Here is a 504178-nt window from a genome sequence, read left to right as displayed (position 1 = left end):
CTGTCGGCGAATCGATCGCGAGACCTCCTCCGGTTGTCTCTGTGACGGTCGTTGTCTCGTCGGCCTCCGCGATACAAATCGTCGTCTCTTCGGTCTATGGAGCGATCTCTCCGGCGGTGAGAGTCGCGATCGCGCTCGCGATCTCGGTATCGTCGCTGTTGGTACCTGTCAGACTCGTCCCCTTCTCGTTCTCTACGGTGTCTTCTCACATCGCCAGGGCTCCTGGACCGCGAGCGACGACGGTAGTCTCTGCCTCCATCATCACGGCGGTCCCTCCTGTCATCGTCTTTGCGGCGTCTCGCGTATTGGCTTCCTGCAGGCGATGGTGAGCGCGAGTCCCTGGTCCGAGCCATGTTGTAGGTCTCGAGCTACTTTTTCGACAGGGTCTTCACTCGTGTGTTTCTTTCTTGGCCACTGTTTGTTCTGAGAGTTCGGAACCTGATGGGCAAGTATCGCTGTACGGGGCCGCTCTCCCAATGAATTAGGTCTGTTGGTATGCGAACGACGGATCTGGGTTGAGGGGCGGAAAAGTTGCGACGTGACGATTATCAGATTAAAGTTGATGCGCCTGGAAACGAGGCCAACTGCACCGAGCTTTACCCGCGACACCGCACGGACCATCCAACAGCCACGTTTGCGATGTGGCTGGTTACGGGTGTAGCACGGAAGGTACCTCATTCTCAAAACTCTTTGACGATGGTTTGTGAATGAGTTCTTCTCTCACTATTTTCAAATCCTTTGCAGTTTTCAGTCCTGCTATAGATATGACAAATAATGAACTTTGATAAACATGAAAAGCGATGCGACTACGGAGGCTGCGTAAACAAGGAAAGGTATAATACGGACACCTTATCATAGGGCGCGTGCATTCCCCAGATTTTGTCGCCTGTCGCGTGGGGTGTTCAAGCGCGAGCTTCTCACCTGTCCCCATTTATCTTGTTCCTCCGTCTCACTTCTCAACTTACATCAATCTACCTTAAGAAGACATCTACTTTAGACCTTCTTTGACATCAAGATCTCAGAGTCGATAAAATGGGTGGTCTGGTGGCGTACGCCAGCAGTGACGAAGATGACGAGGTCGAAGATGTAAAGGTGCGCTCACATAGATGCTCCCCTTCCTACTCAGAAAGCCAGTCACTTACACATTGTCTAGACTGAGATTGCCGAGAAACCCCTATCTTCCAAAGATAACACAGGCTCAAGTAATACCTCATCAATCACTCCGGATCTTCTCACAACCTCGTATTAACGACCCTCCCAGATAATGTCAAGCCACCATCAACATCAACTACTGCTGCTGCTGCTCCTACCGCAGCCGCACCTCAACCACCAACAGAGCCTCAACCATCAACTGAAGCCATAACAATAGGCCCAGTTCAACAACACTCCGTCCCTTTAGGCCCATCCCTTCCCCCAATGGACACCCAATTCCCAGATCTCCCCTCAGGAGGAGACCAATCCCAACCCCCAGCCTCGCCATACACTGCCTCCCGCGCCCTCCTCCGCGACCTCACCCTGCCCCCCGTCCCCAACTTCGACATACCCCTCGCCGCCGGGCTCTCCGCCCCCGGCCCTCAGCGCCAAGTTCACCCAGTTTCTCGACCTCAAGAAGAAGGGCGTCCACTTCAACGCGAAACTCGCCCAGTCCGCCGCCCTCCGCAACCCGAGCCTGACGGACAAGCTCATGTCCTTCGTCGACCTCGACGGCCGCGCGGGCTACGCCACCACGTTACCGCCCGCGCTCGGCTGGGACCCGACGTCGGAGGATCTCCTGCCGGAGTGGGCGAGCAGGACGGCGCTGCGGCAGAGCCAGGATAAAGTACGCGGCGCGGGGGCGAGGAAGGGAGGCGGGCCCGTCGAGTTCGTGCCGGCTGCCGCAGCGGGTGCCGAGTCTGCTGCTTCGCCTGCGGCTGGGATCGAGCAAGGGGTCCTCGTCTCGCGTGGAGGGAAGAGGAAGGCGGGTGCGCTGTGAAGAGCAGTGGCTGGGCCTGGTGGGTAATTCCATTTGGCAGGGCATCCGGGCTGTTTGGTCACTGACGTCTGTCAGCTGCTTCAGCTTCAGCTTCAGCTGTTCATTTGCCATGGCTTTCTTGCTTGGCAGGCGTTTGGGGGGGGATTCAGCAACTCGGCAAGCTGACTTCTGGGGTGCTCATCATTCACCAACATCAAACCCTTCTTCCTCACGCTTTCGTGCAGGGGTCACTATACGGGAGGTTGTCAGACATCCCCCAGATTGGGTCCAGCATTTCCTTCATTTCCATTTCCCGCTCAGGGTTGACCTGCTCGGGGAGTTTCCAGGACACCGATGCAGCTATCAGACGTCTTGTGTCATTGATTGGGGGCTAATCCTCCACATCTCGGCCATCGCCAAGCGAACTATCTTCTGTGTTATTTCATCCATGATCCTCTAATTGCAACCCATCCTCGAGTCATCCGAAATCTCCTTCTCGATTGGCAGCCGCAGACCTCGGTGTCTCTCTTATCTCACCGTCGATCTCCTCGGCATCAGTTTGCTCGATCAATAGCAATGAGGGGAATCAAGATGTGCTGGCATGCCTAGCCGCAAATAAACACACATACACATACAATGTACACTAGTGCCGTGGAAAATAATATCATTATTATTCGAGGGGGGTTACATGGTCCGCATTGCCGCGCAGTGGAGTCTAGAATGGAGACAGAGTTTCGCAACGACGTCTCAGGTGCTGGGGGGTCGTTGTGTAGCCCTGTTCCTTCTCCTCTGGTCTTGTGTAAGCCGAGGCGCGCGTCAACGTTGGTCGCGGGGATCTTCAGCACGTGGGATTGACGACGGTTGTCGGATCTCTGATGCCGCGCCCCCGCGCCCAGCAGCAAGTTTGATGCGGGGGGTTAGACTACAGAGGTAGAAACGAGGTCCAGAGGAATACTACATAGCTCAAAGCCCAGCAAAACTTCCATCACGATTGATACCCTTGATTTGAGATGATGACTGCCCCGGCGGAAACGTTGTGCGCTCGTGCGTTCCAAAGGGTGTGCTGAGAAAACCGCCATTTGTCGTCAGATGGTCGAGTTCTGGGACACGGACCGAGAGAGAAGGAAAAAGGGGGGGATGGGATTGTTCTTTTCTTGGGACGACAGGTTGTGTGTGGTAGATGCGTCACTTTGTTCTCTTCCGTCAGAGTTGAGGCTAGAAGTCCTAGTGACGAGATGGAATGATGTCGAATGTTAAAAAAAAAAACAGAGTGCGAGTTTGCGACGCTGTCAGTTGAAGGTTATCGTGACTTCGTATGTGATCTGTTTTTGAGTGGCGCTCAGCTCAGCCCGGGCAATAGAGTCAGGTAATAAGGTATCATATTCCAACTATTCTACGGCTCTACGCCGTCATACGTATCTAGGGTCGCTAGATCATCACCGCCGCAAACGTATCCGGTCCATCGCTCTCAACGCTCCCCCCGAGTCGCAAGAGCTTTCCAAACAGCATAATAAAATTCATTAATACTCTCATATTCGTGCAAAACTGTTAAACTTGCCACACATACTCGATACCGTGCGCAAATAGTGTGCCCCCTTTTCGTTCAGTCCGTGGCAAAACTAGATTTGGCAAAGTCGCTTGAGATTCTAGCTAGTGCAGGCGAATGTGATATTCAGAGACCTCTTCAACGATTCACCAATGTTGATATCCGTCACAACCTCGCCAGAGGAGAGAGCATCGGAAAAGTAGGACAGTCTCTGGCCATTGCTGGTGACGTTTTTGCCTCGGAGACTGAAGGGAATGATGCCATTTTCGCAGGCGGGCTTTTTCTGCATGGCGGCAAGGACGGGAGCCTGAGAAATGTTGGCACGCATCGTGACGTTGTTGATGCCTGGGTGGAGTAGGAGGTTGTCGAGGTAGACGGTGCCAATGTCCTGGCCGTCCAAAAGGTTGGCAAAGGATGCGTTGCCCTGAGAACCCTGATGTTACTATTGATTCTTTTCAGAAAAGTTGCATACACGTACAATTTCTAGCGTCAGAACTGAAGGGTTGGGGATCGAGACGTGACCCTTGAAGTTGTCGCCCTGAGCGTCCGGTGTGAGAGAGATGGTGTTATCCGTCACATTAAGGCCCTTGAAGCCGTTCAGACCTAGGTTTCGTTAGCCAGATGCATAATTGACGCAACTTGGAGATTAGTGCAGTGGCCGTGGAACTTACCCTTCAAGGTCATTGTGTTCTGAAAAGTGACCCCGTAACGCCTGGCAATACCATTGACCTTGATATGAGTTTCACCAAAGACCGTAACTCTAACAGACTCGTTGTTCTGGAGCCAGGTGTTGAAGGTGGTGAAGGCGGGCATGTCGGCGATGTCAATGGGCTGGCTGATGTTGACGGTCTGCAGCTTAACTGACTTCGTCTCGGGAAACGTGAGGTTCACGAAGGCAACTTTTCCAGGGAGATCCGTCAGGTACATTTTGCCGTCGAAACCCTCGATCGTAGCCTTGACTGAGCCGTCTGACCTCAGCGTCGAGTTGATAGCCATGTTGTATGAAGTAGGTGTTGTCTGGGAGACGATAATTCCGTCAACTGTGAGCTCGGCATCATCGAGCTTCTTTTGTGCAATCTTTGGTACGGCGACGAAGATGCTAAGTTTCGTGTTAGAACACCGGGGATTCGACCACACTGGGGAAGTTGTTGAAACTTACATGAGAAGAACAACGAGAAGGATTCCTGCGACACTACCAATCAAGTAGAGCCACCAGAACTTTGCACAATGTCTCATACATGTCTTCCTCTTGCCACCGCCATATGCAGCACCACCACCTACAGCATTCTCAGAGTGGGAGATGTCGTGTTTACTCATGTTGTCTGAACTTCTTCGTTATGCGTGTTATGTCGTGTGATATAGCTTCAAAAATTATCCTTCACTTCCGTGAGTTCCCGATGTGTGTGGGAGTGTGTGTAAGCACGTATGTGAGTGAATGATAGGAGGAAACTGTCCGCTGAATGTCGATGTCGATGACAGCCCAACAGTTTTTGTCTAGGATGTCAGAGAACCAAGTAATCGAGTGGGACCGAGGGTGTTTAAGTACAAAGATCGAGAGAGATGCTTTCTGGGGTAAAAGCTGGGGATGCCAGGGAATAGTAGGCACCCTATGCATCACACGGCAGCGATAGCTCGAGATCTCCATGTCCACATCAGGTATGTAACCCTTCCCCTTCCTTACTGACCCATCGACTAACCCAGCTCGACTCGGTAGGGTAGGCAGGGTAGTGTAGGTTGGGATGTGCTGCGGACCTGCGGTACCTGGGCGTGGAGCAAGCATCGTGTGTAGTGTAAGTGCAAGCAAGGTCGCAGCATGTGGTCCGTTAAGCGTGGGTGTGTATGGGCCGAAAGTGCCTATCGAACGGATACATGGCTAGAGTGCGTAACAAGAAAGAACGGATCGGCCAGTCAGATGGCAGGCTATCCACAGACCAACACAGAAGAATATGCCAGGTCAAATCTTTGACGTCCGAATCTGCGATGGAGGGAGGTCGAATTACAAGGGCAGGCCGGCGCAGCGTTGCCAGATTGGGTGGCATGCCGAGCAACAAGGTCGACACCATCTTCCTACCTAAGCGGGTGCCCCGCATTGTGTGTCGAGGAAGAGGTAGGGGGACCCCTTGCCCGCTAACACCAGAGTTGCAATCCTGTTGGGGTACCGGAGTGCGGTCCCTCGGCATCTCGTGAACAAGATTGAGCATATGAAAATGATGTTCGTTTGGTTGTGTGTGACTGGGTGTTCAGACAGGTTCCCCTTCTGCGTTACCACGGCGCAATATACCGACCTGCGTGGCTTGCCCGCCCATGCTGCAGGGGTATTGATGAGATTTACCCTGTGCAAGTGAAGGGGCAATGAATACGAAGTTAGCCGTAGACGCGGTCCAGCCGTTGCGAGGAAAGCTGGATCATGTTAGGAGGCAAGTGATGATGGACTGGCTGAGATTTGGCAGCCTCGAATAGAATGGTGAATAGCCAAGAACGCAACGGCCCTCTACGCCGTGGTGCTCTCGGTGAGACAAGTGTCAAGGTGGAGGCGAGTAAACCAGTGGACGTTGTCAACTCCAAGGATTCAAGAGTGCGGACGCCGCCCACTAGGAGGCCCTCCGGCGGGCTTCTAGCGTTCGAGAGGGTATCCCCGGCTGCCCAATCAAAGTATCATGACCTTGAGGCTGATGGCGTTCGTTCTCTCGTTATGCGCCACTGGTGAACCTATTGGGCGTATCCGTAATAATATACAAAGTGTCAATGGAGGTTCTCAAACTGCATACTGGTGCTTTGTCGGTTTGACTTTGATGAGAATCTCACCGAGTCTTGGCTTCAACATGCGCGAAAACGAAAGAATTGGTAGCGCGGCGAAGTCGACAATCACATGGTCACAAAGCATCAGAATTTTCATAGAGGAGCTGAACAAACAGAGAGAGAGAGAGGGAAAAATAAAAGAAACCGGAGGCAGTGCGGCGCGGAAAGGAGCTGCAGCTGTAACCGGCCAAAATGGGCAGATTATGGGCCAGGATTGGTCGAGCCAGACGTACCAGGATGAATTGGCTCGGAGATTTGACGCAGAAGGCCAATGATTGACATTTGGAGATACGGAAGGACCTTTGCCTCGCCCTCTTTCCCTTCAGCCCTCGTGAGCTACCTTGTCGTGCAGCCGTACTTGCCTTAGGTACCTGATGTTCCCACTACCTTACCTTAGGAAAGGCAAGAGGTCGACGTCCCGCTCTTGCCTTGCCCGCGCGCCTCCATTCGCCCTGCCAATGTCCCACTCATTCCTCCCCCAGCATCCCCCAGAGTCTGGGCATTTTTCGGGTAGGAGCGGGGACGGGGACTTACACTAGCAGAATCTTAGCTAACTGGGGGAGCCACTCAGGAAGCGCGCGTTACTGAGGGGGAACCTGGAGAGCCCCCGCCTTCCTTACGGAGGTCACAAATTGGTGGAGTCGGGCACTTCAGAAGTTCAGAGCTTAGGTTGAGAGCCACTGTGGGGCGTCCTTCCTAAACGACTTTTTACCCACCGGAATCATACACCACCACCTTGGAAGTCACTACCAACAGGTACGGATACCTCGCGGACCCGAAGGAAGCTCAGCATTGGATGTCCACGTTGCTCCCGTGTTCAATCTTTCTGCTGCCATTACAAATGGCCTTATGAAGAGCTGCCATTGAACACAGCCCTTACCTTGTCTCAATTCTTTTCGACACCTCAGTTAAACAATCAACCCTTCATATCGACCTAAGGTACCTACCTGTCTGTACGGATAGGCAGTACCGTTTTTGAGTTCTTTTGCCTTTCCCCAATGTAACATTCGGCCGATTGAGTCAGCCAAGCCCATTTTGGGCAAGAAGCTTGTGCCAGCCTGGCAGTACCCCATACATCATCAGGACACAAGGGTCATGACGAACAGAGACGATGACATCCCACGCAGCCGTATCTTTATACTCTACTGTAGGCGTCGAAATGAATGGAAAGAAAAGACAACTGCCTTTCTGCCCATCACCTCATTGACACCCCGCGGGGACCCCAATGGCTCGTCATGGAGGAAACTTTGCCCATCATAATTGTGGCTGGATGCCCCGATCCGACCAAGTCTATTTTTCACAAACACACAGACTTGTCACCGGCAGCTAACGAAGAAAGGTGGGAGACAACAATCCCTGTCGTACCGTGACCGGCCTTAGCGGGGAAATGGAAGCTTCAAAGTTTATGGTTTATAGTGTAAAGAAAAGTCCTCACGCGACGAGTCACATTATCACGCACACCACGCTACCTCCCCAACCACCCTACACCGGGCCGCCGTCTTTTCTTCACCACGGTCCCTGGCCTATCAGACACGATGTCGACGTAATTCGTCTCGAGTCGCTCCGCTCCGCCTGACGTTTTCTGACCGAGAAAGCTGCGGCACATTCCTGCCTACCCACCACCACGGTACATTCTCAACTGGGATTCTGCCTCTCGGGACTCGGGACGACGAATGAGAGAAACTTCGTCGGATCGGGCAATCCAAAAATGAAAGGAGGCTCCATTACAATTTTCCAAGGGTTTTGTTTCAGGACATCTCAGACCAGCCATTGACAGGATGACAATGATGACACTGGCTGACATCCGAAGCCTAAAATACGTAAGAAATCCAGAACCCTCAGCTTGCTTCTATACTATATTGATGATGTATGACTCTACAAATCCTACTCAGACTGAGCGCGACTGCGGAACCGCAATGCTATGGTGTACCTGATGTCGTACATACATCCAGCGATAGCTACCTTGACCGCTCTTGTCCCTTCAGCATCTCATCCCAACGCCCTGAAAGATCCAGGCATATCCTGCTACAAGCATGAGGCACATCCCACCCTCGTAGTAAGGACTTCATGCAAACGCTCGGCTTCGTGACCAAATGATGCCATTTACCCCACGTTGGCCCAATAAATTTTTCCCGTTTTACAACACAAACATCAGATCAGCTCGCTTCAGCTGTTTCCCTGTCGTAGGGAACTTCCACACTAGAGCTTCGACTTCACCCACAGGCTAACTCTATTCTCGATGCCAGACTCGCCGTCGTAGATATCTCTCTCCACTGCGCTGGTGTTGATCTGCGGCACTCGTTAGCATCCGACGTCTCACCACAGTCTTGGATCCTGGCTGTTGTGGTGTTGCCGCTTACAAATTTGGGTCCTAGGTCGCTGATGCTCTTTGCTCCGAGCAGCCTCATGCATGTCTCCATCTCGGCTTTGAGGACTGGGCGAAAGGTTAGCGACTCGATCACAATGACACGGCTCCCACTTCAAGACTTACTTTCGTATGTCCGCTCGACACCCGCTTGACCTCCGGCACCGAGACCAAACAGAGCAGCGCGACCAATGCCCACGGCCTTCGCACCCAGGCAGAGAGCCTTGATAACATCGGTACCGCGCTTGATGCCGCCGTCGACCCAGACCTCAATCTTGTCAAAGACCTCAGGGCAGTACTTGCGGATTTCCAGAAGCGTGTGAACGGCGGGAGGTGCCGTATCGAGAGCACGGCCGCCGTGGTTGGAGAGAATGATGGCCTTCACCTGCGGCGCGTACTGGGCCGCCAGGTAAGCATCCTCGTGTGTCTGCAGTCCCTTCAGCACGATAGGTAGATCGGTGTGCTGGGCCAGCCACGGCAACGTCGTCTTCCACTCTAGGTCTGCTGCCGTTCCGAAGAACAGCTGCTGTCCGACGCCTCCACCGCCAGGCCGCTTCGCCTCTTCGGTCTTGGAGTTTGACTCGGACTCGACTTCAAAAGATCCCTCAAATTGCTGCTTCTCGTCGAGCTCACGCTTCCCAGGCCACGGTGCATCTAACGTCAGGGTGATGTACTTGTAGCGGTCCTTCATAGCGTTGATGCGTTTCAACATGGCCTCGCTTTTGGCTCTGTCATTTTGCACATAGAGCTGCCATCCAAAGACTTGACCTTCAGGTGAACCCTCAATGATCTGCTCCGGGGTCATGGACGCGTTATTCGAAACGCATTGCATCGCATTGAACTTTGCCGCTGCTCTCGCAATTCCTCGTTCACCGTCAGGGTGGGCAAGTCTTGCCATGGCAGCGGGCGCCACAAACAACGGAAGTCCTACGTGGTTGCCGAGCAGAGTTGTGGAGGTGTCAACTTTCGTACAGTCGACGAAGACGCGAGGCCGCAGCAGGATCTGCCTGTACACCTGACCGTTGTTGCTCTTGGTCCAAAGATCATCAGAGGCTGAGAAGTAGTATGCCCACGCCTTCTTGGGGATGATCTTTGTGGCAGCCTCCTCAATCTCGTCGAGGTTGAGCAGTGTCTCGAGCCTGGGCGGGCCCTCGTTTGGTTTCTCAGATTCCGCTTTCGCGGCTTGAGGTTGTAGCAGCGCCAGTGACTCGGGGTCTACAGTGCCCAGACAGTTTTCGGGCTTGAGGTTCTCCTCGAGGATTCCCGGCGGGTGTATAGGGTCGTACTCTTCTGTCGCATCTTTGCCGGAAAGCTTTACAATGATCTTCGAGCCGCCGGGGTGTGAAGGGAGGAATTCGGTCACATCGTACACTTTGCCATAGAGCACCACCCAACAACTGTCGGATGTGTTGTGCTTAGCCACTGTGAGAATTGTATCAGCATCGACTCGAAAGCATCGCAGCATGGGAAGCACAGCAGACAGACTGACCTTCTTCAGCAGTGAATATCTTGGACATATTGATAGCAATTCGGAGCTCTACTAGTAGTACAGCAAGGAAACATGGAGAAGAATCTCAACAACTGACAGAGCGGGAACATCATCGTAATAAGTCGCCAACCATTCGGCGGGAATTACCCCGTACGTCTGGTGTCGGGGACCAGGCCCGTGGGGGGTTGACCTGGGGTTGGGGGCAGCAGAGGAGCCACCCAGTCGTCGAATCACAGGGCACTTTTTGGTCAAGCGTTCTGTGGAGAGGCGTTGGAGTTGCTGGAGCAGTGGACCGGGAGAGTATTACCTACTGGACTTTGCAAGTGGGGCTCACCCCAGTGGAAAGAACACCGCGAGCGCGCAAAAGAAACCCCGAACATGCCCCGACTTCGGACTTAGATGTCGGGGCGGCTCTCGGCGCTAGACGCTTCGCTTCGCTTTGGCGCGGCAATGATTTTACGGGGACGTCATCCAAATCCGCCTCCCAGAGTGCAGGATCTAAATTTCGTCAAGCAACACTTCAGCGACGACTTCCACGATCGCATAGAACCAGCCACCTTGACCCACGACCTCGAGTCGTATACAACAGAATTGAAGTTCAAATAAGACAAATAAGACAAGTGCATAGGCAACATGCGCACGTCAATTCAGACCGGCGTACGAGACGTATCTCGCCTATGCGCGAGATGCCGGCGACAAGCGACAATGGCCCGGCCATCCAGCGCAGTAGCCATGGCCACCGCCAGCAGTCCTTTAGTCACAACACATGCACGATGGGCTTCTGGAGTTTCATCCATGATCTCCAGCCAAAAGCGCTGGATGTCCGGGACCGTTCCGCTATCACGGCCGGCGACGGCGACACCAGACAGTGAACCAGCCGCCGCCGCGAGCACGCCCGACAGCACGATCCCCAAGACGCACTACGACTTCTTCCCCATCACCCTCCCCGACGGCCCGCCGCCCAAGGGCCACTTCCCCATCGATCAGCGCGTCCTCCGCCGCGAGTTCCTCCGGCTGCAGGCCAAGGCCCACCCGGACATGCACCCGGCGGAGCTCAAGACGCGCGCGGAGGCGACGTCGGCGCGCATCAACGAGGCGTACAAGACGCTGTCGAACCCGCTCCTGCGCGCGCAGTACCTCCTCTCGCTCCGCGGCGTCGACGTGGCCAATGATGAGACGCTGAAGGTCGAAGACCCGGAACTGCTGATGGTGGTGCTCGAGGCGCGCGAGGAGATTGAGGAGGCTACGGCCGAGAGCGAGCTCGAGGGCCAGAGGGCGGCCAACGAGGGGCGGATACGCGCGAGCGAGGAGGTGCTCGAGACGGCGTTCCGGCACGACGATATCGAGACGGCCAAGAGGGAGGCGGTGAATCTCCGGTACTGGGTTAATATCCAGGAGAGCCTGAATAATTGGGAGGCCGGGAAGCCGATTGTTCTGCAGCACTAGCTGGAGAAGCAATGATTCTTCTCTCAAACAAATTCAACATAGTGGTAGACTCTTCTATATAGAATGAGGATGGAAGAAGATTTGACGAAGGGGAGAGATAAAAAAGCGTGCATCTGAGATGAGAAGAGCTCGCTCGTCATCATCAGCCGATGATGGTCCGATATTGTACAATACCCGGCTGTTCATAAATTTTAGTGATTGCACAACTCTGCTCAAACCCCCACACATCCCTGCTCGCGAGATTGACTGGACAAAATCGACGGAAAAGGTACCAAGTCACGTTTGGCAAAAATTCCCGACTGCCCAGAAACCCCGGCCGACAAAAAATGTTCCGCTTCCAAAGTCAAGGTATCTAAAAAAAAACGTCAACTTCGTGAAACGCAAATCTCCTAGTTTCCGATGGTTCACCGAATACAGAGACTGCAATTGAGCTGCTTATTGTGGTAATTCCCATTGGGAGAGGTTGCGATGTCGCATATTACAGAGGTGTCCGGATAGAACACCGCTGTATTGAACAATGGCAGCAGACAAGACTGGTCACTGCGTTGAAATACAGGCAAATGGATATACGTGCTTTGCGTTCAATGCTCGACTTCCTGGTCGTGATGCGTCGAATGTGCGGACGATTCAAGTTCCCTGCATCACAAATGGTAAATGTGGAATACCCGACTGCCCTCTAACTTGTGTTGCCCAACATCAGACAGTCTCTAAGTGATGCCCTGTCTAGATGAATGGGCTGTGAACCATTGCAAGTAGGAATATTTTGCAAGGCACAGACAAGTAAAGAACCGGGTGAAGACCTCATCTACAGGAGATGAGGCAGATTGCATAAGTCTCCAAATCATACCCCATAGCCAGTTCTGAGTGTCATGATAGCCTCATTCTTTGCTGTTTCAGGCCAGGTGGCTTCACTATTTAAGTCTCATCTTGCCTATTCTCATCATTGCACAACACGAATGGCACGGAAAACTCTTGGTGTCTTTTGAAGCAAATGAAATCGAGTCCTCCGAAACCTTGGCCCGTCGGCCCCTGCACGGGGCGCCCCTCCAACGGCCCCTCAGAGCTCTTACCCCACCATGCCTGCCTAACTCTATCAATGACAACCATCCGAGAGCTCACCTCAGCTCCCACAGCTCCACGGCTTCACGATCAACCACCAACATTGAGAAGCACAATCTCAGACACGCACCCTCCTCCCACCGTATCAACCCCGAGTTAACATCCCACACCAACTGATCACTCATTGCTTGACATACACACCACAGCACACACCGAAACCATGGCGCCCTCGCAAAAGGTCGCCGAGCGGCTCGCCCAAGCCGATTCGGCCCCCGGCGACAAGGCCCCGGCCTACGAGTCCATCATCGCCGACATCAAGACCCTCTCGTCCCCTCCGACAGCCGCGTCCGACCTCAACGCCGTCCTCGACGCAATCTTTGCCGCCTCGCTCGGCATCGTCTCCACCCGCTCCCTCCTGGCCTCCTTCGTCGCCGCCCTCCGCGCTCTCCAAAACGACGACCTCTGGATCGCCGTCGGCAACCACACCCTCGCCCAGCTCGCCACCCAGCCCTCCTCCTTCCTCGACCAGGCCGCCGCCGTCCGCGAGCTCGTCGCCGAGGCCCACGAGAGCGCAGAGGACTTCCTCGACGCCGCCAACGTCCTCGCCGAGATCCCCCTTGACGGCTCCCAGCGCAAAGTCACAAACGACGACAAAGCCCGCGTCTGGGTCCGCATCGCCCGCAACTACCTCGAGGTCGACGACACCACCGCCGCCGAGACGTACGTCAATAAGCTCAAGAACATCATGCACACCGTCCAGGACCGCGACCTCGACCTCCACTTCAAGCTCTCCATGGCACGCATCCTCGACTCCCAGCGCGACTTCCTCGGCGCCAGCGGCCGCTACCACGAGATCAGCGTCAGCCCCGCCATCGCAGAGGAGGAGCGCCTGCACACCCTCGGCATGGCCGTAAAGTGCGCAATCCTCGCCCCCGCCGGTCCCATGCGGAGCCGCGCCCTGGGCCGGCTGTACAAGGACGAGCGGTCCGCGGGTCTCGACGAGCACGGCATGCTGGAGAAGATGTTCTTTGACCGCCTGCTCGCCCCGGAGGAGGTGGACAAGTTCGCGCAGGGCCTGCAGCCGCACCAGCTCGCCACCACGGCCGACGGGTCCACCGTGCTGGCGAAAGCCGTCGTCGAGCACAACCTGCTCGGCGCGTCGAGGCTGTACCGCAACATTGGCTTCGAGGCGCTCGGCTCCCTGCTCGGCCTGGACGCCGAAAAGGCCGAGGAGACGACGGCGCGCATGATTGAGCAGGGCCGGCTGCTCGGCCGGATCGACCAGCTCGACGAGGTGATTTGGTTCGAGGGCGGCGAGGCGTCTGGGAAGAAGGGCAGCGGACGCGCCGAGGTCGTTGTCGGCAAGGAGATGCGGAGGTGGGATGCGAATGTGCAGAGCGTGGCCGAGGAGGTTGAGAACGTGACCAATGCTCTGCAAAAACAGTTTCCCGTGAGTCTGTCCCCTCCGTTTTGGGATACTCTTTGATGAACTATCTACTAACAGCTACTTAGGAATTCGTGGAAGCCAACCTGGTCATTTGAGATGAATTACTATGACGGAACTGAACTTTACACACACTCATACACACTACCGGCGTTGTAAAAAAGCGGGCTAAACACTGGCGTTTTAGGGATTCATGCGATCAACAGAGAGCGCACTGCATGTCACAAATGAAGAGAAGCACGTCAGCATGGAGCAGCCACGTACCCTAGCTCGACTCACATAGTAGACAGGAGCTAGACTGAATAAGAGGGGGCGACGATGTAGAAACAATATTCGCCTTAAAGAAAAAAAGGTATCTAGTTCAAGTCTCTCATCCGCACGACCACGTAACCCTCGCTGAGCGAGTGTGGATCGCCGTCCTCTTCGTCAAAGGAGATTTGCTCCTCGGCGTTGCGCCGCGCCCTACGAGCTCTCTTAGATTGAGGATTCCGCTCGAGCTCTACAACGTCGCGGATGGCCTCAGCAATGTGCGTGCCCATCCAGTCGTAGCCTGCTGGTGTCAGGTGCAGGCCGTCGTCCCAGTACCTTTTGCACTCCCGATCGGTGAGGGCGTGGTATGGGATCCTCGGGTTAAGGTCGAAGGCGTGGCTGGGTGTTTGGTGATTAGTACGTTTGCTGTCTGATTTTCTTCTGAACAGGAAGAGAGATGATGGAGAACATTTAATGAAAGAGTAAGTGCGAAAGGCAAGACGTACTAGTTTGGTGATTGATGGGTGAGGATAGCGTTGTTAAGCTGTCGCCGGCGGGCATCCAGCTTCTCACTCTTGGTTGCACATTCGGGAACTGTCAAGGCAAGAACTTTGCTACCCTTGGCAATGGCGGAGTCGTATACTCCCCGGAGAGAGTCAAATATCCTATCTGGCGGCACGTTGAATGCAAGGTCGCTGGTGCATCTCGTTAGCATGAGGCGGCTTACAGGGCAATCTACCTTCATGTTGAACGTACTTTGTGCCTCCCAGTAAGATCACCCAGTCATATTGTGCTTGGCTCACTATAATATGATATCAGCAAACATTTCATCTCGAACAATTCGGGCAGATGAGATGAAATGAGAGGAGGGACGAGGCAGTCATGACAGAACATTGCGGTGATGCAGTAAACATTGAATGAGAAAAGAAAAGGCAAAAGTACGAACTCTCGCTCTCAAAACGCTGCGCAAAGGCTCCCTGCGAAACGACATCCCCGGGCATGCCGTTGTCCGTCGCCACGATCTGCGTGTCGGACAGGTATACGGCGAGCAGCTTTGTGAGGGCGATGGAGTAGGGGTGGTAGACAGCGCCGTATGACGAGTATCCGGCCGTCAGTGAGTCGCCGAAGCAAAAGATGCGGAGGGTCTTGTCTTTTGACATTTTGAAATTTCCGGCTTCCTTTTCTTCCTCGCACGTCTTGGTGGCCCTCGCCTACTGGTGTTTATCGTATTGCCGTGTTGCCGTGTCGGTTTGGTCAGTTTCTGCCTAGATACCTGCGCAAGTTCGCCCCCGTCATTCAGGGTGGACTCAAACTGTCGTCGGCCTTTTCCTAATTTCTTTCTCGGCCTCACGGTGCTGATTTCTCGGCCTCAGTTCACTTGAGATCCGGATACACGTATGTTGACCAGAACGAAGCCAGCTAGATATCAGGAAAGTGAGGCAAGATGTTGAGCGTAACACCACAAGCCCCCGGGAAGCGGTCACCGAGCGACAGGGGGTGAGCGTTCAGTTGCTGTAGTCGCAGAGCAAAGATCAAGCGCGGCCCAAGAAGATCCTTGATACGTCCAGGAAATGAGCAACCGCACAGATATTGTCCCGCTCGATATTGAAATGAACGGCTGGTTCGTGGGTGTTATCCAAATGATGTATAATCAACAAGTTGTCGTCTAAGGCTGGCTGACGGAAGCAAGAATGGAAGTTGGACAGAGGTCAGGTGGGGTGGACGGGGCGGCGGACGGGCGGGCGGGCAGCTTACCGATTGTAGGAGGAGACTCACCGATAGGCAGGCAGTCACACCTTACTTAACGGGGGGCGGGGTTGGTGGCTGCTGCAACTGGGCAGGTTCCTTTGACGTTTTAATCGGCGCTTGGGTCCTCAACTCCAGCGTGCTGACTTTCGTATGGAAGGCAGCGAAACCCAAGGAACCTATGTAACTCAGCTTTGAGCAGTCAGCAGCCATGACAGGACCTCATCCGCCTCACGTAAGGCAAGGCAAATCGAGACAAGAGTGCTCGGGCAACAGCGACACGGTGGTTTTTTCTTTTGGGGCAGTGCAAAAACGCTTCGCCTGCTGCGTTGAGGTGTTTCGTACCTTGGTGAAAGTCTTGAGACTGCCGTCTCGACACATGCCTTTGCGTCCCTTTGAACTGAGCGGGTTTGGCTCTGAAAGGGTACGCACACTGGCCAAAACCCACGGTCCTTCTCGCATGTCTCAGAAATCACTTCTTCTGGGAAACTTGACAGCTCAATAAGACAACCTAATTCACTGTGGATTCCGATACTTCGTGGATGTTGAATTGTCTGTGGCATTATACTACAAACTTGACTCTTTCCATTTCTATGTATATCCTCCTCTTCTTCCACGCGCCCATCGTGACCATTTAGTTATGAATACCATTATAAACATTATATACGTTACATGTGCATCTTTTTCCTGCTGTTTCGTTTGGTATTTTGGAGGCATCTAGACCCAAAGTCGCCCCCCAAGCCCTCGCGACAATTTGGATATCATGAAATTGGCCGTTTCATCAAGACGTTCAAGGAAATAAATAACGGGCTGGATCATGAGGCATCATGAGAGTCTCGCTTTCCCGCATGAGGGGAAAGGCCGCCCGCGTCTCGGGGCTTCGTCATCGGGCTCATCGCGAGGCTAATTCGCACTTCACGCGAGCTCTGGTTGTTGCCAGCGGCCTCTCTCAGTGTGCCACCACCTCTCCCGATCCTTCTTGTCTGCGACGGTCGAAGACACGTTCCACCGCCCCTGGCAGCCTTCCCGCCCGACGGCGATCTCCTCGCCGTTGTCCGCCGTCAGATCCGCCAGCTCAACCAGCCCGCCGCGCTCATCCTTGGCGCCCGGGTCGGGACGCAGGTTATACGTGATGCGGCTCTCTACCGTGCCGATGAAAGCCGCGAGTCCATACTTCTCTAGCACCGTGCCGTCCTCATCGATGACGTTCAAGAAGAACCGCGGGAGCGCTGCGCGCGCGGCTTCGAGGCGGGCCTGCGCCGCTAGCCGTGCTACGTGGAGATTGGTGCATTCGCGAGGGGTATCGCTCATGACGGGGGACGCCGGGGCTGTGGGCGAGCGGGACGGCTTGGTCGGCGAGACGGGGCTGTGGGTCGTGTTGGGGATGGGGAACGAGGAGCTCCGGGCGGGTCCGTTGGGGCCGCGGAAGCGGTCGCTGGCGCTGTCTGTCCTCTCCTGCGGCCGGCAGAGGGCTTGGAAGATGCCTTCGGGATCGTTGGGGCTGCGGAGACTGCGTAGGGAGGGGGGAAGCCGTCGGCGGCGATACTGCGGGCGAGGATGGAGTCAGCGGCATTGGCGTGGGTGGTGTTGCTCGTGATATCCCAATGAAGTTTACGAATAGACGATGAGGCGAGGTATGGCATGAGCCATATGAACGTATCCTCCGGGAGTGTGGGTGCCAAGGTTTGGACGAGAGTAAAATACTCGAGGTGGGTAAAGTTGGAAAAGATGCGGGCCAAGGCGGGCAGGGAATCGAGGTTCGTGTGGCGCAGAGTCAGTTTCTGGATCGCCTGGCTCGTTGGGAGGGTGGCCAAGGCAGAAATGCCGCTGCTGGTGACACCCGGTACGTGAGTGAGTGATAGTGTACGCAAGGGAGGCAGTGAGAGCAGAGTGCTGTCATTAAAGGCGGTCACCGGCATCCATGATAGGTAAAGGTGCTGCAGAGACGTTAGGTGCGTTAGTGTTGAGCTGATGAGGTTATCCGGAGTAAGAGTTGCGCCGGGGAGGCAGTGAATCGACAAAGTCGTGAGATGGGCCCAGTCGACGTGGAAATCGAGGAATGCCGCACTCTGGTGTGGTTGCAGGTCACCGGGTGTGACGGAAGCATCGTAGGTTGCCTGGGTTATCGCGGCGACGTTACTACCCGAGCTCGATTTGAATCGGTGTTGTCGCTGGAAGGGTGAAGGTTCAACGATCCAATCCATGTGCTTGAGGCGCTTGCGCGACGAGAGCGCGTGCATGAGCTTGCTGTACGAATGGTTATAATGGGGGTGGAGGCCGACGAGGCGCTCAAAATTAGGACATGCCATGATCAGCGCGGCGACCTGATTATGATAGTCCTCCAGCAAGACCCCGGTAGGAGGGCTCGGGACCTTGAGAGTGTGGACGAGTCCGGCGAGATACGAGTTCGCTCTCAGTGTCCGTCTGAGGAGCATCATGCGCGAGCCGAACGTGACTTTGTGTCGCTTCTTTTGAGATGCCGAATCGGCACCTACAAGTTGAATATCCTCATACCTGAGATTCACAGTTAGCAAAGAGGCGAGAAGGTAAGGAAGGGCAGGAGTCTCACAATGCCACTCGTGCGAATTTGCACCATTTTCTCGCCGTGAGAGTAACCGAACAGACATCCCTCATCCAACATGTCGCGCAGCTTTCCGTGGGCTTTTCGAGATGCAGCTTCTTGAGCTCGCCCAGGATCAGCTCCAAAACCTCTCCGGGCAGCTTCGCAAAAATCTCCCCAGGCTTCGCCTTTTTTCTAAAGACAGACGTCTGACTGGGCCTCGAGTACATGTACTCGGGTCTCCACATGTTGGGACTCGAATCGATGCTTGTCCTGTGGCTGCTGTACGACGAGCTTCTGGATCGTGTCTCAAAGCTTTCCCTCGGGCTGTTGATGCTCGTAACGGTGATGGTGGATGCCTGGGAGAGTTTCCTTGGCCTGTTGAGAGCCGTGGTAGGCAGTGATTCGCAAATGAGCTTCGAATCTAAAGGAGCCGTCTGCAAGGCGTATGGCACCCGGGCGATGCGCGGACTTGAGCGCGCGGGCTCTGTTGTAGCCATCGTGGCCATCGTAGACTGTTGCTGTTCACCCTTGTGGTGGTACAATTCTGGAGCGCCGAAGTACGCCGGAGCAGGTCCGTGGCTGGCGGTCATGAGCGGAGAAGACGGAACGGAAACGGAGGCGGCGATATCTGGACGCGGAGCGAAACGACCAGGGACTCTCAGACGGTTACCATCATGGAGGATGTAATTGGAAGCAGCAGGTGCAGCGGAAGCTCGCCTCTTGTGTTGAGGAGGTCTCGGGTTGCTATGGAGAAGAGACAAGTCGTGTTAGTACGAAGGTACTTCAGGGATCATCCAGCAAACGGAATTCGGCAGCGGGCAAAATTCCAAGCCAAGAATGGAACAGAAAGTCGGCAAACAAGCAAATCCCAGAAGTAAAAGGGCTAGAAAAGCGCCAACGTGACGTGACGGGGGGGTTCTGTCAAGTTTAATACAAAAGAACCGGAGGGAAGAAAAGGAAAAAAAGAGAGAAGAAAAATAAACCCCGGAGCCATAAAAGGACACGCAAAGAATGGCACCGGCACACACCAAGGAGGCAGGCTACCGCTGGGCAATCTGCAAGTGCACCCTGGATTCGACAGAGGCTTGCGCGGGCAGAGAGGTGCGTGGGCTGTGCCCGGACCGGCGCTCGCTCTGATGATCCTATCCAGATGGAGTCTGATGAGTGGTCGCCCATCCCATTGTCTGGGGGGTGAGGGAGCGATTTGGGGGTCGTCCTTCCTCGAAAACCCCCCTGGCCCTTGGCCCTTGTTGACCCGCCTCGAATGGGAAACACTCATCAGCCGTATCTCGAGCTACCGAGGACTTAGGACTAGGAGCTTCCAAGGCTACGATGTTGGGCGGCGACTACGGATACGCAGTGCAGATACGCAGTGACGAACTAGCCGAGTCGCGCAACCCAGCAACGTGGGCACGATGACAAGAACTCCCTACTTTAGCACTTGCGCTAGGGCTTACACTACGTGCGGCGCGAAGAGGGACAGAAAAGAGGCAGAGAAGCAAAACTTGTCTTGTGGCGTGCCGCTTGGCGGGTAGCAGCGCAATTCTGCCTTGCTTTGCAACTGGCAGAGACGCGCGCCACTGTTCCTGGTGGAAATTAGGACAAGCTCCTGGCGGTCTCTAGGCACTCCGTTCTGCCGGGCCCCATTGCGATGGTTCCCGCAGATGGCAAGCCGCAAGCCGTCCATCCTGAAGAGTTACACTGAAGCCTCCAAAACTGCGTTTGAGAATCCGCGAAACAGGGGGAGGGGAGGTAAATCGTGATAACGACGCAAGGATGAAAGCACCGTCATTCGATCATGGGATCCGCAACGTTCAACTGAAGCTGGAGACGAGATGCAGGGGTCATGGCAGGGGAAAACGTGGAAGAGGAAAGTCATGGGTACAGAGTAATCCGAGCTCCCATTTCGTGCGTCGATGCATTTCCCATCTTAGAAGTGACAAGTAACTCTGTCTCCGCCCCGCCCAGCCTGGGCAGGAGGATCTCGTGGGGATGTAATCTTGAGGACAACCCAACCGGAAGAACTTGACGGCATCGCAGAAAGTGGCTTGTTCAGTCGGGCTGGAGTCGCCTGCAGTAGGCCGTAGCCCGAGTGCCTATCCGTATCTGCCGGTCTTGCCAGAAGCGTGCCCGCGGTGTCAAGAGCTATAGACACTAATAGAGCAAAGATCTCGGCTTCCACGTCTAGAGTACACTTCCTAAAGCAGCCTCCGTTGGGTCCGGATCCACTTGGAAAGAAAGGCTCGGGATCGATAATAAATGAGGCGTGGGGCTCTGCCCCCGTTCGGCATTTTCGTCAGTCGAACGACGCGACTCCCACTCGCGAGCCGTGGGTCGAGGCGTCATCGCTGTTCTTAATGTGGGCAGAAACAAAACAGTTCCGAAGAGAAAGAAACAGCCAAAGAATATGGCAAGAATAATGTAGAAACGGGAAAATGGGATGAACCAAAATGAGCGACTACAGCCCAGCGCCAGCGCCGTCTCATGTCGAGCCGTGGAGGAACGAAATCTCAGACGCAGCAGGTGATGGATCGCGTGAATAAAGAAAAACAAAATTGCAGCAGTGAATACGAGGCCAAGCGGAACGATGCAAAGTAAAGTGCTTAAACAGAAAAAAAGGCGCGCGACAACAAGCAGTAGAACAGACAGGCGGGCGAATCAACGACGCAGTATGGGAACCAGTACGTGGGACCAGTGGTGTAGAACGATGGGGAAAATGCAGTCGTCGATAGTGTTGAAAACTGAAAGATGGGGCCAACCACTAGAAAAGAGAGACTTACGGAGCTTCTGATTTGCTGCTATTTTTGACATCGAGGAAAACGTGTGCGTAGACGCCATGTCGAATTTCGTTGGCACGTTTGTCGTCCAGCGCCGACAGCGACTGCCTTGCACCCGCTGGCCCAAGGCCACTGCCAGATACAGCCCGGGCCGCCCGGTAGTCTTTTTGTTCGATAGCGTAGCTGTGGTGCCCGTAGTTGAGTCCGTAATCAGGATCGAACCGTCGGTTGCCTTTGTAGGAAGTCGTGATCGCTTGGCCCGCAGGCGGTATCTCGTAGTACTGACGTCCGCTGATCATTGTGCCGTCCATCATCCAAGGTTCGTGACCGTCGCTTGCCGATATATCTTGTCGGATGATCTTCTTCTCGTTCTTCTCTGTCTTCTCGTTCAACTGTTTCGGACCGTCCACGTGCCGTCCAAACCTCGGTGAGATCCGTCGTGTAGCTACCTCTGATGCTGATGCTGCTGCTCTGACCGACTCTTTGCGCTCTCTTTCTCTTAGCCGCAGTCTTACCGCCAAAGTTGGGTTGAACGACGAGGCGACACCTTTTATTTCAACGGACAAAAGGGGGTTGCAACCTGGGCCTTCATGAGGTCGTTGTGCCGTAATTTTAATATACCGGACGTGGGGATAGCTTGGCCAGTTGCCGTTGTTGCGAGGGTGGGTTTTCAATTCAGCAGCCGACCCGCTTCAGCCAGCCCAAGAGCATCATCAAGAGTAGGATACTGTTGCGAACTTGCGATGATAGATGAGCCGAAAAAGGGGAGGCGAGGGGAGTAGAGACTGAACAATAAGAGCCGACAACTATAACCCGCCAATACCAACAAAACGAGGGTGGAAAGGGGAAAGATGAGAAGACGAGGGAAGCAAGAGGGCGAGGGCCTTCCAGATTGCAGCCTTCACGCATATGGGTGCATTATATTTGAACTCAAGAACCCCATCCCACGCTCCAAATATCCCATCAAATCGCGGTCTGCGGCCTGGGATCTGGACCTCGTGGTCCCAAGACAAAAAGTCAGAGCCCTGCTCGGCGCTCACGCACTCCCGGCCCTTCCACTCCCAAAAGCCCTTACTAGAGCTGCGCAAAGCAACGCAATATGGCGGCAACATTCTGCACTGCAGCGGCTGGGAGGTGCCTTAGTCGCATGAATGATTGGAATGTGGGTAATCTAACCCCTCTATCCCCCTCGTCTAGCTTGTCTCGCGCCTCGAGCTCCAGGCAATCGACGATGGGTCGCAGCGACTTACAGGTGCCAGGCACTCCACTCGATACAATGGAAGCACCCACATTTCTGGCGTGGAATACTTGTACCCGCTGCCTGAGAAAAACAAGGTTAACAGCCCGACAGGGTTGGCGATGTTCTGGAGCTCTCACTCGAGCTCCAGGTCATTCCCTGAGTGGCGGAGCGGGAGACCGGCCACGACGACTCCCGAAGGCGACAAATGAGCGGCCCGGAGGAAGCCAAGGCATATGGCATCTTGCCCTGGCTCTGTTTCGCGGGGTTGCGACGAACCGTGCCGACATCCAGTAATATCCGTATCGTCATGTGCGATGCTGATGCTGCACAGCCAGTCCATTCAGAAATGTGCACATCTCACTGCCCAAAAAACACTGGCTGACAGCTCGTCGACTCAGAGGGAGGAAGACAGGGACAGGCCACCGAGGCAGGGTGAACGAGCCTGGCGTCCGACTCGGGCAAATAGATCCTGTATGCGTAGCTCATGATCCTCCCTCTGAGCCATCTCGTCTCATCATTCTGACCTCGTTTCATCCGGACCATCACATCAGTTCGGTCAGTGGCGTGTCGGCGGGAGGCTGGGCTGGGGCCAACTAGCAATCCCGTTTCGCCCTGCAGCGTACCTAGACCAGATGGAAAGTCGAAGAGGGAGGGGTGTTTGATGCAGCTAGCCATGACGGGACTCTTCTGACCACGCAAGGTTTCTTTGGCACAGACGGGGCTGGAACCTGCAAGCTGCAGCCGTTCAGACAGACATCGGCCATTGTATGCCTTGGCCGCAGTACTGATCCAGGAACAGGAACAGAAAACCAGGAAGTTGAAGTGGGACAAAACTCACTTATCCCGGAAATCCCATCTCCAAGGCCGACACACCGAAAATGCAATACCTGGTCAAAAGGGCTCCATTTTCCCAGTATCCAGCTCTGCCAGGCTCCAGCTTCTGCTTACACTGGAACCCCAGGCGCCATAGCGCGTGCTGAGGTCGCATCAAAGTCGCCTCGTCAATCTGGGCTGGGCGTCTTACGCGCATCCCGTTGCCGCTTCCGCATCTGCATTCCCGTGCCGTGTGGTCTGCGACGACTGGCTTGCTTCATAGCTGGGTAGTTATCGATCGTCACATCCCGCTTCGATAGCCCGTGTGGTTCGTGGATACAGTGACGATAGTGCCTGAGTGTTCCTGTTGTGCATGGATATCCATATAACGTTCTATTGCATTCCTTGAGCCTCGTGGGCATCTTGCTGTATTCGCAAAGGCCGTGGAGCGATGCAAAAGAACGAGAGAATGGATAGTCCCGAGAGATCGGGGCAAGGTAACTCGTTCGGGGTAAGCTCGTTGCCGTGGTGAGAATCGGATTCAACGGGCATCCCTACTGCTTTCCGTCTTAGCTCTAGGTGGGCTTTTAGCGGCTAACCTCAGACGAACCACCCAACCTCTGGAATTTGGGGAGGAAACATGGGGCGAAGGAGTTGAAAGGACCATTCATCGTTGGTTCGTTATCGACAATGGCCCATTGTAGGGAGGTGGAATTCGTGAAACGAGTCAAGTCGCCTGCGTCAAGCTGTTCAGATGTCTCCACGATTGCGCGGCGGTTTGTCGAGAATGATGCAAGTTCGAGGCTCTCTTGGTAGATGTGCATCGTTGGTTCAACTGAAGCGAACAGGATGGGCAGAGAAACGCCTCCCTCTGTTTCTTTCTCAGACCAAGCCTTGCTTGCCGTTCTTGCCTTCCGTTGCCATGCTCGGGTAAAAGGTTGACAGTTTCACGGAACTTGGAAGGCGTCATGCCATGCCATGCCATGCCATGCCATGGTTTGTTCCTTCTTTCGTTCCCTTCTTTTCTTCTTTCTGTGCTCGACGGGCAGGCACGGAGTGGAGAGACAGGATCGTTTCGAACATGGGGTTTCCGTCTGGGCCCCTTCCTTCCCCAGTGTCTTTGTCATCCAAAAGTGCAGGTATCATTCCCAGCCTCTTCTTTCCTTCCATGTTTGCACCCCGTGGTCCGCACTTGACAAACTGGGGCTTCGATCTCCATCAAAACCTTCTTGCCGAGACCTCCGCATTGCATCATCGTTTCGTGCCCGTTGTCATCCGTCCTAACGGTTCCTTTGTTGTGCTTACGTACCCACAAGATCCACGCCACGGAGATACCAGCTTCGTTTTCCAAGAAACAGGAGGGACATGACATGTGAATAACCAACATACGGCATCCCACAGCCGCCTGGGCGAAGGGGAGAAAAAATCCCCAAGCGATGCAATCTCTTGCGCCGGTCCTGTTTATTGTTTATCATACGTTGGTCGTTGAACCTCACATTACACACGTCCCTTCGCCCGCGACTTAGCCATGCCTCGAGAGTCTGTTCACTGGTCTGTTCCCATCCTCCGTGCACCACGCGAAAAACGTCCGACCTCCGTCCCAAAAACCCACGAGGTTATCTCGCTTGGCCCCGTCCGACTTTCCCAGTTCCTCGGTCGACCCGGCCGCGCTACCTCGTCTTGCCGGGGACCGGGTTCCGCTGTCATCTTCAGGATGGTAGCACAAACATAAAACAGCCGGCGCGACTTTTGGACGAAGCGTGAGACTCGAGGGACAGCAATGGCTAATGCATTCTCCCGTTGGCCCCCGTCCCGGGTCGGCCTCGGACTTCGGCGCCGGTCTGCACTATCACTATGAATAGGTCCTTTCGGAGGGGCCGCCGCCTCTCGGACTGAAGAAGTTCGCTTGGCATTAACACCGTGAACAACATGATCTTGCGCTGAGAAACAAAATCAGCGCGTCGTGATGTTGTCGCAAAGACCTCATGTCTCTATAGCAACAGCGGTCACTATACTGTTTTGTTTTCAGATCTTCGTGAGCCGATGTGCAATGACCATTGATACTATTCTCATTCCAGTTATTGTACTAGTCGATATGCAAAGACAAAAGAGAAAAGGGCAAGAAAGAACCAAGTATATGTATGACATAAATTCTCATAGTGGTCGCGACGATACTTGCAAAATGAGACCTCATCTGAATGTATGTGTGGAAGATTGTTTTGTCACCCACTTGAACGATTACTTCCATGCCGTGTTCTTATTTTTTCATTTTTGTTAGGCGATGTGAAATGACTTTGGTTATCACCAACAAAAAGCAATTTGCGCACCGTAAGAGAATCATCAAGTAATGATAGGAGAAAACGATTCTTATTGCTGCTGCATCCAGGTGCGGCTTGGTTGGTATCTCAAAGGCGGTATACGAACATAATCCAACAAACCTCACCCGTTGTAGAAAGCAGCCACCAAAAACTACCGCACGAGATCCAGACCCCGCGTGCATGCACTATTCGCCATGTTGTGTCCACCGTGGATCTATAAATTTCTTATGAAAATCGCACCTTTCGCGGGGACCGCTCATCTCTCATATCCTCGTCCTCTGCAAAGAAGCGCAAGCGGCGCGCAGGCCTGGCGGGTTCTTCTCCCAAATCTCCATTGCCTTCAGGCTCTGGACTGCGCGGGCGCTTAAGACCGCCCAGATTTTTGCCATTCACTAGCTCATCCTTAACCACAGTCGACTTCATCTCTGTGCCATTCGCCAGAGTATCCTCTTCCGATGACCGAACGCCAGCAAACTTGCTGCCAAAGATTGGCTGAGGGTGCTTCAGCGGAATGGCTTGCGCCAAGTAATCTTTCTGGTCCTCGGGGAGGGGAATAATGCCGGCGTTCAAGATCCAGTTGTAGATGGGCTGGTCGTCTATGATGGACTTGCACTTCCAGTGCTCAAACTGCGACATGGTCTTCTTGCGCTCCATGATGACTTCTTCGATGCTGTCCCGGAGGACGAGCGTCTCGACCGTCACGGGTTTCTGCTGGCTGATGCGCCGGGCTCTGCCAATAGCCTGGGCTTGGATCTGGGGGTTCAGAACGGGGTTGATGAAGTAGATTCGCGAGGCGGCCCTCATGTCGAGACCAATAGCGGCCTGTGACAAATCCATGAGAATGACCCTTGATGTTTCTTAGTATCCACAAAAAAATGAGAGTCCGCTGGAAACTAACCTTATCTTGGGGTCGTTGTTGAAAGTGTCCACGTACTCCATCTTCCGGGCATACGTGAGCTTGCTGGCGTAGATCAGGTGACGCACGTGAATCTGGATGGCAATGTTAATTCGCAACCACGATGTCGTCTAAATACTCAAACTCACTACTTCAAGAAGACCCGCTAGATACCATGCCACATTCTCGTTCTCGTAGAAGATGATCATCTTCTCCTTGTCTTGGTGCTCGACCACAGCGTCGATAAGGTATGAGAGCTTTGCTGACACAGTGGAAACAAGCATCGCCTTCTTCAGGTCGTCTGGAAGTTGCTCCAGCTCGGGCACGGGCTCGGCTGGCTTTGAGGCAGTCGACTTGAGGTGTCGAGGAACCCGTTCACCTCCCAATTTCGTATTGCCAGCGAGAACCCCTGGAGACTTTGACGGCCGGTGGTCAATCGCGACACCCTGTGCCCCAGACATGATCTGGTCGGCTTGCTCTTTGCGACCCTCAAACTCCAACTGACCGTTGAGCAGACTGTTCAGCTTCGCGGGCTTACCCATGGCAGAGGCGATCAGCTTCTGCGCGGTAAGCACCATACCAGCATCGGTACAAGTAGGATTGGCGTCTCTGTCATCGAGGGACCAGGCAGAGCCCACGCCATTGGGGAGAAAGTCGCGGATGAAGATGGGAACCTCGTTATACTTGTTGCTAAAGTCTTTGAGTTGGTTGTCGATGGCAACGTGGGCCACTTCGACGGCTTGTTTCAGAAGTGCTTCGTCTTTCTCGCTGATGAGAACCTTTTTCTCTTGGAGGAAAGTCTCTGCAGTCTCGAGTGCCTTCAGTATATCGTCCTTAGCGAAGAAGACACCGCCAAAGAAACTGGATTGCTTCAGGTTGTGAACCAACTGAAGCAGAGCTTTGCGTTGGCGTGCGTGGAAGAAGTAATCCATGTCGACTCTTTGAGACTGGACCGCGTTGAAGGTAATCATCATGGAGAAAATGTTGAGCGACAACTTGTCTTGATATGAACCTTCCAATACAACCACGTTCTCGTTGACTGATGGAAGCAGGGTGTTAAGCTCCGACAGTCGATGCCTGACGATGAGAGAACTCAATGTAGCGCGCAGCACCCCCATGCGGCCGGTTGACCGGGAGCTATGCTTCGGCTGCATCACGTACACGGCCCAATCCGCCGTCGTATCTCCTGTTTCGTGGACGCTATTAGACCAAGGTCGAGCATTGAGATACAGCGATGCTATCGCTCCAATCTTCTCCAGGTCTCCCTTTTCCGCCTCAGCGAGTGCTGCCGCCTTGTCGGCATTACTTTTGTCGTCGGGGTGGATATCGTTGAAGTGTTGGTCGTCTACACCGAATAATCCAGTGGCCGGCGTTCCGGTCACGATCCAGCGAGCAGAGACGTGGAGTGCGTCTATGGCGAGGAGGACATTGCTCTTGTTGTTTATCTTCGCGTAGCCTATCTTGTGACCTTCGTCGACTATGCAGCGCTTGAAGTGGACTTCTGCCAGCGGGCACCCCATCATCATAGTTTCTCTCCATACCCTATCAAGACGTGACTGTGTAATGAGGACGAGGTCATAGGCCGCAAGGACCTGAGAGTTGGGGATTTCCTCCTTCTGGCCAGTCAACTTGAGGACCTTGAGACCAGCCGGGTTTCCTGGGTGGACGATGTGCTTTTCGATTTCCTGAATCCACTGTTGAACAAGGTTGTTAGGGACGATCACGATGGATGCATGAGTGTGCCGGACTTTCTTTGCCGGGTTGCCAACGGGATTTTCATGCCGCCGAAGGCGCTTAGGAGCCTCTTCGGGGACATGGTAGCGGCTGGGGTTGCGGCGGATTGCTGCTATGCACTTGTCGTACTCCAGCTCTTGGTTCGCATCATAGACGTTGAAGAAGATCTTCCAAGGAGCTCCCTTGATGTTGGCATTCGAGGCTGCCATATCAGCGAGTGACTCAATCTTCTTCCTCACGCGCACGTCGCTCCCTTGGTAAATATCGGGAGTGCGGGTAGACAAATGTCGAGTAGCCAAGATGACGGCCAGACAGACCAGGGTCTTTCCAGAGCCCATCTGCTCGGCCAATATGCCCCCTCTGACACCATCGTAGAATCTCGGTTCCTTGATGAGGGCTCCGGAGCTAGTATCGTAGTAGTAGACCGCACCATTTTGGTCGGTTGCTTGAGCAATTCTTGGATCCAGGAACTGGCCAGGTTCGCTTTCACGCTGAATCATGACCGCAGCGGAGCGACGCTGATAGTCATAAAGCTTCGAAGTATCATTCAGACCAGGGAGGTTGCCTTCGAGTACGTTGTAAATGGCGTCTTGTTCAAATGGGTTGGTGATAGCATCAGGCGCCGGGTCGGGGGAAGGGATTGTGTTGAACATCTGGAGCAACGAGGTCGAATCATGAGAATCGTCTTCATTTCTGAAGAGATGGTCGATTGTAGTCGGAGTCGAGGTGGGCTGGCCGGACCAGGCCTCTTGAGAAAAGTCGAGTTGGGCAATGAGCGCTCTGCGTGATCTTCTTAGCTTGGTGCGGTCTCGGTCGATGGCCTTATTGTCGACATCGTCAGGCAAGACATAAATCCTTGCAGTTCCACGTTCACCATCCTCCGCGCGAATGAGTAGATGAACTCGGATCCATCTTTCAACCACGAGGTTCTTATAATTCTTGAAAGCCGCAGACAAGAGGAAGGTATCCTCTACATGGTCAAATGGCTTGGGGGCTCTGACGCCTTTGGCAGGTTTCGTCGGCGCAATGGTGCCCCATCTTCCGAATCTCTTCTCCAACAGTTTCCACTCTTCAACTGTAAGCTCGGTATTTTCCCGCGTGATGTTAAGGCTTCCCAATGGAATGAAACTCGATGGTGACGCCATCAGGCGAGGTGACGGGCCACCGTAGTGCGTACTGATCGAGAAGCAAAATAATGCTTACCATTCGACAAAGGCCGCGTAAGTCTTGCTCCTGAATGAGTATAGATGGGAATTTGGATTTTGCAAGTGACAGGTTGATGAGATTGGATGGTTGCTGATGTTTCAGTGTAAGAGGAAGGTGAGTGAAGGTGAGTGAGGCGAGGTAAGTTTGGAGACGCATTGGAGCCTGGGTACAGTGCAGACAACCACCGGACACAGTCTCTATACGCTTCTACTCTGCGAAACATACAGTGCGAATTCTCTAGCAGATGTCAAAGAAGGTATAGCTTTGTAATTCACCCAACTCAATAATTGTTTCTCTTTTTCACTTCTCTCTCAACATCATCTGAATTATTTAGTCAACGAATTAAATCAGAAATTTGGCTCCCCAGCGCGCAAACTCCCATCGCCAATGTTTCGTGTCCCATATCCTCCAACCCCAATCATGACCAAGACGAGGATAACGCCGAACGACTCTCAAGTTGCTCTCTAACACCAACTATGCCTGTCATGGCAAGCAGTCACAACTCTAGTTCTTCTTACCCTTGGGCGCGGAGGTGGCGCTGAACGAGACGCTCTGGCTGGTCTTGCCCTTGGAGGCCGTGTCGGTCTTGACGTTGTTGTCGAGCTTCTTCTGCTCGGCGTCGATCTTGGCCTGATTGCTGGCGCCCTGTGCTTGCTGCACCTGGAGAGCGAGAACCTCGAGCTGGAGCTTGAGAACCTTGTTCTTGATCTTGCCGACCTTCAGGGCATCGGCATCGGCTCCGGACGCCTTGGCAATGGCGTCGTTGAAACCGCCGGCGTCGGTCTCAGCACCCTCGGCGGCGACGCGGGCAGCTTGGAGGATGGCCAAGTCATCCTTGCTGACTCCAGCAAGGTCAGCCTTGATCTGGGCAACCTGATGAAGCTGTTAGTATCGTCGTCTTGCGAGTGAAATTGCGTGATGGCAACTTACGGGGAACTTCTGGGCAACCTCAGCAAGAGCGTTGCCAGCGGTGCCATCAGAGACTTGGAACTGAGAGTAGTTCTGAACGGACAGAAGCTTGGCCTGGCGTCTTTCGGCTCCCTCAATGGGGGCAGAGAGACCGGTGGCGGCCAGGGTGAAGAGAACGGCGATCTTGGAGAAGTACATGTTGTTCGAAGGTTGTCGAAAGGCGTGGGTAGTTTTGGTACTATGAATATTTACAGTTATAAAGATATTGTCCGGCAAAGAGTGAATGAAACAGCGCTGCTGTGATGAATGAGAGGAAGGTTGATTATTGAGTTTGATGTATTGTTGGTAATGAGAGGAGCACGAGAGGCAGACAGGAGATGGTCGGGGCAGCGGGAGGATCTTATACCAAAACTCCCTATAGTACCACAGTCTATTCATGTTCGTCTCCTCCATCCTAACCGCACACAAGGTTGTGCCCGTGGGCCCCGCGGCCTCCCTCTGACCTCTTCGTGGCTCGACGGGCGACTCTTTTTTCGTCTGTCTGACAGGGCACCTCATCTCACATCCGTTACAAAACAACCCCATAGATGCCCTGCTCCTGAGTCGTCCGAACCAGCATCACAAGCCCGCGATGGCTCATGGGCGTCTCATCCGAGCCTGGCTGCAACATAAGGGTTGGGCGGTTGCATCAACAAGACCAGCCAAAGCCAGGTTCGACCCCTGATGGACTCCATTGAGGAGACAAGCTTCTTTGCCAAGTGGCGGATCGACGAGCAACGTCGATTGTTCTATCGGCGAGCCACGATCCAATCATACGCCGCCGCTACATCCCTGTAACTTGTAACCTGCGCAGTTACTACCAATTCGAACCGCCGGCTACCGAACAGGCTCCTCAATCCTCGTGTGTGTTGGAATTTTTGGCCTTGTGGCTGTTGCGAGTTTGAAGTCTGTCGAAGATCGTGGTGGATCTGCCTCATACCCATGGCAGCTAAACCCGATCGGGCCATCGCTACCTGCCCGTCTGGACAATGTGGGGCGGCTGCCACCGGTTGGCTCATGGGAACGGGTGGGATGGAACGACCAGTTGGTGCAGACTGCAAGGTACGGCCACTTTTCCGTCACTCTCTTGAGTTTCTATTCCCACTTCTTTAACATCTTAAAACTTCCCCCGTCAACATTCTGCCCAGAAACGATCCCGGAGTCATTCCCGTCTTGGCCATTTGGCGCCCATGAGCCTCATTGCTTCGCCATTAGTCCCAACTCCTGGCCCATATTACTTTCTTCGGATGATCAGATCCGCGAAAGAGGCAACACATGGGATGCCGTCACTCGCTGCCTACCTTAGGTGCTTAGGTAGGAGCCACATGACGGGAAGTCTCCAATCCCCAGTCTCCGGTCTTCAGTTGAAGTTGCGTCCGACTCAAGCCTCGAGATCTCTTGTGCCACCTGACACTTTCGAACCCTCCCCTGACCTCGGCTGTAGTAGCCCTCAGAAAGGTCGAAGAGGTCGCAGTCGCCCATATGGACGGAATCCTGTAAGCGTGTTTCGAGTCTTGGCCCTACTTAGTACTGGGCTCTGCCTCTTTCATGCAACCCCCGCCCCAGGAGATCGGACGTTGACCCTCCCGATAGAATCTAATAATTTCGGCACCACCTGCCGAAAGCCTTGTTCCCTGGCAGACGCCAACAGGAATGGCCGTCTCTTGTTGGCCGTTAACCGTTTACAAAGTTTGACGACATCTCATCTCGGAACGTCAAGTGAATCTTGTTCCGGATGGCAGGCGGCACTAGATGCGGGCGACTGAGTCGAGAGCCCCCCATCCCCCTTTCAACGGCCGTCAGATCTCTAACGACCGCGTTTGGATCCACAACTTCGAAAAGTCTTTCTTTTTTTCCCTTACTTCACTTGTCATTAAATCGTTCCTAGACTTGACTCAGCCTCGACGTTCTGATGCTTGAGCCTGGTGTTCAACTACATCATGGGTAGAGCACTTCTTGGCGAAACAAGCGCTGTTTTTCCGTTCGATGCAGAACTCAATTAACAATTAGGGCAGCTGTCATGTTCCAGAAAAACGGAGAAAGCGTTTAACAGTTCAAGTAGTCCGATTCGGGAGTATCTACTGATGATACCCACGTGAAAAGAAAGAAAAAAACCGAAAGCTAGGTATACGTGTTCCAAGGAGCCATCTCCTCCCTATAACGCCATGTCTTCCCTTCATGCCTCGAAAAAGAAAAGAAAAAGGTCTCAAAAGGGTCATCTATCCAGCAGATGATGAAGAAGTGAAAACAGTGAGTCGTAAATGTCGTCAAAAAGGGACCATGACAGAAACCAGCCTCCAAACGCCTGTGTACTTGCGTCCACCACCTGAGTCTAGAACCGTATAACGTTTACTCCAAACGAGTCAAATGAGTCCTACCACTCCCATCCTGTATCTCGTGTGTCGTTTCTCTTGAAAACGTAGCTTAGTTTAGTAACCAGATGCTCCAGGAATGGCCGAGACGCCAGGGATCGGGGCCGAAGGCCGCGCCGTCGGAACGCCAGCAGCAGCAGGCGCACTGGGAGCAACTGAAGCGGCAGCCGCCGCCGCGCCGCCGTCAGACTGGTAGACCTTGACCGAGTTGATGAGCCAAAACGCCTCGGTGAAAGCCTGCGGGTTGGCCGCGACGTAGTCGGAGCACTGGGGCGCGAGCGCCGTGCACTCGGCGTTCTGCTCCCACACTTTGCCGGCCCAGTCGCCGCACAGGGCCGTATTGAAGACGAGGTTCTGCTGCTTAAAGTGCGAGGGGATATCGCACCCGGAGCCGCCGTTGAACTTGGCCAAGGGCTGGCCCCAGGACGAGGGGACCGGGTTGCCCGAGCTCACGTCGCCGGGGATGGCGCTGCGCGGGAAGAACCAGACCGAAATGGCCTGGGAGTTGAAGTCGACGGCGTAGACGCCGCCGCCAATCGCGTTGAAGCCGTCGCCGTAGTTTTGGTTGCTCGAGGTCGACTGGCCGCAGCCCGTCGAGGCGCTGCCGGCGTTGCAGTCCTTTTCCTTGAGGGTTGTGGAGGAGATTGTGCCATCGTTGGTGATGCTGCAACCGGGTCCCGTGTGGAGGGTCACAGCGTTGGACTCTTGGGTGTTGACTCCCTCGATGATGTCAATCTCACCCGAGTTGGGCCTGTGAGTTGTGTCAGCAAGTCACTTTCATCTCGTCACCACGGCTCATGGAGTACTCATGGAGCACTCATAAGAGAGCAAACTTACCAGTTGGGACCAAACATCCAAAAGGCGGGCCAGACGCCGCAACTGCTAGTGGGCATGTGCTGGATATCAGCGACGAACAAGCCCGTGTCAAAGGCCTTGTTCGACGTGACCCTCACCGACTGGCGTCCCTGGCCCTTGGTCTTGGAGTCGACGCCGAGGTAGATGCCGCCCCGGGCGTAGCCCGCGAGGCCGCTGTTGTTGGCCGTCACGGCGCTCGTGTAGATCTGCGAGCCCTTGGTGGGGTCCGGCTGATCGAAGAAGCTGAACTCGTTGAAGAAGTTTGAGCTGTCGTAGTTGTCGTGGAGGACGTACTTCTGCTGCTGTGCCTGGGCCGGCCCGGTGTGGCAGCAGAGGAGGAGGGCGGCGGCGCCCACCAATACCCTCTTGATGCTCTGAGAAGGCATGGCTGAGAAGATTCTCTCGAGATCGAGATCCTTCTTGTCTGATGAGAAGGGAAGACGGAGGGGTTTGAGACCTTTTGAGAAATGTTCCTCTTCGAGATTCAGTTTGACTTGTATCCTTTCGGTTTGGCTCTGCCGGGCTGGATGAGGTAGTCGAGTGTTGGGATGAGGGTCGATGAGAGCCACGAAAGGAGAATAAGATGTCTGAAGAATATGAATCAAAAAAGGGATCAGGGAGAGTCAAGGGTCATCAATAAAGATGAATGAAGTGAAGTAGGAAGAAAATGAATGTCGTCGTATGTTCTGGAGTGAGCCGGTCACTGTAGGTGGTTGGTAGGAGAGAAGTTTCTCGTGTGTGTGTGGTGTGTTGCGTCGTCCAAGTCTGGGCAAGACCTCAAGAAAGGGAGAAAAGAGGGGTGGTCAAGGCCCCTGAGGAATCTGAACCGTTTTTTTCTTTCTTTCCAATAGTCCGAAGGAGTGGAAACCCAAGGGCAGAGGGACACACACGATGCGGCTGGGAGCTCTTGGTAGTGGGGTGTTGAGGAGATAGGATCTCGGCGGCCTCAGCTTCAAAGGGTGGACAAGAGAAAAAAAACTCCCAAGAGACTTGTGTCGACTCGGCGATGGTGAGATGGACAATGACGCACAGCGTGGTTGGTTTGCTTGCTCTGGACCCTGATTTTACTCAAAAGATCTGACTGACGCGGTGGAGTGAGACTGGTGGACTTGTGTCGTTGCGCTTGGCAAGAAAGGTGACCAAATGAGGCAAGGTGAATGGGACCAAAAAAATATCAGAGGGTTGTAAGAAGGAGTGAAACCTCTGGTGATGACGATAACTTCAGCCGGAAAAGGATTGAAACGGCTGTTGCCTGCCTCCTGGGTGGCTGACAAGAGAGAATGAGAGAAGAGAATGAGTGCCTCGAGGGGGCTGTAAGAAGAGAAGAGAAGACGAAAAAAACGTCTGAAGGAGGCTGAACAGAGGCCTTGAGTGTTTAAGCACGACACATCACGGACTCATGAGCCTCAACCACATTGGGGAATGCAGCCAGCTAAATACGACTCGAGGTTTCCTGTGTCGTAGACTGGTGGTGTGGGGAGGGTGACAAGGTGAGCAAGCACCCCGGCCACCGGACAACATTTGGGGATCATGGAAGGTGACCTATCTGATCTCTCCATCTCTCGTCTGTTCTACCGAGTTCTAGGTACCCGAGGCCAGGCCACGTACACGCCGCACAAAGGGCATGGGTGGTTTTGGGAACCATGGTGAGACTTTTTTTTTTCTGGTCTCCCATCTCTTTCTCAGTCTATATGCCATCTCGGCCCAACTCGCGGGGGTCCTTGCCCCACGTCTCCATGTATGTGGTTGCGTTGCGCCGAGTGTGTGCTCGAGGGTTCACTTTCCAACGAACGACAGGTCCTTGTTTCAATATGTTTACCCGCCAAGGCCTGACAGAATTACCAGGGGAACCCCCGGGGAAGATCCAGAGCGAAGACGGGATGATAGGGGAGGGTCCAACCCGTTTCGCTCTTTCGCCGTGCCGAAGAAGCTATATGTGTGGTGAGTATTGTACATGCAGCATGCGAGTCGCCTGCTCTGCCGAGGCGAGATCCAAGTCGAGGGTGCCAGTCAGCGCAAGCAGGGTGGGTTTGTGCGTGCTTTTTGAAAGAAGAAACTGGGGACCCGGGGGGCATCATGTAGATTCAACGTGCAGAGGCAAAAGAGGGAGATCGTCAATGGGTACTTTGCCTTCACGTTAGTACCCAATAGCACGAGGATAGGGGGGCTTGCATGGTTCCAAGATGGGACGGGAGAGTCAACAGGAAACACCTTAGGGGGGAGAAGAAGTTACCCAGGGGAGAAAGGGCAGCCAACGAACGGTCGAGAGCAAGGGTGGACGAAAGACAGACAAGACCGCAAATGGAAAGACGTTTGAAGGTCTTGTTGGATGTCAAAGATTCTAGACGTGGAGTCGGGCGTTAGGTTGTGGTGGGTGGGCGGTTGTGAAGGTGTGGTGTTGGTCGTCTCTGAAACTCGGGCCCCCCATGCCAGGGGCGGGCGGACGGACGTCCAATCGTCTCGCTCCCGCGCCGGCGGGGCCCGTCAGTCTGGAGCACGCGGCACCCACTCGCCTTAGCGGCGGCGGCTCTCTTTCCCAGTCTTCTCTTCCTCAGTGGCTCTGAAGACTCTGGTACCGTGGTACATCACCGTGCTCCACCTGCTTCTGTGGGTGCTCTAGCTCTCATCCATGTATCTTTTTTCTTCCAGATTGGGGTAAAGATAAGGTACCAGATGAACGCTGCTGCAAAAGAGGCGACGGCAGTCAAGGCCCAAGGGTAGCTTGTTACGCTGAGTCGCTGACAGACTGACAGAGTAAGAGTCGCCCGCAGCCTGTCTGTCACTCCCTCAGACTAACGCAACCTTTTCCCCCTTGACAGGAAAAGGAGAGGGCGCTAGAGACTTGACCTCGTCGGCCCCTGCATCAGCTCTGTCGCTCGTGGGTTGGTGGGGTTCGACGTTCCCTCGAGGGGCTTGGGAGGTTGAAACATTTGCAGAAAACATTGGCACAGGTATCCAGAAGACAGCACTCGCGAGAGGGAAATGGGTAGAGGGGGCACGAAGGTGACAGACAGGCCGGCAGACAAGGCCGTGGACAGGCTGAATTGAAACATTTGCCCAACCGCACTCACACATCATGATACATCACACACACACACACACTCTCTCTCTCTCACCTCATTCACCTTGGTCACTCACTCACTCACTCGGCCGCGCACTCACGTAACATTGCGCACAAGCATATTTTCCCCAGAGCTATTCAAACCAAACAAATCTCTTCCGTCACACGGACTTAATTCTATCTATGAGACTCAGCCTCGGACTCGACTCGACTTTTATGAGTTTCGCGCAAACCGTAGTCATACAGATCCCACTCCTCCATCACATCAGCCTCACTCAGGAATGTTCGAGCCTCTAGCCGCCTCGGACAACGGGTCACGCGCGGCGGCGCCGAGATCCATAGTATGAGACATTTAGACCGACTGAATCTTTCTTGTCCTTTTGTTTTTATTTTTATAAATAAAAAAAATCTTTTAATAGTCTTCAGGCTTTTTTTTGCTTCTTCTTTGAGGTCTCAACAATCATAGTAGAAAACCCTCGGCACCCTTGCGCACGAGATGTCGGGGTTCAAATTAGCCGCTGACGAGAATACTTGCATCGCATCGTCACAGCATATTGGGAAAAGCGCAAAGAGAGAAGAGTTGCTTCTCAAACACACTTACACACATATAGTACGTACACATATACGCACGCATGTGGTGCTGCACTACGAATACTACTCAACTTTTTTTTTTTGTTGCCGATACCCGTTTTCTCCTCATGAACCCCTCAAAGTCCTTCAACCGCTTTTCTTCCCTACTTTTCGGGGAGAACCATCTACGTGCGATCTTACTGTAGTTGGGACGAAACACGCGCTTCGTTGAAGATCGACCCCTTCCCCGTTCTCCATTCTACCCCTTGTGCCGTGCGCCCGCGGCAAAGCGGCCATGCACAAAGATGGCACGGTGAGCGGGCAAGTGGGAAACAGATCTTTTGCCATGGCAAAAGAAGGTGGATATCCATCCCCAATGACATCCCCCATTTGCTCAACGCGCAACACTGCCTCCCAAATGAACGTCGCATTCCCTCTCACAATCATAGGACTTGCAACCGCAAAGTGGGATAACCGTGAAGAGATGCGGACGAAGTTTCCATGCAAACGATGTATTGAACGTCGGAATACTGAACGAGGAACTTATTGCAGAGGCACCAAAGCTCCTGAGTCAAGGGTATCAGGACCCCTTCGGAGGCCCTCCACATACCCAGGGGTTCTAGAAGCAGGGGACCCGACGATCACCCCGAAGACACAAGCTGTCGCCATCCGAACAGCCGGCGCGGGCAGATCAATATATTCGGAACCGCAGTCCACTCTTCGTCCCTCGAAGCGATGGCGGGTAACTCAATGAGTTGGCAAAGGAGTCAGTCACGAAAACGTATTGACACGTGTTAGTCCTCAGAGTCATACCTTTGTTCTTCTTTTCTTTTTTTCTTTCCTCCGTTCGTTGCTTCCTATTCCCGGTTTTTCGAGTGGGCTTTCTCAAGCACGTACCGAAGCAATTCTTCCGCAGAAAACCCCAAGCCAACCAAAAAACAATACCCAGACCGCCGCCACTTAAGGTAAGGTACCTGATAAGAGGCGAAAGGGAACCTTCCATCCTTTGTAGACCGATCATGTCCCGGCGGCAAAGTGTCGCTCCCGGAGTGGAACCGGGACACCGCACCACCGCCGCGCCACCCGTTGGCCGCCCCCCGACACCCCTCGACAAAGTCTCAGTGCCGAGGGAAACGTCGCTGGCGAGCCGTTTTGCAGCTGCCGCAATACTTGTTAATTCTTGAATCCAAATGAACATGTATCTATTCCCACATGTCAAAGCCTCACTCTCATTTACATACAAGCAAGCTGAGGAAATGGCGCACGCGCCCCGCTTCATAAGTAGCTGTGATATCGAGTCGTCGTGTTCTACAGTAGGGTGTTTGCCATCTTGCCTACACAGTATCCAGAATCCGGTGGCGACGATCCATGGTCGCAATGGCCCAGCAAAAGCGTGCTCCCCCTCTCACAGGCTGACTTCCTCCGTGAACGCTCATCGTCCCCTCACTCGATTTTGCGTCACGCTTCCTTCTCACACATGGGATTTGGCGAAAAAAAAAATGGTCGAATAAAGTGCTCAATGTCGACCAGTACTTTGAGAGAGGCGGAATATCTGCTCCCTCCCAACTAACCCCGGCCGTTAATCCCCCATCCTTGTGCAAGGAACAGCCTGCCATCGCCACCCAGCCCATCCCAGGCACATCTCCTCAGGGGCGCGCCGTTGATAAGCTTGTTTGTTCTCAATGCTTCGATAAGGCTACATTTGTCTGCGGCACCAATGTCAGACCATATCGGTATTCAATCTCCAAGCTCAAAGAAGCATTCATCACAACAGTCGATCGTCATGCGAGAAAGTCACCCTCGGCTATATAAAAGGTAGATAAGACACGTAAAAGTGGCAAGGTAGACAAGGCATAGATTCATCACGCCATCCGAATGCAAGCTACCTGACATGGAGCTACCTAAGGAGCCGGCGGAAGCTCCCTTCAAGCGGCTCTGCTCCTCGGATGCTTCCTCGCATATTCCGCAAGTACCATGGCGTACAACGTCTAATGTAACACGAACAAAAGATTTAGGGGCCGGGAAAAAAGAACAGCATCCCAAAATTTTATACACCTCAACATGAGGAAATCTTCTCCGAATACTCCTAACCGTCTTCAACAATGAACGCCCTTCGTTTTCGAAATGTTACCCCTTGGTCTGCGAAACCGCTGCTGTGGACGGGTTCTGCTTCTTGTTTTTTTCATGCCGCTCATGAGGGGTGTAGACGTCAGGTTCCCCAAGCTCCCGGGCTTCGCATGCGTATGTGTAGTATGCAAGATAGGTTGTTCCCATTGATAAACAGGACGTTGGAAGTGAAACACGGTTGACCAGCCGTTATTAGATGGCCCATCGGTGATGCGCAAAGACGTATCAGGGCCGTGTCTTGGTGAATCGTCAGTCGTCTCAGAGCTTGACCTTTTGGCCGGTGATCTTTTCCCAGATGACGGCAATAAGATCCTCCTTGAAGCGTTCCCACGGATTGCGGTTCAGATAATAGCTGAGCTCGCGATAGTTGTACATCTCACCCCAGCAATCGCGACCCCATTCGCAGCCGGCCATGTTGACGAGGAAGTCTCGGTCCTTCTGGTCGTAGTGAATACGAGTGTCGTTTCCGTTCTCGGAGCAAGCGCCCGGCGGGAAAGCGTTGATCATGCGCTGAGGGAGGAAGGCCGTGTGTTTGCGGATCCATGGCTGCGTTTTGTAGAGCTGCTCCAGAGCGTCCTGCTCCTTGTGTTCCCACTCCATATGCTTTTGCTCGTAGGCGACGGGATCCCACCAGACATCCAGCATGCGATCAGCCCAATTGCCTCTCTTTACAAAGAAGGAACCAAGATTGAAGCCAGAGCAGTCCTGGGAGAGTATCAAGTTGACAGATTCAGACTTTCCATCGCCAATCGGGCTTCGGGACTCCTCGTCCAGGTAAGGATCGGTGAAAGGATGGCTGATGTTCAGAGGGTTGTACTCGTTGATGTCGCGGTAGACGTGCTTGCTTATGTCGTTGAAGATATGGTTCTGCAAGGGATAGGATAGTTCCATGACGTAGGTATTCAAGTCGAGCCACCAAACCCTTTATCCATTATTAGTTCAGTCACGCCGAGGATTGAGCGCTGCGACATACCATTCAGCCTTTGGATACTTGCGGAAAGCGGAGCGCACAAAGTCGACCTTCTCCCAGCTCTCACGCCATTCGTGTGCGTATCGCTTCTTGGTGCTCATGTCTACGATCTCAAGATCATACCCCCATCGGTTGGCGTACTTCTTCTTGTTCCGTACACTGTCTCGCTCAATGGCCCATTCACGGGCCCCCTTCCACTCCATGACACCTCCTCCGATATTGGCAGCCAAGATAATGACATACTTCTGACCTCCACCAAAGTGTCTTCGCCAGTGGTAGACGAGAGCTGCGAGATGGTTAGCGAGGAAGCCAGACTCATGTCAAGAGGAACGTACGAGTGTTGTAGAAAATGGTCATCGCGAGGGTGAAGAGGAGCAGAATCAGCAGGCGCAGCTTCATCTTCCTGCCCATGCGCGCGAAGATGTTCCGTATCCTTCCCACGAGGGGAACCTTCTGTGCCGCCCATGATCCTCGCCCCAGTTTGTCCTTCTCCTTCTCGACGTATGGGCTCTGGTTGTTGAACCGTGGTAGGCTGCTTGATATCCGGCGCATGTGTCGTGTGAAGAAGCCTTGGTTCTGGGTAGAAAAGGACGGGTATCCGTTCATACCAACGGTCCTCATCTTGCTCTCCCAAGGGGTAGAAGCGCCGTTGGATGCTGAGAAGCCTCTACTCGGACTCGATCGACCGCTGGTGTTGATGGTCAGGCCAGGACTGGCCCAACCGCCTCCAGGTATAGGCGAGGGGCTGCGCGAGAGCGACATTGCGGTGTTTGGGGTGCCTGTAGCGATGAAAGAACACGAGCTGTCAGCAAGCGGGTCCCGTCGTTCGGTTGTCCAACACGTATTCACATCGGTGGCATGTCGGTATACGAGGGGTTGGGAGACGTAGACATGTACGAATAGGTGTGCCACGGGACCGGACTAGGAGCTGAGGAACAGGACGGGAGGATGATGCAGGACAAGACGTACCTGGAATTGGCGCAAGACCAGGCTGCTGGCCGTGGGCTCCCAGGAATTGGGAAGAGCCACGGTCGCCTGGGCCGTCAACGTTGACTGCAAGACCGCCAGATGCAGAAGAGCGGCGTCGATGATGTGAACGTGCTGGCCTGCGATCGCTGAAGGACGAAGAGGCGGCGAATTGCTGTGATTGATCCAGGATGAAAGATTATCGAGGGTTGTGACCAGATGGCACTTTACGGGCCGTCTGGTTACAACGCGATAGCCAAGAAGAAGTATTCGCTAAAGGTGTTGGGGAAGGGGGTCGATGTATCCGAAAAAAGGGGGCCCCCTCTCTGTCTTCGGAATAGGCAGAATGGCTTCTGGTGGTTCGTGGAATTCGGGGTGAGGCTGTACAGGTAACCCAGCCAGGGGAAGGTGTTTTGCTGCGTGGGCAGGGCAGGTCGATACAGGGCCTGGTCGGTAAGGTAGAAGCTCGGAGGTTATGGACGGCAGACAGAGCCTAGGTGCAAGGAATTGGTGGCTCGCTTGGGTGGTGCTTCTCCCGTAGTAGTGTCGATGCGACGGGACAGGTGTAGACAGACAGGAGAAAAGTGTTAGGGACGAGGGCGAAGTGGAGGAGAGTCGTCTTCCGGCTGGGTCACTTTTTTTTTTCTTTTTCGCGAGGGCGTTTGTTCGCGGCGCTGGTGGCTACAGTAGGAGAGATAGGCCGGGAATTGACCGCCTACTGCCACTGGCGTGGGGGGGAAAGGGAGGGGGAGAGCACGCGGAGACAGGAGTACCACAGTACGTGAGTACTTAGGTAAGAGGGCAGGGATGATTGCTGACGGATGACAACTGGATCAAATGAAGCAAAAGCTACGGAGGCCGACAATGGAGTTCCGAATCTCACAGACAATATGAGTAAGATAGTGGCAGGAGGGAATGTTTGATTCGTAAGATGAAGAAAGGGCCGTTTCCCTTTTGTGCGACTATTTGTTGATTCGCTCCTTTGATCGTCTCGTATCTGCAAAGGGAATGGGCTGGGCTCAAGCTGGGCAATAATACCTTAAGGGAGGCCATCCATCTTGGATAGCCACCGTCCAGTCCATCCCACCGTCAGTCTCTCATCTAAAAAAGGGCACTTAATTTTCATTGCTAACCCCTTCTCGCCCGTAGTCCAGTGTAGGTGCAGAAATCTGGTGCGTCTAATCTTTTTTCAGATGGAACGTCTTTGCTGGGTGCCAGGATGCCAAGGTTTCAGGGCTTCTAGCGGTCCGCTGACATTAAATCATGGGCCCTGCATTGACTCGGGTAGCTTACACACGGCGGCAACGTTTATGCTGCAGCAGTGAGACAGGTCAAGTGTACTTTGAGACTGGTTGTTTAAAGTAATAGGCTCAGAGCCTCCTCAAACTCTCTCCTCTCAATAATCCCCGGATAGCAGCAATTGACATATTAATCGTCTGAATATCGTGGTAAGAACGATATCATAATCGGGGATGTTATCTGCCAAAAAAAGAAAATCGTATGGATAAACCATCCTGAATTGAGTTCACCTGATACATGTACAGATTGAGCCAAGGGAGGAAAATAACACAATCTAGGGCAGTCACGAACCTGGTGCCATCATCAGGGATACCAAATAGCTTGCTGAGGTAAGGAGGGAATGAAAAAACGCTTTCTAGCCAAGACATGAACTTTAACACATTTCAATGCGGCCCTTAGGTACCTTACACAGATAGATCTCGCATGTGCGGAACTGAGATGCTAGTGAATGTCGAGCGACGCTGCTCAGCATGGCCTGAGGTAGTATCCCTACCTGGCATTTAGCCCTTGAGACGCGTCTTGCTATTGGCACGAATTGCAAAATGTTACATCTGGTGGTTTCCGTCTCGGAACCAGACTTTCGAGCGACAAGCTGCGGTACTCCGTATAGCAATTCTAGACAACATGATTCTTGACATGTTTGATCCTCCCGATTGGAGATTACGTTTAAGATCGAGTGGAGCTGCCCCTCGTCTTCTGCCTCAAGTCTAGACCAGTTTTTAAATTAACAACGGTGTTTCGGTGACACCAGCTTTGCAGCAAAGATGCCAACTCCACAACCAGCGCCTGATCCAGATAGTCTTGACGAAACAACCGCTTCAAGATTCCATCATATACTGGCGTTGCACGCCGTTGACGAAAAGTGTATCAATTTGACATACTCTTAAGACTTTACTGCTCTTCTCTCGCCATGCTCTTGGGAACGGCAAGGTTTGCGATTCAAAGCCCGAGCCCTTCCTCGTTCAGTGCGAGGCAGCTAGCCGCACAGCCACTCATCCACTCAATGCTCATCGTCCACCTGCTCAGGACCTGAGACCGGATTTGTATGGCCCTGTTATTCCATCCCACAGCCATGACAAAAACCAAATCCCAAAGCTATGGTAAATGAGGGGTGACGGATGGCGTGCAGACACGTAACTTGTAAGATAGGATGACGGGCGGGAAGGGGAACCTGTACCTCTGCCCAACTATGGCATACGTCGTGGCGTCTGAAAGACGTTCCAGCCGGCGAGGCGTGATACCCGAGTTCTTGACTCGATCGCTTCCGATGCCGATGCTTTGCTCCATTCCGACGCGTCGCTGGCTCGTGGAGGACTGGACAATACCTCGAGTGCTTTGGCAGCCGTGGCATCTTGTGCTATGACGTCCGGTATGAGCATTCCACTTTGACAAGACTGGAATGTAGCGCGTATGGTGCGAGGCTCACATTGGATACACAACTAAAAAATGGGCTATCTGAAACGTTTCGGCATGGCCAGCCAGCCAGCCACTGACTTGTTCTCAACTTTGAGTTATCAACTAGAAAGTGAGCAATTCAGCTTTGCAGTTGACTAAATCCGGCCCGGGCAGCGGCATACAATTGTTTCGGGTCTCCACTCCTTCGGCGAGGTTAGGTGCGGAAGACCATCCACTTAAAGGCAGGCGTACGGGCTCGGTGAACGGTGAATCTATTGGGCGGGAAGTCTATTAATAAGACCGGAGTGGCGTAGGTGGGCGTCCTCAGCCACACCTTACTCCAGCCATAGGGAGAAGTTCATCGCAAGCCACCCATACGTGCCACAACTTCCCCAAACTCACTCATTCACTCAAGCCACACGCAGTCATTTGGCTCATCGTGGTTCACTGAATGATGTGATTCGGCCACGCGAGATGAGCCAACACTCTGTTCATGGATGTCCTGCATGCCGCTACATCCCGCAGAGCCGTTCTGCCCCCCATGTAACCGCGGCCAAATGAATGGCCAGCGTTGCGGTTGCCTGTGCAGGCCCGAGAGCTGGCCAGCGGCACCACGGCCAATCAGAAGCTCGAGATGTCGAACTGGGCGCCTACCTCATACTGCGAACTTCATCGTCCAGCCAAACATCGCGAGGCCTGGCCGTGACCCATGAACTCAAAGCCGCCGCGTGGTGATTCGGCTCTAGTCATATAATGAAGCTACCTGCTCCTGCCGCGCCATTGTCCTCCTGCTTGTTTCGTGTTTTCAGACGTAGTTAAACGACTCTCGGTGGGTGGCTATCTGGTTTCCCTTTTGTTGTTCATTGTGCGCCTTATTCACGACTCACAGCCGAGTATTCCATGTGGGAGAGTTCGTTGTCAATCATTGTAGCACTTTCTTTGGACCTGCCGCTCTTTCCCTCTTTGCTTCCTTCCCCAAAATATCCATCAGCATCTCTTTCAAAGCTACGCCTTTGTTCCAGCTTGACGCCCACCTCGACCAGAAGAGCCTTTCGGTGGTTCGTTCATTCTTTTTCTCATTCAGGATTTTCTTGAGAGGCTCGAAACCTTTTCATCGTCATCGAATCAGTCTATTACTTCGAACTCGACTTACACGCATTGTCCCTTCAAAGTTGTGTTCTGAAGTCTTGGAACTTCCTACATCAACATGTCCTCCAACGGGGCCACCGTGCCTCAACGGCAGCCATACGATCATCGGTATCATAACGAGAGGGAAGACTGGGAGGAGTGGGAGGATGAAGATGTGGTTACCCCAATCATGGACGATGACCAAGAGCTCATCATGGACAAGACGGCCGCTCCCAGTCCCTTGAGGCCAAACAAACCGGCTTCGACGAGATATTCACAGCCACGGTACTCGGTTCAAAAGCTGAGGCGTCTTAAGTCCCGCCAGCGGCAAAAGGCGCAGAACGCCAAAGCAGGGATCAAGGTGGTTACAGACATGGCAACGTTGCGACAGCAGCAACAGGCTCAACCGAGCCGGATTCCTGACCTCCAGCAGCCCAAGTTTGTCGATGCAGCAGCACTGAGGGCCCTTGAGGGGTCGCCTAACTCTGCGTCCGTTGGCAATTGGAATTGGCTGAAGATGAAGAAGTCGGACCCAAACGCAAAGTCTCCTCAAAGCGCTGGCCGCAGCCCCCTGGAGCAGGATCTATCCCCAAACGACCGCCCGATTGTCATTGGCATCGCGTTGCCGTCAGAGATGGCCGACAGAGAAATTAGTCCCCAAACAGCCATCATTGAGACGCCGCATGACCTGCCGCCGAGATATACCAACAAGCCTATCACGATGTGCAAACCAGATACCGTCACTCCATTGACTCCTTCACAGCAGAGATCTGTGTGGAGTCCAGACACGCCAGACACCACCTCTCCTTTCCAGTCACCACACCGCACTTCCAGCATTTATTCTCAAGCAACTGGCCTTGGTGTTGGTGTTGGTGTTGGTGTTGCCCACGACGCTCCTCCTGTTCCTGCAGTGCCCTCTACCTACAAACAACAGGAAAGAGTAGTTAGCGTTGTTCTCAAGAACAGAGATGACGAGGACGATGATGGAGGTAGCCCATGCACCTTATTTGAGGAGGATGGGAAGGCCTCGAACCGACAAAAGCCGACAAAGGCCAAGGAGGCATCAAAGAGCCCAGACAGCGCGGCAACACAGACTCGTGGTTGGTGGGATCATATCACGACCCCCTTTCTGGAGAGGAAGAGTCCTATCGTCCCACCTCAGAAGAGTGAATCACAGCCAGTCAAATCATCAGCGCATGACGACTGGTGGAGTGAAAAGGGCGCCAGGGTCTCGGTCTCGGAAACAAAAGCCTTGGAGCCTACGGTATTCAAGCCACAAGAAGTTCAACAAGTTATTGTTCAGCGACCAGGCCTTCCAGCATCTCCAAGACCATCACCACGCAATATAGAGGCGCCGATAGTCAGAGTTCCCACTCCGAGAAGGACCCCATCACCACTCATGGACAGACGGGATCCTTCACCCGCGTCGTCTTCTCGGTCAGCTACTCCACGACTGCAGCCCCGGTCAGAGAAAACACAGCTTGCCGAACCCAGCCCAGCTCCCTCAGAGCAGCCGCCTCCATACTCTCCTCCCCCTCAGCAGAAGGCCGTGAGATACCGAGCTGTCTTCCCTGCGGGTCACCCTTTGCAGGCACTTTACCCCCCATCTCCGGGACCGATCTCGCCTGCCATTAACGGAACAATGAGTTCCCAAGGCGGCATCAACATGACCGACATACCCTTGACACCAGCGCCGAGAGGCAACAGTCCTGCTCCTGGACAGCAAGGTCGCCTTCCAGAACGATTCGCTGGCACATTTGTGCCGCCGGAACACTTCCTTGCAGCAGAAGGGAACGGTCATCGCGTTGAACGACAGCGTCGTCGCCACGAAAAGGAAGAAATTGCAGCTCGCAAAGCTGGAGGCTTCTGGAAAGGCCGTGGGTGCATCCCGGCGAACGGATGCTATGGTCGTAGCGGTCGTGAAGGCCGAAAGAGGAGACGCGTTTGCCTTGGCATATGCGGAGCCAGCCTTTTCCTCAGCATTCTCATCATCGTTCTCTGCGTTACCCTCATCCCGCGAAACCACGCCTCTGCGCCAGTTGACAGCATCTTTCTCAACCTCACAAACTTTCCTCCGATGCCAACTGGAGTTCTCTCAGTTGTTGGCCCAGATAACACCGCCGCTGTCACTGGCTGCAGTAGCCCTTCGACTGTTTGGAGCTGTGCACTTCCCAAAGAAGAACAGGAATCTGTGGCCCCCAACCGTCCCAACCAGCCGACTTTCACCATGCAGATCCAGTGGGATAACAACACGCGCAATCTCTGGAATGTGCCCAATGGTGAACCCCCTCGGCCCGGATCTACCTCTGGGAAGCGCCAATTGAACCTCGGCGGCATCATAGCTAGGGCTGCGGTACTCATCAAAAGACAGAACCCAGTCTTCACGCCCAACCCAGCCCCTCCTTCCTTTCAGGAAATGTACTTCCTCGGAAACACAACAGACGGCATTGTCTCTAGTGAGAAAGCTGGCGAACCGACTCCTTTCTATCTCAGCATCCTCAAGTCTACCAGTGAAACAGTCGGCCCCAGCGCCCTAGGCAAGCGTCAGAGTTCGGGGAACTCTACTGATGACTTTGGCATCAGCCTACCAGCCCCCGAACTCGAGGCGGACGGCACTGGAGCCCCCGCACAGCTCTTTCCCCACGCCGTTCAGCAGCCCGTCCGACTGTATGATCGCGGCCTCCCGACTGAGCACTACGGTTTCTACACCTACTTCAAGCGCACCATCTACCTCAAGTCCGTCACTACCCTCAACGGGACTGAAGGCGAGAGCAATGTGCCGCTCGACAAGGACGGCGGATCCCGCAGGAGCGAAGCCAAGTTCCTCGTGACGTGGTCTCAGACGCGTTTCCTCGTCCAGATCTGGACCCGCTCGGCGAACACCACGCAGCTCCTCACTACCCCCGGCACCATGCCTTACCCCGTCACGATTAAGACGGACACCCACGGCGGGGAGTCGGGCGAAAAGTTCGTATGGCACTGGCCCGTGAATGATCGTCAGGGCATCGATACGAGCACACCGAAGCTTCTCCCCAATGATATCGGCTTTGGGGGAACGACTGTGAACCCTCGAAAGGACAAGAATGCTTCCTTTGGCGGTTTCGACGGTGGTACCGGCGGCTGCCGCTGCGAGTGGGTTAATTTCATTGCCAGGAGGGATAGCGGTAACTAAAGATGAGGAAGACTTCACAAACTTCTATGATAGCTGAACGTCGGCAAGGATGTAAGGGCCGACTTGTATATGAATTCGAACAGGACCTTGGAGTTGGAAATAGGGATGACATCAGCATTTTTAGCATTATTACAATTGCATGGTTGGTAAACGGGAGGAAAAGGACTTCAAAAATGCATGGCAGTTAGAATCTGCCCAGTATAATAATCAATGAACTCTTCAGAATGTTTTATCGCAAAAATACCTAAGCTCATGTGCAAGTGGAGTTCCATCTCTAAGAGAAAATGGAATTTGCGTGCGCGATACGTACCGAGTTTTCCACGGCAAGGGGCGGTGTTGACTAATTCCAGCTACTGTACCGGGGGAAGAAGAAGGAGATAAGTTCATTGAAGTTCTCTTGAACATTTCGTAGTAATTGAATAATACGTAAAGGCCCAGCTCTCTCATTAGAACAAATAAGATGGTCCAGGGGACTGGGGAATACACTAGGCGTTGCAGCATAGGTAGTGTGGGAAGCGTGTAAGTCGGTGAGCCTTCGGTGAAGGCAACTGATAAGATTACGCATGATAAGATAAGAGCTTCCCGAACTTCTCGTCGTCGCATCGCAACCTTTCTCTCGCGAGGCACCTCTCAACGCTTTTACTCACACAAAGACTTCCTCAATGCCCCGCCCTGCCCTCACGATCCTCCAAAGATGGCGCGCACCGTCTCTCCCCCTCCACCGAACCATCAACGGTAATGCAGTCGTAGCCCAGGCAGCGCATGTGCGGCCGTCACCCTTTCGAGAACGGAACCAGCTCCATCGCCAGCGCCAGCACCAGTGCCGCACCCTCCTGACCCTCGCAATCGAAACCTCGTGCGATGACACCTGCGTCGCCCTCCTCTCCAAAGACCCTGGCACCCACGGCCGGGCGACCCTCCACTTTCACCGCAAAATCACATCCGACAGCACGGCCTACGGCGGCGTCTACCCGCCCGTCGCCCTACGCTCCCACGACGCTTCGCTCGCGCCACTCATCGCCGAAGCCCTCACGTCTCTGCCCGCCGCCGCCGGAGAAGTCCAAAACAACGATGATGGCGACTCAATACAAAAAGTAGGGAAAGGGGGAGGTCGCACTCACGCAGAAGAAGTAGGATCATCACGCCACAACACGCTCACAGTGGCTGGCACTCTGCGTCAGAAACCCGACTTCGTGACGGTGACCCGCGGTCCCGGCATGTCCGCGAACCTCGCCTCCGGGCTCTCGACGGCAAAAGGCCTCGCGACAGCCTGGCAGGTGCCCCTCCTGGCCGTGAACCACATGCAAGCCCACGCCCTCACCCCTCGCCTCGTCTCCGCGCTCGCCCGCCAGGATCCGACTACCTCTACAGCGTCCTCATCCACCACCACCTCCTCCTCCTCTCCGACAGCCGACGTCACCGCTGCTATAAAACCAGAATACCCTTTCCTCACCCTCCTAGTCTCCGGTGGCCACACCCAGCTCGTCCACTCCCACTCCCTCGCGTCCCACCGCATCCTCGCCTCCTCCTCCAACATCGCCGTTGGCGACGCCCTCGACAAGGCCGCGAGGCACATCCTCCCGCCGGACATGTTAGCCTCCCACGGGGACGTCATGTACGGCGCCCTCCTCGAACGCTTCGCCTTTCCCGACTCCCTTCCCCCCTTCTCTACACCATCGCCAGATCCCAAACGCCAGCACGATTACGACTACGACTACGAATACACCCCTCCCCTCCGCCGCGTCGACGAAATCGCACCGTACGCCGCTCCCGCGCCCTACTCCTGGACCCTTCACCCTCCCCTCTCCGCCTCCCGCGCGCTATCCTACGAGTTCAATGGCCTAGGCAGCGAGGTCCGCAAAATCGCCACCTCAAAAGGCGACTCCATGTCCCTCGACGAACGGCGGATCCTCGCCCGTGCCACCATGCGCCTCCTATTCGAGCACCTGGCCACTCGCATCTTCCTCGCTCATGCCGCCGAACCGGAGCTGAAAGATGCCTTGAAAACACTCGTCGTAAGCGGCGGCGTCGCGAGCAATCGTTTCCTCATGCACGTGCTGCGGAAGATGCTCGACGTCCGCGGATTCGAGCATGTGGAGATCACGGCGCCCCCGCCGGCGTTGTGTACCGACAACGCGGTCATGATTGCATGGACTGGCATGGAGATGTACGAAGCTGGCTGGGAGAGTTTGCTTTCCGTACATCCCGAGCGCAAGTGGTCGATTGACCCGTCCAGCGAAGAGGGTGGGATCCTGGGTGTCCCTGGATGGAGAAGAAGAGAGCATTGAAAGCTTATGATACCCCTTATTTTTTTAGCATCACCTGTAACAACAATGTAGAAGACGCGTGAGAATGAACTTGTATCATAATCTAGTGTACAAGTTACACGACACCTGCACTCTCCCTTGAGAGTACGGATGTCGAAAGAGACAACCTAACAAGCCATGCTCGATTCCGCGATTGCGCTCGATTTGCCTGTCATAACCGTTTTATTCATTCGTGTGCGAGGAAGTAATATCTTCTTGTCTCCTTGCATGTCATAGTGATAGGTGGGATATATCGCTCTGCCCCGGCAAAAGCGGCACTGGAGCGGGATTCGGTCTCGGGCTTTCGCCCGGAGACCGGCTGAAAGCGGGATTCTGGAAGGATTTCCACGACACGTATGACTTTAGCGGCACCAAATCACTGTCCTTCTCCACCGACATCTAGTCCAAGTCGGCAGTGACGTTGGTGAACTCGCCCTTCTCCAGCTTCGTCTTCCAGAAGATGGGATTCGTGTCGTTGAAGCCGTGCTTGACCCAGCCCTCCTCCTTGACGTGGTAGAGGTTGATGAAACCACCAGAGTAGGCGTCACGGTGCGTAGCGGCAAGGATACTTCGGCTACCGAGGTCGAGAGCTTCCTGGTCGGTCAAGTCGTAGCGGTACTCGGCGTCCAGGACACCGTAGGCGAAAGTCTGACCACTACCGACACAGAAGAGGTTGCCAGGCAGGCGAGTGCCGTCCGAATCGACGTAGTACAGCGCGGGGCCCTCCTCCTTCGTGACGCCGGCACACATGGTGCCCATGCTCAGGCCCATGCCCTTGTACGAGTAGACGAGGTTGGCGAGAATCTTGGACGCCGCGGCGACGGAAATACGGCGCTTGTGGCGGAGTTCGTGTAGGCGGCACTGCATGCCCAACCATGCAAGCCAGTACTGACAGTCAGCGGCACCGCCGGCCATGGTGCCCAGGAGCACTGAGTTGATCTCAATGACCTTCTTGACTGTTTGCGAGGCAATCCAGTTTCCGGCAGTTGCACGGGAGTCGGTGGCGACGATAATACCGCCTTGGAAACGGAAGGCGAGGGTCGTTGTGCCGTGGGCAATCTTGATGGGGCAGTCGGGGTTGGCTCGGTCGTCTGTTGCTGCGCGGAGCCAGGAGGAGGGCTGGATTGAGGGGTTCCTCATGTCAGTCTGATGGTGCATCTCAGGTTCAAACGGGAGACTATTCAAGGAATTGAACTCACATGTGCGACCGGGGGCATAGCAAACTTCAATGATAGCGGCGGCGCTCCGCCCAGGAGCTCAAGGTCCTCCTGCTCATCGTCTCTGAAGGTGTTGTGTTGCTCGAACGCCGGGCGGCTGTACTTGGCCACAAGGCTGTCCATCTCGGCGGTCAGCGGGCGGGGGAGATTGTGGAAATTATTCGATCGATGAGGGGTGATGAGGATAGAGAATTATTTCTGCGCGGGCTCTCGTTGATGTTCGTGGAAGTGATGGGCGTGGTGATGATTGGAATGGGGGATGGGGTTCTTTGACGTTGACTTGGGGAATAGCTCAGGCAGCTCCATGCTCGCGTCACGGCCAGCTTCAGCAGGGAAAGTGCGTACCAAGCTGATTGATGCCTTGTTGCCTGATTCGGAATGGACAACTGCTGCAGGTACGAAGACATCTCAGCACCAAGGTCCGTGTGCACCTCAAGCTTACATAAGGTCCTTCCAACCTCGAAGGGCGATAGCTTCCAGCGCAAGCCATAGCCCATAACGTACCTAGTATAAGTAATTTCGATGCTTCCTGTCCACCAAACCCGTGGGCACTTTCCAAAATACGATAAATTTCCTGAATTTTTTCTCTTTCCAAAAGTGTCAGACCGAGTAGCTCCCCATCTACCTGACCTGAATACCTAGGTATCTATCCTCGATTTTCCCATCCGATGTAGGTAGTTATCCACTTGCTGGTCAGAACTCGCAGGGGTCTAAAGTGATCACGTGGCTCTGTTGATAAGATAACGCGACTCAAACAGGGTCGAAAATCCACCTCAGCTGAACCAAGGAAAGCGATTCCACCATCATCCAACACTACCACTTGCGACGGCGAGCGCCATTTCACCCATGATCAGTCTCTCGCATTAACCCTTACCAATCGCCGACTTGAAAGTATCACAATAACTTCGCGGCGATGGCTAGTATTGATCGCTATCGGCCTTCGAGAGAGGCCTACCAGCCTCCCACGCTCCCCCCGGGTCCTCCACGACCAGACCGGCAATCCAGATCTCCCGGGCGTCGTCTTGATGTGCCGCCTGCAGTTCCATCTCCCCCGACACATTCATCGCGGACCTCGCCCCCGCGCCCCCATTCTCAGCGAGACACGCGTTCGCCACAGCGGTCAAGGGCGCAAACACCAGGACCTCCGCCCAATCAGTGGTACTTCACTCCCGACGAGACCTTGAGCACACCGAGTATTCTAGATGGCATTTCACCGGCAGAGGAGCGCCTACGACGCGCAAAGGGTGTCAACTTCATATATCAGGCCGGAGTTCTTCTCGACCTGCCCCAAATCACCCTTTGGGTTGCAGGTGTCTTCTTCCACCGGTTCTACATGCGATACAGTATGGTTGAAGAGAAGAACGGCATCCACCACTACGTGAGATATATCTCTGCTCAATCCCCTGTCTAAATGCGTTCGTGGTCATGTCTTATAAGCGTCAGGCACGATCCGCACTTCCCAGATCCAAACGAGGGACCCAAAAGGCTCAAGCTGAACCAATGCTGACGGAATCGGTCGAACAGAACATTGCAGCCACTGCGCTCTTTCTCGCGAATAAGACAGAAGAAAACTGTCGGAAGACGAAGGAAATTATCATCACAGTGGCAAAGGTCGCCCAAAAGAACCCGAAGCTAATGATAGATGAGATGAGCAAGGAGTACTGGCGGTGGAGAGACAGCATTCTCATGTACGAGGAGTTGATGCTGGAATACCTCACATTTGACCTCATGGTGGAAAACCCGTACCAGCGTCTTTTCGAGCTTCTTGGGCAACTCGATATTGTTCATAACAAGCATCTGAGGCAATCAGCCTGGGCGTTCTGCAGCGACGCCTGCCTTACCTCCATCCCTCTACTGCTCGAAGCACGCGACGTTGCCATCAGTGCCATCTTCTTTGCCAGTATACACACACAGCAGAAGATCGAAGACGTCAACGGCGAACCGTGGTGGAGGGCACTGAAGGGAAACGAAGACAAGTGTGCCAAGGCCATCGACATTGTCCGACAGTTTTACACTGAGAACCCGCTCCGTAAACAGAATCCGTCACTGCCATCACCTGCGTTTGACCTGGCCAATACTAGACAGCCGAGGGATCCGATGAGCCAGGACGCTCTCTCGTCTACAGCAGGCACGCCGTTTGAGCTGGATAGAGGAACGCAGAGCCCAAGAGCTAGGGCTAATGGCCGCGACGACGTCACTAATACTGAGTCTGGCTCGCAGGCCACGCTTAAGGAGCCAGAAAAAGCGAATGGCAATAGTCTGGCGTCCCCAGGAAAGAGGAAAGAAGTTGACTCGGATTCTGAGGGCAGAGAACAGAAGAGGGCACGACTGTCCGATGAAGATGAAGGAGAGGTTTTGGACTAGGAGCTCTAGCCTGTAACATTGTAATAATTCCACGGACCACGGGCGTTGGAGGTCCATCGCATTTCACGGCGGGTATTCGGACAAAGGGTCGACAGGCGCAAGACGACGCTTATGTACCATAGTGGTCACTTACTTAAGGCGGCTTCAAGCGCAAGCATCTTGGTTTGCGCAAGAGTCACAGCACACTCTACAGAGACACGGCGTTCCAAGGGTGGCAGTTTGGCAGAGGTCATGGCGCAAGCGATGCTTTGCAAAGGTAGGGAATACCTTTGGCAGTGATTACAATTCATAGCGAATTCATCCTAAAGTCAAAAACATTGCTGCAGATTGAGAGGGTGTTAGTTTATGGTATAGGAATTGTTGAGCTACGTCTCGGCTCTCGATGAAGTCCTTCCGTCCTGCCTGTCTTGCGATTGATCGCATCATCCAAGAAGTCTATCACGTCCACCATGTTGTCGAGAGCGAGCAATGCTGCCCTCTCCTGCCGATTCAGCAAAGCACGCTTATCCGGTCCCATACCTGGTCCGCACATCTCGTGAAGGTGATGCTGAACGAGCTTCACTGGCATCGGGGCGCGAACGACGTGGCGCATGAAGCATTCGACAGCCTCCCACGGACAAGACTCGAACCCAGCGTAAAGAGCAGGGTTTGCGAGGATACCCCGCGCAGACATAAGACCTGCTAACTTGGTGCCACTGGGGGTGAAGTCCGTATAGCCATTGTGGCTGTTGATCAGTGTCGGTTCCAAAGGTTCTTCTGGTGCTTTGGATACCGTCGAGAGGGGTAGCGTTGCCATGGAGAAGACATCGCCAGATAGAAGGATTGGGAGCGTGTCGCCGTATTTCTCAAGGAGAATGCCAAGAGATTCGGTGTTAATAGGGGTGGTGGATGCCGTGTGACGTGTGCGGGGGTGGATCGTCAGGAAGTCGATATTACGGTTCAGGGGGTTGCCAATGACGGTGTCGATGAAGTCCATCGTCTTCCTAGTCAGTGAAGCATGAGAGTCAGCAGAGGACGGTGCCCGAGGGGATGTGAGCGAGAAGCTCAGGGACAAGGTGCACTCACCTCAAGTCCTTATGCACACGGATCTTGACGCTGACGCTCCTCCCCTTTGGACTGTCGATATCCCGCTCCTTGCCAACATGCCAGCCGTCACTAGCTAAACGTTGACGAGTCTCAATGACCATATCTCTCACAATTTCGCGCTGCTCCATAAGAGCGGCACCAAGGGTCTCTGCGCAAGCCCATGACTGTGGGCACCCACAGTTGAGATCGACACCGTTGACAAAAGGGGCGGCAAGAGATGATGAGCGGGCGAGCTCGAGAGGGCTGTTTGCGCCAAATTGAACTATCGTGGGAGGCTGAACTCCACGAGTGGATATTGTGAGGTCTTTGGAGAAGAGTCAGACCGTGGTAATATACCGGAGTGAGGCGCAAGGGAGTCAACGAACCACTGTCACGGGCAAAGTTATTGCGGTTGAACTCCTTGGACAAGATCATGGGTGTCCAGCAGAGATCGGTAGCATATTCGTGAACGGTTTGACGGAAAGCGAGCTGTGTGATGGTGAGTCAATGGCCTTTCTTGTCTGAAATATGAGAGTTTAATCACCTTGCTGTATCTCACCATAGGGGCCGAGACGTTCAGAAATCTATCTTGACTCTTGGCAGCATGGAATATTTTCAGGGGACTGCATAGAGTCACACGTTGTCAGTCACCTTGACTCATAGTGAATGAAAAGTGAAACTCAAAACCCACTGTGTTCTATCTGAAAGAGTTCCATTATAGAGGTCGGCCGCCATGGCGACTATAAGGACACCCACGAGAGTGAGTGATAAAATGCCCAAGTTGAGATGAGAGCGTGGATGAGTCGAATTGGGATGCACTCACAACGTCGAAGGCGCCTGCAGTGAAGAATTACAGCGGTTCTTAGTGGAGCAGGGGGGGCCCTGTGGCGTCAAACCCAGATGGGCGATCCTCACCTGGGCTGTCATAGTGGGGGTGGGGCTCTCTTGCGACGATAACGGCGGGGTGATTTTTCACCGCCTGCCCAATGAGGCAGAAACCTGTAAACTTCCTGCGTCAAAACTTTGCTCTACCCCAGCCAAGTGCTTGCACTTATGAGTCGTTTCTTCCCTCGGGAAACACTCTCTCCACACTTCTGTTGACCTGGGCTCTTGTTTCTTGCTATCTTGCTTCTCTTCACCTCCGCACTCGCGCTATATCAACCTCAAAGTCGATTCTCACAATGGTCAAGAAGCCCGTCATCGGCCTCCTTGGAGGTGGCCAGTTGGGCCGAATGTTGTGCGAGGCCGCGGGGCCCCTCGGCATCGATATTGCGATTCTGGACGAGGCCAATTGTCCTGCGAAGCAAGCTAACCAAAACAGCCGGCACGTCACCGGTTCCTTCAAGGACCCGGCCAAGATCAGAGAACTGGCTGCCATGTGTGACGTCCTTACTGTTGAGATCGAGCACGTTAACACTGAGGTTCTCGAGGAGATTGCGACCCGCGGTGTTATCACTGCTCCAGGCACCGTCAAGAAAGTACCCTGTCACCCCCATTGGCAGACTCTACGTCTGATCCAGGACAAGTACTTGCAAAAAGAGCACTTCGCCAAGGGTGGTCTTCCCATTGCCCCTCAGATGGCCATTGAATCCGGCCCCTGCTATGCCTGAGAGCCTCACGGCCGCTTACAGGGCATTCCAATTCCCATTCATGCTGAAGGCGAGAAAGGGTTCGTATGACGGCCGTGGTAACTTCAAGGTTAGAGGCCCGGAGGACTACGAGGAGGCTATTCGGACGATGGGCAAGCTCTCACTCTACGCTGAGAAGTGGGTGCCTTTCGAGATGGAGCTCGCCGTCATGGTCGTGCGGACTGAGGATGAGGACGGCGAGTTGAGAAAGGTTCACACTTACCCGGCCGTCGAAACTATCCACGAGGAGAGTATCTGCACCAGCAGTGTACTACCCACCCCGCCAAGTCAGTGCGGATGTGTGTGAGAAGGCACGCCAGGTGGCTGGGGATGTTATTAAGACGGTGAAGGGCAGAGGTGTCTTCGCTGTTGAGATGTTCTTGCTCAAGGATGGTCAGTTAGCCGAGACTACAAGACTTGAGGATCAACTAACTTGATGATAGGCACAATCACCGTCAACGAGGTTGCTCCTCGTCCTCACAACTCGGGCCACTGGACTATTGAGGGTGTGCCGTACATGTCGCAGTACAAGGCGCAGCTCCACTCCATCTTGGACATGCTCCCGCGATCTATCAAGTTGCAGCCTCGCGTCTCCGGCGCTCTGATGCTCAACATTCTCGGCGGTGCTCGTGAAGACTCCCACGAAGAGTTGGTCGACCTGACCACATCCTTATACGATGATAACATGGATGTTTTCCTCCACCTCTATGGCAAATCGTCCAAGCCAGGTCGCAAGATTGGACACATCACTGTGACGACTCACTCTGCCAACTCCAGCTTGGAGAGGCTAGCAGCGCCTCTGATCAACGAGGTGAACTACATGCGCGAAGCCCGACTTGATGCTGCCTCAGACCAACTCCGTCTGCAAGAGTCTCCTGCCAAGAAGACTAGCTCCCGCAACGCCGATAAGCCCTTGGTTGTTGTCACCATGGGTTCTGACTCAGACCTCAAGGTCTTGAGGGGTGCCTTCGAGATTCTGGAGCATTTCGACGTCCCCTATGACCTTGACATCACTTCTGCTCACCGTACACCCCACCGTATGGTTGAGCTTGGAAAGACCGCCGCGCAGCGTGGCATCAAGGTCTTGATCGCAGCTGGTAAGTCTACATATGTCCATTGGCCCTTCGGAGACATTGCTAACATAACCAAAGCCGGCGGCGCTGCCCATCTCCCAGGCATGCTGGCATCTGAGACAACGGTACCGGTTATCGGCGTGCCGGTCAAGGCCACCCATCTTGACGGTCACGACAGCTTGTTGAGCATCGTTCAGATGCCCCGCGGCTGCCCCGTAGCAACAGTTGGTATCAACAACTCGACCAATGCTGCCCTCCTTGCAGTCAAGATTCTCGGATCATCTAGCCTCGAGTACCAGCAAAAGATGGCACAGTACATGAGCAACATGTCCCGGGAAGTTGAGCACAAGGCTGCCGAGCTGCAAGAGGTAGGCTGGAAGAAGTACCTCGATAACCAATGAGGGAAAGTGAAGAGATTTTATTAGCATATGTGGAACTTCATTCCACGTTTGGGCAGCATTGATTGATACCAGCAAAGGCGTACATAGGAAAGTTAGAAAATAACAAATAAGGGGCGGTCACTACAAAAACCTAGATGCTTGATTTCCGGGATGACGCTTCACTGCCGTACTGCCACCTTGGCTGTTGTGAGAAGGGGTTGTATTGTCGAACAATTTCCGAGGAGATGCATGAGGACTTGCGGTTGAGACATGGCCCAACGTTGGGGGGAAGACGTGTGTTACCGCTTGAAACAGGGCTAGGGGCAACTGTGAACCTACATCTTGAAGCTTGAGAAGGATACCTGCCAATTCTTCTTGCGTGCAAGTGACTTCTTACTTTGTAGACACTACTATAGTATCTTTAAGGTCTGATGATGATGATTGGCATGACTGGCGGAGCACGAGTTAGATATCGAGAGGAACGATCAGAAATAGTAGAATGTCTTTCTTCCCACTCGGAGGGTTATGGTTTGAGTCTCAAAATCAATGATTCCATCGATGATCACCGAGTCACCCAAAAACAGACCGTTGGGACCAAACCCACCTCGTGCTACGAACCTTCGCCTTAATTCCCTCTTTTCACTCAACTTTGAGCCACTTACATGTATTTGCCAACAATAGACCTTACTAAAGACGGCCTCGTTTGGTGACTCGCAGTCGATTATCATGCCCCAGCACGCCTGGTACATGCTATACGAGAAGGAGCTGTCTCATTCAAGCGTGGCGATCGCTGACTGTCTGACTTCTATCACGGAAGGAACCTATAAGCACATCAGAGCACTGAATATGTGGCAAGGATCAAAGTGCAAAATCGAAGCAACTATGACAGACGACAGGAGCCTGCCATGGCTTATGTCTCAGTGCGACGTGTGTGGTCCCTCCCCGCGTTCCTACCAACATGTCCTTGACTTGGGGAACGTAGGGGAAGGCAAATGGTCAAGTCGGACAGGGAGGAAGGATCGATAGACTCTCTGGGCACCACTCAAAATCGAAGTAAGAAGGAATCGGCGGCATGCTCGATGCTATTCATAGCTTTTGCACGTTGTCAGGCTTGGTGCCTGCTTTTGGATCCCGGGATGAACATCCCTCGCCAAATACGAGATGGCATCCCTTCAAACATCTGTCTAAGTTTATCACCAGACTGATGTCATGTTTTTTTTACTACCAAGCGGTGAGCGAAATCTTTCACAGCATGTCACAGCAAGCTGCCAGAACACACCTGCGGTGACATTCCTCCCAACGGTGAAAGGGGGCTGTGGCCTCTCAAACCATGTTTGTTGGTTCCACACCCTTGGAAGCATCACACACACTTGACAGCTTGGGTATTACGTGGGTATTCAAGGTGAACTGGTTGCGCATTCTAGTGAATGACTTCGGAAAATGTCCTGGCCGAGCTAATGCCTGCTCTAATACTACCCGTATAGGACCCTGCTCGCTCGCCACAAGGCGCATCTCTCAACAGACGGACCGACGCACCGCCCTGATCTTTTTGATCCGAAGGACCGGATGCGACTTGAGAAGTGATTTAGAGATCATCGGTCCAAATCTATCCGCGGAGACCGTTCGCTGACAAGGTGGTCCAGATCGACGCCCTCCTGAGACAAGCGCCTTGGCAGGAATATGAGAATCCGGGGCCTCGAGGGGTACTGCCTTGACGTCGGCTCGCTCCGGTGACTTCTTTTGATTATGAGGCACTAGAGAGCTATTGAGAGTTTCTGCAGGTTGATCTAGACGACATCGAGAACATCGCCGCTATTTCTATGTGTAAATCTACTCATGAGGGTCCAGGCTTTTGTGTTGTGAGAGAAGACCTCATTCTTCTCCTAGAACATGATCGATAAGAATGTGTATCACAGCCCACAGAAAACCGTTTTCTATCCTATTCCGTCACACGCAAATCTCTCTCAAGCTGAAGGGTATCACGAACAAAGTTTGTGTGTCTGCATGACCCTCTAGGCCCCCGCAGCAATCCTGTCCATTCATCCCTTTGATCTTCGGGAGCGAAAACCTGCTAACCTTCTTGCGGCACTGTGAATGGAATTTGACCTGTTCGAAAACAGCCCGAAGAGTAAGACATCGACTTCACCGTCGATCCTAGATCATCGAAGAGCCGTCCACTACGGACTTCACCTTCTGGCTTGATCCTGCGGCGCGCACTACTTCGCCAACTCTGAACCGGATGCGCTCATCATCCCATTCATCCCAGCCCTGGGATGATCTGCACTCGGCTCTAGCATATCTCTTCCTCTCTTGGCATTCAAACCAGAAAGGCCGAGGTGACCATCAATTCGAGGCTATCGTGGAATGAACTACCAAGCCGGGGCTGCGTCTGCTGAGGCTGGGCAGGGCGAACCAAGCTCGCCTGCGGCCGAGAGAGTCACAAACCTACATGTGCTAGTGCCCGTCTTCCCGTCTTGGTAGCTACCCTTATGACGGAGATCGGAGAGCTCGCCTACCCGTACAACCTCGAGATAAACCTGGGAACATATATAGTAACCTTGATGTCTAGCTTTGTCGGAGGCTTTGCTACTGTGCAACTGACATCACCCGCTTGACAACTGCCCCTCTGTATCTCAAGCTTCACCACACAGCAAATACAGAGATTTCGATCATCTTCATCCATCACCAAAGGCCACCACGCAAACAAATAGTCAAAATGCTCTCAAACAACATCCTCACAATACTAGCCATCGTCGGCCTCTCAGCCGCCCAGATCCAAGTCCCGCCCTCCAACGCCGCCGACTGCCCGCGAACCATGTGTCTCGACGGCATCAACCCAGAATGCGGAATTCGATGGGGCGGCTGTTACGACATGTGCCAGCCGCAAATGAAGCCCACCATGCCACCTTGCAAATCCACGCTGAGCAAGTCGACAATCTCGAGAACGTCCAAGCCCTCCTTCACAAGGCCCACCCGGCCCAGCCTGCCGCCCACGCGTAACCCAACAATCACTCGGGCACCGCCCGCTTTAACTCCTTTGCCCACGACGTTGATCAGCAACTGCAGCACGCGTACCGTGTGTGTTGATTACATCAACGAGTGCGGACAGTGGTATGGCGGGTAAGTTTTGCTGCTTCGCTTCTACTGCCTCACAGATTAGTATAGCGTATCGTGTTTGCTAACTTATCGTTAAAATATAGATGTCACGCCGATTGCAAGCCCTGGCCGTCGTACTCCAAGCCTCTGTGCACACCCACGTCCAGCTTGACTGTTGACCCATCGACACTACCTACCGATTACTGAAGACGCTCGCCGACGCTGTAAAGTTCATGAATGGGATGGAAGAACTAGAAAGCAATCGAGACGACGTTTCATGATCTTGTATAATGAATATATAATGAATACATGGTTCCTTTCACAGTACATAGTGGCTACCGGGTCTCAATAAGGATACTTCAGTTTCTTATACGATGATGCTGTCGTTGTAGTCATGACTTCTACCATATTCCAGAGCTTATACTATAGTTTCTCTGTGCCTCGCAATTAGTTGATAACTCAGTACTGTCCGTCGAAGCGCCAAGGAGAACGAGAATAGCCAATCCGAGTGAGTCTTTGAACAAAATGAATTTCTCCTCCTACTTTACACGTTTTTAACTCCAGAGCCAAAGCCCAAAAGCCTGCGGTGTATGCACCAGCCCTAATAGCCTGATTCCAAAGGGTCCAGGTAGCGATATCCCCCACGCGGCTCACCCACGATCATTAACTAAATTGTTGTCGTGGTATTACGATTGCCTTTGATATTGCCTTCCGCCACTCTCTGACCCTCCTCTCGTCTTCGTCTTCCCTTCTCCTCACGTAACCGAATTTCCTACCAACACCCGACACCGGTTCTAATCATAACAGGTTTAGTACACACGCTTGAAGGGAGGAACAGCCTTGCACTCGTTCTCGTCCAGAGTGTTGGCAATGACGCCACGGTAGCCGAGGTCGACCTTGCCGTGGGGGTTCTTTTGGAAGGAGAGGGTGTGCTTCATCCAGTTGACGTCGTCACGGTCGGGGAAGTCCTCGCGGGCGTGGGCACCACGAGACTCCTTGCGAGCGGCGGCGGAAGTGGCGGTTTGGGAACTATTTCTCGTTAGTTAACGTCTCCGTGGAGAAAGATTGTTCAGTGGAACTTACGCGCAGGTCAACAGGTTGCGGAGCTCAAGGGTCTCAACCAAGTCAGAGTTCCAGATCATGCTCTTGTCCTTGATGGAAACATCGGGGAACTGAGCGTCAATCTCGGTCATCTTGCGGACACCCTCATCCAGAGACTCCTGTGTTCTGAAAACGCTGACCTCAGTCTGCATAGCCTTCTGCATAGACAGACGAACGTCGGAGGTGGTTCTGCTACCCTCGCGCGTGCGAACGTCATCCAGAGTCTCAATGGCCTCAGCACCAGCATCAGCAGCCAGAGGCTTGTGCTTGGTACCAGGAGTGAACTTATCACGGATGGTGTGGGAAACGGCACGGCCGAAGACGACCAAGTCGAGGAGAGAGTTGGCACCCAGACGGTTGGCACCGTGGACGGAGACACAGGCGGCCTCACCGCAGGCGAACAGACCAGGAACGACCTTGTCGTTGCCAGACTCGTCAACAGTGATGACCTCACCGGTGTACTTGGTAGGAATACCACCCATGTTGTAGTGGACAGTGGGCAGAACGGGAATAGGCTGGGTGCGAACGTCGACACCAGCGAAAATGCCGGCAGTCTCGGAGATACCGGGCAGACGCTCGTGAAGAACCTCGGCGGGCAGATGGCTGAGCTGCAAGAAAATGTGATCCTTCTCCTCGCCAACACCACGTCCCTCGCGAATCTCCATGGTCATGGAACGGGAGACGACGTCACGGGACGCAAGATCCTTGGCGGTGGGGGCGTAACGCTCCATGAAGCGCTCACCCTCGGAGTTCAGAAGGTAACCACCCTCACCACGAGCTCCCTCCGTAATCAAGCAGCCAGCGCCGTAGATGCCAGTGGGGTGGAACTGAACGAACTCCAGATCCTGGTTAGGCAGACCAGCACGAGCAACCATGGCCATACCGTCACCGGTGCAGGTGTGGGCAGATGTGCAAGAGAAGTAGGCACGTCCGTATCCGCCAGTGGCCAAGACAGTGTGGTTAGCGAGGAAACGGTGCAGAGTGCCGTCCTCCTGGTTGTAGGCGACAACACCACGGCACTCGCCATCCTGCATAATCAGGTCGAGAGCGAAGAATTCGATAAAGTAGTTGGTGTTGTGACGGAGAGACTGTCCGTAAAGGGTGTGGAGAAGAGCATGGCCGGTACGATCCTCAGCGGCGCAGCATCTGTAAGCCTGTCCACCCTTACCAAACTTCTGGGACTGACCACCGAAAGCGCGCTGGTAACTGTGAAGCGAGAGATGTCAGCATCTGTCTGGAACAAAGGTGTTTCTGGTGGGCCTTCTTTTTTCAACTCACATCTTGCCATCCTCGGTTCTTGAGAAGGGACATCCGTAATTCTCAAGCTCGACGATGGAGGCGGGCGCCTCACGGGTCATGTAATGAATAGCATCCTGGTCACCGAGCCAATCTGAACCCTTGACTGTATCGTACATGTGCCATCTCCAGTCGTCCTCGTGCATGTTTCCGAGGGCGGCGTTGATGCCACCCTGAGCGGCGACGGTGTGACTTCTGGTAGGGAAAAGCTTTGAGATACAGGCAGTGTTGAAGCCAGCCTCTGCGAGACCAAAGGCGGCACGGAGACCAGCACCACCGGCGCCGACAACGATGGCATCGTACTCATGGTCGACGACGGGGTACTTGCTGGAAAGGTAAGGCGAAGCCTCCTTTGCGCGAAGGTGCTGGTTCGCGTAAATCCGCGCGGCGGATCTAGTCGTGGAGAATGCGCGCGCCTGCGAGAACTGAGATTGCCAGGTATTAGTTCTACTGTTCAAGCCGAGGCCGTATCTGAATTCAGGGCCGGATCAAAGGAGCGACGTACAGCAGGCTTGGCAGCAAATCTCCTCAACGCCATTGATGAGGCCATGATTGATGTGTACACTATCTTGCAGTGTCAGTATGCGTCTCGGTCGTGATTGTGTGTATATATGCTGTCTCGAGTCGCGGGAGGCGAAGGGGGCGAGGTGGTGATGGCCGAATATGTTGGGTTGAAACCCACTCGTGTGTAACCGGGTAGATGGATAGATCGGTACTGACCGTTATCGAAAGACGGAAGAGAGAGAGGAGAGGTCAAGCCTGAAATTGCAGAGTTAGCAAATTGGTGCCAGAGGTACCTGGAACTTGGGATACTCACCGTCGAATTGAATTGGTCTCCAAAACGAGGTGCTGGCTCTAGGTGATGGATAGACCTCCAACCAGTGTATGGAGAAAAGTACGGAATAAACCACGGCAAACCTCGCACACGTCTTCTGCAATAAGTCAGCTCGGCACCTCGGGTAATCACACTGTCGGTGATTGGTTGGAATAGCTATGGCTAGTGGATTTACGCCACAATCACAGTCAAGCCACAGTTGGTTTCCGGGGCAGAGTTCACATGCAAAGTCCCGTCAAATTCCGAGATCGATTCCGGGGTATCATCAGTGCGACCGGATGAAAGCTTAGCCTTCGTTGATCAGCCGCCCGAAACTCGAGGTTCTATTCTTAACAGACAGTTAACGACCAAAGGTCAATGTCTATTGCAGCGGTCAATTGTTATCTCTATATTTCTGGCATTTCTCTTCCACTGACAGCTTGATAACTTGTCAGTTTGCAAGTTAAATTGTTTACACTACGGGTGCTCTTTGCCCGTTCCTGGGCGGCATTGCCGAGGTGCGGGTGGAACTGGGTCTCTTTGTCGATGGGGAGGAGAAAGTCCATGACTTCACGACGAGAATCGCCCATCGTCAGCAGTTCTACTTTGCCACACTTTCAAACAGTGCAGAGCCTCGGTAGACAACCACAGTTTCAACTAAAAGGAGAACGTGACTCTATACCGACAATTGAAACGCCAGCCAATTAGACTTTTTATGTCTTCAACACAGTAATGCGACTTGGTCAGGCGCAAAGATCTGCGCTGTTACTACGGGACCAATTGACCCACAATAGCACTTGTGCTACGGAAGATAAGTGTTGAAAATAGTAATTTAGGGTTACTCTAGGTATCTGGTATGGTGAAGCCACCCCGTTGCAAACAATTCGTCCGTGGCGACTCACTGGTATCGCGCCCTCTGCGCCCCCTTCGATCGGCTCGTTCATAAACGTGCCGTAACAATCTCGGGCCTAGGCTCTGTCTCCCATCTCGCCGCTCAGGCACTTTCAGACACAGGGCCAAACTCCTATGAGTTACTGCGGGCTAACGAAAACAAAAGAAAGCCTGAATTCAAAGTCCCCTTTTAGTGTGTCCAAGGAGTTCAAACTCCAGCCATGCTCATAAAGTACACACTACCTAGTATACAGCCAATATCGCGCCGCCCAAGATTATGACTCCAAACGTAGACCCCACAGCTTCTCTAGCTTCTTAAAAAGCCATCTGCTTCTTGATCTCGGCAATAGCCTTGCCGGGGTTCAGGCCCTTGGGGCAGGCACGTGTGCAGTTGAGAATCGTGTGGCAACGGTACAAGCTCATGGAGTTGTCGAGGGCAGCCTTGCGCTCGGCCTTCTTCTGATCGCGAGAGTCGGCAAGCCAGCGGTAGGACTGGAGGAGGATGGCGGGTCCCAGGTACTCCTCAGAGTTCCACCAGTAGGACGGGCACGAGGTTGAGCAGCAGGCGCAAAGAATGCACTCGTACAGACCGCTCAACTTCTTTCGGTCGGCGACGCTCTGGCGATATTCCTTGCCCTATGGTGGAAATTAGCTGGGATCGCGCGAGATGCTGCAGTCTGAATCACGTACATCAGGAGCAGGAGTGTCTCTCTGGAGGTAGGGCTTGATTGAGCGGTATTGCTTGTAGAACTGGGTCAAGTCGGGCACTAAGTCCTTGACGACGTAGGTGTGAGGCAAAGGGTAGACCTTAACGTCTGAAGCGTTCTCTGAAGGAATGCGGCCTTTCGTACTTGTTAGCATTGAATCGCCATGAGTTCTTTCACCAGCTTGCGAAGCCAGGTGGCTATAAGGGTGCTTCAGGAGTCCACGTACAAAGGCAAGCAAGCGTGTTCTGGCCGTTAATGTTCATGGCGCAGCTACCGCAAATGCCCTCTCTGCAGCTTCTGCGGAAGGTAAGGGTAGGGTCCAGCTCGTTCTTGATCCGAATCAATGCATCCAGCATCATGGGTCCGGTCTTGTTCAGGTCCAGCGTGTACTCTTGCATCTTGGGCTTCTCAGTCGGCGTGTCGGGGTTCCAGCGGTAGATGGTGAACTTCTTCATTTTGGGCTCCTTTGTCGCAGGCACTTGATCGCTGGGGGTAGCCAGGCCACGGCGAGGAATAGTGACGGCAGGGCGAAAAGCAGCCTTAGTGGCCGAGCCCAAGACGCGGGTAGAAGAGCGGAGAGATGCCATTATGGCGGTTGGTTTTCGTGTTCGGCTGGACAGAAAATGAAGATAGATGAATTGATTGTTGACACACCGAACGGAAGATGAGCGATTCCAACGAATTGGCGGGGCGCGATGTGGGAAAGCTGCGATTCACCGTAGTATTATCCTTGGTGGCGGTTCAGAGTGTAGTGGAAGACATCATGGAAGTTTGCTTCAATCCCTCGGTTATTGTGTCGAAGCGGCCGGAGCAAAAGAGTGGGGCCTTCGACCAATCATTGCTGAGTGATTTTAAACCACATTTGCGCTGCCGCTTTTGACCTCCATCCCGAGCTCTTACGTTGTGCTTCCGGATAAATGCTCAGCAAGCCAACTTGATGATCAAAAACTCTCCATTCAACAGCATCCTCATTGTTATGTGAGTACGACATCGATGTTCGAATCCCCAGACTATCCGTAACTTATGTCGCTGCGCATGTTGACAATCATATCTATACATCCGGACTCCCGGCTGGTGATGACTTAAAGCAGCGCGCAGCTTCTTTCCCCCAGTTTTCGTGTGGAATAAACCGGCATCTAGGACCGGGAGCAGCTGACAGCTGACTCAGCGGAAATACCCCGGATAGATAGCATCCCTGGGGAATCTGGGGTTGGGACCTTTTTCTTATGACATCAAGTGGACGTTGCATTCCCTTTCAGACGCGACTACCTATCACAAGTCGTCTGTCCATTTGACGTTGCGAAAGTGCCTGTGTCGAAGAAGCGTCTCGAGCTTCGAAGTATCTTGGGTCCGCAGTTTAGCTATGTGATTCCAGTCACATTTCTAAAGAGCAATTGATACGGTTAATATGCGGACTGCGGAAGCACCGCATCTCCAAGAAACACTCTACATCGCAGCACATTGGAAGCAATGGCCGCAACGGTGACAGTATTGCGCCAGCCTCTGGTCCTCCTCCCTGCCACAAGGCCATTATCACAAGGTATGCTTCTTGCTTTGCATCGAATCCTACAATTCTCGTACTGAATGTTCATTAGCATCCATCAGCTTCTCGAAGTATTTCGCCCGACAACGGTCGACCCCTCCGACGAACATCTCATCGCGATACTTCTCAACAGCCAGAAGCATGAAGTCCGACTCGGCTGCAAAGCTTTCCTACCACGTTGCTGCGTCTTTTACCGCGAAAGACCATCCCTACGACCCATCAACGCACGTCTTTCACTTCAATCCCTATAACCGCATCCAGCAGAACCGTAGCAAACGCTCCAGGCCAGACAGCGGACACGATGCCTTTTTCGTCAGTCGAGTCGGCGACTCTGGCGCAGTAGCCCTCGGTGTGGCTGATGGCGTCGGCGGCTGGGTAGATTCTGGTGTTGATCCGGCGGATTTCTCCCACGGTTTTTGCGATTACATGGCTTCGACAGCCTACGGACATGGTTCAATCAAAGACGACCCTACCACAAAGGGAACGGGCGACAAGGAGCCGCTAAGAGCGCAAGATCTGATGCAAAAGGGATACCAGGCGATCAACGAAGACAGCACCGTCATCGCTGGTGGCAGCACAGCTTGCGTTGCTGTAGCATCCTCGGACGGCAACCTCGACATTGCCAACCTAGGCGACTCTGGCTTCATCCAGCTCCGATTGAACGCCGTACACACCTACTCCGAACCCCAAACGCATGCCTTCAACACTCCTTATCAGCTCTCCATCGTGCCTCCCAGCGTAGCCGCTCGGATGGCAGCTTTTGGTGGCCAGAACCTATGCGACTTTCCCAAAGACGCCGACGTCACTCGCCATGACCTCCGCCACGGCGATATCATCGTCTTCGCAACCGACGGTGTATGGGACAACCTCTTTAACCAAGACATCCTCCGTATTGTTAGCAATGTCATGACAACGACAGGCGCATGGCTCATGACGAAGAATGGCGTCCGCGTCGTCGACAATCTCAAGCCCTTTACAAAACCCGCCGAAGACGCCTCAGAGCGACCGTCTTCAAAGTTCCTTACCTTGCAAAGCGTGCTCGCGGCGGAAATCACGTCCGCCGCCAAGTCCGCGAGTCTAAACCGCAACGTCGACGGCCCCTTCGCCAAGGGAGTGCAGAAGTATTACCCGCAGGAGAACTGGCACGGCGGCAAGATTGACGACATTTGTGTTCTCGTCCTCATTGCGTCAGACGACTCCAAGGCCACGTCCAAGAGTCGCCTTTAGGGCCGTCTTGTATCATTATCAACACTATTTGCCGCATCTGAAGCTCATTACTGCATTTCCCAGTTGCGCAGAAACTACCCCCGATAGAAGCCCAAAAAAGGAGCGCCACCGCTGCATTTGTCCGTTGTATCGTTAATTCTGGACCGTCCCCAATTTCTCATTCGGTGACATAGCAATGTTGTATAAGGGATTCTGAGCAATATCTTACTCTCTTATACACACGCGATGAAGAGTCATCAAGTCAGCAATCAGTCAGTTATAGCAGTTTCAGAAAATACCACCCAAAATCGAATTCTGACCGGTTCGTCGTACTCTACCTGAAAACCCAATCTCTACTCGCCTCAATTCGTTGCATGCTTCTGCTTGGATTTTACTTCTCCACCGATTAAACTACACGTTTTGGCTCATGCGATCGGCAGGAACGGTCGAACAAGAGGTCCAATCGCCTTCCCTTTCCCCCCCCCTTGTTTCTTCTTCTCCTTTGTCCTTGCCATGAAGCGGGGCGAGGCACTGGGAACTTGCCGATCGCAGCCGTGACTCTGCTTGGGCGGGTTTCTTGTTGCTTCTTCCTTTTTTAATGGACGGAGCCCCCCCTTTTTTTCTCCTCCTTTTGAACTCCACGTCAGCTCTGGAGTCTGCACCCGTTCTCCTTTTTTCTCCACGTGGGGTTGGTCTGCTGTATGAACCACTGATCTGGGTCGAGAAAGATACAGTATGAAACAGCTTTATTCTCTGGGGAAACCCAATGGGCTGCGCCTATAAAAAAAAACCTACCTTACATTGTGGATGAAGGGCAGGAAGACGTTGAAGTTTTGTGTGGATGAACCAATATCGATGTTTTATTGTTTGTCCTTGAAAGTATGGTAATAATGCGCCGTACGAATGCATAATGTTGCATGCTTCTCATGCCAGAGGCAGAGCACGTCCGCTTCCGAGTGGGATAGGCGCAGGTCGAGTGACACCGCTTTGAGGTGCAGACGGAAATGTCACCTCACCGAGGACAAACAGTCATGAGATGCATGCAGCCTGAAATGGTAATGTTAAGACGCGGGGTCAAGATGACCCATGTCACACAGTAAAGACAATCATAGGCAGCAGAACTCAAGATGTTGAAAGGCAACAATGGATTGGGTGCTAATCGATTGTTTACAGGCCCAAAGATTTCCGATAGGCCCTACTAACACACAATGTTTACTTAATCATCCCCTGTCCTTCGAGAGCGTTTTGCAACTCGACCCGCTTGCTTCATCTGAAATGCAACTCCTGGTCCTGTCCGTTCTTGGATCGCATTACTATATTATAAACCTTTGTTCGCATCATATACCAGTCATTGGGCTGAGACAGCCTGGACATCCTCACAAGCCACCAGCTTACTGGAAGTAGAGCATGGCAGCGACGGTGAGGCCGATCAAGGCAATGGGAGAGCCCATGCGGACAGCGTCACTGCCGGGGACAGTGGTAGGAGAGCTGGTGGAGGAGCTGGTAGCGCTGGTGCCTATTCAATGGTTTAGTCAAGGTTCTTCTGCTTCAAGTAGATGAGTACGTACGGGTGCTAGCGCGGGTGCTGGTAGAGACAGTGGAGGCAGCGGTGGAGTTAGCAGCGGAAGAGGCCGAGCTGCTCTCGGCGGAGGCGGAAGAGGCAGAGGCGGAGGAGGTGATGGTGGAAGCAGCGACGGTGGTGGTGATGGTAGCGGAAGCGGAGGCGGAGGCAGAGGCAGAAGCCGAGGAGACGGAGGCGGAAGCAGTGACGGAGGTGGTCAAGGTGAACTGCTCAGAGTAGTTGGGAGTGCCAGTAGAGTCTGAGATCTCGATGGCGTACTGGTCGCTGGGGAGGGTGGAGGAAGGAGTCCAGGAGAAGGAGGTACCACTCTGGCCAGCTGGAATAGAAGTCAGTATCAGAAGACATCTCACCAGGACTCGAGATGTACTCACTGGCGATGGTGGAGACGGTCTTGAGGTCGGTGCTGGGGCCGTTCTTCAGAGTGAGAGTAACGGGGCCAGAGGCATCAGACCAGGTGATCTCGAAGGCCTGACCAGCCTGGACGTTGAAGTTGGTGTTGGTAAGCTGAACAGCCTGGGCCAGGGCAGCGAAGCCGGCGACGAGGACAGAGGTGAAGCTCTTCATTGTGACGGATTGGGTTGTTTTTCGAAAATTAAGTGATGAACGAGTGTAGGAGTATTAGGTATCGAACTACTGTAATTTAGCAAAAAAGGTCAACAACGAATGTCGGGAATAGGCTCGTGAGGAAACGGAAGGGAGAGAAACCGGCAACGATGGGAGAGGGGGACAGCTGGGTAGAAAAAGGCTTCCTCGTCTCGCGCAGGCGCGAAATTAGGCGAAGTCGAATCAGGGGTAGAGCATGGAAGGGGGCGTGTGCGGGTTTGGCGGAGAGGCAGGCAGGCATGCGACTTACATCAACACCTAGACGGGGCTTTTCCTATAATTACTCGCACGCGTTACTGTTGCTGGGGGTGTGCGGATGGATGGTTGGCTTTTTGGAGAAAGTAGCACCAGAAGATCAGCAATTTGAATTCTGGGAGTGGTGTGGTTGTGATTCTTGATTTTCTTGTGCGTAGAGTGTTGGAGCCTTGAAGGGACTTATTTGTAGTATGGACCGGGCAAGTTTGTTTGGATTGAGATGGTGATGGAATGGATGAAGTGTCAGGTGGGAAAAGATGGGCGCACTTGAGCTTAAGAAGAGGCAGGAAGTGTTGAGGTTGAAACAGACAGGTGCGCGATCGAGCCTTCCTCTTTGCTTTCTTCCAAAGTAGGTACTCATGGCGACATCATAACAAGCACCCAACGCAGCAACAGCCGGGGACGAACAGCAACCGCACACACCTTGAGGCTTCTCGAGGGCGCCGCGGACGGCATCACGGCTCCCACTGGGTGCGCGGACTTACAAGTACATACCTACCTTACCTTACCTTACCTTAGAGTACCTTAGGTAGGTACCTCACCTTGGTCCTCACACTGAGGTGGTGAGGTAAGCGTCTTAAGGGTGGCATGGCACCTTAGCACCTGAGGAAGTCGCAGGCTATTCGTCGCAAATGAGAAAAGGAAGCAACGACGACGACGAGCGGGGCGCGGGTACCTTCCCACCTCTTCCAGCAGCCCTGGCAACAGGAGTGGCACTAATTCCCAAATTGGACTAACGTGGAAAATTCTTGGAGGGTACCCCTGTCGCAGAGAGGAACCTGGCGAGCCCCAGGAGAAGCGCTAACGAAGACCAAGCTTCAGGTTCTTGTATTTTGGTTGTTTTTGGTACTGGCAGACGTCCAGCCTGACTTCTTTCTGCTTCTCCCAGTGGCCTCCTCTTCTGCCGTAGAATGCCACGACTGCGTGCAGCAGCTTCAGCTTACTAGTGTTGGCGTTCCAGGTTAGCTGCGAATTTTACCTCTGCTCACTCACCAGACTTCCGCACGCCGTCGTCTGGTACCTTATATTCAACCTAAGGCAGGTAAGGTAGGTAGCAACTCTAAGACGACCGTATGGTATCTTACACTACTTAGGCAGATTTCCTCCAAGCTTTATTCCAAGGCGATGTACGGAGTATGATTTCTCAACCACGTTCAACCACTGGACAGCCCCCCGATGCAGCCGTCAAATCCCCTGGTACTCCTAGCTTGTGTCCCCGGAGTCGCCCAAGGCTCCTTATTGGGCCCTTTTGGCCGGGGCGATGGGAGGATCACGACCAGCTCGGGCAACAGCAGGGAACTTGGAAGAGGTCTGGGCCTCTGGGCCTCTGTCCTGGGTACCAGGACAGTTACTGGCGTCAATTTGAACAATGCGCCCAGCAATGGCACAATCTTCCACATGCCATGCCATCTCGCTTCCCTGCTTTCCAGCCCACAGCAGGTGACACCACGTTGGAACCCGCTGGAACGGCCCAAGACGCGAAGAGACCCCAAAAACCTCTCGGCCGGTCACTGACTCTCTCACCATCGGATGGATACATACAGATCACACTACCTCTCACAGTACATCCCGACAAGCGGTGGGTACATTCGTTCTAGTCCGGTAATGGGGAAAGGTTCCTGTCGATCTGGGTCTCTGGAGGCGCAGCAAGGGAGAGTGGTTGGTACCTAGAGACTTCTCCATCTCGCACATTTCCAACGGCCGCCCTCCTCCGAAGCCTCTTCTTCGCAATGGACTGATTCGCAGTGGACAGCGGCAAGGGCTCTTTTCGCCCCCCATGGGAATGTGCGAATGCTTCTGCCGCTACCGCTGACGCCCGGCTCAGCCTGGAATTGCGTGCGCAACCAACAGCGTCCATCCCTCCACCCTCCCTTCCAGCTCGTGTTCCATTTCTCCATGGCAAAACTTTACTTTCCGCGGACCAGTCACGAGCCGCCTGCGATCCCATCATCGATCCGAGTTGGCAATGACAGCTCAAGGCTCCCCCACCACACTATTGGAGGTGACGACGCCTACGGATGCTGGATGCTCGTGAAGGTGGCTTTTACGAGTGGTATACCCGTCGAGTAAATCTGTGCAGAATGCTCTGTGCTTGTGCATTTAGAAGACTCGAAAATAGCATCGGCACTTGAACGCCTAGCCTTGATGTGTTGGGACACTTACGTCGTCAATCGTCCGAGATCTGTGCTTCATCTGCAGGGTGACATGCTTGTACGTTCCGTTCCTCTCAGTGTTGTGTTTGGATGGGAGCACCGACATAACTGACGCGTGAGACAGCAGATGAGCTGCTGCTGACATACTCAAGCGTGTCAAGTTCCTTTTCCTTTGGTTCACCAAGACACTACTCTGAAATTCAAGCAACACTGGTGTTCGTACCGTTTCGCAAGGACAGTCAGACGCACATCAATCAGGAATGGCACAATCCCCTAATACTGACCAGGACAGCCTAGAAGAAGGGGTGGCAGGCTACGGATCGCCTGATGAGGATCTACCGAGGGCCTCTGGGGAAAAGATTTCACTCGCGCCTTCACCCGCTTGCTCCGTGCCGCAAGTTGCCATCCCGCCCCATCGGCTCAAACTGCAAAGTCTCGCGAAGGAGCCGAGCATGCACATATTGCATATATTACCGTCCCATTTGTCGACGCGCCTCGCTGAGTCGCTGCATCCCAACATATCATCGCGCCAAAGCGGCAATCTCGCTCTCTTTCGGCTAACCGGGGAGCCTCCTCAGAACGATGAATAAGATGCAACGACGTCAGGCTCGCCGCTCGCTTGTGCCAATGGCGTTTTCCAGTTCCCAGTTCCCACCGAGTCCAATTTCCAATGCACACCCCGTTGGGCCCCGTTGTGGAGACCAACATTGGCCAAATCTCCCCAGCACACGCTACTTCACGGCTTGCACGGTACCTGCATTCTGCGCAGTGGTCCTTGCTTCTGGCCTCCAATCGACGGACTCGGACACTAACAGCTCTCGCCTGACGGAACTGACCCAGGACTTTCACTGGATCCCTGTCCATGCGTACTGTGTATGCGCCCTTTAGAGAGGCTCCACGGCCGACAACGGGAAGCCTGCAGCATCGACGGGGCATCGCCTGGCTCTGACTATGTCGTCCGAACCCGTCAGCAAGTTTGCCAGTATCCAAGTCGTTTATTTACCACGAAATGCAGCTCCGACAGAGCCATCAGCCCAAACCGTCGGATACGGCAGCTCGCTGGAACCGGCAGCCTCTTTACCTCAACAGGGAATACATGCTAGGGTCGCACCGTCGCTCTCTCCGTGATAGGCTTGGCTCTCTCCATGCTTTGCATATTATCCACCCAAGCCACTTACTCCGTACTTGGATCTCGCAGTAGGTATCTCAGTCCTCAACCAGCCATGCGATGACACTTCATGGCCATGCTATGCTTAGGTCTTGGCTAAAATGGACCAAGCCTGCTGGCTCAGGGGGCGTTTCACTCTGACACCCGACTGGAATGGAAAAGCACCAGAGCCACGGAGTTTTCCTCGGCTCGACTCAGATGACGTAAGTATAACTCTCTGAAGGTGATGACGGGAATGCCGGCTTAGCAGCCATCAGTTCAGTTCAATCCAAGCATGCCGTTTCAGCTTATAGCTCAGTGAAGACATTAAAGTCAGATTGAGGCTATGAATGTTCAACAACGCCACAGCCGCGTGCGTCAATCAATAGAACAAATACGTCTCGTTCGCGGGAAACGCTCACCAAGTCGTCAGTCTCGTAGCTTGACCGAAGAAACAGTCTCCCACGAGAAGTTACAGGCACTTGGATGTTGAGAACCATTCCGCTGGCTGCATTGTCATGGTATCTTGAGTTCCAAAAGACTTGTAAACTCACATCAATGTGACAGAGTGTTATCTTACATTGGCGCAAAGCCCCCCGTGCTTAGGAAAAGACATCACTCGGCAAACTCACGGCCATTGCCCAACATGTATGCACATGTGCTGTTGCGCCGGTCTACGAATGGCATGATTGGCCGTGGTGGTGGCGAACTCACGAGAGAGGCCTCCTCTCCATATGGTATGTAGCTTTGACTGGCATGATGTCTATTCAGGAGGCGAGCCCAGAGTGCATCGAACGACACCTCGCCGAACACCCTCGGCCTCCTCCCTGACTTGAGTCACCGTTGCTCCTCTTCCCCTAGCCTTGTCCACGAAATCATCGAGTGAACCTCCAACGCCAAAGTAAAGCCGTTTCGCTCCAACCAGCGCCTGCGACTGGCAGTTGCTACGTTGGCTCTGTTCTCTGTTGAGAATGGCAAGGACCATCTCGTTAAAAGCGTCCAGTGCGAAGGGCGAGTAGATGGTTTCCGCTCCAATAAGAAGGGTATCGAAACTGCTGGACCCGTCCAGCTTGAACTGAGTCTCATATAGGAGATCAATAAGCTCCACTGACCAACCACCAGAAATGAAATTGAGAGAGATTTGGGAAGACGTCAGGAACTCCTTGAATTGCTGCAAGACCTCGGGTGTGAGTTCGAGCTCGTCTCCCATCGCGAAGGCCTCCTCCAGGGCGGGGTTCTGGTCTCTGCGTTCCAGAGCCCAGGCGAGGATAAAGTTTGGCAACGTGACCAACTGCAAGACTGTCGGGTTGTAGTCGGCCAGGGTCAGCAAAAGTGGCGATCTCGGCGCTGGGTTCCTCATGGTCCATTGCAAAAGAGCCAGCGAAGGGAGCGCTGTGCCGCATCCAAGCTGCGCATAGGTGCGTTAGCTTTCGGTTCGCCACTTGAGCCAGCAGTACATAAAGAATAAAAAATAAGATAATAAAAAAAGACGCGCGTCAGGTGTTCAGATGCTCGTACCTCGATCACTCGGAGAGGCCGTTGCTTGAGCAGGTCCAAGTATTGGCCACTGGCGAGAACCTTGACGAGGTCCACGCTGCTCTCCCAGCTCTTAAAACCGCCCTCGTAGACACCCGTCTTGACATCGTGGCTGCCGAGTCCTTCGGCATCAGCACCATCCCCGGCGGCCTCGTCCTCGGCCATGAGCTGCACTCGCACGTCCCAGAGCTCACGACGGGGGATCTTGATGAGGCTACCGTCGTCCAGGGTGACGTCCAGGGTGCCGAAAGCGACCTTTGAGGGCAGCTTGGAGAGCATGTCCTGCAGGTCGTGGGCGGTGGGCGGCAGCTGGGGTTTGCCAGGGACCGGAAAGGCGCTGGCTGCTGCAGCGGACTGCGGGGTCTCGGGCTCCGGGGCGGGCGCGGAGGCCTCGGTGGCCGGGACGGGGACGGAGTCGTCCTCTATGTCATCGCCGCCGAATCCGAAGGAGAATGATGCCATGTTTTTTCTTTGAGGGTGGGAAGTGCCGCGTGGGTTTGCAGGGTTTTTGTACGTACCTTTCTACAGAAGATGAGTGAGTTGAGTAAGTACACAAGAAAGAGACTATGAAATTGTGGGGGCGGGTTCACTCACACACGCACACAAAACGAAACGCAGTCTCTTATTGGAACCTCACCGAGGCAAGCTACCTTGTCGGGCGTGTTTGTCGAATCCGAAAACCAACGACAACGGATATCTCTGGCCACTTAAATGACTTGGTGGCTTACAGATGTGAGAGATCTTTTGGTGCAATGGGTCGATTAAGCTTGAATCAAGCTTGCGTTGCGTCTGTGGCATAAGGTGGTGTAGTTATGAAGTCAACTGTTCCAATTGGGCTCACAACCAGTCCAAGGTTGGCTTCAAACCGTTGCCACCAGCGAAATTTCGGCCATAACATAACGTCTTCCTGTTGCTCGCGTATCCAAGGCACCTATAGAGTTGCCAGTTGGCCGAGTTCCTCATCAAGCCAATCGTCATCGGTGGCCAAGACTGGGTATGCTTGCTTTTTGTTTGCCAGAAGCTCTTCCCTATCGGCGCTTTATCATTCGAAAACTCTTCTAATTCTGCACCAACGCCGCCCGCCGCATGTTTGGGCACTTCCTTGGTCGCAAAGAGACCAATAACCAACAACTTCTCAGAGAGGCTTCATGCAGTGCGGCGACCAGGGAGGAGCCATCACAACTGAGCGATTGTCTCATATCTATGTACCTGTACAGAGCCACGGAGCCTCCCCTTCGGCCTTCGGATCTCGTGCTTACATCCTGAACCCCCAGCCCCAACACCCATGCCCTGCTGGCTGCTGGCTGCTGGCTGCTGCGAAGGCGAGGACGAAAGCGAAAATTTGGTAGATAAAAAAAGCCGCAAGCTGAAGAGCCAGCGGCCGTTCATGGCACCATGAGCCCAAGACGAACCTGCAAGCCGTGGCCGCAGTGGTTCATGGGCTCAGCTGCAGATGCCTGCCAGACAGACACGCATCTCCGCATCTTAGAGACCCGGAGGATCTGGTGCATCTCGAGCTTTGTGCTCCTTCAAACGAGATCTCGTGTCTCAGTGGTCAGCAAACGCGCGAAGGATGCCGCCCCCCTCCCGTCATCCCACCATCTCTACCATGCGGCGCCGAACATGCCCACGGCCGATTGACGATGGACCCGGCACTCGCGATTCCTTCTCTCGGCGATCCACTCCACAGGGCATCACATATCCCCGTTCTTCGGTCCTTTGTGAGCTGGGATGTCGTCAAGGGATAATGAACCTGACAGAACGGTCGGCAGCCAAAGCATCCTCCATCTCAACCTCAAGACCGCATTGTCTTTCGCCTCCAGGAGACGGCCGGGGTCAGACCCCTGCAATGACAGCTTCTCCATCTGTAGATACGCCCCGGTTTGCGCTCCATATCGCCCCCCGTCCGCGGCACTCACCACGATCCCGCTCCGGCACCAAGCCTCCATCCTCCAGTGCGGCAAGAGTCGTGATTCGCCACTCACCGTACTTGGATCCATGCCATGAGCACCCCTCAGCCCGGTTCTCCCCTTCTCCCGCTGTGGTTGGATGGTTTACGACCTGGTCCAGCCCGGGACCCTTTTCTTGCTAATCGGACCTTGCTTGATCGCAACGAGCTAGCAGACGTACAGACAAACCATTTTGTTCAATTCTTCTGCCCATGGGCCAGCCTTGTTCCAAAGTCGTTTGGATACGTGCAGCCACACCATGTGCCGTTGCACCAGCCAAGATTGATAAACTGCCCGTCGTAAATCGACCAACAATGATGCCTGGTGCAGACCCCTCCACGCTCCTACAACATGAACCCCCAATTGAGAGGATCCATACCCATTGGCACCTCTGTATCCGTAGAGTCCACCGTTTTGTTTCATGTGAGCTGTCTCTTTTCATCGTCAAAGTCTACGTAGGTAGGTATGCCTCTTGACAAGAAAGCTGTGTTGCGTCAGCTCGTAGCTCCCGCACTAAGGTGGTGCGGTTTTTGGTGTTAGTCGCGGAGGCATGGTAGACTTCACCTCGGACTCTGCTGCCTGTCACTAACAGGGACAACGTCTTTTGGTTCCCGCGCCAGCGGATTTACTCGTTGCTTCTTCCTCTCTGACCCTTTCCGGGTTGTCTCATCCCATTCTTCCATGGTAAAGGCTCCTTTGCAATTATTGGCTAGTCTCCGTGACAGGCCGCCGCGCTACACCTGCCAAAAGTCCGCAGTCACCCGCCCGCATCCTCTCTTTCAACCGTATCTCCACCAAGCGAGAAGGAGAAAGGCGCTTGTTCAGAAAGAGATTCCTTGCAGCCACTCGCTGGCGCCTTCCTCGGGACTCAACACCCCTTAGCAACTTCAACTCAGATATAAACCGGTCTCTTCTTCCTCCCTATTCCATGCCCAGGTAGCTCTGCAGACACACAAACCAGTAACTTTCACAATGACACGGCAACTCCCTCAACTATCTCGTCATGTCGACGCCCAGGGTAGCGGATCCAGTCATCCTACCCGCACCAGTACCGCCTACACTGTGAAGGAAGCGCCGTTCGGGACTCCGCAGCCCATTCGCATCGTCGGGATCGGCGCCGGTGCAAGCGGAATCAACCTGATACGCACCCTGAGAAATACCCTCGGTGCCTCAACGTACGAGCTTGTGGTCTACGAGAAGAACGAGAATGTCGGGGGTACTTGGTTCGAGAACCGGTACCCCGGGTGCAAGTGCGACGTGCCTAGCCACAACTATCAGTTCAGCTGGAGACCGAATCCGGCCTGGTCGAGCTTCTTTGCCCCCGCGGCAGAGATTGAGAACTACCTTTGCCAAATATGTGACGACGAGAAGCTGCGGCCTTTCATCAAGACTTCGCATCAGATCATCGGGGCGGCTTGGTCGGAGTCCAAGGCCGTGTGGGAGTTACAGATCAAGAACTTGGGGACTGGCGCCGTCTTTGAAGATTATGCCAACTATTTTATTGACGCAACTGGTATCCTGAAGTATGTATATTGCCTTTCGAATTGCGTACCATGTTAACGTCTTACTTGCCTAGTAAATGGAGATTCCCGGACGTGGAAGACATCTCACTTTTCGAGGGTACCCTTATTCACAGCGCAAATTGGCCCAGGGACTTTGACTATACAAACAAGAAGGTAGCAGTTATTGGAAATGGTGCGTCCGGTGTCCAGATCGTTCCAGCAATGAGACCACGTGAGTATATTCCACCTCTATCATGGCGATGCAGCCAGCTTACAACAAGCAGACGTGAAGAAGCTACACCACATCATTCGGACGCCCACCATGATTATCCCTCCTCGCGTTGCCACAATGAAGATGGGGCCTTCAGCAGCTCTCCTTGACCAAATTGAGATGGATGAGAACGAGCGATTCTCAGCGGCGACGATTGAAAAGTTCAAAACCGATCCGGCCTTCTACAACAAGTTTACAAAAACTCTCGAGATGGACTCCAATATTAAGTTCGCCATTTCTCTCATTTCAGGAAGCCCTCAACAGGCATGGGCGCTGGGAAAGACCAAGGAATTCATGACGGCGATGCTCAAGGGAAATGAGAAGCTCTGCAAGCAGCTGATACCCGACTTTCCCCTTGGATGCAAGCGACTCACTCCAGCCCCTGGATATCTCGAATCGTTCCACGACACCCGGGTCTCCCTTCACACCGACGCCATCAAGAGGTTCGTGCCGCAAGGCATAGAACTGGTCACTGGGGAGATCCTCGAAGTTGACATTGTCGTCTGCGCCACTGGCTTCGACTCATCATTCCTCCCATCGTTCCCGTTAATCGGTCGACACGGCAACTTGCAGGACATCTGGTGCGAGCAAACACCCAAAGCATACATGTCCCTTGCCGTTGCAGGTCTGCCAAACTTTTTCAGTAAGTCGGGCTTCCCTTACGCTCACCGCTTCGAAGCTGACCATCCTGCTTGCTGTAGAGTTCCTCGGGCCTAATGCACCTGTTGTGCAGGGTGATGTTTTTACGCTTAGCGAGCACATTGCCACTTACATCGCCAATACTATCCTCAAATGCCAGACAGAAGGCGTCCGGACTATCGCCCCGTCTGAAGCGGCCGTGGAGGACTATTTTGAGCACATCTCAGCCATTATGCCTCGCACAGTCTTTGCGGGCGGATGCAGATCTTGGTATAAGCAAGGCGAGGTCAACGGCCCTGTGACAGGTCTGTATCCTGGGAGCCGTATGCACTTCATCCGCTTGCTGGAGCGATTCAGGGGCGAGGACTGGGAGTACACGTATGAGAATGCGAAGCAGAACCGATTCGCATACTTGGGCAACGGGTTCACCGCGCTGGAGATGGCGATGCTCAAGGCTGGAGCGCCGCCTTCCTGAATAAATGGTTCGGTCCACAGGGGGTCAACATCGCCTTGTACATAGACAGGGATAGACGGCTGGATCTTGTTCTCAGCGGCATCACTTTCTGTGTGGTTTGCAGGCGTTGATTTCTGGAAAGGGTCTAGTTCTAGGCATGACTGATGATGAAGTCGATTTGCGAGCTTGACGATTCAAGCGAGTCTAATACCAGAATGGCGTGTGACACACATACACAGACAGAAACCACGCGTGAACTTTTTGTCACCATTATTGCTTTTCCCTACTGTCCCCGACTTGTTGCCTAAGCCTCGAGTCGTCGAGTGAGGCCCCTGTTTTTTCCTCCTTGAGTCGGAGGAGCCGCGGCCTGCGGGAGTCGTCCAATGTCTCGGATGCTGAGCCACTGTGTGGTTGTGTCCAGGCGACTTGGCGCGGCACATCCGAGTGTTGGTTACGTTGATAGTTGCCCCCGGTAACCAAACAACTGACCAGTTTTCCCCTCGTCCAGCTGTCTGCTGCCTGGTTGTGCGGAGTTTCCGCGTGAGAGACGAGGGCTCGACCGGCTATTTGGGAATGGCGCTGTCTTGGGTCGTTGGGTTGGAAGTCTTGGTTGCGTTGGCGTTGTCTCAGTGTCAATGATGGCTTGCACTGGCGGAACTGGGTAATATGATTGCTTGCTAATTTCGGGGCATGTAACTTGAAGGTTGAGATGAAGAGGAGTGGCGGTTGAGGATGAGAAGCAGTTCGTACTTGTCAGCACATATAATGGAATATGGTCTCCGTCTTAGAGAGCGAGTGCCATCGAGAGGGCGGTAATACTAGTCCATAAGCCTTCAGTAGCTTGCCTTGCAACTAGGTTTATTTGGCTGGAGATAATGGAATGCTGCATGTGGAAGTATGGCAAGTAATACAAGGCTGTTGATGAATAAGTTACGCTCTGACACGGCATGATACTAGAACTAAGTAACTACGATGGGCCCCAGTGAACATGATGGTTTAATGTAGACTATTGACAACTCAGTCATCTCGAAGCCACGCGGCTGAGATGCTGGGCAGTAAATTCTTCGGCTTTGGAGTAAGAGTATCATCAAGAGGGCGATAGTCTATTCTGCAACGGAGGCATCTAGCCCATCATGTCAGTGTATTCTGGAGGAATTTGATGAAGATTGGATTTCAGACCCTCAAGATGTAAACATTCGGCTATACGCCCGGTTTCTTTGAGGCGCGCTCACGTTGCCCACTCCTAATGGGCAATTCTAGGATGATTTCCTCACCTGTCGAGTCCCTAGACATGGTTTAGTACAGACCTGCGAGTTGTCTAGTGTGAGTTGACATCGAGGAATAGTCTCGGCTGGTATTATCGGTTTCGCCAGACATGGTGGCATTAGTGACGTTGTGGACTCTCGTGTCCCTCTTTGATAGAAATTGGGCACCATGAGATCTTGGCTAGTTGACTAAAGCCTCCGATAACATCTCCCAATGACGGATGTCATCATTGAAACAAAATCGGCGAAACGGTGAGCTGAATAGCAATAAGCTTAGCCTTCTACACACTGCGAACTTCCCAGCTCATGCACAGTACTTTTATCAGGCTTTTTTCGACTACTTGAAAAGTAAAGTTTCAGCCGGATTGATGGTTCTGCATGAGAAATGGTTGGTTGGCACATAGTTTGTTGGTTCAAGTCGATCATCGTAGCGCCACCCCGTTCAGTGGCCCGACCCGCTCCATAAGGCCGGCGCTTAGGATCATGCACCGACCAACTCCGAGTCTCATCTTCCTCTTGTCTTATGACTCCTACAGATATCTGACCATATACCTTTCGCCCCGTTTCTCGATTTTGAGGCGCTTCTCACGAATGCTTTCTCAGTGAGATTGTCGAGCAGCATCAACAGTTGCTTCCCAAATCTTGATACCAGTCCATCTTGTTCTGCCTTCGGTCACGTATGTTGGCAGCATGCTGCGCCCCTCTGTTTCAACCAGGGTCTGCAGGAGGGCAGACTGACGATTGCTGCGCGAATGTAACAGTCGGTATCAAGCCTGCCAACCGAGGCACATATCTAACCATTCCGTCGGTTTGCCACAGGTTCTCAGATTTCCTGTGTCTGGCTACATCCATACCTAGACAAGTTAACTCCAGTTGGGGTCAGCCGATGAAATATGCGTGTCGGAAAGTCGGTGTTGGCAGCCAGGACGAGAGATCGTAGGCCTATTGGTGTGTGTGTGTGTGGCCATGTCTTCTCCATATCCTGGCGAGTGTTGGGCGCTTAGCATGCATAATGCATCGGGGCGGATTCCAAAGAAGGACCCTCCCATGGGCTTGATCTTCGGGCAACTATTTGCACTGCCCAGATGTTGGTTGGGCGGACTCATTGAAGAAGTGCCACTTTCCCTCGCCTTGGTTCCCTGTCGAGTGCGCAAGTTTTGCATTTGCCTGGCTCGAGAGCTGGGTATCGCTATCCTTATTAACCTATCCACTGTTTCTTATGTTGACTTAATTGTTTCACTTTTAATCATACACTGCTTGGGTTTTTGTTCTAGATCGCCGCAAAATGAGCCAAGATGAGCCACTCTATCTTTTGTCGTTGGGTATGTTGCTCCTTGATCATTTAAGAGGCCTCGTCTAACACAAGGCAGACGGCGGAGGCATCAGAGGGATATCAGAACTCGTCATACTACACGAGATCATGAAGCGGCTACAGAAGGTGGCAGGACTCAGAGAATTACCCAAGCCTCAGGACTATTTCCATTTGATGGGTGGCACAAGTACTGGGGGGTTAGTTGGTCTTTCCAATACACCGTCTTGCAAAGTTCCGCTAACAGCAGATCATTGGAAAGACTCATTGCCATCATGCTAGGTCGCATGGGTATGTCGACTGAAGAAGCCATCAACGCATACGAAAGCTTTGCAAAGGACGTTTTTCGAAAGAAGAACCGCAGGTGGTGGTGGAACAGAACTTATAAAGAGGAAACACTCGTCAAGATCATACAAGACAATGTAACCAAGAAGAAGCTCGCAAATACCACGATGCTCGACGGCACGAGGGAAAAGGGGCTCACTTTTGTCTGCTCAGCCACGTATGACGCCTACGCAGCCTACCTTTTCCGAACGTACAAAGGGAGCAGCAACTGCGCTCACAATGTGGAAATTTGGGAGGCGGCAAGGGCAACATCAGCGGCACCGACATTCTTCCACCCAATCTCCATCGAAGTCGAGGCGGAGAGGGACCAGTACGTCGACGGTGCCGTGACCTACAACAACCCGGCTCGCCTTGTGTTGAGTGAGGCCGAGTCCTACTTCGGCCCGAGGAGGACGTTGGGCTTTCTTCTCAGCTTGGGCACCGGACTTAAAGTCTCCGATAAAAAAGTCAATGTGGTTCCTCAAGGACAGCTTGTAGATCGTCCAGTCATGGCCAGAAAAGGCAGCGGCGCCCTCTTCTCAAGAGGCACGATAAAGATTCTCAAGCATGCCAAAGCATCGCTGACTGATTCCGAGCCCGAGCACCAAGCCCTAGAGCACCGATTCCAGAAAACACCCTACGCATATTGGCGGTTGAATCTGGACCGGGGTGCTGCAGATATCAAGCTGAATGAATATAACAAAATGGGGTTGTTGCGGGCGGCAACGGAGAGGTACCTACAAGATTTTGAAGTCTCTACCAATATCGACAAGATCGTCAGCATGTTGTACAAGAAGGAGGGTGTCAACCTATCTCTTGATGCCGCATGTAAGTATTCTCACTAAGCTACTCTGCTAAGTGACTCACTCGCATTAGGTCATGCAGTATCCGACGCAGCCTCGAAGCAAGCCGTTCAGCAAGAGGTTCAGATCAACAGTATTGCAAGCCCGCAATTCACTGGCAGATTAGACATACTTAACAAGATGGAACGACACTTTCACAAACGCCCCTCCGGATCTTCACCCAGAAGACACCTCAGAATTTGGGGCATGGGAGGAGTCGGTAAGACGCAGATTGTCCTCAGATTTAGAGACTTGTACGGGTCGAGGTAGGTGGCATGACGTTCATCTCAACCCACAGTTTCCTTACTAAGTCCGCGTATTTCAGATTTGATCGGGTGTTTTGGATCAACGCCGCGACGGAAGATTCTATCTTTGAGAGCTTCAGATTGTTAACAGCTGAGATTTTCAACGAGGAAGCTAGCAAGCCTAGCATCAAGCGAGTCCAGAATTGGTTGGCGCAAAATCAAGCTGAAGAGTGGCTTCTTGTCTTCGACAACAACGACACAATCGACGTGAGCAACTTTCTCCCTCCGGGAAACACTGGAAATATCCTTTTCACCAGCAGACGGAAAGACATGTCACCCACTTTAGACGCCAACCAGACATTCCCAGTCGACGTTATGGACGCAGAGGATGCAGTCACCCTATTCCTTCGCGCCTCGAAAAGACAAAAGGCAAAGTCCGGAGATGATGAAGACAGACACGGAAGAGAAATCGTTCGTGAGCTTGGATACCTCCCGTTGGCCATCGATCAAGCTGGTTCCTACATTTACAACCAGGATTGTTCATTCGAAAAGTATCTCGTTGATTTCCGGAAACGCCGAAAAGATATTCTAGGGGACCCTTTGTACCCGGGAGTCTTTAAGCACAATCCCGCTGTTTACGGTACATTTGAGCTCTCGTATGTTGCATTGGAAGAGCGGTCACGGGGAAACGATTCCCCAGGCCGGGCTGCCTTGAATGCCCTTCGCATTCTCAACATCTTCTGCTTCTACCACAACGAGAATATAACAACATATATTCTCAGTAGAGCAGCCGTCAACTCAAGGCTGGACACCACTTTTATAAGGGGCGAAGAGGGCAGCATTGCGCCACTTCCATTGATAGACCTTACGGAAGAAGGTGACTGGGATTCGACGAACTTCAACAACGGGGTTGCTACATTGAGAAGCTACTCTTTGATCAAGAAGTCTCTCATGAATGAGGAATGGTACTCTATGCATGTTTTGGTGCATTCTTGGGCTAGAGACCGAATGAAGCCGGAAGTACTGATCTTCCAACGCAGAGCAGCCCGCGAGGTTCTCTTCTTTTCCGTCGCGAGAAGCAAACGCCTCATTGAAGAGCTCTTTGCCAGCCAAGTGCTGCCACATTTGCAGACATGTCTCGACCACGGTGGCTCGGAGCATATTGAATGGATGAGACGCACAGAGCAGGAAGGTAAGTTCGCGCAAACGCTTGCGCACCTAGGCCTTTGGGACAAGGCCACTGCAGTCTGTGAACAGATCGTTGCCGAAAGGCAAGAAAAACTAGACCTCAAGGATATGGGACATATAGCAGGCTTGTGGGATTTAGCTAGAATGTATCGTCACTCTGGCAGGCTACGAGAATCTTCGGATGTTTATTTTTCGATCTCATCACTCACCAAGGATTGCCCTGAGGAATCCGAAGCCAATAAGCGGTATTTCAGTATCGTATTCGACTGGATGGAGGTGCTTCTTATCCAAGCAAGATACTTGCAAGTCAGAACATTCCTAGAAATCATGATGGAGTTGGTGGAGCCATGGGGCTGGGCATCAAGATGGTACCGCTCAGGCTTCGCAACGCTAGCAACTCTCCTTCGAATGGAGGGCGACTCGGAGACGGCTCTCGCCATGGAGATCGAACTTTATAATCATTTTATCGCCAAAATCGAACCGGGTCACCGCAAGATGATGGCCTCAATGAACAACCTTGCAGCGCTGCAATCGGACTTGGGGATGCATGATGTGGCGTACCAACTCTGGCGTCATTTCCTGAGCAATCAAGAACGCGCGAGAGGCAAGGAGAACCCCATGACCCTGCAGGCGAAGCGAAACGTCGCCATAGGTTGTGCGAATCTGAACCGGCTTGAGGAGGCAGAGGAAATCTTACGCGAGGTCCTGGAGGTGAGCGAGAGGGTTCTTTGGAGGACGCATCTTGATACGCTGGCAACGATGGACCAGCTGGCGGGTGTATTGGCTCGGCGCAATAAGGTGGAGGAGGCCATTCGGCTTTGGGAGGAGTGTCTCGAGAGTTGGGCGGGCAATCTTGACGACCAGCATCCTCTCATAATGAGGACGACGCGTGTGATGAAGAGAATAAGAGATGATGATGCGGGCCTCGTGCAAGAGGATTTCCAGCCTGGCGGAATCATGCGTACGGAGGGATGTAAATTTGTATTTCATGAGGACGAGCGGTCATCCACCACACCTACACTCAAAGCGATCGCTGCTAAGAGTTTACTTTCGATGAGAGAGGGGAACGCGAAATCAGGGCCATAGAATTTGGCCACTACGTTCTGAGGCGATGTGCTACTTGGGTGGCAACTTGGCACGCTTCGGTAGACTGCAGGGGCGTCTTTGTGAGTATCTGCAAAGCACCTTCGTTAAATTGAAATGGCTCCCCCTCCATATCAAAACCAGATAATCTCAGTGCCTACTTTATGGCATGCTGCGCCTCTCTTTCACCAAAGTAGCGAAAGATAATGATAACGCATATCGTTCCAGGGGTAGCAATCGCTGTTGAGCTTTATCATCTTGAGATTTATCTCGATATCTTGGTGTTATGGAGTAACAGCCCCTCCATCAATGGCCACAGAAAACTTGGTCCGTGCCCACATACATAAAGACCTGCAGGAATCCTTGCATATGCAATAATCAGTTGGTTCGAAGTACCGTGTGTATAGGTCACTCTGAGCACTGTATGGATCACCTCAATGGTATCGCAGTGGAAAATGGTGATTAGCATGACGAAATACTTCAACACGATTCGCCAGCATCTCAAATAACCAGCAACGAGTTGACCATAATCCATTGGCCTGAAAGCTCAAGAGCTGACTCGAGATCCAGTAGTATCAATTGGGTCAGCTTCGCAATTCCCTTCTCACTCAAGTGTCGCAGCCTCCCACCCGACGAAATCCATCACCGCCAAAACAGCACCTATGCGATCTGCCTCGATTCTGAGGATGGCCTCGGCCTCCATCTCAAAGGGCAACGGCCTGAGGCCCGCGCCGATGGCCCTCTTGCCCCCTATCCCGCTATACCGTCGTCTTCTGCGCGCACACCGCAAACACCTTCCTTCCGAGATGCGGGTGCTAGGTGACGAATACATCAAGGCTGAGTTTCGCGCTCATCGCACGGTAGATAACCCGGCGCACCTGGTACGTTCCTTGTCTGTTGTTTGAATCCCCATCTTTCAACTTGTGGGCACTTGGCCACATACGTTTGCTTGGTCATTGATAACCTCAAGTACATGTCTGCAACCAAGCTCAACGTCTTGACTGAATCTGAGTCTGGGTCGTCGTCGATATCGTTCTATCTCGACGATCAGTCTGTTTGCAAACATGAACAATATCGTGAAGAATGAAAAGCTGATTAATGTTTTCTTCATAATATACTAGATCGGTTTCTTGACTGAATGGCAATTATATGCGCAAAAGATTGAGGGCAACTCATGGGTTGGCGAGAAAATTGACCCCGTCAAGGTGGCCAAGATGAGTGGTGAGTTTCTCTTAATCATTTCTTCCGTGCCTTATGATGGCCTATGACTTATTCCCCCCCCCTAGACGAGCAAATCGGTCAGCTGTATGAGCTGATGCAGGCGATCAAAGAACGGCGTGAGTCAGGAGAAGGCGAGGATCAGTCATGATATCGCTACCTTGATGAAGGAAAACGCCCTCAAAGTCAATGATGCGAGAGTGCTTTTGTATTAACAACTATGTAAATTTACTCGACGTAGAGAGAAAATGCTTGATCGGCGTTCAGTCTCTGCAACGTATAGCAGACTGCTCCTTGTGTGGTAATTATGGACAAGAGCCAAGAAGTCAGAATTTGCGCATCGCCATCGTCATCATCATCTTTCAGTGCCCCTCAAACGCCTCGACAATCCAGTCAGCTTGGATGATGCTTACTTTCTTGGCGTAATTCTTCTGCGTGAAGACATGCTCAAGGAACATGATGGCCTCTTTCTTCTGTCCGTGTAGCACACTAGACGGGTGAATGGCAACAACGTGCTTGCCTTGTGACGTGACGTAGCTTGCATCTGGTGCCAGTATGGCTGTCTTGGACACGAAGCCGCGGAGGAAGCACTTGAGCAGAGCTTCGGCCTGTTCCGGAGCCAGAGGAGTAAAGGGCTGGGGGTCTGGCGGCGGAGCCTCTGTAAGAAGGCCTTCTTTGAGACAGAGGCTGCGTAGTTGTTTGCGGATGTTGAGCGCTGTCTTCATGTTGCGAATGTTGACCTTCCTCTGCTTGCACCACTGTATACGATCGGCGTTCTCGGCGGCGTATTGTTGCATTGTAGTAAGATATGTTAGGATGTCGCCTTCCCGGCGATAGAGCTCCTTGCGGAGTTCTTCAATTTCTTCGCGTTGTTCTTCCGACTGCAGCTGGTGGAAGATGTCGTCGCCAGACGTGATGCAGGAGATAATGTCTATCGTCTCTAGGACGCAGTCGAACTCTGGCTTGGCGGAGGCAAGCAGGACCGCACCAAACGCCGCAGAGATGGGAAATCCGGCCATCTTGCGGCCAGCCTCAGTGATCGTGCCGTCGTCTGCCAAAGCACCTAGTCCATGAAGGCTGACTAGTGCTCGTTCGATGGCTTCAACATTCGGCGTGTCCATAAGGGGAAACCCAAGAATGTCATCAATACCTCGCGCTTTCATCGTCAAGACAGCTCCCAGAACATCGATCCTCAGGATCTCTGGCAAGTCTGTTTCCTCGAGTGTGCTGAATGTACCTTCAGTGTATAGCCTGAAGCACTTGCCAGGGCCTTCACGACCAGCACGGCCTGTTCGCTGGATAGCGGAAGACCTGGAGATAGGTTTTGCTAGTAATGATTCCATACCGAGGCGAGCGCGGAATTGCTTAACCTTGGCCTTGCCGCCGTCCACCACGTAACGTACACCGGGTACGGTGACGGATGTCTCAGCAATATTGGTAGCCAGCACAATTTTACGCGTGAAACCTCCCTTGACAGGCTGGAAAGCTGCGTGTTGTCCTTCCATTGAAAGCTGGCCGTACAAGGGTAGAACTTTGATTTTGGGAACGTTGGAGGCCAGCGTTGCGGCGTACTCCTCGAGAAGTGACTGCGCGGATTCGATTTCCTCCTGTCCGGTCAGGAAAGCAAGAATGTCGCCAGGTAGCGGCTCTTCCATATGGATTTTGAAAATTGTCTTCAAGAGAGATTCCTGAATATCCGGCACTGGCTGGGGTGTGTGTATGGTCTTGACCGGGTACTGTCGGCCCTGGATCTTCAGTACTCCAACAGAGTTGATATTGTTGTCGACCAAGTCGTCACCGCCGCTTTCTTCCTCGGGACCGTTCGCAGAGAAGAAACTTTGAATGCGCTCAACATCTGCCGTGGCACTCATGACAACAACCTTCAGTGGTATGCCGCCGCGGCCCTTCCGGCGACTAAGCAGGATTTGCTTAAGGAATCCGGACACCAGATCCACGTCGACACTTCTCTCGTGGATTTCGTCAACGACAACGGCGCTGTATTGTTTCAAATCTGGATCTCTCAGAAGCTCCTGAAGAAGCATACCTTCCGTGAGGAACTTGATCTTCGTGCCCTTGGGGACCTGGTGATCGAAACGAACTGAGTATCCAACTAGTCCGTCACGGCTCTCACCGAGAGGCGTCCCAGCCTCGCGAGAAACTCGATGCGCTAAAGTCGTGGCGGCGACTCTACGTGGTTGAGTGACTGCGATCATGCCACCGACACTGACTTCTCTTGCTTCTGCGATACTGACAGTTTGTCTTCTACACCACGACTCCCTGACCAGAAACTGAGGTATTTGAGTACTTTTTCCGGAACCAGTTTCACCAACGAGAAGGAGTACATCATTTTGGCGTACGTGAGCTTGTATCTCCTCTCGGTGTGCCCAGATGGGTAACTTTTGCCTGATCTTCAATAGGGCAGGATCTTCCCTCCATTTTGGGCCTCTTTTGTCAAATCTTGGCCTGTCTCGATCCTGGGATGTTTTCGACGAATGCTTGATGAAGGTCGGGGCTGTGTGATGCGAATCCTTTGAATCTCTGACTAATGCGCCTGACGTGGCATCATTTTCTGTATTCTGAATAGACCGCAGCTCTTCCGTTGGACGTTGCTGAACTTCTGCTTCTTTTTTCTTTGCTGGGGGATTGAGATATCCCTCGAGAGAAATGACTTTGTTGCCAACCTTGATAGTATTCCTACTGTCAAGCTTCCTCTTTTTGGAGGCGCGTCCAGCGTCCAGTACAGATGACATGTTGAGTGCTGCTGACAGAATTTGCGATGTTCAGTCGGCGGTTACGTGAGAAATGGACGGGAGGTAAGAAGAAGAAATTTACGGGGAGACCGCTGGGTTTGGGTTCGCACCCGGTGATATCCCGATTGGAAGCCTGCCCTGTATTTGCACAGGGCGCTTTAGGTAGGTACCTGCCTGCCTCAACACGATGGCCGCAATATCGTTCTGACTCTCCGATGGCATATTTCGCAAACAAGGTAATTTGAATGGGATAATTGGCAAAAACCTATCAGGTATATAAGCTACGGTACCCTGTAGTCACTTCTCAATTGACGAAAGCAAAAGTTCCGCCAGGTCGCTAGATTGTCACTGACTTTGCCCGCAACCATCACATTGGTCAGATGCCCAACCCCGAAAATCCTGTGTCCCAATTGCAAGTTGCGTCACTTTGGTCCCTCTCAAGCTTTCCCCCCTCACTCGTACTGATACAAGTCGGTCGTCTGCCCACGCTTCCTCATATAGCAAGGCTAGCCTGACGACACTCCCGCGTCGACACACGATCTTCACCCCAGCAATGGCGGACCGCTACAAGCTTATCTACACCGTGCCAGGTTCGGCCTGCTTTACATGACCAAGCTCGAGCGAAAGCATGCTGACTTCCTTCTCTCTCATTTCACCAGCCTCCCATTTGGTCGCTACTAAAGACGCCGTCTTCGAAACGGGTGCCGGTGTCTATGACCAGGGCAAGTACATCCAAGTGGCCTTCGAGCTTACCGGCCAAGGCCAATTCAGGCCCGTAGAGGCAGCAGGGGCAGACCCTCACACAGGCGCAGTGGACCAACTTGAGCGAGTTCTGGAGTACCGAGTCGAGATCCTGTGCTCTGACATGAATATTGCGAAAGCCGCTGTGGCAGCCCTCAAAAGGTAACAAGTCTAAACTTCAAGGTTCTTCTTGTTTTCGATTGACAATATGCTCTCTGTAGCGCACACCCTTACGAAACCCCGGCTTATGAAGTTTACAAGTTGGAGAACATTTAATTATCGACCCTGCTTTTCTTTCATGTTCTTTGTGGGCATTTCCAAGAAGAGGATAGTTGGTGGAATTGGCTCCCGACCGTTCACCTGATGCGGTTCAGACGCTCTCTGTTCATCCTGACTCCGTCGTCCACAGCGTCGCTCTGGGAAGTGTAACTTAGTATCGACACCAAAGAAGAATAAAATGTGGTGGTGGACTCACCTTTTTGGCGATATTGTCGATGAGAACATTCTGTTCGTCGATCTCTTTTCCTAGAGCGCGGGCTGCCAAGCCAAAACGCGCAGCCGAGCCGGAAATAGCGTTGATATTGTCATCAATCGTCCTTTCTGCCTCATCTTCCTCAGCATTTTCTTCATCGTCACTACCAGGTAGTTTGTATCGGTTATTCCCTGCTGGCTTGCGTTGCTCCGCCCCCTTTTGAGGACGACCAGACAGCGACATCTCCCTAAAGGTATCTTCCATTCGCTGATTGGACTTAAAAGCCTCGTGTCTGGTTGTCTCGCGAACTTCGCGCTCTTGGCGGTGTCGGTCGAGAATCGCCGCATCTCGTTCTGCCGCACGCTTCTTAGATGTGAATGGGTTGGCGATGTGAACTGCAAACATGCTTCCGTTGGCGGTTTTCAGCTCCTTGGCACCCTCCTCCGCCTTCTTGTTGTGGTTTGCCGCTATATCCATGTTCCTTTCCGTGTTGTGCAGACGCTCGCCTTGAGCAGCAAGCCGGGCGAGTGTCGCATTGGCTACGTCTTCAATATTGCTCGCATTTTGACGCATTCTTTGGGTGGTCTGAACAGAGTCATTTCTGACTTCCTTGATCTGGGCCTTAGTCGCGCGGTATTCCTCCGCCTCTTGCTCTTCGGCTGTGAGCTCACGGGGGGCTCCATATCCGCCGTATCCCCCATCAGCGCCAGACGTAGTGGATTGGCCGTAGCCTCCAACCTGCGGCTTATTCTGCTGATATCTGTCTTGAGCCCCGCTGAAAAGCTCATCGCGCACAGCATCGGTGCTGTCACTGTTGGTTCGGCCCAAGCCTCCGTAACCTCCGGGCCCGCGAGCTCCGCCATTAGCACCTGATCGCTGATTCGCGCCGTAGGCGTTCTGGTTGTCGTCGTAGCGGTTCGCCCCGTATCCTCCTGCGGCGCCGTACTTTTCGTTCCCGTAGCCACCGGCAGGCTGTGGCGGGGCACCGTAGCCAGCACCGGCCCGAGGGCCGCCAGGAAGGCCGCCAGGGGCACCGCCATCAATGGGCGCACCGACTCGTGCTCGTTGATAGGGCGTCATGCCGGCGTACTTATTTGCGTCCTGGGCGTAGGGATCGCCGCCAGCCGGAGCTTGTGCGTAGGGATTGTCGTTGCCCGGAGCAGGAGACTTGCTCTTTCGGCCGAAGAGGGCGGAGCGGTTGGCATCGTCGCCTTCGTCGCCGCCTTTCTTGCCGAAGCCGAACTTCTTCATGGTGAGGAGCGATCAAATGGAAATTCAAGAATTCGTTGAGGTATAGTAGACGTGGTCGTACAATTGAATTTGTTCTAGAAGGAAGCAAAACACAACGTGCCGCTGAAGGTTTGTCTAAGGTAACAGAACGTAAGGTAAAGGAAACGTATAAAAATAAGGGGAAGTCAGGTCGTGGAGGGACAGCACGGTAGATGGCTAGATGCAGGAGGTACGGGCAAGGGACGGGCAGCACCAGCGGGCCTAGCGGGGACCCAGCGGGGTTGGACAAGGGGTGTCCAGTAGCAGCTTAATGTGGCAAAATCGGGCCCGTCTTGGGTGTGTTTCGAAGGCGAACGGAAGTGCCCCCCTCAGGCTTCAGGGTCTAAGCCATAAAACATTCGTCAGGCTTCTAATGGTTTGGACCTGACTTGGGGAATTGGGCTTGGGCCAGCGACGACCCGAAGCGCAACGAACCAAATATGCAAACTGCCTGGATCAGGCCTGGGTTCAGTGTTGCGGGCTGCGGCAATGGAGAAAACATCATCCTGCTCAAGTCATCATGGCCGTTCGAGATGACAGGGAATAAGTTAGCCACCCAGGTACTGACATTTGAGTTGGGGTACGGATCTCCGACATGCTCCGTTGACAATCATATTATGGCGCAAGGAGCGGGCTATACAATGGTGGTCATCATCAGCCTATAGCAGCTCTCCGTGCTCGACTCAGCCTCGAGTCTAGCGCTGGAATCATCGCTTTTCCTTGGTCGCTCTTCAGCTTACTGCGTAATCCGGATGTGTTGTCTAGTGCCGCAACCAGACTCTGTATCGGACGGCATTGGGCTGAATACCTAAGCCGGGCGCATTTGTATACACCTTGCCTAGATGATGGGTATCCGTGCTCTGTGGTCTTCCCACCATTTCCCACACGCATCTTATCTAAGCACATCGCAAACCGTGCAGTAGCATTATTGCTTGTGCTCCGTGAACGTGGCATTGTGCGCTGATTACCTACTCTTTCCCAGGTAGCAAGGAGGTGAAATTAGGTCTGATCTGCGAAGCAAATGAGTCCAGCCTCGTCCGGGAGAATGGTTCTGCGGAGTACTTCAACAGTGTTTGTGCCTGGAGGCCAAGCGAATGCAGCCTTGAAAGACCCTAGGTGCATGGGAATGCGGCAAGGCACATTGGCTTTCACCGTGTTCCGAAAGACTAAGAGATTCGTACCTTAAGTTGGTGCAAATATTTACTTGCAGGTATTGGTTACTTTCATTTTGTACCGGATCCCCGGGTATTACAAAACCAGGTTACGGAAAGGGGGATAAAGACAACCCGACTGCTATTATTAGGTAGGTAGGGAGACTTTTTGGGCCACCGACACTACCTTATGTAAGTACAATACTCCGGACACCAAAAATACGTACAAACCTGGCCAGAGTCCAAAGATCAAACGCACAGCGAATGACCAAGTTATCTTAGGAACAGTATCTACGGATAGAGGATTGCCTCCTCAGTAATCTAACTTCAACGTCAACCTTGTTGCTAAACTCTCTTCAATAGCAAGACTGGCTATGTCATAGCTAGCCAAGCCCAAGATCGACAATGTAGGAGCTGGACAGATCTACTCAACAAGCGCAGGTGAAAGAGTTGGTAAGTACGTTGGCATGAGTGAGTCTACTTCAGGTACTCGCAGCGTAGATAAGTTCCGAGGCCCTTGGTCGGAGTTGTCGCTACGGATACTTTGACGCAATTCAACGCTGTGGAGTGTGGACTCATGGAGTCATTCACCGCCGACTGGTAGGCGGCCCTGCTTTCCATGGTCGCTGGATAGGCTGGTGGTCGAATACCCGCACTTTCCCCGCCCGGACACTTCAAAGTCGAGCCACTCAGAGAGGTGCTAAGGTAGTTTCCCATCTTGCCATCTTACCTAACAAGGTATCTTAGTCACTTTGAACTTGACTTCCGGCCAACTGCGTCACACCTCGGCTGAGACCTCTCACCGTCCTCCGAGTCATTGCTCCGGCCAGACTGCAGCGTCAAAACTTATCCATAGCCACTCTCTGTCCAAAGACTCCAGTCTTTGTATGCGCTTCCAAACTCCCAGACCACAAATATCAGAACCAGCTGCGTATAGATAACGATCGCCATGGCCTTCAACTAGGAATCCAATTGAGATTCCTCTCCGTCACTCCAAAGTCAGCAACAGCGCCTTGAGCACGTCGCAGATATCACCACTCAGCTCAGTTATCAAAATGATACCGCGTATAGCGTTTCGTTCCTCTGCCCTTTTTACTGCAATAGCTCTTCAAAATCGGCGTTGACATCCATCGCGAGTTTGTTTCTACTCGATATCACGCGCTTTAGAAACTGCCACACCTTCGCCACCACACTCACTATCCTATCGCCACCCTTGTACTTGAACCATGGCTTCCGGTTCAATATTCACTTTCGATACGGATCCTCAACGGGTCTCATCCCCATGGCTAGCCCCTGAAGACTCTGGGAGGAGGTCCGACTCTGATAATGGACAAGTCCAGCCGGGGCACCTCTCAGACTATGGCGTCACCAAGCTGGAAGCAGAGCCGCAAGAAGGACCCACTGAATACAAGCTTCACCTCTTATTGCGACCAAGACGGACGTACACCGCTATGAGCACCATATCTTCCTCCCAGAACTCCAGAATTCCCGCCAGCCGCTCAAAGATTGCAACTGCTGCCCTATCGGCCTCCAGTCAGAGTCGACAGGTTCGCCTACAACAACTGACTACGCAATTACTTTGGAGGCTCCAGCAATCATGTGCCTACCATGCTCTGAATCCCAAGGACCTCATCATACCAAAATTACCCGATGATACGGACGACTTGAGCCAAGCGATGACTCCACAGAAACCTCTCCCCGGCTTGGAAGAATCTCGTGGAGCATTGTATGAGATTGGTGTTGCTGATGACGGGACTCTGGTAGGGCTTACCAAAGACGAAATGGACGAGAGCATCACGACACTCAAGGTCATGGCAGCCACGCTGGGCTGCCGCGTGGAAATCCTACGCCATGTCATTGTTGGCGAGTGCGAATGGCTAGAGACGTCCGAGTTGGTGGATAGCGTGGCTACTCAACCTGCCCAAATTGCTCGACAGGCAAGACTCTGGGTTGTAGAAGCTCTCGTAACTCCCGACTACTCAATGAAGAACGGGCACCCAGATGGCTCGGCAGAGGGGCGTCGCGAAGCTAAAGAATCGCCAAGGGCTACCGAGTCTGTTGTGCAACCAAGCAGAGGGCGCTCTACCACGGATCAGCTAAGGATAACGCTCACTGGACCAACGACGTCCGGGAAATCTACTTTGCTGGGTACCTTGTCCACGGGGACTGTCGACAACGGCCGAGGGAAAAGCCGGATCAGTCTCTTCAAACATCGGCACGAGGTTGCATCTGGACTCACTAGCTCAGTAGCACAGGAGCTTATCGGCTACAAGGACCGCGCCATATTCAATTATTCGCAAGATCATGTTGAGTCGTGGATTGATATACACGACAGTGCTGAGAACGGCCGCCTGGTTTTTGTTTCCGATTCCGCCGGCCATCCCCGTTACCGCCGGACCATCCTCCGCGGTTTGTTCGGCTGGGCTCCACAGTGGACTATTCTCTGTCTGGCGGCAGACGATGCGGATGCGAGTTCGACAAAAGACGGAGCGAGTTCCACCGCCAACGACGTCCTTGGAGTCGCAGGGGCTGGCGTTGATCTTGCCAAAGCCCATCTCGAGTTATGCCTAAAATTGAAGACTCCTCTGGCTATCGTCATCACAAAAATGGACCTTGCAACCAAAGCCAGTCTGCATCGAATTCTTGGACAGCTCTTGACACACATCAAAGCAGCGGGCAGAGTCCCCAAGATCCTCCAACCAGCTCAAGGCAGCGTTCAGGAATGGACAGCTGTTCCTTCCGCAGATCTCGACAAGGTGAAGGCTGTCACAACAGAGATGGACCGGGATGGAGACCTTCTCAAATTTGTTCCAATAATACTTACCAGTGCTGTCAGCGGTGCTGGTATTGGGATGACACATGCCCTCTTGGAGGGCCTTCCCCTACCACCAGTCCCTACTGCCAACGACTACGTCGGGATGGCATTGAACCCCGAACAGCCGTCGTGCTTATTCCACATTGACGACACTTTCAGCCTTCCTGCGTCCTACGCTTCTCTTGCTGAGAATCCCAACCAGAATGACATGGGAACGGTTGTATCCGGATACCTACGTTTTGGCCAGCTTTCGGTCGGAGACAGCATCATTGTTGGACCATTCCCTTCCGGCGAGGACGATTTCAAAGGCATGACGCCGGAGGACCGGGCCTCTCCTGGCAATTATGGGCTGTCAATATCCCACCCATCGTCGGCAGAACTTGCTAAAATCGCAATTCGCAATACAGTGGCAGCCTCCACAATCCAAGGAGAATGGCACAAAGCCACAATTGTCAGCATACGTAATTTGCGGCTCCCCGTGAACACACTTGAAGCTGGTCAAGTCGGCACCATTGGAATCGTCCTGGAAATACCCCAAGAGAAATCGGCAGAAGCGGCTTTCGAGACACCGTTGGCAGCTCCTCGAATCCGGAAAGGCATGGTCCTGGCCATTCCATCCAAACATATGGCGGACACCGGCATGTCCCTTCAAGCCGCTAGTGGACTTACGGTGTCATTCAGAGACCCCAACACTGCATCGCTGGCGTACGGGTCTCTTGTTAATGTTTACGTCGGTAGCGTTCGGGCGGCGGCCCGAGTCAAGGGTGTTTCCAGGCTTGCCTCAAGGGACGACCTGAATAACGCCAAGCCTGAGGAGACTGAAGATATCTTCGATATGAACGAACATGACGAACCAGCCCCTACCTATAATCTTGAGTTCTCGGGGGGCGTTCAGGTTACATTGGAGCTGCTAACCAGTCGAGAATGGGTCGAGATGGGCTCTCAAATCCTTGTGCTCGAGGGAGGTCGCAATGATAGATCCGGCCTAGAGGGCTTCGTGGGAACTGTCGTCGAGATTGTGGACTGATTTTTGATTTTTGATTTTGTTTTTTTGCGTTTTGCGTGGGAATTATGCTTTGATTAGACTTTGTAGCGGCGTTGTTGAGCATGTTGCCACATCCTTCACTTATATCGTTATGCCAGCGTTATCATGTTCTTTTTCAGATTACGGTTCTGCCATGATATATACCTGCGACTAGACCCATATGCTGGTTCCCCAACGCCTGACGCCACAAATGCCACCTTGGCTATCCGTGTCTCATTATGCCCTCACCAAACCATAGAACAACGTCCAGGTGAGAATGAAACCAGAAAGACCTCCGAGCAGCCCACTTGTCCAGAAGTCGAATGGTCCCTTGAAGTAGCGGCTCGTGCTGAGGAATGGAAGGCCTGCTGATGTCGATTCGGGAGCGATGCGCAGAACGTAGAACAAAGCGGCGGTGATGAGGGAGAAGACGAGGTAGAACAGGAAGCCGCTGTACGATTCGAGACCGAGGATGCCAGCCGCGACACCGAAGAGGGATGCCGAAAGACTCTGCAAGTTTGATAGAGTCTGCAGAAGGCGCGATATGGTTAGCGACAAAGATTACGTCGGCCATTAAAGTCAGTTTCAGGGACCTATCCCACCTTGGTGTTGTGCATCACGGATTCCTGCACAATGGGGGAAATTTGGTAGTCGCGTTCCGACGGCATCGTTGCGGTATTGCTGGTATGGGGTGCACGAGTGTTCAAGTCGCCGGAGAGCTCGTGTATTACTAGGGCGACACTGGGAGATCTCAAGTCTCGCGGTCGTATCTTTTCCGTTGCCGATGCACTTCGTGTATGGAGGGTCTCTCAGCCTTGTAGGTGGTGGTGTCTGTTCTGTTCGTAGAGCTCTTCCGTCACAAAGCGGGCCGCAGATTAGGTAATGCTAGCTTTCATACGAATACCTTAAGATATGGTCGATTGGGGTTTTGGCAGGTCACTGGCTCACTATGATTCCTTACCTAATCCCGCTAAGGAAAGTTGGAGATCGGTTTACGGCAGGATAATTTTCCAGACTGACTGACTGACTGACTACCTGCCCATCCAATCTTGCGTTAGTGTCCCCAGATCGGTGGGTGGAGAGTCATGTCGGTCTCGGCTCCGCCCCGTGTCGTCCCATCCAATGTACCAAAATTAAAAATATGCAAATAATAATCCCCAGGTACGCAATACGTGATGCACAAGCCACATTCTCGGTGCTCAAAACCTCACCGCGACACCGTTAGAACGCTCCGTTAGCTGGGGCAGATCATATGCAACCACCCCACCGAGGTTCCGACTTTGTACCCCTAGCACCTTAATCGGTTACAGGGGTCCAGTTTCCTTCCCCATTCGCGAGCGGGCTGGTCACTCTCGGGTCGGCGCTTTGAGCGAACTCTCCCTTCCCCCCTGGTGCGCCCTCCGCATTCACAATACATATCCGTACATACAATCCGTATATATCCCCCGAAGCACCGTCTGCCTACTAGAAAGTAGCGTTTGCTCATGTTTTGCGTTTCCCTTGAGTCTTGTAATCATTAGTCGACCACAACACCTCACCACCCCTTATACCGTTCACGATCCCGCGACGCAGCAGCCAGCGTGACGACTTGGGGCGACAGATGGCCGTGCTGCTTGCAGGTGCCTCCTCGATACTTGCCAGGTCGCTAGATGGAGCCTGTTGTGTTTGACCAGTCGCCGCTCGCAGAGTACCTTCGTGGTGAGTGCAACTTTCTCATAGGCGACCTCCTTTCATGCCATTGAGCCCGCCTACTGACAATCTGCGCGCATGCTGCAGACGAAGGCGAAGAGGAGCAGGCAGGATGGGCTCACGACGATCCAACCTACGATGTGTCGCCTCCTTCGAGCCCTGAATTCGCGCCGACAGGTCGGCCGATGGTGAGGGTCGAGATTCCGCAATAATCCCCTCAGAGTCGACATACCTACCAAAGCGGCCTCCGACAAGTCTTACAGACTCAGCTATTCGGTGCGCATTCCCAAATCCCCTATCTGTTGGCACATGGGGAAATTACTGATGTGTGTCCTTTCCAGACCGCGGTAGCGTCCAGGATTGACCGAGCCGACAACTCCAAATTCCTCGAGCAATTTCGCTATACTATTATCGCATCCCAGCTATTGAGTGGGCACTCCATATTATCTCAGAACCATGCATCATCCCGGTCCGCCAATATGGCCATTGACGGAAACCCGGCCGACAAGTTGCTGGATTCAACGAGCGCGGTCGTCGTCGTTCTGGGGGCATTGGCTCTCGTTGTCTCGATCAACTGGCTCGCAGGAACGGGGCCATTGAACAGACGGCGCACTTTCGTCATTCTGTTAATTTTTGTGATCGCTGCAGGGATCGCCCATGTGTTCATGCGTAGACAATGGCTGAGGTACAGACGACTCCCAAGCACTGTCAGAGGTCACTGCGTTTGTTTCAAACTCTCAGGAATTCGACAGCGCGACTGGCGCAGCGATTGCTCTGGTGCAGGAGGTGGAACTTGTTTCCAGAGGTTACCGTCTGTAAGTTTAATTTCTCCTCTGGCCCAGTAGCTGGCGAGAAAGTCCGTGATGCGCTGACACAAACTTTAGGAGTGCGCCTCTTCCGCCCATCAGTCGCATAGAGGATCGCTCACAGACTCGCAAGTGCGTGCGCCTCCGCAGGGCTCTGAGGGCGTGCTTCGCGGATGTCATTCCCGCATACGATCAGACCGTGGCGGTAGTGAAAGGGTTCTCGGAACAACTCGACCTCGAGAAGTACTACGATATTTACGATATTAGCGATTTCGACATGTCCGATGCCCAGCAGGGCTTCAAGGAGAACGAATTTGAGGATACCGAGTCTTTGAGGACGCTCAAGATCCTCGCCGCACGGTTCCACACCATCCGAAAGATGTTTCTGTGTGCATTGTTGGCCCTAGACGCGAGCGGTGAGAGTGATGACCTCTTGAAATGGACTACCACAGTGGAAGCGGTGCGCACTCTCAATACGGTCACCCAGAGGGCATTCGACAATCTGAGAAGACTTCTGAGCGATGAGGAGTGTAAGTGGTCTTTTCACCTTACTATGGGGCGTGGTGACTGACGTTCTCAAGCATTCCCACCACCACCAACTCCAAAGATGCCATTAACACCTGGTCGGGAGAGATGGAGATCGCAATTACGGAAACTCAACTCTTTATCCAGCGGTATTCGTGGCTTACAGGCCAAATTGACGCTGTTGAGGGAGGAGTCTGACCGAAGCCTCAATGAGTCTGACGACATTTCTGAGCTCGGATCCAACCTCATGTCGCAATATGAGTCCATAGGGGCTGACCTGAAGATACTGATGCAGGCCTGGGAGGAAGGCAAAGCGGCACTCGCTCTGGGTATCGACCGGAACGAAAAGCGACTTTCTTCCATGAGCACACTACTGTCTCCGACCAGCTCTCTCAGTGGGCTCACGACAGTCGATGAAGGAGGCGGAGCAGCCGAAGCCTTGAAAGCTTTGAACGGAGAATCCCCTTCAAGTCTAGACTTTAGCAGCACAGGAGAGCCCGACACGGAAGAGATTTTTGAGGCGGTCGCTAAACCGTTCCGGCCCCGCAGCTTATTGACGAGAGATGAGCGCATCGTCAAGATGAGAGAAGACCGGGAGAAACGAGAGATCGCCAAAGAAAAGGCGGATGCCAACAAAGGCATGCTCAAGGAACTTGAGATGGTCATCAACCTCCGACCCCGCCCACGAACCGGGACGAATCCATCACGCATTGTTTCGATGTGATGAGGATATGACATTTGATGACGGACGCGGCGTTCTGGTGCAGACGATTTAGCTAATCACAGTCATTTGAATCTTTGTTTTCCTTTTCTGTTACTGGTTTCTGATACATAATCTCTGCAAACACATTCACACACGGGATGCATATAGAAGGGGATTTCAGGGAACCCGGATGGGAGGTATCAATCGCTTCCAGTTAACCCATCTGTATTGTATAATGACACTCATGCCCAGCATGATATCTGGTGCAGACTCAGAGATCGGGCCAGATAACATGTTCAGACTACTTTTAGTATTACGAGCAAAAAAGTTAGTATCTACTGGAGAACAAAAAGCGAGAGAAACCAGTAACCCAGTTGTTTGTTCTGTACTTTGTTTTGTTTACATCTTCACCAGCCACACAGGGTAGCAACAGCTCCAGTATTTTACGCCGTTTTTATTGCTATACCCAGCGGTTGCCATCCGGACTTTGGACAAAGAAGCCCGGTCGTCAGGGAGAAGAAAGGGGGGAGCCACGATTCAGGGGTTTGGAGCATCAGCGTACACCCCTGGCAAAGTGGAGAGAGCTCGGTGAGCCCGGACCAGCTGCTATCTTAGGAGGGCAAAATGCGCCTGCCAGGCTGCTCGCTTGTCCTTCCATTCGGATACGTAGGTGAACGGTGCACGAGCCATTCGTCAGCGATCAAAGACGGAGCGTACGCTGGCTGGCGTGCCTGTGAGTGAGTGTTCCCGCCTCCCCGCGCGTTGTTGGCGTTGAGCCCTATTAAACGCTTGACGCGTCGTTCCCTTGCCAGCCCACTACGACGCGCGACCGTGTTTGCCCATTAAAGTGCTTTCCGCGACAAGACCTTCCACCCTTCATCAACCCCTCAACCACAGACTTGACGATCTCAACTTTTGCAACAGCTCACCATCATCTCTGTGCCTTCCCTTCCGCTTCTCTAATACCCGAAGATACCCCTCTGCTCTTTTTCTTTTCACAAACATACAATCAGCCAGTACGTTGTACCGTCCACACCATTTTTCTTTCTTCAACAATTCTCCCAGTTTCTGATCCAAATGCATGACGCTGACATTTCGCAGAGATGTTGGAAGCCAGACTCGACCAGGCCGATATCCTGAAGAAGGTAATTCTTTCCTAATTTGGTTTGGTAGCCATGGCTGCTGGTTCTGTGACTAACCTGCCCAGGTCGTCGATGCCATCAAGGATCTCGTTCAGGACTGCAACTTCGACTGCAATGACTCCGGTATCATGCTCCAGGCCATGGACAACTCCCACGTTGCCTTGGTGTCCATGGCTCTCAAGGCCGAGGCTTTCTCTCCTTTCCGCTGCGACCGCAACATCGCGCTCGGCGTCAACCTCGGCTCCTTGACCAAGGTCCTTCGCGCCGCCCAAGGCGACGACATCTTGACGCTCAAGGCTGAGGATGCCCCCGACAGCCTGAACATCCTCTTCGAGAGCTCAGCCAACGACCGTATCAGCGAGTACGACCTCAAGTTGATGGACATTGACCAGGAGCACCTGGGCATTCCCGAGACGGACTACGCCTCCACAATCACCATGCCGAGCAGCGAATTCAGACGCATCTGCGCGGACTTGATCGCCATGAGCGAGTCGGGTAGGCAGCACTGTCCCCTCTATCCGATCTTTAGAAAATATAAAAACTAACTTCCTACCGTGTACAGTCACGATCGACGCGAGCAAAGACGGTGTCAAATTCGCTGCCAGCGGTGACATTGGCAATGGATCCGTCACCCTGCGAAGCCACACCAACGTGGACAAGCCCGAAAACAACGTGGACATTGAGCTCTCTGAGCCCGTCTCCCTGACCTTCTCTCTCAAGTACCTCGTCAACTTCTGCAAAGCCGCCGCAATTTCCAAGCAAGTCAAGATCTGTCTCTCCAACGAGGTACCGCTGCTTGTCGAGTACGCTCTGGCGGGCTCGAGCTACCTGCGCTTCTACCTGGCGCCGAAGGTAAGTCTGGTCTCTTTCTTGACGATCAATACCATCAAGACAAAAACCTAACGTGCATCCTAGATTGGTGACGAGGAGTAAATTGGCGATTGACGACGGAATGAAGTTGATATTGCTGGCGTTGCACGGGATCATGGACGGGGCAAAGGGCCTGTCCTTTTTCACTCTGGATTGAGTTTTGCATGTTCTAGAGGAGATACGCAATACGTTGGTGAAGGAAGAGCAAAAAGCACTTTTTGGGACCACGAAAGATAATGAAATAACTGTTTCCGCCTACCTCACACATGAAGCAATGGGTCCATGAATTCTGGTACCTCGTGTGCTCGCCATTCATCGAGTCCTTTACCAGATTCTCTCAATTGAAAGAGTGCGCCAGCTGATAGCAGCTGCAATGAGGCGAGCTGCCTTCCCGTCAGAGCTTTCCAATCTCGGGCTAGTGCGGGGTTCTTCGATGCGCCCTTTGGCTTTTTGGCGGGGTCGATTTTTTCCCTGGAAATGTCACGTCGGGTTGGGCGGACATCGGCCGTCGCAACGTCAGAGTCAGAGCAAGAGCCACAGCCAGAGCGGGAATTGCGAAGCTAACGAAGTGGAAGAACCTGGAACCGCATTACACCCGTTTAGATCCTTTCTAATCTCACTTAGTCACTCCCATCTGTCTGCTTCACACAAGACCAAGAGATATCTCCGGAATAGATAGACATCCGGGTAATTGCGCCGATACAGTACCTATTACTTTGCCCATACTTTTCTGATTTGCAACGCATCAGGTCGTTTATATCTGCACTTCTTCAACGCAACACTCCTTCTCATTGTCCAGCATCTGTAATTGTTCCGCGCATCGGCATCTTTCCCGATAAAACATCCCGCCGATAACCGACTTTTGAGATCTGAGAAACTACGTACACACGCTTTCAGTAAAACATAGAGGATTTCACAACCACGTATTGTGAGCAAACATAGAATCTTGTCCTTAAGACGTCACAAGTCTCGCAACAGGATCATGACGGTGGAACTCCCGATCCCCGATACACGCGTCCTGGCCGTCGCCAGTCATGTAAGGCTTTTCCTTTGAGCTCTCGCAACTTTGACCGAGACGTGTAACTGACTGTCTGGTACAGGTTGTGTCCGGGTGAGTTCGTGCCGCGCCTCTTTCACAGGCGCCCCATGTGCGCCAGGCGTGCCGACAGGCAGAGTGGTGTATCGCGGGTCTGACAGCCTCCCGCAGAAATGTAGGAAACAAAATTGCCGTCTTCACACTGCAGTCCCTCGGTTGCGACGTCGCGGCTCTCAACACCGTCCAATTCAGTATGGCCTCCTCCTGCCACTCTGCCCCCCCTCTCCATGACTCACTTTCCCTTTCCCCTCAAGATTATAGGTATAGCTTTGCTAACACACTCTCTCTCAAAAAATAATAGGCAATCACACAGGGTACAGACAATGGAAGGGGACAAGAGTGTCCGCCCAGGAGATCCGGGACCTCTTTGAAGGGCTCAAGCAGTCGTACCTGGACGACTTTGACATGATGCTCTCGGGCTACATCCCCGGCGCCGAGGCCGTCGTGGCCGTGGGCGATATCGCAAAGGAGCTCAAGCGGAAGCAGGCCGCTGCGGGAACGCCGGGCGGCTTCTTCTGGGTCCTGGACCCCGTCATGGGCGACAACGGGAAGCTGTACGTCGCCGAGGAGGTAGTGCCCGCGTATCAGAGCCTCGTCGAGCACGCCGATTTGATTCTCCCCAACCAGTTTGAGGCCGAGTATGTTTTTTTCTATCCTCCCTTTGTCTCCTTCTCCCCCCTTCTTGTGTAAATGGTCAGATATCCGCGGCACCTCGGCGTCTACTCCTGCTTCCCGATAACAGAAACCTCATATGAAGGAGGAAATGTCCATCCCCCTCTTTCACACGCACAACAGAGACCAAAGACAAGAAGACTGACCCAGGAAAAACTAAGGCTCCTCTCGGGCGTCAAAATCACCGACATGCAGACGCTCCAAACCGCCATTCGCGCCCTGCACACAAAGTACCGCATCCCCCACGTCGTAATCACCTCCGTCTCCCTCACCTCACCCGACCACCCGCCCTCCCACCTCTCCGTCGTCGGCTCCAGCATGTCGCCCTCCACCGGCGAGCCGCGCCTCTTCAAGATTGTCTTCCCCGCCATCGACGCCTACTTCTCCGGCACGGGCGACATGTTTGCCGCCCTCATGACGGTGCGCATGCGCGAGGCCGTCATCGCCGCCAGCGCCAGCGCCAGCGCTCACAGAGAGGGTCAGCAGCAGCAGCTCAAGGACCGCGAATCCTGGCTCAGCGGCGACGAGGTTGACGCGCTGGATCTGCCTCTCGCCAAGGCGGCGGAGATGGTGCTGGCGAGCATGCACGAGGTCCTCACGCAGACGGCGCGCGGGATGCAGGAGGCCGTCGCGGCCGCCGGCGGGGATGCCTTGGCGGAGACGGAGGAAGGGAGGACGAAGCTTCACCTGCTCAAGAGCAAGAGCGCCGAGCTGAAGCTCGTGAGGAACCTTGCGAGCTTGCGGGAGCCGACTGTGGAGTTGAGGGCGCGGAGGTTGTAGGACCCCCACCCCTTGGTGGATAGGGGGCTAGGGGTTTAGGAATTTAGGGGTTGTGGGAGGGGTTTCGAGTTTCTTTGGGACGGGTAGGAGAGAAAGAAAGACATATAGAGGTGTGTTTCGTTTTGGAGAGGCGCTTGTGTGTGGTGTTCTTTTGCTGTTTTCATAGATTTGCAAAGTAAGCGCGCTTGGGGAGATACATGTCACCTGCATGGAGAGACGGCGTGTGGACTAGGACTAGAAAAAGGCACATCATGGTGGCCGTAGCATTTATCATTATTCATCCATTTCCAGTTCTATAAGAAATCCACAACTTTTGTATCGTTCCCATGGTGATGTGATGGCGTCGATTGCTTCATCCTCGTGAGCCCAATCTCTTCTAAGCCATAACGCGAGGCCCCCAATAAATCCACCAAACGCTACCGTATCTACTGCGCAAGAGAGACGCCGGTGCTGCCGAACCCGCCAGCGCCGCGGACGCTCTCCTCGAGCTCGGCGACCTCGACAACCTCGGGAGTAAAGATGCGCTCGATAATGAGCTGGGCGATGCGGTCGCCCTCGGCGACCTCGAAGTCGGTGTCGGCGTGGTTGAAGAGGAGGACCTTGACCTGGCCGCGGTAGTCGGCGTCGATGACGCCGGCGCCGGTGTCGATGAAGTTCTTGGAGGCGAGGCCAGAGCGGGGAGCAACGCGGCCGTCTATAGTATACGAGAAAGTGTGGTCAGTACATCGCCATGACTACAATTGCTAAGGAAGGGGAAGCTCTTGGGGAGCTAGCTGTGAACAGTAGAGGTCTCAAACATACAGGTGCCAGCGGGAACAGAGATGGCAATATCGGTGTCGACCATGGCCTTGCCGCGGGCCGGGATGGTGGTGACCTTTGCGGCGTAGAGGTCGTAGCCGGCGGCGAACAAGCTGCCGCGGGTCGGCAGGCGAGCCTTGTCGGAGAGCTTCTTGATCTGGAGAGGCGGGCAGGGCTCCATGGCGGCGGGGACGGGGGCGTCGTTGGAGGAGGTCTTGACTCGCTTGGCGGGAGGATCAGACTGCTGCTGTTGTGCGGCGACGGGTTCAGAAGAGGTCATTCTGAGTTAAGAGAAATGTTAGGGGATGTAAAGACTATAGAGTAGAGTTTACCTTTTTGCCGTTGGAATCTTGGGCTAGAGCAAAGTGGGGAGTCAAATGCTGAGCGAGAGTCTACTCCTCTGAATCGACAAGCTGGGTGCCTGCTCTGCTGGAGCTTTCCACCGCTGGGTTATCAGTGGGCACTCTGGCGGTGTCGCGCAAGACGCGTCAGGACGCGGCAGAGCAATTGACCAATCAAAACCGGAGGTGGCAATTGCCCATTCACGTATCAAGTACTCCGTACTTTGAAGAGGTCGTCGTCCGACATAAGGTAGCATGCAAGGGCATAAGCTACCTCATGGCATGGCAGAGTTCATACATCTTGCGATGATCTTTCTCTCAGAGGAGAATCAGATAGCCTCAGAGTGGCCCTGCGAACCCCTCTTGAAAGAGGGCGCAAATCTCAAAAGTCTGTCGATTATCCGTTCTTAATTTTTGCATTGACGAGGGCCGAAGGAGATGCTTCAGACGCATGCTTCGCACGCCAAGGTGCCAACCTGGACACCAACTTTTCCCCCCCGTTTTACCCAGATCCGGAGGCAAGTGTAGAGTCAATCGCATACACTGTGATGCACTATCGAAAACGAGTGCGCACTGTGAACATCGGAGCCTCAGTTGCGCACTGCAATGGCCCCGGTGAGCCTATGAGAACTACGTGCCCTGAGTCAAGAGATTCGACGCTTAACAACAGGAGCTTTTCTCTGACATTGCAAGGCCCAGGGTAGACATGCTATCACGAAAAATTCATTTTGATTGCCTGGTTGGCCATCTCCACACGGGGGATCTGCGCCGACTGCGTCGCAGTTACACTCGCACGGATGTGCGGCAGATCAAGCCCTGCTAGTCGTCCAGCTCTCTTCCAAAATCAATGAGTTTGAGCCTCGTCGCGTCCCTAGGATGGAATTGCGCGACCTTGGACCTGACGAGGAATCGCGCCGCTGCTGTTTCCTTTGTGAGCTTGACGTATGCCGCAGTGCTGTCGCCAGCTGCTTCAGCATGTTGATTCAGAAGCTGTTCGGTAAGGTCGCGCATCTCACGACCAGCAGCCGCTGCTTCGTCCGCATTGCCTTTTTCCCGGCTGGCATCCTCTTGAGGTAACCCCCAAACTTCCTCGAGGCGTCGTTGTCGTTTATCCTCGTCCACGTTGGATTTGATTTTGACAGGTCGGCCCTGGGCGTTGAAACCAGCACCGAGTTGATCCGAATCAATTTCCATCATGTCGCCCACGACAGGTCCGCCGAGATCTTCCGCAGCTAGTTGACCTCCCAGGTGACCGTCAATGAAGTTTCTCAGAGCTTTAAGTAGCTTAGTTGTCTCCTTGTCGTAACGCTTCTTCTTTTGCCTCAGTTCATCCAGTCTTTTCTTGGCTGCCTGTTCGGGCGTCAATTCCATCCTAGATTCGGCCTCGTCTTTGAGAGACAGAACTCGCTTTTCCAAACTCTGCTGGAGGATTTTCTGGTCAGATAAATTCGCCTGCTCAACTTCGAGCCTGCGTTTGGTCTGATCAAAAATGGCTCCTTGGCTAGTCAGATAGACTTGGGACTCAACAACGGTCTGATGAGTCGTTCGCAAGGCTAGTAGCGCGGGTAGAACGGATTCCGAGAAAGGTACGAAGGGAGGCGTGCTGGCAACTTGCTCGAACGCGCCTTTCATAACTTCATAAGATGCTCTCCCTGGTCCAGAAACATTCTGGCTTAAGTTGGCATTTCGTTGAAGCTGTTCCCGTATTAACTTGTAGAACTCAAGAAGCATAAACGAGGATGCATACTGCGGCAAGCTCTTCCCGGTGTTGCTCAATCTTTTCTTGGAGTTCTTGCAAGCTCTGATCCAGGCTCAAGGTGTGCCTATCGCTGAGAGGGCGGGGTGATTCGTCCATCTTGTGCTGGAAGTGGTCGCTCAAGGTGAGAGGCTGCTGTGTGTTGTTGTAGGTACTTGATCCAGGCCAAACAATCTGATATTTTGGCGACACGGTGCAAATATTAGATTCAATGGCGCACGCGACCTCGAGAGGGTTTCCCGGAGGAAACGAAACACTTCAAGCAACGGCAGCACGCGCAGGTCTTCGATCCGTTCTAGAGCTCACGGCCCGTCGGAGCAATGGGCACGTCCAATGGTGTCGAGCGTCTGATTCGATCCTTGTCAGGAAAAATAAGGCGTGTTCGGGCGCTAGATCGTCTCTGCTTGTTTCATACGAGGTGTCACTGTGTGTCGGACGCTATCAAGATTTCCGGGGGCGCAGACAGTCCGCGACTTGCACAGATGATGGCTCTGTCTTGGCTGTCAAGCAGTCTGGCGCGCTGTCAGTCGCAATTCCTGACTCGGTAGAGTGGGTTAAAGAAGAAATTGTTCTAGTCGTCGGTAGGGCTCTGGCTGCTCGTAATGATGAGACTGGAAGCGATTGAGAAACTTGTTGAAAAGCAACCGATGCCTATATCTCTCTCTCACATGGACGAGACGTGACGTGACGTTGTGCCGGTTCGGTTTGTGTACTCTGTAATACCCCGTACGGAGTATGGTGTGCAGCAGGTGTGTTGGTGAACTTGGTGCCGATGGGAGCATCCCCTTGCATAGAAAACAACGCAGAGCACCGCGTTGGAGGCCGGGGCGGTTGCAAGGCGCAAGGCGCAGCTTTCCATTTCCCTCCCGCACCTTTTTCCTTTGGTCAATTAGTCTGCGGGAGATGTGCGGAGGAAATGCACACGAAATGGCAAACACTGTGCGGCTCGCTGCATGGATCTGCCCAATGAAACATCCAATCCCCAGCATAGGTAGGTAGGTGGGAAGGCACACAGGTATCCGTACTTACCTACTTGCAGGTACGGCTTGAGGTAAGAGTACCAGGAGGACCAGCTGGCTACCTTGCGCACGCTGTGGAAGGTACGTTAGGCACCTCCGGAGCGGGGGCCACCTTCTCCCCCATGTTGCTTAATCTGCCGGAAAGGTATCATCTTTCACTGTGTGGATACCTGTTTTTCTCTGGCTCAGAGTGGAGACTTCTCAGGCAAGGCCGCAAATGAGGCAAAGGCACTGGCTGCGTCAATGTGGAGACCGTGCATCGATTTCAAGCACTGTACTGGCCCTTGCCCCCAGGCGGGCACTGATGGGCTCCTGGCATTGGCGCCGCGCTGGCACTTGCGCTGCTTGTTCTGAGGAGAAAGCGTGAGAATATCTTGCCTTCCCATCCCGTTTCTCAAACCTCTTCGAGACATCCGGAGCCCCCTTCCAACCCATCTGTTTGCCCTGCACGGTTTTCTCTCCCCATCTCTTTTAATCACCGACTCGCCTCTTCGTCTCTGTCCCCGTTTGTCGAAAGCCCTTGGTGGGTTGTGTTTTTCCAACGGCGCAGCGCATCGGTACCCAGTTTCGCTTCCCTCTCACGTGTCGCCTCCAAAAGCTATCCAGGTCCAACTACTCTGGCTAAACGGTCGGCGCGTTGCCATCATCGTTTCGTTGCTTAGCAGCTCGACAAGCTTCAAGGAGACAAGGGACATTCCGCAAGGAAACATCAAAGCTCTGCTTGCAGACTTGACACCACGTCGCGATACATCGCAGCTTGGACTGTTCGTTTGACGGAAGAAAGGTTTGAGCTTCTGCATCCGAATCGCCTCCCAGATACAACCATTGTCTATCATCAGCTCCTTCCCTCCCACCTTCTTTACCTCTTTTCCATCATCCACCTTCTTCCTGCCCGTCCGCTGCCTCATCGCCCAGCCTCGCCTTCCCTCCGCTTGACCTGAGTATCTTTGCGATTCTCACGATTTCGGAAGTCACCTCGAACCTGATAGGATAGGAGTCATCCTGAACCCACATCCCGATCTTTCAACTTCACGATCTCTGCCTGCCCTACGACCTTTATCCTGCACGATCAAAGCCACTTCACCGAAGAGACATTCTCTGAACCCGATCCCGACTACGCCACTACACCAGCCCGTTTTCCTTTGAAAACCGTTGTGGTGTAGATAGTCGAATACAAATAAGCTCTTCTTGAACATACACGGAATTGCGAAAACTTGTGTGAGACATTAACAACTAGCCCATCATGTCCGCGTCGCCTACCCAACCTGCCAACTCGGCCAAGCGTCCCCTCGAGGAGACCTCGTCTCCTTCGCGTAGCAACGACCAGCCCGACGCGAAGCGACCAGCCTTGGACAAGATACTGAAGAGTGATGAGGAGGTTGAGATGGCGCAGCCGCTCGATGCAACTACCATCCCATCCGCGGATGCGAACGGTGCCGACAAGACCAACGGCGCTGATACAAAGTCTGAGGCTGGTGACGAAGGCGCTGAAGGTTCCGAGACGAAGCCTATCCAGAGCTCCGTTGCCGGCTCCGTTCCCGCGACGTCCACGCCCTCGGCAAGTCACGATGAGAGAGATTGGATTCACATTCGCGCGGTCATCTCCAGCCCGGAAGCTGCCACTGTCATTGGAAAGGGTGGAGAAAATGTGTCAAACATTCGCAAGATGTCGGGTGCCAAGTGCACCGTCAGCGATTACCAGAAGGGTGCCGTTGAGCGCATCTTGACCGTCAGCGGTGTTGTCGATGCTGCTGCAAAGGTTTGTAATTGAATCACTCTTGCCCAGAGGGGTCCCAGCTAACCCAGTCGAATAGGCCTTCGGTCTCATCATTCGGACTCTCAACAATGAGCCTCTGGCCGAGCCATCCAGCGCCCAGTCAAAGACGTATCCTCTGCGCCTGCTCATCCCTCACATCTTGATCGGTTCCATCATCGGAAAGGGCGGAGCTCGTATCCGCGAGATCCAGGAGGCTTCCGGTGCAAGGCTTAACGCGTCCGACTCCTGCCTGCCTCTGTCGACCGAGCGTTCGCTGGTGGTAATGGGTGTTGCTGACGCGGTTCACATCGCTACGTACTACGTCGGCAGCACCCTGCTAGAGCAGCTGAACGACCGGTTCGGCGGCCCTGCTGCCTCCGCGTATGCGACAAGGAGTGGTGGCCCTGCTGGCGTTGTCCCTGGCGGCATGCAAGTCGTCCCGTACAGCCCACAGCCAACCACTGGCAACTACGGTAACCGTGATAACTACAACCGCAGACACGACGCTCGCGCCCAACATCACGGCTTGCCAGCTGCTCCGTACGGCGCGCAGCCGTACCCTCACCAGGCAGCCCAGCCCAACCCGGCCATGCCTATTCACTATGGTGCGGCGCAGGCTGGCGGCTATGGGGCCGCTGCTCCTATGCAACCCCACGCCGGTGCTGCCATGCCTCAACCTCACGGCGCTCACCCGGCTCAGCCCGTTCACGGAGGAGCCATGCCAGGCGCGCCTTTGACCCAGCAGATCTATATCCCCAACGATATGGTTGGCGCCATCATCGGAAAGGGCGGGCAAAAGATCAACGAAATACGCCAGATCAGCGGTAGTGTGATTAAGATCAACGAGCCGCAAGACAACAGCAACGAACGGCTGGTCACAATCACGGGCACAGAGGAGTGCAACAGGATGGCGCTTTACATGCTCTACTCTCGTCTTGGTAAGCAGATTGAGGACGAGGTCAGCCGGGTCGAGCAAGAGTGCTAACAAGTGCAACAGAATCGGAAAAACACCGGATCTAACGTTGACGACGTTCATGACTTTACTGACTATCAAATTTTAGTTCGGCAAACCAAAATTTCGGGCGGAATGGCACAGTTTCTTTTCTTTTGCGAAACATCATCGCCGTGTTTGGGGGATATCGGATTGGTCTCTAGCGACATCTACGCCGCGAGACCCCGGCTACATCTGGAAAGGGGGACTGGTCTCGATCAGCTTCGGCAGATCAAAGGTGCTTTTAGAGGAGGTACTACTTTTAATAGTGCACTACTCTCTTTTACTTCATCTATTCTCCAGCACATCTTGACTCCCTGCCCACTCTCATCACTATCACCGTCGCGCGCCCCATCGGTCGCCGCCCTGTCCGGCCCTGCTTGTCGTCCTATCACCCTCACTCACACAGCCCTGACGGTTATGACAGCCTTGACCCCTAGAATCTCGTGACCCGTTCCCCAACATCGCCCTGATCAAATCTATCACATACATTCGTGCACTCAGTCCTACTACATTCTCTGTACCTGCCGTATGACACGCGCACATATCTCGTCTTGTTGAGGCGCAGATCGACTCTTTTCCTTGCCCGCGCCTTGGCGGAGGAGACGAGGTCACCATGGACACTGATAGTTTGGCCTCGCGAGAATGAGATTGCTAATTGATTTCCACTAGGTATCGGACGAAGGCGACAGAGACAAAGTTTGTGAGCCGGAAGTTGAGTCCCATCCACAACTCGGAATCCATGGGCTGGACGTAGGAGACGGTAAGCGTTGATGATCGACTTGCACGTGCTGATGACGTGCAGCAATCCTGCCTCGGATCTGAAGAAACCGCACAAGTTTGCACACGGGGTATTGTATTGACGGATGGTGGTTGGGGCACGAAAGTATATCACACATCTCGTCTCATCATAATCCCATTAGAAAGGTACAGTACGTAATTGTAGTCATCCCATCCTCGTAGCTTTCTTCTTCCAAGGAATACAATTTTACTTGGCACTAGCATTAAGTACCTTGTATTCGGTCCTCAGATTTGCTTCAGATTCACGTGATACTGTTCATCGTCAGTCGAGGAATACACGCAAGTAAAGAGATGTCAATGGCTTCGACAACAACGTACCATGGAAATGTCTTTGCGGCCTGACCTCAGCAAGTGAATGTTATCAGAGATGGCTGTAAACACACCCAGTCAGCTTTCTCGCTAGAGCATGTGCGGGAAACCCCCTCCCAGCGGGGTGTTAACGTGACCAAACTTACGTCCAGCCTTGGCTTTGGCGTCAAGGTGAGCCTGCTTACTATCCCATCCCAACAAGAGCGTCACAGCAGGGCCCTTCTCCCCGTCCCCGCCTCCAGAGGCGGCGTCCACGGCAAGCGGTGTCGAGATTTCGCCGTACGCGTGCCCGTGATACCCGGCGACGCTCGCCCGCCCCTCCGCCAACCCTTTTGCAAACTCGGCCGTCTTGCCCGCGAAGTCGGGCTCGACGCCGTACGCGACAAAGACCTCTGTGCACGGCGCGCGCAGGACCACGGACGGCGAGTCCTGGTTCGCGGAGAGAAGGGGAACCTTGTAGAAGACGGGCGAGGAGGAGGCGGCGGCGGAGACGACGGCTTTGAGGGAGGCGAACCAGGGCATGTAGGCCTCGGACGAGGCAAAGGCGGAGAAGGCGTCCGGGGAGGCCCACTCGATGACCAGGACTGTTTTGGACGGGTCCTCGAGCTGGGTGCCCGTGTAGAGGGCGTTTACACCGGGGACGGATTTCAGAGTCGAGGTTACGTCGGACCAGGCTGCGGGCGGTTGGGAGGGGGGCGATGTGCTGTGGTTTTTGAAGGTGAAGGTTATGAATTCTGTGATTGGGGTGGAGTAGGCCATTGTTTGTGATCCGGTTGACTTTGGAAAATGCAGGATGATTGGGATGAGTGGTGGAGATGGAAGGTACGTGAGGTATGTGAGGTGGGTAGCAGGTCCTGGAAGACACTTCGGATGTATAAGTGCTTCCCGGGGGTTCGGGTGGGACTTTATATATTGGACAGTTTTGATGCTATTCACGACTCTGGGGTTTCCTGCGATCAACAAGTGATCGACTTCTTCACGTAGTACGAGCACCTTCTACAAGGTTCTACATTCGAGGCGGGACGTTGCACTTCCATTCGGCCGCATCGGGATGTATAGGTCACGTGGTGTGGTTTACTCCGCACCACAGGGCGAAGCTTCTGGTGACACAAGTCTCTAGGTTTGCGAATGTCGCAAGCCACATTGCGGCATGTCTTCTGCCGGTTCCTCAAGCCCGGTAGGTGTCCATGTTCTCTCCCAAGGGCGCAATAGGAGTTGAGAAAGACACGCCCATAGGCTTTTATCGGGTCGCTGAAGAAATAGAGGCGGAAGTCGAAATGACGACCGGGGAGGCCATGCATCGGGCTCCGCACCGGTAGAGGCCGGGCGGTCCCACTCCCGCCCGCTCCAGTCCCACGGAACGTCCGCCCAGAGACGGCGGTGATGAAGTTCAGGCGCGTGACCAACCTAGATGATCCTAAGCGGCACTTGCCCCCAAGCGCATTCTTCGTGCAGATGATGACATCAAAACCTAAGAATGAGAAAAAAACACTCCAAATCTGATCATGGCTTGACGCTAGTAATAGCGCACCTTTCTATGAGAAGGGCATTCCAACGGTCGAGACCCGGCTCAGAACTTGTCTGGCCTTGAAACCACGAAAGGGTGAGGCACAGGAATGCGGCGATTCCGACGATTGCTTCTCCCCCATCGGCAGTGGGCTGGCTGGCTGGCTTGCGCTTTCCTCACGTGGAGGCGGGAGAAAGTACCGTGCTTGCCCAGGCGCGCCCAGGTTTGCTGGATGCCCTCTTTCGGGCATCGCAAGTTGGCTTAGGGCTGAGGTGAAATCAATAAAAGGCTTTTTGGTGTGGCTTTTGGTGTCGCAGCCAGTTTCTTAACCTGCAGGAAGCTGACAAGGTTGACTCGTGTTGACCACGATGCAACACACTTCCTCACCGTCACTCGGGAGTCACTAAATGACAAGCAACGTTGTGCGAGAGCCTCAGCATCGTGGCACCACTACACGCAAGCGAAGCTTGCTCGCCAGCACTTCCTGCATTGTCGCGGGAAAACAACGACAGGCAGTCCTCGACCACACTACCTGGAATGCGAAAAGGCGGCCTCGTGACACCAGATCTCGCAGTGAGCGCCATCGCTGTGCCACTTGACTGCATGTAGCCGAAAAACCAGTGGTCCGTCCTCGGCCGTACTCGGGCTGCTAGGCACGCTGACTGCATCGTAGAGTTGCAGAGAAAAAGCAACTCGTCAACGGCTGTCGAGCGTGCAACAAGGACCACAATTTGGCATGCGTTTTCCAGGTCTGGGTGTCTTTGAAAATGGCCTCAGTTAGATATGTACGAGCCCACCTTTGCAGAGACTATTTCTGTCGCTCTCGAATTTGCTGTCATTGGCCCATGACGTCGCTTGAATGTAGTGGCAGGTCAAGGGGCTTCTCGGCTTCAGATGTCCTGCCAGTCAATGCCTCCATAACTTGGCAACCACGGTTTGCGACTCATTGCGGATGAGTATCGCTTGCTGGGTCGGTGACTGACTGACTATGGGTAATAGAGTTTGGTGTTGAAACTCTGACAAGGGACGCAAGCGATGGGGACCTTGCTGACGGCCGACCCGACGCGTCGGACGAGTCGTTCCTTGGGTCCAAAATTGGGTTGTGGCAGTGGTGAATGCAGAACATCGGATTATGCAGAGACGGGGCGGAAGACTGCAAGTTGAAAGTCATTGCGAGGGCTGAGTTGCGTAATTGAGCCATCATACGAGGTGTCGTCGAAGAGATGGTGTTTTCGCGAAGCTACGAGATAACCGAGTTCAACTCGCACGAAGCTGAGGCTCAGTCCTCTAATCCGTTCTGCTTTCAGGATGCCCCAGGCCCACGATGTACTCACATTTCGCATACAAGGGTGTGAGTCGTCATCGACGTGGAAATGGGTATCTCCAGACTTCAAGTGGTGCGAGCAGGGGTTGAAAAGCAAATGCCAGCGGGGAGACTGTCTTGTGTTCCGTGATTGCGATATCTCACATGCGGAGTATGCGTAGAATCTTCGACAAGTAATTGTTCTGGTTGGATCCGCTTCATCTGTGATATGAATTAACTCGCAAGGCCAGTTTAAGGTGGCGACGGGTTTCCAGCTGCAAGATGGGTCAGTCGGACACATTATTGATTCGATTTTTTTCGCCGGATTGTGAGTATGCTCTCGCTTGGCAGCTAGTGTCGCTCCTTCGTGTGGTTCTGGAAGGGCCGAGGACACAAAAGATCCTTTTGTGCATGATGTATCGTCACTTCGGGCCCTTGGAGGGGATCTCCAACGTCTCTGCCCCTGGCTGACTACTAGAGCATGTAGCACAGACTAGAGGATGCGGCATGGCAAATTTAAGTGGCCGCTTTGACGCCAGGCCGACGGTAGTCCGCCGTCTAGCACTGCGGTGAAAAGGAGACGGATGAGAGACGGACTGGTGCCAGGTGGATAGCATAGGTGTAGGCGAAAGCTGAAGGATGGAGAGTTGGCGGCAGCGGCTGGTGCCAAGTTAGGCGGTCCTATGAACCGTTTCTTCGTTCCTTGCAGTGACCGTGTCTGCGCCTGGTCGGTACGTACCGGCGAAGAGATGTGACGGAGCAATCAGCAGTGTCTATTTCCAGATCCCCGTTAAGGTAACTAATTAGCTTAAACGCTCTCTTGTCAGTAAATGGAACATGCTGTAGCATAACGTCGCATCATCTGAGCCATGTGTGGGCTCATCGGAGCGAGACACCACCAACAATGACAGCTGGAAATTGGATAATAATGAGTTTTCATGGCAGCATGGCAGGTTTGTTGACTGCATCCGTACGGATAGATGGCTGGGGAAATTCCTTCCAGGGGCGAGACCGCCAGAGCATAGAGAGAGAGAGGTATGGGTGAAGCTACCTACCTTGTAGGGTCGATTTAGCGGTTGGAACTGCTGGCCGCAACCCCGTCTTGGTTCTTGACTTCTTCCAGTTGTCTCCAGGCTTTGGTTAGAAGTCAAGTCAACAATGCTCCGGCTCCGCATCCAAGCATTTCTTCCTCGATGTACCTTGGCTAGCACGCCATGCCCGAAACTTGGCTCTTGTTGGCGGCCTAGGCTAGGCTGGCCTTGTGCGTGAAGTGGCACTCGAGGCCTGATGTTTGTTTCCAAGTTTCCAGAGCTTACACAGTACACTAGGTTCCGCCCTATCCCGGCTGTTGGGGAACGTAGCCATTCCGTTTCGAGGCCTCGCGTGAGATGGATGAGTATCTGCAACATGGAGGGGTATCTCGCATTGGATGCGAGCAAGAGTTGCAAGACGAAGCCAATTCGAAGTTGTCGAAAGCTTTGGTTGCCTCGACGGTGGTACTGTTGCCTTGAGGCGAACCACTAAACTAAAAAGGTGTCCGCCTGCAAATGGGAGCAGCTTCGGAGGCAAGTGGGTTGCGGGAGATCTCGACGTCTCGTCACCCCCTGGAATGGGACGAGTGGGTTACCTGGGAGCCTGAGAGGTGCAGCGCGGGTCGCTTCATTGGGTGAAATCGCGGTCCACTGAGCAGGAAGCGGAGAGCGCGTTGGCTCAGCCCTGTTCGGTTGTGATCTGGTCCTTGCACTGAGTGGAAAAGTTACTTTGCAGGCACTCTTCTGGCAGAAGACGCCAATAGTGTAATGCCGTCAGGCTGCAGCTCCACGAATTGTTTGTGGGAACCCATGGAAATCTACGTACGCGCTTCCATTTGCACCGCAATCAGATGGATGGAGCATTACCTTTGGTTGACTTGCTCAGGTTGGAGATGGAAAGAACTGAGGTTGGCTGGTTGGGTGGTGCTTCCTCGGGGAGCAGGTACGTACCTGTCTTACATGAGAATGGAGGAAGTCGCAGTCGGGAAGGAGGTGCCTGCCTCTAGGCCCTAGGTACCTGCGCCAGGGAAATTCAATGGTCCACACCCCCTGGCTTAAATGGTTCCACCCAATCAGAACGGGGTAATCTCGTCTTTAATTTCCACACCCATGTCTGCGCTGTCGGCGGCGCAGTTGACAATTGCGACGATGGCATGCACAACTTCACCAGACGGCGGGAGCATTGCGCCCAACTTTGCTGCGCTTCCCCCTTCTGTGCCTCACTTCATCACAACCTGTGCCTGTGCCTCTCCAGGTTTTCGCTCCCTCCCAATGGGATGCCCATGAGGCCATCGTGTACCTTGCCTAATTAGGTCAGGATGTCCCCGAGTCACCCCTCTCTTTTTACCCGTAGAACCTGGTATTTTCGCTGAATGTCAATGTCAATGGACCCCCCAAACCATGGAATAGAGGAGGAAGGAAGCCATGGGCCATTGCCTTGCACCCCCTTGCCGCGCGCCCGGAGCACTCACGGTTCACCTCACCACCCTCACCCTCGGGGTGCAGTACTAGCAGGGGTCATGCTCACCTCACCTCCTCTTCTTTTCCTATCCCTCCTGTCGTCGTCTGCTCTTTCCTTCTCTTTCCTCTTTCCCTCCTTACCCTCAACCCAAGTCCCAGTCACTTTACCCCGTGCCGTTGTGCGTCTCATCATCTGGCTTCAGCCTGACACTCTTTTAAATATAGTCATTCATTAACCCGTCGCAAAGACACCTCACTCTCCCTTTTTCCAAAACCAACCTTCTCACTTTCTACCTTCCAGTCGCTCGTTCCTGGACTTTTTTCGTCTGTTTTATCTTAGACCTAAATTCTAATCAACATCTCTCCAACACCACACTCAAACGACCTCGTCGACTCAATTCATCAAAATGCAGTTCAAGATCTCCGCCGCTGCCTTCCTGGCCTTCGCTGCCTCCGCCCTGGCCCAGAACGCCAACTTCGACCCCGTCACGAAGCCCACCCCCAATGAGCAGATCAACGCCGGCACCTCCTACACCATCGAGTGGACTGCCCCTGATGCCTTCAAGGACGTCACCGTCTCCATCAGCCTGATCGGTGGTGCTACCCAGAACACCCAGGTTCCTCTTCAGGACATTGCCTGTAAGTATACAAATCACTTGGCTGCATGGGACGTGGTAGAGATGTCTACCATCCTCCCAGAAGCCAATTCGCGATGAGACGAGCAAGAAGAACTAACACGCTCTCAGCCGGCATCCCCAACTCTGCTGGAAAGTACACCTGGACCATTCCCAGCACTCTCGGCAAGGACGCCTTCTACGGCCTGGTCGTCAAGTCTGAGTCCAACCCCACTGTCGACTTCCAGTACTCCAACCCCTTCCACATCATTGCTGGCGAGGGCGCTGCCTCCGGCACCACCACCGTCGTCTCCTCCTCGCCCACTGCCACCGTCACCCTGTCCGCTGCCAGCGTTTCGGTCACTCCTACCGCCTCCGCTTCTGCCTCGGCTTCCGCCTCTGTCACCAAGTCTGAGAGCGTCATCGTCAACTCTACCACCGCTCTTTCCACCACCGCTGTCCCGACCCCCGCTACCCTGAGCGCTCCTGCCTCCACTATCACCAGCGTCACCCGCCCTGCTACTAACAGCACTGGCACTGCTACTCGCTCTGCCATCGCCACCGTCACTGGTGTTGCTGCTGGTGCCCAGGCGACTGCTGGCGTCTTCGCTGTCCTCGGTGGTCTCGCCGTTGCAGCCCTTCTCTAAGCAACGTCCGTTGCAGCATTTAGTCGGATTCACTATATCTGTTAAAACTGCATTGGGCTTGGTTTTGGGTTTCAACGTGCATATTTGGTCATGAATGGATAAAAAGACGGGTGACACGGCTTCAAGGCTAATAGACTCGGAAATTCCGTGTCATTACTGCCTTGAGGAAATGGGCTCCCCCGCACATGGCGTTTTCCTGTGTTTTCGATACCAGTGTCCCCGTGGACGTGGGTGATCACGAGGGACGGGTTGATACCTTTCTAGTTGATAATGTGAGAGAGAACGATTCAGTCTGTTTCTAAAGAAAAAGAAAACAATTTTTTACAATGATTTGGGTCTTCTTGCCTATGGTTCAACTGAATTCTGTGACATGTCGATCACATTGGTGTAAAGGTGAGATGCCGATCAGATAACCTTGCAGCTGTCATGGGACGGCCGCAGCTTGTCTGACGTGAACAGGTGGGATTTTCAGGCACGACTGCCCTACCACGCCTAGGTCCCAGCACACTGTTTCGGCTGACTTCTTGGGTTGACCAATGTGTGCATGGGTCTGCAACCACAACAGCGATCCTGTAGCTTGGTACCGACAAGTCTACCCCGTGAAGCTAGGTGACGTTTTCGCTATTGTGTTATTGTTTCTCGAAATTACAACTGCCCATTCAATTTCAGCAATGGCCTCTTTGTTTGTTCTTTAACGCTCATTGTTCAGGCAATTTACAAAGAGCCGCCGATCAAAAACCCACAAAGCGAGCCCCCGGCCGTCAACGGCTGCGATTTCCCGGACCCGGTCGGACTCGGGTTCAGGAAGGTGGCGGTCGGGGTCTGGCTCCAACGACCAACAACAAACGGGCGCCAGATCATTCAAGGCCCCCTCTATTCCTTCCCCACGGCAATCTTCAAGAATCTTCGATAGCAACACGAGAGCAGCGGCAGCTCGCGCCAAGACTATGTTTTTGTGTTTTTTTCCCCCTCTACACAGGGAGTACTCCGTACGGAGTAGCGGGAGACCTTTTCAAGAATCAGAATAAGAAACCTGACACGAACTGGCTCATGACTCGGCCGGTTTAGATTGCAACTCCAGTTTTTCTGGAGACGGTTGGAAACTCTGTAAGGAGTCCGGCGGCCCGGGATCAGACTTGTTGAAACCTTTACAGGAGTACTCCGTTTGCTGAGTGCGAGGTATCCGTATGCAGTAGTGCTTGCTTTTTTTTTTCCTCTTTCCCCCCCCCCCCCTGCGTGTGTTCGTTACCGCGCGAACTCACCGTTCTATGATTCTTTAATTTATCCTGGCGGACCTTGTTTCGGATTCTGTTACCACCCCCTCGGATACCGATACGGCGGCATCTCTGGCATTTTGGGAGCGGCCACTCCGGCGGTTCCGGATTTACATGTAGCTGTCTGTACAGATTGAGTTGCACCCATCGCCTGGCATCGTCAATGGTAAAGAGCAATCGCAAGACAAGAAGGGCTCGGATTCTTCACGGGAATCCAATACAATTACGGAAAAAGCGGCGCTGATGTGGGAATCTACCCTCAATATAAAGGAAATCAAAAGAGTGCGACTGCGTCTGCGTTTGCGTGTGCAATGTATTATACTTTCGGCTTCCTCATCTCGGGAGGAACATTGTGGGAGTATGCGTGGCCTTCCGGCGCGGCAGTACCGACTACCGCAACCCCCCCCATGGTGACATCGTTGCCCGGGTTAAAAGGTTCACTCACGCACTCCAGCAATACCGTCTCACTTTGCTCAATGGCGGGGAAATCATTTATTTTTCCCAGTTTCTTGAAAGGGTCGACCTTGTTTGAAGGCTGTGAGTACGGCATTGTGGTTGGAGAGTGAACTAGTACTGGTCAATGCCCGTCCAGCCAGTCTGGTCAGCTGAGATTCCTGTCCAGCTGGAAGTCAGGTGAAGGAAAACGTTCCCCCTGGATCATGTTCCGGGGCGCCGGGTTTGTGGGCAGTAGGTAGGCGCGCGTCTGCCTTTTGAGCCTGTGAGAAACGCCCTCGGCGTCCGTTTCAATCATGTCTACCACGGTCCTGAATCCGGCCTGCTTGTGTGACACGTTTTGTTGACGGTGCTTGTCCAGGGGCCTAGGGAACGACCTCAAACTTGACTGGAACTCAGCCATGGGTGCGGCAGAAGCAGTACTATTGCGAACTGCTGCAACGTGAAGGGCTTACTTCGATCTGCTAAAGCCCACGAATCATGTTGGGGTCGTGCCGATGGTATTAGTTCCGTGGACGGTTGCACTCCTTGAAACATAGCATACGGGCATAGTATCAGTTTGTTCGTTCCACTGCCGTGCTTGCGATTGGAGACGCGGCTGCTTGTACGAGGAAGGGTGTGCTTTTGATAGGTGCGTATCTTGTATGTCAATCCGTCTTGGGAATATCTTTCTCGATCCATTGAGAAATCGATGCTACGCATGTAAGCCAGAACGCCAAGCTTATGCATGTTGCTTGCAGTGCTCTTCTAGCTCTGTATTCGGCTGCTCTCAAAGTGTTTTCAAAGGTCAACCTAGCATATCTGACCAGGTTGCTACACGTCACTCCAGAGTATGCAAAGCAGAGCCTCCCAGCTTTATGGCGGCTTTGTTCCTCGCCGTCGGCCTTCTGAGGATATGCATGAACCCATCATCGACGGATACAAATTTCTAGCGGAGACGAACGTCGGACACTCGTCTCTAGCAGTCAATTGAGAGCGGCCCTGTTCAGCGTTTGCGTTTAGAAGGGAGACGTATGAGAGTGCATAGACTCGCTTTCGCCTGTGCCCGAGTACAAGTATTGAACGACCAAGTCCTTGATGTCGTGTACGCAATGAGCGTCAACTACGGAGTCTGGTATCCCCGCCATCCTCCTCTGTTTCCAAAAATTGCCAGGACAAAATGTCTCAACACAGACAGTAGTAGAGCAAGCACTGAGATTGAGTTAGTATAGGGTGTCGACTTTCCCGGTTCAGCTGACTACGCCATCGAACTTCTTCTGGCCAACCTGTTGTGACGAGATGAACTAGTGACGTCGGCAGACGATCGGACCTCTTGGTCATGATTCCACATCCTCAGTGTCCGGAGAATATGCTGCGTCTACTCTGAAACTAACAGGAGTCTGGTTAATATGTCTTTCACAATGCCACTCTCAGTTCTGAGAAGCGGATGGTTTCATCGGCTGCAGTATGCGTGAAAGCCCTTAACGACCAAAGTACAGTAACGAAGGAAACGGAAAGCCATCGATTGCTTCTGGCTACGAAATATTGACATATTCTATTGACAGATTCCAATATGATACTGCACTATAGTGTCCAGACGTATTGCAAGAGGGCAAAACAGAGTTCCTCGCCTGCCGTAAGCCCAGCCTTCGGTACGAGCGGGTCGGAATGCTTCCATGAATCCTCACATTCTACGCATATAATCAGCCCGCCGCCAGACAAAACCCCATCATCTTTCCAACGGACCGAGATGAGCTGCCAGCGGGTGATATTTAAAATTTGAGGGCATTGATATATAGGCAGCAAGTCACAACCACGCGCAAGTCGAGTAACTTGAACATAAGTTGACGTGCCCGCTTTGGTACGCCATATCAACTCAGGCACCATTCCACAAAACCACAGACGCTATCAAAGTCATCATGAGGCCAAGACATTGAGGATTTTACACGAACACAAGAAGCCACCAATAAACATAGCTGACGATCCATGTGCAGGAGAGAGATGCCAGTGACGCTCCGAGTGTCATCGACATGGACCCACCGAATAAGCTCTCACTTCAACCAACACATCCCAGCCCGTGATGGGGATCTGTCCAAAGCCCTAAACGCACACATACAACGGTGGTGAATCGAGCCTGGCCGCCTTGCGGAAAGCAAGACTGACTACACATGTCAATCCAAGAGGTTCCCGAGTAATGTCAAAAGTTAGAGGCGAGAGAGAAGCGAAAGAAAAAAACAAAAAAAGAAGTGTTTGCGTCAGTCGCTGACGGGAATTGAGCCCGACGTGGCTGGTTATAGTTAGTGATGGTGTACTTGATGCATTAATGTGATGGATGAAGCTTACGGGTCGAACCCACAACCTTGAGATTAAGAGTCTCACGCTCTACCGATTGAGCTAGCCGGGCGGATGGAATCCTGCCTGATGGTTGGTGACGGGTCGAGGGCCGTGGACGGTTATGGATGGAGGGCGGCCGGGAAGGGGGCTCCATAGCCTTGAGCGGGCCCCTCGTAGCAGTCTGAAGGATATATACATGGAATGGTATAGTCCCAGGAACAAGTGCTTCAGAGCACATAGCTTCAAGTTCTTAAGCAATTCCCGTGTCAAGGATGGTTAACTTCTTGGAGCTTGCGTATAGCAAGGCGAGACGGAGATTGGCCCACAAGAGACAAACAAGAAAGATACGCTGAGTTGTCTAGGTCGTACGCATGCAGTATCTTACACAGAGTCATGAGGCAGTGCAAGCAACGGTGTTAGTATGGCTGTGAAACTATCCCTGATCAAGATGTCAGGTGTCTAGATGAGTTGAACGGGTTCGTATGCTTCTTACATGTCTAAGATTCGTCCAGTCCTGTGGAGCCATGGTCGTCTCTTGTCTCAAGTCTGTCACATCAGGACTTGCGGGTGATATTGATGTGAGGTGAAAAAAGTGCGGCCGGTGAGCATCGTTCAAGGCTAATCAGATGGTAACCACCATCAGACACAATTTCGAGCACAGGAATATTTCGTCTTCCGAGATCAGCTGATTCAATAAGCCGAGAGACAACGCCCGATGTCTCTAAGCACCGGTCATAAGAACCCTCCCTGAGGATGAACAGCTCAAACCTGTGTATCGTTTGCCTCGTGTGGTGTGCCTTTCTCTCGATGGGATGGCCCGAAATGGGATTCGCCTCGTTGCCACGGCGCAGGGGCCTTCGAGGGTGGCATCGGAACAGCCGTAGTGTTGACGTGGGCATTCATCCCTCTGCAAAGGTTGAGATCGTCAATTAGCGTAGGTTTGCCAAAGTGGTGTTAGTGGAGGTGGCCTACTATCACGTCCAGAGAGCACGTGGAATTCGCTATCCTGTCTCATGAATCACCGCATATACAACATCTGGAAAGCAGGTTCGAGGTCCAGGAACTGGAAGAACTTCCTACAGATCTAGGCGCATCAGTTGAACTCAATATTGGTGGTGCTAATGGGCGAAGGGTGTGGTCTCGTGTCTGGTGGCCTTGTGACCTCAGAGATGACTTTGAAGGGTGACCATTGCGTGTTGCTGAAGGGTTCATCTGCAAAACAACAATAAGTATCGAGTGATGATCAACCGGGCGAGGGCCGAGGCAAAAACCTCGCGCAGGCTGTTGTAATATCATTGGATGTCTTTAGCCGTCGTTGTCTCGGACGCAAGAAGTGAAGCGGCGCAATTTGGACAGCATCAGAAACACTGAATAGATCGCATCGTACGTCTTATTCGCTGAGAGGCAACCTCACTGCCCAAGTTTCGGAAGATGGAGGGGGGGGGGGGGGGGGGGGGAGGTAGACACTGTCGTACAAGTCAGAACGGAGACTCCGGTTCAAAGACATCGGATGAAGCCTATGTCCGTTGAACTGGGAAGTCTGTGAGTGGTTGCTTTGCCATGAAGAATCTTTCCCATTATTCTGCTAACTTGGTCAGATGTGCATGTCAGCGAGAAAACCAGGTCACACAATTACGAGAAATCCTAGCCGTACCATGTGGCATGTTCTTGAGCTAATCGGTACTTGGCCTAGGGCACCCTTTTCTCAGCAATTGCCCGAAATTGCAAGTATATCATGAGTGTGGCGAATTCATGGTCGGGCTCGAAACGCTCCGCTGGACACATGTTGTTACCTCTCGACGACAAGGCCACTCGGATGGCGAAAGCGGCCATGTATTTTGTCCCTCGGGTGGAGGCTTAGATGTCACAACGACGTGATTTCAGAGTTTGCTCTCAATACATCATTTCAAGTAAGTCCGCCCTTGGTAGAGACAAACAATACCTAGGTAACTCACCTAGCTGCGACGTAAGGCCACGAACAGGTTAATTGGATTTGTCAATCAAGATTGAGCGCAATGGTTTCTCCATGAGTAAAGATATCGATATGAACGTCAACCGGAGATGCAAAATTCGATCCACTTCCTCAGACGAGGGATGCAGTCTTGTGCCCACTGCCGGCCAGTTCATGGAGCTCCGGACCACCAAGGTTTGCTTCTTAGACCCCACGTCCTCTGGCGTAATGTTCTTTGGCGTGACAAGCCGAAAACTTCACTTGCGTCGTCACGATGGCGCCAGATAAGGAGTTCTGGGCCCGGCCAAGTCAAGAAACCAGTAAAGCTGCCAGCTTTCAATACTGTGATCGGAGCTTGTCGTGCTTGGCTGAATGGAAGGGTGTCCTCCAAAGACCAGGACCCAAAGAAGGCAGGCTTGAAGCAGTATTTAGGCGAAAACACCCAAATACAGGTCCTTGCCGCCGCTCAGGATGGAAAGAGGAGGGCGAACTTAGGTGCTCAGTGCGGACCTCTTGGCCAGGAAACAGCGGTTATTGTGAGATGTTGAAGCATTGTCGCCTCGCCGTCTCTGCCCCGGACAGCAAAAGGTCGTCGTTACTCTGATAAGAGAGCACCCGACGGAATGCTTTTGCTCAGCACTACATATGTGTCTCGTTTCCTGCGCCTTGAATGTGCTACATATGCTGAGCGCCTGCTTCCAGGTTGTACCCGTAATGCATCCAAGTACAAGCAAACGCCTGCATGGTCAAAAAATCCTCGAACATGTTTTGTCCATTACTCTCATCTCAAGTCAAGCAAGAGCACTGGATATGTCCTTGCAGCCGCAGCTTGGCGCATGGGTCTCTGAGTGCTCCGAGGGTTGGCGACTGGATGTTGGTTGTGCCGTTATCTTGGATTGGACAACTCCGCGGAGGTTGACTTACACGTATGGAAATGGCATAGAGGGGTCCGCATTGCCGCGTTGAGTGGAGGCTGAAAGAGCCGTTCAAAACGCCCGCAACCCACGGCCGCTGTGCCGGATCCATACACGACAGGTGCGGTAGCGCCATTTTGTGCGATGCTCTTAATGTTGACACTTCAGCCACAAGCCCAAAGGTGAAAGATATGGATTTCGAAGTCGGAATCGGGCAGTACGGGTACAGTCCAGACCTTCGCCGCGCCGAGTGTGGATGGCAGGGAATGGAAGCCGGCAAACCGGGGGTATGCACGTCGCGACGGGAGACGGGAAAGACTGAAGACCTGAACCAGACAAATGGGACGGTGTGGGGGTTTAAATGGCTGACATAATCCACCATAACCCTTTGTTAGCGGATCTTCTGCGGCTACCTTATGTAGGGCCCTCCATTTCTTGCCCAGCCTTCGTTGTCTCTTTATCTTATCTCAACTCGACCTCCCCCCCCGAATGCAGCGTAGCGACCTAAATCTCCCTAGTCATCCTCAATTTTCAACAGCCCTTTGGCGGCTGGCTCCATCATGCTTCATCCGTCACACCTGGGGAGCATCACGGCCAACGAAACGTGGAGAAGGAGAGTATCAGGGAGAACCGGCGGAGGGTACCACAACCTCGCCCCAGTTACGGGTCCCCGGACTACACCACCCCGTTTATTTCTGGCCAGTCTTTAATCAACAGCAAGCGGCACGCGGTCCATGATCAGGATCAACGTTGTGTCAATTCCTCTGCGACGTCAAATAGTGACAAAGTATGACACTATTGTTCCACGACGTTGGCCTCGCTTTGTGATGACCGTCAGCTAGCGCAGACGGCACTATCATCGAGGAAAACACGGCCGTCGGGTGCCAATTGGACGGGCCTAGTCCATATCAAAGACCGGTCCCAGGTCCCTACCTAGTCTAGTTTTTTCTAGGGAGCCAAGCCAGTGCTTGAAGTTAAATCGTCGCCGGCCAGGACTCCATCAACGTTCACCTTTACAAAACGTTGCTCACCTGGTATTCTGTACCCTCAAGTCGCCAACAACGCAGGAGAGCGTTATTACAGACCTCACAGTCAGTTGGTTCCAAATCATCGCTACAAGCTTGACGCACATGCCATCCATGGTCGAATGAGCCCCGCGGAGATCGACGCCAACGATTAAGCATTCGCCAGTCAGACACCAGAGTCAATTCCTTATCTCTTGGATGCCAGGGGTGGGGCCTGGACTCGACCGTCACAACTGCGTCTTGAGCGCCTTCTGTGAGCCTACGAAAGATAAGCAATAAGCTCAGAAGCCTCCGTTTCGTCGTATTGTTCCCCCTTCCTTTTGCCCCCCCTTATCCAATCATTCACCTTCTAAAGCACTTTACTGAGTATCTTAGAAAGGCAAGGACCCTCGAGATAAGGCATATGAACCTAGCGTCAGAGGCCACCCGCCTTGGCTCATCACATCACTGCGCTTCACTGCCTTTTGCACTGAAAGTCGCGACAACGCGGCTCTAGGCCTCTTGCTATACTCAAGCCGCTTCTCAGTTGACGGAGAACATATTTTCAGCTGGTTCACAGGGCCCAGGGAAGAAGTACGCCGCCGTTGGCGTTCGTCTCAGCATTCCTGTTGGCTCTGGAGAAGATTCGCCAGTATCTCATCAAGATCGTGGCTGTCTCTCACTCACTCCGTATTGAGCCCTCAAACAATAATTCGCAGCTTCAGAGTTGTCACTTATTCGAGCTTCTCCTTGGCTTCCGGTGACTATGACCTAGGAACCACGTTGGATCGAGGATTAGAGACACAACGTGCAGCACCGGCACTCTCATTCGAGACATCACCTTAGTGCCCCGGCCTGCCTACGCTACAGGAAAGATTGTGTCATCTCCGTCTTTCTCCCGTCTACAGATTCTTATCTGAGAGATCGGCCAGCCAGCACGCTGCCCAGTATCAAGTCTACCACGCAGTTGGTGTGGCCCGGTCCCTTTACGCCTCTTGGCCGCCTTCCATCCCGTCAGCACGTCTCCGTCACCCTCGCGTTTGTGCCCCCCTTCATCCTTGTATCCCCGCGGCAGGGCAGGGGATTTCTTGCGGAAGAATCAATCCGGTTTAGCGTCTTGCTGTCCCGGAGATGCATCAACCGCTTTCGATATTCAAGAAGCATATGTCTATCCATTGCAAGCATTCATATAAGAGCGTTCCTTGAACCTTTCCAGTAGCCACCATCATCCGGACGCTCGACAGCATCAACATCTCGCTGCTTCTGACAAACTTCGAACTTCGGAATCCTTGTCTACACGGGTCATCATTGGCGACTAACACGAAACCACGACGATTGCCGACGCCTCAAACCACACGACACCGAAAACCACGAGGAAAAAGTGCAATCATCATCAACATGCAGCTTTCCGTTCTCTGGAGGGCACCCGAGGTGAACCCTATCAACCGCAAAGCGCGCAGTATCCCCGTATTCAACATCTTCAATGTCTACGCACGAGCGTTCCACTTTTCGTGGCTTGGCTTTATGATTGCTGTGCGTATAAGTCTTGATGGTCTCTCCTGTGCATGTAAACTGACATGGCGATAGTTTTGGGCCTGGTACACGTTCCCGCCTCTTTTGACGGTCACGATCAAGAAGGATCTCAACCTGACCACAGCACAAGTCGCAAACTCCAACATTGTCTCTCTGATCGCAACACTCTTCATGCGGCTCATTGCTGGACCCGCCTGTGATCGCTTCGGTTCACGCATCGTCTTTGGCTCGCTGCTTCTTATCGGCACCATCCCCATTGGCCTTGCACCACTGGTCAAGGACGCCACAGGCTTATACATCTCCCGCTTCTTCATCGGTGTTCTCGGTGCCACTTTCGTTCCCTGCCAGGTGTGGTGTACTGGATTCTTCGATAAGAATGTTGTTGGAACCGCCAATGCCCTGGCGGGCGGCTGGGGTAACGCTGGTGGTGGAATCACCTACTTCGTCATGCCCGCAGTTTACGACTCTTTTGTTCATGCACGTGGCTACTCCCCTGGCCAAGCTTGGCGGTTGACCTTCATCGTGCCCGTCATCTGCCTGTTCTGCTGTGGTATGGGTCTCCTCCTCCTGTGCGAGGATACGCCGACGGGCAAGTGGGCAGATCGCCACCTCCATGCCCAAGAGAATCTCCACTCTCACGGCGTTGATGCCGCTGTGCGATCCGACGTCGTCGATGTTCCTGGCGGCATCACTGACCGCAACAACACTGGGTCCACGGCATCCGATGAGGAGAAGAACAGCACTCACGGCAAGAGTGGTGTTGTTTCGGACCATGAGGCCACCCTCTCTCGCACTGAGATGATTGAGACGGCACAAGCCGATACTGTTGTCAACCCGTCCTTTAAGGAGGCCATGCAGGTCGTCTTCTCTCCTCAGACAATCTTCCACGTAGCCACCTACGGCTGCTCCTTTGGCGGCGAGCTGGCAATCAACGCCATCCTCTCTTCCTACTACCTGAAGAACTTCCCTACCCTGGGCCAGACTGGTGCCAGCAACTGGGCTGCCATGTTCGGCTTCCTCAACGTGGTCACCCGACCCGCTGGTGGTGTCGTGTCTGATCTGCTATACCGCTACGGTGGACAGAACCTCTGGCTTAAGAAGGGCTGGATCACGACTTGCGGCGTTCTCACCGGCGCTCTCCTCATTCTCATCGGTCAACTCAACCCCCACAACGAATCAACCATGTTTGGTCTCGTCTTCCTGATGGCTGTCTTCCACGAAGCAGGTAACGGCGCCAACTTTGGTCTCATCCCCCACGTCCATAGCTATGCCAACGGTATCGTGTCTGGTGTCACCGGTGCCGGTGGAAACTTTGGCGGTGTTATTTTCGCCATCATCTTCCGCTTCATGGACCAGGGCACGAACTATGCCAAGGGCTTTTGGGTCATTGGCTGCATTCACATTGCTGTCAACCTGTTGGTTTCTTGGATTCACCCACTTCCCAAGGCTCAGCGCCACTAAGCGCAAGGACGCTCACGAAAATAATGACTTTTGGTTACGATTGATTTCTTGTCTCATAGCACGCTGGTTTTGAATAGGGTTCGAGCCCGGTAGACTGGCTTTCGGGGGTCTGTCTGGAGTATGGCACGGGCAAAAATGATATCCACTGTTGGCATTCTTAGTAAATAATTCCATTTTGCGCATTTTGAGCTCCATCTACAATTACTCTTAGACCTTTCCCGTCGTAACTTTGTACAGAGGCTGATTAGATGTGGGTCGAGTGCACTGAACAGAACGTTAATGGAGTGTCAAAAATTGTAACTCAACCAGGGATCAGTGACTGAGAACCCAAGTGAACGCCAAAAACACGCAACATGCAGTAGAACGAAGAGGCATACCTACCTCACGAACAGACTTGTCTGTATGCCCCCCATCGTACCTGCGGCATTGTGGATCTTAATGGGACAGACAGCGTCCCGGAGTAAGCACCTCCCCACTCTCCTGTTCTTCCTCTCCGCCTCCACATCATCAGGTCCCGTCCTTCCACTTATTCTTCCCACCGAGAGCCTGAAAGATAAGAAGGACACTGCTTCGTCCGGGGAAGCCCTCGCGCTACCGAGGTATGTCATGCATAGGAATCGAGTGCATAGCTAGCCTATCGTCTTGCGCAAGCGCCACATGGATTACGTGTAAAGTGTTGTCCTCACACTTTTACCAGGAGCATTGCAGAAGAAATATCTTGGTGTCATGAACGGAGGTCTTTATGCAGTACTGGTGCCCAAGTTATATCATTGTAGCTACCTGAGATAAGGACCTTGACAGGATGGAGTTAGATGAAGAACTTTTCAGTCCCAGACCACATACGGGGTTTTGATTCCAGAAAGATATTCAAGTGCATAAAGTTAGCCACTGTCAAATGAGTATTCGTCTTTCCAACCATCTGCGTTGCAAAGTTGTGTGAGCGCTTATCAATGAACGCTATACTGAGCTTAATCATGGAGTGAATTTGAAGGCAAGGTAAGGTAATCATAACTAACATGCTTATCGTCATGCGAACACAGCATCGAAGTGGAAAGCGAGTGTGATTGGCTGGATGAGAAGTGTCGTCGACAAATGGGCCCAAACTCACAGCTGAGCGCCTAATCACGTGAAGACGAGATGCAGCTCGAGAGATGACTAAGCCAAGACGCGACAACACGCTAGCTAAAGTGGGTGGGGGAGCAAACGCGGTTGGCACCTTCAACGTGACGGACTGGGTGTAAACACCAATGACGAATCTTGCAACGACCACCAAAGATCCTCAACTGTGCCCAGAAACGTCTCCCAATGACGCTCGGAACACCCCAGGTACATAACCTGCAGTCGGATAAATGACTCGAAACAACCTTGGGGACCACCTCTCCTGGCTGCTAAGTAACGTCGCGCTATCTAAACCCACCGATCTCGTCTTTCCACCAGCCCGCGACCCCTCCGGTGCCGAGTCTTCACAGTCCCAGAGCCGTTTCGGTAGCTCAAGCTCCCAACAAGAGCTTCCGACTCGACCCAATACCCAGTCAATACCTGGCCGGACGCATGCTGGACCTGCACTTCATGTCCTGGACGCGGTGGAACAGCCACGGGACTCTAGGGTGGCAACAACGGGAAACTCCGTGTCCATGGCGAGATTGACATCATCTACGAGGCCTAGAAAGCCCTCGTTGGCAGTGAAACAGCAGCAGCCGCCGCAGCAGCTGTTGACGCCGTCTTCGACAACTAGCGGTGGCAGATTCCAGCAAGCCTACACAGCTAAACTTCGGCAGGAAGGTGAGTACAGACCGTCCATCTGGAAGTACACTGCCTGACCTCCTGTAGATGCAGAGAACGAGCGGAACCGGGCTGCCCCATCATCTTCGCAGGAAGAAAGACGCAAGCCGGCGCCGGCACCCACGCCGGACTTTCTCGATGACGACGATGACGAAATTCTCGACCTGACTGGCAACGATACCGTTTTGTCATCAGACTCAGTGGGGTTTGACGATGGAGTCACTATATGGAACGAGGCGCATGCGTCAAGACCGGAGCTACTGGACAAGCGAGGTCAGAAGCGGAAGAGCACCGAGATGAGCAAAGCGGGTGACTTGAAGTCGGATTCGGACGAGTTTCCAGACATCTACAAGACGTTGGGAACACCTGCACCAAAAGGCAGTCGCTCGGTTAAGGAACCGAGGACGATTCCCTCCAGTATTCGTCGAGCAACTACCGACAAAGGGGTCATTGAAGAGCGGACCATCACACAAACAATCAGTCGGACCCAGCGTACCTACAGAATGTCCGAAGAGCCTAGTGGGAACGGCACTCCGCGACGATTACCTATGGCTTCGGGAGGTCAGCAGGTGCTTGGTCGGACACCAAGCAAGGCTTTACGGATATCGTCAAGTCCGGAGTCGACCACCAGAGTCGGGTCACTGGATCTCCAAGCAAAGAAGCAACGCAGTAAACCTCGGGTAATACAAGATACGGATGACGAGTTCGATGACGGGGATCTTGATGAAGAACTTCTTGCTACACCAAGCCGCCATACAGGCTCGACTATGCCGTTTACGAATCCTAGGTCAAGACCTGCATCGATTCCTCTTGACGACACCATGCTGTCTGATGGACTTGTTGCTCCTGAAACACCCTCCAAGCCTGCCTCATCGGTGCTGCGACCGGAAACCCACAAGGCGCCAGCCGAGACGAACTATGCACCCTCGCCATCTCGGAATCAACCCACGACATCCACGTCCCAGCAAAGCGCCTCGTCCCAGACGCAAAAGTCTGCAGTGCTCAAGTTCATTTTAAACAATAGAGACTCCCTCAAGGTCAGGGAGAAGATGATTCAAGACCAGCGCGACCAAAACCTGAAGGACTATGCCAGGGTCTTACGAGAAGGCACTAAAGAAGATCGTGCCCAACTTAAGAACGCAAAGGAATTGCTGCTGAAACAACAGGCCGGGCTAGAGGAAGTTTCCGAGCTGCTTAATGCACATGCAGCACTTGAAGATGAGAGGGAGTCTCTCGCAATGCAGATTGCCGCTGCATACAGCGAGGGTCGCGATACTGAAGAGGAAGAGAACCGCTTAGATGAAATCGCCGACAAAGTCAAAGATTTGGAGCAGTCCATCGATGAACTTCTCCCTGGTGTTGGCATAGTGGACGAAACCTTCATCGAAGAATACCGCAGATCCAAGTCCGTGGTCATGAGCACGCAGCCTGGCCACAAAATGTCTTCTAGGGTATCCAGGGACATGCCAGGGCCCACAGAGATGGATAGTCAAGTCATTCACCAGACACAGTTTCCCGGGTCGTCAAGGCTTACTGACCCAAGGGATCATTCGCCGCCGCCGTTTCCCCGGAGTCGACCGCCAGTTCCCAGGAGTGTGAAATCCGTTGCACCAAGTGCAAAGTCCCGTCGACGCGATGAGTTCGAAGATGAATTCTTCGATGACATTGAAGACGATTACGGTGCATTCAACCCTCCTCCGCCACCTGCGTCAAGGCCAACACCAAATCGGAAGAGCCCTCCCAAGAAAGCGGGCCTTCGTGCCCAGGACATGTCCAGCGACTACGGCGATGATGCAGACGCGGACATGCTTGCACTGGCTCATGACTTCGAGCTCCGGCAGTCATCATCTGCCGAAACAACGAGAGGCCGCAGCGCACTGGCTTCGACGTCGGGCAATGCTGTTCAGCCTTCGAAGTCAGTCGAACCTCTGAAGAAGAGAGAGCCTTCTAAAGCGAAGTTGTCAATGCCACCGGAGCTGATGAAACATCCCTGGTCAGCAGACGTGAGGAAGGCTTTGAAAGACAGATTCAGGATGAGAGGGTTTCGTTCTAATCAGCTTGAGGCCATCAATGCTACACTCGGAGGCGAAGACGCTTTTGTGTTGATGCCAACCGGAGGCGGCAAATCCCTTTGCTACCAACTTCCAGCCATTGTTACTAGCGGAAAGACGAGGGGAATTACGATTGTCGTTTCCCCTCTGCTTAGTCTTATGCAAGACCAGGTGGATCACATGTCAGCTGTCAATATCCAAGCTGTTTCGCTCAATGGCGAGACGAGTTCTCAGAAGCGAAGTCAGATTTTCTCTTCCTTCAAAGAGAGGAGTCCGGAGCTCTACATTCAGTTGCTCTACGTCACGCCGGAGATGCTGAATAACAGTGACAACTTCATGAGGGCCCTAACCAGTCTTTACTCCAACAAGCGGCTTGCACGTATCGTAATTGACGAGGCACATTGTGTCAGTCAATGGGGTCACGACTTTCGACCAGACTACAAGGCACTAGGAAAACTTCGCAACCATTTTCCTACTGTCCCCATCATTGCACTTACGGCGACAGCGACTCAGAACGTCATCGTTGACATTAAGCATAATCTAGGCATGGACAGCTGCCAGGTTTTTAGTCAGAGCTTCAATCGCCCGAATCTCACGTATGAGGTTCGACGGAAAGAGAAGGAGCTGATCCAGAAGATCGCTGATTTGATTATGTCCAAGTACGACGGACAATGTGGAATTATCTACACTTTGTCAAGGAAAACTGCAGAGCAAGTCGCCGAGAAGCTGCGTTCTCAGTATGGCGTCAAAGCAAGTCACTACCACGCGCAGATGACTCCTGAAGACAGAATCAAAGTACAGAGAGAATGGCAAGCGGATAGGATCCATGTTGTTGTAGCGACAATCGCATTCGGCATGGGCATTGATAAGCCTGACGTCCGTTTCGTTATTCACCATTCGATTCCCAAGAGTTTGGAAGGCTACTACCAAGAGACAGGGCGCGCTGGCAGAGACGGCAATCCTTCGGACTGCATTCTATATTTTGGTTATCAGGATGTAGCCACATTGAAGAAGATGATTTCGCAGGGCGAAGGAAGCGAGGCACAGAAAGAACGGCAAAGAATGATGCTCAATCGAGTCACTGCATTCTGCGACAACCGGGAAGACTGTCGCCGCGTTGAGATTCTTCGCTACTTTGGCGAACAGTTCAACTCTGAAGAGTGCGATAAGACCTGCGACAACTGTCGAGCAGGCGCTGTCTTTGAGCAGCAAGACTTCTCTGAACTTGCCGTTGGAGCTATACAGACCATCCAACTTCACGAACGCCTGACTATAAATCAGTGCAGTGAAATCCTGATGGGGAAGAAGTACCAAAAGACTATTGATCCGCATCCTGACGATCCTCATGGTATCGCAAAGGGGATGAAGAAGCATGAACTCGAACGCATCATCGATAGACTTACAGCTGAGGAGGCCCTAGAGGAGGATAATGTGGTGAACAAGAGGGCCGGTATTGCGATCCAGTATCTCATCGTAAGTTGCTCTGCTGCTTAAATTTGCCTCTGTTCAGTAAACCTAACACGTTCATAGCCTGGTCGCAACGCCCACTTGTTTCTCAATGGCCGCCGCAAACTATTGTTATCAGTCCAGGTTTCTGATAGGAATAGGGAACCATTGGCACCAAAACCCAAAAAGCGGACCCAAAAGAACAAGAAGAACGAAGAGCAGGATCTGGATGAAGAACCGCCGAGAAGACGCCTGCCACCTTCGACCAACGTCTCTTCGCCAGCGCAAGCTCGAAGAACGCAAGACAAGAGGTCAAAGGGCAAGTCCCTTGCGACCGTTATCGATTCTGACGAGGAAGACGAAGTGCTACGGCAAGAGATGGAAGAGCAAAGTCTTTCGCTACACGCAAATGGCTACATCAAGGACGGCTTTGTTATGTCCGACAACGAATCCGACGACGGATTCGAGCCACTACCCCCACCTCGTAAACGTGGAAATGCCTCCAAGCCGGTTGGGCCCCGTATCGAGGAGGACATACGACTGGGGGCACTTGACGAATTGCATCAAGACGTAGTCCACAATTTCGTCCAGGAGGCCAAGCAGCTCGAAGAGTCTCTGCGAAATTCGCAAGGGCTCCGAAAACCTCTCTTTTCCGAGAAGAGTTTTCAAGAAATGGCTATCCGGTGGACAGAGACTCTCCCTCATATGCGACAAATTTCGGGGATCGAGCCAGAAAAGGTGGATAAGTTTGGCAGCAAATTTGTGCCCCTAATCAAGCGTTTTCACAGCAATTACAAGGCAATGCTCAGCTTTGCGGACGAAGACGAAGACATGGAAGCTGAAGAGCAGAGTATCGTCGATTTGATCAGCTCCGACGAGGACGAAGATATGGATGGCGAGGAAGAGGAGGAGGAGGAATCCTCGAAGTACTTTAGTAGTGGACCGCCTCCCCTCGCGCCTTCTGTTCAGGAGTGGAACCAGCGGATGAAGGAACTAGACACGGCGCCTCTGAGCCGAGCCTCGTCGTCAACTTCGACGAGGGGGCGTGGTGGTGCTCGAGGCGGTCGGAGATCAGGGGGTCGCAAGGGCTCCAGCTCATGGGCAAGCAAGAAGCAAGGAGGCGGCGTCACCAAGAAGAAGGCTTCTGGCGGGGCAAATAGAAGAAGCAGCGGCGGGACATCATCAGCTTCGAGAAACAGCGCCGTGACCAGCTACTTCTCCAAGGGAAAGAGAGGTGGCGGCGGTGGCGGCAGCGGTATCGGGCTGATGCCACACTGAGGAGCCGATGAGAAGGGCTAGCACATGATATATGTGTTGGTATGGAACTAGACATACCTAAAGGGATACGACGGACGAGAAGAACATCAAACATGGCTGGGGTCCAGGAACACAAAACACATGCTCCACTGCATTTGATAAGTAAACATTCATGAGGCAAGGGGAAAACGGTCGTGACAAGTTGGGGGAGAAGAAGTTTTATACCTTTCATGTCTCCGGGCGGCGGCGGAGCAAGCGATTCCGCATGATGATGGTGTTACGGGCGGGCGTCGACCGGTCTACAAGCATTTTCTCAGGCGCAGCACAGGCATATTTTGGCATTTTAATGTTGACCATGAATGATTAAGGCATATATTTCTCTGTCGTACTCAAGATGCTCCCCACTGTCCACAGCCATCTGGAAAGATTGGGCCTGGTGTTGATGTCGTCTTCCTGCATGAACATGATACAGACAAGCGCTAGGTTTTACTCGGTTTCAATTCAGCCATGGGGTACGAGAGCGACTTGGACTCGAAAATACGAATTATCAATTTGCGTCTTTTCGCGCAGCTAGCTATCTAAACTCTTCCTCTACGCAACGTCTCCTGCCCTCCGGCCCATACTATCATTCCCGTGAGATATCAGTGTCATGAGGGGTATAAAGTCCGTTCGCGAGGTCCGATCCATGCGTTGCAATACAAGTGGTGTCTTTTGATTTGTTTGTTTTTGAGGGTATAGCCTCGCGTTCATAGGAGCGCGATTTGGGATTCCCGTGCAGTGTATCGTGACGGTGATGGCTTACGATTATATTGGACCTTCCCAAATTCGTCCGAAACCAGACTCCATGTTCCCCCTCCTGGTATAATACTTAAAAGACCGTCAGGCAGGTATCTTCCTGCCCAAGATTGAAAACTCAAACGCCCCTCGACGGATCCTAATCCGACGCCTCGCCATAAAGCAAATAAAGTAGGATCAATCAGTGGCACTGCCGTGAAAGAGGGTATTCGAATATGTACAAAATTCAATATCGTGCTGTGATGACAATCCGGCCGAGACAAAGCAAGTCGAAAAAGACTCAAGCCTTGTCCACAGTTTCTGCCATTCGTGCTTCGTCAAGTCCGCCAGCGGGGTTTGCCTGTCACCTCAGCTACCGCCTCGGTTTGCTGCGTAATTGTTGCCAACGGAGAACTAAAAACCCTCCTTTGCCTGGATAAAAGAGACTCCTAACCCCTCCATCGAGGCTTCTGGCTAGAGGTGCTTTTAGACAACTCTGGAAGAGTCTTGCGTGTAGTATTTCGCGAGACAGATCGGGTTGGAGGGGTTTCCATGCCACCTGTCGTACTGCTTGCTTTGAGTTGTGGCAATTGGCTAGTTCGACGCGTCGATGCCAACGAGCTTGCAGGACGACTTGGTACAGCTCTGTCGGCAAATGAGTGAAGCTTGGGTGGTTGCAGAGAGGCGCGTCGGCTGGACTGAGACTCGAGACCGGACGTAGAGACAGATGAAGACAAACGCGGCTTAGAGAGTGTCTGCTGAGAGTACGGGCCAGGTGAGGCTAGACGCTCTCGGAAAGACAACTTCGATGGGGCTCTCTTCGTAGGTGTGTCCTCGGGCATGGGTGACGCGGATGACTCTCGGGTCAGGGGGCTCCGAAGGGTTGGCAATCTCGTACCACCGGGCGATGAAGATCGCGGGGTCAAAGAGGATGATGGACGGGCGGCCGGCGATGTCTTCTTGGCGTAGGGGCTGGGACAGGTGAGGGTCAAGGGCTTGAAGTTGTGACCGATACCAACATCCGTAGTGTTGGTCGAACCATTCCACCTGGGCCGATTAGGTTGCGTGGAAGCAGGTCTGGGGATATTGCCTGCAGATGGAGTGCCAAGCCTTGAAGTCATGTTTGACAGTCGAGGTACCAAGGGCTTGCGAGGCAGTTGGGAGGAAGGTGTTGGTAGTGACGACTGTCGTCTTCCTGATGGCTGCGGCAAGTGACTGTTGGTGCTCACAGAGCGGTTCTTGGCCATCTTGTTCCTGGGAGTGACTGGCTCTAACCCGAGACTTGACATGATTACCGAGGAAGGAGGGGAGCTGCCGGGAGTATCACGGCCACTACCAATCGTGGACCGATCATTCGACAGCATGCTGGAGATAGAATCCCTCAACTGCTGGCCTCTAGTATCCACCTGAACTTCGTCCACAACCACGTCCATCTCTCTCATCTCGTCCTTGATCGATTCCCATTTTGACTGCATCTCGGCATGCAAACGGAGAATTTCGCCATTGACAGTTAAGCGGTCCTTAACACCCTTGTCGATGATGGCCAAAACTCGCTCGATAGCTGGGCCATAATGCGTCTTCTTGGCGTCGTAACTCTCGATCTTTTTGATCATTGTCGGTGGGTTGCTCAGATGCATGCCGGTGTCGACGGCTTCCCTTAGCTTGATCATCGATCTCTCAACTGACTCGATCATCTTTTGGGCCTGTCTTCCCGCTCCGCGAAAGACAATGACCCATCGGTCCTCACCCAGCTCCTTGCGCAGTGATTCGGCATCCTTTTCCAGCTTTTTGTAACTGCCATCGAGACCTGTGCGTCGCATATCCAATTCCTCACAAGCAGTTGGAAAGGATTTCTCGGCTCGGGCAGCGAACACCGCGAGCCGCATAGGAAGGAAGTCTAGCGATGCGCGCAAGGGTTGCATCCGCGCGAAAAGGGCCAGAAGACTAGAATCATCTTGTGACAGAGTGGGTGTAGGCGTTCCTGGAGACGTTGATCCAGGACTGAGCGGAAGACCAGGTAGGCTGAAGCGGTTTTGCGCTTGCATCCTGGCAACGGGAGGAGGAGTATCCTCCACAATGTTCTCGAGGTCTCCGATATCGACGCCGTCGCCGCCTGCGGCAGCCATCAAAGACTTGTGGCGTCTTTCTTCCATCTCGAAGACCAGACGGCTCAGTTCGTCCATTTCGCTTTGGATATCTCCCAGAACACTGTTCCACAATTCCTCCCACTCCATTGCGATTTCGACTTGCCCTTTTACAGTATTGAGTGCTGCTTTGATGTTGGCCCACTCTTCGATGATGGACTCCATTTGGGAGACGGCGCGATGAAGATCTTCGGGCGGAACGTCGGCAATGTCTTCGCGACCTTGCAATTCTTCGATAGCACCGACGTATACTTTAATCAATTTCTCGAAGCGATGTATGGCGTTTTCGACTTCTTCGTATCCTTCGCGACCTCCTGCCGCAGCCCACTCAACGTCATCGTCGCTATCCAGACCACCAATAACCTCTGACGCCTTGTAGATCCAACTTCTAATTTGCTCCGCGGCGTTGATCAAAGCTTTCGATGCGACCTGTGCTGTCGGGATGGCAGACACCTTGCTGGACAAGGACTCCGCATCAGGAAGCTGAAGTGATGTTAGTTGAGCTAGTTGATTGGCGAAAGATGCGCGGGATAGCGTGTAAATGGAACCGGGTCGCTGATGACCGGGAGTAAAGTATGACGCAAGATCAGGTGTGAACTCGACCGCTGGCACCGGCGGTGTATCTTTCGGAGGTGGAGGTGGTGGTTGATCGGAGGCAGGAAGGGCACCATTGCGTTCGAGATGCTCTCGTCTAGTCTCAAGTTGTACCTTGGTACCGTTCCCATTGGTGTGGTCAGGCAGACGGTATTTGTGTGTCTCCATGTCCAAGGGCGCCGTTGTTATGATCTCGGGTAGGACGAGAGACGCGCCCGGGGCAACGTCTGGCGAGGATGACAAAAACCAAGTGTTGGGGTCTTCTCTTGAAGCAGTAGAAGATGCAGTCTGTGGTCTCGGGTCGTCGGACGATGTAAAGCCCTTCCAAGGGCGGCCGCGTCGATTAATTTTCGATTCGACGGAACTCGCCTTATGGTTCTCGTCTATCAAGCGAATCTGGTCTTCAGGCAGGCGCCCAACTTGGTCTTGTTGAAGTAGTTGGTCTGTTGACTTCTTGTGCGAGGTAAAGCCGAGCGCTTTCAATCGGGCGGCTAGGTTGGGTGAGGGTTTGCGAGTTTGTTTTGTCTTATTCGTTGTAGGGGAACCTGCTGGTGTGGTATTTGTGGATTTTGAAGTTGTTGTGGTATCACTTGTCGGGCGTGAGGACGATTTGTTTTCGGTGGTGTCAATGGTGTTGTTGTTTACAACCTGGGGCTGCGGGTTTAGCTGGAAAAGTTGCGGGCTGGAGACGTCAGAGAAGCCAAGGGTCAAGTGGTCTGCTGTAGTAGTGGCTTCCTGGGCCTGCACCTGGTCCTCCGTGTGCAGCAAGCGCTGTGGTTGGTGGCTGGAACACGAGTCTCCAGAGGGGACAACGGCACAAGAAATTGTATTTGTGTTGTTGCAGCTGGCCTCTGCCTCTGCAACCGATCCTTCCGCGGCTGACATTTGTTCTTAGTGTTTCGTGGGCAAACCTTCAATTGAGGTGACAGCCCTTTCGCGTTTTTCTGTCCTTGAATCCAACGCAGGCCCCGCGTACCTCTGTAGAGACAATCGCCTCTTGCAGTTAATTCTGCTGCAGTACGGTACGTGGCCAGTCGGAGACGGATGACAACGAGAGCACGACTGAGCTGGCTCGTGGATAGGCTGGGTCCGGTGGTCCTGAGCTCGAGTGATAACTGGGTCGAGCAGACTGATCCTCGCCGGGTTCAGTTGGGTCACCTGCGGGTTGTCGAATGAGGAGGATCGATGAGCGGCGCTGGAATGCTAGGATTGCTGGATGCCTGGGCGAACTCGTCAAGCGCACTGTTGTCAGTGCCTTAGTCGGTGGGGTACGTCGCAGCATTCGGCGAGCAGGGAGTCTGGGGGAGCCGGCGAACGGGAATGCAATCGTTACTGGAGGCAAAAGGCATACGCCGCAGTATTAGGTATGGGAGTGCAGACGCCGGTCGGTACTGGTGTGGTTCTTTGTTGGGCGCCCACGCGATTGGGCTGGGATGCAGAGGCAATTCGTCAAACAAAGCGCCGAAGATTTGGATGGATTGCCTAGCGCAGCATCGGAAAGGTAAGGGTGAGAAAGGTACGTAGGGGAGATAAACGGGTTTCGCAAGACCTCGGAAGTTTGGAAACCAGCAGGATGTCAATTCAGTCTCTGGCTTAATTGGCGTTCGTTCATTGCTCGGATCGGTCGCATGCGATTATGCTGGGTTGGTCCTTGCTCTGGCGCAAGTAGGAGTAGGACTAATGTAGGCGAGGAGTCGCAAAGAGCGATCAAGGAGTGACGAAGTGATGAATTCAAAGGCGTCGTGTCTTGTAGGAAAGCGTTCGGGTCGACTGGGTGAATGAGGCAGGAAAGGACAAAGGGAATGGAAGAAGAAGAAGAAGGCGAGAAAGGATTGGGCAGCAGGAATGCTGGAAACAGTGTGTGAGGGAGCGACAACGAAAGTCAAAAAAGTTCTCCGGAGTATTACCTCTGGAGGAGTGTTCGTATTAGTCAAGATGAGGTGGAATAAGGTATGGAAAGAAAGCACTGGCCAGAAATAAGGAAAGAAGGGAAAAAGGAAGGAAGGGAGGAGAAACAATTGCTTTCCGGAGAATGAACTCGAATCGGGGGGTTTTGGGGGGATAATTTGGGAATTTGGGAAGGAAGGTGACGAGAACCTGGGCGATTTGCACAAGATGCGGCAGGCTCGTTTTCTTATCCCTTCACCAACGGCGTCCCGTAAATTGTGATACTTTATTGACTTGCACGAAGCTGCGCAAGCTACATCAAGCTACATCAAGCTACATCAAGCTAGTCTCTACCTTATTCTGGAGCTGAGTCTTTTCCTCATCTCTCTAACCTTACCTCGACTCCGTGACCCATCGTCAAGGTTACACGGAGAATTCAATAGAGCATGGAGCCACAGACCGACTGTAACAGGACGAGACTTGACTCAAGCATCAGCTACAATGCCCATCTGCAGCCTGCCTATACCAGTACGACACATCACAGCAAGCAGTCTTACAGACATGGCATTCAGCCATTGAATACATATATCTTTGTGCGTCGCCATCGTCAACTTTCGACGACTAACACCGTCTGTCCTTCAACCACAGTTACATCGACCCAAGCTTACTTATCTGCCCAGTTGTTGTCGACGCTCGCTCCTTGGCCCCCGGACGATGAAACATCCTTCGACTCCCTGCACACGTCCTTGTTGATTTCCTTCGAAAAGTTTAGCCATTTTCAACAATTCTCGTCTTCGACACAAAAGACGCCCGCATCTATTGAAGCATTCGTCGAGACATGCTTTCCCTTTGTGCTGCAGCAAGGTGGTGGAATTAGCCTTTACTGCAAGCTAACTTCGGACATACCTGTTCATTTTGGTCGGTTTATGCTCACTGCTCAGACAACAAACGAACGGCTCGAGGAATGGGCCATCAGGTACTCCTCTCTAAGTTGCCGCCGACAAACGCACAAGCCCTTCCTCCTTATCCAGCCTGTTTGCTTTTCGAATAAAGTGCCATCAGAGTAACATTTGCTCAGCCGTCAACGTATCAATCAGCGGCCATTCCCCATGCCGCTCACGAACCAGGAGTTCATTGCTGTTAGGGTCTAACACTAGTGCCCTTGCAATTCCCGAGTGGGCCACCACGTTGCTCGAGAAAGTTCTTATTAGAGAGCCTTGACCATATTTCCGCAAGTTACGACGTTGCAGCGGTATCACCACTTGTGGCAGCTGATGTCCTCTTCTCTCGGCTGACCCTGGCCACAGTGGCAGACTTCGTTCCCGGTTCTGGACTGGTCACCCGCTGGCTGGCCGGGAGTCCTGGCTCTTCGGAAGCCCGTGGAAGATTGGATGAGCCGGGGTGACCCTGCGTCGTGGGCCAGCGGATCGGTAGCCGTGGGCCGTAGGGCCTCGATGCTTCGCGCACAGTTCCAGAGACCCGGGCATGTCCTTTTTGCTTTCTCGGCTTGGGCAAGGGCTGTTACATCAACCACGGTTGACTGGTCGATATTTTATATGCACACGCTGCGTTTCAAGAACCAGCAGCACGAACCGTTCGGCGCCTGATGTTTCTCACATGTGCCAGTTCAACAGGCATAGCCGTTGATACGCTGATACTACGTCAGGTAACAGAGCCTGACAAAGACTCACACATTTCGGGACAAGTGTTGTCGGATTGAGCCGTGGCACCAACGGCTAGTGCTGCATAGCATGCTGCATATTAAGACGTCGGGCTTATGCAAGGCACTGGCATTCCTATCAACGGCAATAGGTTGGATGAATGTCTCTCGTCCAATTTTAGAGAACCTTGGATGCACGTCATACCTAGTTCTGCCTGCACAGATTTTTGTTCTCGTGAAGTATGTATGCATCTGTACACAGTACAGTTCGCGGAACGAGGTTGAGGGCAATGCCATTGTTTGCATTGGGAGAGGAGAATGGTAGTGAGTGGAGAGAGTGTCCCCCCCAAGCTGACATAGATTTGTCTGGCGCGATGGCTTGCATATTACTTGCATTACCGGAATCCCCAGGGGCCCAGAATGGAAAATGACAGAAATACAGAAATAGAGATTCTTGCTCTCAGCATAATATACCATATTTGAAGGCAAAAAGCAGAACAAAAAAGGGTAAGGGCAAGGCACAAGAACGCACTTTTTCATCTAAGACTCTTCAAGGCATCATATATCTTGCACGTCCCGAGGCCACAGCGAGCTTGCAGAAGTTCTTCTCGGAACCTATCAATCCACCTGCTCGGACAGTCAAGACGTTGAGACATTGACAAAAGGTCGGCCAGCAAACGGATATCGCTTCTGCGGAACAGAGTCAAGCATGGGGCAATGATCTAGAGTCTGGCGGGAATGGCCGGGCCGCGACACGGATAGGGCAAGAGGCAGAAGTGTATGGCCCTTGGCGCCATGTGGCTGTGGTTGCGCAATAATTAACGACCATGTTTGATCCGGTTTCTCTTGCATTCTGGGGGGTAAACCCTTAGCATGTTCGCCGACCAACCAGTGAGGCAGTTGACAGTGATGCGGGAGGGAGCCCGTGTTTGGGATTGACGAACAAAGAGGGGGGATTTGTTGGTCTGGTTCATGTCGATATCGGGAAACACGGAGGCTTTTGGCGGAATGAGCTTACCCACTCATGCTTTGTTGGCCGGACAAGCTGCTGCCAGCTGGACATTGTTTAAGATTTGTGCCCCTGAAAATGTCATCACCACGGGAATCCGGCTTGCAATAAGGTAGAGGGACGGGACAATGAGCTCAACGACAGCTTGAGATGCAGGAGGGCTGATGTTCCTCATGCCTAAGGTGATAGCTTTGCCATATAGTTAGGAGAAAAGTGTTGAGCTGCTCGTTCTGCGCATCTTTCCGCAGCCTGGCCATTTACGCGTTGCTGAGTCGATGTTTATGAGTGCCCCTTGAGAATATCTGGCTGAGATTCAGCGGTCATTTGCTTCGCTCTTAGCGCATCCTGATGAGTTTGTGGCGGAATAAGTAGTCGGCGATCCCCTCTGCCCTAGTGTACGGATACCTTAGTGAGGAACACTGAAAGTTGGAGAAGCTGCCGATAATACCAATCGTTCTTTCGGGTACCTACGCTAGCTACCCACCTTCAGGTCCAGTTGTGGAAACCAACTTGTTCCGTTCTTCTTTGTAATACCTCATCCGTTCGTACCTGTCCGAGGTGCTGGTTTCTTTTTTGAACTGAAGAAGAGCCAACCAGCCGTTTGGCAATATCTCTTCGAATTCCGGAAAGAAAAGAAAAAAGAGACCACACAATCGAAGAGAACGGCTTCCGTTTCACGCGTTCCATCGTATCCCTCCAGCTCCAGCCTCCACTCCGTACAGCTCAAACTTGCAGCAGCAAGCTCCCAGGTCCCGCGTCCCGCGTCGTGCGTCCCACCTTCCCCTCTCCTTTCCTTTGCACGCAGCAAGCACCCACGACGCACCCCACCTTCGGAGACGACGCGACGTTCAATTCAAACCGTCCCTTCCTAGCAAGTCGCGAGCCACTCGATTGGACCCCCAATTTGCCCGCTGGAGACTTTCCCTCATCAGAGATTCGCCCTCGGCCTTTCCATACATCTCCACTGACGCAACCGGGACGAGGATCTTGGTGCCAGAGACCACCAGGCGACCACACACTCCGGTCACACACCGCACCGGACTCTTTCTTTCACCTACCTTGCCTTACGCTGTGGCCAAGCTCAACCCAGACCCCTGACACCGGAGAGTCGCGTCTTGTCACAGCACGCAGGCACGCAGGCACGCAGGCACGCCGGCACACCTTACCCTCGACCGTTCCTATCCCACGACGAGCCTTGAAGAGACGAGACTTAGCTTTCTTTTGCCCTACCGTTGCCAACCTACCCTGCCTAGTCAGTGTTTACCGTCCGGGGTTGTTAGTCCAAGAAACTTTCGCCGTCCGCTTCGTCCATTCTGGGGACCGTCTGTTAATCACCACTCGCTCGCTTCATTCTTTTTTGCCTTTCACCTGACCAAATAATTTGCTGTACGCCCCTCGAACCACCAGCACACGTTTCTTCGCCAGTGTCAGCCCTATTGCTTGCCGACCCTCTGGACGCTGCTGTGCACCCAGTTTCCTTCACACGACTATTGTATTTGCAAATAGACCTCTCCGACCTGTACATACATTGAATCGTTGCCACATTGGTCATCGCACCCCCTCACGTTGCCTAGCGCATAGCTTTGAGACCACCGCCGATACCTAGCTGAGACGAGACGTCCACACCCTCTGCTCGATCGCTACCGTCCCCCCCACGATATCACGTACCCGCCCAAGAGCTTACACATATTACAACCAAGCTCTCGGGCTTCAGAGCATTCGATTTTCTCAGCATAACCGAAATAATGGCCACGGCAAACGAAGAGACGCCGTCGTTCCGGTGCGACTCCCCATCATCAGATGCATCCCCGACCCCAGCTATTGGCGCTTGCCCCGAGCTTTCTCGCTGCGTCTCGACTGCTTCTTCCGTCTCCCACGGGTCCGCCACCGAGGGCAACTCCCGCGAATCCCTGGGAAGCTTCCGAGGCAGCACATACTCCAGACAGTCCTCTGGGAACTACAACCGCCGCTCCGATATCAGCTTCGCATCGTCCCGACAGTCCACTTGCAGCAGTGTAGAAGTTGGCCGCTCTTCTAGTCGCCGCCGAGGCTTTGTTCGACCGCAGGGCACCGATTTCGCTGCGAGTGCTCGTCACAGAGAAAGCGTACTCAGCCTGGGAAGCATCGCCCACCTACAGTATTATTTTGCGCGAACCGGTCTTCTCGATGGCAAGGGTGCTCAACTAGCAAGAAAGAACAAGGCCAAAGGAGGACTGGATCTCTCCTCCGTGAGCAGCTCCAGCTCGAACTCGCCAGGAATCGCTGATTCAGGGGGCAACAGCCCAGAGCTTGGCTCTCAACCTTTTGGCGCAGGACCGATGGTGGAATCGCCTACTGATGACCACTACTACTCTGACGATTTCGAAGAGGACCCGGATGTTCTGCCTCCGACTGCGAGCACATACATTCACAGGAATAAGCCGGTACCGAAGCCTCCTACAATCGAGGAGCTCAAGGCGGACTTGACAGGATCTCTCGAGAAGGCGGCTCAGGCCTTGAGACACGCAAAAAAGCATAGGGATAGCAGCCCCGTCCCGGAACTGCCGGAGATTCCTACGAGAGGACAAAGCGAGCCCCCCAAGAAGACGTCAACAGGCTGGCACGAGGTTCAGGGTATGCACATTCTTGATGTCATGACACTGGCCATCCGAGCTGCTAGAAACTATTACACGGCGCATGAAGTCCCCGAGCGACTGGACGCCATCAAATCTGAAAAGGAAATTCGCACAGAACTGCTCTCTGTCATGGAGACCTTGAAGCAGATGGCAACTCGACAATGGTCAGGCGGAATGAAGGACGAGGAGCTGCGCATCCTCGAATCGTGGATTTCTGGACTTTTCAGCATGTTGAAGATTGAAGAGGAGATGATTGAGGCAGAAAAGGCGGAGCGAAGCTCTTGGACATGGCTGCAGGGTGACTGGACTGGCAAAGAAGTGGAAAGAGAATTAGCTTTCATGGCCTCTCTCGTCCCTCAGGCCGACCCGCTTCCAGACTACACGCCTGCAGCTCACGCAAGCGAGTGTCCAACGCCTTATCTCACCAGTTTGCAGAATGGCATTCACCTAATTGAACTGCACAATGCGGCGGTGAAGAGGTCAAAACGGCGATTCGGCTTGATTACCACATTCCATACCGACACAGACAAGCCGTATCGGTCTGCAGACAATATCAGATACTGGGCTAAAGCAGCAGAGCTGCGCTGGGAAGTGTTACTCAAGGTGGACGCCTTGGGTATTGTCTACACTAATTCTTCCGAAGTCTGGGTCAACTTTGAGAAGGCTATTATGGATTGGAGCCGAAAGGTCCGCGAGGAGATCACTTCTGAACTTTTAGGCTAAGCACTTGCTTATTCCAGGCTGCTGTCGTTATGATTTACGCACCCAAATACCCGTCTTTCCTGGAGTTCTGTGGTGGAATTTGGTTTTCATTTGTCACATCTACCCCCTGGGAGGCTTTGAATCTATGCACTACACACGCACTCGACGGTTTGCATGTTATCCTGCAATACCATTTAGATTGCGGAGATTTAGGAGATTGAAGTGTGGAAAATTGATAGTCCATCAAAGGACGCGATAGGACATTCGGGCGTTGGGCATTTGTTTCTTACCATTCTTAGTACATAACTTTACTGGAGGCTTGCCCCTCCTAATTGATATTGATCTACGACCAATGCGCTTTTGAACCTACCTCTCTATCTGAAAACTTGAGATTTCGGTATCCGATTTGCTGGATGTATTGTTCTGTGGGTTTCTCCTGACGAGAGAGGCCTGAGCATTCATTAACGTGCTTTTCACTCGGGAAAGCTATCTATATTGGAGCTCTCGCATTCATGTTGCCAACCTGATTCTCCCCTGTCTCATAGTCCAGCATTGATAGAGATTTGAGGCCGCGTTCAAAAGAGGGCCGGTATCCCAGACCAGCAAAGCCACAGTGGAAAGCTACTATTGAAGTGAGCTTCACTGATACTTACTGTTGATGCACAGCAGTTCAAGCTGAAGCTGGCATCTTCCTTGATGACCGGGATGGCATTAGGTGAGAATTGACCGGGAGCTAGTATTTCCCGGGTCCGAGACCACAGCCAATTAGAGAAAAGCGGCAGAGCTTCGGTGGCCACAGGGATAGGGCGCTAGTCGGAGCTGAGCCGTGCTTGCCTTTGAGGCAGAAGGCTGCAGTGGGAGGTACGTCGACACCACAACCTCCGAAAACAACGATTTGATTACCACACGAGCTACCTCACCCACTCCCATCTACCAACCGACCCAACCTTCGAAACCCGGAGCCCGAACGCGATCACCCACCGCCACACCACCCCCTCCCGAACCGCAGCCATTCCATTTCCTCGACGAGATCAAGGCAGTAGCCCTTTCCTCTTCAACTTCCCACAACCAGAGATGTCTTCCGACGACGAACGCCAGAAGGCTCTCGACTCGTACCGGGCCAAGCTGCTCGAATCCCGGGAGTGGGAAGCTAAGCTCAAGTCACTGCGGCTCGAGATCAAGGATTTGCAGCGGGAGTTTGACAGAACCGAAGACAACATTAAGGCGTTGCAGAGTGTCGGTCAGATTATCGGCGAGGTCCTTAAGCAGCTCGATGACGAAAGATGTAAGTGAAGGCATCCCCATCCCGCTTTCCGCCTCCGCTGGACACCGTCCCCGCCCCACCACTACTACCTACCACGATTGCCCCCAAGATAAACATGCGAATGATTTGGATGCAATCTTTACTAACCAACGTTCTCATTCATGAATAGTCATCGTAAAGGCTTCCTCCGGTCCCAGATATGTCGTCGGATGCAGATCAAAGGTCGACAAAGTCAAGCTCAAGCAAGGCACGCGCGTGGCACTCGATATGACGACACTCACGATCATGCGCATGCTTCCCCGAGAAGTCGACCCCCTCGTCTACAACATGTCACTGGAGGACCCCGGTCAAGTCAGCTTCGCCGGTATCGGTGGATTAAACGACCAGATTCGCGAGCTCCGTGAGGTCATTGAGCTGCCGCTCAAGAACCCCGAGCTCTTCCTGCGTGTAGGCATCAAGCCGCCCAAGGGTGTTTTGCTTTACGGACCTCCTGGTACGGGAAAGACGTTGCTCGCACGTGCCGTAGCAAGCAGTCTCGAAACCAACTTCCTCAAAGGTAGGTCTCCTCCGAGGGCGGTGGTGGAAGGCGGTGGAAAGAAGCGTGCTAACGGGGTAAAACAGTCGTTTCTTCAGCCATCGTCGACAAGTACATCGGAGAGTCTGCTCGCCTGATTCGCGAGATGTTTGGCTACGCCAAGGAACACGAGCCCTGCATCATCTTCATGGACGAGATCGACGCCATTGGTGGACGCAGATTCTCCGAGGGAACCAGTGCGGATCGTGAGATCCAGAGAACGTTGATGGAGTTGCTCAACCAGCTGGACGGTTTCGACTACCTCGGAAAGACCAAGATCATTATGGCCACGAACAGACCTGATACCCTCGATCCTGCGCTGCTTCGTGCCGGACGTCTCGACCGCAAGATTGAGATCGCCCTGCCGAACGAGGTGGGCCGTTTGGAGATTCTCAAGATTCATGCCCAGGGTGTGGTGACGGAGGGTGAAATTGATTTCGAGAGCGTGGTGAAGATGAGCGATGGTCTCAACGGTGCGGATTTGAGAAACGTCGTGACAGAAGCGTAAGTGACTGCGCATCTTGACAATGCCCCAAACACAGAAGCTAACTAGCAATGCTCAGTGGTCTGTTTGCCATCAAGGATTACCGCGACGCAATCAACCAGGACGACTTCAACAAGGCAGTACGCAAGGTCGCCGAGTCGAAGAAGCTGGAGGGCAAGCTCGAGTACCAGAAGTTGTAAGGGTAGGGAGGAGCCGACATGACGATTCACGGGATGAGGCGCGGAGGAGCAAAGGAAAGACATCAAAAGGGGCGGCTGGCACGAGCATCGTCGGGTCTCAGCCGTTTGGAGGGTCTTTTAATGTGTTAAACAGTGTACAATACCCGAGTCCAGGTTTGGGGTTGTTTGCAACGGGATCATAGACGTATGGCGTGGAATAGAAGCAGCTACGGGATCCCAAAGATGAACATGCGCATGCACAAACGCAAATGTCCGTCGTCGACGATGACGTTGTACGGAAGTATATTGAGCCGTATGATTTGCTTGCGTTAACTGTCCACGCGACGTGAATTGTACGAAGCGCTTCGGCGTTTGCATCATGAGAATTGCATGGCCACGGTGAGCTTTCTTATCTTTACGCCCTTTGAATGTTCCCTGGTAGATATTTTTGGGGGGGATCCGAGCCTAGGGTAGCCCGTAACTGTGAGGCTCCATTTTTGAAGCTATTGATAATGCACAGCCTCGACTGAGCTGGGGGGGCTGGGTACGGGGTGTGGTCCGGCGCGGCGCCACGTGCCAGAGTGCCATCTCAATGGAATACCCAACAAACGATAGTGTGCCTGTCCTCGAGAACGCTACTCGCTGGCAGGACGCTGTCGATACCAGGCCTCCGTTTACTCATTCACCTCGGCGGCCGGCGAGGATGCCGTGTTAGGCCAATGTCGATGTTCGACACGGGCCTTCATATCTACAGCAGGCCCCGAGTAAGTGTAGGGCTGGGGGGAGAGAGAGGAACGGGGGGTGTACGCTTTGTGGTGCAAGCCATAGATAGCTCAGGGGGTGTATTTAGGCACTGGTCCTCGATATCATTTGGTGTAAGCGAAGCTACAGCGAGCGACCTTTTTTGCTCGAGTCTTACATGATTTTTCTGTTCCTTCGCTAACAGCTTACACTGCAGGCAGACGACGGAAGCACATGCTTACAATCCTGTCTGACGAGAAGACAACGGGTGGGGAATGAGGTCGCACATTGTAAGCCTGGGAGGATCGAAGGTCTGGTCCTGAATCAGTGATTCGACGAATCCGCCATGCCGTGCAAAGGAGGCTGTTGAAGCTGCTGCAAGCGGATGGCGGGGCTCTAGCTGAGACCACCTCTATGTACTGGGTGATCTCGCACGGCAACGAATAGAGACAAAGGTCAGCCACATGTTTTCGATGGAAAGATTGCCGTGAGACTGGAGATGAGCGACTGCAACCGGGCCATGCTCGCAGGCGGCGTCTCGAGTACCCCGGCGGCCGTCTGATAAGAACGCATCCACGCATGAGGTGTTGGACTTTGTTTGAATCTGGCTTGGTGGGTACGGTGTTCGCTTTTCTTCGGATTGAGCGACACTGAAGCCATAGCAAGGTATCTCATACAGTTGCGCGATGCATCGTTTCTGCGTGGGCCGTACCGGTCTTCCACTCGGCCAATTTGCTGATTCCAGGGACTGTGGAACGTGGGTTATACTCAGTACGTAGCACGAAATCGTTATCAGAAAGATCTGGATAGCGCGCAACGAGCGGCTGTATGATAATGAACAGGCGCGCTCGACGTAAGCGGGCTTGGTTCAAACTTCAGGGAGCGTTTGCCTCGGCTGGGTGGACTCGCGGCCGATTCAAGAAGATCTGGGTCAAGCTGGGGCGGCAAGATGGGCGGTGGCATTGAAAAGATGCCAGATGGTGATTTGCAGGAGAGGCCGGTCTAGCAGGGTTCTCTCCTCGGTGCGGGCTGTTATTTTTGGCGACTGGTATACGGAGTGGACGACAAGCCGCCCCTTTTGTGGCCCGTTCTCACGATGGCAATTGAGGCTGTACCTTTTCTTAGTGCGTTGTCTTCTCTTCTGTTTTTTTTCTCTCTCTTCCGCTTCTCTTCGTACCTGGAGGCCCCACTCCCTCTGTCCCCTGTGTGGCCCCTCCATGCTTCATGGGTGCAACCAGCAACGGAGCCAAGCAGCAAGAGTTGGACACCAGGGGACCCGAGCTTGGGAATTCTTGTCGCTTGGTGTCACATTGCCGACGATCCCCGCTGGATTCTTTCTAGCGCTTGACAACCAAGGGGTGTCCACACCCAGATGATTGGGGACCGGGGCACGTCGGGGCCAGGTAATACGAAAAGAAGGGGTCGAAAAAGCGATGATGTCGGTGATGGAACCCTCGAAAAAGCGTTGGAAGGTAGGACAAGGCATGACGAACGCAGGTAGCCGTCCGCACCAATGCCCGAGGAAAGGGGACGTCTTTGAGGCAACACCAAGAAAGAATCGAATCGACAAATCGGGTGGACGGACCGTATCGCGGACGTTGGACAACTACCTTAAGGTGGCGAGTTGTCATGTTTGATCTCTTGTGTACCTGACCTGGCTGTTAGGGTACATTACATAACGCGCAGTTGTTGATGTGCTTGGTACAATTGTGCGTTTGTGATTCCCAATTAATGACGAGATGTTGTTGGGATAAGGCAATACTGGATCAGATCTTGGTGTTGGTGGGTTGGGGGGCCACATGGGACGAGCACTTAAGGAGGCGCGTGCCCGGATAGGCACGAAGTACCTTACACCGTACCTGCCATGCCTTGCGTGTGTGTGTGCGTGTGTGAGTGCGAGGGTGGGGGAGCTCGGGTCGAGTCAAGATCCCGTAGCTACTTCGTACATAGTAACCCATAGGAAAGATGCGCTGGTAAAGGTACGGGCTGTGGTAGAGAAAGAGGTGTGTTGAAACTTGATGAATGGCAAGGCGGGTGAGGCGTTGCAGCAAAAGTTGATGGCAGCAGCTTTCCTAACTCGGTGCCTGCTTGGTGCGGGTTTCATCACAAGCTGACCATTTCGGAAGGCTTTAGCGTTGCAAATGCAGCTTGCGGAAATCGTGCCCCTCCTAGCGGCTGGTTTAGAATGGAAGCGGCGAGGGCAGCATCGGAGTAAGATTGATGCCAAATCGTGCTCAATCAAGTAAGTGTTGGCTGATTGTTTGAAGAAATCTTCAGGCGATAAAGGCGAACACGCATGGTATGGTAGGTATCCAGGATTCAGTACTTGCAAGTAAGTGCTCTGGAGATATTATTATGAACCGTTTGGTCAACAGCATTGGCCGTACTGTATCCGTAACAACAGTTGAAATGAAGAAGCAAGTCTTTTCTAAAGCCCACGATATTATTGCGGTACGTACCGAGGGCGATCTTTGGAGCTAGTGTAGCAGCCGAATGGCTCAGCCAGGGAATGGCGCCACAGTCCACGAAAGGAGGGGGGCCTCTTGAGGGGGACGGGATGAGGAGGAACAACCCACTGAGAGCCTGGAGGAGGTGAGCGATGGGAGCGGTGGGTGGCATTCCTGCACTGCGCCTGCGGCCGCGTCCAGGTACCGTACGGATAGTCTGAAATAGTGTCTGTCTCTGGATGATTTGGGAGCAAGAGGTGGGATGGAAAAGAAAACGACGGACCAGTCAATGATGCAGCACAGACAACATGTCAGACATTGGGTTGTAGGTATTCTGCCTTGTCTGCAGTCTGCTCAGGCACACAAGAGACAACGGATTTCGCCGGGATGGGGCTAGAACTGTTCTTCACCATGTGTGGTTAACTCAGGTTCCAAGGAATATCGCGATGTGTGTTGCTGCAGGCAAGTGGTGCCAGAAACTGCAGCTCCTTTGCTGTTGCCGGTGAGGTGGGGGCCCTTCCAGTCTCCAGAAACCTGCTGCCCCTCACTCGCTGCATTCGCGGCTCTTCCACTGGCTGGGCACGTCTGTCTTTCCCAACTCTGACCGGGTCGCCCCAGACATCGAACTGCAAAGAAGTGCGGATTACGGATACCGGTACAGGCACCTAGGTCTCTGTCTCTCTGCGGTGTATCCGTACACAGAGCAGGTATTCCTGCTCCGTCGAAATCTAGATCCATTCTCCATTCCGTTGCCCTAGCGCCTATGCCATCCCAGCTGCAAAAGTGTTAGACAGCTCCAACTCGGCGACTCGAGAACTACCTTACCCATAATCATTTGTAAACCGACCCAGCAATGACTCTACTGGACTAAATGCCTGGAGGCACTCGAATCAATGACTTAGACATGATATCTAGCAAGCGCAAACGACAATGAGGCGCTGCTTTCCTGCCAACTTCTTCAACCAAAAAAGAAAACGAGCAAGGCAGCTAGCTAGGTGGCTCAATAAACAAACATGACCGTCTCTCAAAGCATCTGACCTCATTTACTGTTCTCAGGGATTGACGTCCCATGCTGATGTATCAAGTGAAACATAGAAACACACTTTCCGAACTTGCTTGCTAGTATCCTGTGATGGAGGCATTACCTACCAAACATCAAGTAAACAGTCAGTAGGTACACTAAGAACAACGCTTCAGCAACTCATTGCGCGCTTGTTTCTTACAGCCTTGTTTCCTTCCCTGGCTTCCTTTAAGCAATAGCAAGACATCATCGTCCATAGGTAAGAAGAACGGATACCACGTAGTGTACCTGGCCCTGGCCACTCACCCTCATCCCCCGTCATCTTTGGTCCTCACCCTCACCCTCAACCCGTGCCGCCCCGCGCCCTCTCTGTCATCCTCAATACGAGCACGCCCCTGCCACACCCCGCCCACCGCCCCCCTCCACGCCTCTGGGCGCTACTGCGTATTCTCTCCACGTACACAATACACTCCCCTCCCACTGCTTTCCAGCCAGTTGAACCAGCTGCACATAAAGCTGCTCAGCTCCCGCCTCCTGCATCTTGCTCTACCCTACTCATTCTCTCTTGATCCAACTATTCATCTCTCTCGCTCTTCTTGATACCCTTCGCCGCCGCCTCTACCAACCGAGTCTCCGCCTCTTTCTGTTAATTGGTCTTTTACGTTTCTTGTCAGGGTCTTCGATTGCGTTGAATCAACATGTGGTAGGTCTCCCCCAATTCCGCTCCCCGCTCTCCTGAAAGCTTGCCAGCATCCTCCCCTTCCCCTCCATCCAGCTTCTGCCAGCTGAAAAGGGGGTCGGAGCGCCGACAGCCACAAAGGCAATTGGCATCACAGTAAGCAGTAAGCTGACGTGCGCCTCTCCCAACAGTGGCATTTTCGGCTACGTCAACTACCTGGTGGAGAAGGACCGCAAGTTCATCCTCGACACTCTGGTGAACGGTGAGTACACCGCCTCCTCCTGAATACTTCCAATTGGGGCCACCTAGCTCCACCTTATCTCGAGAGCTGTTTTGCTAACGGGCCTCTGCTTCCAACAGGTCTCTCCCGTCTCGAGTACCGTGGATACGACTCGGCCGGTCTTGCTGTCGACGGTGACAAGAAGAACGAGGTCTTCGCTTTCAAGGAGGTTGGCAAGGTCGCCAAGCTCAAGGAGCTCATCGCCGACTCCAAGGTCGACGAGACCAAGTACTTCGACTCACATGCCGGTATCGCCCACACTCGCTGGGCTACTCACGGCCCCCCGTCTCGTCTGAACTGCCACCCCCACAGGTACGTCTGCACACCAGCACAAACAACAGCAAACTTTTCCCTTGAATGCTTCCTTGTCACCACCAAAAAAAACCAAGTAGCTGACATGAGTTGTCGCCTTCTAGATCTGACCCTACCTGGGAGTTCACCGTCGTCCACAATGGTATCATCACCAACTACAAGGAGCTCAAGACCCTCTTGAGCGCCAAGGGCTTCAAGTTCGAGACCGAAACCGACACCGAGTGCATTGCTAAGCTCGCCAAGTACTTGTACGACCAGCACCCCGATATTGGCTTCACCGACCTCGCCAAGGCTGTCATTAACGAGCTCGAGGGTGCCTACGGACTGTTGATCAAGTCCGTTCACTACCCTCATGAGGTCATCGCTGCTCGCAAGGGTTCTCCCCTTGTCATCGGTGTCAAGACTCAGAAGCGCATGAAGGTCGACTTCGTCGATGTCGAGTACTCCGAGGAGGGTGCCCTCTCTGCCGAGGCTGCCTCCCAGAACGTTGCCCTCAAGAAGCAGCAGGACAACTTCTTGAACCCCAACACTCTTCTGGGTGCCCCCGACAAGTCGCTTCTGCACCGCTCGCAGTCGCGCGCTTTCATGACCGACGACGGCATGCCCATGCCCACCGAATTCTTCCTCTCGTCTGACCCGTCTGCCATTGTCGAGCACACTAAGAAGGTCATGTACCTTGAGGACGATGATATTGCTCACATCCACGAGGGCTCGCTGAACATTCACCGCCTTAAGAAGGCGGACGGCAGCTCCAATGTGCGCACCATCCAGACCCTGGAGCTTGAGCTTCAGGAGATCATGAAGGGCAAGTTCGATCACTTCATGCAGAAGGAGATTTTCGAGCAGCCCGAGTCTGTCGTCAACACCATGAGAGGTCGTCTCGATGCCGCCAACAAGACTGTCACCCTTGGCGGTCTCCGCTCTTACATTTCTACCATCCGCCGCTGCCGCAGAATCATCTTTATTGCGTGCGGTACTAGTTATCACTCATGCATGGCCGTTCGCGGTGTGTTTGAAGAGCTGGCCGAGATCCCCATCGCCGTTGAACTGGCATCCGACTTCCTCGATAGACAGGCACCGGTCTTCCGTGACGACACCTGCGTCTTCGTTTCCCAGTCTGGTGAGACTGCTGACTCTCTCATGGCTCTCCGCTACTGCTTGGAGCGCGGTGCCCTGACTGTCGGTATCGTCAACGTCGTCGGCTCCTCCATCTCCCTGCTCACCCACTGCGGTGTCCACGTCAACGCCGGTCCCGAAATCGGTGTTGCCTCCACCAAGGCCTACACCTCCCAGTTCATTGCCATGGTTATGTTCGCACTCTCCCTTAGTGAGGACCGCGCATCCAAGCAGAAGCGTCGCGAGGAGATCATGGAGGGCCTCGCCAAGATCCCTGAGCAAATCAAGGATATCCTCACCCAGGACCAGTCTATTAAGGAGCTCTGCTCCAAGACGTTCCAGAACCAGAAGTCCCTTCTGCTGCTTGGTCGTGGTGCCCAGTTCTCTACTGCCCTTGAGGGTGCTCTGAAGATCAAGGAAATTTCCTACCTTCACTGTGAGGCTGTTATGTCCGGTGAGCTGAAACACGGTGTTCTTGCTCTCGTAGATGAGAATCTGCCCATCATCATGATCCTCACCCGTGATGACCTCTTCAAGAAGTCGCTCAACGCCTACCAGCAAGGTAAGTCTAGAACACCAGCCAACATTAAGCTTGATCATTTGCTAACAAAGTGAATAGTCATTGCTCGCAGCGGAAAGCCCATTGTCATCTGCAACCCTGGTGACGAGGAGTTCAAGACTAGCGAGGCTGAGAAGATTGAGATCCCCAAGACGGTCGACGCCCTCCAGGGTATCCTCAATGTCGTTCCTCTGCAGTTGATCGCTTACTGGCTTGCTGTTATGGAGGGACTCAACGTCGATTTCCCTCGTAACCTGGCCAAGTCTGTCACTGTCGAGTAGACTGCTCACATAGCATGAGTGAAGTTTGGTTTATTGTTGGGTGATTCGTCCCCTCGGAGTTGGGTTGCCAAAAGGGAGGATAAGCCCCTTATGCTTTTGATGTCACAGCGGGCCACAAAAAGGCGATGGCAACTTCGGAGCCCTCTGATGTATTACTGGGTATTGTGAAAATGAGGGAATGGTCCAGCATGGTAGATTTGGGCCGGTCAAGATAAAGGAGCGTATCTTTTTGAGGTTAAATGCCGTAGTCAGGCAACCTGAAGCAATGCAGAACAATATTGTCTATTTCATTTTGATGTTACACATGCTTGCTTGCACACGCCTCATCCCATCGTGATGCCGATAAGCCCTGGGTTGCAGGACTTCCTGGTTCTCTTCTCTACTACTTGAGTCTCATGAGTATTCCCACCCGAGGGGTCGCCAGAGGTTATGCCGAATAACTAGTCATTGTCATTTCATTTCCATCCATTCTCTCACTGCCTGTCTCTCTCTATTTCCCAAAGATCCTTGTATCGATCCCCTCCCCTTTAGTTCACCTGCGTGCCATAGCCGCGGATACGTTCCGCAAACTTCCAGCTTTGCTTCTCAAGCTTCTCACTCTCCTTCAAGTCGACTCCGTCCTTGGTCACTACAGCAATCGAGTAGGAATCCGAGCTGCGGGCATCACGGTAGAAGAGAACCTTCATACATTCCTTGATCACGTCAACGGCCTGCTCCTTGGAGAGCTTGGCGGCGGTCTCCTCGTCGGGGGCGTAGCGACGCATGATGGGCTGGGCGAGGGCTGAGCCGAAACCCGTTGCCAGGGAGGGAGAGGTGAAGGTGGTGCCGAGCAGGTCGGCGGCGGCGAGGAAGGGCTTGTTGTTATCGTCGAGGCCGGCGACGAGAAGGTGGTTCCAGAGGGGGTCGAAGTCAGAGCGGCGCTTGTAGAGGAGCTTGGAGAGGTACTTGTGGAGGTTCGCGGCGTTGAGCCGGGCGGGGGCGTCGTTGGCCAGGTCGTAAGACTCCTCAATGTCGAGGCCTGAGAGATGGCGGTCGAGGTATTGCATGTCGGAGACGTCGCCGCCGAAGCCCACGACGGTGGAGTTGGCGAAAGTGCGGAGACGCTTGACATCGGTGAAACGGGCAAGGGAGCCGTAGGATGCTATATGAGAGAACGGTTGTCAGCTTTCATGCTTGGAGCAGTATAGTGACAGCACAGGACGGCAATGGAGGGCGAGCAAAGACAAGAACGTACCCAGGTTGTCGGCGGCAATGACGACACCTTCGCTGAACTTGATGGCGATGACTGATGTACCCGTGACGATGGGAGCCTGTGTCGCTTGGTTGGGACCGTTGGTGTTCATGTACGAGCCATCGTAGGCTCCGTAGACGTCGTCTCTAGGCTGATAGGAGGGGTTCCGGCTTGTTAGTCCACGATGCGAGGCTGAGATTCCCGGGAAGGAGGGGAGGGGGAGGACTGGGGATTGCATACACGGCCCCAAGCTTGCGGTCTGTGATCCATAATTGCTGATTTTTGTGTGGTTTGGAGATCGGGATGATGGAAGGTGGTCGGAAAGGAGGATTGGCTTCGTCGTCGTTGCAAGTTCGTGGGTGGGTTTGGTGATGGTTTGGTATGTGAAGTTGATTGAAGCTTGTCCGGGGTGAGCTTCGCGTCCCGTGGGTGCCTCTGCAGGCGGCCTGGCTGGCTGACTGACTGGTTGACAGGCCAGTTGCTGCTGTTGCTCCCGCCGCCGCTAGAGCTACTGCGTCAGGGCTCTGGTGCCTGACAAACGGGGCCGCAAGTTTGGGGTGGGCTTGCCAAAAATGGTCAGCTTGGAGCTGTTGTGGTGGGTGATTGGAGGTGGAGTACTCGGTACTCTGTATTGAGACCTTTTACTGCGGTCTTCTAGTACTCGGTACATCAGAGCTTCAGGGGTGGATGGTCAAACAAACAAGGAGGTCGACCAAGTTCAGTCGCATTGCTCACAGTCCCTCGTCATTCCGTCAACACCACGGACGGCAATTGTGGTGTCGAAAACACACCCCCGACACCCCCGACTCCCACGATTGGCTTGATCCTAGCCTCAATACCGCTCGCACTCGATTCGCCCTATCCAGCCCCTTCCGGATTGCCCTATCGCAATCGACCATCACCACTAAACATCTCCCGGCTCGCTCCAAAATACCAACCTCAGCCCACTCAAAAGTTCGCAACATGTTGACAGCAATCGGCCGCGCCGCCGCCCAGCGCGTGCTCCTCCGCACCGCTCCGTTGGCAGTCCCACGAACCCAGCTTGCAGTCGCGCGCGCAGCGTCTTGCCGCGGCTTCTCGACCTCACAATGGGCGCGCATGCCTGCCACCAAGGCGGCGACAACCACCAAGACCAAGACGAAGACCACGGCCGCCGAGAAGAAGCCCGCCACCAAGGCCAAGAAGCCCGCCGCTAAGAAGCCTAAGGCGAAGAAGAAGGTCGCCGCGAAGAAGGCTGCGCCCAAGAAGAAGGTCAAGAAGGTGGTGCTCACGCCCGAGCAGCAGAAGAGGCTTAGGGTGCGGGAGTTGAAGACGGCAGCGCTGCTGGAGGAGCCGAAGAAGCTCCCGACGAACACATTCCGGGTGTACGCTGAGCAACAATTTGCAACGGAGCCCACCTCAGACTTGAAGTTGACCGACCGGGTCAAGGGCATTGCTGAGTCCTACAAGAACCTGTCCTCATACGACGTCCAGGTAAGGGCTGACTCTCTGTCTTGTTCCCTCTGCTGTGGATCCCCAACAGAAGCTCCTCGATACATAGCAAACAAGAGACTGACAAACCTGGAATACATAGCGTCTTGAAGAGATTGCCGAAGCCAACAAGTTGACCAACAACGCGGCCTACAAGTCGTGGGTTGAGTCGCTTCAGCCGAAGGTTGTGGCCGAGGCCAACCGCGCCCGCGCGAGGCTCCGCAACCTCACTGGCAAGCAGGTCCCGCGGACCATCCGCGACGACCGCCTCCCCAAGAGGCCGCACAACGCCTACGCGCTCTTCGTCAAGGCGCGATTTGGCAGCGGCGACTACTCCAACCACAGTGGCAAGGCGAGTGAGAACATGCAAGCCATTGGCAACGAGTGGAAGCAGATGTCACCGCCCGAGAAGGTCGCATACGAGGAGCTCGCCAAGGCTGACTTTGACCGGTGGGAGCGCGAGTCGCTCGAAATCTTGGGCCATGTCGCCAAGCGTAGCCCTTCTCCCGAGTAAGAAAAATTTACCCAGTTCAGGTCACGAACCTGAGCGGTAGTCCCTTTCTTTCTCTCCTTGGGAATTTCCCTCGAGGATTTCCCTCGAGGAATAAAATCCACCCCGCGGCGTCGAGTGTCAAAAAAGTATGATGTGCTTGAGCGAGTTCAGCAGAACGATGAAACGTGTACGAGGAGGAGCAAGTTGGGAAGAGGAGGATATGCTTATTGGTTTTCCTTGTTCTGTACAGAGTAGGAATTGCTAGAAGGAGCGGTCGGTGTTCCTGAGCTGTATTTCAGATACCAAATGTCAAAGAGAGGTTTTGCGACCAGAACGAAACGTTCAATTTGCTCCCTATATATCATTTTGCAGGTGCGCCCATTGTTTGTTTCTATGCTAACCCGGTTGTTTGCGCCGTATCCAAACATGTCAAGCAATACCGCCCTATCGAACCCCTTGCCTTATGCAAACGCCTCGCTTAGCCAAGGAAAACAAAAAGGGAAAACCCAAAATGAAACCTGACTACTGTGTCTTCTCCCAAACTACTACATCCCGTCGTCGGGGTCACCTTCCACGCTCTCCCCAGAGTCGGAGTTTTCGTGGCCATTGGTGATGACGATTACATCGCCTGCACCGTCCAGCCACCTCGCCGCATCCTTCTTCAGCGCCCGCTCACTCGCCAGGTACAAGGCCAGATAGATGTGGCCGACGATGTGGCCCCAGCAGTACACGCGTATCCAGGACCAGTCCTCTGCGCGTTTACACCAGACGCCCCATCCCGCGAACCCTTCGAGGATGTAATCCGTCAAAAAGTGCCAGGCTCGCTCGCGGAGACTCGGTCGCCAGCCTGTCCAGTCTAGGTGCCAGTGGCCTCGCTCAAAGGGACGCAGTTCCCTCGTCTGTTCGACCGGGGCAAAGCGCTTCGATATCTTGAGTTGGCGGGCCAGCTCCTTCAGCTTGGGCGTCAGGAGATCATCTGGCGTCAGCTCGCTGGTGCCGACTGGGGGGCTGACGGGGTGGATCTCGAGACGTGCGAGGTAGCTCAAGTGCCTCTCATTAGGAGGCCGCTGAGGTCTGAAGAGATCGCTGGGCCCAGGGCCCACGTCTGAGGAGCTTCTCGTGATGACCGACCTCGATTCCGAGATGGGCGCTGACCGCTTGTGCCGTTTCGATGGAAGTGGAGGCTCGGAGCCGGCTCGATTTGGCGACGATGCTATTACTCTCTTCCGAGACGGTTGACAAGGCGTATCCTGTATTATCTGCTCAGAGGGAGAGCTGACTAGAGGCTGTCGCTTCAGGACAGGGAACGGCGTGTTGAAAATTATAGCATCTGCGGATATGGAAGAGGTCGCCGGGCCTGGAGTGGCATTGCTTTTGAATGCCAGGGAGTTGCTCGATGTTACAAGTACAACCTGGCCATCGTCCTCATCTTCATTACAGTCGTCATCTATAGCTGGCGTCCCTGTGGCAAATACTTCTGGAATTTGCTGTTGGCTTGCCTCTGGGGACAGTTGCTGAGATTCCTCATCGAGTTGGCTATCGAACTGCCCTGCCAGATGTTCAAAGAGCCGACTCGGGGATGAGAACTCGGCGAGACTGATGTCATATGGCGGCTGAGAGTCACCGACAACACTCGGAGGAGCCACCCAACTAGCCTGCGTTGGCTGTGAATCTGCCACGGGTTGAGACGAAGGTGGTAAGTCTCTAGACGCAAGTGGCCGATCGAGGCCCGGGGAATTCCTATTGTCCAAGACGCTCCTAAATGACAGCTGCTGCGATTCGAATGATCCAAACGTTGCGGGGTATAGAGGTGGCGGTGGTGGTATATGCGGTGGTGATGAGGTTGCCGGTTGAGTTGTTTCGCTATCGAGATTCGGCACATCTGACCAAGCAGGTAACGCTGGTGGATCGGCCTCTGAGCTGGGGATAGCTTCGACATCGTCTTCCTCTTGTGCTGGTTTGCTTAAAATATTGGTCTGTCTTGTTGGGGCAAAATCGAGATATGCCTGTGCAAGGGCTCGATAGCGCACATCATCAATGTTCCTGCACGGCGCTGTGACGTGCACTAGGATCTCAACGTTGTCATGTGCTTCCATGACAACCTCACTGCGATACTGGAGAGCGCATTCATCTCCAAGAGTAAGAGCCAAGATGCATAACAATGGAAGGTGCTTTCGTGAGGACCAAAAAAAGACGAAGCAGGTGACAAAGGTAGCAGGTAATGGCGGCTCTCTCCAGTAATAAGTATGATGGAGAATAAAAGTAAGGCCCGTCTGCAACTGTTTGCCTAAGAATATGTCAGACTCAAAGTCAAGGTGAAGTCTAAGGAAACGCGCCTGCATCGCAGTCTTGAAAGTCAGTGCTCTTCAAGGTGGGGCACATTATTGCATTGCCCCCTGCACCTCACGTCGTGGTGAATGCGGAAGCAGACACACACCTCACCGGCCCCACTACAACAGCGCCATAGAGAGTTGGATATTCTACGAGGTATTCTCTGGCCTGTTCTCCATACGGATAGCCTAAATGCAATTAGCGCCCTTCTGGGAGTTCAAAAGTAGCTGTACTGATGCTGTGGGAGCATTCCTGCTTAGTTAGTGTGTACCGGGTACTCCAGCTGTCCTTCAAGATTGGAACAAACAATCTGAAGCTTGGCCCATCTGGTGCTGTACCATTACCCCAGAAATCCTCAGTTCAGGGGACCAGAGACAACAGACCACGCCAATTAATTCTCCTTTCCCAGAGCCTCCTCCAACTCCTCCACCTCAGCCCGTGATAACACCCCGACTACCACCCTCTCTACCACCCAAAACTAGCAGAGCCGCAAACATGTCTGCAAAGCCCACGACGCCCCCCAACCTGGGCAAGGTCCTCGTCGTCGGCGGCAACGGCTTCCTCGGCCACCATGTGGTCAACCAGCTCCTGGCCGGCGACCGCTGGGCCGTCGCATCCGTCGACGTGGTAGATCTCCGCTGCGCCAACAACCGCAACCCCAAAGCCAACTACCACGAGGCAGACATCACCGACGTGGACAAGATCAAGTCCCTCTTCGAGAACGTCAAGCCCGACGTAGTCGTCCACACCGCCTCCCCCGCGCCCCAGGGCGACAGCGCCATCGCAAAGGATCTCTTCCGCAAGGTCAACGTCGACGGCACCGCTTCCATCATCGCCGCCTGCCAGGCCGCCTCCGTAAAGGCTCTGGTCTACACATCGTCCGCGAGTATCGTTAGCGACAATGCCACCGATCTCATCAATGCCGACGAGCGTTGGCCCGTCATCCGCGGCGAACTGCAGACGGAGTACTACTCCGAGACCAAGGTGCGCGCGCCAGCCCACGAGCTCCCACGCTCCATTGCTCTTCCAATGCGATGGCGAATTTCCTCTTCTTCTCCTGAAGTCTTGCTGTGTTGTCAATGACTGACATGTGACCATCCGTAGGCCGCCGCAGAAGAATTAGTCCTCGAGGCAAACCGCCAAGACCCTTACCCCCTCCTCACATCCGCCATCCGCCCCGCGGGCATCTTCGGCGAGGGCGACACCATGGTGACGCACCAAATGGTCAAGATCTACCGCGAGGGCAAGACGGGCGTCCAGCTCGGCGACAACGACAACCTCTTCGACTTCACCTACGTCGGCAACGTCGCCCACGCCCACCTCCTCGCCGCCCGCCTCCTCCTCGCGACCGCCGCCTCCTCCATCACGCCCCTCGACCACGAAAAGGTCGACGGCGAGGCCTTCCTCGTCACGAACGACAGCCCCATCTACTTTTGGGACTTCGCCCGCGCCATCTGGCGCGCCGCCGGCTCCGACAAGGGTACCGACCACGCCTGGAAGATCTCCCGCGAGTTCGGCATCGTGCTGGGCTTCTGCTCCGAAATCTTCTTCGCCATCATCGGCAAGCCGCCCATCTTCAACCGCCAGCGCTGCATCTACAGCTGCATGACGCGCTACTACAACATCAGCAAGGCCAAGCGCCTGCTGGGGTACCGACCCATTGTCGGCCTCGACGACGGCATCAAGAGGGGCGTGCAGTGGTTCCTGGACCAGGAGAAGGCTGGCAAGGTGAGCGTCAAGGCATGAAGGGTACTGTTATTAAGGCGATGACGGTTATGATGAGGGTGGTGGTGTTTTAGGGATACGAGACCTTCATGTTTGAAGAAAAGTTTTCAGAGATTTTTTCATTGTATATACATATACTACCTCAATGCCAGAGGGAACTAATAAACGGCCAATAAGCGGTCATGTCACGAGCAAGCAATACCTTTAACGACTTCTTCTTTGCCTTTCTCTGCGTGTACGCAGGCTTTGCGATTGTGCTGTGAAACATGGTTGTAGGAAACGCAGGCCGAAACATGTTTGCACGGAGTAGTTGGGGAAAACCTGCAGGCGGTGCTCGGCCTGTCCTATTCGCATTGGCGGAACTACCTAGGTGGCCCTTTTACTCTATCCATAGCTACATGGAGGAGCGTCTTTCAAAGGCGAACAACAGGCGAGGTTTCCCCATCCCTCCCAACCCCTTTCTCGAGATGCGCGCAAATGTGGCGCACTGTTCGGCCTCCCTCCTCCTCCCTGGCTCCAGATCATCTCACAAATGTAATCTGACATCTCTCTCTTTCAACAAAAGAAGCGAAGCTATACTAGGTCTCGCGCGCAAGCCAAGAAGAAACGAGGCTAGCCGTCCAGCTCGAGACAAATCAATCAAACCAGACCGTTATCGCCCATCGACAAGTCAATGGGCCTGGGGCCTTTACTCCAAACAAGCCAGGGTCAAACCAAGACCACCAATCCTCTTCCCCCTCCCTTTCCAGTAGACGATGGGATCATAATTTGTGCGAAGGAACACCAGCAGACCGTTTGGATATCTCATTCCATACCGATCCGATGCTTCACTCTCGGAGAAGCCAAGAAGCAGAGGGTTTGACAAAGTGTTGGAAGAGAACTTTGAAAAGAAATAAAAAATCATTCATGCCGCCTTGTCGTGAGTTGAGTAGCCGGATAAAAGAAAGGTCTTTTGTCCTTTTGATGAAAAACGGGTGGGAACGCCGCCAACAATGCATGGATATGTGACTCTCCGAAACCCCAAATCGCAGTCCCAATAGAATGCGTAACAAGTGATGTGAGCCTCGTAGAAAATCACTCTTCGATATGTGTGTAGTTTTGCTGTTGCGGTGTGGTTTGGTTGGATCATGTGTTTCCACCTACGCCAACACCGCTGTTCTGTCTTCCCCAAACCCCACCTGACTGGCGCCATTCTCGCTTTTGAGCTTCCGAAGGGCCTTCGGTGTCTGAATGCTCATACTGGCTTCCGCCATAGGGTGAAGGGTGGCCATTTTCTTCATGTGGCCGCCATCTCTGGGGTGGTGTACCAGGATTGGGTTGGTTGAAAGGAGGAATGGGCATGGGCGGCTCCTGCACAGTGCGGACGCTGCTCTCTTGTTGTTGCCACAGAGCGGGGTCAGTCTCAACCCTTCGGGGAGGGGGCCGGGATGAGTTGTCTGGTCTGTTAAAGACCTCATTGACTTCGCCCAACCCAGGCCTTTGACCCATGCGATCCTGGTAACGCTTAAGGATGTCCTTGGTAGTGAGATCGGCAGTGTTACCAAACACAAACGGATCGTTGACCATTTCCATGAGCTCGTCAGGAACCTACAAGAACTTATTAGTAATGCGAAATGTCTAGTGACGGGACAGCAATCTTACCAGGCACATCTCTTCGATAGACGTGATCATATCGTTCACGGCGACAATGGCGAACATGGGATCGCTGTCCAGAGCAGGCGCTTTGTTGCTGTTGTAAAGAATATTGGGTGCAATAACCGTTGCCAGATTCTTGATGTCCATCCTAGATCCAGCTTCCTCATCCACTTGGTGGAAGGATCCAGCCCACTTCAAGAAGCAGAACAGGATCTCCAAGCAGTCTCGGTGAGCCTTTGGTAAGAGACAGCAGATGAGGTGCAGATACGACTTGCGCTTTGCATCATCCTGGATCTTGGCAACAGAAATCCAGAGCTTCTGGAGCTTGAAAGTCAAGAGAGGATCGGGCAGCTCACGCAAATAGCGCTTCAACAAAGCGGCAACCTGCACAACAGGCTGGTCCATGAAGCTAATGCTGTCGCAGCCTTCCCGGTCGATTCTTTCGCAAAGCTCAGACAGCTTCTTGATGTTGCCGTTCTTTCGGAAAACACCCTCAACGGAAAGATCCATCTTTCTCATGGAAGAAATGAGGTCGTCAATGATCGCAGGAATCTTGAGTGTTCCGGGGCCTACACCGTCTGTTGACTCGGCGCCATCCTTGTCAATGATGACATCCAAGGGTACTCCGAAAATGCCCTTCTTCTTGACATTCTTCGGCCGATCGTTCTTGAAGGCCTTGCCCAAGTTCTTCCAGAACGTGGGCTGCTTTCTCGACTCGATAAAGCTCAATAACTCTTCCAGAGGGAATTCGTTTTCAACGGCAGGCGCCAGAGTCAAGACGGCCAAGTGACGTACAATAAAGTACTCCAATCCCGAGAGCTCCGAAAAGTACTTCCGTCCCAGACGCTGAGGCATCGCGTCGCCCATGCGCAACTCAGCCTCTCTACCTGCTGACTGCGATCGTTGATGTCCCATAGGGTCGGTTGCGGGGGACCGAAAGAGTTCCTGGCGGTTGGGCTTATATTGTTGCTCTTTCACTTGTTCGGCAGCAACGATTCGCGGGATATCATCCAGCGTCAGAGCGTCCTGGTGGTTGAACATTTTGTCCGTTGTGCCTTCGTCGTTTGGGCCTCTTCGTTCCTCGAGAATATGGAGGTCCCCATCAGCTCGGCCTAAGTCCTCGCCTGCCGATCCTGGGCGAACGCTGCGTCCCTCGGGCCCGTCCATGATGCGCGACGTTCTCGCCTTGCGAAAGCTTGAAGACAAATGCTTATCGAGACGAGTACTTCTCAATCGGCGAACATCATTCAGCGTGTTCTCGTAGGAAGACTCGCGATTGTGCTCCCGTTGATCTCCAGCGTACGATTTCGAGCGGTTGTCTGAGTTTAGGTAAGGTGCTTCTCCGGGAGCCAAAGTTCGGGCACCCTCGCCTGGACCATAACCATCCGAGTTCTGGTCATCGTTTTGCCGAGGCAAAGCGCCATTGCTTCGCAGGATGTCCAGTAACCTTGCGAGCGCCACCTTCAACAAGAAAACGTACTGCTGAAGCTTGGTAACATGCTCAAAAGGCGGCATGTCATCACCGTTGGCGCCGATGCAGTTGTTGCAGTAAATCTTCTTGTCAAAGGCATTGTAGCGAGCATCTTCCAGCTTGCGACCGATATCTCTTGTGCAACGCGAGCAGCTGACGCAAGCAATGTGCCATCGCCGGTCGGAGTTCTTCGCGCACTCGTCTTCGACAGACTTGTTGCAGAGTGCACAATGATCAGAGTCCTTCGCCGAAAGGCGCGAGTTGCCCGTAATAGCCTGGAGGGTGTTGTCGTCGGGCTTGACGCTGTCCAGTTCGCTCAGGTCATCCAGGAACTGATAAATGCCGTCGGAGCTCTTAGACTCCTTCTCAAGGCGTAACGCTCCCTGCAAACAGATTCGAATGAGAAGCTTGAGGTAGTGGGCAAGACCCGTGACTAGAGACAATAACTCCTGAGTGACGCCAAGCTTACGGGCTCCCGTGTCCTGGGTCTTGGACAACAGCGAGAAGAAAGATACTATCTTTTTGCACAGAAGCTTGGCCTCACGACCGTACGACAATCCTATTTCTGGGCCGTTAGCAAAGAACGTGATCTGAGAGCATGGCTATTCAAAGCTCACCCTTCAGCTTCAATTGATCCATGGAGTAGTCCAGGCGATCAGCAGACTGGAACAAGATCTCAACGTGCCAGATAAACTTCTTGGCAACCAGCACGCCGTCAACATAGGCGCCGTTGCTCACGTGGAGGAGCATGTCGGAGATGCATGCCGCAGACGACTCTTCGAAAGTTGACAGGACGCTCCAAATACGGTAGACCTTCTCCTCCATGCGCTCTTCCTCCTCTCTAATGATGTCGCGCGTCGCGGGGTCGTCGGTCTCCTGGGGTAATTCGGAGGGGTCGCTCGGCTGCGTAAGTCGCACGTTCCAAAACTTGTGGATCATGTAACACTCGGGATGCCAGTGCTGGTTCTGGCCGTTCCTGTAAATTTCCACAAATTGCTTGAGAATTGCAGTCTGGCAGCCATTGCATCTTTGCGCAAACTGCGTAGAGTAATGGTAATGACAATACACGTTGCCATCGTGCTCGTAGTAGCTGTCCTGTGCGCCAAAGACCGTGGGACACAGGGAGCATGTGAAATGGTCGACGTGATACTTTCGGTCGAGAGCGGTGATGTAGGAGCCTCGAAGAGCACCACCGCACTGGAAACAAAGTAAACCCAGCCGGCGGAAGTAGTCTGTCTCGCACAAAGGATACTGCCCTTCACCACCTTCGTCATCGACGGGGAAGAACTTTGACGCTACAATCTGACCGCAATCCTGGTGGTAAAACTCGAGTTAGAACAATCGGGGATGGACATGAGATATTCTGAAGACCTACACGACACTTGAAGCAATCCAAGTGAAAGGTTCCATCCAGTGCGCGAACGAATTGGCCGGTGAGAGGCTCTCCACACTTCTTGCAGGTCCTCTGTTGACCGCTGGCTGACCGCCCACCTCCTCTTCCCTTGGATCTACTGCGTTCACCGCTCCGCCTTGAGTCGCCCTCTCGACCAGGTGTTCTAGGACCGGGTGAACGTGAGGGCTGTTGTGAGCGGTAATTTCTTTCGGGAGTTCTCCTTCCTCCATTCTGCCAGACTCCATCACCGGGATAACCAGGTTCCATAGGGGTGGCGGCGGGGTGGGCTTGCAAGCGGTCGTCCGGCGCCCCATGATCGTAATCCGACGCCATGGTGCAGTAGTGTTCGCGTCGTCTTGTCTGCGCGTGGTATGTTCGATTGCAACTCTTCACTGGTAGGGCGGGATGGATTGAAAAGCGGCCCGTCAGCCTTGAGTGTCGGAGGTGGGAGTTGCCAGGAAATTATCGGTCGGCATCAGCTGGGCTGCGAAAATGCCGGGGGGTGGTTGTGGTGGAATGGGTAGGTAGTTATGTACTGGAGTCGAGAATTGAAGAAAAGGGTCGTCGTCGCACGGCGGCGGTATCGTGCTGGGCGATAGTAAATAATTCGGGTAACGGCCGTCAGGTACTCGCGAGACTGGCGGGAGACGGATAGCCACGTCGCAGGCGCTGAGCTGAAGGGGATGGCGGTGGTGAAAGTGGTGGTAGTCGGGGTTGGGATTGGGATTGGGAGTCGGTCGAGTACGAATAGTCGGGGGTCAGGGTGAGGGTGAGGGCGTGGGTGAGAAGAGGGTCGGGGAGGATGGGTCGGGGTCGTCGAGGTTAGGTTGTTGGCTTGTGGTAGTGGAGCAGCCCAGCAGCAACAGGGCGACGTTTGGAGCAGGAGCTGAAATGCTGCCAGCGACCGACCGAACACTTTCGTCTCTCGTCTCGTCTCGTCCGAAGAAAGGAAGGCGGAAATGAGATTGAAAAGAAAAAAAAAACCACACAAGGGCGGACCACAGTAGTAATGCAAGGCTATGTGATGCGGGAGGGGGGGAAATAGGTAAAACCTAGAAACGTCCTGTCCTGGGCGTCGTACACGTAGTGGTAGTGGTCGCAGTCCAAAGTCCAGCACCAACACCGACTGAGAAAAGGGAAAAAAAGGGGCCGGGTCGAGGATGCTCAAAGGAGTGTGGGCGAAGGCGCGGTGGTGGTTTTGTTGTGAGGCGTTCGTTGCTGGCCGTAGGGAGATTTAGTGTGGGCTTGATCGGCTGCACCCAAAAAGATGGGCGAATCCCAGGGCCGGACTGTACTGTGGGTGCAGATGTGGGTGATGTGAAGGTAAATAAATGGGCGGTAGAATCTAAATCCTCTATCGTCTTTTCCCCCCCCCTTCTTTTGCCTTTTGTTTGTTCGTACCTTAAGCCTTGAGCACGCAGAAAAGGTACCTCGGGAGGAAGAAAGTAAGGCAAGGTAGGTATGGGAAGATGAAGTACCTCCGTAGGCACGTAGGTAAAAGGTACGGATATGAGGCGCCAAAAGTGAGGTGGTGGTGTGCACTGTTGCCGTGCCTGCTTCTTGTGTGGTGTGGTTTGTGCGGGTGGAAGGTAGCGTAGGTAGCTTATGGGTAAGGCAGTGGCGGACAGCGGGCGGCAAGGCGAGCAAGACAGAGCGGAGTGAGAGCTGGGCGGGCACTCATGGAATGGGAGAGCCGAGGGAGAGCGAGAGAGTAGGTAAGAATGGGTCGGGTTTCTTTCGCAGTAAGGTATGTAATATCTACCTCAGGCAGGTACCCAAAGTGCATGGGAGGTTTCCTTACGTTACCTTACGAGAAGCCGAGCACCCAGGCACGCAGGAAGGCAGGCACGCCGCACTTAGGTACGGAAAGTGTAAGGTACCTTCCCGTCCCTTCCTCCTTCGGATACCCAAATTACTCCTCACTGCCGTAAGGCGCTAAGACTGGGGATCATCATCTCTATGCACTGTTTGGGTTCTTCAGAGACGCTGGCTTGTGGCGTCATGGAAGATGACTTCTTTTTCTATTTTGCCCATCTCCTTACTTCCTTTTAAACTCCCCAGCAGGCACAGTCTGTCTGCAACGAGGTTGAAAGATACGACGGCGTACCTATGCAGTACGTGATGTACAAAATAAGGTACTCCCGGCCAATGAGAACGAAGGTGACAACATGTTTGGCCTTCAAGTCATCGACGTTGGGCTTTGCTGTCCATACCTATCTGTCGGTACCTTATTGAGCCTGCACCTGCATGGAAGCACGTCCGCTCTCTCCCACCTTCCCAGCCCAATGAAGACGGTGAGTCCTCTGTCGCGTGTACCGAGTACGAATATCTGTCAGGCAATCTCCAAACGAGGGGGAGTTGTCCAAGTAGAACAGCCAGCACCTGGCAACAGAAGCCGTCTGCCAGGCAATGCCTTGCCGGGGGCACTTTCATTGGGCACCCCCCTCTTCTCCCAGCGGAGAACGGGACAAGTCTGTCTCGTCCTCACTGGACATGGAAAGGGAACCCGTGATGATGGGGATCCAATGCTATTTACAGTGGAATTACAATGCTCCTGCCAGGACGAGCGTGTGGATACCATACCTTGGCCCCCATTGGCGCTTCAGCCGAGGAATCAAGTTGACGTCTGTGCACAGTCCACTCAAAGGATGTTCGCGTAGCGGAGAAGGAGGAGGGGCTTCACAGCATTTTTGGACGCTTGGCCGAGCAGGAACGAGGTCAGGAGCAGACAATCTGACCCGGAACGCGAGACGTTGCCTTCCTGTCGAAACCTTACCCCCAAAGTTTCTTACCTAAGATACCAAGGCACCTTCTAACAAAACCTTGATTTTTAAGCCCGATGATGACAGTCAATCAATTCCTCTGTGAGAAAATGCCACAAAATACAATTAACCCAGGATGCCTCTGAGAAAGCTGTGGAAAATGTCGAAGAAAAGAAAAACGAAGAAAAACGAAGAAAAAAAAAGGCATCCGATCACCTGCAACATCACGTGGATCTGGCTGATCTTCGGCCATCTCCCTCCTTGGGATGATCTCGAAACGGGGCTCCACCAAAATTTGTATATACGAGTTTACTTTAGATAAACGCCGATGCAAGCTTCGGGAAAGATTGATCTAAAGTAACATTGCCGTCGTATGTAATCTGCTGATCCCAACGGGCCTGCTCCACCCATCTAACGACTCATCGTGAGCCTCAGGACGGGACCAGGGACCTCATTCGGTCTCGGAACTTGTTCACCAGCTTCTTCTCACAAGCGTGCTGGTCCTTTTTAACCCCTTTTACTTACTCAACCTCCATCAGATCGCTCCCGAGTGCTTCATCAGTCTCCTATGCACATCTTGCGCAACCCGAAAAATATGTATGCGTCTTCAGCCACGTCCTCGTCTCTCATTTTGCCTTGTGTAGTCTTCAGACTCGGCGACATTTTTGTGATTCCTACCCGACCACCTGTAGCTACAAACGTGCTTGGTCCAGACTGTGGTCTTGCTTACCCGTTACTGTGTGTCGTCCGATAGTTCAACCGATGCCGTGGTCCGAACAGCTACCAGCAGGCTACAGCGACCCATCAACTGTGCAATCGTCTGGTTTTCGGCCCTTGCGTAAGTAGGATGGCTCGAGTGACATCGTGGTCTGTGTAGATGACAGTGTAAGATTGAGATTCCCAGCGGTACATAGGGGCATGGTTTGAGCGGACACGGTGATGCAGCTAGGCATCACTATTGCTTGACTTCGATCGCTGGATGTGCCATCTGGGCGTCCTTAACACCATGTATATAGGCCAGCCTTCTTCCAGAAAGGTTCTGCTTCGTCCGCTCGTTAATCTAGTGTTCCATTCAGACTCGTTCCACAAGATACGACAACAGAAGTCTATGTATTGAGTATCGTGATGTATTTCATGAGGCGCATCATCTTTCCCCTTCTGGTAGGTTCCAGGGTGGCGCTTTTGCCACAGTCACACCAGACTCTACATTGCATAGTATGAGCTTGAACAGCCTCATTATTGCCTAGTTTGGCATTTCCTTATTGAAAGACCTGACGGTTTGTTGTCAGACGTGTTGAAGCATTAGTGTACTGTCGTGAGAGGCACGCTGCCATTGAGGTGAGACCTTCGCAAGTGCCTTCTATGGTCATCATGTTTGGGAGGCTCTTTGTTCAGGGGTCAACTTTAGCCAGTTTCTGTTTCATTGACATGACGAATTGATTTGATTCGTATTGCTGCAACTGAATTCTCAGGATGAATAGGTTCAGAAAGATAAGGGATTTCAGATTGGAATGTCCTATGGGCCAAGCAAGATTTCAAGATGAAATGAGAACTAAACTTAACCCGTCTTACTACCCTCTACCCTCGTAATGAATTGACTCTATCATACAACACGAATAACTCAATGAAGCCAGTAATTCGGAGTGAGCTTGGCACATTTGGTTCAGCAAGAGACATCTCAAGCCCAGGGCAAAAGGCTCCAGCTAGTCTTAACCCGATGTCTTCTAAAGCATCCAGCAGACATGAGAGAGGCCCTTATCCACCCATGAAGTTTGCAGGTATCGCGTTCACCATGCAGCGAACTCAATGTGGCACAGTCCCGTAAACACGATGTCCTCCCCTTTGAGATACAGAGCACTTGTTAAGAGATACAGAGAGTGAAGACAGACGCAGGAGAGCCAATTTGACTGTGTTCCATTTCGATAGTACACCAATTCGAGTTCAACATCGACCCTTTTCGACCAATCGACTATATGTGGGCTAATTGATGTGTTGATCACTCGCCCAAGAAGACATGATGGCAACCGGTTGTCCTACGTTGGAGCTACAACCGCATACACGTCCGACTTTACCCCTTCCTGAGTAGCAAGCCCATCGACACAACGAGCTCACGTCATCTCCAAGGCATTCAGGTAAAAATTACTCCCATCTCACAGTTACGAGAGCTCTGATTCCCCGTCAACCTGATGACTTTCGTAACCCATCATCGCCAAGTGGAGTACACCGATAAGGATCCCCCCCAGATCAACCCATTTCATACGCCACTCCTATCTCCGCCACCACCCCGTTACAAGTCTCCATCATACTCAAAAAACACACTCAGCAAAACAACTCTAGCGTCTTCTCGTACTAAGGCAGACACCGCTCTACTTTTCTGGACAATAGTTGTCTCATCCTGATAACCCCCAACTCGAATGTGAGGCTCTTTCCCTTCCAACACCGAACAATCCCGTAGTAACCCCGCCCCCACTTCGTTCGCCTCTATCAATCCAACTCTCAACTCACAACCTTGTCACTCAGTTTCCCAACGAACAGCGATATGAACGACGCAGAAGGTCTCGCCATCGCAATCGAGGAGGCCAAGGCCGGCGCCTCAGAGGGCGGCGTCCCGGTACGTTAAGCTCATTACCATCCAGGGAAATGGATACAAACCCCTAACCCGACCCCAGATCGGAGCCGCCCTCGTCTCCGCAGACGGCAAGCTCCTCGGTCGTGGCCACAACCGCCGCGTCCAGATGGGTTCGGCCATTCACCATGTAAGTCTAAAACCCAGCCCCCCTTGACACTGGATGACAGTCCATACACGCCCCTCCCTCTTCATCCAAACCACACAATCACATCAAATAACTCACACAGCTTTCAATACTAGGGCGAGACCGACGCCCTCTTCAACTCGGGACGCCTGCCCGGAAAGGCATACAAAGGCAGCACAATGTACACCACTCTTTCCCCCTGCGACATGTGTAAGTTCCCATACCTCCCTTCTAAACGCTGAACTAGCCTCTCAACCCTCACCCTCCGCCAGGCACCGGAGCCTGTCTGCTCTACGGCATCTCTCGCGTCGTCATCGGCGAGAACAAGACGTTCCTCGGCGGCGAGGAGTACCTCAAGCAGCGCGGCGTGGAAGTCGTCGTTGTCGATAACGCAGAGTGCAAGGCTCTCATGTACAAGTTTATTGCTGAAAAGCCTGAAGTCTGGTAAGAAAAACGTCCCCAGCCAACGGACAACACACGTTGCGGCTAGATCGCCTCGAGAGAAATACTGATCAAGCTAGGAACGAGGATATTGGGGAAGAATGAATTGGATAGTCAAAGGTGGACGACTTATGGATAGTGAGCTTTCGACAACTTAACGCACATCATGTTGGCTCCAAGAGCCTTGAGCTACAGCTTTACTTGAGAACTTCTTTTATTCAACACTAGGACACCTAGCAACTGCCCTTGGCACGAGCAAGCCATCCCATTCCACCAGCCTCCTCCGTGCGGCCAGTTGCTATCACAAGACAATGTGTCTGTACTTTGGCACAAGTTTCTTTTTCGCGCTTGAACGAAATGCATAATCTACACTAGCGGGGCAGAATTTTCCGCTCTCCGGCTCAAGACTTCAACCATTCCTTATACCTCATACCATCTTCCAAAACTCCCTAAAGTCGCAAAATGAAAGGAACATGTCGTAGTCTCAAGAGAGCAAGTTGCGTAGAGAAGGACTAGTGCTCGCTCCTGCAGGTCGAGGCGGCTCGTTAGAAGGGCGCATGCCAGGTGTCCTCAGCGGACCTCCGGCATCATGGGCAGGAGGGCTGCCGTATGGTGAACGCTGCGGTAGAAGTCCCTGAGCGAACGCATCGGGGCCCCTAGGTTGAGGCCCGCCATTTGGTAAGCCGTGAGGTGATCCGTGAGGGGGTTGCCGATAAGGATGCACATAGGGCGGTGCGTGTGGACCATGGGATCCATGAGACATGGGCCCCGCCATCAGCGGCGAAGGCGGCATTCCGTGATGCGCAGGTTGGCCCATATGTCCATTGGGACCTGATGGTGGTGTAGGGGCCATCGACATTGGAATCATTGGCGGAGGACGTAGGTTGGCCAACGGCTGGAAAATAGGACGCTGTGGTGGTGATCCATGACGCGGAGGAGGGCGACTGTTCCACTCGTATCTTGGTGCCGGCGGAGGGCCATAGGGGCCCGGAGCTTGGTGAGGAGCTGGAGGCGGGTTTGGCGGTGGTGGTGCAGCAGCAGCCTGAACTGGCGGTGGCACAGGCACAGGCGCCGGATGCGGAGCCGCAGGCTGTGAGGCAGGCGGCGGTGGAGGAGGTGCCGGAGCAACCCAGGCATACGAAGAGAGGCTTCGAGCTCTGGCCTCTGCGCCGGTCGTTGGTGGGCTCCTCAAGGGTGGAGGAGGGGCCACGAGAGCGTGGTGCGGAGGAACAACCGGTAAAGGTGGAGGTGGCACCAATCTCGCAGCAGCCTCGATGACTGGAGATGGTTCTTTGGGTACATGGGGAACCGGCTTCTTCTTCAATTTGCGGCACTTGTGACATTGGAACTTTCTCTGCTCGACAAATTTCTGAGCCTCGGAGCCAAGGCTTCCATAGTGACCATTGGTAAGTTCCCGCTCATCAGAGTTCTCAATAGGCCACCACTTGAGAGCGACGTCGATGCCACAGGTGATGCATATTTTCTCTCCTGCTTGGTGGGTGCTCGTGGTTTCGCTGTTCGCACTCTGAGAAACTACGTTAGAAGGTGCCGTAGTGGTTGATGCTCGCCGAGTGCTGGGCGTCACAGGAATACCTCCCATCTTCGCAGCATTCGTCATCAGGTTGGCCTTTCTGACTGTGCCAGTCAAGGTGAGATCTGCCTGTTTGTAGCTCTGCACATAGAACTGTAGAGCAGTGAGACCATCCTCGTCAACAATGTCGTGCATCTGATGGATAACGCTCTTTGTTGGAACGTGCTCCTTGCACCATACCGTGGCTGACATGACACCAGTTTCGCCATTGATGGTGACGAGATTGAACTGGTCACGGCGAGACCCCTTTACAGGAGTGATGTCAAAGCCGAGGAGGTAACCCTTTTGGCGAGCGCATTCAACATGAACTGGTGATAGCGATTAGTAGGCATCCAAAGAGTTGAACGACCAGTACTTACGAGGATCTCGACAATAATGGCAGGTAATGCAAGCACCACCTTTGTGGTTGCAGGCCAAACAAACCTCATCGTACCTGGCACGAGGGATAGAAGGAATACCCTCAGATGGACTCAATGCCTTAGCATTGCCAAACTTGACCTCGGGTGTCCAAACAGCACAGGTGACATGAACCCAGTTGTTATCTGCGGTCCGTTTCAAAGGCTCCCTGGGGTTGACTGGGCGGTTGGTATCCTCCTGCTTCTTCTTGTAGTAGTCGGCAGCCTTTTGTGCCTGCTCTCGTTCCACTCTCTCGCGCTCCTTTTCCTTCTCTGATTTCTTCTTGGAAGTAGAGATTTTGGGCTGCTCAACGAAGTCATGCTCCGTATGTTCAATTGGGCACAAGACACACTTGTATTGCTGTCCAGAAGTCAGCATATGAGACGAAATTAGTCAAGGACGGTAAACAACTTACGATCGAGACCTGTGGGCTCTTGTCATTGGCGCACATGTCGCAGGTCCATTTGCCGGGGTGCCTGTTGTCGAAGACTCCATAACAGTTGCGGTGGACTGTCAGTCTGCATTCCTTACACGACAGATGCTGATCTCCCAAGGGCTCCAACTGGTTGCAAATTGCGCAAGGCATAGTCTTGGGCTTCGGGATTTCTGGAACCGGTGGGGGCGCTGGTTTCTCTTTCTCGACCGCCTTTTCCTTCTTCTTCGGTGGAGCGGCAGCAGGAGCTGAGTCTGAGGCGAGCGACTCCGAGTCTCTCTCTGGGGGTGCTCCTTTGAGCTTCTTCCGCGGAGGTTCGCTCGAAGGTGCCGCTGGAACTGCCACAACCGGCTCTGGAGCGATGACTGGCGGAGGGGTGTTCCAGTAAGTATGCATTTCCTTGGCTGCCTCAAGCTCCTTGAGCAGTTCCTCGTCCTGTCTTTTCTTCCAGGCTCGACCACCTGCTTGAGCGATCTTTTTGGCAACCTCGTCCATTTCTTCCCATTGAATACCATAACGCCGCCAGAGCTCTGCGCATCTGCGACAAAGTGCATTGATGTACTGGCCTTTGTCCTTGTTGGAATTCTTGCCCTCGCTGACTGGTGTTCCCGACGCATTCGGAGCCCGCCTCCATTGCCTGGAATACTTGGTATGGCAGAACTTGCACACGAAGCTCTTCTTTTTGCTTGCCGCCTTGTCGCAATCGAACGCAGAGTCGTCTGCATCGTCGGCGATATCATCTTGCAGCTTGCTTGCGGCAACCTCGGCCTTCTTGGCTTCCTTCTTGCTTTTTCTGTTCTGAAAATTCCCCCAAATCTGTTTGCCTTGCGGGGTCTTCTTCCAGTTGTAGTAATATCGTACGATCTCTCCGGGCGAAAGAGACTTGACATGTCGCTTGACGAGATAAAGCTCGGACCCGTACTTGCTGACACCTTCCTCGAACCTCTTCTGTTCCGTGGCCGTCAGGTCGGGTTCCTTGAAAGTCGCCTTGTTGACTTCCGACAGAGCCTTCAGTGCGTGATCTTCATCATATCCACTGCTGTAGTACGTTGCCAAAGCAATATCATGAAAGTTAGTCGAGTTTTTCGCCAGACCAAACTTGGCCGTCAACTCTTCTGCTTTTTTCATGTACCGGTCGAGCTTGGCTTCCCATCCAGTATTCTTCTCACCTGCTGGGGGAGGCACCCAAATGCGCGTAGCTGTGGCGTTCGGGTCGTCGGGGTCGTCGTCCTCTCCTCTCGCCACATAACCTGAAGGTTCATCTTGAACCCACTTGGGACGCTTCTCGCGTCGGATCTTCTCAGCCTCCAAGGCGGCAAGCGCTTCTTTTGAAAGCCCAGGTCCCTTCTTCCCCGTCCTCTTGAACTCCAGAGGCTTTTGATACTGTACAGGCTGGCCGGGCCAAGGAAGCACAGGCGCCTGATGTTTGGGGCCTATGCGAGTGCTTGCGCGGGGGTAGATTCGGTCATCGTAATCAAGGGCATCTTCGGGCCTGCAGTGCATCCCAAGGTAGCGCCAAGGCCACAGGCTGGCTTGGTAAATTTGCTCTGCAGTGCCGGTACGATGGGCGTCGTCGTCCTCGGCAGGACTCGTCCGTTCGGTGTCAATTTGCATCTCGTCTTCATCGTCGTCGTACAAGTCCTCATCATCCGCATCACCTGCATTCTCCTTGAGACTGTTCGGGTTAGGAGTGTGCCGAGCTTCTAATTTCCGTTCCTGCGCGCGACTACAAGCAGCGCAGGACCAAGCGAAGCCTCTGGAGGGTTTCTTGAGCAGGGGCGGCCTGACACAGTTCATGTGGTATGTCTTCTTACACACAGCACAATCAACCGAGTCATTGCTGTAATGTTGTCAGTGACCCCAACTCTCGATGAGACTGCTGCGTGGGTGGACTAACCTTGCACAGTAGCCGCTGCATCGCTTGCAGGACTTCACCGCACTAGTGAACTCTTTTCCGCGGCCCTGCTCCACAATAACGAATTTCCAGCGTTCGTCTAGCACTTTCTTCACCCTCTCAGGCACGTTCACGATTGTCGACGTAGGGATCAGATCGTAATTTTTCTGGATGTAGCGGTCGTACAATTTTTCGTACCAGAAATTGTCCGAGATTTTTCGGTATTCGTCCATGTTGGGAATTTCCGCCTTGTGCAGGATGTGGCACTTACCACGCAAGGCCGTCAAAGGACTGATATCGGAATGCATCGTCGCAAACACCAGTCGGGTGTCATTAACCTTCTTGCCGATATCCTTAGGTCTGTAAAACCAATTGATGCGAAGTGCATCCACCGGCTTTTTGTTGTTATTCTGCATGTGGAGAAACTCCATGATGCGACCCAGGTAGTATGGCTCGCCCGGGGGCTCACACACGAGATAGACATTGTCTATAAATCTAGATCAGCGAATAATTCTCTCCAGGAAGAAGGAGGAAAAAAATTGGGACGGGCGCAAGGATGATGAGTGAGAGTACGTGAAGGTGCGTGTGTGGTTTGTTGCTGTCTTACCATTGGGTGCTAGCACGGTACCGTCATCCGCCACCAACTTGCCATCTCTGGGGACTGCACCGGAGTTCTCGAAACTGAGCATGTTCGTCTCTGCGTAAGAGCTAGCGTAAGGGCCCGACGCCGTTTTTCGTGATGCCACTGTGCTGGCGCCAGACGACGATGCCGTCGCAGAAGCATGAGCCTGAGAAGTCGCAGCTGCGGCGTGTGAAGCAGCCTTGCGCTTTTTTGAGGGTTGCGTCGAGTTTGTCGAAGCCAGTGTTTGCGTGGTCGGGGTGGCATTTGCTGGCTGCACGTCCTTTGCTCCGTTCTGAGGGACGGTCGACTTTGTGTCGTCAGATGGCAGGGCCTTGCGGGTTGAGCCGTTGGGTCGCGCGTTCTCTTGGATGGACGCGGCCGACACATTACTGTGACGCGCCGATTTCTTGGACTCTTGATCCTTCTTCTCTGGGGCGTAATCATACATGTCGACATCGAGATCCTTGTCCTCGGCGTAGTTTGGGCGCGATGAGCCAGTGCGGTTTCGTGACCGCGTCCCGTAAGGGTTCGCAGCTTCGAAAGCGGCAGCGTCCTTTGAAGACTGATCCCAAACCCATGGCAGAAGACTTGATCGTGGGTTGAGCGTTGCGAAGGGCGGCGTCAAGCTCAGTCTGATGTGATTTCTGGGCGGCAGATGCTGCTTTGGATGTCGACGCGCCCGAAGTGGCAGGCTGCGTGGAATCCGAGGCGTCTTGTGCAGACGGTGTGGCGCTGGCAGATTGGTCGTCAGAACTGCTGGCAGTTTGGTTTTTCTGTGCCATGATGGCGGTGGCTAGCTGCGCGTTGGCGGGAGGTGAGATGAAATATGTCGGGGCCCTTCCCGCGGGTGACGAGATGCAAGAGGGCCGACAGGGTGAAGTTCGTCTGCAAGGCGGCGGAGGCTCCGATCCATAGGCTGAGCCAGATGGAACCCGACGTCTACTTATCCGGCGAGGCAGGCGGCCGTGAGCCAGACGCAACCCATGAGATGGAGATGGATATGTGTGGGTGACAGTGTCGAGTTGTGGAGGAACGATATATGTAAAAGGCTTGGAGCTCTATCGGCGAGAAAAGGAAGTCGCGGAGAGAAGGCGCGCGGAGGTAGTGACGCGGGTGAGTGTGGGATTCGGATTATGAATGTGGGAGAAGTAGAAATGTGCGTCTGGGTTTGAGAGTGGTGGGCAGTGGTGATGGGTGAGGTGAGGCGAAGTGAGGTGAGTGAGGTGTGTAGTGTAGATGAATGAGAATATGGGCGTGAGAGACGAGACGATGGAAAAGGAAAGGGCGAGTGAGAAGCTGGGACCCCAGTAGGTAAGAAACAGACGAGGAAGGTTCGAAGGTTCCGCGCGACCAGGGACAATGGAAGCAATGGAGCCAGCTGGGAAGCCAAAATCGAGCGTGTTTGTGAAGGTGGTCAAGATGGGCCAGGGAGGAAGTGATGTGGAAAGGAAGGAAGGAGACGGGAAGAAGAAGATGGGTCCAGGTCCAGACAAGCGGAAGGCAAAATGGTAAGAAACGTCGAAGAAGGTCGACCGACCCCGTACCTGCCTTTTGCTCTGAGGTGTGTAGGTGTACGGTGTACCTTTCATAGCAGCGCCGGCATGGCACCAAGTCCCGTCCAGGTCCAGGTCCATGTCCAGGACCAGCAACCACAGCAGAGGAAAGCAAAGCAAAGCAAAAGCACCAAGCACCGACGGGCCTGCACCTGATCCGTCTTTACCTCATCCACTTGTCTACCGATAGATTACCCTACCTGCCCTTCCTACCTTAACCTGGCTTTGCGACTTGCCTTGTCTTGCCTCACCCATAAAGCTGGGCTACCGCTACGGAGACTGCTACGATGGATGGCTCCCACTGCCGCACCGCAATGAAGTCGGGTGGGTATGTAACTCTCCCCAGCTAATCTATGGCAAGGTACTCTCACACACACGGGGCAAGGGCCCAGGGACTTTGATGGGACATGTAGGATTAATATGGGAGAATGGGGGGGAGGGAGAGAGAGAGAGAGGGAAAGTGTGTGTGTGCGCTCCATATGGGAATCTGGAAATGTACGGATACGTACCTGCGTACCGACAGACCAATGCAAAGGTAAGCTAAAGTAATGCCTCTCCAGTCCCGTCTGGGCCAGCAGGGCGGCAGCGGGAGCAGGAAAGAAGCAACAGCAGCAACAGTAGCAGGAGCGAGAGAAAGCAGCAGCAGCAGGGCCCCCTCGCTCTTTTTTTTTTTTTTCTCTCTTGCGAATGGATGGGGCTGCGTGGGAGGCGAGAGGTATCGATCTGCTGCAGGTCGGGGAATGCTACTCGCGGCTACACACGAAGTGTGCCTGGTCAGTTGGTATCGATACGTCTCCACCATCTGCATGATACAGATGGACCCACTCTGTACCTCTGTACCCGCTCCCGCAGTCATCACTCTCGCACCAAAGACCGGGCAAGGGCCCGGCGACCTCACACCTCACCACAGGCTTGCCAACGCCGCAGAATCCAACCGCACGCCCCTCGTCCATCTCGCTACCCGTTGCCTTCTATCAGATCGTCACCCTACTTTTGCTGCGGTTCTTGCTCTTCAATCTGTTCCTTCGATCGGTTTGAAGAGTCTAGCCCCGAACACATTCAAAGTAAGTCACACGTTAGACTCGTTCGCGTCCGCAGAGGTGCGCGCGAGTGTATGTGCGCAAGGGAGGGAGAGAGGGGAAGAGAGACGAGGGATTCCGTCGATTGAGTGCGGCACCTTCAAGGTAAGGTTGTCAAGGAAATATCCCACAGAAGGAGAAAGAGACACAGAAACAGATTGGGAGTGAGAAAGAAAGCGAAAGTGTGTGTGGACGATGCCCAAGACCTGCATGAGGCGACGTTTGTCCCTCTGCGCGTGCGCGCTCTCGCTCTCTCTCTCTCTCTTCTTATGGTCTCCGTCTCCTGTCCCTGTCTAACTACACTAGCAAAATAGCTATGTCTCTGTCTCTCCGTGTCCCGCTCACTTGCTCGCTCGCTTGGTAGCTAAGGTATTGACGTACCTTGGCTGGTACCCGTTCTCCGTGCATACGCTACCCTGCCTTCATCGGACATCAGATACCTTGCCCCGACCACATCTCTTGCTATCCGACTTGCCGAATCAATTCTGAATAAATTTCATTTGGCACCTTGTGCCATCAAATTGCGCCAACGACTTGGTCTCATCAGATTCGAGGTATCGGCCTCTTCGATTGGCTTCTCCCACGACCAAGTCAAATTGACGACGTTGACGTTCAGAGAGCCGGCCGGCCGGGGCTAGCTGGCTCGTTGGGTCTGGGTATGGGTCGGGGTTCTACGCACACAGTACTTGGCATGGAAGTACGAGTACTTTGGCAGACACGCAGCGCAGCGTGGCACGAGGCGACTGCCTGGGCATTTCATGGCGAGGTGCGAGAAAGTCACTTTTGGCCGTCTTTTTTTCACCACACAATTGTTACCTAGCAGTACCATGTCCATCCTGTCTGTCCCTCCATCTCGCCATCTGTTTTGGCACTTTCCCTTGCAAGTTTTGACATCGCCCGCCTTTCCCAGCCAACCAGTTTTCCTTCCTGCTTTCCTGCATGCCTGCTTGATTCTCATTCCCAGTCGCGCCTGCCTTTTGAATCTGTTCGGGATATCGACAGTCTTTCCTCCTTGACTCTTATGTCACCTCATTTGCTTTACGCCTCAAACGTCGTCCGGCATCATCCAGCCAAATCAGGAAGGCATCTTGATTTGAAGAGCCATCGCGGTATCTTTCATGCTACTCATCTAGTGACAAAGAGCATAGCAGAGGAATGCAGATGCGAACCTGGGCGGAAGCGACGATGCCTTAATAGGGACTGACAGCATTGACTATTGAAGTCGCCGTGTCTCCTTTACCTTACTTGTTGCTTGCTGATTGAAGGCTGCTGCTCATGTTCGACAGGTCAACGACTCGCCTACTTCTTCCTTCGATGCCTTTCCTAGGTCCGTTGCACCCCCGGCTTGTCCAACCCTGTGGAAACGAAGGGCTCCCTACCACGTAGGGATGTGCCCACGAGATGTCGTCCATACCCCCGTCATCATCCATGTGTGTCGGTTCCATTTCCATCCCACCTCCTGGGATACTCAGTGGCTCTTGGCCGCCCACCCCAATATCAAATCAAGAGCACCTCCTGCTCTCACCGTCTGGCGCCTGCGTTCTCCCTCTTTTTCGCTTTTCCTCAAATAGACGCCTTATTCTACCGGCCCTATTTCTGCTTTCCTAGCCACTTATGTCTGTATTCGCACATCGCTCCAGGTCGGCCGATCGTCGCCCTACATTAGAAGGCTGTCTTCTCCACAAAACGGTGTCTGCATGAGGTGGTGGTCACTTCTGGCTCAACTGGACCTGTACACCAACCGGATGGGACGGTGCCTCGTTAATGACACCCATCTTCATACGTATGCTGTCTTCCCTTAGTTGGTACTCTTTTTCTTACCCCCCCATTATCCAATTTTCTTTCCCTTTCCAATCAGTCATAGCATGACTTCGGACAATAGACCGACCGTATTGATTGATCCGCTATTCCCTACTACGATTTTCGCACTGAGCTTGGTTATGTGCATCAAAGGCCTGTCAAACTTATATGCACGACATGGGGGTAACAAATTCCGGAGGTTATCACGGCAACGCTTCCAATGCCCCCCCCGCTGTCGGTATTGAGCACCCTTCCTTTGCCACCCTCACCCTTTTCTTAATCCGAACTTCACCTCTCGGCGGATTATCCCATCGTGTGCCAGTTCGCCTGGCATGCAATCTGGGTTTCTGTCATTTACTAGTCCCGACACCGGTCGTAAACCCAGCCAAGTGAAGACACCGTTGATGCTTCTGATGGATACACTTCCACATAGTCAATATCTTCCTGATAATTTCTGTTCTGCGGAATGAACCGCCATGTATTCTTACACGTGAGTTGTGCGAATACGGCACGTTGTGGCAGATCAGCCTGGGGCCTCGACCATGTTTGTATGGGTCTCTAGCTTCTTGCGAAACCTACGCTATGAGCTATAGTCTACTAACATCGACAGGACGCTGTAAGGTTCCCATATGAAATGGCTCGCTCAAGCCACTCAACCAAGTTTCCAGTCCCTGAGAGGCAATGAGAGATAAAGAGCGATAGTTTCAACCAGCAGAGCGAGAGCTGCATCAACAGAGCAGTCAGATGCCGACCGTTGCCCGCCCAGCTTCCGAGGCAAGGCGCGCGCACCACCACACAAAGTACTTGAGGAGTACAGATGAGATCGAGGCACACTGGTTCCCGTTCCCGCAATCCCGGATTTGTTCCTAGGCGAGTGCAATATTCTGTTGACGTTTCTGGCCACCGTCCGGTTTGAAGACACATCAGCGCAAACAATACTACGATGTGTTTCAAAGTTCAAACCACGAGCCAGCTCGACCCATTCCCTCCTGGCACGGAGACTCAGCGCGCTGAGGTTTAAGGCGTCGTGGAGAGACAGGTACGGAGTGCGTACATGGTCATGTATCCCAACGGATACGTACCGCCTTGGACGTCGGAGTGGAGCCGCAAGGGACCGCTGGCAGACGACTAGAAGGTACGTATCTTTCCTCTACCATTCCAGGAGTTGCGGCACTACCTTACCTAAGACAGCTTGAACGTACCTTATCCCAACGATGATGAGAGACCCATAGGTGCCTTTTCTCATGTTCGCTCACCTCCAAGATACTTGTTTTGAAGGCTTTGCACAATTGGTGCCGGGGCCTTCAAACCAGTGTTCTCTGATGAGGGAAACAAAAGGGCAGAAATGTCTGTCGCCAGCAAAGGTACTGCAGAGTGAAGTTGGTGCTCCCACAGCTTGGGCCACGACCGCGCCGCAAGCCATCGGCGGCAGCGACCGCATCGCGCGAAACAAATGGGGGGCCAGCCTCGGCGAGCGCGACTAATGAGGTGAGGAGTTCTCCATGGTGTGCAATCGACAACGGGCGTGGACGCCCATAAGGCGTATAAGCAGCTGGCTCCAATCTGAGCCTTGATTGTACAGCCCTGGAGCCGAACGACGATTGAGCCACGTCTTTCTTCTTACGAGCCCAAGATCCATTTGCCCCTTTTGTCGCCATCGGATGTCCTTGCTCGCTCTTTCTCTTTCTGGCAATGGGGATATGCAGCCATTCTATTTGCTGGGTTTCTCAGCAATGTCCACGATATCGAATCTTACCCTTAGCTACGTGTGGTTAGCTTTGCTAAGAAACACAACCAGTTTGTCCACGAGTCAACCTAGTGCCTACGTTTCAGCATGGTGCGCAACTTTTCACGAGTGCTGTCAAGGGGACATATAACATGGAGAGGATTGGATTCGCCGAAATCATGGGGGCTACCCAGATTGCTTCTGTCGACTGGATATTATCTGAACGCAATGGCTTTCGCGATCCGTGGTGCAGAAGCCCGCCAGCGGCAGACGGGGGACGTCAGAAAAACCAGATGAGATTGACCGCATTTGTCGGTTGGTCCGGCACGCCGCACTTGAGAGGGAAAAAGGAAGGGCACCACATGCCACATGTTGCCAGGGGCCGATCGCTGACCAGCAACAAGCGCATTCCCGGCCATTTCCAATTACTCCTAATCTACCGGCCTCCCAGTCATGCGCTGCTTTGAACCCCGACTCGTTTCATCGATTGGAACCTAAGGGGAACACTGCGTATGCAACTTAGGCAGCGGAGGAGCGCGATAGTTTTATAATGAAGATTCGACATTCAATTAACTGCCAGCGGTAGCGCATCAAGGCACACGAGGCAACCGCTCTCCCGATCGGACCAATAACCATACGCCCTGCGCCGAGTCATCGACGCCCCGACTGGAATTGTCATGTTGGACCTCGAAGCTGGCTGGGCCTGTGCCGGAACTGATCCCTACGCAGCATATGTCTGCCCTCGAAGCTGGTGCTCCAAGCGTGACATTCACAAAGTATGTTCCAGCTGATGTGCGGATAGTAGACAGCCTGCTTCTGGCTGTAAGGATGCAACTGGCTGTATCGATGTGGGAAAAGGTACAAGATGAAGGCCAAGACGCGGGATAGGCCTGACCGAGGTGACAATCTTCGACGCAGTCATTGAGCTGCCACTAGAGGCAGGCTTGAGCTCATTGATATCCGTCGGGTTGACGAATAGTCTCACTCTACGTCGGCGACAGTGTTGGTCATCGAAGGAGGGGAGCCGTTCTGGCTGACCATCTTCGTCATTGGAAAACAGATGGGGTCGTGATCACTGGTGGTGGCAGGCCATGACGGAGCGTTAAGAAATGTGTGGGGCCAAAGTGGTGATCCCTGTATTGTGACAGGGTCTTGTTCCTCACCAAAGCCAGGCATTGGGGACCACCCCGATACTTTCCATTCCCTACCTTACCTTACTATGTATAATCCTTACCGTATGGTTCCAATGCTCCAATACTACTTGCCCTGGAACCTGGATCATCCTTCGCCCACGCGAATTGTTCTGCGGTGTAGTTCGGGTTCCTGATGGTTGCGGCTGGCCACCTGTCTGGTGCCTCTTACAAAGGAACCGGATCCCCTTGCCCTCAACGCACGCTGAGGGGCTATTCTGTCCCGCCCTGCCCTTTGTCTTTTCGACAGCGGGTTTATGTCTCTTGCCAATAGCTGTCGAACAGAGACTAGACTTCCATCTTCTCTCTGTCCCCCCCGATCCCATCCCGTCCGGTTTCTTCTCTTACAACTCAGACAAGCACCCCCCAGCGCCAAGCGAACTTGTTGTCCCCTCAAAATGGAAATCTCACTTGGGGCAGCCCGCAGACCCCATCGGCTCAAGGTTATCTAGTCCTGTCCCTTACTACTTAGTCGGCCCCGATTCCAACAGATTTCTGCAACAGCGATGGAAGGTCAGTGCCACCACGTCTGGTCCATGGGGTAAGGTAGTCAGCCACGTAGGTCGCCAGTGGTACTCCACCAGACGGGGTGTGTGAAGTGTGGCTCGGCCTCAAGTGGGGGCGGTCTGGCCGGTGCATAGTACGTACTCACGACCCCGTCAGCCGGCCGAATCCAGAAGCTCCCGTCGACTTCCACCTGGTGGTTAAATTTCGGGCGGCACATGAGGTACCTCGATACACACCGGCCGTCTTCCATCATGGTGCTCATGCTGAGGTAACCAACGCAATGCACCACCTCACAATCCAACACATGATTTCGCGTGGTCCAGTGGAAGCGGGCCATCCCTGCTGCTGCCTTCCACACGTTCTGCAGGACGCGCTTTCCCCAATTTTTAGTAACAAGTGTTGCATCACCAGCAGGCAGTAGCCGCCTGCCGGTGCAATCCCATGCACAACAACATTCAAGTCTGATACTGGGACCCCGTTCCATTTCAATTTTCTGTTCTTCCTTTTGCAGTCTTGGCTTTTTCATCTGACTGCAAATTTGGATTTGCCCCGTTTCCATGGATTGCATCCTGACTTTTGGTACTATCTTGCTTCACAATGGCCACCAATAACGGCATATGGCACAAAACATCCGTCGAGGTTGCCGAGGAGCAAGGCCGGGCATATCACACTGTGACAACCACAATTGCTGGGCAGAAACGACCTCGTGCTGAATCAGCTCATCCTACCGCACCGAAACCGACAATCTTGCCTCGGCACACCTCGCTGGTGCAGAGAGCGTCGAGTTTACCTCCTGGCCCCCCAAAGCTTACAGCGAGCCCGATAATCTCACTGAGCCCAGCGGCTACTCAAGGTCCATCTGAATACACGCAACGAAGAGAATTCCAGTCCACGCCTTCGTCATCCTCGGATCCGTTGCTCGCTCTTGCCCATCCGTATTATGGACTTCCTCGCTCCTTGGTCCGGAACTTCTACAGCCTAGGTATCAAAATAATGTACCCATGGCAAAAAGCATGTCTCCGCGGACCGGGGCTTCTCGCTGGCGAAAGAAACCTTGTCTATAGTGCTCCGACTGGAGGCGGAAAATCTCTCGTGGCTGACGGCAAGTTCGCCCATCATTCTGGCTGACGCAAGACTGACTAGACGACAGTTTTGATGCTCAAGAGGGTGCTCGAGGAAAAGAATGCCAAAGTTCTCTTGGTTCTACCCTATGTCGCCCTCGTACAGGAAAAGGTCCGTTGGCTTCGAAACATCGTCCAGGGCGTGATGAAACCCAAAGATGACATTGACGACGAAAAACGCATATGGAGGCGGCGAGCAGACGAAGACACGATCAGGGTCATTGGGTTCTTTGGGGGGAGCAAGATTAAGCCTACTTGGTCCGACTTTGACATCGGCGTGTGCACCATAGAGAAGGTGGGAAGCGTACGCCCTACGCCTTGGATTTAGCTAACTTTGACCCGAAAGGCCAACGCACTTGTCAATACGGCGATAGATGATTGCACCATCAAGCAATTGAAGTCAGTTGTCCTCGACGAACTGCACATGATCGACGATGACCATCGCGGATATCTGATGGAGTTGATGGGCACAAAGTTGCTCACCCTGCCTCAGCCGGTGCAAATCGTCGGCATGAGCGCTACCATGTCTGTGGGTGCGATCTTGTTGTAGATTCTCCATCATAGCACATTGTAACACGACATCTTAGAACATTAGTCTCTTGGCTACATGGCTGGGAGCTCATTCGTATGAAACGCGCTATCGCCCAGTACCAATAGAGGAACATCTCGTTTACGAGGGTAATGTGTACCCAGCGACAACGACAAGTGAGCTGCTGAAGACGGCCAAGAACCTTAATGCAGCCACTCAAAAGACTGGAACAAGAGCCACAAGACGTATTGAGCCTTCCGGCCACAAGGAATTCCAAGATCCCGTCCTCAACGCTGTTGTTTCACTTGCTAGCGAGACTGCTAAGGCTGGCTACGGAGCCTTGGTCTTCGCCAGCAGTCGTTACGGCTGTGAAACAGACGCCCGTTGGATTGCCAAAGTCATGCCGACTTTAGACGAGCTTGAATCTGGCCTAGTTGAGAAGAGGATTGAAGTCATGGCCGAGTTGCGTAGTCTCGGGACGGGTATCGATCCTGTCCTGGAAGAGACGGTACCTATGGGCGTTGCATTTCACCGTAAGTCCAACCAGGAAACATTTACAAGCCTAGCAGCTAACACAATCATATTCAGATGTTAGTTTACATTACATGTCGCGTCATCGAATCAGTGGCTAAACGTTGCAGGCTGGCCTTACCACTGAAGAACGAGACATAATCGCCAATGCATACGATGCCGGGACACTCAAGGTGTGTGTAGCGACATGCAGCTTAGCAGCTGGCATAAACTTGTAAGTCTAGTGGTGTGTCACAACCGCGGGTAGATTTGCTGACAGATTTGAGACCGGCACGACGAGTAATTCTTCACAATGCTCGTATGGGAAGAGATTTTGTTGGGCCATCGATGCTCAGACAGATGCGTGGACGTGCCGGTCGCAAGGGAAAAGACGAAGTCGGAGAAACCTACCTATGCTGCCGGAAGGATGATCTTGAGCAGGTTGTCGACTTAATGCACGCCGAGATGCCACACATCACAAGCGGTTTGATGACGGACAAGAAGCGGATCCAAAGGTCAGGGTTTCGGCATAGATGCACAGTAGCATTCATTCTGCTAACAACCGTGCTAATATACAGAGCACTTTTAGAAGTCATTGCCATACGATTAGCAACGAGCCGAGATGCGCTGGACGAATATATAACAAAGACTTTGTTGAGCCACTTTGGGCCCCTGGAGTCCCTCCAAGACTGCGTAGAGGTCAGCCTCAGAAATCTGACGAACATGGGCTTTGTGTCCGTGGACGACTGCGAAAACTACCAGCCGACAAAACTTGGGAGGGCCATTGTAGCCTCTGCATTGGACCCTGACGATGGTGTCTTCATCCACAAGGAACTGGAAAGGGCGCTTCAAGCATTTGTTATGGATGGAGAGATGCACATCCTTTACACTTTTACACCTGTCCAGGACTCTGGCACCAGCATCAACTGGCAAGTTTTCAGGAACGAGATGGATAATATGGATGAAAGTGGACACAGAGTTCTCGGTTTCCTTGGGCTCAAGCGTGCTGTGATCAACCGGCTGTAGGTACCCCTGGCCCCTTTTTCCGATGTCGCTAACCGTGATCAGGGCGCAGGGTAGTGCACTTAAAGAAACGACTGCCGAGGAAAAAGAGATAGTTCGTGTACACCGTCGGTTTTACATGGCCTTTCAATTACGAGACCTGTGTAACGAGATGCCCATCCACGTTGTGGCGCGAAAGTACGATGTCCCGCGAGGTGCTGTTCAAACGCTATCCCAATCTTGCAATGGGTTTGCGGCTGGGATGATCAAATTTTGCGAATACATGGATTGGGGGTAAGTCGAACTACTTGCCGCACAGGTAGTAGATCAATCACTAATCGCATCGGCCAGCGTTATGTCCGCTGCATTAGATCACTTTTCAGACCGTTTAAGGGCTGGGGCAAAAGCCGACTTGTTGGCCTTGGCAAAGATTACTTTTGTGAAGAGCCGGACAGCGTGAGTTGCGCGACCGGGCAACGGATCGGTATTTTGTCTAACTTTGTGGAACAGTAGAGTCTTTTGGGAGAACGGGTTTCGCAGCATTGCGGCCATCGCAAATGCTGATCCCAATGAGCTTCTGCCAATTCTAATGCAGGTAAGCAGGCGACGGAGCTCAAGATTGATAACAAACTCATTATTTGACAGGCTCAACCAAGTAAACTGCGTATCAAGGAGCAGGAAAGTATCAAATACGAAGAAAAACTCATGGCTAAGGCCAGGGTCATCTCGGACTCGGCCAACCGACTGTGGCGTAAGTCAAACCGAGAGACATATCGGCGCCGTTGGTGGAATGTGAGTCGGGCTGGCACAGCAGCTGACTATGCGTGCGTACAGGTATTCAAATGCAACAGGAAGTCTACGAGGAAGAATGACCAACATGTCGGAGGTCGTTGACAACGGTTGGAGCGGACGACAGCACGCTCTTTACTCGCAGCTTGGTAGCACGGCGGCCGTTGCGAAGCTAGTACATCGTACCCGGGCAGCTGGCTATGGTGCTCATAGGCTCTTTTTACTACCTCCCGCAATAGATGCGCATGCATGCCGCCGCACATCCGCCAATAATTGGTGACGAGGATGCTCAACCTGCATTGCGTCGGATGGTAGCCCCTCCCACCGCATTCGCAGGGCCGGATATTAACGCGACAAGTGCGTGTGATGGAGGTCCGCTCCCACCGCTACTCTGGGCTCCCGTGGCTTCTCAGTGGTCTGACTAGCCGCGATTTTGGAACAAAGCCGTAGGCCGACAGCAACCAACACGAAAAAAAGGTGCAACGGTGCAAGACAACCAAACGCAACTCGGGCTCATCACATGGCACCCGCAGTACGGTGCTGCATTTGCCTGCGTCCCGTTCCGGAGCTGCGCATAGGTCCAGGCAGGCATCCACACCACGACTGACCTAGGTCCTAGACACCCACGGCGACGGAGTGCATGGAAAGCAGACCGAGGTGGGTGGCATTCCCGGGAATGTTCGCTAGAGAAATAGAGCCACAACCGATCGAGGAATACCTAGGAATGGCAAACCCAGCGCCAATCCTGGGTGATACCTGACATGCAATCGATTCTTCTATGCGACAACACAACGGCTCATGCGCGAGTTACACAGCAGGGGAGACGGGAAAAGCAAAGAATCTGACTCTGTCCCGAAAGGGTCTTGTCCGGCGGGCCTCTAGTGACCGAGATGCGCCTCGCCATAGGTAGTTGGTGGTCGCGCCCAGAAGGCTCGCGACCAACAAAGGTCTGACAGCCACCGCCCACCGAGCTACCCACCCTCATCCGTCTTGTTCGACTTTTGCATATAGCTGTGGGTGTGGCTGCCTGACCTCGGTCTGGTACAAGTCTAAGCTATATGAAGCGGTCGTTCCTTGTCTCCGAAATGCGCTCATGTCCTTCTCTCTTCTTCTTGTTTTCGTTTTCTTGCGGTTCTTTGACTCGACTTGTCCATTACCTCTTCTGATCACCTGTTGCAGCTCACCAAAAAATATCGTGAGGTCCAACCTCGCAACAGTTCCTACAGAGTCGAACTGATTCAGCGTCGTACACGTACACTGACTGCATTGCGAAATGTCCACTCGAAGCCATGCCCACAGTGCTGGCGGGAGCAGTGCTGATGCAGATGGTGCCGTTCGAACTCTGGGCGATGTTATGAGAGCAGGACCGACCGATTTCCCTGACGTTGTTGTCATCGATCAGACACACGAAGAAAACAAACGGATAGATGATCTTAACCCGAGGGAAGATTTGTGGCTCAGTTCAGCAGACGGTCGATACAGTTCGACCATCGTCCCCTTGCGAGTTGGACGAGCGCCGAATCAAGAGATTTTCCATGTACACAGGGACATTTTGCTAGCGACGGAATATTTCCGAAAAGCTCTTTGCGGAGATTTCAGAGAAGCTGAGGCGCAATCCATGGACTTTCCAGAAGAGGATCCGGCCATTTTCCACTTTCTCGTCGCCTTCCTCTACCAAAGAAGCTTTGTTCCTATCAAGCCAGCAGCATCAGCACTGGCCGTCCAGGCATCAGAACGAGGGAAAGCACAAGACTCTGGCTACCGAAGCGAGTCGGAATCGGAGGTGTCATCGTCGGAGGCCAGTGACGCCAGTGCCAGAAGTCGAATCCGGGCGCAGCGCCGGCAACGGCGGCGGGAGCGGCAATGGGACCGCATGAACCGGAAACAGCCAGGCGCACACCGCCCAGATTGCAGATGTCCGCGCTGCACCACAACCATCGGACCGCCATGCTGGAACTGTGGCGTTGGTCGCGCGAGGCCGATTCCGGGCCACCTTCCGCCGCACATTATCAATCCTATGCCACCAGTGCGGCCCATAGGCTTACAGCCACACAGCCGACGCCGTAGCCGACAGCAAGTTATCACACCGCCAGAGTCCACGCCCTCGGTAGGTTTGCCAGTCTCTGCCAACGACGAGTATGCGGACGGTGACCGTATACGAGGCGAAGACATGCGGACTTTCCTGCTCACATACGAGCTAAGTCTGGAGGTGTACATTGTCGCCAATAAATTCCTCATGGATGACTTCAAAACTGCGATTCAGCGTCACTGCATTGACATGCTCGAATCCGCCGGGCCTGATGCAGCGCAGTCGGTTGTGTTGCAGCTTTGTTCGAAGCTCTACGCCGGCGTTCCTGAATCTGACCCATTGTTGAGAATGATCTTTGCGCGCGTTGGCTTCTTGCAGCCTCTGCTCTGGCAACGAGCGCCGCAGTTTACGTCGGAATTTCTGATTGGGCATCCAGAAGTTGCGGCTCTTATGCTCCGCGAGACAGCGATTCGAAGAGAGGAGGATCTAGGCAGTAGGGCGCTGCCGTCCATGGAACGGGCGACGCACCCTCACGTCATGCCTATGTGGCCGGTTGCGCCGCCCATGCATCCTCATATGCGGCCTCCGCCGCCTCCGCCGCCGCATCATTGGCATCCAGGGCCGTTTGGTGTTTAAGTGGTCAGGGTAAGGCACGGCTTTTCTTTAAGGGAGTCTGCCCTAGAGAGATTGTCTGTCATAGTTGTTTTATTCAACAAAGAGGAGGAAATGAACATGGCGGCACATGGAGGCAGGGAAACGTCGTCGATATGACTAGGTATTAGGCGTTTGTATCCGTATGTTGTTGGCAAAAGGAGGAAAGCGAAGACATTGCTTGGTACATGGGTGGTCAAGTGGTCAAGGCGAAAGAAACTCTGTTCGATGGAGCCCCATGTTCGGGAGCCTTTGTCCCACGGCGACGGGTCCCTCATTGTTGAGAGAAAATTTACCCCATCATTTGGATGAAAGCGAGGAGAGAAACTACTGAAATAAAACACAGGCGCGTCCCATTTATCCGATCGAACCAAAATCCATGTAGGCCTTTGGCCCATGTGACCTTTTTCCATGCCAGCAGCCCAGTTCGGCGCGCTGCGCTGCGTTGCGTTCGGGACCGAGGCGGCAGGGTAAAGTGATCGGTCAATTGTGGTTGACAGAATAAGGTAGGTTTTGTTGCATCATGAAATTAGAACAGACTCTAGCCGTCGCTTCCGCGCCGCCCCGCGAGTGTCAAATTAGTCAGTAGAAGCGGAGGGTAAGAGAGTCATTGATGCCATTTGATCTACACAAGTAGAAAGAAAAGTAAATGGTTGCGGCGGAGAAATTGCATCGTCGAATCTGCCATCCATACAAATACTTTCGGGGCATGATTGAGCAGAAATACCGAGCGGTGCGAGCCCAGCACCCCGAACGAACCCCAACCCACCCCCGTCACCCCAGCTTTTTATTTTCTCGAAAGTCGCTGATTCGGATTCTGGGGGAGAACACTGTTCACAGGCTTTCCAGCGCTGCTCGAAGCTCCGCAGCTCCCGGGGGGAGCCACTTGAAAAACAACTTTATCAAGAGGGGAAACCTTGTCCGCGCAAGCTGGGCGAGCGAGAGACCCCACCATCGGCGCTAGCTACCCCACACACGACCTGGACCGACCCAGGCACAAGCAAAGCACAATGACAGCTTCTACATTCTTTCTGCTTCTTGGTTTGTTCGCGATGCTTTCGTCCGGAACAAGCCCCGAATTGGTGCTCTGCTCCCGGGCGGCGGATGTATGGTGGAAATGTGAACTAGTGTAGATTAGACAAGGTCGATTACATTATTACCTGCATCCATTGGCTGAACCCCCCTACTCCTTCTCAGTCGCCCCATGGGGGCGGCCATCGGTTGCAACGGGGGGCGAACTGACTCTACATGGGTATAATAATCGTCTTCCAGCCACCATCGTCAGTAAGAGTCCATCCAGTTCGTTTCCGGCGTTGCTGCTGAAGCCTCGTGATAGCCGAGTCGAGTCGAGTCCGCCGCCTCATCGAAGTTAACTCTTCCCTTCCCCTTTGAAAACCGCCCCCTTCGCCGAAAGGAAGATCACCCCCTCTCCCCGACGATCGTGGACCGCAATGGCGCCCATCTCAGGAACCGTAGCGACGGTGATCACGGCGTTGACGGCGGCCTTTAGGACCTCCGGCCCCGCTCTGCAGGCGCAGGCGGAGCAGAATCACCTCCTGGCCGAGCTCGACTACGGCAACTTCCAGGGCGCCTACTCGGACCAGTATAACATCTCGTACTGGCAGAAGATTCCCTACGCGGCGCCTCCCGTGGGGGAGAACCGGTTCCGGGGTCCGCAGCCCCCCGCGGCGGTCGACGGTGTTGTGTATGACTCTAGCCAGCCGTTTGATATGTGCCCTCAGCGGACGGTATGTTGTTCTTTACTCTCTTCATCTCGTATGGTTTCATGGCTGTTGAGTGAGGGTTAAGATAACAAAGAAAAAGAAGTTGGGCTGACTGAATCCTGGGCGCATTTGTAGGTCAACGGCTCCGAAGATTGTCTGTACCTCGGCCTCTACTCCCGGCCCTGGACGCAAGACCAACCGCTGAAGCCCGTCGTTGTCACCTTTTATGGCGGCGGCTTCATCCAGGGCTCGGCCTACTTCAGCATCCCGCCCTCGGCTTATCCGATCCTCAACGTCTCGAGCTCGTCCGACATGATGTTCATTTACCCAAACTACCGCACAAACGCCTTTGGCCTCCTCCCTGGGAAGCAGATCGCCGCTGACCCCAAGTCTGACCTGAACCCGGGCCTGCTGGACCAGGAGGCCGTGCTCAAGTGGACAAAAAAGTACGTCAAGCAGTTCGGCGGCGACCCGGACGACGTGACCATCTGGGGCCAGTCTGCAGGCGGCGGCAGCGTGCTGGCGCAGGCCCTCGGCCGCGGAGGGGAGCAGAAGCTCTTCCGCAAGGCCATGGCCAGCAGCCCGTTCTGGCCAAAGACGTACGCCTACGACAGCCCCGAGGCGCAGGCCCTCTATGACGAGCTCGCGTCTCGCACGGGGTGCGCCGGCGTCGAGGACAGCCTGGCCTGCCTGAAGAAGGCGGACGTGCAGACGATTCGGGACGCCAGCCTCGCCATCTCGAGCTTGCACGTTACAAACACGTCGTCCTTCACATGGTCGCCCGTCATCGACGGCGAGTTCCTCCGGGAGCCGCTCTCCGAAGCTGCCGCCGCGGGACGGGTGAACATGGACCTGGCGTTCGCGATGCACAACACGCACGAGGGCGAGAGTTTCCTGCCCGGCGGGCTCCAGAGCACGACGGACGTCGGGTCTCCGCCGTTCAACTCGAGCGAGGCCTCGTTTGACAAGTGGCTGAGGGGATTCCTCCCCGGCTTTGGCGACTGCGAGATCGAGGGCGTCAAGAGGCTGTATCCCGCTGCCGGCACGACGGAGACAATCTCGTATAACACGACGTACGTGCGAGCCGGGCTCATTTACCGGGACGTCGTTTTGTCGTGTCCGGCGTTTTGGTTTTCGGGTGCCGCGCCCAGGGGGGGGGTTGGTTGGGCGAGTACTCACTCAACCCGTCCAAACATGCTAGTGATACTGTCTGGGTGAGTTCTGGTGCCTTTTTCATAGAAAAATCTAGTCGGTAGATTACTGACAGGTGCGCAGTGGAATCAGGTCAACGCCGTGCAAAAGACGGATCCCGCCCGCTACCAAGGCTATGCCGGTGAGTACACAAGCTTGCAAGCTGCTTACCGTAGAACACCATCACTAACACTAGCTGCTCCAGGAGCGTTTGCGTCCTTCTTTCAAACAGGCGACCCGAATGCGCTCAAGCTGTCGGCATCAACGGAAGCTGGTGTACCGCCCCTCAAGGACAGCAAGGAATGGGTCGTCAACCCGGAGGGGTTCGCGACTGCTGACCTGGGACAACTAGAGAAGAGATGTGGATTTTGGAAAAAGACGGCTGCGAAGATACCCATTTGAGGCGATTCTAGATATGTACATGCGTGAAGGAATGAATAGAGGTACAAACTAGTCGATTGGGTTGTCACGAAGCTTGAAAAGCTCCCTCATCACCTCTTCCGTCTTGGCGCGCAGTGCGGAGTGGTACAGCTGGTTCGTCTCGTACACCTTGGCCTTGACAAGCGCGGCCGTGTCCTTGGCGAACTCATAGTCGACGTACATGTCGTCGATGTAGCCGGCGGCGTACACCGGCACCGTGTTCTCGCGCAGCTTCTCTTGGTCATACAGCTCCGGCCACTGGTCAAACTTGGCCAGAATCTCGGCGGCTTCGCGCAGTTCAATCAACTCCGGGTATGTCTCAAAGTGTAGGGGGAAGATCATCTCGCCCGAAAAGTAGAGGGGCGGGGCCGTAAACTCGGAGATGGCGGGTTCCTTTGCCAACCAGGAGAACTTCTCCCAGGACTTGCCGACTCTGTAGGCTGCCCAGTTGGAAACAGAGCCCGGCCCATCAGTGTAGATTGCCTCGTGCAGAATAGCATAGATGATGTTGCTGTCAAAGGACGTTGCCGTCTCAACGTCCGTCAGGGACGCGCGCGTGAAGAAGCCAAACTGGTCCAAGTCCGTCTTCAGCTTGAGAATGGTCGAATGCACCGAGTCGAGCCCCCCCATGAGCACCAAAGGCAAGGCCAAGAGTGAGCAGTCTTGGAATGGTGAGATACCCGCCGCCAGGGAGGTTGACCTGCTTCTTTTCCTGTATGAAACGAGCCACCTGGTGAACGGCTTCGATGTCCTCGGGATACTTTTGGTAGTAGGCTTGGTTTCTCTCCTGGACCTTCTTGAAGGTTGCCTCGTACACCTGCTCAGGCGACTTGCCGACGGGTGCGAGACCGCCAGTGAGGAAGACTTCCCGAAGGCCTTGAGGGAACCTCGAAAGGTAAGTGAGAGACACAAAACCGCCAAACGATTGACCGAAGAGGGACCACTTTTTCTTTTCTTCCGGGAAGTCCTTAGTGAGATAGGCTCTAACGGCTTCGAGGTCGTTGACGATGTTGTCTTGGCGAAGTAGTTTGAGGTGATCGGCTTGCTTCTGAGCATTGCCCTCGAGGGCTAAGGTAGCAGCGGAGACGGGAGAGCTAAGTCCAACTCCTCGATAGTCCAAGAACAGGACCTGGTACCCTCGATCTAAGGCAGTGCGAGTGATAGGACTGTCCTGAGGCTCTGGGTTACCAAACCCTGGCCCACCCTGCAGAAACACCATCCATGGTTTCTGCTCTGCCTGCTTCTTCTCACTTTCGGTGGGAGGGACTATAGGCCTCTCGTGCTTGGTGACACTTCTGCCAAACAATTGAAGAACGCCCGAGGCTTGGTTGCTGTAGTCCTTTGGGACCTCAAAAAAAGAGTTCAGACACGAGGAATTGGCCTGTCGTTTGATCAGTGCTGATCTTTAAACGATCCTACAGGGAGAATTACCTGGGATGACATGCGATCTCTTGCTGAGAAGTTTCGCCGCACTAATTATTTTGGAAGCCATGTTGAGCCGGTGGTGGTAAAATGAAGGCTTGGTGACTGCACAGGAAAGTAGGAAAATTGCAGAGCAGACTGCTTAAAAAAGAACACTGTACTTGATGTTGGCAACTACGAAAGCATGAGGACCTTGAGAACCCCGCCTAGATGGTGGTGCAAGATAAAGTGCCATGAGATGTCGCACCTTCTCAGTTGGGCAACAGGGCATGTCACAGTGTGACACTGTGAGCATTGCAAGTCAGGAAGCGCATCCTCAGGGAGAGGATTCCATCACTCAACTCTTCGGCTTTTCACTTTCGAGAATTTAAATCCACTCACAAGTTGGAAACGATTCCGGGTCAAGATATGTATCGAAGACGTACTTACTTAATCATTATCAGAGTCATGAAAATATGCAAATGTAACTGATTATGTATTCTTGAAGTTGGCTAGAAAGAAGAGTTATTTATCGTTCAGCAGGTTATAAGGTACAAGAATCTTCAGCGATTTCGAGCAGAAGGACCGAATTCAACTGGTAACACATCGAGATATGAGGACTACCCCAAGTCCCGCAAAAAAAATCGCACGATGCAATTACTCAAGGCTGGATGTGCAATAAAATTCGCAAGTGAAAAGAAGTAAGCATGGTGACTATATTGCGGGCCATCCGTTGCCGGGCAGGACTCTCTTCTCAACTCCCCTTTCTTGCCTCACTTTCACTTTCTTGGAGGTAGCGATGTTCTAGATTCCTTACATAAGCTCAGCTCCGATTCCGGGTGACAATCCACCAATGACATCAACCCCCGCGTACGATCCGAAGGTGCTCGGCTCGGTAAAACCTGGGTCGGACTCCACGCGCGCCGTCTCTCTAGCGAACCTACCAAGTCCCAACTTGGGGAAGCGCCTGGTGCACGATGGGCTGCCAAAGGAAAGTCTCCCCATCCACCCAAACATCGAATACCTTCTCTTCCCGCCACTTCATGCCCCATTCCACATGTTCCGAGCGCGAAGCCACCAACAGTGGGATGAATTACATACATCTAACTACGACGCTTGTTGAATCCTTCAACGCTCTCGCCGATGAGGTCCAGATCCTGACGGACAGGAAGACGATCCTGGAGCACAAGCTCAGATTCGCCCACGAGCAGGTGAGTTGAAACGAAACGCGCAGGGGTTTGTCAGCAGAGCCACTGCTTTGCGACACTCTCCTCACCACCTCCAACATGATGAACAACCTTAGCTCTAGATCAAGAGCTCCTTCCACAAGGGGCGAAGACTGATTCCTTTTACCATTTTCTGACTTTGCAATTTTGCAACTCCCCATCACTTTCGTCTCCAGGCCAGCCTCGGTGGTAACTCTCGCTAATCGGCCGACCTTCACAGTACCAGTACTTGGCCGACAAACATGCTCCTGCTGCCCCCGAAATCTCCGAAGTATTGGCAAAGTTACAGCTGCCGCCTGAACTCGCGAATCCATCGCTAGAAGACGCCAACCCCGTACCGCTACCGAAGCGCAATAAGCTGGACACCCGAAATCAGATTGCTCTCATCATCCGAGACGGCCGGCGCGTTGCCCAGCAGCTTACGTCAATCGGCGAAACGAGTAAGACGAGCGACTCTAGCAGAGAGACTTCATCTCGTGAGGCACAGACCGGAACTTCCATGTCTACCGTGCTCGAGCAAGACTTCACAATCGAGGGGAAGAAGGGGCCTTTGGAATGCCCTTTCTCTTCCCAGAAGGCGGACAGCGCAGGCGAGGGCGATGGCGAAGCGCATAGCGCCGAGAAGGGCTCCCAGGACCCTACTCCGCACCACTCTACGGACCCTATCTGTGCCGCCATGTTCGAGGAATCAACATCAACGCCTGCTCCCGGCGCTGCCGATTCCCCCGCCAAATGTCCGATTCGCTACCTAGACCAACACTCCCCAGAAGAGATTGCACATTACGTCGAGACACACAAGCACGAGTTGCCTCGCAGCCACGAGGTCTGTGTGAGAAGATACCAAAAGAATGAGGTGCAAATCAAGAAGCTGGACGCGAAATACGGCAATCTGGTGAACATGATTCAGGGGCTTAGTGCACTACATCAGCCAATGTTGCCAGAGTCACAGCAGGAGCAGGAAGAAATCGAACGGGCCTCAAATGAGAGGGTTCACAACTGGGCAAAGGCTGTCACAGACACGACGGTAGAAGATGCTGAGCAGTCTCAGCCGGAGCCCGAAGATGCAGATGAGGCCCGACAGAGCCACTTCGACCGCACGCTCAAAGAGGTTCGGGTGGGCGAGTCTCCTAGCCGTCCATGGGGCATTTCAGTCCCAATCTATGAGCCTCATGGTATGGGAGACGAAGAGCGTCCCCTTTCACCTCCTCCAGCACCCGTCTTTATGCCATCTGGTTCTGAAGGCGAAGAAACACCAGCGCCAAAGACTGGCAAATGCCCCTTCGATCATACGAAGATGGCAGCGATGGCAGCCGCTCGTGAAGAGGCCCAACCTGTGTCTCCTACACCAGCTCCAAAGCTCATGTCAAACGAGATAGGCGAGGATGTATCGCCGCCGAAGCCTGCAGGAAAATGCCCTTTCGATCACGCTCAACTTGCTGCAATGGGCTTCGCGTCGCCTCCGCCAAATACCGGCGATCAAACCTTTGTCCACCCCGAATCGGATCCTCAACCTATCGAACTACCATCGACGCCTGTGAAGCCGCAGCCGTCTTACAGCGCCCCCCCTCAACAACCGACCTTCATCAACCCACCTCTCGACGCGAACAAGCAGTTTACGCCGAATGGCGTGCCACAGATGGTCTTTACTGGTCCAGTATTCATCGGCTATCCCATCGAGCAGGCGATCCAGTTCATGCAACACTTCCAGGGGAGGCAATAGTGGTCTGAGCTCATGACGCCTTCTAATCTTTGTTTCTCTCCATTTTCCGTTTTTCACACACGGTTTTCTATTTTCGGGAAAGGGCGGCGTTCGTCTGTTTTAAGCGAAGGCGTTGGGATGTGACCTTTAATGCAGAGCTAGTTTTCCTCGTCCATCTTCGTGGACTTTCCTTATTCCAGCTACATCCCACGGTGTACTGCACGAGCTTGATGTACAGATTGACGAGGCCGAGAGGAGGGAAATGGTATGAATGGACGCAGGAGGAAAAGCAGACAGAACTCGTCCATATGATACCACACAAGACCAGAAATGAGACATTGATATCACGAGAATACTATTGCTACTCAATATGTGCTTTCCCTTACGTTGCCCTGGGCATTATCTTTCTGGTCGTCATTTTGTCCTGGAATATTTCAGTCGTGTTTGATGTCTAGAAGCAGTATCTAGTGCCACACCAAGTCTAAGTCTACAGGGCCGTTGCTGTCCGTTTTAGAAACAAAAAACGCCTTAATCCGAATCCTTGAACCCGACCCCCTTTCCGTTGTGTTCATCATCAAACGGATTCACGGGACCCTCACGCCCGATTTTCTGCCCGCTGCCTTCGTTTTCATCGTCATCGTCATCATGATACCCGCCTTCCTCATCAGCCTCACGCGCCCACAACGAAATATCGTCATCGTCCATGAGCGCCGCTACATCCTCCGGGTCCACGAGGCCGGCCTCAACATCCGAATAGTCGGGTGCGTCCTGGCCGGGCACGAGACCGCCTTCGGTCTCGGCCTGTTCCAGGGCCAGCTCGGCAGCGCGGGCCATGGTACGTTGGTAAATGAGCCAGCCGACGACGAGGCCGACGAGGCCACCGAGGATCATGGAGATGTAGTTGATCGCCTTACCGCCGGCCGTCATCTCGTCTCCCTTTTCGGCGATGAGGGCGAGGCGGCTGCCGATGAAGACGTGAACGAGAAGCTTTGGACTATTGGGAATCTTCTGTTAGTTGTGCTAGAGCTCGGGGAAGTGAGGCTAAGACACAATAATTAGGTCCTTGCTGTGCTTACCTGGCAAGGGCGGTCGAGACAGCAAACATCCAAGGCTTGATGGAAGGGATCGTGGACAGGAACCCGTTGGACAAGCTATACGGCAGCGGACAGAAGCGCACCGCCGTCAGCATGCCAATTCCGTCCTTCCTCAGCACCTGGCCCAGCGCGATGAACCGGTGATCCTGCCCGACGAGCTTGTGCACGTAACCGCTAAAGATGCCCCTGCTCGTGTAGAACGCCGTCAGGCTGCCCGCGACCGTGGCCGTCGCAACGATGGGGTAGCCCAGCGGGAACCCGTAGACGAAGCCCGACACCGAGATGGCCGTGCTGTAGCCAATCATGGGCGGGAAGGCCGTCATGAAGGTGAAGGCCCAGATGATGAGCCAGCCGAACGGCAGCGCGCGCCACTTTTGCGACACGGGCGCCAGCCACTTGAAGATTGCGTGCGAGTAGATGAGAAATAGAAGACCCAGGACGTTGACGACGAGGAGGAACGCGGCGACGGCCACGCGCTGGACGGGGCTGAGGCCGAGGTACATGCTCCAGAGGCGGTTGCCGGCCTTGACGGCGGAGCGCACCGCGCGGTTCACGCCCGATAGCGCCGTGGTTCGCCTGGAGCCGGATTGGCCCCCGCGGCCGAAGCGTGCCGCGGACATGCGGCGGGTGGTTGTCGTTCTCGAGGAGGACGAGTTGCCGCCGATATTGCGGATCCACGGCGGGCGGACGTCGGCGTGGGCTTCGGAGGGAGGACGGGGGGTTCGGCGAGAGGGAGAGCGCCCTCGCTGCTGATTCGTAGTCGGCCGGCATCGTAGGTAGTGAATCGGGGACCTGAGGAGGCAGAGGCAGTTGGAAGTATGGTGGCTTTTGGGGCCCCGGAGGCTCCGGATACAGGAAGCTATTCGCGGGGCTTCGAGCAGTCGATTGCACACTCGTTTACCGTAGTTCGTCTCTTTTCGCAGTTAGAATTATAACTGAATCACTCGAAATTTTCTGGGGCCATCTCGAAAAAAGGACCAATCTTTGATAAAAGTACAGACAGAAATGGGAAACAGTGAATAGTGATGAGGGAGGAGAATGCGTCGCAATGTCGAAGGAGCTGACCTCACACACCGAACGCGATGAGGTAAGCTGCCTAACCAAAGTGTCCCAAGCCACACCTAGAGACATACGCAAGGTCCGCGGTTAACTTCCATGGATCGCCGGGCCCGTCAATGCGGGCGGGCTGCTACCTGGCCAAAAATGACCGGGGTTCTCCAGGGTCATTGGAAATGCCCTAGTGCGACGTACCTTATTTTAGTTGCCCCAGAACGTACGGATACACGTATAGAAGAAGGGCCATGGAAAGAACCCAAAGTACGTGAACTTACGCAAGGAAAAAAACTCAGACTTGGAACATCGAGGCTTGCTACCGTTCCTGATGACGACGTTTACAGAGCATTACCTAAAGAGCCCGTTTCATGGGAAAACGCAATGAGAGTGTCTCATGTTTCCTGTGAACGGTTTCAATTGCATGGCATACAGGGGGTTCGATGCATAAGGCACTCGCACGTCCCAAAATGGCAGCCGCTGTGCATCCCGCCCGTCCACGTCGGTCTGCCTGCCGACTGACCAGCCATTGTCTGGCGCTCTCCAACATTCGTAAGGGCTCCACTCGAGCTGGAAAGCTCCTTGTGCTTCTTCCCTGCATGAACTCAACCTACCGTAAGGTACGGATACCCGCCCAATCTTACCTAGACGCGGCTTTACTTCCACCGTCGTCATCGGCAACAACACATCACTGTACACGCCAGGGCCTCAAGATAATGTTGATAGAGGAGTTCGCTTCCTGGAGCGTCTTGTTGACATTTTCTACTTGCGGTTCTTTCTACTTTATTGTCTTTTCATCCCTTCTAGAAAGCCGGTTGTCATCGCCGCCCACTAGGCCCCTTCGGAGGATCCCTAACAAGCATCCTGACTTTGCCGTCCCCAATCTCCACACCCTGACTCAAGATATCAACCTCCTCTTTACTGTCGTCTGCACTCGACGTTCCTTCACGCGCCAACGACTTGTCGTAGCTTCGAGCATCGATGCCCAAGATGCCGCCCATATTGTTGCGATCTCCAGGGACGGAGAATTCGCGGTAAGCGTACCTCCACTCGTTCAAGAAGTTACGAATCGCCTTGCCGACCTTGTCCTTGCCGTTCTTACTGTGGTGACCGGTACCGGTAATGGCGTAAATCGGTCGGGTCTCCTTGCCGTTCTCCATCAGAACCCGCTCAAGGTATTCCACGGCTTCTTCAGGGTGAAGTCCATGTAGGTCTACATATATCTCGGAACTGTTCGCAATGCCTCTGTTGCGTTCCTCATAGAGCTCGCGCGCTGCTTCCCGATGTGCCTTCCGCATCAGGTCGTTCTCGCTCTGGCCTCGTAGACTCAGAGCTTTGGCAGCCCTAGCATCGTTCCGGTTCCATGCTTGAGCAGCGCTGGTTTACTGGTCAGCCTAGCGAAATATCATCGAGACATTGCTGGTCTTACCTCTGGAGGAACTTATTCCTGAGACCGCCGTGCTTAATAGCTTCTTGTCGAGCTTTGAGGTAGGCCTTGTTGGCTCTTTCGCCGGTTTCTAGCCACGGAATGTGTTTCGGATTCTGGATCGCCTGTGCTGCCGCGCTGTTTTCCCCGTTCCGAATATTGGTTGAGCTTCCATTTCGTCCAATCTTTTTGATATCTTGGCGGAGCAAAGCTGGCCCTGGAGACGGCGACATCTTGACGATTTCAGCGAGAGAGTTTGGTGCGTAATTTTCCTTATGATTGTGGCCGTGTCCACCCCTTTTCCCGTGGTGTTTCTTGCCTTGCTTCGCCGCAGCAGAGCCTAGAGTAGGGAACGCGTCTGCATCGTCCAGCGACGGAGCCACAAGTTCCCTCGCTTGCTGGTGTCGGCTTCCTGGGCGAGATCTAGACCGAGGGCTGTCACTCGCGTAGAACGGCTTCAGGCCGGGTGGGGGCGTAAGCCCGATTGTAACACCAGGGCTTCCGCTATAACTGCCAATGTGATCAGGCGTGCCGGGTGGAAGTGCTGGGAACAAGTTCAGATCGGACAAGTTGGCCTGCTTTGTTGGCGGAGTACTGGCGCCGTCCAGCGCCAGCTTGTTCATCAGATGCGCTGGGTCATGAGAGAATATGCAAGTTTCGCCAGCTAGACAATTGCCCATTACCCAGTATCTTGGAAGGCATATTAGCTGAAACTGTACTCAAAGCTGGAGTAGAATATACTAACTTGCACAAATGATTGCTCAAGTCATGACTGAATCTGCAATCTGCCCTTAAACATTGTCCCGTGGACATGTAGAATTTGCAGATGACGCCCGACCTTTGTCCAGCTGGGGTACTGGGCCGTCCTTCTGCAGCAAGCGCCTTTCCTATCAGAGACACCTTATTGTCGTCGGGCTGCGAGGTGCTATATCCGTTTTCTTGCGCCTGACTTTCCATGATTGATGCAATCGTTGCACTTAGGTCGTAGCCATGGAGGGCAAGAGCTGCTTCAATCTCCTCATCGGTTCGCGTCCGGCCGAGTATTGAACGCAGCATGTCATATGGAGACATGTCAGCTTGCTGTGACGACATGGAGGAAAACTCAGGGGCAGCAGCATTCAGACCACTTGAGGTTCCGACAGATGATGTGACGCTGATAGCATCATCGGCGACAAGCCACTCCACGTTTTCCGTCTGATAGTCGCCAAAAGTTTCATGAGAAGGTGACCTGTCGTTTGCGAACTCATATGCGTTCAAGTTCGGGCTATTGGGTATGGCGGGTGTCGCAAATGCGAGTCTCGGAGAGGGTCTCGGAGAGGAGAAGGGAGAAGCCGCAGACGATTTCGTTCTCGTGAAAGATGGAGTAAAGGACGGAACAAAGCCTGCAGGGGCCAAAGGGCTGACTCCAAGCCTGGGCGAGCCAGAGAGAGGAGTGGCATTTCCGCGCCATGATGCAGGTGATGGTCGCCGCAAGATAGTCTGACGGATAGGGGGAGGGGAGGCCGCCAGTCCACCTCCGTCACGGTACCGCCATAGGACATCCAGGATCGCATTATCTAGTGAGGAGCCATTCAGAGTCGTCTGGTTTCGCAGGAGATCTTCTAGCTTGTCCGTCTTGTCTTCGTCCTCGAGGGTGGCATCCTGGAGAATCGGTAGGCAGATCTCGTAGTGCTCGTCGGAAACCATGTTTGCGCGGTTTGAGGCCGATACGCAGGCCTGCGTATAGCAGATAGAGGCAGCAAAGGTGCGTCAAGAGTAATGTATTGCGTGCGTGTGTAATGGTTGGAGCCGAGACCGTAACGGCGCGTCTATAGATGGTATTCGGTCTTGGGTTGAAGCGGAGCGACTACTACGTAAGGCTGACGGCGGGAGTGCAAAAGCAGCGGTTGCGGCGGCGTCAGGCAGGGCTTAGGTGGGAGTTGAAGTCGGATGTCAGCCTTCGCGGATGGCCGTGGGGGTTGAGTTCGAGGGTGGACGAGCCGTCCTGTCCGCCAGTGCAAAGTCAGAACAACTAGAAACAGGATACGCTGAAGTCTTGTGTGTACTTGGAAGAGTGTTCGAAGAAACGCGAACGAGTTGGCGATGGGAGCGAAGTTGGTGGGCGGTATTCGATGGTTCCGTCACATGGTTTCGGAGCCAGGGGCAGAGGGGGGATCGTCTCGAGCTTGCTATTGAACGAAGCGGTCGGTATTACGGGCATAAGGTACGCGAAAGAAAAGAGGCTTCCTCTTTTGGATGGACTTGGGTTGCTCGCAAACTGAGCCTTTGTTGCCAGCCGTTGAAAGGCTAAGGTAGAAGCGAGACACGACGGGAGGAAAATGGGAGATTTGGAGATGGTGGTTTGGATGGCGGAAATGCAGCCGGGTGCACGTCGTCGTCCCCCTTCAGCTGAGGACGGGGCCACTTGAGGGCGGCAGAGGTAAGGTGAGTTGCGGTCGGGGACTGGTGCGTGCGTGCTTCCTGCGCTGCTGCTGCACCGCTCCTGTGGATGTAGACAAACAGGTTGAGGCAAGGAGAGAGAGAGTCCAGGAAGGTACCTAGGAAGGGATGATGCACCACCCACCAGCTGGCCAACAGCTCTTTGGGGGTCGGGGAACTGGGACCCGGTGTCAGTGGACTCACGCTTAGCGGGCACGTACCGGAAAGGAGCCAATCTCGAAGCACACTAGGATATCCGGGACGTACCCCCCAAGAAGCACACCTCCCAGTTGCCCATCCAGTGGTCCACTGATGGGAGTCCTCAGGGACAACCACAACGGGGTGGGGCAGCTGATGATGTACGTACCTTATTGTATCTCACCCTCCCATCCCGGGCAGTGACATTTTCATCCAAACTGTTCGAATTCAAGAATGCCCAAGATTCTGACTTCAGTGACAGTTTGAAGCGGGTTATGACGTGAGACCCGAGATCTAAAAATATGAGTCTATGTATACGGGCACCCTGGGAGGAAGACTAATATCTTGGTATGCTACATGTTGTGGAGTTTTCTTGCTTTTGAAGAACTACTCGGATACGTTATAGCCTTGAAAGGAAATATGGTAATATTGTCTCTGCAGTGTTAGATGCTAAGCGATGATGCACTCGGTAGCGTCCCACTAAACAAGATTGAAAGACAGATTCTCATTTATTCTGTGCTTCCATTGAAGCCGATCCTCTGTTCAGCTCTGCCCTTACCGGCTACAATACGCCCTTTGTACTACTCTGTCCCGAGTCGCTCCGTCTTAGTGAGTAAGCTGACCTTGATAATACCAGAGCAGGGTTCAACCAAGGAGCCTTCTCTGCACTCTGTTCCCAAATACCATTCGGTTGAGGACTGCCTTGGAGGTGTGTCGGATAAAATACGGCCACGAAATCATGAAATGGAGATACAATGGTGGCCCTTCTCCGTCCTCATTGGAGTAGGTAGCTATGTCTTCGAAAGGAGTGAATGATGTACTCGGAAGACAAAATCTACCAAGGGTCTCTGCCTTTCGGTATTGAAAACCGTCATGCTCTAGAATGCCATATTATCATCTACAATAGGCATCTCAAGGGATTTCTTCATCATCCAGGTCATCCCCGAATCCGAAGCTGAAACCACCTCCGTTGGCCTCTGCTTGGTTTCCGCCTACTGCTTCCTCCCACTTCCTCTTTTTCTGGATGCTCTTCTTCTCTAAAATCAGAAGAGCCTGTTCTAACAGGTCCGGCTGTTCCTGGCGGAGTCGCTCAATGAACAATGCGTATGGATCAGCTACCTCTTGCTTGAAACCAGAAACTTGGTCTGGCTTGTCCTTTAAGAACAATATAACTTCGGAGAGCTGGTTCTTCGGCACGAAGTTTTGGGTCAGTGCGATTCCGCTTTCCAAATTGACCACTAGATGCCACCATCCACTAGGCACATGTAGAATTTCCCCCTCTTGGCAGATACCCTCCACGCAGTCGGGTGACCGACGTGCTTCTGCATGAAACTCGAGAAGCCATTCTGCGATGCTCAAGGGGCTGGTGACCTCGCTGCTGTCCTGCGAGACAATCACTCCGGGGACCATAGCCGTGGGTGGAAACATGATCCAATATTTCGCACCTTGGATCACCGCGTTCCATGCACTCGTACCGTTGGGGTCCTTATGGAAAGTTGATCCGCTCCGTTCAGGCCCGATGATGAGCCAGCGATGGGCAGGCCGTTCCTTTCCCAGAAGCTCGAACAAATCCGGGCCAAAGCACTCCGGCTTCCAATAAGCCGCCCCCTCCTCTTGGCCAATCGTGATCTTCATCTTTTCGGCGAACTTTTTGTCGAATAGGTAGAGAGGGCTCTCGTCGTCGTTATTGTTCATGTACTCGTTGTATATCGAAAAGGGCCAGTCAACAGCCTCTGCGCGGAACTCTACATCGTGGTAGCGTTTCGATATGGTATCGATAGTCCAGCTTTGGCAAACAGGCCATTTCTGGATGTATTTGGTAAGAACGAAAGGGGTATCGGTCCAGTTTTCAGAGAAGTCCTCGTAGGTCAGGGTTTCCATGCGCTGAATCATGTTGCGAGTTGGTATCCTTGAGGTAAACTGCTTCAAGTCTACATGGCTGCAGACAAAAGGTCTGTGTAGAACGTCAGAGAAGACATTTCTGCAATCAATGAGTGCTCGTTGCCCAGACGAGAGCTTAAGCTGGGTAGCTCTCCAAGATCCCTGCCATTTGCCCTCGAATTTTCCTGAGCTGTGAGATCTAAGGTTGCGTTAGTAAAGTCAATGAATTACGCATCAAGGTACATGATCACGGTCTAGTTCTCTGATCGTTCTAGAATAAGAGTCACCAGAAATGCCCGGTCGTGACCAGCCCTTATCTTAATCGGGCGAAACCAACGGAGTTGGTTGACTCTCTGTAAGTCACAGCGCTTGCCAATGAACACCAATAACACCCAATCCCATGATTTCCCTCCACTCAACAAAGTGTCTGACTTACTGAAGGAATAGCGTCTTCCACAAGTCATCCGACCGGCAGAATGCGTAGAGGAACCTGGAAGTGTAGCCTAGATTTCGAAGACGATCCTCATCGAGATACTCCAAAAGGAGCATAAGAGCCTCATCGGGCAAAATTTTCAAATATCCGATGTGTTTCCGAGCGTTCGGACGGTCCGAGAGATACTGGTTGCCCAGCGGTTTCACTCCTAAAGGATGAGTTGGAATTGACTCAGTCGATGTGACTGCATTTCCAACGGCCTTTGAGTCATAGTCGTCGAGGCTGGTGTTGTCAGCATGGCTGTTGGTCCGGCCATTGGATACAGTGCCATGGTGTGGCACAGATGAGGTATCGTTCGCCATGTAAGGTGGTAGGTAGGCGAGTTACTAGGATCCTTGAGTCAATGGAAGGACATTGACATGTGTATGGGCTGCTTTTGGCTAAAGGGAGAGAAAAAAAAATAGTGGCGGGGGTGACGTTGGAGAAACCAGACATGCAAAAAGGGTGAAGAATCTACCTAACAGTCTGAAGTCAAAGAAGAAGGGTGTGAAAATGAGACGAGAAAAAAGCTGTACAAGGAATCATGTCACTGGGCGTAGCGGCATCGCAGGTGCAGGTGGTACGAGGCGGGTGTTGGGTAGCAGCAGTGCGTGGCGGACACATGCTTCGATAAACATGTTCTGTGACTCAATTAATGCATGAAGATTGTCTAGATGAAAATCTGGCAGGCATTCCGCCACGATGCACCCTCGAGGGGGGACGGGATGGGCGACAAGGCAAAGAAAACTTAGCAGGCAAGTGCGGCTGCTGTGCCTTCTATCGTTCCTGCTATCTCCGGCCTTCCCAGCGCTGAGTTCCGCTGTCAGAAGTCTCCCATAGCTGCACTGCTAGTGGTCGCTCATTCACTGAGGAAGGCACGGCGGGTGTGCCCTAATCACCCATCCTGCCTGTTCCGTTTAGCGCCACCTCGCTTACCGCATAAATCGAGGGGCCGCCCGCCGCCAGGAAATTTTTTACGTGGTCAAGAATTCCTGCAGCTGCTGATAAAAACTTCGTCTCCCACCCCGAACAATCAACGTGCACCATCACCCCACGAACAACCAAACCAAACGCACCTTTTTTTCCTAGATTCAGTTCTACTCTTGCGTTTCGCCAAGAGTATCGGATCTAGTTGAGACTTTAATTCATAGACTTCGATTCGTCGACATATTTCGCAAAACTCTCCAACGAGACGTTTGCGATTTTCCAGCCCCTCGCCAAACCCCACCTTCGCGACGATATTTCTAGATCCCAAGCTGTGCTTGTGATCTAGATTTTTTCCACAACACAACCGCAATCATGGCTGACAAGGGTCTTGAGGATGTGCCTGAGGGTAAGTCTTGCGACAACATACGAGGAATCGTGGGCGCGGCAGTAGAAGGCTTCGTATTTCGACTCTGAGGTCGTCTACGAGTGACCGACCGACCGCCTCCCCCTCCCTCTCCCCAGCGCTTAGCGCATTATTTTTTGAAAGACGACAAGTCGCTAACAAATATCTCCTCTCAGGCCAGATCGAGTCGAACTACGATGAGACCGTCGACTCCTTCGATGACATGAACCTGAAGTCGGAGCTCCTTCGTGGTATGTTTTCCCGCGCTCAAAATTTTCGGGCGGAAATGCCCTCACTGTGGACCATGTTGCTGACTTTGCCTTGCCAGGTGTCTACGCCTACGGTTTCGAGCGTCCCTCCGCCATCCAGCAGCGTGCCATCATGCCCGTCATCAAGGGTATGTTGAATACCTAATTTCTTTTTCCGAACACCGTTGCTCACGCTTTGCCCAGGCCACGACGTCATTGCTCAGGCTCAGTCCGGTACTGGCAAGACCGCCACCTTCTCCATCTCTGTGCTCCAGAAGATCGACACCAACGTCAAGGCTTGCCAGGCCCTCATCCTTGCTCCCACCCGTGAGCTTGCCCAGCAGATCCAGAAGGTCGTTGTCGCCATCGGCGACTTCATGAACATTGAGTGCCACGCCTGCATCGGTGGTACCAGCGTCCGTGACGACATGAAGGCCCTCCAGGACGGCCCCCAGGTCGTTGTCGGTACCCCTGGCCGTGTCCACGACATGATCCAGCGCCGCTTCCTCAAGACCGACTCCATGAAGATGTTCGTCCTTGACGAGGCCGACGAGATGCTTTCTGTAAGTTTGGATAGACTGCAATTTTGGTCGATTACGTACTAACATTATTTTTCAGCGCGGTTTCACCGAGCAGATCTATGACATCTTCCAGCTCCTTCCCCAGAGCACCCAGGTCGTCCTTCTGTCCGCCACCATGCCCCAGGACGTCCTTGAGGTCACTACCAAGTTCATGCGCGACCCCGTCCGCATTCTCGTCAAGAAGGACGAACTTACCCTTGAGGGTATCAAGCAGTTCTACATTGCCGTTGAGAAGGAGGAGTGGAAGCTCGACACCCTCTCCGACTTGTACGAGACCGTCACCATCACCCAGGCCGTCATCTTCTGCAACACCCGCAGAAAGGTCGACTGGCTCACCGACAAGCTCACTGCCCGTGACTTCACTGTCTCCGCCATGCACGGCGATATGGACCAGGCTCAGCGTGACCTGATTATGAAGGAGTTCCGTTCCGGATCTTCCCGTGTCCTGATCGCCACTGACCTTCTGGCCCGTGGTATCGATGTCCAGCAGGTTTCCCTGGTCATCAACTACGACCTTCCCGCCAACCGCGAGAACTACATCCACCGCATCGGTCGTGGTGGTCGTTTCGGACGTAAGGGTGTTGCCATCAACTTCGTTACCGCCGAGGACGTCCGCATGATGAGAGAGATTGAGCAGTTCTACAGCACCCAGATTGAGGAGATGCCCATGAACGTTGCCGACCTCATCTAAGTAACGAATTCACGGATACACGCATACTTTCTCTTTGGAACGGAACAGGCCCTGTTGTCTGCTGAGATCGATCACGCACCGGATCTGGCACTGACGCTTGAGGGTGGATTTTACTCGAGATTCATCAGGACTTGTTTGTTGATAGATCGCGGAAGGCTACCTGGCGAGTCACAGGGCGTGGCCAGCTGACCATCTTCTTGGATGACTGCTGGACGCGCCCCGGCTCATGGGTGGAATTGAAAACTGGCTTGCATGCGGAACGGCTCACGAGTCTTTTGGCACCTTAATACCACGAAGGTGCGGCGGACTGGTACCTAAAAGAATCATTGGCAAGGGTTCTAGTTTTTGATTTTCGGTTTCCTAGTCTCTCTGTACGTAGGGGCCACGTCACGATGAATCTTCTCTTAAAAATACTCCGTGTGTCTTTCTTGTTCAGAGTGATTGTGTGAATTTGTGTCTGGGGATATGCTGTAGCAGGACGTCACAGCGAAATGCCCCAAACTCCTCTCTTGACACTCTGATCATAAGGCAGTATACCGCCAGGGTTCCAACGAAGGAAGCGGGGACAAGCATGCACGAGGCTGGGTACTTGGAAATGGCAGGGCGAATTGCTGCCACGACATGGAGCATCGCCCTCAGATGTTCCACCATACAGGCTTGCAAGTGGCCGGAGTCCATTCAGACACTAACTAATACGCAGTGCGTCGAGGAAACTGGGGCATTGAGCAAAGCCTGGCTGGGTCTTATCAAGGCACTTGGGAGAAACACCAGCCCATCGGACGAGGTTGGGCTGCGCCTCGTAGGCGGGCCGAGAATTCGATGTCTCTCTGGTCGCATTCTAGCGTAAGAAGAAGCTCCCAACGATCGTGGCTCGACGCAGCCCACGGTCGACCGTCTTGGGGGACTGCATTCCATCCTGGGCCTGAGCGTGAAGTTGAGGTGCTCATGGAACGAGGCGACGACTTTTCCTCTTTACTTTCCCTTACACCGAGTTTTGTGCTACAAGAACGCGGTTTGAGAATTCTACGAAAAAAAAAAAGACACCACGTTCATTCGCCTCACGTCAAATTCAGACTACGAGAAGGAAGAAAAAAAAAAAAAGCTCCAAAAAAATTGGTAGCTTCTCTTTGATTGAGCGTGTCATCCTTAGTGCAGGGGCCATGCTACTGTGAGGGACGTTAGTGATTGTTCCGTGATTCGAACCCGGAGCTCTTGGAATAAACTTACATCTTCTCTGTATCGTTTCAAATTGACCAAATGCCCGAAGGCGAAAGCTGAAGCCAGTTTAGCCCCCTATCAAGGCAGCAAATTGCGTGCCTCCAGGTCCGTGCCCCGAGCCTGAGGCAAAAGCCATTTCCAGGCTTCATCCTCAGGCCAGAGCTCAACAACCCCTCCTCCCCTTCACCTCAGCAAGAGAACCTGAGTGTCAGTGCCATCAAAATTTTGGTGGGGGGTTTGCAGCGTTTGCGGGACATTGGTCTTTACCCCGCCAAACACACCAAGACCCCGTCACCACCAAAGTCATTCCAGTCGAGACTCAATGTCGCTTACCACGACTAAAAGGATCCAGATCTCCTCGTGTTGCGTTTCAACCACTTGAGGATATACTCAGCATAGTGATCGTGATTTTTCTTTTATCGTTGATCACCCCGGAGACACCGGTGCAGTGCATCGGCGCGCAGACAACAATTTTTGTGGCCCGGCCGATGAGGGTTTCGAGTTGTGTGCGGGATGGACCTTGGTTGAGGGGAAGAAAAGTTTCATGCCCGGGGGATTTTTTTTTTTTTATCCGCTCCGGCTGGCTTACACCACAACAGAATCTCCCTCCCCTCCCCTCCTTGCCCTGGCCCTTCCGGCCTTTCCCTTCCTCCCTCTCTCCTCCGTCCTGTCAAGGGACCGTCTGAGGTGTTGGGGGGACCACCCCTGGGAACCCCCTTTCTGTTTCGTTTCGTTTTGGGCAGTTCATTAGGGTTGCAAGGAAGTGGGATTGAAACTTGCATTGAAACTACTGAGTATATGCAACTAAACGAAGAACGGGCCCCTTGCCATGGGGCGTGAGATGGGGAAACTGCCTCTGGGCGCACTTACATGGGGCTGCTTTGGCAGTGCATCTTCGGGGTTGTGTAGCCTCAAACCAACAACAATGCTTGGTCAAGTCCTGGCAATACTTTCTTTCAGGCCATGACTAAGGTATGACATGATAGAAACGCGGTTTATTGAGAGGCAGACCTGTGGAGTCCCCTCGCGAAGGCGGTAAATGTAGGCGCCATCAAGGACGTGGCGGTAGACGACGTACGGAGCACAGGGTTTTGGAGATCCTGAATGGCGTTCAGTCATCTCGCGCATCGGAAAAGAATATATGCTTGTTAGCAGAGACCTGACAGCTCGATAGCACGCTCTGATATTGCTCGTGTCTAAGGAAAAAGGATCGTCAAGAGTAAGATTATTCGAGGCGTGCACATCCTTCACAAACAGCTGCTAGTTCAAAATGCTATTCATCTATCTGTGAATCCAAGGTTGTACAATGTCGGATCTATCGTCAAGACATATATGCTTCAAAAGTCTAAGAAAAAGTGCTTACAAATATTATATCTGTCACTAGTCGCAAAGTCTGGTCAAATTCACAAGACAGGATATCATTTGATATCGGCCAAATGTTGCGCACCATGTTCTACAAATCACCACCAAAGGTTGAAGGACATATAATTTTTGGCCCAAACTGATCAAATTATACGAAACGAGACTTGCGGAAGGGGTTCTGGTTTACCTCTATAAGTACCAAGAGGTGTTTTGCCAGTTTCTCTTCTTGTTCCGAGTCTCTCCACTCCCAAGTTACTCACTTATAATGTTTGGCTCCTGGATGCTCAACGAACGAGCCCATATAACAACTAGAAACATCAAGTACTTAGCAGCACAACACCCCGGAGTCAAGAGCTGTGATTGCATGGCAAGAGATCGGACAGCTTGCATTTCGGAACTTCTGTTTGGGGGTATATGTGTCCTGAAATTTACGACGGACCATGGGCATATCTTTTAAGTAACACATCTGTTTTGATATTGAATCAGTAAAGGACTATAGCCGTTGGTCCTAAATCAATACAATATCCCACTAAATATGTATATGGGTTCGCATGTCAATCGACCGCCCATCTGCAACCACCCAACTTTACTCGGGCAGCTCACTCCTCATCACGCCGGCCAGGCGAGGTTTCCCTTTCCTTGCCCGATCTCAACGCCAAATAACCCCATGCCAGCTTGCGCCAATCATCTGGTCCCCGTCACACCGTACCACGAGAGGCCGTATAAATATTTCGTCACTACAGCAAAGAGCCACACACTTGTCGCTGATGAGCGCATGAGCTAGTAGGTTCTCACCTACTTGTCTAGCACGACAACGGACCGTTCCACCGCCTAGATTCCGCCGGCCCGGGCCTTCTCCAGAACATCTGGGGGCGGGAGGTACTCGGGGCCAAATGACAGCGGGAGAAGCTATTTATGATGATCAGATCAAGGGTTTGCTCAATGGCGCATGTTTTGTGAACTCACGGCTTCCAGTCTCATGACTGCATACTTTCCATCCTTGTTGAACATGAGAATGGGCGTTTCCAGGTCCACAAACTCACGGATGCTAACAAAAGAAATGTCAGCCAAGGGCCGCCTCGATGGTTCATGAGATCTTTCTGAAGGTTGCGGGACGAGGGCCAGGGTATCTTCAAGGGATTGACCTACAACTGCCGGCACATGCCACACGGGCTACACGGAGCCTCAATATCGGTGGCTACGGCGACAGCCTTGAACCCCCGAATGCCCTCCGTGATGGCCTTGCCAAAGGCTACTCTCTCGGCACACGTGCCAACCGGATAAGACGCATTCTCAACATTTGCTCCAGATGTGTACTGTCCGTCTTTAGACAAGAGTGTCGCTCCCACACGGAACTGGCTGTAAGGGCAGTATGCTGTTGCCTTTGCTGCCGTTGCCTTTTGGTGAAGCTCAGTTACCTCGGCTGGGGTAAGTCCGTACTTCTTGGCCGTCTCGGCCGTCTGAGACTCATTGGCAATATCGAAAACCTCTGGTGTGAAGCCCATATTGATCTTGAGCGGAAAAAAAAGAGGTGAGTAAGAAAATGAGTGATAGAACAAAGTTGTAAGATGAGGAGTCGGATGTAATGTGTGAGATGGATCTATGAACCTATGTGTGTAGTTGGACGACGGGTCCACGGGCTGCTGCTATTAGTTTGTTCTCGGCGGTCTCTACGGTGGGAACGCCCTCTGTGAGAGCAACTGGCATGCTCCATTTATGGGGGGTCCGGGTGCCAATAGCGACCCCCGGCCGTCTCCGAATTCCGTTTGCGTCTCCTCAAAGTAATCTTTTTGCTATCAGTTTTGGAACCAAAAACCCGCAATTGCCATGATACCTCCAATCCTCTCCCAACTATCGCAGATGTCCGTTTCCGCCTCCAAACTTCCTGCCTAGTTGGGCTGCTTACACTCATGACATTTGACCCCCGGATTGGACGGATATTCTCCCCGTATGACCATCCTTAGCATGTACGCCTCGACTTTCTGCAACCATTGGGCAACCCCGCAGTCCATTCTTAGCTGATTACATACCTTCAACGCCAACTTACGCCTTACCGAGGGGTATCGTAAGCGGGTTCATGGCACTAGGTAATCGATTTCCGTGAGCTAATGCCTTGGTTATGGGGTCACGAGATGTGCCTTGACGGGATACACTTACGAAGAGCCGCCGTCGACCACCAGGTTTGCTCCCGTGATATAGGAGCTGAAGCCCGAAGCTAGGAACCCGGCTACCCGAGCTACTTCTTGAGGGCTACCCGGTCGCTCGAGGCCTACGCTTGCTTCGGATGCCTTTGGATGACGGATGTTAGTCTATCAATCCAACGGGTCTAAGCTTCTTTTCTTCCCCCTCGTTTTTATTTATTTAACTTACTTCCTTTCCTTGCAAGGCCGCAGGCGGGAATTGAGAGTTCATTCCCTTCATATCGACCTGTAAGGTGGCACTGATCAGTACTGTTCAGCTCAGCTTGGTGAAGTAGGGCATTCTCACCCCGTTCAAATCTAGACCAACATCGATCTGGCCCGGAGAAATGCAGTTGATCCTCACTCCCGAGCCTTTGAGCACCGCAACGCCGGCCTTCACGACACCGAGCGCGGCGTGGGCCGCCATCGTGTAGCACGGCCCCCAGCACCCGCCGTACGTCGATGCCACGCTGCTGATGACGATGATGCTGCCGTACTTTTGGCTCTTTGGCGCCGCGTTCGGGTACGATTGCTTCTCCGTCAGTTTAGCCATGGCGGGGGGCGCATACTTGAGCGCGAAGAAGGGCGCCATGGAATGCGCCTCGAAGCACCGCTGGAGGTCGGCCGGTGTCGTTTCGTTGATGGACGGGGGCCCTAGCAGGCCTGCGGATGACACCCAGATGTCGAGGCGCCCAAAGGCGTTGAGAAGCTCGTCAATGAGAACTAGAGTCTCTTCTTCCTTGGCAACGTTGAATGGGTAGGGAATGATCTTGGTGTTTGGGTGCTCTTGGTGCACCTTGGTGACGAGAGGCTTAAACGTCTCGTCACTGGCTGTCTTGTCGCATGCTGGACCGTGTCATTCATTTTCTGTCATCGTTTTCACCACAAGATTCCGGTTTTAATCTTACCATATATAGAAGCGGCCCCATGCGCTGTCTATGTGTTAGTGACGCCCTCTCGAGACAGTGAATAAATTCCTACCTGCCAGCTCCTCGATGATGGCCCGTCCGACTGGCTGAGCAGCGCCTGTGACCACGCAGACGAAGCCGTACTGGCCACGATACTTAGTACACCATGCAAAGACTTTTTATGGCAACACTGACGCACAAGCTTGCCATCGGCGCGGTAGGGACTGAAGTCAACGGTTGTGTCCATTTTTACAATTTATGAGATAATGTGCCGATAAAGGTGAACCGTAACTACATGTGCGTGTGAAGGACAGAACCTGACAGTGTCTTCTCTCGGATCAAATAAGGGAAGGTAGGGTGAAATATTCAAATTCGATACAAAAATTCAGGAGCAGAAGAGGTAACCTCAAGTTGTGCCACACTTGAGGCTAGACTATGAGCGGCTCAAGCTTGCATGCCCAAACGGGCCAATGCCGTCACCAACACGCGAACTGAGATGATGCTTCTCCGAGGGAGTTGGCAGCCTTTACAGCTGACAGACTACGGAGGCGAGAATTCCTATGACCAGTGCGAAATTTATGCTGTTTTTTGATGAGAGATAAGGTTTTGCAACGTCAATCTAGACACCATCGACCCAGGTGTTTTTTCACTTCCTGACTTGAGAAACTAGTCTTTGTCTACGCTGTTCTTGAGCAGAAGGACATGGCACAACTCGGTCTGCCAAACCAACTGACCGTGATTTTCGTTACTTTGGGGTCGGCATTGACTCTAGCTCATGGTCCGCGCGGGGTGTCCATTGAATTTCGCGCCTACTCCCGATATCAGTGACGTTCAAATCATCTTTGTTTAATTGGACGATTCTGGTCTGAGGTCCGGACGACGGAGATGCTTATATCTCCCCCACCAACTTCTGCCGTATAGCAGCAAAACAATCGCCTGCCTGCCTTACAGGTTGGCCCATCATATGCATCTCGACAGTTGTTGGTCATCGTATGTGTTGACCGTCATGATATCCTATAGTGCTGATGACCCTGTTGTGATCATTGATCATGACTCTTGGCAACCTCTGCAACTTCCATATCCTGCTGATCCGCACTGGTCGAAGCAGTCAAGCTTCTAGAAGGCGAACAATACGTCGAGGTATCGCACGAGCTTTCTTTCATCCAATGTGACCCACTGCAAGGGGGGATACGTTGGTGTAATCTATGAGATTAGTTTGCTGTGTTGGCAGCGACGGTTCTGGAATGCCTTAGCCAACCATCGAAACCCATTAGAATTAAGCCCCAGCTTCTGCTGGTGTCAATGAGACCATTTGGCGCCCCACAACGAGAAGTGGAAGAGGTCCTCCTGCGGTAAGAAAATCGAGTATCGGTATGCCTGTCAGTGCTGGTTCACCTTTCCTAGAGAGACTGAGCTCATCCAGGGCTGAATTTCTCAAAGAACAATCAGTATGCCGTTCCTAGGACGACGCTGTCCGAGCAGGGCAAGAGACGCATTGACTACCCAAGGTCCGAAATCACGGACATTTGCAGGACAAGAAGGATGATCTGAACACACCCGCAACCGGGTCAACATTCTGGAAGGCCGGGAACCTCAACAAATATTTTACTACCCATATGAGACGATGCGACACAATAAAGTGCGACTACGCATGACTTAGAAGATGAGCGTAGCCTGACACTTTCGGACGATGCCATGGCGGTTTGCCAGTATTATGAGGTTTGCAGTTCGTATTATTTTGCCGGACGTTTGACCAGCTGTTGAAACATGAACGCTCATAACCAGGCTTATTTGTTTGATGAGCATTTGAAAGGGTAAGTGCCGGCCTCGGAACGCTTATGTGACAGCACCACAAGGAGGTTGTCTCGCACTCAGCTGACGACTGGTGTAAGCGAGCATGTCTGTTTGCTGGAGACTGAGCTATTCAATAAGCAGGCAATCACCAAGGGCGACTTAAATCCGATGGAGAATTGGTCCGCCGTTCCTGCGCAGCGCGTTGGATGACGATGACGGATGAGAAGCCCACCTCTACCTCTTGCCCCGCTTAGCTAAGATTCCCGTCGAGTGGTGGGGACCGGATTGTCGGAAATTGTTAATGGGCTACTTCTGCGATGCGTCGGATGCGTGGGATAAGAATAGGCTTCGAGGCGGGTTGGGGAAGGGAAATCAGGCTGAGAGAAGGCGCAAATTGTTATCAGAGACCCCTGGAAGGCGGACAAAGAGTTATTTCTGGGGCGATCAGGGTCCTACTGGTCCTCTAGGTAGGAGTCGAAGGACCGTCAAAGACCCCTCGGACCAGGTATGGACGGAGAGGACGGAGAGGCTGCAGGTATTGCATCATCAGCACCGCCACAGTGGCTGGAAAGAATTCCATGTTCTTCCATCGATTTCAATTTGGGGCCATTTGGGCGCGGGACATGCGCAAGGCGACCCGCCTTTGCAGCCTGCTTCTCCCTTTATTGTGAAAAATCCAGTGTCCCAGTGTCCCGTCACTAGCGCACTTCGGTCCATTCAGCCAAGGTACATTTCCACCGTACTCCTCCCCGCCAGGAACCTCACCCATCAATAACTTCCTCGCCAGCCCGGCTACAGATCTCCTCTCAATTTTTTCCTACTTTCCCCCCGCAACTACCTACCTCTTTCTAGTTTTACATCAGATACCCAGTTGCGCAATCGCCATTCTCGGCTTCTTTCAGAAAGTGAGTACCCTTCGGTGTTTCCTGCAGCGCAAAGCGAATTGGAGTTGTGTTTTTACCCGCCAAACTAAATCCGCCTTGCCTCTTTCTCCTGTTGAGACGGCTCTACCCCGAAGCCGCCCAAAAACGATGATTTTCTCTGTTTCGACTCTGTTCTGTTCGCATCACAAAAGCGGGAATGCGCAAGACGATACTGCAGACTTGGCGAACCATTTTCGATTCATTCAGCTGACTTTTGGTCGCCCAGGCCCCTCCATAGATTCCTATCCAGAACTCCGGTTATCGCCAAGCCTCAGATAAGGATTATTGTACCAACCAGCACGATGGTCAAAGAAACGAAGCTCTACGAAACCCTCGGCGTATGTTTAAACGGAAGTGCCCCTCAAAGAGCTGGGGCAGATCATTAATATTGGAATAGGTTGCGCCGACGGCGACCGAACAGGAGCTGAAGAAGGCGTACAAGACAAATGCCCTGAAGTACCATCCTGGTAAGCACCAACGAACCCGCCGCATCCTCACGGGCTTGCTGACAAGACTTCCACAGACAAGAACGCCCACAACCCCGATGCTGAGGAGAAGTTCAAGGAGATTTCCCACGCCTACGAAATTCTTTCCGATTCCCAGAAGCGCACTGTCTACGACCAATATGGCGAGGCTGGTCTCGAAGGTGGTGCCGGCGGCGGTGGTGGCATGGCTGCTGAGGACCTGTTTGCTCAGTTCTTCGGTTCCGGTGGCGGCTTCGGCGGCGGCCTTGGAGGCATGTTCGGTGGCGGCGGCATGCCTAACCGCGGACCCCCCAAGGCTCGCACGATTCACCACACTCACAAGGTCTCCCTCGAGGATGTCTACCGCGGAAAGATCTCCAAGCTGGCACTCCAGCGGTCCGTCATCTGCTCCAAGTGCGAGGGCCGTGGCGGCAAGGAGGGTGCTGTCAAGCGCTGCGCTGGCTGTGATGGTCACGGCATGAAGACCATGATGAGACAAATGGGTCCTATGATCCAGCGTTTCCAGACCGTCTGCCCTGACTGTAACGGAGAGGGCGAGACGATCAAGGACAAGGATCGCTGCAAGCAGTGCAATGGAAAGAAGACCATTGTCGATCGCAAGGTTCTCCACGTCCACGTCGACCGTGGTGTCAGGAGCGGCACCAAGGTTGAGTTCCGTGGTGAGGGTGACCAGGCCCCTGGCATCCAGGCTGGTGACGTGGTTTTCGAGATCGAGCAGAAGCCCCACAACCGCTTCACTCGCAAGGAGGACGACCTTCTGTACCAGTGCGAGATTGAGCTGGTGACTGCACTGGCCGGTGGAACTATCTACATTGAGCACCTTGACGACAGGTGGCTCAGCATCGAGATCCTTCCCGGTGAAGCCATTGCACCTGGTATGTCGAATCCTGTGCTGCCTTTATGTTCGTAATTACTAACCTACCTCAGACGCTGTCAAGATGGTTCGCGGCCAGGGTATGCCTTCTCCTAGACACCACGACTTCGGCAACCTTTACATCCAGTTCAACGTCAAGTTCCCCGAGAAGGGCTGGACAGAGGACCCCGCGGCCTTCGAGGCTCTCCAGAAGCTGCTTCCCGCCCCTTCGCTGCAAACCGTTCCTCCCCCTGAGGCTATGACCGAGCCCGCCGACCTCGAGGATCTCGACAACTCTTCCCAGGCTAGAGTCTTCGGAGGTGCTGGCGGTATGGACGAGGACGACGAGGACGGCCACCCCGGTGCCGAGCGCGTGCAGTGCGCTTCTCAGTAAATGACGTCATGTTCCGATGATATTGATATTACGAGCATCTCCGGCGTGGTAGGGGGGAAGGGGGCGTGGGCGAGATTTCTTTTCACAAACCCGTTCGACAGAACGAAATTGCATATTTTCTCCAGTCACGAATGGATGGACACGGCTGCATGAAAACGGCAAAGGGGCTCGCCGTTGGGAGACCGTTCTCAGATGGTGGGAATCAACCAGCCACGACGTCTCGCCTAGACGCCCGTGTCGGGTTCGTCGAGAATGGAGGCTGGATTCAAGTGGACCAGCACACAGTAACAGGGAAATCTGGTCCAGCGCGTGCTTATTCTCAAAACATCACTTGGCTTCTTTTGCTCGACGGACATTCGAGACTTGGTAGGAAGGCGTTCACGGTCATAGAGAGGATAATTCGCTGAATCGAATTGATGATAAACGTGCCTGAATTGCTTTTGCCCACCTGATATATGCAGTGCTCGCGACATGAATTGTAACGCAACTCCTTCTCATGTCTATTCTTTCGACGCAGGCTCGCCTTCAGCCTGCGCTTGTTCCTCGCCCTCGCCCTCCTCACCTTGCTCATCATCACCTCGCTTGCGCAAGTCCTCGGTATTGTAAAGTAATTTTCTCACCTGCTCGTGAGACATGTCGAACTCGGCCTCACTCACGCTAGCGTCCTGTATTCCAAGATCCTGAGAAGAGAAGGCGGCGCCGGTCCATCTGAAAGAGACGATACCGTTGGGTGCGGTGTCGTTCTCTGCCGGGTCAATGGTTACCAATATGCTCGTCATTGAGTTTTCGGTAGCAATCGGTGCTACGTGAAGCGGATTCCCAGGGAGCGAGATGGTCTGTACGTGTGAAAGGGTGTTGTCCTCCGCCAGACGAAGGACGAGGATCGCAGATACGCTGAACGTTGACTTAGCTATCATGGACTTGGTGTAAGAGATAAGAGTGACGAACCTTTCGCATACTACCAGGACGACAGGCACCTGCAAGCCATTCTCCGTGACATTGGCCGAGAGCAGCTGGGCAACAGCGACCTTGGTAGTTTCTTGTTCGATTTGCTGAACTTGCCCTAGGATATCGAATTTGGAAAGGACCTTGCCGTTCTCCCAGTCCCAGGCGAACAGCTCGCTGTCTCCACCTCCCGAGACCAAGACATCCTGACTCGGCAGCGTGAGCGCACTGATGAAGTTGGCGTGACCGAGGCAGAAGCCCTCGATGACGTGGGCGTGCGGCATGAAGCGCGAGACGCGGATGTGCTCGTCGCGGTCGGCCGTGATGATGTACCGGCGGGAACCCTTTGACGCGAGCGTCAGGGCAGTGAGCATGGAGACGTGGCCGATCTGGAGCGTGTGCTCGAACGTCGGCTGCTCCTTTGTGACGTCGCGCTTCGACTTTTGCTGCTCGCGGAGCTGGCTCTGCAGAGCGCGGAGGTTGCTCTTGGAGTGCACGGTGAAGGAGTTCGCTTCCGGCGTGAATGGTTTGGCAGCCGCGGGGGCCGTCTCGGAGGCGGCCTCGGGCTGGGCCGCGGCGTCGGAGGATTGTGAGGCTTCCGAGGGTAGTAGCGGTAGGGAGTAGACGTCGCCGAATTTGTCTGCGCTCAGGACGGTTTCGTTGTCTGGGCAGATGAGGACCGAACAGGGACGTTTAGGCATTTGTCTTTTGAGTTATGTGTTAAGGCTAATGTACATGACGGTGTAAGTCGGACAACGTACCTCTGGCCCAACTCCTTCAGGTTTCCCTTGCCGTCGTGCTCAAAGACCCAGAGAGACTTGTCATGACCCGAGATGGCCAATAGGTGACTTCCGTTGTTGGTGGTCGTCATGATGGTGATGACAGGGTAGTCTGGGACTCTCGCAAAAGCTGTGCCACGATTGTTTCGCTGGCCGTCCCGGTTGTTGCGCCTCATGTTCTTGGTTCCCTTTCTCCTATCTCTTTTCTGGTTTTCAGCCTTCTGAGGTTCACTGTCGACAACCATGGCATCGGCATCATTGGCTTCTTCCTGGGCCTCTTCCGCCTTCCCCTCCTCGCCGCTATCGACTCTCTGACGCTTGGCGGGAGGACCATCCTCCTCGTTGGCTGGGGTTGAAGGTGTGGGAACACCTGAGCTCACTTCAATCTCAACTTTGGCCGCAGCAGCCGACGCAGCAGCAGCCGCCGCCTTTTCGACGTCGGGATGCTTCCATGTTGAGATGTGAGCGCCGTCTTCCAGACTGAACGAGTGAATCTTTCCACCCCTGGCGGCAAAGACCACATTACCCGCAGGCTCGAGGCAGTTGTAGGGAACCTTCATCGTGAGAATGCGACTTATTCAGAGTTGTCCTCGCTCAATTGGCATGAGTTGAAGTTGCGCCTGCAAGGAACGTAGAACTTTCACTTCAGACTCATTGCATCTGAGCACATGCCCCACCACCGGATATCTGAGAGGAAAAAGAGCGATACAAGTTAACATGTATCTTTTTTTCCTCCAAAGCTTGGGCCATCAATCTGCCTGCAAGCTGCCCCGCGCTTGTCCCCCTTCGGAACTAGACCCACTCGGTTGCCCTGATGGGGGCAGCGGCGCCCGGCCGCAACACACACCGAAATTTCGTTTGGTGAAGCAAAAAGCGCAAATTCCGGGAACAGCCTCTTTTTTGCCTTTTACAACATCAACTTTTGATACCCAAATTCCCATCACCAACCAATCCCCAAAATTTCTTTTGCCCTTAAACAACCTGCCTTCGTAAATAAGAAGATATGGGGGGCAAAACTGCGAACAAGGCCGGCTACTTCGACAAGCTTAAGGGCTTGCTCGAGGAGTACAAGTCCATCTTCATCGTCACCGTCGACAATGTCAGCTCTCAGCAGATGCACGAGATCAGACAGTCCCTCCGTGGTGAGGGTGTCGTCCTGATGGGAAAGAACACCATGGTACGTTTTTTCACGACGCGAAGCTCAATCGGGCGGCTGGAAGAATTTCTCTCGCCAGCGCGTCCTCGGCCTCAGAAGAACGCGCGTTTGCTAACCAAAGTTTGCAATCTAGGTTCGCCGTGCCCTCAAGACCTTCATCCCCGACTCCCCCGAGTACGAGCGTCTCCTTCCCTTCGTCAAGGGTAACGTTGGTTTCGTCTTCACCAACGGCGAGCTCAAGGACGTCCGTGACAAGATTCTCGCCAACAAGGTCGCCGCCCCCGCCCGTGCCGGTGCTCTCGCTCCCGCCGATGTCTGGGTTCCCGCTGGCAACACCGGCATGGAGCCCGGTAAGACCTCTTTCTTCCAGGCTCTCGGTGTCCCCACCAAGATTGCCCGTGGTACCATTGAAATTGTGTCCGACCTGAAGCTCGTCGAGGCCAACACCAAGGTCGGCCCCTCCGAGGCCACCCTCCTCAACATGCTGAACATCTCTCCCTTCACCTACGGCATGGGTATCTCTCAGGTCTACGACGAGGGCAACTGCTTCCCCGCTGATGTCCTCGACATCTCCGAGGAGCAGCTCCTCAAGTCCTTCGCCACCGCTGTCACCACCATCGCCGCCGTCTCCCTGGCCATCAACTTCCCCACCCTTCCCTCCGTCATCCACTCTTTCTACAACGGATACAAGAAGGTCCTCGCTGTCGCCATCGAGACCGACTACTCCTGGCCCGAGATCGACGAGCTCAAGGACCGCATCGCCAACCCCGACGCTTACGCCGCTGCCGCTCCCGCTGCCGGCGCTGCTTCCGGCGGCGCTGCCGAGACTAAGGCTGAGGAGAAGGAGGAGGAGAAGGAGGAGGAGTCCGATGAGGATGGCGGCTTCGGCGGTCTCTTGTACGTTCACCCAACCCCTCTGCGCGTGTTGTCATTGCTAACCTCTTTACTAGCGACTAAATATGACGGGAAATCGGTGATGTTACGGCTACTCTCTGGGCTACGAATGGGTTTACGAAGATACGTGGATCTTGATCGCTGTATAGATGGGTTGCCGGTCAATCAAGCACATCGCATTTGACGGCAAAAACAATCCGCTCTTAACTCGTGGTGATGTGACTATGCTCGTGAGCATTCACTTATCCATCTCCCAAAGGTTAGCATTCACTTTTTTCTTCTTCTACAACTTCCCCCTCGCTTCCTATGATTATTTAAATGTTCAAGAGCTTTTTAACCCTGATCTACTTGATGTCACACACAATTTCCGTATGAGAGAGCAACTTCAATCATCTTCTTCACTTTTCAGCCTCAGTTCCACTTGGGTATCATGGCTAACATACAAAAGTGTACAGGTTTTATCATACATCGCTCATATCATACAGTGACTTTTCCCGCCTTTTTCCATGACGCCAAACGTGATGACCACTATGCCTTAGTCTGAGCTTTTTCAAATACCAAGAACCTTTTTCGCAATGCTCACTGCCGCTTCGGGCAGATTAGCCAACTTTGCAACCTTGAGTGCGTGACTCTGCCTGTTGATGCCCTTGACCAGCTTGTGGACGTAGACGAAACCGCCGTCCTCATCCTCGTCCACATCCGTACAATACATTTCGACCCGTCCCCGCTCACCATCGCCCTCGCCGCCGCCCAACCCATTCCGCATCGCCAAGTCAGCAACTCGATGGAAGTGCGTGGCGAACAGCGTTCGGCACTGGTTGACGGTCACCAGATGATGCAGGCAGGCGTACGCGACCGCCGTGCCGTCCTCGGGCGTCGTGCCGCGGCCAATCTCATCCATGATGACAAAGGACCGCGGCGTCGCGTTGCGGAGGATGTGCGCCGTCTCCATCATCTCCACCATGAAAGTGCTCTGGTCCCGGTAGAGGTTGTCCGCGGAGCCGACGCGGCTGAAGAGGGCGTCGACGACGCCAATCTCGGCGTAGTCGGCCGGCACGTAACAGCCCACCTGCGCGAGGATCGTGATGAGAGCGTTTTGGCGGAGAAAGGTGCTCTTGCCTGCCATGTTGGGCCCCGTGATGAGCCAGAGCTTCGCTGCTTGAGAGCCGGACCCGGAGCCGCCTCCTACTAGGCAGTCGTTGCGGACAAAGGTACGCCCTTGCTCGTGGAGCCCGCCTTCGACGGTGGGATGCCGACCGCCGATGATGGTGTGGCCGGTGGAATTATTGACAATGGGCCGGGTAAGGCCCTGCTCGACGGCGAGCTTCGCAAAGGAGGTGGCGATATCGAGCTCGTCAAGGACGGCGGCGTTGCGGCGCAGCTTCACCAGGTTCAACACGACGGCGGCGCGGAGGGCGTGGAAGACGCGCTGCTCCTCGGTGCGGATGCTGTGCCGGGCGTGCTCGAGCTGGTGGCCGAGTCGCGTCCACTCCAGGTCGTGGAAGGAGCTCGTCGACTTACTGGAGCTCAAGGCCCTAATGCTGGTGGAGGCGCGGGCGGCGTCCTTACCCCTGATGTGGCAGAAGTGACCGAGGGCCGGAGACCAGCGGAGGGTCAGGGAGGCGGCGCCGTGGCGGTCCCGGAGCGTTCCCGTGAGAGATTCCTTCTCGATGTGGAGGGCGGCGAGATCAGCGTGAAGCCGACGGAGGACGGCGCTGGCCTCGGGTTTCATGATCCACGTCTCGTTATCATCAGCGTAGGCCTCCCGGACCGAGGTGGGGCGCTTCTTTTTTGTAGCGGCGGCGGAGGCTCCCTTGGGGAGGGCAGCTGCGTCATCCTCTGTGCCTTCGTTACTGACGATTTCCTGGGCGAGGGCCATCATCTGTCCGGCCTCGCTGGCCTCGATCTCGTGCTGGTGGACGATGCCATCCTCGTCGATGGCATCCTTGATGCGGCGCGCGAGACTCAGGGGCCCCTTGAGGTTCAGGCGGGCCGTCATGTGCGCGAGGCACTTTGTCTCGTCGGCTGCTTCCGCCAACAGCTGATGGATACTGTCGGTGGCATGGATCGTGTTCGCCAGGGCCACCAGGTCGTCCGGGTCTCCCCTACCGAGAGCGAACTTCTGCACGAGCCGCTGGGAGTCGTGGCTGCGGCGGAGCAGCAGGACCACGGCGTCGCGCAGGTCCGGCTCCTCGATGAAGCGGGCGACCAGGTCCTGTCTGAGCTTGATGGTGTCGAGCGACGTGGACGGCGCGCTGAGCCAGTCGTTGAGGAGCCGGGCGCCGCTCTTGGTGGCCGTCCGTCTGATGGCGTGGAGGAGGCTGCCGCGAAAGTTGCCGTCCCGGATCGTCTGTTTAATCTCGAGTGAGCGCACGCTGTTCTTGTCAATGCTCATGATTTGCATGTTTTCGTGCCGCGTCGGCGGCTGCAGCTTCATGCTCAGCCCTAGCAGCCTCTCCTTGACGTAATGCAGCAGGAGGCTGCCGGCCGAAACCTCGCGTTCGGTGAAGGCATCGCGCGTGGCCTGAGGGATTTTGCTCTCCAGCATAAATGTCCAATCAGAAAGACGCCTGATGTCGCCGAGGGAACTGTAAGTGACCAGATGACGGTCCTCGGCGAGAATGGGTAACAGGCCATGGTCGGTCTGGGCCTGGATCTCACTGTCGAGCACGACTTCTTTGGGGCATATCCTCGACAAGATCGAAGATAGAGCCGACAGATCGGTGGCCTGCGTATAGAACTGACCGGTGGACAGGTCTAGCCAGGCGAGGCCCAGGGGTAGCGGTGGTGGTGCGGTAGAGTCACCAGTTGCCGGAGTCAGGCTCCGGTCAGCGGCTGAATGGGACGAGTCTGGGGCTCCTGTCTCTTCTACCCCTCCCCCGGACTGGGCTGTCGTCGCGTGGATAGCCAGCACGTAGTTGTTGGCGTAGGGATCCATGAAGTTCTCATCAATCAAGGTTCCTGGCGTGATGACACGAGCAATTCTCCGGTCATGCAACAGGCCACCAGACTTGACCTTCTCAGACGCATTATTGGGAAACTCCTCAGCAATGGCGACATAGCGATTCAGATCCTGGACCAGCATCTTGAGGAACCGATCCAGCTGGAAGAAGGGAAAGCCGGCCTAGTAACCATCACATATCAGACCCAAAGAACACGAGACTAACAACGCACGTTTTTATGTATACGAGAAGAGAACCAATTTACCATGGAAACCGGACCGGCACTCGTCTTTTTCTGAGCAACCTTGAGGTTCAGGAGGGGGCCGAACTCCTCGGCGTGCTCAAAGTACAGCTCATAGAAGCCGCCGACTCGCGTCAAGAGCACGCAGTTGTCGAACTTTTGCATGTTGCGGCGCGCTTGCAGCACGACGGTTGGATAGGTCGGACCCTCATCTTGCACGGGACGGGGATCCAGCGGCAAAACGCCCTGGGGTAAATCGTCCAGCTTCACTTTGGACTTTGTCTTCTTGCCCCTGGCAAAGACGGACAAGTTCCAGCTCCCCCCGCCCGGCAGTCCAGCAACTCCAATTTCTCGGCCGAAGCTGGAGGCGCGAATCACTCCATTGCAACGGCGCAGGCGGAGGTGATGTGCGGAGACAGAGCAAGATCGGGCAGGAGTCAGTAACGGGGTAACCAGATCATGACAGGCGAGTGTGATGAGTGGTCGGGGTAACATGTGAGCATATCATGAATGTGAGCTGTTTGGACGCGATGTCGATCCAAGTTTTTTCTTTGGTCTTGTTGGTTGGTTGGGTTAGTCAGTGTAGTTACATGCGCAAGGGAGCTTGGGAATGTAGTGTGGTGCTGTGACAGCAAGCGGAGGTTACAGTCGAATGATGAGATAATGATTCGGGTAAAAGATAGATGGAAACCGGGGTTGGAATGGGCTGAATGGAAATCATGCGAGCGGCAGCGCGGACGTGAATTATCGCGAGATTTTTCGGGACGGTAGCTTGAATCCGCCCGAATCGATTGGCTCCCATTGGGAGGATTCTTTGCAGACGGGCCTTGCAGGCCGGCCGCTCTGAACTGTTGTGTGGGGCACATGGTCCAGGTGTCCGGGTTTGTGGTTCGCACCGCGTTGAGGTGCCTTAAGTTGAGGTAAGGTAGCATGGCACAGGTACAGACCGGGGTAGAAATGGCATGACATGTTCCTGAAGGTTATCGGCGATAAAGAGTTAAACGACACCCTCTGTGTCGTCGGAGATGTGACGGCGGGGGCCTTGCTTGCACCAACGCAATTACGGATACACAATAGACGGGAGGCAATCGGACAGCGGGCAATAACGAATGCCTGCGGATAGGTACCTTAGGATCTGGATAAGGTAAATCCAGTCTATTGCAGTGGTAACGTAATCATTGCGGAAGCTTCACCAACGGGATGCAGGAGCAAACAAGAATGGAGTTGCCAAGCGGAGAATGAACGGGGTTAATGGAGAAAGGGACAATACCTATCGGAATTAGGGGTCCAGTACCCGCAGAAGTAAGGTCCTGTTTGGCCCATCGAGACAGATAGAGTGGTCTAGTAAGCAAGATTCGCGGCGAAAGGGAGGGATGCGTCAAGATCGCGAGTTGCTGTGAGCGCGAAAAGCCAAGAAAGGAAAGCATCAATGACGATCAAAAATTGCGTTTGCTGTAGGGTGTTGCGTTTGGGCACCTAGGCACGCTGGTTCTTTTTTTTACGGGTACCTGCCTGGTGTGCATCATCGTCTTACGAGACTCTGTTTCGTCTAGCGTCATTCTGTTGGACAGGTCGTACGTAGCAGGGACAAGCGTGGAGGCCCGTTGGAGTTGAAAGGGCCACAATTACAACAACATGTTGGCAAACATAGGGAGGTTCAATGGATCATGGTGTGTGGGTAACAGTGCGCTCCTGCAATAGATGACTGTATTTCTTTCCAGTACTCTCGTCTCGAGGGTTGAGGTCTGAAGCCCCGGGTTGTTTTGGATGGAGTGTTCGGGTAGTCTTGGGCCAGAGTTGCGGAACGATCCGGCAGCGTGGATGCCTCGTTGCAGCAAGAAGGTGAACGAAATACTTAGAATTCTGGGCACAAAAACACAGTGCCTGACATGCCAACAGCGCCTAGACAACCACTGAGAGGAAGCTAACCCTCTGTTGGTGGTGAGGCTGATGCTGTAGTGCATTGCTCTGCGGGCGATGGTCGAATGATAACACCGTCATGCTGAGATTGACAGGGCGGGGGTCGCATCATACCCAGCGGTCATGGCCATATCGTGGCTCACCGGCCATTGGGATCAACGGATAGCTGGATCCATCACCGTGGCCATTTCGGGTCTTTTGGGCCTTTAGGGGGGGGGCTTAACCTATGAGCCTGGGACTGCTTGCAGGAAGGCGGATGAGGATGGGCTGGAGACAATCAAAGATGGGCAGACGGGCAGAGGTTGCCGCCGCCCCAGAACACCCAATCTCTTTTGTGCGGCAGCACCCTGCGTTTCTTGCCCTTTTCTGGGTAGCTTTGCGTTGCCTACCGAGCTTGACAACCAGGTACCTGTGTGTACTATGTGCTGGCGGTGTCTGGGCCTGGACACATGGCAGCGGCGGCATGGGAATGTCCGGTTTAGACGGAGAGACATGGGCTGTTGTGTTTTGGCATTGATGATGGATCGAGAAAAGAATCCGCATGCCAGGGCCGAATCCGCGCCGCGCGGGGCTGCAAAGGGGGTTTGGTAAGGGGAGAGAAAGTCAATATTAACAAAAGATGGAGTTCAAAAAGGCAAGTTGCGTTGATGTTGTGCGAGTGTGGCTACTGAGACGGCATGGGTGATGATGGGGTGGCTTGGTCTGGCAGCGGCTGTTGGAGGCTGTCTGGAGAAGACATCGTCGGATGTGCACGCATGTGGACGCAAGGCAGACGATGGGACAGTGCAACATGGGATTATGGGGAAATGAATGGTTCGGATCGTAGCATGCCACACTCATACCAGGCGACTGGATGATGCTTGGATGAGAGTCCACCCACCTCACCCAGGCCGGCTATCGAGGTGAGGTGTAACGAGGTTAGGTTGGGCCCCGGAGGATTGCGACGACGTGTAAGCACAATAATGCCACCCACTGCTTACCTCACCTGCACCGGATACATCGCTTTTTCGACGGAAAGAACAACTTAGCCGCTCTTACCTAGGTCCTTTTACCTTGGTAAGCAGGTAGGTAGGTATCTTAGGTTCTTTTACCTCACCGAAGGTACCTTAATGAATGCTCTTGCCTGGTAACTGGCTGTAAGGAAAGCACAATCCCTTAATCCCTACGTCCACTTGGTAGATGGAAAGTGCGACGACCGGAAGCAGGAGCGCCTGAGAGAGAGAGAGAGAGAGAGAGAGAAAAAGAAGACCCACCCGCAGCTCACGGGATGGCCGTTGTAAGCGGAGTTGCAACAAGTCGGTGAAAGTACCTGGGCCGCCCGCCCTACAGCATCGAGGTACGTGGGGTACGTACCGGGCCTGGCCCCAAAAGTACGGCGCGGTTGCCATTCGGTATCGGCCGATTTCGACTCCTTCTCAGCCCATTCCCGCTCACTCTCCAAATTTATCATCAGACCCTTGGCCCAAACATGGCAACATGCGCCGTCATGTCGCCCTTTGCATTTGAAATATCGCCTTGTAGGTATATATCTCTTTTTCAGTGCCCCCCGTTTCCAACCAGTCACCCCTCATTTCCTACCGAACACTTGGTTTGATACGTCTACCTCGCCTGTCTATCTGTCTTCAGCGGATCCCAACCATCCCACACCCTTATCCGTCTCATCTGCTGCCAACACTACCACCACCACCATACACCACAACCACTACTATTACTTCCGCCGCTCCCAACATCCACGACTTCTTCCTGGTCCTCGATCCTCCCGGACTCACCTCTCTGTTATCTACCTCTACCGAATACCTTATCCTACGACTTGTCTAGGACTTTGAACACCAGACACCATCCCCCGCGTCGCTTTTACGATCGTGTTCTGTCGATCGACAACAGAGCCAACCCGCTTACACGCCGCGGTGCACTTACAACTTGAACCACAATAACACCAAACCAACAACATCACGTTCCACGATCGAGCAACACTGCTCACGTCACAACCACCCTTTATGGCGGCGCATCTACCTACAATCAACTTCAACCCTTTAGCTCCCGTCACACCTCCGCCCGAGCATCTCTCCTTCCGGAAACCTGCACTTCCCCTGTCTGCTCAACTGAAACGCAAGGCCGCCGAGGCCAACATCACCAATGATCATGTCACAATGAAGAAGGAGCAATCACCATTAAACAACCCGTCCATGGCCCCTCCAAAGCCGACGTCGATTCCTAGTGCGAATGCAGACCCGAACCAGCCGCCCATGGATCCCCGATATGTCGCCATGGTTTCACGCATCGCCGCCTATTACCAGCAACGCTGCCAGGCTATCTCCAACGCGCAGCAACAAAGATGCCAGGCTTGGGCCAACATGCACAGGCAAAAGTGCCAAGAGATGATGCAGGCAGCCATGTTGGTGGTGGCATGGTACATCCGCGACCGGATCCAGCGGAGACGCCGGAGGCAAAAGAAGCAGTTCCGCACCGGCTTGAGGGCGCAGAGCACCCGGTCCCGCGTCACAAAGGGCGAAGGAGTACGACGCTGGGTCATGAATGTGCCCGAGGGCATGTCATCACCGCACATTCCGGGGCTCGATGACCTCGCTGACCAAGAGGAAGCCCACTTCTCCATGGACAAGGAGGTCCCACCGGACAAAGACACCAAGCTATTTGAGATGGCCGACAACATGATTAGGAGTCAGTACCGCAAGGTGGAAGTGCCCATCCTCGGCGTGCTAGGCTTCGAGGAGGACGAAAGTGAGAGTGAGAGCGAGGCCGCCGACGACGGCTTTGATCAGCTCATGGAGGATGAGCTTGAAGATGGTGAAGTTGAAGAATACGACGATGAAGATTTAGATCTGGACGATGAGGAGGACGAAGAGGATGGATCCGAACTCGTTCACCGCGGTACGGGCACTGGCACCGGAAGTCGGGGCAAGGACTCTGGCTTGTCATCTTGAAGTTGGTGTTTAGGGATTTTTGGTTTACTTCTTTCTCGGCTTTTTGCTTTTGTAATGTGTGGCGTTCAACGGCGGGTATGGACAACGATGTGACGATTGGATTAGTTACCCTGGGCGAACTACATACCTTGCTATTTTGGCCACTCTGCACATAGTATCTATATATCCTGGACCGCGTCTGTAGGAAACAAAGACGAACACCTATTCTCACAAGATTTCGAGTTCATCCCATTCTACAAGTTTCAGCTGATGAGTAATCATCTCAAGCCTTGAAAAGCTGACGGTTCTCTGCCTCTGAACTTGCAAAGTGACAGAAGTAGATGGGGGGAAACCTTAAATCGGGGGATCGTATGTTGGCGGACACCGATTTTTTAGATCTCGTGGAACAATCGAACCATCGTCCTTCGCTTACGAAAAGCAAGCCATGCCCTCCAACCAACTGGGGTTGAGCTTGTCTTTTATTGGCGCCACTTCCGTCGGTTGACATTTTCCGGTGCTTTCTCTTTTGCACATGGAAAGTGGAGGAGGTCCCCTTGAGAAAATGCCCCCTCGGACTCTTGAACTGGTGAACTGGTGATCGCGATCAAGCTGCCGCCGGTTCCCCATTTGGTTGACAAGCGATATGCGCACTCATCTGCATGTCTCCCACTACCTACAGGTTGCCCCGGATATCCACATCGCTCTACCCTTATATGCAAGCGAAGGTGTACAGAATTGATACCTGCTCTGGCCGATGTCCCCCAATGATGTGACCTCTTTTTGTAGTCGTATCGGTGTAACTGCATTTGCGTCTCGAGCTCACAAGACCACTTTTATCAAATCGCGGTGCATGATGTTGCGTATGATGGCTAGGCAACTATTCACGAGATCCCACTCAGAGGTGTGATTAGGTAAAGAATATGCACCCTGACTGTATTACATGTTCCCTCTCTCACCATTTCGCTCAATCTGGCTTATTATCCAGACTTAGAAGTTGAGAACGAAGATGGGAATGGATGCAGTTTGATGGAGATAATGAGCGAGCCTTCCGGGTGGACGATTTCTTCTGACCAAAAGATGAGCCACAGGGTAGTCGACTGCGGAGCTCCCTTCGTAGGTGGTTGTAACTTAGGTTTCCAACAAGCACCGCGTACTCGCCCACTTCAGGCGCAGCAGGAGCACTCTGGACTGCGATACCTACAAGGCCGTGGATGAACCAAAGGTGAGTTGCAAGTGCGGTCGAAAGCAACCGTACTTGCATTTTTCATGTATACCGGCTTGGGGTAAGTGCACTCGCTCGAAAGCCTTGAAAGAATGACTAACACCGACTACATTCTGGCTGCCTCCAAATCACTTCATCAACCTCACATTTACTGCAAGGTAACACTCGACACCTCACAATAACAAGCCGTGCTCTGCATTGTTTTTTGGTTCCTCTTCCCAGGGCGCTTATTCCTTTTTGGTGGCTATTCGCATATCCTCATTGTACTCTTCTACCTCATCTCCATTTGCAGCGCTTCATGCTTCGGCTATCGCGACCCGGGTATCGAAGCACGATTCTAACACTGGTCTTGTCGACAATCCTCTCTATCGTCACCTTCCTCTCTCAGCCGCTGGGCGCTGTATTCGTATCATCACATCGACAAGATGAGGTATGTGAGGTGCTCTCAATGGTGGACGATCCACCGAGCATATTCCGCCCGGCGTTCCGAGCTACTTAGCTTATCCAAAGGGGATCGCATGATGGCTGCGTCACCTCTATCACACGCCCATCCTATGCCCAACCTCCCCGCACTTGTCGCTGCACCGAGCTGTCCCCGCACGCTCCTACTGGCTGTGTTTCAGCGTCTGTCTATCTGTACTGCAGGGGTACTCCCGTGCTCTGCCTTAGCTCCCCCCTCAAGAGCTTCGAGTCCGTCTCTGCTTTCAGACATTCCCGAGGTCAAAGCTAACATGAACACCCTCCTTTCGTAGTCTGAACGACTCCAAAACCCTTAATCAACGCCTCAACGACGCCTTTCGAGCTTCCCAGTCTTTAGAAGAACAAGACGCCGGTCCACTCCCAACTGCCTCGCGATCCGATCATCACCACTTATCGGTGCCCCATCGTATTCGTCGATTGAACAACCGATCAGCTCCACCTGGTACCGTCGAGCAATTGAAACAGTCCGGAGACCGGCTACTCGACAGCTTCGCTGGACAGACCACTATGGGCGGCGGAAAAGAACTCAAGAGCAAGAGCTCTTACCCAGCTCTCGCATCTCGACCTGTCGGACAATGGATCTCAAAGCTCTACAAGGATAGAATTAACCAATTCTACTCTACCGGGCAATGGGAAAAGCACAATCTCCTGGCGTGCGTAACCCCCCACAACGCCCCGTAGTAAAGCTGGGGAACGTCCCGCTAATTGCGCTATAGCATGATGACGGAGGGCACCGCATCGGGCGAACCTCATGTTAAACTGTCCGTTTGGGACGCTCCCGAAACCACTCGACCAACGTTCAAGGACGCTGTTTCGCACGAATTCAAAAAGACCGAGGTGGGCGCATGGTTTGGCCCATCATGGTCGACACATTGGTTCAAGGTTGTCTTGACCGTTCCGAAAGAACTTCGCGACAAGGACCTGCTTGAACTCCACTGGGATGCCAATAATGAAGGCCTCATCTGGACCGAGGACGGCAAGCCGCTGCAGGGTCTTACTGGGGGTGGCGAGCGGGTAGAATGGATCCTGCCCAAGGAGTTCAGGGACGGCAAGGAGCACACCATCTACATCGAGATGGCCTGCAATGGCATGTTCGGAAACGCTCCCGGTGGAGACTCGATCCAGCCTCCAGACCCAAACAAGTACTTCCAACTGGGACGGGCTGACATAGTCGCTGTCAACCCGGAGGCACGAGCACTTTACTTTGATATCTGGATCATCGGCGATGCTGCACGGGAGTTTCCTCAGGACTCGTGGGAGCAGCACAGAGCTCTCAAGGTTGCCACCGATGTCATTGACGCCTTTGAGCTCGGCAACAAGGAATCGATCGTAAAGTGTCGAAAGATTGCCCAGGAGTACCTTGGCTCGAATGTCGACTCGCACAAAGTCTACAGCGATGACAAAGAGCCTCAAGTCTATGGCATTGGCCATTGCCATATCGACAGCTGTTGGCTGTGGCCTTGGGCTGAGACCAAGCGTAAAGTCGTCAGGTCTTGGTCTAACCAGTGCGATTTAATGGATCGGTACCCGGAGCTAAACTTTGCTTGCTCGCAAGCCCAGCAATACAAGTGGTTGAAGGAGCTGTACCCCTACGCCTTTGATCGTGTCAAGACGAAGGTCAAGGAGGGCCGATTCCATCCTATCGGAGGTAGCTGGGTTGAGCACGACACCAACATGCCCAGTGGAGAGTCTCTTGTGCGACAATTCCTATACGGACAGAGATTCTTTGAGAGCAACTTTGGCGAGCGTTGCCAGACCTTCTGGCTTCCCGACACCTTTGGATACGCTGCTCAGCTTCCACAGCTATGCCGACTTGCTGGCATGAATCGCTTCCTCACCCAGAAGCTCAGCTGGAACAACATCAACAACTTCCCACACACCACATTCAACTGGGTTGCTCTTGATGGTAGCCAAGTAATCTGCCACATGCCGCCGTCAGAGACCTACACTGCCGAAGCACACTTTGGCGACGTCAAGCGCAGTGTCAGCCAGCACAAGTCGATGGACCAGGACCACACCTCCTTGCTTGTATTCGGAAAGGGCGATGGTGGCGGCGGCCCTACTTGGCAGCATCTCGAAAAACTCCGCAGGTGTCGCGGTATCTCCGATCAGATTGGCATGTTGCCTAGAGTGCAGATGGGCAACAGTGTCGATGACTTCTTCGACAAGCTCCAGCCGAAAGCCACAGAGTTCGTCACCTGGTATGGCGAGCTCTACTTCGAGCTTCACCGCGGTACGTATACCACGCAGGCGAACAATAAGCTCAACAACCGCAAGTCAGAGGTTCTGCTCAGAGAAGTGGAACTTCTTGCCACTATTGCGACGCTCAATGATACTAGCAAGAGCTACAAGTACCCGAAGAAGGAAATTGATGATATGTGGGAGGCTGTCTTGCTCTGCCAATTCCACGATTGTCTTCCGGGTAGCTCCATCGAGATGTGCTATGATGATTCAGACGAGGTAAGCCTCGACGCAGCTGATACTACCTGAACTATTACTGACTAGACTGGCTAGCTCTACGACATGGTCTTCAAGACTGGCAAAAAAATACTCGAGGATATTCACAGTGTCTTTGGAGCGTCCACCGCCACCACCGGCCGTCTTAGTGAGACAGTCGCCCTGAATACTCTCCCTTGGCACCGCAAGGAGGTTGTCGAAATCTCCGAGACCGAGGCGGGCGTTGCCTGTGGCGAGGGCCAGTTATTGACCATTCGTCCCTTCAAGATCTCTGAAGAAGAGCCAGCAGTTACGATTGAAGAAGTCAGCAGCGGCGTCTTCGTCTTGCAGAACGATCAGCTTAAGGTCAAGGTCGAGAACGGCACCATTACGTCCCTCTACGATCGCAATGCCGATCGCGAAGTGATCGCAAAGGGAGGCAAAGCCAACCAATATGTCATTTTTGATGACAAGCCTCTATACTGGCAAGCTTGGGATGTCGAGGTTTACCACCTCGACACAAGAAAGGAGCTCCCAAGCGGCACAACCTCAATCACGGAGCAAAAGGCCCATCGCGTCAGCTTGACTACTCAGATCAAGATCAGCGAAGAGAGTTCGATCAAGTCTACTATTAGTCTCTCGGCCGCCCTCAAGGGGCAACAGTCATGGGTCGAGTGCAGTGCTGAAGTTGACTGGCACGAGACCATGAAGTTCCTCAAGGTCGAATTCCCCGTGGACGTCAGAAATACCGAGGCCTCTTACGAAACAGCGTATGGTCTTGTGAAGCGACCTACTCATTACAACACTAGGTATGCTTTTCCTGACACATCATGGACAAACTTATGCTAATGAATTGTACAGCTGGGATATGGCCAAGTTCGAGGTCTGCTGCCATCGTTTCGCTGATCTCTCTGAGCACAACTACGGAGTTTCCATCCTCAATGATAGCAAGTATGGTTTCGCCACTGTCGGTAACCTGCAGCGTCTCTCTCTTCTTCGGTCTCCCAAGGCTCCGGATGCTCACGCTGACATGGGAACCCACCAAATTCGCTGGGCAATCTTCCCTCACGAAGGAACACTGAGCTCCTCTACTGTGCGGGCAGCCTATGCCTTCAACAGCCCTCTGAAGCTACTCTCTGCACCCAGTGCCGTGCAGGCATCCCTCAACAAGAGCCCTGTAAAGCTCACTGGGGATGGCTCCTTGATTCTCGATACCGTCAAGCGTGGCGAGGATGATGAGGATGTAACGCGTGGCGAGCTCCCCAAGCGCAAGGGCCGCAACGTTATTCTCCGTGTGTACGACAGTCTCGGCGGCAAGAGCAAGGGCGTTATTGAGACGACTTGGGACGTCAAGCGCGTTTTCAAGTGCAACCTTTTGGAGGACGACATTGAGGAAATCAAGATTGACGGTGGAAAGTTCTCGATTACTCTGCGACCCTTTGAGATCGCAACATACCGCCTCGAATTGTAGGATGAAGACTTGAGCGACTGCGGTCTCGATCACGAGTGTCCTTCGGATGAGGATGAGTATGACGAAGTGAACGAACAGCTCGCCTCCACCTTGAGCGAGATCCTGGACCATGAGTATGTACACTTGGGTTAGGAGGCGCTGCGATGGATAACGAAGGCTTTTGATAGGCGTTTGGGACGTGAATACCTGTGCTCCGAAAAAAACTCTTACACAAAAAAACAGAATATCTCTCTAGCTCCTTTGCCTACATACGCCCTCCCTAGAACGCCGTGGTGACATGAAGCCCAACAAATCTTCCCTGGGAATAGTAGAAAGATGAACCATCGTCATACAATACATCACTCTTTGCGCAAGCCTCTTGGGTTTGTTTACCCATCTCACAAGGATCCGTCTTGAGGCAAATCCTCGATGACGCTCTCCACCAAGTCAATGAGCTCATCAATGTCCGGTCTCTCAGTAGGCTCAACATTGAGACATTTCCTCACGACATCGCGAATAGGCTCGCTAATTTTGACTTCTCCGGCCCCGGCCCCGGCGTCCGCCGTGGCGGCGGCCTTGCCCTTCATGCCGCCGCTGGTGCCGGTGCGCTTGATGCCCTCGTCGGGAAAGCGCCAGTCGCCGCCGAGGACGCACATGCTGAGGGAGCCGCCCGTCTCGTCGGAGCGGGCCTCAAAGGGGGACTTGCCGACGAGGCAGGCGTAGAGGGTGCAGCCCATGGACCAGATGTCGACTTTTGTGTCGATGACGGTTCCCGTACGGACGTCGAAGAGTTCCGGGGCGCGGTAGGGCATCGTGCTGTGCTCGGCGGCCGTGTCCTGGACCGCGATGGCGAGGGAGTGGGATGTTATTGGGATCGGGGAGGGGGCGATGGAGCCCAAGTCCATTAGGATTGGGCTCGAGCCCGAGTCGTCAATCATGATGTTGCCTGTTTTCGGTCGTAGTGTTAGCTCTCGGACGTCTTTCTTCCCGAAGAGTACATAGATGTGATTATGAATTAGGGGACAACGAACCTGGCTTGATGTCCCGATGCGCGTACGACTTTACGTCCCCGGACCCGGGCGTCTCGCCCTCCATCAGCGGCCTTTGCTGCTCGTTCTCGTCCTCTTCGTCGGCGCCCGCGGCGGCGGCCATGCTGGAGACGCGCTTCCCGCCCTTGTTCTTCTTCCCGCTCTTCTTGCGCTTCGGCCCGGCGCCCTGGTCGTCTTCGTCGCCGTTGCCCATCTCCATCCTCTCCATTGCGGCGGGCTGTGATTGAGATTGCCCGCCGCCGCCGCCGGTGTAGTGGTGCATCTCCCTAAGCGCCTTGCACACCCCGAGAAACAGGAGCATGAGCCTGCGCTCGGGGAACGCGGTGTGGTTTACCAGGTTGGCGTTGATGAGGTCCTGGAGGTTGCCACGGCGGTAGTAGGGGAGCAGGACGTAGACCGTCTTGGAGCCCGGCTCGCCGCCGCGCTCGGTGGCGATGGCGTGGTCGACGCCGTGGATGATGCCCGGGCTGCGGGCGAAGAGGCGGTAGGCGTCGACCTCCTTCATGGCCTGGGCGACCGACTCTGCGCCAAAGGGGCATCGGATCTTTTTGAGGGCGAATTCTTCGGCGGTTTGGGTGTCTTGGACGAGGTAGACGTAGGAGAAGCCGCCCTGAGGTGTTTCGCGAATGATTAGTCCATTAACCCAGTAGAAAAAGAGGAGCGCAAAGAAAGCTGTCTTACCTCGCCCAGCAGACGGAGAATCTTGAAGCTCCGACTGTTGATCTTGAGTGTCGGCGAGCCGGGGAAGCAGTTGAGGCAGTTGCCAAAGGAGTAGAGCACGTCGACGAATATTTGCGCCATCTTGGGGGGCTGATGGGTATTGCTTGCGTAAAACGACGGGGGGTTCAACCCGGTACAGTACGGTGATCTAAGGACTTGTCGCCGAGTTCGCGTATGGTAGACGTTGAAGCGTTGGTGTGTTGCAGACCTTAGAGATTCCGCAGTCGTCCGTTCTTGGTCGGGTGGGTTAGTGGTGATCGGACACTTTTGAGAAGAGAAAGCGTATTCTCTACCCGGAACTGGGAGTCCGTGACGAATGAGGTCGGGTGAATTGCGTCGTCAACAAAGTCTCGCGATTGAAACTAACGCAGCCAGACAATTGAAACGACGAAAAAGAAGCTCAACGGGGTCGTATGCTGTAAGATCGTGGGATTCTGCGTGGGCGCGCGATTGGTGAAACAAGAATTAGGACAGCTAATAGCTTGCCCACTTGCTGCTTGCTTGTTTTCCCCCCGGTAACCAAAGTGGGCAGGAAGCTGACGGTTGACGGGGACGCTGACGCAGGTCCGTAGTGCTGCGGTACGGTCCACGTCCAGTAGTGCGCTTCCCAGGATCCGCTTTCGGGGAACGCGGGACTCGGGGAGGGCCGTTGTCGAGTCTGCAATCAAGCATACAGATACTTTAGTGTAAAGTCGCCGGGTGAAGAATGCGACTAATTCTTTGCTTGCCGCAAGCAATTGTGTAGGACGAGATCACTCTTTTCAATATGAATTCAAAGACAAAATAAATACGACGAAAACTTTGACACGATCTGAAGCGACTTTTCCAAGGGGAGAGAAACATCAGATCAACAACGGAGTAGGTACCTCACCAAAATGTGCCGGCCACCCAATCCCCAGCTCTGGGCTGCGCCCTGCTAAGGATTCGAGGTACGAATCCCCCGTGGTGCGCAAAGGCCGTGAAACGCCACCGGGGACCCTCTGGGGTGGAGAAACGTGGACGAGCATACACTGGAGAGCGGCATTGAACACCAGAGGCCCCCGGCCGGCAGCGACGGGAAGACCCTTGTCGTCTGAATGCAATCCGTCCTCTGTGAACACTCGATGAAATTGACTTCTCGGCCAAAGAGCTTCGCAGCCTGCAAGTCTCCAGTCACTGAATCACTCTTCTAATGTTGTTTATGGGTGTCTGCAATGGATTCATTATTCATGTTTTGAAGGTCTACTACTATTAGTATTATAGAAACCTCTCGGGGCGAACTGAATGTCAACAAAGCAGGCCAATGACCTCATGCTACCATCCCCTGCTGTCGGTTAACTTCAATATGCGAATCCAACTCCGCGAAACACAATTCTCATCGAGCTGTGGTATCATCGCTACAAATGCTATCACGAACGAAAAACCTCCATCGCTCTAGCCGCCCTTGAATCCTACACAAAATGGGAGACACCGCACTCTGATATTGAAAGACCGGTCAAGACAGGCACACTGGAGTGGCCATGCCCTTCTTGCAACCCAAAACAACGCTTGCTGTCGAGATTCAGAGCCCATCCGCCTAGAATGCATCTTCAAACGGACAATCGACGCTTTCGTGTCCATCTCTCTCACATAGGGCACACCACTTGGAGTCGTCGACAATCCCGCTCTCCTTTCCAGCCACAGGGCCGGAGTCCATCGGATTCGGGAAGATCTTGACGGCCGGCGGAGGAGCCAGTGGCTTGGACTTGATTGGCGATAGAGGAGCCGGCTTGTCCTCGGCGGGGATGGGCTTCAGGTCCTCCTTGATGGCTTTGCCGGCATCGCCGTTGGCCTTGCCACCCTCGTTGCCAAACATGTTGGTGCAAGTAAGGATATCGTGTCCGCCAGTCTCGCAAATTTCGCACCAGAGAGTACTGTTATCCGTGACTGAAGAGTAGGCGTCGCTTTCGGGCATCGTGTCCAGTGTACGAACACGCTTGTGCGTCGCCGTAGGAGACTGGGGCTCGCTGTTGCGCATCAAGATGACGGTATCCCGAGAATCGCGCAGTGAAGAACGCTGCGCACCGCCGTTGGTAAGAGGTCCGGTGAGCTGAGTCGTGACGCTTCCCCTACGAAGCCTCTCCACTTCCCGCTCAAGCTCCTCCTCGCGACGGCTCTTGTCTTTCACGACATCGTTGAGCTCTGCCAGCTCGAGCTCCAGTCTTTCACGAGCCATCGCGTTCTCGCGTACGGAAGGGTCTTCAGCTTTGTCGGCTCCAGGAACAGAATCGCGACTGAGAGAGTGGATGATCGCCTTAAGACCCCGAATCTCATCTTCCTTCTGCTCCAATTCCTTGGAAACGGAGCCACGGTCTCCATTGCTTGAGCCTGTAGTGCCGTTCATTCCGGCTGACGCCTTTTCGCGCTCCCTGCGCAGCTCGGTTCGTGTGCGCTCAACTTCACCGCGGAGGAATTCGACCTCCCCTCTTGCTTCCGCTTCACCGCGTCGTGCGTCCTCGAGACCCTCCTCGAGCTCTTGAACCAACTCCTCGAGCTGCTTCAACTGACGAGCAACCGAATCTACATCATCCGTCCGTGATTCGAGCTCTCGCATTTCCATCATCAACTCGTCAATGCGCTTTTCGTACACTCGTTCGGTTTCGGAACTAGCCATTTCGAGGGTGTCGATGGTGCTTCGGAAGTCGGCTCGGTGTGCGTCGAACTCGGCAGTGAGCATCGCAATCTTCTCATTCTTTTCTCGGACCAATGCGCGAAGTTGCATCGAGTCCTTATCGTCGAGACTGTTGCGCTTGGGTGCTGACAGATCCGAACTCTCCATAAGAGTCTGAAGCTCGGTCAAGCTACTCTCCATCTCCGCCAGTGTAGATGCTTGATCCCTCAACTGCCTTTCACGGTCGTCCAGTTGTGCTCTAAGCCGATCGACCTCGTCGTCGTTTTGAGCTCGTGATGCAGCTCTTGATCCGGCTCCAGCCCGCGACGGTACTCTGAATTTGGAGCTGTACGAAGATACCGAATTGGTGCTTCCATTGGTCTGTGTTCGCTGCAGGGTGGCTGGTGGTTGGGGCATCGGCTCCTCGTCAAACATTGACGTTTGGCCAAGGGCGGAGGCACTACGTGGACCAACACTTGGCTTTCTATCCAATCGTGAACCTTTGCTCGGGTCTCCAGCCGTTCCACGAACGCTCTGCGCGAAGCGATTCGGGGCGGGAGAGCTGTATTTGGAAGGCACCTTTCCGGGCGTCGCCAGTGATGGTCTCGGTCCTGGGGTCATCTGTAATTTTCGTACAGGTGACTCTGGGCGTACAGAAGGCCTGCTCATCGACTTCTTCAGTTGGGGACTGACTGATCGACCGGGGGCAATGCCAGGGCCAACAGATTTGCTGAATAGCGGCACTGACGGCGTCGGAGGTGTGTTCGTCGAGTTCTGCGTGCCGACCTTGAGACCGCCCATGGTGCTGGCAGTGGGAGTGTGAGGAAACGAGCTGGAGGACGAGCCAGGAGGAGAGTCTCGTCTCACAGCCTTGTTGAGAGGGAGAAAGATGCCTGCGCCAGGAAGAGTCGTAGTAAAGTAGGAAACACTATATTAAGTCAGGCGCGAATGTTATTGACCAACTGGTTGGGCGCAAACTTACCCTTCTACCTCGCCCGAGTTCTTGCCCCGCTGAGAGAACTCGGGATGCAACTCGACACCAGCGAAAGTGCCCTTTTTTCCATCCACAGAACCGATGAAACGGACGGTGCCCAACATGTTGCCCGGGACTTCAACGACATCGCCGAGAACGAAGTCGGTCCCGGCCCTACCGGGCGTGGCGGGTGGCATCTTGCGATCGGGCGACTCGGCTAGCACGCTGTTGTAGGCATAGGACTCGCTTACATCGGGGATCGAGGCGAGAGACTTGGGAGTAAGAGCAGCCAAGGAGGATTTGCGCGGGAGCGATTGATGCGAGGGCGTAAGTCGCGAATGTGTGTTGTAGAGGGAATTAAGACTGGGAGAGGAAGCGGTAGTGGAGGAGGCGAAGTTGCTAGTGAAGCTGGTAGCTTTGCGAAGAGTTCGCGGCGGGTGGGCAAGACTTCTATGGGTCGGCGCGTATGCGGCGGTCGCTGTTGTTGTGGTGACGGACATGATGGACAGTCAGGTCGGGTCGATTTGGGTGTTTTAAGGCCAGACAGATACAGAAAATTATTGGGCGCGGGTGCTCGCGTACAGGGAGCCGGCCAGTAATGCGACCGCTAGATTGCGCGCTGGATGGCAGCTCTACTGGCCTTGGCTCACTATTAGGCGGCGCAGGTAAGACCAGGTTCCAGGTTGTGATGGTGGTGTTGATTCCCGAACGCCCCACTCGTCGCCCGCAAGGTAAGGTATCTTAGGGCCAACGTCAACTAAGGTTGCTTGCCTTAGTCCCAATAGCAGCCGAGCAGCGAATGAGAGGCGCGACGCAGGCCGTGTTGGGCGACAGAACGGGAGGGTTGATTCGTAAATGTCTGACAGCCTTGGGTGGGAAAAGCAAGCGCAAAGAAGTGGCTGGCGGACAGGACGAATTTCGGTCGATTGGGCAATAGGCAGGAAACTGGCAGATAGACTGACGGACGCTATACCGAAAGAGCGCTAAGAGCTAAAGAACCGTGAGGTGTGATCGTCTCGGGTCCTTGGTCGTGTCTTTGACGTGGAGAATGATTTGTCTCTAACAGTCGTTGCGAGCTCGTCTTTCGATGAGCCTGACAGATCATCTGGCAGCTCGAACAGCTTGACCAGCGCCGACTGATACTGGGGGTTATGTATGAGTTGGAGAGAGAGAGCGAGAGAGAGAGAGAGAGAGAGAGGCCCGGGCAAAGATACCAGGGCAGTCGGCAACGACGGCGACGATGAGAAGACGAAGGACAAAAGAAGCCCAGCGCAAGCCAAAGAGAAAAAGTGGTCGCCAGACGAGGGGCTTTTTGTGACGCTCTGAGCCTCCTTTCCCCTTGTGAGCCCTTGTGAAAGAGCACGGCCGTCCAGACTGCTTGGGATGGGGTCTCAGACGTCGACCACTTTTTGGTTCAGCTCTTTGGGTAAGGATCCGTAGACCAACGGGGTGCAGGGGTGATGGATGTCAAGGGGAGCGGGAAATGGGTTGGTGATCCGTCAGTTGGAGTAGCGTTACCCTTGCGGTGGAATCAGGTACCGTGACGGAGGTGTGTATGTGGTGGTTGGAAGGTGGTATTCTTGGGCGAATACTCAATACTCTGTAATTGAGATGAGGATCGAAGAGAGGTAGGAGCCGCAAATTCGCAAATGAGGTGGGATGACGGGATGGTGGGATGCAAAGAATGACAAGAGCAAGACACACACGCCGTGGCACACGGGCTGGGAAGAAAGAGGCGAGACAGACGAGAGACCGGGAGACGAATGATTGGGAAAGAGAGAGCTATATCTGAGTTGGGGATGAGACAAAACGAGCAAGACTCAAGTACGTCTGCGTCTGCGTCTGCGTTGGTCTTTTTGGTTTTGGTCTCGTCAGGTCGGGCACATTCCACAGCTGTCTCTTTGTATCGCGGAGCAACAGCTCAGCTACTTGTTTACGTGGATCCCGATCCAGTCCGTCACTGCCCTGGACAGACAGCTTTGTCTAAGGTATCTTTTACCAGGTCTTGAAGCTTCATGAGGTGACGAGGTACCTAAAGGTAGGGGACCGAGTAGATGCTCGCCTGCAATTGGGTCATCAGCCTGCATCGCTCCTTCATCTTCCCCATCATACATCGTAGCGCGGCCGCAGATCTCACGAAAAAAAAAAGACCCTGGAACGTCCATAAGGCACAGAAGGAGGCTCGTCAGTGGCCCCAGCTGCTCCCCATTCCCCTCGCGGTTGCCATGACGCTGTCGTAGCTTTGCATCGTCCGAACCGGTGGCTGTTTAACGCTGCATGCAGACAGCGGAGCTGTAAGGTATTGGTAGACGCCCAGCCCAGCCCAGCAGGGGCAGTTTGGCCGCCTGCATGCACCTCAACGTGTTCACCGTCTATGGAGTATAGAACCTGTCTCTCCCTCACGCCGCCGGTGCTCGTTGCCATGCAGCGGGTGGTTCGCCAGCAAAGCTACTGAACACCATGGGTAGGAAAATCTGCCTCCTCTCATCTTGATGGTGTGCTTCATCGAAATTTCTGCAGTCACACATGGGCCCTATCATCTACGGAAATCAATTACTATCCAATCCGTCAATGTACCTTACACTGGCGTAGCATCAGAGTAATCATTGCGAGCAACCACTCACAGTCCAATATCGGTGGGCAATCTTACCTTTGGCTTGATGCACCAGTTCGTTCCGTCTGCGCCTCCCAAATTTAGACAGACACCGGTCGAATTCTGATGGATTTGGAGGGTCACATACCACAACAGATGTTACCTCATCAGGTCCCCTCATCCCGGCAGCCCGCCCATGAAGACCTTTTCATCCTCAACGGTCGAACCGAATCAAAAGCAGTCAGGGAATGAGTCGTGGCACCGAGCATTGCGGCATTGCTACTGTTTCCCGCTCTCAAAAGAGAAAGAGGCTCCAGATTATCCGTTGAAAAGAAGATGGATCCCCCCTGCAGCCCGTCACGCGGCTGCACGATGCGAATCAGCACCAGTTAGGAAAGGGTACGGATAGCGTCGCATCAGATCCTCCAAACGGTCGCTGCTGACTACGGGATACAGTGTACTTACTCCATACGGATACACTGGAGAAGTTGAGGGAGCCCGCATTCCGGCTCGTCACCAAGCTGCCCGCGTCAAACCCTTGCATGAAGCTCAAGTAAACAATATTGATTCGAGTCAGAAGGACGCAAGTCATGCTCAGCTTGTTCGTAATACAACGCATATTCCCATTCGATGTTTTTCAACTTGAGAGCACTCTACGGGTATTTACTCCACATGCTTTCAAGACCCGATCAACCGGATGAGCCGTGCGAAGACCGCCTGATCGGTTGAGAAATGGGTAGAACCCGACAACTTACAAGCCGACGATGAAAGACGGGTCCCGGGGGCTAGTGTCAAAGCTTCTGGGAACAAGCCTCCGAATCGGGTGCGGACAGCTAGGCTTGACCGGTGTCACAGGGTGCCACTGGTTCAGTGCGTTTAAGCGCTAATTTCTTAAAGCTGGACGCAGGAGCCTGGGAATTCCTCACACGGCCCAAGGGCATCCATCATCGGACGAAATAACCTGGGTTCGCGAATCTACTGCATATCATCTCGGGCCCTCGGGCCATCATACACGACAAGCGGTGGGGTAAGACCGGCAGTTCATGAACTAAGCTGAGAAGCAAATCAATCCTCTCTTTCGCGTCCCGTCATGAGTCTATCGCTGGTGTTGTGTTGCTAAGCTTGCTGCACCGATGTAGGCTGTTGCTCACGGAAGAAGCCCACCCCCTTTAACTATCTGGCCGAGTCTCCCACCTCCCGAGTCAATTAGACGCGACTGCTGTACATATGCCGCGTCTTGACGCGTGCCTTTAGTCCAACTCATATCATATGACATGAGGCTACCCTACCCTTACTCAATATCGATGGCTTAAGAGTGTCCTTGGCTATCCATTCTCTCGCTGGTCTGTGCTGAGTCGGAGTTCCTCCACAGGGAATCTGACGGCACATCGCCTGTCACCCATTGCAATGTTGATGCTGTCTCCGGAGCCATAATTGGGCGTGCGTTATGTATGCCTGTAGGGCACTGTCGCGATCCTGCCCGTACTGCTGGGGGTTTCTTTTCTTTTTGCCGGAACCATGCTTGGTGTTCAGCTTGGCGAATCGTGGCTTCTCTCGATTATGTCCTCCCTTCCTATCGGTCTAGTACCGTCGTTGAACACCATTGCCTCACGGTGCTGCCGCCTAAGGCGCTGTTCTTCGGCCGAGTGCTCTCGTGTCCGAGGGACTTGCTCGACGGCTAGCAGCGCTTCCGCGTCTTCATCAACGTCTGCATTGCACAACGTGGACTGTAAGGCAATAGTGAATCCGGCCAAGTTGGTATCCGGGTTGAGGTCGAAACTCGTCTTGGCGGCGAGGTTGCAGGCAAGGATTGCTTTTGCTCCCTGAGTAGTGTGCGCGATCCTTGTGACAATATCGACGATGCGGTTATTCTTGTGCTCCATGTAGTAAATGAAGTTTTCTTGCCTTTCGGCTTCGGTGTCTCCCCAATGCTGTTTGGCCAACCACTTTTCCACGAACTTGGCCTTGACCAACATGTCGGCACCGTACTTGGTGATGAGCTCGAGTACGAACATGAGGCAGAACCTCTCAGCCATATCGCGAAGGTAGTATTCGTCCCAGTATTTGTCGTCGAGTTTCGTTTGCTCCGTATCGTCGAGACTTAATTCGAGGGATCTGACAAGGGCAGAGTACGCTCTCCATGTGTGCAACTTTGACAGGCCCTCTGCGAAGTCTAGGAGTCAGTCAGCTCGTCCGTCTTACATGAGAGATTGCCTTTCCTACCGTTAGTCTGCCCAGTAAGCGTTGCCAGAGCACGAAGATTCTTCATACGAGTATCGTAGTCCGGTCGCGTGATGCCGTAGAGGAGCTGTCGCACCGTACCGCTGTCGTTAACAGCACGGTCGCAAAGTATTTTGATGGCAACATCCCGAATGGAGAAGTTAGGGTGGCATAGCAGCTTGTCGAGAGTATCAAGACCAAGTGCGTCTTCGGTCTCTTGGGTGATGTACTGCGTTTTTGGCGGAGTGACTTTTACTTCATTGTCGTCGCGAATGTACGTCAGCATCTGGGTCATCATAGTGACCAGGCCAAACGTAGCGGCGCCAATGCCAACAAGGATGATGCGCTCATCGCGCATAAATGACATGAAGGTCATGTTTTTTGATGCTGGAAAACAACCCTATGGAGCATGGTCGCCTATCGATTCATAAGCATTGAGCTTTCGCGTATGGGTAACTCAAGGCACACAGCTGCACGGAGTATGTAGCTTGGAACGATGGATGCTCGGAGCTCAAGCCATAGCATCCATGGGTTCTGCCTTGCGCCACCGCCCAGTCAATCCCCACCATCCCGATAAGATAAGCCAACCGTCCCGCTCAAAAAATTTGGGCAGGTGCGAGGACCGATTTGCTTTTTGATGGAGTTTGCTCGTACCTCAGCGACAACAACGCCGAGTATCATTCACACCCGATATAATGGCCGGCTCGCAACTCAAGCGGCTCAAAGCCTCCCTGAGGGAGCAGGGAATCACTGGACCTCAGAAGTCTAAGAAGCAGAAACGTCAATTTGCGCAGGACGAAAAGGCCAAGACTGACAAGCGTCTGCAAAGAGGTGCTGCCCTGGGACAAATCAGAGAACAATTCAACCCCTTCGACCTGAAGCACAACCCACGAGGACCCAAATTCGACATTACAACCAACAGGCCCCAAACTGGTGCCGCAGCGAGAGGTGTCAATGGCCGTCCTACCGAGGCCAAGTCTCTGGGCGAGCAGAGGGTAAGACTACACTGCAGCTCCTCCGTAGCGGTATACGATGCTAATGATTTCGATAGCGTCGAGAGACACTGCTCATCGAGATGCAAAAGCGCAACAAAGTCGGCGGTATTCTTGATCGTCGATTCGGTGAAAACGACCCCTCCTTAGCCGAGGAAGACAAGATGCTGGAACGTTTCGCCCGCGAAAAGCAGAGGTCACACAAGAAGACATCGCTATTCGATCTCGAGGAAGCCGAACCACTGGGCGAATTGACACACATGGGTCAGGCTCTCAACTTTGAGCATCATCCGGATATGGCCGACGATTTCGACGAGGACGACCTTGGCTCAGACGACGACAGCGACTCCTCCCTTTCCGCGAAGAAGAAGCTCAAGCGCCTGCGCGAAGCTGGTTTCGGTGAAGACGAAGAGGGAGCGGATGATGAGCCGGACAGGAAAAAGTCCAAGAAGGAAGTTATGGAAGAGGTCATTGCGAAATCGAAGATGCATAAGTACGAGCGACAAATTGCCAAGGACGAGGATGAGGATCTGCGGATGCAATTGGACAAGGAGCTGCCAAACCTCCACGCTCTTCTTATGGCCCATGGAACATCGGATGCGCAGAAGAAGGACGAGGGTGGCAAGTTGATTGCTGGAGTTGACAAGGCAACTTTCGATAAGGAATTCGATTTGCGCCTGAAGAAGCTCGTTCAGGACCGCCGTGCAGCCCCCACAGAGCGCACAAAGACCGACGAGGAGTTGGTGGAGGAGGAATCCAAGAGGCTGAAGGAGCTCGAAGAGAAGCGCCTGAAGAGAATGAACGGCGAGGCAGTCTCTTCCGACGAAGAAAGCGAGGAGGATGAAGAAATGGAGGACCAAGCTGCCGAAGATCCTGCTTTCCAGTGGCTCCCCGAGGAGGAAGAGGAGGATTTTGGTCTCGGAAAGGGTATCAAGACCAAGACCCGCCCAACAGCGACAGAGCTTGGCTTCGACGATGAGGATGACTTCCTCATTGAGGACGATTTGATCGCCAGCGGTTCGGACCTGGAGCCTATCGAGAGCGAAGAGGAAGAATCGGAGGAAGAGGAGGAATATCAAGGCGACGATTCCGAAGACGAAGAGTTCACCAAAGGTCTGCTCAACGAGGAGGAAGCGAAGAGTTCTGTGTTCGCAAACGCTGGTGGACAAGGAGGCGTAGAACTCGACAGCTCTGAGCTGCCTTACACTTTCCCATGTCCGCAAAGCTACGAGGAACTCTCGGCGCTGGCACAGAAGTACCCTAGCGATAAGCTGCCTACCATCGTGCAGCGTATTCGAGCTTTGTACCATCCCAAGCTGAACAGCGCGAACAAGGAGAAGCTTGGCAAGTTCGCTCAGGCGCTTGTGGACATGATCGGTCACGGCCCACGGACCGACAGCAGTCCATCTTTCCAAGTGCTGGAGAGCTTGGTTCGACATATTCACTCTCTCGCTAAGATGTTCCCCGTCGACATTGCCAACCAGTACCGTTCCCATCTCGAGGAGATCAGCCAACAACGCCCTCTCGCAGTGCACGTTGGCGACCTGGCACTGTTGACTGCAGTCGGATCGACATTCCCTACATCAGATCACTTCCACCAGGTCGCAACTCCGGCCATGCTTACGATCGGGCGTTACCTCGGTGGTAAGATTCCTCAAACACTAAGTGACTATGCCACTGGTATCTACCTCTCGACTCTGGCAGTTCAGTATCAGCAGTTCTCCAAGCGATACGTACCAGAGGTTATGAGTTTCTCTCTCAACACCCTGTGTGCTTTAGCTCCCTCAGCAGTCTCGAAGCTGTCCGGCAACTTCCCTCTCCATGAGCCTGCAGCGGGTGTTCGCGTCGCAAATGCGCGGAAGACGGAGCTCCGACAGCTCGCGCCGGCTGACTGTGCCAAGTCAGAGGTGAGCGGTGCGGAAGCTGAGTCCAAGAAGATTGCCCTGTTGAGCACAACGCTTCAGCTTCTGGGTGCTGCTGCAGACACCTGGACTGGAAAGCCTGCCTTCAACGAGACTTTCCAGCCAGCACTTGACATTGTGGCTCACCTGAGCAGCAAGTCAAGCCGCTCAAAGTTCCCTGAGGCCCTTGGTGAACAACTTGCCAAATCCAAGCTTAAGATGGAGCGCATGCTCAAGATTGCTCAGCTCTCGAAACGGCCGCTTGAGCTGCACCACCACCGCCCGCTTGCCATCAAGACGTTCATCCCCAAATTCGAGGACTCGTACGACCCGAACAAGCATTACGACCCGGATCGCGAGCGTGCGGAGATGGCCAAGCTGAAGAAGGAGCACAAGAAGGAGCGCAAGGGTGCCATGAGAGAGCTGAGAAAGGATGCCCAGTTCATGGCCCGCGAGAACCTTCGTGCGAAGAAGGCCAAGGACGAGGCGTACGAGAAGAAGTACAAGAGGCTCGTGGCGGAGATTCAGAACGAGGAGGGCAGGGAGGCGAATGCGTACGAGAGGGAGAAGGACGGCAGAAAGAGGGCCAGGAACCGGTAGACGGCTCGCGTTTCAGTCTTTTGTGTTACGGTATCAAAAAGTTGATGGTTGCTTTTCGGCATAGTTTATTCCCTTTTTTGTATTCAATACCAGTAGAGGTAGAGGGGTGGAGAGCTCATTCGTGGCTTCATATATATGATTAGGCAAAGGGCCATCAATAAAGAATCCATACCCAAACGAATCAGTCAGCGTGCCCACGCAGCACTATTACGAAGCCCGGAAACATCAGCATCTGTGATTCCATTGTGCGGATTTGTGAGGTGAATCGAACTTGTCCGCTTAAAATGCGTTTGTACAGTGTAACTAGTGGTATTCCCACCATCCTTTGACTGCCCGTCCTGACAGCTGACATCGGTCCCACCCTACCCCAGAACGTGCATCAACAGGCTCTTTTAACATCCTTCAACTTCAAAGTTGCGATTCAAGGCCAAATTGCCGCCAATATCACACACGTTTTCCTGAATAGTCGCCCCAGTAGAACGACTCGAGGTTCGCCCAACATTTATCAACCTTGAATTTGCCAGCTTACAAGACCTGTATTCAACACACCAACCCTGCGCCTCATAACACTGAAGAACCACCCTGACCACGCTTACACGGCTTCACTCACACCGTTCAACAAGCCCAATACCTAGAACGCGAAAGCTCTGCGTTCAAAAACCGAATCTCACCTAAACAAAACTCCAGGTGGACGGGCCCGTAGTGCACGTCCACACCATCCAGCAAGCCATGGCAGCCTCCGACGATGAAGACGACTACATGAACATGACCTTTGACGAACCAGCCACCTCCACCAAAGCAAAATCCCAACCAGAAACCTCTCTCCAGCGCCGCCAGCGCCTCAAGCGCGAAGGTGAGATCCGCGGCCGGCCCAAGTCCAAGGAGGAGCTCGCGGCCGAGGAGGAAGCGGCGCGCGAAAAGGCGCTCTCGCGCTCCCTCCTCGAGACGGCGGCCGCCAAGAAGAGTAAGGGGTTGGCCATGATGGCCAAGATGGGCTTCAAGGCGGGAAGCGCGCTAGGTGCTGGGGCGGCGAATGGTGGTGGTGGTAGTGATGGCGCTGGGACTGGCAATGGCGCGAGGACGGAGCCGATTGCCGTCGAGGTCAAGGCGGACCGGGGCGGTATCGGGATGGAGAGCGAGAGGAAGCGCAAGATGAGGGAGGCGGCGGAGAAGATTGAGGAGGAGGTGAGGGAGGGCAAGAGGGTGCGGGTCGATCCGTTGGAGTACCGGGACCGGGTGAGGATGGAGAGGGAGGCGGCGAGGGTGCAGGCGCAGGTTTTTGCGGCGCAGCGGGTTTCGGAGAGGATGGCGGAGGAGAAGGAGGTTGAGGAGGAGGCTGGGTTGCTGGTTGTCGGTGGGGCAGCAGAGGACAGCACAAGTCGTCACGACGAGGGAGATGGCAAGAAGGACAAGACGAAGAAGAAGAAGACGCGAGCGTCCGGTGCGGCGTCGAGACCGCTCAAGTCGATCAACGTCCTCTGGAGGGGCCTCGTCCGCCACCGCGAGGAAAAGGAGCGGGACCGCAGAATGAGGTATGATCTGGAGCAGAGCCTGTCGCGGCTGCCGACGTACGAAGACGACGACGAGGATGCCGACGACCGCACGGCGCTGGGCAAGAAGCAGATTGTTTACGTCACCGCGGAAGACCTGGACGAGGACGATCCCGAGCTTGACGAGTTCAACGAGCTGGAGGACGCTGAGAAGCTGCGGCGGCTGGTGGAGTATCTGAGGAGGGAGCATCGGTACTGTTTCTGGTGCAAGTATACGTATCCGGACGATGAGATGGAGGGATGTCCTGGTGTCACGGAAGAGGATCACGACTAAGTGGGTATAGGATTGCCTGCATGGTATCATAGTATTGAGTGTCATTATAGTGTACAATATCTACATCTTGATATTACAGAGAGGATTTGCGGCGTCTAGCCCCTTCCTTTACGTGCCAATATATCGTACACGCCCATCTCTTTGGCCACCATCGATACCTGGCCGTTCGCCAGCTCACCAGCTTCTTGCATGTACGCCGTCTGCAAGTAGGACGAGTACTCCTCGCCACGCTGCTTGAGCGTCATCTCGTCAAGAGTCAGAGATCCTCCGATGGACTTCTGTCGGGTTTCGACATGCGAATCGATCTTGCGCTTAATGAGGCGAAGCTTCTGTCGCGCCTGCGTCGTCTCCCAAGCAAGACTCGTAGTCTCCATCATCATCTCGAGGGCCAACACCTCGGGCGGAGTGAAGTCGAAGACAGCTTTGAAAGCTTGAAGGGCAATGACGATGCCGATTTTGTCCTTTAGCCGGCGGAATGTGTGGAGGATCTTCCTTGCGATTTGGCCGTCGAGACCGTCTGGTTTGAATACGGACGCGAAGCGAACCATTTCGGCAAAAGTCTCGCGTGTGATTCTGGTTTCGTTGACAAGCTCGTCGCCTGCAATATTGTGCAGACGGTTGGCACCAAGCATCTTCCACAATGCCATAAACGTGTAGGGATCAGGCTTGACCTGACGTTCATACACGAGAGTCTGGTAAAGCTGGCGAGCTTCAGAGACGTTGCCGTTCTGTGAGTGGGATTCCAGCAGCTGGTTCATCATGAAGGCGTCCGGGCTGATTTCTGCTTCTCTGAAGGCGTCCCACAACTTCGCTAGTTCGCCGTGAAGGCTTCGAAGACGATAATTCTCCGCAAGTAGAGAAAATGTTTCAAGCGTGGCCTTGGGCATGGCAGCCGTATGAGATTTCACAGACACTTCGACTGTACGAACGGGTCCTTCCATGGTTGAAAGTCGACGACGGTTCTCGACAAATTCCACGCGGGCATTGATCATTTGCCATGCCAACTTGTCCGCCTTTTCCAAGTTGTCGGCGCCACCTGATCTTTGCCAGGCACCGATGAGCCCATTCACCTGAATGCTGGCCGCCTCGATGCCCTTGAAGCGCATGAATTCGAAGACACTATGCGCTCCATCGAGGTCTCCAGCGCCGATAAGTCGTTTCAGCCACTTGCCAAAGAAGAACTTGTTGCCGATTTGAGAAGGCAATCGGTCTCGTCCACTCAGCTCAATTGTACTAGAGCTCATCATATCGACGAATGCTTGCAGAGCGTATTCCGTTTGTCCAGTCGTCAGGAAGAAGGAAATTACCTGGTCGTAGTCCTCAAGCCCCATCGAAGAGCCAAGAAGGTCCCTCATTCGACGGTATGCGTCCCAGGCTTTTATCCTTGGCTCTGCGTTCGGATTTGTTGAACAGCTCCTAATGTACGGCAACAGAATGCGTGGATCGAGTTGGCGCTCGAGCAGCTTGTTCACCGCGCGCTCTCCTTGCACAAGATCACCTTGTTGGCAGAACATGCGCACTCCAAGCTCCCAAAATTCCTTGAAGGTATCTGCGCCACTGTCTCCAAGGGTAGACATACATCGCTTCCAGTTATCGATGGCCTTGGTCTCCCATCCGTCCACAAACATGGCTTCGACTGTGACCAGCTGTTGCGAAGGGCTCAAAGCAACCTTCGCCTCGCTCATGTCTCTTGCTAGCAGCGAAAGATATGTGAGGCGGCTTGGGTTTTTGGCATCGTCCAGCGACAGAATGTCCCACAGGAGGTTCCATACATCTTGAGGAACATGCGCCCAAGCCTTTGCTAGAGATTGCCTCGCCGCGCCATAAGTCTTCCACACCGTCTGGGCAGTCTTTGCCGTCACATCGTCACCTCGTCGCATCTCTTTAGTCGTTCGATAGAGGAGCGTATTTAACCGTACTATTCGTTTTCGCTGGTTGAAGCTCCATACTTTCTCGGGAATCTGCGGGATCGGGGGGTGCTTCCTTCGTTGTGAGGGGTCCACGCGAGCAGTCGCCTGTATGACGCCCAGTGTTGCTGCATGGTTCTTGTAATCGAATTGGCTGACGTCGAACCCTCTTGCCTCGAATTGGCTTTCTAAGTCTTTGATATATGCGTTCAAGCTCTCCAATGTGTCTTCGGGATTGCTGGCGTCGCCGAGCTTGTCTTCGAAATCTTTCGCAATCGAGTCGACGTCGCTGATTCCCAAAGCACCCAAGCCGCCCTCATTCTGAAAACGAGAGAGCGTGCGCCGCATATTAGCCGCAAAAGTCTGGTTCAGCTCCTTCTTCAGATCGTCTACGCCACCCATAGATTCTCTGAAAGCATCCTCGTCCCCCAGCCGCTCAATCTGGCCGGACTCACCCTTCTCGAAGAACTTTATGATAGGCTCGTCGGTTCTTTTTTGCATCAGTTCCTTGAGAAGGTCGGCGGCTGCTCTGCTCGGATCGGCATCGGTCTGGGTGGATGGCGTCGGTGAAGGTTTGCGCAGTGTGTTCTGAGCACCTGGTCGAGGCTTGACTCCCAGTTGAGCAATACGGGAGCTATGTCGAATGGCCCATGGCGGCGGGGCAGAAGAGCCCAAAGTTGACTGGCATGACTGGCAAATGAATGTGTTTCGACATGCTATGTCACGAAAAAGAGTTCTATGAGACATAAGGAGAGGCGAAGTTGGTCAACATGAAGGAGAAAGCGAAGAAAATGAGTGGCTTCAAGTAGAGAGGAAGCTCATGGCAGGTAGAGAAACGGGTCAGATTTTTTGATGGACCCTGAACCTAGGTGCACCTGCATCTGCACGTCGCGAATCATTGAGAGCTTATCTTATCAGAGACGTCCCAATTCCCTTTACCGCCTACTACTTGAGACTGAATCGGCGGCACATCCCGGCAGAAAAAGATAATTTTCTAGATCCCACCTTCGTCTACTCTTTTTTTTCGGGCCGTTGATATCACCAGCACCAAACGATCCACGGCAAAATGGCTTCCGCTCCCGAGTACCTGCGGTTCACAGGACACAGGTCCTTTGCGCAGCGACTAATAATATCAACTCTGACTGGTCGGCCTGTTCACATTTCCAAAATTCGCAGCTCGTCGCCGACACACCCCGGTCTTGCGCCGCACGAGATTTCATTCCTCCGTCTACTTGAAGCCGTCACCAATGGCAGCTCTATGCAAATCTCGTACACGGGTACGACCATCACGTACCACCCCGGTTTGATCACTGGAACGATGGCCGGCTTTGGCGCATCCGACGGCGATGTCATCGAGCACAACCTCCCCGCGAACAACAATCGCGGTGTTACCTACTTCCTCCTCCCAATCTGCCTCCTCGCGCCATTCTCGAAGGCACACGTCAACATTCGATTCACTGGCCCGGGTGTCATCACCTCTGCGACTGAGACCGGCGACATCTCTGTCGACTCTTTCCGTACAGCCATCCTACCCCTCTTTGGTCTCTTCGGTATCCCGCCTGCACGAATTGAGCTGAGAGTGCTGTCACGATCCTGTCCTGGAAAGAATGGTAGAGGTGGTGGTGGTGTTGTGGAGCTCCGGTTCGCAAGTCAGGTTCGTCTCCCGAAAACATTGCATCTGAACCGCAATCCCGGCAAAATAAGGAGGATACGAGGAGTCGCATACTGCACGGGAGTCTCAGCGTCCAACAACAGCAGAATGATTCACTCGGCAAGAGAGGTTTTGAATGCTCTGGTTTCAGATATTCACATCGCAGCGCAGTACGACACAGCGCCACTAATCACGGCGGCCGACAAGTCAAAGACACGAACTGGCATCGGTTTCGGTCTTAGTTTGGTGGCAGAATCGAGCTCTGTCGGGGTTCTCTACTCGGCAGATGTGGTAGCGCCACCTGTGGGCGGCGTGGTGCCCGAAGATATCGGAAAGAATTGTGCCTATCAACTGCTGGAAACCATTGCGCAAGGTGGATGTGTCAGCAAAACATCAGCCAGCACTGTCATGACGTTGATGGCTATGGGATCTGAAGATGTGGGCAGACTAAGGATAGGAAGAGATGTCATTGGAACAGAAGAGATGGTTGGACTCGCGCGGGACTTGCGGACATTCGGCGCGAGTAGTTGGGGTTTAAGGGACGTCGAAGACGATGAGTCGAACGACATACTTGTTTCGGTCAAGGGAAGCGGTGTTGGTAATGTTGGTCGCAAAATTGCTTAAGATACCAGAATGCGGCGGCACAATTGAAGATCAATTGCCATTGGATATCATGATACCATCTAGACTACCTCTGATTCCTCTGGCTGCGTTCTAGCTGTGGCATCCTCCTCATCGCGGACAGTCTCGTCAATGTCGCAGTATAACCCAGGGTTTGAAGCGAGTGACCTGCCGCTCCCCAGTAATCAGTGGTAGCGTGTCTAATAGTGTGAGATATGTGGAAATCTCCTAAATCGCCGTTCCCTGAACTGAGGACGTCGAATAAATGCATCCCACTGGCTGCATTCGAGGACGAGCGTCGTCTTGAGGACCTCCTTCGTGAAGGCTCCTGGTCATTTTCAGCATCGCCGTTGGGCCTTAGAGGCTGGAGCTCCACGCTGTCTGCGCCTTCCATGTCCAGTCCAGGTGCATCTCTCAACACCCCCCCGCTCTTCGGCGTCGTGGTCTTGAGTAGATAGACCGATCGTCTCTTCTAGTGCTGGGGGCAAGCGGAATAACAGTGGCCGTACAATGGGTCGTAGTCTCTCTCGCTCGGCATGGACAGCTAGCATGAGACACTGCACAGCTAGTATGATACAGTCGAGAGCCAGAAAAGTAAGCCTCGAGGTTGGTGGTTTCTGCCCGATGAAGTCGACGATGACACCGCCATGAAGATAACCACGCGCAGCTTCGCCAGCTGCAGGTAGGGATGCAAAAATATGTAGCAAGACACAGAGCAAGTTCGGGACAAACACCGATATAACTTGTGACCGGGCCGCCGCCATAGTCAATGGGTAGTCGTCAGGCTTGGGTGTAAGCCAGTGGTGTTGTCCATAAACGCGAACTGCAAAGCGGAAGATGGAGCACCTGCATACTTGTCAGAATATGAGATGACGAAGAACAAGAAGGAGAGTGTGGCATACTCCATATAGTATAATGTGCATAGCTCTGCGTATACTAGGGAGTCGAGATTCCGCAGTAATTGGGTCAAGAAGTCGAATTTCTTTGCAAGGCCGGGATTGATCTTTCGATGTTTCCGCCGTCGCCTTCTTCTAGAACCTCTAGCTTCTGCATCATCGGCGCGATTTGAAGGTTCTGGATCCCCTCTGCCATCCTCCTGGTCGTTCCCGAGAGGGATTGATCGGCCTGGCAGGGTGTCTGGCGCGGCATCATCGACCATAGCTCGTTGGCCTCATTTGTGTCGGCGGAGATTCCTGCAGCGTGGCGACAAGTGCGACGCTTCACATAGTCCAGCAGGTTGGCAAATGAGAGGGCTAGGGAAGGTGGAGTTGGCTGTCAAGATAAAAGCATGAATGAAGATATTCCCGACCGTTGGGACCGTGATGCGAACAGATGTGGATAAAAGCCGGCCGAAGCCAGCTGCAGGGATAGCAAGAGTGACGCCACAGCTTGAGGAATGGAAGGTACCTTAGGCAAGCTGTCCCCGACCCGACGCGGTAAGCTCAGGAGCTAGACCCACTGGCGCGGGCACCTTCTGATATCGGAACAGGAGAATCTTTGATACGAGTACCCCTCCATCCATCCCGCGCAGGGTCCACACTCCCCTCCGATTCGACATTCGCGGCGGCCAAATTTCTGCCAGGGGTTGCCGCCTAATTTACAAGTGCCCCTCTGACTCAACGAGCCGAATATCGACAATCGACATCTCGACGTGCAAGCCACATACCCAGACAACAACGCACGAAATCATGGCGACGGCAAGCAACGGTCCCTCCGGGGACCTCACATCCCAGATCCTTTTGGCTTTGTCCCAGAAGGATCCCATCCTGTCTGCCGAGCACTTCCCAGAGTTCCACTTCACGGACGTCAAGGCCGCACTGGACCGCCTTGCCAGTCGTTCCATGGTGACATACGAGTCAATTGACCGGGAGGAAGCCGTTCTTGAGGCTGAGGGCAAGCAAATCGCCGAGCATGGCAGCCACGAAGCTCGTGTCTTCGAAGCGGTCCGGAGAGCCTTGGAGGGGTTAACGGTTCAAGAGCTTGAGGCTGCTGTGGGAGACAAGAATGTGACGAAGGTCGGCCAAGGCAAGGCCTTCAAGGAGAAGTGGATCACGAAAGGTGGCGATGGCAAGCTAATTGCAACTGTATGTTTGCCTGCCTCAAATGTCACCAATACATGCTAATACTGTGTGCGTAGGCCGACTCGATTCAAGACGTTACCCAGGCTCAACTGAAGCAGATCCTGGAGACAAAGACCCACGAACCCAAGATCATCACCGACTTGAAGAAGCGCAAGCTCATTAAGACCCAGAAGGTCATCGCATACAAAATCCAGAAGGGACCTGAGTTCGCGTTGGAAATCAAGAAGGAGGAGACGGACTTGACGGCTGACATGATTGCTTCTGGCTCATGGAAGACTGCCAACTTCAAGCCATACAACTTCAAGGCTCTTGGATCCGACCAGAACTCTGGCGCGCTGCACCCCTTGAACAAGGTCCGCCACGAGTTCCGTCAAATCTTCTTCGAGATGGGCTTCGAGGAGATGCCTACCGACAAATTCGTCGAGTCTGGATTCTGGAACTTCGACGCCCTTTTCGTGCCCCAACAACATCCCGCGAGAGATCTCCAGGACACTTTCTACATCTCGGATCCCAAGGTTGCGGACAAGCCTGGCCCCGAGTCGGAAGACGACAAGAAGGATTACAAGACGTACTGGGACAACGTCAAGGAGGTCCACCAGGATGGCAAGTTTGGCTCAATCGGATACCGTTACCCCTGGGCTGCGGACGAGGCTCAGAGGCTTGTTCTTCGCACGCACACGACAGCCATCTCCACGGCAGTACTTCACCAGTTGGCTTCCAGAAAGGGACCGGACGGCAGACCTCCTCCGGCCCGTTACTTCTCCATCGACAGAGTGTTCCGTAACGAGAGTGTCGACGCCACGCATCTTGCTGAGTTCCACCAGGTCGAGGGTGTCATTGCGGATTATGGACTGACACTGGGAGGCTTGATGGAGTTCATGGAGATCTTCTTTAACAAGATGGGTATCACAGACATCAAGTTCAAGCCGGCTTACAACCCTTACACGGAGCCGAGTATGGAGATTTTCAGCTTCCACAAGGGCTTGAACAAGCTTGTCGAAATCGGTAACAGTGGCATGTTCAGACCGGAGATGCTCGAGGCAATGGGTCTGCCCAAGGACTTGAGAGTATACGGTTGGGGTTTGAGCTTGGAGAGACCGACTATGATCAAGTACGGCATCTCCAACATTCGTGAGCTGTTGGGACACAAGGTGGATTTGAACTTCATCGAGAGAAACCCGGCAGTAAGACTTGACAAAAACTAGAAGATTCGGCGTGGGAAAGTAGAAAAAGGGACACGACTTACATGAGATGAGCTTGGGCTGGCATATGTTGGCGAATGGAATACCAATCACGTTTTGAAAGGTCGTATTGTCAAACTGTCAACCATGAGGTTACCAGGGTGCGTCAAGACTCATGCCTGTCCCATCGAGGATCGTGAGATTCAGCTGCCCCACGGCTACTCTTTCGTAGGTGGACGATTTAAATGAGCTATCAACGTCTAGCAAGGGTCGACAGGTGATCCTCATGATAGATTTTGACATCCCACATCGGTATCATTGGTGTCATCGGCGCCATGACCGATTCGGCTGCCTCCGAGTCGTTCAGCGGCATTTGCTCGGACTGTAGTTGAGGTATTGGCCAATGGTTGAGAAGAAAAGCTGGCGACTCCCCGGCACTGAATGCTAAAGGCGGGGCAAATGCCAGATGTAGCGGGGTTGGTTAGGCCAAACGTCAGATCGCATCCCAAATGGTAAGAAGCTCGGGCCCTCACTCAGGACCAAAAGGTGCATGCAATTCGACTCTGGCACGGGTGTGAGACTCACTGAGCACCTCAGTGAAAGCAGAAGCCGGACGGGATGCCGCCCGGCACACGGCAAGGAGCGAACGAGCGAGCGAGCGCCGTGAGTCACTGAAGACCTCCAGGGCTCCAGAGTCGACAGTCCTTGCCAGATTGACTGGATCAGCTGGAGCACGCCCCGGGGAATATAGGCAAGTCCCCATGGGTCTCCAACCGTCTCAATTGAGTCAATCATAGGGTACCCTACCGATACGTACATGGAGCATTATTTTCATCCCAAAAGAGTTTGTTTCCGTGACTCAACAGTGCATATTGTCCAAGCTGCTAGTAATGTCTGGGCACCTTGAGCTCAGGGCTACCTGCCTCCGCAGACACGCAGGAAAGTTGGTAAGGTATGCACAAAGCTCGAGTCGGCTGGGACGAACCAGTGGGCGAACCACCAGCTTCAAATACTCTCTCACCTTACGCATACAGAGAAGCCGGGGAACGGCTCGGGGCATCTGACCGTTACAGACGAGAATGCGTTGCTGAGAGTTTTGACAACGCTGTAAAACCTTGTTCAGTACCTGCACTGTCAGAAATTTTCGCCAAATCCCAAGCCTCGCTCATTAGAGGTGAGGGCGGGAGGCACTAGGGTGGTCCCTCAGCGAGAGAGATGGATGTGCGAGGGTGTGTACAGTCACTGCGGTGACGCAGAAACTTGCGATAACGGCGCCCAAGTGGTCCCTGGCGCAGTAGACGGGGCAGCAGACGGGGCCTTGAGGAAAGAGACGGATGTGATATTACCCCAGTTAGCGTCCTGAGCCATTGTTGGGCCCCCCCCGATCGGCCAATTCAACAACCGCTGAGAGAAAAATTTCCTTATCTTATCACAATTCGGACCGCCTTTTGTCGCTGAAGACGAAGACCGCTGCGACCATCTTCCCTCCCCACAACTCTAACAAAGCTCACGGAAGAGTCACAAACCTTCCCTCCCCGGCGGCCATAATACCTCTTCTCTCTTGGTCCAAAAACCATTCAATTGGCTCTGACCTCGAGTATTCTCTCTCTTCCCCAAGGTCTTTGTCGCATTGATCCCTTGAATCCTCCACAATGCCGTCGGCCATGTCAAGTTCTTTGGCAGGTCGAGCTCCGGCTGTCCTCCGACATGGTCGCCGAGTCCCTACTGCTCTGACCGGTCGCAACTTCACCCTCGCCGCCTCCAACGGCCTGGCCAGAGCCCAACTCCAGAACAGCAGTGCTAAGCTGCTTCAGAAGCGCCTCTTTACCGCGAGCGCACTTCGTCCCAGTGCCGCGCAATCTGCGCCGAATCCCAAGGCTTATCTTGAGAGCGGTGTGATCAAGCCCTCAGCGGGCGTCGATGTCAAGAAGGTGCTCGTTATTGGCAGTGGTGGTCTTGCCATTGGCCAGGCTGGAGAGTTTGACTACTCAGGTTCGTTTATTTGCCAAACTCGCGCGCAACAAGTGTAGAGAATGAGTCACAGACACCAAGGAGCTTTCTGGCTAACACGACTCTTCGTAAAGGATCACAGGCTCTGAAGGCTCTAAAGGAGGCCGGCGTCAAGTCTGTCCTCATTAACCCGAACATTGCCACCATCCAGACCAACCACTCGCTCGCCGATGAGGTCTACTACCTCCCCGTCACGCCGGAGTACGTGACGTATGTCATCGAGAAGGAGAAGCCCGATGGCATCTTCCTGTCTTTCGGTGGCCAGACCGCCCTGAACTTAGGTGTTCAGATGCAGCGCCTGGGTCTCTTTGAGAAGTACGGAGTCAAGGTCCTCGGAACCAGCGTCAAGACCCTCGAGACCAGTGAGGATCGTGACCTTTTCGCCAAGGCCCTGGGCGAGATCGACATCCCTATCGCCAAGTCGATCGCCGTTGGCACTATCGAGGAGGCTCTCGACGCTGCCGAGAAGGTCGGATACCCCATTATTGTTCGTGCCGCCTACGCGCTTGGTGGCTTGGGATCTGGCTTCGCAAACAACGAGGAGGAGCTTCGCAACATGGCTGCCCGCTCCCTCACCCTGTCCCCCCAGATTCTGGTCGAGAAGTCCCTGAAGGGCTGGAAGGAAGTCGAGTACGAAGTTGTCCGTGACGCAAACAACAACTGCATCACTGTTTGCAACATGGAGAACTTTGACCCCTTGGGGATTCACACCGGAGACAGTATTGTCGTTGCTCCTAGTCAGACTCTGAGCGATGAGGAGTACCACATGCTGCGATCTGCCGCCATCAAGATTGTCCGTCATCTTGGTGTCGTCGGAGAGTGCAATGTCCAATACGCGCTCCAGCCCGACGGCCTTGATTACCGTGTCATTGAGGTCAACGCCCGTCTTTCTCGTTCTTCTGCTTTGGCCTCCAAGGCCACCGGATACCCTCTTGCGTACACTGCTGCCAAGATCGGCCTGGGCCACAGCCTCCCCGAGCTCCCCAACGCGGTCACCAAGACCACGACTGCCAACTTTGAGCCGTCCCTCGACTACATCGTCACCAAGATTCCCCGCTGGGATCTTTCCAAGTTCCAGCACGTCAAGCGCGACATTGGCAGTGCCATGAAGTCTGTCGGTGAGGTTATGGCTATCGGTAGAACCTTCGAGGAGTCTTTCCAGAAGGCCATTCGTCAGGTTGACCCCAAGTTTGTCGGCTTCCAGGGTGACAAGTTCGAGGACTTGGACTTCGAGCTCCAGAACCCCACTGACCGCCGCTGGCTCGCTGTTGGTCAGGCCATGCTCCACGAGAACTACTCAGTTGAGAAGGTTCACGACCTGACCAAGATTGACAAGTGGTTCTTGTACAAGCTGCAGAACCTTGTCGACTGCCAACGCGAGCTCGAGGCGGCTGGTGGTCTGGAGAACCTGAAGAAGGACCAGATCACCAAGGCCAAGAAGCTAGGTTTCTCTGATCGCCAGATTGCTCTTGCTACTGGAAGCACTGAGGACCAGGCACGCGCTGCTCGTCTTGCCTTCGGCATCCGCCCCTGGGTTAAGAAGATCGATACCCTCGCTGCTGAGTTCCCTGCCGACACCAACTACCTGTACACCACCTACAACGCCTCCTCCCACGATGTCACCTTCGAGGACAAGGGCACCATCGTCCTTGGTAGCGGTGTCTACCGTATCGGTAGCTCCGTTGAGTTCGATTGGTGTGCTGTGAGCGCTACCCAGGCTCTGCGCCAGATGGGCCACAAGACCGTGATGATCAAGTAAGTCTCAAGGATTCAACCACGAAATGCTAAGTACTAATAAAGCAACTAGCTTCAACCCCGAGACCTACAGCACGGATTTCGATACTGCTGATAAGCTTTACTTTGAGGAGTTGAGCTACGAGCGTGTGATGGATATCTACGAGCTCGAGAGCGCTTCGGGCGTCGTTGTGTCTGTCGGTGGCCAGCTGCCCCAGAACATCGCTCTCCGTCTGCAGGAGACTGGCGGAGCCAAGGTTCTCGGCACTGACCCCAAGGATATCGACAAGGCCGAGGACAGACAGAAGTTCTCCGAGATTCTCGACAGCATCGGAATCGATCAGCCCGCGTGGAAGGAACTTACCTCCGTCGAGGAGGCCGAGACCTTCGCTGACCAGGTCGGCTACCCTGTCCTTGTCCGTCCCTCATACGTCCTGTCTGGTGCTGCCATGACTGTCATTCGCAGCCAGGAGGACCTGAAGGAGAAGCTTGAGGCTGCGGCCAACGTCTCGCCCGACCACCCCGTCGTCATCAGCAAGTTCATTGAGGGCGCTGAGGAGATCGACGTCGATGGTGTCGCATCTGAGGGCAAGCTGATCCTCCACGCCGTCTCTGAGCACGTTGAGCAGGCCGGTGTCCACTCTGGAGATGCTACCCTGGTCCTTCCCCCCGCGAACATTGACCAGACCACCATGGACCGTGTCAAGGACATTGCTGAGCGTGTCGCCAAGGCGTGGCGCATCACCGGTCCCTTCAACATGCAGATCATCAAGGCCGATAACCCTGAGGGCGGCGAGCCTCTGCTGAAGGTCATTGAGTGCAACCTCCGTGCCTCCCGTTCATTCCCCTTCGTCAGCAAGGTCTTGGGCACCAACTTCATTGATGCGGCCACCAAGGCTCTTGTCGGCCAGGACGTCCCCAAGCCTGTCGACCTCATGGCCGTCAAGCGTGACTACCTCGCCACCAAGGTGCCCCAATTCTCCTGGACCCGTCTCGCCGGTGCCGACCCCTTCCTCGGCGTCGAGATGGCCTCCACCGGTGAGATTGCTTGCTTCGGCAAGGACCTCGTCGAGGCCTACTGGACATCCCTGCAGTCGACCATGAACTTCCGCATGCCCGAACCCGGTGAAGGTCTCCTCTTCGGCGGTGAGCTGAACAAGGAGTGGCTCCCCACCGTCGTCAACTACCTCGCCCCCATGGGCTACAAGCTGTTCGCCGCCGATGACGAGGTGAAGCAGTTCATCGAGTCCAGCGCCAAGGGCAAGGTCTCTGTCGAGGTCATTGAGTTCCCCAAGGAGGACAAGCGCGCCCTCCGTGAGGTCTTCCAAAAGTACGACATCCGCGGTGTCTTCAACCTGGCCCAGGCCCGTGGCAAGACCGTCATGGACGTCGACTACGTCATGCGTCGCAACGCCGTCGACTTTGGCGTCCCTCTGTTCATGGAGCCCAAGGTAAGTTCGCCAAATCACCATGACAGAAGCAGGAAGATGAAAATGTGCTAACTTACGAACTTAGACTGCCATGCTCTTTGCTCAATGCATGAGCGAGAAGCTCCCCCGCAAGGAAGGTATCCCCTCCGAAGTTCGCCCGTGGTCCAACTTCCTTGGCGGCAAGCCTTTGTAAATACCACAAACTTTATTGGCATCTTTATTTTTCAAAAAATTTGGAGTTTTAGGTTAGCCGGAAATGTTGTCGTTTCTACGAACAAAAAAAAACAAAGACCTCGAAATCGGCGAAGGGCGATGGTGATATTGGCAAGGGGGTGGATTAAAAAAATAAGGAACTTTGTTTTTATTTTACCCCTTTTTTTTCTAGTTGAAAAAGAAAAGAACTTGTTTAAAACAAAACCTCTCTTCCTCTGCTTTCATTCCAGGTGTGACTTCCATGCTCCTGCTGTATCCTCATCTCGAAACTGGTTCTGGACAATGACCGTGGTAATGGAACTTAGTACACGCTGGGCCTTCATATTATCAAGAACTGGCAGACGGCGTGATGAGGTATATTACCATGATTTCATGATTGGCCACCTTGAGCTCGGAATTTGGTGGTGTATAGAGCAAAGCAGACCCTGAGGTCAATTGGTTTGAATCTTGAAGATTGTAAACACTGGATTAGAAGACCAGGCTGTTTGGTTTAGGTTCCCTATTTGAACCCAGGCCCCTTCTAGTCCGGAGGAACTGTTGACTAAGGTACAGGTGCCTTTAATCGCTTCTACCTGCCCAAGGACGATAAGTGCCTCCCATGCCATTACGTGCTTCCCTGATCCCCGAACACCAGGCCTGTCAACTTTGGCCAATTGCATGAGCATGCATCCCCAACCATTTCCCTTCTGCAGTTCTCAAGAGTTTCGAGAGATACTTTTGCTAGGGTCCGCATCATCGCTTGATGACACCCAGTTGCGTCAAACATACGGATTCACAGAGCACATCTCACGAAATTGCTCTGCTTACCGAGGTGGGCGACGCTCGTTCAGCCTGAAGGCAGCAAATCGTTTAGCTAGGGGTTCTTCTGTGGTCCTGGATTGGCGCCCAGATGGATCATGCAATTCACTGGAAGCGGGATGGCCCTCGGACTGCCGTGGGCGCTTGGGGATTCGCTCACCGGTCGATTGCAGGATCGCCTGCAAAGTCCTCCAGCCCTCAGTAGATCGCAGCTGATAGTTGTCAGCCAGGTCATGTTGCGATGCAACTCGGCATAAGAGCGATTCTTCGTCCTAGAATATGTAAGTAACAAGCTTCCAAATGAGCGTGAACAACACACCTTGGATAGAATGCCCATCTGGCGAATAAAGGTGAGCAGGTGGAAGTTAGACATTTCCAAGCCACCTTCGGCGGGTTTCCGACCGCCCGAGAACTTGAGGATCCTAGCGGCCGCAGAGTGTTCTTGACTTTCGCCCAGGTACTCGCGGTTCTCGACGGGGAAACCTAGTTGGGTGAAAGTAGGCTTGGACTCATCCGGGAATCCGTGTGTCAGGGTCACGAAGAGATACTCCACGGGGAACGATGGCTTTGCGTTCTCCTGTACGTTGGCACCGTACTCATTGATCCGACGGTAGAAAACTTCGGGGATGTATCTTGTTCGGCTCGTGGATCCGTCGTCTTCCTCTTCCTCTTGAACCAGCATCACGTTGGGATCAGCTGAGGGTTCAATAATATCGGCGCGGACCATCTCCACAGCGTCATTGGAAGCCTGGTAAGATGAGATAGAGATCTCTCCCGACTCGTTGCCCGAGACGATACAAGTGACGAAGTTGGATCCAAACTTGCCACTATCGCTCCACTTGGTGGGCTTTGGGTGCTGAGCCTGTAAACGTGAGATGAAGCAGATTTCCTGCGAAGCCAGGAAGTACGAATCAGCGTGTCTCTTGCAAACGACTGATCCGTCGCCTGCTCCAGCGTCCAGAAGGTCAGTAAAAATGACGCCGACCTGCTGTAGCCCGCAGAGCCTTGCGACCTCGTCAATATCCTTCTGGTTCTCCCACGCATTCAATGACACTCCATCCACCTCATCGATCTGGGGCGGCTCATAAATGGCTTCGACGACAGCCTTGATGCCGAGAGGTACAACCTCATACTCTGTGTACCGGCCATACAAGATGCCCAATCTTTGACCTCCCGTCTTTCTCCAAGCGTCGATGAACGTGTCGATAATAGCAGGCGACGAAAATTCCACGTGGTCCACCATACGGAATGGCTGCGGCTGCAAGGTGATGGCGCTCGGCTGGCACTTGGTGCAGATACCTTCAGGCCACTGAGGATGGCCCGAAGGACAGTCGCGCTTGACTCTGAAGTAAGGCTCTACAAGGGGCGGGATATAAGAGCTCCCAAGTTCAGGTTTGTTCGTAGCAGAGTTGATTTTCCGCAGATGCGAGTGGAACGACAGGTATTTGATCTTCTTCTCGTCCAGGTACTTCGCGTTGAACGGATCCAGAGGCATGCAGTAGTCACACATGCCCTTCGGTCCATGCCGGCACATCTTGTGGTCGCGGCCTCTCGGAATCTTGCCATCCTTCTTGTCTAATCGATCGTCTAGTGGATGTTGCCTGACCACGTCCCAGGGGTTCTTGATTTTCTCGGACGGCGACGTCACGGACGGGGGTTCGATCGGCAAGTTTTCGGTCGGCAAAATGGGCTTGCCGTTGAGTCGGTTTGAGGATGCCAGAGGGTGAGAAGCTGCCTCAGTGCCGTTGGCGTCACCGTTGGCTTGGCCATCCTTGAGCTTGTAATTTATGAAGATGAGATCGCCGTGTCTGCGAAGATTAGTATTGTACTCGGGTTAGAGGTTCGACGCTGGCTTACTTCAGTCCGATCTGCCCAACCTTGAAAGAGGCGATCTCGACCAAATTCTTAGCATCGCCACCTGTGGGTGCATTTGAAAGGGTTATGGAGTTTGGGTCGACGGTCTCTGGAAGGTTCGGAATCAACTGGAAGGGTCAGTCGGATCTCGCACAGCTTGAAGAACAGAATGCTCTCATACCAAACTACCCAGGTGTCCAAAGGTGTCGTTTGCGTCTATATTCAGACGACTCGTGCCGTCGGGCCCTCGAAGTCTCAGAAGCATCTTGGATGACGAAAATCGAAGCTCTGGAAGGTTTGATCGATGTCGAAGAAAGGTCGGGGGTATAAGGATTAAATAGGAAAATCTATAGAATTGATTTCAAAGTAGAGCGCCCATGCCCTTGCATATGTCGTTTCGAAGCTGGTGTGTGAAAAAAGAGACGTTGTAGCAGGGTAAGGGAGTGGAAAGAAGGCTCGAGTTTGTGGCAGCTTTTGCTTTTGCCGTTGCTTAGTGGGATGGGATGGGTTCGTGAGAGCTCCAGTGCGTACCACTTGGCCAACCTAAAGGTGAATCGCCGCAGCTTGCAACAGCGTCATCAAAGGTGGTGCCTTATTGTGGGACCGGCAAAACGACGGAGGGGAAGGGGATGCACGTTCCTTCAGCGGCCCCTGGCATAGCTTATTCACCACACAAGCAGGGGCAGTTGAGAACGGCCTTGCTAGGGTGGCTTGAGAGGCAAGGTGCGACCGGACAAGCAGCCACACTTGCCTTGCTTAAGGTCTCTTTGTACCCTTGTACCTGGTCTACGAAGCTGCCGCTTTATCAGCTGCTTTCATCAAGCACGCAAAGAACCATGGAAAAGGGAAGAGATACTTGTACTGTGGAAGGTACGAATGTCGAATGTCTCTTTGGATTACTCTATTGTCAGTTTCTCAATAAATCGTAGTCTTTCGATCAATACTCGGGCTAGAAAACCCAAGGTGCAAGGGCTCAGGTCCAGGGCGGAGTAAAGCAGCGGGACAGCCTTTGACTTACAGTGGGCAGCCAAAAAAGTGTCCAATGCGACCGGCAAGCTGTCCTGTCACTTTGGTACAGTACTGGACACGCTACATCAACACCAACGACAAATTGCCTGCAACCGCAAACTCCTTGTCCTTCGTTCATCCTCTTTACTTTCCCACCACGATCCTTACGAGCGCACAATAAACCGTAGCCATGTTCGATGTCGACTGGATGAGCCTTGTGCTCCCTTTCGCCTACCTTACGGTCCTCGGCGGCGTCTTCATGACCTTTTCCACAATTTACAGGAAGCGCAAAGCCAGTAAGTTCTACCGACCTCCTTCGCGCCAAAGCAGCCTGCGATGCCGACAGTCTCCTCAAAGAACACGAATACTGACCAAGGCTCTTTCAATGCTACAGCCCAGAGCGCCAACCTTGCTCCTTGGTTCGGTCCTCATCTGCAGCGCAACATCTACCTGTCGCTGCTGCACCTCGAATCTCCGGAAGAGGGCGCCGAGAAGGCACCCAAAATCCCCTCCACCGTCGTCAAAGCCGCCCTCCTCCGCCGCGCCGTTGAGGATATCCACCGTCTGGTCCAGATCCGTTCCGCTAAGCAGGCCTGCAGCACGTTGCTGCAGCGGGGAAGCGTCGGTGATGATCTGTGGCAGCGCTTCCAGCGCGCAGAGAAGGAGATGGAGGATGAACTGCGCGACGTCGTGATGGAGGTCAGTACACCTGCTCCACAGCCTGGGACTCTGATCAAACTAGGAGAGCGTGTATTAACATGATGTCCAGGCCAACGCTCTTGCCCCTAACTGGGGTCAGTCCATCTTCCAGTCCGCCAACGAGATTGCCGCCAACACCATTGTGCGCAACCGCCTCGAGGAGGTCCAGAACACCGTCGAGCAGGAGAAGGCGTGGTGGGAGAAGCGCAGATCGACTATTCAGACCGAGTTTATGAAGGAGCTCGACGAGTCCGAGAAGAGCTCGACCGCCCCGCCTAGTATCGATGGCGACGCCGTTCTCGTTGACTCTACCGCCTCTACCACCAGCACACCCTCCAAGAAGAAGAAGGGCAAGAAATAAGCGATACGGCCACCATCTCTACTATACCGCAAATCCACCCCATTCACGCATCATACGTCCCGTCCACATATCAATATGCGCTCAGGCGCTCCGCACCGTCCACATTGTCATTAGATACCTCATCCCCCTCGGTGTATGGAAAAGGAGCATCCAACGGCTTCAAGGTTTTTAGGCGTTCAGGGTCATAGTCGGCACGTTTTTGCATCATGAATTGATTGAAAGTCTCTAAAAATCTTGTTTGACCCCTCTTTTTCCTAGACGTGAGTCCAAAGAGGGTATATTTCTATGTGGAAAGCTTTGCCACCAACGCCTTAAAATGTGTTGTGATATCAACGCAATGCCATGCAAGGAAGCAGGAAAATCAAGAAAGGTGAACCAAAAACCTCAAACGACAATCTTCATGGTCTCGAGGATCATGAGTACCAAGGCATCTTTCTTCTCAGAGCCTCCTCGTCCTCCGCTAATCTTGCCTGCCGCGCCTCCTCCATGATTTGCTCCTCGGTCTTGATACGTATCCGAATGGGAGTCTCACAGCCTCTGTTGCGATATACACGTCAGTCCATGATTCTCACACTTGAAAAGACGTCGCCAACGATCAAAACTTACCTAAGACCGATAAACTTGCCAATCTTCCTGCGCTTCTCCTCCAGGGTGAGGCCCGACTGCCAAGTGATGGGGCAAGGGTACTGTCCAGACCAGGGCGAGGGGCTGCGCTGGTGGTAGAAGCGCGCCAGGTCGTCGAGCTGGTCCTCGGTGAGAAGCCAAAAGTTGAGCAACGTCGCAGGGAACGCCGGGTGGACGGCGCCCGTCGACATTTGGACGAGGGGAGCCAGGGGGAGGCGCATCTGGCGCATCTTCTCCTGGAAAGCCGCGTTGCGTGCCGCTCGCCGGTTGCCAATGCCGCCGCTGGTGGTGTGGTGGTGTCTGGTTGCCATCTTTTCCTTCTATTTTCTTTTTTTTCGCCTTTGAGTTCTGGTGTTTCCTCTCTTGCGTTCTCGGCTCCCTTTTTATCCTCCTCTCAAGCTCTTCCGGAGTATGCGGTTCGTCCCCAGAGATTGGTATGTCTTAAGTTCGGTAGCTCTGTGTGTGCTTTTCTTGGGGGGGAAAAAGAGTATTACGAATATCAAGGTACCGGCAGCACGGTTCGATGGCAAGGATTAGAGAAAATAAGTGATTTTGTAGTAGTGACTCAAGTGATGAAATGGGTTCTCAGCAGAAAGTAAAGTGATGAAGTAAAGTTTTTCAAAAGATATAAAATGATGATCTCCGTGGGAACAGACTGTGGCGTCTTTCAGCTTTGATGCCGTCCTCTCCTCTCGTCTTATTTTTGGTTTCTTTGAATAGAAAAGCAGAAGCTCTGTGCTTTAGATCTATGCCTGCATAGACAGGAGAGTGAATTAGAAAGTAATGCGGGTTCGTGTGACAAAACGTTGATGGACTTCTATAGATTCTCGAGATAGGAAACTTGTCGTAATGAAATCTGAAAGAGATCGATGTTGAAGCATTTACACACATTTGAGGATGCGGAAGACCGCCTCTCTTGTATGTTCGCGAGCAAACCGAACCCAAAGGGACGGGGCCCGGCCACTAGCCGATTGAACCCTCCCACTACACTGTTCCCCCCTTTTTTTTCCCTCGACATGACTTTCTTTGATCCGGAACAGCAACCTTGATCAGAGACAAAAACAACAAGAACAGAAACCGCCCAAAGGAGGAAAGATGATTGATCAATGGGGCAATGGGGGCACCACAAGCAGCTGGAACAGCGAAAAAAGACGGGAAAGAAACCGTCACAACAGGAATCCAGACTACACTCCTCGCTTTACTCCACCAAAGCGACCCGACCGACTGGGACCCGAAGTCAAACGAAGACGAGGAGGGCTGCGGCAGGGCGACTAATACGTCAGGCGAGACACGACTGCTTTGTCCGTTGACGGCCAGAGTTTGCCATCCTGGGTAAGGTCAGGCGAGGTTGTAAGCGGCGTTTACTTCTCTCCTGAGGGGCTTGGGGAAGAATAAGCCCCCCTACCCAGACTGCCGGTTCTCTCTCTCGCTTTATCTCCTTCTCGCTCTCTATTCGGACTTACAAGTCCAGGTGGTTTTGGTGTGTCGACTCTCTTTATCTGCTCGATACGCCTAAAAAACCATCATGAGACATGGCGGAGGGCGGGGAGGAAGAGAGAGGGTCGGGTAAGTGACAGCTCGACAGGGGGTGGAAGAGCGAGACACAGCGACGGAAAGGATAGATGGTGGTGGGCTCGCGCTTCTCGTTGCGTATGAAATGTCTGAGAAATTCCAGTCCGGCCGGCCTAGAAACGAGTCGCGTGCCGGCCGCAACAAGAAGCCAGCTCCGCCCCGAATATGGAGGTTCCGAGACAAGATCCGCCCATTCCTCCCATTTGTCCTCCTCGCCATACTTCCTCTACCCTCCTCCCCAATTTCCCTTCCCTTAGTCATATTTCTCCCTCTTAGCACAGTCCCTTGCCCAGCCAGAGACCGGTAAATCGGACAGCCGTGCTTTCAGCGGTTTGCGGACGGAGCTTGGATTTGTGAAGGGGGCTGAGCAGTCGGTTCCGTGGTGGCCCGGACGACTAGAAGACAAAGAAGTCGACGTACAATGGCCTTGTTCAAGATTTAGACAAGGACAAACAAGAAGAACACTTTTCTCGACCCTAAAAAAAATCAACGCAATGACAAATTTCCTTCAAAGAGGCACCCGTCCCCCCTTCCAAAATAGCCTCGCTATCCGTCTTTCTGATCGTACGAAAGGTGGTCTGCAGGGGTAAAGCATCAATTTTGCCCGCTGATACTGAACAAAACAACATCATCGCCAAACCCCGTATTATCTCTCCTGGACTACGCGTCTGACGTGCAACCTCACGCCACGGCCTCGTTTCACAGTCACAGGCCGTCGTTGACAAGCCTTTCAGCTCCTAAAGCCACTTGAGCTTGGCAATGTGGTCCGTCTTCTTCCTGCTCATCTTGACAAAGCCGAGTGCTTTTAGCTCCGCCAGGCCCCGGTAAAAGGATACCAGCGCCCCCCGCTCGTCGGCGTTCCCTTCGCTCTCTGTATCGCCGGCAACCATGGCGTAGAAGGCGGCCCATAGATCTGCGACGTTGATGAGGTTACCAGTCTCCAAATACAAATGATACAACAGCGACGTGACGGGCATCGTCGTGGAGATGCCCTCGTCGGTGCTGCAGCACGAACATGCGAGGTAGTCTTGCGGTCGCTTCAGGCTCCGCTCAAAGACATCCTGGGGTCGGGGTACGAAAACGTCGCGGTACGGTGTCTTGGAATCGTAGAGCCATGTCTCGTGCAGGAAAATCTCTGCGGCCGGTTCGCAGTGTATGACGTCTTGGAATACTTCCCCGACACGGTCCACGATTTCGGTGAAGGCTTTATCGTCTTCGGAAAGGGCTGCCGAATCGTGGCTGAGCTGCACCTTTTGCGCAACAACGGTGGTGCGAAGGACTCGGCTGTGGCCACTATAAGCGCTCCGCAAAGTGCTACCGTCCTCTTTCGCTCTACCGAGCAGCCCCTTTGAGTCGCGGAGAAGGCTTTCTACAACAGAAGGGAGGTCCCCGGCCTCGGACTCCCATCCGGTGAGACACAGCTGGGCATCTCCGCTGGCCACGGCGTCTTGAACACGTTGCAGCATCGAGACAAAGTCATCCGGTTGCATCCGCTTGATGCTTTCGACAATGTCCCAGCCATCGGACGAAGGGGAAATTCCCTCGGCCACTGCTTTCATGTACATTGAGGAAAAGTTATCTTGAACGACTCCCGTTGCCTGGACGAGCTTGAGCGAGCGGAGAAGGCGGGTGACCCATTCCCGTTTTTTCTCTGGAATGTCGAAAATCTTTTCGCGCAGCAGGTCATCGTCCTCCAACAAAGACCTCGCTAATCTCAGATCCTTCGCTTCAACGGCCTTCTCAACCTCGCGCCGAAATGAAGGAAGCGACCGGATTGACTCGATATGTACGTCCTGAACCAGTTCGCTGTTCATTTCATCGTCTTCCACAGCAAAGACACTCAACGGATTTGCATAAAAGTGGCACATGTACGCGTACTATAAATGTCAGCCCGGCCGCTGCAGATTTAGGTCCAAAGCCTTACCTTGATTGATGCGATAAAAGACTGAATGCTGGCGACCTGGTCTTGCTGTCTTTCCACGAAACTCTGCAACAAATTCTCTCCCAAAGTCAGAGCAGCGTCCGATCCCGCAATGGCCGGCTTGAAGATCTGTTCCAAAATTGCTCCAGTTTGTACAACGTCGAACTGAGCACCATAAAGATGTTGGCAAGCGGATTTGAGTAATCGTGCCTGCAGCAGTTCTACTGATGTTGCGATGCCAAATAAAAGCGTGAATGGGATCTTGGGTCTCCAGGAACTGGTCCCAAAGCGTCAGTATGCTTCTGGAATCTGTCGTGATAGCGACTCACTTGAAGAGGATGATCAAATCGGAAAGAAGAGCGCTGTCGAATCCTTCGCTATCCTGGAAAGAGACAAAAATGTGATCGCATTTCTGTGCTGTTGAGAACGCGTACAGACCCTCGAGGTCGTAGTTTAGATACTTCCGGCCCTAACGTATGTGAGCTCGTTATTGCATTCTTCAAGCGGAGGAAAGAAAGCCTACATCTTGTCCGGATGCAATTTCGACATCGTCGTCATCTGGAGATCCTCGGGACGTGGCATCCTCAATGATCTTCTTGAGAGCAGCCTTCAAATTGGACGCTTCCGATGACTTGAGCCTGACGAACTTGCTCCGCGTGTTCTCCTCAAGTGTTTCAGACAATTGTTCAAACAATAGGTCCTGAGATGAGATGTTCGGGCCTGTGATGATAAAGGCAGTCGGGATTTTGCTCCTGTGATGCCGTCAGTAGTGCAAGTCAACCTCACGCCGTGCTCACTTACTGTGAACCAGACTGATCACGAATGAAAGCAGTCACTTGATCTAGAGTGGCCGAGTTGGCATCACGCAGTTTCCCCTGACAGATCTCGTGCTCAGCGCAAGATTCCAGTAGTTGGACATGATGCTCTACCTACATGGGCTTTGGACTCAAGCCGGTCCCAGCTCGTTTGGAATTGCTTCTCGCGGAGCGCTACGCACTCGGGCAGCTCTTCGCCGTTCAATAGAGGCACAAACGAGGAAGAGGTTGCGATAGTCGCCTTTTCGACAACAGCCTTGTTGGACAAACGGCGCCGTTTGGCGGGTCGGTCCACTCTAGCTTCCTCACCAGGGGGCCGGAAGATGAAGGCAGCCTGTAGACAGAGGTTAGCATCCCACACGCATGCGAGGAGCAGAATTACTCACCTGATGGTCTTCCTGCCTGAATTGAGGTTCTTGGTCTTCTTCAGCACTCATTTTGCGGGTTGTCGCGAGTGGTTTGCGGTGAAAAGATGTGTCGTTGCAATGGAGGTCGCGCTTTTCTGACTGGCACGCGTCGTCTGCATCTTCAAAGCACGGACTTGCACAGTGTCAGAGACGTGGAGCACTGCAATTTACTCGACAGAACTATTTGGGTGCACAGTGTGTAAAGGTTTGTGATACCAATGTTCCTATGGTTATAACACCACTAACATAGCACATCTGGATGCCTGGGAACTGGCAGACGAAGTGCGTCGGTACGCAAACACGTCTTGAAAAAGGTGTTTTCCATTCAAATGACATTAAACCAATTCTCCAAGGCCGTGTTGAACTAGTGACTACCAGTCTCCTCGCCCTCCTAACATCGCAAACCGTTGACCTGAGGCGAGCTTCATTCTACCTCAAAAAACTTGAGGCCATTGCCATCCTACACCTGCCTCATCATAACCCAAACAAGCGGTCGCCGCAGGCAATGCGAGCATCCGTGGATGCCAAAACTGTCCTTTCTGGGCTGGATTCCTCTCCCTTGGGGGCGCCTTCACCCCTTTGTACAATGAACCCGCTTCACTGGACGAAGACGATGCATGCCGTCTGAGATCAGCACTGCCGCAGTTGCTTGTCGTCTAACGATTCCCAGCTGCACCGCTTAGAAACACGGGAACAAGTAATTTTACACCGAAACCAAGTTGAGATCGCTTTTGCGATTCGAGAGAAACCGTATACGCCAGGAAACGCAAGAGCCCAGGCCCAAATGGCCCGAGACGCCCACAGTCGGCTGGGCCTTGTCTTTACTTTCAAGATTTTTGGGAACGTGAACGGGTTCCCTAAGCCTTAGCCTCATCCGTTTCCGGGGCCGCAGATGCCTCCTACGAATTTGGTTAGCTCATCTCACCATGTCCATGAGACACTGTTACTTACCTTCTCACTGGGCTCTTCAGCGGGCTTCTCGGCCTTTTCGGGCTTTTCTTCTGCCTTTTCAGGCTCCTCGGACTTCTTCGCACTTGCCTCCTTTTCGGCCTGCTTCTCAGACTCCTCGGACTTTTCAGCTTCCTTGCTCTCCTCTTTAGTACCGTTGGGAGCGGCAGAAGTCTCCTTCTTCTCCTCCGTCTTTCCGGAGGTGCCATTGACACCATTGGTGGGGGCCGGAGTTGCGGACGCAGCAGCGGCATCACCACCACTGAGAATCTTGGTCCACTTGTCAAGGAGCGTCTGCGAACGACTCTTGAAGTTGAACTCCTCCTCTTTGGGAATGGAATCAAGCTTGAGAATAGCCTTGAGGACCTTGTTGATCTTGGTCGCCCGGATGATCGAGACCTCAAGGTCCGGGAAGCTCTCAAGCTTAGTAATGTAGTCTGACATCATCTTCATCTCTTCCTCCTTCGGCTCTTGGTCTCTGGTAAGCAAGCCCTTCTGAAGTTTATGGCGCAAGAAGAGAACCTCCTTCTGTAGTATATGTTAGCACCTGGGCTGCGAGCCTTGTCATCATCTTGACTTGCCTCCTTGCGTTGGTGCTTCTCTTCAGCGGTAAGCTCAGGCTCCTTAGGAACTTCCTTCTCCGCCTTCTTCTCAGCACCCTCCTTCTTTGACGATTTGGACTTCGCAGGCTTAGCGGCTGACTCTTTAGCCGACTTTGGTGTAGCTGTTCCGTTTGTCGTCTTAGGAGTGGAGGATGTGTTCAGCTTGATCTTGGGCTTCTTGGCAGAATCAGTCCGTGCCGGGGTCTGTAGGAAGTTAGCTCTAGGAAAAGTCCTATCACGTCTCGGATAACTTACGCTAACGGCTTCTTCGTCCGCCTTTCTCTTCTTGGACTTGGTCTTCTCCTTGGGTTCGGGGACTTCCTCCTCCTCGTCCGCAGCATCAGCCATGTCGACATCATCGTCCGAAATGACCGCAGGAGTCTTCTTCTTGTTCTTCTTTGCGGCCTCTCTAGCATCCTTGGCGGCCTGCTTCTGAGCTACTTCATCTTGGTATTTCTGAAGCTCGTCCTTGTAGTAATCAAGGGGGTGTTGCTCGATAGCGAGCTCGAAGGCATCGCGCAGCTCGACCTTCTTGACTTTGTCGGTGAGGAGCTCGGTCGCCTTTTCGGAGTTCAGCTCCTGGAGAGCAGAGTTTGGTACCCAACCGCTGGACAATCACGAGTTAGCATCGAACGTCTTTTGGTCGGGTTGAGACCTTGTATCATCAATTGACTTACAATTCGTTCGTCCGGAGGTACATGACGGGAAATGTGCGGTCATTTTGACGCTTGCCACCATCGGCAAAGTCTTCGCGATACGTGCCGTCGGCACGCTTCGCCGTAACGGGACGACTCTTGAGCAGGGTCTCGGGGAGCATTTCCTCGTCGCAGACAATGACGGGCCATTGAGGGTATCCCTTGAGCTTGACGAGGAAGTGATCGCCGGGTTGCGCATTGGTGTTGAAGAACTTCGCCTTCGATGCCTTCTTGCTAAGCTTCTTGCCCTTATGTTCCGGAATACCGGACGATCTCCGACGCGACTTGGACTTATCAGCTGTCGCATCAGCGGCGTCGGCGTCAGCAGCAGGCGCTTGCTCAGCATCATCGGCAACAGGATCAGACGCCTCTTTCGCCTCAGCTCCATCTGTCGCGTCCTTCATCTCGACGTCCGCGTCCTCGTCCTTGGATGGTTCGTCTGTCTTGCCGGATGATTCCGCGTCTTTGGTCTCAGCTGCTGTCAAGCAATGCGTCAGCGAGATGGCCAATTGAGTATACAAGTGCTGATGTCAAGGTTGAGTTACGACGGAGAAGGGACTTACGATCCTGGTTCTTGGAGTCCTCCTTCTGCGCATCCTCGGTGGTCTCCTTGGCAGCTACCTCAGACTCGGATGGTTTCGCGTCGCTGGCAGCAGTCGCGGGGGCCTCAGAAGCTTCAGCAGCAGGCGAGGTTCCTTCAACCCTCTTCTCCACCTCCTCAGTCGCGGCAGGCGCGGATTGACCGCTGGTGGTCGGCTCGTCAGACATGGTCGGTGATGTGGCGATAGCTTGGAAGCTGGGTTGCAAGGGTATGGATGGGGTAAATAGGTAAGTCGCGACGCCAAAGACTAATGGCGATGGGTCAAAGGAAGAAACACGCGTCGTGATACGCGCGGTTCGTGATTTTTTGTTGTCGCGACGATGGTAGAAGATAATCTGGCTGCAGGAAGGATGATGGGCGCGATTGGGAGCTCCCCGTGTTGTGGTGGCAGAAAAAGGCAATGGCCTGGAAAAAGATGAACGCAGAAACTCTTGGAGTTGGACGCGGATGACGGCGGAGACACGTGACTAGCGCTGATCCACCAAGGGACGAGTTAAATCGCGGAGTCTCAGTTGCGCGACGCCTGTGAGAGGGAGCGTGGACGTGGCCCGGTCAATGCCCAGCCCACCGAACGTCCGCTGCCTCGACTCAGCCACGCTTCCTTCACTTCAATATCACTTTGACCCCTGTCGAACGCCTCCGACAGATATACACCTCGATCCAGGTAACATTGCCTCCTGTGATTTATTGAGGAAAAAGAAATCAAGATGCGTACTTGACTTTAATTGCGCCTTTCCCACTTGAGATAGGTTATCAATCACGGTCGATCAGCGTTCCTACCTATGCCACCTTGGCCGCTGAGGCACCACCGCAACTACTGTCGCACAGCACGCTGTCTGCGCAACCGGTCTTCAGGCCACTCAACCCTGTCGATAGAGGACAAGAGCTGCCTGTAGATGATTTCTGATGAGGGCGAAGAACTGAATGTGACCAAAATTGTCTATTACCTTCAACTCCTCTCTCGATCGATATAGTACACATTGCGATATTGTACGGACGAGATGGTTCTGCCATCTGCCGAGCCGTCTATTCCTCGTCCTCTTCCTCATCGCTGTCGTCCACGTCCATACCCTCCGCAGCCGTGATGGAAAATTCGCGCTCTTGATCCACTCCGACGTAACTGTCGCTCATTAGGAACAGCTTAAGGTCGTGCTTACCAGCTGTTGGCACCGTAAACTCCACCTTCACCTTCAACTCTCGTCCGATAGTGACACGCTTGATGGCAAGCAAATTCTTCGTCGTCTGCTCCCCTACCACAAGCCACCAGTTCTCCAACTTCTTGGCCGGGTAGAACGGCGCGTGCACAGTCGGGTCAAACTCTTCATCCTCTTCCACTTGTCGTTGAATCTGCACACTAAGGTACGCAGGCTCGTTGGCTCTGATATCGTCCTCATCCAAAACACTGTGTTCAAGCTCAATGTCGGGGTATTTGTCATTGGTGAAGGCGGCAGCCTCACCCAACTGCTTCTGCGAGAGGCCAAGACGCTTGATCAATTTGGCGTAATCCGGGTTCTCTTCGGGGTTCATGGCTTCCATGAAATCGAAGATATCCTTGACACTGTGAGAGAATTCGACGTTAGTTTTGCAGATCAACATTGCATAAATTGGTACATACCCAAATTCGTTTGCCACCTTCACAACCTCAGGTGTAAAGTGAGGAATCTGCTTCAAGGGGCTATCGCGATCCCACATCGCCTGCACAACCATCTGCGACATTTCCATGGCGTTCATGGCGTTGATGTGGCCATCAGATGAGAGAATATCAACCGTTGCACTCAGGAGACTGAGGACCTTGGAAATGATGACTTCTTGATCCTTAGCCAAATCAATCGGCAGCTGCATTCGCGAGAAATGCGCCTGCAGGAGGACAAAGGCTTTGAAATGGGCCGAATCATACACAGGCTCTGCCATCTTGACAGGAATACGGTCGTAGATCCTGCGGAGGATGCCCTCCTCATGCCTCCTGATCTGGATAGCTTCGAACTCGGTAGCCGATGTGATGATTTCCAAAACGCCCTTGAGCTTGGTCTTGGCGCTCAGAGACAAGAGGAACGTCTGCATAGTAATGTAGGAGATGTTATAGTATGCTGCAATCATGGCCGCGTTCTGCGGCGCAACGGAGCCGTCGTCCTCATCAAGCTCAATGATCTTGGAGTCGCTCAGCTCTTGCAGGGTGGTCTGGATGAGATCAGACATGTAGTCACTGAGACCATCCTGAGTAGTGCTGGTCAAGCTGTAGAAGCTGGGATTAGCCAGGAGACGCCTGTAGAAGTAGGTGAATGTCGTCCAGTTGATAGCATCATCACCAGACTCGATCATCTTTGTGCTAATCTCGGTGACAAAGGCATCGTGCAGGTAGTTGTGGAGATGTGACTCAACAGGAAGAGCCTCGTTCAAGAACTTCTTGTAGAATTCTCTCTTGGCTGACGGAAGCATAAGAACACCCCTGCCTCTGCCGTCCTTCGAAGGTCGGAGTGCCTTGCCAAACATGTGCAAGACTTCGCTTAGGGAGTAATCAACATAGCGATGCTCGCGACCCTCGAAATATTGCGTGCCCATGACGATGACGAGATGAGCAGTGCTGTTGAGTTCCCAGCAAACGTCACGGGAAGCAACAAGCACTTGGATAGCTCCATGCTCGTACAAGTGCTTGACAATGCGCTTGTCACTCTGACTCAAAGCCTCGTGGTAGTATCCCACGCCGTGAGAAAGTGACTCGGCAAGCGCTTCCTCGGAAATGCGATCGAGGAGGGGGCGCATCTGCTCTACCTCAGCGTGCAGGAAACGGTCTTCATCGTCATCCATGAAGGCGGCTGTCAGCAGATCACGCGTGGTCGCTCGTGTTTGCTTCCGACTCGGGACAAACACAATAGCGGGTTTGTCAGCAGACATCTGCGTGATGGCCAAGTAAGTCGGCTTCGCCATAGAAAGCATCAGCGAAGGGAAGTGAGGGTTGGTGTAAGACTGGATGTGGAGTTCGAGGGGCACAGGGCGGACGTGCGGGCTGAAGTTGTAGATATCGTGCTTCTTCGCGTCGATCCACTCGCCGAGGTCGCGAGCGTTGGCAAGGGAGACACCAAGTGCGATGATCCTCATCGGCAGCTCAGTCTGGGTTCGGATGTAGTGCATTCGCGAAATGATGATTTCGTAGACATATCCCATGTTATTGCCGAGCAGATGAACCTCATCTGCAATGAAAAGCTCGACAGTGGAAACGTTTTTCCTGCGTTTCCACTGGCGGGACAATACATCCCATTGGATGGGGGTCGCAAGAATCAGGTCGCTACGCTCCAGAATCTTCAAGTCGGTAGTGGTTTCTCCCGTGAGCTTCTCAATAGTCTTTCCACCCCGGAGACCGCCAAGCCTCTTCTGCCAGTCGTCAAGCCGTGAGTCGATCAGCTCCTGGAAGGGTGCGATATAGACTGCACGTCCAGCATCTGCCTTAGACCAGTGTCGCAGTAGAGAAAACTCTGCGCATACTGTCTTGCCACTTCCCGTCGGCGCACCCACGAACACGTTCTGATCGGTATTGTACAGCGAGTTGAAAGTTTGCGTCTGGATGCGGTTGAAGTGGTCCCAGTCAGGGTACAGTTTGGCATACTCTTTGGCCTTCAGCGCCGCAACAGGCAAAGGCTGGAGCTCGAGGAGCTCAGTGTGGGGAGGGAACCTCTCGGGAAGAATCAGCTTGTGGAATGATACTGGCAATCTTGTTTCGGAATGCATCCAGCGATCAGACACAACTGAGATGAAGTAGTTCGGGGGCATTGGCTCTGTGATCGGCACAGTGAAGTCGACAATGTGCTCGTTCGACTCAGACTCGGCGTATTCCTTGCGCAGCAAGAATTGGTCACTGAAGAGGATATCCTCTCCATCACAATCCTCGACGAAGATCCAGAAACTTTCCGCCGGGCCGTGGATTTCAACATCCCACTCAAAGTTGGGAGCGATGCTCAACTCGACTCGAAGCATGGATCTTGTCAGTGGCTGAACTTGAGCCTGAACCTCAACTCTGGGGAACTTAGCAACCAAGCCACAGACAGTTCTGCCTGCCTTGGGCATGCCAAGCAATTCTCCCATTCGGGGAGGGTCGAGGTCGAAGTAGTTGCTCCAAGACACTTCGATTCTCTCCGACTTCTGCACAATGTCTCTGGGGCAGTTGGGGAACTGACGAAGTGGTGACATGGTTGGCCACATGCGCTTCTCTGCCATCTTGCAAAGATCCAAGGCGGTCTTGGCCACAGACGCCCATCCCTTCTTCATGGTAATTTCGAAGATGGCGCGGAGAATACGACCAGCGGATTGAGTGACGTAGACCATATCAGCCATAAGGGCGAGACCGTCCAACTTAAGTCGTGAGATGTAGGCTTGCAGCAACACGTTGATCTTCGCGTGAGGCTCCTCGATGCTCTCCTTGACTGGGATCGGAACTCGGCCCAACAATTTAGCAAGCTCGAGCTTTTCATCCTGACGCACGGGGATGTACTTGAATTCTGCACTCAGGGAGAATACCCTGAACAGCTCAATGGTCGTGATTGAGGGTTGGATCAGGTTATTGTAAGTCTCCATAGACCCGTGTGTAATGTAGTAGTGGGAAGCGATACGTCCTAGCTCCGTTGACTGGAGCTTGCCGGTCTTCTCATCGTATTTGATAAGATTTGACTTCCTTAGTACTGAAGCAGCAGAATGAATCAGATCGACTCGTTTTTGTTCCAAAGCTTCATCGTCTTCGTATTCCGCGCCAACTTGATAGAGGCCGGGCGAACGTAGCATGCGGACGAACAAGTAGGTGTAGCCAAGCCATTCGACACCCTCGTCTCGACTACGGACGTTGCCGAGCACAATCTCGGCGTTCAAGTTGTCCACGAGCTTACTGACGAACTGACTCTCGATTGGTAATTGTTGATTGAGGAGCGACAAGTAGTACTGGATCTCATTCTGGGTTGTGATGATGATGCCCTCGCCATAGGTATCATATTGTGGACGACCGGCACGGCCCAGCATCTGCAGGACGTCTTGGGGGCTGAGCTCAACCCAGCTACCTTTCTCTGGAGAGTATACTGAAGTGCCTTTGATGATGACGGTATGCGCTGGCAAGTTGACACCCCAAGCAAGGGTCGCGGTACAGACAAGGACTTGAATAGCGCCACGGGCGAAGAGATCCTCAACATCCGTACGATCGATGCGGTTCATACCAGCATGATGAATACCAAAACCGTAAGGAAGGATGTCCTTGAGGTCCTTGTCGGTGGCTTGGCTGGCCGCTTCGTTGAGCACCTCGCGACTTCCTGCATCGTGACGAAGAATCTGGTTGATAGTGTCCATCTCTAGAGCCTTGTCACGAATGTAGCGCGCAGTCTTGGCAGTCTCCTTTCGTGAGTGGACGAAAATGAGCATCTGATTTCCCTTCGCTCCTACATGCTCAATGACTTTGTTGTATGTGACATCGTTCATGGTCTTCAGCTGCTTGATGGCCTTGCGGTCCGTGACGCCAATGAATTCCTGGCGCAAGGGGCAAGGACGGAAACTGCCATCAAAGTGGAAGAGACCAGTGCTGATATCCACACGCAAGAAGCTAGCAACATCCTTATAGTTTGGCAGTGTCGCAGACAAACCAACCAGGCGGACGGGCTCGCCAGTCTGCTCAGTCTTTCTGATGGTTCTGCTGACAATGCTCTCCAGAACAGGACCACGGTCGTCGTGGAGCAAGTGGATCTCGTCGATGATAACCAAGCGCACAAGGTTCGTGTAAGAGAGATCGGTAGCCTTTCTCGTGATGACGTCCCACTTCTCGGGAGTAGTGACAATAATCTGAGTCTCGGCGATTTGAGCCTTAGTAAGCTGCCGGTCACCAGTCAACTCAGAGACCTTGACGCCATAGGGTTCAAGTCGCTTTCCAAAGTTGCCAACTTGCTCCTGAACCAACGCCTTCAAGGGCGCAATGTACACGATTTTGAAGTTATCCAGCTCAATGTCGCCAGTCTCAGGATTGCGGTTCTTGCCGATCTCTCGAAGGATGGTAAGCATTGCCACGTTCGTCTTTCCACTACCAGTGGGTGCACAAATGAGCATGTTGCCATCATCACCAAAGGCTGTTGGATAGCACTTCGACTGGATCTTGTTGAGAGATTTGGTAGTGCCGAAGGGCAGACGAGACCATTCTGGCATTTCGGTGATGGGAACGAGTGTGTCGCTGGCATCGCTGCGCTTCTTGGGTGGGGGGACGTGGATTTCTTCGTATCCCTTGAACGTTCGTTTCGTTGAACCCTCCGGCAGCCTGACCTTGGGGTTGCTCATGAGATGGTTGCCCTGGTCAAAAACCAGGTTCTCCAGGTTGATGAGCTTGCGCGGTTGCAAACCACCCACCAATCCTTGAGGGCGCTCGTCTTCTGCGGGAAGAGCATTTGCGAGTGATGATGGGGCGTCAAGGTCCATCTTGATTTCCATTTTGCGTCCTTTTTGGTCGTCGCCTTTCTTTCCAAACTTCTCATTGAGGATCCACTGAAGACCTTCAGAAGCCATTTCGCGCTCCACCACAGCTCGCTCTTCGTCCGTCTCAGCCCTTGAATGGCGGGTAAGCCAAACCACCTTCTCCCTGTTCTCAATAAGGAGTTGGACTAATTCATGATGCTCGTAGTCGAAGAGCTCCATGAGGTCGTTTTCGATCTCTCTGAGTGACTTGTCCTCTCCGCCCTGCTCATCAGGCTCGCCGGAAAGAATGCGCAAAGCGTCGGTCGTCTTATCGTGCTGTTCGTGGGAATCCGCATACAGCTTTCCGATCTGTCGCTGCAGCCAGAATGCGTCGATGTCTCGAGCAGAGACACTCTTTGCCTGCTTTGATACCTGTGCTTGCTTCCGAGGGGCTGAATCAATGACCATGGCGTCGTCTTCCATGTCCATCGCATCGTTCGCGTCGGCGGCGGGTTCGTCCTCGTCCTCATCCGCCTCCTCGTCTTCGGAGGATTCTTCTCTGACCTCATTCACAATGCCTCCTTCTTCATCATCGGAATCTTCGAAAACGACTGCGACACCCTGTCTTTCGTCTAATTCGGCCCCGTCGGCGTCGTCTGCATTGTCGTCCATGTCCTCGTCCTCGTCTTGCGCGTCGTAGTCTGTGACCTTCTTTCCGAGATTCACGAGCTCGTTGAATTCCTTCGCGCTCATTGAGACACCCAAAAGATCGTCAATTTCTCTCTTTTTCTCTGTGTCTTTCAAGTCGTCGTCCTTCAGGAACTCCAGAGTCACGTCGGCGGCGCTGATCACGGCAGTCTGGGGGACATCACCAAGATTGTCAGAAACGATCTTCAGTATCAACTCAAACGTCGCCCGTGTTGCCGGTGTGCGCGGTCGGTATCGGATACCCTCGACGAATAGGTCGCCAGTTCCCAGGACACCAGCACCCCTCGGCTGTGCCTTCTCGCCTTTCTTCTTCTTCTGCTCGCGTGCGAGCACGTCCTCGCCCTCTTGTAAACTACCACGTTCCACGCCGGTAAGACCAGTCGACTTCTTTTGTTTCGGTGCGATTTCGCGAGCGACGCGAGCTCCCATGTCGCGAATGCTCAGCTTTCCAGCGAGAGACTCGGGATCGCCCGTGGCCTCGTCATTTCGTCTTGAAACAAAACGACGGTCCGCCTGGAGGACCAGGTTGGACATGGCCGAGTACTTGTACTGGGATACATCGCGGTGTTGGTCTTGGTTCGACATTGTGGCGATGAATTGGAGGGTATCGTATTGTCTCGTTTGCGCCCGATGATCGAATTGGTGCAGGAGCTTGTCGAGCGACAGCAGCGAGCGGCTCGCGCCGTGTCTTTATTCCGTTTATAACGCCGTGTTGACCTTTAAATTGATGATTCGTCCAGTATAACAGTATCGTCTTGGTTTGTTCCCGAAGTTCAAGTGACTCAATGAGAACAGTATCGCAATGTGGTTAAGGTGGGCGGAGGCGTGTAATAGATGTCTCGACGCCTGTCGCGCGGAACAAATTTCATCTGCTGGTTGCAATGGCAAAACCCGGGAGACGGCGCTAAGCGGTAAACGCGCTAGTGGCACTCCAGCTCAGGCAGATAGCTGCACGTGACGTCGTGGCGTCGACCTGTCACTGCATCGACACAGGGTGGAGCAGCGAGGCCCAGGAAATCCACACCACCCCTGGAGCACAGCTGTGTGAATCACGGTACCAGTATTCATCAATATTTACACGCGAAGGAGGTTTGAGGCCAAATTTCGATCTGGCGGGAACATCCATCCTTGGCACAACTGGAACATTCTCTATGGCATAGCTTGAGGCCTTCTGCGACATGGACCCAGTTCCCAAATCCATTCAGAAGGTTCAGGCATCACTTGAACCTTACGTCAAACCACGGGAGCAGGTGGCGTACATCCGGCGTGCCTTGACCATCCATCTTGAGGCCTGCCGTCAACCAGGGCCGATTAGGGAACCATTGTCTCTCGTTGATGCTTCTTGCAGGGTGAGGCCAACAAGTGAGGTCAGAGGCCTACAGAAGGAATACCTCAAAGCTTTGAATGCGAACCTCAAGGCCTGCAATGAGTACGAGATCACGCGGGATGCAGTGGTAACAGCCACCCCTTCTCGGCCTAAGGCTACCGACCCTAGGGATCAGATTGAGCAACATGTGGCCCTTGTCAAACTACGGCAGAAGCAACAGCGCCTCCTGACGGTTCAAAAGTATTTGGATCTTTTGGGACGTCAGCCCGCAGCATCACCAGACTTTCTTGACCTAGAAGATATTTTCAGCAAGTCAATATCTCTACCAGAGGTTCCAAAGGAGGTTGTGAGCGGCTTTTCTGTTAGCGCCAGTACAACGAAGACCAACCTGGGAGGTCTGGCTGATCAACTCGAAAAAGTCGTGTTGAGAGCTAAACTGCTGCTTCAGCGTGAAGAGCAGCTCCTTAACGGTGTTCGACAAAACACAGCATCATTAGCAGGTCAAGTCAGCGACGAGGCAAAGGCGCATGCCTTGGATGCTACTCGAGTTGAATTGATCAACTGGATCGAGACGGAGCTCAGTAAGGCTTCAGGAGAAGCAGACGACCAGGCAAATGGATACAGCGGCCATACTGAACAAACCACTATCGACAAGCATCTGGGCGAAATCAAGAGCAAGTACAACAAATACGTAGCGTCGAGGAAAGCGCTGCTCAACATCGTCTCAGAGCAGACGCAACCGGTCCTGAAGCCTGGCAATGACGCCTCATCATCAAATGGTCAAAGCCAGTCCATCCCACCAGCACCCACTGGGCACCTCCTGTTGCCTTACCTCGAGAAACTCCTCTCGCTTTCTCGAGAACAGAAGGGGATGATCACACAAAAGTCACACATCCATAATGTTCTAGCTAAGCAGGCGAGGGAAACTCGACAGGCGCTGGACCATCTCGCTGAAGAAAGCCAGCTTCTTCCGGGACATCCTATGCCTGGGGCAGGCAGACCCAAATCAGGGTTCGGAGAGGACTTCTCCACAGCTATGGCCGAGAAGCCAGTGCCTTCAGACCGAGTCAAGCCCTGGGTGTTCGCGGCAGACTCGGCCAAGATTGCGACGTTGGAGACTGTTGCGGAGAAGATTGAGGAAGGCCAGGTCGCACTGGAAGGCTCTACAACGGCGCTTCAGGACATTGACAAGCTCCTGGGCCACGAGCCGAAACAGGCCGAGATGGAGGCGGGGGATACGACGGAGGAAGACATATGGTTAACGCAAGGGTCAGAAAACAAGTCCGGGATGAGGCAGCATATCAGACATCAGAGCAAGGGATCCATGGTTAAGCATGACGATATTTGGTCTGTCATCGATGGGAAGCTCGGTCTCATTGGTCATGAAGATCATATTTGATTTACTCTGCAGCTGTTACATACCCTTCATAGATGAATTTTGTTTGCCATTATCAACGCCTCTAACTAGCCAATCCGGACGCCGCCTAGGGTTGATCAAGCCCACGACTTAGCCTGAGTACTGATCAGTTGCCACGACCGCTCATAACCCCCGATATCCTCAAGGCCAAATCGAGGATAGACAGATGCTCATCCGCGCCATCCACAAGTCTTTTATCGACTTCGGAAAAGATGAGAACGATCTTGTTCTTCTGTACATCTGGGATCGTCTCGTCAAAGACGAGTGCTTGGTAGAGCTGGAAAACTATCAGCAATGCGACGAGCAGCCAAGATTTGGGGGTTGGCTCACCTGAGTAACAACCTGGCCAGCACTCCAGCCATCTGCCACCATGTCCTCGACGACCTTGGCCACCCCTGCGTATGTGTCTGCAGCGCCTTGTGGGCGAATGGCAGAGACTAATGTGTCGATAGTCTTGTCAGGAATGACACCAGCGATATCTTCAATAATCTTTACCGTGACGGGCTTCTTGTCGACATCCATAGCATCAGCCCCCGCGGCATCTTTGTCGCCCGCGCCCACTAGTCGCGCAGCACTCTGCAGGAATGTGATGGCCTTTCTCAGATCACCCTCACTGCACTTGATGAGGGCGTCCACTGCGCCGTCCTCCAGCTGTACACCCTCGTTTTCTGAGATATCCTCCAGCCTCTTCTTCGTGTTAGTCTGGTCTAAGCTCTTGAAGCGGAACTTGCTGCAACGACTAGCAAGGGGATCGATGATTCGCGTGACGTAGTTGCAAATCAGGCAGAATCGTGTGATTTTGCTGTATGTCTCCATGGTGCGGCGCAAGGCACTCTGTGCATCTTGGGTCATGGAGTCGGCCTCATCCAAGATGATAATCTTGAATGGCGGGCAAGGGTATCTTTTCTTGTATTCGTTCGTCGGGTTCGTCAACTGCATGCGAGCAAAGTCCTTCACCTTCTCTCGGACGATGGAAATTCCACGCTCGTCGGAAGCATTGAGCTCGAGCACACGCGATTTGATCATCTCGGGACCGTAGAGTTCTTTGGCCAAAGCTAATACTGTAGAGGTCTTTCCTGTGCCTGGTGGGCCGTAGAAGAGCATATGCGGCAACTGCGTTTCGGGGTTAGCGATGTGCCGTTGCATCGGGGAGCGATCGTACGTTGGAGGCTTGCAGCGTCCTCTGCAAAACGGTGACGGTGTGGTCTTGTGCTGTGACATCGCTGAGAGTCTTGGGACGGCTATCGTTGAACGTTAGCATGGCGAGTGAAAACGCGTACGACTTCTAGGAAGTTCGGGGGAAGACGAACTATTTCTCGACCCATGGCTGTGCTCGTGGCGGTTGCGCAGATTTCTCTTGTTTCTGGGTCGACGTGCCGTTTGCTGCGGCGGCCTTCCTGGCCTTCAGGTCGAAAAAGCTCGCCATGTGTAATTGACCGTTATTTCGATTGAAGATTTGTCGTTGCAGGTTGTGATATGTTGTCCTGTTCGATCAATCGTAGCTCTTCTCTGCACCTCAGGTATGTGGCGGTAGTGACGGTCGTAGAAAATCAATTAAACTGACAGACGCGCTGCACAGTCGATTTGACGCGTGTTGGAGCTTTCTTGACTGACAGGGGTGTAAATCCACCGCGTCGACGGAACCCCGCGACCGTCCCACTTTCGAGGTACCCTCGGAACCTTACAGAGATACGTACCGAAAGCTCTCTACCTAGACCGGGATACATAAGGTAGGTAGGCACTCACTTCAATGTTGAAACTATCTTACTCTTGTCAAAAAAGCGATCACGAACATCACTTCTTTCACAGTAATCTACTTCTTTTCATCGTGAGTTTTTCTGTACTTCATTTCATTCGCCAACTCGCTTCGTTCATTCAAAGTAGATTGTCCACTGGCTAAGAACATGACCAGGACGAAGGTCCGGATGGTTAGGTGGGCATAAAGGTTTTCTGTATACGAAAAGCAAGCTGGTCATCGCTTTCTCGTTTTCTCAAGCAGGTCTCTATGGTACGGGGGGTAAACAATTCCTCAGAAGCTGCTTGTACACGTAAGATAATAATGTCATGAAAGGGAGGGGGAGGAGAAGGAAGCATTATCCGATATGGAACCCGATGGCATCCGATGTAAGATTTCGAGTAAGACCTTACCCAGATTACCAGGACTCAGGCCCGGTGAGAGGCGACCTTTGAACGGTTAGGAGCGGCAAGGGATCATTTGACAAATATAGTGAACACCGCCTAAAGCAAGTGCCACACCTCATCCAATGCCATCAATACTCCTGTAGGTAAAGCAGGCTCTGTTTGGTAGAGCCGATTGTCTGACATCAAGTATCTCATTCAGCCACATCTCATTTAAGACTAAGATATCCTATAGGCATTCCTCCAGGTCGTCACTCGGTTGCATCTCTCAAATTTCGCATCTATGAAAGCACCCTTTTGCACTGTGGGGCTTGAAAGGAGTTCTTAGTTGTGAAGTTCAAAGAGGCCTCTTCACCATACAATAACGCTGCGATTCACCTGCATCAACGCACGCTAAAATTACCCCTCCTGCCCCGCCAAGTTGCCAGTTTAGGCACCTGGTGCAGCTGCCTCGTCCCAGCGTCCCATCAACTAAGGTGAGTCCTTACCGCCCAGAACTGGTACTTCTACCAGCCCGAGCAGCATTAAGGTAGTCTGTGGTCGTACCTACCCATCTCCCTACCCTGGTTTTCGACCACCAACCAAGCAACCGACAACCAACAGAACCCACCTCGAGGTTGCATCTGCTCGGTCGCAGAGAGCGCTTTACTGACCAGACATCTACCATTCTCCCAGGCTCTCAGGCCGCACTCACATCTTCGATTCTCCATCAACTACCTACCCCACGTCAAGGAGAATCTACGATCACTGCCAACAACCAAGCATCTGCCAAAGCACACCTACTGACTGTCAAGGGGCAGCGCCTGATCCAGCTGGCATCATGGCGGATCAATCCATCATTCGGATTACCAAGGTACCTTAGCTGCCCCGCCCCTCACCAGAGCATTGAAGGAGGGGTTAGAACCGCAAGGCTGACGTTTGATCGCACAACAGGAACTCGGCGACATCCAGCGAACCTCGGATCTTTGTACGAGCCTCCCCGCGAACACAGTCGAGTCCACATGCTGACCTCCTTGCCAGCCATAGCTGTCGCTTGTCGCGATGTCGATGTTCGCAATGTTAAGGCCTTGATCATCGGACCTCACGACACTCCGTATGAGTTTGGGTTCTTCGAGGTACTAATTTGCTGTGAAAGTGCCTGATTTGCTTGCAGTACTAACGGGAAAGCAGTTTGCGATCAGATTCAATAAGGGTACACTTTTACCATAATATGGCAATGATGGGTGGGTTGGACTGACGCAAAAGTAGATTACCCTAGGAAGTCGCCCAATGTCAACGGTATTACAACGAACGGAGGTCGATGCCGATTCAACCCCAACATCTACTCGTCCGGCAAGGTTTGCTTGTGGGTTTACTTCCCGCAACAGAGCATTCTAGGAGCAAAGAGCACTAACGTTCTGCAGGTCCATCCTCGGGTATAGCTAGGCGCATGGGATTTGCCAAGGGACTTTTGACTAACAGGGCCTAGCACATGGCGTGGAGATCGTGGAGAGGAATGGTCTGCAGCACAAGGCCTCGAATCTATCCTCATTTCAATCCAGAGCTTAATGTCCGGAAACCCTTACGAGAACGAGCCTGGATTCGAGGAGGCCAATGAGGCATCGGATAAGAAGAACCAGAAGGACTACGTCCAGAAGGTGAGTTGACACTCTTGTGTGTTAGAATGATGAGAGACAATGGGGCTAATGCTTGCCCTAGATACGTCACGAAACACTTCGAATCTCCGTCATCCAGCGTATGGAGGAATACCTTGGTCTCACACCCGACGGCAACGCTATTGCCCAACAGTCTGCGGCAGACGGAGACCAACTGGATATCGACAACGATGATATCGACGATACGAACGTTCCTTTCGAACCTTTCAAGGATTTGTGTAAGCGGCGATTCCTATGGTACTACGACAATTACCTCCTTGCCGTGCAAAAGGCCAAGGCCGAGGTCAAGGACCACCAGGCGTTTGTTCGCATGCCGTTTGAAGGTGCTAGCAACACCATGGACGGCAAGTTCAACTACACAGAATTGGAAAGACGCCTGCGGAATGTCAAGGCTGCGCTTGACAATGAGCTCGTCAAGTGGGCGAAGGATGGCGAGGTTGCGATCGAAAAGGAAATGACGCTTTCTGTGAACTTGCGCCACCAGTATGAACAAGTGGTGCAGGCATTCAAGCGTCAAGACATTCCTCACGATATTCAGTTGGAGGACAACAATCCTTTCGTTTGGGTCATCACCTATTTCGGACGTCCAATGACGAATCTCGATGGTGGCCTATTCCGCTTCAAAATCCACTTCAGTACCAAGTTCCCCGAGGAGCAACCTCGAGTCAAGTTTCACACACGCATTTTCCACCATCGCATTGCAGAAGACGGGACAGTTTGCTATTTCCCAAACTCACTTAGAAAGGAGGATGTGCGAACTCACATCGAGGCTGTGTTCACGGCACTGGAAGAAGAAGATCCGGCTTACGACCCTCGAACTTTGGTACACCCTGAGGCGCACACTCTCTACTGGGGAGGTGCCGAGGCGCGGAAGAACTACAACAGGCGGCTCCGTAGATCTGTGCAGCAGAGCATGGAGTAAGTCGCTCTTGAAACCTTGTCCTGCGTTCATGAGCTAAACTTTTCAGTGACTTTTGATATTGCTTCTCCAAGCCACCTTCAGGCTAAGGCACATCACCATGGGTGCGCGGGTATTCACCACGCGACCAGCGAGGTACAAAAGGTCGCAATTTTTCCGGTCATCGGTTTCCCCGGTCATAATGAGGATGGTAGTGAAAAATTGATCTTGGCTTGTCCAAGCTCAACTTGCTTTCAAAGGACTGGACGGCGTTAATGGCATCGGAATCATGCATATTTAGGAACGGGCTTGGGATTGTCCCGCTAGACTCCAGTAGATACCTCGGATAATGATGCGACGAAAGTAGCTACGTTCGAAAGTTGATATCGTTGTTTTTTCTTCTCCTCAAAATCAATATGGAAATAGGCCCCGGTCTAACACATCAAAACGCCTTCCCTCCCATGCACCCTATTCATGCTCAACGCCTCGTAATCTCATGACCTCAGTAGGAAAGCATCAATCATACACCCATTCCCGGGATGTCTGTTCCAGCAGCCTTGCCTCGAACGGCTTTTTATCAAATCTTTTGGATGAAAGTATCATGATGTTTCATCGCTTGCTGCCCCTTGCCTTCTTCTCGATTCTGTCCTTCCCAGGTGTGTAAGGGGCCGCGACGCCGATGAAGGGCCTCTGATTACCTCCGGGCTCTCCCTTGAACTCGTATGTTCCGCTGGGTCCCAACGTTGCCGGAGCGCCTTGGCTTGGTCTGGCCAGCTGGTCCGCGTGAATCTTGTCGAGAGAATCACCGACGACGGCGTATTGTGACCAGTTGATGGGTGGACAGCGCACCACGTTCTGGGGCTTGGGAAGTGACTCCCACGGCTGTGGTGGTTCCTTGGCCTTGACTTGCGCGGCACTCCCATCTGGTTTGCCCTCTGTCTCGTCGTCCGAATCCGAATCAGACTCGGCGAACAGCTTGTCGCCTTGCGTGTGCACTTTGCCTGCGCCGAGGTCGGCGAGAAAAGCCGATGGGTTCTCTACGGCGGCGTTCTTTGCGGCGTTGAGCCCTTGGATATCGGCGGCTGCCTTTTTTGATTGCATCTGGAGGATGGAGATGGCCGACTTGAGGGCAAGGACATCGGGGTTGGAATCAAAGTCGATGGGTTCGGGACGAGGAGGGGGGATGGCGGTAGCGGCGGACGGCTGGGAAGAGTGGGTGAGGACTGGGCGGTCGGCAGCGAAAGGGGCGGGAGGGTCCGGCAGACGGGTCGGGGTAGGGTCAGGGGTTATGGGGCTGATGGGGGGCCGGGCGGGGGATGAGGAGCGAGAGGATCGCGGAGGGGTCTGCTGCGCATGTGGTGGGTTTGTTCCGCCTGCCGAAGAGGCTGTGGCAGCCGTCGGACCAGCAGCCGCAGACGTAGATGGCGCCGTCGCCGGCGCATTCGATGTGCGCGGCGAGATCGCGTCTGTTTGTATCGTGAGGCCGGGCATGGTCGGGGTACGGGCTTGCGGCTCGCTCTCGGGAGCAGCGGTGTTTCTTGTTTCTGTTTGTTTGTGGACGGCGTCTGAGTGTGTGAACGGGAAAATCAAAGGTTGAAGGTTGGAATGTCTCTCGTCTCGTGGTGGGGTTGAGGAGGGGAAACGGGAGTGCAATCGGAGCTGAATGTGCACCGTGCGTTTGGCGCGCCGCGCGTGCAGATAGCTCGGGAAGTTTGTCAGCTTCGGATACTAGCGCCGTGCAGGGAAGGCTGCATTCAGCTTAAATCAGGTTCTCAAGCGGGTGCTTGTGAGCTTGTGTGCCCATGAGAAGCTTCTAAAGAAGAAATGCGTTGTGATAGTTTCGACGATGAGGACGCAAAGCGGGCTGCGTAAGCCAACGGACGTAGGGGTCGGGTAAACCCAAAGTGCGTGCGCCAAGCGACGGTTTCTGTTTGTTGACTTTGCTAGTGTTGTTTATGTTGCTGGAAGTATTGTCCTACTTTTGTGGCCCGCCCGATTCATGCAACGGATTCCAAAGTCAAAGGCTTGGATGCAAGACAGGAAAATGGAAACAGCGCCCCAAGGTTGACGTTCAAATGCAGGTTCGCCACTGGCTGGCTCGATTGTGCCTGCAGAAGATTGTCAAGATCTGAACCATGTCGCCGAGGCAGGTGGTGCACGGCCCACTACATCTCGGAAAGCGCATGCACGTGCCAGGTGCTCCATTCATTTTCGCCAGGGTTCGAAGTACAGAGGTGAGCTAATCTGATTGGTTGTCATCCCGAGATTTCTGCTCAGCCGCTATTGTGAGGGGAGTCGCCGATGTACCTTAGGAGTCGCCGATGTACCTTAGGAATCGACGATGAACCTCTTTCCGGAGAGAAATGCCATGGGCATTGAGTTTAGGCCCAAGGAAAGAGCGTATTCTTGAATCACGATCATCTGGCGATCACGTCGAGAAAGCACTGATGCAATTCAGGTCTAGTAGTTCAGCTATCCAGCCAGAGCTTCCCAGAATCCGCCCAACGTTGTTTTGCAGTACGTCCGTATTCCCGCACAGCCCATGATCGATTTCCGAGCTTGCCTAGACTCGTGAGAAGCTCGACGGCCTCTAGAAGATGTGGTCTTTTACGCAGGAGAGGGCACATCTGGTGCACCGGAACGAGGAACGGAATCCGCGGGCTGCAAGCTGAATCTGTGATACATCAGATTGTGGCTGCAGCAAGAAAACTTGCTTCTTCCATTTTACAGCCTACGCGCTATCGAAATCTCGATATGGCCCAGCATCACAACTCCAAATAAGGAAAACTTGTCGCAAAAGACCCGCCGATACCTAGCTTGATCTCGGTCGGTCTCCAATATTGAGTCTCATCGGCGAAGATTTCGTTTCCTTCCTTGCCGGCGATCATCAGTGCATTCCTCCTCCTTTCAAACAGCCGACTGCTACACAAACGGGCCCCTCACTCAACCTGCTGGTTAGTAGACAAAGGATGCTGCGCCTCGACACGGGAAGCCTAAAGTGTGTGAGATGGATCTTGATCTTGTACCAGACCGCTGGGTTAGCCATGCTTTCAAGCTGACAGCACCACATTTCCCATCCAAGACCGTTAACAAAGGTCGAAACGAGACGCCGCCAAAGGGCTAGCTAGCACTTGAATTTTCTGAGCCAGTCTTGCGGTTTGGTTCCTGAGACACTACGAGACACCTAACCAAGGGATGGCTAGGCTGACGGTCGACCGAGGAGTCCGACGGTGGAACCCCCATTCCTTGCATCGTCCCAGCCCTCGAGTAACTTCAGGCAAGGGCTCTGTCCATGGTCCAAGGATGCCGCAGTAGTAGAGCGGCCGGGCAAGACGTCACTCATCTTGTGAGGGTGCCCTAACAATGAATACTAACCGTCGTTCCTTACGGTTTACCGCACAGTCTTTGCCAACGTTGGCGTTAGCGTATGATTAGCGAGATGTGGCGTCCAGTCGTATTGCAGGGCTGGCATATCGATAGGGTCGGGTAGATGGTGTCCGTGATGCCTCGCTCTTTCTGCCCTCAACATGGCAGGAGCTAATGGCACGAGGTGCTGAACACCGGGGTGGCATGCGCGACACGGCATGGCATCCACCAAAAGAAAACATGGAAGTTGCAGGCCAAGCCAATGCGCCTGCTCTTTCCTGAAGAAAAACATGGGAAGGCGTAAAAGGTAATCAACACGAGCGGGGCAAGAGCACGAGAGCGAGCCAGCGAGCACCTACCTTAGCGAGCATGCATGGCTTCTGAGACCTTTCCGTCCCATGCTCTTGTTTCCATTCCGCTTCTTTTGAGCCGGCGTCAAATTACACGTTACTGCCACGAGGTCCTTTTTCTCTCTCTCTGCTGATCTTCTCTACTTCTACTCCTCGCTCGCCAGTTCCTCTTTCTCTTCTTTCTGGCACTGCCTCAACTTTACTAAACATACGATCTCTCGATACTCAATCCAAAAACATCCAATTCCTTCGCCTCGAATACTAGTTATCAAACTTCACCATTCCTTTCCGCCTTCTCCGCACATATTCGAATCCCCCGAGCCACCATCACCTCCGCCCTATACGGAAATTGTACAACACCTTCCATCCTCACCTATCAAAGAATACTGTCAGACATCTTCTGCAAATCTCAGAAAATTCGGGAGCCTTTTTCGAATGCCTGTATAGCAGTCTTACTAGTCTATCCTCTCTCGCCGAACAATGCGGCTCTTCCATCGGCATCGAAACAAGCAGAAGAACCCGCCTCTCACTATCCAAGAAAACCTGCTTTCACCTTCCGACTCACCAGCACCTTTATCTCCCATTCGGAACTTCTCATACCCAACCGCGGCCTTACAACAACCGTCGGCACCTTCCATTTCTTCAGCCACACAGCCGGGCGCTCACCTACCTTCTGCTGGCTTCGGAGAAGCACATACATCCACATTCAGTGGCGATATCGAGCCCCCATTCTACTGGGCTTCATCATACAGACCCATACGGGAAGAAGAAGTCGAACCCTCGACATACTCGCAGTCTTACATTTCCGATACTGGACCAGAGGCGTTTGTCTACGGCTAGGGACCGATTCCAGAGAAGAAGAAGAAGAAACGGCGAAGTCTCCTGGGAATCTCAACACCACAGAGAACCAAGAAGACCATCGAATCCGAAGGACTGCCCATAGTCTATAGAAGTTCGCCGCAGAATCCTGATCGAGATTCTCTCACTGGATCTCATACTACTCATCCATCAGCCCGGGCTGTCTTCGAAAGCCCACCTAAGAAGGCGTCTCCTCAGAAACGCGCTTTTGTTCTCGGCCATAAGTTCGCCAAGTCGGTCGATCTTGCATTCACTCACCTACGCCCAGCGAGCCCACCTCGCCCGGCATCTAGCTCGGGAATAGCAACAGTCGACACGCGAGCTGCCCCTCACAAGATCGGGCTAGCGATAGACGAAGAAGACAACCATCCAGGAACGTTGATCGATCTCTCAGACGACGAGATGGGCCTCAGACGCAGGATCTCGGAGATGGACTTGAGAATGCCCCCTCCGAAACGCATATTGTCCGATCATTCTCAGACATCCGAGTACAGCGCTTCTACAACTAGTGTCAGTGGAAGCCCTACGAAGAAGAGACGAAGCGAAAAGACCAAACCCAAAGACGGCAAGAACCATTGGGTTAGCCAGCTCAAAGATTGGTTCAGTACTGGCGAGCCGTCCTCTCAAGACTGGAAACAGCTCAAGAAACAAGAGTACCACAAGCATGGGATCGCGATGAATGACCCAGAGGCCAGCGCAAAGCTGCACGCTCCTATTGGAGCAATTCCTGAAGAGGCCATTAAGCCTTCCAGCGGGCCCGATCCCGAGACGATTGCCAAGAAGAGATTTGCCAATCGAAAGCAGGTTCGCCAAGCCTATGGCGGTTGCGAGAGAGTCTCAGGCTCTGTTTCTTCTGAATCTTCGGCGGGTAGCAGGGAGGTCAACCCCATTGCCCCATGGGCGTAGGCGCGACACAAACCGCCCGAAATTGGGGGGGAAGAGCATGCCTTTATCTGGGATAAGGCAGAGGCAGGAGTGTGTGGATTGATGAACGAGACAACGACTGGAAGATGATGACGATTTGCTTGAAACGCTTTTGCATTATACCCGCTTCTAGACGCTACGGCAACAAGCCTGTTGCAGAAGCTGCATTGGAATTTTCAGACTTCCATTGGTGGCCGTTCGTACGCCACAGGACACAGAGAGCCTGAAACGACTGTCTTTGAGAGTACCATAGTCCGATGCGAACGGAACATTTCCCACTACCTCCTTTCTTGCCCTTGAGTACTAAATTCACATGCCAATGTGATGTTTCCAGTGGTTGGCGGCTGTTGACGGATCCAGAGGGTGTTGAAGGTACATGTGTAGTTGACATTGATTTGTCGGTAGTCTTATAATGTGGAACTTGTATCCGTTGCTACATAGATGCATTGATGATGAACAAGGTAGGTAGTTCTGAATTTTGGAGATCTGGAGCAGTCGTGGGCCAGGAAACTGGGACAGTCGCTACTGTCGCAATGTCACTCATCAATTGTGTCACGATCCCACAATTATGCTGAAGCTGAACATTACGTGGAGCACTCTGACACCGTCGAGGTTGTCTTGTGTACCTACTAGACGGGAGGGGTTGAGAGATTTCATCATGATGGGATTCACAAGTGGTGTGGAGAGAGGCGTACCCGTGAAGACTGCGTGAGTGACAGCTCGATCGCATGCGGTTGGTTGGTTGGTTGGTTGGTTGGTCAACTCGAACATCAAGACACCACTTGATGCTCGTGTTAGCTCAGGCATGGAGCTGAAAATTGACATTGGCACTCACAGATGCTGATGCAGTTGCAGAAAAGCGAAGGACCGCTAGCTGGGTCACCACCGTCAATATTGAATTCCCTGCTTTTTTTCCCATGCTGCCCCAAAGTGAGGCGCGAGCGTGAGCGTTTGCTTCTCGCCAACTCGCTCCCACATCGCCCGCTTCATCAATCCCCCACGCTAGGCCGGAGCTTAGCTCCGAGTCTGGTGTGGAGATTTCGGAGGGCCGTCGACTGGGACGTGCAGTGCAGCGTGCAACTGCTGAAGCAGTGACCAGTCCCTCCCCCCGACTGGACAGCTGGAAAATGGGGCCTTCCAATCGGCGATCCTCACGGCGCCAGCGCCGTGGTTGTTTTCCCCACCTTTCCGCATTCGGTGACAGCGCTGTGTCGCGTTTCCCCAATTGCAGAGGATGACGTACATGACCAGGAAGCTCTGGCCTCTGGCCTCTGGTGAGTGGTGGTTGCAGTATCGATTCGATGAAGCTCTGGGCCCTCACCCTCTTTCTCCCGCCCCCCTGCCGTCATTGAGACGTCTGTGAGCGGTATGTAAGTATTAGTGCCTAGTCCACGGTGGTTCGTCTTAGCTGCTTCAGACTACCGCCATTTACTTGGACCTGTGTCCCCCAGTTCCCAGCTTTCTCCCTCCTTCTCTCTCGTATTCTTCCCTTTTTGCATCGGTTTTCTGTACTTTTCGGTCAAGGTTGCATTTACGAAAGATACCCTGCCGCATATCAATTGTGGCACTTATTGCGAATACTCCCCCGTTGCCCAGGCCTTTGACGATAGCTGCGACACAAAACGCCAGTCATGTCTTCGCTCTGGGGTTCGAGGAACAAGAAGGACGACGACCAGGAGGTCCGCGATGGACCTGGGCCTCCGGAGGAGAGAGGATCGAACGAGTACGCGGCACGGGAACCCGATGAACACACCCGGCTCCTACCGAACCGGCTCGACAGTGACAATCGCCAGTATTTGACGCCCGATGATCCGGCAGTGTCTCCGTACAACCTATGGACGGTGCGCGTGCTGCGATGGATGACTGTTCTCTTCACGGCTCTCACTTTCACGTGGTGGACTCTGACTTTGGTTTCCTCCTTCGTCACGCCGCCTGGCATGCATACTCGCGGCTCCGGTTTTTACGCCTTTAGCTATTCGAGTGTGGCACTGTTCACGCTCTTGTTCACTCTCGTGTTCTTTGCGGCTCCGTCCAAGGCTGTCCGGGTTCTGGCCATCTTCATGGCTATCATGCTACTCGTTAACATGATCCTCATCTTTGCGGTGCAGAAGAACCGTTACGAAGAGGCTGGAGTAGGAGTTGCGAGCGTTGTCTGTAAGTTGAGAGTTTGGCATCTGACGTGACCGGTCCTTTGCTGACAGGTCCACCCTTAGGGGCATTCGTCGTGAGCTTGTGGGCACTTGCGTGTGACCGAACTGTGAAATGGGGCAAAGCTGAAGAGGAGGAGAGGCTTACTGGCCGAGTTGAGACGAGACGCACAGTCTGGGAATGGACCGAGGTGCTCATCTCAACCGTGGCCTATATCGTCCTGTCTCTGATCATCATTCTTATCACTGCCACTCTGATTCTCCGATCCCTCGATGCTGGTTTCGGCCCGCCGGGCGAGCAGTACTGGGTCGACGGCGACCAATACCGGATCCACGTCTACTGCGATGGCAATGGCACCGATGCCGCGGGCAACAAGGTACCCACCGTTTTCTTCGAGGGAGGTGATTTGCCAGTCGAAAATGGACTTTGGCAGTTTGCGCAAAACGCTTTGAAGAACAACTCTATCTCGAGATACTGCTTTGCTGACCGTCCGGGTTACGGATGGAGCGATACCGCACCCAGCCCTCTATCAGCCGGCATGGCAACTGACGCCCTTAGCGAGGCTCTCGCACGAGCTGGTGAGAAGGGCCCATGGATCTTGGCCAGCGCTGGAATCGGCTCTGTATACTCTCAGATCTTCTCCTCTCGACACGGCAGAGAAGTAAATGGCCTTCTCTTGATCGATCCTCTTCACGAAGACCTTCTTCACCGGGTTTCGGACCCCGGCAGAGGCTTCTCCTACTGGCTTCGCGGCGTATTCTCGCCTCTTGGAATCGAACGTCTCCCGGGCGCCATCTTCCGCGGACGCACTAGCGCAGACCGCGTCTGGGGTCGTTCAGCTAGACAAAGTGGAAAGTACCTGTTCTCAAAGTTGCAGGAGAGTCTCGTCGCCGATTCGCTCACCAAGCGCGAGGTTATTAGCAGCAAGGCCATCCAGTACCCGAATACACCTCTGGTAGTTATCAGCTCCGGCGTCAACATTCGCAAGGACAGCGAATGGGAGGATAAGCAGAGAGATTTCAGCCATCTGACGAGAAACTTGAAGCATTGGGATACGGTCGACGACGCGCCTCACAACGTGTGGGAGACGTTGGATGGTCGTCAGAAGATTGAGAAGCGACTCCGACAAATGGTCCATGCGTGAACCCATTGATAACGGCGTGGCGGCGCTTGGAATCTACTTTGTTGGATCGGGGCGAGTTTGAACGTTGTACCCGTACGGAGTAAACAGATACGGTCGGGTGGCCATCCCTGAGTTGGGTTTAATTGCGGTGCGAGCGACAGCTAGGAAATGAAATGATGAAAGCGATTTGATTTTCGACATACTTTTGTGTTGTGGAGTTTGTGGTAATTGTTTGCGTCGTGTCCGTGAAAAGTGAAGCAAGAATGACTCGTAGGGATATTTGCTAGGTGAAGAAGTGCCGGCTTCGCGCCGTCTTAGCGGCTTGATAGGTGGCTTGCGTGACTTGCGAGGTTTCCGGAATGCTTTAGCGTGATGCCTTCATCCATCAAGCAGCTCGTTCCTCAGAAATTTGTCTCGAAGAGATGTCTCATGGATGATGGAGGAGAAGAGAAGTTCTGCTGCCTCGCACATAATTGTGTAGAGAAAAGGGGAAGCGGCGTTAATGCCACATGCTGTATGCAACGGGCAAGGCAGTTAAATTTTTTTTTTTTTGGTTGAAGAGAGTTGTTATCCACACGTCTTGGCTTGGACGGGATCTTGCATGTGGTGTTTGCTTGTTTTTGTTGCGGGAAGTTTTTCTTTTGGCAGGCCGCAGGGAATAGTTAACTCCGGCTGGACAGTTCGGGCGTTGCTCACGCGACATGTGGCCTTTCTAAGCGTGCCTTCCTAGGTTCTCAGAGGGAATTTGCAAGACAGGGTCAATACTTTCCTTGGCTCTGTTTCTACCAGTCGTATTACTACTATTGTTATTACTACTGCTACTGTTGCTACGATTGCTTTCCGTCTCTTGCGTCTCGCAGGACACGCCTTTATGTAGCGTACGATAATCATGACAATAACGGCTTTCAGAAAACAGCTACTCGTTTGCTGACCGGGCCGGGACATCTTATTTTGTCGCCCACATGCTTTGGTAGGTCGCAGTGTGAGGTACCTTCTGAGATGGGATGGCCAAGTTGCGGCTCGCCAAGGAAGCTGGTGCTCAAGTAGGCTAAGGTTCGGACAGTTTGATAGATTCGTCCCATGTCTGAAACTCAAGGGCTGCACATCATCATGTAAGTAGCGTCTGAACTCTGAACCTTGGATTGTCCGATGTGTATGCAAATCCGTGAAATCAAGGGGTACATGAGACTGCGTATTGCATTGCATTTGATCTGTGACCTACACGTGCGATTTGCTAGGCACAACCACGATTCAACAGACGATCGGCGACCGACCTGACATGCCGTACAAAGTTGCTTCTACCCAGCACTGCAGTAGCTGGAGAATTGATGCCAGCGGACCAACCCGTATTGGGCTGTAGCGAGGTGGTGGTCAGGAACCAAAATGGATACGAAGTAATAATTTTATGGAAACAGGTCGTATGCAGACTATGAACACGAAGGAGAATTTACGAGCCCACTCAACCTTGAAAGAAAACACTTACCTACGTGTAGGAAGCGGGCAATTCACTCTATTCGCTAATAGGTAGAACGGTCAACGGGCGAGTACGACAAGTTCGTGTCGTGAACCGCTCGAGGCCGAAGAGCCCCTCCCCAGACCCCCCCAGACCTCCCTCTTATTTTAAAACACGACCCAATGACGGCAATGCCTGCGCTCTGTCGTCTCCGCCCTACACCCATTCTCACCACTCAGCAGTCCCATTCTCGCCCAGCAAAGAGGACCCCGAAAGTGAGACCAAGAAGCCCCCTCCAATGCTCCCCCAAGACCCGACTCAGTCGTCCAGCAGGAGCCCCCAATTGCAACGGCACAACGGGTCCCCCTCCCACCTGGTGCACCCTGGGCCTCGGAGCTGGAGAATGGGACCCCAAAAATAGTGTGGAATTTGCCTTCGGCCGGCGCCTAAGTATTAGTGCGGTATACCTACTGCGTAGGGCACCCGTACCTAGGAACGGTAGGGACAAGGTCCCTAGAGAGGTTCCGTGCTCTTGGGGCTTGGGATTCCAACCCTCCCCGGACACTCAACCCGGAATGGCCGCCCTACAGCCCAGCGAGGGAGTCAAGCTTCGCCATGGACGTGCTTGTGCTGCGACGTGCCTCTGTTGTCAGGCTGTGCGTGCGGCGTGACAATGGCCATGTATGATGTCCCACGATGGAGATGGCGTAAGGCGCACTGAGGTTGACAGATACCTGTTCACTCATGTCTCTTTTGCGTTACCGAACGGGTAGAGCAGCCTTCCAGTCCAAAGTATCCGTCAATCAAGTTGATAAGACCCATGTCTGAACACCTCGACACTCGCCTTGCTGCCTTTGTTTTTCCTTCCCTCCCTTATGCAGGTAAAATGAGCCGTAAGCCAAAGTTCCCATAGTCGGGAGAGAATCAGTACCACAATCAGAATCAGTGGAGAAAGAACAGATACCATCCGACTCCTCTTGGGGATTTGCAAACGACGTGGTTGCCGTCCAGTCGAGATTGGTGCTGATACTGGGGCAACCTGACCTGACAGCCGGGTACGTACTTGAACCATCTGGTGTGCCCGCCCTGCTGTACCTTAACGCCCCTCCGCTGTCCGGTACAGAGTAAGGTACCTGTTCTGTCTCGCTTGTGACGTGCAACCACCTCGACCCGGTCTGGTTGGGCGGGGATCGGAAAGGGGGGGTTGAGTTTGTTGTAGTGTCAACGACGGCCCCCGGCCACTTAAAGGGCAGACTGGAGTCTTCAAGGGTCCACGCATGAGGGGGGAAGTAGCGTAAAGTTCCTAGGCAAGGAACTTGGAGACAGACGCGCTGTACGCACATTGGTAAGGTACCTCGAGGTATTAGGTAGCGAGGAGTCGGTCCAAGACAACCTGGAAATCTCACCTCACCACCTCACGTATCCGCACTTCACGGGCGCCTACCCACATTCAACTCCCCCATGCCTTTTGTCGCATCTCTTGCAACTTCCATGCTCGAGGGCGCTGGAACTTCCTTCCTCAACGTGGTGCATGTGGCCGCCCTTCGCCAGGTATCCGCATGGTAATTATTAGTGAGGAAGGCAAGACCCAGGTCCAGTATCCGTACCTACCTACCTACCTTTCCCTGTGTCGTCGTCAAGCTCCGCACCCGCAGACCCGCGCGTCGATTGCACTGCTCTGCACCTTACCTGCGTGCCTGCCTACCTTACCTTACCTTACCTTGCCGCTCCGCACCTTCCAATACAATACCACTGCGTACCTGCGATCTCTCCGAAACTGAAACCCCTTGCTTCTCTTGAATAACCCAACGTCGAAATCTCACCCCATTTGGGCTGAAGCCACCGACCGCCTTTCTTTCGCAGTCACGGTCGCATTTGCAGTGACGCCAGCAGCAAGCACCACCAACGTACCTGCTGCGAGGCAAACAATCCCGATACGTCTGGGCTCGTTTTGCCAAATTCAGACCTTCTCCAACCTCGAATTGTCACTGCTATCGCTGCAACTACCTTGCTTCGCACACGCCTGGCTGACAGACGACCACCTACCTACCGCCAGACCTTGCGTAGGCCACTTCGCACAATTATCACGGGTGCTGCGTCATTCTCTCAAATCGACTTGCCAACTTTCAAAAATCCAAGAATCGCACTTTCCGCTTAAGAGTGATTGCCGGCATTTTTTTTCCTTTTTTAGCAGCTTCAACTGAGGTCTGCTCCGTAATTCTTCGAGGTATTTCACTTTCTGGTCTGGCTGCTGATCCCCATACCTCTTTCCTCCTCCAACTACATCCCACCGGGGAAGCAGCTCACGCCTCTTACCTTGCCTGCCTTTGCTGACGCCGCCTACTTCGCATAGGATCCCACCTACTCCTATGGTTTCGATATTACCGCGTGTCGATAACGGTCTCAAACAATGGAGAACGAGCCGCCTTCCGCGACCTCGAGGCGGGGTCGTCTGATGGGGAAGCTATTTGCCCTCAAGGAAAAAGATCGCAAGCCCACGGCTGAAGAGACGGGCAACAACATCAATGATTTCCTCAACGGCCCCTCTGATACCCTGCAGGTCAACCATGCCTCGCCCTCCACCGTCATCCCCCAGCTTTCGAAGCTCGACATATCCTCAGCTACTCGCTATCCTCAAGCTTTGTCTGTCGCTAGTCACTCACAGCAAAGTCTGAACCCCCCGAGCCAGTACTCCGCTCGCAGCCCTGGCCTAAGCCCGGGCATCCCACCTCGGAGCCCGCGGCGTAGCAACCGAAAGGGCTTGACTGTTCGCTTTGTGGACCAGAAACCCGACATCATTGGCGAAGGTGGTGATGAGTCGGAAATCCCAGCCATTGAGGTATCGAGGCGCAAGAAGCAGCGACCTCCGCCGTCTCCACGCCGTACACCCGTGGCTGCTGTTCACGACTCCCCGCCGAGAGCGCCCTCAGCACCGAAAGAAGACTCAGACTTCATGCCTGGCCGCCTGCGACGAACACAGACAGGCTTCTCCTCCGTCAGCAACGAACCTATCGAGCCCAAAGAACCCCCTCCGGCTTATAGAGAGGTGGCACCGGGTAACGCAGTTTCAGCGCCATTCTTAGACACCCCGACCATCGCGAAGAACGAGAATCGGAAGTCATTCATCGAGCACCAGCAGGCGGAGATGCGACAAGCAGAGGGCAAGGCGTTTGCAGAGGCTGCACGCCAAGCTGAGCGAGAGGAGCAGGGAGGCCAAACACCTCTCGTACCACAGATAATCGAGTCTCCAACCAGATCTCCAGTGCCACCTAGCAAGGTGCCCCTCCAGCAAAGATCTCCAGATGACTACAGAAAGCCTCCCGACCAGAGTCCCTCATCCATATATTCCAGCAGCACCGAATTCAGCCAACAGCAGAACACAGCTGCCAACTTCTCTCGGCAACCTTCTGTCAATTCCCAGTATCACATGGCGCCTCCATCTGCAACAATCGCCTCGAGACAGGCATCTTTCAACCTGCATGATGCAGTCCTTGCAGTCGGCGACGACGCTCTCAACACATTCGTCACCCGAACTCGCCACTTTAATGAGCTATTCCGACTGCATGCCGAGACAATCAAGCCCATTTCGGCCTGTTCACCGCTAGAGCTAGCACGTGCTGCACTGTGGTGGCTCATCAAAGGACGCGCTGCTTTAGAGGTTGCAGTTCGTGCACGACCTGGTAGTCCTCAAGACCAGATGCAGAACGAGAATGATCGCCAGCAGGCATATGCCAACCTCGCAAAAGGCTACTGGTTGGTGGAGGAAGCCATACCTGAGGTGCAGGAGAACAAGCGCCTTGCACCCGATGCAGGCATTACTGAGATTCGCTCAACGTTGGTCGGCGTTCTCAAGAAGCTTGCCGTCTCAATGAAGAGGAATGGATTCCTTCCGCCTGAGGAGGCGTTCTTGCCTCAGACCATCGACAAGTCTATCTGGGTAGAATACCCCCGGCTAAGCGTTGACATGATTGCTTTGCTCACTGCCGATTCATCTGCAGCCATGACGGGGGTTGTTCGCACCCCCTCTGCTTTTGAAATTCTGGAGACTCTGCCCCCTAATGATACAGCTGAGAACTTCACATTCGGCAGAGTGAGCACAGATGTGTTCTTGATGGAACAAGGCATGGACTCACAGAGATTCTATTTCCCTTGTCTCTTGACCATGGTCCGACCTAACAAACAGCACAACCTGGTCTTTGTTATCGCCAGTCAACACGGCGAGGTCAACCTACGAATCCAAGGAAACAAGAACTCGGGTCCAACCTGGGACGATGTCCGCTGGCGCAATTCAACCCACTCACTCGAGATCAAACTGCCCAGAGGCTTCATGATTGTCGTTCAGTGTTCACAGCAGGACTACCGAATGCTGTGGAATATGTACGATTTTGGTGCCCAGGTTCAGTCGACACTTTACGCTCGATCCGACGAACACTGTGTTTTCCGTTCTACTCTCCGATCGTTCCAGTACTTCGACTCAAATCCTAATGCCCGGGCGTTCCCCAAGGAAGCCGTGGCAAATTGCGATGTGGCTCTGTTTGAGAAGATTCATAAGGAACATGCTGCTGCAGGCCCACGCGCTTACCATAGGGGGTACAGAATCGTCGTGGTGACAGGCCCTCGCACGAGAACGCTCAGTGGTGTCAACCACACCTACACGCCACAGATGCCGATTCCCTTCAGTTTCCTTAGGTCGGACGGAGGTGATGCTGCCTTGATGCTCAAGTACGACAATCTCAACCCGGATCCGAACAAGCGCCTAAAGGTGAGCATGGTGCTCTCGTTTGCTGATGAGGGGGAGCGGGCCCAGCTCAACAGCCTCATTTCCGGCACTTCTGTGCAAAAAGACGAGACGATTTACGCAGACGTGCCCCTTATCGGATTCTCCATGTCGACTTCTTTGCAGGATAGCAAGTATCTTCCAGGCGTCAGCCAGATCCCCTGGACATCCCTTCGAGTCATCAACGAAGATGCCGACGACGAATATCCTCGGACAGTTCTAGCCGATAAATTAAGAGTCATCGTTGAATCCAAGCAGGGTTTACTCACTGACCGAGTGAACCTGCAACCCGGCGAATTACGAGTGAGGCTCGAGGTTCAAGAGACCAAGTCCCTCGTGGTGATGCGCCAGCCGCAGTTCGACATGACTGCAAATGTAGCAGATGGGACTGTTGGCAAAGAGATCCCCAAGGCTATGACCGAAATGCTCCAAATGCTGCAAACAACTCAAACGATTCGCACTTACAGCTTCCCGACGCAGAAAGACCTCCATGCCTTCCAGGCTGCATTGACTGGATTCCAGGTCGTCTTCGACGGCCTCGCCGCTACCTTTGCAATTTCTCGTCGAAGAATGGTGGTTCCCATCCACAAGAAATGGGAGGCGGGATTGACTCGAGTCCAAGTGGTGCAACAAGGCACAATTATGCAACTCCTCGCGTTCTTCCCAGACTTTCACCACGGCCAGTGTATGAACTTCGTTTTGAAAGGCACGGATGTATACGAGACGTTTTCGAGGAGCAGCAAAGCTGGTATCAAGTTTGTTGACGCCAAGTTCCCCATGCCGCGTATGCCCAACGGCAGCGATGGTCCGTCGGACGACATGGGATTCATTTGTCTGGACCTGCCGGATTTGCCGGGTGAGCACGACGACATCACGCTCCTCTTCGAAAATGAAGCGGGTAAGTTCTCCTAGACCCATTGCCGAATGGACTCGGACTCATGCTAACTCCCGAACAGAACGCGACCGGCTGACGCAGTGTCTACCGGCCACCGTCAAGGGTTCCAGGTCACTGAGAGGCCGATAGATGAAGCCCACTCAAAATTGACAAGTGAAGAGCTGTGCGAAAAGCGAAGAATTATCCAAAGCATTGTTGTGGTTGGAAGCAAGACCTGGACATTCGAAAAAAACAAGATACCCATCAATCTGTTCATCACATTGGTTTGCGAACAACGAATAGCGAGAAAGGAGATATGGATGAAGCACGGGGACGGAAAAGAGCACACCCGCGGCCTGAAGACGGCGGGTAAATTTGGCACTGGTTTATACCGAGATGACAAGTGCCTAGGTACTCGGATAATGTGGCAGGTCTGGCCGGAAGACCCGGAACAGCCGCCATGGGTTGCAAGGCTAGGCATCGTTGGAAGCCTCTCCAGGGCAGCCTACCTTTTTTTTTTTGTGGTTTTAGGCGGCCAAGCAACAACACGACCGGATCATCAGGGTTTGGTCACTTTTTTTGCTGCCTGTCAGGATATCATGGTGGTTGTAGAGCAAAGGGCAGGCATGGAAAAGCATGCGCTTACGAGCAGGCGTGCTTTACCTTAGGTAGAAAGGACAGCAGCTTGACAATGATACGCGTATCAAGTGACATACGACGTGTGCCCGACGCACACGATGGTGCCGAAAAACGCGAGTGACATGTACGAAGGTGTGGCACCTGTGTGGGCCATTCTTCAATGAATTGTACGGAAAGAAAGCTGTTCATTCAGTGGTCCAACTGACTGGGACGCCGCGGATCTCTAGGTTGAAAGACGTGGGACATTGAGGGTATGAGGTCTTGGTCTGTGACTCGAAGTGGTTAATATTGCTTGGAAGTCGCAGCACTGCCACAATTGACCTGCATAATGGGGGTGAGATGCCTGGGCACGCCAATCATCTAGGTAAGGTAGGTAACTTGGTCTGTTGAGATCTTGTTTGGCGTTCTCCTCTCCATCTTCAACCGAGATGCTTATCTGACAAATGCACGGATAGACGATTGCTCACGTAGCTCGTTGTCGAGCATTTTATTTGGGTTGATACAGACGATTTGGCCAAAAGCCTTTCATGTATAAAAGAGACGCGCGAGATGTACAACGTCCTCGGGATGGATACCTTACCGCATAAGTCTGAACGATTAGTACCCTGCAGCAGGGTGCACCGCGTGGTGGGTGAGGGATTCAAGCATTTGAACAGAAGGGGGAGTCGCTCAGTGGATGATTGGCCTATGAAGAGAAGCCGGCGGGCATGTGATTGGGTGCAGGGTAGCACAGCATTTGGCGGTATTGAACATGGGATGGGACGGAAAGAGGGAGTGGAGGGGGGAAGCTGGGGTGACAGACACTCCCGTGCGAACAGATGCGGCTGCGCGGGTTAGGTTGGCATCTCGATGTCTGGCTCGCTCGCTCCTCCCCGTGGGTTGGCACTTGTGGGAAGCATTGCGGAAGTGCAGATGAACACCTTAGTGTTTTGAGCGACTCTTGGTCGGGTTTGTCGGGCTCACTATCCGTACTTTAGGCTTCTTCTTGGGTACCATTGAGCTGGACTCCTGAGGTGATGAAAGCTTGGAGAGAGCACGGCGAGGTAAGATAGGCAGCTAAGGCAGTGGTGCACGGAGCTAATGGAACGTGATGGCATTGGGGAAATGGACAAAAAAAAAGTTTCCCAATGAATGGCGCGACGTCATCACCCTCCTCCTCCTCCGCCGTCCTCCATTGTGGGGTCTTCTCCGTACATACATCAGCGACGTAAGGACTGCATGGGAGCCCAGCCCAGGCCACTGGCGACAATGGTGCTGACCATCTGGGCCATCATAGGTAGCTAAAAGCAGCTAAGGTAGGTAGGTAGGTATGGAGGTAGCTTCCGTTTACCACCATGCCCAAAGTTGCCTCGTCTTGACACCAATCTGCTCTCGCCATTGATAATTGCTAAGGAGTCTACCAGGTAATCGTCATCTTGTGTCACAAACTACATTGTACATGGTCTTGTGCTCCTTCCTTACGACTTCTGACATGGGAAATCATCTTTGACCTCAGTCTCATCTCAATTCCGGCCGTTCCTTGGTTAACCAGCAACCTGGAACAGCTACCTACCTTCATCGACCTTTATCTGACATTCACCGCACCTTTCCGCTTCGTCCAGTCTCCCAGTCGGCACCCAGTTACCTTTATTCATCCATTTTCCTCTCTACAGCTCTGGGTTACGTTCCAGCTTTGATTGTCAGAGGCGGCAACGCCCAATCGAAAACAGCAAGCGAGTGAGACATCGATAGGTCATCTTTTCTCCCGCCCGCGCCCTTCGCCAAGCAGGCCTCTTTCTCTCTCTCTCTCTCTCTCCCCAACTCTTCGCTTCTCTAAGCTCAACATCATTAAACCCGACTTTTTTCTTTCCCACGTTTGTATCCGACTGATACGTCCCCAACCTCTATCCTTCCGACGCTTCCTTCGCCAGCAAACCCCTTGCCCCGGAGAAACTCAAACCATCCTCGGGCTTTATCGACCAACAACTACTTTTATTACAACAAGTTCCCACAAAGTCCACTGTTCAACTGCTGCCACTCTTGACTCTCGTCCCTCGCTCTCGCTCGACTACGTACCGGGCTGCGAGGCCCCATCCTTTACTTGCCGACTCTACCCCTACTTGCAGCTTCAAGCAATCCGCAGACGCCTCTTAGGGGAGCACTGCCCCTCATTCCAGCAAGAAGGCACATCCCGGGCACCGCGCCGATAAGACCGATAGCGGTCTGAAAGACAACTGAGGGGCATCGCTGCACCCACCGCCCACCAAGAGCCAGTCGCAGTCATGGGTTTGGTCCATGTGCCAGGAAGACGCTCCAGAGCGTCCAGCCTCAGTGAGTCTTACCAGCCCTAGCGTCACTGCCTTGTCCAATGTCTGGATAATACCAGTCGTCTCCTCCTCGTCGCGCTTGTTGTGGATTTCGTACAGCGACAAACTCGCGCCCATTCTTACACCCTTTTCCCTTTACATACCCTTACGGCCTGTTGCCCATTTCCCTATACCTTGCTTGCTTCCCTAGTCGCGTACCTTGGCTTTGGCGTCTTCCGGGAGCCGAAAAGCCTCCACTCCCACTCTCCAAACCTCCGCCGTGCGCAAATCGAGAAAAAAAAGTTGCCTCCAACCATGCTGACCTCTTGGCTTTCCAACCCACCAGCTAGCAATCGCTCGAGCATCGACGAGGCCAGAGGCGCTGCCGAAGATGACGACACCACTGTGGTCGAGGCCGACCAGGGCAACGGTGAGTGAAGCCTCTGCAAGAAACCGTTCCGCCCTCATTTGCTTGCTCGCGGGGTGCTTCACGCGCATTCGGCTAACATGGGGTCCAGTGCTCGGCCACATCATTTCCCAGCTTCGTCCTGGAGCTGATCTGAGTCGCGTTGTTTTGCCGACCTTCATTCTTGAGCCCCGTAGCATGCTCGAGAGGATTACAAAGTCAGTAACTTCCGGAAAAGATGCGGGTTCCGGGACTTCCTTCGCTGACTCTGTGCGTTTGTCGTAGCTTCATGTGCCACCCCGAAATGCTCCTCCCTATACCCGAGATCGACGATCCCGTACTACGATTCGTTTCCGTTGTCAAGTTCTATCTGAGTGGATGGCATATCAAACCACCGTGGGCCTTTCCGAGCTACCCGTATAAGCCGTAGACATTGCTGACCCATGCCCAGAGGAGTAAAGAAGCCCCTGAACCCGATCCTCGGCGAGGTTTTCTCCTGCTACTGGGATCTGCCCGATAACACGAGAGCATACTACATCTCCGAGCAAACGTCGCATCATCCTCCCAAGTCTAGCTACTTCTACATGGTCCCTGAGCACAACATTCGTGTTGATGGCACACTCAAGCCCAGGAGCAAGTTTCTGGGAAACTCGGCGGCGAGCTTAATGGAGGGCACAGCGGTCTTGTCTTTCCTTAATAGGGGCAAGGACAAGACGAAGGGCGAACGATAGTATGTTGTCTCGAAAGCCACCTGTGACAAGTAGCACGCTAACCATGAGACCAGCATCTTGACGCAGCCAAACATGTACGCTCGAGGCATTCTATTTGGAAAGATGAAGTATGAGCTTGGAGACCACAGCTTTGTCCGGTGTCCAGAGCTCGACTTGGTCGCCGACATTGAGTTTAAGGTGAAGGGCTGGGTCAGCGGTACATATAATGCGATTGGTGGTTCAATCAAGCACGAAAGCACAGGCGAAGTCCTCTACGAGCTGTCGGGCTTTTGGAACGACGAGATGTTTGTCAAGGATGTCAAGGTATGCTAGGGATGATGCTACAGTTGTCACGCGTTGCTAACAAACTCAGACCGGTCATAAGGAGATGTTCTTCAACGCCAGACGATCGAAGCCCAGCAGTCCCCTGGTACGGCCTATCGAAGAGCAGGATGAGCGCGAATCCCAGAAGCTTTGGGCACCGACAGCTCAGGCCGTAAAGGATCGCAACCATGAGCTTGCGACGGACGAGAAGACCAAGGTTGAAGATAGACAACGCGAGGAGCGCGAGACAAGAGCTCGCGAAGGTGTTGAATGGAAGCCTAGGCTTTTCAGGGCCGTCCAGGGCGGCCCGGGTGGTCCTGAAGAGGGCGAGGAAGAGCTTGAGTGGATCATTAACGCTCACATGTGAGTCTATCCACCTCTCACACTGGACCAAGACATACTGACACAAAGTAGTGACCACACGAGCCCAGAGAAGCAGACTGAGCAAATTTTGGCCATATACCCTATTCTTCCGGGCCAGAAGCCTTCTACAACAAACGCCATTCCTCCCCATAAGCCCTCTACAACAAGAGAGGCCCCGGCCCCGGCTCCGGCCCCGGTCGCTCAGCAGCATGTCGGAGGGAACGACTTGATCGATTTCGGCGATGCGCCAGCTACCATCCCGACAGCTCCAACAGCAACTGCGCCTGCGGTTCAGCCACCCATCAATACTCCTCCGCCGGCAGGTCAGGAGGCGCGGAGTGGATCCAAGGACATTGAAGGGATGCTCAACAGCACCGGAACGCAAGCAAAAGAGGGACCATTGATGGACTTCACAGACATGAAGAAGAGCGTGCCGCCGCTGAAGAGAGCCGATGAGAGCAACGACAGCTTCCATGACGCTTTGGAGTAGATCAGAGCCAAGCTCATATAGGACGCACGTCTGTCACTCTGGTTTTTGTTTTCCCCTCCTACTCCATCTGGCAACCCCTTTTTTGCCAGACATCACTTTCATTCACCATGGGAGGCGGACCTCTGGCTAGAGGAGATGGAAGAAAGGGGGCCGGCGTGGGGTTCAAACCATAAATCTTTTGCATTGGCGAATATCCGGGGAAGGGGTTTGGTAGAAAAGGGATACCTCTGTAGATATGTATAGCATTGCTTACTGCTCAGTAATAACAGCATTCAACTGCGGAGACGTTTTTGGGACGTGATTTACTCGCAGCGTTCCAGGCAAGGATTAATGATGACGATAAATGATGCAGATAATGATGTAGAGGTTGTAGCGGCTCTTCGATTTGGATGCACTACCTATTCTCACATGTTTTGTTACATGGTGCTCTGCCCTTTGAAGAGTTTCTCCCATAGAACCCAGACCATCCTGGAAACGCCATAAACGCCGCTCTCACCCTCTTTTTTGGTTGGTCTTCCAATCCCCCCGTTGAGACAGGTACGAGGGGTGGGTATCAAATTCTCAATTTCTGGGGATTTCGCCTTCCACTCATCTCTTCCTCCTGCTGCGAATTAGACCCGCTGTGACATGATGAACCACGTCAATGCCCGCCGCCCCGACTTCCGGTATCCCTTAACAGCCTGCTTTGCCTTGCGGGGCCGACCTCTAGTGCCACAGTTTGATCACCGTCCGCATTCTTTGGCGCTTGGAACCGTCGCGCTCTTTCATCCCCATCAAACGACGACTGTACGCTTTAATTGAACAGCTTCCAATCGTTGTTTTCCCCTAACCCAAAAAAATCACTCTCTTTTGCTCTCTTTAGTACCGACGGCGCGTGGGTTCGGGGGTCGGCGAGCGGGACGGGCTCCTCTCGTCACGGCCGCGGTCCTTGAGCCATTTCTTGGTGCTGAGGGTGAGGTCGCGGTCGAGGTCCTCGGACGGGTTCTTGCGGTGGATAAAGTTGCAGAAGCCGCCGCGGACGCAGCCCTCGCCCGAGTTGAGACGGCAGCAGGCCTCGCGGAAGTCGGTGACGGGGGAGAGCTCGCAGTATATAGGGCGGGCGGCGTACCACCGCGAGTTGAGGTCGTCGCAGGCCTTTTGGGCAGAGTCTTCGTATTTGAAGCGGGCGTAGACGTTTCCTATGAGGTCTGTGTGCCTTTGGTTAGTATATACGATTCTTCTCAAGACCACTAGAGAATGGGGTGAGAAGGGGAAGGAAGAAGAGGACGACGCACGATCATTGTTATTGTCGCACACCACGAGCTCCTCGAGCTCGCCGTACTTGCAGAGCTCGCACCAGATGTCCTCGTAAAAGGCGTCAAAGTGGTTCTGCAGCTGGGACGGGTTCATGCGGTTCTTTGGGTCATAGGCCGGGTTCTGGTAGAGGTTGGGCATGAGGATGGTCTGCGAGTAGCTGGGCTTGACGTGTTTTCTCGAGCAGCGGTCGCCGTGGCGGCAGGCGCCGATTTTGAAGTAGAAGGAGCAGTTGACCTTGTCGAGCTCTGTGCCGAAGATGGAGGCGAGGAAGTTGGCCATGTTGTCGGTGTTTCGCGAGGTTTCGAGATATGGGTGTTGTCGTGTGGTTTGGAGCTTGCGACTTTTCGAGATGTGGGACTTTTCGTGGTTATGTACGATGGCTCTATATGCTTGATTGTTCGTTGGGAGGGAAGAGTCCGATTGTCTCGTTGGCGGCCGCGTTTTTTGATGGAGCTGCGGAAACGGGCTTGCTTTGCGTCGCGGTAAATGCGACGGACCAGAGGTTGGAATTTCTAGCAGCCTCGCGCGCCACGACTATTAGTAATGTTGAGGCTGAAGCTTTGTCTGTGGCTGTTAACGTGTGGCTCGAGCAGTGGTGGGTTCCAGGCGGTTCTTGCTTATGGAACCCCACTGATTGATTTCAGGGACTGGAATAAACAGAGTACGTACCGGCGTTGCCAGCCGATGGTCTAGAACGTTTGGCGATTGTTGTTTCTCATCGTTGTTGTAGAATCCAAACATTCCCAGGTCAGCCTTACAACAGCTTTTTCTCATTCCAAGTCTAGAGTCAGACAATGATCTTCAGTGCTGATACAATTCGTTTTCCTCCTCATCTAGAGAGGCCACAGAGGTCTAATACCAATGAAATCGCCATATCCAACCTCATCGCAACGCTGGCTTCGATAAGTTGCTTCTTGAGCTACTCATTTGAAACACTGGGTTCTCCTTCACCCAACAATGCTGGACCATCCTATCAATTCAATGACGCCAACTGAGGGATGAGCAGACTGGTTTAATGCTATGGACCGGCTTCCAGATTCGTTTGTGCGTCTGCTTAAGTGAATGATGTTCTGCCCACCGCAACTGAAGGTTCACTCATCCGATGATGATGACTTGTCGACAGAAGTCAAAACTCCGAGGTTTACAGCAGACCTCAGGGTCACGAGACCATATTCAGATGGGAATACAACAAACCGGCGCGGCGCTGGACAATTTCAATAAGGTTTCTTCCGAGAGATGATGAAAATATCCACGGTCTCCGGTGGGAAGACATGGTGAAACCAGTCGTTGGACGCGCTATCTCACTTGCCGACCAGTCGCCGCAGTCCCGCCGTTCCAGTCACTCTCGGACTCGAAGCCAAGCAAAACCCCCCCAAAATCCACTAAAACATCCCCGAGAGGATATGTGGGGCAAATAACACCAAGCCGTGCAGCACAATTGGTGCAACACCGGCTGACTGTGGTAAAAGTGAACCCCCAAACGGCCCAAAATCAGTTGGAGGCTTGCTGGGATCCTCCCCGTTGTCGCTACATCTGTGCTTTCCCACCTCCTGCAGGACATGCGCAAACTTCCCGCCCGTGCGCATCTAACGCGGACCAAAGTCAACACAACTGGTTTGTTGTTTCGACAGCCCTCGACGCACACTCTTCTCTCTCCCGTTCCGTCTTCTTCTCTCCCCTTTTTTAGTGTATGAATAATTACACCATCCTCACAGTCCTTCCTTGAGCCTTCTGTGTACACTATTTCCCCCTTGTCGACGGAGCATCCTAAAATTCTTTTTTTATACCCACGATCGACGCCATTCCCTCCGTCCACACTTGCGAGGGATCTACAGAGAAGCTTCTGCCCGCGTTCCATCTTGCTTGACACGGACCCTCTTCCGCCAATCCTCGAGATCCTCCTTCCGACACCTTTTGCCTTATATACCCCGACCCGAGCGCTTTCTCTCTCTCACAGCCGTGGGCCATGACTACGACGGACGCGACTCTGTCTTCCACCTGCTGACGACCTTCTGTTCGACAATCGGTCACAGCACCGACGCTCCCCCTTCCCGTCCCGAACCTGTACATACCTTCTCGACGCCGCTACCATGGATCAGGCCGATATCCCCGCGCTTCTGTCGCGCCTCGCGAGCGACGAAGACGCTGCCAGGAAGATGGCCGTCTTCAAGCTGCAGTCTTCTATAAACGACCCTGCCTTCGCCGACGTTTTCATATCCTCGGGAGGCCTGGTCATTTTACGACGCCTAATTATGAGTGCGGGAGGAAACACGTTGGCATACTCGTTGCAGAGTTTGACGCGCCTTTTGGAGGTAGACATGGGCTGGGAGATATTTGAAGGATCATCGTCAGGGGATCTCGTGGAGCGCATTGTCGAATTGATCGTTACGAACCCTCTAGTCAACATTTTGCGCGGTGCCATGTCGATCCTGGTCGCCCTCGTCGGCCACACACAGTCTTCTCGCCCGACGACTCCTCGCACCCCGGGTTCCTTTGGTTTTAGAGCCCTGAAGCCCGCCGTCGCAGTCTACCCGCAGTTCTTTGAGCTCGTTATCGCCCAGCTCCAGTCCGCCGACCATGCGCTGTGCGCCAATGCCCTCATGCTCATCAATGCCATGATCCGCGACGCTGTATCCAGCGACACCAGCATCACGAAGGCGAACAATCCTGCGATGGAAGAATGGTCAAAATTCATCAAGCGCTTGCAAGATCTCGGTCTCATCAAGGCAGTGTACAACCTGATGCAGAGCTCCTCACTACAGGATCTTGCGCATCCTCTGCTTGAGTTCCAGTCCTTGACCAAGGTTCTGCTGAGAAAGTGGCGGGAGGTGAGGGTTGACCTCGAGCGGCCCGAGCACAGACGAGGACTGAAGGGACTTCACCTTGCCAGCAACCCAGAGAAGCAAGTCAATGGCATTCACCGGTTGGACGAGATCAATGAACTTGGGAAGAAGGGAAGCCGGCGTCACAACCCTGAGAAATGGAGGAGACTGGGTTTCGAAACCGAAAGTCCTACACAGGAGTTCGAGGTTCCCGGCTTCCTGGGCATGATGGACCTGACAGACTACGTGCGCAAAAACGAAGATAGCTTCCAGAAGATGCTACTTGAGCAATCCACGAAGCCAAGGAACGAAAGGTGCCCGGTTGCCAGGGCAAGTCTTGCGGTCACGATGATCCTGTACGATCATTTCGAGGTGGAGAAGTCAGACGTTGAGGACATTAAGGGTTACCAAGGCTTGGACGGTATCAAAAACAACGAAAAGCTGTTCCGTCCGCTTCTCCTCCAGTGGTCGCGACTCCACACAGCCGGCCTGCAGGCTTTCTTCCGCGTATGGAAATCCACCGCTGCGGAGCACCTAGATTTCGAAAAAGTAGCAGAACTGGTCCGAATTCTCATCGAGCAAGTTGTCGGCCAGGCAAGCCGGACCAAGGACGTGTTGGAGGTTGAGGAGGAGCTGCTTGAGTACGACTGCACTAGACTACGAGAGCTTCAGATGGAGCTTTTGGAACTGTCATTCGAGGATCAGTGGGGTCAGCATTTGTATCAAGTCCGAGAGGAATTGAGGCAAGAGGCACTTCAGTTTGTGAAGGAGCAGCGGATCCGATGCCTGCTCCAGGGATCATGGTTCTCCAAGCCGCTTCCACGGCGAGACACGAACCCCAGAGACGAGAATCTCAAGCGTCGTTTATATACGCCACGACCTTGGCGTTTCGCTAAGCTCTCACACAATCGCCGGTACCTACACTACGCCGACTTTGAGGCACAAACAGCACAGGACCCGGGTCTTGACATTTTGACGGAAAAAGTCGATCTCAGCACCATCAGCTCAGTCGTCTCCAACGTCTCAGCCTCCAACGAGGAAAGCCGCAGCGCGACTAGTAGTTCGACGCTCAAGAACAACGTGACGGTCAAATCGACAACCAAAATCACCATCTTCAGCTACGCCAATCCCACCGAAGCGGCCAACGGCGGCGACGCCAAGGAGCAGGCTATCCTGACTCTCAACCCGGTCACGCATAGCCTGGCGTCGGAGTGGCTTGACGGTCTACTGATGCTGCTCAACCAGGCCCCCATCACAGCCGAGACGAACAAGCTCGTGAATCTCGTGAGCGACTTTGGCCTCAAGATCAGGTTACTCAACGTGAGAATCGAGGCTGCATACACAGGGCCACCACCAGGTGCCGGAGTGATACCCAGCAGGGATGGTCTCGACGAAGACTACTTCTACGACGTGTGAGATTTTGTATGATCGGGTTGGTGGGGGCTTAGGCCATGGGATGGAAAGCGTTCGACATGGTTGATTTTTTTTTCCCTTTGTGATGCTGGTTTTTTTCTTTGGTGGCTTACATATACCCTCGTTTTCCCTCTTGCTCTATACCGGCCAGAGATGTGACGAATGGAGCCAAGACAGGGGGAAACTCTTGACCAGTTGTTTTCTCTGGCTTGGCCGCCTACAATGAAGCATAGCGAGCGGTCCAGTTGCGTCGTTAGGTAATCAAGGGAAGGAAAGGCTTGGATTTGGCTGGCGACTTTTTCTAACAGTGGCAAAAGTGCCACTATGTATGGTGGACAGGTTTTGGTGAGGTTGATTAGCTGTGCTGGCAGGGCTTCTTTTCTTTTCTCTCTCTTCGTGTAGGCTTATGCCTCTCGAGAGCTAGGTCTTGAAGACTTGCTCGAGCATATTCCAGACGCCAATTCTACAACTCATGAACATACGATCATTAGGACGGGTGAAACGCGTACCAAGTGTTCCTGTGCGCGCAATGTCTTCAGCTGTTCAGATTTCAACTTGGCTTCCAGGATTAAGCGGACTGGCATGCTTCTCTCGGCTTAGAAATTACCTAATGCCCCTTTTCAGCAATGTTGTATGTCGTGGTACGGTAGTGTGAGCTGGTCGTGCGGGGTGGTCGTGCTAGTGGTGGTCCTCTTGCCTCCGGTTCCGCGCAGCTAGAGGTTTAGACGGAGGTCTCAATAGCTAGAATAACGCGTGGGCAAGAAAGTATGACAAATTGCGGCTCGATCACGGCTTTATCTTTTACGTGCTAAAGGGCAGTGCAATTGTAACGCTGCCAATGGGTTGTTGATACTATTTTTCCAAGGGGAATACCCGACCTAGTTTACCCGATCTACTCTGTTGCGGACTTTCGTTGTATCATGAATCTCTTTTGCTATTGTTTCATGACTCCACAAGGCAAGGAGTAATCAGGGAGCGAGCTCAACAGGTAAGTTCAAACCAGTTTTGTCTTGTTCCACTGCTTACGACATATGCTCCTATCTGTCTACGACCTCGCAAGCCTTTTCGAGGACCGACTTTCCCATCCCGCGGCCCTCTCGAACCCATTCTCGTGGAAATAAAAGTCCTCGAGAGCCTGCCGGACCTCTTGGCTGCTAGTCACCACAAACGGACCATGCTGCACGACAGGCTGGTCCAGGGGTTCTCCCGCAATCAGGAGAACCCGCGCGCCAACGGCCGCCGTGTCCGGAACTCTCATCTGCACCACGTCTCCCTCCAATCCAAACACGACAGCCTGGAAACGCTGTGCCTCCTTCCGCTCGTCCTCCGTGGAGGAGCTGACTTGCGCAGATCCTTCGACCACGTACGCCATTGCGTTCCAACCTTGAGGGACGTGCTGGGCTATCTCGCCGCCCGGTTGAATCTGAATGTCGAGGTACCATATCGGCGTATACGTCAGGTCCCTAACGCTATCAACGCCTCCAGAGACGCCCGAGATGACTTTCGCAGTAACCTTGCCGTCGTCTAGTTTTGCGACAGGGATCTCCGTAGCCTTGAGATCGCGATACCGCGGCTCGCACATCTTCAGTTGCCGCGGCAAATCCACCCACAACTGCAATCCCGCTCCACCACTACCGTCCTCGGACGGGATAGGCTGTTCGGAGTGCATGATGCCCCTGCCGGCCGTCATGAACTGCAGGTCGCCGGCGTGTAGAACGCCACGGTGGCCCGCAAAGTCCTCGTGCTCGACGGATCCCTTGAGGATGTAGGAGACGGTCTCCTGGCCCCGGTGGGGGTGGTCGGGGAAGCCTTCGCCGGTGGCGCCGTCCAGGTGGTCGAGCATGAGGAAGGGGGAGAGCGCGCGGAGGTATTTGCTTCCGATGGAGCGACGGACGCGGGCGCCTGCGCCTTCTGCTTGCTCGGAAGCGGTGAAGATTTTGTGTACTGTTCGGAGGGTTGACATGATGTACGAGTGGATGGTTGCCGGGCTTCGGTCCTGGCTTCGATGTTGTAGGTAGGTGATGAAATGCAGATACAAAAAGGAAAGAGGGGATTTTCAAACACACGGCTGTAGTTTCAATTGCGAGAATGAACCATTCATGGAGGTTTTCAGCTTGATTCTTGTTCAAAAAGCGCATAATACTTATACGCGAGCTTGCTACGATCAAGGCAAATGTCGTGTAAGTGGCCCTCTGATAAGCCAGCATAATTCGACAAACTCAAGTACCTAGCTTATAAACACCACCCACCTCACTTAACGCTTACGAATGCTTACAAGATGCTCTTCAAATGCCATAATTCTTCATCAGAAGAGAAAATGAAGTAGCCATGGACGAGCCTTGTCGCCTATGAGAAAAGAGCCAACAATACGGATAAATACGGACAGCGGACATTTAGAGAGTGCCAGAAGGGGTCCCGCGCGGGATCTACAAACTAGTGTTCATGAGTGGGGCAGGGCGGCAAGATTAGTATCTATAAACTGGGGTTCAAGAGCTCCAGCCGCGCGGGACGGTTCGTGAAGAACTTCTTGTCCGCGAGTTTTCCTGCCGGCGGCCAGTACAGGTATAAGCGCCTGATATCTCTTCATTCCTGATCAGTCTGGATAGTGTTGTGAGTCCCTCCCAGTAACGAGGTTGAGGTTGGCTGGTTATAAGAGGGTTGGGGGCGTTGACGTTAGGTTTTTGGCGGGCATTGGCACGCAGTCAATGTAGTCAAAATTGATTTGCAAAAACAAATTGCTAAATCACCAGAGGTGTCTCAAGTTCCTAGACCTATCTTGTGGACAGGGAATTCAGAGTATTGGTAGGGCTGGGTGCTTCTGTTCTATCCACCACCCCCGGTCCCAGATAATGGCCCCCAATATCCACCCCCAATATCCACCCCTGCTCAGCTTGGTTTCCCAGCCCCTCAATATTGGAGCTTCAGCCGCGGGGCAGTTTCCCAAACCAACCCTCAACCACCCTCCTGTAGATATACGAAATATCGACTGCCTACAGCTTGAGACTACGAACGCTTCAGCCTTTGTGAGGTTGAAAAACACACACGTAAAAATCAAACCTGAATTCGACATTCAAAGGTTTTTGACCAGACAAAGTAAACAAAAAAAACAAAAAAAAAAAAAAAAAAAGAGTTCAATGTCCCAAGTATGACATCACCCTCCCGCACCTACCGCCCCTGAAACTAAAGCTTCCCCGACAACCACGGACCAACGTCTTTCTCCCCTCCGGACAACGCACATGGTCCGCCGCCTCCCGTGGACGCATCCACACCTTAAAGTCGGCCACGCCGCCGAAAGCAAACCTCACCCAAAACGCAGGAAGCGGGATACCTCTACGACCATCGCTACCACTTCCGCTACCACTCCCATCAGGAACAACATCGATACCGGAACCCGCGATATCAGCAGCTACTTCTCAAGTACAAGGAAAATGGGCTACCGGACCCCGCGCAGCGGCGGCGGCCGACGGTTAATGTACAATAGCGGCGGCGGGGGCGGTGGCAGCAGCAGAAAGACGACGACCCCTTATACACCCAACCGCAGCGGCGGCGGGGGCGGTGGCAGGACATATTCCCCATCGCCCCCTCCCTCGCAAAAGAAGCGCCTCGACGGGCTATTCCTCGAAGGAAACTGGTACTGCAACTGCCAGCCGCGGAACACGGCCAAGTTCCTACAAGTCAGCAAGAACACGGCCAACAGGGGCCGGTGGTTCTACACGTGCGAGAAGAGGCGCGGCGGCTGCAACTTCTTCCTGTGGGCCGAGGACGCGGAGAACAGGGCCGAGGGGGCAACCATGACGCTGCCGCCCATGCCGCAGGATGGTGCCGCTGCTGCTGCTACAACGCCTCGGCGGACGACGACTGGTCAGACTCAGGGTGGCTTCACGCCGAGTACGGCTTCCACCATCAAACCCGCTGCGAGTGCGGGAGCGCTGGCTCATTCTTCGACGGCCATGACGGAACCGCCTTCGTCGCCCACGGCGCAGAGAAGCGCCGCTAAGCAAAAGTTCATGGATACCTACTTCAAGAATCGACCCGTCCAGGTGCCCGAGGAGGAAGAGCCGAACGATCTCATGGTCACGGACGAAGAAGCCGAGCTTACAACCCCGGCGCAGAGAAAGAGGAAGAGAGTCCTCTTCGACTTTGACTCTGATGACGACAACGGAGAAGAAGCACAGGGACAGGGGCAGGGAGGAGCTGGGACCGACGACTACGGTCTCGACGACGACGTCTCCTCGGACGAAGAGAGGGCCATGACCGAGGCCATGGAACGCAGCGCCAAGAAGCTTCGCACCGTGGGCGGCGGTGGTGGCGCGCCTTCCACGCCCGCTGCGCAGCGTACGGTGCACGACGGTGCGCTGCCTACGCCGCAGACTGTCAGCCGAACACTCTTCCCCGGCGCGAAGCGCCGCAAGGTCGGCGAGGACGTCGTCGGGGAGATCTCTCCGGGCAACGCATCCTTTTCGACGAGCACTTCGTCAGCGACACTCGGACGCTCAACAGCAGCAGGGGGAACAGGCGCCCCCCCTTCCTCCTCGCCGCCAACCTCGACCCCCCAAGAAGAGCAGCTCGATCCAACAGAGGAAGTCATGGACCTACTACGCCAGGGTCAGAAGGGCGTGGGCGTAGATGACGCCACCGCGCGCGACGTCAGAGCCGTGCTGGGCCGGTTCGCGATGAAGGCCAAAGGGCTGGCGCGGGGCCGGGACACGGTGCGGACGGCGCTCAAGGCCAAGGACGAGAAGATTGCGGAGCTGCAGGAGCGGGTTGCGAGTCTGGAGGCCCGGGCGAGGACGCAGAGGGAGCAGATTGCGGATTTCAAGGCTGGTATGATGGACTTGTACTCGAAGCATTGAGAGCGTCTCTCTACTTACTCGGACGACTTTTTTCTTTTCTTTCTTCTTTTTTCTTCGCTTTGGAGGTGTGTTTGGCGTTTGTCGTTGTTTCTGGTAATAAGGTTATGTCTAAGGCAGGAAAGGAAGAAAGACTTCGGATAGAAAGCCATCTATCCCGTGAGGTGGGCTATTGATCCATACTGTACAGGTTGGATGAAGATGGGTTATGATGGAGTTTGGAATTGAGGATACCCCCCGCTCGCACGCCCTTTTGTTATGGTTTATCGGTAGTAAGTAGATAGCAACTGAGAAGAAGACGATTTTCTTCCTCACTGCACCTTAACCTCGTTTTGAGTACCCCTTTCTGTGATGAGGGTGGACCTCCATCGAAATTCGCATCGTTACTTGAATCGGCCTACTATCTGGGACACGGTTGGCATCGGACACATTATGAGCCTCATTGTGCGAGCACATGACCTGGAGTGTCCTCAGAATGCTAGCTGAACAAAACTACGTGTTTTGGCGTTGTTGCTTCTACACATGCCTAGGTGTCATACAATCCTAATCATTACTCCCCAAGTATTAGACGAATGGCTGGGAAGAGACGGCGAGTTCTAGCAAACCCCAGAAACCCAAAAATGACATCACAAAGTCCAATAAACGAAATAAATCTTTTCAACTGATTTCAAAGTAATTCAGGTATTGTAGCCACGGAAAACCATAAAACGCCAGAGTTTATGGGGCTTGATACCCTCAAATGTGCCAAACCCATGAAGCCTTTCCCAACCCACCAGCCACCCATGTATGTGGACCCAAGTTACGAGCCAGGGGATATCATGCTTTCTCTAAAAGCTTACTGGGCAAGAACCTCGCGCAACATGACAAGGAAGTTATCCTTGAGCTTGTGAACCTCGGACACGGGCGGCTTGGCCGGCTCGCCGGCGCTCCGACGGAGCCTATCGCGTCTCTTGGCCCGGCGACGGCGCTCGGCCTCGATAGGGTCGAGCTCGTCCTCCTCCTCCGCCTCGTCTTCCTCCTCCTCGTCCTCGTCGTCATACGCCATGTCCTCCAAGTCCATTTGGTCGAGGCCAAAGTCGGAGGAAGAAAAACCAGTGGGAACCAAGTCGGGACCTCCGTTTCCTTCAGCCGCCATCTTTTGTCGTGTCTTGTCGTGATGCCACTTCTTCCTGGCTTCTTGCCATGCAATGAGCTGGTTGACCTCATCAATGACCTTGGCCTTATCGACGGCACCGGAGCTAACACCTCCCTCGAAGAGCGCATTGACATTCAAGGTGCCGTTCTTGGGACCCTTCCTCAAGAACTCCAAAATGTCCTCGATCCAGCCCATCAGCTGGTCAAACAAGCCATTGTCGTGTGTGTGGACCTCGTGCACAAACTTATAGAAGTTATGCTCGTGTCTCTGGCAGAGATCAATGAAGGCCTGGACGGTTTGGTTCGGGTCTGCTGATGCGTCCTGCTCCTGGCATTTCTCAACAACCTGCGTTGCGTGTTAGTGCTGTTACCGTGACATCTCGCGAGACTACCTACCTGAATCATGTCGTCGATGAACACGGCAAAGTCCGTGACACTGCTGTAAACGTTTGCCGACTTGTAGACCCGAACAAGGGGTTCGTAGAAAATGCTGAAGAGATCTCTGAACAGCTGAAGTGTGACTGGCTGCTCCACCAACTGCAACATCATGGCCTTGTCGTGCTGTCTTGTGCAAAGCTTCAAGTACTGCTTGAGGTACGAGAACAGCTGAGCACCCTGCTTCAACTCCTCGTCAATGTTCTCAACCGCGTTGTTGAAAGCGACGTAGGCATTGTAGAGTCGGCCAATCTGTTCCGAGGTGAGACCAGGCTCAAGGTAATCCGAGCGGAGGATCACGACAATCAAGTCGATATCTTCAGCAGTCGCCTCTTCCCTGATTGCGAGTTTGATGTGCTCCTCGGCCTCGGTATACATCTTCAGCTTGCCAGTAAAGGCCGCATCGCCGATCTTAGCGCCGAGCGTGTCGATAGACTTTTGGAAGCTCTTGATGCCGTCATTGAGGGTTAGTGAGAAGATGCGTTGAAGAAGGGATCGGGTGCCGAAAGGTTGGGCCAGGAACACGTCCAAGACACCGGACATGACAGCAGCCGGGTTCGCAATCCTGATAACGTTCTTGATGACTGTGTAAGGAATGAGCGAGTGTATCCTCTTGGCTTGGGCGAAAAGCTCGGGAGAATTGTCTTCTGCAAGGAATAGGTGGTAAATCGTAGCTGCGACTTCTATCCGGAGCCACTCGGCGAACTTCCGGTACTGAATGCTCAAGTCCTGGATAGTCTCCTTCTCCTTGATCTCCTTAAACAGTGACGTAAGGCCGTTACGCTCGACAATCTCTTGACGGAACCTGACCGCTGTTAGTACATGGTCGTGGGGAATAAAGATTGCAGGACTACGCACTCCTCCATGTAGATGTCGAGCTCGGCAGCACGTTTCCTTGCCACCTCGTAAAACTTCTTTTGCTCTTCCACACGCATCGCGTCGACTGCCTTTCTCCGTTCAATATCGTCGATATCGGCGTCCGTCGGCGTGATCTGGTCTCTGGTGAGGAATTCCTCCATAGCCTTTGTTTGTGCAATCTGGGGGTTCGAGAGCAGTGTGCGAATGAAAGCTCTGAGAGATACACGCTGGCTTTCACGCCATAGCGTCACCTGTTCGTTCTTCTTTCCTCCGAGGAATGGCAGGGGGCTCTTGGGCCTGCTGTCCGTTGACACGCGAGGCGAGTTGCGACCTGAAGTGGTAGAGCTAGCACGTTTGTGTCCTACACTAATTAGCATTCACGGCACCGTACGGGAATGAGAAACACTCACCAAGAACCGACAGCTTGGAGTGGGTGTCCTTTTCGTGAGGAGGAAGACCAGTCATCATGGTCGAAACAGATGACACCGAGGAGGCAGAAGAATCCGGGCTTCCGCCTCCGGTCAGAGAAGAGAACAGACCCGTAGTCGTCGTATCCGATTTGTTCTTCTTCGGCAGAGTGGGCAGAACCTTGCCCGGCAATTCGAGGCGTAATCTCTTATGTAACCTGGCGAAATCGCTATATCTTCTACCGATGAAGAACTCGAGCTCGCCCTTTCGGTGAATGCGCATGATGAACTCCTAAACTCGACGTTAGTGTCTACCGTTCTCGTCAAGAAACGAAAACTCAGGAGAGTCAGCTTACAGCATGCTTGTGAGATCTAATGGTCTTCCTCTCCGACGTGATTCGGACGGCAGCAATGTTCACATCCCAACCATTGATGTAGTTGCCTTCCGGCAACGCATGCATGACGCCCGTGTCGATGGCATTGCTGTCGACGACCTCGATCTCGGAAAAGCGTATTCTCTCCTCAAAGCCGGACGAAGTCTTGCAACCGGACACCATCATCAGCTCAACGAGCTTCTGACATTTTATAGCCAACTTGCGCCGCTTGGTCTCTTCGAGTCTGTCTTCGGAGGATGAAATATTCTTCGTCGCAAAAGATTCTAGGAACTGTAGTTGGGGGTGGTGGAACGAGTCAGCGGAGCTAGTTCGGAGGGAGTGAGGGCGCTTTGCAATGGCGCGGGGGAAGCCTAAGCCTTTGCACTTACTACTTGGAGCTTGTCTTGCCAAAACTCCTTCTCTCTGGCCTTGTCGAGGAAGGGGAAATCGCGAACATGGTGTACAAAGATGTAGCGGAGGATGGGGAGCTCCGAGTCGAGGGGGGAGACCTCCCCAACATCGGATTTGAAGGGGGCGCCAAATCGCTTGAGGGCCGTGGGGGAGTTGAGCTCCGAGATTTCGTACTTGACTTGCTCAGAAACGAGCTCGCGCTTGAGGTCTGGCGAGAGTGGATGTTAGCATCTTTTCCTCTTTTTTGGATCACGTCGAAAATGATGGGCGGCTTACAATGCTCTTGCTTTCCCGTCAGGGACTGGCCCGGCGGGGGAATAGACATGTTGCTCTTTGAACGAAGAGGAAGCTCCCTGGTGACCGGGGCCTGGGCCGGGTCTACAGCAGCGCCATTCTGCGGTTGTTCCTGGGATGTCGAAGCCATCAGCGTCGTTTCTGTTTTATTCCGTGTCGTTTGAACCGTTCTCGGGAGCTGGCAAAGGTCTGTTAGAATGCCCTCGTTTTTCTTCGGTGCCAAGATCGTGGGAGAGAGAGGAGAGAAAGGTGGTTGCGGATTTGCGGAAGGAAGAAAGGGTCGAGAGAAGGTGGGCAAGCTGACTGGCGTCAGAGCAACAGCTGGGGACCCGCGACGTAATAATCAATTTACGGACGGTACAGCGGTACTGGGGGGTGACTGGGTACTTGGGGGCTGGCAGGGTACCTTGGGCTGGGCACGAGCCGGGTCTCAATAGTGTAGTGCGCGCGGCAGATCCCAATGGTTAGGTTGTGGTCGCAGGGCAGGGAGCGGGCCCAGATCGCAGTGGGGGCGCAGGCGGCGGTAGGCTGTAGGGTCGCTGTACGTAACGCGCGTATGGCGGGGTAGTTACAGGCGCTGCCCACTATGGTGCTGCGGTGAAGTGCAGGGCAGCTCTCGTAGCAGCAGTGAATGAGGTGAGGTGAAAGAACAGGATAGGAGCCACTTGGTTTGGTAGCCTGAAGGTACCTTGGCCAAAAGTCAATGCTGTCAGGTGCTCGTCGCGGGGCCCTGTTGGGTTCAAGCAAGTGGAGGGGAGCCCGGTTGAAGCCTTTTTTTAGTGCCGGTCCCAAACCACCTAAACTTTTTCGTCGCTCGTTACCCTCGCCGTCTTTGGTGTCTATTAATTATGAATCCCAAGGAACCCAGAACCCTCCTGTTCTTGGTGTTGCCTCAGATGCTCCCCCTCCCGGATGTTGAGACCTAGCTCCTCAAGTACTAAGAACTAGAAGCTGGATGGCATTAAGATACCATGTGGCGGGAGCTCGGCAGGTTACGTAGCGCCCAACAGGTTGGATGAGACGAGACGGAATGAGCTTAGAGCTCGGTGAAGCTAAGCAAAGATGTGATTGGGCGTTGGGAAGGGGAAGCGCGTATGTATGTGCAGTGCGTCAGGTCAGCTGTGCGAGCGGCGAAGAGGGCTGGGCTGGGCTGGATGGACGGATGGGAGGAGGGGATGAGGAGGGGGATAGATCGGGATGTTTTTGAATTCTTTCTCACGTCGCGAGTCGCCTCAATAAACAAAAAGGCTCAAGCCCGGCCGGGACGGACGTTGGATATCCTTAGCACGGAGAGACGGCACGCAAGCGTCGTTTGGCGGGGTGAGAAAACACAGCAAAACTTGACAAAAGCAGATAAAACGAGGCAGGGGTCGTTTCTAAAAAAGCAAGGAACCATCTTCCGTAACACGCGGAAGTACCCCCAAAACAACCAACAGTCCCCAATTCTCTCTTGCAGTACCTTACAGAGTACTTGTGCGCCCATCTTTTGTGTAAACTCTATGTGAACAGACAGATAGACAGATGGACTCCAAAGTTCAGGGTCCTCCTGTGGCGGCTTGCGGGTGCCTGACAGCGATGCGAAGCGAAGTTTGGAGACGCGAGAGGAGTTGGAGGTGCGAATAAGAACCAACGAAGACGAGAAGAAGCTGACAAACAGGGCAGGGATCCGTTCCATGTTGCTGTCACTGCGCAGAACCTGAGGTAGACGAAAAAGCCAAGCCTTTCCGCTCCCGCATGCCTCGTTAGTCACCGCTGGCGCTGGCGCTGGGTGGAAGTCCGGGATGGATAGGGAACTGTCCGGTCCCGCCCACCTGACTATGTACATAGTAGATTGCTCGTAATCCCCGACGGTATTCTTCGCTGACGCTGACGATTTGCTGCTGCGCCTGACTGACGAATTGTTCCCAAGTGTTTCTCTCTTCAAGGGCTCAAACAGCCCAGCCACACTGCAGCAGGCCAAGCCCCCCAAGCGCAATACCTTATAATCTTCATGACTTACGACTCGAGAGTCGAGACACACCCGAATGGCGCCGAGAATCGTGGCGGTAACTATGACCTATCTCTCCATGTTGTCGAAAATTGGCCATGGGATGCATGACGTCGTGGGGCAGCACACCTGCATATCCTCTTCTCATCCACCCCAACGATGCGGAGCCGAGTGCCGAGACCAGACACAAGAGACACCACACAATACTACTAGAGATACTAGAGACGGACGCAACGCCCACTGAGCTTCTTAACCAAGCCGCCCAGCCGCTATTTCCTCGACACGCCTCACACACTTCAGCCACAACCGCTCTTCGACTTTCCTGGTTGACCACCCCTCCACTCTGGGCAACACGACGTGTCCAGTCTTGGCTGAGCTTCGCTTGCTATTTCCTTGTCCAAACCATTATCGCGACTCACAGGCAATGAATGCACTGGACCCGCAAAGCCAGCAAGTAAGGATTAGAGAGTAGAGTCATCAGGTTGCAGAAGGCGAATGAATATGACTTGCAGAAGCTGCACCTCGCAGCACATCATTCGTTGAAATAGAATGAGCATCTTGACCCCCATTCCCAGTTAACAAGTCATGAGCAAAAAATGACTACCTTGAGTGACCCCACCAAAAAAAAACCCATTTGTTGTCAACTCACAACTCAGTCATCAGCCTCGAAGCTGTGCAAAGAGCCAAGGCCGCAGACGCGCAATCATTGTCGCCATCAGCTCTTCCTTGCTACTTGGCTCCGGACGAGACCGAATCGCCTTATGGGGCAATCGACGTCTAGCGCCGCCCACTACGTATCCGCTCTCAAGAGCACACCTCATTCTTCGTGAGATTCCACGGCCCTTTTTGGTGACTTTTTCCCATTCTATCCCCGCCGTATCCACTCGCAGAAACATCACAAACGTTTGCTTTTCCTATTGATCAACAAACACCTCAAGACTGAAGGCTCAGAGTCTCCCGGAACGTAACTCGGTTCGCTTTAAAATAAAAAAATTAAAATTAAAAATTAAAAAATCACGGGGACTTGGTTATGTTTCCCAATCTGTTCTCCCAATCGCGCCAAACTCTTTCGGCGCCGTAATACGACGGAAGCATGGAATCATTAGACGGGCTTCTGGAACCCGCGGCCTGCGGACATCCGCCCGGACGATCTCCCTTTAGTGCGACGTTCGAAAAGTAAGTAGTTCCCAAATCTCCATGATCAGCCTACTTGTTATACGCTGCCGCGCTGCGAGGAAGCCGAAACAGCTAGAACAGCCAAAATAGGGAAGTGTCAAGAGAGAGGTAGAGACAGAGACAGGAATGACTCTGTTCCCCTGCGCACCACCCAATTCTTGCGCGTACCCGGCTACGGTGCCGGGAGCCCAGGAGTTGAAGGACGCTGTAAGACGCACGGGGTGTGGGTCACCGCACCCCGTCGGGATTCGGAGCCGGCGCCCATTCGGTGATCGTCCAGGGCCTAAACAACATGCATAATTTCTCATTTAAGGAAGCACCTCGGCATGCCCGATTGCGTACCTAGTACGGAGTACTCGTAGGGCTGCCCGCGGGCGGGATATCACATCGCTTCGGGATATCGCCGGCCCTGTTTAGTTTTCCACAACTACCGATCTGGTCCACGGCAGGTTTGTTTGATTTGTATGGCTGGTGACTGTTTTGTAAATTTGTATGCCCTGTAGACTTTCCAGTCGTACGTGTTGTCCATTCTAAGGGCAAAAGGGGAGCCTGGGGTATTCAAGACAATCGGGACTTCATTCGATTGTCGTAAGAGTCCTCATTTCGTACGTACTAGGCGCATCGCGGCACACGAGTGGTACAGTGCAGTCAAGAGCTCGCCGATACGTATGAAGAAAGGTGAGGTTGATCCAGGGCCAAATGCAAGCAGGAGGGTGACACCAAGCGATGTTCAAGTTGGACGTAGGTCACTGTTTTAGCGAAGACCCCGGTACGTCGTCACTAAACTTCACTACACACTATCTTAAGCTGCGTAGTGATTCCACATGGTGGAACAAGGTCGAGCTCTCGTTGTGAAACTGTGAGCATACGATACTGGCTAAAGTATTTATCAGGGCAGACCTATAAGCTACATCGTCAATCTTCTTGCAAGTGATGGATGGAGGTAGACGCTGGCCAATTGTGCGATTAAACGTTAGCCTAGCACGAAGCTGCAGAAGACGAGCTGCTCTACTGTAGGTAAAAAAATATAAACATAACCTATGAAAGCTCCTTCCGTTTCTCAGTCACCTGTCCGTCTCATTCCACACTGATCACTCCATGAGCTATTAGTGACAATCTATTCTAGAAGTATGTTCGTCTCTTGTTATCAAAGGAAAGCTGTCCGGGAGTATTATCTCGACCCTGCGAGGAAGCCAATATGGAATGAACGTGGCAAGATATCAAATCAAAAGAACCAATAAGGTAAAGTGGCAAAAAAGGGGGAGCGCAAGCTGGAAAAACGAACTCAGACCTCACGAAAACAAGATCATCGGGGGTCGACTCCCTTTGTGTGTTCTTGCAAGTGATCAGTCGCAACTACTGCGCCAGGGGACTCCTCATCCGATGGTGACAGGAGAAGCGAACAATCGTGCCAAAGACCACCCACAGCAAGTGACTGACTGTATGACCCCTTCCCTAAGTCAATGTCCTCTCCACCGCCTTGCTTTTCCTCCAAACGGCAACCCCTTTTTTGTCAGGCCAGGGAACGAAACCAGGTCATCAACGTGCGCGGTCTTTCTGGGAACTTCACTCTTGTCACGTTCAGAGACTTACGTTCGTCCAGTCTCTTGTCAACACTTGAATATACACGGCAAATTCCCTGACTGCCGTATACTCTTCGTCACTTCATCATCATATTACCTACTCGCATCGTATGAGGTCAACCTTGAGCTGCAGAAAAGGCGATGGCAAAGTTAGGCCCTAAACAAGCAATATTAAAACCATCGCATTCCCTCATCGTGACGCACAGAGGCGAATTACATGTCCGGTATTCATGTCGAGATAAACCCTTTACACTCAATAACGCCGAGGACAGTGCTCGGAAAATGATTGATCAAGACGAGTCTCTCGTAAGTCTAGGTAAGCAAGATGAAGCCTACCTCAACCAGAAACAGAAACGATGTATCATGGCGCAGGACAACACCCCCACGTTACGGAAGAGCTCTGCCCTTTTGTTCTGCTACGGGAGAGGGTTCGCTTCGTCTTCGATACCGGTCTCGACTACGTCATATAACAGCACATTAGACAGCACGGTGATAGCTCTAGGTATACAGGCTTTTTACCAGAGGAGGTAGCTAAAGGCGGAATTTTGCTACGAACGCTCTTCGCTCCTGTTTGTTTTTTTCTGCTACATTCACTGCTCCGATGGCAGGACACCGTCCCACTCACTTCGAGGGTTTCTTGAACCACAAATGGAAAACTAGCCGTCCATTATCGGAAACTAGGATGGATCGATAAGTGTGAGCAGTGTCCAGCACCGCACGGAGCCAACGGCACGGGATCCATGGCCATGAACATGACTATGATAGAAGAGGATGGTGTAAGAGAAAGAGAAAGTGAAACCGAATTCAATTTGATGCTCTCCACCTGGATCGAGACATGGAACCTTCCTCAGCTATCCGGCTAACAAGACAGAGGGGAGATACGAAGAGTCAAAATGCACCACGAGTATAGTCTACACTGATATTGCGAAGAAAAAGAGGCATAACCGTAGACTCATGGTTCCCTCAGCGTGGTCCATCGCCACAAGTCTGATGTCCCTCTACGTTGTAGCCTCATGCCAACAAGCTCGGATGACTTCCAAAGAGGGGGTGGTGGTGGCAGCACACTATGATACACAGAGCAGAATCTCCCAAGCTGGATGGAAACCGAGTCATACCGAGAGTCCAGCTGATTACCTAAGAAACGCTTCATCACAAGGCTATTGGATATAGTACGACAAGGCTTGGTGTCGACTGAGTATCATCATCGCACTGCCGTACCTGAGAATGTCATACAAGGTCGAGAGGATGATGCGCTTTGTAGACCTCTACGACGATGGCCATGATGAAGTTCGAGATATAACCTTTGATTGACCCTCGGTTCACAAAGGGTATGGCTAGTCAAGCCCTCATGAAGCTCTCTCTATAAAGTGACGAGTAGAAGCTCTAGCAACGAAATAGGGGGTAAGTTGTATAAGATTCCGATCAAACAGCTATGACAGTCGAAACGAGTTACCATCTTGCAAACGGAAAAACAAACGTTATTGTAATCAATCAATCTAATAATGCCTCTGCTGTGTGGGTATCATATTAATATGCAGTAACCGCAATCCCAATCCCTTTTCAAACACAGTATATCTCACACACCAAGCTCCTCAGAGCTCTTCAAAGCTCATCAAACACCCTCAACCGGTCCTCTTCCTCCTCCCGTCCCCGTCTATCCTCCCACAAAGGCGACAACTTGGGCGCCCCCCGTGGCCCCCCTCCACGCTCCGATTCGCCCCCTTCTCAATCCCCTTCAACGCCCTCGCAGCAGCGCCCTCGAGATCCGCCGGCCCGCCGAGGTACTGCGCGCCCACAAACAGCAGTATCAGCACGGCAAACACAATCGACGTGACGATCCACACGGCCCGCAGCCTCTTGCGCGTCTTCTCCTGCCACTCCCGGTCCGCACTCTCCCACCCCTCGATCCGCCGCCGCACGAGGTCGACGCGCCCGCTCAGCCCCTCAATCCGCGTTCGCCCGGACTCGATCCGGTCCTGGAGCGTCTTGATGCGCGACTCCTGCTCGCCGAATTGCCCAAAGGTGTCGAGCTGGCCAGCCACGTCCCGCGCCATCTCGTCGGCCTCGGAGACGAACTCCCCCGTCATCTGCCGCGAGGCCTCCGTCAGCTCGCGTATCGCCGAGATTGTGTTTTGCAGCATGCTCTTCTTTTCGAGGACCGAGTAGTACGTCTCGTCGAGTCGTCGAGTTGTCGCTGTTGAGAATCCGCTGAGCTCGACTAGCGAGTTCTTCAAGCCACTATACGTAGAAACACCGACATGTCAGCCCCAAGCTTCTTTGAAGAAAGACCATCACGGAAGAAAACGTACGCAACCCTGTTCGCTGTCCTACCCTTCTCCTCCACCAGTGCAGCCTCATTATTCACCTTCCTCAGCCTCCTCGAAGGCGGCGTAACAGCAGCAGGGTTCTCCCCACCCCCAATCATCGGCCCAACAAGCGCGCTGGTCCTCCGACTCGAATCCGGACTCCTGCTGGGCGTCACATACTCCGACCTCGTCATGTCGAACGAGCTTCGCCCACCCAATCCGCCAGCACTAGCAGCACCGGGCGCCCTCTCATCCAAGAGCAGAAGCCTGTCCCTATCTTTCCGGCTCTGCGCGTTCAGGTGCAGCGCGTGCTGCGTCGGGTGGTGGTGGTGACTGTGCCGGTGCCGATGCATCCTCAGCGGCGGCGAGAACTCGGTGATGGAGCGCGTGATTTGGTGCCGCGGTCGTCGCGCGGGGAGGAGGGCGGCGGCAGCGGCGGTGGCCGTGGAGGTCGCGGCAGCGGTGTTAGGAGGGGCAGCGGCAGCAGCAGCAGTGACGGGCGCCGAGACCGGGACCGAAGCTCTCTTATCGCTAGTTCTGCTCTTGCTCTTGCTTCTGCCGTGGGAAGAGTGTACGGATAGGTGTTGCTGTTGCTGCTGTTGTTGACCGTGGTTTTGGGAAAAGTTGGCGATAGCGGCTGCCGTCATCAACGTCGAGGCCGATGCCGATGGCAGCTCGAAGCCGTGAGCACTGTCGCCGTTGGCAGACATGGTTTCACCCTGTGCTTTTTCGTCTTTTTCCCACCACCCCCTTTCAAAGAAACTGGACGATAGAGAGAAGCGCTCCAGCCGCGGCTCCGCCGCGCTCAAGCAAAGCCGCACACGCCAGCGAATATGCTTGTTGCCCAGTGCCGACCGCTGAAAGGGCGCTGAAAAAACCCCCGCCGAGCCAGACGATTTCTTTGGTTGGGACGGCCTATCCGTAGTTAGACTTTTTTTGACCTATGCCTGGAACGGTCAATGCTTTGGGCTTTTGGGGGGGCAAAAGAGATGCGCTGGGTTTGTGTGTGTGGCTGTTTCCTTGCAGAAGGGAGGCCGCAGTGTGGAAGATCGGGAAAAAGGGTGGAGGTGGAGTGTGCACGGAGATTCCCAGAATCCCCAGTGAAAGCTGGTAGTTTGGTGCTGCCTTTCTGCACACCTCTCTACGGGCCAATGACGCACTTTCACATGCGCCTCTCGGGGTCCTTCCCCGTTGTCATGAAACGTCGTCTGAACAAAACCACCGGCACTTTCCTTGGGGGACTTGCAAACTGCTGGTCCAGAACCCCCCTTCCCAAAAATGAGGGTCAAGTCATACGCTTATTGTTTCTATGTAACTGTGAATCGCGGCCCACGTTTGGCTGAGTTTCTATTGCCGCCATCTGGCCCTTTGAGCCGATTTCACCGAGCGAAAAAGCTCGGATGGGTAGCCTCATTGGGCTTTCGTCGTAGTACACATCGTAGATCATCACAGATGGGATCAGCAGTTCCATCCCTCCTCTGTTCCGTCCCGCCGGCTCCGAGTCCGCCTCCCTGTCGCCTGTTGCCCGCTCTGTGGGTTTGCTCCTCGTCGTAGCCTTGATATCTCCGCGGGGGATCGCTCGACGATATAGTGTTCGGCTTCGCATGAGCCCCGTGTGTGTCGAGTCGTCTTTCGACTGAGCTGTGCAAAATACGGGCGCGTTAGGCCCGACTCTTTCCCTCCACCCCCGAAATCTGTTTCGGAATTTGTCACGGGGGAACCGGAGCTACTCCTGACTTTTGTCGGCGCCGAGATTCGATCGCAGTGCCCGTTCCAACAGCAAGTCTGCGCGTGTGCAATCAAGCTCATGAGTTGATGAGCTTGTTTCGCTTCTCCTTCCTCTTGAGTCTCTCTACACGCTTCTTGTGCATCTTCTCGGCCATCTTCTCGTATCGCTCCTTCTCTTCCTTGGCGGCTCTTCTGTCCTTGATAGTCTGGACTTTTTGCTGTAATTGTTGTCAGCTGAATAGCCCGCGAGAGTGAAAAACACACACACACACAGGGGAGCATCATCATACCTTGCGCTCTGCCTCCTTCTCGTCCTTCATCTCCTTCTCCTTAGCCTTCATCGCCGCCATTGCGACGCGTTCCTTGGCCCGCTTCTCGTAAGATGTCAGGCCTGATGTCGGCCTAAAAGCCTTCTTCGTCTCGTGCCATTGCTTGCCTAAAGGGAGGAAGAGTTAGCTTCAAGCTGTCAGACGAGCCCAAGAATGGAGCTGATGAAGGTACCATTCTTTCGCATGCCAAGCGGTTTGTCGACAGCAGCAGTAGCAGTTTGGGGCTCCGCAGCAGACATGATGACAGGTGTTGAAGAATCGCAGACTCCAAAGGCTGAGGAACGTTAATTTGCGTAGTCGAGATTTCAATGTGCAGCGGGCGGCATTGGAGGTCCTTCGCGCTGAACAGAAAATTTCTTGCACCGCGAGGGAATGCGGCGGGCGGGGCACAAGGCTGCCGTCCAACCAGTTAAGCTGCGCGCTGTTACTTGTGGCGGTGCGAGTACCCAGAAAATAAGCTACCGTGCATGTGGCTGAGGAAAGGGTGCCAAGATGCTTCTCAGGGTCCTTGCTCCGCTCAGAAGCCAGATGTGCATGATAATGGCGCCGCTTCGTAACAGAAGCAGCATCGATACGGCCCTCGAGGTTGGGAGGATTGGGAAACCAAGAAACCCGACAAGGAGTACGATCTACATGACTTAGATGACGATGCTCGACGGGTTCCGGGCTATACTTTGGATCTATTGCCCAAAGCCTGACTCGCTACGTTGTTGCGCCTGCGAGAAGCCTTCCAGTCGAGTCTCGTCATCAATAATCCGACGTCTCCGCCGTTTGAGATGACGTCCGGAGCCCGATTACAGGAAATTTCGGGTCATTTTCTTTGCGTCGCCGTCTAACGGTTGTGGCTAATGGCTGGGCCTGGCTTTGAGACATCATATCGATTGGTGCCTCGAGGAAAACGCAAATTCAACCGGGAGCTGGCATGAAGGACTGGCGTGTGATGTCGGCAGAGATGAATGGCGTTGAGATTTGGCTCTTGTCAAGGGAACAACAACAAACCAATCAAATTGCGGTTGAGATGTACCGCCTCCAGGCAGACAAGCTCATGTCCGACGATGTGGCGGCGCACGAGGCTGCCGAAATGACACTGAAAAGACATCTCTACTTTCCCCAGCTGCCAACTTGGCCAAAAATATCAGATTCTGGTGTCGGGATCCCTGCCGCCCGAATCAATCGAAGGCGTGCCTTGTCACGTCAAACTTGGATATCCCAGATATTGAACCTGGGTTCCCGATGCTTAGAGCCTCTAGTGATCCTCAGAGATGATTTCTTTACTGGTCGACGCAGGGATACCGGAGCGAATATTGACGGGGAATTAGGTAAAGACAGCTGGCACAAAAAATTTGAACAACGGCGGCACCTAAAATTTGTGATGACTTGGCCACCACTTCATTTTACTACCGAGGGCGTGGGGTCATGCTGAAAGCGGCTGCTGGTCAATCTTGCAGGCGAGATTAGTTTGGGTCACCCGCAATTCGACCGGACCCGGCATGTTCAGAATTGCCGCCAACAAACGTTGATGGTCCTGACAGAGGGCCACCAGCTGGCAGAAGCGTAGGGGAAAGTTGGGTGAGGTATTCTTAGAACAGTTGGCAGATCGGATCGGATATGAAATGATGCAAGTCAGTATGGTTTGGGCCGGAGCCGCGCTTGAAAAAATTGGTGGGAGTTCGGGGGAAAGAAACATTTAACAGGGGAAGAGTACGAAATGGGAACTGATGGGGATTGAACATCCCAGTCGGGGTGGAGATGGCTGTCAGCCAAGGAGGCAAAGCAACATCACGAGGATGATTTCTGTTCCCTGCTGGGAGATGAGTGTTTGAAAGGAGGAACTGTTCCTGATTTGCTCATGCAGGATTCTGCCCATGACAGGGTTGGATACGACCATTAGACTCAGCATGTCATCGGCCCAGGGTTTCAACATGGTGGCAACAGATTTCTGTACGGATACATAGCAGAGATGCAAATGATGCGTTATTCCTCACCGCGTCGTGTTAAATATCGACCGAACAATCATTATCAAAATCCCTCTCGTCGTTATCAAACCAAAGTGCCTCATTCCGTCCTCGACTAGTACGTGGCGTCATGCAGGTCCGTCTGTGCACTATGCAACTTGAATTCGCGTAGTGGGTTTGAATGCAACATGGCGATTGACAGGCCAGATTGGTTGGAGCGACACAAGAGACGCGAAGGTTATCATCTGCTTCTGCAGGTGAATCTGCAACTCTCAGGGTGAGTGAGCAGCAGCCGCATGAGGGCGGCTTGGGAAAAGCATCGGGCCATGGTAGGCCAGCAACGGGTAGGAGTCGCCTGTTTGTTGATGCTCGTCGCGATGGGCGACTCGGAAACAATTGAAGGGTCAAGAGTTAATGGCCAGGCCACTAAGCAAAGCTAGTCGTTTGGGGATAGCTTCGCCTCCTTGTCATACTTTGATGCCATGGGGTGAACCGTGACGGCGCCGTCGCACGAAGAAACTGTTAATCTTTCAACGGGCTGGTGGACGTTGATCAGAGCTAATACCAGGGTGGAAAGAAATTCGGCGGCCGCAGTCGTTCAATCAAGATAGCTCCTGGTCCGGCTCCGATGCCCGGGTTTGTGACTGAGTCAAGATGAGGCTCCTAACCGTAGCAACGAGAATGAAAACAGATTTTAGAGTTATGCCGCGTGATACTCTCTTTGTTCCGCTGTAAGCGATTGCAAGCCTCCATAAAACCATGCCTCGGGCGGTTCTTCATAGTTTGTGGCTTCCTCAAACGTTGAAGGCGCCGCCGGCGCTGTGCCATGATGGCTCGACGCACACTACCCGCATAAAGCCCTGGAATCGATTGCTGCCGTTGTGGACGTAAACGAGCGCTCCGTGCATACGAACTGGCCTGCCATGCCTGCCAATGACAGAAGAAGACATAGCCCTGCGTGGGGTTGTGTGGTTGTGTTGCCTTTGATGCTCCATCAGCTCCGATTGTGACATGCTCCCCCACTAGGCGGCCAAGGGGGTTGAGGAAACGGGGGCGTCAAATACGGGAACATGGGAGAAATAAGGTAATGATCCCATCTCATCCCATCCCATCCGGAACGTGTGTGACGGTTGCCAATGATAGGGCATGAAATGTTTCCTCTGGCATCATGTCGCCATTACCGTCTTGGTACGACGATTTGACAGATGATTTGCGCCATTTGCTTGAAAGACGGACGAAGTTGAATTGAGTGTCCGCACATCATCCCAATATGCAGAAAGTGAAGAGCTAAAGAGGCAATGGTTGACAACGGCGTTCGTCTCCCTCGGAACGCCTCTCCAATTCGTGTGAATTAGTACCCTATTCATAATAGTGAGGTATTCGTACTTCATAGACACTCGTAGCTGTGTTCCCAGTGGTTCCAGTGGACCCAGAGATTTCCCTTTCCAGACTAAGGAAAAAAGCAAGCAGATCTCCCAGGTGCTATCGGTCATCTGGCCGATTGAGATAAAATGGAGATGGGAGGGGTCTTTGAGGCTTGGAGGGGGAGCCATCGTCTCCTCTGGGCCTGGGGGTGCGCGGGCGTTTCTGAAGCCCAGCAATAAAGAGTGGATAAAGAGTGACGAAGGGACCTTGGCACACATGTTTTACACCCCTGGCCATCTCTCGTTCTCAGGACCGTAAGCCAGTCAGAGGCCGCCGTTGAACCTGGACGTGGAGGAGAAATTCGGCTCCAGTGCCGCCCCAGCGCCCATGTTACCATCGAAGAAAGCCATTTTGGGACGCTGCAGTGAGCCCACACACATCGCTTGACCGCTTTGGCTCTGGCGTTGGCTGTGGACGAGGTAGAACCCGAGGCGTCGGCCCATTTTTGAGATGCGGCGTGGCTGTCGATTCAAATCGAGTTGGAGCCCCCCGCGCGATATTCGTAGGTACGGCCGCCGGTGTCTTTGATTGGGGTTGAAACCAGGCCGGGTCGCTCGGGTCGGGGAAAAGAAGCAAAGAAGGTGTTCAATATACGGGACTGAATCTAGGTTAGAAGACGAAGCGAAAGTGTAATCCCCGATGAGGTAGTGCTTGGGCGGGAGCTGGGTGTATGTACCTTGGGAAGTGGTAGGTGTTGAGCAAAAACATGACATGGCTTGAAGTGACTTGGCCTAACTTTCTGGTGCCTCTTCGTCCCGTCTCTCCTCTCGAGGCTTTAGCTGTGTCCTGTGGTGGCTTTCTCGCAGAATTGCCGCAAGGGGCGGATGGCAGTGATGGAGATGGAGGGGGCGTGGTCGAATGGAGCCAACGCCGTTGCTGTACCTGCAGAGACGGTTGTCTGCCATCGCTACTCTGGTGGTATTAGTCGGGCACGGCGTTGCGATGATTCGTCTGGTTTGCAGTTGCCATGTGCTGGTCATCCGGTCGTCCATTATAGCACCGGGTCTGGATTTGCTCCCATCGGCACCTTGTCTTGTCATCCCCCAAAGTCGGAGGTGCCGTGGTTATGGTTGAGCTGATGATGTACGCTACTGCTAAGGTATACTAACGTAGTTGACGGCGGAACTTTGTCGCCGAGCCCTACTCTGCCTCGGCCTTTGCTGGTATGGAAGTTATCCGTCGAAGAAAGTTAACATCTGGTGGTTTTGTTTTTCCCTTTGCGAAGAGGGAGGTTTCCTGCTTTGAGTCTTGCTCTGACCGTGCATTTCGTGGGCCACTTGCGGGATGCGCCGGGGAAGCGCTCCTGGAGAGTTCCTTCCGCCTGTGTGAAAAGCTACGTATTGTTCGTTACCTCCCCACAAGGTTCTACCTGCCGTACCTACCATACTTGGGGCGCGTGTGTGCTTGAGTGCTTGGGGTGGGCTTAGGTAATATGAGTTAAAAAAAAAAAGGTACGAATACTCCGTAAATACCGGGAAGTCGAGTTCAGTCTCAGTGGTGGTGGCCAACAGAAAATTCACTATGGCACCGCGATCAAGTAAGGTACACAACAGCCCAAGGGTACCGTGGTCTCCGTCCCTTACACAATGCACGACACAGCGCGCACTGAACTCTCAGCGCCTCTATTCCCTGCCTCCAGTCCACTTCTGTTTCTAGGTTCTCTTTTGACTTGCAGCAAGCCGACTCATTGCAAGCCCAGATCCACTGTTCCAGTCTCAGAACTATCGTCAAACCATTTCGATAAAAGTCAGATTCCCTTTGCCCAAACCATAAGCTTACCTTACCAGTAGAAGGGTTACGAAGTACCAAATACGCGCATGAGAGACAAAGGAAAGCGATAGTCAACGTGTGTTTGAGGCCACACGAAGCGGTGAAGACGTTGCGTTGCCATTGACGGCTGAGGTGCAGCTTCGCGGGTCCTCTAGACTATACTACGCTCTGTTTAGTCCTCTCCTGCCAGCTTCTGCCTGGCAACCTCGTCAAGCCAACCCAGCCAAACAAGCCAGTGACCTACTGGCCCGCCGCTAAGGTCAGGAAGCAGAAGAAGATGGGCCTGGGCTGTGGCCGCCTAACGACGGCCGAGTCTTAGTGCGAACTGGTACGGGTGATAGAGCTCGCTAGCATGGAGGAGGGAAGAAAAGGTGTGGCAGCCAACATCTCACCGTCAACTCACCTCAGCGACGATTACTCGGTACTAGTAGGGCTAGGTACTCACCACACTTCGTACAGCTGCTGGAACTTGGAAGTAGGTACCACCACACGCTAGAGAATCCAATCCGTGCCCTCCTCGACAACCTGGACCTGGGGCGGGCCACTCGGTCAGGTTGCTCAGGAACAGAGCGGCTTTGAGTGAGGTGGACGATTTGCTGGAGGCAGGCTGGTCGGCGCACCCAACTCAGTGCAGAAATGGCTGCAGGGCAAAACACCAACCTGTCAGGGCCCGTCTAGTTGCAGCAACGTGTGTGCGTGAATGCAGTACTTCATGCAGAATGCAGGGCAGCACGGCGATACTGCTGCACGTTAGGTTGGTTACAGACACAACCAAGACAGGCTGTCAATGCCATCTGGAAGCGTCGACGAGAGTCGGGAATCAGGGGCTTCATTGATGGGATATGAATCTCCCAGTCACTCCTGATGAACAACTGACACATATGGTATTGTACAGCATGCATGGTCTTGTTCTGTGTGTGAAGTTATACATACGTACGGCGCGTTGTGCCGCAACTAAGTAGAAGGTAGGAAGCCGAATGTGGGCGCATACGAGTTTCAACAACTGTCCCAAACAGTGAACAAAGAGCACACGATAACTTTGTTCAGCTCTAACCGCCTCACATACGCAACTTCGCTTCGACGCGACGCTCTGAATTCATGTCTCCCATGAACAACCGATAATATTTGCCTTGCAGTGCTTGCCTATACGTAATACCTTATGTTCTGTTTACCTACCAAGAGTTCTACCTACCTCTCAACGACTGGTCCATGTCTCCCTGGGTTCAAGCTGAGTGAGGTGTGCTCTGTCAAATCCTGCGACGCGAGGTGCCTCTTTGCTGTCTGTCTGCCCCGTTCCGTATGCGTACATAGGAGAGGTACCTTGTTTTGCATAGTAAGTCAGGTACGGATGTTCGTACTTGTCCTTGCCTCTCTGCCTGATGAATGCGAGTGCGCTACGGCTGCTGCCCCATCAACCTGAACAGCCCCTGGTCGTCCCTGCCTTGCTTGACCGGGCCCTGACTGTGACTTCCAGGTTGGAATCACAATCGCACGCCCCCTGGTCGTAGTGTAGTCGTTCCTACTCCTTCTCCCTCTTTTTCCCCCTGGACTTCCTTCCTCCTCTGCAGACTGGCCCCCCTCTCCCCGAGCCAGTCCAAACCCAACTGAGGTTTTCCCTCCCACACACCCTCCCATCCCTGTCTTCTCACCCCCTTTTCTCCCATCGCCAACACACCCCGACCGCTGGACCCGACTCGTCGCTTCTTCGCTGTTGTGTGTATGTGTGTGTGTGTGTGTGTGTCTGTCCCCAATTCTAATCCTAAATCCACCCATCCATCCCATCCTCTCTTTAGTCTTCCGCGTCGCAACCCCCCTCTTCTTCCTACCAACTCTCTTCCCCCCAAAACCCTTCGAGGCCGTCGTCGTTTCTTGACTTCTGTTTCGTGGTTCAATTCTAGTTGTAGATCTTGCAGATTTGCTTCTGGTCTTGTGCCGTCCGCTCCTTAAAAACACCTTCAATTTTCATCTTCGATAAATAGCATTTGTCTTACCTGGCCGACCGCTTCTGTCACGAACGCAATCGTGAACGCCAATTTCGCCCAATTCCCATCGTCAGCGCGCCGCACTCGACTTGTTCCGAAAGGTGTTTATTCGCCCATCGATTCTTTCAATTCCCTTTCGCGATATAAGAAAACGAAAAGAAGAATCAACTCGCTCAATCTGCCACCTTGCAGAATTAATCACAAAACCCGCCATCACTTCGCAAAACGTCCCTGACGCGTCGTCCTACGTCGAGCACCCAAACGATCCTCCATTCTCAACCAACGACGACCATTTCGCATTTGCGCCCTCTTTATGTCCTTCTTTTAGTTGCTGATCAAACCTGTAGCCGCAGAGCGGCTCAGTGAAGCATGGCAACCACTGTCGGACCTGAGAGTATGATGATAGCCACAAGTACACATGTTTTGGACGAACCCTCGATGCAAGCGATTTCTCTTCCGGTAATGCTGGATAATTCTACTTCCTCAACATCATCATTCTCCGGACCACAATCTCCACGAACGATGCCTCCACTACCGAATCCACCATTTGTCTTCCCGGCAAGGCCCTCGTCGGCCTCTGCACCCTCATCTTTCTCGAGAGCGACTGGGCGACGTCCGCTGTCCGCCATCGAAATTCAAGACCGATCGACCTTTAACTTGAATTCAGAAGCAGCAGATCGGCCCTCAAGATCACCCGCGCTTCCCAACTTTACCTTCAATCCCGGCGCCTCGTTATCCCCGGAGACATCCCTCCTGCTTAGCCCACCTCTATCCCCTCCGCCTGTTTCCCCAAGACTAGCGGCATCACCTGCAAGACCAACTGGAGTCGGACACAGGAGGGGAGGGAGCGAATTCGTGGGAGGAAGCATCCGTTCTGGAGATTCCATCACCGTAACTGGCACAAGCCCAACGAGATCCGAGAGTGGTTTCGCGTCTCCAAACTTCCAGCTGCCCCCGAAGCCTCCTGGCGGTCGCGGCCACAAGCACAGGCGCTCGGCTGCGCTCTCAAGCCATGACTTATCTCTCATCGTCCAGCCTTCAGCGCCTGGTAACCTCAGGGGCAACAGTGCTCCCACAAGCCCGGCTGAATTCGATCGACGTTTAGATCATCACAATGCAGGACTGGTCGAGAAGACTCTGAAGGGCGTTGAATCTGAACCAGCCCTCAGAGTGCCCGGAGAACTTACCAGGCCAGTCACTGCGGATTCGAGTTCATCAAGTGGCAGGGCTTCTCCTGCAGCCAGGCCAGTCACGCGTGCTCGTGTTGGCTTTTCTGATACCCTCGAGTTCATCCCACGCCCGCTATCAATGGTGTCAAGCGATACTTCCAGCACAGTTACAGCTCGACCTGGAGGGCATTCGGTGTCTGGAAGCATTTCGTCCATCATTTCTATCCCGACGACTACTGCACATGTCGAGACAGAGCCTATTATTCCTCTAGTGCTTACTCCTTCTCGCCAAAACAACGAGTCCAGGCCTAGCACTGCTGGGGCGGTTTTGGAACGATCTCAGAGCATTCAATCAGTTGGGGCATCGCCAAGGAGGAGAAACTCCATCCCCACCTTAATCAACGTGCCTGAAGCAGGCTCTGTCGGTCCCCCGATGCCCAGTCCAACTAAGACGCCCAAGAGGTGGTCATTTTTCGGTTTGGACCCTTTCAACGCAACTGCATCACCACTTCGCACGAGACCAGTGAGCTCCAGCTCTTCAGACTCTGGATCCAAGCCAACTAGCTCATCTTCCTCGTCTACATCGGAGCCATATTCGGAATCGGTTGGCTTATCAGAACTTTCGGACCACACCGGCCAAAAGGCAGACGGCAAGAAGTCTAAGAAGAAGAAGAAGGTCAAGAACTGGGCAGGATCAATCCTAGCACGAAAGAGCAAACCGCGGAACAAGAAGTGCAAAGACCTGGATCTCACGGGCGAGTCTGCCCGCCAGTTCGAGACAATCGAGCAGAAGGATGAGCCCCTCACACTCTTGGTGGAACCCGAAGTGAATGTCGAACCGGTAACACCTACACTCATGGTCACGGACACCTCCAGCCAGCCTCAGAGCTTACAAGAGTGGAAGCCGCGCCCGGCTTCGGCCCAAGAAGACACATCTTTCCCCATGATTGATCTGGATGCCGCGCTGGGTCCTTTCAATACGCCTCTTGCGAATAATCCTGAATGGGACGCCGCACAAAAAGCCGCAGCCTCTACCAAGCGCCAGCTACACAGCGCCCAGGGTATGAAGGGCTTCAGTGGACCAGGGATGCACTACCACCGCCGCGCTGAAAGCGCCCCTGAGATGGTACCCTTCGATGTGGGCCGTTTCGGCATACATCGTTTTGGCAGCAGTTCGACAATGGCCGACGTGTTCGAGGAGGATGAAGAAGACGACGAACACCCTGGCAAGTGCGCATCACTATACACAAGCAGTCGTGCCAACAGAGGCGAGTTTAACGACAGCGCGGAATCCTCTGGCGACGAGGCGACACCGCCCGCTACCACTAAAGTACAGCAGCCTATTCTCGACGACACTCCTACCAGTGGCCCTGATGGCAGCATCAGCCGTGATCTTGTTACTGGGACGGACGCAACGATGGCAGAACTCAAGATGAGCGCGGAGACGGCGCCCATTTCCCTGCAAGAGGACGTCATCGTTGAAGAGCCCGTTACCCAGATCCCTGAATTCCGTACCGGCTCCATCTTCAACGAAAAAGCAGAGTCTACTGGTTCTGCGACTCCGTCTCCCCGCAGAATTCTCGCGGGCAAGGACCTGGCCCCTGTCGACGTCAGTCCTCTTCACCTTCCGACTCCTTCGCACGTTCCCGTCAGTCCGTATTCGATGAGCCACGCCTCATCTTTCCCATCACCTCGTTCGCCCATGTCCTATGACGCTCAGCGGATTTCTACGGCACCATCTTCAGTCAATGAGGAAAACAACTTCCAGTCTCTGCTTCTCGGGGAGCCAGGCCCAGAAGTCAGGCTTTCCGTAGATATACCGTCATTGACCTCCAGCCACTCAACCATGACAAGGGACAGCTCATTTGCCACCAGCTCTCAATTGAGACAGGAGCCTGTACGACCCGACCAACAGCGACCGGTCTCAGTATCTTCAGCAGCCTTCGGGCGGCGGCGATCCAGCCTTGCCAGTCTTAGCAGACTTATCAGCAGTTCTCACGGAGAGCGTAGCAAGCTATCAATGGAGGTCTCATACGATGGCGAGGGTGATAAGAAGCACAAGTCCAGCAAGTCGAAACGACTCAGCCGGATGATGCGTTTCTGGAAGCCCAGCAAAGAGGAGACTTCATCCTAGACCTCTATGGGAGACGCACACCAACGAGCCAGGGTGACTGGTCGCGATACAGGTCGGCCCTCACCGCATACAACAAGTGTGACTTCATGACGCATGTATATGGAATTATTGTACAACTCTTTACATCTTCTTTCCGACCAGATCCTTCTGGCGGAATATTGCTTTCCTCGCTAGCACGGGATTCGCATCTGCAATGACATTGCCGACGCAGCCTGGCCAGCAAAAGAAAAGCATCACCGGGTCGTCACCAATGCTGTACGCAATGCGCAGAGATGGAAACCTCGATGACTCGGTTTTTTATTTTTTTTATCTTTTTGGGACACGGATTCGGCGTTCTTTGTGATGATAGCATGAGCAGCAAGTTGCATGAGCATAGCAGGTTCGCGGCCATATGTCTTGGTGACAACTGTGGAGGCCGGACACATGTGGTTCAACGGTTTTGTTTCCGTTCTCTGGACATATCGGGGATGAAATGCGAATTTAGGAAGGCGAAAACTTGGCGAGGCAGACAAGTCCAGGCACATTTGCAGTGTCTCTCATAGTTCTTTGGCCGGCCGGCTGTTTCAGCCCTCTAGACGATGGAAGATGGCACAAATCGCGACGTAGACAAATATTAATGAACATATTTCTGAGAGTCACTCTGAATCTTTCCTCTTGAATACTTATCGACGATACTGACATAATGAAGACTCCAGTGGCACTGGCCGAAACGGCACGAGAAGGAACAAAATGGAACGTGGTCGGCGTACGGACGATACGGATGATGCTGGCCAGATGCCGGACTGAACCTGAAGTTGAGAGCCGGCCTGGGAAACCTCGGCTGAACCCACGGGACCCACCTGTCCTGTCGCGTCACAAGGTACGTCTCATTGGCACCCCGGGGAAGCTGGAGAGCGTGGCTTGGCTACTGCTAAGGTAGCTGAGGTAAACCCAGCCCATCGGCTTGGGGATTGCCCCAAAGCTTTTCCCCATCCAAAGAGGTTATCAACAGCTATCCGTACAGCCAGCTTGCTCTGAAGTCCTGCTTGACCACCGTCGCAGAATACAAAACCGCATACGCGATTACATACCAATTGACCGTCCTGTTCCTCTTTACTTGCGACTCATAAGTTCCAGGGGTCCGTTAGTCGAACCACAGCTGCTGCCCCTTCTGTCCATTCATCGCGCGAGCAGCCCGGATTGCAAGCAGGAGCCAAAGGTTCCACTTGTCCAAGATGTCGTGGCGCATTCAGAACTTGCCCGATTCCCAGACGAATCCCTCGGGCCCGGCGCCAGGAGGCGGAGGAGAACGAGGAGAACGAGACCGAGGCGGCAAGAAGTCAAAGTCAAAGTCCACGTCGGACGGGCGGGGTGCGATCAAGAGGCTCATCAAGGAGCTCGACGTGTGGCGGTCGGAGAAGAAGGAGGAGAGGGGCATCGAGAGGTTGGGCCCCGTCGACGACGACGATTTGTTGACGTGGGAGGCTGTTGTTAATGGGCGGGGGATCGGGAACGGATATGACGGTAGGTTTTTTTTTCGTCTTCTTCTTTCTTGCACAATCGCTCCTCCTTCCCTCTCAAAAGTGCAGTCCTTGGACTTTTCTTTCATTCGCATCTTCAGGACTAATAGCTAACGTCTTCAAAAAACAGAGGGCCGCTGGCTCCTACACATCCAGATCCCGACAGACTATCCCCTTCGTCCGCCGACGATACGCTTCGCGACGCCCGTGGTGCACGCCAACATTGCCCTGCAGACGGGCGAGATCTGCCTCGACCTGCTCAAGGACGCCTGGACGCCGGCCTACAGCGTCCTCGAGAGCGTGCGCGCCGTGCGCACGCTGCTGGCCTACCCGGAGACGGACTCGCCGCTCAACGTCGACGTTGCGGCGCTGCTGCGCGGCGGGGACGTGCTGGGCACCCGCGCGCTCGTCGAGTTTTGGTGCCGCGATGACGAGGGGCGTTATGAGGGGCCGTGAAGAGAATTGTTCATTACCTACCTTACGGAAGAGAGACTCGGGTGTAAAGTACGGGAGTGTGCTCTGCTGGATGACGGCTAGAGGGGTCATGGTGAATTGGGAGGAGCCACTCTGCCCGGTTGGTGGACCAATGTAGTCCAGTCTTCTGAAGCGGAGAGATTTTGGGTTGGGTTTCGGCAGCGGCTTATGTTTTTTTGGATAAAATACTTGACAACATCACATATATAAAATGTAAATGGAACGGGATCGGTTGGGAAGGGATGGGACGGAGTGCTCGTTTGGTGGGGAGCACCCACAGGATTAACATCATCACTCAACGACAGATTGTATAATTGCAGCTGAAAGCTCACTTTGAGATAAAATGTCATTTGTTCTATCACACTAGAGCCCTTGGAAACATGAAATAGGTGCTCTCTCTCTAATGCCGCAGATATCTTGCGCAACACGATACATCACCTTCCCGCGGCGTTTCGTTGTTTTTTATCTTACACCCCAAGAAAGCCAGTCAACCTCATTCATCTGTAGAGATGTTTCCTAGCCGCCCCCATCTCCAACCATCCACAGACCCCTCGCCTTCCCAGCTAGACCCCTTCCAATGTTCCAGACTCCTGTAGACCCATGACGGATCAACAAATTTGAATGTAGTTTGCTGTGTGAAATGTACTACAAAGTACGCCCGTTGCCCAAACCCCGCCGCCATTTTTCCTCCCGAAATTGGAACGCAATTATGTTTGGCAAGATACAAAAGAAGGGGTGTATCTGCACATAAGGGTAAAGGGGCAAATTGGTGTTCTCTTTCCAATGAGGTGTTCCGCGCGTGAAATTCGTAATACCGCCGCCGATGCTGTTGGCGACTGAGAGGTGTGTGGGAGGGATGTTTCAACTTTCTGTTTTCCATTGAACACTTCTAGACGAAAGGGCGCGATGTACTCTTCTTTTTTTCGTCTGTTTATTTCCCAGCTCACATCCATCGTGATGCCTAACCCTTACTCATTGTAATGGTAAACCTGAATGTAGTGTGAGTGGTGTATCAATCAATGACATCTTGACGGGGTTTACTTACTCTGTAATTCGGGAGTCCGAACGGTTGCCAGCCTAGGCGCTTCGCCATCTTGGCGAAACCTTCAGTCTCGATGAGGTGATAGAAGGAGAAGGGCGGGAACATGGCTCCGTCGCGATGGACGTCTGCCTTGACGAGCAAGGCAGTGCCGCCGACGCCGTCCAGGGGAATCTCCACCGACTTATCCTTCTCGTCGGTGCCCAAGTATGCCATTAACGCACGGTATGTCGGCATGTCTTTGTATCCCTCGAGCAGGATGTCGTCGGGGCCCATCGTCTCGGCCATCTTTTGCGCAATCTCGCTGTCCTGCCAGCTGTTGAAGTCGTAGGGCCGCTCCTCCATCTTCTTGGTCTCCGTGTTCATGTAGCGCTGGAAGCAATTAGGGACGATGACGGGCTTGTCGTGCGCCGCCAGGTCCTGGATCAGGGTCGGCGGGGTCTCGACAATGTCGGCGTCGAGCCAGAGCACCCACGACGTCTGGGGGCCCAGGGTCGTGAAGAGCAGCGAGTTGCGGGCCTTTGACATGACGGCGCGCCTGGCCTTTTGGTTCTCCATCTTGTGTCGCTCGCCCTCGTCCTGGGATGCGATGGCTGGCTCAAAGTCCTGGCGCATGATGACGATGCTCTTGAAGCGGTTCTTCTCCGAGCCTTGGGTCTTGGTGATTTGCTCTTGCAGCTCCGCCGTCGCCGCGTTTCCTTCCTTGGTCTTGGGCAGGATGAAGCCGAGGGAGATGAGGTCGTGGGGGTAGTTGAGGTTCAAGAGGTTATCCCAGTATTCCTGGTAGAACCGCGCCATCGGCGTCAGGATGAGGACGGATTCGCGGTTGCCGATGGGGTCGGTCGTGATGGTGACATTGTTGAGGTTGTAGCGGACGACGGGCGGCGGTCTCGTGTCACCCTTGGCTTTCTTTCGGTAGGGAGCCGTAGGCGGCGACAGATGGTGGGAGGCGGTACCGGCCGGCTCCGCCTTTGTTGACTTGGAGGGTCCGACGAGGAAGACGACGATAAAGATGCAGAGGACGGCGCCGAGGACGAGGGTCACCGGGTTCGCCTTCTTCAAGCGAACTGACCCCATGGGACGGGCCATGGCGGGCAATCTGACGAGTAGGGGGACTATGCGAAAATCATAAAGGTTGTTGAGGGTTCAGAGGTGGTCGTTCGATGGCTGTCGGCTTGGCTTGGCTTTCGCGAAGCTGCAAGCGAGCTTCAGTTGTCGCGGGTGTTGGGTCCTAAGAAGAACAGGTCGGTATTCTGTTCTTTGTCACAGGAGATTGGAATTGCCATGCAATAGATATGAAAGATGACACTGAGCGCTCCTTCTCGTGTGTCTCTCTCGCCGAGGGAGTGAAGAAATTGGCCAGATACGAGATTCCTACTTCTGGCGGGCTGGTCTACTCAAGGGAGGCGCATCGGGAGGACAGCTCTACAGTAAAGTTACACTTCAGACGACAAAAGGGGCTTAGCTTCATCTCCCTCGAGGACTAATTCCGGGCCGAGAGATCCTCCTGCCTCACATCAGGGGACGCAGGGCGCTGACGGCACGGATGATACAGGCGAGACAAGCGAGACAGCGCCTGTAAAGCTTGCGACCAGCAGCGCTATTTGGTGCTTAGACTTGCGGGTACACTCCACTGGCTGAGTGGATAACGGTGGATGGGAAGCCACTGGGAGTCTGAGATGGGTCAAATGGAATGGATTACTCGGACCCCTGAGACTTCTAGTGGGGAGCCCACCAGGCGTCAAACATGGGGAGCTATTCTCAGATTTCCTGTTCTGCATCTCAAAGCCAATTGGTACTAACTCAGTCAAGTAAAGTTCTGGTTGAGTCGAGGGGCTTCAGCCACATGCCCACTTTGTCCCTACTGCAGCGTGCGCCACACTTATTTGGCGGTCGGATGCTCCATTCAATCCGCGGTCAGCCGTACGTGCCTTTACCAGCTGTGTCTAGGTACAGCACTCGGTCACTTGAGTCGCGATCAGCATTGTTGTCCCTTTTACACCCTGCAGGAAAGTTCACCTCCCACGATACCGAGGTGATTTTTTTTTGTTGAACCACCCAATTCGACATCTTCGGTTGCATCAATTCTTTTCTGGACATACTTTCACCCGACAGTTCATCATGGCGGACAAGCTGGACCGCAGCCTTGACGAGATCCTCGGCGAGAAGGTAAGGAAACCTGCAGCCTTGTACAATATGCGACCTCGGATCTAACCAAAGCAATTGCAGAAGAGCGACGGCCCTCGCAACAACCGTGGAAACGGTAGAGGTGCCCCCCGAAGACGCGAACGCGAACGCCAGGAATACCCTCGCGACGGCGTTAGAAAGGTACGATGCCATACACAACCCGTCACCTGGTAGATCTCCAGGCTGATTGTCCAGGTTGAATGACCCTCCTCCCTCCTCATCCCGGTCGACCACGACTATCGCGCAGCTTTCGGTTCCATACCGACCGTCTCGTTGCAGGCCGGGATCGGTACCTGTCGATTGCAAGGGCCAAGCTAACAGGTGTCGCCGTCCTGCGATACAGTCCTTCCGTGACGAGCCTAGAAACCTCGATAGGTAAGTCCAAACAAACCCGGGTTTCCATGCGGGCAGTGAGCTAACCCCGCGAATAGCGAATGGGTTCACGATCGATTCGAGGAGCACGGTACGACCGAAGGTTCTATACCACACCTACAGCATGAGCTAAATCAGAGCAGACAACCGCCGTGCGCCGGCCCCTCGACGGAGACGCGATGAGCCTGAACAAAGGCAAGTTCGGTGAATTGATTGATACGAGCATACGCTGACCGGCCGTCACAGGGATTCCAGCAGCTCAAAAATCCGCGTCGAGAACATCCACTACGAGCTGACTCCTGAAGACTTGGAAGTACGGTCCCCTGAAGCTGTCGAATACCGTGGCCCCGGCTAAAGTATGTGCAGGAATTGTTTAACAGAATTGGCCCTGTCGCGAAGTTGGACCTCAAGTATGATCGCGCTGGTCGCTCGGAGGGCGTTGCCTTCGTTACGATGGAGTCCCGCGAGGATGCTTTGGACGCCATTAAGCAGTTTGACGGTGCCAATGCTAACGGTAAGTGCCCTTTTCAAGTCCCTTTGTCAGCGGCAGCTGAAGACTAACATCTCAGGCCAACCGATCAAGCTGTCAATCATGGGTGGTGGAGCTGGCGGTCGATCTCGCAACCCCTTTGACTCGGCGGTGATGCCAGGCCGTCCACTTGCAGAGCGAATCTCTGCTCCCGGCGGTCGGTCGAGATCCATGTCTCCTGGACGAAGATACGATGTCGACGAGGCTGCTGAGAGAGGCATTGACAGATACGTTCCAGGAAACCGCGGAAACCGTTCGCGAAGCCCTATGCCCCGCCGGCGCGGAAACGGTGGCGGTGGCGGTGGCGGCGGACGCAGACCCGGCGCTCGCAGAGAGGGCGGTAGAGACGGTGGAAGAGACGGTGGTAGAGATGGCGGCAGAGACCAGGAAGGTGGAAGAGGTGGCCGCTCGGGTAGAGACGGCCGTACTCGGAAGACCCAGGAGGAACTGGACGCCGAGATGGCTGACTACTTTGGCGGAGGAAACTCCGGAGAGACTGCGCCTCAGCCGAATGGTGGCGCTGCCGCTGCCGCGGTACCCGCCGCGAACGACGATATCGATATGATCGAGTAGACCCTGGTCCAGCTCAGTCTGACCTTGGTTTATGCTGCACGGAATGTCTCGGACCAGTCAGCAGACCAAGTTGCGAGAGAGGAGAGGCCTGGTTGAGACACGTGGGAAGCCAGTTGTCAGAAAACCCCCCGTTGTGCGCCTTCACCAATAGCATCGTGGACCCTTAACTATAGAAGCCAACAATAACACCATCAGCTTGTTGAGGAACCTGATCTGAATCCGGATTACAGTCCGCGCATGGTCCAAAATCAGGGACTCGAGTGAACCAGGGCACCGATCAAGGATTTTGGAGTCTTGGACCCTTTTCTTCGGCATTACCTCCGTGGCTTCTGTGTCCACTTGCCCGAGTGGTCCACCGACGATTTCCTGAAATATTCCTGCCGATGTTACTTGGTAGGTTTGCAGATCCCCGTTTTCGCCGCTTTGGGCCCCCTGGAGACCGGAGCAACTCAACAAGGACGAATTGTTGATGGTAGCGGGTATTCCTAGGTAGGGTGCCAGGGCCTGGTTGTCCAACTGGGCTCATCTTCAACTACTGCGTAAGGTATGCGGCAAAGGGCAGGGCATGTCTCGGTACCTTATGGGTGAGACTGGTTTGACTGGCTGTCTGTAAACTGCAGTGCCCGTAAATCGCAGTCGTCAAAACAAGGGACATGCCTATCTGGGGACGTCCACGAGTGAGCCGCCGCGGCGCCGCCCCCCTAAAAAATCAAGTTTGCGATCGTCGGGGACCCTCCATGCATGTGAGAGTGTGACATGCAACTTGGCAACGGTCCTCCAAAAACCAAGAAAAATCGCCCATGTCGCCCCAGGTCCCCCGCCAAGTGCACGTCCCGGCCTACAACGTCAGGGTGCATGCACCTCGCCCGCGCCCGCGTTTGCACGTCGCAGGAAGAAGCTCTGGTACTGACTGCCCACTCCAACTCCCCGGCCCCCAGTCTGCGCCTCTCACCTTCCCGTCTCCCCCAAGTTTCCTACCACAACACTCCAGCTCTCTCCCGGCGTCTACCTTGCCTCGCTCTTCCCACCGTCACCTCAAACCTTGGAAATCGTTGCAACCGGAATGGAGAGTCGACGGTGAACCGTGAACACGGACACGACCACACTTTAAACCAACGGAGACACCGATTGCTACCATCGACCTGGCGACCCTAAACGGACCGACGATAGGGCAAGCGCAACAATATGACGGCTGTCAGTGATAGTACAGACTTATATCACCTCTCCCGAGCACGAAGGCCCGTCTTACGCCCTTCGCTGTACGACTGAATCGTGAGAACAACGATCGACACATAAAGAGACAAACCACCTGCAGAGCGCGACACGAGGGTTTGTTTCAACCCTCGAAGCTCTAACATCTTAACTTTTGAGATCAGCGGAACATACGCAACCACCATCGTCCTGTTCAGCACATCCTGGGTCAATCAAACCAACTCTTAATCAGCTTATACTCCGTCATCATCTATCAACTAGGTCTACTGGGCAGACTTTTCATCACTTACACGGGATGGAATCAGCCCAGCACACGGAGGGCCCGCCGCCATCTTCACACAGCAATAAAACCACACTTACACCGAATAACTCCCAACAACAATCACGGCCCCGGCCCAAATCTCAACCACCCAAGCAACGAAGAAGACCGTCTCGGACACAGGGATCAGACTCAAATAGGAGACCTGCGTCGGACGGCTCTGACCCCGACAGGGAGACTGACGGCGCTGAGGAGAGCGCTGCCAACACAAGGCCTAATCACCAAGGCTCGGGACAGTCTGCATCGAGGCCTGCAAGAAGACGCCCAGCTGCCCCTCGGCCTGTGCCAGCACCATCGACAGCAATGCCTTCGGAAGATGAGCAACTAGTCGACCCGGTACCACTCCGGCCGGGCCATTCCACCCGACGTGCTGCGCCTAGAAGGGTGCCACGCCTCGGCGAGAACAGCGCGTCTGCGCTGGCATCTGACACGGACACCACGAGTAGCTCGTCATCATCATCATCGTTCCCACCGATCCGGCGGCCTCCGGCGTGTCGTCGGCGACCGTCGGATATGAACCTCTCCCTGAGAGCTCCGATAACTGAGATGCCTGAGGACGGGGGCGAGCTCCCTCCTGGCGGTCCCGACTTCTCCACACCGCGACCGCAGCGCGAAAAGAACCCGCGAGAAATCTTACATGAAGGCGAACGAGGCTTTATTGTCGACCTCAGGCTCAATTTGGACGTCGAGGTGCACATAAAGGCGAAGCTCTCTGGTGACTTGACACTGTCAGTATTGTAATAACTGTTTTGGAATAAGGGCAACGAATTTTGTGACGAATGTGCGATGATGTTATCGTGTAAAAGTATCCCGGCCGGCGCATAATGGATCATAGTGTAATAGTACTGGGGAGAAGAGGCGCTAGGAGGTTTGGGCAGGCAGCATATGGTTCTTTTACAAACGGCGTTGAGAGCGATCTTTGGAAACTACGAAATCTATTGCAGCATTGAAATTGTAACTGAGACACTGTTCAAGTCTTGACATCTACTTTTGATTATTTTCCGGACATCTACATTCTGTCCAAGTCGTAGTTCTGGACACAATGTGACCACGTCACCAAACACCAGATCAGACTTTAGTCTGTCTTCTTCTTCTTCCTCTCAAACCCCTCAGTCAAAGCAGCAGCCACATCCTCCACCGTCGTGCCCCTCTTCCTCTTGCCAATCTTCTCCCCTCCCAGCGGCGAGTCCTCCGCCACGGACTTGTACACGCCCGCCGCGCCGACGAACAACTCGGGCCCGAACCCGCCCTCCTCGGCGTGCGTCTTACTAATCTCCTCCATCTCGCGGACCCAGCGGTACGCCTTGGGCGGCATCGTCACGACGCCCTTCTCGGCCGACTGCAGGTGCGAGGGGAGGCGGGCGGCGAGCTCGTCGCGCAGGTGGGGGAGCACGCCCATCCTGTGGGCCGAGGTGAAGGCCTGGGTGGCGATGGCGGTGAAGCCCTTTGAGAGGGAGGCGAAGCACATTTTCAGGCCCGAGGCGGCGCCGATATCATCGGAGATGTGGTTGCCGCCTAGGGTTGCGCTTAGGCGGGCGCCGAAGGATGTGTTTGCGTCGTCTGGGGAGGAGCCTGGGAGAGAGAGGTCGGAGAGCTTGTGGGGACCGGATATGGGCATGCCCGGGACGTACCACGCATCCGGGTCATCGTCGCCGGTACCGGGCGGTGGGGCCGAGGCAGAGACGTTTGTGCCGGCGTTGGGGGCGGATTTGAGCCTAGGTGGGGCGCCGATGATGCAGGCGTCGACGAAGCGTGCGGGGCTGCGTGCGCGGGCGAAGGAGGCGGCGATGGATTTGCAGGTTGACGGGGCGACGGCATTCATGTCGATGAAGTAGAGGGGTGTCTCGCGCGATGGGGTACCGGCGAGTGCGTCGATGATGCGCTCTGCCGTGGCTTCTGCGTCGCGCGGGGGCACGACGGAGAGGAGTACGGCGCACTGGGATGCTAGGGCTTCGTCTGTGTCTAGGAGCTCTACTTTTGCGTCGCGGGCGCGTTGGAGGGTGTCCTCGCTGTCAGCAATGTTAGTTCCAGATGGATGGATATGGATAAGTATACAGGCGGAGAGGGGTTTTGGAGTGTACCTGCGGCCTTTGCAGTTCGTTGCGACTTGGAAGCCTTTGGCGATGAGGAGCTTGGCGATGCCAACGCCCATGTCGCCGATGGAGATGACTCCAATCTTTGAGGGCGTCCCGTTGTTTGCGGTCATGGTTGAGAAAGCGGGAAAATTGAGAATTAGGTCGTCTAAGATATCTGTCTAATTGCTTCAAAATTACCTCTGCTTGGTGGAAGTGAATGAGATGTATGAGAGAGAAAGAGTGCGCATATCCACCTGCGGCGATCTGAGCTGCAAGTTACAGAATTGCGTCAGTTCTTTTTCGTCAAAACCCTCTCAATTACCTACACCACGACACCGGATGACCGGCCCAAGCTTTGCCGCGACGATGAGAGGAAATACATGACAGAGCTGATTTTCTATTAAGACAATTACAGTAGTTCCCCCACCTAGTCTTACATCCATAGATTTTACACCTTAGCTTGAGCTTCCCAAGCCTTTCTCCGTGTGCAGGCTAAGCTTCCTGAACTTGGAACGTTTTCGGTCAGGGAGTCCCAAATGTCCGATCCACGCTCCGGGCACGTCCAGCTTCGTCTCCCGGACGAGAGGACGCAACGACCTGCACTCAAGGAAGAGCCCGTGGGTTGTCACCGCACCGAACTGGTGCTGAATTTGTTTCCAGTCTCGCGAAGTGGGAACCGACGACGCCTCTAGTCGCGCGTCATCCGTCACTCCAAAGGAATCGGTGAACTGAGATTCGCCATCCGCTGCCGTATGCCTCTTGGTGGCGGTGAAGGGCGGAGCGACAAAGTATTGAATGTACGAGCCCGGAGCGATGACGCCTTGTTCGGCGTCGCCGCCGCCTTCGTTCCGGTTCTCAAAGGAACGGATGAAGCTGTCGAGATCCTCTTCCTCGGAGGAAGCGGAATACTTGACTTCGGGATCGAGCGAGAGGAGGCCTGCCTTCTTCCCCCAGCCGCCACCACCACTCTCTTCATTCGCTGGTTAGATGAGCTTACACATTGTTGGGCTGGGTGTTCAACTTACGAATCTTGTAGACTCTGACACCTCTCTTGATGAGCCATTTCATATAGTCTTTCGTATTCAAGACGATTGACCACTCGTCTCCGGCGTTCCGTACCTTTGACGCTGTCACGGACAGCTTGTTCAGAAATTCAATGGTTCCCGCTTGGTCATCGCCAGGGGGACAAACGACCCCCCATACACCCACGGGGCCCGGAGGGAACTCGTGGCCTTCTGCCGTCCGCCTGTCAAAAAGCGCTTGGACGGCCGTCTCGAGCTCCGAAGAAGCAGGCGTCTCTTTGCCATTGACATCGACCTGCCTGATGATGTTGCCCAGGCCCGATACGATCTTCCGCGGAGCCGTGATGGGGACCAGGGGCGCCTGGATCGAGTTGGTGCGCTCGCTTTCTCTGGTGTAGATGTTGACTTCCTGAGCCCGTCGCTCTTCGCGCTCGATCAGGTCCAAACCCCCCCCAAGGTTGAGTTTCCAGCGGCTAGCGATGAGAGTCGACTGGAGGCCATTCTGAAAGATTGTGTTTGCCAAGGGAAGTGTGCATACGTAATTGCCAGGCTTCGATCCGTAGGAAAAGGTAATGGCAGCGTTCAGCTTGTCGTTGCTACGAGGAGCAGACTGCACGTCAGGACGCTTCATCTGCCACAGCTTCGGTATGATCATATCCTTTGGCCCGTAGTAGAATGAGAATCCGTGCGGGATGTCACCAAATGCACGGAGGGGGTGAAGCCCATCGACTACACCGGTAAGAGCGTTGAATTCGCGACCCACGTCGCCGGATGACTTTGAATCCCCAAAGGATCGCAGCAATGAGGCCATGAACTTTTCATCCAGCAGCCATGACGCATATGGCCGTGAAGCAAGAACTACAACCGCGCCATCATATTTCTCGAGGCCTCCTCTCTGTAAAGACCTGACGGTCTTGGTCACTGTCCGAACGAGGGTACCCTATTCACTCGGTCAGTATTAATGAGGCATGAGATCTCGATGCAAGGAAGATTTCTTTTTTTCGGCAGCCTCACCTGCCAGCTCTCTTCATTCCCATGGACAGAAAAGCATGCGGTTTGATATCCTCGTCTAGCCAATGGTTGTCTGGCACATTGGGCAAATCGGGGAATGGCTCTCTGGATATGCATCGCGTCACGATCACCGCCTCTAAGCTGGGCCGAGCTCTCGATATGCTTCTTCTTCGCCGGCGACTGGATTGATAATCACACGCGCATATGCTGATGAGATTCTTTCCTTTCTTACAAACCCATTGAATCGAATTGAGGTCTTCTGTGAGTCAGGTTTCTCTACAACTGCTCCAGCTTCGGAAGATAGGAAGCGAATGAATGTATGATGAATTATCAAACGACCTGGATTGGTGTGGCTGGAGCTTGAGCTTCCCAGGTTCTATGCGTCGGCAGGAAAATGCGCCAGGGGCAGAAGCGGCGTGCGACTCATCCCAATGGGACTTTGGAATGGGACCTACCTAAGGTACCTTAGGTACGAAGTCATACTTGTTATCGATAAGGCAAGTCATCGATAAGGCAAGGTGAACCCCCCTTGTTTGTGGCTGGAAAATCGGACCTGAGCACCTCAGGTTCCCTGCGCGTGTGGCTCGCACCCGAATTTTAGCTGCATGACCCCTCCAAGGCCCTCCTCCTCGAACACCCAATCCTGTGACTCAAATCCGCGAAGTGCTGCAATCAGACCGCCGAGTCATAGTTGCTTGCCCCTCCTCGGAGACCTTTGGAGATTTTTTTGTATTTGTACCATCAGTCGAAGCCCACCTCCCCGGGCTTCTTCGCAAACATATCCACCACGTCCAACTCAATATTTCTTCGAGCACTCCGCGTGCGCCCTCCATCACTCAGTCTACGTCCACGTCCTCCCCGTCTTCGACCTTTCCTACAGACACGTGCCACCATGGCCACCGACAGCGGACGCGGAAACCCCAGTGCGCAAGCCCCTCCTCCCCCACATTCTCACGATGCCTCCCGGCCCAATTGCCATTGTGATGCCTTCAGACATTGAGCTGACCCAGGTGTCTCCTTTCCAGTCGGCGCTACTGAGGGCCTCAAGGAGGAGGTTCCTCCTGCCGTCTCAAACGAAACCAAGGCTCAGGTTGCCTCGACGTCCGCCATCCATGCCGCCGGCCAGGATGCTGGTGCGACCGCCGGCGCACCTCCCAAGGTGAAGACCGAGAAGGAATTGGAGAAGGAGCGCAAGAAAGCCGAGAAGGACGCCAAATTCAAGGCAAAGTTGGCGGAGAAGGCCGCAAAGGCCGCCGCTGCCCCCGCTGCGTCCAAGAACAAGGAGAAGAAGGCCAAGGCCGAGAAGAAGGAGGAGGAGGCTATCCCTGATTACGTTGAAGATACCCCCAAGGGAGAGAAGAAGCGCCTCAAGCCCCTCGAGGACCCCCACTTCAAGGCGTATCACCCTGAAGCTGTCGAGAGTGCCTGGTATGACTGGTGGGAGAAGGAAGGCTTCTTCAGTAAGTGATACCAGGCGTGCCCCCTTTTCGTGGGAGGTCTTGCGTGAGCTAACTCAACCTCAACAGAGCCCGAATTCACTGCCGAGGGCAAGGTTAAGCCCGCGGGCAAGTTCGTCATCGCTCACCCTCCTCCCAATGTTACCGGTGCCCTGCATTTGGGCCACGCCCTCGGCGACTCCCTTCAAGATATCATGATTCGATGGAACCGCATGTTGGGCAAGACGACGCTCTGGATCCCCGGTTGCGATCACGCCGGTATCTCTACACAAAGCGTTGTCGAGAACATGCTTTGGAGAAGAGAAGGAAAGACCCGTCACGACCTCGGCCGTGAGGACTTTGTCGACAAGGTCTGGACCTGGAAGGGCGAATACCACGACAAGATCAACGCTGCTCTCCGAAAGATGGGAGGAAGTTTCGATTGGAGCCGCGAGGCCTTCACCATGGACGCGAACCTGTCCGCCGCCGTTGCCGAGACCTTTGTCAGACTGTTCGAGGAGGGTACCATCTACCGCGCCAATAGACTTGTCAACTGGTCTTCCAGGCTCACCACCGCCCTTTCCAACCTCGAGGTTATCAACAAGGAGCTGACTGGAAGGACACTGCTGGAGGTTCCCGGTTACGAGAAGAAGATTGAGTTTGGTGTTCTGATTCATTTCAAGTACCAGATTGAGGGCACCGATGAATATCTCGAGGTTGCCACCACCCGTATTGAGACCATGCTGGGTGATTCAGGTATCGCTGTTCACCCGGATGATCCTAGATACACCCACCTTGTTGGCAAGAAGGCCATCCACCCCATCATTCCGGGCCGTCTGATGCCCATCGTTGCGGATACCTACGTCGACAAGGAGTTCGGTACCGGTGCTGTGAAGCTCACCCCGGCCCACGACCCCAACGATTTCAACCTGGGCCAGAAGCATGGCCTCGAGTTCATCAACATTCTTACCGATGATGGAAATATCAACGAGAATGGTGGCAAGTACCAGGGTCAGAAGAGATTCGAGTAAGTGCCTGTGCAGGTCTCGTATACCATCATGCAAACTAACCTCTTCAGCGTGCGTTATGCCATTCAGGAGGAGCTCAAGCAGCTCGGTCTCTACGTTGACAAGAAGGACAACGCCATGACTATCCCCCTTTGCGAGCGCTCCAAGGACGTCATTGAGCCTCTGCTGAAGCCCCAGTGGTACATGAGCATGCGCAGCATGGCTGACGATGCCGTTGCCGCTGTCAAGGACGGCAGAATCAAGATCAAGCCCGAGTCCTCTGAGCGCAGCTTTTACGCCTGGATGGCCAACATCAACGACTGGTGTATCTCCCGTCAGCTTTGGTGGGGTCACCGTTGCCCTGTTTACCTAGCCAAGGTTGAGGGCGAGAAGTCTGACTCCCTGGACAACAAGAGGTGGTTCGCTGGCAAGACTCGCGAGGAGGCCGAGGCCAAGGCTAAGGCTGCTCTTCCCGGCAAGAACTTCACTCTTGAGCAAGATGAGGACGTTCTCGACACCTGGTTCTCCTCTGGTCTGTGGCCCTTCTCAACCCTGGGCTGGCCCAACAAGACCCAAGACCTGGAGGAGCTATACCCTACCTCTGTCCTCGAGACTGGCTGGGATATTCTGTTCTTCTGGATCGCCAGAATGGTCATGCTTGGTATCAAGCTTACTGGCCAGGTTCCTTTCACTGAGGTGTACTGCCACAGCCTCGTCCGTGACTCCGAGGGCCGCAAGATGAGCAAGTCTCTGGGTAACGTCATTGACCCCCTAGATGCCATCGCCGGCATCAAGCTCGAGGACCTCCACGCCAAGCTTCGCACTGGTAACCTGCACCCCAGCGAAGTTGCCAAGGCCGAGAAGTACCAGAAGCAGGCCTTCCCTGATGGTCTCCCTCGTAATGGTGCTGACAGTCTTCGCTTCACCATGGCTGCGCTCACATCGACGAGCGGTGATGTCAACTTTGACGTCAAGGTCATGACCGGCTGGAGAAAGTTCTGCAATAAGATTTGGCAGGCGTCCAAGTATGTCCTCGGTAACCTGCCCGCGGACTTTGTTCCCGCCAAGGAGGCTACCGTTGGTGTCACTCTCGCTGAGAAGTGGATCCTTCACAAGCTCAATAACGCCGCGAAGGAGATCAACACCGCTCTGGCGGCGAGAGATTTCCAGCAGGCCACTGGTATTGTGTACCAGTACATTCTCAACTTCCTCTGCGATGTCTACATTGAGAACAGCAAGTCCATCATCAGGGATGGCACCCCTGAGGAGGCTGCCAGCGCCGTCCAGACCCTGTACACCGTGTTGGAGGGTGCGCTGACCATGATTCACCCCTTCACGCCCTTCCTCACGGAGGAGTTGTGGCAGCGTCTGCCTCGCCGCCCTGAAGACAAGACCAGGTCCATCATGCTTGCCAGCTACCCCGTCTACGACGCCAAGTTCGACGACCCCAAGTCTGAGGCCGCGTACGAGCTTGTTTTGGGATGCTCGCGTGGTGCGAGATCCCTCATGAGCGAGTACGCTCAGAAGGAGGAGAGCAAGAGTAAGTTGCCTCTGCGGATATTGCGATGTAGATCATGCCCACTGACACGTTCCTCAGTTATCATCCAGTCTCACGACGCCACCTCTCACCAGACCATCAACGACCAGGTGGCCTCCATCAAGACCCTCAGCGGCAAGGGCGTCACGGGCATCGACATCATTGCCTCAGACGCCGCCCGTCCCGCCGGCTGCGTCGCGTTCCCCGTCGCCTCATCCGCCTCAGTGTACCTGCATGTCAAGGGCCGCGTCGACCTCGACGCCGAGGTTGAGAAGGCCAAGAAGAGGCTCGACAAGGCACGCGCCAACATTGACAAGCAGCACAAGGTTCTCAACGACCCCATCTACAAGGAGAAGGTCGCCGAGGCCGTCCAGAAGCTGGACAAGCAGAAGCTTGTCGACCTTGAGTCTGAGGCCAGGAGTTTCGAGGACACGATTAAGCAATTTGAGCAGCTCAAGCTTGAGTAAGGGCTGGTATGTGAGTGGGGTAAGGAGTACAAAAAGGTAGACGCATGTCTGCGTCGTAGAGCTGCGATGGGACCACTAGTCGAAGGGGGCAGGATTTCTTTGCTTGTCGTTGTTATCTCATCGGGAGGTTAGGGTCTAAATAGAGCCCGAATGTCAAAGTTCAAAAAGAATAGCGTTGAGACATGATATATATTGAATGAGGCATAATCTTCCTCTGCTCACTTGTGGTGCGCTTCATACAGTGATCCTTATTTGAACCTATGCGAATAGCAAATGTCACCTAGAACCACCCGGAAAACAATCAAAGTCGAAGGGGCCATGCCAAATCGCATGACATGTCGCAGCCCTTCACTTTGTCAACAGCCTCCCACGGACCTAGATCCATATCCGCGCAAGCACCCAGAAAGAAGAGTTCAACGTTTTACTGCTTCTTCTTGCTCGCAGATCCCTTGGCCCCCTTCTCCTCCTTCTCCAGCTTCGCAAAGTCCTCGCGGTCCTTGCGCTCAGCATACCACTGCCCAGCCTGCAGCACCAACACACCGACCAACACGAGCGCCAAAATAGTATTACTCGCCGCCAGCACCTTCAAGCTATCCTCCTTGCCCAGAATAATCTCCCCCGTAACGGGACCGTCTTTCACCTCTCCGGTAAAGTTGGGATCATCCCAGATCCCCGCGCTGACGGACCGGAGACCCTTGACGATGTTGGTGATGTAGACGCCGACGCCGATGAGGTAGAGGACCAGGGAGGCACCGTCAAAGAGGACGTTTGCTTCCGAGGGGCGGAAGAGCTTGATGAAGAAGCCAAGGAAGCCGGTGAAGACGATGATGTTGAGGAGGCGGCCGATGAGGGGCGGGGATTGGTGCATGAATTTGAGGTGGGTTTCGAGGTGGGTGAAGAAGGTTTCTGGGACGGGGGCCGAGGTCCAGAGGAGGGGAAGTCGTAGGGGAAAGAGGCGAAGAGGATGCCTAGGAAGAAGCAGGTTGCTGTTGGTGAGATGTTAGTTTTTTGTTTTTTTCTCGTCGAGCTTCGCTCTCAATGCAAGAGTTTGGTGATGGATGGGGGGACAAGAGGAGACGTACGCCCGATAATCATAAACGTCGCAAAGGAGGTTGAGCCGCGGTAGTTGCGGGATTGCGTGGTCTTTGACCAATCGACCCAGCCGGACATGTTGGGCGGTTTTCTCGTTCTGCTATTCGGCTTTTGTGGTTGCGGTAGAGAGCAGAAAATGCGCGCGAACTTTCTGCTGTCGCGATGAAAGAAATTCGTTTTATAACGCGCAAAAGGCTCGGCTCGACGAGGAAATTCGCTGACCTTTCTCGATAAAGATCAGGAAGCCGATACGTTCAATTGCAATCGATAACTACCAATCGCGCACACGAACAACGAGGGGTTGGATGGACGAGTTACGTATGTAGTTGAATGAGAAGTAATCAAGAGGGGCAAAGAACGCGGGCGGAGCAGAGAGAGAGAGAGGCTGGGTGGTATGTGCGTTTGTTTGTTCGCAGAAAAATGCCCCCCAATTCCTTGTATCCGTCCGTATTCGTGGTTCGCATTTTTGTGCAAAGAGCTTAGCCCACTGATAACGGCCTCTGTCCAGGTAGTGATGCGCTTACGTAGGTGCCCACTCAAGTCCTCACTCCCCAACCCAACCCAGCTGGCGGAGAAGCTACCTAGGTTATCCACAAATCCTCTATCCGTATCAATCAATCTTAATCTTTTGCGGAGTTGGCTGGACCTACCTATGGATGGAGCGACTCATGAGTGGGTTAAGCTAAGATTGCCTAGCATCCACGAGCATCTAGTTTTCTGGAAAGCCCGAGGAATTCCAATTGGAACATTATTCAAATAGCGCCGGTTTACGGCTGGCCCGCTAGAGCTTCTGCTAGCTGGCTGGCTAACTGGCTGGCTGGCCTGACTTTTCTCGAGCTGAGGGAAGGAAGCTTTTACCTGCGAAGTGCGGCTTTCGTCGGGCGGGGGGGTGGAGCGGAGCGATATGGCTACTTACCTATGAGGCTGTTACTGACAAGTGACCACCGACAAACGCCATCACCAAGTGCGGGCGAGCTGACACCATATTGACAAGCCGGGCCACTGATAACGCTGCCAGGCTTCCCGAATCAGTGTTGCACTCAACTTGACCCGACGGTAAGGGTGCGGCTGGAGGCTTGCCGGCCTGGGGCCCTGCAGATGTTCTCGAAACATTCAGGTCCTCTTCCCCGAGATGACAATCCGGAGATTACGACTGGGTGGCCTTGTAATTCGGGCCCGTTATTTGTTTGTCTGTCTGTTTGTCTGACAAGACATGAATTATGCATCACTCACAATATACCATACATCTGGTGCATCTTGTGTCGAAAGCAGGGGAGCAGCACTTTGGGTCTTGTCATCATTGGAACTAATCTGTGCCCAACCGAGGGCACACATCTTCATGTTGTACACGCGCACAACCTGCAGGACCAAGTTGTGGCTACCTGACCACCTTTTCCATCTCTGCCGGGCAGTATCGTCCTGAAATTCGATTGCACCAGTAGAAGGCTCTCTGACCTTTCCCTCACTCCTCACACGGAGATATTCGCACGCTTGAATAAAACAAAAAGAAACCAGAAATCCTCGTCAATGGGATGTATCCCACAAAGACTGCTCCAACCAGATCGTCGAGAACGGAAATTGGTAGTCGTATGTACGGGTAAAAAAGTAAGAAATTAAAATGGACAATGTTTCGCTACCATGACAATGCTGAGCCCGTCAGAGGCTGCGGGCAGGTATCAGTGCCGAATCGCAAAGACAACAGGAGACGCCTTCAACTCAACGACTGCCGAGAACAGAATCGTCATCGTCGCCTCGTGAGTGGGAGAACATCTCCCGGGGTATAATGACAAACCTGAAATGGAAAAATTGCATAACAGTGCCGCAAATAAAACATCAAATCCGCACTCCTGTCGACGATGGCTTCTTGCCCAGCGTCATCTGGCTCAGCGACAATGTCCTGGCTGCCTTCTTCCGCTGGGGGTCTTCGTCCTCGTCGCGCAATTCCTCCCCAAAAGCGCCGTAGCCGTGATGTTGTTCTTCCCTTGGCGTCGCGAAAACCTCCGAATACGAGTCCTCGTCTCCGGGGCCGGTCCCAACGCCAGAGTCTTCGGCCAAGAACTGCCGATTCCTGGACGCGGTTTCCTCCTCATCGGATGAATCCTGGTCAAAGGCAGACACGCTGCCAAACGACTTGGCCGTTGGGGGAGGTTCCATTGCCAAAGACATGCGACCGTGACCGCTGGGCCCAGAAATCATATTCAAACGTCTGGTCAACTTCTTGACCTGAGACTCTAGGGCCTGTCGAGAGGCTCTTTCTGTCTCCAATAGCGCGAGGAGCATCGTGTAGTGATCCGCTGTGAATGTCTCTTGTGCCTTGTTTGGCTCGACACGAGATAGTGCCGGCAAGCTCGTCACGCCACGGATGGTAGAATTCGAGGTCGGCCTATTCATGGATGCAGGGAGTTGAAGAGAGCCCACATAAGTAGGAGTCTCGCCGAAGGAGGTGCGAGATTCCTTGGAGTGCGCAGAGCTACTGTACCGAGACACTGGGGCTTGCTGGCGCGAGATTTGCTGCAGTGCCGGGTTGACTGCAGTGCTCGTCGTCTGCGAAGATGGATTCGAACCTGGTACCGAAGGCGCAGGACGTTGCGGCTGGTTCATGTGGATCTGGAAACCAGGAACAGAATTGCACAGATGCGTCACCACGTCCTCCACACGATGCATCCTCTCCTCGAGAGTCTCTATGCGTGTCTCGATACTGGCCGCCTGCGTGATCTTCATACCAGCCATGACATTCATGTGCGTCAAGTTCCCAAAGGAGAATGGTTGAGGTGGTGTGTGCACCTGTCCCTGCTCGATTGGGGACTCGGGCATGCTCATGGGAGGGGCCATGCCCGTGAACTGATTTTCATGGTCTGGAATATTGGATGACGCCGGCGATGCGATGAAGGCTGGGTCATAGCTCTCTCTCCAATATCGGATTTCGTCGCTTCTGCGCCGAACTTCGGATCGTCCTTCTGGATTCTGCATTCCACTAAGGCTCCTGGATCGGCGCTTTTGGCTCACATCACTAGTGATGGCTCGGCCAATCTCTTCGGGGTCATCATCATCTGTGAACAGGCGGCTCCCGCGTACGTGAGTGCTTGCAGGACGAGGCGAGAGGCCTGCAAGTTCTCCCTCGCGACTCCTGAAAGGGGCCGAGTAGATCTGACTTGTGGTGGCTGTGGCCGCCCTCTTGTGGCCTTGATACAGAGATGGGTCAACGTTGATTGAATTGCGCGCACTTTCAATGGCGGTGATATCTTGGGGTCCAATGGAGTGAGACCGTAATGCTCTGTCGTACTCGGTGATCGGCAAGGACGCCGATCGCTTTGGTTCGGCTTCCTTGACTCGGCTTAACCCGGAAGTGTCCTGTTGGTCCCCCGTCAGTCTCCAAGTTCAGAAAGAATGTGATGGTACGGGAGCAGCCGGTGCCGAAACTTACGCTCTTGTGTTGGTTCGAGGCGTTGTATGTCGATACGCGCTGCGAATCGGTCGAACCCTGAGAGCTCGTCTTCTTTTTGCGACCAAAAAGCTTCCCCAGCGCGCCGCGCAATGTTGACTTTTTGCGCTGTGGACGATCCTTGCTCGCACCCGTCTGTTCAGACGACGCACTCACGGCGGAATACCGCAAGTTGCTGGATGCATTTGTTCTTCTTTGTGACTGGGGCGTGTTGGCGTTGGCGTTGGCGTTGGCGTGTGTCGCGGATGTTGGTGATGATGCTGAACCGGAGCCAGAACCGGCGGAACCCGTTGGTGCAATCACCGAGTCTGCTCTCGGGGCCTGTGAAACTTCGGGTTGAGTCTGAGGAACCGAAACAATTGACCCGGCCCTTTGTTCGGCCTGCGGCGGATGCATCATTTGCTCCTTCATGTCGCCCTCGGTCAGAGGTGTAGCAATCCCGGTGCCCGGGTTGCGCATTGGAAATTCGTCGTCGACTGGGCTAGGAATAGGAATCGGGCCTGATATTTTGCCCCGAATGGACTGGCCCGTTAAAGATCGAGGTACTGCGCCAGGAGCGGCGGGAGGGTTGGCCGACTTGAAGAGGCCCATGGCAGTTCCAACAATTGGTGATTACTTCGTGCGTGGCTCTAGGCTAGAGCGAGTGTGAAGGAGGCCGGAGGACGAAGAGCGTTGTATTTGATAGTCGACCCCTGTTAAGCCATGAAGTGTGGTGAGGTCCGAAGAGAGATGACGGGGAAGGGTAGAGATAATGTTGGTGAGATCCAAAGAGGATTGCCAACGGGATGCGTCCGGTGCCGTGCCGTGACGATTTGTTTAGTTCCAATGCCAATGTCAATGCCCGGTTCGCCAGTCCAGGCTGGGTGGGATTCTTGATCGGACGCCCCAGATGTCTAGGCCAGGTGGTGATCTATGCTGGAACCTGATTCATGGTGCATATAGACAGCAATGCGGCTTGTCGTCTAGGCCTGTCGGAATCGGAGAGGCGGGAGAGGTGGCGAAATGCGCCCTCTATAGCCGCGGTGACGGTGAGTATCCGTACGAGAGGAGAGGAGGATGTCGAGTGGTCAATCAAGGCACGAGAACTGAGGCGAATAAAAGGAGAGAAACCCACGAGGGGATCGAGGATTGGGGTAGTAGTTAAGCAACTAAGAAGGGGGGACCCTAGCAGCACATGCGTCATGTATCAAAGGAGCACCCGGGCAGGTCTGCGACAGGCTGACGAGGCGGGCCGGAGGAGCAATGTTGATTAGAACGGGCGGTAGCGTATAGCGCGCCGCTTAGCCTGAGGTAGGGCGTGGGAGACGAATGGTTGGCGAACGGTATGAATTAGACGACAAGAGAGGAATGCGTGATGAATAGTGGTAGAGGTGCAAGGAACGTGAGAGCAAAGTAGTGGTACCTGAAGTAGATCAGGGAGTAAAGAGTACGGTACGGTAGGTGTTCGTGCTTGAACAATAAGCCGAGAGGCAAGTAATAGGTAATAGTAGATGTGTTGTAAGACTTGTCGGGGAAGAAGCGAAGAGATGCGGTTGGTTCAGAAGATGTTTCTTTTTTCCTTGTTCCGCGTGTCTACAACGGCAAAAAGCACGACACGGCAGAGGGCAGTAGGAAAAAAGAAACAAACAAGACAGAAAGGGCGGGAGAAAAGGGAAAGCAGTGGCATGTATCTGTATCGGTCGTTTTTACGCACGATGTGTACAATGTACTTTCTGAGGTACATCAGACTTTACAACGAACCAGCAAGGGTTCCTGAAGGGAGGGACTCGAGGAGGAGATGGAAAGACAAGGGCGGGAAGCTCTAATGGGGACCCAGTATCCGTACTTCATAGGTACACTACGGAAGAAGAGGCAGAGTCCAGAGAGGCAGATGCAGAACAGACGCAGATGCTAGCGCGATGAAACAAGTATGCATGCACGACCAGGAGGATACGGACCATTGGAACGCCGTCAATGGTGCGTATTGGCCGCGTCTAGGATACAGTGATGGGGCAAGTTGCAAGCCGCAAGCCGCAAGATTCGAGAAGAAGGACAGGCCAGCCGTTGGTTTTCTGCGTCTACGGCACAGATAGCCATCGTCCATACAGACGCGTTTTCCAAATCTGGACTGAACGGTCATGGTATGTTATGGTACACCATTCGCACATCGTGTCTTATCCTCAGACTAAAAAGGTCGATTCGAAAGAAGAGAGAGCAAACATAGACTCAAATTGCTCAGCAGAGTGACGGGATGGGGTAGCAGGAAAGGTCCGAGGTCAAAGACAAGCTTGAAGCCGCAATGGAAGCCGAAGCGTCCCATTCCATGGCGGTTTCCATTTCATTTCGTCAGGGTGCCCTCCCTGGTGGTGCCCCCAGTACCCCTCGTGGCCGTCGCCGTCGCCGTTCGCTCGCCGCCCCCTGCTCCATGTCGTTCTTGGCTTCCCTGGCTCGGGGGATAGCCCTTGTTTGAGGCCAGTGCTTGGGGCGCCCAGAGCAGTGGGGAAGGAGAAAGGACGTGGGACCCTCCCCCTGGCTGGAAGAGCATGTTGGAGTTTTTGGACTCTTGGAGGAGCCATTGGATGAGCCATTGGACATTTGGGGGTCGTAGACTCGGAGGACTGGAAGTGGTGTCGTCGCGCTAGAGGCGCAGACGGTGACACCTCGACCAACTGAACTCGGTGTCCTTGCCCATCCAAGGCAAGCCACCTTTTTGTTGTGCATGTCGGAGCAGGCCATTTGCCAGGGGACACAGAGCCGGGACTAGACATGAGCTGCAAGAGTTGCGTGTGGTGTCTGTTGTTGTGGTAGGTCTGTGTGGTTGAGAATGAGTCGGGATTGGACAAGGAACGTGGGTGGACGTTGACTTTGACCAATTGTCACGTTTGAGATATCGTGTGTCGTCCATACGCAGGAGGAGGGCGTCTTGGGCGTCGTGGGCGTGTATGAGCGACGTGAGGGATGAGTGGAATGTGGGAGGATGAGGCGCCTAGACACCTACCTAGGTCTTTGGCACATTGTACCGGTATTCGATACTGTCATCCAGGCAAGCACCAAGCCAGCGACGTCGGCTCTCCCGTCCACCAACAAACAATGTTCCAGGTGTCGATCAAGGGAACGAGTGGTAAGCTGGGGGTGCGGGCATGTTGAAGTGGAATTATCGTGAAAAGTGGCATGAAAATGGTCAATATTGGGGTTCATTGCACTGACTGAGTAAGGTATGGTATGTGAGCAATGTATTGGCAAACATAGGTGCCCATACAAAGCTACACTATGAAAAGAGGCCTGGGTATCAACCGTTTGATTCTCTCATCTCATCCGTCAGTGGCAGTTCCGGTTCCAGAACCACACTTTCGTACGGACATGCAGTGTCTCAGCCTCAACGCAAAACAGTTTACCCTCCCGAATGCCTAAAGGGTCATTGTGATCCACGCGACCTGCTTCTTAAACGACCGTGACCATCCCCACATGCGCGACTCACCTGCACTGACAGCTGTGAGATGAGGATAGTACGAAGTATTCGTAGATGTCCAGGGTACCAGGTACGGGCACCATGCTTGAGAAGTACCTCTGGTGGAGACTACACTAGAAAGCTCCTCCTGCCTGCGTGATTGCCGCCATCTATGGTCCTGACATGATATCTGCAGGCGGCACTGAGTAAGAACTTTCCGTGGGTAAATACTTCGTAAGGATTTGAGAAGAAGAGTAACGACCTGGGAGGAAAGAGAGGTAATCCCAGTACCTACTCCGTAAGGTAAGTAAGTACCTGATGGAGTCTATGGAAAGGCAATTCCCGGCCCTGCCGGCTCCATTTCACCCGGATTGCTGGTCCGACTTCTCCTCCGAGGAGCTGCCGCATTTGGCGTCTTGTTTCAGTCTTTGCTTCCTTTTCTTTTTTTCCACATCAACATGGGGGCCCAACAAGGGAACTCGCTCCCGCTGCCCGTCCCGCCATGGCTCATTCCATGAATCCATGTTGAGGTCACAGGACGCAGGTCACTTTTGTGACTTGTGGTCCGTGTGTGTCAACCTCACCTCGCATCGTCAGATACGAGACTACCAGTACCTACATCCTCGTTTGGTCCTCGGGTTGCAACAAGCCTGCGCATACCGATAACAAGAGCAAAAGACAGCCGTCGAGGGTCGGTGTGTGATTGATGATGCCGCCTACGGCTACATATTACTACTCTACACACGGATACTGCCACCCGCTACGACTCTAGATTGGCATCACTCGACCCGGTTCTTGGCCTTGTCGCTACCAAACCCCGACTCTATCCGTGCTGAACGGGGGGAGGGCATCGACCAGCGACAGGCCTCGTCTCTCAAGTCTACGCTCTTGTATGATGTATCCCAGCCGCTCATCAAGTTGACAGGCGAGTCGTGGACGAGGTCAAAGTCATGCTGCTCGAGGGTGCTGGTAATTCTTACCAACAATCGACACTGCGTCTAACCTCTTAGTCTGTCAGCCATCGACCAACACCATCGGAAATCGACCAAGCCTAGCTAGCATCTTCATCCGACATGGCGTCCCAGATCCCGCCATCCAAGACCTCTATCGCCAACTAGTCGTCCAATATCATGACGCCGCGCTAGGGTATCAGCGCACGCCTACCTTACCCCAATAGGAAGTGAGCGAAGGCCCCGGCAAACGGAATGCTGGAATATCGAGCATCCTGCCACCAAGAATCAACGGCACTAACTTGTCTCGTCTGCCTGGCCGTTTGCACTATCTCATTTGCGGTTGGATGCCTCTGTCACTCTCACTCGCGCCGCCGCCGTCAGACCTGACAGCCATTCACACTAGAATCTAGCTGGTTGAATCCCGATTGCTTGACGACTGTCCCTCTTTTTGCGGTAGCGCTAGCTTCAGCTCCTCAGAAGCAACGCTGCACTTGCAGAGATGTGATTGCTAGCCTCTCGGACGAATCCAACGTGCCACCGAGCCGCAGGTTACGACGGAGTTTTCCTCACTCGGATCGCTGCAACCACATGCCACGTCCTCCTGCATGCACCTGCCACCTACTTGCGTTACCTATTCTTGGTTCATGCCAGCGGCAACCTCTGGAAGCTGCAGCACAACTAACACAATACTCCAATACTGCGTGAGAATCAAGCAGTTTTCATCACAACGCACTTTGAGCCCCTTCTTGTAAGAGCGAAACCCTTCCTCGGCCGTGTCTTCCAGCCCCCCCGTCGACGACGTGCAGCATCTTCGCGTCCAAAAGACAGGCCAATATCAACACAATTGCATTTGGCACAGCCCCACATCGTAGGATTCAGAGGCTAAACCACCACATGGCTTGCAAGCCTTTTGCCCATCGAGTAGGACCCCCGCTGTCCCCTATTGTCTGCCTAGATCAAGGCCATCCCATTTCTGGGCGAAGCTTGACGACTGTTCTACGGCTCGTATCGATGTGGACAGCTTCTCCGCAACGCAGTATGCTGGCTTCTTTGGCCTGTCCACTCTGACTCGTGGGGGTTTTTTCGGCGACGGCCAAAGGCACCGCGAGCTCACCGTAATTGTTTTCCCTTGAGGTTCTGGTTATGACACCTTGCCAGAATCTCAAAGGACAAAGTGTCGGAAAAAATTCTTGGCCAGTCAGCTATTTCCGGTACCTATATGCAATCATGATATAGCTTCATCCAGGAAGGCGGCGGCTCCCTCGTGGACAACCAACATCATGCAGTGCATATTACTGTTACGTGGGCGGTACGGATAGCAAAGCCACGCCAAATCACCCACACGGAGTGCTCGTGCCTAGTCAATCACGTCAACGTAGCCCCCCCAATCCAACCTCGATTCAACACCTGAGAAGCTATCCCGCTCCAGCAACGGTTTGATCGTCTCGCACAGTGGACCTTGGCGGAGCATCATATAGCGAGACAACCGAGTTATGATCGCCTGTCAGCCCAGAGCACCAGCGGCCGGCATCTATAGGAGCCGATTATAACAAACGGCACTGCTGAAGCTGCTGGCAATGCACATTACTCGCCAGTGCTCTCCCAGCCATCGGAACATACATCCAATTGGTGGTTTGCCCCGGAATTGACCTTGTCTCGTAGGTACGGAGGTGAACCATTGTTCTGGAAGCGAGTTGATGTGCCGACCGACTGTGATTGATCTGGGCTGTGTAGTGTCATAGCTCACACTCTACCTACGGATATCTGAGCGTCTCAAACTTGGCTGAGCAGTCAGGATGGTGAGACATGATAACCACAGATGCCAAAGCCGACAAGAAGTACCAATTGCGCGAGGTCAACGCAAAGGGCATCACCGCGGCGAGTAATACAGAGTAGAAGATGGGTGACAGGCGTTTTCGCGTTGGCGTCTTTACGACGGACATGGCTTCAACCCAATACAAGAGAGAGAGAGAGCCCTGGTCCGACTGCAGATGTTATCTTGTGCCAAGAAGGATCGAGACTGATTTGTTAAGTTTTGGTGCGGACAACCCAATATCAGCCGCAGTCTCAGGTCTGCTTTCAAATACTTTATCCGTACGAATAGTCCGCAGACTCCGTCCATAACCCCAAAGACACCGCGAATTCCAGCGCACAATCTCGTCGAGACCGAGAGGGCAACGTCCAAGTCAAGCATCCCCCTCCTCCTCGGTAGGAAAATATGGCGGGTCTGGCCACGCAAACAAGGATGGCACAGGTCGCCAGACGTGGAAAGTAACCTGAAACATACATGGATGCCACTTTCTTCGTCTGATCAGTGACGGCTGACATCTGTGCCCCCGTCCCTCCACTCCCAAAGACCCAAAGTCTTTCTCTCCCGTCTTCTTTCGTCCGTTGGCCCAGGACCGCGAACACGACACGACACGGCACGACCCAAGTCGCCTATGCCCTGGCTCCCATCAACTTGCGTCAACGGATGCACCCTCCCCCCAATGAACCCCTGGTGGGCCGCGAGCATGGTTGACAGCCGATACAAAATTCTACGATACGCCGCGCCAAAAGTCAGACTATGCAGCCTTTTCCTAATTTGGCAGCGTTGAGAAACCAGCACATCCCATCGCATAAGGATTCATCCCAGCTACCCCTCCACGGCGGGCCACCACATCGACAAAGCCGGTTCGTCGGTATTCCAGATCGTCTGTTCTTTTTTTGCCACGAGTCCTCTCGTTGCATAACGGTCGACATTGGAGAGGGGCGGGCCTTGCATGGAAGATGGTCCCTCGGTGCCGCCGCCAGCCCGCGACCTCCCCAACCATCCCAATTTTGGGGACATTTCAGGACCCTTGAAGTGACGATAAATCCGGATAACGTAGATCAGCGTTCTCTTCGAGGAAATCCATCCACCTTTTGAGAAAGTTGCTGCCTCTGATCATGGCGCAACCCAAGTTAGCAAAAGCAAAAAAAGAAGAAACAGGCCCGAGATGTTGGACGTTTGACGCGGCTCAGCAATTGTCTCAGGACAAGCCTGCCACCATCTGTGCAGACTGCAGAGGTGCTCTGCGCCGCACGCCCCAAAACCAACTAGGGAAGGGGGGAAGTTTGGGGGAGAAGGGGGAAAAGAAAGCAATTTTCTCAAACCGACTCACCTCTTGACTGTCTCTGAATCACCGATCACCGTCAGCGAGCGTTTGGGTCTCGTCATCGCCACTAAGAACGCATTAACATTCATGCGCTAACGGCCGGCCGCATACTGGGATCTTCCCAGCCTGGCCGCGGCCGGCGGGATCATCACTCGTTTGAAGCTTACCGTTCAGTCGGCGCTTCTCGCCCAGGAACCCTACTTCTCCTACGGAGTTGCTCCGTACGAGGCTGACAATGACGGCCTCCTTTTCACGGCCCTGGAAGCCGTCCACGCTGCCCAGCTCGATGCCTGGGAACCGTTCTTTCAGGGGCGCTAAAATGGCGAGCTGCGTTCGGTTCATCCGATGTTAGCTTTCATGCCTTGCGGCTCTTCGCGACGGACCCAAGATTTCCAAACAGAATATCCAAAATCAAAGGGGGGCTTCGTTGGGTTTGACTAGCCTTACCTGAGCGTTGTAAGGGGTCACGACGGCGATGTCCTCTGGCTTCACTCCCGCGTCGACCAGCTTCTGGACGTGTTGCCGGACCAGGGCTCCTTCCATCTCGTTACTCTTGCTTTCCCCGTGCAAGCTGAACTTTGCCTTCTTGACGGCGCCCTTATCGTCGTCCTCGCTCCTTTCGGGGTAGTCGCCCCCTTGCGTATCGATGAAGACGACCGGCTCGTTAGTGTCTTCCGTGTCCTCGACCTCGTACGGCAGGTCTTTGAGCAAGCGCTCCTTGACTGCCTCCGCGGCGATGAGCTTTCCTTCGTAGAGCTCGTCCGATGGGAACCTCATGATGTTCTCGTGCATGCGATACTGCGTGGTGAGCATGCGCTTGATGGATGACCCATGCAGGGCGAGCAGTCTATCAAACAGGGTCGTCTCCAGCGTCATGCCCTTGATGTGCTTCCCCGCGTCTTCTTTGGGGACCGCTGGTGTTGCTGCCGGCGGCTTCGCCTTGGAATTGAGAGACTTGATCGTCGGTGGCAGCTGCAGATGATCGCCGGCACAGACGGCCTTCTTGGCCGACAGTAAAGGCACCCAGCACTGTGCCTCGAGCGCCTGGCTCGCCTCGTCGATGATGACGACGTCGAACTGCTGGTCCCGGAGCTGGTGGCCGCCCGCGCCGTGCAGCGTCGCCAGGACGACTTTGCTCTCGCGGATCAAGTTTGCGACGCAGCCGCGCTCGCGCACGCGGAATTCCTTGCGGAGCTCCTTGAGGTCGGCGTAGATTTGGCGCTTCTCGCGGCCGTTGCGCGTCTTTTTGATGGAGGCCTGCTTGGCGTCCATTTCGGCGCGGACGTCCTTGACGATGGCGCCGGCCTCGGAAGTCTGGGTGAGGACGTCGAGGGAGTGGGCGAGGACGCTGGGGAGGAGGCGGGCCGGGTGGCCGAGGCGGAGGATGGGGATCTTGTGCGGGGCGAGGCGCTCCACGATGTTGTCTACCGAGATGTTGGAGGGGCCGCAGACAAGGATGCGGAGGTTGAGCTTGATGAGCTGGAGAATTAGTTCGATTAGGGTATGGGTTTTGCCTGTCTTTGTTTCTCCTTTTTCGTCAGTCATGGCGTTTCTTCCATCGAATTGGTTTAGGGGGTAAGTAAGACTCACGCCTGGCGGGCCGTGGATGAGGGCTACTTCGCGGGACGCGAGGGCGAACCGTATGGCGTCCTTTTGGGAGTCGTTGAGGGACGGGTCGATCCATTGGATCTTTGCGAGTTCCGGGTCGGATGCCAGGTCCGACGGTACCGGCGACGGGCTCGAGAGGCCGAAGAGGACGCGCATGAAGGCCGTGTATTCGGATTCCGTCATCTTTTCGATCTTGCCCATGGTTTGACTCATTCTGCAGGCACCTGTTAGTTCTTTTCTGCCCCCTAGGATACGATACTGTAGCGTTTTGATACTGCGCCAGGTCCGGGAAGCCATCGTTGGCACAAGGTCATGGACTGGTTGTCTGCCAAGGGCCCGCCTTGCCTGCTTCCACGAAGTCTTAGCTGCAAGTGATGCAGCTCATAGACAATTCATCTCTCTCTCTCTCTCTCTCTCTCCGGTATATAACCCCCTTGAAGCCAGACAAGCCAGACAAGACAACTGAGAAGAAAACGAGAAAAGAAGGAAGAATCTCACCTCCGGTACGTGACATCATCAGCAACCTTGACAATCCAAACCCTTCCCGTAAACTCCCTCTCCTCCCCTTTCCCCTCATCAACAGCAATACCAACAACCTCCCTCCTCACCCTCGTAACCACCCCTCTAGCCCCTTTACTCTCGAGCTCCTTCACCTCCTTCTTCTTCGCGTTCCCCGCGGGCTGCTCCGAGATGAGCACAATGTCTCCCGGCCGGAGTCCATGCTCGGGAAGTTCGCCGGAAGAAGAGGCAATGGCGGGATCGGAGGATAACTCGAGGACGGTACGGCCGCCTAGACCTGTGCGGCGGGCGGTGACGACGAGGTTGGGCAGGGCGAGGCCTGCGCGCTGGAGGGCTGTGGGGGAGTGCGAGGAGACGAGGGCGGATGATTCTGAGACTTCCGCGGCGAGTTCGGCTTCGAGGAGGGTGAGTTGGGTTGTTGCGAAGGAAGGGGGGGAGATGGGTTCTGTGGAGGGTGACATTTTGTGTGTTTTGGGGGGTTTAAACGTTTTCCCTTCCCTTAATTGGCGCGGTTTTGATGCTTTTTTTGTTTTCTTCCCTGGCGCCTCTCTTTCAGTCAGGTTATCTTGTTAGTGAGATGAGTTCTCATCACCTCATGTAGTGCAGGTTGATGATTGATGATATTCGGATTGTGGGGGGGAAGTGAGGTGAGGGAGCTGCAGTTGATATGGAAGGTTGTGTGTGTGTCGTTGTCTGCGCCTGTTGTAAGTGGTTCTGTGCGGGTTCCCCACAAGGTGAGGTGCAGCAGGCTCGGCTTTTTTGACGTCATCTGATAGGTTGGGGTTTTGGAGGGGGGAAAGCTCCCGACTCTCAGCTCTCTCATCTTTCAGGTATCAAGATGAGATGAGATGAGATGAGGTACTCGAACGGGCCGGATACCTGCGTCTTACGATACGCCATTGATGCAATTGCCCTTTATGGTTTTCGCGTCGGACAGAGATTGGTAGGGCATATTACATAGAATGAATACAAGTATGCATGATGCCGGTTGAGAACTGGTACTCGAATGACGAGTTCATCTTAGAGGTCGGATATTCAATGAGCCGTCCAACAACTTCTTAAGGACGAGTTTGGATTTGCTCAAATTTTCCCAATGTCGATTTCCGCGGCTGCTCTGCAGTATCGTATTCAAGCAGATCATCTCACAAGCTTCCAAGGCCGCTTTCTCACGTCACTGTAGAAAACGACTAATTGTCAGGGTATTATATGCTCATTGTTGCGTCATATCAGAGGTAAATAGATGCAATACAGATGGCGCATCTTTTAATCAACACAAACCCCAACTGTCCTCTTGATGCAGAACGCTCTCATTTCAAACATATGCAGCCAAACACAGGCACCAAACATATGAACTCCCCGTTAAAAAAACCAAAACGTCAAACACGATGGAAAAAGATTACCGCTCCCTACTCGTAGGACTCACAACCACAACCACAACCAAACTCACAGCCATTAACGCAAACGCCACCATGGACACGACGATAATGGTCCCGCGGCTCGCGGGGAACTTGCCCTTCATAACCCACTGCTGCGCGCGGAAATAGCGCTGGTAGCCCAGGAACAGGATGAGGATGCTGATGCCGAGAAACGTCGCGCCGAGCGGCTTGCCCAGCTGCCGGAGGGTGTGGCTGTTCGGGTCCTCGGTCCCCGGCGTCGAGAGGGACGAGTTGAGGCGGAAGAGCTGCGTTACGGCGATGCCTATCGAGGCGAAGGCGAGAGATGTGCGGAGCCATGCGAGGAATGTTCGTTCTGTTTAATGAAGTCACTTCTGGTTAGCTGAATCTGCGCTGTACATATCGTAGCCGTGATTCTTCATAAGTGAAGGTACAAAAAGTGTAATAAAAAAATAAAATAAAAAAAAGAGTAGCTTGAATGTGAAGTCGAACTCAAGGGGTTGAGGTCCATCTCCTTAGAGATATGTGGAAATCCCCCGTCCCCAGCTGAGTGTTCCACTGAGCTAAAGCGCCCGAGGGAGTTGGCCCCCGTTTGCCTGGGAGATGAAGGAGGATAAGTTGATCATAAAGGGATGTGGTCATTGCCAGCCGTTGAGAGGCGTCGAACCGTGATGGGTTGGAGAGGCGGCTGAGCCGTCCAGGTTGAAGGGGGGAGCCGACCCGGGTGGGCTGCGGTGTCGTGACAGACCGGGACTGCGAGCGCAATACGTACCGAGCGCCAGGTGATCGCGGGCCACGCTGCCCTTGTTCTCCAGCTCAATGCTCTGAAAGCTAGACAGCAGGATCGTGTACCAGGGTTCCTTCCTCTGCGCTTCTCTCTCCCGTTCCTCCCGCGCAACCACGGCATCGTAGTCTTCGTCCTCTCCTTCCTCCTCAGTCTGCGCCGGCAGGGAGTTCCTCGTCGATTGGACCGACTTGCGCGGCCGTGTGCCGGCCAGCTCCGGGGCCGTTGCCGTAGTGGTGACGGCGGAAGGCGGCGCCGAGTTCATGCTCTGGTAGTTGCGGTCCGGACCGCGGGAGATGATGCCGACGTTCTCATCGTGGGAGCCGTCCGCGCGGGAGTAGTGCCGCGGGGGGCTGGCGGGAGCGGAGCGGGTTGTTGAGAGTCCGCCGCCCATGGCTTGTGCGCGGCCTCGTGCGTTCTGTTTGGGGCGAGAGAGGGAAGGTGTAAGTAGGAGGAGGTATGTATGATGGTGAACGGGGAGAACGGTCCGTAATTGGGAAGAGGAAACAGAACATGGGGATGGGCAGAAAGGAAATGCAGAAGCGAGGTCAACGTTGAATTAACTAGGGTTCAGAGAAATGCCGTGGATTGGCGGCCAGAAGGGTCGGTGCCAAGCGATGGGCGAAATGTACATGCTCGTGGACAACACACGTTTAATCACACGCAGAGGGGTTCCACAGTCCCAGGTCTCCGGTCGGCGATGGGGTAGGATGCAGAAACGAAAGGAGCTACAGGTGGAAAGACGTACCTCTAATATCTCGTTAATGCGCTCGTTGGTGCTCTGCCTCCGGGAGAGCGAGCGCGGCGACGCTGGCGAGCGTCCGTCGTGAGAGGAGGAGCGCCTACTTAGCCCTCTCGGCGAGGCGGTCGCAGAGGACTGGGATTGCGGTGGATGAGCATCGGACGACGGTGGTGGTGGTGGTGGTGGAGGAGGAGGAGGAGGAGGGAAAGCAGTAGCCGCTGCCGCTGCCGGCATCGATGCGGCTTCGTCCTTGGCGGAGACCATCACGTCCGAGACATGGGCAGTTGGCGTCGAGTACCCTCAGACCGAACAGATAGAGAGGCGCACACAGGTAAAACGGAGTTTGAAGATGGCGTCCCTCACGCCAGAACAAGGGTCTGGTGACGTGATCAAGAGGGGAGAGACGGTTTGAAAGGCGAAAATGGCGAAAAATGGCACTAAAAAGTTTCTTGCCCAGAATTCGGCTCTTGGGAAAGCTCTCCTCCCCGTTGAGCTTAGGTATGGAGAAGGTTGGGTGGGCGATCGCGCAGGGCGGCTGATGGAGGTGCGTTAGTGCCGTTTTCCTCATGCAATGTCGCCGTTCGCTAGCGCACTTTCTCGGCCGGCGGCGGAGGATGCGGTAATGAGGACCGACCTGGGAAGCCTTGCCAGTGGAGGACTGAAAGGATGATAGTTGAGAGGAGTAGGTATGCAGTAAGGTGGTAGAGAAAAAAGTAGCGTAGGAATAAGGTTCAAGCAAGATGAGGCTGGCAAGTGCAGTTCTTTTCCTGTAAAGAAATGAGACGAGACGAGTCGAGTTTCCGTCTTCTTCACGTGAACATTAGATGGTGAGAAAAACCCCCATGACATAGCTCGGGCCCCTCTAGAGCTTTATCTGATTTTATCCATTGGGGAATTTGGGATGGAGGGGTTTCCCGTCGATTGGTTGGTCGCCGACCATCCCAAGATCTAGGCCGTCTCTAGAACTCTGGGGGGGAGCCGCTTGACCCCGCCGATGCCGATGGCACGGGGCCTGGTCCTACCCGTCGCCAATCGGACCGGCTGTCGGGGCGGCTGTACGGATACGGGTCACCTTCGGCCCACGGTGGACGTTTGACAACCTCACTTCTATCTTTTGCAGCAGTGAACACACTTGAATTATACGTCTATCTTGGTGGCATTAGAAATTTTGATAATCTTTGGGCTTTAGGGTGTCCAATGCGCCATTGGATCTTTCAGTGCATTCCCTCGCGGTCCAGGGCTAGCACGATGTCACCCAGCGGAGATGAAATGCTACTGTGTGACTTTGAACTTTTGCAGTTTTTCTCAGCTAGTTTCGCTCGTGATCAGTCGACATCATCTATAAACGACTATCTTGCCGTAGAATGGGTTACTCTCATGAAATATAAACATTGGTTGGAACTTGGAAGTAGAGAATCTAACAAAATGCTTCTCGAGTACCCTTCGTGATCACTGGTGGGCAGAATCCACGTCGGGCCGTAGTGACAGACTTATGAGCCGAGCAGTCGCATCCATCTCACATACTATCGCTTGCGCAAGGAATGATAAACTTGTCGTACTTTGTCAAGAATTATTCCAGTTACTATGCAGAGCCGACTTCTGACATAGCATAGGTAAGTAAAACGCCCGTCCAGATCCGGTTGGTCTACATCCGCAAATGCCATTTTGGATGGATAGCTGGCTCCAAAGCCATACGAGGCAAACATGTAAGAGGGCTTTCTCGGTGCCTCTCGCCGATTTGATCTCCAAGCTACAAGGCCTGCGGAACAGCGAGGGGTCTTTCAGCTTCTCATCTTCAGGGCTACGAGGATTGCTACGAGACGATGCTACAGACTGGTTTAGGATGTTTTCGAAAGCCTACGGGGTCTCCCCAAGATGTAAAGAGCATCTTTCATTCCTTGCCTCCGCCGCCGTAGTATTCAATCTATAAGAATCATCAGAGGGAGAGAGATCTGGAGATATATGCCCTTGTTTAGGGTGTAAATGTGTATGTTGAGGACTGGGGTGTCCGCTAGAAAAACTCTTTGCCACCCTTCTGCTTGTTAGAGCGCCTAATAAACTCAACAAGATTCAGATTACGTTTAGATCATGTAAGCCGGCAGGATCAGCCTTGTCATTATATAGTAATCTACCGCGTTCCCGATAGTGTTGGTATTGTGTTTGTAGGGGCCTAGGCAAGAAATATCAAAAGCTGAATTTAGGACGTAGGGTCATGCGGACAACTCTGTGGATTCTGAAAATAAATTGTAAGTGGTTTCTTGTGATGTTGTCCAGGCCGCATCACCTCCACAGCGGTGGTGCTCTTGCGCCAAGATCCCACGGGTTGAATTCGACCAGCACATGCCCAAGGTTGATCGCGATTATCGCAATGGGCCAGATTGGCTCTAGTATTAAGTATGCTGCCTTTGCCTCCAGATAACTATCGGTTACTTCCCAGTATAAGTAAAGAGATATACCGAGAGGAATACTTTCGTAACGTGGGGAGAAGGAGGACTGCATTTATTTGAGGTGAATGGTATAATCCTGCTGACTTTCCTTTAATTAATTACTAAATCATAATAAATAATGTAGTATAACGCGCACTGGTAACAAGGACCTTTTCCTCGCCGGCCGATACAATTCTAAAGTCTGTGGTGCCCGTAGAAGAGACTTTCACAAAGAAAAGTCTGAGACGTTTATATAGGTAGCAGATTGAGACCAAAAGACTCGATCAAAGCACTCTCCCTCACCGCCTTTCTAGGAACTTCTTTCATGATCCCCCTTTCAAGCCAATTCATTATCAAAACGAGGGGCTTTCCAAATATTTGGTTTCTTCTTCTAAATCGCTCAAGTCTGTGAAGATCTGGAATTTCACTGCCTATATTCTCAAGGCACTTTATTCCGTAATAATATTTCTCGTCCCCGGCATGTTGCTCCGGACACAAAACAGTTTTTATACCATTTCCCGTTTGCTATGGTCTTGATACACTGTTGCTGTCCACACCTTCACCCACAACATCGTGCACCACATATGTCGTCACTTGCTCTGCCTCATTAATGTGCACAGCTGACCAAAAGCAACGGAGGTACATTCGACACGTTGAATTGAGCCAGTGTTGTATGCCGGCGAGTACACACGACTGGTGCCTCTACGAGGCATTTCATCTGCAAAATAATACACCACAGATGAAGGGGCTTCGCTATGCCACAACAATAATGCTCAGTCATGTCCACAGGTGGTCGCGGTATAAGCCGCAATAAAAAATAAACACATCTACAATAGCATGTACGAGGGCTTAAACATATAGCATGGGCGGCTCTTGTGTGACCAGACCGTCAGATAGAGTCGCTTACAGCTGGAGTCGACATCCGTTTTGTGGACAACAAGGGGTGGAAATCACCTCTATCAACAGCAATATGTCTATGATATTGTTTAGCCTTTATTTATATAAGTAAGTTTCATTGTAGCCTATAGAAGCAAACTAGATGCTGCCATTTGCAAAGGCGACCAGTCGGTTGTACGAAGGTGCTATAAACACGTGCACTCTGAAAGGCTCGGTCGAGTTCCAATAGCCAACATTACTGATGGTGGTGTCCAATTTGAATGACTTATACCCCTGGTGATGTCTCGAACTATCGCTTTGTTCTTATAAGGGCAAAGCCGTTTCTTATGTGACACGCCTGTTGATCACGAAAGACCACTTGGCAACCTCCGCCCCTCAGACATTCTCACTGCAATGATAGACTCTCTCAACGTTATATCGATACATCTCCGACCACTTACCTAAAATATAGATACCCATAGCCTCAAACTCCGACTCAGAGGATCACTCAGACATAACTGCTTCAAGTACCTCGTACTCTTCTCAATGGACCTGACCGTATCGGGCAGAAACAGGGAGACTGGCTTGAACATCACCGTTTCTGGCAGTACACCAAAAGAGATGGCATCTAGAGGTCGTTGACGCTGAGATGAGGTCATGAGAGGACATTGCAGCTCTTTGCGCCTCGTAGAAGCTCGTAAAACTTAAGTATCGCTGACAGAGCTCGTATACGCTCGATCTCACTATGGAAGCACGTAGACATTGAAAAGGGGAATGATAGCTTTGACGAAGATGCCATCGTTTCCCCAGACAACTCGTCTCGGTACAACAACCATATGAAGTATAGACGTTCCGAGTTGCTGTCTCCGTGTAGATCCCTCTACACCGGAAACGAATCCTACTTCACCCCTTGAACTCATCGTATCGTGAAAAGGGGCGTATCAGACCACCTTTCACAACAGAGGAGTAACGAGGCGAGCAGGAGAACGACACCCAGCAGCAAATCATGATTCAGCAAAACATCTCTCACGTAGGTAAAGAGAGGTATAGGCCAACAACTCCCACCCGCACATCGAGGGGGAGGGAAAAAGCCAGCAGCATCCCACCAACACAAGGTAATTAACCGGTATTCTTCCCTCAATGCCTGGTCCCAGAGGTTAATGTCAACGATAAAAAGACTAAAGTCTCTGGCGGACGTAGGCACAATCGACCATACATGACCAGAGAAGAGTCACCCTTTTCTGCTTCTCCCAATCCTCTCACTGGAAGAGATAATCATGGCACGCTTACATTCAAACACATCGCAAGACGGAAGAAATCCTACGTATAGAACGCTTCACATCCGTTGAGCATATTACTAACGCTGCAAAGCCCAGAGAGCAAGGACACGGTGACGATGAGCGAAGATGACAGCCATCAGAGCCATCGTAAGCACTGCGTTCTACGTGTGCCCGATCAGATCAAGCATTACACTCGAGGATGACCTAAAATCAACGAAAGCCTCTCCTCCCCGAAGGAAAAAAGTCGCAGGTCGTCTCCAAGGTCCACACGACCACCACAAGCAAGCTCAACATCGCGAGATCCTACTAGCCCCTGACCTCTGCAGCCAGCAGACCATTCCCTCAGCCCACCTGAACTCACCATGAAGAGATACGAGAGGAGAGAGAGCCCACAACTCCCGGTCAACCTCAGAAACGAAACAGAGCTTCATCGCGTCTGTGCCTAACGCTGCGGCAATGCACGCCAGCCCAACGCCACGGCTATCTTCAACGAGACCGATGACCCGACGACGACGACGACGACGCCGCACAATCGCGAAAACCTCGGCGCGTCGTCGTCGCGCAAAACGCGTTTGAGTAAGAAAAACACGGTATCGTAACCAGCCTCCCACCGGTCCTGCTACACCATCTCGGGGTAGTCCTCTCACGCCGGCCCCTCGACGATCACCCACGACACACACTTTCTTAATCGACTCGTTCAGGAACGGGCTTACATACACCCACGCACACAACCATGACACCCTCAAAGAAAGACAGAGATACCCCACAAGCCGCCTGAAACCACGCGGCGCCCTTCCTGGGAGTGAGCAGCTAGTGAGCCGGAAAAGCCCAACATGCTGTCGTCGCCGTAGTCCCCCGTGGACGCCCCCTCAACGGCTTCTTTGTCCTCCGGCGCGCCGGCGTCTTTCAGTCCAAGGGGAAAAAGTTCCCGCTTACCTATCAGAGACTGTGAAAAAGGAATTTCTGGTGGTGTGCTGAAATGGCCCGCCCCGAGCCTCTTGTGTGAGACACGAAAAAAAGGTGAGGCGGCCTAAAACCTAGTCCAATGTCCCCGAACGTTAGTCCGGTGAATTTGTAGAGATAGGGCGACAGAATGCAGAAGAGGTCTCTCCTTATCTTTCCCTGTGTGTATCCATCCCATCGTTGGGGTCGTAAGGGTCTCGGAGCTACGAGTCAGCCCATTCTGCAAACGCCACCCCCGATAGAACGAGAAGAAAAAGGCGCCACTTTGGTCTAGATTGATAGACCACAACGGCAGTCAGGAAGTCGTTGTTGCCACGAGGTTGCTTGGGAAGAAGAAGACGAAGAAGCCACCCAAGCAAACACGCCCACCCGGGAGTCTCTCCCCGCGAACCCGCTTCTCGCCGCCGTTCCGGTGGTCAGACGGACTAGAGCAACCAAAGCCAGTCTGAATCAGGACGGCCCTCGACGCCATCCAGGACGCATCGTCGGCCAGTCACTTGACACAGCGCCGCCTCTCCGGGGAAACGCACTCACGCATCCCCTCTACGACGCGGAACCGCGGAGCGAGCGGCCCATGACATCTCAAATTCCCTAGGCCTTGACCGGACTCGTCTGCTTCTTTCGCCCGCACCGCATCACCGCCGACAATATAGCGTAGGTGTCAGCATCAGGGCTCGAGCCACCGAGCCAACAGAACCGGACGAGCCACCGAGCCAAACGTCAAAAATCGTACCTCTTAGACCGGCGAACAGACACAGTGGCATCTCTCTCTCTCTCTCGATCCGCAGGTCCTCCCCTCCATGATCCATCCATCACCACCCCCCTCGAGGATCCCCTGGCTTGTCAGTGTCGTCCCAAGAGCTTTCGGCATGTGACACGGACGCTTCATCGAGTCAAGCAGCGCAGCCGCAGCGTCGCCTGGCGTGGACCGCGCGGATCCCCCAGCGCTCCGCCTGCCAGCTTTTTGCCTGCCGCCATACGATTCCTGATAGAGAGAAGGTCAAAGCATCTGCGAGACATTTCTTAGCGAGAAAAGCAACGACGATTGATTGATTGATAACCAAAAAAAAAAATCTCTTACCACGTAGACAAACTTTATGCCGTTCGCCTGAAAACGACAGAAGCCAAACCGGAATGTGCGGGGTTCGTTGACTGAGCGGGCGGGGGCGCAGGAAGCGCAATCGCTGCTGACTACGGGAGCGTTATTTTTTCTTTTTCGTTTGGCGGCAGAGGCCCGACAAGTAGCAATGCCTGCTGCATCTAGGCCACTGCCGACAGCAATAGTGGATGCTCATGGCCTCGCAGTAGTTCCCACGCTACGTAGCCGTACGGATAGTGTTCGCTTTCCAAGTGTCAAAATGTGAGTCTCGCACGTCTTGCTGCGATCCACGTCCCATCCGAGCCACCTCGGACGCATCGAAGGATACAGGTTTCTGGGTTGTCGGTAGAAGGGAAGACGTTCCTCAGACACAAAAGGTGAAGATCGACGGAATTATTCGGCAGACGTGACGGCTCCGAATTTCGATATTCAGCGGTGAGCACCAGTTCAAGCATAGGCCGTCACTGGTGATGTCTTTCGTTTCTCTCTCTGTCCCAGTGTCCCTCTTCTTTCCTCTATTCCGCGAGCCGGGGCTTTCTGGTAGTGTTGCAACGCAAGGTCCTCTTCCGCATGAAGATGGCGCCCCCGCTCGAGTTGGACAGAGCCCCATTCGGATCTTCAACTAGAGACCGAAGATCGTAATTTTGACCCAGGAAGATGCCATCACAGGCAAGCCGCTAGCAGCCCAATTACCCTGATCTTAAGTCGGGCTCAGAAAGCCATCAACGTGGTCAGGTTCAGGGTCCATTGGAGGGCCAGAGGCGTATCTCAAGATAGGATTTCGGGGAATAAGTCATGGGTGAATGGATGCTTCATCATGGTCGGGCCTCGAGCGAGACTGGTGGATGCGATTTGCATGCAGCCGCGACTCCCGAGGTATTAGACCCAGTGATGATGAGTTCTAGTGCTGCACAAGTCTCGATACTTTGTCGAGAGTACCTGGCCCTGCTTCAAGACATCATGCCTCCCCGGGCCCTGATCATCATGAACTTGTGGCGACGGCACGCATCGTGTGGAGAGAGACTCGGCCAGAGAGACTGTGCGTCAAGCGTCGGGTTGCGTCGACGCTGCTCTTCACGCGATGTCTCATTGACCACCTGTGGCCGACTTTAGATGTAGTAAAATCGGGACAAGAAATTGAATACGGCCTTGTGCGCCGTGTGCCTGAGCGAGCCCTTTGCCTGCATCACGCTACAAAATGCAACCCACCATTCGGCCCAAGCCCGCCCTAATCCCCGGAAAGAAGACACCGGTGTACCCGGAGGCCCGGAGAGACAGCCGGTTTGCTGGAAAGCAATGGGTTTCTTGGAGGCGGACGAAGGCTGGAGCCCACCCACCCCTCCACCACGTCTCTGCTTCAGGAACACACCGTTCGTTTTCTCGGGTGCAAGTTGCAGCTTAGGTTGAGTGAGTGTTGCCATTTGCGTGCTCGCCTTAGCGTACACTTGCTCCCAGATAGGTATTCAACCACCTGCATTTGCGACCACGCAGACGTCTTTTTCCACCCAGAAAGGCTGCCCACCAGTCACCACACATCGATGCAACGCAGGTTCGAGAAGTTGTGACCAATGCACGCCTTCGTCGTTCATCACTCCGCATGCTGCAGGTGAAGTTTCCTTCTCAGTTTGCCTCTCCCGAAGCTACCAACTAGACAGCGTGTTTCAGGGCTGCCAAAGACCTCGAAAGTTGGGCGCTGCAGGCTCGCAAGACTCGAGAGAACCAATGCGTATCCGAGTCCGAGGTAAACGGGATGCCAAGTTTTTCTCGTGTCTGTTGCCTCTAGTCGTTTTGGTGGTGGGGTTGTAGCTTGTTTTCTGTGCTCCATAAGCTGGCATGCCTCAGTTCTCATCGTATCCAAATTTCAATATGCCATATTTGGTCTGTCCAAAAAAAAAAAAAAAAAAACACCCCTAACTTCTAACAATATTCGCGCGTGCTGTGTCGGAAACGGCTGTTTGCGCCCGATCACCCATCCGGCAAACATTGATGTCTTGGTAGCGTCTCGGCTTCTTACTGGCTCCCGACATTGAAGATTTCCAAGTTTCTGGTGCAGCACATTACATTGACCGCTCACCTGAGGCTGCAAACTGCAGCTGTCTCTCGCCACGTGAAAGTCGATGTATCGCGAGCTAGCTCCCGTCAAGCCACCACCCGCATGTCGCTCTCTTATTCAGGTGGACAAAGCATTCAGTATACATTGCCCGCCGCCTTCTCACACACGTTCATCGACTCGTACCGTAGTTTTTTCATCCTGGCGGTCCGATATTCTCGGCCTACTGACCATGGAGCTGTCACTAGTTTAGTAAGGTATCCCGATATGCCAGCCGTTGGCCGAGGCTACTTCCATCTTTCGTCGTCTTGAAAGATGCATCGGCTTCCTGCCCGTTTCCAGCATTGGGATGGCTGTGCAGTGTGCGGTACTTCTTGCGGACACTGAGAGACCGCACCGATGACAAAAGCTGAGGTTGGAATCCGGGACGCTCAATCTCCCATTCCCCACGCTAATCACTTCTAGAAGGTTGAGTAACGCCGGTAGTTAGAGACAAGGAAATGAGTTTATCTCCCGTTCGTGGACCCCACGGAAGGTGGACGCCTTTCTGGTGCAGATATTGGAGCCTATCGCGCTTGGCTGTGCACCACTGACGAACCATCGGCGGGACGAGCGGGAGGCCTGTTAGGACCCTGGCCTGGTCGTCTTCCACGTTGCTATCTTGGAAATCGTGAATGGGTCGTGTCGATGGCGAGCTCCGGGCTTGTCAATTTCGTGGGCACCAAAATACTATTCATTCGAGCAACGTGACACCGGGGACTCCACCGCACCGAGCTGCAATGTATTAACAATGTCGTATACTGTTTGACCGGGCAAAGGCGGATGGCCTCTCGTGAATATTCTGCCGAGGTCGACATGCTGTTTTGAATACGGTCCGATCGACATAGTCATGGATGGGGATGGGCCGATTAATGATGGATGTTTCTGTATAGTGAGATACCTCGTGGCTCTTGGTGATGAATGTTCGAAACGCCTCTCGAGTTCCAACGACTGGCGTCGACAGACCGCGGCGAGACTGCCGTATTCTGTCAGTAACCAATATAGATCGACCGGATGATATGACCAGTGTCATCACCTCGGGCAGTCTGATACGTGGTGACGAAGCTATGCCTTCTAGAACAATGGAAGGATGCAACATGAGAAACGGCTCCATCGTGACCTGGGGCCTCTGCTTCATGCTGGCACCCCTTCCATCTGCCTTCCGTTTCCCATCGTTTCCAATGGCACAAGGCGATGCGTCATGATAACCATGGTGCCCTAAACAGGCAAGTCCCTCATACCCAAGGCCTTGCAGGATGCTTCGTGATGGGGACTCAGGCGTCGGAGTGTGTGGGCCCTGAAACCTTCTCGAAGGTCTTGGAGCCTGGAGGCCTATGGGCCAACGACCGCGGGAATGCCCATTGGTTACTGCGGAGGAACCCCTTGTATTGACCGGTGTGACGGGGTACCCCTGACGAGACGAGTTGGAGTGCCCCGTCGAGAAGCCTCAGGATGACAGCTCCCATTATTAACCGAATTCTCAGAACTACTGCACAGTATGTGGGCTTCGTTCAGCCGGGAAAGGACATTGAGCCCGGTCTGTAACGCCATGTATCCACGCGTGCCACGGCAGAAGAGAAAAGAGTGTCCGTAATATGGGAAAACTTGTCGGCTATCCAACGCTCCGGCTGCTCTAGCCAAGTCAGTTTGTTTTTGATTCAGCCCAATGCATGATTCAACCACTCAACCTTCCCTGTCGAAATCAAACATTAAGTGAGTTCAGAGTAATTGTTAGACCTCGCGAACAATAGCCCACTGACTTGACTTGGCCCAGAACGTTACTGATTGTCAATGGTTGCTTATTGCCGTTAGCTGGCAGACTGATAAGTAAGTGCCTCGCCTGACAGCGACGCTAGGAATTCACTCGATCCCGGAGGATCTTCCACGCCAAGTGAAGCCCCTGCCCCGTCCGTGACCGGACCGCTAGCCTCAGCAGTTATCTCTGGACAATACTGGTTGGCGATAGCGATAGCGGTGAATATGCTCATCGATTTCTTGGGGTAGTCAGGTCAGGACCGTCAGGCTAAACGGCGGCCCCAGGCTCCAAAGCACCCCGGGCCCGTTGGAGGTCCCTTTGGCGATCTTCCAGACTCATGCCCGGTTGCGGCGAGAACCCTTGTGGCCGAGCAAGAGACAGATGGACAGATGGTGTGGCCCGCCGCTTGGCTTAAATTTGAAGCAGGCCATTGCTAGATTTGCCAGAAATCCGGGGCAACTAGACCGGAAGAAGGTCCGTTTTTGGGCCTGGTCGCCGTTGGGGGTCTCGGTGCCACTGGCTGGGCCGGGACCCCACGGCTTCCTACCCGGGCCGCCCAAAGTACCATGTCCACCAGCCAGGCTCCCAAGTCGTCGGAGGTGAATTGGAGTGTTGGAGAAGGGAACTTCCCAGAGAGAAAAGAAGGGCCCGCGGGTACAATTGGGAACTTCATGAGCATCAAACGACAGATCGCCGGGGTCCCCTCGATCAACCAGCGAATAGATCTGCTGGACTTCCGTCCTTGGACATCGATATTGCGCCATCCGTGGCTTTTAATGGCTCTCGGTGGGGAGCTTGAGGCAAGCGGCGGTCGGAGAGTTCCAGCGGATGACAATGGTCGGCTGCTGATCTACCATGGACCGTTAGCTGATATTCTAGTGTGGATTGTTGTCCTGTAGATATCTGAAGTACGAACATGTCTGGCTCACACCACCCAACGCGAGAGACCAGGCGTTGACCAACACGTTCACCGGTTTTGGGGCACCTTCGTAAAACGGGGTTAATGGAGGAAAAATTTGCGGTCGGAAGTATATTCTTACATGGTGAACCCACACGTTGGGTCGGGGTTGTTGGAAGACCCGGGCTGTTTTGGGCTTAATGTGTTCCGGTGTATTGGATCGTGTCAAGTGTTTGCTCAAGTCTGATCCAGTAGCCAGGAACGGCCCAACCACCCCGACGGTGGCGAAAGGATTCTGAGCCAGGCACTTGGCTCCTCCCCGTGGCCTCCGCTGAGATAGCACCTGGTCAGCCATCCTTGAGCCCCGACCAGTTGACAAGCCTAGGCTGCTTTCCTGGCCTGATCCAGAAAAGGTCAACAAGCATGTGGTTGAGCCCTGGTCCCATCAACTTCAGTAGAACTCGAGTCCAGAAAGGTTATTAGCAGGCAATCGTTCTCCATGCCATCCCATGTCGGTCGCAGAGGCTGGGCTCCTATTCGACTGCTAAATCCACAATTCAAAAGCCACTTTTCTTCGTAGGGCTTTAGAACGGTCCCAAGCGTTATGCTGCCGGTTCCGCGTAGTCTGGGATGCTGCAGCTAGACCCCACTACCACCCATGGTTGGACCGAGAATACCTTGTTCTCGAAGTTATTACGAGGGATTTCGGGCCTTCGATGCTGGTCTTCGAGACCGTCTTCTCAGCAAGCCAGCTAGCCCGGAGGAATCAGGTAGCGGGTGGAATAAGCGTCGAGAACTGCTCGCGAGCGTCTTGATGTTATTCGCAACGTTGACGATGACAACACTGGTATTCTCGGGCAATTAGATCGCTGACGCCCCGAGCATAGCCATTCTCTTTTTTGAAATTATTGTGAACGGATTTGACAAGATCTAGTCTGGAGTGCCTGAGTAATGGAATAATTTGCTTTGGTTAGGGGAAGGGGAAGCTTGAAAAGTTGTGGGATGCCGCGATGCCCAGCGTACCTGCATGCAATGGTGCAACGGTTCGTCTGTTCCTGCATATGTATGGAAAGAGAACTGTATCTCGTACCTTGGCACCTTGGGGACACTCAGTGGCCTGTAGCATCTCGAAGCTTGCGATATGCAAGGTACGGATACGCTGAGCTGTAGGACGGAGTACACTACGTGGTACCGTTTCTTCCGAAGTACTGTCAGGCGAATCATGGGTGCGCGCAGCGAGGCCGGGGCCGATTGACACCATTTGTTAGGAAGCCCTGACGTGGTTGCGTGGTCGCATGAACGGAGGCAAATTGGTGATTGGATAATCGCCAGGGTTTCGACCGGGCATGGAACCCTGGCGCAAACTCGCCGGAACTCTCCCAGCTGTGAGAACCACGCGTGCGACGGTCAAATACCTATTGCAGATGATCTGCGTGTGCGAGACCGATCATGATAAGATGCCCGAATAGGGACACAGCGCCGGTGGTGCATACAAGTTATGCAACATAATGCCTAGCATAGCCTGCTTCGACACCGACGTGCACCGGAAGATGTGCTGATAGTGTACGCAGTCCCCGCTGCGAGAGAGACCTGGGCTCTATGCATGGCCGCATGGGTAAAGACCTGGACCACACAGAGCGATAATGACAAGATGATAAGGCCAGAATCGAGTCGAGTCGGTCGTCAATGGTGCAAGCCGCGGGATCGAGCCGGTTTGTGCCCGCTTTGTGCTGCGGCGGCGCAGCTGTTTGACCCATTGTGCGTGCATCATCCACCCATCGCTCAGTGGCAGGCTGGCAGCTGGATGGATTATGGAGCAAACAATAGAACCATAGAACTAATGCACCATTGGTGCCGGAGGTGCTCTGGTGCAATTTTATGCAGAGAGCTAACGTCTCAGCTAGAAGACTAGTGGGAAGAAGGCCGTTCCATAGTCGAGACTTGGTAGTTGCCTGAAGCTGAAAAGGTAACGGCGATGACGATGAAAAGGTCTCTTCTTGCAAGGCCTTTAGCGTCCAGGGCTGAGTCGGTCGTCTGGAGATGGAACCTGACTTTGCGGGTCTAGCCGACAGCATTGTGGAAACCAGACTCTCGTTACGCGACTTGAGCTGCCGACTGAAGTCATCACCGTCGCCCTTTCTCTGGCCAATGGGATATTGTCCATGTTCAACATGGCTAGCGGAGGAGTCGATACGGCTGCTTTTGTTCGTCTTGGGACAGCTTTGGCGTCAGCCAACTCAACCTGCTTCCAACCCGGCCGCCCAATTCGGAAAAGTAAAAAGCAACGGAGAGGATAAATCAAGCCGTTAGAACGTGCGGGATTGGCGGCGAATAAAGAGTTGCGGGCGGATACCTGTGAGACAGACGGTTGGATGGAGACATGTGAAAGAAAACAGTCTGCATGGCTGAGTTGGTTGGACCGTTGCAAACAACGCTCTGTTCTGTGCCACGTTGGAGCCAGAACTTGAAGCGGCGCAGCTCCTCGAACGACTGGTCACTTCTGAAGGAGCCAGAAGGCTTGATTGAAGAGGCAGGTGTTGGGAGCGGCACAGTGAACAGGATCTGTTTGCTTGCTGTTGGAGGCTTTAGGCCAATGGCTGTCGGCAAATCGACATTCGATATACTTCGGTGGATCGGGATGCTCGATGACTATGCGGTTGGTGCTAGTCGAGTCGCTGTTGGTCCGCAAAGTAGAAAACCAACTAGCTTGCCATCACTGCACAACCTAGCTTTCGCATAGGCTGGATTGTACCGATGCAAACTGCGTTCCCGTCGGTTGCCTCTGACATCCCAGATTGCGAGGTCCGGGCGGATGGATCTGTGATCTGGACGAGACGAGACGGCCGTGGAGTTGACGTATGCACCTTGTCCCCAGAAGTGTAGGATAGAGTGTGGCATATCCGCACTATCGCAGCGTTCAGGGATCGAGTCCTGACGGGAGTGCCTGAAGGCTGGAGCTGGTTCGCCGCAGACTTCCATGAGCCTGGCTAAGCCCGAGTCTCTCAAAGCGCTGTCCCTGCGAGCATCAAGTCCAAGGTGATTTAGTGTATACCGCCGATACGTATGACCTGGCAGGCCGAACCTGGTGTCCCGGCACGAAGGTAACGTTCATACGAAGTATCGTGGCGTCGTCTCTCGCAGGCTTGCAAGGCAAGTGAGATGGACGTCAAGGATAATACTTATCGATAGGGCACGGAAAATTGGTGCGACATGGATCCGAACAGCAGTGACGGGTCGCGGGGGAGTTTTTGGTCATTGGTTTAGGGTGTCACGGTGTATATCGTCCGACCATCTATCCGTACCTGAGTATCGTGAGGGTGTGGTGAGGATGAAGCGGGGTGGTGCAAGGGGAGGACGAGGGCGAATGAGGGGTAAAGGCACGACCAGTGCCTTGCGTACGCAGACAGACTGCATCTCGCGGTGTTCCTTGCATCTGCGTTTCCTGTAAGGTACAGCAATCGTTTTTCTTCTCTGTGAGAAAAAGTTTTTTGGTCAACATTGTGGTGGAGGTGGAGGTGGTCAGAGTTGGGGCACGCCGCACACGTTCCATCGAGCTGTATGGGCGTTCAAGCAGGCAAGGTACGCAGCAAAGAAACATAGTAGGCTGCCTTATTCAGAAACGAGTGCGTACGTAAGGCGGGCTCCATGCGTCTAATGCAAGACGAGTTCGTTCGATGTCATGGTGGACGGTGGCACTGGTGGACGAGGGGCGGCGTATAGTGAAACTGGATAAAGTAAGTTGTCACTGCGGTTGGCCATCAGCATCTAGACGTTATTGCGTTTCTTGTCGGGGGCTATCGCAGGCATCAAGCTGCAAGATGACCGCTGAGGTAAGGACTTGCCTGGCTGATGGTATCATCACCCGCATCAACTGCGGATACGGGAGTCTCGGCCCATGAAACAGAAGGGAAAGTCCTGGCTGGCGTAGACGCACCTCTCAGAATAAGAATCGATATTGTGTGAGTTATGACAGTGTTGTCACTTAGGTCTTGGAAGTAGCTGCTGCATGAGGTAAGGTAGGTGGGAGAACGGGGACTCGGGAGCGCCTTCTCACAGCCGAATATTTGCTTTTTCCCGCATCATGGATCCAATGGAGACGGGACTGACCAACGGGGCACCGGGGCTCCCGTTTCCCAATCCCAATGGCAGCTTCTTACCTTGTACCCCCCTGCTACCTTACCTAAGGAAAGTCGATGAAAACTTGGGAAGAGAAGGCAAGTGGGCAGGAAGGAACTTGGTACTTGGGGTTTCGAGAGCCTTCGGGTTGGCAAGTTGGTTCCATCTCAACTGTGCCTTCTCCAGGTTGGCCGCAGCTGGCAACTGCATCTGCAACTGCAACTGCATCTGCTCCTGCTCCTGCTCCTGCTCCTGCTCCTCCTGCTGCATCTGCAGGCACATCCTTGGCCTCGCGCCTTCCCTTTCCAACCATGCGGTGTGTGAGGCCTTCCAGGTTAGGTTGCCTGTGACATTCAGGTTGGTGTTTGAGCGGACGGTGACATCGAATCCTCCTTCGCATCCATCCCATCCCATCAGATCAAATAGTCACGTGGCGTATTGCCTGAGTCTAGGCATTCGTACCTGCCTCAAGTTGACAGCTTAGTACCTCAGGTGTAATACCTTGCCTTGTCTGCAGAGAGATGGAAAGAGGGAGCGCATCACCGTTCTTTCCACTTCATCCGAACAGGCCATCCCGTCTGCCCTGTGCCTTAGCCCGTAGCCATTACGATCATGGATTTAAACATTGCCCTACCGAACCCATCTCAGCTCCGGATCCATGGATGCTGCGTACTTACGTGCCCGTGGTTCCGTGGTGCCTCAATAGTCCATGCCTTACACACCTTACTTGAAGGCATGCACGCCGAGCACTGCCTCAACTAGACTGCTTGCTGCATGGACCTCCTCGCCGCGACGTGGTGGCGACAATCTTTTCGCTCTTTTCAATCAAACTTTCCATCCTCCCAGGGTCGGATTGCCAACTCGGACCTGAAAGATCGGATGTCACTTTGTCGCCCACCGTCCGTGCAAAACTCGACAGCATCATGAATCCACTGGCTTCGTTGGTTTGCTTCACCATCAATATCGGCTCCCTGCCCTGTCCCGTCACGATCATCAGCCGCGGGCCGCGGGCCACTCGAGAGGCTTGCTTAGTCCCAGCCCTCGCAACCTTGGACTGCCTATCTTGACTGTCCACTCTTCAACTTCCAAGCATGTCGAGGCAACCGAGAGTCGTACAGTCCGAAGAGGCTCCCGCCAATCCGTCCACAATGCCAGGGATGTCAGGGTTGATGCTTGGCCGTCACCAAGCTGCTGGACCAACCGAGACGGCCAGTCCAGAATTGGCATGCTAGATCTGTCGAGAGACGAGAGACAACTCAACTCGGCTTTGGCGGGGTCGTGGTCGGGTGACGCAGTCAGCAATCCAACGCCCCCCCGCGCCGGCTCGACTCAGCAGACAGACGCGTGAAAGAATGGAGAACAAGTCGAAACCAGAAACAACGCTCGTCACCATATCCGCCAGACTAATACTCACGAGTGATATGGATCCGTGAGAGTCCAGGCGCGCGAGAAACTCTTGCTAGTGGCGGCTGCGTCATCGCTGGCCAACGCGATGCCGTAAAGCCACAGCCAAATCCTCAAAGCGCGACGCGGGGTCGTTGACTGGTGATAGCAAACGTGTGACGGACGCCCAAATCGTCCACTGATATGCCAAGCGGTACTCAACGGACGCCTAGTGGTGGATGGCACCTCACAGCAGAGGTTATCGTTAGGCTCGTTACTCTAGAGTTTTTGCAGGGGGTCGCCAAAGATGCGCCTGCTCAGCGTTCTGAATGGCCCGGCCACGTCTCCATCACACATCCTTTGTGCGTTTCGTGTTCCTGCACAACTACGGTATCCACCAAACGAGAGGCTTGCATAGCTGGCCCCGGGAGGGGTCACTGGCGCGCTGGCCAGCTGAATACGACGCCCGTATGCATCGACATTATTCGAGCACACTCACATGTTCGCCGCTTCCAAGAAATCGAGTTGTGCTACGAACGGGGGGGCCACCAGCCAGTGGCACCCCTCGCATGCCGTTGGCTTTGGTTCCCACTCGAGGAATCCAAGGGCTTATCCGTACAGAACTTCAGAAGAAGACGGTGGCCTCCGAAAGAGGAGACGCGGCGCACAACGGGGATAGGTGGGTGTGCGGCCTCCGCCAGGGCCATTTTCACAATCAATCCAATACTCGGACGAATTAACATTTTGATAGCTGTGGGCTTTTATTCTTAGAAAGCCGGGACCTCGAATATACTCCAATAACGCAGCAATTATGTGCCTGACGACATCGGATGGATGAGCCACACACGGCTTTCCCAGAGCTGCGGTTGCAATACTACCGCTCAAGCCCACTGTCTCCTCAGCTCAATGACAATTGACAGGCTCCGTTTGTCTCTGCGGCTCTGGCATGAATGATGAACGACGACCCGCCGGCTATCCTGGCTGTCATTGTCAATGCTGCTCGGGCAGCCCAGCAATTGCCGCGATGCTCCGCGTTTCGGGCATTTCGGAGCAGTCATAGTCGCCTGTCTGGGGAGTTCAGACAAGCACAGCTCTGCTCAGCCGCTCTGAAGCATGAAAATGGATTACGAATGTTCCCACGAACCACGAAACTTGCTGGGGCATCAGCAGAGCCACCGTGATCAAGGAGACGAACGGCAGTTGGCATTTTGCTCGCAAAGGAAACAAGCTGGCATTCTCCTCTGGTTGCCGCTCACGGTGGTTTCCCTCACCATCACCATTGCCGCTGTTGCAACTACGGCTACCTACTAGACGCAACTTCTCAAGTGATCACCAGTAAGCGGCGCATCGCCCTCCTGTGTTCACTGGACTGGTACCTTGCATGCGCGCCTCGGCCATGCTTTCGACGCGGGTGTGCTAGCACAATGAGCGATACGACTGGCGTGCAGCATGAGTGTGTCTGCATGTGTGACTGTCGACAGAGGGTTCATCCAGCGAATGATGGTGCCTAACAGTGTGGTCGGACGCGCGCCAGACTGGGCTGAGATAGCGAGTGCCAATCGAGGAAGCCATTTGTGCTAGCTGTGGGGACGGCGATATGTCTATCGACAGGCGCTATCCACTTGTGCCTCGATTTGCCGTCCTATCAACGAATACATGGTCCTCGGGTTTGTGCAGCTCTGCTGGGTTACCTCGACATACGGATACTCTTTGCCCAGTGCCTACTGGTGAACGAGGTATCTCGAACCTGTCTCATCTTGCCTACTCTGTTGGTGGCAGGCCGATTAAACCTACCTTTAGCGTTCTCTTTCCTGTTGGTATTACTCGGTGTCTGACTAGGTACAACGACTGAGAAGCCGCTGTGGCTGGTTGGCTGTACTTCGGCCTGGTCGGTACTGCAGCGAGGTACTTGCCTTTCCGTATTCAAGGCATAACGGACTATGGGCTGGGCATTTAATCACGAACAAACGGCTGATGGCACTCTCAAGGACGGCGGCATACAATAGTCGTGTATAGTGCTTGCTCTGTGCTCAGGTCCAGATGCTCCCACGACGCCCGTTCTGGGCCGCCGTCAACGCCATCTGCCAGCGTTGGCTTGGTTGCTGTAGCTGTCTGAGAGCAACATGACGGCTGGTTAGGGTTTTCTCGCTGCCGGCTTGCAAATGAGAATTGCTCGAGGAGGACGTCAGCCGCAATTCCGGCCAAGAGCCGAATGAGTTGGGGTTGGTATTTCCTGCAGAAGGTATGCCTTTTTTTTTTTTTTTTTTTTTCTCATCTGAAAGGCTGAAAATGCAAGAGTCCTGACGGCATCGAGGCCGGCGTGTTCCTGCAAGATGTCGTATGTGTGCGTCTGTTGGCACCCAGCAAATTACTTACAGTACGGATACGCAGCCAGTCAGCCAGAGGATCCTCGTCCTCGGGTACTTCGAACAGACCGGCTCCAACAGCAAAATAGAGCAAAACAAAACCCCAACACACACGAAAACGGGCAGACTGTCAAGTAGTCCTCAGAGTGTGGTCGGTACATCCGGATGATGCTTAATGGCCCGTCTCGTCTCGTCTCGTCCGTTTCGTCACTTTCTGGGCAGAAGACGGGGTGAGGAACAGAGAACGGAGAACGGGAGCTCGTGGCTTGTCTGAACGGTGCGTCCATACGAACACATCCGTACCGTACCTGCGTTTTGCTCATCCAGAATTAGAATTGACCTGGTGGCTGCGCCATCCTCTCGTCCCAGCCCACCCACACACAGCATGCCACCCACAAAACGACACAACTCATCTTCCGGCGCGGCAGGGCCAAAGCACCAAGAAGCCCACCAGCACAACTGCACCACCCATCTGATGTTTCCGCTTGGCCCCAGAGCCAGACATGCAGAGGGCATACAGATAGACAGGACCCACTCATGACACCGTCTCGTTCGCCTGGTGTTCCTGTTCCTGGTCCGTCGCCGCCGTCGCTCATCCATCCACCCACTATCCAACGAGTGTGGCGGTCCACCCACACTTCTACACTAACCTCCTCCCCCCCCTTCCGAGTCCACGCGCTAGGAACGGAAGCCCATCCCAGCGACCGAGAGCTACGTACCGACAGAGGAGGGATTCCGGTACGTATCCCCACACACCCTAGCCGGGTCGTCTACGTACCTAGACCCCACAGGATACGTACTCATCTACCCCTGGCCCCGGTCGACTTGTGTGGGTGAGACATGCCTGCGTGGAGAGGGAAGACGAGTGAGAGAGAGAGAGAGGAGACGAGGGGACGGGGGTTCGAGGACGAGGGTCCGTCTACTCGAAGGTGCACTAGGGTCTGGGATGGTCTGGTCGGGTCTGCCACTTGGCTTGGTATTCAGTGTCCTGTACCATCGGCCTATCGACGACCTTTATCTTGCGCCAGTCGGTTGATCTTGGTCTCTTTTCTACTTATCCCCCTTCACCACCCACGTTCATTTCACTCTCGCTATTTCATGATCGACACTCCGTTCGGCTACAGTGCGCTGTGATCTTTTCTTCTTATGACCTCTCGGTTCTTCCTTCTTTTGAGACTCGACATTTGGGAAACACTTCGACCTGCTCGAACCATCCCGTCCTTCCTTTAAACACAACTACAACTCAGTATCCATCAACCGTCTTCGAGCACATAATACACCAAGCCAGTCAACTCTACTTCACCTTTTCGATCCTCCAACGACATCTTCCGAGAACAGAAGAGAGACAGAGAAACACTCCAGACGAGTTCCATGTACAACTAAGACAACCCACACTTTCACTCATCGAGTCATCAACACCCTGACGGTCATTGTCCACCAACGACCCGTCGTCCTATCCTTCACACAGAAGAAACCGAAACCCACCGTCATTAGGCCAACTGCCCATCACTCAGTTCGAAAGAACTTGAACCAAGTGTACAACATCGACTACGCTACACCACGCATTATACGACTAATCAGTAAAGACGGACCCGAACAACCCGCCGACTAACACCCACAGCTCAATACGACAAACTTGTCTGGTGCGTCCCGCATGAGCAATAAGAGAATAACGGATGAAAGAAGCTAGGAACTGATCATCGAGTAGACGCATCGCAATGGACGCCACCATGATGACCGCCCAGGCAATGGGACAAGCTCCCTTCCTCTACTACCGCCCCGAACAGAAGCTCGACACCTCAAGGCACCGTGGTCACTTCTCGCAGCAGCCCACCATGTCCCAGCACATGCCCATGTACCCCATGGTCCCAACTCTGCCCTCAACGCCCATCTACTCGCGACCCAACTCGTCCTGCTCGCAGCCCATGGGTCCAACGCTGTATAGCAACGGACCCGCGAACATGACGCCGATGGCATCTCCCCAGCCCATGAGCCAAAAGCCCGCCATCATGCTCGAGACGGAGATTTGCGACGATAGCCTCTACTTCCCGTCAACGCCGCCGCTGTCGACCTGTGGCAGCGCCATTAGCAGCCCCAACGCCAGCTACGATCTCCTCCAGACACCGATGAACCCCATGTTCTCTGGTTTGGAGGGCATTGACGGCATGGAAGGCTTCAAGGAGACGTTGGAAGTGCCTGAGAATCACGCCGTTGACTGGAGCAGCTGCGGGTCACCCCCGATGACACCTGGTAAGTTGCAATCATGACTGCGTGCATTTCCCTCTTTGAGTGTACCGATTTTTATGCTTTCAATCTGCAATCCATACGCTTTTGTGCTGCATGGGCCTCGGTGGTTTTTTTGGTTTTTTCTTTGACCCCATTCCCAACGGCCTGGGTGGTGGTGGTGGTTGCCGGAAGCAAGTTTGGCGGGGCACTTCGTGGGATTTACTGAGGGACGTTTTTCAGAGGCTAACTCAATTTGGCAGTCTACCTCCAAAACCAAGCAGCCCAGGTCCCCTCGCTTAACACCAACACTAGCGACCTCCTGTCCACCGCATCTTGCCCTTCACTTTCTCCCTCTCCCTCACCGTACGCCAGGTCTGTCGCGTCTGAACAGGATCTTGACTTCTGCGATCCTCGCAATCTCACTGTCGCTGCCGCACCCAACACCTCCAACCCGACTTTGGCGCCCGAGTTCCCCACTTTCACCCTCGGTGATGAGCTCAGGAGTGAAGTTTCTGCCAAGACCCCTACTTCAGCCCCTTCTCAAACGACTTTTGACTTCAACCTGCTTTTCCTCACGGCCTTCCCGCATTCGAGGACCTGAGTGATTTGGAGTCTGAGGACGACTTTGTCAACGGTCTCGTCAACCTCGGCGACGCACACTCAGCTGAGGTCCGTCGCCCCCGTGCCTGCACCGGCTCCAGCGTCGTCTCTCTCGGCCACGCCAGCTTCATCGGCGAGGAGTTCAACTTTGACGAGGCCGATTTCTCTGCACCTGCCTGCCTTCCCAGCCCCTCCTCTTCCTGCTCCGACAACGACTGCCACCAAGTAAAGCGTCGCAAGGTAGTCAAGAAGGACGCGAGCGAGTCTGCGCCCAGCATGAACACAGCTTCTGGAGCTTCCCAGGCTGCCAGCAGCGAGCAGCGTTCCAACAGCCAGGCTCCCGCTTCCGAGGCCAACAGCTCTTCTGACTCTGAGTCCAACTCGGCGCCTCTCCCGGCTCCCGTTAACCGCCGCGGCCGCAAGCAGTCCCTCACCGAAGACCCCTCAAAGACCTTTGTCTGCGAGCTCTGCAACCGCCGCTTCCGCCGCCAGGAGCACCTGAAGCGTCACTACCGCTCCCTCCACACCGGCGAGAAGCCTTTTGAGTGCCACGAGTGCGGCAAGAAGTTCTCCCGCAGTGACAACCTGTCTCAGCACGCTAGGACCCACGGCAGTGGCGCCATCGTCATGGAGCTCGACGACTCAGCCGTTCACTCCTTTGACCACAGCATGATGGGCCACCCCGAAGATTATCACACTCTCGGCAAGGTTCTCTTCCAGGTTGCCTCTGAGATTCCTGGAAGCGCCAGCGAGCTCTCCTCGGAAGATGAGAACAGCAAGAAGAAGCGCAAGCGCTCCGACTAAACAGTCTGAGTGACTTGTTTTTTTCGCATTCAATTTCAGCATCGTCAGCGACCAACCGTCGCTCTCGATCATGCCCGACACGACTTTGATGACGACAACTTCTTTTTTGATTTTTTTCCTTCTCAGGCCAGCCCCGCTATGTTTTACGCGGATAGGTCACTAGGGTCACACAGGGTGCCCTTCCACAGGAGGTCCATCATGAACCACCAGAATATGGTCCGCCTCGGGAAGGGCCACATGCGAAAAGTGCAAGCGGGTTTGGGCATTTTCTCACCAACGCATTGTCTTCCACTGTATCAGTATTTGCGACGCCAGACTCGCCGACTCCCCCATAGGTCTCGGAAGATGGTCAGCGTCGAAGGGATGCGTTGTTTCAAGGGCAGCATTGATGATCACCACCAAAAGTTCAAGAACGCAAGGGCAAAGGCAAGAGCAATCCGGAACCAGGACAACGGCGTGTAACGGCGGACTTTGTTTCAAACAGACACAGCAGCAGCATGATTGTTTATTCGTTTGGATTTTTCTCGGAGACAGAGCAGAGGGAAGACACAGACACACAACCCAAGACTCAACATCCATCCAATTTTTTTTGGCAGCGGCCAAAGCGTACTTTTCTCTACGCTCGTTGTAATCTCTCCAGCATGTTCGGAGGCCGGCAGCCAGCATCGCATTTGGAACATGGGAACATTTCTTCTTGTGCGCGGCGACCCGACGCTTGGGCACCTTCTCTTGGGGAGGTTACTGTCTTCGGACTCGTCGCCTTCATGTGTTTACTTTTTTCACCATCGAGTTGGGATTCTTCTCGTTTGAGCTCTTATCTTGTTGGTCGCGGATCCAATTCAGTGTGAGAGAGAGGAGGCGGAGGCGAAAGCAGAGGAGGAGGAGGGGTGCTTGGAGTGCAGGTCACCTCATCATCGGACAAACAGAAGATGGATTTTTTTTTCTTTTCGCCGCAAAAAACAAACTTTGTAAACCTGTATACACACAAACACATTTCTGAACACACCACAAAAAAAAAAGAGAACACTTTTACGCGCTGCCAAAAACCTATTTCCACTTAGTCCACATCTTTCTTGTGATCAATGCCTCCTCTCCCTAAGTGCCTTTCCTTCTCGCGTGTGTGATCTGACTCGGGGGGCTGAACAATGTTCTAGTTCATCGATCGATGGGGGCTTGACGTTTACATTCCTTCGACATGGGTTCAATTGTTTTTTTTTTTCTTCCAAGACAAGACATCAACCGGTGTTCCAGCCCAGAAAGGATGCCGTCGTCATGCGTTGTATTCGCCAATCGGATGTTTTATTGTTTCTTTTTTTCCAAAATCTTCCCCGATTCCATTCTTTTTTCCCTCTACAAGTCTTTTCTTAGGCATTGTCTTGTCTCGCCAGCGGGATGTAACCAAGGTAGGTGGGTAGCTAACACCAACCCCCGACGTGCCCCGACTTACACACCTACCTGCCTTTTAGTGCCGCAGCCCTTTTGAGTCTTGACTGATCGAGAAGAAGAGTCCACCTGGTAGTGTGGCACTAGGCACCCGAAACGATTCCAGTGCGCCGCACCGCCGCCCCCTTCAACGGCGGGCGGCATTTGAAGTGACGTTTTGGTGTCTTCTTTTCTTTGTTGGGCCACGGGTGTTGGTCTCACTACGTTTCTTCCTTGGGAACCTAGGTACCTAGCACACCTAGGCTCTAGGAGTGAGTAAAGCGTGCGTGGGTTTTGTTTGAGTCATCACACTTGTCAGCCTGCCGCGGACTGACTGGTAGGTAGTGTAGGGAGGTCGCGCGTCTTTTCTTTGTTTGTTCGACAGGCCAGGCCCCCTCCCCATTCCCCATTTTCGGTCGCGGACTGAGGTCCGGCTGTAACGGTCTCATTTTTTCCCACTTTTTTAATTCAGTCTCTTCGCCAAGTTCTCTCTCACCTTGTTCGCCTTTATTTCTGGGGTGACATTTGCCATGGTCGGTTCCCGGCGGGTTCGGTAAGACCGTCCGGATGTTGATATCCCTAGTCATGCCCTCTGAGGAAGGAATGGGCGCGCTTGCGTGATGGGCGTGATAAGAAGTCACATTACAGGTGACACAATACAGATGTCAGAACGTGTGAATACCAATGCTACCAGTCGTAACTAAGTACACAGCGTGCCTCACCGCAATCGTACCATTTACAGCAAATGTATTTCGGATTACGAAGTTTTACTCTATTTTCTACTCTGTCACATTCGGTTTTGCTTTCTTCTTTGCATGGCGGGGTGTGATGTGATGTGGTGTCGGACCGTAAGGTGGGTTGATCTTCTTTAGAAACAAGGCAGTTATATCCGGCGGGAGAAGGGTCGAAGCTTTTTCTTTATTCTGGTTCGATGGGACGGCACCAAGAAAAAGCTCTCGGTGGTTGAACAATTTGAGTTAAAGAGAGAGGCGAGAGGCGCGAGTCGTAGGAGACGTACGTCAGCCTGTTCTGTCAGCAATGATGCATTGCATGGTCGTATACTCCATACACACTACACACTCACAGTAGCGAGCTGCCAAAAGACGGCTATCATGCTTGCCCTGCACCGATACGAGAGAGATTGGGGGCCGGGCGGCGGGAGTGGGATATTGGACACCTTTCGGTCGTGGTTTTTGGTTCTATGCGGATATTGCTTGCCAACATCGAGTCAAATCCTGGACCAACCACCACCACCGTTACACAACTGATCAATAGAACCGTTTGCTACAAGCTTTCCCCCGGCTGAGCCCTGCCTATCTACGGATGCCTATCCGTAGATAATTACCTGCTTTGCTTGCCTGCCCGGGTGCCCGGCTCGTTGTAAGCGTAAAGTTCACCTGTTGGTTCAGTTGACTTTTTGGTATTAATATCGAGGGTCATGTCCTTTGGGGGCCATGCAACGTGGCTCGTGTACCTGACTAACGACGCGGGAAGAGCAGAAAGTCAATCTTGCGCTTTACCGCAGACTTGTAGCCAAGCCACCCACTAGCTCCGTTTATTCCACACACCACGCAGCACGCGCTTGCATCCTTCAGTAAGTTCAGGCCCTGTCTGTGGTTTGAATCGATGAAATTCGATATTGGATCTTCTTGCTAGGTGCCTTGGCTTGGCTCTCGCCGCACGGAGCAGTTCGAGCAATCCTGTACTCCGTGCCTTTTACATGGGATGATGGATTGGACGGGGGGGGGGGGGGCACGGATGTGAAATAGCAAATCCGTGTTGGTGGTGACTATTGGCTCTTGTTCATCTTACTGGTCCAGTGGTGCCCCCCCGCGATGGAACAGTAAATTAAAAGAGATGGCAAAGCGACGTTTTAGTTTGGAACGAGATGTGACGAGAGTTGTAGACTGGCATGACTGTGTGACTTGTTTCCTCTCACCGCTTCATGAGCGATGGGTCTGAGCTCGAGCAATCCCAGATGGGCTCGTCTCCTCATCTCATTCCCATCCTTTGAAGTATGGCGATACTGAGTGAAAATTCTGATACCGTCCAAGATCCATATTGCGCTGGTCAAGGCTTCAAGCTCTGCCAGGTTTACCTGATGGACTGGCGGGGCAAGTGGATGTGGTTAGGCTTGCAAGAAGTTGCACTTGAGATTGATGGACTGGGCTTACTCAACAGGGTCTTACGGATAGTCGTCGCGTCTCGGACAATTATTTCTTTCTTGCCACGAGAGTTTGACGGGTAGGTTTTGCTTGATGGGGGATGGTGCTTGAACCGTGCTCGTAGGCTAGCAGTGAACTATTCGTATCTCTTCTGCTGATGTGATTATGACACAGGATGGCCATTTGATGGACATGACGGCGATGATGATCACGGACTCTTGGTGGACAGGTGACTTCGTAACGAGAGTCCTAACTCGTCTTTGACAGTTTCCCGAGGTGGATGATACCTCAACGGAATGAAAGCTGGCCCATCACCATCATCCAAGGGCTGGACTCTTCTGGCGCAAGCAATTTTGATAGTCATGCTGCCCTAGGGACAAGGCGGGCATTCCGGGTAATCCAACGTCGTTGTGCCGGCAGCCCCAGTTTCGATGTACATGTTCCATTAGAACCCGCAAACCTGTCCCATTGCCTCTTTCCCCCCTCACTCTCACTTTTTCCTTTTGGTCTTAAGCGAGTTCGCTCGCGAGTCGAGCTTTTCTAGAATTCCACATGGAAGTTCAGGGACGAGGGGGCCGGCGGTGTAAGGTTGACTGGAGGGGCCTTGGAGGGTATCAGCCCATGAGGCATGAAGCGAACTCCAGTGACAACTCCAGCGCAATCTTGGGGCGGCCCGCCCGAGCGAGGGTTATCTTCAGAAGGGGACCTCTCGACTCGCACGAGGTGGAGGGGGAACTCGGGAGACTGGAGACTGAGTGTGAGCCTGAGAGGAGAATGAGACTCGATGGATGGAGAGAGAGAGAGAGAGACAGAAGTTGAAGGAGGGATACCTCAGGCACAAGCATACAACGGCAGTCCCGCTAATCTACATGGCCCGTCGCCGCCCGCGACCCCAAAGCCCCTCCTCTTCAAGGCTTCAAGGAATCAAAAGCCAGACCAGGTCCCCTAACACTAACAGGACCGGCGGAGTTTGACAAAGCTGAAAGGGATTCCCTCATCCTGGGAACCGAGGCGTTCGAGACGGCCGGGCCCCCGGGAGAGCGGCCAGGTTTTGGAATTTCCTTCCAGGCCACCCCCGAAAAGGGCCCCACCCGTTGTCCACCAGTCCCGAGTCCCCAGCGGCGCGGAACTGACCGGGGCCCCCGACTAACGAATATCAAATTACCACCTTTTTTCCACCCAACCCCCATGAGCCGAACGTAACCCAGACCAGAGACAGCCCAGGGCTAGCGAAGGGCATGAGAATGGATATTCTCCAGTCAGTCGTCGTAACGGCTTTCTATCATGCAACGGTCGTGTTTGTAATGTGGTACTGTACCGTATGTTCCCCCCCTCCACTACCCCCCAAGGGCCCCCGGAACAGCATCCACTGATGGGCAATGAAGGAGTCGAGGCCGGCCAGTCGGATCTCGATGGAAGGAAATCGCTGCAAGGAACGACTTGGAGGGCAGGGTCTCCATAGCTTCTATTGCATCCAGCTGCCGTGCCGTTTTTGGCGGGTACCTCACCTCACCTCACCTTGTCAAGCTTGTCTTGCCATCTGTAAGGTATCTTATGCGTACGGATACCGTTACCAGGGAATGATTCGATAAGAGCCGGGAGCATCTTGACGGTTGACCACTACCCACATCATCAATCCATGCAATAGAAGGAATCGCGACTTCCATTCCTCACATAGGATGGGGGCACTATACCGGCGGAGAAGCTGCAATTGCTGTGAAGTTGTGAATAATGCAGGTACCACAGATTATTCTTGACCTTTTCATTGTAAGTTGAACCGTTTTCTCTTGCTCTCCGTATTGGGCTCCATTTAGAACCTACAATCAGTGGGCCCGGCTATTTTTTTTTCTTTTCCACTGCTGTGAACGTTCCCCTCCTTCCCCTCCATGGTCAAAGGTCAGAGATCCAAACGCCGTGCCGGGTTCCTCACTGACTCCGTTTTGTACCACATCAAAGGCTCAAACCACTTCAACACCCATCGACCTCTGTCCGCAGCCCCGGCCTCGCGACGCCGCGACGTCCCGAAGACGGAGCTCCTAGTCATTCAAGGATCCCCTAGAGGTCGAGACGAATCTGTCAGTCCCCATCCCGCCATACCTCCGTGGCGCACAAAGACCTAGACAGGCCCATCAATCTCGGACCATTGACTCTGTGCACAAAGGCTTCCGCACTTTACGCCCGGACGCATACGCCAACGCGAGGGTCTGCACAGAAATTACACGCTGCACAGCACGGATCACGGTCACAAGGGCACGTCACATCCGTAATCCGTACAGACACATGGACAGACGTACTCGCCCGAGTCCCCCAGTCCTACCGTCCGCCTGCATAACGTTGGACGCCAGGCTGAAGTCTGCCTGCCATGTCATCCGAACAGCTTAATGTCATCGCCCTGGTCTCGGGCGGTAAGGACAGTTTCTTCTCCGCCTTGCACTGCCAGAGGAACGGGCACCGACTCGTGGCACTCGCTAATCTCTTCCCCTCCGCCTCCGTCAGCGCCGGCTCCGACGCCACGCGCTCGGCCCCAGCAACCGTCATTTACAAGCCAACGAGAGATCACGTAAAGGGTGTTCAGCTGTCAGATCAGTCTACGGGAAAGGAAGAGAAGCCCGAGGAGGAGGAGGAGAAGGAGGAGGAGGCTGGTAAAGGGGCCGATGATGAAGCCGACCTGAATAGTTTCATGTACCAGACCGTCGGCCACCAAGTCATACCCCTCTACGCGGACGCCACCGGCTTACCGCTCTACCGTCAGCCCATCTACGGCGGCGCCAAGTATGAGGGCAGAGACTACGACTCCCATGCCGTGCCGTCGGGTGATGCTGACGGTGACGGTGACGGCGACGCGGGCCCAGAAGTCGACGCGGATGAGACGGAAAGTATGGTGCCCCTCCTCCGTACCGTCATGGCGAACCACCCAGAGGCCAACGCTCTCTGTGCGGGAGCCATCCTGTCTACCTACCAGCGGACGCGCGTGGAATCCGTCGCGCTACGCCTGGGCCTCACGCCGCTGGCGTACCTGTGGAAGTATCCCGTGCTGCCCCCAGTGGTTCCGGGCGCCGTCGAGGACGCCCAGCTGCTCCACGACATGGCGGCCGCCGGTCTCGACGCGAGGATCATCAAGGTCGCGAGCGCGGGCCTTGATGACGATTTCTTGTGGGAGAAGGTGAGCAGCATCGCGGGCGCGTCGCGCGTCAAGCGTGCCCTCAGACGATTTGGCGCCGCCGAGGGTGCCGTCATTGGCGAGGGGGGCGAGTTCGAGACGCTCGTGTTGGACGGCCCGCCCGGGCTGTTCCAAAAGGCCATCGAGGTGCCGGAGTCCGGTAGGCGGACCGTAAGGGAGGGCGGCGGGACGTCGTGGTTGAGCTTTCAGGGGGCGAGTGTCCGAGAAAAGCGAGCCCCTGATGCGGGCACGGGAGAAAGCTGCTCCCCGCCCCGGGTGCCTGATGCCTTGGATCCCCGGTTCCAGTCTATCCTAGAGTCACTACCTGCGGCTCGGGATGGTCAGGTGTCGGTATCGGGCTTATCATCATCCGTCGATGGCTTCACGCAAAGTGACGGCAAAACACCAATTATACCGAGAACTCCTTCGGACGATATCCACTGGTCCTTTGGTGCTCAAGCGATATCGAGCCAGGGCTCGTCTATCGAACAGCAGACCGAGGACATAGTACAGCAGATCCAGAAGCTTCTTGCTGACCACTCTCCACCGCTGCCGACTACGGCCATCACCAATACCATCATCGTCTTGCAGTCCATGTCGGATTTCCCAGCCATCAACAAGATTTACAGTAAACTCTTCCAGCACCCTAATCCTCCATCCAGAGTAACGATTTCCTGTGGTGAGCTACAGGCCGGAAGTTCCATCAACGTTCACCTGACGATAAAACCTGCGTTGGAGCCTCGTGAACGGAATGGACTTCACGTGCAGTCGAGATCCTACTGGGCGCCAGCCAACATCGGCCCCTATAGCCAGGCCATCGATGTACCCCTAAGAGGCGGCGGTCAAGATACCATACACGCCAGTATCAGAGCAGTGACGATTGCAGGCCAGATCCCGCTCGTCCCGGCGAGCATGGTCTTACCCACAGAGAAGGAGGGTAACCTTGAGATGCAAATCATTCTATCTTTGCAGCACCTCTGGCGCATAGCCACCGAGATGAAGGTGCAGCTCTGGACCAGCGCGGTGGCATACTTTCCGCGCACGCCAGAGGAGGCGGATATGAGACGGCAAGGTCAACTCGCCGCGGCCGCGTGGAAGGCCGTTCACAAGCACGATGAGGATGAGGACGGAGACGGCGAAGGAAGCGGCGGACCCGACTTATGGGACCGCAAGTTTAACCCGGCGTTCATGTCCCTCGGCGAGGACGCCGCGGCGGCGCAGAAGCTCCCGGATTGGTCGGCTGTTGTGACGGCCGACGGAGACGACGGACAGGCCGAGGGTCCCGTTCCGCCTGTCTTCTCCGTCGAGGTCGAGGAGCTGCCTCGCCAGGCCGGCGTCGAGTGGCATGCCCATCTCGGCCTCGCAAAGGTGCCCTCGTCGTCAGTCGAGTACCGGTCCTCGGACCTGGCGCCTTCGGCTGATGTTCCTTTCTACAGACGCGTTTGCCATGTCGTTGTGTCGGGGACGCTGGTGCATTCTGCTATCGCTTGGCTCGCTGCCAGTGGTCCTGCTGCACGTGCGCCGACGTCTTTTGATGAGGTAGAAGCGTGGATGAGGAGGGCGTACCGGGAGTCTGTTGGAGATGCTGGTGAAGGAGGAGATCAACCATATTTGATGTATCTCAACGTACCAAAGTGTGCGGTTGCTGCTGCGGCACCGGCCGGATCTTTGGGAGGAGACAAGGGTCAGACGACGGCAAATGTTAAAGCCAGGTCGATTTGGGGAGCTGATGGGGAGGAGGTCCTCGCTGTTGGGCTGTGGAAGTAAAAATATTGGTGGCTTTCTATGAAGGGTAATAAACAAAAGGTTCACTTTGCAAGGATCCGGGCTACATTATTGCTTCTGTGACTATCTCTTCATGACATTCCCTTCCGGAGCTCTTCCGGGAAGAAGGGGTGGCTTGAAAGTACCGAGACCCCTATTTCCATTTCTCTATGAGTTTGCTATTCACTCTACAACCGGGGACCTGGTGAACGAACTCTCAAGATGAGATTGGGCCTATGGAAGGAATGGGTCATTGGGGACGTTGCGCAAGGGCGAGTTACAAGATTGGTTAAGGGGGATTCTGCTCGTCTTCAGTCATCTAACTCACCAAGATAACTTCCCATGGTTTCAGTTGAATCTGTGGTGAGATCTGGTCAACTAAGTCATCTCTGGAGTGAGCCAGCGGCCTCCCACAATTCATCCATTTGAATGCTTCATTCGTCTACCGGCTTCGAGCATGCAGCTCTACGCGAACTGATTGAACAAGAGAATTTTATACCAGCGTGAATCCCATCAAGCAACATGGGTTGCTACTTTTGCACGTCGGGTCTTAAAGTTAGTTGACATCGAGGTGGGTTGTATCGGTGGGAGCGGGGCGGAGAGTCGCGCGCCCGTCATAAAGCGCTAACAGAACGGAAAGTTCAACAAGGTAACTTGGCCGAGCGGTCTAAGGCGCCAGACTCAAGCTTACTAAGCTTCATCCGTACAACGGATGAGTATTCTGGTCTCGCAAGAGGCGTGAGTTCGAATCTCACAGTTATCATTTTTGCCTTTTCTTGGCCTTTATCGTAAGCGCCTTTGGTAAATGTCGTTTCTACCAAGTTATTTTGTGTAACATGAGGCAATGATTGCAACAGGGAGCCAGTGCACGTGGAATGCTTGTGTTCGTCGAGTTCTAAGCCGTGCACGACGAAGGAGGCCAACATTGGACGAAGAAGGCGCGCTCATGTACGCTTTCTTCTCTCCTCATACAAAGGTAGTCATCAGCAGCGCCATTCCACAAGTCCATCTCTTTCTGTGTTGACGGCATTCATCAAAATAGACGCAAACGGTGCTTACGTCGCCTCTCGCTTGACACCAAAGCCAAGCCAATATCCGAGACGCCTGCACATAATTCCCGGCACGAGGAGCAAGATCTTGGCCGAATTGTCTCACTCCCACGCCGTGGCTTTCGATCCTATCCGCAATGCGTCCTCACGAACGACCTCATTGACGTCGGATTCGCCCTAGACGGCGACGATCTCGGCGGAACCCGCTAGCCTTCCCCGGCTGATCGTTTTCAGATCAGATATCTAGAGAACAACGTTGAAGGCTTGGGAATGGGCAAAAATGGCGGCGGCACGATGAATCACCGGCCTTTCGGTATGGTTTAAGATGTAGTGTCGGCCCGCTCATACTTGTGCGGCATACTGCTATCGGTTTTCCGCTCCCCTTTCTCTCTCTTCTCCTGCCGATCCAAGGGGAGAATCATCCTGTGGAAGCTTCATGTTCTTGGCAGAACTGGGGACAACTTAAGCCATGCCTGGAAATATTGGGACTGACGCCATGGCATCACAGGCTGAGTGTCACTTGAGGCACTTGCCAAACTCATACGACGGCGAGGGGATCGACCCATTGGACCTCGACACCCCGAGTAAGGAAGCCTATGAAGCAGAGGAGGAAATCCCACTGGTGGATCACGACGACGACTTCGGTGTCGTTGTTCCTCGGACACATCCTCGAGCACGGCAGCTGCCTGTATGGTTACGATACCCCAGAAACGTCTTCCGCGCCTTGATACCAAGCTTCCTCAAGGCCTCGGATCCGAACGCTGTCCAGAAGCCACTTCATCCCACAGCATGGCTCGGTAAGTTCTGCTTCTCGTCTTCCAGTCCCAAAGGAAAAATGTTGACAAGACCCTCCCCAAATTGTAGACGGTCTCCGCGGTGTAGCTGCCTTCTTCGTCGTCTGCCACCACTGGTCCCTCGTCACAGCCAACATGAACATCCACCGCGGCTTCATGAGCGACGACGACCCCATGTTCATCCAGCTTCCCATCATCCGCCTCGTCATCTCTGGCTTCTGGTCCGTCTGTGTCTTCTTCGTCATCTCCGGCTTCGCATTGAGCTACAAGCCCCTGAAGCTCCTCGGCCAGCACAAGACGGCCGAGTTCGCCACCGCGGCCGCCTCGTCGGCCTTTCGGCGGCACATTCGCCTATTTCTCCCGCCCGCAATGACGACGTTTGTGATTGCGTGGATTTCGTATTTTGGCTGGTTCGAGATCCCTACGTCGGGCGTGGCCGTGCCGGCGCTGCGGCCGCCGCGGTTCGATCGCGCCTACGACCAGTTGTGGGACTGGGCGATGAACCTCATCGGGTTGTCTGACCCATTTGGGAGAAACTTGCGGAGGGGCGAGGGGTACCCGTACGAGCCTACGCTCTGGACGATACCGATCGAGTTTGACTGTTCTCTGGTCATCTTCCTTGCTCACGTCGCCTTTTCGAGGTTACGCACCCGGGTCAGGCTCGGCATGAACCTCTTCCTCGTGGCGTATACCCTCTACTTCAACTATTGGCAGTATTTCCTCTTCCTTGCCGGGCTCCTCTGCGCCAACCTGCACTTCTACTGGCAGCCCGCCCTGGGCAACAACACCCTGCCGTACGTGGCAGCAGCAGCAACCGCGGGACCACAGGGCCGCTTCGCCCGGCTGAGCTTCTCCCTCACATCGTCACCAACCTACAGCGTAACTAAAAAGGTCCTCGGCACCCTCTCCTTCCTGGGCGCGCTCTGGCTCCTCTCGTACCCAAAGGGCACCGGTACGGCGGGCCTCTCGCCAGGCTACAAGACGCTCGTTGCCATCACGCCCGAGCGCTACGGCGAGGGCGAGTACCTCTGGATCCCGCTCGCGTCCGCCTGGCTCGTCTTGTCGATCGACCGGTCCCCGTTCCTGCAGCCGCTCTTCACGAACCGGGTGATTCAGTACTTTGGTCGCATCTCGTACGCGCTGTACCTCGTCCACGGCTCGCTGCTGTGGCTGTACGGGTGGCACCTCGTGCGCTTCTTCACGGGGCTGACGGGGGCGGAGACGGGCGGGCAGTTTACGTTTGGGGTGCTGTTGGCGACGTGTTTCTTTATGCCTGGTGTGGTGTGCGTGGCTGACTTTGCGCAGAGGTATTTGGACGCCAATGCTGTCAAGTTTGCGGCTTGGTTTGAGGGGAAGTTGATCGATAAGACGAGGTAGAGGGGGTGTGTGTGTTATATACTACTTGTATTGAATTGCTGTTGCACTTCCCTCTCTGACATGGCGTCCTATGATGAAGGGGACATATTAATAAGAGATGTTGTAGTCTTGCGTGGGTAATATTGCAAAGTAGCGTCGTATTATGGATTATCACAAATAATCCGGTATAGTACATCTGATTTGAGAAGGGGATCATTCTTTATCGAACGTGAAGTCATATCATCATCCCGTTGAGGAGAAATGAACAGCTACGTTCAACATCAATCACTTTCCCGTCGACGAATGATAACAGACAGATTAATGTTATCCAAACAGATCCTACGCCATGAAGCCAAGCCGGATCATATACCTGGTTTCTCGAATTGCTCGAGTCGCGGCCGAGTCCCCCCCCCACAACGGCAGCGGGGACGTTTAATATTACAGACCAGCCCCCTGTTCGATCAGATAACTTTTTTTGTCGTTTTCACATCTGATAACCCAGCTTTGTCGGCCAGTCCGCACGGGTCTACCCTCCCACACTCGTATCCGGCCCGGGTTTCCTGATTTCCAGGGTGATGTCAAGAGTACTCCCTTCCTCTTCCATCCTGTTGGTCTGGACGAACGGTGAAACTAGGACCGACTCGGCCGAGTCTAGAGAACTAGTTTATAGTGATTTAACGTTTATCCACATCTTTTTCAGCTGCGAGGGGTTTTCCTCGAACCTGCGGCCTATGCAGCAGAGGTTCATTGCCGCCAACAAGATCCCACGAGTTCCGGGCAGAGATGCTCCATTGGGCCAGGGACCCGATGCAAGTAGATCCGTTTTCCTTTGACGTCTTGGCGATACTGGAGCTCTTGCTATTTTTCTCAAAAAAAATAGTTCTCCGAGTGGGAAAACAAAAAGACCAATTGACCCTCTTCCACGTAATGGAGTCAATAAAAAAAAACCCCCTGGGCAAAATGGAGTGCCAGAAGGGTCCAATGTGATGATGGAGATTTATAAAGGAATCCTCAGCACCAATCTTCGCGTGTGCGACGTGGGTTTATTTCCTGGGGTGTCTGCCAGCGTTGCCTCGTTTTAATTGACTTTCCTTGCCTTTTATATAATACTCATTTGAGGCACAACTTGAGATCTGCCCTGACTATGAGAGGCGGCGGCGGATTTGTCGTTGCCGTCATCGGCGGCATCGCCGCACTGTCGCACGGAGTGGGAGCCGCATATGTCTGGCCTTCCAAGTACGACGAGATTGAGGATATTCTCTCGTTGCAGACGGGATACCGCAGCAGGGGTTTCGTCGAAGGTTCGTGATCTATGCCCCCTCCCCCCAGAGGTCCGCATCTCTTTGCCAGCCCCCCTCCCCAAACGTTCCATCTCACAAACAAAACCTTCCAGGCGTGACTCCTTGCTCCTTTGGCGGGAACATCGCCGGTCGCCAGTTCGCCGCCGAGTGGATCCGCACCGCCTTTCACGACGTAGCCACCACCGACGCCGCGGCGGGGACAGGCGGCCTAGACGGCTCCATCTGGTTCGAGGTCGGCCGCGCCGAGAACGGCGGCGCTGCCTTCAACAACACTTTCAACTTCTTCAGCAACCTCTACTCGATCCGCGCCTCCGCCGCGGACCTGCTCGCCATGAGCGTCGTCGTCGCCAACGCAGGCTGCGGCGGCGCGAGGATGCCCTTCCGCGCAGGGCGTGTCGACGCTGCGGTTGCAGGCCCCGCGGGCGTGCCAGAGCCGCAGACGCCGCTCAACACGACGCTGGCGACGTTTGCGAAAGCCGGCTTCAGCCAGACCGAGATGATTTCGCTCGTGGCGTGCGGGCATACCCTCGGCGGCGTGCATAGCCGGAATAACCCGCACATCACAGGCCTCGACCCGAGCCCGGACACGGTGACCAAGTTTGATAGTACGTTTGACGACTTTGATAACCGGATCGCGACCGAGTACGTGCGGGGCAACACGTCGAACCCGTTGGTCGTCGGGCGGAACGAGACGCTCAACTCGGACAAGCATATCTTCTCGTCGGACGGGAACAAAACGATCAGGGACCTGGGGTGTACCAAGAACGGCTTCAGGACGGCGTGCGCCGATGTCTTTACGCGCATGATTGATACCGTGCCCGCAACGGTGCAGTTGACAGAGCCCGTCGAGCCCGTCAATATCAAGCCCTACGTCACGCTGGCCCTGAGCAGCAACGGGAGCCTTGCGTTCAGCGGCTGGGTGCGCGTGAGGACGACGGAAGGGACGGGGCGAGACACGGGCGATTTGGCCGTCCACCTGAGCTTTGCAGACCGAAAGGGCGAGGGTTCCGTTGTCGTCCCCGCGACGCTCGACGAAGGGGGCGTCACGTACGGCCTCTGGGGCGAGACGTTCGCCTGGTACCAATTCGAGACGGCCATCAGCGCAGCGAGCGGTATAAGCAGCTTTCTTGTCCACCTGACGGCGCCCTCCAGCAACGCCACATCCGTGTACAAGAACGACGGTAGCGGGTTCCCGCTAGACGACGCGCTGCTCTACCAAGCATCCTCCTCTTGCGTCAGCCGGACGAGCGTGAACAACGAGCGCACCTTCACCGTCACGGCAGCGGTGCTGAAGGAGCGCGCGGCGGATGTGGTGACGATGGATGTTGTGCGTCTTGTGCGGCGTTCCGAGGCGATCCACAGGAGGCTCGACGTCGAGAGCGTCGAACTCGCGGCGACGGGCGAGGAGGATAGCGGGTATGCACTTTTCCAGGCGCAGGTGCAGCTTGCGACGAGCGGCTGGAGCACCAGCTTCGATCTTATTTTGGGAGGGGAGAAGGAGGTTCGGGTCGACTTCTTGAAGACACAAGCTTGTCCGCGTGTATGATGTTTAGGTGACTCTGACCCCTGTTTCTGTAATGATAATTTGCAGGATTGCTCTGAGAGACCATACCAGAGCTTATGGCGATGACGGATCAACTAACCCCAGGTGATGCTGGAGTTTACCAAGATAAAAACTGTTTGGCATTATTGCGCCCGTTGCTGCAGAGTTGAACGTAGAGACCGTCCAGCAACTCATCCGAAGGCTTCTGCTCAAACTGGGTCATCCTAGATCACCAACGTCTGTCTTTAATGACGTATATCGTCTTCGAGGGGGTCATATGGAAGGAAGAGGGACAATATGCCATGCGAACCGCGAGACTGATGCTACTGAGCATATGGTGCCATGATATTGCGATAATGCGTGCGAAGTCTTGGTGCTGCTCAGCTACGGCATTCCTCATTAGAATCAAAGAGAACGCCTTGTGAAAGCCATCACAAATAGGGAAGAGATGAAGTGATGTCCGAGCATTGTGAAGAAAGGTACTATCAGTCCGCAGCAAAACCATATGACCAGCATCATCATATGGTATGATCATTTAGGGGCAGCTTTTTACCACCCATCTCAAGAGTAGAATGGAGGCTTCTTCACTTGTAGTAGCTCGAACGAAGACCACTTGTCTAGCTCGAATACATATGCCAAGTCGCACGATATGCTTGTGTTTGATACTCGCATTCCCCAGAAGTCACTTGCCGCGGGGAGGGTCAGAGCTGTGACGCAGGGGAAGACTCCCTGGTGCCTTTTGCCGATTGTCCATGAGCAAACCGCATGATGAGACGGCAAAAGTTGCCGTTCTCACAGCCAACCAGAATGATCACACTGAGAAGTAGGGGACGCTGTTATCAATCGAGCCACAGCGTTGGGATAGCTGCATCGATAGGCGAGCTGTTTCTCCTGTTTGATCCGGAAGTTTTGGAAGCAGACGCACTCAATCCGTGACTAGGGGTTAAGCAGTCGACGGTCGGCTCCGGTTTGCAGGCAGACCTTTTGCGCGGGGCCTCGCCGATCAGAAGGAGGAGAGCCAGGGTCAGGCAGGGTAAGAACCCAATAGAACTGGCCAGTCTAGTCAAAAAGCCCTCAGCGTCCAGTCTTGGTCCTGCGGGAAAAAAGACGGTGCTAGTGACTAAGACTTTCCAGAAAGAAACCTGGGGACGACCAGGTTGGCGGTACCCTCGGGGTCTGCTGTTCATGGCATTGGTGAGTGGGGTCAGATCGGAAAATCTGGAGAGCAGCCGCGTGGTGTTGCGTTAAGGTCGACCGGGTTGGTCGATAGTTGTGCGAAAAAAAGCCATCAGGATGAGGCACATTGGATACGGCAGTTGGAAGAGCAAATGGTTTAGGCCCAAGCCACGCCATACCATGCCACTGCCATACGAGGGCGTAGCTGTGCCGCGGATGTTATGCAAAGGGAAGGCATCATAGCCATGAAGTCTCGTAGGATTCTGCCATGGTGTTGTGAAGACGGGCGCAGCGGTGCGTGTATTGGGCCGCAGGGTTCTGCTTAGAACTTGTTGGAAGGGATGTGAAAAGTAGGGGGCCTCTGGAAGTTGCAGAAAGCCGGTGTCAGAAGTTGAAAAAAGAAACGAATAGGGCTCCGTCAGGGACAGTGACAGTGACATGTCAGATGCTGGCTGCGCTGCTACACTGGACTGCGTGTATGATGTATCCGTTCGCACCTCGTCATGTCAGAGACGAGCATTGGCGTAACATGGGGAAGGGGCCGACGGGAGTAGAAGACAATGCCATGCCCGGCATCGGGGGTTTCCACGTTTCCAACCTCCGTACTTGGTACCCGCCGGCGGAGCTAATCCCGGAGGAGGATGGTCCAACGTTGGAATGTTTCCGCAGTCTGCTGGTGGTGCAGTGATTATGGGACAGATATGAACGCGAGGGTGACAGATGTCGACGTTTGCAAAGTCTGGAGTAATTTGCTCGTGATGGTGTCGTTCATGTACTGCGTAGCTTAAGGTGTTCAGAGGTCGCAACTCTATCGAAAGAACCCACTTGGGCGCCGAGAGTTCAAGCTGCCAAGGTGCATAGGCGGACCTCAGCGGACTGAAGACTCCATCGAAAGAGATGGGACGGTACTCCGTAGGCCGGATGAGGTTGAATGATTTGTGAGCAGCGATGTATCCCTATCCATATCTTGCATGACAGTAGTCATAGTGCCGTAGAAAGAGAGGGTCTGGGTTGGATTGGGAGCTTGAGGTGGGAAGAGAGGTGAAGTGAAAGTGAACTTTGAAGTGGTGATGCTAAAAACACCGGGCGGGTGTTGCTGGAAACGAGGCTAAAGTCAAAAAGTGGCCTCATAAACGGTCGCGGCTTCCCCCCGCCATGGCGTGAACGCAGTCATCCGTCAGCCTTTACTGCGGTACCTTAGGTCTAACCCGTGGATTCTGGAAGGTGTGAACCAGGCACGCCAGGCTTGCCAGGCGCAGACGTAGGTAAAGGAAGGAGCACTGAACGCACCTGCCACGTTCTGGAGCCCACCGAAACGGGACTAGCGCCCAACCAGCTGGACCCTGCTGTCCCTTCCGGAGGGGGGTCGGCCAATGGGAAGAGGCTGAAAGTATGGCAGGCATGGGTAAATAATCCGTGGTGGTCTGATTCTCACTCGATTCCTGCCGCTCTCCAAAAGCTCATCATGCCACTTTCTGAAATCGTTTGAAGCATCTGCGAAGCAATCTCCAATTCTGTCGAACCACCCAGCTATCAGTCTGCAGGCCCCTCCCCTCTTTTTTTTTTTTTTCTTTCCCACTCTCTCGGTCTTGTACGGACTCGTGGGTTGTTTTTTCCCTCTCTTCCCTTCTTTCCCTTCTCTGATCTTCTCACCGTCTTGTCTGCCCTCTCTGCGCTCTCTCCCCATTCCCGTGTGTGCTTGTCCCGTCTACTGCTGCAGCCCTGGTCCAGCAACATCCGTCATTGGCCTTGCTGCTAGTTCGCTGCAACTTGCAACCCACCTCACCACACCCACTATTCTAGTCCTTGGTCTCTAATCCGCCCTGGTCTGGCTGCATACTCAGCGACCCTGCCGTATCTCATATTATTATTATATCTCGAATACCACCTCCTGGGACCCAACAATTTTCCCTACGTCGCACACAAGACAAAGACCCCTCGGACGACGAGACACCACACTACACCTCTTGACGGCTGGAGCCCGTACGAATACATCTCGTTTCCCTTTTCGCTTCGCTTCGAGCTCCACGCCTACTTCAGTCTGTGCCTTTGAGCGCCAGTGTGGTGTATCTCAAGCCCGCGCATTACATCCTTGACCCCACGTTCGAAAGTCTTCAACCGCAAGCCGTGCGAGCGCGGCCAGCCAGCCTGAACACCTACACCTACCTCCCAATAGTCATCGTTCGACCCCGTTGGCAATTGGTCCTCTACCATAGCCAGCTAGCTAGTCACTTACTTTGCAAACCACCCAGTATCACGTACCGACGACCAATTACCTCGATTCGGTAGTCCTGTGAGACTGTGACATCACAACACGCCTCTCGACTATGGCACCTGGTGTACTTAACTCGGACGGTTCAATGGAGGACCAAAACGGACAGACTGCCCCGACGAATGGGCTGGCCGGCACCGCCGCTGGCCGTCTTCATGCTATCGATCCCACCGTAGACACACTCACCCTCCTGCGCAGCTTGCCTGAGCCTCCTATAGAGGCCCAGGTGTGCGTGGTTGGTGCTGGCCCCGCTGGTTTGATGCTGGCTGCCAATCTCGGGCGCTTTGGAATCAAGGTCGAGCTTATTGACGACAGAGCTGACCAGACGCCTGTTGGAAGGTAGACAATCCATACACACATACCTATCATGCCTCTGTAAGCTAATACCCGAAATAGAGCAGACGGACTGCAGCCCAAGACGATCGAGACTTTCCGTCAAATGCGCCTCGCCGACCCTCTGCTCCTCCGCGGTGTTCGTGTCTACGATATTTCCTTCTGGCGAAGCACTGCCGATGAGCCGCTGCACAGATTGGGCCGTGAAGTACACTACCCTCCCGTCATCGACGTCCTCGATCCCTACATTTTGCTCGTTCACCAGGGTATGGTTGAGGGCCTCTTTATCGATGACTTGAAGAAGCGCGGGGTCGAGGTACGGAGGAATACCGCATTCGAGTCCTACAGCGTCCCGGAGAACAAGGCAGGGCCCCTACAGGTCAACTGTCGCACAAACGTAACCCAAGACCGGCGGACAATTCTGACACAGTACTTGGTTGGATGTGAGTGAACTACTACAAAACCGCTGCGCTGTGAGAGACATATACTGACCAGGAAAAGGTGACGGTGCCCACTCCAAAGTACGAAAGAGCATTCCTGATGCACGAGCTATTGGCCTTTCGCAACCAGCAATCTGGGGTGTTCTCGATGGCGAACTTATCACCGATTTCCCAGACATTTGGTCCAAGACACTAGTATACTCTCAAGAATACGGCTCTATTCTGATTATCCCGAGAGAGAGAAATATGACCCGTTTCTACATTGAGCTTAAGGCAAACCCCAAGGCCGACAAGCGAGAGCTTGGCCAGGAATTCGTCATGGCTCGAGCGAAGAAGATCATGGCGCCTTTCGAGGTCGACTGGAAGTATATTGAGTGGTTCGGACGTTACCAAATTGGTCAGAGAGTGGCCAGTCGGTTCACCGACCCCCATCTGAGGGCGTTCCTCGCTGGTGATGCCAGTCACACGCACTCCCCGAAGTCTGCTCAGGGCATGAACACCTCTATGCATGACTCGTGGAACATTGCGTGGAAGCTTAACCTGAGCATTCGAGGACTCGCGAAGCAATGCCTGCTCGAGAGTTACGAAGAAGAGCGGAGAAAGATCGCTGTTGACCTGGTCAACTTCGACTACGAGCATGCCAATCAGATTGCGGGAGGTGACGCGGTAGCACTGTCAGAAAACTTCAAGACGAATGTCCGTTTCATTTCTGGCATTGGCGCTGAGTACTCTGAGAGCCCCCTGAACAGGCCTGACTCTCAAGGCCTCATCATGGGAGATGCCAGACCTGGCTGCTTGCTTCCCCCGGCCAAGGTCACCAGATACATCGACTCAAATCCTGTGGATATTCAGCTCGATATCCCGATGCTCGGACAGTTCCGCATTTACCTTTTGATGTGGGACATCCAGGCGTCGAGCCCTTTCCTGGAGACCTTCTGCCAATCCATCGCCTCAGCCAATTCTTTCATCAGCAAGCTCTCAGCTTCGGCCAGTGCTTCTGATGCTGCGCAGCCCAGACTGCCGTCGTCTGAAGACATCTACTACCGGCCCGAGAGATACACGGCCGTCAGCCATCTCTTCACATTTGCCTTGATTAGTGAGTATTGATCGCCAAGAATTCTGTTTAATTACTAACACTAGCCACAGCTACAATGCCCAAAGATGATGTGGAGATTTCGGACCTGCCTGCCCTGCTGCAGGACAGCCGCTGGACCTTCTACCTGGACGATATTCCAGAACAGGATACGCGTGGCCAGCTCTGCACCAACAAGTGGCTTGGTAGCCTCGGTCCCGGTGAGGTTTCCATTGTCAACGTACGACCTGACGGCTATGTGGGCTCCGTAGGCCGATGGGATTCCAGCATGGACGACGCCGGTGAGGAGGCTGCCCGCTGGCTAGACGAATACTACGGCGGTTTCCTCCAACTGCCTGGCGGCGCATCGCCCACCCCTACCGCAACCCCCATGGCAGTTTAGACACAGATTCTCTTAATTTCGAGTCCGATTCAGGGACATCCACTCGGGCGTATTTGTACCATACAAATCCCACTTCACACGACAAACGCGAACACATAATCCACAGCCTGAAAGACATCAGGCATGCAAGGAAAGACGCAGACATGAAATCATCACTTTCTCTCTTCTAACTTATCCGGCAGGTGTTGGGGAGTGTGGCGGCGGTACGGTTGTTATCACGGCATTTTCAGGAGCTAAAGGGGACAGTCACTAAGTACGCTCTGTTGCAAAGCAGAGGTACTTGGATCTCAATTTTGTTTTTTTTCCCCCCACCATAGCTGAGCTTTTCTGGGATGAGATTTACCACATGAGGCAGACACATGTCAATAGATGGAATATTTCATTGCAGATCTCCTGCTTTAGGACAACTCCCCCGGTCAAATTAAGCTCCACGAGCCCACGTATGCGGTGGGCTAGGACAATAATCGCGAGAACATGACACCACGTCAGGGAGGGTTCATGCGAGCTGTCATCTCCTATTTCCCCATGCACCCACCCACCTTGACAGCTCTTCCGTCCCTTCACAAGTCTCAACCCTAAGCAGTGAGCATCCAGGATCTTGTTCCCTCCGAAGGAACCGGCCGGTCTGCCGCTGCCCTGCCCGTGGCCTACGTGCTTAAAAGAGGGGAGTAAGTAGCTTGTACGGCACAGGCCCAGGGAGGGAGGAGGGACTGTCACCGCCCACGGCGGCATGCCGTTGGCCATCAATGAGGGTGCAGCGGGGTTCCGGGACGTGAGCATGAGTCGATTCCGATAGGGCTGGCGTGAGGTTATCGTCTGATGTGATGGGATCCAGGTATCCCGTACCATATGCCCATGACGCGATGTACCTACCTTAGAGATGGTGCGCTAGAGGGGCTCAGTCACTCCGAGAGGGACTTCCTGATCTGTTCCACGTGTCGTCTGCTAGCTGGTAGGCCTCGGCTTGGAGTCTTCCCCCGCTGCCTAGTTGCGTGCTTCTTATCGATTCGTTTTCCCGTTTCAAATTTTGCGGTTTGCCCGTTTTTATTTATCTTGGTTCTTGAGGTCGTGGAAGTGGACGTTTGTGGGGAACTTTTGAGCGTAATATGCTCGTGATGGAGTGCACTGGGTCAGCGCGGTAGGCCGGTTGGGTAAGTCTTCCGTGCCGACGACGTCCGTGGTCCGGGTGACTCCACTGCATTGAGTCGGCTCCGGTGGGATGACGACCGGAGCCCCCGCCGTGCCGGTTTTACGGAGGGGTGTTAGCTGTCGGAGGAGGCTCGGGGGTTTAGGGACCTTCGGGGTTCGGTTTCCGACGTAACTTGCTGAATGAGATGCGTAACATGTGCTTCTACTTTTTTTTATTTTTTTTATTTTTTTTGAGGTATCGGGCAGCTATACCGCATAGCGATTTTATGTTGTTTGCCTGTAGGTATAAGTAGTTAAGACTTCCCAATGGTACATGGACTTTGGTTCTGAGTAGCCCTCAGCAGAGTCAACTGCCTACCTTGGATAGATCAGGAATAAACATTGAGATGTACATGTGTCTGAGACGGAATGGGAAAAAAGCTGATGTACGGGGGGGATGGGCTAAAAAGAAGACTCTACGCTTTCTCTGCAGGTTGCCCAATGGTTAGGCGAGCAGCCCTTCGGTGACGCCGTCCATAGTGAAGCGCTTTGCCCTATTTATAAAGCACTACTGGAGCTCTCAAGACTCTGCAGCGATCCCATATCATCATATAAAAATGATACGAAAGGTAAAACTCGATAGAGGTATCGGGACAGGGGGGAAATTGCTTGGCGTGAGACGGTTGAGACACAGTGTTGTTCCTAGCTTTGACTAAACTTTATTTGACTTTTCTGGGATACTAAAGAAATACCTAATAGCCAAATTAATGAGACGATTCACAGTTTTGAAAGATCAACTGGTGCCCCAAACTCTCACCATGGCCCATTGGCCGTTTAGCTGTACCGGTTTTTACGAGAACCACAAAGTAGAAAAACTTTTGGCGAGGACACAGAGAAATGAGATTGTAGAGACTGAAATGGTTCGTAGAGTAAGATGATTACGGCGTGTAATCTAACTAGGCTCAACTCAAAAGCCAACTCAAAGGCTTAAGCATCGTTTACGGGAAACCGCTCCTTTTGGGTACCTACCGTACCTACTTGTACCAACCACGCAACGGTCGAGGTTATTATGTATAAATTGGGCCACGATTGTAGCAAATAGAACTATTTTACTCCAGCTCCACTCACTAACTCATTCAAAGCATCATCCAATTTTCTCAACCTGACTCTACCCGCGTAACTACGCACGGCAGACTCACTTACAACTTCACCAAACGGCACCACATCGCCCACCATGCAGTTCTCCGTCTTCACCATCCTCCCCCTCCTCCTCTCTTCCGCCGCCGCGGCAGCCCTAGACACTGCAGAAGTCCGAGAAGCCCGTTCTCTCGACCAATCCTCCTCACCTAACAATGTCGGCGGTGGCCTGTTGCCCAAGAGAGTCGAGTGTGACTGTTGCAGAGCGCTGGGGCCCGGGTATTGCTGGCACCAGAAGGCGAATGGTGATAAATACGTGAGTTTTTCTCGTTGGTATATTTGCTTCTGCTTTTGAGTTTAGCTGCTTGGGAATGATGTATCGCTAATCGTTGGGTGTTGTAGTGTTCTGCTTGTATTGTAGATGTTTGTCAGAAGAGGTGTACGTGAGAGGTTCTGTGCGTGATGTGTAGCCGTGGAGGAAGGAATGGGGGGCGGGCGTGTTGTTAGTATGGCATTGATGATATTTAAAATATTAGACGAATAGCCATGCCGACATCTACTAGATATAACAAAAGCTAAAAAACAGTTCCACCCCTTCCCCCCGGTGCTGAATTGGGGGCTACATCTCTTGGTGCTCATGCTGGCATTCGAACTCGGGAACTCGTAGCCTATCGTCGAGTAGGCCGTGGGCGTAATTTCATTGTTGACCGCGAACCACTCCACCACCCAGCCAGTTTGTCCTGACCCCCCGACCTAGAGGGGCGCCTGCTGTTGCTGGTGACGGGAATGGACTCGAGGGGGGTAATATAGGCTTCTTCCTATGTGTATTCTACATATTCAGGGGGTGGAGAAGTTATCGGATGAAGGCTCGGTGAGGCAGGGGGACGGTCGGCGTTGTCAGAGTCTTTTCACGTGAGCAGAGCTGGCTGACAGATAAGAGCATCTGGAAAGTAGATTGAGTGTATTCATGGCGTTGGTACAAGTAAAGCATGTCAGTGCGATCTAGTCATCGATACATGTCTAGTTCTTATACAATTCTAGTCTCGTGCGATGCGGACTTGTTTACATCTAAAATACAATGGCTAGTACACGTTCCTCACGCATGGTCATCCTTGATGCCCCAGCTACCCACCAAAGCCATGGCCTTATCGTCGCCCTTGGCGAGACGGTCGTCCTGGAGGGTGTCCGCCAGACATTGCCACGGGTCCCGGCTGCCTCCCCACTTCAAGAGGTTCTCCTTGAGCCGCTCGCCGTTCTCCCGGTTGAGAGCCTTGCCGTCGGCGCCGGCGGAGAAGACGACGCGCCAGACCCGCTCGGCGAGGACGCGGTCAAAGACGTAGCTGTAGTAGGTGCTGCCGTACCCGTGCAGGTGGCCAAAGAAGCCCTGCCAGCACGTGCCGGCGGGGTCGGCGCCGCCTTGGGAGAACTGCTTCTGCAGGCCGTGGTAGACCTGCGTGGAGTTGAAGGACGGATCGGCGACCTCAGGGCTGTGGTATGACTGGTCGAGCAGGGAGAGGAGGATCTGGTTCTCCGTGTCGATGCCCTCGAAGCGCTTCGCTAGGCGGATCCGCTCGGCAACCATCTGGTACGGCAAGGGCTCGTCCGTCTTCCAGTGGCGGGCGAAGAGGCCCAGCACAGATGGGTCTGCGGCGAAGTGCTCCATCAGCGTGGACGGGAGCTCGGCAAAGTCGGTAGCACATCTCGTGCCGGACACGTTCTGGAGCTTGGTGCGAGCGAGGATGGAGTGGATCGCGTGGCCCATTTCGTGGAACAAAGTCTCGACCTGGTAGTATGACAGGAGCGCCGGGGCGGAGCTCTTCGCATCGTGCTTGGGGAAATCGCAGACCAGGGCAATGGTGGGCAGCTGCATCAGGACACCATCCTGTTGCAAGCTCTCCATGCCGTCGTTCGCGGCTTGCTCGGGTCTCTCAAACTTGGGCATGTCAGAGGTGGCGTTGTGGAGGTCTTCCGCAGCCTCTTGGACTTCGTAAGGGGCAATGGCTCGGGAACAGCGCACTGTGAAGTGAGCGGGGTTGGGCGACTTGTCCTCTCTGTAGAACAAGTCGCAGTACAGAACGGCGATGAGATCGCCTGTGTCCGTCACAACATCTAGACGCCGCACATCCTCGTGCCAAGTCTCGCCGGGCTGTGACTCCTTTGGCCTAAACTGGATACCGTAGAGACGAGTGAACAGTCTCGACATGCCCTGCATGACGGTACCGATGGAGAAGAAAGAAGGGAGGTGATCGGGATGACGGACCGGCAGACTCATCTCGGACCGCACGCCGTCCATGAGGAAATCCTTGTCCCACGGCTGGACTTGCGTAGCGGTGCTGTCTAGTCGGGTCTGCTTCAACTTCAAGAGGTCCGACATCTCCTCGCGAACAATAGGGGTATTGTACTTTTGCAGCGCATGAAGAAACTGCATCACAGCGCCAGGAGACTTTGCCATCATTCTGTCTTTCAGAGAAAGATGAGCGTAGCTCGAGAATCCCGCCAGATTCGCCAGCTCGGAGCGCAGCTTGAGCATCGTCTCGAGCAGACCAACTGTCTGCTTCGAAGCGGTGCGCATGGCGGTGTACACCTCCTTCCGCGTCCCCTCGTCCTTGACGCTCCGGAGCGCGGCCTGGGCTTCAGGGCCGGTGGTGGGGAGGCGCAACTTGCCCCTCATTGTGAGCGCTCGAGCGATCCCGGGGTATAAGCCGTAGAAGCTCGATGAAGGAAGCACAACCTCCCGTTTTGCAGGCTGCATGTCTGAGACGAACATGGATCCGACCTCGCTTATCTGCTGCGAGAGGTCGACGAAGCGATCCCGCTCCTGCTGTGGCAAGTCGACGGCCGACTTGGTGAAGTCCAGCTTGAGAATTTCTGCGACTGTCCTCTCCTCCTCTGACCATGCCGCGACTACTTCAGGCTGTTCCATAGCCTTGACCAATTGGTCACTCAGCCCGGTCATGGTGTTCAACTGGTTCATATACTGATAGACCAGCGACCAAGCTCCGGCTGCTGCTTGTTGGAATCTGGGGTCTGGGTGTGTCATTCTGACAAAGTCGGAGAGATCGAGGACTCGGCAGAGAAGGTCGCTTAGACGGTCAAGGTCCTTGACGACGGCCTGGTATTCGGACACACTCGACGCATGAAGGACTCGGTGGACAATCTTCTGCGCCTTGTCCAAGCTCTTGCGGGCAAATACGTAAAAGCCATTCGGGCTGGTGAGGTAACGGTTCTTGAAGAGACCAACACTAGGGCCAGCCGCCTTGAAGGCCTTGGATACTCGGTCGGGGGAGTCGAAGAGCTCGCGGAGAATCGCATCGTCGGTATTCCTTCCCGGAAGTGAGTGGTCGGCCGTGATGCTCGAGGGAGCGGCGCCGGACACTGCGGCTATCCACCGGCGTTGTTGGCCTCGGGAAGCTTGCCGAACGCATTGTGTGCAGACCCAGAGGCCGCGAGTTGAAGATTTGATCATTATGAGATATTCGTCGATGGCACCAACATAACTACCAGTCGGCCAGTCAGGGCGGAAATTCTAGTAAAACATGTAGCAAGAAAGATGAGGGTGGTTGTAAATGCGACCAAGGGCCGTGACCAAGGGAATGCTTCTGGATAGGGAGAATTAATGGGAATGAGATAAACCAATCGATAGGCCGTAGCCGGGATGGCATCCGGACTGACGGCGGGAGTAATTTTTTGTGCAAGGGTGTGCAGTGCTGCCAGTCATACCAGGCCAGCCAGTGCATAATCGAATTCCCGAGCTCCGGAAATAGCCGCACCAGCGTCCAGTGGGCCTGGCGTTAGGTGCTTGCAAGCACAAGCATCATTCCGTGACATCCAAATAATTCTCGCGAGACCAAGACCCAATTCCCTCAATCGACCAATTGAGCGGACCATGGCTGCTAGAGTGTTGCTACAACGGGTAAATTTTTCTTGCCAATCGACTGCTAATCGAAGTCACAACTAATATGAGATCCATAGCGCGCCGCGCCGTTAGCAGCGACGGTTATGCTGGGAGGATTCGCCCTGGCACCCCGAACTGCCTACGCTGAAGCTCCCGAGAGCAGCCACGTACGTCCGCAGTCGACTCGCCGCACCTAGATAGTAGCGTACCTAACAATTCTGCAGTCCAAGAAGCCCATCTACGACGACCCGGAGCTCCCCGCGACGAGCGGCACCCTCCCTCCTCCGATCCCCCGGGCCGAGCAGCCTCCCCAGGCCGAAGAACCCAAGTCGCGAGGACCTACCCCTACCGACCGCCTCGCCGTCCAGATCGGCAAGGCGCGCCTTGCCCTGTACCAGTACGCCGTCGGTGCCGAGGACGCCGTCAACCGGACGATGGACAAGGCCTTCAACCTAGAGCAGTCCTTCACGGGCACGATCGCATCCCTCGCCCCGCCCCGCGAGAGCGTCGAGAAGCTGATGCCCGGTGCCATCTACGTCCTGGTCGCCGCCATGGCCGGCAGCATCGTAACCCGCAACCGCAGCATCGTCCTACGCGCCACGGCGCCCCTGGCTTTCGGTATCACTGCGGGTTGGACCGTCCTGCCCATCACCATGGGCAACGTCTCCAACCTCACCTGGAAGTACGAGCAGCGTTTCCCCGTTATTGCGCAGGGCCACCTCAAGCTTCGCGAGAGCATCGAGAACAGCTGGAGGATGGCGAGGCTCCACAGCGAGATTGGTGTACGATATGTTGATGAGAAGGTCACGGATGCCCGGGAAACCGTCGAGGACTGGGTGAAGAAGGGCAAATAAAGGAAGCGTGGAACTGTACCATAGAAGCGAACAGAGTCGCTACCATCGGTTCCTTTTGTAATTGACATATTTCATCAGCTCGATGCTTGTCTTCAGAGCAAAGCAAATCAAGGTGGGTGGGCATTATTCAATGCCTTGTGTGTATAAAAGTCGTATTTGGGTTCTATATCCCTCAATTCCATTAATCTGGCTCTGTCAATGAAGAACCCAGAATGCCGCTATGCTTTTTGTTACCAATATACCCAAACTCCTATCTATGTAAATGAACCCGGTTTGAGAGTGATATGTGATGTATCTCAAGTTTGCAGAGCAGCAGGTGACGGTTGCGTCGGCTGTGTTTCCTTGGGTGCGCCGACACCTCTTTGAGACTTGCTTCGAGGGGCCTGAGCAGCCCTGCTCTCGCCCATCTTGCCGCCGGCCGCCATGGCGGTTGTATTAGGCTTCTTTCCGCCCTTGCCAGGCCCCTTTTCCGGGTCGACGCCCTTGTTAAGATCAGTCTGTTGGGCAAGCTCGATGAGATTCTCGAGCCCGAGTGCGCGGCAGATCTGAGTGTAGCTCTTGCACTGATTCATCTTTTGGTATGTCGCGCTCTTGCCCGGGACAATCTGACAAAGCAGATATTTTGTGTTGCCGTACTTGTTGTCGACCTCGAGCGCGTACTTGACGTATGTCGCCGCTACCTGCTCCCAGGACGCCAGACCTCCGTCTGCTTCCGCCCTGAAGCAGCTCGAGTTCGCCTCAGCTGCAGTGGCAATCATCGCGCCGTCGACTCCAAACTCCTTGATCAGGTCGACCGCTTGGTCTCGGCTCTCGACGTCACCGTTCATAATGCAAGCAACACCCGCCTCGTGGCATACTTCCGCGACCATGCGAAGCTGCTCACGGATGGCACGCTCTCTGGGACGCATCGGAGTTGTGCGGCAGTGGATCGTGAGGCCAGTGATACCAGTGGCGCAGAGCTTGCGCACGAGGGCTTCGGTCTGTTCGGGTGTGTCCAGGAGGCGAATTTTAACGCTGATTCCAATCTCGAATTCTGGCATAATGTTCGCGACTAGAGCCTCCAGGATTGCGACAAGCTTGTCTGGCGTCTTCAAAAGAGCAGCGCCCATTCCGCCGCTGAGACTGAACGGCTTCGGGCAACCTGCGTTCACGTCGATGCCGGCGACATCACCCGCCACGAGCCTAGCCGCCTGCACTGCCAAGTCCGGGTCTGCCGTTCCGATCTGGAAGATGAGCTTCCCCGCCTCTTTCTCCGGGTGTGTGCTGAAAATCATCGCCTCGGGCATGTGCTTTGGAGGGTTCTTATGACCGAACGAAGGGATCTTGGTAAAGTCGATCGTGTTGGTGACGGGGTTCACTCTGCGCGTCGTGCCGATCATGGCTTTGTCGACGGTCTCGGGGCCTGTTGGACTTGTCAGCGCGATTCCTTGAATGCTCCTCATACTTTTGCAACTTACCCCAGACTAAGTCTGCGCCATAGTGTAAGGCCAGGAGGCGAGAGGGAAGTTCGCCGGAGCGAACCATGGGCGCAAGGACGAGCTTGCCCCTATAGTCCACCCCACGACGAGGGATGGGGACTTTCTTGATTTCTGAACCCATTGTCTTGAGCAGCGTGCGGAAGGACATGGCCAGAGGGAAAAGTCAAGCTACATGGCCTTGAACAAAAGAAATGGGAATGGTCGGCGCAATCCGATGGTTGACTCCTTCGGCGATGCCCTGACGGGCTAGAGTGCATAATGGAGAAAAGTGTCAATGTATCTTATCGATAAGCAAGTACCGGGGTGTGGCGTTCGAGTGAACAAGTAAGGAGGATCACAGACCGAGGAACCTACCAACCATAAAGTGTGTGAGATGCCACGAATTCCATCCTTCTACGGAAAATCTGCCACCAGATGTCCCGAATTACTATCTTGCCTAGTGCGGGCCACTTGATGTTTTGAGTGCTTCTGCTTGCGTTACTCGAGAAAGGTACTTGGCTGCTGGCAGTTCTCTAGATTATTCAACTTGGTGTCGCTTAGCCAACTGAATGCGATATGGGCACTGCTTTTGCCTGTCAAATGCCGCCCGCGACTTGAGACCATTGCATCCAGCGAGCCACTTTGATAATTCGATATTTGAAATACTGGATTAGAGAAGTTGTTCTGTTTTGGAGTTTTTGAATAACAATGCAGAAATGTTCTATCAAAGTTTCATTCGTAATTTGTTGTTGGGGATTTTGACCATCTCACTTACAAAACCGAGGCAACAAACTTCCCGCTTGATCATAACAAGTTGCGTCTTACAGCTAAGCATTTTGGAGGTTGTGTTCTAGAAGAAAACTCAACGAATATCAGCTACACGAGCACCAAGTGGGTTCACTCTGGTAGGAAGACACTCGAGTCTTTTGGATGGGTAGCACTCACACACAAGACAGAGGTACCTTCGGAGGTTGAAATCACAATCAACTCAAATAGGCACTGTTTGGAAGCCTTGACCATGTCATATACCTGAACAATTCAGGCATCTCCTTGGGTTGAGACTTGAAAGACATCTGATAGAGACCTTGACACTATGGAGGGGTAACTGAGGGGCAAAGTTGCAGGGGTACATCGGCAAGCTCCAGCCACGGTGAGGCTAGTGAAGAATTTTCTGAAGGCTGCGTTGTCGGCAGGTTGCTGTCGCGACAAAAACATACTGATTGATTCTCCCGGTTTCTTCCTTGCCCCGTCCTAACCAGCAGCAATTGCCTTTACCTAGCCTCTGCAGCCCCGATAGCCGCCAGTACCTCAAACAACGGAACCCAGAGAAAGACCCATCCAGCATCCATCCTGTTCGAACGGCAGCAATTCAGCCACGGCTACAACTCTTAGCGTCTTGCGCAACACTCACCCTCTTTTTGCCATTGAACCTCGGATGAGACCGAAATAGTCTTACCGCAATTGCTGAAGAGTCCTCTGTTGTGTGATATAACTCTAAACGCCACACGCCGAATTCCCCTTTGATCACCCTTTCTTCTACTCTCCTTTGACCGATTTCCCTTCGGCCCGGCCCCAAGGTCACTTTGTATACTACACTACCTACACACATGCCGCTGCTACGAGGCATTAAGCTGCAGCTCCCGTCCCTCCGCAAGACAACTGTCAGCTCTGTCAGCTCATTCACCCCCGTATCCGCACTGCCTCTGCCTCTGCCTTCCACCGCCTGTATTGGTACTGGTCGCCGCGCACTCAGTTTTCGCGTGCCTTCCACCCAACCCAGCCCCGTTTCCACACTCACTCGTCGACCCCCGATTCAGGCCCCGTCCCGGGCCAATCACTCTGCAACCCTGGCGGCACACACCAAGCTAACGTCCGGGTCTCCTACCCCTCCCCCTCCATCCCTCCTTGCATCATCCGCCAACGGCACCCCTCCTCGCCCGTCACAAACTGCTGGTGCCCCCGGTATTAAATCCAAAATTCCCTCCCAACGCACCGCGCAGATTGCCCGTCACTTCTCTACCATCTCAAAGGACTCTGACCCAAGTTTCCATCACCAATCGCCCGCAATGGCTTCCCCCTACTCCCTCCGCAAGGTTGGTGCTCCCAACACCCTCGAGCACCGTGTCTACATCGAGAAGGATGGTGTCCCCGTCTCCCCCTTCCACGATATCCCTCTGTACGCCAACCAGGAGCAGACCATCCTGAACATGGTTGTTGAGATCCCCCCGCTGGACCAACGCCAAGCTCGAGGTAAGTATTCGATTCCTCCCCTCTGTTGTGCCGTGATCGCTATGGTTGCTCTGCCATGAGCATTGTGACACAAGCACGAACAAAACAGGCATGTGACGCTGACCGACAATTCAACCCACAGATCTCCAAGGAGGAGCTCCTCAACCCCATCAAGCAGGACATCAAGAAGGGCAAGCTTCGCTACGTCCGCAACTGCTTCCCCCACAAGGGCTACCTCTGGAACTACGGTGCCTTCCCCCAGGTACGAAGAAAAAATGGCCCCTGAGAAGATATCAGCCTGTGGTCGAGAAAAACAACATCTAACGCTTTGCTCTAGACCTGGGAGGACCCCAACGCCATCCACCCCGAGACCAAGGCCAAGGGTGACAACGACCCGCTCGATGTCTGCGAAATCGGTGAGCTTGTCGGCTACACCGGTCAGGTCAAGCAGGTCAAGGTCCTCGGTGTCATGGCCCTGCTCGACGAGGAGGAGACCGACTGGAAGGTCATCGTTATCGACGTGAACGACCCGCTCGCTCCCAAGCTCAACGACGTTGAGGACGTTGAGCGTCACCTGCCCGGCCTTCTCCGTGCCACCAACGAGTGGTTCCGCATCTACAAGATCCCCGACGGAAAGCCCGAGAACCAGTTCGCCTTCACCGGCGAGTGCAAGAACAAGAGGTTGGTCATTTCAACCGTGAGACTGTCGTTCTTAGCTAACAAAATACCGCAGTTACGCCATGGACGTCGTCCGTGAGTGCGCCGAGGCTTGGGAGAGACTCATCACCGGCAAGACCCAGGCCGGCAGCGTCTCCACGTAAGTTCCTCATCACGCGATACCTTGGCATAGCAAGCCACCTTTTGTCCGAATACCCTTTACTGACAATCTTGTCTTTAGCGGTAACACCACCGTCCAGCAGTCCCCCGCTCTCATCAGCGCCGGTCAGCTTCCTCCTCTGCCCGCTCACGAGGAGCTTCCCGCCGCCAAGATCGACGCCTCCATCGACAAGTGGTTCTTCATCAGCGGTGCCTCCGCATAAGGGATTCCTCCTCCCTCTTGTGTTTTCTTGAATTGGTAGTACCGGCGGATTGCTTTAGCCAGACGAAAGCTCAGACCATATTTTTTTGCGTCGCTTTGTTAGTAGATGTAGTCGAAAACGGAGTCAGAGCTCGAGGGCCCGAAAGGCGTCAACTAGAATACCAAAAAAAGTTAAAGTACCGTAAAATCTGTGTCATTTGAATCGCTGTTTATGACCCAAGTCATGAGCTTCTTGTGATGTCCATATTTTCTATTCGTAGGAGTTGATTCAGTTCCCTGAAGCCTTTTTGTACAACAGCAGTTTGACGGCATCTGCATCACCCGTCAAGTCTTGTTCCAACACACTGAGCCGCCTGACGTAGCCAATCGAGAGAGCCCTATGGGATATCTATCGTCCCCAATTCCAACATAAAACGCCGGGTTTTCGTAACAAAAAAAAGGAATATGCTATAATAGTACACGAATTCTTTTCTCTTTGATCGTTACGTCTAGTCGGTCAAGTCGGCAGCCTTCTGCAGACCGCGAGAGTGTCTGTCCACCTCCTCAATCATGTTCTTGACGCCCATCTTTTCGCAGTCAATCGTAATTTCCTTGCCGTCCTCTATACACACGCAATACGTTAGCCAAAGTTCACGCTTCACGCTCCACCACGTTTGTTTTTTCTGGAGGATTGATGTAGGACATGGGTAGGGGCAGCACGGCAAAGGGGGAACGTACTGAACTTGACATAGAGCGAAGCAGGCTCCGTCGACGTCCGGGGCAGGAGGATAGTCTTGATCGTCGTGCCTGTAGAGCGCGCCGTGGGCGGGATGTTGGACATGAAGAGGCGCGCGGACTTGGCTGCGGGCGAGAAAGGGTTGAACTTTGTCGTGATCTCGGTCATGAATTTGGTAATCATCTTGGGCGGCTCAATTGGGCTCTCGCAGAGAGCTCGTAGAGATATTTGTTTGGTAAGAACCCGGGGATTGGATAGGGTTTCGTCGGTGACGGGGGCTTCGAGGTGTACTTGGAGGCTGATTTGTTCGAATGGGTGGGTGGTTTCAACTTGGACTAGATTCGCAAAGCAATCGTTACGCTCTCGAAGCTGTCGCCAAAAATTTGGGTCGCGTGGCTCGTGTCGGGACTCGGGAGGACGGGGGAAGGAGCTTGGACGCCGCCGCATGTGGCTTGCCGTGCCTCCGGGCTCGAAGACCATGTGGCGCAGAAAGTTGCATATTGGCATAACGGGGGAGATTGATCCCACTGTGCCACACATTTCGTCACCGTGAAAGGCCAGCTTTACGCCCTACCCTGCCTCATTGCACCTTGACTTACAACACTCCTTTTCCCCCTTTTCCGAGAATCTTTCCTCTGCGATTTCCACAAACGACGAAGCGGGCAGGGAGGAACGTAAACGAATCGAAGCAAACGAACCAAATCGCAAAGAACAAAAAGTGGGAAAAGAAGAAGCAAGAAGCCATGTCCTTCGAAGGTCTGCAGGAGCGCCTAACGGCCCTGCAAGAGACCACGACCCAGCTCAAGGAGCTCATCGATCGGCTCCAGAACCTCAAATTCCAGCCGGGATCGGTCCCGCTCGGTAGCGGCGGCACAGCAGCAGGAGCAGATGAGGAGAACAGTGTCAGCGCGGAGCTGAGCTCGGAAATCAGCCAGATCCTCCGGGAGGAGGAGGACGAGCTGGAGCTTCTCGGGGAGGAGGTGGAAGATCTCAGGGACGGCAGGCCGGGGAGCGAGGTGGAACACACAAAGACCCGTCTTAAAGATGGCGTGGAGAGGTTGAAGCAGGAGATCAAGAGGTAAGAATTCCCCCTCACTTTAACTTCGTTCCACGAAGTAATTTCCAGGGAATTTTGGACGGGAAATCAAGAGGTCACTAACACGCAATGTCACACATAGTTCACGAATCACCTTCCGCAAGGCGCAACTCGCAGCTCGGCGCAACCTCTCCCAGGCCCAGCGCCTCGAGCGCGAACTCCTCATCCAATCCTACTCGCAGCCCGTTTCCGAAGCGTCCTCGCCGTCCCTCAGCGCGCAACAGAAGCCCGACGTCATCCGCCACCGACAGGTCCACCAGACGACGAACAAGAACAACACGAGCTCCCTGACAGAGGAGGACAAACAGACGGTCGGCGCCAGCGGCAACGTCACCAGCGCGCTGCGGCGCACGCACGACCTCATCGCGGCGGAGCTGGCCCGTAGCGAGTTTGCGCACCAGACGCTGACCGAGTCCTCGGCGGCGTTGGCGCAGCTCGACGACTCGTACGGCTCGCTCGACACGATGCTGGCGAGCTCCAAGGACCTGCTGGGCACGCTGCTCCGCTCGAACAAGAGCGATACGTGGTACCTCCAGACGGCGCTCTACATGCTCATGGCGACGGGTGCGTGGTTGCTATTCCGGAGGTTGCTGTATGGGCCGATGTGGTGGCTGGTCTGGCTGCCATTGCGTCTGGTGTATAACCTCACCGTCGGCGGCGGCGGAGCGGTGGTCAAGTACGCCGGGTCCGGAAGCCCGTCCGAGGCCGTGGTGGTAAACGAGGGCAAGATTGATGTCGAGGGTTTACCAGATGAGTCGCTGCCTACCATTGAAGTCGGACGGCAGCCGCAGCGATCGGCGGTCGGTGGAGATCCCGAGTCGCTGGTTGAGAAGGTGGGTAAGATCGTGGAGGAGATGCCGGCTGAGATCGGCGAGGAGACGGCGGTAGACGAAGGTGAGCCGCTAGAGGGTGAGGCCGTTGTTGGCCAGGTGCCCGATGATGAGCTGAAGCAAGGGGTGCAAGAAGAGATTAGGCAACGAGACGAGCTCTAAGTAAGGTAGTCAGGCGACCAGATGTCGAGGGGCTACTGTTGCGAAACGCCTAAGTGGTCTCGGTGAAAGAAGAAATATCATCACATGGACAATGATTTTGATCTCCGGCACTCGTACGTTTGACCCAGGTTGCGACGTGGTAGCTGTATTGCTGTGAGGCCTAAACTAAGCGGTGCCGTTGCAAGTCTGGAGAAGCGCCCAAGGCGCCGTTTCTTTGTCCATCATGTATGTGGCATTCCATCGTAACGGCCAGGCCGCGATGAGGAATTTGGCAATTACGATTTTCGCAGACTGGCGCATCTCGAAGCCTTACCCCGGCTCCAAAGTTCGTCCCAAGAAGCACCCTTTAGAGCTTATTTCAAGAAGCGCCGTTCTAACTTCTAGAAAGGAGAAGTGACATGGGAAGCCGGGTGGTTTAGCAGCCAATGACATGCTGCGATCGTGAGGCAGGGATGTGCCTTTTCTCTGCCACGTTCTCCAGTGCATTGAACTTGGGCTCCAGGGAGGAGCATAGAAAGGGCCGGAGCGGTCTAGTGTTCGGACGGGGGAGGACGGCATGACGTTGTGAAATTTCCGTTCTCTGGGATTGAGCAACAGGGAGCAAAGTCGGACATGCCGTGGGATTTGGTTTTGGTGAGACCCATTACCAACAAATGTTGCCATCGAAAATATGTAGGCCGATGTTGTAGTAGTTACTCGAGGGCCCGAATATACGAGACAACCCGTAGCAGACTGCACACGACCCAAGACGACAAAAGGTGTACCTAGCGATGTCTCATTCATCGCCAAATTCTCCGACTGCCTACTGCAAACGGGAGTCAGAAGAACTGAAATGGTGCATCGCCACAGGCGGAGGCTTGACGGCGCTTCCTCTGGGCGGGCCATGACCCGTAACGCAAGTCCAACGGCTCTACGGCACGGCATTGGTGTGTTGGGGAGGTGTCGTGTGGCACTGTCTATAGGATGCAGATCAAAGATCGTTCATTGAGCGATGTGGTTGCTGGGCATCTCGTATTCATGCAGAATCCGCTTCATACGAAATCCAATGAGGCGAAATGTATTTCTGGGATCGTTGGTCATATTCTCAATCTCACTGCAGCTGGCAACGGCACTTGGGTCTCTGGGAGCACGTTGTGTATAATCAGCACTCGCAGGCCCGTGTAAGTGGTTGGCCTGACGGGTAACGGCATATGACGATGATCGGCTGTCGGTCGGGAATAGAGTAGACCCAAATGAAGCCGGACGAACATGAGCTCGTTTGGACGGATATCCATCCCGTCCTGTAAAGAGCCGTCACTAGGAGGTGCTTCGAAACGAATCTAGGTCGCAGGGGGGAGGACTCTCAGTGGACTGATGGATCTTCATGACCCGTCACCGGTGTCGCCCCTTGGCCGACAGATGAGCAAAGTGCCAAACGCTGTTGACTATTCACCATTTCACCGCAGTTGGCCGTCCCACCATCCGCAAGAAAACTTGGCGGCAGGTTGAGACTCGCTCAGGTTCCGACGTTCCGTCTCATCTAGTGCTCATCTTGGGTCTCTGGAATGGCTGTTCAGGTGCTAGTCGGCAGCGCATCTCAGCTTTCTCAGGTACCCGATGGAGCGCTTGCGCAGTGGTATAGAGTGTGGCGCTCCAGCGCTTTGTCCGGTCGACAGGTCGACAGCGCTGGTCGTCCGGCCCCTGAGACAAGGGCAAGTGCCCTCGGCCAATGGCACGGTGCCATTAGCCAGGAAACCCTGCATTACTCGAGGAGACGCGCCAGGGTCGTGTCACGCTGGTCGTTGAGCATTCGTCCGTGAAAATCGTCTGTTTTCTTTCCTTCTGCTAATGTTTTCCCTGTGCTTGGCTGTCAACATCGTCTGAACGGTTTTCTTCTCTAATACCACACAGGCACAAGTAAGCCTCTGCAGCTATATTGCCGTGGGTGCATCGATAGCGTGCTGTATGGGTACAGGGCTCAAATTGAGGCGTTAATGCCTCGAATACCAAATTCAATGTGTCAAATGAGACCTTGTATCCGCGTGGTGGTGGTGGACGGAGGCTAAAGTTGTGGCGAGGTTCGATCGAAGGCCTCGACAAAATGCAGAGGGGAATACGAACAGACCACCAGACCAACGGCCCTCCACACTGATGTAATACCTAGCTGGCCTTGGACCCGGCAAGTCCTGTGGATGGAGACATTGCAAGGGACGAGACAGCTGACAATTGGCTCGCCGTTGCAAACAATGAGAGGAGATTCGAAGAGGCCCTGGCAATCCTGGCAGAGGGAGAGAGCAAAAAGTCAAAGTGCAATTTTAAAATTGGGATTAAACAGTTAGTCCGGGCCCACTTTGGCAGGCATGGTTGGTCTGCAAGTGCTGCACCTCGTTTCTGGACCGGGAGTATTTTCTCGCTCTTGCTTTCGCTTTCGATGCGGACGGGAGGGAAGAAGGAAGTGGGCTCTCTCCTCCGTGCCTCCTTCCTAGTGTATCCGTAAGTTCCTGCCTTACTTCGAAAAGGCTCAAAGTGCCTAACCTTAAGGCTATATGCGGTACGTACCTGCCTTAGGTCACGTCCTGACCTCAGTCCATGGCGCAGGTCCCAATCTTTCCCCAGACGCGGCGCGATCCAATTCGATCGTCAACCTCCATCCAACCTTGCTTTGGGCTCCCCTTTTTTCGCTTGTGTTTGGCTTTTGAGTCCTTCCGCCCACATCAACAACAAGGGACGGGGGCAACCGGCTATGAGTCGAGTCACAAGTCACAAGCTCAACCCGAAGGAGAATCAGGTCTTGTTGGCCGGCTTGGCTTCTAGTACGTGGTGCTGCTCCGTACCTAGTACTTACTTTGCTCTCTTGGTCGTCGTCTCCTGCTAATACCTAGTGTACGCAGTAAAACTTTCCAGGTCCTCGTTGAGCCCACACCCTGTCTACCCACCCCAGAATCCGCCCTTGCAAGTTGCGTGCAGACACAAGCGTGTTCCCGGCCCATCGACACACGAAGAACATCAATGGGCCACACAACTTTGCAGCTGAAGAGGTGAAGGGGGTGGGTGGGCAGCGCAGGGAAGAGGCCACACTACCAAGGCTAATCATAGCATGGCACCTGGGGGCGCGCCTTGGCTTGTCACCCCGAGCGGGAAAAGGTCGACATTGGATCCAGAGATGGATTTTCGCTCGGAACACTGCACACTATTAAACCCACCTCCAGTCCATCCACTCTGTTCCTGGTCTCCCTTCCTTTCCTCCCTCCCTCTCTAGCCTCTGCCATACACTCGTTGCTCGATCACCTGTTTCAAAACGCCTACATTCGCTGTTTGTGTCCGGACATCAACAACTTACACCATTCTTAATACACCCGTGTAACACCACAAACCAACTATTACCAGTCAAGATGCGTTTCACCTCCATCATCGTCACCGGCGCTTTCGCCGTCCTGGCCGCCGCCCAGTCTACCACCACCACCTCCGCTTCCGCTGCCTCCTCCGCCCAGGCTGTCATCGAGAAGTGCCTGTCTGGCTGCCCTGCTACCGACGTCAACTGCCAGGCCAAGTGTATCTCTGTACGTTGAGGAACCCAAATACGGCGCCATCCCGATGAAATTTCAAGAAACGACTAACACATGGTGCTCACAGGTCCCCAACCCCAACGAGGACCAGGTCAACAAGACCACCGCCTGCGTCGCCAAGTGTGATCAGGGTGACGGATCTGCAGCTCAGACTGAAAAATACGCCCAATGCACCCAGAAGTGTATCGCTGAGAACTACTTCAGCAGCGGCGCTACCCCCGCTGCCACCGCTGGATCTGGATCCGGCTCGGGCTCAAGCGGTAGCGCAACTGCTGCCACTGCTACCGGTTCCGCCGCCACCGGCTCTGCCTCTGGCACTGCCACCCGCGCTTCCGGCTCATCTGCTGCCTCTGGCACCGAGGCTGCTTCCAGCTCATCATCTACCGCCAACGCTGCTGCCCCCGCCCTGGTTGGCTCTGCTTCATTCGGTGTTATTGGTCTCATCGGCGCCGCTCTCCTTATCTAAATACCTTGGACATTCGGAGGATGAACATAAAAGGTGGATGAGAAGATGAGTGGGATGAATGTATGGATTCACGGAGAGGGGTATATACCATTTGGGAGACGATTGCTATATATGTGGTCAATGATTTAATAGGCAGATTACAAGGATATGCGTTAATGTTACTAGCGGACACCAACGTCTGCCAAACTTCAATATCACAATATCTTCCTCATACTTCGTGTGCAATTGAAGAGGGTCATCTTTCTGCGTGACATATGGTACATGTATCGTGTTGAACGCATGTTCCAAGTCATGAGGGTTCCCGAGGCGATGACTACTTGCAACGACATATTGTTCTGGTGCGCAACGCGATTTGCTTCTTGACGGGCGGCGGTCTGGTTTCAGACACAAGTACTCCGTTAGTGACCCCTATTAAATTGTTCATTGTAGGGACGTCACAAGACCTCCCCCGTCAGATCGATTTCTTTAACTTTTAATCTTCCATCAGGACCGGGTAGGAACAGTTACTGGAATGTCGCTGATCCAGGGAATGCCCAACTGTTTCATTTCAACAGCCAATTGGAAGAGATAATCCAAGCTACGCAACGTCCTCGTTAGCATATTTCCACGCTTTCTTTTGCGAGACAGATAATTGTTACGAGGGAAAATCAGGAACAAGGGATGAGGGAATAGGAGGAATGTTTCCAAGATGGGAAGAGCAGGTTTCCGTCCCGATTTTCTGTTACGGGGAGAGAGACATGATAGTCTCATTCTCCCGGAGGAGGGACTTAGACTCACCTCTCACACTGCGTCTTGGCCTTGTGGACGTTGTCGCCCCAGACGTAGACGCCGTGCCTCCGCACCAGCACGGCGTAGGTATCGGGGTACTTGTCCATGGCCTCCTCGAGGAACTCGGTCAGGTCTTCCTCGTGGGCCGTGTTCTCGATGACGGGGATCCGGAGGGTGTCGTGGTACCCGAGGTTCCCCTGCTTTTGAAATCCCTTTCCGAAGCCCTTGATCTGTTCAATGTTGTTGATCTCAAACAGCCTGTCGTTGCCGCCGGCGCGGGCCTGACCCTCGAGGATGAGAGTGACGAGCACGGCCCAGTGGGAGTGCGTGTGGATGCAGCAGCCGGCGCCGCGGCGGGTGAAGGCGGCGAGGAAGAGAGGGGTGCACTGGGAGGGCTTGTAGGAGGGCGGGGAGCGGAGGTAGACGCGGTTCTTGAGGGATGCTTCTTGAGCGGCGAGGGAGAGGACGTAGATGTCCTGGGGCTTCATGAGTTCTTTTTGGACGCCTGAGGGGGCGAGGTAGACGAGGTCGCTGGGAGGGTGTAAGTGAGAGTCATGGTTTTGGCGTTTTGTTTCTTTTCGTGTGTATGTTCACCGTGTGTGAGGTGAAGTTTGTGAGCGAGGGGTATGATGCGATGTTTGTCTCCTTCGTGTATGGAAATGAGGAAGCAAGTAGTGATTATCGAATGAGATATGGACAAACATAGCCCTTTTACAAGTACGACTTGAGATTTATGGACTTACTCATCTCGAATGGAGCAGCCACCACCGGTGCCAGTAACCCAGCCTAGTGTCCAAAACTTTGCGCACAGCGAAGGAATGAGATTCGCGGGGTGGTTCGGGTCGTTGGAGGTGACGAGCATGTCGGGGTTCTCAATCTCAGTTGTGGACGCCATGGTGGGCTGGCTTTCTGAGATGAGTTTCGCGGGGTAATTTGGGTAGTTGAACGGGGGTAGTCGAATTCTAAGACTGTGTTATCCTCGATTCGGCTCCCGCTAGAACTTGTAGATGGCAGTAAAGAATACGGAGGTCCTAGTTCGAGGGTACAAAACTGTTTATCGGGTATCCAGGAAAATTTGAGCTCGCGTTTGCGATAGATTTACTCAGTAAAACCAAGTTTCTCTCACAAGAGTCGGGAAATTTTCTTACCAGCCACACGAGCGTGAGGCTGAGTGAGGTGAGAGGAGAGTTGAGCCAGTGGCAGTTGTCGACTTCCCCACATGGCAAGCACGCAAAGACACGGAACGCTCCTCCTCCACGCCCAAAGAGTTACGACTTACGAGACAGTGACAGAGGCTATTGCGATTGGTCAATCCGCGCCATCTCGCAGCTTTCTCTGAACTCGGGTCCATCGCCGCCCCAATTACAAATGGGCGCCTGCAGGTCATAGCTGGTAAATGCGATGGCGGACTTCACAAAGCCTCTTAGGACGGCACGGGTACACGCATTGGCAAAAGGAGACGGATACCAACAGGTGGTGCTAGAAGAGATGATGAGACAAACTGGTGAAGAATCGGCGGCTAGTCCGGTCAGTGGTTGAGGCTGATTAGGCGTCCTGCAGGTGATGCGGAAAAAAAAGAGGACACCTAGCCTTTTTCCGACGACGCCTGAACGCCCACGTTTCTATTTATCCTGTCGAGTGGGGAGCGCCCACCTCAACGCCCTTACTCAGGAGGAAGGGGGAAGCTTTCGTGAGATATTAGGACAAATTAGAAGCCTGACTCCTGTTATATTAAATCCGCAAACACGCCTGCCCGAAATGGACATCGTTTCGATCAATCGAGCCTATGAAACTCAGCCAGGATCGTGTCTTGCCAGTGTCAATCAGGCGCTGGCTTGGACCGAGGCATATCTGTGCATTTTCGCAGTCTTGTCTGCTCAATGCGCACCCATATTACTATCCTGGTCGACAGTTTGTAATATTAGTAAAGCAGTGAATGGCAATGGCAGCTCCAATGGCGCGGCACTGATACAGTCCATCTCGAGACATTTCGGGACCAGCCGCCAACCTGAGATGCTAGCCTCGATTGAATCGCGACACATCGCAGAGTGCATGCTCCTGAGAGCGATACACCAGTGGCTCCTCTCTCTCAGTCTTCCTTTCGTCTTCCACCACCTGAGGTGCAAAAGTAAAGGATGGCAACCCAGCCAAGGTCGGAAGAGCTCAGTCCATCAACCAGGATCAGCAATTGAGACTTTGGAAGCTCGTCGAAGCACCATGAATATCCCCCTCCTTCCCTTCACTGTTAGAACCAGTGGATCCCGTTCCGTCGCCAAGGGCCCCCGCACTTTCCTCACCTCACCGAGCCACAGTCCGCAGCCCGCATGTCATTGTCAGCAGAAGCAGCCCACTGAAAAAGGTACCGTAGCGGCTTTGCATTGGCTACACCGGGCTGCGGTGGGCAGCGGCGTGCTACCCCGACGACCCCTGAAGCTAGGTAGCGGACTGCATGCTACGGCAACTGCTCTCGCTGCTGGTCCCCCCGAAAATTCTCCAATTTTCTGGGAATTTGATTGGCTCAGAACCTCTGCCTTGCCGAACCTTACCCCGACGGGCCACACCTTAGTGAGCTCTCCCCTACCTGGCCTCTTTTTCGGGTGCCTCTGCTTTTGGTCGCTGAGGTTTTGCTGGGGACCTTTACCGCAAAAAAAGGACACGTTGAGCACAACCCGCTTGCGCGTGCCTGCCTCACGGACTGATAAATCCGTCGTCTTCCTCGCCCCATTCCTCCTTCCGAAACTCTTTTCCCTCTCCTTGGGAATTTCCTCCTCGAAAATACCAATCCTCTCTATCCACCGCGACCGGGAGCCCTTTCTTACCCTTTTGTCATTCAATTGACAATCTTTCCTTTACAACCCAACAGCTTTAACGCTACTTACCTCCCCCCTCATCTACCTGAACCCGACTGAAGCCGAGACACCGATACCACACATTCTCGCCCACCATGAAGTTCAACGCTGCTGCGTTGTCCGCCGCGGCAATGTTCGCTGGCGCCTACGCCGACGATGCTCAGAAGGTCCTCAGTGAGGATAAGACCTCCACTGCCGCTGAGTCCTCTACCTCGGTCGCTCCCCAGCTGTCCACCTTCACGGTAAGTTCTTCCCTTTTCATTGCCAGTGGCTTTCTTTGTTGCTCCGAGTGAAGCCTCCTCCCCCTCACTGGTCATTCGCTGCAGTCTCATGCTTGACGCATGAGCTCAATGCACAATGGGAACGGGCTGGGGGCCGCTCTTTGGAGCTTCTCCGCACCTGCTCTACCCGCAATGAAATAAGCAATTATCTGACAATGGCTTTTAATTCTACAGCCTACCGCCCTGAAGGCTCCTTTCTTGGAGCAGTTCACCGACGATTGGGAGACCCGCTGGAGCCCTTCTCACGCCAAGAAGGACTCCAAGGATGACGAGGAATGGGCCTACGTTGGCGAGTGGTCCGTCGAGGAGCCTACCGTCTACAAGGGCATGGAGGGCGACAAGGGTCTTGTTGTCAAGAACCCCGCCGCTCACCACGCCATCTCGGCCAAATTCCCTAAGAAGATTGACAACAAGGGCAAGACCCTCGTTGTTCAGTACGAAGTCAAGCTTCAGAGTAAGTTTCCGGTTCCTGTGCTCATACTACGACCTTACAACAGAGTGCTAACAATCTTTCCTTCTCAGACGGTCTTGAGTGCGGTGGTGCTTACCTCAAGCTTCTCCGTGAGAACAAGGCTCTCCACTCCGAGGAGTTCTCGAACGCCACTCCCTATGTGATCATGTTCGGTCCCGATAAGTGCGGCCACACCAACAAGGTTCACTTCATCTTCAACCACAAGAACCCCAAGACTGGTGACTACGAGGAGAAGCACCTTACCTCTCCCCCCACCGCTCGCATTGTCAAGACCACCGAGCTCTACACTCTCATTGTCCACCCCAACAACACTTTCATCATCCAGCAGAACGGCGAGCAGGTCAAGACCGGCTCCCTTCTTGAGGACTTCTCCCCCTCCGTCAACCCTGAGAAGGAGATTGACGACGCCAAGGATTCCAAGCCTGAGGACTGGGTCGATGAGGCCCGTATCGCCGACCCCGAGGCCAAGAAGCCCGAGGAATGGGATGAGGACGCCCCCTACGAGATTGTCGACGAGGAGGCCACCAAGCCCGAGGACTGGCTCGAGGATGAGGCTCAGACCATCCCTGACCCTGAGGCCCAGAAGCCCGAGGACTGGGACGATGAGGAGGATGGTGACTGGGTCGCCCCTACCGTTCCCAACCCCAAGTGCACTGAGGCTTCTGGCTGTGGCCCCTGGACCAAGCCCATGAAGAAGAACCCTGATTACAAGGGCAAGTGGACCGCGCCTTACATCGACAACCCCGCCTACAAGGGCGTCTGGGCTCCCCGCAAGATTAAGAACCCCGACTACTTCGAGGACAAAACCCCTGCCAACTTCGAGCCCATGGGCGCTGTAAGTATTCCCGATAATGTACTGGTAAATCTTCCGCCTGCTAACGAATGAACCAACAGATTGGCTTCGAGATCTGGACCATGCAGAACGACATCCTCTTCGACAACATCTACATTGGCCACTCTGTTGAGGATGCTGCCAAGCTTGCCGAGGAGACCTTCAAGGAGAAGCACCCCATTGAGCAGCTCGCTGAGCTCGCCGACAAGCCCAAGGAAGCCGAGAAGCCCAAGTCCCCCAACGACCTCAAGTTCCTTGACGATCCCGTTCACTTCATCAAGGAGAAGCTTGACCTCTTCATCACCATTGCCCAGAAGGACCCCATCCAGGCCGTCAAGTTCGTTCCCGAGGTTGCTGGCGGTATCGGTGCTCTTCTTGTCACTCTCATTGCCATCATTGTCGGCATTGCCAGCTCCGGTGGTGCTCCTCCCGCTGCCCAGAAGGCCGCGGCTGATGCCAAGGACAAGGCGAAGGAGGTCAAGGACAAGGCCGCCAAGGCTGTTGCCTCCGGCGCCGACGTCGCGAAGGACGCTACCAAGCGCAACACCCGCAGCTCGTCTTAGATGGGAGGGGTTCTTGCGATTGAATTGTGAATTAGTTTGCTTTCTCTTTGATATCGTCGCCGGGAGAAGGCCAGAGGCCTAAAGGTATCGTGCTTTAACATAAGCACAACAGTGATATCAGGAACCGAAGAGAATCATGGATGCTGCTTTTTTCAGCTTAACTCCCTCATTCTATGCCTGTTTTTGGTCATCGAGGAACAGACAGAGAGCATGGCGTAGGTGTATTCTAGCTACTCAAAAAAACAAGGGATTGATTACAACATTCCGTTCCGATTTCAGATGTGATGTGATATGAGATGTTAAAAGTGAAATGTCATTGTGTTCCAGGTCCATCCCGTCATCTCAAGATAAGGTAATCAGCTCCGCGGTCAAATGTGGCCCCCGGTCTCCCGCTATGAAGGTCTCAGATCCACCAGCCGCTTCTCCGCCGCATACGCAGTAGGGTGATACGCTGTTTACGCCGTTTACGCCGGCGGAGAGCGCCCACCTGACGCTTGTAGCACCAAAAAGCACGGTTCCCTCTCGGCATAAGGCGGCATTGGGGCCGGCTTCGGCTGGGAGGAGTCAACTGGGAGCTTGGGGGAAACTGGGCAGGGATTCTGGAATCAGTGGCAGCCATGGCAGCGTTATCTTACCCCACCTCAACCTTTCCCCACACTCTGGGAGCTCGCCGAGTTCCCTGGGACTTTATAAGGGACTACGATGTCGCTCGACTCCGGTTCCCGCGTCTCCTGTGAAAGAAGTGGCTGGCAATTGGCTTGAGACGAACGATCCCAAGACGACGGAGCGGACAGTTTGTTGTTCTTGCAGTGTGTAGCACTATCTGTCTCTAGTTTACCCAATCGTTGGCTCTTGTCAGAGACCTCTCTCCTATACCCTTCCTCTTCGTCCTTCTCCTCCTCTCACCTCTTCTCCCTTTTTCTTCTTCTTTCACAATGCGTCGGGCATTCACTCGAAGCATTACTACCGGTGCTGGCCGAACCTCTAGAGCATCTCTCACCCGCTCATCACTTCTCTTCTCAAAGCCTACCATCATGGCCTCCTCCGGCTCGCCCACCTCCGCCGTCGCGGCGAGGAGGATACACGCCACGGCGAAGCACCTCAACGCCGCCCTGGACTCGACGGCCGAGTCCTACCCCAACACGCACGAGAAGATCGCCAAGCCAGTGGACACCCCCTTCTTTTTGGACAACAAGTTCATGACCTCGGCCGCGACCGACTTCATCGACCTCCACGACCCGGCCACCAACAACCTCGTCACCCGCGTGCCGCAGATGACCACCGAGGAGCTGCAGTCCGCTGTAGACTCGGCTGAGAAGGCCTTCCCCAAGTGGCGTGCCATGAGCGTCCTCGCCCGCCAGCAGATCATGTTCAAGTTCGTCGCCCTCATCCGCGAGAACTGGGACCGTCTGGCGGCGAGCATCACTCTCGAGCAGGGCAAGACGTTTGCCGACGCCAGGGGTGATGTTCTCCGTGGTCTGCAGGTTGCCGAGGCCGCCTGTGGTGCGCCTGAGCTCTTGAAGGGCGAGGTGTTGGAGGTGGCCAAGGACATGGAGACGAGAAGCTACCGCGAGCCTTTGGGCGTTGTGTCTGCCATCTGCCCCTTTAGTAAGTGAACCTGGCATGATTTCTTTGTTGGAAAGACGACGGCGAAGAATTGAAGCTAACAGGAACTAGACTTCCCCGCCATGATTCCCCTCTGGTGCATCCCCATCGCGACCGTCACCGGCAACACCCTCATCCTCAAGCCCTCGGAGCGTGACCCCGGCGCGGCCATGATCCTCGCCGAGCTCGTCCAAAAGGCCGGCTTCCCCGAGGGCGTCGTCAACGTCGTCCACGGCGCCCACAAGACGGTGGACTTCATCCTCGAGGACCCCGTCATCAAGGCCGTCAGCTTCGTCGGCGGTAACAAGGCCGGCGAGTACATCTTCAACAAGGGCTCCGCCCACGGCAAGCGCGTCCAGGCCAACCTCGGCGCCAAGAACCACGCCGCCGTCCTGCCGGACTGCAACAAGAACCACTTCCTCAACAGCGTCGTCGGCGCGGCCTTTGGCGCCGCCGGCCAGCGCTGCATGGCTCTCAGCACCCTCGTCCTCGTTGGTGAGACAAAGGAGTGGCTCCCCGAGCTGGCCGAGCTGGCCAAGAAGCTCAAGGTCGACGGCGGCTTCGAGGCCGGTGCCGACCTCGGCCCCGTCATCTCCCCGCACAGCAAGCAGCGCATCGAGAGCCTGATCCAGAGCGCCGAGGACGAGGGCGCCACCATTCTCCTCGATGGCCGCGGCTACAAGCCCGCAAAGTACCCCAACGGCAACTGGGTCGCGCCTACCATCATCACCAACGTGACGCCCGAGATGAAGTGCTACACGGAGGAGATCTTTGGCCCCGTCCTCGTCTGCCTCAACGTCGACACGCTCGACGAGGCCGTCGCGCTCATCAACAAGAACGAATACGGCAACGGCACCGCCATCTTCACCCGCTCCGGCGCCACCGCCGAGGCCTTCCGCCGCAACATTGAGGCCGGCCAGGTTGGAATCAACGTGCCCATCCCCGTCCCTCTGCCCATGTTCTCCTTCACCGGCAACAAGAAGAGTGTTGCCGCGGGCGGCGCCAACACGTTCTACGGACGTCCCGGTATTTCCTTCTTGACGCAGCAGAAGACGGTTACGTCCTTCTGGGCGTCTGCCGACGCGATTTCGCAAAAGGCTGATGTGTCGATGCCTACCCATTCATGAGTCTGTGTTGTGTTGAAGTAAGGAAGGGGGTGGTGGGGATGGTGCGTATGTGCCTTTGAGCCGAGCACAGGATGATGTCATTGAGCACGTACTGGATGATTGCTATGGTTTTTATGAGAAAGTAGTGGCTAGTTGAAAACGTCGGCATGGCAAAAATGATGGGGACTAGGGAAGATTTCGAGAAGAGTAGCCACACATATAAAAAAAAAAGAATTAAACAAATTTTCAAACAAATCCCATGGGTCGCACCCATATGTATGCCATTATCCTTGGTGAGACTAGACTATGCTGAAGCAACTCTTTCAAATCTTCACCTACCTTGTAGTAGCTTACTTACACAGTCTAAGAGGTCTCATCCTGGAAGCGGTTTCCTACTTCCGACGTGTCTCAAGGTACTTTTTACCTCGGGTAAGAGTCCGACTCTGTGCCTCGCGGATAATAGAAACGTGTAACTCAAGGCCAACCCCTTCTCTTTTCGCTGACGAAGTTTTCTCTCCACTGACCTCTTGGGATCATGGTGGCCCCCCCATCTCAGTCAGAGTCAACCAACTTTCTTTACTCCAAAGCGAGTACGTATGATCAAGAAGAAGCCTTTGTTCTCATATTTGCCCCAATCTAAAACCCTGATTCAGAACGTACGCCTGCGAATTGACGCTTCTAGTACCCCTTGGCAAACTCTATTAGTATGTGGAAAGGATTGCGATGTGCCTTTTGTCTACACGTTTTGGGGATGTATCAAGAAAAAGTGAGCACCCACGATATTGTTGTATTGTCAGAACCGGGAAATACACCGGTGGTGTGACGAGATAGGTAGACCAAGTACACGGAGATTCAAACCGGCTTCGAGACGGGAGTAGGGTACAACATTTTGGATTCACTCTACCAAGAGGAAAAATAAAAGCCTTGAGAATCTTAGCCTTCTTCGCTATTTTCCCTCCCTTCTGGATATTCTACCTCATACACCCGCCTGCCCCCTGTGGCTTAGGATATACCTTGAGATAGTAAAAGAATCTGCTCTAAGCGGGTGTTGTCGTTACAGGCAGAGGAAACGGAGTAGAAACATAATGCTTTACTCATGTCCTAGTCGGAGTTGGTTGGGGAAGGGGGGCAATTACACCTGTTAATCAAGCAAGGCGTGAATTGAATATTTTCGCCACCAGTGTGTGACCTTTCTGCTTTACCTGTAACTTGGTCGGGCTCTATATACGCTCTCTATAGAGAAATACCATAGCTCAATTGAATATTTTTGATATGGCGAAGAGTTCAGATTGTCGCCTGACCTCCACCTCCCGGATTCTGATTCTTCTTTGTAGAGTTCCGGTTGACACCAAGATAGTGTAGCATCACTGAACAATCAGTTTCCAATACATCACACGAGGTAACTTCTTCATAAGTGAGCAAAAACTTGGAAAGACGAGTAGATTTCATTTTCATAACCGAGATCCCGGAGCCTCGCGCACAAAAGCGGTTTGGCTCCAATCAAGGTCCCCCCCTATTTTTCATTTTGGCAACTAAACTCTCTCAAATAGCTAAAACAAAAAAAAAACTTAGGTATCATGGTAGCCCCTCCCAGCAGTAAGTAGTGTATAGAAAAAAAAAACCTGCAGCAAAGGAGTGTCTTTTTTCGTTCCATTTCATTTCGTTTCCGTTCCATACGTGTCGGTTTCTTTTTGGTGTTTTGTGTGGTTTTTTCTTTTCGATTTTCATAAGAGAGACAAGAGTGAGCGAGTGAAAGAGAAATAATTATGTTCAGTAAAGAACCTCAAAAGAGTTGTCCAAATCAAAATCCCCGGGTTTCCTATCCTTTCCCTCCCCCCCTGTTGTAATAAATAGAGGAAAAAAGGAGTCATATACCCGGCGTCAGGTAGAGGGGGGAGGGAGAATCTGATTTCAAGGATGTAACAAATGCCGCTATCCAGATGACTTATGCAAGAGAGGAAAAAATAAAGAAGAAAGAGACGAGAGAGAAAGAGAGATGGTCAAGTTTCTCAGTGTAACCGAGAAGCTCGACCTCTCAAAGACAAAATCAGAATATGGCAAAAGAGTGTACCAAAGACGACCTTTCATAAGAGAAACAGAGTCCCCGAGACAGATATTGCTCGCTTGCTGGCTCGCTTTGCTTGAAGTGAAGATGAAAAGCAGAGGAAAACAGACGGCAAAACCAAACGCAAATCATTATCGGATGTTTGGTGCCTTTCTTGGCATTTGTGTGTGAGAGAGAGAGAGAGAGGATCGTCTTTGCCGAGGAGGAGGGCCGCACACAGCTCTATATCATGTTACCGTTAACACTGACCTCGAACCCATCACCCTTCTGCTTCAGCGCCTTGGCGAGCATCAGCTCCCGCATCCAGTCAATACGATCATCGCGGCTCTTGACGGCAAAATGGTGCGTCTTGCCCGTGCCGTTGGCGCCCTCGGCGGGAATCGACCCGGAGCTCGAAGAGTGCCCATGCCCGAAGCCATGCAGCGCGCTCCCGCGCTTCCTCAGCTTGGCGCCTGCGGACTCCTTATCCTTGTCCTGCGGGATGAGCTGGAAGCTAAACGCCGCGACGGGATCGCTCTTCTCGCGACTGTGCGACGACGAGGAGCTGAAGTGCACAGCCTTGAAGGCGGCGGAGAGCTTGCTCTGCGACGCGAGGCTGGAGCACGCGATGGCGTAGTCGTCGACGTCGACGTACTCGAGCGTGCGGTCGACCGTCTTTGCGTCCTTGTGGACGGCCAGGCGGGTTCCCTTGAGGGTGCAGAAGGTGTCGTTCCACTCGTGGCGGAGCATCTTTGTCTTGCGCTTCTTCATGGGGCCTTGGAAGGTCACGCCGTCCTGTTGGGCGGCGGAGGCGGCTTGTTTGACGGGGAGGAGGGCGCAAGGTGGGTGATGGGCGGGATGGCTTGCTCAAAGGGGGTCGTGCGCTCGATGGGGGACCAGGGGTAGTTGACGCGGGGAGGGGCTTGGAGAGGTTGCTGTTGCTGGAGGGTTGAGGGCGGACGGAGGTGCGAGGAGGTGTGTCTGGGGGATGTGCGGGCAACGGGGGTCGCGGTGTTCTCGTTCAGGGCGGGAAGAACGGGGAATGAGGGACGGCGGGCAGAGGAGCGAGATTGGGTGCGGGAAAGGGGAGGCTGCTGCTGTTTCGAGACGCCGGGACGGTAGTTCATCTCAGGGGGAACGGACTGGGAAATGTCACGGGCGATGCGGTCCATCGGCACGGCGGTGACGGGGACGTCCATCTCTGAGAAGGGGGTTCCGAAGCGGTATGGGTTGTTGATGGGGCTCTGCAGGTCCGGCGACATGGCCTCGGCCCGGTCCATGTGGTAGGGGACGAAACCTTGCGGCTGTTGCTGCTGGTACGTGGGTGTCGGGAGCGGCTCCGGGTGGGCTGAGGGAGGAGGAACAGTCGAGGCGCGAAGGGGGCTTGCGCGAGGAGCCTGCTTGCCCGGAATGGAGAGCTTCGGGAGGTGACGGAGGCGTTCGGGCTGGGCCTTCATGGCAGGGAAGCCCATCTCGAAGGGGGGCGTTGGGGGCACCGTGGTATCCTCGTGCTTCTGGAAGTCGAGGAACTGGCGTACATTGTCTTGGGGGTCCCTCGAGATAACGTTGCGGAGGGCAGCCTCTTGCAGATATTGCAAGGGGGTGGCGTTGCCGGGACCCAGCACGTCGGAGGAAGCCACCACGGACGGGACGGCGTCCGAGACGGGCCTGAGGATCTGCGTAGGGTCGAGGGCCCTCGCCGTTTGCGGGTTGCCCGGGTTCCCGGTGATGACGACCTGTTCCGTGTCGAGGTCGACAAAGGGGTGCTCCTTCTTGAAGGCCTCGATGAGGCGCTGCTGCTTCCTCCACTTTGAGCAGTTCTCGCCCTTGGGGCACTGATGCGGCTTGGGGACGACCTGCTCGATGCCGACGATGGACACGGACTCCATGGGCGTAATGATGTCGTCGTGCGACGGCTTCTTGGGCCGCCTTCTGCTGCTCTTGCTCCTCTTCATCCCGCAGTCGTCCGTCTGTTGCCTTTCCGCCGCCCGGACCTCGCGGGTTTCCTTCTTGACTTCGCGGCTCGGCTCGTCCTGGATCGGCGTCGGGGCGCGGGGCGAGCTGGGTCTGCTGTCCCTCAAGACCTGAATCTGGTTCCAAACGCGCGTCCTCATGCCGAATGAGGGAATGTCCAACTCCTTCAGATCCTCAAACTTCAACGTGATTAGGATGGGCCCGTTGATGTCGTTCTCCACGAAGCGGCCGGCGACCGAGAGCTCAATGCCAGCATTGAGCATCGATTGCGCAACCATCTCTGGCGTCCATGAGACGAGCTCCCTCGACTCGAACTCTTCGTACGTGAATTGAAAGGGACCACTCTGGTGTCTGGATGCGGGCATCGGCGGCTGCTGCGGTCTGATGTGTCGGAATGGCTCATCGAAAGGTCGCGCCGTCTTGGGTGTCACCGGGGACAGCGTGAGGATGGCCTCGTCAAAGTAGCTGGCGGTGGAAGCACGGAACAGGTGCGGGCCGGAAGGACCCTCAATGTTCTTGTTTGGTGACTCCATCATCTCCGTCGCATACATCATCCGCCCTTGACTCGATCTTGGCGTCTGCACCTCATCGTAGGATGAGAGTGTGGTGATACTTGGCTGGCCGCCAGACTTTTTTGCGCCCACACACGTTAGCTCATGGCTGTCTTGGAACCAGGCCACTGCGTTTTCCAACAAAATCACTTACAGAGTTGACGCTGATCCGAGGAGAGTTATCTTCAAACTCGCTGAGCACGTCGTCGTCCCATTCCATGTCCATGAACTCGGTCGCCACTGACGTTGGCCTTTGCGGCTCGGCCTTGATACCAAAGAAGGTGTCGCGCATGGGCGCTTTTTCGCGCATCTCATGGCGCAGGCGACGCTCGCCTCTTTCATATTCTTGTGTGTAGTTCTAGCGGCGTAAAGTCAGCCTCAGAAGCCACACACACAGCGTCGCAAAACCCCTATTTTGACTGTCATTCCTCAACTCACCATTTTGTGTGGATTTGTGTAAGTGGTTACTCCCAGATACGAAAAGTGGGGTGGAGGAATATTCAAGAGGGCGTGGACTGGCTATATCTGACTTGCAGTCTACAGCGCAGGACAGCCTCCTCCGTGGCAGTTTTGGTACCCTTTTGTTCTTTGCTTTTCCCCGTCAAGCTGGGAATCGAGGGGGGAAGCCGTTGCCGGCAGCACTCTGTTCTATGAAGCCTGTAGATATTTGGGGATAGCGGCACGCAGTGCAAGCTATGAGAGGGTTGAATACGCCTCGGGGCTAGGAAACAAGACCAGCGAAAAGGAGATGCCCAAAGGAAAAAGAGATATGAGGTCCAGCAGAGCCGAATATGCTCGTTTGGTATGTAACGGGTCGCAAAAGAGAAGAAGGAGGGGATCCGGTACAAGGCGGGCGCCTACCGCGAGTTATGTATGTCTAGTGTGTCCATGCACGGCGGAGTAGTGTAGGGATGCGAGACTGGGGGGGTGGTTGACCGTTGAGAAGGAGGAGGAGGTGGAAGCATGGTGGTTGAGAGAGAGAGAGAGAGTCGGATCACAGCACATACGCAGCAGCAGCAGCAGCAGAAGCACGCACAGCTATCCCATCACCCACCCATGGAATACCCTCGTTCCCCAATATGCATGCTGGCTCTGGTGTGATTCGACCCATGGCACTTGCACACGGGCGCCGATGGTGGCACTCTGAACAGACCAGTCGAGTGTATAATAATAGCCCGGGTGGTGTGTGGGCAGGGCAGGTCAGGTATCTAGGTTCTGGGTGCTGGGTTCTGGGTTGGAGAGACGACAGAGGGTAGAAGAGTGCGCTTGCGTGTACCTACGTGTGTGTGTGTGTGGCCGAGCGGGCAGAGGCCCAGCCCATGGACCGACCATTCATTGAACCCTGAACAACGGCGGCGGTCCTAGGCGACGATACCGGCGTCGACAGTTGTTGGGTGAAGATGTGGGAGGAGACAGAGAGAGTGGGTGAGAGAGAGGGAACGCTTCGAAGGCTGGTGGTTCCCCGGCCAAAGGGGGTGTGTAGCCGGGCAGCCATCCATGTGGATAGCGGTGCACAACCGGCAGCAAGCACTTTGCACTTGCAGCGAAGCACCACGCAGGACGCGGCATGCACTCCGTTCGTCTTCCCATCCCAGCACAAGCAACTGGCCAGGCACAGGGCAGCACAGGGCAGCACAGCAGCAGCAGCAGCAGTAGTATGTAGTGGTGGGCGGAAGCTGTGCTTGTACAGGTGGATAGGTAGGTCAAGGTCGAACTGGCGTGGGGAAGCGTAGTAGCAGTCAGTACTCAGCAATGGACCTGTCTCCGTGAGGATGTGTGAAAGGAAGAAGTGGAGGGGGGGGTTCGAGAAGACAGAGGTTGAAGCGAGGAACGGGAAAGAGGGTCTAGGACGGCGCAAAGGTCGGGAAAAGTGTAAACCTGATTGGCCGGGGATGGGAAAAGAAGCTCGTGCATGCGTACCTTAGTAGCGCCCAGCCGACGGACCTGGACTTTGGGCAAGAAGGCGGCGCTGGAGCTTCCCATTGGCCATAAATGCAAAGAAACAAAATGTCGTGGGACGTTATTTTAGGGAACGCTAATACGCCATTGGCTGGAAAATCGGGAATACCATGAGATATCTACGGACTACGTACACTACCTTACATCAACCCTTACCCCGGCTTGCCGCTACGGCGGCGTTTAAGCGCCCGTCTTTCTCAATCTGGCGGCGACTCGCTGTTCGCTTGTCGTCTGAATAAGTGGGGCATGTCGACGACCACCCCCCGGTCGCCGGCCGTCAACGGCGTGAAGCACGAAAAAAAAGGGAAAGGCAGGAGACAGAGAACGGAAAGAGGGGAATGGGGGTGTGGCACACATCCGCCGGGATGAGACCTTGCCATCCTGTCTCTCTGCTGTATCCGAACGGATACGTCTCTCACCTCACCTCTCACCTCACCTCGATGCTTTCCCTTTCACACCTTTTTTTCTTTCTTTTTCTGGACAGTCGTCTACATACAACTCCACACACCCCGATTGCGCATCCTCGTTCAACCCTCGTTCGGTCCACCGCCCGCAACATGGTGCTCTTGCCTCTTGATGTATCCTCAAACTCGACTCTTCTGGCCCATGGCCCCCACACTATTCGAGCTAAAATTCCCATCATGCCCTGTCCATCACCTGCAAGGATACACTGACAAGGACCAGGGGCAAGAACGAGCAGCTTCCCCGGCACACACGCACACCTCTCACCCCGTCTCTCCTCTCTTTTCCTGATGACCTCGCACCACACAAGCTTGAAGCCGCATACAAAGGAAGAAAAAAAGCAAAGAAAAAAGCTGCACTGCGCTGCGCTGCACTGCACGCTGCATACTGCACGCTTTCCTCAACCCGCCCGCCCGTCCGCTCGTGGTTCGCTAGTGCCAGCTTACATACTATTACCGATACAACCAGCCAACAGCTTACCTTAGCTACTAATCCATGCCATAGTTCCCATGCCTGCTTTGCACTCTCTTTTCGCCTTTGGCGGCCTTTACAGAGAACCCGCCGCCCACCGCCTACTGTTCGCGGACGTGTGTCACTATCACTGCCCACGGCCCACCACCCATCACTTATCGTACCTTACCTAGCTGTCATCACATTCCAATCTTATCAAGTCTCTTTTTTCCCCAGAATCAATGCCAGCACCACACAGGCGTATTCTTAGCTGTGTCTTTGACACCTCGCACCCTACATAGTACGCAGTATACTAGCCAAGGCATGTGGATCAAGACAAGACAAGCCATGTGAGCGCCCTGCCCAATCCCGCAATGGCCGTCCTCTCAACGGCCACCCGAATCCTTCTGGCTGGGAAACTTTCCCAAGGAATGCAATGGCCCGTATAATTCCTGCATTGTGCGGCTTTTCTTGCCCAGCTGTTTGTTTTCCGGTATGGCGGGGACGAGCAAATCAGGGCTACACCGTGACCGACCACCTTACGTGACCGTCCGTCTACCCATACGCAGTAGAGAGAGGCCCAAAAAGAAAAGAAAGGGGAGAATACAGCCACATCTGCCACCCCTCTCCCCATTTCTGCCTCTTCAACGTTGCACCCTCGGCTACCTACAGCCCACCGCACACCTCCGATCCCGACGAGTCTCGACTCTCGACTGTTCATGGTCAAGGGCCAGGACCCCACCCTCACGATCAACTGACTTCCCCTCACTGGGTTTCTCAGCCACTCAGTATGTCTGTCGGGCCTCCATCGGAGAAATCCCCATCAAACCGAGACTACCATACCGTCCGGGGGTTTTCGACGAGGCCAATGGCCTTGCGAGAAGCCTCTTTTACGAAAGGTCCCAATATGAGGCGAGATTTCATCCTCCTCTTGGAGTTGGTCCTCTTTGGTGACTGGACTGACATGGGACGGTTCGGATCTCAATGGGTCCTGCCACGCCCAAAGATGACCTTTCTTCGCCCAGTTGGCTCATTGCGCTCCTCATCCTCCACCTTGCGTGTCACTGTCGGCGCAGTCCGTGGATCGCTTATCATTAGTCTCGCCTTGCCCTCAGCTCGCAAATCATGCGCGCCTCTGGATACTTACCTACCGCCCAATCGCTCCGTTTCGATAGCGAACAACGTGACCAGGCAAAAGCTGTAGCTGTGGCACATGACCTGCGCAACTGGCTCACCGTTGCTGCCAGGCAAATTTGATAGAGGCAAAGAAATCTCTCAACAGTCAATGAATCCCCAGTCACTTATCCACGTATGACTTCATACTCACAAGCCCTGCAGATGGCGGTCAAAAGTGTGACGAGAGAACATGGTTGATGCAGCAGCAGCAGCAGCAGGTCTCTCGGGCTTTTGCATTCGTATGTATGCACCCGTCGCTAGCCTCCATAGCTCGATGCCGTGGAATGAGAATTCTTGGCCTTGTTTGCTGGATGAGAGTCTCCATCCAGTGAGCCATACCTATCCCAAGAGGGACGAAGGTGGCTGGCGGAATGTGCTCTTGATAGGTAGACGACAATGGACGGTCTGGAGATGGTGGTACGACAAGACCTCGGTGGCCAGCTTTTTACCCCGCAGAGCCGTTGAGACGGATATGCGATATATGCCATGTCCACAATATGGGTGCTGCCACACTCTTGTAGGTTGACGGATTGGTATGCAGTGATATCTGATAGAGCTGCAGTATCGGACCTTGCAGGATTTGGGAAGCTGACACCATCACTTTGGTCTCTCTCTCTCTCTCTCTCTCCCCGGATACAGGATCTGAATTTGCGAATGGGAGTGTCCCAAAAGCATAGCTGATTGGAGCGCACGTGTTGACATTCGAACAGTAAAAGCATTGGTGAGTTGCCCTTGCCATCATGTTGGCAGCCGATTCCGGTCCCGGAAATTCCAGCCCCCTCCCGGCCGGCAATCATCCAGTTGCGCAACATCAATCTCTGTGTGTCAGTGTCGGTGAACCACCGCACATCCCCACATGTAAGGGAGCAGGAATGCGCTTCGAAGAACAGCAAAAAGGCCAGCGCAGAGAATTCCCGCTGACTCATAAGACAGCCTAAAGGTGCTGTGAAGGTCGACCCCGTCCTTGCGTTAGCAGTGTGACGCTCTGCAGGGAAGCATAAAGCACGCTCCCGCTACTGCATCCCCATCTTCCATGTTCATTCCAGGTGGTGTTCGATGCGTCTCCGAGACATGAAAAAGCCGTGGCGGTATCCGACGGGACAAGAGTCTGTGAATCATATGCAGTCTTGCCTTCTTCACCGACTCTTCACGTCGTCTGGCGTGCCCTTGGATGACCTCATCCGATCATTTCCGCGAGACAGGGAGAACATGTGTTCAACAATGCCACGGTGTCTCGGCCAGATCAAGAATCTTTCCTTGCGCTGCTGTCTCAGTCCCTTCAACGGCAATCCATAGAAAGCTTGTCCGACCGGAGCCGGGTCGCACAGAGAAACAGAGAAACACCTGGCGGTGATTGAGGTTAAACAGCGACCAGTAAGAGGCCGAAATGCGACTGGCGGAAGGAAATCCCGGCAATGGAGAATTGACTGTCGATAATTATGCTCCGCGGCCGACTCTACCCGATGGCCATTCGGGATTCAGTGTAAGACCAGGCCATGTTCCAAGGCAATTGGGCAGGGCGTCCGCATTCAATTTCTGATCCTGGAGGAGGATCATCGAATATGGCTAACCCTAACGTGGGCTGCGGGCACAGTGCACCTTGTACACACCCCTCAGCCCGCAATTGAGCCTGGCAGGGGTTGATGGCTGTAGTATAGTGGACGATGGTGTGGTTTGGGGGAGGTAATCCTCGAACGAATAGGCGTATTCTCGAGGGTGTTTTTACCTCGTGTGTGTTCGTGAGAAACGACGTTCTCCAGACATGTTTCCAGTGCGCAACTACTGCCCTCCAATGAGTTGGCCGGAACACGTTTTCACGCGCTCTCACATGATGGCGGACTAATGCGAGCCTCGCACTACTGTTGTGGATGGATGACTTTCCCGCTCATGTCAACCAGTGGATTTCGATGTTGGAAAGGGGGTTGTGATGGTGTTGACGAGTCTCAGAACCAGAACTCGTTGCATTGTGACCGTTTGCAAGACCCTAGAAATCTCTTTGTCAGATCGCATGGCGATGCGGCGCGGATGGCCTGAGCGAGACGGATGCAGGTCATCGTGATTTCGGTCCGTCAACTGGCGCTCCACTAGTGGCATGTCGAAAATGGCTGCCATTTCGTGAGGTAGTTGACAGGGCGAGGCGAGCCGACACTGAGGGCGTGGCTTATCATCTGCAATGTGCTTGGCATCCATCTGCCACGAGTCGTATCGCAAGCAGTCAATTTATCCGTACAATGGGACGCATTGTCCACAGGATGGCTTTTCAAGGTTTTCTTTGTCATTCGTATCCTGAATGCAACCTCGAATTCGTAAATCATTGTTGGTTGGAATGCATCCAATGTTGGGACCTATAATGCTAAACCTTCAGTGTTATTTGAGTTGTCGATTGTTGAAGAGAACGGTTGTCAGCTGCATGTCATCCCGTAATGTCTAGACATGCGACGTGGAAAATCATGCAAACTTTCCTACTGCGCCTTGGGGTCCAAAGTCTGACCTCACGGGGACCATGTTTTCTTCCAAATTGCAAATGCAGTTTGCGCTGTATTTGTGATTCTGTGCCGCAATACAACACAGTATTTGAGTGAATCGCGGCGTCGGGGGTTGAACCTGGAAGCCTAGATCCACAGATTCAGCGGGAGGGCGGGAGAGCATGGATCTGGTACAGTGCTCCCGTACGGTACGGAGCTCAGAGCTGAGAAAGTCGGCCAGGGTGTTCCTGGCCTTGTGAGATTTGCTAGTCGACCACAATGGTTTGTATGCCGCTTTGAATAATGCCGCGATCTTTCTTAGTTCGCCCGTCTTCTTCTCCATGTTTACGGACGTAATACCCTCGCCAAAGGCAAACAATGAGCCTAGAGACAGACTAGAGGCAGTAGGTTTCGACTAGGATCTGTGTCGATGTGCCGCGCGTGGCTGGGGTCCAGAAGCAACGCGATGTTGCGCCGTTCGCGAGCTGTTAGCGGAAGAGCGGGAAGACTGGGATGCCCAGGCGTGGTTTCTGTTCTCCGCAAAATCTAGCGGCCGCATTCCCTGCAATCCGATATCTCGACCCTCAAGGTTCAAAGATGCTGTTCACATCACATCACATTAACCTAGCCACAACAGGACAGTGATCGGGGATGATGGGCACACCTCGACGCCTCAGAGTCCGTCCGCCAATCAACGACGCGGGGTTTTGCTCGCTGCCATTGACGACTCCAGAAAGATGAAAGCCGACATAGGCAGTGGAGGGAAACAATATGTGTGATTTGGAGAAAAGGAGATTGCACCGTGACAGGGGCGTCCTTCAGTCACCTCGTTCTGGCTGAAAGCAGGTACGAATGAGGCTGTTCACCTCGCAACCGGAGTTGACGATCGCCTCAACTCAATCGAATGGTTCAATGCCACCATGTCCGCAGTGTAGTATCCGACATGTACAAGGGGAAATGAGGGCCCGAGGGTGAGGCACAAAAACAGTGTCTTGGCCACGCCGATCGTTGAATCATGCCATATTTGGGTGCGAGGGAATTCATATTTATGTCGAATAATGTTGTTATACGTGCCGCACGAGCTGACCTGACAATGCAAATGGAAGGGTCGGATGTAGATGAGGTTGTGATAGCGAGCACCGATATCAATCAGTTGGGCACTGACAGTCTGACAGGACGGCAACGCGACCCACGAGGCAGATGTGGCGTCTGACCGGATAAAATTGCGTCTTCCGCGGGACTGACGAACGGCGGGCTCTACTGCGGCGTAGGCGGTAGGTAGTGTATCCGTACTGCGGGACGGGCAGATAATTGTTGCGCAATCCGCGAGCTATGGGGCCCCTGAGAGACGGGATGGGCGACGATCGTGGACGTTTTGCGATGATTGCGATTGTCAGCGGGCAGAAAGGCAGGCATCACGCTGCGAGAAAAAAAGCAAAAGACCCCGGGCTGTTGGCTGATGACCGCGTGCGCAAATAGGCTAGGTAAGGTAGGTACGGCACGGATGCTGTGCAGACCGGGTGCTGCCTCGAGGCGGCGAGCTGTTGGTTCGAGCCGCCGATGCAAGACCGTTCGTTACTGCTGACGGGTAGGTTTGCAGTGCAGACTCCGGATTAATGGCAAACCAACGCTCCGTCAAGTGCATCTGCGTAAACTCAACTCAACGGAGTTCGGATTTGACGGCGGCAGGTAGTGTCGTTGGAACTAATTAGGTCCTTTGGGCAATGTTGCCAGTTGGAAGGGAAGCCGTGGCCATAATTAGCCCGCATGATCCAAAAGTTGGCAGACTATCGATATGAGGTGATATCGTGATCTGGCGGGTTAAACTCCCGGCTAAGAGGGATAATCTTCTCAGATTGGGGGTAAAATAAAAATAGAAGCGGACGACGGTTGTTAGCTGGCGTGACTGAATTCTGCGGGTGACAGTAAACAGCTGCAGCGGCTAGACGATGTGACGAGCTGGATGACGCATGGAGAGGTGTGCTCAAATTAGCCCACATGTCAGAGTTGCAAAAGGGCAAATAGTGTGACGCAAAGAGGGTTAATTCGATCACGCACCGTGGGCTGGGCGGCTAATTAGGCCGCCAGAAATAGGACCAGATGTTGAGGATGGGATCATGGATGAGGTTTGTTCCGAGCAAAGCAAGCATGGACGGGTGACGGATGGCCAGACGGTCAGATGAACGGTACCTATCCGTGCTGCGTAAGCAAGCAATGAAAGGTATTAGGGGGGTGAAGATGATCCGAGTATCCCGTCTCGGAAGGGGGTGATGGTGGTACTCCGATGCCGTAGGGCAACGTAGCCAAGTACCTTCGCTCACCGGGCAAGAGTGTCCTGTTGGCGGGAGATCAACATCATCGGCGGACCTTGTCCGACGTGCCTCCTCCAGACAGCAAACTTGCCGTGCGGCGGGCGGCGTACCTGCCAGATGCATAATGTACCCTAAAGAAGGCACCTTAGGTTGTCGTTCGGCAGCACTTGCACGGCACGGAAGGAAGCGGAGAGCAGGAGTAGGAGGGGAAAAAGATGAAGATACGTTGCTATGATTGGCTGATATTCGTGAGGAAAGCACAAAAGCCAGATTCTGGCTGGCAGATGGTGGACAAGCATCCGAGGAACGTGCCATGCGTGCCTTCCGCTGCAGCGATTCTTCTTCCCTACAAGGGCAAGAGCAAGAGCCAAGAGCCAAGAGGGGCAGGAAACATGGAGCTAAGGTGCCTTAGCATATGCGAACCCCGCGAGAAGGTGCCCTGTCACTTGCCGCGCTCCTGCCGCGCATTGGCCAAAGCTCTACCCCCACCCGACAGACTAGCTGGGGGGTCCCTGACCAATATTCCTGCACGATCTTCTCGCTTGCAGCAGACAATAGCCAATCCGGGGCCGTAGCGGACCTCTCGCAAGAGCTTAAATCCCTGCGACATCACAAGCGCTAATAAACGGTTGGTCCCGAAGCCCTGCACGAGACGACAAGTCGTCACACCTGTCTGTCGAATCAACGTCTGCGCCAGCCCTTTTGACAAAGGAACCTCGACTGCACCGACAATGACGCTAACAACGTGCCTCTGTCGGGCTGTCCAAGCAAAGAGGTGGCAGGTACTGGAGATTGGAGAGGGAAAAAGAAACGGAGAGCAAATACCTCAACGAAGTAGCACCTACCATCGGGAGGATGAGTAGCCAGCCGCAACCTTGTCCTTGTGCCTTTCTGCAGCCGTTATTCGCAACGACTATGGAGCACAGTAGGCAAGAAGCAAAGAAATCCTTACGGCTCTGGCGGAGCGGAGCACCTTGCACGACATCTCCCGCGGTGCCATGATACCCCCTTGCTTGCTGCACCTGCCACCACTTTCGGCTGTAGTTGGGTATCGAGGCTCAAGTACCGGCCTCGACGTCTTCCACTCTCCATCAAACCCACTCACCCATCTTTGGAGATGGATACTCGCCTCACTCGCCTATCCTTCCCACGATCCGAGGTATTTTCACTCTCTTGTTTATCTACGGATAGGCCAACTACACCAAGCACAAACCCACTGCTGACAGGCTACAGACTACAGGATACAGCAACGTACCCCTGAACTTCTCGCCATGCACGACAGAAAGTCCCAGTTCCACCGTATCAACTCCGGCAGCCACATTCGACCGACATTGAGTGGCCGTTTGGACCATCCAATCCGAGAGCTGACCGCCATTCTCGGCCTTCTTATTTGTGGATGCTCCTCAGAAGACCCTGTCTCGATCGGTCCAGTCTAAGTCTTGAAGAAGACCATGAGGCAAGATGAGGTCCAGCATCGCTCTCGCCAGAGTCGGAAACCTATTGCCAAAGTAGCAAACACTTCGGGACCTAATTCGACGGGGCTTGAACTTTCACTCAGCATGGGTCTTCGGAGAACCAACAGCAACGAAGATCATTCCCAGAAAATGATCAGGCTGATTGCCATATTTGATGCCATTCAACGGGGGGCTCCAGCGGTTGACTAGTCATGTCCCGCTCATGGCTATCCATCATGCAACCATGAAGCGAGGCTCCTCACATGGGATGATCGGATGAATCCACCGCGTTTGTCAGACACAGGGCTAACCTCACCAAAAAAGGTTGACAGGCCCCCCCCATACCCATGTTAGCCCGTAGGTTCTTGCCCAGCTCTCACTTCTGGCTCTACGAATGCCTACGGTAGTATTTGAATGATGAGCCCCACAAGCTCAGCGAACTGTGTTGGTGGTTGGCAAGCTTCATGCAAGTACTCCATACGTGCGATCCTAGGACAGAGCTTGTTAGTGGGAGAAGTGATCCACGACCAATTATCTTTTGCAAGGGGGAGCCCGGCCAACTGTAGCTCTGCTCATTGCTTGGTCATCTGTCGGCCCCCGAAATCCTCTACTCAAATCGTGCCATCGAAGGCCAGCTTGGCGGCCGAGGGGAACCATCTATCGATAGTACTTGATGCCGGAGTCGGTGCAACGTATACAAGATAGATCGAGGCCATACAGATACTCCATACGGATACTAATTTGTGTTTCTGCAGCTCCGGCTGCGCAACGGACTCCCGCGGGGTGAACTCGCATCCGGGCGAACTGCTATTCGCAGCATCAAGTTTCCCCTTCCAGTCGTTATTGAAGATCAACATCTGCACCGGTCAGGGCCCGGGCGACATAGTCGACGCGGTATCGACGGCGGGCAGCCGGAGAGGCATATGGCCGGATGGGGCACAACTCGATAGCAGGTTGGCAAGTCGGGTTGGGCAAACAAGAGGCGGGCCCCATGTGGTTCTGCATGTCTCTGCGTAGCGTGGTGACCAGGTAGTTGAAGGTGTGCTTGGCACCTTGGTCCCCATGGCCTGCCATCCAGAGCCAGCCATCGCAAGCCACCGTATGCATGCGTTGCCCGTTCAATCGCTCGACAGCTGCTCACACCCATGTCGTCCATCTCGAAGCTGCCCCCCCTCTCGACGCGGAAGTGTCCATTCCTATTCTATTCTCGGGTGGGGTCCAACAATGAGTGCGACCGCCTTTGGCGGCCCATTCTCATTGGAGCCCGTAAGCGCAGGTCAAAGTCTCACGCACTCGATGTGAAGGCGGCCACCCGGCCTGCCTTGTGCCCTAGCCTACGTTTAGTCTAGAATGCAGAGCAGACACACACACACTCACGGCTCGGGGACGATGGAGACACACATACATAGGTGTATCCAAATTTAGAACAATATTGATGTTGGCTACGTAGCGAACACCAGGCAGACCACTCAAAGGCCCGTTGGTTGGCGCAACAAGAGGACGGTCATGATGAAGGCGGCCACGATATAAGACTTTGGACCATCCATCACGAACAGTTGGATTCTGGCCTCCTCTCGTTGTTGATCTGTAGAAGTCAAGCAGAAGAAGAAGAAGGAAAAGTGATCCAAGTGTTTGTTCAAGGTTTTTTTCTCTCTCATTCATACAATTGTTTTTTGATACCCTCCGTCCACAATCTTCGGAAACCCCCAACCACTCCAATACCACCCGATAATCCAGTTCAAGGCAAGCCGGACTTGCTAAACAACCAGTCACTCATTCGACACCACCAAAACGAAAAAAACTCCACAGTCGACCACTCTCGATATATTTGCAATTTTACAACTTGCAGCGCGCCCATTGCTTACAGTTCACGAAACGAGATCGAATTTTCTGTTGCATTTTGAACGACAAGGAAGAAAGAAATAATTCAATAATCTGATACGATTTGGAACCTTGGGTTTCTGGAAACTCGACAAACCATTCGACAAACAGCCCGGTCTCCCATCTCAAACTGCGTTGACAGCGGGCGAGCGAACAGACGTTTCCTGACCACCGAGTCCCCCTCGTCGAGTTCCCCCCTCTCCAATATCGATCCCAGGTTGTCCCCGCCTTTTTTTTCTCACTCTTGGCTATCAGGGAAGAAAGAGAAGCGAGAGAGCACAGAGGAACGAAGACTCCTTCACCCAGCACACACACGCGCACACAGCACACACAAACCAGAAGAAAAAGAGGAGAAGACAACGCGCGCACTCGCATCGCACTCTTACACCCCCCCGGACCCCTGGTCGTTCTTTCCCCGGTCCAGAGCACAGTGTCGGTCGCTTCCGTCTCTACACAGTGTAACGGTTCCTGCCACGCCCCTCCACCTGTCGACCCTGGTCCCTGATCACCCTCGGTCCACCACACATTCACACACCCTTCACCACACCCCTCCCTCCCTCCTCTCTCTCTCTCCTCCGCCCCAGCCAGCCAGCTCTAGCTCTGTCTTCGCTGCTCGGCTTGTCATTCACACGCAGGTACCTCCATCGCGAACAGAAGAAGGGTACAAATGGCATCTCTACCCCCCAACCACATTCGAGACGACTTCATGAGATCAACAGCTGCAGTCAACATGGCCGTCGCATCTTCTGCGAAGGCCAAGTCGGCCTGCAAAGCCAACACCAACAACAGCAACAATGCCAGCTCCAAGGCAAAGTCACAAATGCACCGCCGTTCAAGGACAGGTACGTTCATCCCAAGAATTCCCTTGCCTCTCTGCCGTCTTTTCCCCAAATTCCCATCCCATTCACCCATGGTATTAGCCATGTTTGACTTACACCAATATTCCAATCTCACTTATACGGGAGCGACTTTCCCTCATCCACCCCAGAAATACTTCCCTCGATCGTCAAACCTCCTCATTTGAACACTTGAGACTAATTGGGGTTTCTACAGGATGCTACACCTGCAGATTGCGCCGCAAGAAGTGCGACGAGGGCTCGCCAATGTGCTCCGCTTGCAAACATCTTGGTTTGACATGCGAATACAAGCGCCCAATGTGGTGGAGCAACAACGATGCCCGCCGCAAGCACAAGGACGACATCAAGATGATTATCAAGCGCAAGAAGCTCTCGGAAAAGGCGTCGCACACAATTCAGACTTCCGTCGGCTCTCCTCCCGGCCTGTCGCACTCTCTGCCCACCTCTGCTACCTTCTCCGACCCTCTAGACCGCACTCGCTCCGCCTCCATCGACTCGCACTTTTCCCAGGCTTTCAACTTCAACAGCCCGCCAACTGTCGGTGCCGAGTATGCTGCCTACAACCCCCAGATGCACCCCGACTTCATGTTCGGTGGCTTTCCCTCGCCTTACGAGATTGACGTCAAGACTGAACGCCAGGTCTACATGAACGATGTGCCCACTCTGAGGGAGTCGACCATTTCCACCTTTAGCACCTACCACACTCCCCCACCCCCGGGAACCATCCTGCCTTCCTCTGTGCCCCTCGACGGCGAGTGGACCGAGCAGATCTACTCTGAGCGTAAGGAGTCCCTCAGCGAGGAGGCTCTCAACGTCAACTTCTTCGACTTCTCTCATGGCCCGGCCATGTCCAACCGCCAGGTCGCAGTTGAGCTTGATGAGAACGACCAGCGCCTGCTGGACCACTTTATCCAATTCGTCCTGCCCACCATCTTCCCCATTCTCGACTCCAACCAACATGGCTCAGTCGGCTCCGATCTGATCTTGCCGGCTCTGCAGAGCAACAAGGGTTACCTGCACTGCTGCCTGAGCATCGCCGCCCAGCACTACAAGGCAACCATGAACGTCCCCGGAGAGGAAATTGACCAGGACATTATGCGCCATCGATACGCCACCATCTCGTCTCTTTGTGACGCTCTGAACAAGGACGAGAACCATCAGGAGATTCTCGAGGCTGCTTTGGGTCTCATCTTCTTCCAGTGTGTCGTCGGTCGCTTCGACGATGCACTGCCCGACATCCCTTGGCACCAGCACTTCCAAGCTGCCATCAGCTTGGTCCAGAAGCTTGACCTCCCCCGCCTGGTGTCGGACCCCAATGAGCAGATGACTCAAACTCCCTTCAACATGACTTTGACCTCCTGGATTGATATCCTCGGCGCCACCATGCAGGGACAAGCACCGACCTTCGCTCACACCTACCGTGAGAAGCACCTGTCAAACAACCCCAGCCTGGGTCTTCGCGAGCTCATGGGTTGCGATGACCGTGTCATGTACCTCATCTCTGAGATCGCCTGCCTCGAAGCTCTCAAGGGAAGCGGCATGGACGACATTACTCTTTGCCAACACGTCCATGCACTTGGTGACCAGATCAACCTCACCGAGATTGGCGAGCCTGGTCCCAAGATGCCTTACAACAACAATGGAAGCCTTTCCCCTAAGCAGCTTTCCAAGAACATGACAGCCGCATTCCGCCTTGCCGCTCGCATTTACCTTTGCAGCTTGGTACCCGGCTTCAATCCCGCGCAGGCTTCCTGCGTCGGCTTGGTTGAGAAGCTTGCCAACGTTCTCCAACTCATCCCCTCGGGACCTGGAGGCTTCGACCGCAGTCTCGTCTGGGTGTACCTCGTTGGCGGCTCTGTCAGCTTGCCTGGCAGCTCTTTCCGCGCCCTCTTTGAGGACCGCGTTGCCCAGCTTGGCGATGTCTCTGACTGCGGCTCTTTCGGTCGCGTCGCCTCCCTCCTCAACGAAGTATGGATGCAGACAGGCAACATCAAGAGCAGTGACAGCTGCGCCGGCAGCCCTGGTTCCACGCAAGGAGCTGAGGCGGTAGCATACATCCACTGGAGGGATGTCATGCAGATGAAGGGCTGGGACTTCTTGCTCATCTAGCATCCTGGCTGGTTCCGGGTTGTATAGATATGTGCAGAAGGCTCGTCTTCCATCTGCATGGTGTGTATACCGCCTCCGCAAAGGTGATTCAGGCAATCGCTTATTCCCTTTCACGCAACCAGGGCTGCTTGGCAGCCTGTCTTGCACTGCTGGACACTTTAGAATCTTCTCTTCTGATTTTCCCCATTTTGATACCACATTTTTCTACATTTACACCAACCTACTCAAAGGTTACTTTGGGTTTACTAGAAGGACACGCCGCAAGGCACACGGAGCGGACATGAACGATGAGAGCGAAGACACTTGGATCACACTTTTTACTTTTCTTCTGACTGGACACTTTCACGGGTGAGGGTGCACGGGGCAGCTGGGCCTGGCTGCCAGGATGATGGATGATGACGATGGATGATGGGAAAGGGACCGCCTGGATGAGGCCCTGGAACATGCAATGGAAACATGAGATGCGACGAACGACTATTCCTCATTTATTCGGACGGAACACACTTTCGTCTGATATCTCGGTTTTTCTTTCCTCTCTTGGGTAAACCATAGCATGAGCACGGGAAACGGGCTTCATCGGAGTTTATGTTTGGGACTTTGGGACTAGCATTTCGGTGCATCTGGACTGGATCGGATGGATCAAAGAGAAGGGCTCTGGGAGCTGCGATGGGCTAGCTTCCCAGTTGACTTCTTCACACGGTACTCATTCGATAGCCCTTTACTCTCTACGGAGCAGTTGGCAGAATCGAGCAGGATTATAGGAATCATGTAATACCAAAACATTATACCCAACAATTTCAAAAGCAATACTTTCAAATCATACCTTACTTTTTTTCTTTCCTGCGAAGCGCTTTGAGAACTGCGAAGAATTCCCTCACAGGTGGTGCGCACCAGCCGAGTCCGAGATTTGTCTAGGCCGATCTATGCCAGGGGTGGGGGGTTGGAACTTGGAAAAGTACACAGTAAGGTACGGATAAGGTAAGTAAGTTAAGGTGGGAAAGTTCTCCGGCTTACTTGCAATGGGTGTGGTGATAACCACCACCTTCCCCCCTTGGAAGTACTTGGGCCGAAGCTTACGCGCAAATGGCATGATGGGGGGAGGGTGGCGTCAAACAGGACTGACGGACGAGAGGAATTGATTACTGGATGAATTGAACATATGAGAGAGAGAGAGAGAGAGAGAGAGAAGGAGAACAGTGATGGGAGGGTTTCCTTCAGGGACTGGGAAGCAAAGAGGGGGGAAGGTGGGAGGTGAAGATGCAAGTTGCCGATTGAGGGTAGTACACAAAGGGCACTGTAACGCATGTTTGCTTAGGGTAAGGCACCTTAGGTGCAATACAGTGTCTTCTTTGGAAGCCGATTGAAGCATGTGCGGGAGGATGCGGATGTTTGGATGCGATGGACATTGGGTAGGTAATTGGCTCTGTGGGGTGGTCATGAGGTGCATAGATTCAAAGATTTTTCCCAATGAGATGGACAGAGAGCTTGTTCTTTCTCATAGTGGGCTACCTATAATACTATTCAACGCACTATAGTACACCTAACTCGCTTGAGTGTACAGACGCGGTAGCGCCATCTTTTCTTCGGTCCTTTCTCTTCTTCGTCAATGGAGGTTGTTCTTGCGATGCCGGAGGGTTTTGGTGGCTAGGAAGAGAGGGGGGGTAAAAGTATGGTGGGAGGTTTGGAGGGGTAAAGAGGTCGCACGAGCCGGTAGGTGGTGTTTGTACGTGCGGTGCCCTGGGGCTTGTGTATCCATGTTTCCCTCTCAAAGTGCTGTGGTAGGTATCGAGGTCGTGGGAGAGTAAAGTCACCACCCTTTGTGAGGTGTTTTCCTCGGTAAGGTAGCGGTGAAGGTTGGGCTTGGCTCGGTGAGCTTTGGCCCGGTGTGCGGCGGGGTGTTTGACTACTCCGAGGTGAGGTAGCTAGGGCGGTGCCCTGCAGGGTGTATGGTTCCAAGGTGAGCTCACCTGACGTCCATCCTCGGTCTGTGTGGCTTGTCTTTGGCCGGGATCACGAATTGGGTAATCCCGTTCTTCCTCCCCCACACCGAGGTACTTGGGTTTGGGTTCGGGTTGATCACGAAAGAAGAGGGAGGGAGGGAGGGAGGGTGAGGGAAGAGAAAGATCTGAGATCGTGAGGATCACCGACGTCAGAGGTGAACAGGGTCGTTTGTTCAGAGTGCTGACGATATGATGAGAAACCTAGTATAGAAAGAAGGGTTGATTGGAGACTATGGGGGCTGGGGACATCGGGAATGTGGACACCGAGTTTGCTGGTTCTGCAAGAACCCCATCGCCATGGGAGAAGAGAATAACGTCAAGTCACCTGGGGCCCATGGCATCCCATTCCTTTGTGTGTGTTCATGGTTCGCTACCTTACTGTGCAATGGGGGTGTACGTTTGTAAAACAATTCCGCTGGGGGTGTTTTGAGGACCACCTCACAGTATCGAGTTAACTGTGGTCTCGAGATTCTGTTCACACGGGCTTTTGATATCGAGTCTCAATTGTTCAGATTACACACCCCTCTGTCCATCCATCTACTGACGAAAGGGAGAGAGGTTTTGGGATCATGCGGGGGACTTACGTCTGGCAAGGAAGGAAAAAGAGACAGGGGAAGAGAGATAGGTCTCAGATGACGGAAAGCGAGATTCACCAAGCTTAAGCGCCAACCACTTGCAAATCCCGAACCCGTACCCGTTCCCCACGATTTCGGGGGACCGTTCACCGCCGTTTTTGAGTCACAGAACACACTCAAGATACGGAGTACGCACGCATATTCGTATATGTGTGTGAATCACCGTGAATTGGCGAAAATGGAGTGGTCCCCTTGGGGGGTTGGTTGATTCTCGGCGCCGATATCGTCTTTGGGGGGTGGCCCGAGATTGGTGTATCAATTAGCGTAGTACGAAAACAGGGAAGTTCAACCAAGTATCCACGTGACGACGGTGTCTGTGGTTTGCGATTTGCCCTTTCTCCCTTGCATGGGGCTTAAAACCTTGAAAAGCTGGGATTAAAAGTCGTTCCCTCATTCCTCTCTCTGCCTCACTCTCTCTCTTTCTATTTGCCGGGGGCCCTGCAGCGGATGAGACCACGGGATCGGACGTGCGTGGAATTCTTCGAGAGAGGTTCTGAGCGAATCCTGTACCGTCACGTGGATTTTGGGGGGTGGGGGGGGTATCCGGTAGAAGTGCGAGGTTGGCGAACGAGGTTGTTCCCGCCGGAGGGGCGATGGTGGAGTACGAGCATGGGCAGAAACATGGCAATCATGGCAAGGCATTTTTTGCTGCTCGTAGATCATTTGATTGGAGTGGATGAGGGGGTATCGGGTCGGAATGGGGACCGCCGTTGTGGTGGATCATCATGGGCTTTTCGGGCGAACCCTGGGACTTGTGGCCGACACGACTTACACGCTCACCGACGGCGACGGCGAAGATTGACGGGGGGGTTTTGACGATGGTATCATGTGCGGAAGTTGACAATATCAAGTATTCACGGGCACACCCTTCCCCCTTGGTGAGCTGAAGCGAGAAGGACGACGACGATGGTGATGCTGCCTGGTACTATAGTGTAGGCCAAGGCTAATTTTTGGCCCGTGGACGTGGTAATGGTCCCCGGTTTCCTCCATTGCAAGATGGGAGGGCACGGCTCTTGACTGGAGGCTCGTCGTATGCCGGGTGCCGATCGGTCAAAAGATGAGGCTTTCGCGAGGCGGTCCTGTGACCCATATTGTGAGGGAACGTGAGGGAGCCGATGCATGGCAAGCAGAGCGGCAGGCGTATAAGCCTATGAGGTAAAACCAAGGTACGGGAATAGCGGCTTCGGTGGCTTCAGTGGCTGCAGTGGCTGCAGTGGCTGGAACAAATGGCGTACGTCACGTGTGGCTTGTACGGGCCCAGTGGCGGGCCATTGAAGGTTGTCATTGGGATTTCGAGGCTAAATATTTTCGGTCAATGTCCATGCCATGTCTTGAACCCTTGTTTTCCTTTAGTGAGGTCAAGGGTTGAGTCTCAATCCCTACGCACCACGAGTCTTCCTTGGTGTTGGCTACTTTACCTAGTTGCTTAGCACCTACGCTGTAAGATACTGGACAGTGCCCATGGATGGGATAGAGCGATTAGAGGCGGACGACCCAAAAAAGTACAAAGTACCTGGATCTTTGCTGAAAAGAGAATGGGGCCTTGAAGGGAAAGGACGGACGCTAACAGCAATGGAGCGGCCCAGCGGCCCCGGTTGTCTCCACTTTTCAGCGTCCGCCACCCCGGGCGCCTTTGACGCAGGGGCCACCCCTAAAGTCGGGGCCGCAATCGCCAGGAACGAATCATAGGCGCGCGTTTCGGCTGCGCGGCTACATTCTGGCACTTTGGATGACTCCTTTAGGAAATTCTATTCTTTGACTGGGCGACTCGCCAACCGCTCACAACCTCTCATTCTGCTTCAACCCTTCAACCCCTTCCTTCACCACGGACCCTTCAACCACCAAGGGGACTGGAAAGTCCCCACTACCAAAGAGACATACTCCAACGACAGCCTCTCATTGTCGCCGGCCCAGCGACTACCCAGACCAGCACTGCCTCACGGCGAGACTCTCTGCCGCCCAACGTTGCCATCTATCTGCTGTCGTCGCTACTCATTTGCTAATTATTGATATCCGCCAATGGTTTTCAAGCCTTTTTGGGGGCAGGGGGCTGTGAGGTCTAAATTTTGGCCGCTGATGCCCTATCATACTCTCTCATGATGGGAAAAGCTCGGGGGCCTTTGTCTTCCGCGTCTACATGGTGACACTGGAGACGTCCAGAGTTCGCAACACCATAGCTCCACCAGTTTTTCACGCCCGCTGCGATCCAGTCGCGCTTGCAGAGCCCAAGGTAATCTTTGCAAAGCAGGAGCCCCCCTTCGTAGACCCTTGTGAGTCGCCGCGATGCCACTCGGGGGCTACTTGGTTGGCCACCGACCAGCCGGCCTTCTTAGGCGAGGTCGATCGGGTGGCATTGTTTCCCTGGGCACAGGCAAAGGCTCGTTCGTTTCGGAGCCGCGCAACAAGTTCAGTAGTCGAACCTGAAAGAGTCTTTTACTTTTTTCTTCTTTTCTTACACTCCCTGTGGGAGTCCTCCGCCGAATGGCAGTTGTAGGGGTCCGAAGAACTGGCCCCCATGCCACCCTGCCGCGATATCGAGCCAGACCAAAAAAGATTGGGCTTGGATGACTTTTGGCTCAGTATCGGGTGGGAACGACATCGTCATCTCATTTTTCGGGTCATCGCTCGATTACCCTTTTTGCTCTCTTTTACATTCTCGTCATTTTTTTGCATCTTTCTTCCTGAGGTCATCTTTGCTCGATCCAACTGCTTCTTGTGTTCCTTTTGTGAGGCCTCTTGCCACCTGATGAACAACACAGTAGCCACTCCTTGTCTTATACCTTTTCATCTGTGAATAGCGACAATTCCATTGTATCTGCTTGTCCCTTTCAACTCGAAACTTCTTCATCCCACGACTTACTTCTACGCCTTTGTGTCTCGTTTCTTCCCCTAGTAAGGGTCTCAGGGCCTCGTCCCTCTCCTTTTGTGGTCATGAACCATTGACACAAACCGCCACCTGACTCCCGACTTACACATCTTTGGATTCACGCGTCTGACTCTGCGGTTAGAGCTCAGTCTTCATCGCCGGCATTGCAATACCATCAAGCAACGCCCCGGCTGAAAGAAGCCCAATTATTACACCATCAAAAACCACAACACATACCCCCCAAACTCGGAACATGTCGAGATTACGAAAATACACACGAGCCGCAGTGCTCTCCATCCTCCTCGCCTCCGCTCATGCCGCCTCTATCCCCTCCGTCTTTGGCCGACAAGACAACACATGCGCCGCCGAGGGCTTCACCTCCTGCGGCAACGGCCTCCCGGGAAACTTTTGCTGTGGTGCAGGCAAGAAATGCATCACTCTAGCCGGGAACACCACCGTCCTCTGCTGTCCTGAAGGGGAGAGCTGCGACAGAATCTCGCCCATCACATGTAACATCAACCTCCAAGATCCCGTGGCACATCCCGATGCCTCCATCAAGACCACCGTCCTCAAGGGCACACTTGCAACCTGCGGCGACAGCTGCTGCCCCTTTGGATACAGCTGCAATAGCCTGTCGCAGTGCACGAAAGATTCGGACCAGACCAAAGCACCAGAGGAGGCGTCTACCCCTGTCCCAAAGCCGACGTCGACAGCCACCGCCATCCCGAGCGTGATCCCGACGACCATCGCCGCCAGCACGACGCCCGCGGGTGATAACAGCAATAACAACGGCAACGGCGACGGCGACAACAAGAACGGCACCTTCCCGACCGCCATCGTCATCGGCTCCCTCTGCGGCCTCCTCGTAGGCGTAGGCCTCGGCGTCGCCCTCCTCCTCTTCTGCGCCCGCCGTCGCCGCCGCGGCCCGCCTCCACTCAGCGAGAAGAAACGCGGCGGTAGCGGTGGCCCTCGCCCGTCGACGTCGACCTCGTCCTTTGGGAACATCATCTCGGAACCCATCCCCATCACGGATAACGCCACCGTGCGGACGGACTTTATTCTAAAGACCCCGTCCACGACTCACTCCCGCTCGCGAAGCGACTCCGGCTTCGTCACCTCGCCGGCGGGGTCCACCCCCAACAAGGGCCACAACCGCCTCTCCTCGACGGCGACGACGCTGGCGCACCACCCCATCGGTCTCGCGCGCAGCGACTCCGCCCCTCGGACGCCGCCCGGGAGGGGGGGGGAATCGGGGTAGGAGTAGGGGGAGGCACCGGGGCCGTCGCTCCCATCAGGGGTATGCGTCCCAACTCCGGGTCCAGGCGGCTCCAGCCGCCCAACGTGCCGAACCCGCTCGCGCCGCCGAAGCCGGGGTACATCAACAGCAGCAGTAACCAATCCCACCTCCAGCGCGAGCCGAGCAGCGAGAGCATCAGCGTGTTTGCGGACCCGCGGACGGTGGGCGGGCGGCCTGGGGTGAAGAGGAACACGACGTTTACGGATATGATGGAGGAGGCGGAGCTCGGTGACGTGCGGAGGGGGAAGCCGTATGTGCCGTATACGCCGCAGATGCCGTCGCAGCCTGGTCGATGATTTTTCTTTTGTCTGGAGGGGGTTGACGAGGTTGGATGTTGAGTGTGGCTTTCTTGATGATATTGAAGTTTTTTGTAATGTCGGCATATTTGCTCCTTCGTTTCTTCTTCCCCTGTTTCCTTTCCCCGCTCTTTTCATATTTTAGAGAAACATAAAACATGCTGGACATGAAGACGGTGGTTTGGGGAAGGGTGTGAGCCTGGTAGACATTCGCTTACCTCGTGGCAGTGGCAAAAGGGGCGTTTCGTGTTTTCTTCTTCTTCTTTTTTGGTGTCTTCTGGACAGGATTATATACCCACGGTCGCTTTACTTGTCTTTGATTGTTGGTGTAGGTCGAGTTATATAGTTTGATTACTTGAGGCCCAAGTGACGCCTGAGTAGGGAGAGGATATATATACATATATATTTTGTTTGCACGGATATCTGTGACAAAGTTCACCCGTGACGAGACTTTCTTGAGACATTTTATGCTGTTTTGTAAGGTCCATGTTAAGTGAAATGCAAGTAGATGTTGGCTGCAAATGGTTCTGGTACTCGTCTCGAAAGTGTAAGAATAAGTCGGCGATGAAAAACATCAACATAGGCAATCATGTCCGATATCTGACAAACGAAAGCGACGCAGAAGCTCTGTGAAATGATTTGCCGTAATGGCCAAGTGTCAGTAGGGTAAGGTAGCCAGGCGCCACTTCACGCCCACCAAAACTTCGTACCATACCTTCCTCAATGAGAAACCACCCAAACTACCCAAAACTACGGTCAAAACACTACCACCAACACCGAACATATCCATTTCGAAACGCATCACCAATCTCAAATCAAGTACCTTAGTAACAAACAAATCAACCGTACGCAACAAAACTAAAACAATCAGTAGAAGAAAACGTCTAAAAGTTCGGGCACAGTCGACCATCGGGATGTCCGACACCCGGGGTTGGACCCGCGATGCTGGCAATCGATGGAGGATCTGCAATCCTAGGAAAACCCCCCCACTTTTTCCCTGGGGAGTTTTCTTTCAGGTGTTTAACCACTCGACCACAGTGGCTCTGGGCGTCCCCTGGGATTCGAGAGCATCAAGAGAACTGTGAGTGATTAGAGGTATGGGCCTGGTGGGCGGCGTGAGAGGTATGACGTGTGGCTTGTGACCTTGGGAGGATGAGTTGGGATGAAAGGGTGTTTTTGAATGTGAGGCTTGGAGGGCTTTGTGTTCTGAGGCTACCGCGAGAATGAGTGAAAGGGTTGTCGTCAGAGGTGACCGGTCATAGAGGCGAGTAAATGGTCAAACTCTTGGAACGTGATGACCTCATGCGTCCTCGATCTCACGTCGTAGTGCCAAATATGGTTATTAGTGACAAGAGCAAGAGACTGAGATTTTTGGTATTTCCTACATCGTGTCCTAACTGGAGATGGTCGTCAACGAGAATCTCGAAACCCAAGTTGTCATGATTTACACACTTTACCGTGTCGTGATCAGTCTTCCATCTCCCTTCAGATAGATATGCCGAGTCCACGATGATCACGAACCTATAGGATGTCCAGATAGAATGCTTGTAGGTTTTACCATAAGGAACGGCCACTACTTTACCTTTAGTGAGTCCCAAAATACGGACCTGCTTCTGTCTCGTTCAAGCTGCCCAGTGTTTGGTACTATAGCAAGAGTCAGGGATTTCGCCAGCATGCATACGAATAGATGGAAGGGGGTAAACCGGTGTTGCTCAAATAGCTCAACTCATCTCGTCTGATTGGTGTTCGCTGCCCTCCCTCTTCCACACGGGCGACCTTGCTTTTCTCTACAGAGTAGTGACATAATCTTTGGATTGCGGACAACAATAAGAAGTCTAAGTAAGGTAGTACAGGAATAGTACATTGTTATTCTGCAACAAAACCCCCTATCTTCTGTATATGCAGCGGTTTTCTATTCTTACAGCTTCCTCTTTTGCTTTTTGATAATTCCTACATTTGATGCGCCAGCCTGTCCCCCTCGACTACTATCCACACAAAGACTTGCGCTGTTGGAGTTGGGAGATCTGCCAGGGTTTCTCACCCCTCTCTCCCAATCCTCTTCCGCCAGGTTTGGTTCAGGCTCTGCTGTGGGCAACTGAAACTCGTGTAGCAATCGTTTCCCAACCCAACCAGACCCTATTTCACCAACCTTTGAGGACCCCCCACACGAGTCATCATATTGCCCCCCCTTCTTTTTCTTCGTTTACCGCATGAACTGTGGCCGGGAAGGAATGTCCGCCGCGAGGTTGACGGCCTCCCAGTCAATAACCTCCCACCACGCCTCAGCAAACGCCTTCTTACCGCCGCGGCCGCCGACACCGAGCCCATAGTCACGGATCCATGTGTGCTCCCATGTGTTGAGGCACAAGAGCGGTACGGCGTCCAGTGCGCCAGGCGGCTTCGTTCCCGGTCTCTGGGCCGCGGCGCTGCGCTGGAAGTACTTGTTGGCGGAGCCGCCCAGGCCGACGGTGTTCATGTCGGTGCTCTGGAGGCGCCAGTGGGCGCCCGGGTAAGGGGATCCCGCGAGGTAAGTCGTGAGGATGCGGTAGTCTTGGTGGCCTGCCTTGACGAGCCAGACGAAGCCCGGGCCGAACATGGAGGAGGCGGTGAGGATCATTTCGCGGCGGAGGGTGTCGATGGAGGAGAAGGAGTGGGAGAGCTCGGCGGCGAGGGGATTCGGGCATGGGTTTCGGGTTCGGGGTGATGTTCTTGAAGAAGAAGTGGGTGTTGTGCGCCATGGAGGCGTTGTTGAAGACGGGGGCTTGGGAGGGGTCCTGGGCTGAGGCGAGGAGGATTTGTTTGACGTCGCGCTGTTCGAGGTCGGTGCCTGTGTTTGTTGTGAATCAGCATTGGTTACCTCTGGTTGGTTTTTTGTGTCATATTGTAGGCAATTGGAACGGTTCGAGGTTGTCATGCGACGGGAGCTAGGATCGCCAAGTCAGGGGATAGGGAACAGCGTAGACTGACCTGCAATCAAGGCATTGAGCTTGTCAAGGACAAGCGTCATGTACTGGTTCCACGCCATGTCGTAGCCGTCAGCTGACAGCAGGCCCGGGACGCCGTCCTTGAAGTCGTGGGAGAGCTGGGGGACGTAGTGTATCGAGCGCTGCTGAAGAGGTCTGGCCGGGGCTGCCCTGGCGGCGGCGGCAATGCCCGCCCCGATGCGCGGTAGCCTTAATCGTGAGAACATTGTTGTGGTGTGTGTGTATTGGAGTCCTCTGTCGACGGTCGCCGGTGGAGTTGGGAGAGGAAGTCGTTATGGGGTGGCGCGTGGGAGGGAGGTTTCGCCGACGAAAGGGAAAGCTGTAGGCCGGGAGCTTCGACGATGGTGAACTTTTTTTGGGACGGCTGTTCCCGCGTGTCCAATTGGCGCGTTCGTTTGTGGCCTGATGATTGAGGCGCAAAGACGTTCCGAACTTTTTATGGGGTCATTTTCGGGGTGGATCCATGGGCCGGGGAGCATTTCGTGATGGCTTCAACTTCCAAGATGTAGATTTCAAGTTGCACGGCATGAAGCCTCATGAGGAGCATCATCCGAGGAATTCAAAGAAAACTACAGACATGTGTTCCGTTCTCTTCTAGCTGACCAGATTGGGAGATTCGGCGACCAGCCCCTGCCCAGGCTCGCGGATGATTCGGTTCTTGGCCGTGAATGCCCCAACATCAACTACAACCCAATCTTCAATCCAGCAATGCCATCGTCATCCCGCCTATCCTTCCAGCCTCGAAGTATCAATCTCTCACGAACAATATTTGAGAAAAGGCGTATCAACCTGACTGCTAACCTCAGCGCCTATGGCTCAAACCTGGTTCCCGCTCATATTGGCTGCGTAATTGCCAGCGCGCCCACTACATATTTCTAAGATAGAGAAGAAAATGAGCTTTAAAAACATCTCATAGCAAAGATATACGGTTCGCTTGATCGTTGATTAAAGACTGGATTTTTAATCTGTAATACAGATATCCGAAAACTAACTCATTGGTAAGCAATGAGTACAGGGGTGTTTCCTATTTAATTCAAGAAATGTGGAAGAGAATAACGATTACGCCGTTTCTCTTGTAACAATTGACGTTATTGATTACACGCTTCAAATTCATGCACATCATGTCAGCTCAACATATAATTCTAGCCATATGCTGATTGGCAAACCCTCCTTGGTCAACATTGCACTTAATGAACTGCCGTTTCTCTCTCATCTGCCACGAACCTCCAGTATCTTTCGGCGGAAAATCTTCTCAATGCCTTGCCCCATTTGATCATGGGGAGAAAGGAGCAAGTGCACACTAGCGATATCATGGCTACTGATATGAAGCAATTTTGGAGACCAGAAGCCTCAATCCATGGTGTGATCGCATAGCTAAATGCGAAGGCCAATGTGTTTCCGGATAATGATGATTGCAACGAATGACTCGCCGGCAATCTCCTTGAAGCAGTCCACAGCATACGAGAGCGAAATAGCGCTGGCACAGACGACACCGAAGGTCGTGATACCAATTCCCACGATCAGGACCATGAAGTGCGCATTCCGGCTGGCACCAACTCCCCATATAAGGAGTCCTCCAGAGGACATAACCGCTGAGACGGCGAGGCCCCACAGCCTATGCTCTGGCTCACGTATGCCGTCGTTGCGTCTTGCCAATCTCATTGTCAGCACGTCGGAAAACTTTCCAGCCCAGACAGCGGCGACACCACCGAAGACAAGAGGCGACAGGTAGGCAACGCCCACCAGGGTCGGGGAGAAGCTGTAGGGCGCCTCGCCGAGGATCATGGACATGGTGGCATTGATGACACTGTACCAGGCGATGTTCGTGCCGTAGAGTAGACCGGCCCAAAGAATATTGGGGAATAAAGCGATAATCTTGAGAGACCTCCATGTCTTGAGAATAGTCTGTTTTCGACTGGGGCGACCGGGTAGTCTGGTGACAAGGGAGAGCTTCTGCAGAAAGGTTCTCTTTTCCCGCATGGGTATCGAATCCTGCACCTGGTCCAGGATGGGCGGACGTTTCGTATCGAGATCGTTTCTTGCGTCCTTTTTCACTATTTCGGTTGAGTTCTCGTCGCTCGAGATAGGGTCCAGGCCTTCGATGGTGTTCCGGAAAAAAATGGTTTCCTCGGTGAACAAGAACAGGATAATCGAGCAAACACCTAGCACGATGGTTGCGAAATACATGACCCAACGCCAACCTGCTCCATCTGCAATGAATCCGGAAAAGAACGGCGCAAGAAAGTTGGAGCCGAACAAGATGAAAGTATACAAGGCCATGTACCTTCCACGTTCGTGGGCGAAGAATATGTCTGGTACGGACACTTCCGGCAGCGACTCGACCGGAGAACAGAATATTCCTAGTAGTATGCGGTGGGCATACCACTGTGAAGCACCAAAGGATAATGGGGTCCATATCACGGGAGCAATAGACAGCATCGCGGTGGTGATATAAACGCCCCTGCGGCCGTAAGTCATGGCGAATGGTTGCCACAAGAGGCAACCCCATCCTTGCATAAGCTGCATGAGACCTGTGCCCGTGTTGAGTTGGGCGAAGCTGAGATTTTGGGATGCGGAGATTTGTGTCAAGATGGACGCGTGGACGGATGTCGCGATGCCGATTGCAAAAGTGTATAGATATACCATGCCAATGGCAAGGTATTTCCTCTTCGCAGTCCAGTTGAGAGGATCCTCGGGATCGGAGCTCGGCTTCGGTTGCAAGATGATGTCGCCATTGTGTGTCTGGCGATTGCCTGTAGAAGAGGCGGCATCGTAGAGAAGAATGGTGCCTGGTGTGTCATCGTGAGGGATTTGTTGATCCATGGTTGAGGGAAATGAGTTGGCTCAGGTTCAATGTGAAATACCGAGTTTATGGGACGGAAAGCTTCAAGGTATGTAGCAAGCAAAACCGTGTCCGCTTGAAGTTAAATAAGTCTCAACGCCAACGACCTGGTGTAAGAAGCAGCATTATCTCCCCAGATGTCTTAGTCCATTTAGCCTTTCCCTCATGCCAGTAACGGTAATTTCCAGTGATGTGTGTACATAGAGGAAGGGAACAGACTGCTGCAGGGATCACGCTGCCTTACAAAAGTACAAAAGCACGGAGTAACGTTTGTAAGAAAAAGGAAGTAGTGGTGTTATTACCTTTTTAGGCTATTAGGTTACTTCCTATTTAGGAATTAAATCACCGCGATAACGCTAGTTGGACCTTCACTTTCCTAGGCGTCTGCGACGTAATCTTTCCATTTATGATGGCGTAGATACAGCACCCATCATTGTAATAGCCACTTCTAGACGGCAGCACAGAAGGCCACGAGGTTTCACCCTCGGCTATGAACAAAACGGGACTTTGGCGCACGGAACGCGGTCAAATTGTAAGCCAAAGTTGTAACGATTGATCAGGAAATCGAACGCGGTAGCGCTACTCAAAAGTAATTATTGCCCGCCCTTGAAGGAGTGATTGAGCAGTTAACATTCCCGCTCGCGATTGTCCAGACGCCGAAACGACACTGGAGCCCATCCTAGTCCTCATCTCACATCAGTATGATTTCCACTGCAGCAAATCTCAAAGAGCCGACGCAGCGAGGATTACCGTCCCAGGAGGAGGAAATCATCGGCTACGTCGATCCTTGGATTGCCTCGCCTGGCGAAAATGTTCATGTCAAGGTTAGTCCCACCAGACCCCATGGAGGCAAGATGAAGGGAAACCCAGTGCTAAAAACACCAGGTCTCGAGTACAGTCCCGGAATTCACGTGGTCGTTGGCGCGAATCATCCAAGGCTTTGAGCATCCCAACGCTCCAGATATCCAGTACGAGGCGGTATCGACCCTAAATTCCAGCTCGGCGGCACTTCCTGGGTCGCACAAGAAGGCTGCATGCGGGTCCTTTGCTTTGGTCAAGTCGTGGGCGCGATACGGGCGGAAAAGCATCATCGGTCTGCGCTTCAGCTGCTACGTCCAGCCATGGCTACCGGATGCGGGCCGCCAACAAGCATTGATGTCCACCTTGGACGTAGAAAACTTCTCTGGAGTTGCTGTTTATGTCAATGACTCTGGGGCGCTCAGCGTCTACGTCGGAACGGGGGCTTCAGTCGAGCAATACGAGAGCGAGATTCGTCTTCGGCGTTGGAAATGGGCTGAGCTGCATCTTTCTGTCTCGCAAAGGGATCTTTGCATAGATGTTACGCACTTGGAAAGACTCACTGAGGTTGCTCCTGGCCCATCTCAGTACTCCCGGGTATTGGATTTGCCTGTATTCCTTCACGGGAAGAAGCCTCTGACACTGGCTGCTGGATTCTTCTCCGACGGCACAAGTCCCACAGCTCACGCGGCAAATGTCTTCAACGGCCGCCTAGACTCTCCGCACATACAAATCGCCCACAACGGAGCAACCTACACCACCTGGGCCAAGTTCGACTTTACCTTGGATATGTCAAGCGACCGCATCATAGATATCTCAGGTAATGCAAACCATGGGGATCTGATCAATGCCCCTACAAGGGCAGTCAAAGGGTTCAACTGGGATGGCTCAGAGCCAGACTGGACAAAAGCTCAATACGGTTACGGCGCTATCCACTTCCACGACGATGACCTTGATGATGCGGCTTGGGCCACGGACTTCACCTTCAAGGTCCCCACGGACGCGCTCTCAGGCGCTTATGCAGTTATCGTGCGATCAGCCGATCATTCTGAAGACATTTCGGACCATATCACATTTTTCGTACGCCCTGCTGCCACCAACACTGCGGACATATCGGGTCCTAAAGTAGCCATCGTATTATCTACGTTCACATATCTCGCCTACGCAAACGAGCACATGTACGACCAGAGTCGGGCTTCTCGAATGACCCTCGCTGGCGGGGTACGAGTGCGGGAAGATGCTTTATGGCGCCGTATGGCACGACGGACGGACTTGGGTTGCTCGCTATATGATGTCCACAACGATGGCTCTGGCTGTGTCTTTAGCACCGCCAAGCGACCGATTCTCAACATTCGTCCAGGCTATGTCAACTGGGCATTCCATCGTCCCCGCGAGTTCAGTGCCGACCAGCTTATGATTGGCTTCTTGGAGGGGAAGCTTGGTCGTGGTGGGTACGATGTCCTCACAGACCACGATCTTCATGCTCAGGGCGTCGCTGCTCTCCAACGATACAAAGTCGTGGTGACAGGGTGTCACCCGGAGTACCCATCTTTGGAGGTGCTCAATGCTTATGCCGCATTTGCCAGAACGGGAGGGCATCTCATGTATCTGGGAGGGAATGGCTTCTATTGGTGTTCGGTGCTGGATACTCATCGACCACACCGTCTCGAGGTCCGCAAAGGAGACCAGGGATGTCGTTCAATCGAACTGCCTGCCGGAGAGCGAATCCACTCTCTGAACGGTGCTCAGGGCGGGCTTTGGAGAAGCAGAGGCCGGGCTCCTCAGTCTCTCTTTGGAGTGGGCAGCTGCGCTTGTGGTAGCGGAGCTGGTGTTCCCTACCGTTTTACCGACCATGTCACGAAGTGTAAGGACTCAACTTGGGCGTGGCTCTTGGAGGGTCTAGAATCAGAGACTTATGACGAGGGAGAAGACGCAATGGATGGCTTTGTCATTGGCACCAGGGGCTTCGGCGGTGGAGCGTCTGGTGACGAAATTGACCGGTTGGATGTTCGCCTGGGCACACCCGTTAACACAGTTCTCTTGGCAACTAGTACAGGACACGATGACTCTTTCGGCGTCTTCAACGAGGAGATGATGTTTCCGATGGTTGATACCGTTGGTACAAAGTGCGACAAGGTGAGGAGTGACATGATCCTGTACGAGGCTTGCGGCGGCGGTAGCGTTTTTAGCGTCGGAAGCATCAATTGGTACTGTTCGCTGGGTTGGGACAAGTATCAAAATAATGTGGCTAGGCTTACATGGAACGTGTTGAGGGAATTCATGCGTAGAGGAGAGTAGAAGTTTGGTTGTCGAGGACAACGATTCCCAGTCTCACTGGGGTATTAAGCAGGTTTTCCTCCGCGCTTCAGCCACATTGATAAGACCGGCGATGGGTTCCGGCTGGTGCAGTGCCAATCAACACCGGTGATCCCAGTTGCCAGCCACTGCCTGCGGGCACAAATAGGAAATCAAGCCCACCCTTTCCAACAACTGTAGACTACCATTCTGCCTGAACACCCGCACTTCCCACATCCTGCTGGCTGCATCGTCTCTCCAATTACAATACTAACAAATCAGCCATGTCACAAGTCAAAGCATCTCGCGAGTTCAAGTTTTTTGGTGCTTACAGTCGAAAGAGACGTCGTCGAAACGGCGATATACTTATAACGGAACCGGGATGTTCTGTCGGTGCGGCCGCGGACCCGCAAGCATCACACGAGTCTACAATGCGACCAGCGATTGTCGTAGAAAGCCCTCACGCTGCCGATGAAGGAGAACTGCACAGGGTAGAGTTGACCGGAATGGATTGTTCTGCAGCGACTCAGCCTGCCGATATGCCACCTCTTCCTGTGTCACCTGCACGAATATCCCAACCGCAAACGAATTCCGTCCACGAAGACGCTGACACCGGTTCCCTCAATGATGTCCCACGAGACGATGCTGATTGGCCCTTTTCGAGATTGATGAACCCGTTTCTAGAAGCGGACCCGTTGTTCATGGCCTCACTAGATCAACCCGACCACCATCTTCACCTTCAATTTGGAACGGACATGCCAGCATTGCAACTTGACGACACATTATCCAGCAACTTACCAGTAGACGACATTTTAACCAAAGAAGCTCATAGATCAGACAACGAAAAATCATCAAATTCTGTAGTGCCCGATGAAGTTGTGCTACCATCAATTAGCGCAAGAGAGGCACCGTCCAACATCACGTCGACGATAACGCAGCTGCTATCAAGATGTGCGTGAGAAGTTTTTCACCTTTTCCATATCTTTTGTTCTGACAAAAAACTAGATGATCGAGAGTTTTGTATCATGCCTCTGACATGCGACTTCGACGCCAACCCGTTCCGTTCTGACCCGGAATACGGACAGAACTCACAGCTTCTCCATCACTGCATTCTAGCACTGTCGTACAAGCACATTAATAGGGATACGGGAAGCTGCGAGGCAGAAGCTAGACTGCATAAGAAGACGGCTCTTCGGATGCTGAAGGATATGGAGGGAGCGTCAAGATCGTCGATAGGTACACCTTCATGGGAGGCAACCTTCCTGGATGCAATATTGATCCTCATGACATTGGATGTAGGCGAACTTGCTCATACATTCCCAAGTTCGATTTGTATACGCGTCCCATACTAACAAGGGACCCAGTGCGCGACTTCAGCGCGGGGGCCATGGGCCTGGTACCTCAAGCGCGCGTATAAGATGATGCAAGATATGGAATACTTGAATGGTCCAAAGACTCCACGGATGCAGGCGCGAATAGAAATACTTGTCTGGTAAGTGGAATAATGAAAATGTACTATAATATGACGCTGATTCTCTGATTCTTCCAGGTGGGATGTCACCCTCGCCCTTACGACACGCCAAGGATGCGTACTTTCGGAGTCCACGATGACCAACCTGTTAGATCGTGATGAAGCCAGCATGCAGACCTTCTACAGTGTTTCTGGCTGTCCCGAGTTCCTCTTTCGACGCATGATCCGTCTTGGGTCTTATGCAAGGGAGTATGAGCTCGTAGCACGCATGACGTGCGCGAGGTTTGACCTTGGCCCTGTTCTCCTTTTGGAAAAGGAAATAAGGCAATGGTCAGATCTTGAGTACGAAAGCCCATCCAACCATCAAGACTTTGATTCTTTGCATCAGGATCCGGGTGCTGATGATCAAGCCCACTATAAAGAAGATTTGCATCACTGTGCTGAAGCTTGGCGGTGGGGTCTTCTTATTTACATCGTTCGAGTGTTCAGATGGGAGCGCAACAAGCCCGCGCCTACAATTCTTGATTTCCTCGCACGGAAAACTCTCAACCATGTGTCGTCTTGTCGATCCACATCGATGGTTCAGAAACAATTACTCCTCCCAGTATTTCTTGCTGGCTGTGAGACAACAGACGAGCATTTACGGCAAATCGCTCAGTCGTATTGTAGCTGGTGGAACGAGTGGACAAGATATGATATGTTTCTCACGGCCAGCGCCTTATTGGAAGAAATCTGGAAGACTGGAGATTCTCAGGTGTGGTGGGGTTCTGTCATTGACGAGAAAAATGTGTCTAATCATAGCAATCACCAATTCTTGTTTGGCTAGTCACGAATACAAGCACTTGCAAAGCCATACGCCCTGATCCAGGTTACAGTTCATAGCGTTCGCAAGTAGGTATGTTGGTAAATTGAAACGTCAATCGACGATACTTCATTTGGGGAAGGTCTTTGGGTAACTGGAGTATCGACGCCCGTAATCGTACATGTGGTCTGTAGCTGCCCCTGCGGTCGAACTTGAAACAATTCCTTGTGAATCCGCCAAACGCCGTCGTATCCTACGGAGAAGACATTATGTTCAAGCAAGCTTGCCGCTCTTTCGAAGAAGCCGGATATCGGTATTTGACGGGAATTTTGCTGATGGTGATGTCTCCAGTCTAAGATAAGAGGGCAAATCCTCACTTTGTCACGCCGCCTCCATCGCTACTATTAATTCAAGGGAGGAGGCAAGTTACTCACTATGGCAGGCCGAATAGCCAGCGGGCTTGAGGCATCGTGATTTTCCACGCGGCACTATATTGTCAATGAATGACGACTAAATTGGCAAGGTCTTCAAGTTATGCCGGTAGCGGCAACGACTACGACCGTGACGAGCACCAATTGTGCTTCCGTGGCTCGAGTTGGCTTATGCTTTTCAATGGGGGAACACTTCTCCCTTGGCAAAATTCTTTGGGGAAGGATTGCCCCAGGCTGACAGAGTTTCATTGCGTGTGTACATCTTGCAAGCATCACGTTGATAGGATCAGGAAAGCGGCCCCTTGTCGTTTTAGTTCACCGCATCCGATAGGCAACAGGCCTTGCCGGCAGGTACACAGAGCTTTTCCACTGTCCGTCTTGAGCGGGGGAGGTTTACTTCCTATTATGGTAATAAGACACTGGATGCATAGGCCAGTTGCTCAACTGTGGGACTTTCCCCATGATAACAAAAGTAACACAAGATATGCTTACCACCCGAAAGGGAAATAAGGATAACATCGGCGCTTTCTGGTACCATCGCCGCCTATCCTTACGCCTACACAATGGAGCATGTCAGTCCGATGTGCGGAAGCTGTATGCGTCTACTTAAGCAAGGTGCTTGATAAACGTCTGGTAAAGATAGTCAAGCATCATCAACAAGTCATCTATTCCTCGTCATATTTGGCACTAGGGTATTTCTAGATTTCAACAAGCCCAGACACGCCAACCACCCTCGTCATGTCCACCATGGACAAAATCTTTGCCGGCTATGCCGAGCGCCAAACTGCCCTCGAAGCGACGCAAGCCGAGAATTCGTTTGCCCGAGGCATCGCTTGGGTGCAAGGTCAATTGGTACCTCTACACGAAGCGCGAATTCCTTTACTCGACCAAGGCTTCATGCATAGCGATCTGACATACGACGTCCCCTCCGTCTGGGATGGTCGGTTCTTTCGGCTCGACGACCACCTCGACCGTCTTGAAGTCAGCTGCCAGAAGATGCGACTGAAGATACCCATGCCACGTGACGAGGTTAAACGGACACTTATCGATATGGTCGCCAAGAGTGGCATCCGGGATGCCTTTGTCGAGCTTATCGTCACCCGAGGCTTGACTGGTGTCCGGGGCAGCCGGCCCGAGGAGCTCCTCAATAACAGCCTCTACATGTTTGTTCAACCTTATGTCTGGGTCATGGAACCCAGTATCCAATATGATGGTGGCTCTTCTATTGTCGCCCGAAGCGTACGTCGGGTCCCGCCGGGGGCAATTGACCCCACGATCAAGAACCTACAATGGGGCGACCTTGTCCGTGGCTTGTTCGAAGCCCACGATCGTGGAGCAACATACCCATTCCTTACCGACGGAGACGCAAATCTCACGGAAGGATCAGGGTTCAACGTCATTATCGTGAAAGACAACACCCTCTATACTCCCGATCGCGGAGTTCTCCAGGGTATCACCAGAAAGAGCGTGATCGATGCGGCCAAGAGACTTGGTTACGTGATTCGAGTGGAAACCGTCCCCATCGAAGCAGTTTATAGTGCGGATGAGATCCTCATGTCTACAACTGCTGGAGGCATCATGCCCATTACCACCCTCGATGGCAAGCCGGTTAACGACGGAAAGGTTGGAGACATCACCAGAGCCATCTGGGATGAGTACTGGGCAATGCACTATGAAGACAAGTTTAGCTTTAAGATCACTTATTGAGTCGGTAAACATAACGACCGTAGTTGTGGCATAGCTACAACGCTCGAATTGAAGCCTATCGCGTTGGCACATTTACACCCACTCCTTTCTAGAGTAAATTTGTGCTTTTCATCTTTTCCTGATGGCTGTTTATCAACCCATGAGCACGAGCCCTAGGATCGATGGCATGTAGTTTCACGTCGATGCCTAACTTAATATTCTTAAGGATCGCCATATATGTAAAAGACTCGACCTGCTTAGATTCTTCGGAGTGCATGACACCAAAGCATACGTGTCTGCTGACGTTGAACCCAGCGGTTGCCAATCGGCCCTTCAATTGCATCGCCCAGAGTTCGCATGCAGCATCAGCGTATACCTACTTTGCTACTCCATTTTAACCCGTCTGAATTAGGCAATAAGCCTATGTCTGGATTGGGACGATGGCCTATAACTGATCCCTGAAACGTCAATATGGTAAGTACCTCAATTGAATCGTGGACGCCACGTCATGGAATAGATACCCGGAAGTCACCGTATATGCATGTTGTGTGGTATAGATACCATGCCCTTCACAAATTGACCAAGAATCACCGCACCCCGTGGCCTTCATTGTAATGCTCAAGATTGGGAGGTCTACCGTCATGGCAACTGAAGAAAGCATTGTCATCATTGGGTAAGTTTCAACGTTTCCATCATACACTCATGTTTATCCCATGCTGATCTCGCGCAGTGCAGGCATTATCGGCCTTGATGTGGCCTTAGTGCTTGCAGAGAAGGGACTCGGGCCATTCATTACAGTTGTCGCCGAGTACCTGCCAGGCGATACTGCTTCCACGTATACATCACCTTGGTGAGTAGACTTCCTCGACTCGCGCGGTGAAGCTGACAGAAGCCCAAGGGCTGGATGCAACTTCTCGGCCATATCAGGTACAGACCCCAACGCCCTCAAACGGGACAAGGCGGGGTACCTTCACCTCCAAAAGCTTGCAGCCTTTGATTCACGCAATTCCTTTGTGCGAAGAACGCCATCAGTCGAGCTATGGGATGATAATGTTCCTCACGAAAAAATCAAAGCAATGTCCGAATATCTCCAAGATGTAAGGCTCTGGTATTTCTAGCGATTTCAACTTGACTAACATTGAGACTCGGAAGTTTCGGGTATTGCGGGATGATGAGCTGCCACGAGGAGTCCAGTTTGCTGCTTCATTCACAACTTTGACTGTGAATGCTCCAAAACACTTGCTCTACCTTTATCACAAATTGAAGGATGAGTATGGCGTGCAATTTGTGAGACGAAAACTCCCCGATATACAATCAGCGTTTACAAACGAGTCTACCGAGATCGTTTTCAACTGCACTGGGGTTGAAGCCAGAGTCCTACCTGGAGTCCAAGATTCTAGATGCTACCCAACTCGCGGCCAAGTTCTCCCTAGCCAAAGCCCCGGAGGTCAAGACAAACATCATGAGGCATGGAAGGGACTATGAAACCTACGTGATCCCCCGGCCATACTCTGGCGGCCACGTCATTCTAGGAGGCTATATGCAGAGGGGCAATGAGTATTCTTGCATCTCTTCCGGGTAATAAACATTTCCGCTAACGCTAGATTCAGAGACGGTGCTACGTACTCCACGAAACCGATTCCATTCTCAGCCGTACGAAGGATCTCAGTCTTGAGGTGAAAGACTTTGATCTCGACGTGATTGCTGCATTTACGGGGCTTCGACCTTCCCGAGAGGGTGGTGCTCGGGTAGAGCGAGAGGGCATAGTTGTTGCAGGGCTCGATCGCGCCGTTATACATAACTACGGTGCAGGAGGCACTGGATTCCAAGCAGGTTACGGGATGGCTCTGGATGCTGTCCATGCTGCCGAGCCCCTCTTGTTGGAGCTGAGGCGCCGCGATCGGGCAAAGATTTGAGGCTGGTCAGGATACTATGGTTGAGACTTCTCCAATATCCCTATATTTACTCCTCGTTGCCTTCCAACGGATATCGTTTCTCAGTATTGTTTCCATGTCTTATCACGATGGGATTTGCAAAATCGCTCTTCTTGGATCTCAAGATGGTTGCTCATTAGTTAGTATTGAGCACGAGGTACTAAACACACGCTCTGTATGAGTGGAATCCTGATGGAAATTGCATTCCATATGATATTATTCACAGTACACACATAGATAGCCAAAGTTCCTCAGGTACGGTAGAATCAAATGATTTGAAACAGCGTCAAGTTTTATTGGTGACCTGTTCCATCCTCAATTTCCACCTATGTCAATGAAAAATACAGTACGTTGCGATCAACAGTTGTCATCTGCCATGTACTTCGTTGTCACAATCATGTATCATTGCTTACAAAGTTCTAGCTCAAACTTTAAGAAGGAAACTGAAGGGAATGGCAACAATAATCCACCATGTTTCGGTTGAAACCTTTGGCTTGAAAAGCGAAGGCAGGCGGTCAGAGCTCGTCTCTTGCAGTCTATGACGACCCCGCAGCCTTTCAGATTTCATCGAGTCGTTTTTCGCCCGGGGTTGGATGGAAATCTGCTCCACATGTAGCAAACGTCCTTTGACTCGTACTTCCTCTTTCAGTATTTCCTTTTCAGGTAATTAATTCCTTGAAGTCCCGCCACTATGCGAAACTCAGGGAGGTTCCGAGAAAAAGCATCGACAAATGCCAGGTATTGTCAACTCATATGAACTTGAACCGCGAACCAAACTCCCACCTTATTGATGTACCGCATGTCCAACGCCGGCTATTTCAGACAAGCCTCACTTTTTCATGAAGAACCATTAACGTGCTATCGATTTCGCTGTTATCAAGCATTAATTTCTAGCGTCGTTGCAAGTTTCTCAAACAGTCACCGCACGACATGTCGCCTCTTCCCCCAACTGTTCAGAGGTCAATCGCAAACACGAAAGTAGACTATCGAATTCTTGGAGAAAGTGGCCTCAGAGTTTCGGTCCCCATCGTGGGTTGCATGAGCATAGGGAATCCTGAGTGGGCGGACTGGGTGATCGGGCCCGAGAGAGCTTTGCCACTGCTGAAAGCAGCATACGATCGAGGTGTCAATACAGTGCGTGTCATGGACCACGGGTGTTACACAAAACTAACATTGTAGTCAGTGGGATACAGCAAACATCTATTCGAATGGAGATTCCGAAAGAGTCATTGCACAGGCAATCAAAGAGTACGACATACCGCGTCACAAGCTGGTTTTGATGACAAAAGCTTGGAGCTGCGTTGGGGAAGAGCAGTTTCACGCATACCCAATTCTAGATGAGCTCCGGAAAGCCAAGGACTACGTGAACCAATTCGGTAAGGAGTTCCGCAAGTTCAGCACATTATTCATAATGGTACAACATTTGCTGATCAGTAGAAGGCTTGTCGAGGACGGCGATTTTTACGGCTGTAGAGAACTCACTTCGGAGGCTCGAAACAGACTACATCGACGTCTTTTGGATTCATCGATTCGATCCTTACACGCCGATCGAAGAGACAATGCGTGCTCTTCATGATTTGGTGACTGCTGGAAAGATTCGGTATCTTGGCGCTTCATCGATGTGGGCCTATCAATTTGCTATGATGCAGTTTTGCGCAGAAAAGAATCGTTGGACCAAATTCGTTGCAATGCAGGTAAGTGCCAGCGATGAACTACTTATCACACCATGGAATTTGACATTAAGGGGGCATCAGAACTCGTACAATTTGCTTTACCGTGAGGAAGAGCGAGAAATGAACAAATTTTGTAGAGAGACGGGTGTAGCTATTATCCCAGTGAGTCACGTATTATTGGACCTTGCGTGGTTCTTAGGTTAACGAAAAGTGATACGCTAGTGGGGTCCTCTGGCTGCCGGACAACTTGCTCGTCCTTTGCTGTTGCAAGGTACGACTGCAAGGTCTGCTGGCCAGGGTGAGAATTCGACAGGACTTCGTCCAGCATCTGCAGAGATCATCAACCGGGTGGAAGCTCTCGCACAACAGAAGGGATGGACAATGAGTCAAATTGTATTGGCATGGATTCTGAAGCGAGTCACGAGCCCTATCATTGGATTCAGTAGTATTGAAAGGCTTGAAGAGGCTTTATCCGCGCGTGGGAAGGAACTCACGGACGAAGAAGAGAGGTATCTCGAAGAGTTATATGTGCCGCTTGATGTGGAGGGTCACTTCTGAAGAAAAACAGACGTAGTGTTTACATGAGGTTTAATACAATGCTGTACTGGTAGTATTCCTTCCATCACAAAGTTTGATGGGGTAGCCTTCCACTTATTATGCTTCGAATCATAAGGCTTCTCTGACCCCTCGTCCATCAATACTTGCAGAAACCTTTCTACAAGCCTGGTCTCGGGCGATCCCATTCGAGACTCTACCATTGACAAACAGCAAACGTTGGTAACAATACGTGAAAAAGGCAGGAACGAAATATTCGGACTTGTGGTGAACATAATTGTGTTAGATTTCACTCGGTTAGCTCGAGCTGAACTTCAAAGGATTCCGAGCAATGATCAAAGTAAAATCTTTCATCACCGATGCCAGAATCACAAAGTTGCTTGAATACTCAGTACAACACTGAATGAATTCATGCAATCGAGGTGGAAGTTTCCATCGATGCACAGTAGTAATTGTACAGTAAATGGGCCAAAAACTGTGAGATTCGGTAGCAACCTGTTTTAAAGCTTCCATAGACTTCTTCCATCATGTGATGTCTGCAGATTGACCTTCAATGACAGTCAGATCTTCAAGCTCGATCAAAGCTGATGAAAACTTCCTGGCAGAAGTTTTGCGTCTGAAAAGGTAATCAATCTCCTCAAATGTGCGGTTTTTTGTCTCTGGTAGACACAAAAAAGCCCAAATGAATAACAGCGTGCCCAGGCCGCCAAACAGAAACCCAATTTTACCGCCCCAATTTCCCTCAGTCGGACTCATAGCGTAGGGAAGTCCAGCTGTGATCGACAGAGAGAAAATGTGGGAAACAGAAGCTGCCACACCTAACGTCTGCCCTCGGATCTTTGTACTCGGAATCTCCGCTATAATGGCATACACCAATGGACCCAACCCGCAATTGTACAAAAAGTAGAAAATAATCAGCATGACGGATTTGGCGTAAACTGCTGCATTATTAGAACGTGGAGCAAGATCGAGGAATCCGACCAAAAACATGACGAGTGTTGTCGCGAGGCATGTGGAGATGTATCCTGCTCTGCGGCCCCATATCTGCAACATCGGCCAGGATAGGATATTACCGAAGATGCCCAAGCCAAAAAGACCGAGAGAAAGGTTGAATGCTTGGCTGCTTTCTATGCCTGCAAGTTGAAAGAAGTA

The 504178-nt window shown here is 53.6% G+C and overlaps 131 protein-coding genes and 2 non-coding genes across 133 annotated transcripts; 69 read left to right on the top strand and 64 right to left on the bottom strand.

Annotated features, from left to right (window-relative positions):
* Positions 1 to 1032: 1032 nt before the first annotated feature.
* N0V96_002382 (uncharacterized protein) lies at positions 1033 to 1972 on the top strand (the record flags this gene model as incomplete). The annotated part of the gene is made up of 2 exons (XM_065756511.1): positions 1033 to 1092; positions 1436 to 1972. 2 exons carry the CDS (start codon positions 1033 to 1035, stop codon positions 1970 to 1972), a joined length of 597 nt encoding a protein of 198 aa, XP_065614880.1.
* A 1625-nt stretch (positions 1973 to 3597) lies between these two features.
* N0V96_002381 (uncharacterized protein) lies at positions 3598 to 4814 on the bottom strand (the record flags this gene model as incomplete). Its single annotated transcript, XM_065756510.1, has 4 exons — positions 3598 to 3921; positions 3976 to 4100; positions 4169 to 4596; positions 4657 to 4814. The coding sequence occupies 4 exons, from the start codon at positions 4812 to 4814 to the stop codon at positions 3598 to 3600; spliced, it is 1035 nt and encodes a 344-aa protein (XP_065614879.1).
* Positions 4815 to 8495: 3681 nt separating this feature from the next.
* N0V96_002380 (uncharacterized protein) lies at positions 8496 to 10178 on the bottom strand (the record flags this gene model as incomplete). The annotated part of the gene is made up of 4 exons (XM_053187582.2): positions 8496 to 8585; positions 8657 to 8730; positions 8788 to 10083; positions 10151 to 10178. 4 exons carry the CDS (start codon positions 10176 to 10178, stop codon positions 8496 to 8498), a joined length of 1488 nt encoding a protein of 495 aa, XP_053055086.2.
* Positions 10179 to 10855: 677 nt separating this feature from the next.
* On the top strand, positions 10856 to 11596 carry JAC1 (molecular chaperone; the record flags this gene model as incomplete). Its single annotated transcript, XM_053187583.2, has 1 exon — positions 10856 to 11596. The coding sequence occupies one exon, from the start codon at positions 10856 to 10858 to the stop codon at positions 11594 to 11596; it is 741 nt and encodes a 246-aa protein (XP_053055087.2).
* Positions 11597 to 12875: 1279 nt separating this feature from the next.
* N0V96_002378 (uncharacterized protein) lies at positions 12876 to 14197 on the top strand (the record flags this gene model as incomplete). Its single annotated transcript, XM_053187584.2, has 2 exons — positions 12876 to 14105; positions 14168 to 14197. The coding sequence occupies 2 exons, from the start codon at positions 12876 to 12878 to the stop codon at positions 14195 to 14197; spliced, it is 1260 nt and encodes a 419-aa protein (XP_053055088.2).
* Positions 14198 to 14455: 258 nt separating this feature from the next.
* Positions 14456 to 15508, bottom strand: N0V96_002377 (uncharacterized protein; the record flags this gene model as incomplete). The annotated part of the gene is made up of 4 exons (XM_053187585.2): positions 14456 to 14747; positions 14855 to 15043; positions 15105 to 15150; positions 15295 to 15508. 4 exons carry the CDS (start codon positions 15506 to 15508, stop codon positions 14456 to 14458), a joined length of 741 nt encoding a protein of 246 aa, XP_053055089.2.
* A 1501-nt stretch (positions 15509 to 17009) lies between these two features.
* Positions 17010 to 18902, bottom strand: N0V96_002376 (uncharacterized protein; the record flags this gene model as incomplete). The annotated part of the gene is made up of 3 exons (XM_065756509.1): positions 17010 to 17604; positions 17799 to 18608; positions 18664 to 18902. 3 exons carry the CDS (start codon positions 18900 to 18902, stop codon positions 17010 to 17012), a joined length of 1644 nt encoding a protein of 547 aa, XP_065614878.1.
* A 7128-nt stretch (positions 18903 to 26030) lies between these two features.
* Positions 26031 to 29579, bottom strand: N0V96_002375 (uncharacterized protein; the record flags this gene model as incomplete). The annotated part of the gene is made up of 3 exons (XM_053187587.2): positions 26031 to 26652; positions 26704 to 26795; positions 26850 to 29579. The coding sequence occupies 3 exons, from the start codon at positions 29577 to 29579 to the stop codon at positions 26031 to 26033; spliced, it is 3444 nt and encodes a 1147-aa protein (XP_053055091.2).
* Positions 29580 to 30144: 565 nt separating this feature from the next.
* N0V96_002374 (uncharacterized protein) lies at positions 30145 to 30747 on the bottom strand (the record flags this gene model as incomplete). Its single annotated transcript, XM_053187588.1, has 2 exons — positions 30145 to 30513; positions 30571 to 30747. The coding sequence occupies 2 exons, from the start codon at positions 30745 to 30747 to the stop codon at positions 30145 to 30147; spliced, it is 546 nt and encodes a 181-aa protein (XP_053055092.1).
* A 2270-nt stretch (positions 30748 to 33017) lies between these two features.
* On the bottom strand, positions 33018 to 34201 carry N0V96_002373 (uncharacterized protein; the record flags this gene model as incomplete). The annotated part of the gene is made up of 2 exons (XM_053187589.2): positions 33018 to 33711; positions 33798 to 34201. 2 exons carry the CDS (start codon positions 34199 to 34201, stop codon positions 33018 to 33020), a joined length of 1098 nt encoding a protein of 365 aa, XP_053055093.2.
* Positions 34202 to 39831: 5630 nt separating this feature from the next.
* MNN10 (alpha-1,6-mannosyltransferase) lies at positions 39832 to 41305 on the bottom strand (the record flags this gene model as incomplete). The annotated part of the gene is made up of 3 exons (XM_053187590.2): positions 39832 to 40495; positions 40547 to 40829; positions 40879 to 41305. The coding sequence occupies 3 exons, from the start codon at positions 41303 to 41305 to the stop codon at positions 39832 to 39834; spliced, it is 1374 nt and encodes a 457-aa protein (XP_053055094.1).
* A 4105-nt stretch (positions 41306 to 45410) lies between these two features.
* On the top strand, positions 45411 to 48503 carry N0V96_002371 (uncharacterized protein; the record flags this gene model as incomplete). The annotated part of the gene is made up of 1 exon (XM_053187591.2): positions 45411 to 48503. One exon carries the CDS (start codon positions 45411 to 45413, stop codon positions 48501 to 48503), a length of 3093 nt encoding a protein of 1030 aa, XP_053055095.2.
* Positions 48504 to 49165: 662 nt separating this feature from the next.
* On the top strand, positions 49166 to 50791 carry QRI7 (Mitochondrial tRNAs modification protein; the record flags this gene model as incomplete). Its single annotated transcript, XM_053187592.1, has 1 exon — positions 49166 to 50791. One exon carries the CDS (start codon positions 49166 to 49168, stop codon positions 50789 to 50791), a length of 1626 nt encoding a protein of 541 aa, XP_053055096.1.
* A 417-nt stretch (positions 50792 to 51208) lies between these two features.
* PRE2 (Proteasome subunit beta type-5) lies at positions 51209 to 52149 on the bottom strand (the record flags this gene model as incomplete). The annotated part of the gene is made up of 2 exons (XM_065756508.1): positions 51209 to 51928; positions 52009 to 52149. The coding sequence occupies 2 exons, from the start codon at positions 52147 to 52149 to the stop codon at positions 51209 to 51211; spliced, it is 861 nt and encodes a 286-aa protein (XP_065614877.1).
* A 790-nt stretch (positions 52150 to 52939) lies between these two features.
* Positions 52940 to 54390, top strand: N0V96_002368 (uncharacterized protein; the record flags this gene model as incomplete). The annotated part of the gene is made up of 2 exons (XM_053187594.2): positions 52940 to 53404; positions 53551 to 54390. The coding sequence occupies 2 exons, from the start codon at positions 52940 to 52942 to the stop codon at positions 54388 to 54390; spliced, it is 1305 nt and encodes a 434-aa protein (XP_053055098.1).
* A 343-nt stretch (positions 54391 to 54733) lies between these two features.
* DUS4 (tRNA dihydrouridine synthase) lies at positions 54734 to 56190 on the bottom strand (the record flags this gene model as incomplete). The annotated part of the gene is made up of 5 exons (XM_053187595.1): positions 54734 to 55373; positions 55456 to 55780; positions 55842 to 55944; positions 56000 to 56078; positions 56147 to 56190. The coding sequence occupies 5 exons, from the start codon at positions 56188 to 56190 to the stop codon at positions 54734 to 54736; spliced, it is 1191 nt and encodes a 396-aa protein (XP_053055099.1).
* Positions 56191 to 56636: 446 nt separating this feature from the next.
* On the top strand, positions 56637 to 57065 carry N0V96_002366 (uncharacterized protein; the record flags this gene model as incomplete). Its single annotated transcript, XM_065756507.1, has 1 exon — positions 56637 to 57065. One exon carries the CDS (start codon positions 56637 to 56639, stop codon positions 57063 to 57065), a length of 429 nt encoding a protein of 142 aa, XP_065614876.1.
* A 40-nt stretch (positions 57066 to 57105) lies between these two features.
* Positions 57106 to 58557, top strand: N0V96_002365 (uncharacterized protein; the record flags this gene model as incomplete). Its single annotated transcript, XM_065756506.1, has 4 exons — positions 57106 to 57334; positions 57372 to 57476; positions 57527 to 58180; positions 58235 to 58557. 4 exons carry the CDS (start codon positions 57106 to 57108, stop codon positions 58555 to 58557), a joined length of 1311 nt encoding a protein of 436 aa, XP_065614875.1.
* A 2695-nt stretch (positions 58558 to 61252) lies between these two features.
* N0V96_002364 (uncharacterized protein) lies at positions 61253 to 61839 on the top strand (the record flags this gene model as incomplete). The annotated part of the gene is made up of 2 exons (XM_053187597.2): positions 61253 to 61656; positions 61737 to 61839. The coding sequence occupies 2 exons, from the start codon at positions 61253 to 61255 to the stop codon at positions 61837 to 61839; spliced, it is 507 nt and encodes a 168-aa protein (XP_053055101.1).
* Positions 61840 to 62441: 602 nt separating this feature from the next.
* On the bottom strand, positions 62442 to 64567 carry SDH1 (succinate dehydrogenase flavoprotein subunit; the record flags this gene model as incomplete). Its single annotated transcript, XM_065756505.1, has 4 exons — positions 62442 to 62661; positions 62716 to 63939; positions 64012 to 64454; positions 64535 to 64567. The coding sequence occupies 4 exons, from the start codon at positions 64565 to 64567 to the stop codon at positions 62442 to 62444; spliced, it is 1920 nt and encodes a 639-aa protein (XP_065614874.1).
* A 1482-nt stretch (positions 64568 to 66049) lies between these two features.
* Positions 66050 to 67028, bottom strand: SDH2 (succinate dehydrogenase complex, subunit B; the record flags this gene model as incomplete). Its single annotated transcript, XM_053187599.1, has 3 exons — positions 66050 to 66370; positions 66425 to 66576; positions 66668 to 67028. 3 exons carry the CDS (start codon positions 67026 to 67028, stop codon positions 66050 to 66052), a joined length of 834 nt encoding a protein of 277 aa, XP_053055103.1.
* Positions 67029 to 67911: 883 nt separating this feature from the next.
* On the top strand, positions 67912 to 69211 carry PTC7 (Protein phosphatase 2C 7; the record flags this gene model as incomplete). Its single annotated transcript, XM_065756504.1, has 2 exons — positions 67912 to 67981; positions 68037 to 69211. 2 exons carry the CDS (start codon positions 67912 to 67914, stop codon positions 69209 to 69211), a joined length of 1245 nt encoding a protein of 414 aa, XP_065614873.1.
* Positions 69212 to 70581: 1370 nt separating this feature from the next.
* Positions 70582 to 71336, bottom strand: N0V96_002360 (uncharacterized protein; the record flags this gene model as incomplete). The annotated part of the gene is made up of 3 exons (XM_053187601.1): positions 70582 to 70706; positions 70759 to 71088; positions 71144 to 71336. 3 exons carry the CDS (start codon positions 71334 to 71336, stop codon positions 70582 to 70584), a joined length of 648 nt encoding a protein of 215 aa, XP_053055105.1.
* Positions 71337 to 75693: 4357 nt separating this feature from the next.
* On the bottom strand, positions 75694 to 76928 carry N0V96_002359 (uncharacterized protein; the record flags this gene model as incomplete). The annotated part of the gene is made up of 2 exons (XM_053187602.2): positions 75694 to 76338; positions 76449 to 76928. The coding sequence occupies 2 exons, from the start codon at positions 76926 to 76928 to the stop codon at positions 75694 to 75696; spliced, it is 1125 nt and encodes a 374-aa protein (XP_053055106.2).
* Positions 76929 to 79387: 2459 nt separating this feature from the next.
* N0V96_002358 (uncharacterized protein) lies at positions 79388 to 81302 on the top strand (the record flags this gene model as incomplete). The annotated part of the gene is made up of 4 exons (XM_065756503.1): positions 79388 to 79938; positions 79992 to 80149; positions 80202 to 80831; positions 80890 to 81302. 4 exons carry the CDS (start codon positions 79388 to 79390, stop codon positions 81300 to 81302), a joined length of 1752 nt encoding a protein of 583 aa, XP_065614872.1.
* Positions 81303 to 84130: 2828 nt separating this feature from the next.
* On the top strand, positions 84131 to 88906 carry N0V96_002357 (uncharacterized protein; the record flags this gene model as incomplete). The annotated part of the gene is made up of 6 exons (XM_065756502.1): positions 84131 to 85007; positions 85056 to 85287; positions 85347 to 87427; positions 88195 to 88418; positions 88659 to 88758; positions 88824 to 88906. 6 exons carry the CDS (start codon positions 84131 to 84133, stop codon positions 88904 to 88906), a joined length of 3597 nt encoding a protein of 1198 aa, XP_065614871.1.
* Positions 88907 to 89117: 211 nt separating this feature from the next.
* prh1 (Salivary acidic proline-rich phosphoprotein 1/2) lies at positions 89118 to 91102 on the bottom strand (the record flags this gene model as incomplete). Its single annotated transcript, XM_065756501.1, has 2 exons — positions 89118 to 90942; positions 91098 to 91102. 2 exons carry the CDS (start codon positions 91100 to 91102, stop codon positions 89118 to 89120), a joined length of 1830 nt encoding a protein of 609 aa, XP_065614870.1.
* Positions 91103 to 92058: 956 nt separating this feature from the next.
* Positions 92059 to 92522, top strand: N0V96_002355 (uncharacterized protein; the record flags this gene model as incomplete). The annotated part of the gene is made up of 3 exons (XM_053187607.2): positions 92059 to 92095; positions 92165 to 92408; positions 92468 to 92522. 3 exons carry the CDS (start codon positions 92059 to 92061, stop codon positions 92520 to 92522), a joined length of 336 nt encoding a protein of 111 aa, XP_053055111.2.
* Positions 92523 to 92602: 80 nt separating this feature from the next.
* On the bottom strand, positions 92603 to 93969 carry SEC9 (Protein transport protein S9 plasma membrane t-SNARE; the record flags this gene model as incomplete). Its single annotated transcript, XM_053187608.2, has 2 exons — positions 92603 to 92662; positions 92722 to 93969. 2 exons carry the CDS (start codon positions 93967 to 93969, stop codon positions 92603 to 92605), a joined length of 1308 nt encoding a protein of 435 aa, XP_053055112.2.
* A 2395-nt stretch (positions 93970 to 96364) lies between these two features.
* N0V96_002353 (uncharacterized protein) lies at positions 96365 to 98980 on the top strand (the record flags this gene model as incomplete). Its single annotated transcript, XM_053187609.2, has 1 exon — positions 96365 to 98980. The coding sequence occupies one exon, from the start codon at positions 96365 to 96367 to the stop codon at positions 98978 to 98980; it is 2616 nt and encodes an 871-aa protein (XP_053055113.2).
* Positions 98981 to 99214: 234 nt separating this feature from the next.
* Positions 99215 to 99645, bottom strand: N0V96_002352 (uncharacterized protein; the record flags this gene model as incomplete). Its single annotated transcript, XM_065756500.1, has 2 exons — positions 99215 to 99505; positions 99580 to 99645. 2 exons carry the CDS (start codon positions 99643 to 99645, stop codon positions 99215 to 99217), a joined length of 357 nt encoding a protein of 118 aa, XP_065614869.1.
* A 1500-nt stretch (positions 99646 to 101145) lies between these two features.
* Positions 101146 to 102721, top strand: N0V96_002351 (uncharacterized protein; the record flags this gene model as incomplete). Its single annotated transcript, XM_065756499.1, has 3 exons — positions 101146 to 101291; positions 101551 to 102002; positions 102054 to 102721. 3 exons carry the CDS (start codon positions 101146 to 101148, stop codon positions 102719 to 102721), a joined length of 1266 nt encoding a protein of 421 aa, XP_065614868.1.
* Positions 102722 to 103803: 1082 nt separating this feature from the next.
* On the top strand, positions 103804 to 104775 carry POL30 (proliferating cell nuclear antigen; the record flags this gene model as incomplete). Its single annotated transcript, XM_053187612.1, has 4 exons — positions 103804 to 103845; positions 103908 to 104337; positions 104405 to 104694; positions 104758 to 104775. The coding sequence occupies 4 exons, from the start codon at positions 103804 to 103806 to the stop codon at positions 104773 to 104775; spliced, it is 780 nt and encodes a 259-aa protein (XP_053055116.1).
* A 919-nt stretch (positions 104776 to 105694) lies between these two features.
* On the top strand, positions 105695 to 107260 carry BUD16 (putative pyridoxal kinase; the record flags this gene model as incomplete). Its single annotated transcript, XM_065756498.1, has 3 exons — positions 105695 to 105700; positions 106139 to 106446; positions 106642 to 107260. The coding sequence occupies 3 exons, from the start codon at positions 105695 to 105697 to the stop codon at positions 107258 to 107260; spliced, it is 933 nt and encodes a 310-aa protein (XP_065614867.1).
* A 1958-nt stretch (positions 107261 to 109218) lies between these two features.
* On the bottom strand, positions 109219 to 110031 carry N0V96_002348 (uncharacterized protein; the record flags this gene model as incomplete). Its single annotated transcript, XM_053187614.2, has 1 exon — positions 109219 to 110031. One exon carries the CDS (start codon positions 110029 to 110031, stop codon positions 109219 to 109221), a length of 813 nt encoding a protein of 270 aa, XP_053055118.1.
* A 2386-nt stretch (positions 110032 to 112417) lies between these two features.
* On the top strand, positions 112418 to 113950 carry PBP2 (PAB1 binding protein; the record flags this gene model as incomplete). Its single annotated transcript, XM_053187615.2, has 3 exons — positions 112418 to 112933; positions 112989 to 113868; positions 113928 to 113950. The coding sequence occupies 3 exons, from the start codon at positions 112418 to 112420 to the stop codon at positions 113948 to 113950; spliced, it is 1419 nt and encodes a 472-aa protein (XP_053055119.2).
* Positions 113951 to 114947: 997 nt separating this feature from the next.
* N0V96_002346 (uncharacterized protein) lies at positions 114948 to 115790 on the bottom strand (the record flags this gene model as incomplete). Its single annotated transcript, XM_053187616.2, has 3 exons — positions 114948 to 114974; positions 115041 to 115093; positions 115178 to 115790. The coding sequence occupies 3 exons, from the start codon at positions 115788 to 115790 to the stop codon at positions 114948 to 114950; spliced, it is 693 nt and encodes a 230-aa protein (XP_053055120.2).
* A 4950-nt stretch (positions 115791 to 120740) lies between these two features.
* On the top strand, positions 120741 to 121594 carry N0V96_002345 (uncharacterized protein; the record flags this gene model as incomplete). Its single annotated transcript, XM_053187617.1, has 2 exons — positions 120741 to 120972; positions 121080 to 121594. 2 exons carry the CDS (start codon positions 120741 to 120743, stop codon positions 121592 to 121594), a joined length of 747 nt encoding a protein of 248 aa, XP_053055121.1.
* Positions 121595 to 125633: 4039 nt separating this feature from the next.
* Positions 125634 to 125700, bottom strand: N0V96_002344. The gene has a single exon. It is a non-coding gene; the product is annotated as a tRNA-Lys (tRNA).
* A 5201-nt stretch (positions 125701 to 130901) lies between these two features.
* Positions 130902 to 132497, top strand: N0V96_002343 (uncharacterized protein; the record flags this gene model as incomplete). The annotated part of the gene is made up of 2 exons (XM_053187618.1): positions 130902 to 131036; positions 131091 to 132497. The coding sequence occupies 2 exons, from the start codon at positions 130902 to 130904 to the stop codon at positions 132495 to 132497; spliced, it is 1542 nt and encodes a 513-aa protein (XP_053055122.1).
* Positions 132498 to 140551: 8054 nt separating this feature from the next.
* N0V96_002342 (uncharacterized protein) lies at positions 140552 to 142713 on the bottom strand (the record flags this gene model as incomplete). Its single annotated transcript, XM_053187619.1, has 2 exons — positions 140552 to 140779; positions 140947 to 142713. The coding sequence occupies 2 exons, from the start codon at positions 142711 to 142713 to the stop codon at positions 140552 to 140554; spliced, it is 1995 nt and encodes a 664-aa protein (XP_053055123.1).
* Positions 142714 to 148846: 6133 nt separating this feature from the next.
* Positions 148847 to 150439, top strand: N0V96_002341 (uncharacterized protein; the record flags this gene model as incomplete). Its single annotated transcript, XM_053187620.2, has 1 exon — positions 148847 to 150439. The coding sequence occupies one exon, from the start codon at positions 148847 to 148849 to the stop codon at positions 150437 to 150439; it is 1593 nt and encodes a 530-aa protein (XP_053055124.2).
* Positions 150440 to 151492: 1053 nt separating this feature from the next.
* RPT4 (26S proteasome subunit rpt4) lies at positions 151493 to 152940 on the top strand (the record flags this gene model as incomplete). Its single annotated transcript, XM_053187621.1, has 4 exons — positions 151493 to 151703; positions 151852 to 152238; positions 152304 to 152760; positions 152820 to 152940. The coding sequence occupies 4 exons, from the start codon at positions 151493 to 151495 to the stop codon at positions 152938 to 152940; spliced, it is 1176 nt and encodes a 391-aa protein (XP_053055125.1).
* Positions 152941 to 157826: 4886 nt separating this feature from the next.
* Positions 157827 to 160355, top strand: GFA1 (glutamine--fructose-6-phosphate transaminase (isomerizing); the record flags this gene model as incomplete). The annotated part of the gene is made up of 5 exons (XM_053187622.1): positions 157827 to 157831; positions 157999 to 158069; positions 158168 to 158399; positions 158504 to 160077; positions 160135 to 160355. The coding sequence occupies 5 exons, from the start codon at positions 157827 to 157829 to the stop codon at positions 160353 to 160355; spliced, it is 2103 nt and encodes a 700-aa protein (XP_053055126.1).
* A 527-nt stretch (positions 160356 to 160882) lies between these two features.
* Positions 160883 to 161856, bottom strand: PRE4 (Proteasome subunit beta type-7; the record flags this gene model as incomplete). Its single annotated transcript, XM_053187623.1, has 3 exons — positions 160883 to 161496; positions 161590 to 161737; positions 161827 to 161856. The coding sequence occupies 3 exons, from the start codon at positions 161854 to 161856 to the stop codon at positions 160883 to 160885; spliced, it is 792 nt and encodes a 263-aa protein (XP_053055127.1).
* A 693-nt stretch (positions 161857 to 162549) lies between these two features.
* On the top strand, positions 162550 to 163570 carry N0V96_002337 (uncharacterized protein; the record flags this gene model as incomplete). Its single annotated transcript, XM_053187624.1, has 2 exons — positions 162550 to 163059; positions 163160 to 163570. The coding sequence occupies 2 exons, from the start codon at positions 162550 to 162552 to the stop codon at positions 163568 to 163570; spliced, it is 921 nt and encodes a 306-aa protein (XP_053055128.1).
* Positions 163571 to 164094: 524 nt separating this feature from the next.
* N0V96_002336 (uncharacterized protein) lies at positions 164095 to 165584 on the bottom strand (the record flags this gene model as incomplete). Its single annotated transcript, XM_065756497.1, has 2 exons — positions 164095 to 165511; positions 165580 to 165584. 2 exons carry the CDS (start codon positions 165582 to 165584, stop codon positions 164095 to 164097), a joined length of 1422 nt encoding a protein of 473 aa, XP_065614866.1.
* Positions 165585 to 166375: 791 nt separating this feature from the next.
* On the top strand, positions 166376 to 167626 carry ERG26 (erg26, C-3 sterol dehydrogenase; the record flags this gene model as incomplete). Its single annotated transcript, XM_053187626.1, has 2 exons — positions 166376 to 166864; positions 166985 to 167626. The coding sequence occupies 2 exons, from the start codon at positions 166376 to 166378 to the stop codon at positions 167624 to 167626; spliced, it is 1131 nt and encodes a 376-aa protein (XP_053055130.1).
* A 1104-nt stretch (positions 167627 to 168730) lies between these two features.
* Positions 168731 to 172437, bottom strand: rga1 (Rho-type GTPase activating protein Rga1; the record flags this gene model as incomplete). The annotated part of the gene is made up of 4 exons (XM_065756496.1): positions 168731 to 169192; positions 169247 to 171276; positions 171329 to 172025; positions 172087 to 172437. The coding sequence occupies 4 exons, from the start codon at positions 172435 to 172437 to the stop codon at positions 168731 to 168733; spliced, it is 3540 nt and encodes a 1179-aa protein (XP_065614865.1).
* Positions 172438 to 177405: 4968 nt separating this feature from the next.
* FCY1 (cytosine deaminase) lies at positions 177406 to 178165 on the top strand (the record flags this gene model as incomplete). Its single annotated transcript, XM_053187628.2, has 5 exons — positions 177406 to 177477; positions 177536 to 177622; positions 177736 to 177829; positions 177892 to 178063; positions 178141 to 178165. The coding sequence occupies 5 exons, from the start codon at positions 177406 to 177408 to the stop codon at positions 178163 to 178165; spliced, it is 450 nt and encodes a 149-aa protein (XP_053055132.2).
* Positions 178166 to 178544: 379 nt separating this feature from the next.
* On the bottom strand, positions 178545 to 183778 carry SNT2 (putative PHD type zinc finger protein with BAH domain-containing protein; the record flags this gene model as incomplete). The annotated part of the gene is made up of 6 exons (XM_065756495.1): positions 178545 to 179933; positions 180075 to 180407; positions 180463 to 182320; positions 182378 to 182861; positions 182982 to 183530; positions 183571 to 183778. The coding sequence occupies 6 exons, from the start codon at positions 183776 to 183778 to the stop codon at positions 178545 to 178547; spliced, it is 4821 nt and encodes a 1606-aa protein (XP_065614864.1).
* A 7670-nt stretch (positions 183779 to 191448) lies between these two features.
* N0V96_002331 (uncharacterized protein) lies at positions 191449 to 194885 on the top strand (the record flags this gene model as incomplete). The annotated part of the gene is made up of 12 exons (XM_065756494.1): positions 191449 to 191914; positions 192002 to 192267; positions 192319 to 192501; positions 192560 to 193021; positions 193143 to 193246; positions 193299 to 193526; positions 193590 to 194033; positions 194080 to 194307; positions 194365 to 194469; positions 194524 to 194608; positions 194659 to 194764; positions 194848 to 194885. The coding sequence occupies 12 exons, from the start codon at positions 191449 to 191451 to the stop codon at positions 194883 to 194885; spliced, it is 2715 nt and encodes a 904-aa protein (XP_065614863.1).
* Positions 194886 to 198933: 4048 nt separating this feature from the next.
* N0V96_002330 (uncharacterized protein) lies at positions 198934 to 200799 on the top strand (the record flags this gene model as incomplete). Its single annotated transcript, XM_065756493.1, has 5 exons — positions 198934 to 199230; positions 199342 to 200279; positions 200408 to 200420; positions 200482 to 200539; positions 200603 to 200799. 5 exons carry the CDS (start codon positions 198934 to 198936, stop codon positions 200797 to 200799), a joined length of 1503 nt encoding a protein of 500 aa, XP_065614862.1.
* A 48-nt stretch (positions 200800 to 200847) lies between these two features.
* N0V96_002329 (uncharacterized protein) lies at positions 200848 to 202040 on the bottom strand (the record flags this gene model as incomplete). The annotated part of the gene is made up of 3 exons (XM_065756492.1): positions 200848 to 201479; positions 201541 to 201911; positions 202021 to 202040. The coding sequence occupies 3 exons, from the start codon at positions 202038 to 202040 to the stop codon at positions 200848 to 200850; spliced, it is 1023 nt and encodes a 340-aa protein (XP_065614861.1).
* A 1266-nt stretch (positions 202041 to 203306) lies between these two features.
* On the top strand, positions 203307 to 205164 carry N0V96_002328 (uncharacterized protein; the record flags this gene model as incomplete). The annotated part of the gene is made up of 2 exons (XM_053187634.2): positions 203307 to 203429; positions 203665 to 205164. The coding sequence occupies 2 exons, from the start codon at positions 203307 to 203309 to the stop codon at positions 205162 to 205164; spliced, it is 1623 nt and encodes a 540-aa protein (XP_053055138.2).
* Positions 205165 to 205671: 507 nt separating this feature from the next.
* TVP38 (Tlg2-vesicle protein) lies at positions 205672 to 206857 on the bottom strand (the record flags this gene model as incomplete). Its single annotated transcript, XM_053187635.2, has 2 exons — positions 205672 to 206137; positions 206220 to 206857. 2 exons carry the CDS (start codon positions 206855 to 206857, stop codon positions 205672 to 205674), a joined length of 1104 nt encoding a protein of 367 aa, XP_053055139.2.
* A 1248-nt stretch (positions 206858 to 208105) lies between these two features.
* Positions 208106 to 210399, bottom strand: N0V96_002326 (uncharacterized protein; the record flags this gene model as incomplete). Its single annotated transcript, XM_065756491.1, has 3 exons — positions 208106 to 208664; positions 208717 to 209403; positions 209459 to 210399. 3 exons carry the CDS (start codon positions 210397 to 210399, stop codon positions 208106 to 208108), a joined length of 2187 nt encoding a protein of 728 aa, XP_065614860.1.
* A 1842-nt stretch (positions 210400 to 212241) lies between these two features.
* On the bottom strand, positions 212242 to 214005 carry N0V96_002325 (uncharacterized protein; the record flags this gene model as incomplete). The annotated part of the gene is made up of 2 exons (XM_065756490.1): positions 212242 to 213409; positions 213647 to 214005. The coding sequence occupies 2 exons, from the start codon at positions 214003 to 214005 to the stop codon at positions 212242 to 212244; spliced, it is 1527 nt and encodes a 508-aa protein (XP_065614859.1).
* Positions 214006 to 214981: 976 nt separating this feature from the next.
* TIF1 (translation initiation factor eIF4A) lies at positions 214982 to 216532 on the top strand (the record flags this gene model as incomplete). The annotated part of the gene is made up of 5 exons (XM_053187638.1): positions 214982 to 215015; positions 215189 to 215263; positions 215341 to 215409; positions 215465 to 215823; positions 215879 to 216532. 5 exons carry the CDS (start codon positions 214982 to 214984, stop codon positions 216530 to 216532), a joined length of 1191 nt encoding a protein of 396 aa, XP_053055142.1.
* A 3411-nt stretch (positions 216533 to 219943) lies between these two features.
* Positions 219944 to 220617, bottom strand: N0V96_002323 (uncharacterized protein; the record flags this gene model as incomplete). The annotated part of the gene is made up of 3 exons (XM_053187639.1): positions 219944 to 220021; positions 220079 to 220160; positions 220262 to 220617. The coding sequence occupies 3 exons, from the start codon at positions 220615 to 220617 to the stop codon at positions 219944 to 219946; spliced, it is 516 nt and encodes a 171-aa protein (XP_053055143.1).
* Positions 220618 to 221566: 949 nt separating this feature from the next.
* On the bottom strand, positions 221567 to 222447 carry N0V96_002322 (uncharacterized protein; the record flags this gene model as incomplete). The annotated part of the gene is made up of 3 exons (XM_065756489.1): positions 221567 to 222138; positions 222201 to 222224; positions 222396 to 222447. The coding sequence occupies 3 exons, from the start codon at positions 222445 to 222447 to the stop codon at positions 221567 to 221569; spliced, it is 648 nt and encodes a 215-aa protein (XP_065614858.1).
* Positions 222448 to 225219: 2772 nt separating this feature from the next.
* YDJ1 (Type I HSP40 co-chaperone) lies at positions 225220 to 226649 on the top strand (the record flags this gene model as incomplete). Its single annotated transcript, XM_053187641.2, has 4 exons — positions 225220 to 225255; positions 225315 to 225384; positions 225441 to 226277; positions 226330 to 226649. The coding sequence occupies 4 exons, from the start codon at positions 225220 to 225222 to the stop codon at positions 226647 to 226649; spliced, it is 1263 nt and encodes a 420-aa protein (XP_053055145.2).
* A 500-nt stretch (positions 226650 to 227149) lies between these two features.
* Positions 227150 to 228933, bottom strand: TRM82 (tRNA (guanine-N(7)-)-methyltransferase non-catalytic subunit trm82; the record flags this gene model as incomplete). The annotated part of the gene is made up of 2 exons (XM_053187642.2): positions 227150 to 228299; positions 228356 to 228933. The coding sequence occupies 2 exons, from the start codon at positions 228931 to 228933 to the stop codon at positions 227150 to 227152; spliced, it is 1728 nt and encodes a 575-aa protein (XP_053055146.2).
* Positions 228934 to 229376: 443 nt separating this feature from the next.
* Positions 229377 to 230486, top strand: RPP0 (60S ribosomal protein uL10; the record flags this gene model as incomplete). The annotated part of the gene is made up of 3 exons (XM_053187643.1): positions 229377 to 229550; positions 229663 to 230426; positions 230480 to 230486. 3 exons carry the CDS (start codon positions 229377 to 229379, stop codon positions 230484 to 230486), a joined length of 945 nt encoding a protein of 314 aa, XP_053055147.1.
* A 487-nt stretch (positions 230487 to 230973) lies between these two features.
* Positions 230974 to 233771, bottom strand: msh1 (MutS protein 1; the record flags this gene model as incomplete). The annotated part of the gene is made up of 2 exons (XM_053187644.2): positions 230974 to 233547; positions 233631 to 233771. The coding sequence occupies 2 exons, from the start codon at positions 233769 to 233771 to the stop codon at positions 230974 to 230976; spliced, it is 2715 nt and encodes a 904-aa protein (XP_053055148.2).
* Positions 233772 to 237523: 3752 nt separating this feature from the next.
* Positions 237524 to 238468, top strand: N0V96_002317 (uncharacterized protein; the record flags this gene model as incomplete). Its single annotated transcript, XM_053187645.1, has 1 exon — positions 237524 to 238468. One exon carries the CDS (start codon positions 237524 to 237526, stop codon positions 238466 to 238468), a length of 945 nt encoding a protein of 314 aa, XP_053055149.1.
* A 1626-nt stretch (positions 238469 to 240094) lies between these two features.
* On the top strand, positions 240095 to 244056 carry AMS1 (Glycoside hydrolase, 38 vacuolar alpha mannosidase; the record flags this gene model as incomplete). The annotated part of the gene is made up of 6 exons (XM_053187646.2): positions 240095 to 240099; positions 240339 to 240359; positions 240422 to 240802; positions 240866 to 242609; positions 242664 to 243394; positions 243447 to 244056. 6 exons carry the CDS (start codon positions 240095 to 240097, stop codon positions 244054 to 244056), a joined length of 3492 nt encoding a protein of 1163 aa, XP_053055150.2.
* Positions 244057 to 244433: 377 nt separating this feature from the next.
* Positions 244434 to 245885, bottom strand: ENV7 (Serine/threonine-protein kinase env7; the record flags this gene model as incomplete). Its single annotated transcript, XM_053187647.2, has 3 exons — positions 244434 to 244981; positions 245067 to 245694; positions 245766 to 245885. The coding sequence occupies 3 exons, from the start codon at positions 245883 to 245885 to the stop codon at positions 244434 to 244436; spliced, it is 1296 nt and encodes a 431-aa protein (XP_053055151.2).
* Positions 245886 to 247359: 1474 nt separating this feature from the next.
* On the bottom strand, positions 247360 to 249906 carry N0V96_002314 (uncharacterized protein; the record flags this gene model as incomplete). The annotated part of the gene is made up of 2 exons (XM_053187648.2): positions 247360 to 249361; positions 249416 to 249906. 2 exons carry the CDS (start codon positions 249904 to 249906, stop codon positions 247360 to 247362), a joined length of 2493 nt encoding a protein of 830 aa, XP_053055152.2.
* A 3622-nt stretch (positions 249907 to 253528) lies between these two features.
* N0V96_002313 (uncharacterized protein) lies at positions 253529 to 254595 on the bottom strand (the record flags this gene model as incomplete). The annotated part of the gene is made up of 2 exons (XM_065756488.1): positions 253529 to 254172; positions 254223 to 254595. The coding sequence occupies 2 exons, from the start codon at positions 254593 to 254595 to the stop codon at positions 253529 to 253531; spliced, it is 1017 nt and encodes a 338-aa protein (XP_065614857.1).
* Positions 254596 to 254914: 319 nt separating this feature from the next.
* On the top strand, positions 254915 to 257712 carry NOP14 (nucleolar complex protein 14; the record flags this gene model as incomplete). The annotated part of the gene is made up of 2 exons (XM_053187650.1): positions 254915 to 255214; positions 255271 to 257712. 2 exons carry the CDS (start codon positions 254915 to 254917, stop codon positions 257710 to 257712), a joined length of 2742 nt encoding a protein of 913 aa, XP_053055154.1.
* Positions 257713 to 258441: 729 nt separating this feature from the next.
* On the top strand, positions 258442 to 259536 carry N0V96_002311 (uncharacterized protein; the record flags this gene model as incomplete). The annotated part of the gene is made up of 1 exon (XM_053187651.1): positions 258442 to 259536. One exon carries the CDS (start codon positions 258442 to 258444, stop codon positions 259534 to 259536), a length of 1095 nt encoding a protein of 364 aa, XP_053055155.1.
* A 95-nt stretch (positions 259537 to 259631) lies between these two features.
* On the bottom strand, positions 259632 to 262324 carry N0V96_002310 (uncharacterized protein; the record flags this gene model as incomplete). Its single annotated transcript, XM_053187652.2, has 2 exons — positions 259632 to 262133; positions 262319 to 262324. The coding sequence occupies 2 exons, from the start codon at positions 262322 to 262324 to the stop codon at positions 259632 to 259634; spliced, it is 2508 nt and encodes an 835-aa protein (XP_053055156.2).
* A 185-nt stretch (positions 262325 to 262509) lies between these two features.
* On the top strand, positions 262510 to 263718 carry N0V96_002309 (uncharacterized protein; the record flags this gene model as incomplete). Its single annotated transcript, XM_053187653.1, has 1 exon — positions 262510 to 263718. The coding sequence occupies one exon, from the start codon at positions 262510 to 262512 to the stop codon at positions 263716 to 263718; it is 1209 nt and encodes a 402-aa protein (XP_053055157.1).
* A 1685-nt stretch (positions 263719 to 265403) lies between these two features.
* Positions 265404 to 267001, top strand: FRS2 (Phenylalanyl-tRNA synthetase, beta subunit, cytoplasmic; the record flags this gene model as incomplete). Its single annotated transcript, XM_053187654.1, has 2 exons — positions 265404 to 265799; positions 265853 to 267001. 2 exons carry the CDS (start codon positions 265404 to 265406, stop codon positions 266999 to 267001), a joined length of 1545 nt encoding a protein of 514 aa, XP_053055158.1.
* Positions 267002 to 268629: 1628 nt separating this feature from the next.
* On the top strand, positions 268630 to 272344 carry CPA2 (carbamoyl-phosphate synthase (glutamine-hydrolyzing) cpa2; the record flags this gene model as incomplete). The annotated part of the gene is made up of 4 exons (XM_053187655.2): positions 268630 to 268969; positions 269062 to 270742; positions 270795 to 272172; positions 272237 to 272344. 4 exons carry the CDS (start codon positions 268630 to 268632, stop codon positions 272342 to 272344), a joined length of 3507 nt encoding a protein of 1168 aa, XP_053055159.1.
* Positions 272345 to 273167: 823 nt separating this feature from the next.
* Positions 273168 to 275281, bottom strand: NPL4 (nuclear protein localization protein 4; the record flags this gene model as incomplete). Its single annotated transcript, XM_053187656.2, has 4 exons — positions 273168 to 273434; positions 273482 to 274970; positions 275020 to 275144; positions 275198 to 275281. The coding sequence occupies 4 exons, from the start codon at positions 275279 to 275281 to the stop codon at positions 273168 to 273170; spliced, it is 1965 nt and encodes a 654-aa protein (XP_053055160.2).
* A 933-nt stretch (positions 275282 to 276214) lies between these two features.
* On the top strand, positions 276215 to 277084 carry sec66 (Translocation protein S66; the record flags this gene model as incomplete). Its single annotated transcript, XM_053187657.1, has 3 exons — positions 276215 to 276320; positions 276419 to 276723; positions 276794 to 277084. The coding sequence occupies 3 exons, from the start codon at positions 276215 to 276217 to the stop codon at positions 277082 to 277084; spliced, it is 702 nt and encodes a 233-aa protein (XP_053055161.1).
* A 413-nt stretch (positions 277085 to 277497) lies between these two features.
* On the bottom strand, positions 277498 to 278019 carry N0V96_002304 (uncharacterized protein; the record flags this gene model as incomplete). Its single annotated transcript, XM_053187658.2, has 2 exons — positions 277498 to 277621; positions 277691 to 278019. 2 exons carry the CDS (start codon positions 278017 to 278019, stop codon positions 277498 to 277500), a joined length of 453 nt encoding a protein of 150 aa, XP_053055162.1.
* Positions 278020 to 280017: 1998 nt separating this feature from the next.
* Positions 280018 to 282453, bottom strand: ORC3 (Origin recognition complex subunit 3; the record flags this gene model as incomplete). The annotated part of the gene is made up of 7 exons (XM_065756487.1): positions 280018 to 281157; positions 281205 to 281478; positions 281531 to 281661; positions 281725 to 281953; positions 282003 to 282013; positions 282135 to 282350; positions 282403 to 282453. 7 exons carry the CDS (start codon positions 282451 to 282453, stop codon positions 280018 to 280020), a joined length of 2052 nt encoding a protein of 683 aa, XP_065614856.1.
* Positions 282454 to 283280: 827 nt separating this feature from the next.
* N0V96_002302 (uncharacterized protein) lies at positions 283281 to 285436 on the bottom strand (the record flags this gene model as incomplete). The annotated part of the gene is made up of 6 exons (XM_065756486.1): positions 283281 to 283322; positions 283375 to 283841; positions 283919 to 284177; positions 284229 to 284580; positions 284651 to 285143; positions 285232 to 285436. The coding sequence occupies 6 exons, from the start codon at positions 285434 to 285436 to the stop codon at positions 283281 to 283283; spliced, it is 1818 nt and encodes a 605-aa protein (XP_065614855.1).
* An 859-nt stretch (positions 285437 to 286295) lies between these two features.
* On the bottom strand, positions 286296 to 292970 carry brr2 (Pre-mRNA-splicing helicase BRR2; the record flags this gene model as incomplete). Its single annotated transcript, XM_053187661.1, has 2 exons — positions 286296 to 286827; positions 286885 to 292970. The coding sequence occupies 2 exons, from the start codon at positions 292968 to 292970 to the stop codon at positions 286296 to 286298; spliced, it is 6618 nt and encodes a 2205-aa protein (XP_053055165.1).
* Positions 292971 to 293563: 593 nt separating this feature from the next.
* Positions 293564 to 295111, top strand: N0V96_002300 (uncharacterized protein; the record flags this gene model as incomplete). Its single annotated transcript, XM_053187662.1, has 1 exon — positions 293564 to 295111. One exon carries the CDS (start codon positions 293564 to 293566, stop codon positions 295109 to 295111), a length of 1548 nt encoding a protein of 515 aa, XP_053055166.1.
* A 124-nt stretch (positions 295112 to 295235) lies between these two features.
* On the bottom strand, positions 295236 to 296555 carry RFC2 (Subunit of heteropentameric Replication factor C (RF-C); the record flags this gene model as incomplete). The annotated part of the gene is made up of 4 exons (XM_053187663.1): positions 295236 to 295406; positions 295460 to 296242; positions 296292 to 296370; positions 296440 to 296555. 4 exons carry the CDS (start codon positions 296553 to 296555, stop codon positions 295236 to 295238), a joined length of 1149 nt encoding a protein of 382 aa, XP_053055167.1.
* Positions 296556 to 298088: 1533 nt separating this feature from the next.
* Positions 298089 to 299845, top strand: N0V96_002298 (uncharacterized protein; the record flags this gene model as incomplete). Its single annotated transcript, XM_053187664.2, has 8 exons — positions 298089 to 298121; positions 298202 to 298235; positions 298289 to 298383; positions 298439 to 298460; positions 298517 to 298613; positions 298672 to 298683; positions 298737 to 298905; positions 298967 to 299845. 8 exons carry the CDS (start codon positions 298089 to 298091, stop codon positions 299843 to 299845), a joined length of 1341 nt encoding a protein of 446 aa, XP_053055168.2.
* A 585-nt stretch (positions 299846 to 300430) lies between these two features.
* On the bottom strand, positions 300431 to 301312 carry N0V96_002297 (uncharacterized protein; the record flags this gene model as incomplete). The annotated part of the gene is made up of 1 exon (XM_053187665.2): positions 300431 to 301312. One exon carries the CDS (start codon positions 301310 to 301312, stop codon positions 300431 to 300433), a length of 882 nt encoding a protein of 293 aa, XP_053055169.2.
* Positions 301313 to 304797: 3485 nt separating this feature from the next.
* N0V96_002296 (uncharacterized protein) lies at positions 304798 to 305301 on the top strand (the record flags this gene model as incomplete). The annotated part of the gene is made up of 1 exon (XM_053187666.1): positions 304798 to 305301. One exon carries the CDS (start codon positions 304798 to 304800, stop codon positions 305299 to 305301), a length of 504 nt encoding a protein of 167 aa, XP_053055170.1.
* A 1649-nt stretch (positions 305302 to 306950) lies between these two features.
* N0V96_002295 (uncharacterized protein) lies at positions 306951 to 308611 on the top strand (the record flags this gene model as incomplete). Its single annotated transcript, XM_053187667.2, has 2 exons — positions 306951 to 307473; positions 307533 to 308611. The coding sequence occupies 2 exons, from the start codon at positions 306951 to 306953 to the stop codon at positions 308609 to 308611; spliced, it is 1602 nt and encodes a 533-aa protein (XP_053055171.2).
* A 3842-nt stretch (positions 308612 to 312453) lies between these two features.
* Positions 312454 to 315732, top strand: N0V96_002294 (uncharacterized protein; the record flags this gene model as incomplete). The annotated part of the gene is made up of 1 exon (XM_053187668.2): positions 312454 to 315732. One exon carries the CDS (start codon positions 312454 to 312456, stop codon positions 315730 to 315732), a length of 3279 nt encoding a protein of 1092 aa, XP_053055172.2.
* A 3201-nt stretch (positions 315733 to 318933) lies between these two features.
* OSH6_2 (Oxysterol-binding protein OBPa) lies at positions 318934 to 319755 on the top strand (the record flags this gene model as incomplete). Its single annotated transcript, XM_065756485.1, has 4 exons — positions 318934 to 319048; positions 319137 to 319242; positions 319310 to 319420; positions 319476 to 319755. The coding sequence occupies 4 exons, from the start codon at positions 318934 to 318936 to the stop codon at positions 319753 to 319755; spliced, it is 612 nt and encodes a 203-aa protein (XP_065614854.1).
* Positions 319756 to 319827: 72 nt separating this feature from the next.
* On the top strand, positions 319828 to 320911 carry OSH6_1 (Oxysterol-binding protein OBPa; the record flags this gene model as incomplete). The annotated part of the gene is made up of 3 exons (XM_065756484.1): positions 319828 to 320058; positions 320108 to 320421; positions 320473 to 320911. The coding sequence occupies 3 exons, from the start codon at positions 319828 to 319830 to the stop codon at positions 320909 to 320911; spliced, it is 984 nt and encodes a 327-aa protein (XP_065614853.1).
* An 858-nt stretch (positions 320912 to 321769) lies between these two features.
* N0V96_002291 (uncharacterized protein) lies at positions 321770 to 322486 on the bottom strand (the record flags this gene model as incomplete). Its single annotated transcript, XM_053187670.1, has 2 exons — positions 321770 to 322098; positions 322186 to 322486. 2 exons carry the CDS (start codon positions 322484 to 322486, stop codon positions 321770 to 321772), a joined length of 630 nt encoding a protein of 209 aa, XP_053055174.1.
* A 1811-nt stretch (positions 322487 to 324297) lies between these two features.
* Positions 324298 to 326445, top strand: N0V96_002290 (uncharacterized protein; the record flags this gene model as incomplete). Its single annotated transcript, XM_053187671.2, has 1 exon — positions 324298 to 326445. The coding sequence occupies one exon, from the start codon at positions 324298 to 324300 to the stop codon at positions 326443 to 326445; it is 2148 nt and encodes a 715-aa protein (XP_053055175.1).
* Positions 326446 to 327487: 1042 nt separating this feature from the next.
* PRN1_2 (RNA pol II transcription cofactor) lies at positions 327488 to 328405 on the bottom strand (the record flags this gene model as incomplete). The annotated part of the gene is made up of 1 exon (XM_053187672.2): positions 327488 to 328405. One exon carries the CDS (start codon positions 328403 to 328405, stop codon positions 327488 to 327490), a length of 918 nt encoding a protein of 305 aa, XP_053055176.2.
* A 1273-nt stretch (positions 328406 to 329678) lies between these two features.
* On the top strand, positions 329679 to 331295 carry N0V96_002288 (uncharacterized protein; the record flags this gene model as incomplete). Its single annotated transcript, XM_053187673.2, has 1 exon — positions 329679 to 331295. The coding sequence occupies one exon, from the start codon at positions 329679 to 329681 to the stop codon at positions 331293 to 331295; it is 1617 nt and encodes a 538-aa protein (XP_053055177.2).
* Positions 331296 to 332127: 832 nt separating this feature from the next.
* N0V96_002287 (uncharacterized protein) lies at positions 332128 to 335335 on the bottom strand (the record flags this gene model as incomplete). The annotated part of the gene is made up of 7 exons (XM_065756483.1): positions 332128 to 332772; positions 332823 to 333666; positions 333720 to 334080; positions 334130 to 334418; positions 334483 to 334791; positions 334890 to 335119; positions 335188 to 335335. The coding sequence occupies 7 exons, from the start codon at positions 335333 to 335335 to the stop codon at positions 332128 to 332130; spliced, it is 2826 nt and encodes a 941-aa protein (XP_065614852.1).
* Positions 335336 to 341573: 6238 nt separating this feature from the next.
* Positions 341574 to 342967, bottom strand: N0V96_002286 (uncharacterized protein; the record flags this gene model as incomplete). The annotated part of the gene is made up of 2 exons (XM_053187675.2): positions 341574 to 342189; positions 342261 to 342967. 2 exons carry the CDS (start codon positions 342965 to 342967, stop codon positions 341574 to 341576), a joined length of 1323 nt encoding a protein of 440 aa, XP_053055179.2.
* Positions 342968 to 344062: 1095 nt separating this feature from the next.
* On the bottom strand, positions 344063 to 344553 carry CGR1_1 (rRNA-processing protein cgr1; the record flags this gene model as incomplete). Its single annotated transcript, XM_053187676.1, has 3 exons — positions 344063 to 344203; positions 344276 to 344421; positions 344487 to 344553. The coding sequence occupies 3 exons, from the start codon at positions 344551 to 344553 to the stop codon at positions 344063 to 344065; spliced, it is 354 nt and encodes a 117-aa protein (XP_053055180.1).
* Positions 344554 to 353048: 8495 nt separating this feature from the next.
* Positions 353049 to 354749, top strand: N0V96_002284 (uncharacterized protein; the record flags this gene model as incomplete). Its single annotated transcript, XM_053187677.1, has 1 exon — positions 353049 to 354749. The coding sequence occupies one exon, from the start codon at positions 353049 to 353051 to the stop codon at positions 354747 to 354749; it is 1701 nt and encodes a 566-aa protein (XP_053055181.1).
* A 1214-nt stretch (positions 354750 to 355963) lies between these two features.
* PEX4 (E2 ubiquitin-protein ligase peroxin 4) lies at positions 355964 to 356704 on the top strand (the record flags this gene model as incomplete). The annotated part of the gene is made up of 2 exons (XM_053187678.1): positions 355964 to 356252; positions 356379 to 356704. The coding sequence occupies 2 exons, from the start codon at positions 355964 to 355966 to the stop codon at positions 356702 to 356704; spliced, it is 615 nt and encodes a 204-aa protein (XP_053055182.1).
* Positions 356705 to 357690: 986 nt separating this feature from the next.
* MNN9 (Golgi mannosyltransferase complex subunit) lies at positions 357691 to 358850 on the bottom strand (the record flags this gene model as incomplete). Its single annotated transcript, XM_053187679.1, has 2 exons — positions 357691 to 357711; positions 357768 to 358850. The coding sequence occupies 2 exons, from the start codon at positions 358848 to 358850 to the stop codon at positions 357691 to 357693; spliced, it is 1104 nt and encodes a 367-aa protein (XP_053055183.1).
* Positions 358851 to 359882: 1032 nt separating this feature from the next.
* On the top strand, positions 359883 to 361422 carry N0V96_002281 (uncharacterized protein; the record flags this gene model as incomplete). The annotated part of the gene is made up of 6 exons (XM_053187680.2): positions 359883 to 359930; positions 359991 to 360089; positions 360292 to 360323; positions 360567 to 360638; positions 360701 to 360834; positions 360890 to 361422. The coding sequence occupies 6 exons, from the start codon at positions 359883 to 359885 to the stop codon at positions 361420 to 361422; spliced, it is 918 nt and encodes a 305-aa protein (XP_053055184.2).
* A 2606-nt stretch (positions 361423 to 364028) lies between these two features.
* Positions 364029 to 365159, bottom strand: N0V96_002280 (uncharacterized protein; the record flags this gene model as incomplete). The annotated part of the gene is made up of 2 exons (XM_053187681.2): positions 364029 to 364962; positions 365035 to 365159. 2 exons carry the CDS (start codon positions 365157 to 365159, stop codon positions 364029 to 364031), a joined length of 1059 nt encoding a protein of 352 aa, XP_053055185.2.
* Positions 365160 to 365483: 324 nt separating this feature from the next.
* On the bottom strand, positions 365484 to 366861 carry N0V96_002279 (uncharacterized protein; the record flags this gene model as incomplete). Its single annotated transcript, XM_053187682.2, has 2 exons — positions 365484 to 366007; positions 366054 to 366861. 2 exons carry the CDS (start codon positions 366859 to 366861, stop codon positions 365484 to 365486), a joined length of 1332 nt encoding a protein of 443 aa, XP_053055186.2.
* A 1092-nt stretch (positions 366862 to 367953) lies between these two features.
* Positions 367954 to 371508, top strand: VAS1 (valine--tRNA ligase; the record flags this gene model as incomplete). Its single annotated transcript, XM_053187683.2, has 5 exons — positions 367954 to 367984; positions 368087 to 368521; positions 368588 to 369524; positions 369576 to 371044; positions 371102 to 371508. The coding sequence occupies 5 exons, from the start codon at positions 367954 to 367956 to the stop codon at positions 371506 to 371508; spliced, it is 3279 nt and encodes a 1092-aa protein (XP_053055187.2).
* A 421-nt stretch (positions 371509 to 371929) lies between these two features.
* Positions 371930 to 372678, bottom strand: CSH3 (the record flags this gene model as incomplete). The annotated part of the gene is made up of 2 exons (XM_065756482.1): positions 371930 to 372414; positions 372591 to 372678. 2 exons carry the CDS (start codon positions 372676 to 372678, stop codon positions 371930 to 371932), a joined length of 573 nt encoding a protein of 190 aa, XP_065614851.1.
* A 1755-nt stretch (positions 372679 to 374433) lies between these two features.
* N0V96_002276 (uncharacterized protein) lies at positions 374434 to 376501 on the bottom strand (the record flags this gene model as incomplete). Its single annotated transcript, XM_053187685.2, has 2 exons — positions 374434 to 375951; positions 376025 to 376501. 2 exons carry the CDS (start codon positions 376499 to 376501, stop codon positions 374434 to 374436), a joined length of 1995 nt encoding a protein of 664 aa, XP_053055189.2.
* A 6752-nt stretch (positions 376502 to 383253) lies between these two features.
* Positions 383254 to 386147, bottom strand: N0V96_002275 (uncharacterized protein; the record flags this gene model as incomplete). The annotated part of the gene is made up of 5 exons (XM_065756481.1): positions 383254 to 383344; positions 383566 to 383626; positions 383727 to 383886; positions 384007 to 385381; positions 385666 to 386147. The coding sequence occupies 5 exons, from the start codon at positions 386145 to 386147 to the stop codon at positions 383254 to 383256; spliced, it is 2169 nt and encodes a 722-aa protein (XP_065614850.1).
* A 935-nt stretch (positions 386148 to 387082) lies between these two features.
* N0V96_002274 (uncharacterized protein) lies at positions 387083 to 388258 on the bottom strand (the record flags this gene model as incomplete). Its single annotated transcript, XM_053187687.1, has 2 exons — positions 387083 to 387435; positions 387853 to 388258. 2 exons carry the CDS (start codon positions 388256 to 388258, stop codon positions 387083 to 387085), a joined length of 759 nt encoding a protein of 252 aa, XP_053055191.1.
* Positions 388259 to 409576: 21318 nt separating this feature from the next.
* N0V96_002273 (uncharacterized protein) lies at positions 409577 to 411488 on the top strand (the record flags this gene model as incomplete). The annotated part of the gene is made up of 3 exons (XM_065756480.1): positions 409577 to 410108; positions 410345 to 410592; positions 410679 to 411488. 3 exons carry the CDS (start codon positions 409577 to 409579, stop codon positions 411486 to 411488), a joined length of 1590 nt encoding a protein of 529 aa, XP_065614849.1.
* A 5949-nt stretch (positions 411489 to 417437) lies between these two features.
* On the top strand, positions 417438 to 420002 carry N0V96_002272 (uncharacterized protein; the record flags this gene model as incomplete). The annotated part of the gene is made up of 1 exon (XM_053187689.1): positions 417438 to 420002. The coding sequence occupies one exon, from the start codon at positions 417438 to 417440 to the stop codon at positions 420000 to 420002; it is 2565 nt and encodes an 854-aa protein (XP_053055193.1).
* Positions 420003 to 420647: 645 nt separating this feature from the next.
* On the top strand, positions 420648 to 420762 carry N0V96_002271. Its single transcript has one exon. It is a non-coding gene; the product is annotated as a tRNA-Leu (tRNA).
* Positions 420763 to 421544: 782 nt separating this feature from the next.
* Positions 421545 to 423219, top strand: N0V96_002270 (uncharacterized protein; the record flags this gene model as incomplete). The annotated part of the gene is made up of 2 exons (XM_053187690.1): positions 421545 to 421845; positions 421913 to 423219. 2 exons carry the CDS (start codon positions 421545 to 421547, stop codon positions 423217 to 423219), a joined length of 1608 nt encoding a protein of 535 aa, XP_053055194.1.
* Positions 423220 to 424342: 1123 nt separating this feature from the next.
* On the top strand, positions 424343 to 426045 carry N0V96_002269 (uncharacterized protein; the record flags this gene model as incomplete). Its single annotated transcript, XM_053187691.2, has 2 exons — positions 424343 to 424499; positions 424592 to 426045. The coding sequence occupies 2 exons, from the start codon at positions 424343 to 424345 to the stop codon at positions 426043 to 426045; spliced, it is 1611 nt and encodes a 536-aa protein (XP_053055195.2).
* A 3500-nt stretch (positions 426046 to 429545) lies between these two features.
* N0V96_002268 (uncharacterized protein) lies at positions 429546 to 431738 on the top strand (the record flags this gene model as incomplete). Its single annotated transcript, XM_053187692.2, has 4 exons — positions 429546 to 429829; positions 429887 to 430266; positions 430325 to 431359; positions 431410 to 431738. The coding sequence occupies 4 exons, from the start codon at positions 429546 to 429548 to the stop codon at positions 431736 to 431738; spliced, it is 2028 nt and encodes a 675-aa protein (XP_053055196.2).
* A 3361-nt stretch (positions 431739 to 435099) lies between these two features.
* Positions 435100 to 437469, bottom strand: OCT1 (Mitochondrial intermediate peptidase; the record flags this gene model as incomplete). Its single annotated transcript, XM_053187693.2, has 1 exon — positions 435100 to 437469. One exon carries the CDS (start codon positions 437467 to 437469, stop codon positions 435100 to 435102), a length of 2370 nt encoding a protein of 789 aa, XP_053055197.2.
* Positions 437470 to 437889: 420 nt separating this feature from the next.
* N0V96_002266 (uncharacterized protein) lies at positions 437890 to 438752 on the top strand (the record flags this gene model as incomplete). Its single annotated transcript, XM_053187694.2, has 3 exons — positions 437890 to 437916; positions 437976 to 438065; positions 438123 to 438752. 3 exons carry the CDS (start codon positions 437890 to 437892, stop codon positions 438750 to 438752), a joined length of 747 nt encoding a protein of 248 aa, XP_053055198.2.
* A 296-nt stretch (positions 438753 to 439048) lies between these two features.
* On the bottom strand, positions 439049 to 440378 carry dus2 (tRNA-dihydrouridine synthase 2; the record flags this gene model as incomplete). Its single annotated transcript, XM_053187695.2, has 2 exons — positions 439049 to 440154; positions 440210 to 440378. 2 exons carry the CDS (start codon positions 440376 to 440378, stop codon positions 439049 to 439051), a joined length of 1275 nt encoding a protein of 424 aa, XP_053055199.2.
* A 1897-nt stretch (positions 440379 to 442275) lies between these two features.
* Positions 442276 to 443478, top strand: IPP1 (Inorganic pyrophosphatase; the record flags this gene model as incomplete). Its single annotated transcript, XM_065756479.1, has 6 exons — positions 442276 to 442385; positions 442429 to 442459; positions 442581 to 442700; positions 442776 to 443119; positions 443172 to 443255; positions 443337 to 443478. The coding sequence occupies 6 exons, from the start codon at positions 442276 to 442278 to the stop codon at positions 443476 to 443478; spliced, it is 831 nt and encodes a 276-aa protein (XP_065614848.1).
* A 487-nt stretch (positions 443479 to 443965) lies between these two features.
* Positions 443966 to 444375, bottom strand: MRPL44 (mitochondrial 54S ribosomal protein mL53; the record flags this gene model as incomplete). Its single annotated transcript, XM_053187697.1, has 2 exons — positions 443966 to 444078; positions 444195 to 444375. The coding sequence occupies 2 exons, from the start codon at positions 444373 to 444375 to the stop codon at positions 443966 to 443968; spliced, it is 294 nt and encodes a 97-aa protein (XP_053055201.1).
* Positions 444376 to 444935: 560 nt separating this feature from the next.
* Positions 444936 to 446280, top strand: SEC20 (Protein transport protein sec20; the record flags this gene model as incomplete). The annotated part of the gene is made up of 2 exons (XM_053187698.2): positions 444936 to 445270; positions 445371 to 446280. The coding sequence occupies 2 exons, from the start codon at positions 444936 to 444938 to the stop codon at positions 446278 to 446280; spliced, it is 1245 nt and encodes a 414-aa protein (XP_053055202.2).
* A 3371-nt stretch (positions 446281 to 449651) lies between these two features.
* On the top strand, positions 449652 to 450291 carry N0V96_002261 (uncharacterized protein; the record flags this gene model as incomplete). The annotated part of the gene is made up of 2 exons (XM_053187699.1): positions 449652 to 449819; positions 449893 to 450291. 2 exons carry the CDS (start codon positions 449652 to 449654, stop codon positions 450289 to 450291), a joined length of 567 nt encoding a protein of 188 aa, XP_053055203.1.
* Positions 450292 to 450774: 483 nt separating this feature from the next.
* MDE1 (Methylthioribulose-1-phosphate dehydratase) lies at positions 450775 to 451954 on the bottom strand (the record flags this gene model as incomplete). Its single annotated transcript, XM_053187700.2, has 3 exons — positions 450775 to 450868; positions 451069 to 451590; positions 451803 to 451954. 3 exons carry the CDS (start codon positions 451952 to 451954, stop codon positions 450775 to 450777), a joined length of 768 nt encoding a protein of 255 aa, XP_053055204.2.
* A 2049-nt stretch (positions 451955 to 454003) lies between these two features.
* On the top strand, positions 454004 to 456056 carry N0V96_002259 (uncharacterized protein; the record flags this gene model as incomplete). The annotated part of the gene is made up of 4 exons (XM_053187701.2): positions 454004 to 454150; positions 454364 to 454643; positions 454712 to 455496; positions 455556 to 456056. The coding sequence occupies 4 exons, from the start codon at positions 454004 to 454006 to the stop codon at positions 456054 to 456056; spliced, it is 1713 nt and encodes a 570-aa protein (XP_053055205.2).
* A 935-nt stretch (positions 456057 to 456991) lies between these two features.
* Positions 456992 to 458788, top strand: ALD6_1 (aldehyde dehydrogenase (NADP(+)) ald6; the record flags this gene model as incomplete). The annotated part of the gene is made up of 2 exons (XM_053187702.2): positions 456992 to 457664; positions 457734 to 458788. The coding sequence occupies 2 exons, from the start codon at positions 456992 to 456994 to the stop codon at positions 458786 to 458788; spliced, it is 1728 nt and encodes a 575-aa protein (XP_053055206.2).
* Positions 458789 to 461054: 2266 nt separating this feature from the next.
* On the bottom strand, positions 461055 to 461561 carry N0V96_002257 (uncharacterized protein; the record flags this gene model as incomplete). Its single annotated transcript, XM_065756478.1, has 1 exon — positions 461055 to 461561. The coding sequence occupies one exon, from the start codon at positions 461559 to 461561 to the stop codon at positions 461055 to 461057; it is 507 nt and encodes a 168-aa protein (XP_065614847.1).
* Positions 461562 to 461596: 35 nt separating this feature from the next.
* On the bottom strand, positions 461597 to 463628 carry N0V96_002256 (uncharacterized protein; the record flags this gene model as incomplete). Its single annotated transcript, XM_053187703.2, has 2 exons — positions 461597 to 463414; positions 463491 to 463628. The coding sequence occupies 2 exons, from the start codon at positions 463626 to 463628 to the stop codon at positions 461597 to 461599; spliced, it is 1956 nt and encodes a 651-aa protein (XP_053055207.2).
* Positions 463629 to 476225: 12597 nt separating this feature from the next.
* UME6 (DNA-binding transcriptional regulator ume6) lies at positions 476226 to 478461 on the top strand (the record flags this gene model as incomplete). The annotated part of the gene is made up of 2 exons (XM_053187704.2): positions 476226 to 476337; positions 476549 to 478461. 2 exons carry the CDS (start codon positions 476226 to 476228, stop codon positions 478459 to 478461), a joined length of 2025 nt encoding a protein of 674 aa, XP_053055208.1.
* Positions 478462 to 484215: 5754 nt separating this feature from the next.
* N0V96_002254 (uncharacterized protein) lies at positions 484216 to 485555 on the top strand (the record flags this gene model as incomplete). The annotated part of the gene is made up of 2 exons (XM_065756477.1): positions 484216 to 485216; positions 485285 to 485555. 2 exons carry the CDS (start codon positions 484216 to 484218, stop codon positions 485553 to 485555), a joined length of 1272 nt encoding a protein of 423 aa, XP_065614846.1.
* A 2203-nt stretch (positions 485556 to 487758) lies between these two features.
* N0V96_002253 (uncharacterized protein) lies at positions 487759 to 488745 on the bottom strand (the record flags this gene model as incomplete). Its single annotated transcript, XM_065756476.1, has 3 exons — positions 487759 to 488214; positions 488312 to 488382; positions 488523 to 488745. The coding sequence occupies 3 exons, from the start codon at positions 488743 to 488745 to the stop codon at positions 487759 to 487761; spliced, it is 750 nt and encodes a 249-aa protein (XP_065614845.1).
* A 1168-nt stretch (positions 488746 to 489913) lies between these two features.
* N0V96_002252 (uncharacterized protein) lies at positions 489914 to 491362 on the bottom strand (the record flags this gene model as incomplete). Its single annotated transcript, XM_053187707.2, has 1 exon — positions 489914 to 491362. One exon carries the CDS (start codon positions 491360 to 491362, stop codon positions 489914 to 489916), a length of 1449 nt encoding a protein of 482 aa, XP_053055211.2.
* A 720-nt stretch (positions 491363 to 492082) lies between these two features.
* Positions 492083 to 494477, top strand: N0V96_002251 (uncharacterized protein; the record flags this gene model as incomplete). The annotated part of the gene is made up of 2 exons (XM_053187708.2): positions 492083 to 492205; positions 492267 to 494477. The coding sequence occupies 2 exons, from the start codon at positions 492083 to 492085 to the stop codon at positions 494475 to 494477; spliced, it is 2334 nt and encodes a 777-aa protein (XP_053055212.2).
* A 3439-nt stretch (positions 494478 to 497916) lies between these two features.
* Positions 497917 to 498885, top strand: N0V96_002250 (uncharacterized protein; the record flags this gene model as incomplete). The annotated part of the gene is made up of 1 exon (XM_053187709.2): positions 497917 to 498885. One exon carries the CDS (start codon positions 497917 to 497919, stop codon positions 498883 to 498885), a length of 969 nt encoding a protein of 322 aa, XP_053055213.2.
* Between the last annotated feature and the right edge of the window lie 5293 nt (positions 498886 to 504178).

This window comes from Colletotrichum fioriniae (genome assembly GCF_027942845.1).
Source record: "Colletotrichum fioriniae strain IMI 355084 chromosome Unknown scaffold_2, whole genome shotgun sequence".
Lineage (NCBI taxonomy): Eukaryota > Fungi > Ascomycota > Sordariomycetes > Glomerellales > Glomerellaceae > Colletotrichum > Colletotrichum fioriniae.
Note: the sequence above shows the minus strand (reverse complement) of the source record. Positions and strands in the feature narration are given on the sequence as shown.